This window comes from Colias eurytheme, chromosome 3 (genome assembly GCF_061535395.1).
Source record: "Colias eurytheme isolate Ceu_HAF_F1 chromosome 3, ilColEury1 Martin Lab GWU primary, whole genome shotgun sequence".
Taxonomy (NCBI): domain Eukaryota; kingdom Metazoa; phylum Arthropoda; class Insecta; order Lepidoptera; family Pieridae; genus Colias; species Colias eurytheme.
In genome coordinates, this window is record NC_142982.1 from 1,812,823 (window position 1) to 2,330,039 (window position 517,217).

At 34.0% G+C, this 517,217-nt stretch overlaps 16 protein-coding genes, 1 long non-coding RNA gene, 2 other non-coding genes and 1 pseudogene across 32 annotated transcripts; 12 read left to right on the plus strand and 8 right to left on the minus strand.

Moving 5' to 3' along the window:
• Positions 1-9,864: 9,864 nt before the first annotated feature.
• Positions 9,865-37,670, plus strand: LOC149909361 (prion-like-(Q/N-rich) domain-bearing protein 25). Its single transcript, XM_090119353.1, has 8 exons — positions 9,865-10,048; positions 27,732-27,828; positions 32,866-33,000; positions 33,657-33,794; positions 34,360-34,489; positions 35,216-35,352; positions 36,265-36,461; positions 37,106-37,670. The coding sequence occupies exons 2-8, from the start codon at positions 27,756-27,758 to the stop codon at positions 37,265-37,267; spliced, it is 972 nt and encodes a 323-aa protein (XP_089975479.1). The 5' UTR covers positions 9,865-10,048; positions 27,732-27,755; the 3' UTR covers positions 37,268-37,670.
• TRNAR-UCU (transfer RNA arginine (anticodon UCU)) lies at positions 13,582-13,654 on the plus strand. The gene has a single exon. It is a non-coding gene; the product is annotated as a tRNA-Arg (tRNA).
• Positions 37,671-37,859: 189 nt separating the features above from the next.
• On the minus strand, positions 37,860-41,642 carry LOC149909363 (5-hydroxytryptamine receptor 1B-like). The gene is made up of 7 exons (XM_090120160.1): positions 41,420-41,642; positions 40,863-41,130; positions 40,577-40,718; positions 40,302-40,384; positions 39,476-39,565; positions 38,408-38,511; positions 37,860-38,065 (listed from the first exon to the last, which is right to left on the minus strand). Exons 1-7 carry the CDS (start codon positions 41,595-41,597, stop codon positions 37,860-37,862), a joined length of 1,071 nt encoding a protein of 356 aa, XP_089976286.1. The 5' UTR covers positions 41,598-41,642.
• A 3,117-nt stretch (positions 41,643-44,759) lies between these two features.
• N (neurogenic locus Notch protein) lies at positions 44,760-180,237 on the minus strand. 2 transcript variants are annotated; one of them, XM_090119355.1, is made up of 34 exons: positions 179,894-180,237; positions 132,973-133,051; positions 92,138-92,415; positions 85,326-85,670; positions 79,141-79,303; positions 69,839-70,032; positions 69,299-69,454; positions 68,681-68,863; positions 63,276-63,390; positions 62,738-62,859; positions 62,257-62,374; positions 62,044-62,093; positions 61,512-61,650; positions 60,402-60,554; positions 59,964-60,070; positions 59,540-59,653; positions 58,825-58,981; positions 58,086-58,318; positions 57,531-57,676; positions 57,057-57,205; positions 56,284-56,433; positions 55,521-55,660; positions 52,944-55,213; positions 52,341-52,549; positions 51,611-51,811; positions 50,984-51,152; positions 50,177-50,375; positions 49,554-49,707; positions 48,970-49,081; positions 48,185-48,295; positions 47,551-47,662; positions 47,084-47,206; positions 46,419-46,523; positions 44,760-46,065 (listed from the first exon to the last, which is right to left on the minus strand). In XM_090119355.1, the coding sequence occupies exons 1-34, from the start codon at positions 180,000-180,002 to the stop codon at positions 45,872-45,874; spliced, it is 7,359 nt and encodes a 2,452-aa protein (XP_089975481.1). In that variant the 5' UTR covers positions 180,003-180,237; the 3' UTR covers positions 44,760-45,871. The 2 variants fall into 2 exon arrangements, with proteins under 2 accessions (XP_089975481.1, XP_089975480.1); XM_090119354.1 differs by lacking the exon at positions 62,044-62,093 and having other exon boundaries at positions 62,207-62,374.
• Positions 157,907-159,497, plus strand: LOC149909365 (uncharacterized). 2 transcript variants are annotated; one of them, XR_016458291.1, is made up of 2 exons: positions 157,907-158,181; positions 158,261-159,497. It is a non-coding gene; the product is annotated as an uncharacterized LOC149909365 (long non-coding RNA). The 2 variants fall into 2 exon arrangements; XR_016458292.1 differs by having other exon boundaries at positions 158,274-159,497.
• Positions 180,238-180,647: 410 nt separating the features above from the next.
• Positions 180,648-189,856, plus strand: CCDC151 (Coiled-coil domain containing protein 151). Its single transcript, XM_090119364.1, has 12 exons — positions 180,648-180,922; positions 181,406-181,605; positions 182,018-182,197; positions 183,356-183,444; positions 183,744-183,840; positions 184,746-184,926; positions 185,455-185,568; positions 185,762-185,939; positions 187,221-187,369; positions 188,427-188,575; positions 189,042-189,162; positions 189,683-189,856. The coding sequence occupies exons 1-12, from the start codon at positions 180,817-180,819 to the stop codon at positions 189,796-189,798; spliced, it is 1,680 nt and encodes a 559-aa protein (XP_089975490.1). The 5' UTR covers positions 180,648-180,816; the 3' UTR covers positions 189,799-189,856.
• An 840-nt stretch (positions 189,857-190,696) lies between these two features.
• On the plus strand, positions 190,697-193,154 carry LOC149909367 (uncharacterized). Its single transcript, XM_090117332.1, has 3 exons — positions 190,697-190,883; positions 191,421-191,596; positions 191,829-193,154. Exons 1-3 carry the CDS (start codon positions 190,769-190,771, stop codon positions 192,861-192,863), a joined length of 1,326 nt encoding a protein of 441 aa, XP_089973458.1. The 5' UTR covers positions 190,697-190,768; the 3' UTR covers positions 192,864-193,154.
• Positions 193,155-196,972: 3,818 nt separating this feature from the next.
• On the minus strand, positions 196,973-228,409 carry sws (patatin like phospholipase domain containing sws). The gene is made up of 30 exons (XM_090119366.1): positions 228,214-228,409; positions 224,916-224,997; positions 224,040-224,248; positions 223,424-223,610; positions 222,869-223,014; positions 222,522-222,650; positions 222,164-222,244; positions 221,194-221,316; positions 220,621-220,716; positions 219,756-219,848; positions 218,505-218,636; positions 217,023-217,119; positions 216,308-216,516; positions 215,750-215,905; positions 215,222-215,378; positions 214,502-214,657; positions 213,314-213,432; positions 212,412-212,525; positions 211,696-211,762; positions 211,156-211,271; positions 210,173-210,328; positions 208,494-208,613; positions 206,992-207,178; positions 204,424-204,540; positions 203,709-203,825; positions 203,068-203,188; positions 202,711-202,801; positions 201,953-202,161; positions 201,018-201,165; positions 196,973-197,296 (listed from the first exon to the last, which is right to left on the minus strand). Exons 1-30 carry the CDS (start codon positions 228,313-228,315, stop codon positions 197,186-197,188), a joined length of 3,948 nt encoding a protein of 1,315 aa, XP_089975492.1. The 5' UTR covers positions 228,316-228,409; the 3' UTR covers positions 196,973-197,185.
• Positions 228,410-228,946: 537 nt separating this feature from the next.
• Positions 228,947-231,543, plus strand: LOC149909369 (uncharacterized). 2 transcript variants are annotated; one of them, XM_090117344.1, is made up of 6 exons: positions 228,947-229,610; positions 229,784-229,876; positions 230,210-230,275; positions 230,478-230,546; positions 230,894-230,965; positions 231,099-231,543. In XM_090117344.1, exons 1-6 carry the CDS (start codon positions 229,316-229,318, stop codon positions 231,233-231,235), a joined length of 732 nt encoding a protein of 243 aa, XP_089973470.1. In that variant the 5' UTR covers positions 228,947-229,315; the 3' UTR covers positions 231,236-231,543. The 2 variants fall into 2 exon arrangements, with proteins under 2 accessions (XP_089973470.1, XP_089973480.1); XM_090117354.1 differs by lacking the exon at positions 230,478-230,546.
• Positions 231,544-231,899: 356 nt separating this feature from the next.
• On the plus strand, positions 231,900-241,580 carry LOC149909370 (RNA-binding protein 1-like). Of its 9 annotated transcripts, none has more exons than XR_016458570.1 (5): positions 231,900-232,075; positions 232,173-232,381; positions 233,002-233,064; positions 238,641-239,030; positions 239,430-239,569. XR_016458570.1 is itself a non-coding variant. In XM_090119359.1 (5 exons), exons 2-5 carry the CDS (start codon positions 232,173-232,175, stop codon positions 241,350-241,352), a joined length of 519 nt encoding a protein of 172 aa, XP_089975485.1. In that variant the 5' UTR covers positions 231,900-232,075; the 3' UTR covers positions 241,353-241,580. The 9 variants fall into 9 exon arrangements, 7 of the variants coding, with proteins under 7 accessions (XP_089975485.1, XP_089975488.1, XP_089975483.1 ...); XR_016458569.1 differs by having other exon boundaries at positions 239,421-239,561; XM_090119359.1 differs by lacking the exon at positions 238,641-239,030 and adding an exon at positions 241,346-241,580 and having other exon boundaries at positions 239,421-239,660.
• Positions 232,783-232,919, plus strand: LOC149909371 (small nucleolar RNA SNORA53). The gene has a single exon (XR_016458629.1). It is a non-coding gene; the product is annotated as a small nucleolar RNA SNORA53 (small nucleolar RNA).
• LOC149909372 (uncharacterized) lies at positions 236,570-237,830 on the minus strand. The gene has a single exon (XM_090120138.1). It carries the CDS (start codon positions 237,794-237,796, stop codon positions 236,570-236,572), a length of 1,227 nt encoding a protein of 408 aa, XP_089976264.1. The 5' UTR covers positions 237,797-237,830.
• Positions 241,581-242,463: 883 nt separating the features above from the next.
• On the minus strand, positions 242,464-244,108 carry LOC149909373 (nucleotide sugar transporter SLC35B4-like). The gene is made up of 4 exons (XM_090117362.1): positions 243,945-244,108; positions 243,746-243,867; positions 243,263-243,527; positions 242,464-242,901 (listed from the first exon to the last, which is right to left on the minus strand). Exons 1-4 carry the CDS (start codon positions 244,104-244,106, stop codon positions 242,539-242,541), a joined length of 912 nt encoding a protein of 303 aa, XP_089973488.1. The 5' UTR covers positions 244,107-244,108; the 3' UTR covers positions 242,464-242,538.
• Positions 244,109-245,653: 1,545 nt separating this feature from the next.
• Positions 245,654-309,977, plus strand: LOC149909374 (uncharacterized). The gene is made up of 7 exons (XM_090119365.1): positions 245,654-246,014; positions 261,646-261,824; positions 305,067-305,219; positions 306,876-307,053; positions 307,784-308,020; positions 308,802-308,939; positions 309,462-309,977. Exons 1-7 carry the CDS (start codon positions 245,960-245,962, stop codon positions 309,695-309,697), a joined length of 1,176 nt encoding a protein of 391 aa, XP_089975491.1. The 5' UTR covers positions 245,654-245,959; the 3' UTR covers positions 309,698-309,977.
• Positions 309,978-313,957: 3,980 nt separating this feature from the next.
• On the minus strand, positions 313,958-315,807 carry LOC149909375 (zinc finger Y-chromosomal protein-like). Of its 2 annotated transcripts, none has more exons than XM_090117365.1 (2): positions 315,718-315,807; positions 313,958-315,585 (listed from the first exon to the last, which is right to left on the minus strand). In XM_090117365.1, exon 2 carries the CDS (start codon positions 315,529-315,531, stop codon positions 314,038-314,040), a length of 1,494 nt encoding a protein of 497 aa, XP_089973491.1. In that variant the 5' UTR covers positions 315,532-315,585; positions 315,718-315,807; the 3' UTR covers positions 313,958-314,037. The 2 variants fall into 2 exon arrangements, with proteins under 2 accessions (XP_089973491.1, XP_089973500.1); XM_090117374.1 differs by having other exon boundaries at positions 315,778-315,802.
• Positions 315,808-321,905: 6,098 nt separating this feature from the next.
• On the plus strand, positions 321,906-323,764 carry LOC149909376 (zinc finger protein 711-like; annotated as a pseudogene).
• Positions 323,765-329,864: 6,100 nt separating this feature from the next.
• Positions 329,865-331,646, minus strand: LOC149909377 (uncharacterized). The gene has a single exon (XM_090119367.1). The coding sequence runs from the start codon at positions 331,419-331,421 to the stop codon at positions 329,931-329,933; it is 1,491 nt and encodes a 496-aa protein (XP_089975493.1). The 5' UTR covers positions 331,422-331,646; the 3' UTR covers positions 329,865-329,930.
• Positions 331,647-332,453: 807 nt separating this feature from the next.
• Positions 332,454-334,271, plus strand: LOC149909378 (zinc finger Y-chromosomal protein 1-like). The gene has a single exon (XM_090119368.1). It carries the CDS (start codon positions 332,706-332,708, stop codon positions 334,197-334,199), a length of 1,494 nt encoding a protein of 497 aa, XP_089975494.1. The 5' UTR covers positions 332,454-332,705; the 3' UTR covers positions 334,200-334,271.
• Positions 334,272-337,825: 3,554 nt separating this feature from the next.
• Positions 337,826-473,818, plus strand: LOC149909379 (uncharacterized). 2 transcript variants are annotated; one of them, XM_090119370.1, is made up of 4 exons: positions 337,826-338,137; positions 432,206-432,239; positions 470,587-470,697; positions 470,952-473,818. In XM_090119370.1, the coding sequence occupies exons 2-4, from the start codon at positions 432,226-432,228 to the stop codon at positions 472,024-472,026; spliced, it is 1,200 nt and encodes a 399-aa protein (XP_089975496.1). In that variant the 5' UTR covers positions 337,826-338,137; positions 432,206-432,225; the 3' UTR covers positions 472,027-473,818. The 2 variants fall into 2 exon arrangements, with proteins under 2 accessions (XP_089975496.1, XP_089975495.1); XM_090119369.1 differs by lacking the exons at positions 337,826-338,137; positions 432,206-432,239 and adding an exon at positions 460,572-460,708.
• Positions 444,867-447,792, minus strand: LOC149909380 (uncharacterized). The gene is made up of 3 exons (XM_090120139.1): positions 447,583-447,792; positions 447,270-447,488; positions 444,867-446,759 (listed from the first exon to the last, which is right to left on the minus strand). The coding sequence occupies exon 3, from the start codon at positions 446,343-446,345 to the stop codon at positions 444,867-444,869; it is 1,479 nt and encodes a 492-aa protein (XP_089976265.1). The 5' UTR covers positions 446,346-446,759; positions 447,270-447,488; positions 447,583-447,792.
• Positions 473,819-517,217: the final 43,399 nt, after the last annotated feature.

A 517,217-nucleotide genomic window follows, 5' to 3' on the forward strand; every position in this document is an offset into this window, starting at 1 on the left:
TATGTTTATTTAAAAATAGTATCTATACTCGCTATTTCGACAGACTTTTTTTACGGATTCGTGCTCTATACTGTTTCCCTAATATTGTTTTTTTTTTATATATTACATACAGACAGTTTTTTTATTGTTTTATAATATGTATAGATTATCATTAATAATTATAAACAAATAATAATAAAAAGACATATTACATAATTTGTGATGATTTCAACTTCACTGTTTTATACAATTATTTTAGACAACATACCTACTAACTACCGAAAATACGCGTTGAACGAGCGAAGAATATTGTGTATAATTTAGCGTGCGATGAACTTTACGTGCGTTGGATGAGCCGGGTGTATGAGGGTATTGTGAGGGCGCGCGGCATGGCGCGTAATGGGCGAGGCTTAATCGTAGAATTATCTGGCTTTATACGCCCTCTTAACAAATACTTGAAGCTGTGAATAATAAAGTCTCTTGCTGTAATGCCAATGAGGCCTGAGTTTTTGTAGGTAGAGACTAGAGACAACAAAAATATTATAACATTTACATAAATAGGTAGGTACTTTTTCACTTATAAAAATGGAAAATCTAGAACCCTTTTTATTATAGAATTATCGTACTTACCTTCTAATGATTTTTCGAAGTCTGTTTCTATACGTTTTAACAAATTATTAAGTAAATTTAAAGCTTTTCGTAGTTTATGTATTTTCGATATTATACATATAATGAATGAATGAATGAATGAAAAATACTTTATTGTACACCTTATAGAATACATTTTACAAACTTAAAAATATAATATAGCAATGTACAGTAGGCGGCCTTATCGCTGGCAGCGATCTCTACCAGGCAACCCAGAAAAGACGAGGAAAATAGATGAGTCAATAACATGGTGGTGCAAAATAAATAAAAGTGCCAGAATAATATTTTATTATATATATACTATACTATTCCTACATATATGCATCTTACATTATCATATAGGTACATACACAAATAATAATATTATATATACATATACACATATTAGATAATATATAAGAATACATACTTAAATATATACAAGCATACACACATACATACATATTATATACATACATACATATTTTATAAGCACATATTATAAATAAATCGTCAGAGTTAATACCTAGCCTGTGACAGAGTTAAATAATAGTTTTTAACTTTCTTTTTGAAAATAAAAATCGATTGAGCTCGTTTTATTTCTTCAGGTAAAGAATTCCATAGGTTAATAACGGTGACAGTGTAGGAGGAATGGAAGAAGTTGGAACGGTGAGAAGGAATACTTAAGGTTAAAAGGTTGGAGGAACGGAGAGTGAGGGAATGCTCGTTGAGGAATTTGAAATTGTCTTTAAGATAGGAAGGGGTCTTAGGATCAAACAAAATACCGTATAACGAATGCAACATATGAGCATACCGGCGAAAACGTATAGGAAGCCATTCAAGTTTTTTGCGGAATTTGGAAACGTGGTCGTATTTCCGGAGACCAAATACGAACCGAATGCAAAGATTTTGAAGGCGGTCTAGAGAATCGAGTTGTAACTCGGTTAAATCGGGGTAACAGGAGTCGGCGTAGTCAAGGATGGGAAAGAGTAAGGTCTCTGCAAGCGAAATCCTAGTAGGTATGGGCAGGAAATTGCGCAGCCTGCGTATCGATCCTGCAGCGCCAAACAACTTCTTACGCACAACTTCAAGTTGCACCTTCCAGGTCATATTTGTGTCAAAATGAATGCCAAGATTTTTGACAGAGTTACTGAAAGGTATCACAGTTCCATCCAGAGTTATCTTCGGAACGATGCTCCAGTCTATCTTATTTGTCAGTTTAGAGCTGCCAATAATTATAGTTTGCGTTTTTGCTGGGTTTACTAACAGGCCAAAGTTATTAGACCACTGAGTGATTTTTGCCAAATCGTTATTAACCTGCTCAATAGCTTCTGGAAGTTGAGGAAGTGAAGCATGAGTATAGATCTGCAAGTCATCTGCATACATATGGTAGGGAGAAGATAAATTGTCTGAAATAGAATTGATAAAAATAGAAAAAAGGATTGGAGACAACACGCTACCTTGAGGAACGCCGATAGAGATATTACACCATGATGACAAGTGATCGTCAATTTTGATCCTCTGTCGACGCCCCTGGAGATAACTCCGAAACCATTCAATTACTGCTGGAGATATGTTAAGAGAACCAAGCAAACTCAGTAATATGTCATGATCGACGGTATTAAATGCGTTACTGAAATCTAACAGTGTGAGTACAGTGAGTTGCTTGTGATCCATTGCATAAAGAATATCATCAGTAATTTTAATTAGAGCAGAAGTCGTGCTATGACCGGGACGGAATCCGGATTGGAAAGGATTAAACAAGTTATGTTTATTTAAAAATGAACATAATTATAATATTTTACATATTAAGATATTTTTTTCCCAAAGCCCAATACCACGTGACTAAAGTTACTTTTATTAGCTTGGTTTTAAAATTTAATCAGTCCCAAATAAATAATTATATATATAGCATACTTGGAACAATTACTTAGTAGCCAAAATGTGGTCTTATAATTTTTTCTTATAATAAACAGACTCTGTTACTGGTAACTGGTTTATTGAAAACAAAAGAGCTAAGAGCGTTATTGACTGATGGTTCCGTGGTTCTCATATTAATTATTATGTATATATGTATTTGTTAATCAATCACACTCAAAACTCTTATTCGATTTGGATAAACATAAATAATATTACATAGAAATATTACATAGATTATTATTAATTACCTGTAGATCATGCAAAAATACCTTTAATTAAAATATGCTCTATAACTAGAGCAAATTTAAAATTCAATAACCTGGGTAGCTGCTCAACGAATTTTTAATGGAGAAACTTTGGAGAAATGATAAATCGAGAATGGTTTCTTGAATTTGTTAAAGTACGTATAAAATCTTTTAAAATTGCAACAAGGAACCTTAAATCTTATAAGAAAAACTTCATCCAACCTTCCTTATGAAGAGATCCGGTCCAAAAATCTCGTATATTGTTAAAACAATCCAGACTGTCACGAAATTATTAACGACAAGGACAGCAACATGACAACAATAGAAGTGGGAGGAGCACAGGGGATCTTATTGGCTTCCCACGGTTTATGAATTTTTATAATTATATTCTATATGCATATGTATACGAGGAAAACCGAGAGACAATAATAGCATTAGTATTAATAAATAAGACATAAACCGACTGTCATGAAATAATGTGTACACCAGTGTACACAAGATATTTCTTTGTCCAGGTGAAAGTTTTACAGGAAGCATGGCGCAAAATTTAAAGTTATAAACCTGAAGTTCTGCTTTCATGCTAACCAGTTAATCAGTGTTCTTTTATATACTTACACAATTACGGCTGTATAAATGAAACAAACACATTCCGATAGGTATATTATATTGCAATGGGCAATGGCATTTTATTACCTATCACTGAAACTTAATACACTACGTATAATTCGACAGAAAGCTCCACCCAATCCAATATAGGTACTATCTGTATTATTCAAATATTATAAATGCGAAAGTTTGTGAGTATGGATAGTTGTCTGTATGTTTGTTACCACTTACCCTTCACCTTACTTCACGAAAAACTACTAGACGGATTTCTATGAAACTTTATTTATTTATTCTTCATTGTACAAACATGAATGGACAAAGCAGAAAAAAAGAACAAAATTACAAAGGCATCATTTGTACAAAAGGCGGCCTTATTACTGAACAGCAATCTCTACCAGGCAACCTGGTAGGAAAGGAAATGTAAGAACTTTACTTTAAATATGTAGGTCATCATTATGTACATCAGTAGGTATAACACATTAGCTGGATCATGGATGTTGCTAGTTTTGATGGTTTTGACCGCGGGTAAAACCGCGGGTCACAGTTTACGAGTTAGTAAAGATGAATGTGAATGTGATATTATGTTGTAAATTACAAAGGCATTGTATCAAAAATGCAAACTTATTGACCAAATTGATATATTTCATTTATTCGTCCAGATTATTCCGTCTTTCTCTTCCGATTTTATTGCTTAGGTATTACAAATGTTTTTCATTTTGTAATTTTTCAATGACGTTAAGAGGGCGTATAAAGCCAGATAATTCTACGATTAAGCCTCGCCCATTACGCGCCATGCCGCGCGCCCTCACAATACCCTCATACACCCGGCTCATCCAACGCACGTAAAGTTCATCGCACGCTAAATTATACACAATATTCTTCGCTCGTTCAACGCGTATTTTCGGTAGTTAGTAGGTATGTTGTCTAAAATAATTGTATAAAACAGTGAAGTTGAAATCATCACAAATTATGTAATATGTCTTTTTATTATTATTTGTTTATAATTATTAATGATAATCTATACATATTATAAAACAATAAAAAAACTGTCTGTATGTAATATATAAAAAAAAAACAATATTAGGGAAACAGTATAGAGCACGAATCCGTAAAAAAAGTCTGTCGAAATAGCGAGTATAGATACTATTTTTAAATAAACATACGCAGTCGATGACACACATTCCTCCAGAACTTTATTTTGATTAATTTGGTTATAGTCCATTGAATGAGTCCCTCCAAGGGGGGTCTAGAGTGCGTGAGTTAGTAACGTAAGATGTTTCTTCGGAAACATGTCATGTAATAAACATACTAAAACCCCGGGCCACTAGGAGGAGCCCCGGAGTGGGGGGAGGGGGGAAATGGGTCCATTTTTTCATTTTTCGCTTAAATCTCAAAAACGGTACATGTTAGAGAAAAACTTTCAAGGAAAAGTTGAAAGGCTATAAAATTATCTACAAGTTGTACCTGAATCATTTTTTCCTATATCCTACCGTTTCTGAGTTATACGCAGTAAAACATGATTTTGGCTCAAACAATTTCCACATCAATCGATCAAAAAATATTTCTTTCTTCCAAAAAACTCAAAAGTGCAACTTGTGACCGGTACTGATAGATTGCTCTTAATTAGGTCTATAATTGGTAAAATAAACACATTCCTCCATGGAAGCCTTTAGGAGGAATCGATTGTCAAAATATTATATTATGGTAGTTTGAGTTACTGAACTTGATCTTTTTATTTTTTTCTTCCAAAAAACTCATAAGTGCAACTTGTGACCGGTACAGATAGATTGCTCATAATTAGGTCTATCATTGATAAAAATACCAGATTCCGCCATGGAGGCGTTTACGGGGAATTGAATTTTATTAGGGTAGTTAGTTAAAAAGTTCATGTATCGTAACTACCCTAATAAAATTCAATACCTCCTAAAGGCCTCCATGGTGGAATCTGGTATTTTTATCAATGATAGACCCAATTATGAGCAATCTATCTGTACCGGTCACAAGTTGCACTTATGAGTTTTTTGGAAGAAAAAAATAAAAAGATCAAGTTCAGTAACTCAAACTACCATAATATAATATTTTGACAATCGATTCCTCCTAAAGGCTTCCATGGAGGAATGTGTTTATTTTACCAATTATAGACCTAATTAAGAGCAATCTATCAGTACCGGTCACAAGTTGCACTTTTGAGTTTTTTGGAAGAAAGAAATATTTTTTGATCGATTGATGTGGAAATTGTTTGAGCCAAAATCATGTTTTACTGCGTATAACTCAGAAACGGTAGGATATAGGAAAAAATGATTCAGGTACAACTTGTAGATAATTTTATGGCCTTTCAACTTTTCCTTGAAAGTTTTTCTCTAACATGTACCGTTTTTGAGATTTAAGCGAAAAATGAAAAAATGGACCCATTTTCCCCCTCCCCCCACTCCGGGGCTCCTCCTAGAGGCCCGGGGTTTTAGTATGTTTATTACCTAGGGACTCTGGACATGTTTCCGAAGAAACATCTTACGTTACTAACTCACGCACTCTAGAACTTTTTATTCAATGGACTATTAGATTGTACGACATTTTTCGACTCAGCAATTATTCTAAAAATAAAAATAAAAATTATCCTTTATAAAATATTACAAAGTTCTTCGAAATTTACGTATTATTTTATCGAGAGCTGGTAACTTTAGCAGGTACCTTTCTGGAGTATTTTTTTCTGCGTGGCAATAGTCAGTAGACACAGGTTGAGAGTGAGGGTCCACATTTTCCAAATTTAAAATTGTTCTGTGAAATTAGACTGAATCATCAGACTGAAAAATTTTTGTAAAACGTCATTCTTATAAATGTGTAGCTGGGCTCTTATGGGTCTATATCAGATGTTCCAGATCTTTGATTTTTTTTAATCAACAGAAAATTTCCATCAGACGCAACAATTTTTGTTGACGTCACTCCTATAAATGTTAGAGTGTGATCTCAGGGTCCTTCATCATACATTCTAGATCTTCGAATTTGTATATAATTATATTGCCCAGATAATACCTACACAACAAAATAACTTTCATTCAAAGCCGTCCAATAGTTCCGGAGATTGGCGTGTACAAACAAACAGACACATAGAGTTTTTTTAGGATTTACGGGAACAAACCTATCCAATGTCCTTTCTCAGGTCTCAAGCTAAAAGTCTCTATCAAAGTTAGAGCTTAGAGAGCCAGACATACATACAGACAAACAGACAAAAATTCTATAAACTATGTACCTATATTTTTGGCTCCTATATCGATTGAAAATCACGCCCCAAGTATCCGTAAAAATATTCAATGTACAGTTTTGACTTTCGTACAATTTTTTTTTATACCTATGTGATTGTAATATTATTATCTAATACAGATAATATATATAATGTGTAGTTACTATTCACAACTTGTATTGGTTATTTACTGGAGCAAACATAGGAATCTACCTATAGTAATACTATAATATATATATATATATATATATATATATATATATATATATATATATATATATATATATATTATAGTATTACTACTATATATATATAATATTATATATATATATATATAATATTATAATATTATAAAACATTCCCGATTTGATTGATTGCATTTGCAAGGCGACCGTAGGAATTAGGTACCTACATAACTAAGTATAAAAAGTGTCTTTGTAAATTGTAGGTACCCACTATGAATGTAGGTATCTATAAATATCGTCGCATGAATACTCAATTCGCGGAAACGAATTTACAGAATTTACACAAATAATAATATCCAAACTCGCCTGGATAGACTTTCTCAAATGAATCTATAGTTTAGGTGGTCTGTTGCGGTTCTGCATCAGGTGTTTCAGTTTTCAAAATAAATTATTATTTTATATTTCCCGGATAATATAATAGTACCTACACAACAAAATAACTTTCATTCAAATCCGTCCAGTAGTTCCGGACTCCGGAGATTAGCGTGTACAAACAAACAGACAAACACAGACAGTTTTTTTTATTTACGGGATAAAACTCATCCTATGACCTTTCTCAGGTCTCAAGCTATATCTGCACCAAAATTAGAGCCCAGACATACATACAGACAGACATACAAAAATTCTAAAAACTATATTTATGTATAGATATGTACTACATATTACTATGTAATACAGATTATGAATATTATATTATATATATATACATATACATATGTATATTATAAAAAAATACCTATTCAATGTAAGTACAGTTTTGACTTTCGTACGAATTTGTTATACCTATGTATAGATGTTATGTATGATTATCTAATACAGATTGTAAATATAATATAATATATGTACTATTCACAACCGGTTTACATATTATTTATATTATTATTTACTGGAGCGAACATAGGATCTGCCTATAGTAATAATAATATTATAAATCTTTCTTGACTTGATTGATTGCACCGCGACTGTAAGAATAAGGTACCACTATGAATTTTATTTACCTATCTATAGTTGCTGCTGCTATCGCGTCAATACTCAGCCCGCGGAAATTATTTTACAGAAACTAAACTTTCTCAAATAGGTAAATCAAGACTTATCTTTTTATATTATAATTATTATTTATTAATATTATAACAATACTATTATAACCTTCGACATTTAGTTATCTTTTCAATTTGAATCTTCTTTAGTTCTCGTTTCTTAAGTCTTTTCATTTTGTTGTTTACCATTTTCAACAAATCAATATTCGGCGTAATTATAAAACACGGCGCAGCAATTTTAGCGTGGTCTACTCGTCTCAACGGAGCGATAGCGTCTGATGTATGAAATAGAATTATGTTTTTAGCTCCCGGAACGTGCGATGGAAGATGATTTCTTGCGTAATTAAAAATATAGTAAGCGCCAAAAGTGTTTTATCGTGTTTAAACCAAAACTAAAAGTAATTACACAAAATGCTCTGACAAATATATTGCAAATGTTTTAATATAATTGTTTATGAAAAAAAAATCATAATAAGTATTACCATGTCCAGTAAAAAACGTAAAAGTGTGAAATTTAGAGGTAACTTCGTGAATTTTTTCTATCGAGTCAATTTCAATATTTTATGTTTTTGATCTGACAATATCATCGAAAATATCATCAAGTTTTACATATATTTTATTTTTTATATTTGGTCTTGAATATTACACGTATCAACTAAAAGTTGATTGGTGATTTGACTTTATACGCGCCCTTAAAGGCACGAGTGTAATAATTGCATTAGCGGTGAAAATGGACCATTTCACGCCCTTCGATAGTAATCGTCAATATTATACCAGCTGCCCTAAATGAGTAAAAGTGGGTCAAAGTAATACTAAATATGTAGTAAGAAATTCTGTATTTTCTATCATGTTTTGAAATTGATTATGCTATTAATTATTCTTGTATGAGATCCTGTACAGAAAATTACTTAGGTCTTAGAGCATTGAAGAAAATTAGGTGTTCCCTGCTGTTTCTGCTGCGTACTAGGTAACCCATAGGACAACCAACCTGCTGGAAAAAACAACTCGGTAAGTACCTTTAATTTAAATAATATTTCTATAGATGATATTATGGTCTTATTTTGATCATCATTAGGCTACATATAACTTGAATATTTCATCGAATTATTATGTAATATCGTAAAACTAAAATCATTCTAAAAATACGAGAAAACGTTTGAAAATTTACAAACCCATACATCCGCCAGTGTATTTATTTTTAACTAGCTTTCCGCCCGCGGCTTCACCCGCGTTTTCAAAGAAAAACACGTTCCCGTAGGATTTCCGGGATAAAACCTATCCTATGTCCTTTCTCGGGTATCAAAATATCTCTATACCAAATTTCATGCAAATTGGTTCAGTAGTTAAGGCGTGATTGAGTAGCAGACAGACAGACAGAGTTACTTTCGCATTTATAATATTAGTATGGATTCAGACCTCAATGACGCAAAAGCTCTTACTGAATCCTTTTTACGCTTGCTACTACGTTTTTAAAACACAAGGACACCTAAATCGGTAACAATAAATACCTTTCCGGCGCAAGACCACCACGGAAGAAGCCTAACGACTTCGACCAGTGGACGGTTTTCAATCGTAGTGTGACAATAGCATAAGTTTTATTTATTTAATTTTGTATGATTTTCGCAATTTGTACGTACTTAGGTTTTTACTAATTGTAAGATGTTTTTTTTTTTCATGTTTGATCCATAATTTATAATGTGTATATTATAAAGGTTTTGCACTTACCTTACATGTTTTTCAGATAAATAAAAATATATTATTCTCAAAAATATTTTTAAAATGTCTAGTACATAATAGTTATTAGTTACCTAGATCTATTTTATTCCAATATGTTAATTACAATTTTCACGTAATCACAAAATATAATAATTTTTTTTACCATATTTATATTTAGGATACCTGTTACTGTTCTCCTATTGTTTACATCGTTTATTTACGATCGAAGAAATTGTAGACCAGTCGCATTGTATTGGTATTGGGTTGGCGGGAAAACCGGCAGTCCGACCGCGTCCGAGTCGCAGTGCGCATGCGTCCGCCATTTTGCGTTGTTATGGTAACCGAGTGACAAATAAAAGAATAATTAGTTTTATTTTGATAAAAACAAGTGACTGTGCGCCGTTTGGTGTTAATTTATTGTTTTTTTAAATTATGGTAAGTTTTTTGTTATAGCGTAATAGGATATTTGTTAATTTTGATGAGTTTCACATTTCTGAATTGTTTTAGTAAATAACTTAGTTTGCGCGGTGTAAAGTTTTTTCCTCGGTTTAAATTTGATTGGTCATTATTTTAAAAATTATTGTGGTTTGAGAGTGATGTAGGTTGTCGTACTTTTACTTGCGTTCTACTTGTATTTTATTATTATCTATGTAGGTTGCGACTTCAGCAATTGCATTTTTTATCTGTAAGTTAAAAGATATGAAAAATACTTACACTTCTATTTTGACCAAAAATACTGACACGTAATAATTTCGCACTAAATCTTATATCTTCTTATATATAAAAATGAATCGCAAAATGTGTTGGTAAGCGCATAACTCGAGAACGGCTGAACCGATTTCGATAATTCTTTTTTTATTATATTCCTTGAAGTACGAGGATGGTTTTTATGTAGAGAAAACGTAAATATGTACCACGGGCGAAGCCGGGGCGGACCGCTGGTATTGAATGAAAATATTATACTTACTTATCTACTTTACAAAAATAAGAATATAGGTACCTACCTAGGTGCCTACCGAATAACTTAACTAACTATCTGGTTACTAATATAATATGCATCACCCGAGTGTAAAATGTAAAGATTAATTAATATATCTAGTAGATATTTTCGTTTTAAAATAATCTATAATTACCATTATATGTAGTTATATACCTTCTTCATAATCTTTTGAAAATTTTCGTTTCCCGCCCTCCTCTATGTGAGATTTCGTGAGATTAGATGAAAATTGAAACCCCCTCCACCCTTTCAACAATATTTCGTGAGATTTTTTTAAAATGTGAGTTTTTAGTTCAAATACACTAAGTACATTGGATTCGTTTTAAAAATAAAAAAATTTGGTTCTTTTATTTTCGACTAACTACATTCCTAGATTTATATTGACGATTATTTACAAGTTTTTAGAACTTTTACCATATTTTAGTAATGAATAATATTAACTCTCTTTCATAAAGACTACCTATCTCTACAATCTTACATAAGGACCAAATCAAGTTGTATATAAATAGAAATAAATAAGTATGTACAAACACAAGGCCATTGCGATCTTACTGGGCTTCGCAGTTCGCACTTGACCTTCATATATTTATATAGCAATAGTGTATGTACATACAACTAGTTACATAAAAACCATGGAAAGGGACCATCCTTCATCTTTCTCTGTCATAGGTACCTACATTATATAATCAAGAAGGTATGAAAAGTTAATGTATGAAAGTTACAAGCTGACGTGGACGATGTTCTTTCAGGACACCCTAAAAATAGTTTGCGAATTAAGTAGGTACTTATTCTCAGAAATCAGAACTAGTTATAATGGAACCAGGTAGAGTATAGGAAATAGGAATGCAAAGTCATAAAATCGGTCAAGCGGTTTCGGAGGAGTCCTGTTACATTGAGACAAGGTGTTGTGTTTAAAGATATAATCTAAATTAATAAGTAATTCATAATAAATATGTAACTATTCAAAATCTAAATATAGGTATAGCGTCGTTGTTCAAAATGTCCTTTTCGGATAAAAGAAACAATCCTATTGATAAAAAAAAACCCTTAAAAAATTATATAATGGGTCCTACCTGCGTCCCACTAAAACCCCAGGAGAACAGTGCATTATATCCGACACCTTCCTATACAATATAGATGGGTTGAAAGAAACAATAATATTTCAATTCAACTTCTTTGCGTACTCTGCGAGTAAAGCTAAAGGCTAAACTAGTACATATTTCGTAACAGCCTAATATAAGTATACGAACCTATGTCTATACTTATACCTTATACATTGTATAAAACATGTCAGTAGTTAATATATTTTTCTGCAAAAAAAAAACATTAAAACGCCACTAAAAACAAGATCGGCCTCCGTTCAGGAACCATAACTAATATAAATAAACAGTATTTACTATTGAATTTTGTTTGTTATCACCTCATCAAGGCTGTATAACCGGTTCTGCTACGCTGTTATTGATAAAACTACAAACACCAGTTTCATGGTCACTTGTAGGAAGCACTTTATAACAAACTAGCTTTCCGCCTGCGGCTTCGCCCGCGTTTTCAAAAAAAAACCCGCATAGTTCCCGTTCCCGTGGGATTTCCGGGATAAAACCTAGCCTATGTCACTCAGAAATGATGTAGCTTTCCAACAGTGAAAGAATTTTTCAAATCTGCCAAGTAGTTTCGGAGCCTATTCAATTCATACAAACAAACAAACAAAAAATCAAACCTTTCCTCTTTATAATATTTGTATAGATGTATAGAAACAGGGTGTGTGCCGAAAACACGTGTGAGAATGAGTGAGAAGTGAAACTTCTTTGGCAAGATTCAAAGATACCAAAATCGTCGTCTTACTGAATGATGTGACGGTACATGACGCGAACTTGAAATTTTACTCTCAACACGCCTAAAGAAGTTTCACTTCAAAAAGGAGTGATGTACCTCGCTAGATTTTTGTAATCCGATTCCGAAATATTTTTGTCCGTATGTGTATGTGTTTAAGTATGTTTTTGGATATTGGTAGGGATGAAATGGAATGTCCACCCCTATAATAATTTCTATTATCATAGGTACAAAAATACTAACATATAACATACTAGCTTTCCACCCGCAGCTTCGCCCGCGCAGTCAAAGAAAAACCCGCATAGTTCCCGTTCCCGTGGGATTTCCGGGATAAAACCTATCATATTTCCCGGGATAAAATGTAGCCTATGTCCTTTCTCGGGTATCAAAATATCTCTATACCAAATTTCATGCAAATCGGTTCAGTAGTTAAGGCGTGATTGAGTAACAGACAGACAGACAGAGTTACTTTCGCATTTATAATATTAGTATGGATGACTAAAATAAAGTTAGAGAGAATAGTGTTAATTGCTATTGACATTGAGAAAAAATGTTAATATTATAATATAACATGCCTTACATGCATAATGAATATTAATTACCATGTTAATGAATGAAGCGCCTCCATTCATTTATTTTTCCACCTGACACTTCGTAATTAGAATAATTGAGGTGTCGATGTCGTTAGATGTCAACCGCAAAACTTATTTTAACCACTGATAATGAAGAAACTCGATAAATGACTTTTTTATACAACTTGTAAAATATTTATACAATATGGATAAACATTTAAATTTTAATCACATGCTAGTAGTGAAGATTAGAATATATTAATGTTGTTGTTTTGAAATGTGGTGGAAAATACAAAAAAATCTGTCCCAAAAAATGTCATAAAAATACCCTAAATTATATATATTTAACATTTTAATTTTTAATTAATTTTACAACAATATAAAAATTTTAATACATATTACATGTATCTGTATAGAAATATGCATAAATTATAATTTAGCAAGTTTTCCTCTTAGTTCAGGACAACATGTCATTAATTTAATTAACATCAAAATCGTGTAAAATATTTTAAAATTAAGTACGAAAGCTAGTAAATGTACTTATCAATATTTTCGAAGCGTTATGTATAGTCCCTGTGGCGCAGAGGATAGCGCGTTGGACTTCTAATCCAAAGGTCGTGGGTTCGATCCCCACCAGGGATGTCTTCCTCTTTTTATTTTTATATTTTATTTAATAAGGCAAATTGTTATTGTTTATATACAAATTAACATGAATTATATTTTAAATAACTGTTTTTCTATTTGTTTTTTAAATTACATAATATACATAATATTATTTCATCATACGGTTATTTTGTTAAACAAATATTATTTTATAATATCATTATTATATTCTTGTTATACTATAATACAAAGTTAGGTAAATTTATTTCATTCATCGATTAGTCATGGCCCATGGGGCCACCTTCGCTATAAAAATGTCGGACACTTCTGTTATGTTTCAAAGAGACCTAATTCTTAAAATTAGACTAGTTTGAAATAAATGCTTTTATAGTTTTAGTACTACTCTATGAAAGGCGTCTTTTTACCTTCTTAGATATAATCTTAATCTTAATATATATAAATCTCGTGTCACAATGTTTGTCCTCAAAGGACTCCTAGACCACTTAACTGATTATAATAAAATTCGCACACCATGTGGAGTTCGATCCAACTTGAGAGATAGGATAGGTTTTATCCCGGAAATCCCACGGGAAAGGGAACTATGCGGGGTTTTCTCTGAAAACGCGGGCGAAGCCGCGGGCGGAAAGCTAGTAATACATAGATTAAAATGAATCCTCATTTCCCTTGGCCATCACGGGTGAACGGCTCGACCGATTTCGTTATTCTTATTTTGATGTGTTCGTTAATGTTAGGAGAAGGGTGTGAAAGAAAACCTCAAGAAATTTGCGCCTGAAAATTAAGAAAATGGGAAATTTACGGCTACGGAGTACGGATACGAACTTGCAAGAAATAGAATTGTCGGGTTAGCTAGTTATTTTAAATTTTTTAAGAATAATTTTTCCATATAGTAAGTTAATAAATTGGGTTCCAATTTAAATATAGCTGTAAAAGAGAAAATTAAAATAAATACAATCCCTACAAACAGTTGATATTGAAAATACAATTTCTTACGCAGTATATTTGTTTTTAGTTGTATGCAATATGTATTCAAAATAGGTGTTAAAAGGATACGTGGTCGTGCTTCTTTAAGGTCAGAATATTGATTTGACCTCCGGTTTTATTGCGACAAGGGGAAAAGTGAGAATGGAAGCACTTACAGATTTAGTGCCCCGTATAAACAGTAACCTAATAGACACTAATCGTCTTTTAGCACAGGAAACGAGTTGAGAAAGTTGGCCTATAGTTTATTGGGCCATGGCCTAATTGTGGAGAAATTACTTACAGGAAGACAAGAAAGAAAAGTATAGTTTTTTTAAATTTCTGTAGAAAATGAACATCGCTAAACGGTTTCATACAAAATAATTTCCCCTTTCTACCCCCCAAATTATTTTTAAATAGAAATCGCTTAATCCGTTTAGGAGCTGTGATGCCAAAGATTAATACAAAAAAGACTCACCCGCATACAGATACGTCAAACTAATTAGAGGTAGAGTGGTGCAAAATTTCAATTTCCATCCTAGTACATTTATTTTAGGTTTGATGTCAGCTGGTTTTGCTTTTATGGATAAGATATCTTCAAAATAGATTGTAGACTACAGGCCCATGTTGAAAAAATCTCTACCTGTACTTTAGAATTCTCATCTGCACTCAGGTGGACAGCTTACAAGTGACGGCATAGTGCTGAATCTTATTATTTTATGCTCTTATATCGTTCTAGTTGGGTCACCTGGTGGTTCAAATGACCCATAACTTTTTCAACATGGGCCTGTAGTCTAAGCAACATTTTAAAGAATAAAATAAATATTGTAAATCGTAATTCAATCGACAACCTGTCACATCGTAAATTCTAGAGCACGCGGCAAGGCCGACACAGCCGCTGGTTCCGTTATGCGCAGGCGCATCTAGCCCTAACTTCTTAAGACTTTGACATTGAGTTTTAGAATTGAAAGTGTCTTAGATTCTATACTATGTATGCTAATAATTAAAAGAGATTGTTTGTTTAAACACGCGAATCTCAGGAACCGATTACAAACTTTCACCGATTGAGTGGCAATGTGTACGGGCGAAGCCTGGGCGGATCACTAGTTATGTTAGGTATATGAAAAATGGATGGATGTTAATTATTCTTGCAGGTAAAAACTGCTTAATTGATTTGGATAAATTTTGTAAGGAATATAACCTGGAAAAAAGTATTGGTTACTTTTTATCCGGGTACAATTCGACCAAAACCGTGGACTGTGTTACTTCATTCAAGCTCGTGCATGAATGAAGTAAGTAATATACGTTGGACACGTATTTTCACCTCCGTCCATGCCAAATTTCATTAAAATCGATTAATTGGTTTAACAGTGAGAGCGTAACAGATAGAAAGAAATATACCTACTTTCACAATCTACTGATTTTTACCCATGGTTTTACATACTTCCGTTAATGATCTCCTGTGATAAAAGATTGAAACAGGCGTTACCCAGCCCATAAGCTGTTTCTTCTCAAAATGTCTGTCCCGTCAAATGTTTGGTGGGTTCATATTTTATACATGTATAGCACACTTTGCCTTCGTGATAAACCTATTTATTAAACCAGACCATATGGTCTGGTTATAATATTATAATCTATATCAATTTGCTAAATTACATTTAGATTCTCTAAGGGCCGATTTTTCAATGCTTGGATAAAACTAATCCGTCGAATAAATACACGATAATATTAAAATGTCACGTAAACTGACAAATACGGGCAATTAGAAAACGTTTTTAAAATGGAAGTTTTATACATTATTCGACGAATAAGTTTTATCCAAGCATTGAAAAATCGGCCCTAAATCGTTAATGTAAAACTCCCGTTCACTATGACAAAAATTTCATATTTAAATGGCGAAAGCGAAGGAAATATGAGTACCTAAAACGAATCTATTTATACTTAAAATCAGTAACGGGACATAACCAATACAACTAATTATATATCTATTAATTAATTGTCCACAAAATGACGTGTTCTGACCCGACATTCCACAGATATCTTTGAATTGATTTCGCATTATGATAACATTTAGCTGATTAGCTATCGAATAGGTTGTTGTGTTTCGTAGCCGGTGGAGTAAGGAGTTATAATTGATATTAAATTTGTGTTTGGTTTACTAGTGTTATATTTTTAAGGAGACTTTTTAAAGTTTTAAAGTATTATAGTAGTGTATGTTGATGTGACAACATTTTTGTTTCATGAGTGCAAAGTGAAATGAAACAGTTGAATTCAATTGTCTTTGTAAAAGTGCAAAGTGGAATCTATCTATCTAGTTGAAAAAAAGACTCTTTGTGAAAGTAATTGATAAAAAATTGTGGTAGAAAGTGAAGGAATTTCAATACTTGCGTAATTTAAGAATGTAAGTAAGTAATACAAAATCGTAATTATTTCCTTACCTAGGTTATTAAGATGCAAACAAATGTTTCAATAACATTGATAAGAATTATCATTTTACAGGCCACAAGTAATTTAGTATGGAAAATTTATTAAATTGTTTAGTATTTACACCTTAACATAATACAATATTATATGATTAGTTATATTACCTTGAAGTCTGAAGAGTAAGTAAAATATGTAGTGCTATAGAAAATACCCATAGAGATCATAGAGAGTTTCTGTGATCTGTGAAAATACCCGTCCGACTAGGGCACAGATCACAGAAACTAAAGGGAGATATGGTTAGGGGGCGGGGCCGGTGTCGCAGCAATATGCCCAAAAAAAGAACACATGCTGTTTGTTGCATTCAGTTGACGTTCGACCGTCGGCCGGGTATTATTTGACAATGCCGTGTTGTTCCGTTAAAGTTTGTAAAAACCGAAGTGAAACCAGCAACTTTAAGTCAAATGGAATCACATACCATCGGTAAGTACTGAAAATTATACGATTTTCTTACTAAAATTTCAAAAACAATATTACGTAGAGTGATTTCTTGCTTTCATTATGTGACAGAACGACAGTCACAATAATTTATGTAAATAGTTTACAATGCTTCTTCTGTACGTGACTCTATTCAAACGCGAAGTTCGAATACCGCAATGTATAATGAACATACTAAAGCTAACAAAAACGTTCGATCGTGTAGTACGGGGTCTGTACGGCCGCTGCTCGCGGTCGTTAGTTGAGGATGCGCGTCGAGTGTGTCCATGTCGATAAGATTCGGATTTTTTATCGTATTATGTATTATTTTACTACCTTATTTTTATATCATAATGTATTACTATTAGCTTAATATCTGATTGTATTATTATTATTTGATAGGTACTCGAGCAATAATTTTATAGTAATTATTATACATGGATTAAAAAAAGAAGTCACTTATTTCATACTTATATTACTTTACAATAAGTCAATAGGCAATGCTTTATGTACTTCATCACCATGAATGCTACCATCAAGGTGTCCATTTCTATTTTCTACCTAGTTACTGTATTGCCTATAGGTAAATTGTTTTAATTTTAACGTTTCTCATTTTATCGACAAGCAATCCCTATCGTAAACGCATATCTTGCGGCTGTGTGGTGCTGTATACGTACGTTACTTACAATCTAGTGTGCGAACGAATAGTCGCTCACAAATTTTTGTGTGATGACACGCACACAACGCGAAGTATTGTTTTTATTTGTTTACTGTTGTGTGCGTAAATTTGTTATGAGACACCAGGTTTCGTACTCAGCGCAAGCGATTGGCATCTCTCTAGATCTCTATGGACTAGGGCCCTTCAAGCGACAGCCCAAGCCGAGGTTCGAGATCCCCGTCAAGGGGGGACGCCACAGACATGTTCATGTACATACTTAATATAAATGTCTGTGGGGGACGCCCTTGCGCATATCGCTACCAGGGTGAACCTTCAGTTCACCCACGCGTCCGCTTTAAAATGTAGAAGCCCTTCTGGCTAACATTGAGAAACACAACACTACACTATAGAAAATAGAGCCCGCTTATTATTACAAGTAGGTACATATTACACATTAAATAGAAGCTAGGATTAATTTCTAGGAAACGATTTCGTTTTTACAAGGAAAGATATACGATAGATAGATAGATATAATATTTTAAGATCAATACATAGTATAAATACTATAAAACAAAGTCGCTATCTCTGTCTGTTCGCCCTATAGCTATGTATGCATAATGCAACTTTAAAACTACGCAACGGTTTTGATGCGGTTTTTTAATAGATAAAGTAGTTTTTGAGGAAGGTTTTAGTAACTTGTTAAATCTGACAAAGCGGGCGCTATAAATTGAAATGATCCAACCATAGCTATTCACCCGATAAAAACTTTATTTGAAAGAACAAAAACTACAATAAAATATAAGTTTCAATAATCGAAAGCAAAACATTTCCGACGAAGTGGGCTTGAAACATGATTCTTATTAAGGGAAACTTTAAAAACCAGTTTTAAAGCATTCGTGTCATTCAGTACATCCTTAAGGGTTCGCCCACATACAACCAGACTTTATGCTAGTTTTGTTATTTATAGAAATTTATAATATCTGTTAAATTTGAGTATTGTATAGTTAAATCATCACGCTAAGACCACAGCAAGTGGGATAGGAAATAAAGGTACTTATATTATGATGTATACCTATGTACCTATGTAGTACGTATAACTTAAAGATGATATTCAACTCTATCAAAAAAGTATATAATGTAAGAAATGAATAAAACATTTACTTTCGCATTTATACAACAGCTTACTCAAATAAAACAATAGTAACAAACAAAACCCTGGGGACAGTTACGTCCAAGTAATGATTCACGAGGCCTTGTAACTGGCCGACAATCCGACGCTATTTACATAATATGTAACCTATTATACATGTGTTATGTAATATTGTCAAAGCCATATATTGTAATCGAATGTCCTTATGTTACATACAGTTAAAGTGTAACAATTTTTTTGTGTAAAGAAGTAAGCGGCGTCATTTACTGCGGAAAAAATATGGTCTGATGTGCTAATCCAGGCTATAATCGATCTCTATGTGAAACCGATGGATCGTTTTTGCGTGGAAGAGACACAAGTGACAAACATCTATATATCCATTTGATTTCAACCTTTCGTTACATTGTGAACTTTCAGTTCATCCGGGCGTCCGCGATAAGATGTAGAGTAGATGTAGGTAGAGCCATTCTGGCTAAGATCGAGAGACACCATATAAAAAAATTAAAAAAAAAATGTTTTTAAAAGTCTTTTGGAAAATAAAATTTCAAAATAGAACCCGTACTCCCAATTTCTTTTTTTTTTTTTTTTATTTATTTATTCGGAGATCTTACAGAAACAATTAAAGGCGTATACATAAATTAATGACATAATCAATAATAACATAAACAATTGTTTCCTCTACGTCTCACAGTGAACTACAGTGAACTTCTTGACCAATAAAACTATTTTCTGGTAAGTGTACATCTTCCTATTTCCTTTCAAGGGGAAAAATAAGCTAGGTCCTAGTTTTTCTGCACCTTACCTTTTACCAAAATCAATTGCTATTGATGATTTTAAAAATTCACGTAACTTGAAACTGATGACTGTATTGAATTAAAAAGCGTGAAAAAAGAAAGCGGACCCTGAACTGATGGTAACGATACCACATAACAGTTATAGTTAGTTTATTTAACTGTTGTGTCGATTAGGGTTCAGTTATCGATATAGAATAAGTACTTGAATTTATCGAATTTTTTAATACTGCTTTTTTGTCTCTACAATTTTCACGTATTTTTGCCCTATCCCGCTATTTGTCTGTAGTTTTCTTTGTTTATTTAAGTAGGTACCTATTATAAAAAAATATCTTATTTTAACGCTATTTCTTCAAATATAATTCATACATTTCTTAAACCAGTTATAATTAAATTGTATCTAATAGTTGTGGTAAAAATAAGGCTGCCCTTTTCTCCAAAGTTTCTCTTTTAATTACACTGATTAGATTAAATACTTGTTTTTTACAGTAAACCATAATAATCTTTTAATTTTTACTGCCATCTTAATGCTATAACATTAAGATGACAGCATCTTTGTTTACTTATTCAAGTAGTTTTTTTTTGCGAAATTTAATATCATAAAAAGAAACTATCACTGACTAAATGCACTTCACACATCGTAATTCTTCTGAGAATATTTTTTTACAGTTTATATAACTAACAGAAAGTTTTTCTAAAATACGGAAGATATTCAGCAGTTATCCGCCGATGGGTGGAACGAAAGATGCGATTTTTGATTCGACTCGCGTTCCGAACTGTACTCGGATTACACTAGCTGCTCATTTTGTTTCGCTTGTTCTTGTAAATAGCACAATACTAATCTATCGATTTCGGCACATAGCAATTCTTCTGCATATTTCAATTATTTATGACAAGGAAAAATGTTTGTACCTATACACACACAATTTTAAATAACTTAAATAAGTAACACACACACACACACACACGCAGACCCATTTACACACTCATTTACACACCCACTCTTTCTCTCACATAGTCACCTTAACAGGCTCAATTTCATTTCTGTTTTTCTCAACTTTAATGCTATATTGTTGATATTGCTTGTTAACGAGAAGTCACATTTAATTTAATTCATTTATGTTTGTGTTTCATCAAGAATAATTGTATTTTTTGTTAAAGTTAAAGAAAACAATTATTGCCTTTGTAGTTTGCCGTTTTTTGTCACACAATTTTACTATTATCGGTGTGCCTTGTAATTGGCGTTTTTATATGTAATTAGTATAATTTATCTTATCAACAGTTGTAAGGTACCTTTTATGAATAAAATAAAAAATAAAATAAAATACAGCCGTACAAATAAACGAGTTATAACATTTTATGCAAAGAATAAACTAAGAATAAGGAAAAATCATATAAATAAACACGAAATAAATGTAACCTAGTATAACTTCGTAATAAGTATTCATACTAATGATATTCCGTCCTTATTACGGCTACCACCCTAGTATAAGTCTGACATAACCGAGTTATAACATAATATCTTTTAGTACATTGTATAGGGTTTATACTAAGATTTTGCCTTGTGCCGAAATCGATACATTTAGAGATTGGAATGAATAAAAAAGGGGCATGTTTGTTCTGTTTTGAAGGAAAAATGAAGGAAAACATAAGGAGATGAATTGGAAAAGTGTGCTAGGAATTACTATTGGATTGTACATCGGAAGAAGGCAATGCAAGGGCACATACAGGGTCTTACACATATTCTCCAACTTGCTGTGCCCCGCGGTTTTACCCGCATTGCTCCGCTCCTGTTGGTCTTAGCGTGATGTTATATGTAGCCTATAGCCTTCCTCGATAAATGGGCTATCTAACACCGAAAGAATTTTTTCAATCGGACCAGCATAGTTCCTGAGATTAGCGCGTTCAAACAAACAAACTCTTTAGCTTTATAATATTAAAAGATTTTCCTTTCCCTACATATTACAATTGTTATCAATGTAAAATAGACTAATCTGATCATTGTACATGCCATAGTATAATTATGTCAAATAAATAACATTAGTATGAAAAACAATGTGAATTTAATTAAATCTGACCCATACGTCACCGTCACGGTGTGTAGATGGGAACAAAGCTATTGTTTATTCTCTGGTTGGACCCTAGGGTCATCAGAACTTTATGGTCCAGCGGTCTAGGGTTTGAACCTGGTCTGGATTTTTTTAAAAGGATATACTATTTTTAATGCTATATGGTAATATAATTATTTTGTGATATATCGTTTTAAATACGTACATATTCACTCGCGTGGTGTTCGTAAGAAAGTAGCCTATGTGTTTATCTAAATTCTACCTATTCTAGTACTATTATCTATCACAGCACCCTATTTCATACATATCTGATGAGCTGTTTTTGCGCGAAAGACTAGCAAACATCGATACATTCTTACATACTTGCGCATATTAATAGTAGGACAATATCTGTAGTATTTGTATATTTTCCTATTTGAGAATTTCCATTTATCTCTATTTTGTTTCAATTATCTAATTGAGGAGCATTCTAGTACCTCAAAATTATCTCATGTAAATAAATAAAATTAAAACTCTGTAGCGCCAACCCTATTCGAAATGAACTAGCAAGTGCAGATGACATGTGCATCCAAATTGAATGTCCATTGTTTATTGTGAATCTCTGTTTACGTCATTCAATAGATTGTGTTACATTTCTTTTCGCTTCCCACTTTACAGAGCTTTTTATTTTTTTGTAAAAAAACTTTAAGTATTCAAATTCAAATTAGGGCCGATTTTTCAATGCCCAGATAAACAGCTAGATAGACTTTATTCTTCAGTTAACAAAATATTCAATTTTTCAACAGACGAATAGGACGTATCTATCTAATAACTACGTTATTTGAGGAATAAATCTATTTGCCGCTCCAACGGCCAGATAGCGCGCTATTCGACGGTTAGGCGTTTGAGTTGACAACTGACGCGTCAAATTTGGGATATTTTCGTATGTCATAACATAGAGCGTAGAATTATTAACAATTAAACCTCTTTCTATATAATTATTATCAATTAAAAACATATTGAAATTGATGTTTTTGATAGTACTGATGACCATGCCATTGAAAATTTGCCGAACGCTGCCTTTAAGTATGTCGTTTCCATCGTAATATATATAAATTGAAACACAAATTTAACCAAACTCTTTACTCGAATCAAAACAACAATCAACAATCATAGAAGACAAGAGCAATACAAGACGTGAGTCATATAATGACGGTTGTTGACAAATTGCAAGAGTTGACTCTATCCCGCTCTAACCTGACTAATTTAATATGTTTGTTTCGCCACTCCGAGAGCAGAGCTGCCAATATGGAAATATTTGGTCAGATAGTTGTTCATCAAATAAATCACGATCGAAAAATAGGCGAGCCGTTATGAGTTAGATAAATAATTGAATAAATCTATTCGAGGGGTAGTTATTAGACTGTTTATCTCGGGATTGAAAAATCGGCCCTTATACGAATTTCCAAGATGTAGTTACAAATTATAGATGTTATGATTATATTATTATGTGGCTAATACATTCTGCTCAATGATTGGGTGTGCTAATTTTAATAATAATTATAAACTATATTGTATTCTCGATAATGTTACGTTCGTTTAGCAATTTACATTACACCAACATTATTAAGGTACACCAACATTATTAAGGTACACCAACATTATTAAGGTACACCAACATTATTAAGGTACACCAACATTATTAACGATATTTATTCGTCAATTTAATTAATTTATAAGTACCTACTTTATAAATTTGTAGTTACTTTGTGTTTATGATGGTGGGTCTCTTGATCGGTCTGCATATAACATTTTAAATATTTTTTTTAAAGAAAACAAATACCTAGGTAATACTGTTTGAGCTAAAAAAATATAACAATTAACTAAAATTACCACCGATATTAACTATTATGATCGATTTTAAAGTGGATATTGCATTTCACCAATTTTAAAGTGGATTGATATTGCAATTTATGTACTTACTTTCAAGTTATTTTTGCAATGATTACATTGAGGACTCATTATTACGCTTCAATGACCATTAACCTGATTATTATTTTACGAATGCAACCAAGTGTATGACAATTATTGTGAAATTTAGTGATACCTACTCGAAAATTCGAATGAAGTGGCCAAATTAATTGTGCTATTATTTACAGCACATATTCAAATGTATGTACTATGTACCTACCTCAAGTGTATTGTTTTCTTTTTGATATTCGTTTTTATATCGTTCAAATCACAGATAATATAATACACACTATACTAGTTCAAATCCTCTGTAATAAGATTGTTTTAAAGAACAGAATAAAGATCGATCACCCACATGCATCCACTGTGTATCGTTCCCTTAAATAATGCAATATAAAATTAAATTAGGTAATATATGATTCAGTTATATAGTGGAAAAGTAAATAGAGTAATGCCATTAGTAATCTTTGGATTAATCATGTAACATAATGCGTACTAATTAATCCGATTGTATAATATATTACTAGGTAGCGTAATACCAAGTGTTTACCTATATAGATAAGTAGCGGTCCGCCCCGGCTTCGCCCGTGGTACATATTTCGCAATAAAAGGTAGCCTATGTCCTTTCTCGGGTATCAAAATATCTCCATACCAAATTTCATGCAAATTGGTTCAGTAGTTAAGGCGTGATTGAGTAACAGACAGACAGACAGAGTTACTTTCGCATTTATAATATTAGTATGGACATGGGTATGGATTAGATAACAAAATAACAATTCTTAACAATAGTTAGATAGTTTTGTTAGGTTGGACTTATGGGATAATCTCTGGTAAATGGTCTCTCTATTAAATAGAGTTTGATTGTTTTTAGAAAATATTAGGTATTGCCATATTGAATTTCGGTTTAAATTAAAGATGCTTTGTAAAATCTAAGGTTTAAAAACAATGTTTAAAAAAAGGTTTTAATTCGACAGTCTCCTTGAAATAGTGATCAGAAAGAGAGCGGAGAGCCAGTGCAAGTTCGATACAAAAAAAACCTCTAAAGAAAAAGTTAAAAACGTGCGTTTTTAATTGATCGATTCGGTTGAGAAACTGCTAACTATATATGCAGTTAAGATAGATAATCTATCATTAAAAGATATATTTAATTCGTAACATTTGCATTGCGACGTTGTAAATTCGAGATAATATGTTACAGTCAAAACCCTAAACCAGTCAATAACCTTATTGACCGGTAATTAGTCAATAAGGTTATTGACTAAGGTCGTCGGTCAAAATCCTTATTGACTGATTTTATCAGATAAAATCAGTCAATAAGGATTGTTGTGATAAAACGGAGAATGTTTTTTTGTTATTCAACCGACTACTAAAAAGGTGGAGGTTCTAAATATGACTGTATTTTTGGAGTTTGTTACTTCAGAACTTTCGAGTGAACAGATTTTGAGAATTCTCTTTTTAGGCGGTTTAGTTTTTTGTTAAAAAATAATTAGGTACCTAGTATGTTTATCGTAAAACTGTATTTATTATATTATATTCAAATTCTTGCTGATCTTTTTTGAATTTCTAGTCTCTAAATCATAATATACGATGGTCTATTTGTATCAAACGTTTTGTAATACTCGCCAATGGTCGAGTCACGATACTTCGTGATACAAATTCTTTCTTATTGTAATAATTTGTTTCTTGCATTGTGTAACCTAGGGCTGTCCAAATTATGAAATATTATATTCGGAAATCTTTGAAGGTCGTTCACATTAAAAAAAATAATTGCTAATTTCAACGAAAATTATCAATCATGTGATTAAAGAGGTGAGGTCTACTGGTGATAATCTAGTCTCTACATGCGTAGTTACCGTTTTTCTCTTTGACTCATTCATAAAAAAGTTAATGTTAGTAGAGTAAGTCTGTGGTAGAGCTATTACAAAAAAATCTATTAAGTATACATTTACGTACATAAACCTAAAGAAAAATAAATATCGCATTTCCAGGATTAGATTCAGATACTTTTTAAAACTTTTTAGTGACAGCCCTGGCCGTCCCGGGATGAATTAATGAACTATTGTGTTAAGATGCAATGGGAGAAAGCTGTTTGATGTCTTTATGTAGAGATCATTCTATCAATCTTATATATAAAAATGAATCGCAAAATGTGTTGGTAAGCGCATAACTCGAGAACGGCTGAACCGATTTCGATAATTCTTTTTTTATTATATTCCTTGAAGTACGAGGATGGTTCTTATGTAGAGAAAACGTAAACATGTACCACGGGCGAAGCCGGGGCGGACCGCTAGTATATAATAACTTTGCGTTGTATTTCTGTCTAAACTTCAACAGTTAACAGTTTAATGTTTGTCAATTAAAATTTAGGGAAATGAGATTGAGTTTCATTCTTTACTGAATTTCTTTACGTGGTTACGTAAATAAATGGCCCTTTTCATAACAGGATTACATAGTTAATTTTATAATAATGGTTCAAACTCGTTACTCGAATTTTCGTCTAAGTAATGGTTAAATAATACTTGGTAACGCTTAGTTTAACCCAAATATCGACAGTTAAGGACAACTTGTGAACTTTTCTCAAACTCTACTTAGAGGCTGCTTCACACCGACACTTTCTGTAACTTGTATATTTTTTTTTAGAATCAGTCTTATAATTTTGTTAGTTTGTGATGAAGCTTTTTATCGTGTCATGACATTGTAGCTATAAGGTCCTCAGTTTTTAAATTAGCTAAATAATTAATATTCACAAAAGTATCATAGGTACATATTAAATATTAATTTTTGCCGTTAAAATATTTTTATTTTTACTATAAGTACACCTTAAAAGGTTAAGGAGATCTTATTTTCTTTATTTTCCTTCCAAATAATTATAAAATCTAGTTATTTACAATGTTGTAACTTGTTCTGTGTGGAAGGGCTCTAATATCTGTAACGCAACAGTAAATTTCGTGTGAAATCACTCTGTGTGGTCGTTGGAGCGAAACATTAGTATGAATTTTGGGTTATTACAGCTTCTTTTCTTTGTTTTTGACGGATCTTTCTATAGTATTAGAAAACTGTCGTTGACTCCGCTTTACATTACTTTAGACTTTGAAGGCAATGACTGAATGGCAAATTAATCTGAATCAAATCAAAGTTCATTTTTTTACTGTATGTTTCTGCTTACGTCGCATAGGTATTAGAATTAAAAAAAAAACACTACTTATCTAGTGTAATATAAATTACAAAAAATAAAATAGTGTTATTCGGCATTCGCCAACTTGAATAGTAAAGGGGCTTCGGCATCCGTAAAAAAAATTCTTAAATGTTTAGGAAATGTCTGGAGGCATTCACAAGCTCTCAGAAGAGTATACCTATACCTAGTCTATCTATCTTTTAGGATCTAGTATATCATAATATTGTCCTCTCAAATCACAATAACGGTACCAATCAAAATTATACAACAACATTGATATTAATTTATTACACCAATCTTTCGTATAAAAATCTGAACAAATGGACCAACTGATGCTGCGATCCCCACCAGCCCTTTGTCTCGTGACCCGTGTTTTTCCTATCGCAATTAATCAAAAGATAACACTATCTTATCTGTATGCGATGTTTTAATTATATTATTCTCTAGACGTGAATCGCGCGCGCTGGTGACATGAAAGGTTACATACTGGCCCTCTTGGGCTTCGCGGTTTTGGACCTTGGACTCGCGCAGGGGCCGGAGAAACGTAAGTTTTTTTTTAATTTTTTGTTTTTTTTTTTTTGGTTGTGTTGAGTGCCAGGTTTGAATGGTGTGGTGTGATTTGGTATTTAACTACGTTATGTAAGTGGATTTTTTGTGATTTTTTAAGATTTGATGGGTAATAATTTTCAATAGTTATTAGTACGTGACTGTTTGAGATGTGGGTGTGTAAAAATCGTGTATTTTGAGTATGAGTTCAATTTATTTTTAATTGTTGTATTTAGAACTTGGACATTTTTCGGTATGAATTAATTGTATGATTATTTTATTTGTAGTGTGTATACTATGATGCACTTCATATAGACCAATATATATAAATGATTTCAAGACATTAGGTTGCATAATAAGAATAGAAAAGTTGTTGCCTATTAGAACCTATAGACTTTAACTTATGTAATAAATATATATTATCCATACAAATATCTAATATTGTTGTCTAGGATGTTATATTAGGATTCAAATACTGCATTTCAACACTGTCACTGTTTGAGATAGAATTAATATATTTTTAATTTTATCAAACAGAGTAAACACAAAAGTGTGCCAAAGGATTATATTCACATGAAAATCACGTCACTCTAAACATAATAGCATGTAGCCCTGATACAAATAGTTTTGAAATGTTTACTGTATTTCATAAAATATTTTGATAAAGTCAATCTTCGTTATACAATCTTGGCCTTAAGATTAAGGCGGTAGTTGTTCTATGTTACATCGAAAAAAAATCGAGAGAATCTATTGTAGTAGTAAAGTGGATACTACAAGCTTTGTAATTATGTCTCGTATAAAAGCAAGTTGTTAAGCTATTCTAAGTGAGAAAGGCAGGAAGATCGAATATCCATGAAGATAAATCTGAAATCGTCCAAACATAAACAAGTACCTACTTATAGATTAACAAAAAAACACGGGAATAGTCAGAGAAAATTAGTTCCAAACACAAATAGGTACAACACAATTTTTCAAATCGGACCAGTTGTTCTTGAGATTAGCGCGTTCAAACAAACTCTTCAGCTTTATAATGTTAGTAGGTAGTTATAGATACGGAACTACTAACATTACCTATACTATACGGATAGGGAAGCTCTCGATAGAATCGCCTGGCGGAGCACTGTGGATGCCTTCTGCCCCAGCTAGGGGACACAGGAACATAAGTCACTTGACTTATGTTCCTATGTCCCCTAGACTGTGTCCCCTAGTCAAGTTATAGATACTAAAGAATGAGCCATTTTTATTTGTATAATATCAATACATATACAGAATCTCTACTCTCAGTCTACAGACTAGAATGCAAATAAAAATCAATCATAATATTGAATCATAGAAACATATTACTGTTTTTATTGTTATTCTCAAGTAAATTGCTTTATTACGGTTATTTCTTTTTACAACTGTATCGTTACTATATTTTATTTCACACTTATTTGACACGAAGCAGATTTTATTAAATCTATGAAATATTGTTAACTGAAACTACTGAGTTTATTATCATAAAATAATATGCTTTTTATTTTTAATGCGTTTTGAAAAGACTCTAGAAAAGTCTAGAATTCGTCAAAATGTCTTTTTTTTGTAAATAAACTCAAATATAAATTAAAGGGAACATTTTTTTTAATTAATACTCATTTTTATATAAAAGATATCCAAATATCTTTTAAACCTTTTTTTAAATTAAAGATTTTTTATGGGCTCTATTTATCAATGGACAAACATACAAAAACACAAAAAATTGCACGAATAACTTCGCGTATGTAATATAATAATTTGGTTATAATATTAAATATACCGTTTTGAATACATTTGCTTACATCACCTTTCACGGATGATTAACTCAATTAAAAACGATACAGCCATTCCGCGTATACTTACATGAGATATTACATAAGGACGTCACGCTTTCATTGTTATAAATGTAACTATATATTAGTATAAATAGTAACTATATATTATTTATTTATCCCGGAAATACCTCTGGAACGGGAAGTATGCGGGTTTTCCTTTGGCGGGCGAAGCCGCAGGCGGAAATCTAGTATGTACTTACATAAATGAGAAAGAAAAAATCATAGACAAATCAGAATTAATTCGTGCTTCTAAGTAGAGACATCATAAAAATGTAATTTACACATCATTTATGGTGTTTGTTCATATTGACTAACAAGAATCTCATCAAAGTGGGTCACGCCGTTCGTGATAACCGTATCAGGACAGTGTTACCTCAAATTTATTTTAATTTTGTCTGGTATTAACTTAAATGGCTATTAATTGGTAATTAGTATGTTAAAACTGTTTCCTTTGAAAAACATGTTTATGTCATGAATCATGTTAGATATAGGTATTAATGTAGATTAGATAATAAATTATTTCGAATATATTTACTTATACTATAATTCAAATAAAAATAATGAAACAGGCTTTTTTACTAGATACATCTCTTCAGAAGCATTGATTTATTTGCAGACACCACGTAAAAACACAATTTTTCTTATTCGAAACAATTTTTGGTTTTGGGCTTGCCCTGTGCTGTGGTACCAATTAAATTTGGTTTAGTTCTGAAAAATTTTACGGCGGTTTAAAGTTTTTTCTTAAAAAAATAATTATTTAAAATCATTGCCACTAAATTACAAACATACATAAACTCGTTCTTTTTACAATTAGGAAGTTACCACTCAATTTTATGTCCATTAAATTCTTCTCAACACTTAATTAAGTGTTAAAAAGTGTCACAAATGTAAATAACTGTGAATTAATAGCGTCCACAATTCCATGAAGCTTTCTACAAACACATAAATCTCAATGCACCGCTATTCTCTGCAATTTGCCAATTTATTGCTTCGATACGTAAATTACTAAATTAGTTCAATGATTTGAATTTTATTTCGTTCTGATAATGCATGCATAAATAACTTAAAATTAAATCAAAAACACTATGTTTGAATAAATATAGCTAAAACACATTTGTTGGAGTTATATTTGTTCAAACTAAATTTGTTTGGAATTCCAAAGATTATCACTAAGTAGGTAATTATGAAGAGTAATTTTCGAAATAAGTAGGTATTATTTAAAATGAACACGACACATAACATACATTAAAAAAGCACTTCAAACCAAACCTATATAGTTAATGCTCTTAACAGAGATCTGATGTATACATAATTTACTAATTTATATAATACAATTATTATAGGCAATAAAAGGCAAAAACCTTCAGAAGGTTTGCCTACAAAATAAAGGCAGTACACACCGTGAAATAAAAACGTCAAAGTTTGCACATGTCTCTGCAATACAGATTGTGTGTAAACAGTCTTATCTATAGTACTACGGTTGATAACAATACAGTTACTACCGGGTTTATTTTTGATTTGATAGCGAATTTTTCCATGAGCATTATTTTCTTTGTTAAATTTTCAAGCATGTCATTTCATGACTTAATTATTATGAGCAAGAAAAGTGATATTAGTAAGAGAATAATAAATATATGTGTGATGTGTACTTAGAGTGGGTAATTAATATTTTATACGTGTTATTCTTATAAGTAGTGTGCAAAAAGACTGGAGATATAAACTCAAACTCAAACTCAAACTCAAACATTCATTTATTCAATTAGACTACTATTTAGTAGCACTTTCGAATCGTCATTACATAGTTTTTTAACATTTACCACCGATTCGGAAAGCAGTATCTATGGAGAAGAATCGGCAAGAAACTCCATAGTTGCTCTTTTAAATAATGTCAATAAATTTACATAATATGTAACTTATATCTACCTAACTACATAATATGCCAAAGAACTGTCCTGTGGTTTTTACGCGACAACCCTCCATGGGTCTTTATCGTCCATATATTCCTATAGATCTACAATACTCCATATAATATATGTAATGCGAGTATGTGTGTGTGTGATATATGCGAAAAATGTCCCAATTTGTTTATTTACTTACCCCACTAGGTTATCTAAATGAATTCATTTCTTATCAACAAATATGATAATGGAATAACGTCTAAAAACTTTACGGTACATTAATATGATTGAAAATAAAAAAAAACCTGCAAAGTGCGAGTCAGACTCGCGCACGAAGGGTTCCGTAATAAGGGGAATCCCCTTTTTTTAATTTTTAATATTCGTTGTTATAGCGGTAACGGAAATACGAAACGAAGCGATAGACAGACAGCGGATACTTAGTAATAGGGTCCCGTTTTACCCTTTGAGTACGGAACCCTAAAAATATTGCATTTAGAGTGATTGAATGATCTAGATTTCAGTATGAATGTATTCTTAATAGAAAGTTGATAAAAACTAGCAATAAAATTACATAACTTGTTGCATTGTGTGAAAATCACTCTCATAGAGGTCGCAAAGACAATCATACGAAGTAATGAAAGTAACAATGTCTTATGAAATGAAAGAATAATCTGAAATGGTGAATCAACCAGAAAATATTAAGTTTTATTGCTAAATGGTTGATATTCTTTATAATACGACAATAAATATAAGAAAGAATAATATGAGAAGATGAAGTTATAACAACAAAATAAAACTTAAAACTTTTGCCAGACCGTAACTCCCGTAATGTTGAAAAAATCCGTAAGGATTCTATTAATTTTTGTTTCTACATCTAATGCTATAAACTTGGATGTGAGAGTTTCAGTAAAACGAGAATAACTCAGAAACTGGTCCAATTTATTTGTACATGATAGTCCATTTAGGGCCGATTTTTTAATGCCTGGTTGGACTTATCCGTCCAATAAAATATTACACGATAAAATTAAGATGTCACGTAAACTGTCAAATACGGGCAATTAGAATACGTTTTTAAAATGGTAGTTTTATACATTATTCGACGAATAAGTTTTAACCAAGGATTGAAAAATCAGCCCTTATTGAAAGAACATACGCGCTATGTCCAATAGGAGCATCATCATCAACAATTGTCTTTTTTAAAAAAAATGAACATCTTGAGCCTTGAGAGGTCTCGATTTTGCGTATTACAAGTTAGTTTATGTATACTAATGGAAGTATTTTTCCCAGGGAGGACTGGAAATGTCTGCAACACGGACATCCAGTGTCCAGACAATGCTTTCTGCAAGCAGAGCAGCTACTGCGTCTGCAAGGATGGCTTCGTGTACGCGGCGGTTAATAGCACGCATAAGGGGTGCTTGAAAGGTAAGGATTTGGCTTTTTGACGTGACAACGTCTTATAATTCGATAAAGCCGGCTGCACGCACGAAAAAACATGACTCATGCGGCGTTACCTCGCTCTGAGGCGTTCCATGTAAGGCTTTTGAAGTGCAAGCGAGAGCGCGGAACGAGCGACAAAGAAGCACAATCGGACGTTGTCACGTTCAACTATCGCCAGTAAACCGACTTTACAGACAACCAATTTTTTAATGAGGAGTAGGAAGGAATTGTTGAGGTAGGATAGGATATCATGTCTTTTATTGGTGAGGCTGGATAAGAAACTTTCAAAATCTTTTTTTTACAGTGTAACGATGCTTTGAGCAAATATGCCATTTTAACCACAATAATAAAATTGATTCTCACTCTATTTCAAATTGCCTTAAGGACACTGCACCAACAGAGCTATCAAGAGTTTGATAAAACTTGTAATATTATGTTGACAATCATCAAGCATCCAATTTTTCTCAGCTTTGCCTATATTATTAGTTAGTTCCTTTTTTAATACCTGTTTAATATTTTCGGCTGAATTTTATGTTTTCATCTCTATACTTCAGCTACGCCCAAACAGAATTTTATCACACATATTCGTCATTAAATGCTCAAGGGTATAGTTAATTAATAGTAAATTATCTAATTTCCAGAGGCACGCAACGGCGAAGCATGTGTACAGCACATCCAATGCCACTCCACGATGGGTGTGCACTCTGAGTGTGTAGACGGCACGTGCGCGTGCGCAACCGGCGCTCATCTTGAAACCGACCGATGCTATGAAAGCGCTGGTATGTGCACACACAAACACACACACACACACACTCACACATACATAAGTGTTCGGAGTTGGGATAAATTCTAAGAGATATTATGAGATAATTGTTTATTAACTGTAAATGGACAGATGGGATGAAATAAGAGGAGATTAGGATTGGGATTGACTACCGTCCGGTGCGGATTCGTAATGCGAACTGATTAAATATGTTAAAATAATTCAATATAATAAAAGGTGCTAAATCAGCGGATCGTATTCCGGGAAGTCGCATTGTCTGTACGATTACTTATTCGTACAGTAAGAATAGAGATTGCCCTGGAAAAAAAGGAATAGTATAAATAAAGCAGTCCATTAAATTGCTGGACCTTGTAGTAATGTCTTATAATAAATTGCCTTATGTGTAGTGCAATAGGCGTTCTATTGTTTAAATTAATATACATAATATGCTATATCTAGCACGTGAGATCCATCATTATTTGCAAAACAATCACAATAATTTGCAAAACTTTCAACGTTACAGAAATAACTTTAATATTGACGTCATATAGTTCCTTGATCCACAAATTTTCCAATTTCAGTGGTCGGTGAGCGCTGTGTGGTAGATCAAAACTGTTATCTCGGGGAACCTGGTCCGGAGCGACAGGCGTTCTGTGTGCGAGGGTATTGTACTTGCCAGCTGCAGTTCAGTCCAAGGGATAATGGGACTAGGTGAGTTGTTAATAGGGTTGAGGTTTGAATGATAGGCTCCCGAGTGTCTTATTAAGGGAGGTGAGATTGGACAGTTGGACCGTGAGCATTAGAAGCAAAGTTAATGGTATACCTAATTGAAATTGGCATTGAGCTGTTGTTCTGATTTTGTGGTTGATGTCGAAAGCAAACCACCGAACAACACTGTTTATTACATGTTATAAACACAAAATTGAGATATTTTGTTAGAGAAAACTCTAAGAATAGGGAAAACTCTAAGCCAAAAGGCTAAGCTTAGACATGGACAGAAAGGTTTTTCACATTGTTCTCCTACACCGATTGGAGCTGATATTTCAATAGACATCTGTGCCAAAAAATATTCTGATGGATATGCAGTGAACTTCCGAACTTTTTTGTGACAATAAATTGTGTCGTTATTAGTTATGCCACTAGGTTCTAAATTGTATCCTGAAATTCACTAACGGAAGTACATGTTTCACTTCGGCCCTCGGAAATTTGGCTCTGAAGATTTTTTTTAAACATCGTAATCCTCTTTTTGACGTGAAAACGTCTTATAATTCGATAGAGCCGGCTGACTCATGCGGCGTTATCTCGCTCTGAGGCGTTCCGTGTAAGGCTTGAAGTGCAAGCGAGAGCGCGGAACGAGCGACAAAGAAGCACAATCGTTGTCACGTTCAACCTTCGTCAGTAAACCGACTTTACAGACAACCATTTTTTTTTCTACAGATGTGTCCGTGATGCCCTTCTAGGCGAGCAGTGTGAAGACAACCTTCAATGCGCAGGGCCAGGCCTTGAGTGTCGCGGCACTTGCCGGTGTAGAGACAACTGGGTTGCCCAGGAGGACATCAACGCGTGTGTGGAGTGTGAGTTTTTAAGCTATTGCCACAGAATACATAATAGTAGCTAAACGCTACAGAACGAACACTCTCCGCCTCCCTCCAAAATTAAACACTTACCTCACCCCGCATGATCAGTCTAAAAATGGTCCATATTTTTCTACAAGGAAAGTAATTTTATAATTTTGAATTTGTGATTATCGTTTTTCGTAGAAAATGTTAGATATTGTGCTGTTTCCGGATGAAAATCAGAAAAACGCGAATTTTTTTTTACGCTAGTCACAAATGTGCCAACCATAAAGCGTTAACACACACATTTGCAGTCTCTACAGTGTGACTGTCAAAACGATAATTTTGTATGGAGTGTCCGGGGTGTGCTATTGCATAGCTTCTATCGCGGGCCTTGAGCGCGGGGACCGAATCGAGAAATTCCGTAACGAAAAAACCTAACGCTCCCCACTCCGACGGGCGCGGAGGTTTGGCTTGAAGGCATGGCATGCAATAGCTTTACCGCGGCAGTCCCCGAGTGCCACACGTCTTTTTTAATGTTTAGTGTGAGTTGTCGTGGACAACTCTGTGAGACAACCTGCAGTGCCAGACATTTACCCATTTGCGGAGTGTGAGTTGTTTAGTGTTTATTATTTAGTTTGTTTTTTCTGTCTTATAATTCGCTTATAACCCTATAAAGCAGTCTTATGTGACATTCAATGTACGAATTTGTGCTCATGCAGCGAAAAAGTGAACACTTGTGAATTTGCATATTATTCGTGTGACCGTTATAACCGACCGAATTAACAATAAAACTTGACCAAATGTAGAGTAGGTATACGTTTTGTTTGCAAATATCTTGCTAACTAGATAATATTTCCCTACAAATCATCATCAACTTTTGTCTTAAAAAATATGATAATTTTTACACGTATATTTGTCTGTCTACAGCCGCGAAACAGCTAAACGACGCGTGCCAATACGACGTGCAATGCGACGCTCTATCCGGTGTACCGGAAGCTCGATCAACCGGCGCAGCATTATGTCTGGGAGGTGCCTGCGCTTGCGCATATAATGCAAGGCCTGTGGGAAATCCTGCGCATTGTTGGCATACTAGACGACCCGGACAGGAGTGCGTTAGGGATGAGGTGAGAAAGAAAAAAAGGGGAATTTTTTTAATTTTATTTTTTATAAATTGGCGGGTAGCTAGGTTTCTTTTAGTATAAGAAGAGTATGTAAGAATATGGTCGGTTCATTTAATTGTTCGTTCTAGGTACTAGTAACGGCATTATGTCTTTGTGATGCGTGTTAAAAATGGAATTACATATTTAATTCAAAAAAATAGATTATAAATTATAATATTGGAAGAAGTGTAACAAATAAAAAATCTGATTTCAATTTCTAAAAATTTATTTCTACATTTCAAAATAATATAAATAACTTAAAATTAATTCATTTTAAATAAATACTACACTTACATTACATATTATGAAAACTAAGAACATTTTACTTACTTAGATATTAATTTATACAACATTCTATTTACAATTAACATGACTACAAATCACAAATTCCCATTACTTACATTACAAATAAAAATTATTACACTATAAATTCTATACACAGAATACAACTTTTTAAAGCTTTCAACATTTAAATAACTAATTGTATATCATATCAAAACTCTTAAAATACCATGTCTCTATCAAATCTAATATTTATTTCCCTGATATACCTACTAAACAATATAATTATTAAATCTTATTTTTAAATAAATATAATCTATTTCCAGGAATGTGTATCTGAAGAAGATGAGCCAGGTTATTGCCTAGCTGGTAGATGTACTTGCAAAACTTGTTCACCAGACGCTAATGACTTCGGTGGAGCGAGCACTTTATCCCGCCCGCCAATATACATCGCCGCCATCTTGTGCGCCGCCATCTTGAGACACTAGCCGCCATCTTGCGGAACTGTCAAAGTGACATTGCAAATGTCATTCGTGTTCGGATACGTGTAATGAAATAATACCAGTGTTGGTATATAATAATTCTGAATTGTTATTTTTTATTGTGCAAACATGATTTTCATTCGGCCTTTGCGCAGTTAGAAGCTAGTTGTTGATTATGGATGTTGTTAGTTTCAAAGTTTATTATAAGTTGTAAATAATATAAAATGTTGACTAATGGTTGTTGTTATGTATTGTAAGTCGAGATTATAACAGTTCTTCCGATAATGCAGTATTTTTCGAGTGCAATTTTACGATGTTGAAAACAATATAATAATCCTGGGTAGATGAAACCAAAGAGAATGTACACAATCGAACGAGTGTAAATAAAGTATTTATTTTACTGAATAAATAGTTTTATTTTACACCTGATACTTATCTTATGTAATGAATAGACTTCAAAAAGGGAGGGGGGAGGGAGACTTCAAAATTGGAGATGTGTGTATTTAAAGTATTTAATTCTTAAGAAATGGAAAAAAATGTTGACATCAATTAATTCCAACAACTGCATGTACCTAAACATAATTTAAAAACACATACATTAGTAATATAAAACACAATTACCATCACTGCGTTTCTCTCTATACGTCATGGCCATATCATTCGAACTGGTACAAGAGGCTTGAAAGGCCCTCCTCACACTGGGAGACGCTGCGGAGTACACCAGAGGGTTGAGTGCGGAGTTCAGGTAGCCCAGCCATGTGCACCACTGCCAGGTTGTATCCCAGACACAGTCGAAGAGTGAATCTGGTGAAAGAAAGATTCATAACTCATTTGTTAATTTAGGTTAAAACTTTGAAAAAAAGGATAGATATTGAGATTTAGGAAATTTGGAAGAACATAAAATTTGGAAATTAGGAGCATTGTTTGGGCAGATAGATTTGTGGTGTGTGTATATTTTAAGTTAAAATGGTAAAATGGAAAAGTTCAATGAGCAAAAAAATAGCTCACTGAAATGTGTGTTATGAAAATTATGAACATAACGCGTTGTGACAATCACAGTCTACATGGCGAAATTTCTGTTGTTGTTTCACTGCCAACAGAGATTTCTTACGACGGCTTTAATATACCTGTATAAAAATGACGTACCTACAGGCAACATGACAAAGAATGGTGTCCAGCACACTAAGAACAGCCCCATCAGCTTGATAATGGTGCGAGTGGCGCGGCGCTGACGGGACATGAACCCACGACTGTAAATATTATTAACGTTACGACATACACACGAATTGATTTCCAAAGTAACTTAGGTATCACTACATAGTATAAAACAAAGTCGCTTTCCCTGTCCCTATGTCCCTATGTCCCTTTGTACGCTTAAATCTTTGAAACTACGCAACGGATTTTGATGCGGTTTTTTTTAATAGATAGAGTGATTCAAGAGGAAGGTTTATATGTATAATAACACCCATTAAATAATGGAGAAGTACTGTTATTTTTGAGGTTTCTAATGTGATGTCGTAAAAAATTACATTTTTTCCGCTTACATTGCAAACGCAGGCTGAACCCTATGAGTTTTATCAAAATAATGTACTAAGTATTATACACATTGAAAACGTCTACAGAAAAGTCCGCGATGGTATATGTCTATCTCTTATGGATAACCCACAATAACTTTTTTTGTCATTTACTTTTTACGACAAATAATGGCTAATTTTCGAAGCGGTTTTAACCAATACAGCATTAATCCTTAACCAATTAAATACCTTGAATACATTGTTCATTTAATATAGATCTATATGGCCCCTTACACCGTATGATTTAAGTGAATATTTTCGAAGATATTACAGATTTAAAAATTGTGGGACGTAGCGTTTGCCGCGGTACCGGCCGGCCGCCCGGCTATATATTTTATACCCGTGCTAAGCCGGAGCGTGCCGCTATGTTTTTATATACAACGTTCACAGTTTTTCTGTAGTGTATTTAGTATCAGCATTTCACCCGTGCGAAGCCGGGGCGGGTCGCTAGTATGGTATACATAACAAATTTCCTAATACCATAAAAATTTAGATACGCTAAATATGTGTTTAAATTTGTAATATTTTTTGTGTAGATAAATTGTTTGAGACGCTGAAATTAAACTCTTACAAAATAAAGGTAAGTATAGAAGTAGGTAATACAGTTACATATTATACATAGAAAAATAAATTAACTCACAAGGCACGAGGTGATTTCAATGGTGACGGAATAGGAATTCTCTTCGATGTTCCTGGAATATTTAATTTGCGCCCTTTTGGTGTTGAATATCTAAAAATATCAAAGTTGAAATAAGTAATGAAAAAATGCGATGATCTGTGATCAACTAAACAGTAAACGAAATGAACTTTGTGATTTCTTTATGAAAATTATTGATCCATCTATGGAAAGAAGTATTATTTATATACGAGAACAAAAAAACTAAGATCTTTTTAAACCATTGCCTAAACCTGAAGATACCTATGTAATCAATACAGTCAAAAACTTCAATTAAATTGATTTCTCTGTATTTGCTGTTTTTTATTTCGTCACCTAACTAGGAACGAATAAGAATTTAGTTATTTTAAAACGATTGATGCTTTATAGATCGCGATTTCTCATCATCTCATCATACAAATAAAATCACATTAAATTTCAATGTATTTTTTTGATTCTTATTCTTCTGTCCTCATTCTTCTATGAAATAAAAGCCTCCAATTCATTTTGTTGTTGCTTTCCTTTTAAGTACTTCTTATTTTGATGATGACCTATCGGGCAGTCGGACACGGCTGCTACACAAGCTCCAGTACACCTGACAGGTACAGGTATACCTGCACAGGTACAACGTAACGTGTGTGGGAGTAGACCTGTGTAGTTTTTAAATGAATAGCGACCGGCGACCGGAGCAGCACGTCCACACCCATTTCAGCCTTCAGATCTGCGTAAGCATACCTTCACGAATTACGGTAGACCGTAGCGTATATGGCTTACATTAGTCATATATCTTGTTTCATTTATTTAAACATACCTTGGCACTTCATTAGAATTGAGATCCTGAGTAGATTCAGGGACCGGAGTAGGATTGGTGCCAGGTTTGTTCGGTGTTTGTGTCTGTAAAATACAGTTACACATGCTTATAACATGTAACAATATAATTCTGTTCTGTTTGTCTTTTTTTCTATATATTTAGGTAATATTTAAAAATATATTATTCTGTGTTATTCCTGAGAATAAGGTATTGTTTTTTAGTTTTTATCCCGGTAAAGTATGATGAGTATTTTAATAGAACTATATAAGTAATACCTGTATATTAGTGTTTGGTGATCGACCTCTATGCACACGTATGGGAGGCGGGGCAGCCAGTGCACGAAGTATATATCCATACATTACTATCATCATGCCCGCTGGCAGGTAGAACGAGAACGATATACTGAAAAATACGTAGCTGGAAAAGGACAAAATATTTCGGTTTTAACCATTATCATACACTATAGATGATGAAAATGACTGACTGAGACTGACTGAGATAAGACTGAATTTTTTATACTTATAGGTACATAAATCTTAAGGATTATACACATACACATACCCAATATTAGTGTTAACAGTACATGCTTTAGCCATTTCTCCCGGATGAAAGTGTCGTGGTGAAGGAATGAACGCAGTTGGCAGCGCCACCGCACTAGCAATCGGCCAGACGGCATAGGCAAGCAGTCTGGCCCTCTCCCCGCGTCTGGCACGAGCGAGCGGCGCTGTTATACCCGACCAACGTTCCCAACCGAGCACACAGAGGGACAGGATGGATGCAGTGCAGCATAACACGTCCATTGTGCTCCAGAACGCGCAAACCATGCGGGCTGAAACATATTTTATTCAGTGTAAAACGTTACGTGTAGTTGATAAAGACAGCATTAATTCAATATTTCATACGAATGAACTTTAATAAAATGAAACAACAACTTTAATAAAATGAAACTATTCTTATGCCATGAGAAACTATGCCATGATTTCTTATGCGATGAGCCAGACGGATTAGGCAAAAATTCTGGTTACCTCGCCGCCATCATCAACGTTTTATATCTGTATTCCTCACTAACGATAGCTTTCATTCTAAACACAAATATTAACTGCAATAAAAGCACTCACGCAAATGAAACACAAACAGCTCCCTAGCCGCCGCAATGGGCAGCACCACCAGGCCCACCAAAAGGTCTGCTACCACCAGACTGGTCAGCGGGAAGTGTGTGGGAGACCGCTTCACCTTGCACAGCGCTATCACCACTGAGAGATTCCCGATCACGGTTGCCACGGTGATGATGGCCATGACCGTGGCAAACGCCCACCATCCTGTTGTTACTTCGCCTCGTGGTAGCACTGTTCTGTCAGAGTCGGTTAAGTTGTGTAGCGGAGAAAATTGGGAGCATTTACGTATTACTTAATAAGGTTAGTTTTAATTACAAGTTAAAAAAATATTATTCAACGAGTACATGATTTCGTTTATGTGTTCATCAATTATTGATTTTATATTTTATAATAGATATGATGTAAATAAATTTAATCTGTTTTCAATAACAAATTACAAACCTAGTAAACAATACTTAATTTTTGTATTATTTTAATACTTTAAAAACATAGTGGCTCTTATTAGTCTTATTTTCTTCTGAATAATAAGTATATTAGGAGGAAAAAGAAAAAGTTAAGCTTTTTTATAGTTTCATTTGATGCGATGGAAGTAAGACCATAGTAGTAAGTTGGGAGTAAGTTGTAAGATTACATCTATGTATTTACAATTACTGTATTAAAGTGTATATAAATAAGCCAGATTTAATATTCTTTCATACATATTATGTATAAGCATCAATTGAATTATTCAGTACTAGCTTTCCGCCCGCGGCTTCGCCCGCGTTTTCAAAGAAAAACCCGTTCCCGTAGGATTTCCGGGATAAAACCTATCCTATGTCCTTTCTCGGGTATCAAAATATCTCTATACCAAATTTCATGCAAATTGGTTCAGTAGTTAAGGCGTGATTGAGTAACAGACAGACAGAGTTACTTTCGCATTTATAATATTAGTATGGATTTTGTAGTTGTGTTTGTGAGATAATATAACAGAATCAAGCGGATATAAGAACTAAATTGAAAGTATTCTCTGCATAGTATATTATTATTGTTAGAACCCTTTGAAGCCTACACATAATCAAATAGGATATTCATTTTTTTATAATGATGATACGCTTAATAAATGTCTGCATTCATACAAACAACTTCATGGTATTAAAAATCAACACACTTTCCGTCGTACCTATTCCATTAAAAACAATAAAATTAAAAATAATCGTAATATATATTTACTTACTTTATAAAAGTACAAATTTATATAAAGCATTTATTACAAACTATTAATTCATTTCACATAATAAACCGTTTATTAATCAGTCATTTGATTACATTGAAACAACTATTTTATTTGTAGAGGGTATCTTCAAGTTTTAGTGACAATTGCATAGAATTCAAATGCAAATGTAAAAACGTATACGTCATACGCCATACCTACGTGTTATTCAGTAATTTAATTGATTGACTTAATATTCAGGGTGTTTTTCTTTATCGGATACACAAAGTAATAAAATTCATATTTTTGTTGGTCACACAATAATAATAATTTTAAAATAATAAATAATATTAAGTACTATAGATGGCGCTCATTTCAATACATTGTCTATGACTGAGTATAAAAAATAGTTTATACTTAAAAAATGCATTGCAACCTCTATTGATGTAATACTTTCACATCTTATTTCAAAATCGTTCCAAATTATTTGCGAATCTCAGCTTATGAACACAAAAATAAACTCTTGGAATATCACATGTATTTCTCATTTGTGATTTCATTTTTTGTAAAAACTTTGATAGGGGGTTATAAAGTAAAACAACGTTATAAAATTTATTCCTTTATTGTCAGTTACGGGGAAAATATTTAAAAATCTATTCTCCTCACATGTTAAACTCTTACAAAGAAATGCATTCCATAAAAATAATGATAAAATTTATTTACAGGCGACTTAAAACTATCACTATATCTGTAATTTGATACAATACTTGAAGGCACAGATTTGAAGATCATGCAAGATACATTATATATTATTGTGCCCGATTTACAATTAAGAACCTTCCGTAAAAACGGTCGGTTTTACAATTTCATTCAAATATTTCATTTTACATATTTAAACAAACACATTATATTGTTTATTTGTGTAAAACTGTACTTTTAACAAGCATTTTTGTTATTTTTCGCAATTTCTGTAAATTACCTTTATATTTTATACAAACCAAGTGCACAACAAATAAAAAACGAACGTGTGTTTGTTTAAATACCATACAAACATACAAATTAAGAAGTAATATTTCTACCAAGTATAAATTCATTAAAATAAAAACGCTGTAAAATTTACTAATACATGAGTGTATTTTATGAGAAAAATATTGTTTGTACTTACGCGGTTATCTTTAGGATTACAATTTATGAATGCATTAGGAAGCCCGCGTTTCTTATACCCTAGATGTGACGTCGTTTCCATGGTAACGGGTAATTTAACTGTTAGGCTAGTAAAATTCATTTAAAATTATATCTAAGACACTAATTGATATAGCCTAATTTTAAAGTTTGATTACTGCGAAGATCATGAGTAATTAATTACTACACAGAAAACAAAAACAGTTTTCGTAGACGATTTTATAAAAAAAATATTGTTACAAACATCAAACACGATAACGGAATGTGTTAAGAAAGAATGTTTTATGGAATGTAAAATGCATTTAACGATTAATTAAATTTCATTTTGAAAATCTAATCTTACAAAGCCACACACAATAATAACAATAAAATACTAAATTTGTACTAAAATCAACAACAAAACCATGGAATCGACGTCATCTATGACCCATTTCTTCACATTGTTAAATAATTAGTTTTCCCTACCGCTGAATTTTAACAATTCCCATGACAAAAATCATCAAATCCAACTTTGAAAAAGAAAAATTAAATTATTTTATATAAATGGATCAATATTGAGGGTACCATACAACCTGATTGGCACATACGATGACACAAACAAACTTACATTACGCTAATTATTATTAAATATAGTTTATTTACATAGGCGCATTATAATAATATGATACAAATGGAGTAATTGAGCATGGTCCCGAAGTAAAGCGATGGAATGATGAGATCTCGTACTTATTGTACTGGAGTTTTTGAGGTGACGTTTTTTCTTTTTTAATTATGTTATAGTTAATTATAGTAATAATTTATCTAAATTTTTGTGTAAAAAAGTATGAGAAATTGTTAATTGTTTAAACTTAAATTTTGTTTTAGTTTCTAAAAGTATGAGAAAAAGTTTTTTTGATTATACTTTCGTGATATGTATGACTATGAATGAAATTAATCTTGTGCAGAACATAAAATAAAAGTAAGTAATTCTTATTTAAATAATAATCTTGATTGTAGATAGAAGTTTTAATTGTAATTTGATGCAATTAATTTTAATTTCATGAACATTCTATTTTCTGTATTTTACTATAACTTAACAAATAAATGTAGTCTTTTAAAATCTTAACAATAGTTTTTCGTCACCTCAGGTCGTAACAATTGGAAGCGATATTGGAATGATTCAGAATGAGCGGAAAACAACATAATAAACAACAACTAACATTGACGCCTGTCGTATAAAAGTTTAAATATTCAATTTATAAAAGAGGCTTCAATCTCAGCTTTATAATTTAACGACTTACCTAAGAATATCTTAATAAAAATCTACATACAAAGTACATTACGTGCTAAATCACACATAAATTATTTTTTACGAAATCTCGCAAAACAATCTCATAAGCAGATTATGTTTAAAAACACGATCTTTTAACAAACACAACAACGTCACGTTTCAAATGTTTTGGTGTATTTTCGATTTAAAACATTACACAATTTACAATTTTCTGTTTTTATTACTCGTAGTACAATTAAGAGCCGATTTTTCAATCCTTGGTTAAAATTTATCCGTCCAATAAAGTATTAGGTACACGAACATATTAAAATGTCACCTGTAAACTGTCATATACGGACAATTACAATACATTTTTGAAATGGTAGTTTAACACGTTATTCGATGAATAAATTTTAACAAAGGATTGAAAAATCAGCCCTTAGTCGTGATATAAAACATTGTAATAAATTACTAAGCCGCTATGCGTCTTCGTTAATTTCATGAAAATACACCAAATTTCACAATCGTCCTTAACTACGTCATGGCTGTACAAATCAGTCTATACTACGGCACTAGCACCTTCACAGTTACATCTATGGTGCTAATAATTTAAAAAATAAACGCAGTTCTTAATTTAAAAAGGCAGTATCATCTTTACGGCTAAAGATTAAAAAGAATCCACGTTCCTAATTTAAATACGGCATCTGAATGAGAAATGGCAAACTAAAAATAGTCGAATTCATTTTATAGAACCGACACGTTCTTAATTCGAATCGCCAATTTAAAAGAAAAAAACGTTAGATTTACCGCGAATGGAATATTGAACGTTCTATTTTTAAATGTAGATGGCTTCTGTTGCTCCTTTGTTCGCTTGTTGCATGTCGTTAGGGGAAAGCGCGGCCCGATCTGACCAATCAGAGTGCGGGGATTGCGTGAGGGGGGTTTGGGGGGAGGGGGTGGACCAGTGGTCGGGGGACTCGGGGGAGGGGGTGGGGAACGTGTCGCCCATGCCCCAGCTGCCGTACAGACCTGCAAATAAGATACAAATATGAATATTTATTTAATTTTTAACAACAAACGATGCTATTACATTTTTTTTAATCTCTCTTTCAGCAGGTATTGTCTGATAACTAACATGTGCAATAATATATCAATTATTGAGTTTGATTATTTCTCATACGTTTTAGAACAAAAATTAATTGCAAAAGAAAAGAGCAATCTAAAACATTAAGGATATCTTGACAAGTGACTTTGCGTAGTATAAACTAGTCAAAATTAAAAGGGTTTCCTGGTAGAGATTGCTACCTAGCAATAAGGGCTTTTGCTTATTTAAATGTATTGCATGCTTTAAAAGGAATAATTCATAAAATTATAAAACTTACCGGACATAATATTGGTGATAGCCGGGTGATGAGCTTGTGCGTGTGAGAGCGCTGCTGCGTGTGACATCACCGCTTGGAGTTGCGCGTTGTGTTGCCCGTTCGCACCTATAGGATAAAATAATTAATTTAGGAAATATAGCAATTATTTATCTGTCATAATAAGGTTATATAGCAGTTTTTACAAAAATTCTCATATTATTCATATTATCACATTAAATTGCATTACATAATATTGTTGTTGATTATACAAAAAGCAAAAGGCGCCTCAGCTATTGCTGTCCAAAACAGCGCTGTTTTTCTGATGCACCTTTAAGGTATTTAAGATTTGTATTTATAAATCTTGGGAGGAATAAGTTGTCAGAAATGAATATTACATCATATAAAGTTTGCACAGCTAACATTAAAATTCTAAGATTCTAAAAAAAGGATACAATATACAATATAGATGTATAAAATAAAAATGTTATTATATGGGTATACATATAAGGTGTGCTTTTTGACGTCAGCAGCGACGGCCATGACTTGAGGATGGAGATGGGGATACTTGAGGATGGGGATGGGGATACTTGAGGATGGGGATGGGGATACTTGGGGATGGGGATACTTGAGGATGGGGATGGGGATGGGGATACTTGAGGATGGGAATGGAGGGATGCGATACGTACTAAGATGCGCGAGCGCGGAGTAAGCAGCGGCGTCCAGCTGGTGCTGGTGGTGGTGGCGCAGCGCCGCCATGTGCGCCGGGGACGTGGGGAGAGACGGCCGGGACTTGCCCGGGGATGGGGAGCCTGGGGATAAAAAAATTATTAAGTATATTTTCGTTTTCTATACATAAACGACGGAAAAATGGGCGGATAAATAGAGTTTAATATATTTATGTTTAGATATGAAATAAACGGACCGGGTTGTGTTATGTGTCCTGGCAGACTGATGGACATTTATTTTACGTCTACTGGTATTCAAACGTAATCTCAAAACTACTCGTACTATCATATTACAGAATGAAAGGTTACGGTAATTAGGTAAAAATAAATAACATTATCAACAATAGCATCGTTAATTTATTTATCTTTCTCTCGAATCAACACCCATGACGTCACAAAATAGCACTCTATCAAATAAAATAACTTACCGATATAAGCATGCGGTGAGGTGGTGTGGTTGCTGTGCGCGGGCGAGTGGTTGGAGTATGGCGGGGACAGAGAGGCGCCCGCGCCGCCGCCGAACTGCAGGGCGCCGCCCGACTGTGGAGAATATATACTTATTATTCTGAGTGTTTTTGGGAGGTCTCAATATAAGTGTGAGAAAAAGATATTGGTAGAATTTATTAATGTTATATTGAATAGCAAATAAGGTCAATAAAGTAGATTCTGGATGTACTATCTAAGGATTAGTATAGTTTAGGCTATATTTAAGTGTCTGTATTTCTTTTTTATTCTCTTTAAGTGTAATAAAGAATTGATAAATAAATAAATTAGTATCGTAGATTATTGAGGTATCAATAATCTCAGCTATGAAAATGCTTATCTAAAATTGTGATTTTGATTAAAACTAAGTCAAAATCGATTAAAATTAGATTTGACGAAATGAAATATAATTTTTATAAACTTTGAATCGACAGCACGCCTAGTAAGATTTTGCGAACCTAAATAATTTGTTAAAATAAGAGTGTCTTTTATCTCTTCTTATACAAATTGCAGATAAACAATACACATTTTATTGTGACACATGTACAAAAAAAATAATTAAAAATAAATAAAAGGAACCTTAACGCAGTCTTCGTAGCTGGGCGGCTGCTTGTGCACCAACTCCATACCCGGGAACTGCGCCATCGCGTTCGAGTACAGAGACGTCGCGTCGTACGGCGACGGCAAATCCTATATATTCAATTATTTAGTAAATCTTAATATATATAAATCTCGTGTCACAATGTTTGTCCTCAATGGACTCCTAAACCACTTAGGGCCGATTTTTCAATGCTTGGATAAAACTTATCCATCCAATAAAGTATTACACGATAATATTAAAATGTTACGTAAACTGTCAAGTACCGGCAATTAGAATACTTTTTAAAATGGTAGTTTTATACATTATTCGACGAATAAGTTTTATCCAAGCATTGAAAAATCGGCCCTTAACCGATTATAATAAAATTCGCACACCATGTGCAGTTCGATCCAACTTGAGAGATAGGATAGTTTAAACATGTAGGTACCACGGGCAAAGCCGGGGCGGACCGCTAGTACTAATATAGAAAATAGTGTAAAATTGGCAATTTATCCAGAGTCGGTAAAAAAATAACACTCGAACCTGTTACAGTTTTTTAAACAGAATTTATACCCCTAAAGGTGGATGATTTATGGAGATATGTTCATTTTTGTGATATTGTATATTTTAATACCCAATTCAGCATTGTAATAAAAAAAAGCTTTGCCGTCAACACACTTTTAAACATAAAAACTAAGGAAACAATTCGACTTCCTAAAAGCAGTGATAATTAAATAATTTAATATATTATAGTAGCGAAAAATAACAAGAAACAAATGCTTACCTGTAAATTTTGTAGCGGAGATTCGACAGGGCTCAAACTGAAGCCGAGACTTTCCACGCTTTGTGGCACTTCTTGTGCCACTTTCTTATTACTCTTTTTTACACTTGGTTTCCTGTAAAATAAAACATAATATATTTTTCGGTTTATATAATACTAGCTGTTGCCCGCAGCTTCGCCTGCGTGGAAAAGATAAATTTTCATGGTACAAACTTTTTTGATACATTGATCAAGGAAATGTGACATGAGAAATCAGAAAGAAAATACATTTATTTATAAAAACAAGAAAAAAAAAAGCAAAGAATAATATAAATTACTACTTAAATCCTATCCTACTATCCAACTTTCTACTAATAAATGCGAAAGTTTGTGAGGATGGATGTGTATGTGTGTGTTTGTTACTCTTTCACACAAATACTACTGAACCATTACAATGAAATTTAGCACACATGTAGAGGGTAACTTGGATTAAGACATAGGGTAGGTTTTATCCCGGAATTCTCACGGCAACGGGAACTATGCGGGATTTTCTTTGAAAACGCGGGCGAAGCCGCGGGCGGAAAACTAGTGTATATATTCCAACATACCGTCGTATCTGTGAAGCCTGCAAGTTATTATCGTACTGTTCCTGTGGGCTGTCGGGGCCCACTTTAGCGCGGGGCTTCTTCGGCTTGCCTTTAGTGGCTGTAGCACTTATCACTGTAGGCTGGCTTATCAGTTGAGGATGGGGGTTTGGTGATGCTGTAAGGAATATTAGTTTAATTAGATATATTTTGAAAAAAAAAAAAGCTGTAACATTTGAGAGGTAACACTTGAAAAAGTAAGATTTTGAATAAGCTCCTGTTAGGTATAAGGTAACATGTGTACTTGAGTATTTTTAAGGCAAAGTTTCTGTAGTTTGATTATTATTGAAAGTTAGGTGGACTGCACATAGTATATTATAAGTTGTTAATATACTACATGACATGATTGGCTGCACTACTGTAATAGATTGTTTTAAATTGTAAAACAAAGTGGTAACTATACCATTATTTTACTGTATTCGAATATATGATTAAAAACTGAAATTCAAAAATTCTGAAACCGTTTTAGGTAAGGCCGATAAATGTTGGCAATAATTATTCTAACTGTCAAGTGCTTTGTCTCATCCATTATAAAAAAGTAAATTACCCCATCAAAATATTTCTACTCCCTTTACAAAACCACTTACTCATAAGATGATGATGCTGCGGTCGCACACAATGTTCATCTAACAATCGAACAATATCATCGTGCATTCGCTCCTGGGCCACATCTCTTGGGAGTCTGTCCATGTGATCTGTGATCTCTCTGTTAGCAAGTGCGTCCAGGAGAGCTTTACACGCCCCGTAGGAGCCTTCACGGGCGCCGAGGAAGAGGGGGGTTTCGTCCTGGAAGGTAAAAAAGAGTTAGAAAAATAAAGGGTAGAGAAGGTTTCATCCTGGAAGGTAAAAAAGAGTTAGAAAAATAAAAAGTAGAGAAAAATTACTGGCAATAGTATATGCTTGGAACATTTTGTGCTATACAAAATGTACAAAAATTCTTTATTGTACACCACAGAAAAGTACAGATGAGAATAAACAAAAGTCACAGAGCACTTTAGTTGAAAATAAGAGAATATCAGGGAAGAAACAAGTAGCTGTCATAAATCAATGAGTACTGAAGTGAAAACATCTGTTTTAATTAATGATGAATGCTTCTACGATTACACCTACTATTTCCATACTACTACTTCTAACTAAATAGACTACGTACTAATTACTAACTAGTCGTAAAAATAAAGCTATATATGATTTTTAACAAATTTATATTAAATAGTACGGTCTATATATAATGTCATAATGTCATCGCTCATTCGCCCCTGAGCCACATCTCGTGGGAGTCACAAACGTGGTAACATACAATGGACATTGAGGACGGATGAAAAGATTGTTATATCATTTAATTGCGTATTACATCTTCCACAATACCCTCAATATAAAACTACCCTCTTTCTTACCTTATCATCCTGCGCATCTCTATTGGCCCCATGGACCAGTAGAACATTGACAGCATCCACATTATTCACAGCGGCTGCCCAGTGCAGTGCTGTCTTCCCGCTGTTATCTGCTGCGTTTATATCAGCGTCTGCGTTTATTAGGTCTTCCACCATGCCTTCTATGGCCAGTCTGTGGGGAAATATGATTATTTAGAGCGGTTTTTTTTATGATAATAATGATGCAGTTTATAGTAAAATATGTGGGCGAATATGCAGTGCTATAGGTATTTGTTATTCAGTGTTATAGCATAAGATCTCGTAGTTTAAGAAAATAATGTTAGGTTCGCAAATTTTTCGTTTTCAAATTATTTAAAACGTCACTTTCTTGATAAATTATGAGAATACCCAACTATATTCCCAAATGATTATAACTAATTTTAAGTAAAAACTTATTTTTAAATTTGATAATTAGGTACTTTAAAGACCACCACTTCTTACGTTTGATAACAAACTATATCCAAATACCATTATATTTAATCTTCTTCACATTAACAAATTAACATAACATATTAATGTATTCACATGTATATGTGTAATTAACATGTATATAAATAAATAAATTAACAACAAAAGACCACAAAATCTCACCTAGCAGCCAATATAAGCGGTGTAGTCCCATCATGCATCCTAGCGTTCAAGTTAGTGGCTCTATTTCTCAACAAAATCTGGAACACTCCCATCGCATCAGCGGCTACTGCGGAGTGTAATGGCGTCCGGCCCGTGTTGTCCTGCGAGTTTGCGTCTGCGCCCGCGTCTAGTAGGCGCTTTGCTGCGTCTGCGCGTGCGTATCTGTAATATTATATAATGTTCATTAAATATCATGTGCCTCAAAAAGTGTTTTTGACCGCCTCCTTGGTACAGTGGTTGACGCGTGAGCGTAGAACCGAGGGGTCCTGGGTTAGCAGAAACGAAGAAAAAAAAATATCTCGGTCTGGTAGGACACACAAGGCTGATCACTTACTTGTCCCTAAAGAAAATCGATCAGTGAAACAGATCTCATGTATGTATAATGCATCTGCTCCTTACACCACTTGGGGACACGGGACTTCACGTTATAAAGTGCTTTTACAATTTATAAGCCAAAACTGACTTAATAGAGTCTATTAAAAGTCAGAAAGTGTCTAAAATAAATAAGATGGTTACTTTTTGTTTAGTAACATTATTTGATACACTTATGAAATGCTGCTGGAGTTTGAGTTTGCTCACACAGAATACATAAATTAACGACTAAGATATCTTCTGTTCACTTTCACATCAATAATTGTTCCATTTTCTCTTAACATACGTTAAATCAATGTTTTAACTGCACAAAACTTACCTAGCAGCGAGATGCAAGCTAGTTTCCCCAGTTTTATCCATAGCAGCATTCAACTGCGCCCCCTGAGCCACGAGCTCGGATATAATGTGCGCAGTCTGTTCGTCCTCCACATCAGAGCCAGTGTCTAGGCCTCCGCCCCGGATGGCGGCCACCATGAGAGGCGTCATCCCGAGAGGACCACGTGCGTTTACGTCTACGTGGCCGTCGTGCTGTTAAAATAAAATGATAAATTTTTATTTTAAATAGGGCAGATATAGTAAATTTTAAGTTTTTTATTAATATAATACGTTTAGAAGTGTTTGAATAATACACTTAGTGGTAAGTGATGCTGCAATTTCTTTAAAAAAATTTACGTCGCAATTACTGCAGTTACGTATGATTTTTTATATTGTATCTCTGTTTTGGTGCAAAATGAAAGTATGCCTATATTTTATATATTTTTTTGTAGTTTCTCATTTTACGCTACCATCACTTACAGTAAAACTGTTTTATTCATTGCACTCAAAAGCATAATATTATTTTCAAAAGTAATGTGAAATTATTGCAATGATTTAAAGACTTTAAAATGTACAATAAATTTTAAACAGAAAGAAAAATACTCACGATAGCGGGTGGTGTCATCATACTCGGTGGTACTCTGCTATCAGCCGCATCCAGATGCTGTTGGGTCCAGACCCTCGGCTCATGACTGGCTTCTTCATAATCCGTGATCGCTGTATGATCTGAAGCATATCCTCCAGGAGCTCCATTAGAATCTCCCGGGCCTCTAGCCCTTTTAGCCCTGGGAGGAGCTGACCCATCATCATCTTCATCAGACCAGTGTGGCGGCACCATGTGACCTCCATTGATATCCACATCGATGCATCCCATCGAACCCTTGTTCAAATTCCTCATCTCCTGCCCATCTGGACCACGTCGTCTCGACCGACGTCGTGAAGACGAACCGTTGCTTATAAAACCTTCTGGGAACCATGTTATGCCAGCTGCGCGTTTCCTTTGCGCAGTTACTAAAACGCCAATCAACAAACCAGCCAGTAGAACTAAAATAACGCCGATGAAAACGTATTTGGAGTTTGTGGGAATGTCTATAATTGGAGTTTTTACTCCTTTCACTTGGAATATTGGGAAGTCAGGTGATAAGGAATGCTTTGAAGCGGTAGCCGCTAAGAACTCAGCGGCTTCGCGCGCTGAGAAGAAACATTCCGAATTGGACATTGTTGTGCACTTTCTGTTATCGATCTCGAGGAACACTTGAACCCCGGACTGGCCTCGCTCCGTAAACACAATGTGATGTTTTTTGCCGAATTCCGTGTCCTGTAACCCAACGTCCGTTGACCCCTTCCAAGGCTGCACCATGTCGTTTCCGAGGTGATCTTTCTTTATTAGAACTGTTGTTCGCAACTGATGGCCCAGATCTCGCAAGAAGGCAACAGAGTTCTCTTTGAACGTTCTCATGTCCATCAGCAAAATAACTGAGATGACGCCTTCGGCTAGATCAGGCGGCTCATTTTCGCAGTCCAAACCATCCCAGTTACATTCAGCATTGTTGCATCCATAGTCGCAATGTCCGTTTGCGTAATGTTTCTGACAGTACGCGTCGTAAATCGGGTTACATTTCTGTAGAGATTTCTCGCAGTCTCGCCCGTCAAATAGACAGTCTTGTGTGTTGCAGACCTCGTTACATTCTCCGTTCATGAACACCTCCCAACATTTTATAGGAGCAGTGCAATTGGCCCATGGATTGATTCCCAAAGAACAGTCGTTGCCGTCGAATTCACACGCGTATGTATTACATTCTTCATCGCAATGGCTGTCCCCTTTCTTCTCTTTGCAGCCTAGTTTCACGCACTGTTCTCTTTGGAAAGCCAGATCTAATTCTTGCAGCGTCAATCCAGGGTTTTTACCGTATACTCCGCTCACGGGGCTTCCATAACCACCTCTTGAGTGTGGGTCGTGTATATCGCAGTTCTTTCCTGTCCATTGTCGTGGACAGTAGCATAAGTAGTCGCCTGGTTTGTCGATACAACGCGCGTCTGGGTGTTTGCACGGATTGCTGAGGCATTCGTTCATAGAATCTATTTCGCAATTGATTCCAGACAAGCCAGACGGACAGTCGCACACGTAATCGCCGATTTCTGATGTTCTGCAGTAGCCTCCATTTTGGCAAGGGTTCGAATCACATGCATATCCTGAGTATTCACAGTTCTTTCCATAGAATCCATCGCTGCAAAGACATTCATGTCCACCTTGAATAGCGGTACATATACCACCGTTCTGGCACGGAGAGTTTGCGCAGAAGTTAACTTTAGCATCACAATGTCTGCCCATATAGCCCGGCTTGCAGTTACAATGGTAATCGTTGACTAATTGCACGCAGTCCTGAGTTCCAGGGTTCGAGCACGGGTTGGACAAGCACTCATTAATATCTCCTTCACACCTCGGCCCGACAAAACCAGGCGGACATTTACATTCGAAGCCTCCAACTTTATCAATACAGGTACCATTATTATGACACGCGTCTTGCTTGCAATCATTAACATTGATTTCACATATTTTGCCCAGTGTTCCAAACGGACAGGAACAGGAGAAATTGTTGATCAAATCGTGGCATGTTCCGCCATTTTGGCACGGGTTTGGAAGGCAGTCGTTCACGTTTAGTTCGCAGTTCTGTCCTTGGAATCCTTTAGCGCATTGGCACTGGTATGTTCCCACTAGATCTTTGCATAGAGCCCCGTTCTGGCAAGGGGCGGAGTCACATTCGTTAATTTCCTTGTGGCAGTAAGAACCAGTGTAACCGTCAAGGCAGTGGCAACGGTGCGAGTTGCCGATGTCTTCGCATGTACCGTTGTTACAGAGTTGCTTCAGTTTCACACCTGTGGAAGAATTTAATTTCAGTAAAGATAAATACATAATGGTAAGCGTTAGAAATGATTCACTCATTAAAACCTACCTATAGACAATAATATACATACTGTAAATTGTCTATCTATCTCCTATCCTCAGAAGGAAGAAAGAGGACGAAATAATGTCATTTTATATAGGTAGAAGCTAGAAATAAATATTATATTTATCCTAAAATATTGACCCAAAACTTTCCTTTTTAGAGGCAATATCATGACATTCTATGCACCTAATTGTGTGTATTATTCTAATTTATCTTGTTATTTTTATAAATCTCACCTTTACGTATACTAGCATCTTTGCAGGACACCATTTCAACATCACATAACTTCCCCGACCAGCCGGGTGCGCAAGAGCATGTATATTGTGGCCCTTTTTGTGAACATGTCGCACCGTTCTCGCATGGATTGTTTTCACACCTGGGGAAAAAATAATACGTTACATTTGAAATTTAAGATTAGGTTTAAGTAGATTTTATTGTAGTGTTTTTAACATTTATCAATACTAAGTAAATGATTTTTAGTAAAATTAAAAAAAAATATTGTGATATTGATTTCCTTTATGTTATGCCTGTCTTTATGACAGCATATATTGTACATACTTATACATTATTTATATCTAATAATATAGTTCTTAAGTTCTGAAACCTGTCTATTTTTTCCAACTAATCTACATCTATTCAGATCCTGATTTATATACCATATTTATCCATACTTTTACCTAATTATGTACCCTTATATTTATTAGAATCCTTCGAATTCTTCGAACTTCAGTAAGACAAACGAACAAATTAAATTTTACTTAAACAGTTACACTTACAAATAAAGTGCAAAAGCTCAGACCAGCTTTTAATCTACTATATAAAAATAAGTCGGTTTTCCTTCCTGACACTATAACTCCGGAACGCACGAACCGATCTCCACGGTTTTGCATTCGTTGGAAAGGCCTCGGGCTCCGTGAGGTATATAGCAAAGAAAAGGTGTCTCTGGTGCCGAAACGGAGTTCGCCCGGTTTGCTAGTTTGATATAATTATTTGACTCACCAATCCACAAAAGTATCGCAATGTTTCCCGGTATACCCGTAGGCGCAGTGGCACGTGTAGTGCGTCACGTGGTCGTGGCACGTGGCCGAGTTGGCGCAGGGGGAACTGTCGCACATGTTGATACGGAACTGGCAGTTGGAGCCTGTGTAGCTGGGGATAAAGGGAAAATATGGTTACAAAGTTGTTAAAAATGTTATTAAATATGGTTGAATCATAATTATTATTATTAGAAAACCTTCTCAATAATTGCTAAATCATAGATATGCCTGATGTTTTCTTAAGCAATAGGGCAAGGATAACGGATGCGAGATAGCAGATAGAGATATAATACATACTTCACGTAAAATCGTTATCATACAGTATTACTTTACATAATTATATAAATAATTATTTTAATAAGTATAGCAAAGAGTAATAAGGGCATATAATATACATATTTAAATATTGTCTTTTTTAAGATATCAATCATTTGGTTTAGCCATTAATGCTATATCCATCTCTAAACACATATTCAAAACTGATTTCAGAATATTAACACTAAGGGCCGATTTTTCAATGCTTGGATAAAACTTATCCGTCCAATAAAGTATTACACGATAATATTAAAATGTCACGTTAACTGTCAAATACGGGCAATTAGAATGCGTTTTTTAAAATGGTAGTTTTATACATTATTCGACGAATAAGTTTTATCCAAGCATTGAAAAATCAGCCCTTAAAGACATTAAAATCCTAAGTCTAGAATAGTTATCATAACTTTATATAATACTTACCCAGGTGGACATGAACAGTTATACGAATTGATGCCATCAATACAAGAGCCTCCGTTCATACAGCTAGAGTCGGTACAGTCTTCGTCATTCGTCTGGCAGTTGATGCCAGAGAAACCCAGGGGACAAGTACATGTGTATGATGCGACGTACTGAAAAAGTGGAACAAATTAGTTTCTCAACAACACGACAGAAAGAAGACACGAGTCAAAGTACAAATTTCTATTCCCTATTTTGTGTTATTTTTAACTTCATATTTATTTTTACCAGCCTTGCTGGATAGTTTTTGAAGCCAGACGCAAATTTGACCCTATAATAAAAATTAAAATGCATGTTATTTAAAACTTTGGGAGTATAATCATTAATCATACTAAAATAACTTTTATTTAGGTTTTATTACATTTTGCATGATAAATTTTTTAAATTTATATGTTTATAAGTATTTATCTCATGCTAAACATCGATCTATCTAAATACCTGATTACAAGTAGCTCCATTCATACAGGGCCTCGACTGACACTCGTCTATATCAACTTCACAATGTTTCCCCGCGAACCCGCTCGCGCACACGCAGTTGTAGTCGCCGATACTGTCCAGGCATGTTGCGCCGTTTTGGCAGGGGACTGTGGAAATAATTAATATGATAAGAATATGGTATATTAATACAATAATACTTAAACTAAATTACGGTTTTCGAAATTAAAATATAACGAGATCTAAACTCACACTCGCATCTATTTCAATATTGTTTTTGGAATAATAACACAAACCTATGAAAAATAGTTCACAGTCATTATACAATAACATAACATAACATAACAACAAGTAAATTATTCCTTTTATTCGGCGAAATACCCCCTAATACTTCGTTAAAGGTTCCCAAAACTAAGTTCTATATGTTACGAGAATTCTCACGAAGTGCAATGATCCGTGTTGCCCTCGTAGCCTCTAGTATGAACTCTTAGTCTAAAAGGCTTTATCATGACACTACGCAAAAAAACCTTAAAACTTAAAAGTTCTTTGAGAACTTACACGAAGCGCAATCATCCGTGTTGATAGCGCAGTCCTTTCCCTCATAGCCTCTAGCACACAGACAGGCATACGACCCTTCAGTGTTAATACAAGTGGCTTCATTATGACAAGGGGCGGTAACTGCACATTCGTCAACATCCCTTTCGCAAAGGGCTCCGGTCCAACCAACGGGGCATTGGCAAGTGAACTCCGCGTAGGATGCTTCGGCTATACAGCGGCCGCCGTGACGACATCTGGTGGGGAAATTGTTTTAGTTATGGTCGAGAAAGTTAGATTAGTAGTAATGTAAGAAAAGTTAAGTTTTATGTTTAACAATAGTTTGAGACAAAGATAGTGATTAACTTTAATAATGCTAGAAATATGAAACTAGGTAGATTCTGATAAAGGAAGCTTCTAATAATTCCTTTCTATATGCTATAATATATAATATATATGCTATAATAATTCCTTTCAAAGGTATACAACTATAGTATTTATGTAGAACGGTGTCTCAAATGAGATAAGCACAATATGGCTATTTTAACGTTCTTATTATAGAATGCTATGAAATAACATGGAATCATTTAAAAAATATGGAATTATGCAATTTTTTATTAAATACGATAAGCATTATTTACACTATCAGTAGATACTGGTAGCCATAGCTGGTAGCTACTGACGACATACAAAAAAAAAATCAAATATGAAATTGACTGGTTGCTAAAAAAAAAGAAAACAAAAATTCAAAATTAGAACTCACTGGTTCGGCAAGCACGGGTCGAGCGTGTTCTCGCAGTTGCGTCCCGAGTGCGGCGGCGCGCACACGCAGCGGTAGCCGTTCACGAGGTCTATGCAAGAGCCGCCGTGTAAGCATGGGTTACCGGCACAGTCGTCGATGTTTGTTTCGCAGTTTACTCCTGAAAAATAGATTAGGATATTGATGGGTGCTGGTATTGACACATGAACAACTATTTTTAAGTGAAACGTCTTTAGGCGCGTTGAGAGTAAAATTTCTAGGTCGCGTCATGGCAAAACCATCATGTCATGGAGTAAGGCGCCAATTTTTATGTATCTTTGAATCTTGCCAAAGAAGTTTCGCTTCTACCACGTGTGCTCGGCACATACGCTCTTTTTTATTGCCCTTTGATTTATAAGTATACTGTGCTTCGAAATATACTGTTTCCCTTGTTAAATGATATTACAGCTGAAATCATAGAAGTCACCTAATCCATCAGTTGTGAACGTACCGTTTTTTACTTTACTTTTACTTTACTTTACCAATGTAAACCAAATGTAAACTTATATACAATCAACGACGCAAAAATGTTCGAATAATATGAGCGCAACATTATAAATTATGCATTCATTTCAAACAGTCTTGTGTCGCTTGCGCCTCGTTTAAAATGTTATCCAATACAATGCGAAATTTAAGAACGAAATCTCAATATAAACATAATACATAATTGTAAACTTACCTGTAAATCCTAAAACGCAGTCACATTTGTAAGCATTGAGTCTGTCATGGCACGTGCCGCCATGTTGGCACGGGTTTGAGCTGCATTCGTCGATGTCACGCTCGCAACGTTGGCCTAAAAATATTATTATCATATTTTAGTAGCGTATAAAATATAAACAATATTTTAAGTTTGAGTGATATATCAACTAGTCTTTATCAGCGATTACACCCAAGTGCAAATAACGATTTGCTTATGAATTTAAAATTAATAAGAATTTTGAAAAAAGTGTATCACAATACAATAGTGAAAATAGCACAAAAATTGGTAAAGTCGTTTCCCAGCGTAAACAAAGTCGCAGACGATCATTTTAAATATCTAAATAATGGTACATACTCCTTATAAGGATTTTTTCAAAGAACTATCAAAAATTATGAATTCTTACCTCCATATCCCGGTAAGCAATGACAAATGAACTGATTGACACCATCCTCACAGGTACCACCGTTGATGCAAGGGTTGGAAGCACATTCGTTCACGTCTGATAGGCATCTGTAGAAAAATTTTGTTAATAAATAAATGATTAAGTAAGTAAAATAATGCAAAAGGCAAACATTTTGTTTTGTTTCACAAATCGATAATAACTTTTCAAGAGGAAATTGTGAAATGCTGTACAGCCTTTATATTTTCTTTTTAACACACTATCCGAGACCTTACTTGGTATAAATTATTTTCATACTTGGTATAATTAGGTATTTTTAACGAATCTTAAAAACAGTTTTGAGCACTAACTTTTCCAGAATGACACCTCAAAAAAAATGATAATTTATGTTATGGCCATTGAAAAGTCTTATTGAACAAATAAATGTTTGACTTTCCGTACCTTGCATCATAATATCCTCTAGGGCACTCGCAGCGGAATCCATTTATCCGATCGATACATTTGCCGCCATTCGCGCAAGGGTTCGACAAACATTCGTTGATGTTCGTCTCGCAGTGTTGCCCAGTGAAACCCGGGATACATTCGCATGTATACCTGTGGAGGTTTTGATATACATAGTATTTTGTTTGCGGAATTTAGAATTTTCGGGGTGAAGCCGGGTAAAGGTTCTTTAATAATAATTTGGTTGTTTTCGTTCTAATGGTGTATAAATGTAGCCATAAAGAATGTTGGAATAATTTTGTTTAGACTTTTTAGAACGGATACCAATACAAGTAAATATGTAATGATTTATACATAATGTTTCCGAATACATGGTAAGATTTTATACCGCATAAAATATGACTTTTGACAATAACTCAGAACCATCCAGAATTTTTCACTTTTGAAAGAATGTAAAAGAGATTGAAATAAGCCACTTATAAAGAATTATCAGCCAAACCTTAGACAATATTGATTAATATGTTCATAAAAATGCAGAATTATTATTTTTGAATGATGCAATAAAGAATGTTATTTTGTAAGTAAAAGCGGTGATACATGAGCATTAAATCAGGCCATGCGGTGTAATAAGAAATGAACTTACTCAAAATAATTGTTGCTGCATGTGAAAGAAAAAGTAAGCATTAGAAATGAATTTATTATTGTATTTATTAAATAAATATGCACTAATGAAAGCCCCTGTTAATAAAAGCTAGTGAAAATGATATTTAAAATGGTCGAATGGAGGTAGATGAACAAAAATAACAACTTATGTTATAGTTTCTTTTGAAAACCGACTTAAAGTAAGTCATCTAGTAACATTTAAAATTAATATTAGTACGATACCACTGAGCCTCTAATTGCAAACATGCAATTGTGCATTTTATACAGATATTATAATGCATCATAATATCAGGCATGAAATTTGGTATCAATGTTATAGCCCTTAAGGTATATTTTAGAATGACAACTCATCAGCTCAATTTACTCTCCCATAATAATTATTAATCAAATAGTGATCCCAAAGCAACCGTTACAGCAAAATAAGCTCTATTCCCACAGCATACGAACCTATTTATCCCGTCAATGCAAGTGGCGCCGTTCCTACAAGGGTTGGAGTAACATTCGTTGACGTTGATCTCGCAGTTCCGACCTGATGTACCAGGCTTGCAGCGGCATTGGTAGCCGTCTATTAGGTCTTCACAGTGACCTAGACAAAAAAAACTTGAATATTATCACTGTTTATTGTGTATTTTTTATGTTTACAAATAGTTTTGATGGCTATTATCTCTTTCGTTTCTGGAAGTGCCAATTACCAAATGGGGCAAAGTAAAATGGCCTTAGTGGTGAGGAATACCGTCCGTGATTGCAGTTGCACGTTCTTTTCTTGCCCCCGTAAGTATTGGGAGCATTTAAAAGTTTACAGACCATCGGCCATCCAACGCATTGATAGGTGGCAGAAAGTAAAATGTGATTTTTATGGATGACTCTCATGTTCCTAACTCCTAACAGGCAAGGTGATTTCTGCTCGTAGCATAAGACGACGCAACAGAAGACGGAGCAAGTCAAAATGAACTATATCTAGATGTTTATAAGGTCTTACCTCCAAACTGACAAGGGTTTGACTCGCACTCGTTAATCTGCGTTTGACACACACGGCCAGTGTATTCCGGATGACAGTTGCACTCGAACCATCTAGAATGTTCTCGAACCTTCTACCTAATCAAACCAAAATTAACCTTATTTATATCGAAATAGGGTCTTACCTCCAAACTGACAAGGATTGGACTCGCACTCATTAATCTGCGTTTGACAAACACGGCCAGTATATCCCGGGTGACAGTTGCAAGTAAAACTGTTGTCACCATCAATGCATTCACCCCGGTGGCAAGGGGCAGAGAGACAGTCGTTGATGTTGGTTTCGCAGGACATGCCTAGAGAGATAAATAAAGGAGATATTGTTATAATGACGTTATAACGCTAGTAGGAAGAACTATTTGCAACTGATTTCCCTTAAGTATTAGCTTAGATATTTCGGCGATTAATCAGACATAAGACAGATATTTTATGTTATTCTGAAGTATGGTATATAGACATACTATTATTGCAAGTCAACTTGAAAACTATTGGTAATATAGAGAGAATTAAAATGCAATATTTAGCACAAAAGGAAAGCTTTTTCTCTAGCTCGATAGGTTTATGAAACCATGTTTTGGTAGAGCACTAGGTAGACATTTTAGACAGATTTCAAAAACGAACTATACTACACTTTTTTAAATTACTAATCTAACTCTTACCTGTATACCCAGGCGGGCATTCACAAGTGTACCCAGCGATGGAGTCATGGCACGTGCCCCCATTCCGGCACGGACTAGAGGCACAATCGTCTATGTTCACTTGACATCTAGCGCCCGTGAAGCTGGAAAGGATTTCATTAGGATTTTATTGCTAGGGTGATAAGGTTGATTTCAAGTAGTGTAGATGAAAATAGGAAAGTTTCTGTATTTAAGACTTAAAATTTGCATTTATAGTCAAGACTCAAGACCATGTCATGACTATAAGTACTTTACTAGTAAGTACTTATAGTATCTGTAAATCCAAGACTATGTTTAAAACATCAAAATATTTAAATGAGAGTAATCTCCGAGTAACCTCTCTAGTAAATAAATAGTAAATAGATAATTTACCTTTTGTTTTTTTAAATAATGTTTTACTTATTTTCCATCTTCTATCCTAAATCTTTCAATACAAAAATTCTAACAAATGATTATCTATTACTTTTTATCTTTACCTATTCTTACAAGTCTGTTCAAATAATTATACTATTTAACTTACCCTATAACACAGGTACATCTAAACGCGTTGATCATGTCATGGCAGACACCACCATTCAGGCACGGGTTGTTCGCACATTCGTCTATTTCAACCTCACACTGAGTTCCCGTAAAACCTGAAAATTAATACATTTATAAGATAAAAAATACAAATTGATGGCCTTAAATATAGAAGTTTCAGCGACAGCCTTGATGTAACAATTTTGTTTAAAACCACGCTTGAATAGCCGGGATACAAGATATGTATATCAATAAAAATGATGCTTTCTCATTACTTAAATAATAATCTTCTGGGCTCAGTCTGATAATAAAAGGATCATCAAATTATGTGATCGAAGTATTAAATATAATATCATTTAATCTTTACTGGCCTGTAAAGCAATACAATCGAAAATTTCGCGTTAAAAGAAAATAAACCATAAATCAACAAGTAAAATGTTATATGAAACAAAATGGTAATAAAGGTTTAATTTCACATTCAAATTTATAAGCCCTTTATAACAAGTGATGTTAAAGTGAAATGGGGCACATAAAATAAGATATAAAATGAACGCAATACTACTGTTAAATAAGTAATTAGAGTGTCCCGCATTTGAATTAATGATCATTGTAACGGTTCTGTCGACAACGCCTTTAAATATATATAGAATTGGGCGTTTATTAAATTTATTACGTACTAATAGTGTAATAGATAGGTAACAATTAGTTCGGAAATACAATGATACAACAATAATGTGCAAAGAAACATAGGTACTCGTTCAAAGTTAAAAAGTAAGTAAAAGTGGAAGTAGAAAAAATATTAAATAAATATTCGAGACATATCTTATATTTATCAACTTTTCAAAATCACTTCTGTAACCACATAATAGAGACGCATTTTTGACAATTTATAATCTGTTTGCAATGTAGCATATGGAATCAAAAAAACACATTCAAAGCCCATAAAAATAACCTTTATCTTCACAATATTGTAGTAACCGTATAAATATTTAAAACCTCTTGTAAAACATCTTAAGCAACATACATCACGCTGAAAAAGGGAATTGTCAACCTAAACCCAATAAATTCAGAGTTCACATTACATTGATCGACTCCTGTCATAGAACACCTGGCTCGTACCCGTATTCAATTACACCCTTATTTAGTTCCCATATCTTTGACAATGCAAAATTATCTTTACCACATCGATTTAACGTTCAAAATGGGATGCAATCTGGGCTATTGGTATTTTCTACTGAAATCACTACCTTACCAAAAAAGGAACGTTGTCATACAAGATCACGCAGCTTCCGACAATCGATCTTATATACTGTCAATAAGTATAAAAATAGATCGTTGGATTTTGTGCAATAATATTTTATAGCAAGTATTCGCATACCTTGAGCTATTGCTCATCGATTGTCACAGAAAAAATACATAAAATTTAAAACTATTACGTACTTGTGGTTGTATTCTTTAGATTGATATGTTGCGAAATGATATTTCCAATTTGAATTTTATTTTGTATTGAATAACTTTGCAAATTTATAGTTTAGAGTGGTGGCTAGTTACCTTTTTTGTAGAGCGTATTAAGAGCGTAAGAGAGTGGTATATAACAACAGGATACAAATGTCACAGACATTTTGTATTGATTTCTAAAATATGAAATTAATTATCAGATTAATATGCTCTATAATATGATTGACTGCTCATTGAATATCGTCAGAGTTTCTCATTTCATAATAGAAGAAGAAACTCTATTTAGTAACATATTTTTATACACATCTTGATCTATTTAATTCTAGCTATGTTCAATTCTCTTACACGCCTTTTATTTTAACCAATCGATATCACCATTGTCGGCACTACGCTGACCTATAGCTTACAAGTTACAGTTCAAATGGCAATAGTATAAATTATTTTCTCAGTAGAACATTACGCAAACAATCCTAACCGTGTTTATCTATGGAACTGTAGGCCACGCCCTGGTCCATGGTACAGTTATATAAAACACATATTGTTTGGTATTTATGATATAGTATTTGGTAATTAAAAGGTTTGATTTATGCAACGGTTGTTACTTGGGACTGGTTTTTTTAACTGTGTCAATAGTGAAGTATACTGTGGTGTTTTTGATTCATCCGAATTGAAGACATTAATATGCAAATACGCCAAATACGATTAAACTTACTTAAATCTTAGTAGGAATTAAAGTTTGATAAATTTATGGAATTTTCTTTGCAGAGGCATGTTTTACTCATTCTGTACGGTTTTATAAAAATTATTTGTCCTCTCAGATATAGTCATGCAGTCAGCTTTCTTTGAAACTTGTTCCTTTATGAATTGTTGAAGTGACTTCTTGAGGCGCGTCGAGAGTAAAATTTTAAAGTCACGTCATGGCAATACCGTCACGTCATGGAGTAAAGCGACGATTTTGGTAACTTTCAATCTTGCCAAAGAAGTTTCACTTCTGACACTTGTGCTCAGAGCGTATGTGCCGAGCACACGTGTCAGAAGCGTTTTTTAATAGACAAATATTTATAGTGCATATAGGTAGCATATTCGGCAGAATTATTACTTATTACATTATTAGACTAAATGACTATTGTCGCTTATACCTTGTACCGGCAGTATTTGTCACGATTTCGGCTCGCAGGCCCAATAGGAATGTCCGGTGCATTCTGTATCAGGATCTATGATATTATTTGTACAATGTTTGAACATTTAACATTTGTTTATAAATGTTTATTTGGGTTATAGATAAAATTATGTAATAAGGGTTCTATGTCTATTAGAAATTTTGAGCGGGAACAAATGAAATAAGTTTTTAGAAATAATCATGTAACTTTCAGTAATAGGATTTGTATTCTGTGGTAATATTTTGTTGAACATTTTTCTTTAAAAAATTTTATTTTATCTGTGCATGCAAATGCTAATTGATTCAGTTGAAAACACATTTAAACCGACCATTAGTTTACTTCTTTCTATAAAATAACAAACATATTATGTACCATATTTTCAAAATGACTAACGGTCGCGCCTTGCAAAAAGCGAGTGCAAAGTCCCGGGACGTGTTATTCCATAAGAAATTATAATGTCGTCATACCGAACTAACTTTGCCCTTATTAGCGCACTTGCCAGACGGGTCTGAAAGCACTCGTGCGTGAGATGTGACATACGACCGTATTGAATGCACACAAGTCTGTTCCTGCTGCGACAGCTCAAGGGGCTTCTTAATTTATCAGTATAATGCCGTACTTGAACTCGGATGTAACCCTGCCGAGTTGAGAGGTACTGTGGTATCATGCGATGCGTGTGCTTTGTTGTCGTTTAGAATTGATTGGGTTATAGCATAATTTAGTTCCAATGAGTGGTTCCGTCCGCATCATTGCGTCGTTGACATGTCTTTGTGCTTGACAACGCAGGTTATTGAATATGTGGGACCGAACGCGTTCGAATGGGATTTTTGTCATGCATTCCTTTGCATTAGGAACGAATTTGTATGATAATCGTTTAGTTTCTAATTTGATAGCGATGATGCGTTGAATTTTGACTATATTCGAGATAAGTAAGGAACTGTAGGTATTTATATGACTGTAATGGGACTTAAAATTCAATTCGGATGGTTATCTTTTTGATCGATATTTATTTTTATTTTTACTGGACATTTAGGTGAAAAAATAAGCTATATTTACGCAGTTATTCCACGGGGTCTTCTTGTAGAACCCGTTTAATAAAAATAAAAACAAACAATTTTTAATAAACTTTTTGATACAATACTTTGAGTTTTGCAAACCCACGCAGCTGCTATTTTTAAACGCAAAATCTAGGTCATGTGTAATCAACATTAATTATTATTATCTGTACCCAGATAAATATCAACCTCGTTATTTATTTACATTAAACGAGCTTTCTCTTAAAACCAATAAACACGGGAAGGAAATGCAAATTTTGCGGTCGAATTGAAAACCAAGTCAGGTTAATATACATGTTAATTATCAAATTACGTACATGACGTGTGTTAGATGAAAATGGACTCTATTTCAAGGGTATAAGAGTGATGTGTGTGATAAAAAACGTTAGTTTCCGCGTCGAGACAATGCGCAAAACTCTCTCATCGCCATGGGAACTAACTCTAATAGGGCTGCTTCTAGAATGTTCTATAAATATTTGTATGATGTATTACTTCCCAGTGTTACATAAAAACAAAAAAAAAATATTTCTGATTTTATAGAATCAAGGAAAATACTAAAAACTTTTTGTTTTCCCAGATTACATATCTGCATACAAAGATAAAGATCTAAGTCTGAAAATAGATTTTATTGTGAGACAGGTTTTTTTATCGTTCATAATACAATAAAATAAGAATTTGACTTAAAACTATATAATACAATTTTTTGTAATTTTGTTCCAAATAATTAAGTTAAAATTTAAATTCCAGAGCTTTTTACGAAAATATCGATTCAGTGATAAAAAGGGACAACGTAGCCCAAGGTCAATAAATAAAGAACTAATAAAATTTCGTTGTGGCAGCCATACATCCGCCTAGCTAATGATAATCTTCAAAGATAGCTGTCAACTGTGAAGCAAATTGTAACTTCGCGAAGGGGGGTCCATACCGTTACACCATCGACTTGGAATATGCTTTTTGCATAACACGACTATGGTGTTTGTATTTCGACTATGTTGTTTGTTTTTCGACTACGAAGTTTGTATTTTGACTAGGATATTTATTAACTGGGTGCTCAAACCATACCTAGATTTTTTTTTTGTCTTTCAAGTTTGTATGAGCTCTAATGAAACTTAAAGAGAGATTAAAAAACAAAACTATAGACTAGATTTAAAATAGTTTTTAGATGAAAATTTTTAGTTTTTCATTTTGTTGTTTTTATAATGACACTTTAACTTTAACTTTATGTACCTATGTTTTATAATGACAAAGGTACATAAAGTTATATTATGTTATTATTATTTTGTTCTATACTCTTGTGAGATGACTATTATTGGGTATACTGGGTCAAAATGGCATACACATTCACTTAATCACGATTCCCAAATTTGGCTTGACACTTAAAATTGTAATTGATATGCTTATCAATTTCAATATAAAAATACATGTACAGTGCCTATTAAATTAATTTATATTACATGAACATAAAAATTTCCGAAGCGCTTTTGCGTTTTTTTAAATACAAGTACAATTTTAATATATATATATATTCAGTAGACATCCTAAACACAATCCTGGTTTCTGTCTGTTATAACGATTTTTAAGATCATATCCGGACACCTTTTAATGTCACAACACACACTTCAGCCACACTTACTTACCAGGCGTACATATACATGAGAAGATGCCATGTCCAAAACAGTATTAAAAGGCACAAAAATAAATATGAAGATTACTAATTAAGAATTATCACTTACCAGGCATACACACGCATCTAAACGTCCCCGGATCATCCAAACAAGATCCTTCATTCCTACACGGATGGCTTTCACACTCGTTGACGTTGGTCTCACAACGGGGTCCGGTGAAACCCACGGAACAGTTGCAAGCGAAGGAGCCGGGCGTGTTCACGCACATGCCGTCGTGCTCGCAAGGAGATCCTGGGGGTAGAACAAGTCATAGTTAGAGTTAGGAAAGCCCAGAAACCAGTCCTAAAATGCACAATGTAAGAAAAATAAAAAGGAAAAACTGATAAATTGCATGTGTGCTCGTATTTTCGACATTTTACGTAATATAATACATTGGGCTAAGAGAAAGGACAAAGAAAACTGTTTAAATATTAACCGATTGTTCAATAGGAATAGAACTTTAAAAATGAAAAAATGCTATCGTTACATTTTTAACGTAATAAAACACGAAAATAAAGAAAACGATAGCATTAAACAGCAAAAAGATTAATATTTAAACGAATAAATAATATTACACTAGTTATTAATATTTATAAAACAAACAAAGATTTTACATTATTAAATAGAAGCCTTCAATTAAAAATATACTTAAAAGATGAGCTTCTCTAACGCTCCAAAGCATATTACCTTGTTCACACTCATCGATATCCTCCGAGCAGTCGAGGCCCTTATACCCAGATGCGCAGGAGCAAGTGTAGGAGCCGTTAATGGGGCTGGTGTCGCAGATCGCGTCCGCGTGGCACGGGTTCGACGTGCACGCGTCGTCCAGGTGGCACAGGAGGCCTAGGAAAGGGTTAAGGGTTAAGTCACAGGAACAATAAGGTATAGGGACATAGGGTCCATATTACCGCTTGCTGATTATGTCCCTTATAGGAAATTTTATAGTGTGCAAAAGTGGAGCATATCACGAGTCTGTGAATATTTCAAAGTTATTCTATACAAGATTCTCATAAATTTCGAACCGTAAAATGGTCTGGTCTGATGAATACCTATTTATAAAGTATTATTTGCGTTTACTTTTCCAGTTACTATTTACCAGATATCCAAAATTAAATTCTCGCAATAATTTTTTGAAATCTTGCACTTACAATCTACTTCCAATATCTATATGTCCTTCTTATCAAATCAATCATATTTAAACTGCGTTAATGTAAAAGGCAATCTTACCCGTCTTCCCCGGAGTACACTTGCAGTAGAACGCACCAACTCGATCAATACACGTCGCACCATTGAAGCAAGCGGCGCCTGCGCAGTCGTCGATGTTCACAGAACACTCAGGTCCGGTCCACCCGTTCACACAGATGCAGGAGAAGCCGCCAACGGTGTTGGTGCAGGTGGCACCGTTCTGGCATACTAGAGGTCTGGGGAAAATGGGGCTAGTTAGAATAAAGGCAATGAAATACTATTGTACGTGTTAACGATATTTTGGCATAATAGGCCAGGAATAAGAGCTGGAGAAATAAGGCTGTATTCATTAGGTTGGAGGAATTTATCCGCACTGCATAACTATTGATATACAAATACTTATGTAGTAGGTCTGCTCTGTGTTTTTCATGTATACTGGTACATTGATTTTGAAGAATTTAGTATGGGCACAGATAACATAATATACTTTACTAGTAGTACAGATTTTTCTTAAAGTCAAACCATAAAGCTTAAACAGTTTCACGTGATAAAAGAAGTTTCGGTCAACTTTGCGAATGATTATCATATTTTTATATTAAAATAGTAATATTTTCTTAAAAAATAATGAATATGGATGTATTTAACGCGGAACGAATGTTATATCGTTTAAGAAACCATGTTACTTCCAATTTAAGTTTAATTATGAAGATGTATTTTAATCGTACAAAGCGCTTTATGGTTATTAAAATAAATTATAATTGCGGTAAAAAAGTGGTACGGTGAGGTAAAGAGACGCCGACAAGGACGCTCTTCGCATTTCTTGTTTCTTTGCTTATTTGCAAATTACGATCCAAGTGGAAAAGGTTAGTCAAAAATTTCACATTTCCCCAAATTTTTTGGTGTTTGTTGAGTTTTTAAATAAAATAAATAAATAAATAAGTCTAATATTACGTTATTTAACGATTGTTACACTATATTATAAACAATGTATTAGCTTATACTATAAGCTATACTGCTTTCCGAATCGGTGGTAAATGTAAAAAATATGTTATAAGTTAACGATTCAAGTGCTTCTAGAAGAAGTCTAATTGAATAAATAAATGTTTGAGTTTGAGCATCCATTAATTACATCAGTCTTAGTCCAATCCCCGATGACAGAAACAAGCATTAGTCTAAAGGAAACCAAAACATAAATGATTTACGCCTGACCACACCGCTCTCAGGAACTACAATAAATATGTAACAACGCGAACGGGGCTGTAAATCAAATGTGACTTTTCCCTTTAATAAAAGCTTAAGAAGTTATGGGATCGGATGAAGCGATTTTCTTAGTTTTTACGACGATATTTGCAAAGTGAAGATTCAGTTTATTCCTTATCTGGTAGTCAAATATTATGTACCTACTTATAGGATATTTAAAAATTTATGATATTTTTTGAAAAATAAAAAATATATATTACTATAGATAGATATGCTTTGGTAATGGATGTTTCAGTTTAGGAAAAAATACATTTTAGATACTAGACAGCATTGCGTACAGTTTCTGGTTTAACATGATTGTTTTCAGAATATTTCTAAATATTATGTGCAATTCTTTTAATAACTAAGCTCTTTTATATTTTGAACAACTTTATACATTAGTTACACGACTCGACAAAAAAATTTTCGTTCTTTGTCCTAAAGTTTATATGTACTATTATTTTCCAGTTAGTTATGCACAAAAACGAAAAGAAAATACCTTTTTTCGTTATAAAGTTTGCTTTTGTGATAGTTATAATAATAATACTAATTTTTTTCATAAACTATAGGTAATTGATTTTAATATTTTTAAAAAGACCGCGCGGTGAGAGTGGGATATTAACGTTTACACTGTGCCGCTAGATGGCACCCGAGTGATAAACAACCATCAGGTATTATTTACAAGCCCAGAATAACTTAAAATGTCGTCACGAAAGTGCAAATACGATGCTGATGCATTTTGTTTTATATGTGGTCAATTTATTAAAGTTCGAGACGTGAAATATGAACTAAAGACATCTCACGTTCTCTGTGAAGCCTATGAAGCATATTTTGACTGTCCTGTACGGAATCAAGATAAGCCATGGGCTCCACATGTTGCTTGTAGATATTGTAAAAGGTGTTTGGAAGGTAAGGCAAATTCCAATTACAAATTTTAAGGCCATGGGCTGCAGGATGTCATTAAAAGTACATATGCTGCATGCTCATTTGGATAAATTTAAAAACAATATGGGAGCCTATTCCGAAGAGCAAGGAGAACGTTTCCATCAGGACATCATGAATTTTGAACCAATACAATGAAAACATGATGGGCGACTATATTTGGGGTTTATTGAGAGAAAGTAGCTATGAAAATAAAAGAAAAAGTAAAAGTGAGCACTTTTAAGTTATTTTCCACTTATCTGTAAGCTAATTTGATAGTAAAACTTAATAAAAATAATAAACATTTTTATTTCAATAGTTTTATTTTCAATCAAAAATTAAAATCCGAGATTTTTAAAAATTTCCTTCAATCAGTCTTCTAAGCACAAAAGCAAAGTTTTTCATGCCATATATTTTTATTCCGTCTAATTACGACCTAAACTACGAAATTTAATGCTTTGCAATCAAAGTCAAATTTCATGGTGACCCGTTGTTATTGGTAAAAAAGCTAGAAGCAGTCGAAAACATTCTATTCCTGTTATTTATTAAAATATTAAAGTCGCTGAAACTCATAACATAAGCCAATCTTTGCAATTTAATATTCAAAATAGGTCTAACGCTCGTAAATATTACATTACAGTATATAAATTGTAGATATTTTATGTATTGATATTTCGTCGCTTGCTGTGTTACTAATTAGATTAATCAATGCAATTTAATGTTTTATCATAAAGGTTTTGCGGCTTTTCTCACAGGAATTATTCGCTGTTAAATTACTACACTAATTTTGTAGGTACTTATTAGTTCTATAAAAACTCCATGCTATCTTTTGTATATATTTTTAATTGCAGTTTTCTTTCTCATTCTAGGGTTACCTATTCACATATAAACATTAAAGGAAAAATGCTTTTTTTGCATATTGTATTGAATTTATTGATATCAACTTTAAACAAATTAGATGTGCGTAGTTATTAATGAAACCGAAATGTATTCGACGAATCAAAGACAATAAATAACAAAAAACGTTAACGATATCATAGATCAATAACATAGTTTCGCATGTGGTATTACTCATTTCCGACTACAGACATTCCATATTCATGTTACGAAAAAGTAGCAAAATGCTATTTTTTGAGCGCAAATGTCTGCTTATGATTATTTAATTTAAGCTTATAAGGGTATTAATTAATAATATTATAAATACGAATGTTTATTGAGGATGGATAGACGCATGTGTGGTACTCTTTCACCAAAACTCTCCTCGACATATTTGCATGAAACTTAACAGTAATATAGATATGTACATTAGAAATTAGAATAACGCATGAACTATAGAAATACTCGATTTTGCTCTGAAACTGCGCGACACATCTAGTTGCAAACACTTCATTTAAACAACCAATGATATAGCAATAGCTTTTCCTCAACAATAGTTAGAAAAAGATTATAAAGGGCACGTCATAATGAACACGGAAACGTCGTCAGTAAGCTATTATCATCAATCATACATTACTCCGTTGAAGGGATCTGTACGGTACCTTAGCCTTAGATATGAGCAAATGTTGATGTTCCTTGTGTTATACATTTTAAAACGCAAAATAAAGTTGTTAGTCCTTCTTTTACAACTGAAGAACGGTAAGATTCATTATCTGTGAATCTATACTAATATTATAAAACTGAAGAGTTTGTTTGTTTGAACGCGCTAATATCTGGAGCTACGGGTGCGATTTGAATAATTATTTCACTGTTAGTTAGTTCATTTATCGAGGAAGGCTATATGCTATTTGTCATCACGCTAGGACCAATAGAAGCGAGGCAATGCGGATAAAACCGTGGGGCACAGCTAATTATATATGTAATTACTTTTATTTACCTATCGCGAATAGTACAACTTTTTAACGATAATTTTCATGAAAACAATATTGAAGGTGCGAAGGTAAGCTGGTATATTTTTAAGTGTAATAAGTAGGTACATAAGGTTATAGTTTTTAGGTGATTGTAACTGACACACTTTTTATACGTAGGATGCTAATTAAACAGGCTTTACTTTTAATGACCTGGTATTAAATAAACATTTTTTCTTTTATCGTATAGCTTTTAAATGCTAACATAATTTTATCTATAAAATGCAATAAACGTAAAATTGTGTGTTCTTTCTTACTTACTTAACTGTTAAAAGAAGTTACCTAAATAATTTTTGTGGCACGAGAAGCAATTACATTTAATTGTAATTAAAACTCACACAATAAACAACACAGTATGTTGAATTAATTAAAATATCTGGAAAGTTCTCGGTGGGATCATTAAGCAAACAGAGTCGGTAGTCGGCTGGATATAAATTACTTGGCCGTAATAACCTTACTTACTTATTGGGTTTAAAACGTTCAATTATAATGCCATCCTTCCTTGATTTCTCTGCTGCTTATTTGGTCTAATTGTTTATGTTTGTTTATCTATTGCTTAATGGGATAAAATATCTATCTTACTTTAATAATTTTATAATCTATGGCATGATTTACAGACATGTCAACATTTTTACAATATTTCCCATTTGTTTTGTTACATGAACTCAAAAACTAATCGACCAATAAATATTAAAAACTAGCTTCCGCCCACGACTTTGTACGTGCATCCCCGTTTTTCCCCGTTCCCGCAAGAATTTCGGGAAATCCTTTCTTAGCGGATGCCTACGTCCAAACATCTACCTGTATGCCAAATTTCAGCCAGTTCGATACGTCCAGTGGTTTGGGCTGTGCGTTGATAGATCACTATAACAGTCACCTTTGAGTTTTATATATATAGATTTATTTCGTCTCTATGCAATACGATCAAAGCCGGGACAAGCGGCTAGTAAAAACAAGGAGTTACAATTGATTAATGCGTAATAGATAATAGTAAATTGAATACTGATGCGCTACCGGTGGCAGTTACAAATGATCTGCCGTAATGGAGCTATCCATACTGGTTATATACCGCGGCTTCGTTTGCACTTATCGGATATAAATTAGTAACATTCCTATGGTTTTAATTTTATTTTGAAAACGTCCTCGAAGGTTCAAGGTTTGAATACATCAGGATAAGTTTAGTGGTTTCGGGTTAAATATGTTACAATTAACATACATATTAGCAGATTAGCTAAGATAGAGAAAAGGATAAACAGACAGACGAGGTTCACATTTATAAAATTTATATGGCTTTGAATACTTAAAAAAGAAATAAGTTTTTTCAACAGTCAAATTAATGAGAAAAAATGTGTGCGTGTACTAGTGTAGGTACACACGTAAGAAGTGAAACTTCTTTATGACCTTATTTTTCAAAAAATAATTTACTATATGCAACTTTACAGAAATACGTCGAATCACGCGTGGTAGGGATAAGAAAAAGATGGCGCGTAACGGAAAAATGTCACGCGAACGGAAAAATGTCACGCGTAACGAAAAAATGTTACACTAAATTTTTTTCCAACCCCGATAAAGAAGTTTCACTTCAAAAAGCAAACATATTTTCACAATCATTACTATAAATAAATAGTTTCTTATTATCTTCAATACACGACACAGTACAGATCCCATAAAACCTTATCAAGAATCGTCTCTAGCTTCCGAATTTCAATGAGACAAAGTTTTAAGTTTAAGCCGATCATCGAAAACCTCAAGTATATAAAACTAATGACCCTCAAAGTGCTACCGGACCCTTATCATACCATTAGTACGATAATTATCTGGCGTTTGTAATTAATAAAATAGTATCGATTCATGAATAAACAGAGAAGGTATTCCAATAATGTCAGTGTGTTTATAGTTCAATGTACTCTATTGAAGATCGGTTGATAGGATCTGTGAGGTTTATAATAGTTTTGGTACATTTATAGTACAGAGACGAATTCTTAAGAAGAAAGCGTGTTGTTTTAATTAAAACTTAGAATGCTTATTTGCGTAGATTTACTAGGTAGGTACTTATTTAAATAGTTTTTTTATTGCACGCCTCATAAGCGAAGCGTTGAGGTGGGTACTACTGTCACTTCGCGCAAAACATCTGATTTTTCAAACTTAAAATGTCTTTATGTATCATACATTGCACTTGTAAGATAATACATACACACACATATTAAGAAAAAACACTATTTTTAACGTTCATGATATTTTTGATGTCATTTTTGTTATTTAAACTAGTTAAAAAACAGTTTAAAAAAGTTCTGTCTTGGACGTCCGTGTGTCTGTATGTGCGGATCCTTTTTCTTGTTAACACGATAGCGACCGAAATACTTTACTAATCGAGTCTTTTTTTTTCTCTTACGCTTGAGTATGCTCAGGAATAGAACCCTTTCATTTTTCAGGGTCTGATTCGATGTGGTTTAATTGTTATAAATTATGAGGCGTGCACTTTTGGATTTTCCAAATTATCTTATAATATTTTTCTCTTACGCTTGAGTATGCTCAGGAATAGAACCCTTTCATTTTTCAGGGTCTGATTCGATGTGGTTTAATTGTTATTAAATAAACAAAAATAATAATTAATAAATATTTATTAAAAAAAAATTATGAGGCGTGCACTTTTGGATTTTCCAAATTATTTTACATTTTACGATAGGTATGTTGTATTCGTAAAATGACATTTCACAGAGTGCTGCAATCGTCTTAGTAGATTACTACTATCTTTCTTTAACTATACTAACTAAATTATGTAGTTTCATTTCCTTATATAAATAACTTCAAATTGATATCCAAATCAAAATCCCACCTAAATATTACCAAAATGTTCCCTGTCACACTTCAATGGACACCACAAGAATATAAAAAATATAAAAACTATAGAAACCTGACACTGAGCATGCATTATCTCTTGCTTTGGTATAGGATGACATCCTATCCTAACCTTGTCAACGTAAAAAGCACCCTATATGACGGGCATAAAGTTTAAAATCAATTAACAGGTGAGATGATTTTCAAGGAATTGTTTGGATAACAAAATAAGGATATTTAAACTCTATGGTTATAGATATAAGAATGAAATTCGATTGCTAGACATGTATTGGAAGATGGTGGTGTAAAAAAAGAAGATGCAAGGCGGCTAAAAGAATAGACAATGCTGTAGTACTGAAATTGAACCTTAATATTTGAATATAGGGCGCATTTTTGAATGTCGCAAAAGTCAATACGGAGGTCCTGTGGTCTGTGAGGGAAATTTTTGAAAATATTAATAAGCAATAAGGTTATTACCATAGAGGTCGTAGGTGGCATACAATGATGGTATTATATTGGAAAGATTATTGCATTAATTAATGATTATAATATTAATGAATGTTATGACGACGTTTTACAAGTTTTGAGGTTGTTATAGATGATATTTATGGACTAATGTTGTTGTAATGAATTCGATGTTTACTAATAATTATGGGAAAAGTCTTATTTCATGGGTCTTTTAAAGTGAAACTTTTATTACATCTTCTCAAACTTTTTGGTCTGTGTAGCGCATGTCGCGTGTATCGCGGCTGTGTGACCGACACGCGACATGCGCTACACAAAGCAGTGTTCGGAACCGTTCGAACAGTTTCACTTTTACCGTGGTTTCATAAAACCACACAACATTTTTTTTTGTTTACAGTTTATAAGCATAAGAATAATAGAGATGAAACACAGTTAGATATTTAGATTACAAAGTATAAGTACTGCTGTTATTAAAATTTTGTGTTTGCCAATAGAAAATGGTGATACTATTTTGAGTATTTAATTTTTCTAACATCATTTTTTTACAATATATACTTATGTTTATGCTTGAAAAATAAATCTTGGATTTCCTATAGTGAAAATCAACATCACACAGGCAAAGAAAAATCGTACATTTAAATCACTTTCTCAATAAAGATACCAGACGTATGAATGGCCGTGCGAACATGTAGGTAATATGTTTTTTACTCCATAAGCAATAAATAAATCTTAGCTATGAGTAATGAATTACAAACATGAGGTTTCTTGTTAATCTCTCCCATAGTCAAAAGCAATTTGCTGTTGTAAAGCACAGCCTCCTTTCTATGTCATTTTTTGTTTATGTATGTTGAAGATTAACTAGGTATTTTCTTTTTCAGAACTGGGGCCGTATTATGACCTCTTATTACCAGACTTCATATAATACCATTATTAACCATGGCTGGTTATTGCGATCATAATATGAATTTGCAAGTCAGTTCAATTCAGGGCGTAAACTGCCTGGAAATAAGAGATAATGCGGCCCCAGGCCTGTTTTCCTGATATACTATTTAAGACTTTTGATGTTAATTTTCGTACATTGTCATTTTAAAAGAGATAAGCTGAACATAACAGGACATATCAGAATGCTGTGAAACCGACCCTTTCTAGTGACGAACTATAATTAAGCTCTTCAATCGTCATAATACATATAAATTATTCACCACTAGTTCGGAATAGTAATTTCTACAGAATGCAGCCACGAATATTACAAGCGAGAGATGTTGTTGATGATGTTGTTTTCAAATCGGACCAGCAGTTCCCGAGATTAACGCGTTTAAACAAACTAACTCTTCAGCTTTATAATATTAGTATAGATTTGACCGATCTTTTAACTAGATACAACTAAACGAAACATCTCCATTTCACGTTTCTCACACTCACAATAATAAAACAGTGATTACATTCATCTGCTATTGAAATATCGGGTGTTAATTACAAAATAAGTCCTCAAGAGAGCATTGACCCGGCACATGGTCTAATGTACGTTTTTGTGGCGTGTACAAAAAGTTTCGGTAACAATGGACTTATAACGGGTTTAAACCAGTGGTTTAAAGTTTAAACCGAGTTTTGTATGACGTTTTGAAACATTTACGTTGCGTATGTTAAACTTGTTGTTGTTTCTTACGTAAACTTGTGTTCGTGTTCGTACAGGCAAAATGTATTTGTTGAGATTTATTTAATTTATTTTGACCCCATTAGAAATTATTTAAGCTTATAAGTTACTTGACGTGCTCCGCGGTTTCATTTCGTTTCATTTCCTATAGGTAGCTTAATATAGAATTCATTGATAAAAGGGCTGTCTAAAATAATAATAAATCTTCAATTTGAACCAGTAGTTCTTAATATAAGTTCTTTCTAAAATTTCTCCAGCTTTTTATAATGCATAGATATATAAGTTATATATAACAATTAACAGATAATAAAAAATCTCCTTACCTCAAAGCGCATTCATCGACATCCGTTTCACACAGCGTCCCAGTGAAAGTCGGGGGACACTCGCATGTATACGAGTTGAGTCCATCAATACAGGTCGCGCCGTTTTGGCACAAGTGGCCCGGACAGTCGTCGATGTCTATCTCGCAGTTTTGGCCTCGGTATCCTGGTAAAAAAATATTTTTAATTGATTATTTTTTTAAAGACAAAATTATTAGTACCTATCATAAGGATCACTATATGTCACGGCATTATGTAATAAAAGTTGATTAAAATTTTGAAAAAAATTGCATTCAAATCTGTTCAGTAGTTTTGTGTCATACCTTAGTTAGAAAATTAATCCCGATCCACATAGTTTCACACAAATTAATCAAACTTTTCAACATAAGAACAGGCTATGAACAAAACTATGTGTAACAATATCCCTATTTCACGTTACTTTCAAAAGTTAGCGTACGTTAGTTCTAATTAAGTGTTGAAAACATTCAAACAACAGAGCAGTTTTTCCCACGCGCATGTGTATCCAGAGCAAAATATGCTTTAAATCTGTCAGCGAGTGACGTCATTCCTCTGAGAATAAGCAAAATTGAGCAGATGTCAAACTTAATGGAAAAAGTGTGTTTGAACACGTGAATGGTAAGCTTTAGCGACTGTTTAAAAAAAAATGATTTTAAAAGAAGCGCGAAAATACGTCGATAGTTTATAGGTGACATTTTAATATGTTCGTGTAATACTTTATTGGACGGATAAATTTTAAATTTTAACCAAGGATTGAAAAATCGGCCCTCAATCTATTACAAAGTTAACTAAGATAATTCATTAATATAAAATAATCCATTAATAATCTTACTGGAAAATTTGTTCGTATGTTAAATCTTACAATTCGAATTAAAAATAAATATCTGGTTAGATAGAACATTATCATATTGATTGAACAAGTTTAAAAATTGTCACGTGAAAAGATTATGTTATTGTTGTTTCATAAAAAAAAATCCATATAAAAAAACCTATAATTTATTGTCTATAATAATAGTGTGATGTGAACCTGTTTCTTTCTTTTAATGTATTCTTTTTTTTTTATGTCAAATCCAGCAAAAGAGCAGGCGACTCACCTTCTGCGAGGTTGTCGCCGCCCATGAGCGTTCGCAGTGTCAGGGACTCTACTACAAGCTTTTTGCTGGTTTTTAATTTACATGTTTTTTTTTTAATAGATTAATGATGATTTATGTTCATTGGAAAGTACGCATTATTATTTTTTTTGTTCTGACTTGAGAGTATGGAAATGGAAATTGGTAAAGTTGCTTAAATTAAAAGAAAATCAATACATTTGTTTGGTGATATGTGCGATTAACATACTGTGGTGAGAGTGTCGACACACTCCTTTCCCACGTCGGATAAATAATTAATATACGGAAGCTGTCACAGATATTTTGGGATTCAAGCTAATAGGGCTGTCAATAGGTGGTAAATGTTATAAGATAGTCTGAAACCGATTTTTATACACAGAATATTACGGTCTAAATTATCTCATAAAATCCTTTCTAGAGTAAGGGGTGATATTACTACATTTTTTGACAGGTAAATAAATACTTAAATAATAAGAAACAATTTGGATGTATTATAAGTAAAATAATCGTTTTATATTATAGGGTAGCAGAATTATTACATGTTAGTTATTTTATTATTTTTAGCATACCTTGGGCATACTAAAAGTTCTGTATCTATTTGCTGGTCAGTATTCATATTCGATAGACAATAACATACAAAGATACGTCACTATGTCTTTGGGCGTGTGGCAACCCTGAGTCCCCTTTAAATAATTCATTAAACATGTGTTTAGAGAAATGGCTCATTAAAACTATCTTAGCAGGTTTGTTTTTATGTTCGTCATATGGTTAGCATTAATTTGGTAAATAGGACTGTCATAAAACTATAAGTGATTCATGTAACTGGCCATTTGGTATTGCTTATTTGGAAAATTGAAGAATTATAATTGTAGATAGGTACAATATTATGTAGTGTTATACTAAATCTATCTACACTAATATTATAAAGAGGAAAACTTTGTTTGTTTGTTTGATTGTAATGAATAGGCTCATAAACTACTGGACCGATTTTAAAAATTCTTTCACCATTCGAAAGCTACATTATCCACGAGTAACATAGGCTAGGTTTTATCCCGGAAATCCCACGGGAACGGGAACTATGCGGGTTTTTCTTTGAAAACGCGGGCGAAGCCGCAGGCGGAAAGCTAGTTATTTTATAAGATACTTACGAAACATTGTTCGAATATCACATCAATACAATATTTGTTACCATATTTAGTCATTTCTTTTCGCATATAGATGTAGAGCTATTAATAAAATAGACTAGTCTTGACGAATGTTCATTTTAAGGATGGTACATGATACATCCCTATTTTTCATATACTCAAAATAAAAATGACTGTTGAAATTGCTAAACCGTTTAAATAATAAAAGGATTGCCACACTGACAGCATTTATTTGTTTCATACTACATATAATAATTGAAGACAAGATCACGAAATTTAATATGTATAGAAATCGAGCAAATTTAGATCGTAATTCATGTTAATAGAGTCGATTTTTGTATGAAATTGTTTTGTGTGATGTGTCGTAGTGTGTGTATCTATTATGTATGTTTGTGTGAATGTAATAATAATTTCGGCAAGTCAAAGGTCGCGCTTTCCCAAAATTATCAGTATTTTCGTAATGTTGGTAATTTCATTTATTAGTCACGTTATTACGTTATTGGTAGTAGTAATGTATATTTTCAACATAATAATTATGTCGAATAGTTTTGATTACAATTTACAAAGATGTCCGAATTTCAATTGAAATCAATTATTAAATAATTTGGAAAATCCAAAAGTGCACGCCTCATATTTTTTTTTAAATAATTATTTATTAATTATTATTTTTTATTATTTAATAACAATTAAACCACATCGAATCAGACCCTGAAAAATGAAAGGGTTCTATTCCTGAGCATACTCAAGCGTAAGAGAAAAAAAAAGACTCGATTAGTAAAGTATTTCGGTCGCTATCGTGTTAACAAGAAAATCCTCCGCACATACAGACACACGGACGTCCAAGACAGAACTTTTTTAAACTGTTTTTTAACTAGTTTAAATAACAAAAATGACATCAAAAATATCATGAATGTTAAAAATAGTGTTTTTTCTTAATATGTGTGTGTATGTATTATCTTACAAGTGCAATGTATGATACAAAAGACATTTTAAGTTTGAAAAATCAGATGTTTTGCGCGAAGTGACAGTAGTACCCACCTCAACGCTTCGCTTATGAGGCGTGCAATTATCCGCATAAATATACATAATATAAAGGTGACAATGCGACTAAAACTAAATGTTTTATTGATGCAATTTAAAAAAATTATAAAAAATTTAACATACCGTATCTAACTATAAAATTATTATCAACAGAAATCGGTTTTAAAAAAAATTAATTTAATATCGTCAATCAAATATTCAATTCTAGATCAGCATATAGGTAACCATACATACAAAAATACACGATGTTATTAGAATATATTCCACACGCGTTATAACTTAACTATCAATTATCGAACAATAAGGTCAGAAACTATATTCCCATATTAATCAACGCCTAAGTGTTAAGTGTAAGTGTTAACTTGAAACAAATTAAGTTATCAAGTACTTCAATTGTGGGAACTTAATGGTTAGTTTTTGTGAGTCACAATAATTTAAATGTGTGATTTACGTTTTCATAAATTTTATATCCTCTAATTTTGTAAGGTTATTTTGTCGAGTTAAGTTATATTCGCTTACTTGTGAAGATTTTTAATTATGTTAGTTTTAAGATAACTGTAAGTAACTTAACAACCTTCATTTAATATATCTAGATATAACGAAATAAACACAGTAAGAGTATGTTAAAACTTAAAATGTTATTATCCGAGCAAAGCCGGGACAAGTTCTGATAACAATGCTATATTAGCTTAATTCTTATAATATATAAAAATTATATTTGCAAATTTTTTTCGTCAATTCTGTCCCTGATTTCTTGGAACATATTATATGCTTCTTAATCCAAGAACTACGTTATCTCACTTTACTTAACCGTTGTTTACTTTTTCCCATCACGTTTTGCGTAAAAGTAAGTACATAGATAGTATTTCAAGATTACATGCAAAATTTCATCAAAATTGGCACAGCCGTCTATTGGTATTGAAAAGGAACATACCTTCGTATTTATAATATCTATTATTAGCTATGTATTTTAAATCTAATAAACAAAGTCAACTAAATAAATCACATCCCAAACGAGTTATGAAAGCGGTATAAAATGAATATTTACCAATGTACACATCTATAACGTAGCCAATCTATATATCCTATATCTAGCTCAGTCGTGGTCGCTCCAGGGCATCGGGTCAAAGAATAATAAAACAGACACGCAATATTCCGTTTTGACGTTTTGTATCGGATAGCGTGTGAATGTTAGGATGGACAAAAAACTAATTGTCGTCCTAGATTTTTATTTTATTTAATTAATTGCTTTTGTATATGGGAATTTACTTAGTTGTTTTTGAGTTATATAATGTTTCTTTGTTTGTTTCAATACAAACCAACTATGAACTTAATTACACGAAAGATGTCGTTGGTTTTAAATGAGCCGTTTTTATATAATTGTTTATACATTTCAATTTAGTAATTAACCAAACTAAATATTCCTAAATTCGAAATAAGCATACCACAGATAAGTTATTTCTGAAATAACGCTTATTCACTATCATAATCTTCTTATATATAAAATTCTCGTGTCACAATGTTAGTCTGCATACTCCTCCGAAACGGGTGGACCGATTCTCATGAAATTTTCTGTGCATATCGGGTAAGTCTGAGAATCGGCCAACATCTATTTTTCATATGTACCACGAGCGAAGCCGGGGCGGACCGCTAGTATTAATATAATTTACATATTTTGTGTTCCATAATATTATGAGTAACCTGGTATTTCCTGACAAAAAAATCTTGCACTACAACACAAAAAGGAAGTACTACTGTATCTATAATCTTTGGACATGTTGGCTGTTGCAAAATAGTTTAGACGCATTAAAATATGTGAGAGAGTCGATATCTCCGCCTCGCTCTTGCCCGCGGCTACACTTTAAGTAACTAGGTGTGTTTATGGTTGATTATTAATGGTGAAAAGTATTCTTTATTGTCTATAATTCTTTGCGAATTGTTTATGGTCAAATGAGTGCTTAGTGTGATATGTTTTAGCTTTGACGGTAGTACTATTTAAATATAGTAAACTAGAGGTCCGCCCCGGCTTCGCCCGTGGTACATATTTCGCAATAAAAGGCTTTTTTAGTTCCTTTCTCGGGTATCAAAATATCTCCATACCAAATTGCATGCTAATTGGTTCAGTAGTTTAGGCGTGATTGAGTAACAGACAGACAGACAGAGTTACTTTCGCATTTATAATAAGTATTAGTATGAATTTATTAAATTACAGTTAGTTATTAAACATATAAAATTTTCAATATACATTTCAAAATACCTTTTTTAAATTATTATTTAAACGTAGGTACTTTTATTTAGCTTAGTATCTGATTTTATTTAAAACATAACACACCTTACAAATAAATCTTAACTAGGACCTAGGGCTTAGCTCAGATTTGAGAAACCTTAGATCGAACTAAGATAAGACTATATTAGAAGGGAGAGTTCGGATTACAATTTACAAGCACTAAGTTTATGTCTTATATTTCATTTGTAGTACCTACTGAGAACTAAGTATCGTCTACTATATGTTGTACTAGCTTACCGCCCGCGGCTTCGCCCGCTTTGTCTAAAACCTAATAAATTATATACTAAAACCTTCCTCTTGAATCACTCTATCAATTAAAAAAAACCGCATCAAAATCCGTTGCGTAGTTTTAAACATTTAAGCATACAAAGGGAAATAGGGACGGAGAAAGCGACTTTGTTTTATACTATGTAGTGATTTTAACTGTAGATTACTCAAACGTAATTAATTTGTGTTTTTGAAAAAATCATGAAATTATCAGTCTCTTAAGTTCACATTGAATTCGTACTTGTTTATATGAAATTAGTAGATTGAAATCTGTATATTCATCGCAAATTGCAACTTAAATCTAGGAAAAAAAGCACTTACCAGTAGGACAGTCGCATTCATACCGCAGCTGGTCCAAAGGGGTGCACCTTCCTCCATGCAAGCATGGCGACGGTTCACACGGCACGTACTCCGCGTCACAATCCCGCCCGGTGTACCCCGGCTCACACACACAGGTATACGAGCCGTGGGTGTTGAAGCAGCGCCCGTGGTGACAAGGGCCAGAACCACTCGAACATTCCACCACGTCTTCCGTACATCGCGCGCCGGTGAAGCCGGGCGGGCACACGCAAGAGTAGCCAGCGGTCGTTGTATTGTCGGCGACGCAACGCCCTCCGTTCCGGCAAGGTTGGGAGGCGCAGTGGTCCTCGTGGGAGCATTCTTCGCCTGTAACAAAGGAATAGTGAATTCAGGATTCTAGCTACATGAAAATAAAGGTTCGGCTTTTGGGCATTTTAACCGACTAGACAAGAAAAAGGAGCACTATATGTCCATAATTTTAGACGATTCTTCTGCAAACTAACACACATAATCGAAAAGTTTCGACCGTCCGTTTTTAAAGCCGAAAGTGTTCACAAACTATACCATAAAACAGGATATCAAAGTATGGTTCACATAATTTATATTCAAATCCTTGATTGGCCAACGTGTGATATTTCTCGAACCATCTTCCATTCATCAATTTGATATGCTTCATTTGTATTCATATGGCCATAAATTTTAATATCTCATTAGAACGACAATATTATGTAGACTAAATTTATGTTTAGGGAAAATGGTAATTATTTATGGATTCAGAAGGAATCCTCTATTTTAGTTTGTACTTTGTCAATTTGAACAGTAGCAATCCATAATAACTTGTTGGTATTTAATTAAAATCGCAAAACAACCTACGTTATCATCAACGTCCATTCGAATAGCCTTCGCCTTCCTAGATTGGGTTGCCTGGTAGAAATCGCTACCTAGCGATAAGGCCGCCCTTTGCTGTTTCTGTAGTATTGTCTTTGTTATATGTATTTATGTATTTTCAATGCAATAAAGTATAATAAATAAATAAATAAATAAATAAGCTATCTAGTACTGACATAATTTTTCAAATCGGACCACTAGTTCCTAAGATAAGCGCGTTCAACCAAACCAACTTTTCGTAACTAGCTTTCCGCCTTACGTCGCCTGCTTTGTCTAAAACTTAATAAATTCTATACTAATATCTTCACTGTATTTATTGCGTAGTTTTAAAGATTTAAGCATATTGTATGCTCAATAGGCTTAGATTACAAAAAATAAAAGGTTAATAGGGATAGACATTTGAGCAACTACGGAGTTTGTTGCCGATTCTTCTCCATAGAAAATGTTATGACGTTTCAAAAGTGGTACTAGAAGAAATCTAATAGAATAAATTGTTTGAATTTGACAGCGACAGCGTACTTGTTTTATACTTTGTAGTGAAATAGAAGATTCACCGATTGCCCAATGAAATTCATCATCAATTGGTATGCTGGTCACTAACGAAGCAAACACGCTCAATTAGCCTGTTTGCTCTGTGCTAGTGTCCGATCAAATTAATTGATAAGCAAATACATTGAGTGAGGAATGCATGTAGTTTCACGCGCGTTTTAATTTCTCGTACTTTGGGCGTCAATATTTGGTTTAACGTGTATTAATATCTTTACAAATAAAAGAAAGTGGATCGGCTGAACGGATTTTAATGATTTATTGGTTGAAAGATAACTTCTAGAGAAAAGGCCACCAATCAGCAATCCTACTAATATTATAAATGCGAATTGCCATTACAATGAAATTTAGCACACATATAGAGGGTAACTTGGATGAAAACATAGGATAGGTTTTATCCCGGAAATGCCACGGGAACGGGAACCATGAGGGTTTTCTTTCGAAAACGCGGGCGAAACCGCGGGCGGAAATCTAGGCTATTATAATAGTATCTATCGGAAAACCGAAACAAACTCAAATTTTGCAATATTTGAATGACTGTCAATGGCAAAGATTTACAACTTCTTAAAACTAGTGATTTTATAATATTCCAGTATTGGCCATAGTCCTAAATTGATGTCATCAAGTTCCTAATGTAAGTCTATGAGAAACATACACATACACATACATATATTGTGCACACAAAAGCTTGATAATTTAATTACAAGTTTACATCGTCACTAATCAACAATAATTAAAGCTTTCATATCAATATAAAGAAACATTTATTTAATTACACGAAGCGAACAAGAAATTCTCTTGATAGTATAATTGCTGTAACATTGAGGACAGAGATGATTAACTAAGGTACTACGCAACCATAAAACTAAATATAAACGAACTAGCTGCGCCCCGCGGTTTCACCCGCGTGGCTACGCTCCTATTGGTCTTAGCGTGATGATATACCTATAGCCTATATAGCCTTCCTCGATAAATGGGCTATCTAACACCGAAAGAATTTTTCAAATCGGACCGGTAGTTCCTGAGAATAACGAGATAAAAAACAAACAAACAAACTCTTCAGCTTTATAATATTAGTATAGATAAATCTTACTATAGTTGTCACAAGACTGTGAATATACCGCTGGAGTAATGTAAATCATATTCTTCGTTAGATTTATCTTATAGCGGCAGTACACATGGGGCCAAGGCGTTGGGCCAACGTGTTGGGAAAAAATGAAGTTTCCTGTTCACACATTGGCGTACAGATCATTCTGCATTGGCGCTTCAAGGATGGACGTAGTCCGTAGAAGTTCTTGCAGCCGCGGCAATTTATTTATACAGTGCGTTTAATTATTACGTACATGTGCATCAATAACAATGAATGTACTCTGCCGTCTGCGATGATACTCTATTGTCCTTTTTTATTTCTGTATAAATATAACATTATTATGTTTAGATTTTTTCAAATGTTTAAAATGTGTACATTTTACACTTAATTTAATTTTAATTACCTATAAAACGAAACTTTAAAGATTATAATATAATATTATTATATTAAATGATAATATTATTTATGTAATAAAGCACAATTTGATCAAAATCATGCTCATTGTATATTGTTATTTAATTTTTAAGAACAAGTAACTTATTAATACTATTTTACTCATTTTATAAATATATTCATTTTTTTATCTCATTGTATGAAAGTGAGATAAGAAAAACATCTAACATCTAATTTATTGAGTCATATGGTTTTTATTTTTGTGTAAGTAGTTCATGCCGTGGATTCCAAATTATTCCTTCATGTGGATACAATTCTACGAATTGTAAAACCTCAATGATTGTCCACATCGGCGCCGCCATCGCTATCGGAACATGGTTAAACGTAAATTTCATTGCCGCGCAACGATACTGTCTCCGCTGACGAGTATCAACAAACTGAACAAGACACCAACGTGTGAACGCTGTTTGCGGAGCGCGCCAAGATCCTTTGATGTGTGCACAAAAAACCGACAACATTCGGTTGGCCTGCCAATATTGGCGCCAACTAGGCTAATGAAGCCAACATACCGCCAAGTAGCTCTCTACACGTTGGCCCAACCCGTTGGCCCAACACGTTGGCCCAATGTGTACTGCCACCATTAGAGTACCATGTTTTATTACTTTATTTGGTTACACGCAGGGAGCGTATGGTCTTACGGAAGTTTTATAGTAGATAAACAACGTCTAAAACACAATATTTCTCGGGTAACTCCGAGAACATGTAATAGCCACCTCTGGTTCGACAGTTGTTTACAAAAATAGTCTATAGACTTGATAAATGTTGACGACGATTTGGATGGTGATCAGTTAAATGTATTCTCTTTTTCGCAAGAGGTTCTAACACAAAAATCACTGAAAGGATCCGAATGAAATTTGGCACAGATTCTTGTTAGTTTAAGTAAACTTGAATATTCTTTGTCTTAGTTTTGTATATTAATTAAGTATTTTTAAGGTTTTATTCAAAATTCTGCATTAAAATACAAAACAATGAGCTATTTAACTAGTTCACATAAGCTATTTTTAAAATTTTAAGGAAAACCTTGATTCTTTGGCATATAAGCAACAAGGCATAACTATTTCTTTGTGAAGCAAAACAGTGAGCTTCGTAAATTCCTTAGACCTTACACAATCCACCTGCGTAATAAGGATCTAATAAAGATTCGAACAACTATCTCATAAAGCTGAGTTATATTGAACTTGTTACTGAGATAAAACGTAAAGTATTCATGGAAACGGATCATAAACGTGCGGCTATAGCTTCTGCTCCACATTATAAAGTAATAACAGAACTATATATAAAAGGAGAACTTACTTTCAGACTTCAATATAGTAATGAATTGGACCAAAATTTCTGGGTAGCCAGGAAATAATTTTTAAGTCGCGTTCTTAAGACCAACATAATTTTACAAAAAAAAAGTGAAGACCCGTGTCCCCAAGTGAGGTAAGGGGCAGATGCATTATGCATATATCTGTTTCACTGATCGATTTTCTGTAGGCACAAGTAGTTGATCAGCCTTCTATGTCCTGCCAGACCGAGATAGGCAGGCGAGAGTTTTTTTCTTACTTTAACTTCTACAAAGCATACTTTAAACAGTTTTTGAGAATATGGTGCCTTAGGAAATCTTAATATATATAAATCTCGTGTCACAATGTTTGTCCTCAATGGACTCCTAAACCACTTAACCGATTATAATAAAATTCGTACACCATTTGCAGTTCGATCCAACTTGAGAGATAGGATAGTTTAAATATGTAGGTACCACGGGCGAAGCCGGGGCGGACCACTAGTGTTATATATATATTTTCTAGTAGTAATAAGAACTTCAGTTCTAGTGTAATCAAAGCCTAAGCTAGTGGAATATGATACAATCATATTTCAAACGAGATTGCTATTTTGCTGTCACTTACAAAGATTAATTGAGCGGAGGTAGCGAATGCATCGAAGGGCAAAGTGCATGAATGATAGCATCGTATTGGGTTATTAAGTAATTGGACACACGAAATTAATGCTAAATGATATGATAGTTCTGACGATGGTGGTAATGGCTAATTGCTTTAGAGAAGACAAAGAGAAAGGAACGTTGAGTGAAGTTATAAATACGAAAGCGATTCTGTCCGTCCGTCTCATCTTCACGCCTAAACCGTGGAACTGATTTGAATGAAATTTGGTAATTTAAGTATAGTTTGAGACCTAACACGGGACATACTCGCGGACACACACACTCGCGGGAACGGGAACTATGCCAATTTTCCTTTAAATAGGCGGGCGGCTACGCAGGCAGAAAGCTATCTATTTAAAACATTAGATTAATTAACAATTATATTTCTTACTGTACCTGTATCCTGATTCGTACTTTTGATATTTTATAAAAAACAAACTCGAATAATTATCATAAGATCTGCAGTAATTTAAGCTTACAGCTGTATAATTGTCAGTTATTGTATATCTCGTTATTCATTATTGCCTCTTAAATAGCAATATATCGTAGAATTACATCAACAAGTGTAACAATAAATTAATATACATTCATAAAGGTCTTGAATGAAACAATGACGACGATATATGAATCAGGAAATATATGAATGAATCATATCCAGTTGTACGCCTTTATCGTATTGACATGTTTATTTGTAAATATTATAGACATGTTATAATACTAGTATAATGCTATATATTGTACTAGCAATGCCCTGCGGTTTCACCCGCATAGATAGCGATATCTTTACAGTGAAAAGTCTACTATAGGTCGGACATGAAAATCACCTTTACCCCGTCCCGCACTACGGCCTTTTTTTTTTTTGTTTTAGTGGGGAAATCTTTCATAGATACCCACGGCCTCCAGGGGAGGGGCCGTGGGTTATGTCGGATTCCTACCGACCAAAACCCCACTGTGTTCCGTCAAGACGCATATTGGTAGAATTCCTCCGTGACCCCCGCACTACGGCCTGCTCGAACAGTATACCTACTATTTTCTGTAGATTGACACTTTTAAATTCGTTATATCTTTTGAATGGAATATCCAATTCTTTTCATTTAAAAAGTATTTTGCTGGTATTGAAACAGTCTATAATAAAACATCATTTAATGGGATAAGGATTAATATATGTGTATGGATAACATGGTTTGATTACTGTCGGCACTTCTATTTACTTTGAAAACGTAAAAAAGTTGTTGTAGTAACATAACTACTGAAGATGGACATATGGTATCGCGGACTTTCTTGTAGATATTGATCCATTCTATAATACTGTAGAACATTTTTTTGTTCTATCTTCAATAGATTCCGCAGCGCACGCGATGACAGAAGTTTTATTGAGGATTTTTTTACACCTTGGGTTACATTATTGCATTTTTGGTAAGGATCTCTAATTTTTTTGAAAATGCAATATAGCCTATGTTGCTCAGTAAAGATGCAGCTTTCTAATGGTGAAAGAATTTTTGAAATCGGTCCAGTAGTTTTTGCGTGAAAACCATACATACATACATACATACTTACATACATACTTACAAACTTTTCCTCTTTATAATATTAGTATAGATATACCTATTGCGGTAAATTATAGTTGCATGAGTTGAGAACAATGATTATGCACCTTGGTTTAAATAACTTTTTGAATATACAATGTAGATTTTTGTTATGTGAATGGTATTATTATCTAAATCTCTTGTATGCTTGCATACTATATCTATTCGATTTTTGTGATCCTATATTAGTGTAAGTGACCAATTTATACCATTCTTAAAAGCAAATCACACAGTTAAACCAATCGATTCGCTGAAATCGAGATTACAAATTTTCAAATCTAGGATAGATGATATAGGATAGGACATTCGCAATACTTAAATTATCTACATAAATTGTAAAAGTACATACCAGTATACCCCGGTGGACAGTCACACTCATAACTATGCAACGACGTCAGCCTGCACGTCGCCCCATTCAAGCATGGCGCAGAATCACAAGCCGCTGGTACTCTGATCTCGCACAGTGACGCGCTGAATCCGAGAGGACAGTCACACGCGAAGGAGGGAGGCCCTCCGCTGACTCCTGGGCGCACTCTACAGGAGCCGCCGTTCTGGCAGCGCGGGCTTGACTCGCTGTGGCATGGGTTGAGATGCTGGCAGAATTCGCCTGCGTATCGTGATGTGCAGCTGTAACAAATTGACAGATTAGTTAGGTGAAAGATACAGAGATGAAAAGATATGTATAGTTGTAATGGTGTATTTAGTATTAGATAGAAAACACATCGATTCACAATGGATTAGAAGATTATAAATACGCATGGTTAAGTTTTGACGGCAAAACTATAACGTACAGATAACCAAGATAACCAAGCGTTAACTTTAACATCCGCATAAAATATAAGTAAAGTGTCTCGTGAACACTTTTTAATTAAATATTTTCAAAGTATACTAATTAGGCTATATAAGTTTAAAATTGAACCTACAATAAAAACAATCGATTGCCAATATAACCATTAAAATCAGTACAAAACAGCGGTTTAAACATATATATACAGCGCCTATACAGCGGTTTAAAACACAGCAGAACAGTACTAACCCAACCTACCTAGTATACCGTACGAGCAATTTAATCTAAGCCCCTATTAAACTCCAGCTACCACACAATACACGCTGGCCCTATCGCCGGACGTCGCCAATAAATAAAGCAGATACGTGGTACACGACTGTGTGACATGCGCCCGCGCACCTTTGTGTTGCGACTTGCGGGGATTTTTGCGGCCAGCCGGCTGGATAATTAAATTTTGTTTGCGGTATATGAGAGGTTTAAAATTGTGTTTGTAATAGGAGTTAGAAGAAACTATGTTATGGAAATCATTGCTCGTATTATATTAAAATACAGAATAATAAAGTGTGATAATAGGTATAGTTTGTAAGAAAACTTATATTTAAGAGAAGATCTAATAATTTATGACAATTTAAGTGAAAAATAATAAGTACAATAGTTCTGTGTCAAAATTTCTATCCTATATTTTTAATAGACGTGTATTTTAAACCTATAAGCAGTGTTTCTACCTAAATACCACATGAATTGTCATTACTTATATGCAATAGTTCTCTTGGGTATCATGAACCCAACAATACTTAAGAATAAGGACGTCAAAACCTTCATACTATGAAATGTATCCTTTAAATAATATATCACTGATTCATACGTCAGTCAAGATTTGCATATATCCATCTCTTTTTGACATCACTCCGACGAATGCGACAGAAGACGTTGAACGAACATGCATGTTAAATTTTTGTTCTATATTGTCTGTTACCAGGTGAAATTTCAATACATGCTCGATGTTCATACATTTGAAAAGGTATGGAATACATTACGGAGTTTGTTCGGAACATAATTTTGTTTTGTATCCTACTAATCTACTAATATTATAAATGCGAAAGTTTGTGAGGATGGATGTGTATGTGTATGTTTGTTACTCTTTCACGCAAATACTGAACCGATTACAATGAAATTTAGCACACATATAATAGAGGATAACTTGGATTAACACATAGGTTTTATCCCGGAAATGCCACGGGAACGGGAACTATGCGGGTTTTTCTGTGAAACGCGGGCAAAGCACCGGGCGGAAAGCTAGTTATACACATTTTATCTCCAATATCTAATATGAACTGCCTATAAAATAAATTCTGAACGCGTTATTTGCATAATTAATAGGAGTTATGATTACATCAACAACCTTCAAAAAATTAATATTACATATATGCATAAATACCCCAGAAGTATCAAATTACTAGACCATTAGACATTAACAAGTCTAGTGTTAATTACCTTGTAAATGTGTAATTATAAAATCTGATACTGCACTTTATGCGCCGCTATCAAAATAACGTCCTACACCATATTTTGTAACTGATTTTAATGTAGTTCCCCTTCGTTTTACAGTTCATTGGACTATCATGATTCATACTGGATTAGTAAAAGGTTTAGTTTAGATTTAATTTTAATATTATAAATATTTAGTATTGAGAATGTATTTAAATTACGAAATAGGTACTAGAAAAACTGTCAGGACAAATACTGATTTTCAGCATCTAAAATTCTCTTTTTTTGTAGCCAAGAAGCATCAAAACACCGCAAAATTCAATGGTGTTCAAGTTCTTAGAAATGCAGACAAAACCTTTCCAAGATTCAGTTTAGAACCAGTATTTTGAGGCGTGGGCGGCTCACGATGTCTCACACCCACACTCTGACCTCCGCGAGAGGGTATTTGTCCTGAACGATATGATGCAGTTATATACCCCTATGATAGATAGCGTATAATTTGCAGGATGTCTCAATATTGCTATATCGTCTGTCTGTTTATCTCGATGAACTGAAGAATATATAGATAACTAGCTTTCCGCCCGCGGCTTCGCCCGCGTTTTCAGAGAAAAACCCGTTCCCGTAGGATTTCCGGGATAAAACCTATCCTATGTCCTTTCTCGGGTATCAAAATATCTCCATACCAAATTTCATGCAAATTGGTGGAGTAGTTTAGGCGTGATTGAGTAACAGACAGACAGACAGAGTTACTTTCATTTATAATATTAGTATGGATTTATATCGATGAACTGAAGAATTTATAGATAGTTTAATTGGATATTTCATTACTCTTGATGTTCTCTTTCATTTACCATGTAGTTAAAATGCGTTTATTACAGGATCATTAATGTAATTGCTGCGCTAAAATCATCCGTAGGTATACCTTTATAGCTTTTCCAAGAATGCAACTTATAAATAATCTTTAAAAATAGTATGAGCTTATCTAAAAACCTGCAATCCAAGCGATCATTGATAGCTATGGATTTATAGGGTGCACTATAATGAAGATTTAGTCCATCGTTATCCCAGGACAAAAGGTTCATTATTAAAGATAATCGTCTTCAGGTAGTCGGTGTCATCTTTTTGTGCAGACGCTTTGTGGCTAGAATTAAATACCCGTTTATGCGATATGATTGCTGTAATAGTGCCAATTATCATTTTGTATTTTGTCCCAGTGATGACGTCATTTATTCTGAGTAATTGATGTGTAAGTGATGGTTGAACGAAATCTTGGTAGATATTTCTGACATTGGACGCTTCGATTTTGAGCTTTTAAATCGCGTTGCTATTATAGATAGCAAGTAATTGCCGTGTAAAGAGATTGAACGATATCTTGGTAGATATTTCTGACATTGGACGCTTCGATTTTAAGCTTTTAAATCGCGTTGCTATTATAGATAGCAAAATTATTCGCGAAATTACAATTAATGTTTAGCGGTACAGGGAATATTGCAATGGGAATGCATAAGAAGTGTATACTCATCTTTCCCTGTTTTTACCATTATGTATTTGGAAATTAACACAAGCATTTATATCTGGTAAATGTTATGAACAAATCTAGTAATTTATATATTTACGTGTACCCGAGAATACACATTACACCGTCTACAAATCAAAAGCCAAAATAACACGACTTCCACTCATGCATCCAGAACCCGGAATACATTGTACGCAGTAACTTAATATTAACACTGTTTATCATCAATTAAACGAACATTGTACAATCTAGCCCCACCTTTAGTTCCGTTCCAGAGCAATAATTTATGTTGTCCGACAGGGGATCCCATGTCGTGGTGAACGAAGTAATAAATATATACTGCGTGTAACTGTTGGGTTATTCGATATGGCCACGATGAACTTCTAGGCTAACATAGGTTCTAACCTTTGTCCAATATGCCTTATCCAGTAAATGGTTTAGTGACTCAATGTTTTCGAATTTGGCATTCTCTGGAGGACCAATCAAACCAATCAAATCAAACCAATGAGTATGAAAAAGTGGTTTCTAAACTCTCTTTTAGAGCGATGCGTAAATGAATTTTCGGATATTATTGAGTTTCTGTTATATTCAGAATGTAGCTTTATTTTGGTTAGCAGACTATTTCTAACATACTCATATTTGGATCAGACATCTTCTGCATATTATTGACCTACATAGCTCACATTGCATGCGTATTGTTCATGAAATACCAAGAATAACGGCTAATGCCACTTATAGAACAATGTCTTAACCAACTAAAAAAGGATAAGGAAAAATTCCAACAATAGAAGACTCAAATCCTGCAACGGAATATGAAAATGGCTGGACATAAGGCTGGACATCACGTGGCTCGTTCCTGGAAGCGCGCATGTTTCGAGCTATCTGATGCGCATGCATTACTACGCATGCGCGCTATCGCGATCATTTATTGGTGTATAATTAAGATGTAGCCTAATTAGGGTTAATGCGTGATCGTGGTGAGGTTATAAATCAGTTTTGTAGGTGACTTCTGTTGTATTTTCGAATATTTGTTTGATTACATGGACAAACTTGAAAGTATGTGATATATATACAGATATACCTTATTTATATTATTATACGATTTTTGAAGTGAAACTTCTTTAGGCGCGTTGAGAGTAAAATTTTAAGGTCGCGTCATGGCAATACCGTCACGTCATGGAGTAACGCGACGACTTTGCTATCTTTGAATCTTGCCAAAGAACTTCTGACACGTGAGCTCAGCACACACGTTTTGTTTATTTTATAGCACTGAATATGTATCAAAAATGGACATCTAAACTCAATTTTTTGCATGTCATTTCCGATATTAACCAAATTGTGCTTCTTATCCAAAGATATTGCTATGGAACCGTTACGGAAGCTGCATAAAAATGTGATTCCATCTTTTTCTCATCAGATGGCTCGACCAGTCCAGTTCCTGTGGTCATTAGGCGCATATGGCCTTACAGTTAGTTAGTAGAAAAAGTACTATAAGGACAAGACCATACCTAATTGCGCTTGCGCAGTTGGATATTAGAGGGCTTCATCTTTCCCGTTTCGATGGTTACTTATATTCAGATATTTGCAACTACTTTTTCATTAAGAATTTATAAAAAAATTAAGTAGTAACACATAGCATGCTTAGTAAGAAAAACAATCTTATTCTTCCAATTAAACGGACATATTAAACACTTGACCGTAATTTGAAGCTTACTTCATTGAGAAGGTACCTAGCTTTTTTCCGCCTATTTTTCCCTCTCTTTCCGTTGTATATATGCTATCTCTCTCGCACACCTCTCCACCAGGTGGCGGGGCGCACGATAATGTCGGGCGCTGGATGTTTTTCATTGGCGTCTAGCTTCCGCCGCGAGAAGGTTGTCTACAAGACTACAACCTTGGTGCTATTAAGTATTAAGTATTGCTTAAAGCAAGTGCTAAAAGTGTTAAAAAGTGTATCCCGTCGGATCGGTACAGTGAGTTATTTTTACATCTATTCTAATAATATTTTACTTAAAAATGAGTAAAAATCTTTAAAGTCAACGGTATAATCGTTGGACTTTATTTAAAATGCTGAGGTTTTTAATGAATCCTTCAGCAATAGTTTATTTTTCAATATGCTTAAATACTTAATAGCATGAATAAAGATATTTAAAATTAACGATACAACCGTTACATTTTACTTGAAATAGTAACTTTTCTTTTGAAATATTTCATTATGCAATATGTACTAATTAATATTTGAATTTTTAATACTGTGAGTAAAGCTATTTTAACGGTGTTACCGTTCGGCTTTACTCGAATCGTTAATATTACTTTTGTGATTATTTGATATTACTAGATATATCAAATACCCTCTCTTGTATATAGATATTTTTAATATTTTATTTCATTTTTAATAATGTGTTTTTATTACAAGGGTACAAGTGAATTTTTCGTGGAAAAATTACAATTAATACTTAGTATGGATATGAGCCAACTCAAAGCTTTACAGGCATACAATCCATTGCTACGACTTTATTACATTGTCGTTATCGCTAGGAACGGTTCGGAATTCCTATCATAGTTTATTACTAAAAATTATCGAACGAGATGAGTCAGCTCCAAGAAGTCACGACATGTCAGAACATGTTGTGATTTTATTTTATAAATCGTACGGGAGTTACCGCTCAACTGAATAATGATGGAATTCGCTCATGTATAGTAGATACGTACCATGAATGTTCCACACATTCAAAACTATCCGTAGTCTATACGTGTCCTTTTATGAGTATTATTCTGATCCGTTTTTATGTGAAAATATACATATTACACACGGCTAATTTGATTGAAAATTACGTTTCCTATGTTCAAATGATGCAACTTTTTTGTTAAAACGAGTAAGTACCAAAATTTTACAATTAAATTCTTTGGTTTACTGAACTTGTGCTGAAGGGTTATCGTATAATAATTATCGAGATATCTTAATATAAATTAGATTTAGATACACTTATTTCAAAGGATTTACAATTCACTTCTAACGTTTTAGAATAATATTATAAACTTGTACACCTTGACAAAAAGTAAAAAATTGCGGGTGAGTGGAGATTATTTTGTGCAATTAAATATAACGTCCTACGACGGTATGGTTGCGTTCGTAAGGAATGTTAACGGATATAAAGCAACTAAATGTTACATCGATTGCATGAACAAAAATAAATATGAATCGAAGTTCATTTTAAAATTTAGTGAATTGATTTGAATTATGAATTTATTAAATGTCGCTAACATTGGAAAATAAGTTAAAGGACCTTGTTAATTGCTATATTATTTAAATGATTATTTACTGCTATTTTTATATTAGCACTAAGGTGTATTCTTGCTCGAAGCAGAATACATAAATGTGGCCACTACTCCTCGCAGGGGTTAGCCAGGTCAAATTCACCCTCGCAGGGTGTCTCTTAAGCATTTTTTGGCAGGCCCTACTTATTTCTAGTTACAAACATCCCTCGCGCAGCTGTCGCTCGCAGGGAAATGGTGCAAATATATATCGGCCCTCGCGGGGCTTTGATTACAATCGTCCCTCACGGAAAAGATGGTGCGAATATATATCAGCCCTCGCGGGGCTTTGATTACAACCGTCCCTCATGGAGAAATGGTGCAAATATATATCAGCCCTCGCGGGGCTTTGATTACAACAGTACCTCACGGAGACATGGTGCAAATTTATATCAGCCTTCGCGGGGCTTTGATAACAACCGTCCCCACGGGGAAATGGTGCAAATATATATCAGCCCTCGCGGGGCTTTAATGGCGATTGGTGCAAATATACAAAGGATTGATCATTAAAATGATCATAGATATTTGCTTTTGTCAACGAGGACCCACGAAAGAAGTTTTGGATATGACCGTATCGGATCTTCACTCTTCTAAGGTAGGTAGAAAAAGGTTTTGAAATCTACTTCACAGTGGGCAGTATAGTAAATGACCTAATAAATACAATAAAGGTTAGATACGTCAAATAATGGGCGCATGAAATTGATACTTCGTATCCTAAAAGTTTACGCTTCAGGAATCAGGAAACCACCATTGGTTTACCAATTATGGAAATTGGAATTGAACAAATTGTATTTACCAATGCAAAGCCTAATCACAACAAAGGAAGGCGAGTCGGATCAAATATCATCTCGCAGATGATTTGTGGCGGTGGTTTCGAGGATTGTCACCAAGCCTTGTGTCAACGGTATGTTTGGTATCGTAATTAAATGGCACTAGCCGACCAATTTACATATACAAACATCGGAAGAGATTTTTTAATCGCAAAGCGATTGAATGTAACAAATGACGATTGATTACGTATAGTTGACCTCTCATAGGCCTATTTTAGTTGCCCGGTCTTGTAGGCAATTTATTTGACTCGTTTTTCAACCCATTTGACCTCATTATTGCACCCATGAGATTTTTCTTCGGGGCTCAAACAATAAATCGCTGAGGGATTAGGATAATCGTTTGTTAGACAAGTTTTTTGTCATCCCACCAGGATTATTATATTGTATAATAAAGTTATATACAACTATTAACGTAAAACGTTTAAGTACTCAACGAATGCTGAGAATACTGACTGTTGAGTTACATAGGATAGAGGATAAATAACGGAAAGTCAATCTTTCCAAACAAAAGCCTCTTATTATTAGATATTACTTGGAACCCCTACCCTTAACGAGAAAGCTCTGCCAAATGACTTCTCATTTCTTTGCTTTGAGGGGGGGGGGGGGGCAATAAATGAAATGTACAGGCTATACGGCTTTTAAAATATAAGTCTGGTAAGCGAACTAAACTTTGCTGGTTTAGTTCTTGCTATATCGCTATCCGTGCCTGCTTCTCGTGTTTACGGGTGAATTAAGTTTATCAATAGTCATAAATGCAATGCTATTCAGAGGATATACTGCATTTAAAACATGACAAAGTCTGGTAAGCGAACTAAACTTTGCTAGTTTAGTTCTTGCTATATCGCTGTCCGTGGCTGCCTCGCGTGTTTACGGATGAATAAAGTAATGTCCTGTCTTCGCATCCACAGCTAACTGTCCTATACTGTCATAATCTTAACACAGATTCATTCGACATAGCTCCCCACGAGCTCAGTTCTTCATTTTTGCATTCGCACAACTGTGGACAACACAAGAGCAATGCCTCCATTGGTAGCAGTTACAATCAAGGGATAACTAACCTTAGGCTAGCCATATAACGGATGTTGGAACAACCGACTATATTCAGGGCAATTTTCTTTGTTCAGTGTAACGTTTAGACTGTCGTAGCATTCCTACGGAACAAAGATGGGATCAGATCTGCATCCTTAATGCAGTTAATCGAAAGGAGATACTTTCAGACGACGATAGTATTCAAAACCCACCATATTCCTTAACATAATATTGCATAGTTAAGCTTATAATCTCTCTTGCCATTATCCTGCAGCAGAATTCCTTGGCGATAATTTATCCTCGTTAGAACGAGCGAGGGTTGTTACGATAATATGAGAAATCCTAGTCAGTTAGAGACCTGAACGACGCGATAGAGTACCGCTATTTCAGTAGTAGTAACACCTAGAAGGGTGAAGGTATTCTGGAAAGCGGAACTGAAGGCCCGGTCAGCAGCATCAGCCACCTAATAGACAGTGTTCAGTGCTGCACCACTATAATCTGCAAAATGACTCTGACGGTATGAAAATGTGGAGTACATTTTCAAAATATCAAATGATATAGTTGGAATAAAAATCCTATTTGCCTCCGTCTATCCAAAAGACATACGGAGTAGCTAGTAGTAGTTGGTTGAATTAGAATAAAGTAACTATAGTTAAAATCCTTTGTTACTGACTGGATAAATTTGGCTCTTTTCCTATCTGACGTTCATATAGCTGTTGACTGCCTAGTGTTGTGCACAAACACTATTATTATAAACTAGCGGTCCGCCCCGGCTTCGCTCGTGGTACTTACGTTTTCTCTACATAAAAACCATCCTCGTACTTCAAGGAATATAATAAAAGAATTATCGAAATCGGTTCAGCCGTTCTCGAGTTATGCGCTTACCAACACATTTTGCGATTCATTTTTATATATAAGAAGATAAGTCACGTTATGTAGTCCCGAGGCTTTCGGTATATAAGTTCTTATGTAAATCATAATTATATCTTAAAACCGAATTGATTAAAAGTAACGTACTTGGCTGTAGTAATTGCAGTTTTGGGACACAGATAAGCTCCTTATCATTTTAGTCTCTTAAGAGGTTCAGTATATTTGTTTCCAGTACAGAGTTTATGACCTATCAGTTTTAAATAAATAATTCATGCATTGTACTGAAAGTACTAGCCATGTTTAGATTATGATTGGTGGCGTTGGCTCTAAACATTAATAGATACCGCACGGTTTGGTTTGATGTTAAAAATCTGTATTATAATTAAAACCGTTTACCTGTTTTGATATTTTATTGCCTTATTCAAGGGGTGACCTTTTAAATTTATTTCTGACCCCAAAAGTAAGGACCAAGTTCTCTTCTTGTCCGCTTGTAGCAGGTTGGGTTAAAACTGTGTGAGTTGAGACAGGTGGTAATTCTATGTAAAGATGATTCAATTGTGCTTCTACAGAGTTCTAATTGAATAAATAAAGGTTTGAGTTTGAGGTATTTTTGCCTCGTCGGGATCAGCTGTTGCTTCATTTTGTAAGTAACATCTAAATGCGTAATTGAAAGTCGTTACTGGCGCTTTCGCAGATTTACGCTAAAGATAGTGAAAATTGTAGTAACTTTAACTTTTCAAGCCCAAAAGGTTAACTAAGGTACGCTTGAACCAATCTCATAAGTTCTAATACTTTTAATCATTATGATTAACTTTTTGGTTCTTATTTGATTAACTTTTCATCTGGGATTGTTAATATATTATATAATATAAAAATTTGTGTGATTTATTGGTAGGTATACTATCTGCACACCTTACTCTTTCAAATAAAGAAATAAGTAATTACTTATGTATTCAAATTCACATTGGCGTCCATATATTGTACACCAGGTGGGTAACAAACAGGTCTCAATGAAGTAAGCTTCAAATTACGGTCAAGTGTTTAATAGCTGTGTTTTACCTGAAAATAAAACACATATTAAATACTTACCTATATTTGAAGCTTACACTTAACGTCCACCTGTTGTGGATTTCGACTCAATGAAAAACATCCAGCGCCCGACATTATTTGCGCCCCGCCACCTGGTGGAGAGGTGTGCGAGAGAGATAGCATATATACAACGGAAAGAGAGGGAAAAATAGGCGGAAAAAAGCTAGGTACCTTCTCAATGAAGTAAGCTTCAAATATAGGTAAGTATTTAATATGTGTTTTATTTTCAGGTAAAACACAGCTATTTTAATATTTTTAACAAAAGAATAACCAATTTTACAATAAGGTTTTACACAGAAGTTCTATTAAATAGAGTCGCACCAATTTACGTAATAACTGGAAATATATCTCGTAAAACTTGGATACCAGTACCAGTGGTCATAAACGATAAGATATTAAAGGCAGTTCCTGCTGAGCCAAATGCGATCTGTTCTAGATTCTATCACCATTTAAATCCTAAGTACCTTGAATGGAACTTAGCGGTAGCCTGTATATGGTAATATGAACTGTCGATACTTATGAGCCGTGATTTTTATATGTAAAATAGAGTGTGGGATGGTGCATAAAATGCTTGATAAAGGAAGATTGACGGTGGAATTGGTTGATAAATACTTCTGTTTCATGGCCATAATATGTTTGGACAGTTTTTACAAATAGTATTAACTAAGTCTACAATAAAAAAACAGCGCATTTTCAAAACTTTGCCTTACATAATATGGGACTCCATAGGGTGCTTAAACGTGCCGAGAAAAATAAACCATTCCATATACTTTACCGCCACTTTACAACAATCCTGACCCTGGAATTTGTAAGGCTAAATGTAAAGGTCTAAAGGATAAGCGTTGAAACTTATGGGCCTATAAACCGCGCGGTAGCCGGCGGATTTTACGAGCGCATTGACGTACATTGCTCCTTTGTAAGCATTAAATATGTCCAATTAAGCGGAACCGGCAGCAATGTAAACAGAAGTTGGTGAATTTGTTTTGCAAACATGTACTAAGTACTTATTTCATATTGAGTCGTGCTGCAATGGATGTATATACGTAGAATGGTTCTATAAGCGTTGTATGTAAATTTTATAGTGGGCGTTCTTTTGTAGTTTATTTTGGATATGAATGAATCGTAAATAACGTATTTATATGTAATTTATTTCAAAATATTTTATATATAAATGACAAAAGACGACTCCAAAAATACCAGCTTCCAACTTATTTCATGTGAATATTAAGACAGATATTGTGACATTCGCATGGAGCATCAGGCGTTATCATTTTTCATAGACTATTCTTAGAACTTTCTAGAACTAGATGTAGCCTATGCGATAGGGCTTGGCGATGCTAAACACGATAAGCTGTATTGATCCTACAACGCTCGGGGCCATTATAATAAACATGATGGCTTGTATCATATTTATTGAGCTGGATAAATAGTAAACATTATGAGGTGACTGGAGTTACTTGTGGGATAAATCACGGTTTTTGTTTGTTTATATAGATGGTTGAAACAGTTTTGATATTGCTATTTTATTAATAGCTAGAAGTAATTCCATAGTTTTGTTTTGCTTTAGTTATACCTAGGGTTACATTGCTGTATTAGTCGCTACTTCGGGTGAAGGCAAATCGAACATCACAAATGACCTTATAAGATTTCAGCATAAAGACAATCTTTGACGAGTACATAATAAAACAAATGCATTAACCAGTGTACACCACATAATGTCAAAGTTCGCGTACATTCGAATCGGTATGACATAGGAATTGCAATCTAGACTAGATAGTTTAGGTGTGTCGCGATTGGTCGACGGGCTGGGCGTGGCGGTAGGGGCTGACCTCAGGTTATCTGTGTCCTTAGTGTCGCAATGCCTAATTATTGCGGTTTGCAAATGGCGGGAAGAGATCTGTCAGATTTGAATTTGGAATTTTTTATGGTCACAGATTATGTAGGTGTTCTTTTTTTAAATTTCATGGCCATGGATACATTAGTATTTCAGTCGTAATTTGTAAGTGTAGGTGTTTGTGTTCTTTGAATGTTGCAATGCCTAATTATTACGGTTTGCAAATGGCGGGAAGAGATCTGTCAGATTTAAATTTGAAGGGAATTATCGTGGAACAATCTATGGTCACAGATAATAAAGTTATTGGTACCTATACCTACAACATTTTAAGTAGATGCAATGTTATAATTTTGATAATAGTTAGTAGTCTTAGGTATAGAAGTTGTTTTTTTGAAGTGAAATTTCTTAATCGGGGTTGTAAAAAAATTTAGTGTAACATTTTTTCGTTACGCGTGACATTTTTCCGTTACGCGCCATCTTTTTCTTATCCCTACCAAGCGTGATTCGACGTAATTCTGTAAAGTTGCATATTATAGTAAATTTTTTTTTGAAAAATAAGGTCATAAAGAAGTTTCACTTCTTACGTGTGTACACTAGTACACGCACACATTTTTTATTTTTTTATCTGCATAATATCTGACAAATTATATCCCCGTGTCTTAATTAAAACGTGCGAAAACAAAATAAATATAAAATAAAATCGGGTAATATGATATGCTGTATTATAAAATAAAGGTCAAAGTTTGATTATTCATGGAATAAAAAATTAATAAAAAATATTCCATTAATGCAAATAAATAATAATAAATATTTTTATCACAAATCTTTTCCTAAAAAATAATATCTTAATGTTCATCTTAAATCCTAAATATAAAAATAAAAACATTAATAAATGAAATATTAATGAAATAGTCACAACTGTTTAATAGTTTAAACACAGACATAGAAAACAAAACAAGTCACGATAAAACGTACAACGCCCGAGGACAATAGCTCGGAACAAAAGTATTGTTCACATTGAGATAATATTAATATGGAGTCGATACCGCCTACACCACTTATGTTCCACTCAACATACGTCATGTGGCGTAACTGCACTCAGTCGCTTGCTCGCTCATTGGCGCGAACGTCACGCTCATTTTTTATTTGTTTTAAAGTGAAACGCATCAAATATGCCTACGTGTGTGTTACGATATTGCACAAATAATACAAATAATACGGAAAAGTGCAAAGGAATAACTTTTCAATCAGTAAGTAATTAGATAATAATTTTTAAAACTTAGTTAGAACAAAATTTTTGGCGGCCGACATTTTGCGTCATTTGTCATAGATTAAAAATTTAAGATATGACATTGGGCATGAAATAAGTATTGTTAGTAATATTTGCTGGCGTATATTTTTATAGTATAAAATAATAATTTTACATATTTAGAAAAGCATAGACTGGTTGTTAATTGAAAAAAGGTGAAATCATGAAATATGAAAATCAATTACTTAATCACCAATTTTTTTTTGTTAATTGATTTTAATCAATTTTAATTGATATTGTATAAGCAACTGACTTGAACGTATAATTGAATTATTATTTATTTATCTGCACTAATATTATAAAGAGGAAAAATTTTGTTTGTTTGTTTGATTGTAATAAATAGGCTCATAAACTATTGGACCGATTTTGATGAAATTTGGCACAGACAATATTTAGACCCAGAGAAAAAACATAGGCTACTTTTTATTGCGAAATATGTACCACAGGCGAAGCCGGGGCGGACCGCTAGTTCAGAGATTAATATTTTTTCTATTCAAGGTTTCCATGTCTGGGTCGTGAAGAAAGGGAAAAATGGGTAAAATTTGTCCAAAACAACCGCAGTGAAGAAACCTGGTTACCATCCGATAGAACTAGCATCTGTTCATTGCATTTTCGCGATGAGGATAAATATACCACAAAAGCGGGAAGGCGTATTCTAAAGAAGTCTGCTGTTCCTTGTATTGATGTTAGTAATAATAATAAAATTTTACGGATTTGTATAACAAATAAAATATTATTTTAGCCATCACTAACATTATTATTATTATATTTATTTTAGCCGAAGGTGTGCTACAATAGTACTGGAACAATACAAGCAATTTCTGAGCCGGGAACATGTTCTGAGGATGATGAACTAAATATAAATAAACACAATTTTTACACGGCTTTTATTTTTTTTCTAAAAAAGGCTCAATTTGTAAGGAATGAAACTTCCCATAGCCCATATTGAACCTCCTCATCCTATATTATATGCCAGATATTGTTAGCCCCGCGTAGTAAAGTCAGTTTATAAATGAAATAAATATTAAGTAAGTACAAAGAAAATTTGAAGTCAACGTGCATGTAAGGAGTGGCACCCAATAAAATAGACAGAAAGAAACAAAGTGTCGCCTCTATAGCGGTGAGTCAGTGACATCGCATAATCTATGACTGTCTAGCCGTCATTCGCGCGCCCCGCGCCGCCATCTTGGCGCACAGATTTTGTTCGTGGTGTCTGCTCCATTATTAATATTATCTCAATGATTGTTCATTTGTGACCACTAATTATTTAATAAATAGTAAATAGATGATATAAGATTGTAGTTAAAAACAATGCACTACCAGTTGTAATTCAAAATATAAATCAATTGATAAATAATAAATATTAAATAATTAAAATATGTTTAAGCGTTTCTAAGCATGAAACGAGAAATTAAATATTTTTAAATAAAGGAACTTGAAATTAAACAAGCTATTTTTGAACCAATTACGTATTTATAAAACATTGTCTTTTGTTTTTTTTTTTCAATTCACAGATACTAAAAAAACTATTGAAATTATGCAATACGTCAGATCTAAATCTAGATATAAGTAACATTATCTGCTATAAAAATACTTATATAAAGAGCTATAAATAAAGAATATATTAACTCAATTTATTCAACAACTATAACCTTACAGCGAAATCATTTCAAATCGATGCAAGTAGGAGATAAAATCAACTTATGAATTTAAATATGGGAAATGAGATCGTAAATTATGTTTTTATGCGATGTATAAAGACCTGATTCTCCTATAAGGGCTTAGGACGTAAGCTAAGACGGTAAATATTAGAAAAAACGTGGACATATTAAGAAAATAGACAGTGATTGATCCTGAGATGTTCACGTAATTGGCTGGTAATAAAAAGCTGAATGTATTACCAAAAACTTAAGGTTTTATTCGCACATAAAGAAGGCAAAAAGCAGATGCAGAACTTGGAGCAGTTACTTTAAATGAAAATGAAGAATACGAAATTATGTTTGTAAAAATAAATGTGCAAATGAGTGACTAACTCTTCCTAAACGATAATTTAGACACAGATTAAAAAAAAAAGTAAACGAAATATAAAACAATAGATCTTTCAACACAAATTAAAGATTAAAATTGAGCAAGATTACTCTCAAAGGTAAACTCGGGTAATATATTAATGTTTGAGATAAGCGGTGCAATGATCAAGGTCTAATCGTGCGGGCTCTATCGTTTAGGAGAAAGGGACAAGCTGGGATGTGAACAGCTGTTCACACGACCGTTTTTGGTGATTGAATAACCTTTCATATACCTTTTATGAAGGGTCCTTTTAATTAGGGAAAGGTGTTGACTTTTTTTTCTGTAACAAAACTTTCTATGTACGTTTCTATGGTACAAAACTGGATATAGAATTTATTTTTATGGCAATATAATTTTCTGTAGTCTGAATTAGTGTACGAATCTAAAGCTATTCTATCTAGCATATTTTTACATTTAAAGGATTTATTTCCTAATCTAATCAAATTAAAAATAATAACTCTAATTTCCATACATTAGGATAAATATTTAAAACCATAGAAACACCTAAAACGTTTTACCAGTTTAAATAATGCAAACGCGTGGATATCGGCGCACGCGTTCCCACGCACGCACACAGCCACGCGCCGCGCGTGTGTGCGTCCGTGTGCCGGACGGCGAGGTATTTCTCTTTTTGCTCCAACTCTTTTGAGCTAAGCAAATATGCGGCAAATCGTCATATTATGTCTAGTTTGATTTGAAATTATTACTTTTGGATCAGTCTGTTTCTCCTTGGTTTCTTCTAAAATTGGAGTTTGTGCAGCTTTGTATACATTTTCAAAATTTTCAACTAATCTCAAAGAAAAGAGGATGTTCTCAATTCGACTGTATTAATATGGATTTGTTACCTTAGAACTTTAACGTTACGTTAGTGCCTTCCTTTTGGCCCCATTTCAATATGTCCAATCCTTGACCATATGCAGTCAATTTGATGTTTTTTTATAGAATTAGTTCAAATTCTATTCACAAGCATATGATTTAACACTAAATTATACAGCATCAACATCCGTATTTGAAAGTCGCATGTCATTCAGAGACTGCTTTTCAAGGCTATGACATTGGGCTTTATGTCATACATCGATTGTATGATAGACAATGGACAGTCGTGTTAATACAATAACGAATGAATTTCGAAATTGAATTTGCATATTTTAGAAGCACAGTCAAAATGTATAACGTACTTTTTGCACTGTTTAAAAATAATTTGTTTGTAGAAGGTAATTACAGAAAGTTATGGTTTCTAATAGCAACCTATTGACGGAAGTATTTTTATTTTATGTATGCATTACCGAGAAATAAAGCTCGTTATGACTACGCTATAAAATTATCCCACAGAAACTGTATTTAAAGTAGAAGTTTTTAGCAAAAACTCCCCTGAGATTACCGTTGCGTGGAAGAAGGGATATCTTAGAAAGGCATAATTGTGTTTATAGTAATTTATAAAAAACAATTGACTCGATATGGTCAAGTATATTAATATTATTTATCTATATATTATAATAAATTTTTATTCGCAGTAAAAAGAACGAGTATAAATTATATCTCTAGAACTCCGTAAAATATTAGACCTACCTATAAATTACCGAAGAAGACGTAATTACCATAATTTTTATTGCTTATATCCGGACTAAAATCTATTGTTATTCCCTTATAGGTACTCTTTCGTTGAGATATTAAAATTAAGACAATATTTTGCACGTATTCTTACACCAATTAATGGCCAAAATTTATTGTGTGAATATAACTTTATGGTTTCAAATATAACAACAAGACATTTCTACGCATGAACTTAACATATAGAAGGTTCATTGTTCTGTTCGTCTCGTGGGATCACATTTTACATCAAGTTTTAACGGGAACTGTTTTTATATTATGTTATTGTGCTCGATTACATCTTAATTCTGGGTAAGTTTTTGTTTTGGGGAAATGCAATATCAGATGCCGTGTAATTTGAGTCGTGTTGACATACGAGTTGTGAAGCTGTGTTCGAAGTTTTGGAAGATTTACTAGTAAGAACGAACTAGTAGAGAACAACTTCAGTTTTGTGTAAACAGAAAACAACTAAGGACTTGCTCTAGCTCCAATTTCAAGATGAACAAAAATTATCTAACCAGTTTAAAACTTTACAGACGAAAGAAATATCAACTTTCAATTAATAGTATAGATAGAAAGTGCGTTTAGTAGGTATACCAATTCAAACGAATAGATTTCCAATTGTAATATTTAACCTTTAGATGATTTTCTGCACTACGCATTACATTTACTAAAGTCACATACACGCTACAAATTCAATAAACGCCAACATAAATAACACACGCCATTTTAATACAGATTCAATTTGCACAGAGTAAAGAGTATTTTAATGGAGGTCCTCTTGACCGCTTGAGGGGATACAATATGAAATTAGAGGGATCGAGTTACATGCACGTGCATACCCATCCTACAGCTGACATGTTTACATAGCTATTATTACTTGGTACGCTTTAATTCGTGGTATGGAATATGGAGAGTAATACTGGGTGTGGCTTGAGCTTAATTATTCTGGCAAAGAAGTATTGTGGCAAAAGAACCGAATTCTTTAGTAATTTATAAAAGATGAAGCGCATAATAGCGTATATTTCCAGACTATATAATTATGTCATTATCTAAAAATTATCTCATTTAAAAGTTTATCGGTATTTCCAAAAGCAAAGACAAAAAGCGTGACAAATAGCAGAACAGCGAACCGCGTGTTTCCCGCCCAATCTGTATTCCGATCAGAGACGAGCGCTCCTCGTTTACAATTTGGTGACACGAATCAAGGATAACATGTTATAGACATCAAAACTAAAGAATCAATTCTAATCGACGAGAATAATCTTGTAAAACTGAGATATATTTTTAAGATTAAAATAACTTAAAGATATGTAATTAACGGGAATGTTGTTTAACAAGCAGTATTAAATCAACGTCATCGAAAATGTGTGTAACAAAACGCAGCAACGCAACCAAAAAATTAACAGATGCGACATATTTTAAATCTGAACAAAGCGCTGTAAATGTCATTACAAATATTTTAAGAGTGGAAAATTAAAGAGAGGCTGAGTAAAGAATGCTGTGGAAAAAAAATCAAGTTTCAAAGCCGCTCGTTTTGTTCGGTAAGCGCCTGCGGGCAATCATGTCTCGCTATAATAAAGGGCTGCGCACGTCGTCTCGGCCTGGCTTTAGATTTATAGTCTCGACTTTCAAGCATCGACATCGCCCGAGTTTGTCACAACACTATCACAAATCGAACACTCGCATGCGGTAATTGCATCTGCTCTCTCCCCTATATGGCACAAAGCCGCCGAAATAATTAAACAATTGTTACGTATTCATCGCCCGATCTCAACACGGTTCCGCCATCTTTATATAAATGGCGATGGATATGATCGATAACATCCCAACCCGTTCAGTTTCCCAAACATGATTTAATCTGTTAAGGAAGAATTCGCGACAGCTAATTTGCACTTAACTCTAACTAAAACACGTTATAAATACGTGATTTATTTGAAAATTGAAGAAGCTATTAAAACAGAAGATACCAGATAAGAGGATGTTACATTGATCTGCGATGGTGATACGGAGTTACAAGCCGATACTTGTTCACAGTCAAAAGCACGTGTAGTTCATTAAAGTTAGTGAATCGTATAAACGATGGGAGTGATTTTTTGCAATTGCGTTATCTAAATCGGATTCACCAGCTCATTTCAAGCTTCGACGCGATTCTCGCAGGGCACTAAGTGGTCTTATTAATCTCACTCGTTGCTTCGTTTATGTTAAACAGTTCACTTAGCGTGAATGCATCGTTTTTCAGTGGATACTTACAATGCGGTCTTGTTCAACGAGTACCGCTGCATGTGGGATTCACTTTTTTACTTTGCTACTTGGTGTTTGTTTCAGAAATGTTAAAACTGGCTACTGTCCACGTATCCCGGGGGTTTTATTTGTATAAAATATAAATTGAATCTAACAATGTTGGAACTTCTTTCAAAGTTTCAAAAACAAAAATCTACCTACCTTTATCAACTAAAATAAATAAAAGCTTCATCACGATCTTTCATAAACGATAAGTGTGAGTATTTGTTAATAATTAAACAAAGTCAAATCAATAAAGATGCCCATCTGTAAGATAAGAAAGCTACATCCGATTAAAGATATCAATCTAAACAAATCAAATCGCGAACAATTTCTCCTACGTTCACAAGACGAATTCTGACAATCTTGACATCCGGGAGGCTTGAAATGGAAACGTTCAGCAGACAGCGTTAATCTCACACGGGATCAATGAGCGAGGTCGGGTCAGAACGCTAAGCGCAACGCTACCTCATAACCAGTCCACGCCGGACGGAATGACTTCACGTTGTCAATTGTCTTATGACTCATGAAGTGGTTAATTGTTTTCAAAATTGTATGTGATCGCTTCAATTTAAAATGCTACGGGCTGGATGATTTTGCGGTGGGGAATGTTGGTACCGGATGTAGTTGAATACCAACTTTCAGCGCAAGATGACTTATAGTTCTTTATAAAGAACTGCAATTTTTGCAAAATTTTCTTTAAAAAAACTGCCTTGTCACGTATTTTAACAGAGCACAAAGCTTCAATAATCAATACTCACAAAACAAGCGAACATTCACGAATTGAAATATCGAATGACGAATGAAGATTTACGAGAAGTATTTTGAAATTCTAAAACAATGGTAATAAATACAGTCAGAATTGAAACATAGTGTTAATGCAAGAACCAGTCACACGACGTTCATCGCTGCTCCAGATCTTAGGTCGTGGTCACACTGCTCATGCATTATATGCTAATAAAACGGAATTTGAGTCAAAAGAGGAAGCGATTGAAACTTTCCATAGAGAAGAAGCAACAGATCAAATACCATACAAGGAACAAAGTGAACTATAAATTCACGATACGGTTATGATGGAGACAAAGGGTAATGGTATCAAAGCTTTCATTGATATCAAGCGATACGCCGCTCACTTGTACCAAGAGTAAAATTTAACTAGCGAATAAATTATGATTTAAGAGTCGTCTTGTTGAGCTTATAAAACGTCGTCGTACGGGTTATGAAATTCAACAGCTATTGTTCTTTTATGCATACAGAATATAATAATGTTATTTATGGCTTTGTATTAATATGGCATTTTGATATATTTGATAAAGACGCAATAATGGCGATGATTTTTATGAACTTTTAACGGATGAAACATAAATTATTGTTGCGAATAAGGAATTTACTCCGTTTTTCCTACTATCAACACATTTTTACCAAAACGAGAAAAGAATTGAATCTATTTCTATACTACATTTATTTCGGCTTGTAATTTTAAAAGCATGCCTTCAATTTTCATGGAATTTCAAGAGACCTAAACAATTTAAATGAAGCAGCTATACCTAATTCTAATTTCTGTGATTTCGCCACTCCCTGAACATTTGAGGTTAACGTTTGTAAGATAGAATTGTTTGTGGGAAAGATCCGTAAGCCCGTCGGCCATTTTGTTCGCAATTGGTCCCGACTGCCCCGGGCTGTTCGGAATAAACAGCGGTTCTGAATCTAACTCGAAATGAATTTGGTTCAACAAACCCGATTTAAATGTTTGCGTGAGTCATGCGTTGCAGGGCACCTGCCGAAAAATGCAAGGAAATGATGGCTTATTACCAGCTACCGCCTAATCAGAGTTATTTGCTGATTTTTACATGATTAAATTGTTTTTCTCTGTGATTCAAAGTGTAATATTTTTGAGAAATGAACGTATTTATCTATAATCATTCGCGAACTAGGTGGTAAAATTATTTATTTTTGTTAATGAAAATATAGGATAGGTACAAATGATTGTTATTGCAAATATAGGATAGGTACAAATGATTGTTATTGCAAATATAGGATAGGTACAAATGATTGTTGTCTTTGTGTAACAAGTGCAAACGTTTTCGCGTGTACAAAATTACTTAGGTCGAGTTCAAGTAAATTTCTCATACCATAACAATTTCCTACGTTTTCTTTTCAACAAACGAGGGACATAGACAAGCGAGGGACCTGAACAAAAGAAAATTATGTCTAAATTGCGCAATCCATATCAATGGTAAGTTTTTGCGTTCACAATACAGTATTATTTATACGATCGTTAAATTAATTGAAAATAATAAGGAGTTTGTTTTCCAGCATTAAATTGTAATTTTCTGATAACGTCAATGTAAATATTCCTGCATATGTCAATTAAAAGTACCATTTATTACATGCAAATTGGTTCATAATTGATCCTTTGGTTCAATTCTCACGGTTACAGTGTAACATTACTATAAATTCATTTTATATTCCACAAGCTATTTAAATAGAAATAGAAACTGTACTAGATAATAAAACACATATTTGTATGCATACCGAGCGAATCAGATTTTTTATTGACAGTAAAACCCATAGACATAACTTCATACATTAGCGTTGTGTGTGATAGAACCATTGTCTAAATAACAGAATAACCGACCAAAATTATAGAATAGTCATGCGTGACCACACACTTTAGAATAGAAAAAATGACAAACCAGGACACACCAAAGTTTTAAGTACCTATATCATACTGTTTAAAGTTAATATCATAATATAATCAATAGTTTACCATTTTAAACAGTATCAAAACAGCGATTGAACATTGAGGTCAGTAACTCAATTTTACGGCAAATCACGATAGATATTTTAGCTGTCAAACGTGACGGCCAGCAGCGCGTGCGCGTATACGATCTGTACGCACGTATCATACAATCATAGATAACATTATGTGACCTGGGATCACAGATCAAAACCCACTTATCGATCCCGATTTATGTTCTGATTAGATGGATTATTAAGATATAGCAAACGTTAATATTTTTCAAATATTTAATGATTCTGATGAGGAAAATATTCCACAGAATGCTATAAAATTTATCTCTTCATATTTACATTTGATAGAATGTGTGGCAATGATCAAAATTAGAAAACTTTTAATGATGATACTATAGAAGAGATTGATATTTAATACAATGATAAAATCATTGGTTAAAATAATAACACTTAAACACTAATCAACACGAATGTGCACCGAAGTATTAGAGATCGGAAACCAGATAATCTGTCAAAGAAACCAGTCGCAATCGCAGTCAATAAGCTAATAGAGAAAGTGTAACAACCTGTGTTTTTCAAGAGAACATTTAAACAGAATACGAAGTGAATAGCAATGTGAATCAGCGATACGTTAGCTGGTTAAATAAGACGACATCGTCCAATTGAGCACAATTCTCAGAGTATCATGTACTAACAAGGTCCACGGACACACGAACAAATCATATCGTCAAACTAGTTATGGTCACTCGTGATGTAACGACTAGGTATGCAAATTGTGCGCGGGCGCAGGTTCGTCGACCGCCATGTTTGCGCGCTTCGCCTGCCCATTGGTGCGCCGGAATCGATTTGTAACGTGCTCTCAGCGAGATAAGGTCAATGGCGATGCGTCTTTCATCTGCTACCGATCTTCATTTTAGCCCGTGATGGTCGTTAAAGAGCTAATTTAAATGCACTTTAATTTATTTGCTGGGAGTAAAGCACAACATTTAATTTTCTTAAGAAATGTGTTATGTGTGTAGGTAGGTGATGACTAGATACATTAAACTTTCTAAACTCAAACAACAAAATGTCTAAATATTCAACACATAAAATTTTTTATAATAATAGGATATTTTATACTAGCTTTCCACCCGCGGCTTCGCCCGCGTTTTCAAAGAAAAACCCGTTCCCGTAGGATTTCCGGGATAAAATCTGTGTCCTTTCTCGGGTATCAACATATCTCTATACCAAATTTCATGCAAATTGGTTCAGTAGTTAAGGCGTGATTGAGTAACAGACAGACAGACAGAGTTACTTTCGCATTTATAATATTAGTATGGATTTCAACATTAATTAAGAATTAATTGGCATGACATGTACCTATATTTAATTAATATTGCACGCATTATTGACACCTTTATTTACGATAGCAACCATTGACTCCGATTGATTAAAGATCCAAACAAAATTATAACGTTAATTAAGCTAATACTAGACGGTAATCAAAAGTTATGAAATGATGCGGCCATAAAGTGGTACCTTGAGGCACACCAATAAAACACATCACTTCGTTTATCCGAACGGCGACCAATTTGTGCAGCAAACAAGTTTTTTAAGCAATAAAATCCGTTAATGGATCGACATTAATAAAAGCGCTGAACAAAAAGCTCCAGACATATTCAAATCGCTTTATGACCAGCTGCGGTATTTCATATCTTAACAATAGCAGCGTCTATATTGCGTTCGAGAAATTAAGATGATATTTGAGCTTCATTTCAGCCGTGTTTTGTTTCTGATGGATGAATAATGGATTTTATCTCATGAAATACCGTCACGTGGAAGATCATTCCAATATTAATTTGATTAATTTATCTTGAACATTAAAAATTGAAATTTTAGAATGAAACTAGCTGTGGCTCCACTCCTGTTGATAGCATGATGATATATATCCTACAGCCTTCCCCGATAAATGAGCAATCTAACACCGAAAGTATTTTTTCAATCGGACTAGTAGTTCCCGAGATTAGCGCGTTCAAACAAACAAACAAACTCTATAGATACTTGAATATACCTATGAAGTTTATTCGCAAACAGTTATCGTGTTGATAATCTTGGAATAGAGCGGCAAAACCTACTAGTCCAATCAAGTCGTCATCATTATTAAACAGCATACGTTAAATTCAAAGCATGAGAAGTTTCTAGTTCTTGATAATGAATAGCAAAAACCTAATACGTCTGTTTGTTACTGCAAACCTGTTAAACTTGACGCGTGGGAATGCTTGGTTTTATTTTAATGTTTCCATCACAGTTACACCGACCACTTTCTAACACACGTATCATGTCAACCTGACCATCATCTAGTTACTCTATTTTTATAAAATCAATATCCGTCACTCTTTATACATCACTTACTACATTAGCCAATTTATTATCGATTATATTCCAAGCAACGTTCTCAAAGCTATCATATAAATCTATATTCCCATGATGTTATTATTTTTACAGCGCATTAAGTGGTTTTATAATCTCATATAAAATTCATTTTACAATTTATGCTTGCATCAGCACCTCGTGTGAGATAAACATCGTCTGTGTTGACAAACAAGTTGCCTTGATTATTAACGGTATTTCGCACCTGCTTCAAGATTTCCAATACTATGATATCTATTTTAAAACTTGTTATTCAACAATGTATAGATTTATGCATCTTTTTAAGGTGTCTGTGTTTTATATCTGACATTTGGTTGTGTATAAAATTTCTGTGATAAGTAATTATTTATCGAAAGATTATTAAGAGACAGTAAACTCATTATAATATATTATTTAAAATTATCGATATATACTTATTTTATATCCGAGATTAAATGATCAACAGTGATACATCGATAAACAAATCGTAAAATGTAAAACGATCTACATTTGACTGCTTAGGTCAATGAACGCCATAAGAAGAGGTTATAACAATACGAAACGTATTCTTTGAAGAGATCATGAAATAATAGTCCTTACATCGATTACATTAGCAAAAAATACGGTATCTATCAGAAAACCACTGATACGTGTGCTAATTGCAATTAACATGACTTCAAGAGTGTTTGTAGAACAAATAATAATATTATTGAACTATAAAATCATATCTCTTTAATTCTTGACATAACACTCAATGTCAGAGAGGCGTCGAGACGAACAGATCAATGGACTTAGATGAACTTGGCCAAAAAAAGCATGAAGTTTCTTTTAAACAAACATTTATCGTCATCGATTCTAAGACATCATCTCTCAGTGTTTACTTAGTAACAGTTTGCTTTGAATAAATCGATTTTGAATGGGGCTCCTCCAAATGAAATTGCACTTAATGTTTAACTGTTTATCATCCAACTCTGATTGCAGCGAGTCAAATAAAACCGTCACGTGGAAAACTGAACCTTATTGAAGCGGATATTCGATTTATTTTTATTTAACAAAGATGTAATCACGAGCATCCGTTTCATGGTGTCAACTGTGAACTGAATTACTCTCAAAATCGTAACTGATCTGGCGAGAAAAATGCACGGGAAGTGTCAGATATGCATCCTTTATCTTTCGATGGCTATTCTTGGGACGCCCATTAAATTCCTTATTTAATATGTAAATGTCGGCACTTGAAAGCTTTGGCGTTCGAGTGCGAGAATACATTGTTGGATCCATTGAAGACCAGAACCATTATTACTAATCACATCTCGAGAGATGCTACAATGTGTTGCGCTGTAGTTGTATGATTAAGAATTTCGAGCTGTAACTTTCCTTTTGTATTGTTTAACATGCATATGATTCATGACAGTACGATTTGTACTAGAACATTCTAATTGGGAACATTAGACCGCGCCGCATTCTGATACATCTATTTAACTTGGCCGTTAAGTACCACTAAATGTCACGCCATATATTCGTTAGACCCTTCCCCGTCCTATTTCACTTGACAGAGCTCTTTATTCATGAAGAGCGTTAATTGTTTTTATTTTTCACCGCGTTGTTAATTAACAAACTGGAACTGTTACTCAAGTTGTTGAAATAGGAGAAACTGATGTGAATGGGTCGTCTATTTAAGTATTAGGCATACATTCGGATGCCGTCTTGGTACACAATTTGGAGGCAATTTAAAGTTTTCATTAAGAGTTCTTTAAAGTTAGTTATGACGTGTTCAACAAGTAATCAAAGAGATCGTTAAAACATCTTATTCTTAAAGGTTCATATACTTTAATATTTTTCTATATCTTGTTACCTCTGCATCTATCTAATTAGGACAAGGAGATAAAGTTTCAAATAATAAAACTCTGATCTCAATCAAAGCAAAATATCGCATAAATGGTACTCAAATACAAAACGCATGAAGCCTCTGCTCCCATTCCGTATTGTCCATTGATGTTCAGCCTTGGCTCCGTTAATTGAAAGTTATTGCGTTCGCCATTGTAAATTATTTTAAACGATGCTTTCGTTAAATCACACTTGATAGGCGAATATTTCAACAGATATAATTCAGCTCTCTAATGTCTTAAATTGAATATTCCTATAATAGCGTAATGATTGTAGTTGTTGTAATATAAAATTCATAGAGCTCTTGTTTATTGCTTCACTTTTAAATTTTATCGTCTTTTATAGTTTATGATGATTGCTTTTTACATAGATTAGTAGAAACTATTAAAGTTTGCGAAGTCTTGCAATTATCATTAAGTTTTATCTTCTTCATCTTAGAGTCCAAAAGGCGTAAAACAATAATTTTAAACCGATCATCTTTTAGATGGGCTTTAAATCAAAATATTGTAGGTACAACTATAAGGTACCACACTCCAACCCAAATCTTCTGCGTCAGCAACAATGTTCATGCTATAATACTTATTTATTCCTCTTCAAATCCTGCTCTGTATCCCTTTATCCAAGAATTCCAGCGATCGTGCGTAAATAAAGAACTTTACTTGATCAAACAGTATGGGTTTCGTTCCGCTCGAAGCGTTAATCCAAATTTTAAATAAGTTTGTTTTTTGTCACGGGCCGTCACCGAGGCTCGGATCGGTCACGGGTTCGCTTTTTGTAAATCCAATGTCTTTTAATATTATTTGAACGTTAGATTAGGAGCAATGTTTCGTATTAAAAACTATTTTTTATGGTTAATCCGAGTCTAAATATACTTGAACAAAATCAACGTGAACCGGACTTCACAAGAAGGATAGGTTATTTTCTTTATTGTTAGTTTTTGTCCCTATTATATTGAAGAAAATTCAATTGGCAAGGAATGAACATTGCCTGAGCTTCGTATTAACATAGAAATATGCGCTAGGATGACGAACATAGTAAGAAAAGTTTTACAAGAGCCTGTCTGAATAAATCAGAAGAATAAAATAGCACTTTAATTTACACATTGTCAATACTGTTAGCAAGAACTCGTAGACCCATCTTTACTTGTCTTTATCGATTCTTCTTACTTCATAAGTACAAAATCTACGTAATACATGTTTCATAGAAAGCGCGAAGGCACCATTACATCGAACAATACTCCAAGTGTTGTTGGTACATCACTTTTTGTTTTAATTAATGACTGCTTGATTGAAGTAACGTCAATGTAATTACTCTTCAACAATGAACGTGTTGAAACCGCAAGAGAATGGACACGTTCGGAAACGAAGCAGATTGTGATGACAGTTATGAATATTCATTGCAGTGATGGACTTGACGCTTTTTCTAGTGTCAGACAGTTTTTGAACGTTTTAGTTCTATGGATGATAAACGATAGACGGTGACGTTGGAAACTATTCTAATTTCGTTTTTAGTATGCAGGATGATAATGATCTAATGAGTTATTTAACTGTATCAATGTTCGCCTTTTGAATATTAGTTACTCCACTATAAATTAAAGTGACGAGTCGAAAGTGATCAAGACCACAAACAATAGCTGTAAGATGGATAACGTATAACATTAACAAGAGAACTCATATAGGAGCCCTCGATCGTGAGGTTACTCCGCCATTATTTCATTAGACGAATAATTGATAGTCAACATTTTGTGTTGTAACTTTAGATTGATAGCTCATGTTACGTGTTAAATTCTGCCTTCTTGTGGGTGGCTGACACGGCGTTGTTATGATTTAGAATATTCTCAATGGATAATACAAATGTACCCGATTTATCATTCCGTAATGAGGCTCCGATTCATAAACTTGCTTTCTATCATTTGAATAATGATTGTCAATTGGAGTTCTGGAAACGAAGCTAATTTACAACCAGTAATGATATTATATTGGGTCTCGTAGAACCTTATTTGATGTATTTATTGAACAATATTCTAATTTCGATTTATCCCTTTCTCATTTTATATTGAACGGCCTCACAAAGGGTTCGCTGTATCACAATGAGAATCGAGCAATAATTCTCAGTGATTGCAATATGTGGACTAAAGAATAGCACAGACCATTAAAAGCTAGCTATTACAGATAAAGTATGACGGTCGAGAAGCAGACGTGCTTCACGGCATCGAGATAGTCTCAGGTGTTCACACATGAAAAGCAACATAATCGACATTTCTTCAGGACTCTATACCTTCGTTAATAAGGTCGGATTTTAGGTGGCACCTGCGGTCGTGTCGGTTTTAGTTTATTGCTCACATTGTCATCAAGATTTGGATTATGATAACGTGACCCGTGTAAACACAAAAGTAATGGCGCTCGGTTCACGGTCAAGTTTTAACTGTACCTGGAACTTGGGTATATTGAGTCATGTTTTTCGGAGATAAGATGTTACTGCGTTGTGTAAGGAAGATTAGACTTTATGATCAGCGAGGGTGAGGGAGACGGAACAAGCTTTTTCGTTTACAAGTTTATTATCTTGGTCTTAAACTTAAACAAGTTAATGAACATTTATTAAACTTACAGATTTAGCATCGAAATCAGTTCGGAGACAGTCTGACAAGCTAACGAACAACTAATGTCGGGTTCCAATAAATCAGACTACTATTTAAGGAGTTTTAATCTAATCGGATTTTGCCTATTGAAATAAGGAGCAGCATCAACAATTTAGTGTTTTAAGATCTCCCAATGATTGCAAATCAATGCAGTAATGCTACAAAGAGATCAGATACAGGAATCGCGAGACGATTGCTCCGTAACAAACGAATGCCATATATAGCGCAGATCTCATTAAAGGCAGTTCGAGTCAACTTTGATATGGCCATGATCGGGATCCGATAAATATTTATTGGAGTGCAAATAAAATTGAGGATCATAAAATGATGTAATACCTTTGTTTATAATATCATAATTGAATCTTTCTTAACTAAAACGAAGTTACTTTTTGCTTCTTTCAAGAGATTAAATTCATATCATTCGACGGATTATGTAAGTTTGACATCGATCTGTTGATCTGGGAAACTTACATAAAATGAATAAATATCGAATCAATATATGAAAACCAATTGAACTACATACTGAAAAGCGCTCTCAAAGTTCAAACATGTCCCGCGAAGATAAATGGCCCGGTCCGACTAACTGATGGTGCAATTCTAAATGTCCACTTTACAATTCAGTAACATCGTAGCTAAGGACGCGTTTAGGACAGATAAGCGGAAGCGGGAGCGATTACAAAAAGCAAGTCTTTTAAGTAATAGTCAATCCGCTTAACGCTTATCAACGTTAGAATATTCCAGAAATCGATTGATTTTACTGGAAATAGGACAATTGGCATGATTATTCATAGTTCCTCTTAAAGTTATCAAATTGTTCTTCGAATGAACTAAACTGGTAAAGATGTAAATAGTAAAGGTACGTGAACGACTCGCTACAATCGTGATAGCTACCTTACATTAAATACTTGTAAACAGTTACGCACTTTGTAAGGAGAGACGGATGTGGTCGGTAATTGTATGTCTTGTAGCACTGAATTTTAGAGAACTGGATTGTGGAATGGAAATATGTTTACGTTTGCTGATAGGTGTGAGATATTTAGATCTTCTATGTATCTTCATTCGTTGTAAAAATTTAGACGAAAAATGTATCTATAGTTTTATACAGGTAACAAAGATTGAGGAAGTATGGTCGGAATGGATAGGGAATATTATTAATTTTAAACACTAAGGCTTATTCGTCTTCTTATTCATAAATTATACTTGTTTTCAAATGTGTATAAGATATTTTTATAAAATTCAAAGAACCATAAATAATAAGTTTGATTTCAATATCTTAGTCCATTAGCGCAACTAATATAACCGATAATTAACGCGCTTATCTAGTTCCCTTCACAAACACGAGATTTTAAGCAACCCGAAACCGTGAATGTGTGAGGCCTTGCGAAACCGTTTTAGTCTACTAGAATTATCCATTACCGCACACAAAACTCAAATTTACTAAGCTGACCCTTATGTTTATGCTAAGCAGCTATTCAAGACACGAGGCTCGTTATATTTGCATGGGCTACGAAAAAGCAAAACTATGACAACCATTACGAAGTATGGCCGAAGATCGACTGGGCAAAGGCCAAAGGCAATTACGTTCTCAACTCCAAATTGTGTTTATGGACTGGCTTGTACATTGTACAGGAAATCGCAATGCTTACCATATAAGAATAATATCTTGTGCATTACTTATGTTTTTACTGAGGTAGATATTTACTTCATTTACGATATTATATATAGGTTTACTATTTCTACAGTAACTTAACAAATTCCTATTGTTTAAATTTGAAGTCATAAATTAGATCGATCGCATCTTTCGTTACCAATTTTAGAAGTTGAGCAATTTTCTAAGAAGCCTATCGTTATGATTCAGTTTCCTTTTATAATAGTGGAACTATGCAGGTAAAGGAACCCGGGGCAGGCGCAAGCTATTGTTTTAAATTCGACCAAACCGGTCAGCCAGATAATAGCACCAAAATACTCGCATGCCTTCCCGCCGGGCTTAACGAGAAATTCCTGCCGAAAGTCGGCAAATTTTGCTTTTATTTTAAAGAATCTTCACCGATTTATAAAAATTCACTTGCAAAAAAATCCGATTCATACTTTGCGTTAATATTCTGACAAATTGTCCCTTACAGTGGTCACTTTTATGAACTGGATGACGTTATAAATAAGGCGACATTTGGCAGGACGAGACATGATATACAGCCTGTATTAGCAATTTAAAATGAACCCTTTTAACGTCTTATGTATGTATAAAAGTAAAAGGACGTTAATCTTTTTCGTGTGGCTACCAACACGTTTTTGGAGTCGGGTTTTTTGTTGCGAAAGAAATTGTGGTCTACCAAGTGGCACTAAAGCACAGAATTGATTGATGTATCCGATAACTCGTTTTTTGATCGTCCATTTATCGTATGCAAAGTCGAAGACCGGGTTCATAAAATCTTAAGAGGTTATCGTGAAGGCTCGCTCGTATATCCGAACGTTTTGGATGAATTATCTTCGACAATAGTTTTCTGGGATCACGTACGAATTGATAATTCGTTGTGAAGATATCCACGGCTCTTTCCGCTTGTCGTGGACCGCTAACGAAGTAAGACGCCCGTGTGAGATTGTAAAATCCGTAATCACTGGCTGAGATCGGGTCCGTCAAAGAGCATTCCGAGACATCGCATAATAATGGTTGCATTCAATGGTTCTATTATCTTTTATTGGTTTTCGGTTTTTCCTTTTGCGGCGAGATTCGTAGATGATATTTTGAAGATAGTTTTGTAATGGACATTATGGCATATTAGATTTATGCTTTACGACTTTTGTACGTGCTCAAGTGTTGATGTTTCGATAACGTTTTCTGGTGAGTTTATGAGGCGATCTACTGCAAATATTATTAAAATTAATTCCTATTGTTGTAAAGGACACACACTTTAAATTATGTCTGTTCGTAACGAATGTCATCTTTCGAAATATCAAAATTTAGCCCCAACTCATATAATCTCAACTTATAATCATTTAATTGATACTTTCGCATAATAAGAGCATCGATAAAGATATTTTTAACCTACCAGACTTTCAAGTCTGTAGCAAAGGACAAACATTTCCAATAAAAATGTACTTATAAAGAAATTTCTGGCCGAATTCTTAAACATTGAAATGATAACGATCTAAGTGGGGACAGGTCCAAAAAACATTATTTCTTCTCACGCCGACTGCCGAGTCATCTCTAGTTGGAGGAAGTGACTGCGATTAACTTTTTGAAACCAAGTCAAATATTGAACCCTTTGGAGATCCGTGGTGAAATTGTTGTTTTAAAATGATCGTAGAAAAGATAAGATTCCATTGATACATACCTTTCTATATTCTGTTATTTTTCTTGTGTAATTTTTTATGTATTTGATTTTTACAGCGAATAAATGAATTCTATTCTATTCTATATTCCTACTAGATCTAATTCTGAGTACGTATTTGCTTCTTCTTTTGTAATTTTGCCTTCATCTCGACTGACAAAAGTGATATTTTTTTATATAATTTAAATTATCAGATAATTATTATATTTTATGCTATTATTTTCATACTAGAGTTTATAGTAATGAGATCAATTTTACCTCGGTAATGACTATCTTTTTCCGGCGAAAGTTGCAAAATCGGAACAGCAATTTTGGTAATATTATTAAATTACAAACCAACAACACTTTCATTTTATACAACTGTGTTATTCGTTAATTTCATATTTAAAATCTCTATACTTTTAGCAATAAATATCCAATCTAGATTTATTTAGAATCTGATCACATCCTTATTAATTCGTATAATTTTTATTTCAACCAGACATTATCTCAGTTCTAATTGCGGTAGCTGCGAGTCAATACGCGGTACGAAGCTAGTATAAATAAGAATATGTACAGAACTTTTATCGAAGGGCTATGGCTTTTTATATGAAATCCGGCGTAACGAGGTAGTCAAGGGTGCGATTAAACTAATGTCCTTCTGCTTTATTATAAACCGATTTACTTAACTTCACTGGGTATTACTTAAGAATCCTACTTTAGCTTCACTTAGTATTACTTAACGCCGTCTACTCACGTTCCTGTAGCGGGGGCAATATTGGAATTGCACTCTTAATTGGCTCCTCAATTGTGATGTGTATAGTCAGGGGCAATTTACAGAACAGCTGAAATTACAGCATGTACTCCAACCGCCGCGCCGTGCAACCGAGATAGTTCCGATGTTGCCCCTGCGGCAGATACGTGAGTAGCCGGCTTTAAGAATCCAACTTTAGCGTCACTTGGTATTACCTAAGAATCCGACTTTAGCAAGAAACTTGTTAATTACGTGGAAGTCATCAACATTTAACAGTTATCTATACTAATATTATAAAGAGGAAAGGTTTGTATGTATGTGTGTATGTATGTATGGTTTTCACGCATAAACTACTGGACCGATTTTGATGAAATTTGGCACAGATAATCTTTAGACCCTTAGAAAGAACATAGGCTACCTTTTATTGCGAAATATGTACCACGAGCAAAGCCGGGGCGGACCGCTAGTTAGTGTATAATAGAGCGTATTTATATGTGTGATTTTTTATCCATTTCCTTGATATTTTCTATTTTGGATTCAACATAGAAATCGTTTTATATAACGAGTTATTTTATAGATAGTAGCGCCAAAAAATAGTTTCAAAAATATATTTAAATTAATATCTACTTAATAGGTAGGTACTATAGGTATTTAATCCCAGATATTTCTTCCTTTTTATGAGTTTGAAAAGAAATATATTTTATATCCATACTAATATTATAAATGCGAAAGTAACTCTGTCTGTCTGTCTGTTACTCAATCACGCCTAAACTACTGAACCAATTTGCATGTTTGGTATGGAGATATTTTGATACCCGAGAAAGGACATAGGCTACTTTTTATCCCGGGAAAATGACGCAATCCCGGATATCCAACGGGAACGGGAACTATGCGGGTTTTTCTTTGACTGAGCGGGCGAAGCCGCGGGCGGAAAGCTAGTAATATATATATATATATGTATCAATATTTATGTTGCTTCTTTTTATGCATTTTTTACCTGCTGTTATTTCACTACCTAAGTAGGTATATACCTACGCCAAAAGTAGTAGTTTTAATAGGTACATATATTATATAAAATGTAATAAACAATCTTTAAAATATTCCTATCTACAATAAAAATGCTATCAAAAAATAATTACATAAATATAATCCACTTCAAGATTAATGATCCCCGCAGAAACTAAAGCAAACACAAATGATTAATAACCATTTCATGAACTGAGACAATGCGAATGACCATCTTAAGTGACACTCAACTTGCACTCAAGAGTTACTCAACAGTCCTTGCTACGTTTGGACATCGGCTTTCACTTGTAGCAGCCGTGTGAATTTTTTCTATGGCAGATGTTGACAACCTTTTTTAAGTATAAATAAAAAGCTACATAAATAAATATGAAGCTAGATTCTATGCGGATTTGCGACGTGAAATCTGGTCAATTGTGAATATCAATTCAGTACTTTTACGGCAAAGCTATTTTGAAATTGTTCAATCATGTCTGCTAAAGTTTTGAAGTTCTTTCTTAACGAACAAAAATTTCAAATAATAATAATAATAAATAAGGGCGTAGGGATGTGACGACCCCATCGCCCACGGTTGGAATATCTGTTGTCTACGTGACAACAGATATTCCACCCGTGCAATCAGTCACCCCGCAGGGCACCTTGTGGCGAGGTGTCGGGGAGTAGCGACCCCGCGGGAACCGAGCGCTCCCGGGGGAGGTCCCTGTCCTCACCTCCGGACTGTCCCAGTGGCAGTTCGGAGTGAACTATGACGAGGTTCAGGATCCCCCACCTCTGGCTTGCCTTTGTTGGCCGTCCAGAGTGGAGCCGCCAGAGCTATATGCTCGGGGGTGGAAGTGTCTAATGGCGTAATAGCGGGGAAACCCGCTCCGGGCCCGCGGGCCCGCGATGGTGAAACCGGTGCCGCACCTCTCTACACCCCTAGCCGCTCAGCTGATGTTGCCCCCTTGTTGCCATTTTCGGTAACCTTTTTGGGAGCCCATCGACCGAGCTGGCGAGTCACCGTCTGCCATCACTTTCAATTTTTAATATTGAAAAGGCAGACGTCCATAGTCCCCATAGACCCAACCTACCGATCCACTGAACACCTCCTTCCATAACCCAGATTTTTAATTCCCATATTTTACAATAGTCCTGCATCGGCCGCGGACTGCCCAGGGCTGTATCTCTATAGTGCAGTTATGGGCAGGCTGCGGCTGGTGTCCCACAACACATTAAAATTCTCTAAAGGGCCTCTGCGTGTTGGACCTGTGTCCCCACGTAAGCCTCCCAAAGGACCGGGTATCTTCCTTCTGGTGGTACCCGTGTATTATGGAGAGAAACATAATAAATAATAAAATCATATAAATAGCCATACACCCACATAGCTTTTGTAAAACGCAAAAACAATCTACCTCGCAAACCAAACCGCTACACTAGTTTTAACACGTGGATTTGCTTGCTGTATTTCTCACATGTAAAGTAAGCCCTTCACAAAAAATACGCATTAAAAACCTTATATGTATCGTTATTTGGGAAGTCGGTTAAATCACATCGACTTCACACCGGGTTGTGTAACACTAACGCTAAACAAATTACCCAAAATTACATTAGTTCTATTGCTCTTATTCGCGAGACGCTTTGTGTCGTAATATAATAAATACGTACAATGAATACGTATAAGCTATAAGGATATGAACCAGCAATGAATTTTAAATTATTTTTGAGAAGATTTCGAAGTTTTGCAAGTCATTTAGTAAGCTTTTAAACTAGAAATTTCAAATAACTGCGAAAATTGAATTAATTATCTTGTTAATAATTGAAGTGTTAAGTATACAGCTTTCAAAAAAGTGATCCATATTATTGTATACATATTTTATCATATTTATAAGAAAATAAAAACATTATAGCATAAATGTGACAATTCACACCCTTCTCAAAATCTAATTCTTTCATAAGAAATGCACAAACCACAATATACATACATCACGTTTTAAGGCCGTTATAAAACAGCATTTAAAAAGGATTCGCTTAAAATTTAAGGCACACGTACCATTTCAACACTTACATATAAAATGTTTATTATAGGTCACTAAAGAGCTAACAAGAAATTTTCTCACAATAAAAAAAAAACTAATTTTCCTCTGACTCAAAAGAACCGCTGTAATATTTCGTAACCCGCCATTATATGGAGTAAACTATTATGTATGGCAGTTCAATTTTCACGCTCATCTGAATTGTTCTAGAACTTTCTTTGGGTCAATGACGTCATAGCTTCAATTTGAATTGATTTAAACACAATATTAGCAGACTTACGATAGTTTTACTACAATAATAAAGAAAGAATATGTTTGTAAATAAAATAACCAATCATATCGCTTCATTTAGTTCGAAGTTTGAAGCGTTTAGCATTTTAAGCGATACTATTGGTTATTTACTAACACATTCTTCGATACACATACTCGCACATTATTGGTGGAAAACACAGGTGGAAAAGCTCTACTCATCTTACAAACTTCTAAGCTTCCACAAAAGAAATTCCATATATATATATTTTTTTATTCAACCATAGATAACGTAATACCACAGATACACACATCTCTAAAAACACTCTAGCGTTTAACACTTTTTTTACAGATGTAAAACATCCAAAAGCCACATTACCCGTTTATTTCCTATTAAACAATTGAATACATAAAACTATTTTATTGTCTGTCAGTTAAGTGTTAGTTTAATAGTAAATGTTGACCGACAAAACGACCTCGTAAAAATTTTAACAGCGCCACTCTATTGCTTTATTATTTACAAATAAATAGGGATAAAATCAATTAATAGGGGTTTAAAACGTATTTTATGTTCTCTTTTTTACAAACAGAAAAGAAACAAAATTGTTTGATTCGTTATTCAGGGTAACTCATATGTTGTATAGAATTACTTATTTAAAAAAATATTATTATTAACTAGCGGTCCGCCCCGGCTTCGCCAGTGGTACATGTTTACGTTATCTCTTCATAAGAACCATCCTCGTACTTCAAGGAATATTAATATAAAAAAAGAATTAACGAAATCGATTCAGCCGCTCGAGTTATGCGCTTACCAACACATTTTATGCTATGCTTTCTTTCTTCCATTAACTATAAACTTAAGTTACTAGTTAAGTTACTTTGTACAAAACGTTATAAAAATATATCATACTTATACTGCATAAGCAATCAACAAATTCTAAAAATACTTCATGACATATATGCATCAATAAACGCTAAAATATAACGGGAAATGCACTATGACCATAGTATAAAGCTATGACGTCACGTAACTGGGCCGCCCGCCCACAAGCGTCTATAGGTCACCGACACCGATGTATATCTTTTATCTTTATCTTTTATCTTTCACATCTATCTTGAGCGCCAAAAATTACTTGGGAGGCGATTGTCATAATAGATTATAAATTTTACTATAATAGATAGCTTTTGTACCTTTTTGACAGCTTACAAGCTTTTAAGATATCTTTGTATAGCTTTGCAACATTTTATAGTTTCGTCACTGTATAGATATAACGTCGTGTCTGACCGTTTAACTATACTCTACAGTCTACAGGAACTTATTGTCATAAAAGTCTTGAAAAATTAAAACTTATAAATTTTTAAAGAATAGAAAAAAATCAGTCACGAGTCGGGATTCGAACCCGCGTCTTTCGCTATTCGGGGCGATATTTATTTATAAAGCATTTGAATGCCATAAAACCAAAATATCAAATTCAAACTTTTCAAAATCAAATCCTATATTAATTGATATTCACGTTTTCAAAACATAACATCCCATGTATGTACTGTACATAAACGCAAGCGAAAATCCCTCTTATCCAAATATGTTTAAAAAATGCAAAAACAAAAAGCGAAGCCATATAAACATACCATTATAATACATAATCAGAGCATTCCGCTCGTAACGATGGTCCTCTCACCTCCGTATCTGGAGCCTCCATAGAGGGCAAAGATTTTAATGAGCATCGCAATGATGGAAACAAAGCCGCGAATGCCTTACTAAGGTTCCGTTTGCGAGTTGCGATCGAGAATAAGTCGAATTTTGGCTACCTATGTTACTAAAAGGTATGGAAGAAATTCTAAGCGGTCGTACGTGCGAATAACTTGTTATTGAATATATTTAGCAATATCAAAGATTGTAAACTTAATTGTTAATACCGGCTGGATATAGATATGTGTTACTGTGTTGCGTTTATTAATTACATTTGCTGTTTTTGTGTGAAAGAGCGACTAACATGAATGCATCTTCAGATAATTTCGCGGTTATAAAAGTAATAAGATTATAATAAAATTTAAGATTTTAAAGCACATGCTTACACTACAATTAACTAGGTATCAGTAATAACGTAATTAAAAAGGCCTTAACGAAATGTTTTGTAAATTTTTTTTTGGTTTCGATGCGCGAAATACTCGAAGGAATTTAATTTTTCTTTTTATGTAAAGTAATAAATACTAAAGGTATTATAGTTAGGTACTATTATAAAACATATCGCAAATCGCAATGTGCGTCACCTATAATTTCGGATGCAAAAACGTTATTTTTTACCTACTCTTAAAATTTCTACAATTTATATTCGACGACAAATAGTAGAGGCTCTATCCATTTCGCCCGCCATCCAGTATGACGTATAAGGCTATACGATAAGTTCAGACTAAGGCAGTCACAATAGGTCGATATGTAAATGGCTAGCGAACCTAGAGGTCCGCTTTCAAAGGCATTATGAAAGGGCTATAGTTCTATAATTATAATATACTAGCTTTCCACCCGCAGCTTCGCCCGCGCAGTCAAAGAAAAACCCGCATAGTATTGCACGCCTCATAAGCGAAGCGTTGAGGTGGGTACTACTGTCACTTCGCGCAAAACATCTGATTTTTCAAACTTAAAATGTCTTTATGTATCATACATTGCACTTGTAAGATAATACATACACACACATATTAAGAAAAAACACTATTTTTAACGTTCATGATATTTTTGATGTCATTTTTGTTATTTAAACTAGTTAAAAAACAGTTTAAAAAAGTTCTGTCTTGGACGTCCGTGTGTCTGTATGTGCGGATCCTTTTTCTTGTTAACACGATAGCGGCCGAAATACTTTACTAATCGAGTCTTTTTTTTTCTCTTACGCTGGAGTATGCTCAGGAATAGAACCCTTTCATTTTTCAGGGTCTGATTTGATGTGGTTTAATTGTTATTAAATAAACAAAAATAATAATTAATAAATATTTATTAAAAAAAAATTATGAGGCGTGCACTTTTGGATTTTCCAAATTATTTAATTTTATTTCCCGTTCCCGTGGGATTTCCGGGATAAAACCTATCCTATTTCCCGGGGTAAAAAGTAGCCTATGTCCTTTCTCGGGTATCAAAATATCTCTATACCAAATTTCATGCAAATTGGTTCAGTAGTTAATGCGTGATTGAGTAACAGACAGACAGACAGAGTTACTTTCGCATTTATAATATTAGTATGGATTTTCTAGCTTCATGACGATTAGGTTAGTTTTATAAAATTGAATCAAATACCCAATAAGTACTTTATTTTTCGTGGTTAATCTGTTGATTAGAGGAATGTTAATATATGCTATCTAGATGTGTGTTTAATTTCATCTAAATATCTTCAGCTTTTTTTGTGTAACTGAGTTACGAATAAAACAAGATACATAACTAGTAATTAATTATATTATTTGCACTTTTTAAGTAAAAAAACATTTCCATTATGTATATGGCACTATTATTAATTAGAAATTATTCCAATGGATCGTATCACAAGTGAAAACCATAAAATTATAGTGCGTAGTTTTTTCAATGCAATTAACAACACTTGAACTCTGGCGCATCTGTCTTATTTCGATCAATAAATTTTCATCCCTAAGTAATTATCTTAAGATTCAAAATTCAATAACGCTATTGTGTCATAAAAAATATATCGTTACAAGGAAATATGGTCCTTGAAGCCGAATTTATAAGGATGATTTTTGAACGATGTTACGATTACATTAAAGTTTTTAGGGTGATCTGCGTACACATAAATGCAGGGTGTATTGCACCCCAATAACGGTTATATTTTGATATTATTTTAATTTGTGTTCAGAATAATAACAGGTGGTTTAAATTAATAGCAATTGATATTCAAAAATACATATTTATGTGGATCCGGATTCGATTATCATTAAACTACCTACAACAAATTATGTTTCAGATTCAGATTCAGATAAGCAAGATGAAATCTTATTAACTATACCTAGATACTGCCATATAGGTAATAGAAGAAAAATCTTTAATTATGTTATATGTAGTTTTTATTATATATTGAATATTATTTTGTCTCTGTATAATTTACAAATAATACAGAAGACAGAAAAGGTCAAATAAATAGAAAAATCTATATAAAAGGTTTGACTTACTTGCAAAAATATTCTCCTCGCGGCGTAGAAAGGCATGTGCCACCGTTCTTGCAAGGGGACGGAGAGCACGAGACGAAACCTGGAAATAAAGGATAGTATTAGTATTGTGAAGATATTTATTTATTGTAGAAAACTTAATTTAACGGGATATATGGAAAAAAGGTCTTAATTTGAACTCCCTTGGAACGTTAATTTGCGAAAAAATGTAATTGCAAATACAATTAATACAATAGGGAAGTATGTACTATATTTTATAAATTCGAAAAACACCCCGAGGCTTGTTAAGGCCTGCGTGGAAGACCCGAGTAGTAGATAGTATTTATTTAGCACAGACTAAATATAATTTCGTCTCTTTTTTTTGCCTTTTGTCTCAAAACTGAGTCTCTCTTTCTCTACTAATTTTTCTGTCTTCGTTGATGTTGATCAATGCTACGATATTAACCGGGCAAAACGCAATACTACGCAATTCTCATTTTCCAAAGTCGGTTAAAGTAAACCAGGATATTTGGATAAGTAATAAATATTTACACTTGTCAAATTCCCACTCACGCGCCGGTCGAGGTGTCAGAATATTTGCTTACGATAAGTTTAACGGCTATTTGAGATTAAGATAATTTTTTTAGGAATAAATCCTGGATTTATCAATTCAAGTATATTTAATCGTAATTCTTTGAAATACTTTAATTTGTATGATTTATTTCTGAATATTGATAAAATATGAATTACTAGCTTTCCACCCGCAGCTTCGCCCGCGCAGGCAAAGAAAAACCCGCATAGTTCCCGTTCCCGTGGGATTTCCGGGATAAAACCTATCCTATTTCCCGGGATAAAAAGTAGCCTATGTCCTTTCTCGGGTATCAAAATATCTATATACCAAATTTCATGCAAATTGGTTCAGTAGTTAAGGCGTGATTGAGTAACAGACAGACAGACAGAGTTACTTTCGTATTTATAATATTAGTATGGATTAATTCTGTTTTGAATATCTTATTCGATTTATTTAATATTTATTTAAGTTGGCTACCATTTTGTTTTCAGCAACAATAATGATTTAACGAGAAGAGAAGTGAATGTGAAGCGAACAGAAGTTGAAGTGATGCTCAAACTCGACTATGACTAGTTCTAACTATAACATCATATCCAGTTCTTTTGTAATAAGAATCATCAATTAGAACTATTTATAATCATAAACACAATTAAATATATTGAAACTTCTTATCAACCATAACTCTGTTTTAGCACTGACCCCATTTCATATTCACTACATTGAGCTTCGTAATTGTCCTTTTACGTTTTTAATTATTTTTCGACCCCATTACATAGTCACACCGAACTTCCCATTTGTTTTTACTTATTTTTAAAGCAAATTAATTAGAAACAAAACTCATTTATTGGTAGTCATCACCTTTTCATTGTTTTTTTTTGAAGTGAAACTTCTCTAGGCGCGTTGAGAGTAAAATTTCAGGGTCACGTCATGGCAATACCGTCCGGTCATGGGGTAAGGCGATTTTGGTTTCTTTGAATCTTGCCAAATAAGTTTCACTTCTGACACGTGTGTTCAGCACACCTGCTCTTTTTTGTAGTCTCATTACTTATAAAATCTTCTCTTGTTATTAGCATTGTAATTAATTCAATCGGAACATTACCAAAGCACACCTAATGGATGCCGAAAAATGCAAATGCGTTTTTTCATACTTCAGTCGAATCGATTAATTCGCTACACTGGGTGGTCTCGATGCACCGATCTTATCGATTGTTAATTCTAGTGCTGATTAAACTTCCGAATCGTTTAAATCTTTAGACGGATCTCGAGACGGATCTTAAGATATCTCGGATTAGATCTGATTTTGAAGAATGCGTAATGATTTGTCTTTGGAGTTTAGGAACTTGATATGAATGTTACGAATACCAAAGGTTCTTTCAATTTGTTAGTTGCCTTTACATGCTGTCTTGATATGGAATGGTAGATAGATGGAATATTAGTGTGATATCATAATTTTGTTTGTAAATGTAGGAACTTCTTAAAAACATCTTAATATCTTTATACTATTATAAAGGCGAAAGTTTGTAAGGATGTATGGATGTATGGATGTTTGTTACTCTTTCACGTAAAAACTACTGAACCGATTACAATGAAATTTAGCACACATATAGAGGGTAACTTGGATTAACACATAGGATAGGTTTTATCCCGGAAATCCCACGGGAACGGGAACTATGCGGGTTTTCCTTTGAAAACGCGGGCGAAGCCGCGGGCGGAAATCTAGTAAGTTATACAATTCATATTGTTTGTTCATAGTTGAGATTAGCAATTACTATCTCAAAAATTTGAAACGGATGTCCATCGAATAGTTGTAACTTGTAAGATACCTAGTGAATATTTTTACGGAGGGTTGCCATATTCAAACCTGGATATCATACAAGCAATTGCAAAACACTCCATGAGCTTCAATACAAAACAAAAACCGGTTAGCGGACATCCGTACAAGGATAACTTTTTACCGATCATGTTTACCGGTTTTAACGAAATCGTGAAATTAATGCATCGACCCTTTCATGAATAATTTATCTGTCCTAATATAGTCAAAGAGAATTCGTGAGTCAACGCTATTTGGCGGCAGATGGCGCTGTATCGAGTTTTTTTGTTTCTGTACTTATAAGTGATATTGATAGGTGTTTTGGTTATTTAAGTGTGCTTGTGTGGTGATTGTTAATGTGTGGGTAAATGAATGATGTTTTAGGAATCAACAATGACTCTATTATACTAGTAGACGCGGCATACGCCAACATCATTGCACTAAAAAACAGCGCAATGAATACATATACCTACTTACTAACGCATTATCACCAATACAGTTGTTCTCTCTTTCACTCTCACGCACGAGACATAATACATGTCTCACTCATGTACTTCGTAATAACAACTGCCGATTAAAATATAAAAAGAACGTCCAGCAACGACGCTGAATGGTGCGTGACTAAGTGAAACTCGGGCACTTAGCTGAGTTTTTTCTTGCCAAAATAGAGAGCGGGTAACGTATCTAGCTTTTTTATATATCATAGGGAATCAAGGTTTGTTTTTAAATGTATAACCACTGTAAGGAAGTAAGAAAGCAGAAGAATTAAAATGCCTCCTCACGTTTAACTTTTATAATCCTTTCAAATTTTAGTACATTTAAGTACAAAAAAAGTAAAAACCATATCGATTACTAAAAATATAATTTACTAAAATACACGGTCTATTTAAAAAAATTCAACTTGATTTATACGTGTTATCCCTAAATTCATACAATCCTGACTGGACAAAACAGGACAAGTCGCAACTTGAAGCGTACGATTTTTAATATTTTAATATTTTTAACACTGATAACGTAGCGTGGGAAAGAGTTACTGATAACCGAATATACATACATAAAAATATCTTCGCCCACTAACGCTTCCGCGAAGTATCCGTGAGAAATGAACTGTGATATATTATTTATATATTACGTTGTAATAATACGCAATTTGCATTTGATAACAGATTAAAAATGTTGCTTCTGTAAACAATGGTGGTTCGGAGAAACGAAGATGTTATTAGAGAAGGTAGATAATTGTGGTAAATTAATACTTAATTAATATGCATTTGCTTGATTAATCATTATTCGACTGGCTTTTGTTTACAACAATGAAAGATAAGTTCGACATCTGTATCAAAATTCAAAAGTGACAATTTTAAAGCAAGAACTTTTCTATCATTTTGTTTTTTTGCATTACTTTCTGTACCTGGATAATTGGGTAGTTTCAATTGATAATTCTCCTTTCATTTCTAAATCTAAATGTACACATAAAAGGTAGTGTGTTCAAATAAAACAACAACAAACATAGTTTCATAATGTATTGCGTAAAGCCCGAAAAACAATATATTTATTTATTTATTTACTCTTTATTGTACAACATATTACAATGAAAGTACATAAAACAAAACCATTTAAAATGTACAAACGGCGGCCTTATGGCTCAAAGCCATCTCTGCCAGGCAACCTTCGGCAAATATACCACTATACATAGTATAAAACAAAGTCGCCCTTTCTGTCCCTATGTCCCTTTGTATGCTTAAATCTTTAAAACTACGCAACGGATTTTGATGCGGTTTTTTGTAATAGATAGAGTGATTCAAGAGGAAGGTTTTAGTATATAATTTATTAGGTTTTAGACAAAGCGGGCGAAGCCGCGGGCGGAAAGCTAGTTATTCATAATACTGAAAGGACTTCAATATAAAATACTGGAAGCTTAAATAATAATCTGAAGCAGTACTCAGTTGTACGTGGGATTTTATTGGCTACTGACTGATTCGCAAGTGCGGGCGCATGTATATTTGTAAACATTTTGCAGCTTTTCTAGAAAGCTCTATCATTCGAGTATCATATCACCTTTAATTTATTGCTAATGCTTACAGTTTTTATACAGTTAGTAGTTTAATTCTTACTGATGACCATAATTATATTTGTCCTTTTGATATAAAACGTTACTAAAATTTAACATATGTATGTCGTAGGTATTAAAAATTATGGAGTACTAGTGGTCCGCCCCGGCTTCGCCCGTGGTACCTCCATGTTTAAACTATCCCATCTCTCAAGTTGGATCGAACTGCACATGGTGTGCGAATTTTATTATAATCGGTTTAGTGGTTTAGGAGTCCATTGAGGACAAACATTGTGACACGAGATTTATATATATTAAGATAAGATACTAGGTTACCGCCCGCGGCTTCGCCCGCGTTTTCAAAGAAAAACCCGTTCCCGTAGGATTTCCGGGATAAAACCTATCCTATGTCCTTTCTCGGGTATCAAAATATCTCTATACCAAATTTCATGCAAATTGGTTCAGTAGTTAAGGCGTGATTGAGTAACAGACAGACAGACAGAGTTACTTTCGCATTTATAATATTAGTATAGATTGACAGTTAGAAATTATGTATGGCTAAAATTGACTAGTCCTCAGTATTTAATACGTAGCCCGGTTGCCTGAAAGAGATTACTGCTAAGTGATAAGGCAGCCTAATAAACTGTACTATGTTTTGGTATAAAATTGAGACATAATTTCTTATTTGTATGGTTATATTAAAGAGTTAATAAATAACACACCAAAAATGCGACACTTCAAGTCTAAATATTACCAAATAAAAATGCGTCATATCGCGTGATCACCATAAACTTTAGAAGATTTTGATTGTCGTAGGTACATTACCAATTTCACGGTAAAACATTGTCAGATTGGGGAATTTTAATCGCATATACCTACGAGAGAAATCTTTGGCATTGTAATTGGCCCCTTTGTCATAGTTTAAACTTGCCCAAACATATGTATGTAATTGATAATTCGCTTGTGAAAGTAGGACTTAGCTACCTGCAAGCATTGATGCATAGGTCATAAGTTTAGATTAATTATGCATAGTGAAAGAGATATTAATATAGTGTTCGTAAATCAGTAGTAAATATACAAGAAGATACTAAATTACGTTTGTGGAAGAAGGTACAGGAAGGTCAGATAGCTGAAGCTTTTTTGTGACAGTGCTGCTATTCCCACTGATTAGTTAAAGCTTTATATTAACTTGTCTAATCAACTCATGTTTTGTTTTCCTAAATATTAAGATTATTTAAATATATGTATTGTAATTTTAAACGTTTTTCTAACGACAAATATAACGACTTTAAGGTCTTGGTAATTCACATTTATCTTTAATTACCATAGCAATTGATGGCAGATTGTTTTTCCTAATTAAAGCAAGATATCAAAACACGCGGGTTCAATTATCAGTCTTTAGAACAAATAAATTTGCATAAACGATTTCTAAGATATTATTTTAATCAATTTTCTGTATTTCATTTCTATTGTGTTTATGATTGTTGTAACCAATAACGAATGTGAAGTTAATTTGGCATAAAAACGGACAATTATTATTTACACCACGCGTTGATTCACTTAAAAGAAAACGAATCAAAATTATTTTAAACCCTATAAAACTATATTCCACACTGTGATTCCACATGTAATAAAAAACCGCCAATGACATCACAATATCATTGACAATGAAACAATAATTTTATAGCATCTGTGTATGAATGTATGTGTGAAGGGTGCCCACCCTTCCGTCACGCGTGTGCGCATAGAGACTATGCTATGGTGGAATATTCTAGATGTAATGTACTGGTTTATTTGAGGACGATTCACATTTACTTTATAGCTACGAATTAAAAATTTCCTTTAAATTTTAAGCTTGACCTCCTAACTACTGATGTATTATATATACGTGAATAGTTTTTTTAGTGTGTATGTTTGTTGATTTTTTATGATAAAACGGAAGTTGTTAATTTTGTTAAAGTATATAGAAAACTAGATTTCCGCCCGCGGCTTCGCCCGCGTTTTCAAAGGAAAACCCGCATAGTTCCTGTTCCCGTGGGATTTCCGGGATAAAACCTATCCTATGTGTTAATCCAAGTTACCCTCTATATGTGTGCTAAATTTCATTGTAATCGGTTCAGTAGTTTTTACGTAAAAGAGTAACAAACATCCATACATCCATACAAACTTTCGCCTTTATAATAGTATTAAGATAGTCTAGACCAGCTTTCACTATACCAAATCACCATTCCCAATAGTCTATACTCTACTCTAAAAATGAATCGCCAAATGTTGCTTAGCGCAAAGTCCAAAAAATAGAATAAATAGCCGAATTGAAGGTCAATCCGTTATTGTCCAATTCGGCTATTTATTCTATTTTTTTAAGGCACAAGGAAGGTGCCTATGAAGAGAAAACACGAAAACGGGACAATAGAGCAGAAAGCCCGTTGGGGCAGCTCGTTAAAAATACAAGGTAGGTACTAGGTACTACATATCACATATGTATCAGCTATCAAGTACTTTAAACTTAAATAACATATAAATGGTCCCAAAACAACAAATACACTCCCCAGTCACCCACTGGCACACAATGATCTGATTGCGGATGTAGTGTATTGACTATTGTGGCATCCGGCGCGCCTTGTTTGGTACTAGACGTTTGGTGATGTTTCGTTTGAAGACTACAAATTGGAACATTTAGTCCATTTTCAAGTTCTATATTTGTTACTTGAACTGTTTTTTGGTAGATTTTGGGTTTACAATTATTTGAATAGATTCAAAACTAAATTGATCTCTCGATATTTATCTTTTTTGTACCTCCAATGTTTCGGAAGTTGCATTATCACTTGCTATTAGTTAGTTTTATTAATCTCATTACATAATGTTGCCAAATTGTATTAAGAAACATCCGTCTGAAGATGTGTTTAATATTTATATATTATGTTACATAACAGGAAATAGAAATAAAACCGCTTCTCGTGTGAAGATTATAATGTAAAGGTGAGTATCGACTTCGCGCTCCAAGAGGTCGAACATTGGCGCGCGCTCCAGCCGCGTGAAATGGATACCTGTTTGGAACGCGCGCCAAAATGTTCGTTGGAGCGGTCGAACGCGGAGCGGTCCGTTCCGTCGGGTTTCGGTTTTTTACCGCGCATCAAACGTGGCGCGCGCGCCAATGGAGACGGGTTTGTCGTATTTTTTGTGTTTGTTGCGCTCCGAATAATAATTCTGGGACTATCCTTGATAATATAGACTGCTTTGAAACTCTGAACAGGTATTGCAAGCTTGTCTCTAGCCTTTCAGTCACTGTAATAGCTTCGCGAAACTGGGTGTCCATTTTTTTCACCTTTGGCTCTATCAAGTTATGCAAGTAATAAAAATCTTCTGTAGACATTCTTTTGAAGTTTTTTATTGTTTCTTCTATCACTTCGAACTGCATATCTCTTATAAGCGTCACTCCATACTGCATTTTTTTTCAGTACAGCTCTTTTATCCACCAACGCACTTGACGTTTCTGTTTTTCCTTTTTTATTATGCTGTGTACATAATAATTACAATAGCTGCTGCTGCTCGTACACGACGCTTCCATGATGAACGGTCAAACACTGGAACAGTTGCCACGCGCGCCAGGCGCGCTTAGTTGATATACTTCAATTATTTGGAACGCGCTCCGCGGAACGCACTCTCGGCGCGGTCATTCATGGCGCGCGCGCCAGGAGCGCAAAGTCGATACCCAGCTTAACACTTTTTTTTAATTCAGATTTACACTCAGTATGTAGGGCACGAAATTTGGTAGACTATGGAAAGTGTTATTTTAATATACATATGTAATCAAGAAACGACATCGTGTACGCATATTCTCGGTGTAAATTAGCATAATTTGTATCTTCATTCCATAACTATTTTTATCAAGTAAAACAATATACATGTTTTCCTTGTATATTCACACATCGGTTGAATTAAAGAAAAGACGTAAACAAATTAAGTGCTTTATCGTGTTCCAAATTTTATGACAAATTGAATGCGAATAAAACTGTATGAATCAGGAAATGATATTTAATTCACGATTTTTAGTTTATTAATTTACAATTAAAAATTGTGAAATCGATACTCAAGATTTGGCCAAAATATACAATTATTTTGAAAAATATCTTCAATAATGATAATATGAATTACCTATAAATAAAATAGCTATTTTCTCTCAGCCACACAAAAGGCCGTGTCCGTTATGCATATTCTTAGTAGGTACCGCTAGGCGCTGGTCAGGTCCTATATATATGCAATTTCATAAGGATTTATTGTTTCCAACAAATTGAGACGATTTCCAGAACATTACTGCGATTGAGAACGTGAGTATATTACTATACAGCTTTGAAAATATATCTCTACTATCTATTACTAATAATTTAATACAAAGCTGAAGTTTCTTGCCTGTTTGAACGCGCTAATATCAGGAAGTAATACACCGATTTCAATAATTCTTACATCGCCTAAACCGAACTAATAGTACATACACCAATGCCACAACCACAGTAACCGATTTGGATGAAATTTGGTATTTTATCCCGGAAATCCTACGGGAACTGGAACTATGCGGGTTTTTCTCTACGCGCGTAAAGCCGTGGCGGACCACATTGAAAAAATCGATCCTCACTTATATGAAAATCCACATACTGATGCTAAACTAAGGATTGCTGCGTTACTTATTTGCAAAGCGTTTAATTAATTAATGAAAGAGCTTTTTTATAATTTATGGGAAAGAAACAGATTCGCAAGAGCTTGTGCATTCAGTCTAATAGGTTTCTAATTTGGGATATTTACAATACAATACTTTCTTCATCTTCTGATGATTCATACAACATCCTACCTAATTATATAGCACACTAGCGGTCCGCCCCGGCTTCGCCCGTGGTACATATTTACGTTTTCTCTACATAAAAACCATCCTCGTACTTCAAGGAATATAATAAAAAAAGAATTATCGAAATCGGTTCAGCCGTTCTCGAGTTATGCGCTTACCAACACATTTTGCGATTCATTTTTATATATAAAGAAAGAAGAGAAGAAGATAGATAATAAAGGCTTACAATTGATTGATTGACCGATTCATTAACAATGGAGGACGGAATGTCGCAGAGGTTTTGGTACATAAGATCTAATGTAACTGTGAAATGTGAATGTAACAATGTAAATCTCTTGTCAGCTGATTGTTTCAGCTCTTTGATAAAAGATGTTACAAGATTTATTTATATGACAGCTTTTAGAAGCACTTGAATTTAGTAAACTATTAAGCACCGGTTTGGAAGGCAGTTGTTAAAGAAAAACGAGGAAAATGGAGAGAAAAGGTTTTCTAGTTCTAATGTAATAATTCTGGAATAATTTTATTAATTATTTTTTCTTTTGAGGAAATAACCAGACTCGTTCTATGCTTGATGATGTATTTCTTAATAGAATCCATACTGGATTGAAGTCTGGCCCTACAGTTTTACATTTGAATTAACCACCATACCAAGGAAAACACCTTAAGGTTCTCACATACAAAGTTCTACATTAGGAATCCTATCTTAAATGCTCCTTCGATCATAATGTAGAATCTATTCAACCAATTCCTCATTGTGTTTTGAACAAAGCCTTATAAATTTAGTTTAAGCCTATTTATATGCCCTCAATACAAGAACTACGCTTAAGGAAGTACCAGCTATACTTTATAAGGTACTAGCGACCCGCCCCGGCTTCGCACGGGTGCAATGCTGATACTAAATACACTACAGAAAAACTGTGAACGTTGGTTGTATATAAAAACATAGCGGCCCGCTCCGACTTCGTATAGATAGCCTGGCGGCCGGCCGGTACCGCCGCAAACGCTACGTCCCGCAATTTTTAAATCTGTAATATCTTCGAAAATATTCACTTAAATCATACGGTGTAAAGGGCCATATAGATCTATATTAAACGAACAATGTATTCAAGGTATTAAATTGGTTAAAGATTAATGCTGTATTGGTTAAAATCGCATCGAAAATTAGCCATTATTTTTCGTAAAAAGTAAATGACAAAAAAATGTTATTGTGGGTTATCCATAAGAGATAGACATATACCATCGCGGACTTTTCTATAGACCTTTTCAATGTGTATAATACTTAGTACATTATTTTGATAAAACTCGTAGGGTTCAGCCTGCGTTTGCAATGTAAGCGGAAAAAATGTAATTTTTTACGACATCACTTTAGAAACCTCAAAAATAACAGTACTTCTCCACTATTTAATGGATGTTATTATACATATAAACCTTCCTCTTGAATCACTCTATCTATTAAAAAAAACCGCATCAAAATCCGTTGCGTAGTTTCAAAGATTTAAGCGTACAAAGGGACATAGGGACATAAGGACATAGGGACAGGGAAATCGACTTTGTTTTATACTATGTAGTGATGAGCTATTGATACTATTGTTTCTGATATATGGAGAGACAGACACAAAAAAGGGTTTTATTATGGATTCTAGACTGGACTATGAGAGGGGTACATTGATATGAAATTATAGCTTTTTATTCTTTTATTGTGAACAATTCAAATTGAAATGTCTTGTGTTCATCATAATGTACAGACAGCAACGTAACTATATACATTTTAACAATACAAAACTACTATAATTTGGAAAATCCAAAAGTGCACGCCTCATAATTTTTTTTTAATAATTATTATTTTTGTTTATTTAATAACAATTAAACCACATCGAATCAGACCCTGAAAAATGAAAGGGTTCTATTCCTGAGCATACTCAAGCGTAAGAGAAAAAAAAAAGACTCGATTAGTAAAGTATTTCGGTCGCTATCGTGTTAACAAGAAAATCCTCCGCACATACAGACACACGGACGTCCAAGACAGAACTTTTTTAAACTGTTTTTTAACTAGTTTAAATAACAAAAATGACATCAAAAATATCATGAATGTTAAAAATAGTGTTTTTTCTTAATATGTGTGTGTATGTATTATCTTACAAGTGCAATGTATGATACATAAAGACATTTTAAGTTTGAAAAATCAGATGTTTTGCGCGAAGTGACAGTAGTACCCACCTCAACGCTGTGCTTATGAGGCGTGCAATATTCTATAACTCTTAGAAACTTAACTTGAAGAAATTTTAAATAAATATAGCTTAAAAATAGCACGCTCTAATAATATGAAATTAATGTACATACATATACCTATCCTTGATAAGTGTACAAAATGAGAGCCAAGTCTGTTCCTTCAAAACTAAAGGAGTCGGTTACGTACAAACATACCTACCGCTGAAGCGAATATATTACGATAAAACTATTAATTAATGAAGATCTCATTGCTGACGGTACATCATTTTCACAATAAATCTATTCTCACAACTAGAAGTTACACATAAGGAGCACATAATTCAGTTTTAATAGCTCAAGTTAACCCTTATAAGGTCGGTGTGAGTTTCACTCAACAAAAACTCCAGTCTGTTCGCTTTATATAACTAAACTTACGTGGTTGTATATTTCCGTCTTCGTATTGGAAAATAATAATAATAGTTTAAAAAACTAAAAAACACGCTTTTTATAGAAAACCGAACTAAAAAATAGAAAATTTTATCAAATTAGTTAGTCATCGGTCCTCAATAAATCTACAAAGTTTGAACGAAATCTGGCCGTTTAAAGTGGGTCAAAATCGCGCCCAAAGAAGTCGGTTACAAACAAACAAACATACAGGTGAAGCTAATATAAAGCGTGTAATAACTATTATTCACTCTTGCTTTTCTATCTTTTATTATTTACCGAGCCGTGCCCCGCGGTTTTACATTTCTCCGCTCCTATTGGTATTAGCGTGATCAATAATTTTTCAAATTGGACCAGTGGTTCCTAAGATTAGCGTGTTCAAGCAAACAAACTCTTAAGCTTTATAATATACGGATAAGTAGATAAAACTACGTAATGATTAAGAAACCAATATAGATTTTAATGGTAACAACCGAACGAAGTAGATGTGATTAAAATCATGAAACAATAAAATGCAGAATTATGTTCCAAAAAGTTTAAATGTTTACAAAATTTTGATGCTAAAATCTAAACATCCAACTCTAGAAAATAAAAACTTAACAGTCTTTGAAGAAAGGAATCCTTTAACAATATGGAACATAAAACACGGTTCTTCACTATCTAATAACAATTACATTATCAACTAGCGACCCGCCCCGGCTTCGCACGGGTGCAATGCTGATACTAAATACACTACAGAAAAACTGTGAACGTTGTATATAAAAACATAGCGTCCCGCTCCGGCTTCGCACGGGTATAAAATAGATAGCCGGGCGGCCGGCCTGTAGCGCTGCAAACGCTACGTCCCGCAATTTTTAAATCTGTAATATCTTCGAAAATATTCACTTAAATCATACGGTGTAAAGGGCCATATAGATCTATATTAAATGAACAATGTATTCAAGGTATTTAATTGGTTAAGGATTAATGCTGTATTGGTTAAAATCGCATCGAAAATTAGCCATTATTTGTCGTAAAAAGTAAATGACAAAAAAAAGTTATTGTGGGTTATCCATAAGAGATAGACATATACCATCGCGGACTTTTCTGTAGACCTTTTCAATGTGTATAATACTTAGTACATTATTTTGATAAAACTCGTAGGGTTCAGCCTGCGTTTGCAATTTAGGCGGAAAAAATTTAATTTTTTACGACATCACATTAGAAACCTCAAAAATAACAGTACTTCTCCACTATTTAATGGATGTTATTATACATATAAACCTTCCTCTTGAATCACTCTATCTATTAAAAAAAACCACATCAAAATCCGTTGCGTAGTTTCAAAGGTTTAAGCGTACAAAGGGACATAGGGACATAGGGACATAGGGACATAGGGACAGGGAAAGCGACTTTGTTTTATACTATGTAGTGAAGAAACTTAGGTTGGCCTTCAGGCAAAAGGGATCCTATCAAATGGTAAACTTGACCTTGTATCTTAAAAGTAAGCATGAAAGGACCTTCTGATAATTGTTGAGCACCAAAGGATCATTTGAAACGCACTACTATAAGAGCGAATATTGTCTAAGAACTGTTTAGATTGCACGTCATGTTCCTCTAAAAGTAGTGATTTCAAAGGTTCCGGTGTATCTTCAAACGAAAGCCGACTCCTTACTCCACTTTAAAGCATTACAAAAATAACGTACTACGTTAATATCGCCTATACAGAAGATGATCTGTAATCAATTGTGAGGTTATAAGAAAACCCACTTTTATATTTGTCGGACCCCACCACCGAATTCGTAGATTGATCTTCTATGTTTACCTCTAAGTCATTAAGACTATGCGAAATCTGTCTGCAGTAAGAGGGCCTCTCGCTATTCGTCCGTTTCCAGAGACCGAATAGTTTCAATTCTTAATCTTTCATTAAACAAACTTAATAATCGCTTTTGTCTCAATTAATTGTAATATTCGCGTCCCTACTCTAGTCATTGCTTATGCTCATGTTCATCTTCAAGAGATCGAATAATATTATGGTGCACCCTATCATTTGTCAAACGGTCTTCATATTGAGTAAAAGTTTCAGATTCTCGAGATAAAATGTGACGGCCGTGATCAGCTGTGAGACGTTATACCCTCTCAGTGAAGGTTTCGGTCTCATGGGATAGTACATGCCGTTCGCGGTCAGCTGTGAGCCGCAATTCTCGTTGTGAAGCGGTTTCAGGTTCTCGGCATAACACGTGTTGTTTTCGGCCTAGAGTATACCTCTAACGATTCTTGAGAACTCTTATTTCTCATTTTCTTAGCTTTGCTCGAATTTCGAGATAAAGATTTTTTAGGTGGCACTGATGCATGAAAATAAAAATTGAGTTAAAACGGACTGAGAGTGTTATAGACAAATATAATCAGAAAGCTTCGAACTCCTAAGCTATCGGAAGTTACACGTGTTATTGTGAGTCAACCATAAAAGATAGACATTTATGATGTCGGGAGATATTTTTTATATAATAAGGAGAACATTTCTTTCATACATGATTTCTGTGTAGCTTTAACCATTAAGGTTGCACACGCGACGAAAGCTTAAAAATGGAGTTACTGCTCTGCTCAGGAATATGAAAAATAATTGTACCAAGTTTCGTTTAAATCCGTCGAGTAGTTTTTGTTTCTATACCGGTTATACGGACAAAAATTTTACTGTTTGCTTCTTTGGCATCAGTGTCGATCCCTTATCACCCCGTGATAGTTATTTAGGAAATATATTTCATGTACAGATTTAATATACCTAAGTATACATAATATATTTAGATTCCAATTTCCATGTAACGTTAAATTCGACTATACAATAACTAACAGACAACGCAGGTTACTCTCGTTTCCGTAAGTTGAGGCGGCTACATATTCGGTCCTCATAACATCACTTTTAGTGAACGAAACGACAGCGCGGTTTAATTCGATGCCAACACCATCAGAAAAAAGGAAATATTTTTAATTGTGAAAAAATATTATGATTTACACTATTTTAATATAAAATATATGGCTGTGAGTGTGTAAAAATAAATCCAGCTAGTTTCACATCACACTTATGTTTATAATTAGCTATACGACATGAAAATATACATATTAATTACCAAGCAATAATCATACAGGTAAATACTGAACAAAAGTATTAACAGTCAAAGTTTATTTTTACTAACATTTAACAACACCCATGTAAATGATGAAGAAATGATAATTATCAACGAACTAACCTTTTCTATAATACTTAACACAGCACATTTTTTAAATTATCTTGCTCAACTCTGCTCAAAAATTTGAGGGTTTTGTTGGAACTGTAATGTGTCAAAACTATGATATATCATCTAAACTACGATACAACTTGCATGCGGAAATGCTCATTACAATCAGTGAATTTAAAGAATAACTAACAACAACTATTCAATTTTATTGAGCTGATGAATATCTTTTGCCTGGAAGAGATCACCGCCGCCTAATAAATATACTGTGTTTTCTTATAAAATCGTAACATAATTTCTTTTATCTACTAAATTTTAATAAATAAGTTCTTTTTGTTATTTTTATCTAAAAATGATCTTGAGCTTATATTAGGCAAAAGTATACATTAACTTTTTATAATTTCAGGACCGCACCTTAAATGGGGTGCTCGGAAAATATGCCTACGGATTATTAATAGAGAAATGATACCTACACAACAAAGTTATGTTGGTTCCATTTTATTTATAAAATATAATGAAAATGGGCAAATATAAAACATATTATGTAAAATGATTAAAAATAAATAAATGAAGCAACTACGATTCAAAGAAAACATCTTTTTCAGTGTGAAAATGCTCTAAGCAATCCTGGATGATGAGTAGGTATAATATCATGTACTCTCATCCCAGTACGGTCGGTACCTCGATAGCCATAACGATAAATATTATAATCAGATAACAGCAAAGTCAGAATAAAAATCAAAACGTAGTAGTTTGATATGTGGTTGGCTGCCCCTCCTCTCCTTCCTGAAAAATATCCTCCAAAATTACCCGAGATACTTCCAATGATTGAACCATACGTTGGACATTAACTTCAGTCAAAAATTGACGAAGCGGATTACTAATTTCCACTTAATCCTTGCTGCCACTATCTTCATCATCAAATCATCAATTTTCAAGTGGTGTTGTAAAATTGTCAGCAGAAATAGTCTTCCAAAGGCGATATAATTTTATGAACATTGAATCTGTTAATAAAAAATCAAACGTTAATAATTGTAAATCAATAAAAAAAGCTACTTACAAATAAAATTTTATCAACAAACTACTGTTCCCAACGCACCTCAAAATCTTGTAAAAGTCAAAAAGAATTCATCATTTTATTATTTCATTCTAAAAGTGTAATATAAAACCATTATAAAACCAATAAAAAACATGAATTGCTATCATTATAAAAATAAATACCTATAAAAGTAACAACTTACCTTTTGTGGGAACGCATGGTGAAAATTCACAAAACACGAAGATTGAATTTGATATTTTTGGTTTTATGACATTTATTTTAATTTTACTTATTTATTTATTTATTCAAATGCTTTATAAATATAAATTTATAAATAATAAATTTATAAAGAATAGAAACATTCGATCACGAAATTATGTGGGTTCGAGTCCCGCCTCGTGATCGAATTTTTTCTATTCTTTATAAATTTATAAAACACGAAGATTAAAAATGTAACCAATGAACACAATCAATATTAGATTAATTGTAATGGTGTCTAGTTTGACTTAAAATAATAAACATCTACCCTCACTTTTAAAAATGTAGTATATTCACACGAAATATAAGCGCACCTTATAGGGAAGGGAAGATATGGGTTAAAGAGTTAAATAAATAACATGATTATATTTAAATTATTAATTTTCAACAGTTGTTCAGTAGTGATAACATGTAAATTGATTTGATTTTTACGAAATCTCATAGATGGCGCTGTTTCAAATTTGTCTTTATACTAATAAATTCATTAAACTGTTTCTCTGCCCAAATTACGTAAATGACATAGTTTTTATTTTGTAAAGCTAGATAATAGCATGGCTTACTCGAAACCAACATTTAAACATGAGTCTTTAGATTGTACGCTGTCGTAGTACACGGAATATGTAAGAAAAATAAAGGTTCACAGCTCCTCCCGCGAAGGTGATATCATGATAATATGTTTAAACTATCCTCACCCGACCTCTTAGGAATATTCATGCAAAATTTGAAGTAAATCTATGCAGTACTTTCTGAGATTAGCCCGGAAATACATACAGACAAACAGACAAACAGACAAACCGACAAACAGACAAAAATTCTAAAAACTATATTTTTGGCTTCTATATCGATTATAGATCATGGATCAAGTATTCTTTTAAAAAAATATTCAATGTACAGTTTTGACTTTCCTACGATTTTATTATATGTATAGATAATTATTAAGATACATCATTAGTTGATAATTAAGATAACTCTTAATTTACATTTTTAAGTAGTTTTTGTTAGTACTGAAATAAAATTTAACTATCCTAATTATGAACTTACCATTTAGATATACTTAAGTCCCGACCACCCAGAAAGATGTCCTTTTAGAAAAAGCTTGCATTTTCCCATCGCTATATTGTCATTCTGAAGATAGTTTATTCTATTAAAATTTAACAACTTATAAATATCCTAAACATACCGTATTGTATGTCTATATACACCTATATAAAGTACTAGGTTTCCGCCCGCGGCTTCGCCCGTGCAGTCAAAGAAAAACCCGTTCCCGTGGGATTTCCGGGATTGCGTCATTTTCCCGGGATAAAAAGTAGCCTATGTCCTTTCTCGGGTATCAAAATATCTCTATACCAAATTTCATGCAAATTGGTTCAGTAGTTAAGGCGTGATTGAGTAACAGACAGACAGACAGAGTTACTTTCGCATTTATAATATTAGTATGGATAAACATCTAAACGCTAAGAAAGTTTTCTTAAAAAGAAGAAAAAAGACAATTGTTGACATTCATAGGTAGTTACTCTGTACCAAAATAATCCGAACTACTAAACTTCATTAGTTCGCAGTTCTGCAGTAGTTCTTACTACGAACTGGGCTATCCAGGTACGTATATTTATGCACAGGTATAGCTTAGGCATTGTATTTAATTACTAGATAACATTGTACTCGCCAGATCTCTTGTTTCGATGAACTAAGACCTTTGCGATCCCATTGTTAATCGTGTGAGATATTTACTTAAATCGAGTGAAACTGCACTAATTACATATTAAACAAGTAATGCCCAGCGGATTTACGTGAAATCAAACCACTGCTAAAAACTACTACATATTTCTAGAGTAAGTACATAACATAACAATACAACAACAATACATAACAATTCTATAAGATTCATTGAAATGAAACTGCCAAAAATAATTATTTTTGTGTAAATTTCGTAATTTTAAGATCAGGTAGTAGGTAGGTACCACAGACATGTATCAAGATAGACTAAGCGAGTGTACGTACTTCCCGTGTCCAAACTAAGTTTATGAAACTTACTTGACGCTGGCCTACACTCAGTCCGCGCTTACAGTTCGCCAAGGAAAGACGTGAAGCTGAATAAAGTAAAATGCCGAATTGCGCCGTTATAAACTGTAGAAACTCCACAGCTGTGAGTGGCTGAGTTAGCAGAGATGTTTCCTTCCACCGGTAAGTAATTTTCTAATCAGAATATGCACTATTTATTTTAAAATTAAATAAAGAATATCTGTGGAAAACGATCGTGACAAACACGGATACCAAATCATACGAAATGATTCGGAATACATTGCGGCTTTTACTTGGCACGGTAAAGATCGCGTCGTATGATAACAAGCAATGAATAGCGTCTTCTCATTTTTCTGTTCTCATTTTTCTGTCCAATTTTGTGGTTAGTGATGTTCATTTGATGCAACAGTTCTCGATTCTAATCGATTTTATAATCGGACAGAAAAATGATAATTTGAAGGAGCAATTTTTCAGAAAAAAAGGCATAGATTTTTTTTGTCATTTAATACGACTTGACCTAGAACTTTTAAGTATTTTAATACAAAGGTACTAAAAATAAATATTATGACATGGACGCCATTAGTTAAAGTGTCATCTTGGGAGTTTTTTAAGAAAACTCCTTATTGCTTAGACTATGTTTGTTTTTTCAGTTTTCCAAGTAACCCGAACATAAAAGAATAATGGATCGATGCAACGGGACATAAAGATTGGTTTCCAACAAAATATAGCACAATTTGCTCTAAACATTTTAATGAAGCCAGCTTTGTTGAAGGAAAAAAGCTTCGACTATTGACAAAAACAGCCTATCCGACAATTGATATACTGAAAACGATAGTTGATGAAGAGGTTAGTGTGCTCTTTGTTAAAAACATAATCTTAGGCATTTGAAATGCGTACCTATTTACAAAAATTGAAAAGTCTATCATCGTACTGACGGGCTCGGGCGCGGGGCGGGCTGGGAGGCGGCGCGGGGTAAAGCGAACAAGATAGTACGATGGGATACGGACGATACTAGAATCGCCGCGCGAGTGGCGTCCTAATCGATTTAACGTAAAATGAAATTACCATCACTAAAAAGCGCTCGTGACGTCATAACGCGTCAAGGTCAGTACAAAAAATATGACACGCTTGGTTTTCATACAGATCGCGGTACTTGCGTTGTCTACTAAAATATACATGTCTGTGGTAGGTACCTAAACTATCGACACAAAGGCTATCTCTTATTTCGACCCGTCGTCGTGGCAAGAGACCAGCTTCTTATAAAAAGCGTATTTACCCCTTTTTTCTGAATAAATGTTTACAAGAATTTACATAGATAATAAAAATACTAGACAAGTCTCCCACTCCGATTTGTCAGCTTCAGATACTAGATATGGTAATGTGGATTTCCATAGCAACCCCATATATTATCGTTATTTACAAGCTCCTACGCAAATATCATTTTTGCTTTAAATATATTAATATTTAAAGAGGTGAGTGAACGTTTTATCGCGACAATGGTTTGGATTTATTGTTTTATTTTTATTTGAGAAAGCTTTCTTCTAAAATGTTGTAATTTTGAAGTGTCGAGCCTTTTAAGGGTGTTTTAACGCGTTACTAGATATTATTTGGTTTACATTGTATTGTGTTGTTTTTATATTGACAATAATATAATGATTTGAACTTATACTAATTTATTTCTAAGCGTGATAGACTACCATTAATTATTTAAACGATATCGAATATCATTATAGCTTTAAACGCAAAAACAACGCGAACCCATGGACTTAAATATTATAAGGGATTGTGTGTTTGTTTGTCTTGTCTTTCTTTTACGTCGTAAGGAGACGATTTTATGGTATATCATTGTTGTTTTTTGATGTAATACGTACCTAGTAAGGAGACCAGGGGCCTTAGACAAAGTAACAATTAAAAAACGATAACGAAGTTAGAAAAGGCAAAAATGTATGGGATTGACATACGCCGCGTTAGATCACGTGGTCTATCTAATGTCAATCCCATACATTTTTCCTTTTCTAACTTCGTTATCGTTTTTTAATTGTTACTTTGTCTAAGGCCCCTGAGGAGTTATTTTAAGCTCGGTAAAATCATTCCCATGGGTATTTCCTATATCTACGCGGGTGAAGCTGCATGTAACAGCTAGTATAGTTATATAACTATATAAATAGTTAATTTGTCAATGATTGAACACAGATTATAGTACGGGCAAGTCGTTTCCGACCATGAAGGTCGAACTGGTTTTATTTAAACTACCAGATCGCTTTGGTCGTGTGAAAATATGGAAATAATATCAATTATTATAGTAACAGACCTTGGCGTAATGGTTTAATAGATTTATAGCGAGTAATTACTTCGGGACATATTCTGTGTAGCTTATCTGTTGTTTACAATAAGATACACTAAGATATTGTTTGGAAGTATAACCTTAAGTGTTAGGTAGGACTTTATCAGCAATTCATTAGACTTATGTTTTATTAGAGATGGTTTGCGTTTGATTTTCATTATTTAAAGTCTTTTGTTTTTATATGTTAATGACTGTATTTTAATTCCGTTTTTTGTGGTCACTATAGTTTGTGAGAATTTAAGTGTTTGTCACTCCAAAATATGTCAAAACAACGGAAATGGAGTTGATACCTACTTCTTAAATATTTTATCGGAAAGCAGTATCTATCTATGGAGACGAACCGGCAAGAAACTCCAATTCAAAACTTTATCCCCAATCCTCTTTAAATCCTAACCACGGGACATCGATTCTCAACATAAACTTTATAATTTAATATAATTGAATTCAATTCATTTGAATATCAAGAAAAGTTTCAAGTTTTTGACGTTTAAATGTACGTAAGGTTATAATGTCAAACTGATTGAAGTCAATAAGCTTTTAGGATAATACTTAGGGATAATACCAACGTTATATTGGTTTTTAAATATATTAACATGTGTAAATGAGTGTGGAATTTTTATTTAGTAAAGTTGATACACAATTCAAATCTTCATGCGTGTAAATTCGATAAATTATTTGTAGGTAGGTATTCTAGGTGTAATATGATAGTTAGTAGCATAGAAATCTAAATAACAAGACACATAGAAGTGCTATAATGTCATAATTCATATGAAAACCGCTGTCGCCAAAATCAACACATTTAAACCGATAGCTAAACAGTACACACAAGTAAACTATGCCTTTTATTGGACAGCTTGATTTTAGTGAAAACTAACTTAAATATTAAATTAAGCTTTTTAATATGTATCCTAACGCACGAATTTACGGTTTATTTTAGAATAACATCCCTAAGTTTATGAGACGTTTTGTTTCTTTTTGTTCCAATACGAAAAAATTCGGCTTTTCTACAACAGAAGTTGTCAATTTTCAATGATATAACTTTGAACATAAACTCATAGAAATAAGGTTGAAATTTGTGTTAAACGTGATAATAAGAATGGTAGACTGTGTCATTCATTGTTATTTCGATTACTATGGTGACACTCGTAATACTTGTAAATATTCTATAATTTTAAGGAAAAACGGCATTATTTCTAAAAAAGAAATATTTACCGATGAAATATTATTCCTTTACTTATTAGTATAATTACAACTTGTGGAAGAATTTCCGCAATGGGATATGCTGAAACACACCATGTTTATACACATACGTCTCCAGAGCAACTGAACAGTGACGAACACGCTGGTGTTGTGAAAGTCACCTGAGTGGCGACAAGGTCACGCGCGCTTACGACTTCTAGTGTCTTGTTATTTAGATTTCTATGGTTAGTAGTAATTGTTTCAAGTGTTTTTTGTAGAGTGCGTTTCACGTAAGAGTTCCCCTGCCGTTATGTTGGCATACCTGACTGTCAAAAACGAAAATATTTTTTTTAATCAAAAATGACAGAGAAAATATTCTCCTTTCTTCCTAGCCTTATCCCGTATCTTACGGGGTCGGCTGCCTAGAAAGGAGAATATTTTCTCTGTCATTTTTGATTAAAAAAAAATATTTTCGTTTTTGACAGTCAGGTAAGCCAACATAACGGCAGAGGAACTCTTTCGTGAAACGCACTCTACTCTTTGTTTGGCATGTCAATTTTTATGGTTCGTACTTTTTAGTAATAGTAGTAGATTATTAATTAATTTCTAATGTAATTCGTAACAAATTGGTATTCACATTACCTATGAGTTATGACTATTTCATAAACCGTTGTAATTTCCATAGGTATAAGATCCATATGGCAATTAGGTATAACTACTTAACTATCATTTATTTAAACAATTTCTCGAATTTATACGAAACCATCCTGGATATCGATCTATACATAAAAAGATTGAACTGTCGGTATATCACAATCCACGGTTCCCAGCCCCTCAAGTGGTACACATCTGGCAATGCCCATGTGTTACATTTTATATGTACGTATACGTAACATGCGTGTATAATATAGGGTCAGTAAACGGTTTTTGTTATACTATGGTTAACAAAATTTGATGTTTTATACGAATAATTCAGTGTCGTATGTATATTTTTCATTTTTTTTTTTCATTTTATTCATAAAAGGCTACTACTTAGCTGTTATTAAGATAAATTATACAAATTACATTTATAATTTTAAAAAAATGTTTAAAAATATTTTTTTTAGTGGTTTGGTTTTAATAAAAAGTGAAGATATGTTTTTAAAGATAAACTGGAAAACTGATTGAAACGTATTCTCCATTCTATGCAAATTGTATGTAACTGATTGAAACGTATTCTCCATTCTATACAAATTGTATAGAATGGAGAATACGTTTCAATCAGTTTTCCAGTTTATCTTTAAAAACATATCTTCACTTTTTATTAATGAATACCAAGTTCAAAATAAGACAAAAACAAAAAAAAAATTAAAAAATTATTACTAAGTAGTTAAGTACATACCTATTTTAATTCATCGCAATGAAACAAGAATCCGTCTTCTCTTAAATACACTATCCTCTAAAATAAATAACAATTAAGCGTAAAGACAACTAATTAATTTCGTATTTATTTGAATATTAAATTAACCCATAAGCCATGACAGTGGCGGCGCGGGCGCGGCGCCTGCGCAGCGTGATGTCTCATCATTACCTAAATGAAGTTATGCATTGATAATAATTATCGAATTTATAAATCCATATCTTGTTTGAAGATCTAAATGTGTTTTATTTGTTTTTACTGCATATTTGTAGCTCTTAGTAACTAATGTCAATTACATAATTGATTTTCAACAAAAAAATATACCGCTTTCAAATTGTCAGAACTAGACAAAAGTTTAATCGGACTAGCTGACAGGCACTAGCTTTCAATTAAAAAAAAGAATTATCAAAATCGGTTTACTAACTCAAAAGTTTTGAGGACACAAACAAAAAAAAATTTCGATATGCAACGATATACCTCATTATTTTCTTATTAGAAAATATAGCTTTATTCTGATTTAACTATCGTAAGTTTTACTTTAAACATTAATTTTTAACTAAAAACATCACATACAAAAACATTGAAGATTACACTATTACCATGTGGTATGAAGCGATCCCATCTAATCCCACCTACATCCCGATCCCATTTGAAATTCATCATACATCCGCTATTTTGTGGTACCTCGCGTAATGTCGCGATCACCACATGGTTTTCATTTATTATAAAGTTTAAACATACACTATGCTATAATATTATGTAATCATACAGGAATGTTTAATTCGGCTTGATTTTAATTGAAATTATATTGTTTTAAATAGGATTTTCGCGATGTAGTCTTAAGAATTTATATTTTACAGCTGTGTAATTTGTTAAACATATATGTGAACAAACTATATGTATATTATACAGATAATATTATAAGGACATTAGATAAAAAAGAAGATCCCTATTGATCCTAATTATAAACCAATTGGAAGGGTCGCATTTCCGTTATATTCGAAATGAGAACTCACACGTGTTGTAAAAACGCGGGAAACATTTCAAGTTTTGTTTTCATACTTTTAATTTAATTTTGATTAATTATAAGTCTTATTATGTCCCTGAGAAAAATATTGGGTTATTTAATATTTTTTTGACCCTTACAGCTTTTAAATGTTGTTCATTTATGTTAGAGTTTTCTACTTAAAGTTGTCGACTACATCATACACACGTAACATATGTCTTTTTTTTCATAAAATCTGTTAGAACTACACACAAAAGATTAATTACATGAAATCAGACTCTAATACATACAGCAAAGGGTTCAATGTTCAAACGTGATATTTCTATAGGCTGTGTGATCCACGTGTGCATCCGATTTTTTCATTTGTTTTTTTGTTAGCCTTTTAACAAATACATTTGCCGAGGGGAGGTTTGGATTAGTGTACGGTGCAACGCAAGCTACAGGCATTATCTTGTTATAAAATTCTATCCATACATCGTCCAGTCTGAAGTTCGTCAGTCTGTCCTTTTCTAGCGCGTCGAGAATCGTATTTGCGTCTCCAATTGTAGCTTACTTCCGAGCGGTCAAGGTATTAGACGATAACGTAACGGCACCGGTTTCCGACTAGCCTCCTCTATCCGACCATTTTGATTTTTATTTGATAAAACGTTTAAAATACGCGCGACATTCGTGAAACTGAAGGCTTTCGATCCAATCACTTATCGTACGTCATCTGTCCAAAATTGGGTTTCAAATTTTAACCGACATTTCGTCAATCCAAGAAAAGCTAGGCGAGGGTGTAGTTTGTATTGGATTGAATGCGAAAAAAACATAAAACGGTGAAAATAAACATTTGGATTTTTACGCTAAATACTCTGGTAAGTTTGTGGTTAATTTACTTTAAACGTTTTATTGGTGTTTTAAATTATTAATTTTAAAATATACATGCCAAGATAGCGTGTTTTTATAGGTTTTTTTGGGCAAATAATTATGGACGGAATGAGGAGCTTGTCAAAATAACAACATTCCGAAATCCGACCGAATCGGTCGGTAAAAGGAATTTCGCACTTTTTAAAAGAAGGTAATTTTCTATTATGCATGTTGTTTTGTGGAGGTTTCGTATTAAGTTATTTATTCTAAACGCTATGCTTACATACAACACCTGTATGCGACCAATGCTAACTTTAATGGATTATTTGTAATATTCGTTTTAACTGACACTCTTTTTTGATTTTTTTGTTATTCATTTACAAAGACCGGTCTGGTTTAAAAACCCTATATTTTACGTTTATGACACATAATTGCATAACTACGAAATTGTGAGATCTTTATAAGTGTACATATGAAATAGAAATGAACTAAAAATGCATATCAATTTCGGTTTAGAGGCTTTATTACGCAAATGTAGGTTTGGTCGGAATCTAGGTGCGATATATTTCCCTGTTTCCGTCCAACTGGGTTGCTTTTGCTTGCGCTGTGCTTGAGTGAAATTGCATGCGTTTATTTCAGGTCATCATCATGAGTGATAAAAAAGAGGCTGAAGTATAATTATTCTCATTAGCTGAAATAATACTTTTGGTGAAATGGATTTTAGAATTGGGCAAAGTAGTCAATGGGACATTCTAAATTAGTGTGGATGACCAGTGAACTACTACAGTCTAACATAGAGTTAGTTTTTGTTATTATAATAAATGCTCAAATATTAATTAAAACTAGCGGTCCGCCCCGGCTTCGCCCGTGGTACATATTTAAAATATCTCTCCATAAGAACCATCCTCGTACTTCAAGTAATATAATAAAAAAAGAATTATCGAAATCGGTCCACGCGTGATGCAGTGAAAAGACGAAACGGGTTTTTACGAATTTCCATTGTATTTCTATTGTCATAAAGTTGATTTTAGTAGAAAATATTTGGCTGGTCGGAATCTAGCTACTCAGTGGTCGGAAACACGTGTATTTGTACTCAGTCGGTCGGAAAATGGTGCTTTCAGTTAATTTCCAGTCGTGACAGTTAAAATCCAAATTTAAGTAATAAAAAGCCATTATGAAATACAATTATGTGCATATTTTAAAATATAAGTTCGTAATCTTTCATAATATCATTTTTTCTTATGACCTCTAGAGTATTTAATTTATCTTTTAAAGGATTCATTTAGCCGTATCAATCAGTGGTCGGAATTCGGTGCCATTACGTTATCAAGCCACGTGTTCAAACTGTTCTTTTTTTATTGATTGTATTGTCATGTTGATTTGCGCTTAAATATTGTCCAGAATTTTTGCTTACAGTATTGTTTTTTCCCCATTAGAAGATGATTGTGTGTAAACAGTTGAATGGTTAGCATCAAGTATGATCGAATTTTTTTCGCACAGATGCAATATCTTACATAAGATATGAAAGTAATTTTTTTGGCGTCTACCGAAGTCTATATTCAATGATAATTATTTCTACATCTGCGAGGTGCGATTTTTATATTATACATAATATAAAAATCGCACCGATATCGAGAAAAATACATGTATTTTTCTCGATATCGATACCAATAGATACGATATTACAACACTATTCTAAAGAAATTCAACGTACATATTTGTAAATTCTATCTAGAAATTTCTCCCATTCTCATTTTTATATACTATTAAAAAAGCTTCCGTTCCAAGATTGAGTGTTCACAGTCTAATGTCGCCTAATTATGTACATAATATTAAAATGTAACGAGTTGGGCCAGTTTTGTAACGGTCTCTCGAATCCACGTTAATCAGCTTAATTAATGAGGCTTAACGCTAGACAGATAATATAATTCTGTATTATCTGTAGAATATAGAATTACTAGCTTTCCGCCCGCGGCTTCGCCCGCTTTGTCTAAAACATAATAAATTATATACTAAAACCTTCCTCTTGAATCACTCTATCTATTAAAAAAACCGCATCAAAATCCGTTGCGTAGTTTTAAAGATTTAAGCATACATAGGGACATAGGGACAGAGAAAGCGACTTTGTTTTATACTGTGTAGTGATAGTGATATTATCTGTACTTAGCTAGTAAAATTAAGCACTATAAGTTGGTTGGTTAGAGTTAGGTTGTGTCAGGAATCAGGATATAAGTTTGTTCGCTCCTCAAAATATCATATTCATCGTCATATTTAATAACAAATATTACAAATATTATGACAAATATAACCTCTAAAATCGTTTCAGAGAATGTTGTTTCTCTTTTTTATTGATTTATTGGTTTTGCTAGACGTGCTAGAGATACATAAATAAATATATATAAGTTTATTACACTATAATGCTATTAGTAATCAAGTGATTAGATTTGACATTAAAATAAAACGGTGCATATAAATAATTTATGTAAAAATCTCTTAAGCATATCTATTTAGGAGATGGTCTATTTAAAATACATATAAATACCTACTTTGATTACTAATTGTGAAGTTTCAATCATTTAAAAACAAATATGTAAATAACTGACAATAATATATTTCCAAGATAAAAACGGTTATAAAACAAGTTCAGTAAACGGTTTTTAAAACTGCATTTATTTGGAGTTTGGACTAAATGCAGTTTTAAAAACCGTTTACTTATAACTTAAAAAGAGCATACAGAAGTAGAAAATATTAAAAATATTGTTTATTCCATAGAAAAGTGCATAAAAGAAATGCAATCTCTAAAGTATATATCTATTTAGGAGATGGTCCATTTAAAATACACATAAATACCTACTTTGGTTACTAATTGTGAAGTTTCAATCATTTAAAAACAAATATGTAAATAACTGACAATAATATATTTCCAAGATAAAAACGGTTATAAAACAAGTTTAGTAAACGGTTTTTAAAACTGCATTTATTTGGACTAAATGCAGTTTTAAAAACCGTTTACTTATAACTTAAAAAGAGCATACAGAAGTAGAAAATATTAAAAATATTGTTTATTCCATAGAAAAGTGCATAAAAGAAATGCGTGCGCGCAATCGATTCACGTGGTACAGAGAGAGAGGGAAGACCGCTGGGGCGAGCGAGAGGTCCGATGTTCGTTGGTGCAGCTGCCGGTGACGTCACAAGGGTCTGGTATGGCCGCTCAAGCGTGGCCGTAAGAATAACATATTTTCGTCTCTAATCATGGCTAGCTTTTCAAAACTATTCTTTTGATGATCGAAATGGCGTTTGTATGGATGTAAGTATGAAGTGACATTTTTCCATGGTTGGTTTCATGCAAAAATTAATTTGTTTTGGCTAAGATCGGACATGTAAATACTAAATAGATTATTAAATACAAAATATAGCATATACATATATTTTTAAACGTTGAAAAGGCATCTACATAATCAAATGATACGCTATAAGATTTTCGGTAAGATACAAAGAAAGCAAACATGCTACCCTATGCTGGTAATTTTGATTATTATACCAATAATATCTACTTTCAAAGACAAACCAGAGAAAACTATAAGCTCAAATTTAATATTTTAAAGAGTAGATAATCTTGAAAAAATAACAAAGCTCTTAAACCCTTCATCGAAATAGCATTTATTTACAAACGAAAATACTAACAATACTGATAAGATTAAAACCGGTAAAGCACTGCAGAACCATGTTAATTGTTCTAGATAATCACCAAATAAGGAAGACCATTGTTACAAAGGGACAATTAGATTGGCCTGGGCTCGCGGAGAAACTATAAATATACCTAATTACCTTTGTTTTCGTACATAATATCTTGTTACACGGAATAGTTGTAGTATCTTTTATTCAGGTAAATTCTCCGTAATTTAAACTATACAAGTGTATATCTATAAGTTCTACCTATACCTAGGCAGCAAAAGTTCTGTATTACAACCTGAAATTGGCATTCGGTCAGAGAAAAAGGAGACAAGAAAGAAGTAAAATAAATGTTATCAATTATAGAACCATTTTATAGTCTACTAGCGGTCCGCCCCGGCTTCGCCCGTGGTACATATGAAAAATAGATGTTGGCCTATGGTTGGATATGCACAGAAAATTTCATGAGAATCGGTCCACCCGTTTCGGAGGAGTATGCAGATTGCAGACTAACATTGTGACACGAGAATTTTATATATAAGATAAGTGTCTATTATTCTGATATTTTATTAAAGTTACTTAAACTATTGAAAATCGTATGTTCTTCCTATAAATAGACATCTCCATTTAAGATACTTTAAAATTGATATTGTAAAAAAGTATTTTATATTTCACCCATAATAAAACAATCAAATAACCATATTATTCACCAGTCTTCGCAGAAAACATCGTGATTACTTTTACCCGTCCACAGCCGTCATCTGACATCCCATTTGCCCTTTACAACAATAATAGATGACGAGAAAATTATACCATGATTGAACTATCTATTGAAACTTTGCCCTTTTGCGTCGCTATTTATATCAAATAACTTTTCTAGTAATAAAATAATGGGTTGTGTGATTACGCCAATAAAATTAATCTTTATTACAATATTTCCAAGATCACATCTTAAACTGTCGGAACTTAGCGTAAAATCTTCAAAATAGGTGTTTTTAGTACAATAACACACCGAATAAGTTATTGGTTTAACTTGACATTGGTAGAATCCATCCTCACTGGGATCGAGAATTGCCAAGAAAGAGAAGAAGTTATTGGTTTAAAAAGCATATAATTATTATTTGTATCTTCAATTCACATTTCTAAATGTATTTATCTCAAAACCCATCCGTATGTACCTATCTACTAAACATGACCGGAACACAGCAAAGGAACAAACACACAGTACCACGAAACTTATCGTGTTCAAACACGAAACACGTAAATAGAGATAAACCTAGACAATAAAGTGACAGTGTTATGGACCATAAACGAATCTCCGACACGGCTGTACCGTTAAAGAGGCGGTTAGCTAGGTCAAAGTTCGAACGAAGTGAGATGTAACAAAAAGCGATCGAGTTAATTACGGATCGAGAAATCAATTTGCGGCGAACTATTAATCATTTTAATTGAATTTTTATGTACACATCGAGTTGAAAGAGTATGAAAATATTATATTAATACCAAACTTTCCTTAAAACATTGCAAATGTTATCTATGTTCGTAAATTCTATTTTATTATTTAGACTAGCGGTCCGCCCCGGCTTCGATCGTGGTACATATTTCGCAATAAAAGGTAGCCTATGTTCTTTCTCAGGGTCTAAAGATTATCTGTGCCAAATTTCATCAAAATCGGTCCAGTAGTTTATGCGTGAAAACCATACATACATACATACATACAAACCTTTCCTCTTTATAATATTAGTATAGATTACAAAAAGCTTTCATTCTGAAGGTATTTTAACGAATACAAGAAGAGCTTTAGCTCTAATCAACATTATCACACGGTCCAAATCTTAAACAACAACTTGGAAAGCTCATCGTCCAAAAACGAAATGGCCTTGTTCTTAAGCTATTGCTTCCCAGTAATATTTCACGGAACTTAAATTACATGTCACGTATAAAGAAAAACGATTGAATACTCTTGTAATCAATTCCCATACTCCATTAAGCTAGTAATATCATTTCCAACAATAAATATCGTTAGAGGCGGAATCTTCTAATTAATCATGCACGAATCGTCCAAGTTTCTACCCAATTTTGACCTCTAATTTTCAAAGTATAAGACACATTTTCGTATAATTAAAAACTAAACCATATTGTATACAATTTCACCAGTTTGTTGAACTCCTTCGTGAATTATTGACTAATAAAATTTCGAAATAAAACCCGTTTGGCGAATGGTCTGTGTTAATGTGTTATCTCTATAAAATACGAAGTTTTATATTAAGTCGTTTCATCTTAATATAAAACTATTGGTTTATAACGTCTACATCACACAATTTTTTACCTATTAGGTTAAAAATATTGCCATATATAATCCTGAAGTCAATCAAATTATTAGTTTATGTGTATTTTTTCATAAGTATCCAATTTTCCGCTACGAAAAATGTCTAACCAACACTTGGCGGGCTATTTTCGAAACAGCTTAAGGACACCGTTAGTTGTTTTAAAACGAACGTTGCCATAGCAACCAATCATTACTGCCCACCTAAAGCCTATTCTCACCTCGGGGAAAGGGCCATAACTCACTAGCATTACCATACCGTAGCCGTTATAATTACGAATAAGCTTGGCTTTCATAAACTGGCCGCTGTCATGCAGACTGTCCAATTTGCATGACACAAGTACACACTCAAGTCCCTTGTCAATTTATGCCTATATTTTCCATACTTCGACTTCCTAACAGGCAAGTGAAGATTAGCCTTCAATACCTTGTATTAAAGTTTATATTTCACTGTCAGCACGGGTCAACAGATAGCTTCATAGCCATTCATATATTGCCATCATTAAAAAGTAATACATAATATGACATTCTATACAGAACGTATAGATACAGTATATCATTCATCATTCAAGCTTCATGCAAACTACACCGTGTACTACCATACCGTTAAAATCCGGTTTTAATATCTTAATTTGGGACGCTATTCGTAGCTAATGATACCAAAACATTTTATGCAGGTCATTACTATAATTGGAGTAATCTTCGCTCCTAATAACGACTAATCGGCCTTAAAACTGATTAACCTTTTGGTGCTGTATTGCCGTCGTTCCTTACTAATAGTATGTTAATCCAAGTAACAGCTCTATATAATTCCTTTGCTATACTAAAAAAAAGTTAGGAATATATTTTATCTGTACTGTTGTATTTTGAAAATGGAATGCTTTTCTGAAATAGAATAAGCGGTCTTTTCCCATAACATATTTCAAGGTTATGTCAATATTAAAACAAAAGAAACACCATTCTAAGAGCTCAATACTCATGCATAAGGTATTTAATTAAATCGAATAGTGCCTATATTTGTATGGAAATGACCTTATATCTCCATATAGGTCTTACAATAACCGCTTCACGTTTTCTATATCCTCGTAATGGGCTAGAAATGTTACAGTTATGTATGTATTGTTAGAAATAGACTTGAATAGGTCTGTGTGTATTGTGTTTTAACCTTTCACCTGGATGCAATTCAAAACTATTGATCAACGTAAGTTGTTTTATGGGTAACTAGCGGTCCGCCCCGGCTTCGCCCGTGGTACATATTTACGTTTTCTCTACATAAAAACCATCCTCGTACTTCAAGGAATATAATAAAAAAAGAATTATCGAAATCGGTTCAGCCGTTCTCGAGTTATGCGCTTACCAACACATTTTGCGATTCATTTTTATATGATAGACTAGCGGTCCGCCCCGGCTTCGCCCGTGGTACATATTTACATTTTCTCTACATAAAAACCATCCTCGTACTTCAAGGAATATAATAAAAAAATAATTATCGAAATCGGTTAAGCCGTTCTCGAGTTATGCGCTTACCAACACATTTTGCGATTCATTTTTATATATAAGAAGAAGATTAGCTGAGTTTTAATTAGATACCTAATTGTTAGATTATAATACAATTAAAGAAATGGTTTTCGCGGGAAAATAAACGAAGGATTTTTTTATACTTATGAAAATTTAACAAACTAATTTTTTTAAACATAGAAGTATAAGAATATGAAATTATGGAACTTCAATTTGATATTAGGCTTCGTATACATTATTCATTAATCTAACAATTATTCACGACTCTGAATTTTGTTCATACATTTCCAAGAACGCGTCTAGAAAGTTCCCAAATTATAAATATTATAAGGACATTTATTATCAATTTCCTATGGAAGTGCGTGTTGAGAAGATAAGTAGGATTTAAGAGCTTTCTCCGAGATCGGTCACGCGATGGGCTTAAGTTCAAATTATCCCTAAATATGGTTATAGTATCAAGATTGTTTTGAAAGTTTGTATTATAGATTCTTGACCCTATGCATAATATATTTTTTTCTATACATTTATAAAATGTAACTGGGATTTTTGAATGAAAGATATAAGTACATGAAGAAAAACGCGATATACTTTAAAATGATCGGTACATTTTTTTTATCTTCCTTTTTTAAAGAAACGGATAAGCAATATATAAATAAAATGAATTTACTTTTTAGAGCATGTCACTATTTAAAATAGATAATAGACTATAATTTATCATGTCTAAAATGTCCATAATAGCAGTCGCAGCAAATTTGCAATTTCGGTAAATAATTGAGCTTATTTTGTCACATTTTCAAGGTGACCTACAGATTTAGATTAGGAAAATTACAATATAATAATAGATAATTGACTTACATGTGAAATTGAATTATTTCAACACAAGATTGTCCAATCATAGACTTGGCGGAAACGAATAAGCCGTTACTGGTAAATATATGGTGGTACGCGGGAAAAAATTAGTAACTAGTTACTTTTTGTTCTTAATAGAAACAGATAGGAAATAAAACAATACTTATTAATCCTAGTAATATGTTATTTTGAACTATGTTTAGTTTTTTTTTGTTACACTATCAGATTAATTTACTGGACTGTTAGTTCTGATAAAAAAAAACGTGTATTTGTAGTCTATGGTAGTAGCCAAATTACGATGTGTAATAAGGATAGAACATACGTTTAGCATAGCGCTATCTCTTTTTCGCAACAAATGCATTCAATCAATGATTTGACCAAAAATTTAAACCGTTTTAATCAATTAGAGAGATATTTGATATAGGTAGATAGACATACATAAAAATCGTAAACCAAGAGTTAATATAATCACAAAATTGTAATTGTTTTATAAATAAGATAACTTAATACACAAAAATAAATCACTAAAACCAAAAAATAAAAATATACTGTACAATAACCAAAAAATATAACATAATATAGGCTCACGCCGGCCACCTGCGCGCGCCGGGTGCGGGCCTAGTCAGGTAGAAAGGGCGCAGGGGCGCATCTTTCGACGCGTTCCTGAACGCATTTTACATTTTGGTGAAATATGTTTATTTTATCTTGATGCTGTGGAGTAATATGATAGTTTGTGATAGGAATATATGTATACTATGATATAGAAATAAGTATTGGTACGAAATATAATTTTAAGTACAATTTTTTAAGCTTTTTTTTTGTGAAAATTTAAGTTATCTAGATTCCAAAAATAAGCGCTATATTTATCTAATACCATAAATACATTTTTGTTTGGAATATGTCTGTTACTTTTTCCCCCGGAAACGATTAGACATTACAAGCCAAACTGTTCCAAAACTCATCAAATCACGCCTATACCACCTAAAAAAAATAACCTATAAAAGTATCTCTAATTTTTTATCTTCTACCAAAAGTCAAAGAAATACAGTCTGAGATGTTTTACTTTTAAATAACATAGAATACTTATCAAGTAGGTACATCTTCGTGACTGCTCAGTAGCAATCAGAGCAGCTGGTGCGCAGAGCAATTACAATCAGAGCTGAATGTATTATTATCTGACTACAGTGCTAATGTATCTATTTTTCCTGTCTTTGAGCTTAGCGCTTACACAAGACGCTTTATTTTTAGTGTGAATCTTCGTTGTGGAGATTGTTTTCACACACTTGATGATAATCATTTTCAGTCCAACTTTTGAGGTTAGTTCGTTAGAGATTATGTCACAAGTTTGTTCGTAAAATTGATCATTCCATTAATTGTGGCTCATATTTTTCATGCTTTTCCTCTGTAGCCTTTTATGTGTAAATACATAAGATAGTGAAAACAAAAATGTCTTCAATAGGTTAGATTACGCGTCATGACAGAGGGCTAAATAAAATACATAATAGTTAGGCTAAGTTAATTTTTTTTCTCAATTCTTTGTCTAACTAACTATTGAGTATTCTGAAGTAAACGTTTTATTCACAATAACAACTCGCTAAAATTCATTCGCAGAAAGCCAGCATTGAATTTTGCTCCCATTTCAACTATTTGTCATTAGTAAAATAACGGTACACTTATCACGCAATCTCGAAAGCATCCTAAGTTGAAAATTAACAGGGCAGTAAAACAAAACATTTTCAAGTGGAGCAGGTAGTACGAATCAATAGCAGGAAATGCCTTCCGGTGCTGTTTGTAAATATTGGGAGTCTGTTCTTTGTAAGATCAGTGTGTTATCGAAAAATATAGACAGGGATGGACCGAGGCGTCTGTTTATCTTGTCATGATTCTAGGTAATTCTTGCCTATTTGATTCTTGAGAAGTACGTATTCTGACATTATCAGTTACAAAAGGTAAGGATAATGGAGGGAGTACATATTTTTATTATTTTTCTAGAACATAACTGGATACTTAGATTATATGCTTAGTGGAGTGGTATCTGTTATCATATGAAATGTTTAAAATAATTTAAAGTAAAGATAATATGCTGTTTTTTCAATAAACCCTTCACACGTAATTTATATGCTGGAGAATATTTTAAATATGTCCATGTGTAGGGTCATATCTTGGTAAACAACATTAGTTCAAGTGGTTAGGTCCCAAATACAATAATTAGAAAGGGCAGAAAAGCATGAAAAAGCTATGGTTAACATCAAGTGCCCATTTACTGAGCACGTGTAGTTTTGTGCACCTGCGTTGCTTGCTTTTAAACAATAGAATTTACTGACTTTTTGTTATGTTGAGAATATTTTTGTATTGTTTTATTGTTTTGTTAGATAGTAATGATTTTTAGGGGACCTTTGAGTGCATTTACGTCGTTTGGAGTAGAAGAGGTTGGTTAAAAGTTTATTCGGTTTTGACCAATGCGAATATTAGATACGATTGGCCGTTACACATAGGCTAGAAATGCAAGAATAGATTGATGTTCTACATTCTGTAATTGGCTCGATTGTCTGGATTGTACCTATGTTCGTTCTTGGAAATAAGATATGTAATTGTTAGTTAACTTAAGAATCATTTTTGACATCTTTTCCTGCTACTTCACCGACATTATTTATCCATTTTGGATACTTTATAAAAATGTGCTATTTACCCCGTACAAATCCACTCAAAAAGTATGTTCAATGCCAAATGAATCCACCAAAGTGTCTTATACACAAGATACATTCACACGGTCCGCTTCCGAGATGGTATCCGGCGATTCGAACCGGCTATCTCTTCCGCCGGACACCGCAACCACTGATACCCTGCGCTTTGTTATATGTTGAGACGTATGTTCGTTTGTGAAGGATTTTTTGCGCGTGTATAAGGCCCAACACTTTGTGAACAATGTTTAAACTTGGCAAGGATGATTTATTTTTTTATAATTTGTGGACGATTTGTGACAAAAATTCATTTAACTCGTAGACTAGGCAACTGGCAACTTGTTTATGTTAAGTACTAGGGCCATATTATAGAAGGCCCGTGTCCTAGCAGTGGGAATATATATGGGCTGATGATGATGGACTACTTTGACGATGTATGGTAAGGATTATTGTCAAAGAGGGATTGTAATAGATTTCATTAGAGATTACAATTGTGATGATAAATTTACTATTTGTCAACAACTTTGTATTGGCCTTTCATCCTCTCCAAACTACGACTGCATTGACTTTTTTCCATGCTGGGGCGTTCAACTTGCAAATTGAAAATCTTTACAAAACGTCATCAAAAGGCCTTCAGTGAATAGGTACTATAGATAGACAGGCAGACAGTTTCGCATTTATAATATTACAAGTACATAACCAGATTAACAGTCAGCCCAGTAATTTTCATGTCACTAATGCAATAAGGTCACTCGTCTAAATTTAATTGGATTATGAAATAATTGCTCAGTAGGGCACTGGCTAGACGTTGTCAGGTTGTCATAGTGTAGAAAACTTCAATATGCTGGATTAAATGTAGCTTTATAACTGTTAAAAAACTGTATTTTGTGTCTCTCTTACTCTTGTAAAATAACTTGAGTGTGAAAGAAACCGAGCACCCATTAAAGCTATATTTTTTCGATGGGTCAACTGGAATCTTTACCTACTAGTTAGTCACTTTGTCGATTGTTTTCCTAAAATTCGATAAAATGATCTTTATGATGATAGAAGTAAATAATAAAAAACTCAATTTTCAATTACTTTTATACCCTCACATTCACTTAACCTGACTAGGTTTACAGACTTGAAAGCTTAATTTTTAAAAATGAGTTCTGCAATGTTACATATTACTTAGAACTGCTTCTAAGTTCTTTAGTTATTAGTTATTACTGATGAAGAGTCCTCAGGCATACACCGTAGTCACTATGATTGATGTTTGCTAATGCTTTCCTGATGGTAGCACCGTTATTCCATTATTGTTATACTTGTACTCAAACATATACTTAAACTACCTGTTTAAATTAGATTTTGGGTTTATGAATGACTTATATAATTTATTGAGTTAAAAAATAAGCGGGCGAAGCTGCGGACGAAAAGCTAGTAATATTATAAAGAACGAAAGAAATCGTAATAGAATTTGATGGAATTTTCCCAAAACAAAATAAATATACATTTACCTAAATGGGCAATGACCTATAAATATCTAGATAGATTATAATAATATGAACAAACCAGTATTAAAATGTAGGTTTATTATTTTATACTTGAACGAGTTGTACGAGCTTATTAGTCGTGAAAGGTATTAATAATAACCTAGATCTAAGGCTTGTCTAGATTTATATTTCAAGAGAATTCTGTATCTATTTTAGCATCTATTTTTTGAGTGTTCTGACATATCCTTTAGGCGCGGGTCAAACACAAGCGGCGCGGGCGCGGGCGTGCCATAAGCGCACCTCTTGAATCTGTTTTGCACCACGTCCTTCTTATTCATTTTGTATGAAAGAATTTTGGACAGGAGTCGAGACGGCACGCCGCGGTTGTGCCAAGGTTGCGCCTTTCCAAAATTATTTCATACAAAATGCCAATAGCGCACCCGATGCACGCCGGCAGCGCGCCCGCGGCGCGCCGCGCCCGCGCCGCTTGTAGGTATATGTCCCGCGCCTTAGAAGCAAATGAAGCATCAAATTTTGGATTGATTTCAAAATACTTTCACTTATAAAGAGACTTCATTTGTGTTTTTAATTTAATTATTATATTTTGCCAAGCGCTTTTAAAATGAAAATTTTTAAAAGAATTAAAAATCGATTTCGAGGCAAGGTTCTGAACCGGCGTCTTTTTGCCAATCCGGACCAATGTTTTATATTTTCTTAAAAATGTATGATTATATTTTATTGCGAATAAGTAGCATAATATGATTTTTTACCTGTTTTAGTTTATACTAAACTAGCTTTCCGCCCGCGGCTTCGCCCGCTTTGCCTAAAACCTAATAAATTATATACAAAAACCTTCCTTGATAAACACTCTATCTATAAAAAAACTGCATCTAAATCCCTTGCGTAGTTTTAAAGATTTAAGCATACAAAGGGACATAGGGACAGAGAAAGCGACTTTGTTTTATACTATGTAGTGATTACATATCGCTAGTATGATTTTGATGACATTTCGCACAGATAATAAAGCCTACATTCAATGAACTTTTCCTTAATCAACGAATAGCTTGGCTACCTTATAAATCGAACAAGTCCGAGTAATTGCACTATCTCATGTGTTGCATTGTTACATGCAAGTAGGGTAGAGTGGGCAGGCAATAAATCTCGATAAAGATTGCTTTTAGATCTTCCGCCATTACTGTTAGCAGGCGTTGGTAAACCTGAGCTTTAGTGGGGCAAGACGAATATATTAGTATGCTTTTAGATCGAGAATTTTTATTTGCTATTTTTAATAGGATTTTCGATGTTACTACTACAATCATAATTATTATTAAAATCATTTTTAGAAGAGCATAGGTTTTGTGGAAAATAATAGGTAGAAATATTTAGAAATGCTACTAGCGGTCCGCCCCGTCTTCGCCCGTGGTACATAATATTTACGTTTTCTCTACATAAGAACCATCCTCGTACTTCAAGGAATATAATAAAAAAAGAATTATCGAAATCGGTTCAGCCGTTCTCGAGTTATGCGCTTACCAACACATTTTGCGATTCATTTTTATATATAAGAAGAAGAAGAAGAAGAAGATAGAAGAAGATAATACAATAAAGTATCCTTATTTTATTTAAGTGGTAATGCAATCTTAAAGTGTACCTATACAATCAAAACAAACCCTTCAAAGTCCAATCTATTGACCTAACCTAACCTCAAAACGTATAAAAGCCCATATTTTAAAACAAAAAGCCTCATAATCGCTTATTTGATAAACCCATTAATACTATTTGGAAAACTCGACACGTGGGAACAGAACCCGTGACCCCGAGTTAGATAAAAGCACAAATAATGTTAATACAAAGCTATTTGCCTATCGAATTACTATGAAACTGGTTTTAAAAGATACCTTCATTGGTATTCACGAAATATTAACAATATATATTCAAGACTTCAATAAATTATGTTGATTATCATAAATTTCAATGATTTCTTTAAATCTGTATTTAAACACCAATTTTGTCGCTTATGAGACTTAGTTGAGATTATTGAGATGGAAAGGAAAATTATTTGTAAGTAAAGAATATTTTTTTGTAGATTATGGGCATGGCAAATTCGTTTGAAAAAGGGCTATGTTGTTACTTGTTAAGTTGTTACAAACTGTTTGTCAATTTCAAAGTTATTAATTATTGTCATTAAGAATTGTACCTACATTTACGGAAAATTATTCGACTAAACTTCAAAATATAGCGATTTTATTTATATTGTTTTTTTATTATTAATGTTATTAAGCTGTATTATGTTATTAACAAGAAAACATCCTGATCCAATTTCAAACATCGATCTAAGGTCTAAAACTATTTCTTTTTCAATTATTTTCAAATATATTTCCAAGTCGTGTTTACTCAAACCTCGTTGTTTGTGGTTCGTGACACCAGCGCAAGCGCATTGTTATAGGCGATGTGTACACATTCGATTCCCGGAATCGTCTGGCTTTCTGGATAATATGTGTCTATAGAGTTAGCGTGGTGATTGCAACGCGTAAGCGGGCAGGTGTGAAGATGATTTTAAGAGAATTTAGTAACAGTTAGTACTTAATACTTACGCAAGCATAGGTAGTAGGTACATGTTTATGTGTGTATGTTTGTCTGGTCTGTCAAAATGACGTATAAAATATAAATGTCGCAGGCGAATAATTGTATTGATACATTACATTAATATCTATGGCAAGTAGGTACTATAGTAGATATTAGTAGATAGGCAGGACAGGTACATACAGATAGGACATACACACAAAAATTTAAATCCTACAGACTCGGATACAGCAAATAATCATACAGAAAGAACATTATTTTATATTATAATATACATTATTTGTTTTAACGTTGTTCCGTGCCACATAAATGTGAATTGGAGTTAAACGTGATATTATAACCCCTAAAATACAATCCCCGAAAGCTTGAAAGTTCTGAGTTGGAACTCAAGTATACCTGCAGTGTTGACTCCAATGGTTGACTCGGGTTGCGCAAACATAGCCACGGATGCTGAACGGGTTTTGTGTCGACGCATTTTTGTTACGTCAATTTGTGTCTATTTAGAAGGAATATTATTTAAGTTATAAGTTTTAATATAGGATATATAAGAATTTGTATTTGTATCAATTTTAAGGTTAACAAGTTTGATTGTAATATGAGATATAATTTAGTGTCTATAAAACTTGAGTTTCTTGACAGGTCTATAAAATTAACGTGCTTTGCATATTCGTGCCAATTTTATTTCAAATAAAAATAATTTTTCTATTAATATTTATTTTTATGTATTATAAATTATTTTATAAAGTCCGTACACTACGAAATTTTAAATTTAAAAAGCATATTATTTTCCGCGTATAGGTACCTACTACATAAAACCAATATTCAACCAATACATCGCTAAATATTTAACGAATGCGGTACTCAACAAAAAATCAATTACAACCAGGAACCTCCCCGCGTGCTCAATTAATGATCGAAAAAAGATAATTTACGAGTTACAAAAATGGTTAACAAACATTCATATCTTAATACAATAGCGCACTTTCGCATGAGAAACGTTGTTTTCCCAGACAAAGCCACGTAATAAAAAAAAAAACTAGTCGCTCGTATGTTGTAAGAAACCTCAATTTTATAGCACGCCCCTATATGTATGCTTTATGTGAAAAAACAGTCAATGTATGAAAAACATCAGCAAAGCAAAGACGATAATAAATATACATATTTTAATGCACATTTAAAAATTATGAGAACTACAAATTCTGAATATTTATTAATTGACAATAATTGACGAAAATTGGGCTTAAATCCATACATAGATAAATATCTGCAATTACAAGCATAATTTGAATTTATTAAAACTAAACTTTTTGCAGACACTCAATATAGACATGCACTTCATATCGATTAATGTGTTAATCGATTTCATAAGAAAACCGATGTTTCGAATCGGTATTATGGCCATATACGACATGTGGACTTTTAGTTACTCCATACCTATAAAATTTTAAACTACAATCGCCTTTTTGGGAAAACTGAATGCTATTTTATCATTTCCTTGCATTAGAAACATATTTGTATTAAGAATTTAATAAAATTTAATTTTCTTACATCCGCTTAGTTCTACAATCAATTAATCGTACAATACCTTAAAACGTCATGAACTAAATAATATATCAGATGTGTATTGTATATGTGCCACATCTCACAAGGGTTTACCTATAAAACTTTGTAAGACAAACCAAGACAATTCTTCGAGATATTTTACGACAAAATAAAGCGATAACGCCGCATGCAAATTGCAGATGTAAACTATTATATCCTTCATTATCTCATAAAGATAAACCCAACATCTCTGGTGCCTTTCATTAATCTTTACCTTACGCTACCTATATTTTATTTCTTTTCATCAACTGGTTTTGCTACTAAATATAGCGGGTTAAGCAATTTTATATTATCTGTGTGTAAAATATGTAGCAATTACTTTGAATATGGGTAAGTAAGGCTTTAAATGAAAGTTTTATAAAAATGTAGTAGTTTAAACAATTACCTATAGGCCAAGCACGGCGAAAGGGACTAATAAAATTAGAAAAACTTTCAAGAAAAATTTTTAACGGGCGAAAAGCTAACTAATTAATAGATTTATCATTATTTTAGATATATACAATCAGCCCAAATATCCTCTTTATTTATTTCTATAACATTTTTATTCAGAAATATCATAGCAGGCAACATTTTTTAAAACATTTCGTCATCGGAAGGTACCCATTATACATTTAACGATCAATGTATTCCCGACATCGCGACAAGGATGCTGCTCTTGAACACAATGCACGCGTAATGGCGGCCCTTTATTTTTTTTTATTGATAGGGGCATAAGGACACACATGGCAAATTTTGCACATATTGCCATGTATAAATAACTTTTTACGCAGCATTTGTTAGATGGTCTGATTGTGATAGCGGAGGGCGGGATGCATAATTATTATTTTGAAATAGTATTAAGTGGGTTCTAATAAAAATAAAGTGTATCAGGTATTGTTACATTTTAACATTTATAATAATCATTAGTTTATTAAAAATATTTCATTATATTTACAAATAAAATTTAAATCGAAATTTCAAATTACATTATGCTATTTTGTATTACATTATTTACAATTTACTATCCAATGCAATTTACTAATGCAATTAACAAAAAAAGTTTTTGTATTTACATAACTAAATACAAAATATTAAAAATGTTTAATCAACAATCTAAAAATATTTTAAAAATGTTTGCGGAACTGGCACATACAAAAAAAAGTTAGGCATATTATGAAATAGAAAAAAAAATTTTGGCGCCGTTTTTGAAAATAGAACACTCAAATTGACAATGGAATATAGACAATTGAACGCTAATTGAGATTGTTTTTAAATTGGCCCGACATGCTTGTTCAACAAGCGCACCGTTTCGTTGTAACTAAACACGTCGCGATTTTTAAACAGTTTGCAATTTATTTGCAATTATCAGAATGTTAATTGTGTAACTGGGAACAAATGCCGTAACTAGCGGGAACTTGCACGAGTCGCCTATTAATGTCGAAGGTACCTATTTAAAAAACATAATATATTTTACCGCGAATACGTGTAAGTAAATTCTAAGAACAATATCACTTGTTATTGTTTCGGGATTTACAGCCGAATTAGTTAATTGTTATGGCTTCGATTTACTGTTCTCTTAGATATAGGTACCTAAGCTTTTAAAGCGTCGCGCCGTAAGAATTATTGGTCTTTCTTAGAAGTAAGATTAAAATAACAAATAATGACATAATAATGAACATTAAAAAGGTACCAAGGACCAGTATTAGTGACTTTTATATAAGGATTTTCTAGTAAGTTAGTCATCCTAAGCTATAATTACGATTAAATACCTACATATTTTAAATTATCACTACATACCGGTAAAACCTGCTAGCTTTGCCAACGGTTGCAGACTTTGCCATAGCCAACTTCTGAGGGAAAAACTGTAGTCACATCTTAATATCAGTTTTTTGTCATGTATGCATGCCTGTATAGTAAAATTTATGAGTTAAATGGCAACACCGAATAGATGTGGCAACCCAGCTTGTTTTTGAGATGTCATTTTCGGCGGTTACTTTTTTCGAATGTTGGCGGTATGAAACTTAGTGCTCCGGAACTTTTACAAAAACAAACGGGAAAAGCATTGCCTACGTAAGTATTTTTTTGATATTATGTTAACATAATGTTCTGTAGCTAAATAAAAGCTGATTTACTGTGCTACAAGCTACCTTTACTTCGCAATTGGTATTGGTAAATTCAACAACCCCAATCACAACGTCTGTGATGGTGACTTTGCCATGTTTTGTTGGAGGTTAGGGCTGCCACAAAATTTCTGATGAATATTTTAATTAAATTGTCATTGTAAGTACCTACTGACTGGTGAAAAAAAAATATAAATAGGTAGCCAGGTATGAAATACCCAGTGCATGTGCTTAAATGAAGGTTGTTTTACAAAAGGTATTTATTTATTTAATTATTTATTGCACACTTAAAAGAAATAGAGACACATAAAGTACAGCTAATAGGAAATAATGTGTACAAACGGATTTTAAAACTTGATTGGATTGGTTCCTATCAAGTTTAAAATAACAATTTTTATATTCAATCAAGATCATATAAATAAGAATTTGTCATTGTTTAAATCTTTTAGGAATGTCGTGTAATGTGTGATATTAAAAAAAAAGTTAGTTAGTTTAATGAATACAATTTTTGTTTTATTATGTAAAACAATTCAAAGTTAAGAAGTAATTGATTATGTTTTTTTTTTACTTTTACTAAATTGTTCCTACTACGAAAACATTTTTATTTGACAACCCTAACCCTAACTTCTTCTTATAAAGGAAATATTTTGGAAAGGTTGGTGAATTTGCCACCTACTTAGAGAGTTAAATTACCAGTGCTAAATAATATAAAGTTTTTACTTTATTTTACGGGATATAGGAAGAGTGCAAATATATTACTTTTTAACCTCATAAACTCCAAAAATTTCATTTTTTCTTTCATATGGCAAATTTACCAGAAGTGACAGCTAACTTTGCCATAATTGTTTTTATGCTTAAAATATTATAATTTACAAAAATGAAATAGATATTTAGTAATAATGTAAATTTTCATGAAATTTACTACGTCTACGTGCAGGTTACTCATTACGTTTTCATACAATTATATTTTTTTAAAGCGAATCAAACTTTTTGACACATGAAAAAGTGGCAAAGTAAGCAGGTTTCACGTAGTATAAAACAAAGTCGCTTTCCCTGTCCCTATGTCCCTATGTCCCTTTGTACGCTTAAATCTTTGAAACTACGCAACGGATTTTGATGCGGTTTTTTTTAATAGATAGAGTGATTCAAGAGGAAGGTTTATATGTATAATAAGATCCATTAAGTAGTGGAGAAGTACTGTTATTTTTGAGGTTTCTAATGTGATGTCGTAAAAAATTACATTTATTCCGCTTACATTGCAAACGCAGGCTGAACCCTACGAGTTTTATCAAAATAATGTACTAAGTATTATACACATTGAAAAGGTCTACAGAAAAGTCCGCGATGGTATATGTCTATCTCTTATGGATAACCCACAATAACTTTTTTTTGTCATTTACTTTTTACGACAAATAATGGCTAATTTTCGAAGCGATTTTAACCAATACAGCATTAATCCTTAACCAATTAAATACCATGGATACATTGTTCATTTAATATAGATCTATATGGCCCTTTACACCGTATGATTTAAGTGAATATTTTCGAAGATATTACAGATTTAAAAATTGCAGGACGTAGCGTTTGCGGCCGCTCGGCTATGTATTTTATACCCGTGCGATGCCGGAGGCCGGAGCGGGCCGCTATATTTTTATACCTATACAACGTTCACAATTTTTCTGTAGTGTACCTATTTAGTATCAGCATTGCACCCGTGCGAAGCCGGGGCGGGTCGCTAGTAATGAATAAAGAAACTTGACAATTGCTATAAACACTGATAGGTTGTATATAAATCAGTGTAGTTTTTCTATAATAGTTAATAGGTAGGTAGGTATTTTAATCATGTCATGCAGAATCGTCAGTTTAATAGTATAGAAAACAGAGCTTTTCTTAAATAGGTAGGTATTTAAAATAAGCAGCAGATAGCATTTAGCAGATAAAAGTTTGATGGTATTCTCTACTTAGAAAATGATAGGTAGGTACTATAATACCTATTAGACAGCGATTTGTGAATTACAAACTATATTTTATACCAGTATAAAATAATCTATCCATTATTTTACCCCACAAAATATTAGGGAAAGTCAAATTATACATTTCGGGAACATGACGCGCACACGTTTTGAATTCAGATAATACTTTCTCGGACATTTCTCGTCTAAAGTGGTGCTTTCTACAAAATAAAATAATACTTGATCAATATTCAAAAACACCAGCCCAAGAGCGGAGTACAGAAATCGTGTGTGAGTGTTTAGAATACGAAACAGAAGTAACAATTTGTATTCCGCGTGTTAGTTTGTCGCTCGTCGTGCGTGCTATGTGGGGAATTGAACTGGTGATCTTATCTTCGAAATCTAGTGCTTTCAATGTCCTTGGTAGTAGTCTTGAAGATTGGCCCTTTAGCTTAGAATATTGATTGCAAGCTTTATTATGCAATTCGTAAAACAATATGATTGGTTTTTCTTTATACTGATTAGGTATACCTACCTTGTTAGTAGAATGGTTAATATACAGCGTCTCTTATGATTATCATATAAAGCTTTTATTTAGTTAGAATTGTTATTTAGAATAATTATTCTCAATCGCGTATGTAATTACATACGCGATTGATTCAAAGAATGCAAAACGAAAGCTACGTTTTATAGCTTAGCCAAGTAATTAATATCGCAGCAACATCAACAGAGGCGGTGTAATTAAAATGTAAAAAACACGATGAGACTTCACTCCCGTTTTTAAAACGACTAGTTACACAAGTACTAGGTAGTGTGAGAACCAAGGTATAAACCGGCCAGGTGAAAATGTTTACGACGCGCGCGAAGCTCCATACAACGGCGCGCCAACACAACAAAGCCGGTTTATCCCTCGGCGCTTTCATAAGCTCCACCACTTCTAAATTACATGATGTCTGTTGCACTTACCTTCGACGCCATCAATCCTAGCAGCTATCGCAGACAGCACAAGGAGGATGGACAATTTAATCCCATAATCCGGTATAAAGTTTCTCGACCACATCTTGCAGCACAACATTCACACATGGATCACACACATTTGTTTTATTCCTTCTCTGTCGTTTCAACACTTAATTTTACACACTTCACGGAACTAATAGTAAGAACTGACACTTCATTTTGTTTTTGAACTGTTGTTATGTTGAAAACACTTGTGTTTTGGTCATTTTAGCGGTAAACACGTTCAAATATAACGTAATACCCGGTAGGAACATGCGCAGCCGCGTCCCGCTCGCATCTGACGGCTTTGTTCGTAAATACACAGCGTACGGTAAATCAAAATGGCGGACTCGAAGCTTGTGTGCGTGCGCGCAGCTTGTATTTTATTAATTCAGGCAGTAGGGACTCTGAAATAGTACTTAACTAATAGATTTAACCTAATTGAGAATACTGGAATATTATTTATGTTATGAATTAGTCCTGCAAGTGAAATAGAACCGTGAGAACGCTGTAACGCACACATACAAAGATACGCGAAGGAATGTTGACTCAATGGAGAAATCAAGCAATTCAACACCGAACTTCGTAGCCAATGCGAGAGCTTTCAAACTTGGTAGTTTACCGTCTACCACAGAGATGGCGCTGTACCCCTATTTTGCTATACGAAGGGGTGAATTTCAAAATGGAATTATTATTATCTAAACCGTCGTTACTATCTATTTGTAATTGTTACTACAAATATTATTTTGTCAGTTTAAAGTTTATCTATTGTCCGAATTGTCATAATGATAATAGCTGTTTGCACTGTTGCTAGTTGCTACCCTAAGGACAATTTGATCGATAATTCGTTGTTGAACTATTCGAAAATACCAAGAAAGCATTATTAAAATAAAATGGCCCTGTGTTATCATAAACATCCGTTTGAAATAGAGACGGAAGATCGTCTAACAACAATTAATACTAAAATATTTGAGATCAAAAAGAAAATACAGCTATCAGGTTTGGTCGATTCTACACGTTATTTTAGTTTCTATGTTGTAGGTAATCAGCCTTAGACTTAGTTCATTTTATTTAACAGGTAAAGAAGGAATTACTTAGTAGATAGGTAGTAGAATCAAAATTGGTAATCTTAGATTTAACTGTAACTAGGTAGGGACAAATCTCGTAAAAGTCCTGAACAGAGGACTTAGGTAATTAAAGCTTTGCTCTTTCAATGTTTTTGCCTTAATAAAGCTATGATAATTGATAAGTAACGTCCATTGCTTTTATTTTTTCGTAAATAACTACTTAACTACTTAATGAATAAATAAAATAAATTTTTGAATAAGTACCCACACTATATTATTATGTATCAGAATTAACAACTCGCCCCCAAAGATAAAACTGTGGATAAAACTTATGAAAATTTTAAATATTAAACTTTTTGTCAAGTTCATATTACATAATAATTTATTTATATATTGTTATTCTACATACAAATAGACGGTCAAAGAAAATCACATTACGAGGAAAACGAAGCCGAGAGGCAACAGAACAACGATCTCATAGACACTCTAAAGAGTGAGATCAAACTAAGATTGACAGAACTCTCACAAGCAAGGCAGGTTATCAGTGATGAGGAAGCACAGATAAAGAAGTACCTCAATGAGGTATGTCCTGTGGGGAATAAAACTGCTGATCAGGTAAGTCTTACCAATTTTGAAAGTTGAATTAGTAGACTGTGTTCTATTAAAGTTTTTTTTTGCCTATAGGTACCTATTCCGATTTTTACTTAGATCATTAAGGATTTTTATGTTTGAGACTTACTTTTCGATTTAAAATGTTTCAAATCTCGTTATTCGTTTGAATTATGATTATCGAAAAAAATCTTTATCTAAGTACCTAATCGAAAAGATAGTTACTTAGATAAAGATTTTAAATAAAAGACTTTTTTTACCTCTTTTGAAAGCATTTTCAATTTGTATTATTACCGGTTGTTATGTACCTTTATTAATTTTTTCATCAAGAAGCGCGTTAAGTTAAAAAAATTTCACGTACCTATACCTACATATTTACCTACTTTTAATTTTTAAATGATTTTTTATATTGTAACAGGTCATTCTAAATCTAGATTTAAAAGTTATAGAACAACGAAAGATGTTGGACCTCTTGAAATACGAGAAAGGCAGTAAGAAGAAGAAATTGAAAGAATTCGAGAAAGAATATGAGAAATTACTGATTGAAAGCACAAAAAGTGACCTCGTTAAGTCGAAGATGTCAACCAGATCTAAAAAGGTAATTTACTGACAATTTTAATGGACTTCCAAAAAAAGAAGGAGTTTATTTGTATGTTTTTATGTATGTTCAACGATTTATCCGCCACATGAAGATTGGTTTTTCGGTCACCCCACGCCATCTATTGCAATGTGAATTAAATATCCTAACTTATATGAGACAAATGCTTAAAATTACAATGCATTCAATATAATATATATAAATATTTGAAAGAATTGAAAATCCTTATTGAGAATTAAATCGCCTAAAGTTAAAAAATCAAGTCAAAGCCCCAATAAAAGTGCCATATATGCGCAAAAATCTTCTGATACTATTTTTTTTTTTTGATGATGTTTTATGATTTCTTTTTAAATACTTTTTTTTGTTTACTAATTTAGATTTGAACAATAATTTAGATAATATAAAAATACTTTATAAATAGCAACATTTTATTTAAGAATAGAAAAAAAACGATGCGAAGAATCGAATCCCGCCCGATTCGAATTTCGAACCCACATCTGTCGTATCGTGACAACGCGTTACCTTACGGCCATGGACGTATAAAAAAAGACGGACGCCGTATTACGAACAAACAACGTGAAGCCACCATAGTAAGCTAGCGATCGTGTAAAGACAATAAAGACGCACACACTCTCACCATAGTAAGCTAGTCGGCCGCCATTACGTCGTGAACTACCGACTGATTAACTGCGTCACTGTTTCACAAAAAATATTTAAAATGCCGTCTTGCGTGGTTAAATGGTGTCGCAACAGTACAATTTTAAATAACAAAACACGAGGGATTACATTCCACAGGGAAGCAAGTTATTTCTTTTATGTTTTAATGCCAAAATTATTACGGCAAAATTTATAGAAAAAAATACAGCCGCCATTGTCAACAGGACAGCTGTTGCCATGGCAACATGGCACACACACATGGATGTTTCGCCGCCATTACTAGGCTTCACTCAATGTTTAGGCGATATACCGTCCGTCTTTTTTTATACGTCCATGCTTACGGCATTACGGCAACATATTATTATAAAAATACATTAGGTACTTAGTTAGCCAAATATGATTCATTCTTAATCTAATAAATACGTTACTGCAAAGAATAGATATTTTCTTTGCAGAAACCTACCATAGAATAAGTTTGTTCAAAAATACTTTTATTTCCAGCACATTTCCCATTTGGAAAACGAGATCCACACAGTTTTGATACAATGGACTGAAGCAGAGTTGGTCAAGAAGAAATACGCGTCTATCAAGTAAAATATTTTTTTAAACTTATTTTTCTTATACTGTCTAATTGTCTATCTATTAACGTACGAGTACATTTTTGAGAACATATTTTAAATTTCTTCCAATATTTATCAGGATCTAGGTTACTTGTATACTAGGATCTATAATTTAAAGGTTAGAAAAAAAAACGACATAAGTGTAATTAAAGCTTTATTTCTTCTTCCTCATTTAGTTTTATTATATTTTTTTATACATGTAACTATTAAACTAAATGATAAAAAATACGCTAGTAATAATGGTGACTTGATCATATTATTGTGTATAGGCAGGCGCTCGTAGAAGACTCCGTGAAGTTTGAAAGTTCTCTCGCTAAAATAGAAGACCTACTGAAAAAGCAACAGGAGGAAATAAAGAAACTCGAGGTTAGTCGATATTGTGATATAGCTCAAAGACATTAAAAACATATTTGAATACTTTTTATTGTTACATTATATTTTTATCTTCTTTTTTATATATAAAAATGAATCGCAAAATGTGTTGGTAAGCGCATAACTCGAGAACGGCTGAACCGATTTCGATAATTCTTTTTTTATTATATTCCTTGAAGTACGAGGATGGTTTTTACGTAGAAAAAACGTAAATATGTACCACGGGCGAAGCCGGGGCGGACCGCTAGTAAATAATAATTACAAGTTAGTGGGTGCATTCTAGCGATTAAATTAGCACTATAATTCATTATTTAAATAAATAAAACAAAAATCTGTTTCTGAGGAATCCATCCAAATGTCTTTGCATATAATAGATAGCCTAGATAGATAGATAATCTAAATATTATGTGCTGTGTATTTTTTTATTATATCTGATATAGTTTTTACATTTCTTAAAACAAAAAATGACCCTATTTGTATACAGCAAGTCCGTGACGAAGCATTATCCATGCGTATACGTACGACGCGGAGCATACTAGACCGGCCGCGGCGGAAAGGGCGTACTTCTCTATCGAGCATATTGTATTAATATAAAATATGATAGATAGTGCCTATGCCTAATTGTGCATTAGTGTATAATAATGTCTTGTAAATTTTGAAGTGAAAGTTCTTTAGGCGCGTTGAGAGTAAAATTTCAAGATCTCGTCATGGAGTAAGGCGACGATTTTGGTATCTTTGAATCTTGCCAGAGAAGTTTCACTTCTGACGTGTGCTCACACACACACTCCTTGAAATTTTACTCTCAATGCGTCTAAGAAGTTTCACTAATTACACGTAATTATTATACACTAATGCACAATTATTAGGCAAAAAAAAAACAAAGAGAACACTAAATTCAGCACGTCCGTGACGAAGCGTTATCCATGCGTATACGCGCGACCGCAGCAGCAACAGCAGAAGCTGCGCGTGCGCATGATGCGGAACATTCTAGAGCTGCTGAAAGAGCGTACTTTGCGCAGAGGTTTGAGGAACGGCGCCGGGAGATGGAGAAGTTGGAGAAACGGATCTTTCCACCTGCTTGTGAGGATATTGTAAAAAAAAAAGTTTTTTTTAGTTATTAATTTCGAGAATGCAATGAAAAGATTAATTAGAAAGAATAAAATTGGTTGTTTGTAAAGTAGGTTTACTATCGAGATGTTTACGTGATAACATAATGCAGTGGCAGCGCTCGAGATGAGACGGGAAATCGGTCCGTCTCTCTCTCGTTATACCTGCGATCGCGCTCGTGAGGTTTTGGTGTGACACAAGTTTCTGAACATGTCACCCGACTAAAACGATTTTAAAGACGTTATCACGTCAAAAAAGTGAAAAATAAAATCTGCCTTTTTTTTACTCGTTTTTCTGTTTATGAAAATTACTCGATGCAACTTATTTGTTTGATTTCTGTTCACAAGAAGTTTTACCATCAATAAAATCTATAGTGTTGTACAAAGTGAAAACCACGATTGTAGTTGCTTCATCATTGAAAGCTTTTTTTACGTTTATTCCAAGCATAATATTTAGTGTTTCATCTGACTAGTCTCTCTGATTAAAATAAATAAATTACAGTGCGTCCAGTACGCCAAGATTCAACCGGCTCCATGGACGGTGAACCTGCAGTGGAAGAAATATCACCAGATCAGGAGATGGAGGAAATATTCCAACGACTTATGAAGCTTACCGGTATGTATAGGGCCAAAGTATCAATTTCTAAGATAATACTAATATGTATAAAATGAAAATGTATGCAAGATATAACTATACTAATTAAAACTGGCAGAAATTTGTTGAAAATTGTTCAAAACATTAAACATGCCATTAAAAACCTTATTTTCCTTAAAGAACATTTACTACTAAATATAGATATTATTTGCAGGAGTAACAGAACCAGAACAAGTATTCGACCGGTTCCGAGCCCAACGGGAGACCAGTTCCCGTCTCAACTACTTGCAGCAGAGCATCGAAGACGAGAAGCTGCAGCTGGAGCGAGCGCAGACCACGCTCATGGCGGAGCTGGAGGGCTACAAGTTCGCGTCCGTCAAGGACAAGGACGAGTGAGTGGACTACAGGGGTAGGCCACACTTACACTTGCAGCAGAGCATCGAAGACGAGAAGCTGCAGCTGGAGCGAGCGCAGACCACGCTCATGGCGGAGCTGGAGGGCTACAAGTTCGCGTCCGTCAAGGACAAGGACGAGTGAGTGGACTACAGGGGTAGGCCACACTTACACTTGCAGCAGAGCATCGAAGACGAGAAGCTGCAGCTGGAGCGAGCGCAGACCACGCTCATGGCGGAGCTGGAGGGCTACAAGTTCGCGTCCGTCAAGGACAAGGACGAGTGAGTGGACTACAGGGGTAGGCCACACTTACACTTGCAGCAGAGCATCGAAGACGAGAAGCTGCAGCTGGAGTGAGCGCAGACCACGCTCATGGTGGAGCTGGAGGGCTACAAGTTCGCGTCCGTCAAGGACAAGGACGAGTGAGTGGACTACAGGGGTAGGCCACACTTACACTTGCAGCAGAGCATCGAAGACGAGAAGCTGCAGCTGGAGCGAGCGCAGACCACGCTCATGGCGGAGCTGGAGGGCTACAAGTTCGCGTCCGTCAAGGACAAGGACGAGTGAGTGGACTACAGGGGTAGGCCACACTTACACTTGCAGCAGAGCATCGAAGACGAGAAGCTGCAGCTGGAGCGAGCGCAGACCACGCTCATGGCGGAGCTGGAGGGCTACAAGTTCGCGTCCGTCAAGGACAAGGACGAGTGAGTGGACTACAGGGGTAGGCCACACTTACACTTGCAGCAGAGCATCGAAGACGAGAAGCTGCAGCTGGAGCGAGCGCAGACCACGCTCATGGTGGAGCTGGAGGGCTACAAGTTCGCGTCCGTCAAGGACAAGGACGAGTGAGTGGACTACAGGGGTAGGCCACACTTACACTTGCAGCAGAGCATCGAAGACGAGAAGCTGCAGCTGGAGCGAGCGCAGACCACGCTCATGGCGGAGCTGGAGGGCTACAAGTTCGCGTCCGTCAAGGACAAGGACGAGTGAGTGGACTACAGGGGTAGGCCACACTTACACTTGCAGCAGAGCATCCAGGACCAAAAGATTTATTGGCTAAATTGTTGGTTTTGTTAATTTAGGTCATTGGTAATTGTGGAAAAGTCGTATAAAATGTAGGTAAGAGGAGCTTTTAATTTCCAACCATATCTATAAAACGGAGTGTATTCAAATTAATCTGAAGAAAATATAATCAGAGACATTTTGAAAAAAGATTGAAGGCAGTTTTCGTCACCTGAATAATGAGTGCAAAATTTATATTAATTCCATCATATTTTCAGGGGTCAAGACGAAATAATGAATCTAAAAACAGCAATAAAAGAAGAAGAGGAATCCTACGACACTCTGAAGAAGGAACTGGAGGAACTCGAATCTTTCCTTTTGGATATCAAGAAATTGTTATACGATCTGTGCAAGTTGCTCGAGGTGAGTTTATGTTAAATGTTCATGTGTCTTCAATTATAATATGAAGGAATGATTTTGTAGGTTTAATAGGAAAAAGATAGTTAAAAAACCCATTTAATATAACTAAAAATCAAGTATTGGTGATGAAAAATTAATGATTTTTGCATGACAGTGCGCATGATTGCCGCGTGGTTTGAATGAGTTGGGAGAAACACAACACTCTTATTCAATTTTCTAATCTGGGGCCTTAGACAAAGTAACAATTGTGGTAACAATTAAAAAACGATAACGAAGTTAGAAAAGGAAAAATGTATGGGATTGAATGATTACATTAGACAGACCACGTGATCTAACGCGGCGTATGTCAATCCCATACATTTTTGCCTTTTCTAACTTCGTTATCGTTTTTTAATTGTTACTTTGTCTAAGGCCCCTGTTTTCTTCTAACTTTAACTCAAAGTTTGACTTTGACTTTGGCTTACACATTGATTTAGACTTTTACCTTGACCTTAACTTTGGCTCTGACTATAAGTTTGACTTTGACTTCATTGACGGATTTTCTGTCTTTATCTTGTCTTAGCATATGAACTTGTGTTAGTAAAAACTGATATTCTATATGTATGAACTCATAAGGGAAGGCACTGTTTTCTGAGACACAGGTAATAACCTAGTTCAGAAGGCAGAGCAAAATTGTGAACTGAATATGTAAAATTTTGCTAATAAATATTATTTTATTTTTATTTTAACGTGATATAAAAATAAAATAATAAGATATATATATATATAAATTTTTAATCTTCTTGTTTTATCATACAGCTCTACAATTCAGGCTCGGTCCGTAATCTAATATCCTATTTTAACGTGATAACGTTTTTAAAATCGTTTTAGTCGGGTGACATGTTCAGAAACTTGTGTCACACCAAAACCTCACGAGCGCGATCGCAGGTATAACGAGAGAGAGACGGACCGATCTCCCGTCTCATCTCGAGCGCTGCCACCAATAAGACGTTATCACGTAAACATCTCGATCGTAAACCTACTTTACAAACAACCATTTTTTTATTTTATCCACTAGCCAGTAGTTCCTGAGCCGCCAACACCTGAATGGACGGCAGAAGCACGTGATGTACAAGAAACTATACGTGTAGTAGCCGTTCGGCTTGAAAGGGCAAGGGATAAACATAACACGCTTGTTGAACGGCCGAGAGATGGCGTTGCTATGCCTTCTAATGTGAGTTTTTAATAATTATCATGCTTATTTTAAGGATGGAGGATTAGAAGTTATTCATTCATTCATCAGTTCAAACAAACAAACAAACTCTTCAGCTTTATAATATTAGTATAGATTTAGTCTAAAAATATTTTTTTAATAATCAAAAATATCCTGTCGGCTGTCCATGATTTTTCCAGTAAACCCATTTTTAATACATTTTTTTAGACTAAATTTATCATAAAATTGGTCTCATTCTATTATCACCACGGTGAAGGTCGATTTAGGTTCGAATATTCTACTAATAATACATATTCTAATTAATTAAACTAGCACTAAACTTCTTTACTATATTTGAGAAGAAATGATGAGATGGATCTGTAGCCAAAGTCGCCTATTGTGCAATTTATGTGTATTTCATTTTATGTAATGTCTGTAATTTAGTGTGTACAATATTCATTCATTCATTCATAATCTGTGACGTCAGCCCACAAGTGTAGCCCCATCAGTAGCGGCGTCAGCGCCGAGCCACAGCACACAGCGCGACTCGGAGCGGATCGCGCTCGCATACCGAGACCTCGCACAGAGAGAGCCCGGCAAACCGCCCGGTGAGATATACATGAACATACATTTAAAAACATAATATGCGTTACAGTAATAAACATAATATGACCATAAATATATGACAACTATGCATATGCGACGTGACAGTAATAAGCATGACTTGACATAAACCCATATGACATGAGAATATGACGTGACATAAACCCATTTAACGTGACAATACTACGCATGACGTGACATAAACCCATTTAACATGACAATACTCTGCAAGACGCGACATAAACCCATATAACGTGACAATACTACGCATGACGTGACCTAAACCCATATAACGTAACAATACTACGCGTAAAACGTGGCTATATGACATGTGTATGACATGACAAAAATACACACATAGACTCACATACATACATTATATATACATTTTTTTTAAGTTAAAAAAATTAAAAATGTAAAGACCCGTCAAGGTTTGGGAGGAAAGGGAAGTCTCTTTTCTAAATATATATTTTTATTTATTTATTTTTGATTAAATATAAAACAACAATTCCTCATAAATTTCAGTATCTGATGAAGAAGAAGACATTCCTTCAAGGTGTTACCTGAAGAGGCAAGCCCAGCTCATCATTGATACTAAATGTCGCAGGAAAGGCTTCCGACCACCATACCCTCGGAGATAAACGGCATCTTAGACTTAACTGTTATTATATGAATGTAATATGATAAATAAAGACGGAATTCAAACATATTTGCAGTTTTTTATTCATACCCCAATTGTTAAATAAAGATTTTATTAATGCAATCTTAGAATGCAATAATAGGTATGTTGTTTTTATACCAAACTAGCTTTCCGCCCGCGGCTTTACCCGCGTTTTCAAAGAAAATCCCGTTCCCGTAGGATTTCCGGGATAAAACCTATCCTATGTCCTTTCTCGGGTATCAAAATATCTCTATACCAAATTTCATGCAAATTGGTTCAGTAGTTAAGGCGTGATTGAGTAACAGACAGACAGACAGACAGAGTTACTTTCGCATTAATTATAATATTAGTATGGATTATTCTGAAGCTTTGCTTGCATTATGAGACATATCAATAAAGAATAGGTATAGATTTTACGCCGTCCTGAATAAAGTAATGTAATAAAGAACCTAAACATACACTACAAATTGTATACTATCTTCCATGGAGAGCGCTGAGATTTGCCTCGTAAGTGCCTCGAATGCAATTGAGCGATTTCAGCCTTACAGCGCTATCTATCGGAATTTATAATCTTTTTATGTGATTATGTGCGTTTGTAGCTCTAAAACTGACTGGACCGATTTGAAAAAATTTGATATTGCAATATTAGAGAAAGGGTTGATAAACGTACTTAATATAAGAAACGGAAAATATTTTTCTAAAAATACAATTTTATGTACCTATGGAATACGACACGAATACGAGCTCACCGGCTCGCACACAGGGGGTCACACATTATGTAATAAAATTAAAAAATCTCTTTGGTAAAAGTATTGAACAAGTATTGAAGGAAAATTCACATGTCAGCAGGGTCAAAAACAACAAATGTCAAACAAAAATACACTCAGAAAACTGTTTACAAACATTTACAATAATTTTTATCATTTTACAAAAATAATCTTAAATAAATCATGTTTTGTCCGTATAAAAATTCGTATTTACAATTGGTATGTGCGATGAACCCAAGGGTATTGAACAAAGCAGTGGATCAAGCTATGGGGAAAAAAGAATTTGACCCCCATACAGGTTAATTATTAATTGAATATCATTTTAAATCTTTAAATCGTTAAATGCAATTTCTTCGCATACAAACTGTAAGAAAGCAAAAACAAATATAGTGCGGCGGGATTCGAACCCACGTCAATTTGTTACGCACTTAAAATTGTCGTCAAACTGATCACCTACTAATCTAAATTAAAATCTTATTAGAAGCTCAATTAAAGGTGTGAAATGCACCCCTGCAATAAATTCCTGTATTTATGACCGTCAGAATGTGGAAGCTCCATTTAATTAAAAATTTTAGTGCATTTTTATTGTCAAAAAAGCAAGACGAATTGTAGTGAGATACTGTTTAAAGTGCTATTCATAACGCACCTATTGGATTAAATTGTAGTAAATTCCTGACTAGTGTGTGACAATCCTGAGTTTGATTCCCAGACATAAAAATTAGTACTTGCGGCAAAGGGGAATAAAAGACACAGTCTTGTTCATAATTTATTTAAAACTTAATTTGTACATAAACTCTTACACAATATACAAAACTATAATTTCCTAATACTGTAGAACGGCCGCCAGCTCAAAGGCTAGTTTCCATGCAGCCCTCGCTATTCGCGCCGCATGTCGACGTGACTCGCGCTCGTCTCGGCTTCGGCCGCAACGGGCTAAGAATTGTCAACAGAGAACTGCACTCTCCAGACCATTTGGTGCAATTGCAAGCGCTGCATAGTGTGCTCGATCAAGTATGAAATGTTTAGTAGTACTTTAAGCTCTGTTCTTAGTTTTTATAAAAAAGAGTAGAGCTAGGTATTTAACTGAGGTTACATTAAAAACCTATCGACGATGAATGATTCAATTATCACTATTTTTTTAAATAAAATCAGTAACTCTGTAATAACTTAGAATAACAATTACTAATTATTTAAGCTTCTCTCTTTCATTGCAAGAAAACTAATACTAAAATCATAATTTTAGGTGCAAATATCAGAAAATGCAATCTATTTAATAAATATTCACTTAGTGTATCGGTTGATAGACCTGATGCGTAATGAAGATCCAGTTATTCGAGAAAAGGTGTGTTTGATTCTAACCACGTTGGCGACTTACCGCCAAGGGAGAGATAGGATCATGACTCGACCGAGAATTACTAAAAATCTCATGTGGCTTATTCTTAGAGATCGAAAAGAAATAAGATTTGTCGCGGCGAATGCCTTAAAATCATTGACTGAACACAGATGCTCTCTAGCCAAGATTCTAGAAAATAAAACTATTATTGAAGATTTACTGCGAATGGTTGTCAATGACCACAGGGGAATTGTAGCGATACATCTCAAGACAATTACTAATCTCGCGGATTGGGATCCCGAGCGGCCATTGAAAGCTAATGCTTTTCAAATTATGATGAAATTATTCGAAGATGACGACCCAAAAATAATATCAGGAGCTATGGACTGTATGACGCAGCTCTGCAAACATGAAGTTGGTAAATCGTTGGCCGATACGTACGACCTGACTTTTGTTTTACGTCCTTATCTGACACATAATTCAGCAGAAGTGAGAATCAGTGCAGTAGCTTTGATGTGTTACACGACAATCACAACGCGGTCGAAATGGCGCGCAAAAGAAGTTTGCGAGGAATTAACTAGAGTGCTCGTGAATTTATGCTACAGGTCGAATAAGCCCTTGCTTCAAATTAGCGCTATGCAAGTTTTGATCAATTTGTGCGACTGTCCTGATGTTAGGAACCATATGAAATGGCATTGGGAGAAGCGAGTGAAACAAATACGCATACGAACCCACGAAGAGTGGGACGGCACTACGGAAACTTCTAGCTACGGTTTGGAAACTGGGCACAATTATCGAACTATGTGCATAGAAAAAGTGGAAACTATTAAAAACGATTTCGGAGACAACGCTGAGGTGGTAAACGTACATAGCTATTTACGACGGATACATGAAGTCAAGGAACGCTTAATATATGCAATTAATTGGAAATCTTATAGGGATTGAAATGAAACGACAATAAAATTTTTGGAAGCATTTATTTCAATAAACTACGTAAATCACACTGAGTTATTTGGTAATTTAATGCGACATTTGTGCCTACGGTGGCCAACTTAAAGCTACTAATCAGTCGTAATTATACTAATACAGGAGTCGGGTTTACACATTGAATAGATCTAGATAATATAGGTTAAGGCCTGTTTACATTTTTTACAATTTTATTTAATGTAAACAAACCTTACACCAGAAGTTACATATTTACTATTTGTTAAATAAAAATGTATTATTATGTAGGCTAGCATACGCCCGCGACATTTCCAAATTATTTTAAAATACTAACAGGCAGATATTTCACTAAGGTACATATCAATCTGTGGATAAATGTAGTACATTAAAATACTTCATATTGTTGATTTATGTTCTATTAATACATTGAGAGATTATTACAATCTGATAATTTAATATCATATTATCCAAGAATAATAAACATACAATTAAAATAAAAAATGTGTGCGTGTACTAGTGTACACACTACACACGTAAGAAGTGAAACTTCTTTATGACATTATTTTTCAAAAAATAATTTACTATATATGCAACTTTACAGAAATACGTCGAATCACGCGTAGTAGGGATAAGAAAAAGATGGCGCGTAACGGAAAAATGTCACGCGTAACGAAAAAATGTTATACTAAATCTTTTTCCAACCCCGATAAAGAAGTTTCACTTAAATAAATGAATATACTTCAATAAATTAACATAATAATATAGGTACTTTTATCGTATATACGGAAAAAAAATCATCAATGCAATTATTATACAATATGGTAAGTAGACAATTCAAAAACTATTTTCTGTTTTATATTTATACAAGATTATTTGTTTGTGCGTACAATAAAATATATCGTCCAGATCTATAGAATCAAATCGGTAATTAATAATACTATACTACTGTATACCGTCTTTCCAGTCAGACGAAGAGTCGAAAGACTAGTAGTATGTACTAGGAAAGACTGTAATCTGTCGAAGAGACAGAGAGATTACAGTCTTGTAAGAGGAATTTTGTAATTTTTAACAGGTTTAAATCGTGATTTTTTCATCTGTCACATTATGATCAAGTCTTCTTGCAACTGTTTCATTTCTAATGAAAAAAATATATTATGTATTAATTAAGTACTCTACACATAGATTAGTTCTAAATTAAAACATTCAATTCTCAATTATTTAAATCAATTCACATAATATATTTTTATTATTTACTTGTTTGTTATACAACATCCAAGTAAATGTTTATAATGAGATAGTTATTGATGAAATAATCAAATTTACATATTGATGTATTATTACAGTACATATCAAAATATAGTTTACATTATAATTGTTTTATATTTACTTGCTTCATTCAAATACAATAAATTTAACCTAATTCAAAAGAAACAATTTGATAAAACAACATTGTCTAAATTATTATTTATTTTTCTACATACGAGCTAATTTTTTATGGCACTTTTTTCAATTATCCCAAATATTTAGAAAATGGTTTCCTTTGAAATAGTATAAAACAAAAACTTTTTAATCACTACAAGTAATAATATAAGAGCCCGCGACGGCCAGACTTTCCTTTCTTTCGGAAAGTTGAAAGTTTCTCTGTATATGTCTCCTATACAGATAAGAACGACCAGCGACTATCAAGTTTGGGTTGTGGTTACTTTGGCAGGAAACAGGTAGTGAAGGTGTATAAAATAGTACCTAACTTTCATTATAGTTTAAAAGCTAAATTTTATATATGTTACTTGGGGACCTATAAAAAGACATTACCTTAAGAGCCAGACAGTTTTCATGGTTCTTACATCTAGCCAGACACATTTAAAAAATAACTAACATATCATCAAATTCACATAACTACCTAAAAGCGTAACAAATATGAAATAACCCACTAAAACATTAGTTAACTATAATTATTAAAAAAATAAAAGTATAATATTATAAGTAATAAAGTTATTACTTATCTTTTACGGGGGTTTATGTTGATGAAATTTCACGTATCTCGATGACACAATAAAAAAGTCATCGGGATACGTGAAATTCCATCAACATAAGTCTAAGTAAAAGATAAGTAATAACTTTATTACTTATATATTATACTTTTATTTTTTTAATAATTATAGTTAACTAATGTTATTAGTGGGTTATTTCATATTTGTTACGCTTTTAGGTAGTTATGTGAATTTGATGATATGTTAGTTATTTTTTAAATGTGTCTGGCTAGATGTAAGAACCATGAAAACTGTCTGGCTCTTAAGGTAATGTCTTTTTATAGGTCCCCAAGTAACATATATAAAATTTAGCTTTTAAACTATAATGAAAGTTAGGTACTATTTTATACACCTTCACTACCTGTTTCCTGCCAAAGTAACCACAACCCAAACTTGATAGTCGCTGGTCGTTCTTATCTGTATAGGAGACATATACAGAGAAACTTTCAACTTTCCGAAAGAAAGGAAAGTCTGGCCGTCGTGGGCTCTTGATCTATAACATCACAACTACAGAAGGAATATTTATTTAACAAATTAGTTAGATCTTAGGATACATTGAGCAAGTTTAAGGCAGACAAGCTGAAAATTTTAATCTACAACATTATCTTCTACTATAAGAAAAACATTTTTTTGTATGTCTGTACAAATGAAACTCCAAAACTTCTTAACCAATTTTGTATTTACCAACAGGAAGCTACATTATTCCTGTATATTTTCATTTTTTTATGTTCTATAAAGCAAATATACAGCGTAATACTTCGAATTACAAACATCACAGTATACTTTGGAAAATGAAAATTAAAAATTGATATTTAAAATATAATTTTTTGCACCATATATTTACATTATGAATAATAGCCCCAAAATCATTTAGGTAGCCTTATTATTTATTCATATATTTTTTATTCATATATTTAATATTATTCTAAAAAAGCCAATAATCATTTCGTGACATCAATATTTTTCAATAAGACTATTAGAAAATATTTAATAATAATAACATTTGGCATAGGTACATAACACATAAGTTTTTGTTTGGAAAGATTAATCTAATAGACCGGGAGATACTGACACAAAATTTCGAGTCATTTGTAACAGGATGGCGGTTCTACAGGGGTCTTAGTACGCAATGACAAAAAGAAAAACGATGGCGTGAACGCTGGTACCGGCGGCTTAGTCGCGTGGGCGTTAGTCGAACTCGTCGGAAAATAGCGAAAGTCAAACGATTTGTAACAGTATGGCACTTATTTTTCCTGTAAGTTTGAGGATCAACAAATATAAATACAAAATTTCAAAGATCTAAGTGTTGGAAATCTTCACTTATATAAATTAATAATAAATTAAGTTTTCAAGTATAACAGCACTTTTTCCCCCTACTAGAAGTATGGCAAATATAATAATGGTCACATTTTATCAAATACTCTCCAAAAATCCAAATGCAATACTGGTACAAAAAGTTTGGCGAAATAAAAATTTTTTGCAGATTTTCGGCGGTATGGCGACCATTTGGAATCGTCCGAAAAGTATGGCATGGCGATTTTCGTAAATGGCTGCACGACGATAGTTACCTGTGCAAAAGTTAGCCTGGTACAAATGGTTGAATGATTGTTTTATTTAAATCAACACATTCGCGTCGGTATGGCGGGCTGTAAGTCACACCGGAAAAGTATGGCATGACACTACCGCCTACTACTTTTTTATGGGCTATCGGTAAATTCTAAAATTTTTGTGTTACAAATCGTTTGACTTTCGCTATTTTTCCGACGAGTTCGACAAACGCCCACGCGACTAAGCCACCGGTACCAGCGTTCACACCATCATTTTTCTTTTTGTCATTGCGTACTAAGACCCCTGTAGAAGCGCCATCCTTGTTACAAATGACTCGAAATTTTGTGTCAGTATCTCCCGGTCTATAATGTCATATTCAAGAAATGTATGATTTTACCCAAATACTTTCTCTCAGTTTTCCATACTAGCACAATCGTTTCTTTTCAAACATATGAATAATTTACATTTTACCAACATTTGGTCACATTACATTTACCATTAGTTTTCTTCACATTTTACTAATGTACACTTACACTTCAACATATTGTCACTACAATTTCCCAGCAAGTTCTCAATTTACCTACACACCTTCAATTTACACTTCACGACTTTAAGTCTCACTTTACACTTTACCCCACTTTACACTTTACCCCACACTTTCACTTTACACGTTCACTCGCTGCTCTCGCGCTCACTCTGCACGTATGTATACAGGGCCTTGCACAGATCGTGCAAGGTCGGGTCTCATCTGGCCCCACCACGCTTGTTCAATGGATCATACAATTCTGCTTCGGAGTCTATTTCGTCCTCTGATAAGGACAGGGAGCCACCTACGCGCCTGGTGCGAAGGCCCTCCTGGAAAAGTTAAGGGTTTAAGTTAGAAACAGAGAAATATAGTAAGTTTCACAGAAAAAAATGGTAGAATAATAAATTGCTATAATGACATGTCAAATGGCATATTATAGCATTGTAAAGCGCGTCACACACAGCGCGTCACACCCACAAAATTTCGGGTCATTTTTTACAGGATGGCGGTTCTACAGGGGTCTTAGTACGCAATGACAAAAAGAAAAATGATGGTCAGAACGCTGATACCGGATACCTTAATATACTATAACGTTTTATATTAGAGTATCTTAACATAAAATATTATAGTATCTTCACCGTGTGTGACGCGCTTAATTGTGATTGCTGTTTGTAAAATAAAAGCATGTAAAAATAGTTGTTTCTGACATTTTTAAGCTTACAGCTTTCTAAGCTTTGAATCTATGGCTAAAATATTACTCAGTGACTATTCTGTTTTATTAATTTCTATATTTTTTGACCAAAGAAACGAAGCACTAACTAGTAACAATATAAATGGAAAAAGAGCAGGTTAAAGTATAATTTGACTTACAAAAATTGGGGTGTAATGTTAAATTGCAACAATACTGGCTGAAATGCTTTATATTCGTGTAAGGGCGTTAAAAGCAACGATAAATAGGAACTACACTATGTTAAATGCAGTGTCAATATAAATTTATATCACATATAAAATGGTTTCATTGATTGTCGTGATTTTTATAACGAATTATAAAGTGTTTAAATATATAAAATACCATGAGAAGCAAGTAGACAATAGAAAGTTATTATTGCACCATTTTTACAATGCTTAATATAACCTTAAATTAAAACACATAATATAATAGTGCAATATTATGATAAAATATAAAGCCCCTTTAGAATATTAGCTTGCGAAAATAACAAAGTTTTTATTAAAAACCTTACAAATTCTCCTGCAAAAAAAATCATTATTTTTTCCATTTTCTTGGAATTATCCACTCAAAAAACTGTTATTTCCGCAAACCACCAGTGGCGTGCATTCCATAAAGACATAAAGACACTGCCTACCCTACCATTTACCAAACTCTGATCAATATTTAATATGCATAAATGAAATTCACAGCGTCATTAAATTTTATTCTTATTTTATTAATTGCACAATGTAGTTATGAAATAAAAATATATTTCAAATATATTTTAGATCCATCTATCGGTATTTTGGTAGCATTATTATCTAATTTCTATAACACCGGCTCGGCTCAAGTCACTATTCATGCGCTGCACTAGCGCCGCCACAGGACCCAGTACGTCACGGGACGGCAAAGACACAAACTATCCGTGTCTAAGTTTTTATATGTGTGCTCTGCGTGTCTACGCATATTTTATATGTGTGCGTGCCTATAAACACGGCACACTGATGTAATAAAACCACGCACACAAACACACAAGGTAGGCAGTGTCTTTTTACGAAGATATACGAATTAGGTACGAACCGAATTCGGAACTACATCGAAAGTCGAAACTGAAGTTGAATATGCGACCAATTTAAGAAGTGTGATAATGTATACAATTTTGTAGCGGTAAAGACCATCTGCAAATAGTATCATTATTCGTTTGTTTTGTTTTGGAAATAACAAACGTTTACTTTGAGGTTAAATTTGTTTTTTGAGAAAATTAATAATGTTTACTACGACAATTTGCAAGTGAAGTGTTTTGAGAGTAACTAAATAGATTATGTATATCATCAGTGTATTTTGTAAGATAATTAATAATAATTTAATAATTTATTTATTAATTCAAGCATCAGCCCCCCTAGACAAGTGGCTTTCTATTAGCGTAAAGTTCAATAGAATAGATTATGAATGTATGAGATTGACGTTTGATTACGACGACGACGACGATTGATTACGTCAATCTCATACATTCATAATCTATTCTATTGAACTTTACGCTAATAGAAAGCCACTTGTCTAGGGGGGCTGGACTCATTTTGTTAGTAACAATTGATAACTTAAAAATTATGTTAGTAAGAATAATAAAATTTAATAAAAATCATTATGACCACTAGGAATGCACTCCACTGCTACAGTACTATCAATGAAGCAGACAGTTTGCAGCAATGGTTTACAAACCAGCAGTCGAGCCGACTCGCTATACAGCGCATGATTACATAATAAGGCATACCTAATTTAACGAAAAATTCTTATTTTTGTTTTATGAATAAACTTTTATCAAACAGAGAGTGATAGGAAAAAGGCCGATCTATAAATGGATCTATACCGGAATTTGTAATACACAAAGGTAAAGTTAATCATTAATTACATAACATAGAATACTAGTTAGTCATACCTACTTTGACAATTATTTTATAGATAATACCTATGACCTATGTTCATGATATGTTTTCCATTATTTTGCGGAAATACTATGTATCTCCAATCAAATATCAGTACTGCAATATGAAATATTAGTTTTTATGACTTACTAGCTTTCCGCCCGCGGCTTCGCCCGCGTTTTCAAAGAAAAACCCGTTCCCGTAGGATTTCCGGGATAAAACCTATCCTATGTCCTTTCTCGGGTATCAAAATATCTCTATACCAAATTTCATGCAAATTGGTTCAGTAGTTAAGGCGTGATTGAGTAACAGACAGACAGACAGAGTTACTTTCGCATTTATAATATTAGTATGTAGTAGTAGTAATATTTTTTTTTTTTTTATGGATTATCATTGCAATATTTCTGCCTACCCTGTCCAAAAACTCTGTGCACGCCCCTGCAAACCACACCCACCCCGACCAGACCATACCCATATTAACGTAACAACGAAAAAAATTACAAAAAATGACAAAAAATTAAAAAAAAATCTACACTACACTACTAGGCGTGCTTCATCTATATTTGCGCACCAGTTCCGTGTCGCTGATCCACGCCGCCTCCTCTAAACTCGATGCCATCTACGTAATATATTTACCATTGTTAGATATAAGATTAATATGAGAAAAAATTATAGTTGTTTATTTTTTGTTGGTAGTAATGTTAATGGTGAAATTTTTGACCTTTTTACATTTAAAATGGTCATCATAACTTCTCTTTAGCGAGATGAGTTAGGAGAAAGTGTTTATTGTCTTTAACCAAGAACTATTTATTTTAAAAATAAATATTCAAGTGGAAAAATAATTTTTACTAAACATGAAGTTCTAAATGTTTTTATCAAAACCCAATCCATTGCTAACATGGTCCTAACCAAACTCATTCAGCTATAATACACAATTTTTAATTTCTTTTTAATAAAAACTATTCTACAATCACAAAACACACCTACACAGCTACATACTACTCCTACAGTCTACACTAAAAAAGTCTAAATTTAAAATTCTATTACTATTTGCCAATTATGATTAATATTTGCACCAATTAACTCAAAAATTCTTGCAAAAGTGTTCGTAAAATAAACGTATTTTCTTTCTGTTCTGTTCCAAAAAGTAAATCCTTAACCCCTCATGGTTTATTTGCACACCATAAAAATGCATCACAGTTCAAAAAAATCTTTAAAGTGCAAACCAATCCCCCCCCCCCATTCAAGGTGCATCCCATCCTCAACCCAAAAAATCTATACCCAAAGTGCAACACCACCTCTTAGGGGCCATCCACACATTATGTCACGTAACTTTTAACCGACTTAAAAAAAGGAGGTCATCAATTCGGCCGGTATATTTTTTCTGAACCTGTACATCAAAAACTAAACTGTACTAACCTCCATTATCCCCCCGCTGGGTTCAGACGCGTAACCTTCAAAGTGCCGCTGATCATCATCATAGTCCGATGATGATGATGACTCGTTGTCTATGTCTCGCGCTGTACGAACTGAGCACACCATTTGTGCGAGATCCGTGAATGTGTAACTGGAATAAAAAAAAAGACTGGTTGCACTCCGGGAGTGCCGGCAGAAGTGAAAACTTGATTATTAACGTTGAGCATGTTTGATATCCATCCGTCTTACGCTTTTTCAATCAGGTCACGTGTCCTGACGCGAGTTTAAGATTTTATACCCATTACAGAAAAAGTGCTCAACGCCGCTAAAGAAGTTTTCACTTCAAAAAGGTCAATTTCAAAGTCAAAGTCAAGAATGTCAATTTTAAAAAAAGGTCTGTAATAAAAAAAGGTTGTATGGGCTAAAAAATATTGTAAAGTTCTTACTTACATTGTAAAAAAAATGCGAGGTCAAATATTGATGGCTACGATATTGTGTAATATTAATGTCATTGCCCGAAGCATTGCTGTTTTGTTATAGGTGTAATGTTACTGTATTCGTCATAGTGCCATATTCGTGGGTTGTCAAGTCAGCTTAAATGTTGAACACGAGTGTGTATATGAGTATGTATGTATGTAAGTATTTTTTAAATATATTTCAGGACAATTTTCACACACGGCACGATCTGATCCCATACTAAGCTTTCGCTTGTGTTATGGAAACCGGATGGCTGATAAACATACATAATATATAATTTTAAATAAATACTTATACAGATAATTAACACCCAGACACAGAGCAAACATCTATGTTCATCACACAAATATTTGCCCCGGGTGGGAATCGAACCCACGACCTCTGGCTTGAAAGGCAGGACCACTACCAACCAAGCCAACCGGCCAGTCAGACAGTATGTATGTATGTATGTATGCACTCACTCAGTGAGCGAGGGCTGTGCATCGTGCCGCTTGCCGGCCGCAGCGGCCCCGCTGACCCCTCCTCCCCCCCCGCGGCGCTGCCCCTCGAAGTACGCGGTCCCGTGCCGGTAGCCCAAGTCGCGGATCTCGTCGAACGAACCGAACTGGAGGGTCTTGTACGCGTCTATGGGCGGCCGGATGTACTCGCAATAGTCGGACTTTTTCACTTCCTGTAAATTGAAAATAGGAAATTAGATTACGGACCGAGCCTGAATTGTAGAGATGTATGATAAAACTTAATCCGTCAGTCCTCGGATCACAGACACAATAGAAAATCTATTGTGTCTCGGCCCGATCGGGCCGCTCGGTGGTCAATGGGTTAAACATGAGGATTACAAATTTAACATTTGAATTATGAAGAGCATTCGATCTTGTTCACTTTTAATATTTCATTCATAAACTTAGTTTTCCTGGCATTTCAATGCCTCTGGTGCGATTGGGTTAATTGACAACTGTTCGAAGCTTTAAATCGATAAAAATGCATAAGGTAACGTCATTGTGTCATCAGGAGTACCACAGGGTTCATACTTAGGCCCAATATTATTCTTTCATATTTTTATTTTTTACAAACGATTTGTGACTTCTGTTTTCTTCCACTTTCCGGTGTATGTCAATGATTTCTAAATATTTTATATTAAATGATCAAACAAGAAAATATCTGTAACAAGAATTTTAAATTCAATAAGTGAGAAATCTGTAATAAGTAAAAAAATGCCTACCTCTAACTGGCGGTTACACGACACATACGCCAATCTACTCTGAATATCAGGAAGATTTGGCACTTTCACTGGACTTGTGAATGGATTCCATCTGAAAAACATACAACTTGAGGCTGTGATATTGTTAAAACTTCACATCTGAATATGATTTAGGCAGAATATGAGACATATAATTATTTAGTCTTTTGAAATGGTACGATGTATGAAATCTGTTACGAGATAATCAGATCAATCGATAGTTTTAAGTTTTGAATGCAAATAAATTAATTTTTTATTTTATTTATTTATTATAATCATTTAAAGTGAGACTGATTGCACTTTACAATTGATTCCATTTTATTTACAAGTTACTCATACCTTTTCCAAAGCAGCCACCAGCCAGATAAGTCATCGCCATAATTCGTCAAGTCAGTGTCGTCTTGTGAACCCACGTCGATCGCAAGAATATGTTTCGCTCCAAGTGACCTCATCACGTCAGCTGGAACATTTGATCATTTTATGTTGTAAACTATAGTTGATGAACCTTCTAGGGCTTTCTAGAATGTTTTAAAGGTAATGAATTAATGTATTTTTGGCTACTATACCAAATGAAGGAAATTATGGAAAATTTCATTTTATGAAGAACTAGCTTTCCGCCCGCGGCTTCGCCCGCGTTTTCAGAGAAAAACCCGTTCCCGTAGGATTTCCGGGATAAAACCTATCCTATGTCCTATCTCGGGTATTAAAATATATCTATACCAAATTTCATGCAAATTGGTTCAGTAGTTCAGGCGTGATTGAGTAACAGATAGACAGACAGAGTTACTTTTGCATTTATAATATTAAGTATGGATTTAAAATTTTGGAATAAAATGAAGGAAGTTACAATCCTATGACAGAAAACGGAAAAATCTGGGAAATAATATTCATTTGAGAACTTTATCTACTAATGAGTACACGAATATTGAAATCATGAATATATTTATAGCAAAAGGGGAGATTTCTTTTAAAACAGTTACCTGGCACGTTGTTAACATAGCACCCGTCGAGCAACAGATGACCATCTGTGGGATCGCAAATCGGCGGGAAAATGCCCGCTATGCTCATGGACGCTCTGCAGTACCTCCATAGCACACCTGACATTCACACTGAACGATACTTTTGTCTGGACAATTTGGTTTGCAGTGGCGGATTTTGTGTGTTATTTTGAATTATTTACAAGGAGATGACAAGGGGATTGAAATTTGTATGTTGTATATGATTATGTCGAGTGTCAATATTTTTTACATGTAAGTGTTGTCAAGTGTAAGCGAATATTTAAGAAGTTAACATAAGTTGGTGATGTAGCTGACAGTATACATCATAAGGAGACTAAAAGATTCTATTATAAACGTCAGTATTTTTGGTCTGTAGTGTGAACTTCTCTTTGACCAGAGTTTTTATTCAGTTTGATAGATGCGTAGTGAAACCCGCCACTACCGACAGCTGGTGTTCAAGACTAAAAAATTCTCCAGACAATCGCCAGCGTTGCCACTTACCTGCCCGACCGAGTGTAAATATTGACTAGAATGGCACAGCGCTGTTAAGATATCGAGAGGAAGTGCAGTGTGTTAAGATACATACCATAAACCAGTTAGATGAACTACATCTACTCTAATCGCGCAAGAAATATTTACACTCAGCCTAATCCCGACACGTTAAGGGGGGGTGTTTGCGGCGCTGTGATTGGTTTACCTGGGAGGTTGTTCACATAGCCGCCGTCCAATAGGAGGTGGCCGTCAACCGGGTCGCAGAGCGGGGGCATGTAGCCGCTCAGCGACATCGACGCGCGAATGTAACGCCACAGCGAACCTGCGACGCGCATTGCGTTAGGCTCGATTTACATCACACGATGCTCATTCTACCCCCATTTTATTAAAATTCGTTATTGTAAACTGTACTGTAACTGTAGAGCACTCTTTCACTGTTTTTAGTGCGTTGGAATTCTATGCAATGTCCTAATTCTGAACAACACTGAATACTAGTTTTCGTTTACACTAAATACGTTATTTATTTCATAACAAGTAATTAACAGGTTTTACCCCAAAGATTTTAACCCAAAAAACAAAATATTAAAAATACAATACTAAAAGATCACGAAAGAACGCTCTCGCTCTAGTTTTGATTCTATGTTCGTTTGACGTAAATCCACCGTTGACACCGCTCGTCTCTCTGCCTTACACTAACTCGATCACAGAACAACCCCGTGCAACAGACACAGTGCACAGATATAACGTGTAACACTATCCATGGAAAGGAAACAGTGACGCGAGGTTACAGTTCACCAAAACCAGAAGGATTATGTTAGTTTGCGGTCCGTTGACCCGATAGAATTGTTTATACATAGTTTGTTATTATAAATAGTAAATAAAAATAGATATTCTGCGATAAGCGAAATTATAATGCCTAAAATAAAAAGTATTTTAATAATATGATCAATAACAATGTAACGTGAATTTTGTACTTCAATCAACTAATATTACGTCGCTATAAACTGAATGAAAAATAGATAATTTCGAATAAAAAGCTCAATTTTCAACGTGTAAATATTTTCTTAACAACACATAAATCTGAATGAGCACAAATGTTGCATGCAAATAAAAACACAATGACGATAATTATTCTAACTACGACTACAGTGATGACGATGGAATAAACAAAATACTTGAAAAATGGGATAAAAAAGAACCACACTCATGCATGTACATGAAGAATAGATGAATGAATGGCGAAGAGTTCACAGAAATGTGGCACAGTATCACACCCAACCCGACATTGTAAACGCAACGAATTTAGTCAATGATCTCCCACATTGTTAAAAAAAACTCCCAAATTCAAAGCGTTATTCGGTAAACCAATCACAAGCGTTCGGTTGAGTAGTGGCAACACCCAAAGCAAATGTCGGATTTGTAATTAAACTGAACAATTTAACGAAAAATAAAATCTTGTAACACCAACTGTTCGTAAACATTTACATCTAGATACACATCGACGGACACAAATGCAAGTGAGTGTGGTTGTAGGGGGGAAATAATAATCACTGTAGCGGCGAAACCAATAGTGAAAATAAAATATCGTCTTAAACAAAATGGGGTAAGGTTCAAAATGCCTTGTCACCATAGATATTGATGATCTATGGTGGCATAGACAATCCGCATATTATCATTGATACCATGAAGCATAGCTGACACATGATAAGCTTAACGTGTACCGGTCGGCAGTTGTCAACCTATTGGTAATTAAAATAAAAAAATAAAAAAACAACCATGCATTTTAGTTATTTTCACAGGTTAGTAAGGGTGCAAAATAAATTGTTAAAAAAAAAATAAAAACAATTTCCTGTCCATGAATGTGTTGTGTTAATTTTTCTAACATTTTAGCGTCTACCGAATGAAAAATGACGAAAATACAACTGAATAGCTTTTGTCCATGAATGTGTTGTGTTAATTTTTCTAACATTTTAGCGTCTACCGAATGAAAAATGACGAAAATACAAGTGAATAGGTTTTGTACTTTCACACAAATGTTTTTTTTTCTATTTGTGTATTTTCGTCATGTTCAATAAAACTTAAATAAATTGGAACCCACTTGTTCATTTGGAAATAACACTGTGATTTTGATACATTTAAATATATGATGTCAAATTTTATAACTATTCTAGTACACACAAAAATAAACAGTCATATTTCAAAGAAATTATTATTTTTTGTCAATTGTAAAAATAGGCATTTATGCGTATAACGCGCAAATGGCAAAAATTTAAAAAATAATCTCTTGAAAAAATTTTGGTCCTTCAAGCCGGATATACGATAAATATCGGCATTTGAAATATATTGATGCAATAAGTTTTCGTAACATCAAGTTCAATTAGTGATGATTTAATTTTTATTTATTAGTTATGCAATGTTTGTATACATTTAAAAATATCAAAGTTAAAGTACTCTTATATGGTCAAAGATCGAATTTCTTCTGTTTTCTAGTTATTTTTATGTAATTTCTTCTTAAATCTCTTTAACTATTAATCAATCTTTTTTGACGTGACAACGTCTTATAATTCGATAGAGCCGGGTGCACGCACGAAATAACATGACTCATGCGGCGTTACCTCGCTCTGAGGCGTTCCATGTCAGGCTTGAAGTGCAAGCGAGAGCGCAGAATGAGCGACAAAGAAGCACAATCGGACGTTGTCACGTTCAACTATCGTCAGTAAACCGACTTTACAAACAACCAATTTTTTTTAATTTTTTCCCTTCCCAAACTCACCATGTCTATGCACCCGCATACAGCTCGAGCTGATATCCGTGGTCACAGTAAAGTATGGCAGCCACAGATCCTCAATATGCACTTCCCCGAAGGTGGCCTTTATTGTGGTGTTGAACTGTTTGCCGGAGAACATGGAGGTCGCTGGGTACGTGAGGTCCAGGAGTTGTTTCCCCCATTGGGTCATACGCTGGAAAAAAAGATATTGTTCTGAAGATGTATGGAATTTTAAATGATTATTAATTATTATATTTATTAATTTGTATTTAACTTATTATTTTTATTTAATTTGTATGTATAATATAAATATCACTTGATTAATATATACTGAATTATCTATGTCTATTCTTTAATTAGTAATGAATTATTTGTATTATCTATTCTTTTTTTTTAATCTTTTTGATGCGTCCTCGCTTTTACCAATGTCTTACATGTCCTTTATTTTTATGGTTGCCTGGAAAAGATTGCTTTTAAGCAATAAGGCCGCCTATTATACACTTTCCAATTTTATCTATTCACTTATTTTAAATTCCTGTTATAATATGTACAATAAAGTGTCATAAATAAATAAATTAAATAAATATGTAAATGATTTACACGGTTTAGAGTCGTTTGATGTCCTTTTAATATAATATTGTATAGGAAAAACCGATAAATTAGTACAGTTTTGAAATTGTACTACGAACTATAATACCCTGCACTGAAAATGATTATAGTAGAGCCATTTTAATAGGCAACATTTGACAGTTCAACAAAATTCAACAAAGTAACCTAGTAACGACGACACAGAATAATATGATATTTCGTTTTGTTAGAACTGCACATTTGCTTAACTTTTTTCAATTACGATTACATATTTATAATAATAATGACCGATACAAGTAATTTTAGAATTTGACTTGACTGATAAACCATTCTAAACATAGTAAAAAATTTTTGATTTAAAAAACTGACGTCTCTACAATTTTGTGTCAATAAACCATTTTTCTTTTTAAATACCGGAGACGTTACTTTAAAAATCGAAATCTGACAATTAGAATCGAATGCATTGATTGCTTGGGAATAAAAATCATCATAAATTATTGACATGTGTTTCAAGTTCGATTGACAAATGTTTCAAGCCCGTATCGATTAATTCACTTTAATCGATGTTTATAAGCAGGTTACCACCCTATGAAGATAAAATTGATAGACGTCAAATGTTGCCTATTAAATTGGCTCGATTATAATTAAAGATGAATCTAGTTAGTTTATATTATGTTTTATAAAGAAAGCCATCGACATTGTAAAGTCAAAATTTTTGTTTGCCTTTTTGATATTTATGGGTATCAAAGCATGTGAGCGAGATATAAGGTTTTTGAAATTAAAAATACATTATGTACTAGGTTACAAATATATGTGCTAGGTTTAAAAATATAGGTACTAATTTAGCCGGTAGGATTAACAACAAAATATCACAAAACTTATGATTTTTTTCTGAAATTTTAACTTAAAACGCATCGAACCTGCGACCACTCCCTCGCCTTCTGCGTGATGTTCGTGATGTTCCTGTCCATACACCATAGAGCACCCATGAAGGCACCGATACTGACCCCACCCACCATGTCTATAGGAATGCCGGCCTCCTGTAATATTTATTTGAGTAAATGAGTACTTTGTATTGAATATATTAAGTTCTAGAGTCTAGAATAATACGAAGGCGTCAGGTAATTCGTAAAATTGTTTTGTTTTTTCAGAGTTAAGAAAACATCACGTTACATGGATGGATGGAATAATAGATGCACTATAGTTCAATGTTCGATCCAACTACCCTCACTTAATAATTAGTTTACTTTGAGTGGCGTGACGTGTACGTCCCCACACGTCACTTTTACGTCCCCACACGTCACCTGTACGTCCCCACACGTCACCCGCACGTCCCCACACGTCACCTGTACGTCCCCACACGTCACCTGTACGTCCCCACACGCCATCCGTACGTCACCTGCACGTGCCCACACGTCACATGTATGTCCCCACACGTCAACTGCACGTCCCCACACGTCACCTGTACGTCCCCACACGTCACCTGCACGTCCCCACACGTCACCCGTACGTCCCCACACGGCACCCGTACGTCCCCACACGTCACCTGCACGTCCCCACACGTCACCTGCATGTCCACACACGTCACCCGTACGTCCCCACACGTCACCTGCACGTGCCCACACGTCACATGTATGTCCCCACACGTCACCTGCATGTCCCCTCACGTCACCCGTACGTCCCCACACGTCACATGTATGACCCACACGTCGCCTGTATGTCCCCACACGTCACCTGTACGTCCCCACACGTCCCCTGTACGTCCCTACACGTCACCCGTACGTCCCCACACGTCGCCTGTATGTCCCCACACGTCCCCTGTTCGTCCCTACACGTCACCCGTACGTCCCCTGCACGTGCCCACACGTCACATGTATGTCCCCACACGTCACCTGCACGACCCCACACGTCACCTGTACGTCCCCACACGTCACCTGCACGTCCCCACGTCACCCGTACGTCCCCACACGTCACCCGTACGTCCCCACACGTCACCTGCACGTCCCCACACGTCACATGTATGACCCACACTTGCCCACACGTCACATGTATGTCCCCACACGTCACCTGTACGTCCCCACACGTCACCTGTACGTCCCCACACGTCACCTGTACGTCCCCACACGTCGCCTGTACGTCCCTACACGTCACCCGTACGTCCCCACACGTCACCTGCACGTGCCCACACGTCACATGTATGTCCCCACACGTCACCTGCACGTCCCCACACGTCACCTGCACGTCCCCACACGTCACATGTATGACCCACACGTGCCCACACGTCACGTGTATGTCCCCACACGTCACCTGCACGTCCCCATACGTCACATGTACGTCCCCACATGTCACCTGCACGTCCCCACACGTCACCCGTACGTCCCCACACGTCACCTGCACGTCCCCACACGTCACATGTATGACCCACACTTGCCCACACGTCACATGTATGTCCCCACACGTCCCCACACGTCACCTGTACGTCCCCACACGTCACCTGTACGTCCCCACACGTCGCCTTTACGTCCCCACACGTCCCCACACGTCACCTGTACGCCCCCTGTACGTCCCCACACGTCACCCGTACGTCCCCACACGTCACCTGTATAGCGCGCACCATCCCCACGTGCGCGGCGCCCCGGGCCCCACCCCCTCCCAGCACCAGCCCCACCGACGTGCCAGTTAACCAACGGGCTAGCCGGCTGAAGTCTGAGTGCACGCTCGCTTCGGACATCAGGACTTTGCTGTACAGCTCGCTCTGGAATTTGACATTTAAAATTATGACGATAAAGTTCATTTTAGCACGCATAACATGCAAAATGTTTGTTTGTTATCAACACTTTTAGACACCATTTTGACCCCACTTTGTATTAGACAAAGGTTTCTTCCGCTCGAAGGAAGAGGAAATAAAGCGCAACACCAAAAGAAAAGATAAAAAAAAGGAAAGATCGGTCATAATTTTATGTCAATTCTTCAGCAAACTTTTAAACTTTCCCAACGTCATTTAGACCAAACACTCCTGATAAAATAATATACACAACATTTGCCAATTCCCTTAAGGCGAGGTATTTCAACGCGCCGTTTGCGCGAGTCGTTCCTCGCGTCGGCTTGTCAAGAAAACGCTGGGCAACGTTAAATTCGAGATATACCTAATATGTATGTATTTAATAATTACAGGGCTTCAGTTGAAAACCAAAATTAAGCACGTTTTCTGCAGTATATCAAAATACATATCCTTATATAAAAATTATTTGCAAAGTCAGAAATTTCATTATTAAATAATTCGTTTTCGATTTTTTTTTTAGCCTATTTTAATGATTTTATATGATCGAGCAAAATACACGTGGTTGGGTAACAAATTAGCACACTTTTTAGGCAATAACTTGAAGTGTATTGATTATATAGATATATTAGAAAACTAAAAGCATCATATAATTGCAAATATGTACATGAAAAATTTGATCTTGCAAACCAATTTTACTCCGCTTCGCTGACGGGACTCCCCTTGAGCTCAACATATAACCTTCAAACGAATCATTATCCACTAGATCATCATTCATCACCAATTAACACAGATATACTCACGATCCGATACTGGCTCTTGCGCGTGAACATCCTGTGCGGACAGCGCACGTGGTGGTGCTGGCTGACCCACGTGCGCATGTTCAGCCAGTGCACCGTGCCCGTGGGGTTCGCACCACCTGGGGGGTTGGGATTATTGTTATTATAATATTATAATCCATACTAATATTATAAATGCGAAAGTAACTCTGTCTGTCTGTCTGTTACTCAAACACGCCTTAACTACTGAACCAATTTGCATGAAATTTGGTATGGAGATATTTTGATACCCGAGAAAGGACATAGGCTACCTTTTATTGCGAAATATGTACCACGGGCGAAGCCGGGGCGGACCTCTAGTATAAATATAAAACAAAGTCGCTTTCTTTGTCCCTATGTATGCTTAAATTTTTAAAACTACGCAACGGATTTTGATGCGGTTTTTTGTAATAGATAGAGTGATTCAAGAGGAAAGTTTAAGTAAATAATTTATTAGGTTTTAGACAAAGCGGGCGAAGCCGCGGGCGGTAAGCTAGTTAAATATAAAACTATGAAATACGGTACCTTCACGGTGTAGTAGCACCAGCTCTTTTTGTGTTCGAATCGCAAGACGTTCAATCTCTTTCTCGATCTGAAATGAGAATCCATACTATAATATTATAAATGCGAAAGTAACTCTGTCTGTCTGTCTGTTACTCAATCACGCCTGAACTACTGAACCAATTTGCATGAAATTTGGTATAGATATATTTTGATACCCGAGAAAGGACATAGGATAGGTTTTATCCCGGAAATCCTACGGGAACGGGTTTTTCTCTGAAAACGCGGGCGAAGCCGCGGTCGGAAAGCTAGTATATAATATATATTTGTTTTTTATTCCAAAAAAAAAACGTTATATCACTCATAAAATCCGTAAACTATACGGAATACTTTCTTATTTAAATTCACTTAACCCATTGAGCCCCAAGCAGCCCGATCGGTCCACGACACAATAGATTTTCTATCGTGTCGTTCTTTCCGGGGCCTGAGTTATAAAAAAAAATGTGTGCGTGTACTAGTGTACACACGTAAGAAGTGAAACTTATTTATGACCTTATTTTTTCAAAAAATATGCAACTTTACAGAAAAACGTCGAATCACGCGTGGTAGGGATAAAAAAAAGATGGCGCGTAACGGAAAAATGTCACGCGTAACGAAAAAATGTTACACTAAATTTTTTTTCCAACCCCGATAAAGTTCAGTAAAGGAGTTTCACTTCAAAAATTCTACATAATACATACTTTTCCAATAACAGGTTGTTTATCACCCAACGCTACGATGAGAATACAATCGGCTTGTCGGATACAACGTTGCGTCCACTGCGTGAGGCTTGGATCGCATTGGTATAGGGTCACCTGCAAAATAAAGTATTATGTATGACTAACTGCGCTCCGCGGTTTCACCCGTGTGGCTTCGCTCCTGTTGGTCTTAGCGGGTGATATATAGCCTATAGCGTTCCTCGATGAATGGGCTATCTAACACCGACAGAATTTTTCAAATCTGACCAGTACTTCCTGAGAATAGCACGTTCAAACAAACAAACTCTTCAGCTTTATAATATTAAGTATAGATGTGGTGTTACTCAAATAAATAGATATAGATAAATAAAAGAAAAATATTTACGAAATTTGTAATGATTAGATATCATCTACTTTGTTGATTTGGAAAAAATGCCCAAGACTTTTTGCCCATCTTTTTGGCAAATATTTTGGCGTTGCAAAATAGAAACGATGATGAAAGACGGAAATATTTTTATCTTATAAAAACAGGTAGACCTAATTTTTAACAAAAATAAGTAAGGCACAGTACTAGTCGTAACTAGTAAAAATGAAGGTGAAATCACTTGAGGATCACTCTACAAATTGAGAATTGACTTTCTTTGCCACGTTGACAAAAATAATTCTTTATCGTCTATTAAATAGACCTTGATTAATTTTGACGTGACAACGTATTATAATTCGATAGAGCCGGCTACACGCACGAAAAAACATGATTCATGCGGCGTTACCTCGCTCTGAGGCGTTCCATGTAAGGCTTGAAGTGCGAGCGAGAGCGCGGAACGAGCGACAAAGAAGCACAATCGGACGTTGTCACGTTCAACTATCGTCAGTAAACCGACTTTACAGACAACCAATTTTTTTACCTTATGTTTGTCTTCTTGTTGCGCTAGCCACGAACTGAGTCGGTACTCGTTGTTAGGATCCATTATGGTTAGTCCCAGGAGCTTCCTAATTACATCCGATGTTAATCGCACTGTGGGACCTGCAGAAGAATATTATTTCAGATAAATTTCTTGGTTAAAAAAATATCATTTAACGTGTGATTAAAAAAAAATTAATAAAGGTTAAATTGCAATTTATTTAATTACTATTTTATTCAGTTTCTAGAATCCAAAACTACCTTTACACCCGACTACCTTTGCGTGAATCACCTATTTATTAGCTAGCCACTTTATTAATTATTATATGTATTTGTTCTAGATTATTTTTACTTATAGATCTAGTTAAAAACCTACGCTAGGCTCGTGCTTGGCATAAGCTGGACTTTTTGTGGCAACAACATTCTTTTCTTAAATATTTTTTAAGCTATTGCATAGCCTCTATCGCGGGCCTTGAGCGCGGGGACCGAATCGAGAAATTCCGTAACGAAAAAACCTCACGCTCCCCACTCCGACGGGCACGGAGGTGTGGCTTGAAGGCATAGCATGCAATAGCTTTACCGCGGCAGTCCCCGAGTGCCACACGTCTTTTTTTTCATTGACCACTGCCACGGTGGAGAAGTTGTGCTGCAGGGGACGGGATTCGATTCCCGTCGCGTTACTAGCAAGCTATATATTACATAGATCAGTTACCGATAGCACACAGCGAGTGGTACAGCTCATATGTGAAGGCGGTGAGCGGCACGTCGTCGCTGACCGGCACCACTGCCACGGTGGAGAAGTTGTGCTGCAGGGGACGGGATTCGATTCCCGTCGCGTTACTAGCAAGCTATATATTACATAGATCAGTTACCGATAGCACACAGCGAGTGGTACAGCTCATATGTGAAGGCGGTGAGCGGCACGTCGTCGCTGACCGGCACCACTGCCACGGTGGAGAAGTTGTGCTGCAGGGGACGGGATTCGATTCCCGTCGCGTTACTAGCAAGCTATATATTACATAGATCAGTTACCGATAGCACACAGCGAGTGGTACAGCTCATATGTGAAGGCGGTGAGCGGCACGTCGTCGCTGACCGGCACCACTGCCACGGTGGAGAAGTTGTGCTGCAGGGGACGGGATTCGATTCCCGTCGCGTTACTAGCAAGCTATATATTACATAGATCAGTTACCGATAGCACACAGCGAGTGGTACAGCTCATATGTGAAGGCGGTGAGCGGCACGTCGTCGCTGACCGGCACCACTGCCACGGTGGAGAAGTTGTGCTGCAGGGGACGGGATTCGATTCCCGTCGCGCCCAGACCGGCGGTCGGTTTTTGCCAGGACCCTGGAAAAAAAAAAACAAAAAATATACGTAAAAATCTGTTAATATTTTCCATGGATTAGCAGAATTAATATAGTTGAAGGCGTGTAAGTCGAGCATACTTGTCAGAAGTGAAACTTCTTTGGCAAGATTCAAAGATACCAAAATCGTCACCCTAATCCGTGACGTGACCGTAATGCCATGATGCGACCTTCAAATTTTACTCTCAACGCACCTTAATAAGTTCCACTTCAAAATATGTATACGAAAAATCTGTTTAATAAAGTTAAAAATGTGATTAATGTTGTTGGTGTTGTTAAACTAATGTTGTTTTGCCAGAAACCTTGAGAAGGCAACCTAAAATATTTTTCTTCAAATCGTAATTAACATTATTTATAATGTCATTCTTGTGTGTTTCTGTATGTTGAAATAAATGCTATCATTCTTTCTATTCCTAATTCCTGTTAAAAATGGGAAAGAAAATGGTTCAAAACGCAAAAAAATTTCATTAAATCCATTCGTAAGAAAAAGACGGTACTATTTACTCCTTACCACAATCCAAAACATTACCAAACTTCAGTAACTCACCCAAAATCCTATGTCCCAACAGATTGATAAGCCTCGTGACAACAACCGGGAATCGAAGTTTGATCGCGTTGAACAAACCCTCCGGTAACTTCGCCAGTTCGGAATCTCTGACCGCCATCACTGTTGTGCTTCGACGCGTTTGGGTTACCATTTCCACCTGGGGAAGGTCAAATTCAGATATTTCATTGAGTACTAAAAATAAAGTTATTAACAACATAGAAAAAAATGTGTGCGTGTACTAGTGTACACACGTAAGAAGTGAAACTTCTTTATGACCTTATTTTTCAAAAAAAAATTACTATATGCAACTTTACAGAAATACGTCGAATCACGTGTGTTAGGGATAAGAAAAAGATGGCGCGTAACGGAAAAATGTCACGCGTAACGAAAAAATGTTACACTTAATTTTTTTCCAACCCCGATAAAGAAGTTTCGCTTCAATTATAACTATTTCTAAGGCCACTACTTACAATTATTAATCTGTCACGCAGCATATCAAAAGCTAAATCTAAATCGTCGAATACTCACAATCCCCACCAAATCCCCTTTTCCATATTCCCCCACGAGTTCCTTCTTGCCATTCGGATGTGTTATAACGGATCGCAATCGACCACTTAGCACTATGAATGTGGAACCGGATTCTTCATCTTGCCTGTATACCGCACGACCTGATTCAAGGAACACCTGGAAATTATGGGTTTTATGAGAAAAAGTTTTGCTGCAAAATGCAGTCAGGAGATTGTTAGCTTTCTTCTTTCTGAAGGGTTCAGTATATTAGTTTATTGTTTGATAAAGGTAAAATGTACATTATATAAGTTGCTTTCAAAGGAAATACGTTCAATAGCTCTCCTTTTAGGGTTCCTGGTCCTATCTGGTACGTTCACATAGCGACTATAAAATAGTGATGTATTTTGGCTCATCGATCATGCTATCGTTAAATAGATTGCTACGATTTAAGGATTGTCCCATTTGAGAGTGATTTTGCAAATAATGCTCTCGTCAATTTGAGAGGATTTGGTCACTTTCAGCAGAGCTTTTTTTTCTTCTGTTTTTTTGGCACTTTTTTTTCTTATTTCCCATACTAACCCAGTCAAGCGCGAAGTCCACTTGTCTCACAAAGGGCGACAGACGCCTGACCACGGAGCTAGCGATGTGCAGCACTACGGAAGGTCTGTCACGCATTATACCGTACACTGCGCTTTTTGGCACAAGACCGATTCGAGAGAAATGTTTAGCTCGGATCGAGAAGAAACTCGGTTCGCCTGTAAGTACTGCTAGACCGCCTTCCACTTCACCTGTGTGGAAACGAGACAGTAACATAGTGATTACTTAATGAGAAAGAGAGAAAGAAATAGCTGAGAAAATAATGCATAACTCCATCATTATCTTATTGAATAACTGATAGTTCTTTGATATTGATAGTAGTCTTAAGGTGATAAAATATGGGAAATCAAAATACGACGATAATTAGTAATACTAATGAGAGACATAAAAATAACACAGCGAGAAAATATTACATAATAGTAAATCGTCTTCCACCTCGACTAAAGATTAGTGAAATATCATATCCTATGTGGATTTCCTACAACATACTATTCAAAAATATAAAAAACCGACCTTTATCTTATCTATATTGTAAATTTTAATTAAATAGATGAGAGAGGATCTTTGGTCAATACTCAAAATATATTTAACCATATTTCAAAGAATTAAAGTCGGATTTCAAAGCACCAAATTTCACAAGCCAGTAATTATAATAATTTATACTTAATTTATATAACTTATAACAATTGAGACATACCAGGATAAGCAGTAAACATGTGAACCTCCCCCTCGCCTTCAGCCACTTTTTGCGACACCAAAAGTGCTCCAGAAAGCAAATACACCAATGCTACGTCCTGTAATATAAAGGATATTTCATTCCGTTTGCTTTCAATGTATTTTTATTATTTTGTTTGAAAGAGAGACAAAGAGTCAAAATCATACTATTTCTTTCATTTAATTCTGATGACACCAATCATGAAGATTGGTAATTTTTTATGAAATTGTGAAGCATATCTTGTAGATAAAACAAACTTTTTTCATCTAAGGGCCGATTTTTCAATGTTTGGATAAAACTTATTCGTCGAATAATGTATAAAACGACCATTTTAAAAACGTTTTCTAATTGCCCGTATTTGACAGTTTACGTGAAATTTAAATATTATCGTGTAATACTTTATTGGACGGATAAGTTTTATCCAAGCATTGAAAAATCGGCCCTAAACGTAACAAAAGATGTCACTTAATCGAACTGTATGTAAAACCATATTTTACAAAAAATACATCAAAATCTATACTAATTCGCAAACGCAGAAGGACATTCAAACAATTTAACAACAAAGATGTTTTATGCATTATTTTTTTTTTGGTAGCAATGTCGAGAAATTACTTCATGATCGTTAAAAATAGCGATGTCGTCGATACGAATCCCAAAAATATCTAACTAATAGTTTTTTAGTTACGAAAGGAATTTATGTTTTCTGCATATGAATGGACAAATTTTGTATGTAAATGTTGTCTGTAGGTTTATCTATGATTTAAGTTCTTAAGGGCTGATTTTTCAATCCTTGGTCAATAAACTTATTCGTCGAATAACGTATTAAACTACCATTTCAAAAATGTATTCTTTGCCCGTCTTTGACAGTAATTTACGGGTAACATTTTAATATTATCGTGTAATACTTTATTGGGCGGATAAGTTTTAACCATGGATTGAGAAATCGGCCCTGTATGTTCCTTTATGTTTTTTTAATGATACTTATGGAACAAAATGTAGCTAACATTCACATAGCAGGCCCATTCGATCAATATAAATAAATACCTGCACAATTTGTGGCTCACCGGGGATATTATAAAAGAGCTTGGGAAAATTAAAAGGGATATTAATAACAAAATATTTAATAATAAAAATAAATTAACATTTTATCCAGAAATTTTACCAAAACTGAAACGAAACTTCAGATTCTAAAAATAGTTTCAACAAATAAAAACCGCCAAAAAATTCTAAGCTGGTCTTTTCGACTCTACTTATCTCTCATCATACATATTATTTTCATACATATATACATATCATACATACATATCATACATATACCAGATAGAAACATAGTTTTCTTATCATTCTCCACACCGTATCTAGTAATATCTAGTATTTATTCAATCTGTACATTCGATAAATCATTTTTATTTATATAGATAATAAATTTTCCCCCAAGAAACTCTTTCTCTTCCAAACTCTTACCTTATGACTCTCCTCTTTCATGATATAAGTCCCCGCTGGCAGATCTCTTACTTGCACGTTCCCTTTTAACAAGGTATCGTCTTCTAGCCCTAATTCCTTTACGAATGCTTCTGTTGCTATTGCTATTAGCGCCTGAAATAAGAAAGAAAGAATATCAAATATTAAATATAATGTGATTTTTGAAGTGAGAGTAAAATTTCAAGGTCGCGTCATGGCAATACCGTCACGTCATAGAGTAAGGCGACGATTTTGGTATCTTTGAATATTGCCAAAGAAGTTTCACTTCTAGAAATAGAAATAACTTTATTGACATAAATAAATAGGTACAGCTTAAGCTAATAAATAGGTACTTCTGACACGTGTGTTTGGCACACACGCTTTTTTTAAATGATGAGAGTAATGTTAATGTGTATTTTAGTTTTGACTTTGTATCCATATCACTACATAGTATAAAACAAAGTCGCTTTCTCCGTCCCTATGTATGCTTCAATCTTTAAAACTACGCAACGGATTTTGATGCGGTTTTTTTAATAGATAGAGTGATTCAAGAGGGAGGTTTTAGTATATAATTTATTATGTTTTAGACAAAGCGGGCGAAGCCGCGGGCGGAAAGCTAGTCATTCAGAAATGGGATGATAAATATCTGTTATCTGTAGTTTGAGTTTAAATTAACGTAGTCCGTACACAAAATACTCATGTTGTTGATGTCATTTTTGAAGTGAAACTTCTTTATCGGGTTTGGAAAAAAATTTAGTGTAACATTTTTTCGTTACGCCTGACATTTTTCCGTTACGCGCCATCTTTTTCTTATCCCTACCACGCGTTATTCGACGTATTTCTGTAAAGTTGCATATAGCAAATTATTTTTTGAAAAATAAGGTCATAAAGAAGTTTCACTTCTTACGTGTGTACACTAGTACACGCACACATTTTTGTCAAAGAAAGAATTCTTATTAGTTAGAAGTTGATTTTATTTCATTTTCTTTGAACGGAACTTAAATTAATAGGGATTATTTAAACACAAACAAATATGAATAAATATCTATATGTATAACTAGCGGTCCGCCCCGGCTTCGCCCGTGGTACGTATTTCGCAATAAAAGGTAGCCTATGTTCTTTCTGAGGGTCTAAAGATTATCTGTGCCAAATTTCATTAAAATCGGTCCAGTAGTTTATGAGCCTATTCATTACAATCAAACAAACAAACAAACAAAGTTTTCCTCTTTATAATATTAGTGTTGATTAACATACCTGCTCATCAAGATTATCAGTGTAATGTTTCTTGAAGGAGGATCCCTCTTTCGGCCTTTGGAATGATGAAGTTGGCTGCACGTCTGGTTGTTGCTGCAAATATGTTTTTTTAATCATTTTAAACTTAACTAGTTTTTTCTAGGACTTTAAAACAAAATATTGTTTAAAAAATTCAATTCACTTATTTGTTTTTGTAGACTCAGACTCAGCTTTGGACTAAAGCATTTTTCAATTCCGTTGCAAAAAAAATTCTTTCCATTAGCCACAATTACAGAACTATTTATATATATATATATAGGAAAAATATAGATATAGAATACAGTATAAAATGCAGAATACTAATTGGTTATCTACTACTTTTTTTAAACTTTATCACATTTTTTTTGTTTTGTACTAACCACATCCTTCCCTACCCCACTACATCACTATTAAAAAAAAACAAAAATAAAAAAAAATGTGTGCGTGTACTAGTGTACACACGTAAGAAGTGAAACTTCTTTATGACCTTATTTTTCAAAAAATAATTTACTATATGCAACTTTACAGAAATACGTCGAATCACGCGTGGTAGGGATAAGAAAATGGCGCGTAACGGAAAAATGTCACGCGTAACGAAAAAATGTTATACTAAATTTTTTTCCAACCCCGATAAAGAAGTTTCACTTCAAAAAAAAGACGGGTTGCACTCCGGGAGTGCCGGCAGAAGTGAACACTTGATTATTAACGTTGAGCATGTTTGATATCCATCCGTCTTACGCTTTTTAGATCAGGTCACGTGTCCTGACGCGAGTTTAAGATTTTATACCCATTACAGAAAAAGTGCTCAACGCCGCTAAAGAAGTTTTCACTTCAAAAAAATCCATACCTGAGGCGTATTAGACGTAATATCCGGCATCATGTCCGGCCTGGGTTTCCTGCCCTGTATGTGTATGGGAGATGACGGCGCCAAGCCCGCGTCTTGCTGTTAATTTTATGTTATTTACATGTAGTGTTATTGTTACAATAAAAAAACAAACAAATCAAACAGGTTTAATGTAATGAAAATAAAAACGCAAGGTATCAAATGATATGGAAATCAATTGGTATTAAAATCGAATGATATTTATTCGAAAGCTATTAAAATTGATTTTAGGTTCACACAAAAGGTAAGGTATTATTATTGATAGAAATAAAAAGTTATGATGAACATTATAATATGTTGAAATATAGTATATTTGCATACTGTTGTGTTGAAACAGATTTTGTGAAAAATCACAAACAAATCATTCAAAAATATTTCAAATATTTTTTTTTAAAGCTTTTGTCTCCAAAAAAGCGTAAACTCTCACAAATGACAAAGTCCCCACAAAATGCAGGTAGTTGTAGTGTGACATTTAAACATTTCTCCACAAAATGCGAAACGAAATTTCACATCAAAATGCGGGTAGTTAACACTCACGTGTTCGAGAAGGTTCCGCTCGCTGTGGTGCGGCGAGTGCATGGTCGTGCCCGCGTCGACCACGGTCTTCGCGGTCTTGCCGGGCGACGATATTACGGTCGTGGGTCGGCGTTTTTCACGACCCTGGGGGTAAATAATCATTGGGAAAACAAACAAAAAAAAGACGGGTTGCACTCCGGGAGTGCCGGCAGAAGTGAAAACTTGATTATTAACGTTGAGCATGTTTGATATTTTGGAATGGTATCCGTCTTACGCTTTTTCGATCAGGTCACGTGTCCTGACGCGAGTTTAAGATTTTATACCCAACGCCGCTAAAGAAGTTTTCACTTCAAAAAGACGTGTGGCACTTGGGGACTGCCGCGGTAAAGCTATTGCATGCTATGCCTTCATGCCACACCTCCGCGCCCGTCGGAGTGGGGAGCGTGAGGTTTTTCGTTACGCAATTTCTGGATTCGGTCCCCGCGCTCAAGGCCCGCAATAGAAGCTATGCAATAGATTAAAAATAAACGGAAGCAAAACATATTGCATAGAAATTAAAAAACAGTAAATAACTATGTTACTAGGACTTAGTAACAATAAACAGACATTCAATTAACAATAAAAATATTGGTTCAGTATTTAGAAGTTAACAATGCCAAATTTAATGCAAAAATTAGTTTAGTTTTTCTCCATCTAGCTCATGCATTTCAATCTGCTGTCAAGAACTTGATAAGTCAAGAAGATCTTCTTCTTAACTGATCAAAACTGAACAAAACTCTTGTTTATATCTTTACAATATGTACTTGTAAATGAAAATAAGAGAAAAATTAAAGATTTTGTTTGTTTGTTTGAACGCGCTAATCTCGGGAACTACTGGTCCGATTTCCATTTATCGAGGAAGGCTATATATCATCACGCTAAGACCAACAGAAGCGGAGCCGCGCGGGTTAAACCGCGCGGCACAGCTAGTAATGTATACAGAAATACTTACAGGATTGACAAGTTCAGCGCTCAACCCTAAGTACTGATGCAGGGCTGTAAATGTCACTCTTTGTAAACGTACCATGATAATCTGTAATTAATACATTATTTATAAGTATTTATGTAATCTTGTGTTTATAGAAAATATAAATATGAAGAAAACATCAACCATTGTAGTTTATTTGGCTGATATCATTTTTTATTATAACTTTAATTCACTTACATAATTTTTTTAACTGACAGAGCCTTTTAATTTTAACGTAAGTTTTGTGCCCATCATGGCACATGTACTTTTTACATAACAATAAATTTACTCATCATTATGGCAATATGTTTCTTAAGTCAAGTAATAAAAGGTCCACAATTACCTGAATAACTCTAACAAATATATCGGGATACTCCTTAAACACCTCCTGGAAGGCTTTCATCGGAAGTTTGATCACTTGCGAGTCCTCTAACGCTTTTGCGTTCACCGTCTTATACGGTTGCGAGTGGCCCTGGAAACAGATTTAAGATTAGACATTATAAATCATGTGCATTAAACATTAAGACTAATAATGAAATAATTAAAAAATCGTCAAAGTTCCATTGACGTTGCAAAAATATTAATTGAAATTAACACCTTATTTCTAAGTCTATAATTGCGCGAAAAGTACATCGAATACACGCATTGCAGAGTTTTCAGTCAATCAGTCAGTCAGTCAGTGTGCCGTACCGTGAGCACGTCGGTGAAGCTGAGCAGCGAAGTGACACTTTCACCAGCTCGCACCACCTTCAGCGACAGGCTGCTGCCGTCCGCGTTCGTTATGTACACGTTCACGCGACCGGTTTGTACGACGTACACGTTTTCGTCCGTTTCACCTGAAAATGGACAAGGAATTAATATAGTGGATACAGAATGTGGTAACTGTAGGCACAATTCAAGAATCATAAAGTTGTGGAACAACTTTACTGTTGGCTAAAAATTTGTGTGGAAACTAGCGCATACCATGATGATCCTAAAGTTTAGGGATTCCTGTTAGGGAAAAAAGTATTTTTGACATTTTTTATCTAGATAAAGGTGATCTTATTTTTTTTTATATACGTCCGTATATTATCCGTTTTTGTGTCTACAAGTACCTTTTTTTACGTTCCCTAATTCATTCTCCTAATTTATTCTTATTTGAACACACAAAACTGACAATTTTTGCAACTTTACAGCCAGAATACACAAATTTTGTTCCTCTACTAAATCCTACCACAATATCTTTCCTGTTTCACTTTCACTTACCAACTTTGAACAAAAACGATCCAGCCGGCAGATTCAATATCTCCGTATGTTTGCACAACATCAGGAACACCGGTTTCTCGAAGTGGCCAAACACTCGGATGCTGTGTAACATGTATAACGCATCTGGGGGCACTCGGTCATCACTGGTGAGATCTTCTTCTAGGTATTCCGCTGGCGGTTCTAGTACCTGGAATTTTTCATAGATTATGGATTTGTAGGTTTGAATTTTTTTACAGTAAAATGCCGATTATCCGATTCGGTCATAAGCTTAATATTAAACATTAAAACAAAGTATTTTTTGTTTTTATTTGTTGTAACAATGTGGTATTTATATTTGAATGGTTTATCAGGTCCACAACTATACATAAATGTATGACAATATATAGTAGTATGTGATTTACAATATTTTGTGTTTATCTTCACTTTACTCATAAACCATTAAACAGATCCTAACCTATAACCAATCTAACTTTACTGGACTACATTTCTTTGAAATATAAAACAGGACATATTGTGTTATCAACCTTGTTACTTTTTATAACAGGTTGAATTTATCATACACATCAACTATTGAGATCAATTATATAATTTTTTTGAGGGTAGGCCAAAAATCTACCTTCAACTGTTCCGGAGCGCTTTCCTTCTTCAACTGCAGCAGTTTCCTCGCGAACCTCATGACGGCTCGACGCTTCCTGCCCTGCCCGGAGTTGGAGATAGACTTCACTTTACGCAACATCCGACGTCCGTAGAATAGCATTTTGTCTCGTTTACGGAAACGCTTGGCTGGTTCGCCGGTAGCTGTGGTCCCTACGCCTCCGGATATTTCTGGAGAATTATTATATTTATTTATTTATGAACTCTTTACCATAGAGAGTTTAGTCAGTGTAATGTTTTAAAAAATGATCTATACCAATAAGGGCCGATTTTTCAATCCCTGGTTAAAACTTATCCGTCTAATAAAGTATTACACGATAATATTAAAATGTCACCTGTAAACTGTCAATTGCGGACAATAAGAATACATTTTGAAATGGTAGTTTACGTTATTCGACGAATAAGTTTAAACCAAGGATTGAAAAATTAGCCCTAAAAGTAGTCAAATTTCTTTACACAAAAAATTGCATTGCATTTTTTCTCATTAATTTAATTTTCGAAAATAAAAACATGCAACGCTATGCCCTATACATCTCGTTATAGGTACCTCTCTTGTTGATTTTAACCAAATTTTTATTTTTTTTACTGTTAAGGTTTCGTATACAGTTTTAATTGTTTAAAGATAATATCAAAGTCTTGTGTAATTATAATTAATTGCACTTAGATTATTTTGGACGAAAAATACATGGTAAAATATTATCCAAAATAACAAAATAAAAACTTTATCCGACTTATAATCGGTTAAGCAACCTTATGTCTTAACTTGAGGTCGTTATAAAAAGTAAATATTATACAATTGAAAAATAAATTAATTTCAACAAAATAATAATAAACTTACCCTTCGTCCTCCATCGCTTGTAATAATAAAAGAATACGACTAGTAAAGACACCAGGAGGCACCCGCAGAATGACCACAGCAACTGCAAAAGTGTCATTTTCATTAAACGTTCAAGTAGAATAAAGACAATATATAAAGAGCTTGTTTCAAGACTTAAAGATACCAAATCGTCGCTTTACTCCAGGACGTGACGATATTGCTATCACGCGACCTTGAAAATTGACTATCAACGCGCCTAAAGAAGTTTCACCTCAAAAATAATGTCACAGACCAAAATACTATTATAAATACAATTTGTTTAATTTCATATTTGTCTTCGTTTATATGTATTTCGCACTCGGTTTCGGCTCTAGGTTAGGTAACTCAACTTAGATGAGAAAAACCGAGACACTTTTATGAAATGAATAATCTATGGTGCTTTTTTTTATTATTATTTTAGATTTTACTCATTTTGATTTTCGGATATCTTAGACTGCAGTTCTTTCTTTTCAAATTTAATGGAATGTTTTCTTTGAATAAACCTGTCTGTTTACAGTATAAAGACTACTTTCCCTTCTTTGCAATTCATGAAAATACGCCTATTTTTTACCTTTAATACAAATCTCATTAAGTATGCACGAAAAAATACTAAGGTTGTCTTGGTATGGTTCTATAGTATGTCATTGCTATGTTTTTTTTTGTGATTTTATATGAGCTCTTAAACAGGTTTCTAAGTACCGCAGGCCACAATTAATCCAGGTTTAACTTCGTTACTCGTCTAGGCTATAAATAGAATAATTATTTTTCCTTTACCTTTTGCTAATGTAAGAAAAATATTTATCTTTTACGTAGCTGCGCGTTTGCGCATGACTTCTATTTTTCACGTGTATTTTTTGTAATATTAAGGTTTCTTTTTATGAATTAAAATAAACTTCGATTTAATTATGCTTCACCTTAAAATAACCTACGTTTAATTAAGTTTGTGGTGACTATTGCCTGTGCTATTTGCAAAAGCGTGTTATTTTTCTTTTTTATCTTTTACAGCCAGTCAAAATAGACAATCAAAGTTTGCTTATTATCCATAATGCTAAAAATTGATAAAACAATGTTTGGAACACCACTAGGATCTCTCATTTGCTATTTTCTATTAAATTGCATATTGTGTATTATATAAAAAAAAAAAACGTTTGTCTATGACGTTGTTATTTTTCCGAGTTTTTATTTAATTTCTTTATTTATGTATATTTACAAATTATAATTCTGGCTATTTAAACTTTTAATTGACCTGCAAAAACACAATAGTGAAAGTTTATAAATAAATAATTTTATAATATGTAAATTAGTTCGTTAAAAATAGATAAGAGTATCGACAATTTAATTGAACATTTATTCTAACCGTTTCTAGATAATAGTGTTTACGTAAGTATGAGTAATGACAACGTAATAAATTGAATTAACGAAGTCTTTGTACCTCCGTAAATCAACAAAACATATTATAGTCAGAATCTCATAAGAACTGTCTCAAAAGATCATAAATACGAAAAAAAAACGTTTTATTATTTTCCACGGGCAATGGTGCCCGACACATTCTAATACACAGGTGTTTATAACTACAAAAAAACTCAAGTAATTAAACTAGTACAAGGTTTTGCGAAAACGACGTAGCCACTTTACCAACAGTCGGGTGCTTCCGCAATCCACGTCTATTGATCTTCAGCACAAGGTCAGCGGGAAAGTGGTCAATGCCGCTGTATCTAGGCAAAACCCAGATTAGCGTTGACATGAGATAGTGTAATGTTTACATTTTTTATAACACTTCATACGGAGTATAATCCTTTGTTTTTTTAAACAAATTTACCTATTCAACAGTCCATGCGTAATACGTAATGTATGCAAATTGTGATCTAGATTTTATTCCGTTGTAATTATAATTAATATATTCACGTAATTAACGTAATATATCGAATATACACAAAGCATCAATGAAAAAAGTTCCCGCGCAAAACGCGTACGAAAAAAAAAGTTTTGAATTTCGAATTCCTTTAAATATTGCCATATTCAAATTATCTATCGTATTGTCCTTGCACATCTTCGGTATCGCAATAACACGTGTATCGGTGTAGGATGTTGTGCAAAACCGATTGGCCGGTGCGCGAATGTGTCGCAAACATTCGTCGTGACCTTTACGTTTATGTCTATCGATCTAGCTGGCACTTCCGATCGTGATAAAAACAAGTGAAAACGCAAACAAATTATACGTCACAATTTAGATAACACTTTGTCAATAATAATTTCAACTTGTGGTTGTAGTAAATGCGTATGATTTTTCCTAGTTTTTAAGAAATTTATCTAATTTTAATACAGGCCTGAGGCCATTCTACTATTATATCTATGTAAGATAAAAAAAGAGTTTGAAAACTATTTACATATAGTAATAGATTTGACTATGGAATGTATTTAAATTAGAAAAACCTTATTTATTTAAGACTTTATTAAATTTAATATCAGTAATTATTCTGTTTCATTAAATATTCTGTTTCTTCTATGTGCATCGTTATCATTGTTATTATCAGTTTCTAAGTTATATATTTTAATTGTTTACATTGTAAATTAAGAAATAACATACCTACAAAGCCAAATAAAAATTTGTGAGTTTAACATGTAAATTCAACAAGTATGAAAATAAAGTACTTAAACAATAATTTATAGGTATTTATTGTAATAAATGAATATAAGGTACCTACAAAAAAACAATCTCATAATATTGTAAGGATTCACTATGTCCTTATCAATTATTATTATCAATTAGGTATCAATTGTTTTTAATTTATTAAAAAAAAAGTAATATCATTGCAGCAGAGACTAATTCCATATTATAAACTTACAATTTGATATTAAGACTTTATTGGTGATAAATTAATTAAATTAAAAGCCATACTTTTGATCATCAAGGACTTTTAAATAGGTAATTAAATGAAATTTTATAACAGTTTTCTAACAATCAACCCTAAAACTATGAACGGAAACATGAATTGTTCAACAAATCCTATAGAAATTGCAATACAATGGTATTTTCATTCAATTATTGTGTAGTTTTAATTGCCTAACAAAGCGTGTCGGATAGTTTATGTTGTCGTATTAAATCTTTACTGTTGACGATTGATTTCAAGGATATTACAGGCTATTATTAAATTAGGTGCTCTTATCTAACAATGAGAGCACTTCCGGGTAGCACGTTTTCAACAAAGCCGCTTGTTAAGAAACAGTATAAAAAGTACGAAAATGAAATAAAAACTAAGAAAATCAATATATTACTCACTTGATTCTCTTGAAAACTATTCGACCATTCCGATGTCCACGTTTTTACCGCGAACATATCAGATTTATCATTGATGTTATTTAAAAGGCCTACAACATCCATTTTTATTGAAATTAACACTTCTCAGATAAATTTAATTGAGAACGCGCAGCCATCGCAGAGCACCATCAGCTGTTTGACAAAATGACAATGGAACTGAAATAAGAAATTAATGTAATGTCAATAAAGGAATAGACAACATTTGACATTAAACCAAAAACAATATTATCAATTGAATGAAATGAATGATGAATGAATGAATACAAAAAATGAATTAGAGCTAGCGCGCAAGAGCAACTTTTGTCTCCGCAACTATTTTGTCTCTTCCATCAACTCTTTGGGGAGTTGCTCTTAATGTGAATCTATCTTGATTTTAATTATTATTGAAAAATTATAATATACACAAACTTGGGAGGGATTAGATGCAAACATTTATCGAACAAATTCACTAAGAAAATCACGTATCACTTTAGGGCCATTAAATATCTTTTCTATTATATCCACAGAATATATCTTATCAACATATTATTTTAATGTAGTAAACACTGATAATTATTTCGTGTATGCTTGAAACTAGCAACCCTGCTGTTATTCATATTTCATAATTCATTCATTTCTAGACAGGGCCCTGACAGCCTAGTTTCAAAATGGCTAGTTGTGGCGCTGCATTACTTCCTGTATTTTTTTTTTTTTTCTACTTGTTTCCGGCTACGGCGCCATTTTGAGAAGCCATGTTATGACAATTGACAATTGACATTTATTTGAATGAAACGACCATTGTGTCTATAATTTAATTATTTTTTCTCGATTTTCACAATATAATAGACTTAAACGCGCAGCTGCTTATGTATTACGTTTTATTAATAACGCGCGAAATAAAACTAATAAGTGGACAGGTTTATTATCAGTCGAATAACTGAGTTGAGTGTACTGGTGTTTTGTGTATTTCCTCTCTTTTTGCTTGAGTTGAGATCCAAAATATCCAATTACTCCTTAGTTTTTTGATACGATACCTTCTACTAGTCTTTATAGTGTTCTACTGTAAAGAAGTGCTAAATTTGCCATGGGACTATTAAAGTGCTGTGTCGGTGGTTGCACCGCAACCAATGCGACGAATCGGCTTTTTTGTTTTCCGCAGAATGATTATTTGAGGAACCTGTGGATGTCCTTTCTGGTGCCCACTAATTCCTCCCTCATCGGATTGTCGAAAGATCAACTTCGACACAAACGCGTTTGTGAGAAACACTTCGATAGATATCAGTTCGATGAAGAAGGCAAGAGGCTTAGGCATTCATACCCATGCCTATTTACGCATGACGAAATAGCGCACGGCGTGCCCCTGTCTTCCAGTGAAACTGGTGAGTTCTACCTGGAGCTATAAATAACATGATTAAAAATTATGTAAATAGCTGATATTTGGTAAGACAGGTTTTATGGCTCCAAACAAATACTTTGACATACTTTACATACCTTCTATTTGTGTTTGAATTATATTTTTAAATGTTACATAATATGTATTTACTTGTTACAGTACAAAATGCTCTGAGTGATCACAATTATCACAAAGTGGAATCAGATGAGAATGAAAATATTACAGATAATATGTTGGTCATTGGAAGGGCAGGTATGTATTATGCACTCAAATTTTTATTTAAGCTATCCTATAATATGGTATTATATTTAACATAAATTATAATATAGTAATCAGGATAGGATTTTATAAGTTACGAGCTGTGCTCCACGTTTTCACCCGCGTGGCTCCGCTCCTTTTGGTCTTAGCGTGGTGATATATAGCCTATATCTTCCTCGATGAATGGGCTATCTAACACCGAAAGAATTTTTCAAATTGGACCAGTAGTTCCTGAGATTAGCGTGTTCAAACAAACAAACAAATTCTTTAGCTTTATAATATTAGTATAATATATAGTATAGATTTATATAAGTTCTTTGGTTTTAGGTGATGATTATCATGAACATCCATCATGCATTCCAGCTATTCCAGTTGTTATGAAAAGACCTACAGGTATGTGATTTATGATAGTTTATAGGTTGATAAATCCATGTTTGTAAATTTTAGTAAGTTTTTTATTCATGTTCTCAGATTTTTCCTTAAAACTGTTTTTAAGAGAATTCCATTAGCTGTTATTAGATTCAAAGTTTCATATGTATGTAATGTTTGTAGGTACTTTATATTTAAAAGTAATTGTTTTGTTACCGATTTACAGATATGGCAGACCAAACTTCATGTTCCTTAAGCAAAGAAATAGAATTTCATACTCTTTGTGAAGATGCAGGTTAGTATTTGGTTTTATTTACTGGTTAACTTTGATTTTATTAGTGCAGATTGCAAGAGACATGGGATTTAGAAAAAGGTTTTTTTTTAAGGTTGACAGATGCTAAAAAATGTGGTGTTCATAAATTATATACTAACACATGTAGGATCACACAATATGTATAGTGTGCACTTGCACTATCTTTAAGTTTGTGGTTACTTAGATATGTTTATTGTATGTGACTTATCAATCTCACAGTTAAACTGCCATTGTTTAAATCTGGGGCTTACAACATTTGAATAGGAACTGTGGAATTGTCTTTGTATGGATGGGCTCACTACAAATACTAAAATAACTTTTATTTTCAGGAAATATAACTGAACCCACAGTAGAAGAAAAAACTACTCATGAAAATAAGAGTATCATACAAAAGCGTAAAGGTAATTTATTATTAGTAATATAATGTACATTACAAGTGCTTTTCACATCTCTTTCAGTGATAAAATTATTATTATTAACCACACCACCACAATGAATCATCAAAATAAATTGAAACATAAATTTTGTTTTCAGATTTTATGAAAAAAAATTGCCCAAAGAAAAGAAAATTTATGAAGCAAATAACCAAAATAACTGCTGATAGTTTGGGTAAAACAACCACACAAAATCTTAAACAGGCTGCTGCCTATGGAAATAATGAAGTATTGTAACTAAATTACTATTTTAAAAAATAGTAATTTAGTTTATCCAAGTTCCAAACTTCTAGTGTTGTACAGGGAAGCAAGTTGTATAATACATAATTATTTAAACGATAACTGTATCCAAAACAAAATTGGGGCAAATATAAGAGAAAAAATTCAAGATTTGGAGTTTTCCTGATTAGGGTGTCAGAAAACACACAAATGTGTTTAAAAAAAATGTTTTTAACATATATTGTTAGGCTTCATGTCCATAACTGGAGCAATATTATAAATAAAATTTTAAAGGGAGCTATAGAGGAGAGATATGTGCAAAAAATGGCAGGGATCCATAAAATTGCTTTAATGAAATATAAAACAAATAAATTAAGAAAAAGAGCATTAAATAAATAAACATTGAAAACAAATCTGTTTTATTTTTAATACCTGTTCGCAATAATAACGCTTGGAGCTTACTTAATATCTAGTACCTAGTCTGTGCTAGTACGTAGTATTTTTATCGATACAATGGGCACCTCACTAAAGTATCGATAGTCAGATATAGATATCGAACTGGTAGGCAACACTACTTTTTACTGTCAAAATTGATAAGGCTACAGCAGCGCCACAACTGGCCAACTGAAACTATGGAAAACATCACTGTCGCATCTGTTACGTAGTAACTAATACTTAATCTGTGTTTCTAGACGCTCGTAGAAAGTCGCCACGCTTATTGCGAAGTTGTAGAAAAGAAAAGAATATTATTTGACTACAATACAAGTACAATTGCAACTGTTTAAATAGTGTTATATCTCATAATCTTTTTTATATCTAACTTTCTACTTATATTTGTGGTTAATATTAATCAGCAAGGTATGTTATTATTCTCCACAATCAATGATTTTAAGGTGTGCTCTTTTATCATCGAGTTCAATATGGCGGCTTCATTGAACTTTTAATTTAATTCTAGATGTCTCGCTATCGCGAATGGGACCTCTCGTGCAAAGTATACGTTGGAAATTTAGGAACCAATGCGTCAAAGTATGAAATTGAAAAAGTATTTTCCAAGTATGGCAGTATCAGAAACGTATGGGTTGCAAGAAATCCACCTGGTTTCGCGTTTGTTGAGTTCGAAGATCCCCGCGACGCAGAAGATTCAGTCAGAGGCTTGGATGGCACGTAAGTAGTATTTTAATGTGTAGTCAAATTACCCAATTTCCATCCTTGGAGATATCTTCTCAGCCGGCAGCCATTTTGTATTCCTAACCAACTTTCTTGAATAGATAGTTGTATGTTCTAGATACATTGCGGATTCTGACGATTCGTTTTTATAATGTGCAGCGAGAGGAGAGAAAAAAATGATCTCTAGAACATAAGGAACACACAAGAACTTGACATTTTTAATTTGAACTATAGGCATGGTTGGCTTGTGCACCATGTGTTAATTTAGAAACATATGTTATGAATTAAAGACATTGCTAACAATAAGCAAAGAACAAGTTTTTCCATAATCTAAGAATTGTAATAACTCGTTTAGATTTTTTTTAATGTAAAACAAAATTAGGTTTTATAAATAGATATGCACGCTCCTTAGATCCGTTTCATTATTAATGTGAAACGCTTGAGTCATAAGTGTGCAAGAGCATGGTACCTCCAATTTAAGACTGACATGTGCACTTTTCTCATAGAAGTGCAATTGTCTTGAAATGGGGAACAAACATTCATACATACATGTACATAAAACCTTTAAAAAATATTTGGAAGAACTGAAAATTTATTAGTTAAATTTTTTTTTACAGACGATGCTGTGGCACAAGAATCAGGGTAGAAATGTCAAATGGCCGAACAAGAAGGGATCGCAGGTGTGTCAAGTTGCTTTTATTAGCATTCGTCAAAAAATATAGAAATTTTACCTTAAAATAAAATTTGTATTATGTTTCCTAAGACGTCCGAAGTCCATTTATGAGAGTACATCGCCTTTTTCCCCGTGAAGTCGCTAGATGGTGCTAGTTTTAAGCCCGTCACGTGGTACCGCCGCCAGCGCCGCGAGTGGTGGGGGACAAAACTCACCACAGTCCCAGCAAGCCACCAGAATGTTCTCATTGTTCGTCTCATAAATAATACGGTAGCAGTGGTGCAAAAATAACACCAGGAAGACCTTATATGGACTTCGGACGTCTTAGGAAACATAATACAAATTTTATTTTAAGGTAAAATTTCTATATTATGTGTTCCGTTTGACGTCCGAAGTCCATTTATGAGAGAGTTGTTTGGTATCTCCTGGTGGCTTGATAAATAAACACGCAACAATGTGATGGCATAATAAGTATATATTTATTCTAAAAAAACAAAATATAATCATTAGAAACTGAAAACTATTATATTCGTTGACAGATATTTACAAAATATAATCATTACAAACAGAAAATTATTATATTTGTTGACAAATAAATATAAAACATTAACACCATATAAAAAAAAAAATGTAATTATGTATATCTTATAATTATTGGAAACAATGGCATTTACTCAATCATTAGTAGGTTGAAAAAACCTCGATAAGGATGTCTCATTATTATCACTCTGATTAGTATTGATTACATTACGACAATAAAATTTTCTAAATGTTATTTCATGTCTCCAATTAGCTTTCGCAAGAATATCATTAATTGGATATTTTTCCAAATAGTTTAATGACGCTACTGCCGATCTCACACTACCCGGACTAGCACTAATACCTGACTCTGATAGAGCTCGCTTAACCCAACCACCTATGATAGTGGCTGTAGCTGGTTTTACCGGGTGCCGTGTGGTAATAAACAAATTAGATAGCGGGCCTCTTATATTTTTTGAAACTGAAATTAGAGTTCTAAGCCAAAAAACAGGGTTCGTATTTCTATCTGGTGATGATAAAAGAGTCCAGCTTGACTGTTGATATGTAGAAGAATCGGTTTTAGAACCGAATACGGGATGCAAGGTAATGGAGTCCCCATTATCAACAAAATGTTTTGGATCACAATGCAAAAGCGTTAAATCATGTACTCTACGTCCAGAAGCTAGTAAAAGAATAGTAGCCGCGCGTTTCGATACCTCAAACAAGTTATCTATATTAGGATAAGAGCTCTTTAAATACAAAATAACATTCCTGGCATCCCATATTGGTAACTTGGGTGGATTAGGTCTAGCTAATGAAATAGCCTTTAGGATATGTTTGATTAAGTGATTTGCCGAAATGTTAATGTCACTTATTGTTTCACACACTGAAGCTATCACTGTTTTATGTACGAGAATAGTACGATATGCTAAACCGTCAGAAATATAAAGTTTTGCTAAATATCTCGCTACCTTGGATAGTTCTGGTCGCCGGCAGTCTACATTGTTTTCATGACACCAACTCATCCACCTCTTCCAAATTGGCGCGTAAGTTTTCCTCGTTGAGGCTCTCCAACAAGACAATAAAAGGTTTCTTTCTTCAGGCAACCACGACTCAGTTAATACGTCCCACCCAAAATGAGCCAAGCTTCCAGCTGGAGGTTCTCTATCTGAGCTGGAGGGCGACCTGTGTATGTGTCTATTAGTGTAAGGTCGAGATGCTGAATCCTGGTAGGACGTGTTACAGCACGACTCTTGAGGTCTGGGCGCCAAAAGGGCTTCTTCCACTTGGGTGCTATTATGATGAACTTCCCTTGACACATGTTGAGATGGTGTAAAACTCGGGGCAATAGAGCCGGAGGAGGGAAAATCCACGCAAGACCGTATCTCCAAATTTTGCTGAAAGCGTCGTGAAAGCAGGCGTTCGAGTCTGATAAGTCTTGCGATACATAATTTGAGACTACGTGAGCTGTCTGAGATGCGAACAAATCTATTTGAGGGATTCCCCACTGATTGAATATTGTTTGTGTCGCTTCTTCGAGCAGGTGCCATTCGGAGCCGGCGCGATTGCGCGAGAGATGATCGGCTTCCGTGTTGTACAGTCCCGGCAAGTAGTGAGGGCGCAGTACAACGTTCAGACTGTCCGTCAGTGCCAATAACTCCTTTGTTAGTTGTAGTAATTTTTGTGATTTCGTTCCGCCTTCGTTTTTTATATATGATACTACCGTCTTGTTGTCGCTTTGCAAGAGAACAGTAGAATTTCTTACGGCCTTGGCTGTCAAGGTTACCGCAGCTATGACTGCATACATTTCTTTTAGATTGCAATGCCATTTTAGCTGACGCTGGGACCATAGGCCCTGTAGCGGCTTGCCGTTTACAACTGCTCCCCACTGCACATCTGATGCGTCCGTGACTACGTAATTCACTGGCGTTACTTCGTTGTGGATCGGCGACGGCCGATGAATGTTGTTCAGCCACCACTGTAGATCTGCCATGACTTCGTCTGTAAATAGATGTTCTCGAACTATACCTTTCACTAAAGCATTGCTGTGGCGTTGCAGCGTGCGGCAGTGCAACCTTCCCCGGTGGGTGACGAAGGTTGCAAAGTTGAGAAACCCTAAGAGGCGTTGCGCCTGCTTGAGGGACCAACCGCCGGCTGTCAAACGTGTTTGTAGGCACTGACGAATCCTGCTCACCTTTTCTATTGGCAATTGCTTGAAATTGGCCTCTGAGTTCCAAATTATTCCTAGAAATTCCATCGAACGCGTCGGTGTCAGCATAGACTTTTCTAGATTCATGATCCAACCCAAGTTGGAGAGGAAGTTTATTGCTATTTGAACATGAGCTTCCAAAGTCTTTCTGCACTGATGAACTATCATGTAATCGTCCAAGTAGACCACCAGACGAATGCCGTACTCCCTTAGCTTTTCGGCAGTCCAGTTGGTGACCGTCGCAAACGTTCTTGGCGCTGATGCTAGCCCGAAAGGCAGGCACGTCATCTGAAGTAACTGGCCTTCGTAACTGATGCGCAAATAGCATCGGTGTTCTCTCGCAATTGGCAGATGATAATACGCCTGGCTTATATCGATTTTGGTCATCCAGTCGCCCTTTTGTAAGAAATTGGGCATTTGGTAGTGATGAAACAAATGGAAATGTTTTGGTAACAAATACCGATTTAATGCCTTTAGATTGAAAATTACTCTGTTTTTGCCGTTGCTTTTTGTTATTATAAAAAGTGGGGAGATAAATGACGGAGTCATTGGTGCTCGTTCTAGTACATGATTTTGTATCATGGCTTGAATTTCCATAGACATTAAGGCTGATGTCGGAGTTTGGAATTTTTTTATAATTTCTAGAGTAGGTAGAACTAAGGGCGGTTTGCGATTGAATGGGATGCGAGATGACGTAATTAATTTGATTATTGTTTTTGGCGCATCGGCTTTGACCCAAGACTCTCGATAATTCTTTAGACAACCGCCCGAAAATAGTTTCAAGTCATTTATGTTTATTTCTGCTAGTTTGGTTATATTTTCGCCCCCCCTTTCTCTTTTGCTCACGATCTTCAAAGGTTCGCTTTTTTGAATATCCCTGCTTCGAGTTCTTTGGTTGAAATTGAAAGGTTTTATTTCGCGATGTTGATGCTATTGGTGACTTTGAACGGACATTAAATTTTGAAGCATAATTTGAATGAAATGATTTTTTGTTCTCATGTAGCTTATCAAGCCCGCCTATTTTTTGTATATATGCCGCTAGTAAAGAAGGATTAAATACATACTCCGCAGTGGGAGGAATTTTATCAATATCTTCGCTAATATATCTACCTTTAAATTTTTTTAACAAAGACTTACGACGCGTTTCTATAACTTCCGCTCGTTTGCCGCAGATCATTTGTAAAATATCGTGTGAAACGTTTTTATAATCCGAATCTTTACCGAATAAATCCTTTAGTTTATCGAATAGTGAAGCCGAATTTAAATCAGTATTTGGCTGTGCTGACCAGTTTATTATACTTCGTAAAGCATTATTAACTAATTCGTTTTGCGCTAAAAAGGCATTGGATATTGCGGCAAAACTACGCTCCGTTTGAACACTCCTAACTGAATCGGTTGTATTTTCAAAGCGCCTTAATTCTTCATTTACTCTCAATTCGGAAAAGGCGGGAAAAGCTACGTACTTCTTTTGAATCTCCACGTAACGAACACAATTCCAATCGGAAGAATCGAATCTTTGCAAAGAAACTAATTTCGATACACGGTGTGGGTCTGCTTTTGGTACTACAGGCTCCTTAACGGACACCTCCAACTCCGTTATATCCTTTAGTGAAACCGAGGGTTGTAAAAAGGGATCATTTAACGCGTTATGCCCAATAACAGCCGTTGACGCTGAACAATTTGAATTTAGAGGGCCGTTATTCGCAGCGAGTGTATTATTAACTTGACTCACCAATTGCTGAGACAATATCTCAAACCTGCGCTCCATTTCTCGAAGAGAGTCACGCGACCGGCTGCGTGAGTGCTGGCGGCGACGTTTGCGCGGCGGCGGCAGCTCGTCGTCGCTGGATCCCGAACAAGACGAACTCGCCTCGGAATGCGAAGAACCAGCGTTGTCAGAACGCTCACGAAGTGCTTGGACCTTATCGGCCCGCTTTGTAGACGCGGGGTCGCTATGGCCCGCACGTGGTTGCCGATTTTCTTCGAATAATTCAGCATCTTCGTTATTCATTTTAAAATAACGATAAAAACGCAGCTAAACTTAAATATTCACTGCCCTAATATTCACTTTAAAACGTAACGGACTTAGAAGATTATCTAACACACTAAACTTTCTACTTCAATCTCGAAAGTAAAAGAAAAAAATAAAAAATAAAATGAAATACTGTGATTATTATAAATCTAACGACTTGCGTACGGTTTGAAAAACGACGCAACAATGAGAACATTCTGGTGGCTTGCTGGGACTGTGGTGAGTTTTGTCCCCCACCACTCGCGGCGCTGGCGGCGGTACCACGTGACGGGCTTAAAACTAGCACCATCTAGCGACTTCACGGGGAAAAAGGCGATGTACTCTCATAAATGGACTTCGGACGTCAAACGGAACACATAATATATTTCTCTTGATCTGGGATTTATGGGACATTTCAATATTTATTTATTTACGGTTTCTTAGTTATCCTTTAGAATTTAGCCCTGTTCTATATTTAATATACCTATTTTAAACATGTTTCCTAGCAATATTGTTGTTGATCAGAATAATTGTTCAAAATTTTTTGCTTATGACGATCTTGCCAGGTTATGTGCATTATTGAAATAGATTAATTTTAGAAAGAGCATTTAGTACTCCACACTAACAAATTAATTATACATTTTTAATTGAAGAGGCTCCTAAATCTCAGCTTTTAAGCTTAAATATTAAGTTGAATGTTATTTAAGTTCTTATAATATAAACTATCTCTTTGCTTTTCAAAATGTTTATTATAAAAGTAATTGCTGATTGGCTATTAAAAAGCATATTTAAGTTAGCACAGTAAAGGCGACACTAAATGTGGTGGGTGTTGGAACGTTTGCAGGTCCATTTTATCAACCAACCACCAACACACCAACGACCTCACCACATCTCTTCACAACTACGGCTTTATTACCGCGAACGTCGCCCCGAACTGCGAACACAAACAACGCGCAGCCGAAGCCTACGCGAACTACGCCCCAATTATCCTCATGACAGCTATCACCTAATCCCGAGCCTCCCTTACGGACTCACACATTAGGAACCGACCAATCCTCATTGCGATCCCGACGCTTCACTGACTGCACACTAAACAACGGGGCACCAATATAGAAATACGACAGCTCAGCTCTTCCCATTTTTGACAACTTCCGGTTAAGTCATCATTTGAAGATATCGCCTTTCCCCCTTCGGCCACAGCAGCCTCGACGAACTCCAGGCTCACCAAGTCTCGGTACTTTTTGAATCCTATACTTAGCACTGCCTTACCTTGTATACCTGTATTTAGCACTAGTGGCGATTACAGACCGATTATGACAGTAAATATGTGTTATTAAGTACAAGTGATATTTGTGTATAGTTAAATTGTAATGCATTCCTTACTGGGTTGGGCGGGGGATACACATAGCAACGTGAATATGTTCTTACTAAACTATAACATATTTAGAATTAAAACACAACTTGCCTAACACACAGAGTTTATAATTTAGTCCATTGAGCCCCAAGCGGCCTGATCGGTCACAATAGATTTTCTATTGTGTCTGTGGTTCCTGAGTTATTAGTAGGGACATATCCGCGTTCCGCGCCCGCCCAGTCACAATCTGATATGTGCCTGGTCCTCCAGGTCGCGCAGCCGGAGCCCGAGACGCCGCTCGTACTCGCGCGGGCGCTCCGGGTCTCCACGCCGCTCCCCGTCAGTCCGACGCCGGTCGCCCTCAGTTCGCCGCTCACGGTCTCGCGACCGCCGCAGCCGCTCAGATAGCAAGAGCAGGTATAATAGGACCGAGAAAAGCCCCTACCGACGCTCCGCTTCGCCCAGACGATCCCGATCCTTTGAACGCAGCAGATCGAACAGTCGCAACAGGTATGTATGTGTCCGCCGCGTGTGACTGCGATCCTACATGCAACTAGTAAGAGTAAGTCCACACGGGTTTGACGCACTTGGTGCACTTCTCAACTTGTACACCATGCTCAAATGGTGAACTTAGCAACTTGTACACTTCTCAAATGGTACACTTCGCGACTGGTACACGTCTCAAATGGTGCACTTCGCAAATGGTGCACTTTTTAAGATTAGTTGAGATTTGGAAAAATTGTGTAAAAATGAAAGAATTTTAGTTTTGGATGTTTAATTTTTATAATTATGTCAACACAATAATAATAATTAAACTATACAGAATCACCTTAAACACTATAACATTTTGGGTCATTTTTATTTTTTCAAAAATAAAAATGTGACTCGGATATAATAAAAAATAAAAATAATATAATTATGTCAAAAAAAAGTAGATTTACAGTAAAAAAATATCATAATAAAGATATGATATAATATCATATTATATCAATAACCTTTGTAATATTATTATTTAACTTTTAACTATTACTAATTAAATAAAAGCTTTAAATTAAATCATAACCTGTTTCTTAAAAACAAATTAGTAAAAGTAATAATAAGTAAAACTTTGTAATTGTTACTATTTAATAATAATTAAGTAAATAGCTATTAATTAAATTACTTGAATAATTGGAGAAACGTGATCTTCTTCATGAAATGTTCCACCGCAATACTTCTGTTTTCTAATTTACGTAATAGTTTTTTATATTTTCGATCAAACATCACATATTCTATAATTATTATTTATGATGAATTACAAAGTTTTACTTATTATTACTTTTACTAATTTGTTTTTAAGAAACAGCTAATTTAAAGCTTTTATTTAATTAGTAATAGTTAAAAGTTAAATAATAATATTACAAAGGTTATTGATATAATATGATATTATATCATATCTTTATTATGATATTTTTTTACTGTAAATCTACTTTTTTTTGACATAATTATATTATTTTTATTTTTTATTATATCCGAGTCACATTTTTATTTTTGAAAAAATAAAAATGACCCAAAATGTTATAGTGTTTAAGGTGATTCTGTATAGTTTAATTATTATTATTGTGTTGACATAATTATAAAAATTAAACATCCAAAACTAAAATTCTTTCATTTTTACACAATTTTTCCAAATCTCAACTAATCTTAAAAAGTGCACCATTTGCGAAGTGCACCATTTGAGACGTGTACCAGTCGCGAAGTGTACCATTTGAGAAGTGTACAAGTTGCTAAGTTCACCATTTGAGCATGGTGTACAAGTTGAGAAGTGCACCAAGTGCGTCAAACCCGTCCACACGGCGCGTCGCGGTAGCGTTGCGTCGTCGCACCGCAAATATTTGACGCATAGCCGGCCACACGGGCGCTGCGCCATCGCAGCGTTACTACTACTACTACACCTGAGCGCTGCCGCTCCGACGTCGCAATGAGTACACCCCCTCGCTTCGTCTCGGGGGCTGCTGTCCGTCACGTGTGAACACCTTGGTTATTTGTATGTAAAACGACGCAACGACAGCGCTACGACGACGCAATGCTGACGCGACGCACCGTGTGGACTTACTCTAAGCGTCAATGTAGTTAGTCGATGTTGTCGGTAGTACAGTTGCTGTGGATCTATCGTTGTGCCTTTCAATGTCTAATTGCTTCATTTTATTTTGCAGATATTAATGACGGCATGTCTGTTGAACAAATTGGACAAAGAACTTTGTGAATGTGTGTGCGGTAATTTTAAGATAAATCATACTTTATTAAAAGATGTAGCAGCTTATTTCTTTTGTACATGAACTGTATGTAATTTTTTTCTCTAGACTTAATTTGCTATTGATTGTATTTTCTAAGTAGAAAAATATTTTTAAGGTAACTAAAGTATAAATAATACAACTTTAAAATAATAAATTGTTTTATTTACCTGTAAGCACATTATAAATTCACAACCTAACATGGTCATAAAAGATGCAAAAAAATTATGTATTGCAAATTTGCAACAGCAGTATTGTCTAGGACACATTATATTTTATTTTAGCACTAAAAACCTATAGGAATTCAATCTTATAACTACTATAAGGCGATCCTCACACTGCCCCGCATCATGCTGCATGTTGCGTGACTGCGTGTTTAACGTTACTTGTAAGTATCTCCGTTTGTATAGAAAACACGCACAGTCCAACACACTGAAAATGCAACCACGCGCGTTCATGCGGGTCACGCGCATACACGCGGAGAAACATGCATCCCCGCGCGTAGATGCGGGGCGAGACGCTAGGTATGGCACACCGAATCCCGCAGTGCCGCGCGTGATTTTGAATGGGCGTGACGTATGTGTTAGAATAATTTTTAACAAATGACCCATTTAAAGATCTTGTTTGTAAATAAGGATGTACCCAGTATATTCTATATGCACGATTTCTTTTAATTTGACCGTACAAAAACCAAACAGTTAGTATAATGGCAGCGTCCCGAATGAGTTCCGCACTATTAACCATTTTTATCAAAACTATCGTGATGCTCACACCACAGAGAACGGCGAATAAATGATTAATGAGAGCCGCCGCGCCGTGCGTGAATCTACAAATGCACCTACGCGCGTGAGTGCGCAAAAAACCCGCACGATGATGCAGATCTGCACTCCCGCAGGAACGCGCGTAGGTGCTTCGACATGCAACATGCAGCGTGATGCGGGGCAGTGTGAGGATCGCCTAAATATGATATGGTCAGATATAACTTTACATAAATAATTAATACTTAAATTTCTGCAACCGTGTATATACATTCATAATAAAATTCGAGAAACATGCAACAATTACCTCCAAAATAAATTATATCTATAATATTTCATATCAAGTCTTGGAATGCATCAATTTTCCTTCTTAAAGCTAACAGGTTCCTGTTTTTTCCTTACAAAAAAGTCAAAATAGAAATAAGTTCCAATGAACACAAATAGAGTCCCAACCACATGATATACAGTCAAACTATTCTTAAAGACTATAGACGAAATTAACAGAGAAACAAATTTCCTCACTGTTAAGATAAATGTTACAGTAACAGACGTTTCCTTAGTTGCTAATTCATGGACGGAATGAGAACAATAAAATTGAGAAACTAGATTTAAAACTAGGATAAACCAGACGTTTATCGGAAGACTGCGTATAGTGGAATTTAGTTGTGGAAGAATTCCAAGGAACAGAGGCAGTGGTATTGCGTGCGTGTAGAAAAGCATCTGAAAAAAAACAAGGTAATGTATTACTTTTATATGCAAGCAAGAAGCTAGTTACCACAAATCTAATTTTATAAACTGAGAGCTGTAGTTCTAATTATTTTTCTAAAATAATAGTACCTAGCCCAAATGATTCCTAACTGCAGCTGAATACAAAAGGGCACAAAAGAATAAGAATTGGTTGAAAAATTTATCTCATAGTAACATATAATACTTATTAAAAAAATTAGGACATAAGTTGCTCAAATATGCAAAAATTACAGCAAGGATTTTCTTAATTTTTTAAAATCATTTTAGCCTACAGGCAAATTCCAGCCTTTCATATGCATCACACTTCATTTTATGCATCAAATACTATACCCACCTCTTCCGGATATTTTCCATATTTCGCATATAGCATTTCCTGCTGCAAGCCAGTCAGGGCACCAGTAAACAGTGTTGCCAGTAATATAAAAACGCCAATACACCAGGGTAAAATCTCCCCTTTTTCCTCCACTATAGAAGCACCTCCATACATAGCTGTGGCCACACCAATTGAGATTATTATTGATCCCAGAATGGAATTAAGTTTTGGCACTCTCTTTTTGATAAACCAAGAGACAAACATACTTGCTGGTGATGATGCAGATCTGAAAAATATATTTTTTGTATTGTGGAAAACCTAACAGAATAAAAAAAAACAGATACATATTACATTTTTTATTTTTCCCTTCATTTTAACAAATTTTGTATACTTAGTTACTACTGGTTCTAATTTCTATAGCCATACATTTAGGATTTATTAGATTGCCAGTTTTTATATCGAAACAAACATGCAAGCATTGTATTGAAATGAAAAAAAGTTTACCTGATAATCATATGGAGTGTAGAAGGCACATGCAAAGCATACACATAGTTGTTTGCAACACTTGTAATAAAAAATAAACTAATGAGCAAAAAATATTGTTTCAACGGTATATTCGGAGTTAACTGAAAAAGCAAAAGGCAAACATACAAACAAAAAAGAAACTCAAAAGGATACATTAATAAATGTGTGTCAAACTTACCACATTGTGTTTAATAGTAAACAGTCCTTGAATAGTTATACAAAGAAATTGTAGGAATGTTACAAGATTTGCACAATTTGGGCTCTTTGCCATCATAATTTCCATTAAAAAAGAACTAGCGCAACACCCAAAGAAAACTTTGGGTATTGTTTTGACTATCATTTTGACTATAAATAAATAAATATAGGAGTAATTTTTAGTAATAATTTCTACGATACTACGATATATAATGTAAAGTAAGAAAATCCATTTTCGTAACTTTGCCACGAACACAGATTAATTTATTGTTTACAAACTTTCTTCAAATAAATGTCACAATTATTTGTTTTGAGAATTGACGTATGTGTCAGCTTGACAGTCAAGCATGAAGCAGTGCTGCCAACTGCTCAAATGTTTTCCCCTGAACCTATTTTAAAACCCCCTATATTCAAACCAAAATACTCTCAATTTTTTTAGTAAATGAAAAGTTTATTTAAATATTCAAAGTTGCTATAACATTTAATAGATTTTATAGCAACTTTGAAATAGCTTTAATTGGAAAGAATAGGTAAAAGGGTTATTTAAAAATATTACTTACATAAGATTTTTAAAACATGTTATTTTTTAATGCCTTATTACGAGTACGTCAATACATAAAATCAACAAATACAAAAATAAAACAAAGAAACTCCCTCTTTCATATTATATCCCCTAAATTTAGGGGGAAAAGCCCCAAGTTTGCAACACTGCAGTCAAGAGATTGACAGTGTCAGAGTAATTATTGTGATGCCATCGCGTCCATTTATTGCCAAATTTAGGATAAACATTTAAATTTCCTACCTCTCATCGTCTCTGTAATAGATAACAAAATTAAGCGTTAAACCGACAAAACAAAAATGCATGTGAAGTAAAGAAAGATTAAAGAAATATTCAAACATGTAATTGGCATAGAAATCGAACTTTCCTCCTCAGTTTCCTAGCGTAAACTTATTATTAGGTAAGTAATCAACTGGCATCATCATTTTCATCTTATTTATTTTATGGGATATTTCGACTCTGTCTCTTTTTATGCTGTAAGCTGTTTCAATACATACCAGAAGGATTTTTCCAGCAACGGATCGCTCTCCAAAAAATAAGAACTATCCCCACTATCTATACATTAATGATGCTGATAATTATCAGCATGAAATAATCAAACGTGGAGCTAATGGTTCCTAACCTGTGTTCCTAACCAATATAAAGTGTTGTTCACAAACACCCTAGATTGCAATCAGCTAAGCTAGGCTGATGCTGATGATCAGAATGCTCCAGTTGCTCCACTGTTTGTGCTTTTTTTTATATAACCTCCATATTTATCAAGCATTGTGTCAATGTCGTTTGTATCTTCAGTGACGCCAGTTTATACAATGAACGAATCAATTGCTTCAGATTTTTTTTTATAATACGACGAAACAAACAAAGTAAACATTGATCGAATAGTTATGAATTGATTTCCTATGGTAATTTGTCGCAGTCTCAGAGGAATAAAGTCGCAGTTATTTAAATCTCCAAATATTTCAAGAATATGATGGTTAGGTGTGGTAATTATAAACATATCCTTGCAACACACACCTACAAGTGTCAAAGAAAAATGTTGCTATTTTTATTAAATTCAAAGCAATATTGAAAGGGAAAAGTTTTACGACAGTCGACATCCCACGTTAGCGATTAGTTTGAGTTTACACTTTACAGTACTACGCGGCGCGTTGTTCGCCAAACAGCTTTGTAGATCAGAGACGTGCTACCATTTGGCGCCAAAATGATTTCACTTGGTCGCTTACATCGCAGTGTTATCAAAACATTTTTCGAAATATAATTCATTGAAATTTATATTTTATTTGTGCATCGAAGTTCAACGTTTTATTTTGTGTGTGAAATAACTTAGTGTTGTGCTTTTATTACTCACTTTTACTCGCCTTTTTACACGACTACACGATGCAAACGGTTCTGAATTTTAATTCTATGTTGAGAGTGTATGATTTGGTACATTTACAAAAATGTTGACAGGATTTCTAGTGGTTTCACTTCTAGTAATTCAATCATTTCCATACGGTAAGTTGATTTTTCCTTTAAATATGAATCTACCTACCTATTTGCTGTATTATACGTGAACGTCAAACTACCCGCACATTATCACTAGTTAAAAATTTTAACGGATATCCGGCGATTTCGTAAGATAGACATTATTTCTTAATTATAATAGTTATGCCTATAATTACAATTTGTGGAATAATAAAATTATGTTAGATAGTTTGAAGGCATTTCGGTCGATAGATAGGTATAATAATATTTTATTGCCAAAATTTATAACCTCTTTTAGAAACCATGTCGAAACTATGTTACCTTATTTAAATAAGGAAATCATTTAAACACGCATAAATTTTTGCATTTTCTGTTGCGAGGAACAAAACTTGTTACTTTCAAAGCGTAAAATCACTTTCGTAACCAAACCGTCGGCCAAGTTATAAAACAACATGTTTTTGATCGTTTAAAACACACACACATAAAGGATTAAATAGCCTTTGAGGTCAAATAAATTAGTATATAAAAAACCGGCTTGGTAAGAAAAACAACGGATGGGTACGCCATTTTAAAAATGGAGTTACCGGCTTTTAAAAAAATATTATTTTGAAGGTAGCTAGATAAGAGGTACCTACCCCATATTATTAGAATTCTGATGTGTTCATGTTCATCATTAGATTAAATATTTTATATAAGTAGATACCTACCTATAATACTTAAGCGAACTTTTTATTAACTTATTGTTATAGTCACCTAACGAAAAAATAATATCAGGTTTAACTAATATAAGCGCTGAAATTATAAAAAAAAATCAGTATGTACTACGAACGTATCGGTAGGTACTATATACTTAGTGTTAACTATTAACTTATATTATAGGCAGGTTTTATACCACACTAGCGGTCCGCCCCGGCTGCACCCGTGGTACATATTTAAGTTTTCTCTACATAAAAACCATCCTCGTACTTCAAGGAATATAATAAAAAAAGAATTATCGAAATCGGTTCAGCCGTTCTCGAGTTATGCGCTTACCAACACATTTTGCGATTGATTTTTATACATATAGGTATAAGAAAGATTATGGTCACAGAATAGATAACCATACATTTTTAATTTTTATGTAATCTTGGAATAAAATTTAAGATGTTGTAACTATAAAAAAGAAATTGTTCGATAATAAAATGCGACGATAATAAAGTCAGTCCCTAGTTATTGTTATTTATGTTGATAATAATAATTGACACTCTCACAGACACAGTGTAATGTAATTGGCACTAATTGTAATTGCTAGATATAAAGAACAAAAACACAAACACCAATCAATTTAATGCATGGAAGAACATTGCACACGCGGTATAGGTACCTACCTAGTACCTACTAGGTGAAAAACAATTACATACATGAAAATTTTAAAACAACAGGTTTTTCAAGAGAAGAGATATTTTTCAGTTTAAATCAATAAAATTGTATTTATCTATTTTTAATTAAATCACATCCATTATCAAAAAAAAATTGCTATCTTCTATCTACCAACAAACTTTAAAGATTTACATAAATAAAAGCTTTCATCAAAAAAAGAAATAAATATGAATCACAAAAAAAAAACAAAATGTCATTTGATTGACATTTAGTCCTTGCACTGCGCGCATTAAAAAAAAACATCGATGGATCTGCACTGTCACGGTCATGGACGAATATCAAAATAGCAACTGTAAACAAACTAATATTATCCCGTTGACATGCCTTGCTGCGATAGACTGCATGTCTGCTCTCCACGTGAAATAACTTTGCTTTGATGAACGTGGGGTTAAAATGTTTTGTCAATTTATTTTAATTTTTAAAGAAATATAAAAAAAAAATACATGAAAAATTAGGACAACACACATCCAAAAAAAAGGATTGGAAAATAATTATCAGCAATTAAGATTTTTTTCAATTTTTAACCTCCCATATATAACTCTAGCAGTAAGTACTTACCTAAACATTATTTAAAATTTTATGTACTTACATTCTATAAAATAAATTACGTACGTAAAATTTTGTAAAAGTAACATTATGAAGAGACCCTAGGTGCTAAATTAAGAACACGAAGTTTAAATACGACACACAGATCCGTAGTAAAATAAAACTGAAAATGTTTGTAGGTATGATTTTATTTTACAAACACAGAACTAAATACATACTAATGCAAATTACGATTAAAATATAATTGTGCTAAAATCGTTCCTCCAAAGCCTCGGTATAATTAAATTTTTTGTAAACAACTCTACAAGGTTTTTCGTGTTTCCATTCTCTTCTAAAAAAAGTAGTCCTTGGCAAGGAGAATTTTGTTTACAAAAACACCTCGCATTATTTAGTGTTTATTTCAGATGGAATCTTAGGATGGAATGCAGTGTTTTTACCGTTTTAGCACGTTCGCTTACCATGTAGAAGCATTGTCTTTGATTTCAAGGCTGTTTACTTAATACATAACAGCTATATAGACGCAGATTGTTTGTAATTACCTACAGCTAATCTAATAACTACTGGAAGCTGTATTAATGACAGATGTCCTATAATTGTTTGGCACTACTAGTGTAATCCTAAAGGTGCGTATAAATTAAGCGCGGCAGCCGCGCGAGCCAATGTTCGACCAGAGTTGACGTTCATTTGCTGCGCGAGCCAATATGTAGATATATTTTAAGTTGAACGTAGTTGCCGCGCGCGGCAGGCGATCCATCACGAACATCTCTTCTGTAGGACGCCAAAAGTGTAGTCATTTTCTTTTTCAAGTCAGGAATAGGTATATCCATTTTCTTACTGATTTCTACCCACGCATCATACCTCAGCGATTTATTGTGGTATTGGGAGGATTTGCTGTTCCACAAAAATTCATTAGCGCCATACAATTGTATTAGTAAACGGCACTTTTCGTTGTTCATTTTTACGTATACGCCGCGCGAGCCGAATCACCAAAACTACAAACCGTCCACACGGCGCGCGAGCGAACGCCTGAAGCTCCTTTGATGCGGTCTCAAAAACCGACAGTGAGCGGATCGCCCCGCGGCACGTTCGAGCGCGGCAATGTTCGCGTCGCCGCGCGCGGCGATCCCGTCTACATAGTGCGCGGCCGCCGCGCGCGCCTATGTTCGATGGTTTGCCGCGCTTAGTTTATACGCGGCTTAAGGTTTCATTCAATCAAAAATACAAAGATAACTTTCTATTAGTCTGCAAGTTATAGGTACACATCACAACTATTTTTGAAGTGAAACTTCTTTATCGGGGTTGGAAAAAAATTTTGTGTAGGTAACATTTTTTTCGTTACGCGTGTCATTCGCCATCTTTTTCTTTTCTCTACCACGCGTGATTCGACGTTAGACGTATTTCTGTAAAGTTGCATATAGGTAGTAAATTATTTTTTGAAAAATAAGGTCATAAAGAAGTTTCACTTCTTACGTGTGTACACGACGCCGACATTTTTATGGGTAGTGGGTACCTAGTTGATAACATGATAAAATCGCAAATCGCTGAGAACAAAAACTTTGACGACACAAATATATCTTATCTCAAAAAAATTATCGAACATAATATCAGGCATACCATAGACCGTACCTACCCCCTAATAGGAGACCTTTTTCTATATAGTGGTAAACAAAGAAATAATTTTCTCTTACAAAATGGGGCCAAAAAACTAATTCCACACATTCTGATTCACGCTTTTACAGTGAGATATGAAATAACAGTTATTCCGACTCTTACTCTAGTTTTAAAGACAATAGTCACGGCTTATTTGTAGATCTAAAATTGTTCTGCCAAATATTTTCTAGCACATAAAAACAATTTTATTCAGACACAAATAACAAGAAACTTTTAAGCAAAAGTAAACCTTGTGTTAATAGATTTAAAATTTTAAACAACATTCAACGTAAGGTAAGATTAAAAAACTCATAACATCAATGTACGAAAATAATAAACAGTTCAATTTAGGAACAGTATCGTAGACAGTTACAGATTTTATAACCATCCATTTTTGACCCCTGGTTAACTGGACTTAATTTGTTGCAAATGACCTCTAGTATAACCCCTTTGAAGGATCACGTCGAATTTCCAGTCACCCTGTATACTTGTATAGAGATAGACTATAATATGAAGGCAAGACACAGGTTTAAAATGTAGTTGATATTTCACAAAACATTTTATACTAAAATCTTGATATTGTTATGCATGTGAAACCGGTATTTTTACAAAAACAGGTCCATATTATGCTTTAATGATACCAAATTATGCTAAATTTATTTTAAAAGAATTGAAACTGCAGTCGCTATGCTGACTTCATTTTAAATACATGATGCTTCGTTACGTAAACGCATTTATTTTATTTTTAGGTTTAAATTATTATAATCTTCTCAAGGTTTTGTAATTTGGTGAATGAAAGAGATGAATATAGTTTGCAGTGATTCTCTTCAAATGCTGTGTGATGGACATTGGACACGCCCTTCGAATGTCGATATTTTGCATAATAATCTACTCAGGTATTTCAAACAAAATCCTACTAAAATCTATTTTTATTTTATTATTAAAACAGACTCACACTTGTGAATTATCACAAACACAGCCGAAATATATTGTTATGTAACATTTTATCGTAATATTGTAAAAACGAAGGATTCGTTTGCTTATTTACATCGAATAGGCTCGAAAACTCAGGGACGAATAAAAAATAATTATCTTTAGAAAGATAATTAAGAAGTTACGAAGATAGTTACGAAGGCTATATTATAAACCAATGATTATCAGGCCGAAGCCGGGGCGAACAGCTAGTTTAAATTACATACTGTAATAAACACCACAGTTTATCACCTCATTTTAGAAACAATCTTAACCCACAGAACTAAATATTAAAACAAAAGCTATTTCCTAACCCAGTAGATCGCAACATGCGTTGCAAGTGTGCCAACAAACGGTCTGACTAACTGTCCCCTGAGAACCTTCACACGAGAAGATGGTAGCCTACTTCGTAAGCATTAAAATCGTGAAATACTTGCTGCAATGTATTAATAAATATGTGTAATAATTTCCACGATTAATCAGATTGTGAATTTTAAAATCTCGGCATTTTAAATTAGTTACTTACCGGGGCATTTTAGAAAAGTTCACCATTTTACGTTACCAAATTTCATATTTTCAGTGTTTTTTGAAGTGAAAACTTCTTTAGCGGCGTTGAGCACTTTTTCTGTAATGGGTATCAAATCTTAAACTCGCGTCAGGACGCGTGACCTGATCGAAAAAGCGTTACCATTCCAAAATATCAAACATGCTGAACGTTAATAATCAAGTTTTCACTTCTGCCGGCACTCCCGGAGTGCAACCCGTCTTTTTTATATTTTGTAAGTAAATACGTATGTATAAACGTATACCTACGACAATTTTTATTATTATCGAGTTTTGTTAATTTCTAGATTTTTGAAGTGAAAACTTTTTTAGCGGCGTTGACTGTTGAGCACTTTTTCTGTAATGGGTATCAAATCTTAAACTCTCGTCAGGACACGTGATTCTCCCGGAGTGCAACCCGTCTTTTTTTAATATGTATTATGTAAAGCTAATTCCCATAAAAATCAGAACTTGACTTCAGTTAAAGTGCAATAAAATCTCTCCTATAGGAGAGATTTTATTGCACTTTAACAGGAGCAATAAAAATAGGAGCAATAAGTCTTATTACTAAAATCAATATTACTCCAAGGTTCCAACAGTTTCAATTCCTGCTAAAACCAATCAATCGAATCAATACCGTTTCCTCAAAGATTTCCTATTTCGTAATTGATAAGCGTGTGTTTTCACTTGACCCTTGATATGGCTGCAGAGTCACTGTCAATGCTAGTGGAATGTTTTAGTCCTCAGAGGGTACTGGACTGTGACGTGTGTAATTAAATAAGTATGATATACCTACGTAATTATGTAGATATCTATACTAATATTATAAAGAGAAGGGTTTGTATGTATGTTTTTCACGCATAAACTACTGGACCCATTTTGATGAAATTTGGCACAGACAATCTTTAGACCCTGAGAAAGAACATAGGCTACCTTTTGTTGCGAAATATTATGTACCACGGGCGAAGCCGGGGCGGACCGCTAGTACATAATAAAGGTAATTTGTTTGAAATGTGACACTAGAACAAATAAAATTACGTTGTGAATTGAGAAACGAACGTTTCTGCTATGTGCGTCGCTGCTGAAACAAAAATGAAATAAACAAAAATCGGCAAGAAGTTTTTATGGACTTCCTCTTCCGGAGGACAAATTTCCTGAACTCGAATTTTGTAAAATTACTTGTAGATGATAAAAGCAGCAACAACTTTGTGAATGTGAAGTCCCATGTCCCCAAGTGGGGTAAGAGGCAGATGCATCATACACCTGTTTCACTGATCGATTTTATTTAGGGACAAGTGATCAGGCTTCTGTGTCGTACCAGTCCAAGACATTTTTTTTCGTCTCCACCGGGAATCGAACCCAAGACCCTCGGTGCTACGCTCATGCGTCAACCACTGTACCAAGGAGCAATAACTTTGGTCAAGTTTAAAAGGTTTTATAGATTTTGCGCGCGCACTCCCTCTACGTGTTATTAATTCTTTCCGTGCCCTATTTCTTATAGCTGGATATTTATTAATTTATTTATTTATTTATTTTATTTATTTATGTAGGGGTACCTTACAGCTAAACTTACACTAGGTATTACATTAACAATTCAATACGCCAATTAAAAGGTACACCAATAACAATCATAATACTGTGAGTGAGCAAAGTATAAAAGATACGATATTAACAATTACAAACCCTATATTATAAATTATATATAATTATAGTTAAATAAAAAGGTAACAATAAATATAATATATATTAATGATTCTCCTTACTAAATTATCTTCTATCCCTTTAAATTCCTCGTAAAGATGGTATTTAAATCGTAAATATTGAAACAAAATAACAAATATAACCTAAATATTTTAATAATGAACTATAAGTTATTTTTACCATTTGAGTAACCCAGTAAACCATAATATTAAACTAGACCCGTATCTTATCTTAAAAGTAATTCTCGTTATCATTGGATTCAATTAAATTTATTTCAACATTGCTCTGTGCACTAGATATAGTTGTATGGAACAGTTACTAATTAAAAATAACAAAAATATTTCGTTGTTTGACATTTTTCTTCAAGCTACAGTATAGATTTCAAAAATACCACCTAGAAAAGCCTTCTCCCATATTCTATCTTTTTGTATCGAGACATGTGACATGCCTATGCAAATTGTATGAAATCAGAAATATGAATGAATTTAATTCTCAATACATTCTTCTTCATTACTTAGAATCTCGATTATTGTTTCATTTATATCATTGTGTGTGTCTATCCTTTCATCATTGTGTGTGTGTGTTAAATGATTCTTGCAAACTTCGGTTTTTATTCCACAGGACTACAATAAAAGTTGTGATAAAAGTTTACACGAGATGTTTAAGACTTAAAACATGTTTGTAAAAATTTGGCAAGGCACTGTAACAACCATGCCAAGGTATGTTTTGTTGCTAAATGTCAATATTTCACCACTTGCATTGAAAAATTACTGTTTTATTCATAGAAAAGCATATCTTTCAAAAGTAATTAACTGTTCGTTAATATTTGGTAAAAAAATGTGAGCGTGTACTAGACACTAGTGTACACACGTAAGAAGTGAAACTTCTTTATGACTTTATTTTTCAAAAAATAATTTACTATATGCAACTTTACAGAAATACGTCGAATCACGCGTGGTAGGGATAAGAAAAAGATGGCGCGTAACGGAAAAATGTCACGCGTAACGAAAAAATGTTACATTAAATTTTTTTCCAACCCCGATAAAGAAGTTTCACTTCAATTAAGTAGAAGAAATTCAAGAAAGCATTATGCACTATTTATTTCGTTGAGTTAAATGATTATATGATTTTAATATGCTTTAATTTATTGAATATAATGCTTTAATTGTCTATTATGTAATGTTCTGATGAATAAAATTTTATTTAACGTTTATATATTTTTGTGATGTAAGACTATTATTCGCGGAATAATATTACGATTAATGAATTAATTATATTATTTAACCAGTAATTTATTTTAACATAACAGGCATAGTAGGATTTAAGTTTCCAAAGTCGCATAATACTGGCATTAAAAGATGCTCGTCGATGAAAAAATAATTCGTTTCTATTTTTATGAAAGTCAGTTAATAGAAATGATGTCAATAAAAATCATAGACAATTTTAACACTATAGATTAAAATAATTATTTATCTATGTTTTATGGTATGGCTGATATAATCTATGTTATTTTTAGCACGGTATCTTACGTTGGTCGCATTGTTCTCATAGCTGTTCACTGCTTGAATAATTAATTATTTATTGTTTGATTTTAAGGTTGCCACTGTTCAATATTTCATGATTTGCGTGAATAGTTTCTTTAAGTAGATGTTAGGGTTGTGTTAGTTTTATTTTTAAACGCAGAGAACAGGGCTGCAAGGTTCTGACTACCAGAAAATAAATCAAAACCGAACAAAATTTAAATTGGACCGCATGGAAGACACCAGGCTGCAAATAAAAAAAAACCCAGTAGAAAAATAAATAACTTCGAATTGAGGACCTCTTCCTTTATTGAAGTCTGTTGAATGGTCGGCCATTTTGAGTCAATGTCTTGTGAGTAACTTTTGCATGTGCAGGTGGGGCACGTTGACATTTGTATGCACATCATCCAGCTACTACATTGTGTTATTTATATTCTAATGTAATACTGAAGAGCATAGTAAGAATGCTCATTATGATAATTATTGGGTTAAGTCTATACTTTATAAGGAACGTAAACTTTAACGGTGTGTTTCGGTAGTCTATTAGAGTTTTGGACAAGTTTCTGATGCGCAATATAAATTCACTAAATAGATGATTTCTGCAGAACTAGCTTCCCGACCTTCCTTTAGAACAACTATATCGATTAAAAAAACTGAATCAAAATTCGTTGCGTTTTTCAAAGATCTCAAGAAAGGATAGGGATAGAAAGACAGCGGGAGGCGACTTTGTTTTATACCATGTGATTATTCCTGAAATCATAAGCTATCTTTTAGTCCCGTTCAAATCAGTGAAGATGTTTCGGAGACAAGGCGGATCAAAATGACATCATAAAATCTACAAATTCAAGTATAGGTTAAACTTTAAAATAAACGTCCATTAAGTAATACATTGTTATATTTCATCATGGAGTGACACATAATTAATTTGTAGATATTGTTCGGAACGCATAAAAACAAAAGAGCACAGCGTTAATTAAATGAAAATTATTTTAATTACTATCTAACGACTATTAGAACCTCTTTCATGGTAGGACTCATTATCAACATCGTATGTTTATCCACGTGATTATATTACGCATTTAATTAAAAATATACTCAAAGGTGTGTTTGTTTATTTGTGATTCATAGATATAAAGAAAATGTAAATAATCAAACACAAAATGTTTAGGACCGAAGCTTGGGTTTTCAACACATAATTATTCACAGAGAAAAACACGTTTTTGTGTGTCGAAATTCACATAGATGATGTTGTTACTTGTCTTCATTTTGTACAAAAAGCAAAAGGTAGGTTTTGTATCAATTCGTAACGAATGAATTTAAGACCTCTATCCTCATTTATTCCATAATGTTAGTAGATATAGTAATCAGTACGAATATTTTATTAAATTTAAGTGATTTGTTATCAACAACCACGTGTATGAATATTGTAATTAGTAACAAATACGAAGAAACAATACAGAGTAGGTAAATCGTGATTTCGGTTAATTAAAAAGTATTTAACGACTGTCGTGTATTGAAATACATACAATATAGTTGTACCTACAGTTGTTCTATAACAGTATAGTAAGTAAAACATTATTGCCTACGCAGTTGCTATAGTATTATATTATCTGTGGTATTCAGCCCGCGGCTTCACTCGGTAATCTTCATAGACAATAATCGAACTGGATAATAAAATTTATTTCTTCAGTCTAACTATGATTTACCGATACAATGGCTGTAGGCCAATCAGACAGATTAGGTTACTTTTTCATCTATATAACTCAAAGGTGACTGACTGACATACTGATCTATCTACGCACAGCCCAAACAACTGGACGGATCGGGTTAAAATTTGGCATGCAGATAGATTTTAGGACGTAGGCATCCGCTAAGAAAGGATTTTGATCAATTCTACCCCTAAGGGGATAAAATAGGGGATGAAAGTTTGTACCATGAAAATTTTTCTTTTCCACGCAGGCGAAGTTGCGGCCAACAGCTAGTTTATACTATAAGTGTTAAGATAAAGAATTAATTACTGAGGTATATATATGTGGGTGTTACGTTCGCTTTCCGCACTTGCGGAATCCGATCTATAAATAGTACCCGCATATACTTGCAATGTTTTACAAGTCATTAAGTGTAGTTCTTGTATTGCAAGTAAAAACTGGTCGCGGTTGTGTAGAGAAATTTTTAGCTTGTATCAATTAGCAAACTGCTTGTAATGTACCTAGATATAGTAAGTTATGATGATGGTTTGTAGTTTTGGATGAAAATTACGATTTGTATTGATATCTTAAATACTAATTGTAAAAGATTACATAAAAACTTAAATAAAAAAGTTCAAAGATTGTTAAAATAATGCTTTATCCCAATTTTGGTCGGGTGAAATCCCAGGTAAAGGTAGGTTCTGCAAAATATATACAATCAATAGTACGGTATGGAATCAATAAAATGATTAATAGGTCTGATAGAATTAAGGCGTGAGAACATTTCATAGACTATTAATATTATTACAGAAATACGAGAAAAATAGACCGTTATTATCGGAAAAATACAATTGCTTGATCACGATATGCCTACATATATACGATCGTTATATTTTTTTATAGTTATCACTCGTTTTAATATTTAAAGTGACATTACACGCATAAGGACGCCATGCTTTATGTCTTTGTCATTGATTTAAATTATTAATGACTTTAGTTAGTTACTAACCACAAATTTATGAACACTGAAGCAGAAAATCATATTTTCTTATAATAAAAATATTGAGAGTGTTAATATTGCATAAAAATTCCACATATTATAAATGTTTTTAATTAACATTTCAAGGTATATATTTTCTTAATTTTATTTTTCGTTCTTTAACCAATAAATATTCTAATATTATCCTTAAAAATAAATTATTTCTTCTGAATCATCTGCAACATCTGTGAAGAAATGCATCCATTAACAGTTGTATCTATCTACTTCTTAAATTTTATTTTAATACTAGCGACCCGCCCCGGCTTCGCACGGGTGCAATGCTGATACTAAATACACTACAGAAAAATTGTGAACGTTGTATAGGTATAAAAATATAGCGGCCCGCTCCGGCCTCCGGCATCGCACGGGTATAAAATACATAGCCGGGCGGCCGCAAACGCTACGTCCTGCAATTTTTAAATCTGTAATATCTTCGAAAATATTCACTTAAATCATACGGTGTAAAGGGCCATATAGATCTATATTAAATGAACAATGTATCCATGGTATTTAATTGGTTAAGGATTAATGCTGTATTGGTTAAAATCGCTTCGAAAATTAGCTATTATTTGACGTAAAAAGTAAATGACAAAAAAAGTTATTGTGGGTTATCCATAAGAGATAGACATATACCATCGCGGACTTTTCTATAGACCTTTTCAATGTGTATAATACTTAGTACATTATTTTGATAAAACTCGTAGGGTTCAGCCTGCGTTTGCAATGTAAGCGGAATAAATGTAATTTTTTACGACATCACATTAGAAACCTCAAAAATAACAGTACTTCTCCACTACTTAATGGATCTTATTATACATATAAACCTTCCTCTTGAATCACTCTATCTATTAAAAAAAACCGCATCAAAATCCGTTGCGTAGTTTCAAAGATTTAAGCGTACAAAGGGACATAGGGACATAGGGACATAGGGACATATGGACATAGGGATAGGGAAAGCGACTTTGTTTTATACTATGTAGTGATGATGATGCTAAAAGACAAGTAAATTCCTTAATCCAACCTTCACGGTAGCGCATAATGACACGAATGGCATCCTGGCACACAATAAAACTATTGTGATTAAAAACAAAGATTTCGAGAATATTCGAGCGTAGAACGTCTTGATATTTAAATATTCGTTCATTATATTCCCGCCATATCGAATTCACATTTCCTTATTTACTATCAGTTAACGACGCATACATGCAAAGATAATGGCATAACTCGTTTAAAGAATGCGTTAAATAACGATTAAAAACAGGTCCGGTTATTTTTGTATATTACGGATGGTTAACTGACAAAAAAATTTGAAACTTTTAAACTTTAATTATAAATTTTATTGAGGCACGAGCGAAGCCCTCTTTGTGACAGATGTTCATACTTCATAGTTTTGAGTTACAGATTTGTTTATAATCAGAATTGAAACGCGTATGGTTGTTTCGAAATATATTTTTTAATATTTCATAACAAACTAAAATAAATTTCATATTAATATAGGTATAAAAATATCCATAGCGTGCTCGACTTCCATATAAAAATAATATTAAGTTTTGGTTTGTTTGGTGATGCTGCGATTATTCAATCTATAAATTATTATTCGGAGATAGATAATATATCATATTATGAATTGTCGTCAAAACTTATATAGTTTGTTAAAGTTATTGTTTCTTAAAAATTTATAAAGTAGAACTTTAAAAGTTTTATATCAGCAAGAGAAAACAATTCGGAGTTATAAAAGCGTTATTTTTACAATGTATTCCATTTATTTATAAATAATGTACGGTTAATGAGGTTGATGGTCTAGATTTTTCGAAATAACAAATCCATAGAATCGTTTAAATCCGTTATCAAATGTGTAGGTAGATGTTTATGTTATTTTGATGCGTGAAATTTTTGTATTTGTGCTTTTTTATAATTAAATCATTTCAAATTTATAACAAGTTAAATTTTGTATTTTATTCGTCTTGCGTTTTTTAAGTCAATTGTTTGTGTTTCGATTTGATAAATCACTATCACTACATAGTATAAAACAAAGTCGCTTTCCCTGTCCCTATGTCCCTATGTCCCTTTGTACGCTTAAATCTTTGAAACTACGCAACGGATTTTGATGCGGTTTTTTTTAATAGATAGAGTGATTCAAGAGGAAGGTTTATATGTATAATAAGATCCATTAAGTAGTGGAGAAGTACTGTTATTTTTGAGGTTTCTAATGTGATGTCGTAAAAAATTACATTTATTCCGCTTACATTGCAAACGCAGGCTGAACCCTACGAGTTTTATCAAAATAATGTACTAAGTATTATACACATTGAAAAGGTCTACAGAAAAGTCCGCGATGGTATATGTCTATCTCTTATGGATAACCCACAATAACTTTTTTTTGTCATTTACTTTTTACGACAAATAATGGCTAATTTTCGAAGCGATTTTAACCAATACAGCATTAATCCTTAACCAATTAAATACCATGGATACATTGTTCATTTAATATAGATCTATATGGCCCTTTACACCGTATGATTTAAGTGAATATTTTCGAAGATATTACAGATTTAAAAATTGCAGGACGTAGCGTTTGCGGCCGCCCGGCTATGTATTTTATACCCGTGCGATGCCGGAGGCCGGAGCGGGCCGCTATATTTTTATACCTATACAACGTTCACAATTTTTCTGTAGTGTATTTAGTATCAGCATTGCACCCGTGCGAAGCCGGGGCGGGTCGCTAGTATACTATATTCGCTTGAAATTTTTGGATAGAAAACCTTAGCTACGTATTGTACTGTTTTGAGATAACTATAGATACTAACTAATTATACTAATATGTAATTATATAGTCTTTCTACGTAATATATTTAAAATGCTTTGAATTGTTTATGTTTGCGTCAACAAGGAAGATATTTTTCGCGATATGTTAACTGCTTTTACACAGCAATAAATAATGCAATAAAATAAAACGTGCTGAAGAATTTGTAACGTTTCTAGAAATTGAATATCTCTATAAAAGAAAATTAATGTTAAATGCCACACGTGACTTTAGTCTTTGGTAATTATGTATTTACAAATGAAAATAAAATCAAAGTGCATATTATTATTTATTTGTTTAAATGTTTGTCTGTCAGTTTGGTGGTTCTAGGTAGTTAGTTTCTGAACAGATGTACCAATTTATATGGGACTTTTTTGGCAAAGCAAATATCCAAAGAAGTAACCAGTCCCACGTCTATACTGACTGAAAAAAGGGTGAGGCTACCATTGAGATACATGTACTACGTAGTACATATTAACTCAATGCAGGCTCCAAATATTATATTATAAGGGTTGCCGGCTAAAAATATTACCTGCCTATTAATAAATAGGTATTTATTTTTTAAATATTTATTTATAAATTATCTATCATTTAATATTTATTGAGAGCTATCAGTAGGTATAGCATTATTATAGAAAAAGGACAAAATATAATAAAATGCTAGGTGAATTCCCGCTTTATTTTATTATAGTATTTATCTATTTATTATAACATCGAGACAATTTCATTAGTTCCTTGGTCCGATGATGTAATGTTTTGAAGACATTTTGCGGACTTTTCATACGAATGTTAATTGAAAATAACGCGGTTGAATTTAATATTTATGAGATGTCATATTTATTGCGAATTATAAATTATAGCCATAGCATATTATGTTGTGAGTTCGGTTTATTTTATAAGATAGCCTACTATTCAATTGTATTTTTAAACCGTAGGTATTATGAATAATTGTGCACCTGTTTTTTTTAGAAAATATATTTGGGAAATTGGACTTAATATACGTTTTATCCAGACATATTCTTATATACGAGAGGTGAATTCATATTTTGAACTAGTCGTTTTTGAGTTTCATAGAAACAAACATACAATTCGTTCCGATTCCACATGTGTTTGTAGTTAGTTAAATGTATAAATCGGGTTTTTATTGTTTTAAACATCTGTTTATTTTGGATATAAATGACCTAGATATAATATTGTCTTTCCCTGGGAGACAAGTGTAGGTATGTACATTAATGTGTAGGTATGTATATGTCGCCGCGGTTGAATCTGCCCCCCTAGACAAGTGGCTTTCTATTAGCGTTGTATGAGATTGACGTAATCAATCGTCGTCGTCGTCGTAATCAAACGTCAATCTCATACATTCATAATCTATTCTATTGAACTTTACGCTAATAGAAAGCCACTTGTCTAGGGGGGCAGCTATTTGATTGAATGACTAGCGCGAACTCGAATCTTGTTGAATCACATGTAAAAAATAAAAATGTACTAAAACTTCTTGGACAATCTTCCCCCACTACACCAAAAACTTGTCAAGTTACTCTATTATACACTAGCTGTGCTCCGCGGTTTCACCTGCATTGCTCTGCTCCTGTTGGTCTAAGCGTGATGATATATAGCCTATATCCTCGATAAATGGACTATATAACACCGAAAGAATTTTTCAAATCGGACCAGCCCCCCTAGTTCCTGAGATTAGCGCGTTCAAACAAACACACAAACAAACTCTTCAGCTATATAATATCATTATAGATGTCGTGTCTAATACCAAGTTTCTTTTCAGCCACACCATCAAGCCTGCTCTGCGGGCGCACCAAGGAGGTGGAGGTGGGGGGCGCGGGGGGTGCGGGGGCGGCCCTCGCGCTGACCCTCGCGCGCCCGCCCGGGGTCTCCGCGCCCTGCCAGTTGAGGCTGATCGCGCCTGATGCGGCTGCGTTCACTGTGCGGCTTATTGATGTTAAGGTATGGGTTGATTTTGGGAGTTAAAGCTATAGGATGGTGTTAATGTACGAATGCATGTTAAAGTACGGATTCGATGTCAATTTGATTGATGTTACGGTACGATTCGATGTCAATCTGATTGATGTTAAGGTACAATTTAATATTATAGGTAGGTACGGATTGATATAAATACGTCGAAAATTCCATTTAACATTATTCATGATATTTTCAAAGTTTTAAAATCATTGATAGGTATACATTGAAGTGAAACAGGCAGTCTTTCACAATGGATGCATGGTATTGTGCCGCATCTAGGTGAAGGTGGCCATTGGCGCGAAACGCCGCCAGTCACGTAGACATGTCCTTTCGTCCTTTATTCGATTTATAGCTTTAGCGCAATCATTATTTGATTATCAGAATGTTTGGGTCAATGCATCTGAATCCTGATGTCCTGGTAACATCAGCAAGAAATAGTAGTACTTATTCCTTAGTTTATATGGCAAAATAATATATTGCATTTTGTGAAAAGGGATGTGTCAAAAGTGCAGCGAAACCACATCGAAACAATATAATTTAGACGCAAATGAAACTTAATTTCGATTTTAGATTCATACGTATATAAACTAGGTATCTAACAAAAACAATGGCAACGGTCACAATTTTTTTAAATATAAAAAAATGTTACTAGTTACCAATTTATATTTTTAGTGTCACGTCGTACGTGTTACGTATGCATACACGCAAGGTTAAATTAGTGAGATAATAGATAAACAAACACCGTAAGAGCGTTTTCACATTATCCGATCCGATATCGGATATCGGAAGCCGATAGCCGATATCCGATATCGGAGGGAAGTAAAATGTATGAAATATGTACCTATATCTTTCACATTGTCCGGTCCGATATCGGATATCGGAGCCGACACCGATATTCCCAGTGGCTATCGGACGATAATGTTCAGTGTTGCCAACTCAATTTTCGAAAAGGCAGTATACCAACAGCAAAAAAGCACTAGTTTGTGTATTTTCAGTCTTATAGGGCGCTCAATCTTTAAAAAATTCTTTGCTTTTAACCTAAAACCCTTTCTATTATAAGAAACCTTTTTTTATTAAGAAAACACACATTTAAGTATTTATAGGCATTTAAAATACGATTTATACGGCAGGTATTTTTATTTGCCGTATTAAAATATACGGCAATTAGCTGAACTGAAGTAAACAAAAATGTATTGCGTTCTTAAATTCAAATATCTATCTTCGAAAACATTAGTGCCTAGAATTCTATCATCTTTATTTTATCTTATTCTGCCTCGCTCCTCCTCCTACTCGGATGTTGGTTGTGCTGTTTATTGTATTGTTGTCATTGAGTGCTTTATTTTTAACCGACTTCAAAAAAAGGAGGAGATTTCACACCGATTTTATTTTTATTTTGAATTTACAACAAAGAATACAATGTTTGAAAACTCTTAATTCTAAAATAATTGCTTATGACAATAAAAAAATTTATATTGTATCTTTACTTACAGGAAATTACAACAATCATAGTTATTACAAATATATTTAAACGAGTGACAATATTATGTTAGGATATTACAGTGTAATGAGAAAAAGAAAAGAAAATGTGAACAAAGATTGTATCACTTAATAAATTTATCATAGGTACTACATGAACTTTTATAAATGTATGTAGTGAAAAAATGACTAAATGACTAGGTACGTCTTGCTAAAAATACATTTAATAGATTTTGAAAGGTACATATTTACTAATATGTATTACTAAAACTATTAACTAATACTAGGTTGTAGTAGGTATTGATATAAATTTATTTAATTTATATGTAATGTGTTAACATAAGTATATTATGTTATACAAATGACCGATATCAAAACTATTTAGTAAATAGCACATCTAAATAATATGCAGTAATTTGTGATATCAAATCTTTTTTTTACATTTTACTTTTCTTTTTTGAAGTTGTTTTTCTTTATCGTAGTTATTTTTAATGTACGTATGTACAACACGTAGTATATTATTATTAGTCTGTGGTACAACTATGATTTATAACATTTGATTTTTTTTAATTATACCTTTTTTTATCAACTGGCAATTTAGTTTAGTTTTCTCTAAAAAATTCTGGCAACACTCATGATGATATCGGAACGATTTTATCGGACAATGTGAAAGGGCAAATTGTATCCGATATCGGATATCGGCTATCGGCGTCCGATATCCGATATCGGATCGGATAATGTGAAAACGCTCTAACAATGCATCTTGACAGATTGTGTACGCATACGTCATACGTAAATATTAGTGCGCTATTTTTAATCCGTGACAATCGTTAAGCTAACAAAGGTTCGTGAATTATATCCGTTTATGATGGTAATAAACAACACACACATTGCCTTTACAGCCAGAGCTAAATAAACAGATTAAATTAATTATCGGTTTTTTTGTAATCTGGCAATTACTGAACGTCAATAACTGTCAAAGTCAAATGTGGAACGACATTCATTTTCTCTTCTTAATTTTTTCTTTTCACTGGTTCCTATATATTTATCATTATAATATTGTAAATAATATCTATGTTTCTATTGGGTTCATCAATTATACATTTCATAAAAATCGTGTTTCTAATAGTGAGAAAAAATATTGTATAACACCCTTATATGACCATATACGAGCAAATAAATATATGAATTTGATTTGATTAGGTTATTTTTTAGAATGTAGGTACATATATATATATGTATATCTTCTCTTATATATAAAAATGAATCGCAAAATGTGTTGGTAAGCGCATAACTCGAGAACGGCTGAACCGATTTCGATAATTCTTTTTTTATTATATTCCTTGAAGTACGAGGATGGTTTTTATGTAGAGAAAACGTAAATATGTACCACGGGCGAAGCCGGGGCGGACCGCTAGTATACAATAAATCGATTACTATTTTATTATATAATTATATAAATAACCTGTTTTAACGCATATGTTGCTAATTCACATAATACTATGTGATCATAAAACCGAAGGACATTATTAGATATTATATTCGTTTCTATTGTATAATTTATACAAAAATGTAGTTTTTAACATTTTTCTTGGCAGTAAATTACATTGAAACTCATTAGATTACGTGATTTATTATTATTTTCCAATAATCGATTCGATGCATAATGATTCATAGAACCGGATAGAATCGATTTTTCTTAATAAAATTAATAATGCTATCGTGTAACCAGCTAGAATATTTAATTTTTTTTGCTGATTGATTTCTCTTCATGTCTTCTATTTTGATTTTTTTTGCGTTGTTGTGTTGTTATAAAAATAGCGTTATACATATTATAATTAACCACATATTTTGATATTTAATTTTGTTGATTTTTAATTGTGGTTTATTTTATCCAGTTTTTTTTATTAATTTAAATATTTAGTCTATTACGTAATATAGGATTTACAATATCGATAGAATAATAATTCATTCAAGTTGTTTTGGACATTCCTCTGAAATCTCTCAAAGACACACCTTGAAAAGTGTAAATTTTAGTGAAATGCATACTACATTTTTGTAATCGGTTATATATACAAACATTTAAAAGCAAACACTGACATAAAGGCCACACGTTCTTGATGAAGACAAACAATTTTGCGAACGTAAAATTTTAACGATTTACAACTTAGTCGGAGTTTGCGGAAAACCTGACTAAGTACCTACTCGATAATTGCTTTACAAATAATTTTATGTAAAGTTTACACGACTTATTTTATATTCAATTATTTACGAGTTAGGTTTTGACGTCATATGGCAACATTATATAGGCTGATTAAATCAACACTTATTAAGAAGAGCATTATCCTTATAACTTATGTAGTTACGATTATCCGAACAAAAATTTGATTGTTGCTTTTTGTTGCTTACATAAAAAAAAACCTTTTGGGTAGCCTTATATGTAGGTACGTAAACCATATTGTATTTTCCTTTTTTTTACACGCTTTATATTAGCTTCACCTGTATGTTTGTTTGTTTGTAACCGACTTCTTTGGGCGCGATTTTGACCCACTTTAAACGGCCAGATTTCGTTCAAACTTTGTAGATTTATTGAGGACCGATGACAATACACTAATTTGATAAAATTTTCTATTTTTTAGATAGGTTTTCTATAAAAAGCGTGTTTTTTAGTTTTTTTTAACTATTATTTTATATAAGCTAACACCCGATGACATTGAAGACGGATAGTGAATAATATTTATTTAGCTATTTTTAAAACTATTATCTCCTTTAGTTAGGGCAATTTTGTCGAGTCGTAAATTATTTTTTATTGACAAATTAATGTTTTTTTTCCTACTTTCCAATTGTTTTATGGCCTTAGGTTATACAAACTTAAGTAAAGAAGATGTTTTACTGTAATACAATATACATGAGTCTTGCTTTCGACACAAGAACGTTACATAATTTCTTGTATGGTTTCTGAGCTGAATGTTAACGTATGGGGTATTGTAGAATACTATGTTGAAGACATATTATGGGTTGTGACGTCATAAATGTGCTCTATAAAAAAAGTACTACTAATCTACGTATTTTCTAATAAACTATTGTAATATCTAAACTTATATATTTTTTTATGTACCTACTTATAAGATTTCGTGTTACAACTAAGAGAATTGTCACAATGTTAGTTACCATACTCCGAAACGGACGCACCGATATTCATGAAATGTGAGCCTATTGGGTAGATTTTGAAATTAGCTAACATCTATTTTTCACACCCCTAAAGTGATAAGATAAACAACGTTTAGCTATAATTATTGTACATATAGATATTATTATATATATGATAGATATTTATTACTCGTGATCTTGCGGTTAATCCAACCTTCGTCAGATAATTGGAATTGTTTTTTTTATCTTTTAACAGAATTAAAAGTAATTTACAGCGAATGAGACGTCAGTGCTTATGTGAAGGAAGCCATAGAGTCGTTCTAAGTAAAGTTTTAGATTAGTGTGAAATTGCAATACGGTGTTTTTACTGTGCTTTGTATGGCTTTGTGAGGATTTACTAGCTATTGCTAGCGACTTTGCTTATATAATTCCAAGAGATTTATTGATTTCTATTTTCTATACACTTCCAATTTTTATGCGCAACTTCAGTTTAATGCCCCGTAGTTTCAGATGTTGTAATATTTTTGAGAAAGTCCTATTTGCCTTTGATAGAATACGAACAGCTAACTGTCAGCTTGGTACAACAATAATTAAGGTCTTAAATCTTAATATTATACTATAGTAGAGCCATTTTAATAGGCAACATTTGACAGTTCAACAAAATTCAACAACGTAACCTAGTAACGACAACATAGAATAACATGATATTTCTTTCTGTTAGATCTGCACATTTGCTTAACTTTTTTCAATAACGATTACATATTTATAATAATAATGACCGATACAAGTAATTTTAAGATTTCATTTTACTGATGAACCATTCTAAACATAATAAACAATTTCTGAATTGAAGAACTGACGTCGCTACAATTTTGTGTCAATAAACCTTTTTTCTTTTTAAATACCAGAGATGTTACTCTAAAAATCGAGATCTGACATCTAGAATCGAATGCATTGATTATTTGTGAACAAAAATCATCATAAATTAATAAATTCGATTTACAAATGTTTCAAATCCGTATCGATTAATTCACTTTAATCGATGTTTTTAAGCAGGTTACCTCTCTTCGAAGATAAAATTGATAGACGTCAAATGTTGCCTATTAAATTGGCTCGACTATAGGATATAATATTATATTCGTATACCTATGGAGACGACCTAGTCCGAGTGGCAGGGAGCCGCTGGATGCAGGCCGCCGGTGACCGGTCGTGGTGGAAAACCCTGAGGGAGGCCTTTGTCCAGCAGTGGACGTCCCACGGCTGAAACGACGACGACGATACCTATGGAGTAGGGTCACTTTTTTTTTCCGTACCGAAAGGGTAAAACGGGACCCTATTACTGAGACTTCGTTGTCTGTCTGTGTGCAGGCTGTATCTTATAAACCGTGATAGCTAGAAAGCTGAAATTTTAACAAATGATGTATTTCCGTTGCCGCTATAACATCAAAAAATAAAAATTAAAAAAATATACCCTTCGTGCGCGAGTCCAACTCGCACTTGGCCGGTTTTTATATGCATTTTATTCTTCTTTTAACTAAATTTATCGGTTTTCTTGCAAATATTACGTAATCTATGTACCTACTCTATCTTATCTAATTATTTTCTCCCATGTGCATTTATTTGTACACGTGAAATTATAGAGTTACATTTATTACACAATGTATCACGTTACTTGTTAATTGTTTGTGACATAATTTGTTATGATTTAAAGGGTATAAATTATTGTCTATTGTTATGAAATGTGCCGTTAATTATAAGAATATAACTATAGAATAGTCATAATTATTAGTAGAACACTAGAAGTAGCATACTAGTGGTAGAAATATTCAAGATTTGTAAAGTAATGGTACTTAACAACATTCTGATTTCTGAGGCTTGGGTTTGATTTCCTGTATCGATTATTTGCTAAGGTTTGCAACAAAAAAACAATAACATGTATGAATTAGTTGATATTCTACATAAGCTTTACTTTATCATTCATTTATTGCAAATGCCTACAAATAAGCATGTTCCCTTAATAGAATTAGTGTAGGTAACATATTCATTATTCCGTATAAAAAAATGTACTTACATTTGTTAGAGGCACGGCAACCTCCAAACTGCTACAAACTTGTTTTACCTAATCGAGTCTGGGTCTAAACATGAGTCAGACTTCAGAGTGTATCGAACTGCAAAGAAAATATGTAGATTCTAGACAGTTCCAATTAGTAGGTATTTAGGTAGCAGGTCTCAATAATAAAAAGTGAAGTCCCATGTCCCCTAGTGGGGTAAGGGGCAGATGCATTATACATCTGTTTCACTGATCGGTTTTCTTTAGGTACAAGTAGGTGATCAGCCTTCTGTGTCCTGCCAGACCGAGACATTTCTTTTTCTTCGTCTCCACCGGAAATCGAACCCAGGACCCCTCGGTGCTACGCGTCACGCGTCAGCCACTGTACCAAGGAGGCGGTCAAGAAAGAAGGTCTCAATAATAATGGTCCTACTAAGTCCTGGAGGGCTAGTAGGACTAGGATAGGTATACCATGATATTTAAAAGCAGTATTTTTGACAGTGAGGGAAAGTGATGGCGCTAGACGTGCGATATAGCTCTGTCACTTATCCACGCTGGAAATAATAATGCTTTATGACAACATGGTAACGCCCCTGCTCTTCTACTCCATACAAAGTTCCCATTTCCCTTCAAGATTTGTTTTTTGATAAAAAGTAATATGGGTTACTTACATTCCACCTTGAAAGTTATAAGCCGATATACAAATTTTATTAAAATGCAACGAAATTTTTAGTGCTTAAAAAACGTATAGCAATACTTAGGTAGTACATATTTATGTCTTGTAAAGTTCTATGATCTATCTATCTATATATATAAAACTCAAAGGTGACTGATATAGTGATCTATCAACGCACAGCCCAAACCACTGGACGTATCGGGCTGAAATTTGGCATGCAGGTAGATGTTAGGACGTAGGCATCCGCTAAGAAAGGATTTCCCGAAATTCTTGCGGGAACGGGGAAAAACGGGGATGCACGTACAAAGTCGTGGGCGGAAGCTAGTATGTATATAAAATCCAACAAAATCCATTGAATGCTTTACGTTAACATAATAAATTCATTTACAGGGCTCATTTTATTTGTTTGGTGAGTAATAAAGCTGTTAACAGAAATACATAATTAACAAGAGGCCGAGCTTCCGCTCTCCATTGCAAAGAACCTTGTCCTATATTTTCGACCTACCCGTAAACCCTTATAAGGTAGCGACTAGCGAGGAATTCCTGAAAATACAACTCGTATTTTAAATTAGTATAATTTGGTCGTTTAATGTTGGTTCCATTCGGTTTATTAGTATAAAATGCATTAACGATGTATATAGTGATGTCATCAATCCAAAAAGTTCATGTTATTTATAGTTCTCTAAAAATAACTATAGGTAATTACTTAAAAAAACTAAGATGGTGAAGGATCTACACTTACAGCTTTGTGAATTGCAATGGTGACATGTTTTTAAATGAATGTCTTGAAACAGCATAATAATTTTGAATAACAAACACCGATATAGATACATAGAATTGCAATACAATAATATAGGTAGGTAGTTTGTGTCAAGAAGTTTCAGAAGTCTGTGCAAAAATATTAGTTCGCTTAGAATTAAATTTCCATAAAGCAGTATGAGTGTACTCAAACTGAAGTGTACAAACAAAGATTACACTCAAGCGTCACTCAATACTAATTTATTCGTTGTCTTGAGTCATGTGAATAATCGAAACTTCGAGATTGGTTTCCATTAATTTGTGACACTTGGAACTTGGAAGGCTTATCTATTCCATAGAAATTACTAATTGATTTTACACTTCTACAAAAGATATTAACATTTTGTTAATGCCTTTTCACATACGGTTTTACTCATTGACAAATAACTCTTATTTTTCCTCAAGTAATATTTTCGTAACCAAAAAATATCTATGGCTGTCTCAGTTTCTTGTAGTTTATGTATTTAAATAATGATATCACGTTTTTAAGGCCAGAAAAACATAAGTGACCGAAAATAATCATGTTCAAATAGTTACTAGTGTTCTAAAATACTTCTTTGTTCCACTTTTGTAAAAATAATATTTATTAAAGACCATTTCTAAAGTTATATGAATGAAGCAGCATAACAATGGCGTCAAGTCTGTTTACAAAAAGTAAACTAAGCGTAAGTTTATTCAAGTGTTATTTATTTAAAACGTAAGCATCACAAATTAAATAGAAATTTGATCAAATAAGTTTTAATTCGAACTCAAATATTTATTGCAAGCACAGATACTGGTACAATTTTCTTGGCGATATGTTCTATTTAAGTTATCTGTCAGTTAAAATGAATAATAATTTTCTAAAATATACGACTAAACGTTTTTATAAGCAATTTGGAAGTAAAATTATCAGCAAATGGTGAACCGTGAAAGGTCCTTAATCACATATTTCTTTTAGAAACATTTATCTTATGCCAATTAGGACAGCATAATCATTCTATCATTCATTCATCTATTATTATAAAGCTGAAGAGTTCTTTCTTTGAACGCGCTAATCTCAAGAACTACTGATCCAATTTGAAAAATTATTTCTGTGTAAGATAGCCCATTTATCGAGGAAGGCTAATCATGCTAAGACCAACAGGAGCGGAGCACTGCGGGTAAACGTAAAACCACAGATAGTTAAACATAATAATTGGTGTATGTTAATATTAAACAGTTAAATTAACAAGTACAAATATCTCTCATTATATAAGATACAGATGTACAATTAAACCATTCATAATTTCATATCGTGAAATCAAACCGAAGGTCGCTAGTACAAAGGTTTGAGAAAAGGTTGTTCACCTTAGGTATTGGGGATTCACTTTGCGCCTGCGTGATAATCTTATTATATTTGTCTAGCTTTATTTGAAAGAAGGAAAAAAGAAACCATTAATTCCAACACACAAACACACATCAATAGCATTGTATTATGTTTAATTAGAAATAATAGGTAATATTTGCTAGATTTTGCCTGTGACATCGTCTTTATAAAGCGAGGATGTATATCTAACAAAATTTAAATTTTTAAACTATTCATTGTGTATGATCTACGTTTTTAAGAAACAAAAAAAAATATGTAAGTACCTATTGTTTTTTATATGACAGGAGTGGAAAATTATTCAAACTTTAATTCGCTATTTAAACAAAACAGCTGTGGCACATATACTTAATATTATCAAAGTATCAAAAAGTGTTTTTTCGAAATTATTGATTTTTTTTAATAGAAGGAAGTTTTGATATTAGGTCGTAAACTATTTTTGGATGTCCCTTACCATTTGATGGGTCAGCTAGTTACATATAAATGTCAATAAAATGTCACCCAGTGTTACCTTGTGTTTTGAAAGTATAAAAATGGGTGCCTATTGCTTAATATAAAAGCGAATATTGTGAGCAAGTGTGAGAAATTTCCTTGCGACATAGGGTGGTGGCACCAATTATCGGCCATGTCAACTTTTTTTGAACTTTGACTGGATGTAATTTTTACATTAATTGCTTTTTCTTTCTTACAATGCCTTTTTCGGGTAGATAGATATTGAAACTCCATTACTACATTTGCAAAATTACGAATCCATTGTTACTTTATTAAATATAGAATTTTTATTTCGAATATGCCGATTTCCCTCAATATCGGCCACTAACAGCAAGATAACACCCTAATATCTGCCGTCTTTAGCCCTAATATCGGCATACCTTTTCTTAGGTGAAGTTAGATGAATAAAACTTAAAACAGGTAAAAATTTTTATAATCGATTGAGATACAAATCAGTTTTTTAACTCGCCTATCATGAATGGTCTTTTCGTTACATTGTCTTAAAAATTTAAAGTAATATACCAAGTTCAGTACCTATTCTTATAAAACAAATAAAGATACGGGGTTAAATGAGACTTGTGTCAATCAACTAGAAAAAGAATTAGCTTGGAAATGTTATAAGAAATCACCCAATCATTAAACCAACATATTCATAGAATACTACTTCACTTCTCATCCACCCACTATTTGATAAACCAAGAAACCAGGAGGATGGTGTGGTATTAAAGATTACTTTTGGTGGTCTACGGATGTAGGGAAAACAACCATAAAGATTCTCCTGATGCAGATATGACTAGCAAAACATTTATTGTTACTTTTTCACGCCCTTAGCAACTTCATAAATGTTCTTCCATCTCTTAGGCCCTATTACTTTCCCTGTCTTCGGAAATATACTAAAGCTCGTCTCATCCCCATTAATATTATCCGTGGGTCTTGTAATATGTCTTCTGTTTCCGATTGATTTTATATTATGTTCTTGTAAGTCATTAAACCACTTTCTTCTGTAACTACAGCCCTGGCCAGCTTCTTTCATTTTAAAAACAAGGAATACCACTTTTTCCCTGGTTTTCCATTTTTAAACGGATTGGGTCTTTTATCTTCTTTTATAATATTGCACGCCTCATAAGCGAAGCGTTGAGGTGGGTACTACTGTCACTTCGCGCAAAACATCTGATTTTTCAAACTTAAAATGTCTTTATGTATCATACATTGCACTTGTAAGATAATACATACACACACATATTAAGAAAAAACACTATTTTTAACGTTCATGATATTTTTGATGTCATTTTTGTTATTTAAACTAGTTAAAAAACAGTTTAAAAAAGTTCTGTCTTGGACGTCCGTGTGTCTGTATGTGCGGATCCTTTTTCTTGTTAACACGATAGCGACCGAAATACTTTACTAATCGAGTCTTTTTTTTTCTCTTACGCTTGAGTATGCTCAGGAATAGAACCCTTTCATTTTTCAGGGTCTGATTCGATGTGGTTTAATTGTTATTAAATAAACAAAAATAATAATTAATAAATATTTATTAAAAAAAAATTATGAGGCGTGCACTTTTGGATTTTCCAAATTATTTTTAACGCTATTTATCACGTTGCCACGTGATCCAGGAAAACCGTAGATAGGTAAACCGTAGATCCGTATCAACCATTGAACAATTTCTTCTTCTTCATTTCGGTATAAGACGGTATCTCTACCAACTGTGCATTCTGTGTCTATTCTTCCATGAAGTCTACCTTGTAAAGTGGTCCTCACTCCTCAGGATGTCGTATTGTCGAGATGCTTCTCTGATGCTCATATTTTGATTTTTGACGGCATTCACTGTCTCTATAATTTTACTATGGTCAACAAAAAGGACAAACAAAAAGGTCAACAAAAAGGAAAACGTTTGCAATAGCCAACGTTTTACTTTTAGTTGATCTTTTGCTAGTTAAGATTGTGCTGGCATGATTTTGGCATAGCAATTAGGTAGTTAACAAAAATTAAAATACATCACCTCCCTGTTTATTGTAAAGTCCGACGGTAGTAGAAAAGGTTTTAACTAAGGTGGCCGTTATTACGCAACAATTCGCTTTATATCGGCCGTATCTAATAAAAATCGTTTTTAGGCGGCCGACTTTAGGATCCAGGGGTCAAACGGAGCTGTTGTTTCATTTCTAACCTTATTAATATCACTGCTAACATATAAAATAGCTAAACATGTTATTTGAAGTTTTCGTGCATTACCCCAATATCGACCACCCGGCCGATATTGAGATTTATCAGCAAATACAGATCCCCAATCTCGGCCCCGCAATTATTTCATTAAAAAGACAAATAAATGTAAAAACACACTATTTTATCGATAATTTGACTGTTTTTCTTTGAGAACACATAAAATTCAATACTATATGTTTGTTTAATTCCATTAAAATACTTATCCACGTAAAGCGTCGACTCAGCGATTTGACTACGCAATGCCGCCAAACTACGCACGTTTTTACCTTCACGTGCTCTATGGCTTACTGAATTTTCAAGAGTTGAGGTACCCACACCGAAATTTGGGAGGTTTTGCTTATGTATATAGACTCACTTTTTGCATAAAAACTTTTATGATTTAAGATCGATATTTATAGTTATATTCCGTTTTCTCGAAAAGGCCGATATTAGGAGCAGGCCGATAATAGGAGACTCCACCCTACATATAGTCCTATGTAAATATAATATGTCCGATGTTTACTTGTTTTTTAATTTTAATTATTTATTATAACTTAATTTTTTTCATCGTTTACACATAATATGTATTTAATTTGCAACATCCACGTGGCAGCCTGTAAAATTACATAGGTATTAATTGTTATACAATTAACGCCAATGAATGGTTGTCATCTGCTAATCACGGCTCTAATGATATCTGAACACGCAATAACCTTTAACACTCTTACTTTCAAAATAACATGACTTCCACATATAAATAATACTAAACTAGATTTATCTATGCGAGAATTGACTAAAACTATTGCCTTTAAATTACGTATTTGTTGTTATTACCGATGATGGAAAAGAGGTTGTCATTTTACGTATAGGTTGTTGATTGATTAACTTAAAACATTACGGTCAGCTTCATAAAACGTATTGTATATTATATTATAATCTAATATAATGTTATATAACAAATATAAATAAAATTATGCTTGGTAAATAATTTTCCCCGTAATTACAAAATAATTCTGTCTGATTCCACTAAGAATGTGCGATCCAATTACGATGGTTATTTTTAATTCTTTGTCCTGATTAAAACACATTGTAAATATGAATAAAACAGTTAATAATTTCCTCGTATTCTTAGATTTATCCTCATATGTCTTATCTGGAAGTTTTATGAATATCATTTTAATTCATTACTGTAGTGCTTATTTCGTGGCCATATCGTAGATTTGATCACTTGAAATGGTCGCAACTCTGATGTGGCCAATTTAATTTGATCAAATAATTAAATTGTCAATTTCATCCTCATCCACATTTAGCCAGATCATATAAATAGGGAATCTATCAAATATTTTAAAGTGTTTTTTTATGAAGTGATCAAATCTACGATATGGCCACGAGTCACGACACTTATATAAATAGACTAGCTTACCGCCCGCGGCTTCGCCCGCTTGGTCTAAAACCTAATAAATTATTTACTAAAACCTTCCTCTTAAATTACTCTATCTATTAAAAAAACCGCATCAAAATCCGTTGCGTAGTTTTAAAGATTTAAGCATACAAAGGGACAGAGAAAGCGACTTTGTTTTATACTATGTAGTGAAGAATTATTGTTTTTAGAATGACCATATTTTTTATGCGTAGGCCTCTGTCTGAGATGGGATAACTGTTCCACTTTCGTTTCGTTTTGAAGTTCTGAATCAGTTCTGCATCATCATCAGTGCAGAAATTATGGCAGCATATTTAATTTAGTTTTTCTTGTATTTATTTTCCCAACGGGCTACTTCATACAAAGTAATCCTTCGTAATAAGTACATTTTTGGCTCTATGATGATGAAACAGTAAATTGTTATGTTTTCATATAGATGGACATGTTGTCATATAAACAGCTTCACAACAAAATAGAAATGTAACTAACAATGTCCAGTAAGTGGCTAGCAGTTAATTTTTTTCGGCTTTACTAAAGTACTGGGTAAAGTTTTGTCTTTCCTTCTGAGTTATTGCCGCCGTGCTCACAAAAAAACCCTATCTTAGTGAAACCGGGGACGAACTAAAAACGTCTATGTTCTAAAATTGGTCTCTCCACCGCACCCTGCAGAACTTGTCCAGAACTGGCCATACGAGTTCCGAGGTCCAAAAATAGCCTGCAATGTCGACCTAACGGTGTACAAACATTTCTCTTTTACTCTCACGCAATTTTCCACCTTCATAGAAAGTACTAGAACACATATTTCCTCAACAGGACACGGTTAAGACCATATTAATGCAACGATTGAGGTAATTGCCTGTTCGCTAATAATAGTTTGAAAGTAAAACGATTTACAGGTAAATATAGATTTGTTAGACGATTCTGTTTGATTGTATCGGTTGTTCGATCGATTTTTGTGATGAAAAAATAGCTAGTTGTATTCATCAATATTAATTAATCATTCGAGGAACTATAAGCAGAGACATAGATTGTGAGGGAAAAAAAATTGCATACAGATCAAATATGAAATGAAATAAATTTATTTGTCCATATATGTTTTACAATTATTAATGTATGACAGACGACAGTGGGTAGTATAGGATACGGGTGGTGGTTTTGCATATATTTTTTGAAACATATATTAAATTCTAAATTGTCTATATTTGCTCGAATCTTTCAAGTAATGTTGGTAACTTCTTATTTATTCCATTCGCCTTTTCGACACTAAGAAATTTCTTACAATATACAACTAGTAGCTTGTTATTATGTATTTTAACTTAGGTAGCGAAAGATCTTTTTAATCTTTTAATAAATAACAGACTGTTAAAAGTCACTCCATACTTTCTCTTGTTACCATATAAAATGTCAGATAACCGATAAACAAGTTAAATCACGAAGATGACGCAGCGCTGCGCGTGCGCAGTTGCTGAAGCAATACAATTTGCGCGTTTTCGAGAATGAAGCGATCTGGGAAACGGACGGCCTCAGAAACTGTGTGAAGGATTGCTTGTGCAAGTTTGTCCTTAATTTAGATGATATTTTTAATGAGAAATTCTTGGATTTGGATGGCTACGTGATCGAGACTGTATCGATGTTGTTTTTTACTTATTTGCTGCATCCTAGTCTTCCATTTCTTCTAAAAGTTTCCTTAACTATATTAAAAAATAACTGATTTAAAAGTTTTGGCTATCAGGACTTGCTAGTACCTACTTAGCTTGTTAGTAGCTTATAATGTTTTTGTACAGAATTATTAATGTGTACCTATATTATTTTTGTACTAAACATTTTTCGTTCGCCGCGGCCGGTGTCTTTTGAGACAGCAAATATTAAAAAAAAAAACTGTCGCTCACATACGTTCAATTATAATTGCATTAATAAAATTACGATGCAATCAATTTACTTTTCGAAATTTGATAGTCTTTCATATTAAAACCATAGAGCGGGTTGTAATAAGACTCTAAAGACAATACACACACAACATTGTTAAAAGAAGCTACTGTTATGTAATGTGCACATGCCCTGAATACACACACATACGTTTCGTAATTATTATATCGTTTAGATTCTTTGTAATGTTGCGTAAAACAGTTTAACAGTAATGTAAATTTAAATAAATCTACCGAAGCGAAACTGCGGTTTTTAATTACATATTTTATCAACATGAGTTATATACACTATGTTGTTTACATTCTGTTTGGTGTTTACTATGCACTCCACGCTAGAAACAATACATAATGGTAACCCTTCGTTACTTGCAGCTGAAATTCTTATGTTCAGATGTTTGCTATTCAAGTAAATAGAATTGTAAGAGTACTATTATAATAGATATACTAGCTTTCCACCCGCGGCATCGCCCGCGCTTTCAAAGAAAAACCCGCATAGTTCCCGTGGGATTTCCGGGATAAAACCTATCCTATGTCCTTTCTCGGGTATCAAAATATCTCCATACTAAATTTAATGTAAATTGGTTCAGTAGTTTAGGCGTGATTGAGTAACAGACAGACAGACAGAGTTACTTTCGCATTTATAATAAGTATTAGTATGGATTCTGTGCTTTAAGTTCCAATAGGAGATTAATAGTTTATAATCTGTATGACTGTTACGATACAGGGTACATACCTTGATACTGGATTGAAACAAGAACGATTTCTTTGCGACAATACAAACTACGAAAGTAAACTGTAAATAGAATACAAATGTATGTATTTGTCTCAAGACTCACTTAACGACAAGAAATAGAAACCACAAAACCACAAACGGACATCCCATTAGAATCATAGATAGTAAATTAACATGCGTTTCATTGAGATGCTTGTAAATGAGTCAGACTTAGGGGACACAGGTCCAACACGCAGAGGCCCTTTAGAGAATTTAATGTGTTGTGGGACACCAGCCGCAGCCTGCCCATGACTGCACTATAGAGATACAGCCCTGGGCAGTCCGCGGCCAATGTAGGACTATTGCAAAATATGGGAATTAAAAATCTGGTCTATGGAAAGGAGGTGTACGGTGGATTGGTAGGTTGGGTCTATGGGGACTATGGACGTCTGCCTTTTCAATATTAAAAATTGAAAATTATGGCAGATTAACGTGATTGAGCAATTAATTACCGTCTGCGGTAGGATTTTGTCACGATGAGGTAAAAATAAAGTTTAAATGGGTGAATCTACAAATTTACCTTATATCTATTAGAATTTGTTACGAAATGAAAAATGCCGTTGTTTTTGGTAATGTGTAATTACTGCTCTATTAGAATATTTAGAAGAACATACAAATTACAATACATGAGCGAATGACTTGAGGTAACACTTACGCAGTATGTAATAACTACATGTAACTACATATTTAGTAATTTGTGGTAGTTTCGAGGTATTCACTTCACTACATAGTATAAAACAAAGTCGCTTTCTCTGTCCCTATGTCTCTTTGTATGCTTAAATCTTTAAAACTACGCAACGGATTTTGATGCGGTTTTTTTTTATAAGTAGATAGAGTAATTCAAGAGGAAGGTTTTAGTATATAATTTATTAGGTTTTAGACAAAGCGGGCGAAGCCGCAGGCGGTAAGCTAGTTAAATAACAAATGGCCAAAATAGAGTAAAACGTCCAAAATAAAACATTTCAAAGCTTACGTGATTATAATGAAAATGTTCATAAATTCAATATTTTCCATCTAATAACGGTGCATTTACATCAAACGAGCGAATTCTCAATCTAACTCCACTTTGTCAATTTCTTTTAGTGTAAACAGGCGTAGAGCATTCTTTCGTTGTTCTTAGTGCGTTCGAAAAGATCTATTCAACGTTCTAATACTGAACAACACTGAATACGAGTTTTCGTTTACACTAAAAGATCACGACACCGATCGCCCATCAGATTAAACGCCGTAAGTGGGGCTGGATTGGCCACACGCTACGTAGAGACCCGGAACACATACCAAAGCAAGCTTTGGATTGGAACCCCCAGGGAAAACGGAAACGTGGCCGTCCAAAGCTCACTTGGCGTCCTACTGTTATCGCAGAGGCCAAGTCAATCAGAAGGTGCTGGAGCGAGATAAAACGAGCTGCCCAAAATCGACACGCATGGCGGAGTACTGTTGACGCCCTTTATTTTATTTTTTTATTTTATTTTATTTTATTAGTTTCCAAACAGCTTATACAACAATATAACAAACAAATTATTCAAGTACAATTAATAACGTTCTATGTATAAGCCTATTCTATGGATACACAAATGTTTAGAGTGTGAAAGATGTAAAAACAATTAAAAATACTGTTACCACAACAATAAAAAAAAAATACAATAAAAGATATACTTAGGCTAACAAGATTCAACATAAATCCGTATGCTTCAGGTGCTACGCAGAGCAGTAAGTACTAGGCGACGAAAACTGGCTAGACTATTTGAAAAAATGTCAATAGTGTTATCTTTATTAACTATTTCGTTATATAGTCGGCATAACCTATATACTGGGTTATTATAAGAAATATATAAGCGAGTGGCGGGTATATAGAAGGGTTTAGCGTTCCGAGTGACACGAGCGTTACAATATAAAGAGAATTTACAAAGCATATCAGTGTGAATTAGGTTATTGATAATTTTATACATATAAGTTAAATCAATGAATTTACGTCGCATTTCAAGTGAATCCAAATTGAAATATTTAAGTTGAATGTCATAGGTGGGCAAGGATCTTCTAAGGTGTTCACGATTGCATAGAGAACGTAAAAATCGTTTTTGTACCGATTCGAGCTTGTCGATATGCGTTTTGTAGAATGGAGACCACACTGAGGAGCCATATTCAAGGGTGCTACGGACCAGAGATTTATAAAGAATTAGAGCACTATTTTTATTTTTAAAAGATCTGGACATTCGTAATATAAAGCCTAAATTTTGATTGGCTTTTTTGACAGTAGATTCGACATGATCGATAAATGATAAATTTTTATCGAATGTCACCCCTAGATCACGTATGAATTCTTTACGACCTAAGATAATATTTGAAATTTGATACGAAAAGTTAATACTGTTTACTTTATTAGTAAATGTGACAACATGACACTTAGAGGTATTTAATTTCATTAAATTTCTCTTACACCAGGCATGAAGAGCAATTAAGTCTTCTTGAAGCAACTGACAGTCAGCAATATTATCGACTTTTCTATATAGTTTCAGATCATCCGCATAAAGTAGACATTTACTACCTATATTAAATCGTAAGGGTGCATCATTTATAAAAACCGCGAACAAAAGAGGGCCAAGATGGGAACCTTGGGGAACACCGGAAGGAACAGAATAGGGTTCAGATAGGTAGCCGTTGAGAGCAACTATTTGAGTGCGGTTTTTAATGTACGAGATGATCCAACGCAATAAGTTCCCATGTATGCCACAAATCATCAGCTTTTTAATCAGGAGCTCATGGTTGACTTTATCGAACGCCTTCTGAAAGTCGGTGTAAATGACATCCACTTGTCCTTTGTTGTCCAAAGTTTCTAGGAGATAGTCAGCATATTCAGTTAAATTAGATGTTGTTGATTTACGCGCGACAAATCCATGTTGTTCAGAAATAAGTAAAGGTTTAACAAAATTGTAAATTTGATTGTAAATAACACGTTCAAATATTTTAGCAAAGCAATTTAGTATGCAGATAGGTCTGTAATTACAACAGTCCGATCTATCGCCGGATTTGAATATTGGAATTACGTGAGCGATCTTCCAAAAGTCAGGAAAGATGCCTGTAGATAGAGATCTATTAAAAATTATATAAAGTGGTAAGGTGAGCTCGTTATAGCAAGATTTAACAAAATGAGATGGAATACCGTCCGGTCCAGGACCCTTGTTCGGATCCAATTGTTTAAGAAGTTTTTTAACATCATGCGCTTCAATTACTACTTTGTTAAGACAATTAGACCAATTGTTGTGGACGGGATCCTCAACAATGGCATTATTTTCATATACAGAATGGAAATATTTAGCAAAAGTTTGACAGATATCACTACCCTTAGTAGCAACAATGTTATTATATTTAACTAGTTGGGGAAAACTTGAACATTTATTTTTACTCTTTACGTAATTCCAGAATAATTTAATGTTACCTTTATGTAGACACGATTCAACATCTTTTAAATAATTGTTATAACACTCCTTCATCATCTTTTTAGACCTTTTACGCAAAAGAGAGAAAGTGTCATAATCACGTGGGTTTTTATACATTTTAAATTTATGATGAAATTTCTCTTTTTCCCGTAGGCATTTGATTAGAGAGTTACTAAACCAAATAGGTATTGATGAATTTCTTTGTTGCTTATAAGGTGTATTATTTTTAATGATGAGATTTAGAGCGTCATAAAACTGTGTCAGATTTTCATTTATATCCGCGGAGGAAAGGAGAACCTTCCAATCAATATTCCTAAGTTCATCTTTACATTTATTTATATCACATTTTCTAAAATTTAAGATTTTATTATTCTTACATGGTTCGAGGGACGGGACGTGAATGTCATTCACACACACTTCAAAAGGTGGATGATGAACGTCCATTTTACTAAGTGCGATTGAGGGTTCAAGTGATACCGGAATCAAACGGGCAAAAAATAAATCCAGAGTGCGATTATTGTCATTTTTGATAAAATTGTACTGGTTAAGGTTGCCATAAGTCATCAAGTCTAAAATTAAGTTGACTTTAACGTCATTAAACAAAGGTCTAGGAGTAGCAGTTTTCGTCGCGTTACAATTAATCCAATCTAAGTTAGGAGTATTGAAATCCCCCAGTAAAATAAAAGAATCATCGGATCCTGACAAAATCTCAGTAGTATTATTATAGAAAGCTTTCAGTTTATCAATGGAAAGATCCGGTGGTAAGTACACTAGACATATTTTTATAATTTTGCTAATGTGTTTATTTTTAAAGTTAATTAAGCTTAGCCAAATACATTCCACATTAGTTTCCCATTCGAAAACTCTATTAACTATGTAATCTTTTTTTACTGCAATTAAAACACCTCCACCAGAAATTTTATGACTAGTGCACTTATCCCTATCTCTCCTGAAAATTCTATAGCGATTATCCAATATTTCACTATCTTTAATTGAAGGATCGAGATTAGTTTCTGTTAAACAGATAATATCGTAATTGCAGTTTAATACATTTAAAAAGAAATCCTGAAGCTTACTTCTAATTCTGTTTACATTCTGGTAAAAAATTAGCATAATGCAGCGGATAAAAAAAAAAATAATAATAATAAAAATTAAATGTAGATGCAGATAATTATGTAAAGACTAAGGCAGATTTTTAATCTTATCTAGACTATTAATGATTACAGCTGGAGAATGTTCGTTTTTTCTCATATAGACCTTCCCAAACTTAACCCACACGAACTTTGCCCCAGCTAGGGGCCTTAGGATATTAAGTAAGTAAGTAAGTAAAAGATCACGACAGAATGCTCTTGCTCTTGCTCTAGCTCTATGTTCCTTTGATGTAAATGCACCTTGACATAATGAATCCACTATATGTCGTGGGTCATCATTAAAGTAATGATATGGTAAAGGTCAAGTTGAGTCCTTGTGGTGATTAAATGAAATGCAATTCACTTTGTTTGCATGTCTGTGTGTATCTACAGACTACAATAATCAACCGTAATGACTGTTTATTATGTTGTTAAAGTTATTTGGTTCTTAGATGGATATAGTAAGAATATTTTTGAAATATTAGCCCTTATGATATGTAATAATTGCGAATTGAGAATATCGTATGTTTAATTATTGTAGTTATAAAATAATAATGATTTACTATAGTTTTAAATTGGAAACTGAACTCCTATTGAGTTCTATAATAGTTCTTGTATCACATGATTACATCGATTAACAACAGTTTAGAAGGAACAATTAGAAAATTCAATTTTACATCCTCATAAGTTTAATGTTTTGTGACGTCACAACTAACCGCGTTCACTGTATACGTCACGTAATGGTTATTATGTTCAAGCAATTTTCAATAAGAAATCCTTGTAATTTCTCAAAATAAAGGCGAAATTAGCATGCAGCATTAAGAAAAGATAAACCGTGTCCCAGATTTGTCACACCTGTAGAAACATAACAATGGTATGTTCGCCACAAACTTAAAATTTAAGTGTTACATAAATTGTTCGGAAAGGCACGTAAAATTGGAAGGTTAGTAAATAATAGGCTAACAGTATTAGCCTTAGTTTTTTTTATATATTTTAGAAGCATGGTACCTATCTGACCTCCGCGCTCCGTGGTGACGGACGGAAGGTTCATTTCTAGTAAATACCTACCTATTAAGGGGGCGCATAAAGCAAAATAACCAATCTTCTATTAGATGATACGTGTAATATGCAAGACCAAATCTAAAAAATAAAATATATATCAAACTAGATGATATGTTCAACGATTCTGTTTAATCAAAAACATAAAATATTAAAATTTACTCGATAAAAAAAAATCACCAAGTTAGCTCTAATTTTCACACTTTTACGTTTTCTACTTGACATGGTAATACTTATTATGATTTTTTTTTCATAAACAATTATATTAAAACATTTGCAAGATATTTGTCAGAGCATTTTGTGTAATTACTTTTAGTTTTGGTTTTATCTGCGATAAACCACTTTTATCGTGACAAAATCAAACGTTTATCTCGAGAAAAAAAGAGCGCCAAAAGTGGTTTATCGCAGATAAAACCAAAACTAAAAGTAATTACACAAAATGCTCTGTTTATGAAAAAAAAATCATAGTAAGTATTACCATGTCAAGTAGAAAACGTAAAAGTGTGAAAATTAGAGCTAACTTGGTGATTTTTTTTTATCGAGTAAATTTTAATATTTTATGTTTTTGATTAAACAGAATCGTTGAACATATCATCTAGTTTGATATATATTTTATTTTTTAGATTTGGTCTTGCATATTACACGTATCATCTAATAGAAGATTGGTTATTTTGCTTTATGCGCCCCCTTAAATCGAACTATCTATACCTATTTATTTTAATATTTCAGTTATTAAATATGTTTTTTTTTTGTTTTAAACCTATGTTACTGTAGTTACCACAGACATCTGTGGTAGTTACTAATTAAACTTGCTCGCCAAGCTCCATAGTTTTATCTCTCTCGCTGCGCTCCGCGGTTTCACCCGCGTGGCTCCGCTCCTGTTGGTCTTAGCGTGATGATATATTATAGCCTATAGCCTTCCTCGATGAATGGGCTATCTAACGCCGGAAGAATTTTTCAAATCGGACCAGTAGTTCCTGAGATTAGCGCGTTCAAACAAACTCTTCAGCTTTATAATATTAGTATAGTTGTGGAAAATAGTTACCAAGAAATGTATTTAAAATATGTATACCAATAAGTAGTACTTAATAAGTTTTCTTGTTCAATATAATTAGTAAGTATTTAGTTATTTACTTTAAAGCCATAGCCCATAGGTATAACATAAAATACCTCATTATGTAACTTGAGGAAGTTAAATAAAACTAATTTAAAATAAATCTAATTAAAACTTAACAGTAATTATAGCATAAATTACCTAAACATAGCGCATCAAGAATTAGTCTATGTATAATAAGCTAAGAAGAAATAAATATAATTTTCATAGTTAGGTGACTAGGTTGTTACGGAATCCTATGTCTTTTTATGGTTTCATCGTATTAACACACATGTATAATGTTATCCAATAAAAAATAAAGAAATAAACAACATAAGTTTCTGTGTAAAATATTTTTTTATGTTACATTCATCTTGAGAACAAATAACATGAAGAATACTATAATTATTTAATACATATTTAGTTTTTCTATAGATCATGTTTATGGTACATATACCTAAGCTACATGCATGCGAAGTATTATCAAAATCCGTTTAGTGATTCCATGAAAGAGTAGCAAATATACATACTATTAACTACTCAGTACATTTTGATTTTTAGTGCAGTTTTTTTTTATAGATAGATAGATAATTTATTAGGTTTTAGACAAAGCAGGTGAAAGCTAGTCTCTACATAGTATAAAACAAAGTCGCTTTCTCTGTCCCTATGTCCCTTTGTATGCTTAAATCTTTAAAACTACGCAACGGATTTTGATGCGGTTTTTTTAATAGACAAAGTGATTCAAGAGGAAGGTTTTAGTATATAATTTACATATTAGGTTTTATGCTAGCTCTTCACTCTCGTCGAGGTTAGGCGAGGCGAGGTTTAGCGAGGTTAAGCAAGGCGAGACAACACGAGGTTGTATCCATCTTCACTCTCGCCTTCGTTCATTTCTCTCTGTGTCGCGAGCATAATGGACGTGCTCGAAGTGACACGTGCCGCAACTCTCTATGCGTCTTTGCGTATATGAATTTTGTTAAAGTATATCACACTTAAAAAGTTAAAAAGCGTTGGAGAAGAAGGCGATGGTGGATAAAATCTATGCATGATATAACATCTATATACTGATTGACTGAACGCGAGAATGTGGACGCCGCACCTCGCCTCGTCTGCTCTCGCGCCTCGCGTCCTTTGACTCGCGCCCAAAAACCGACTCCAGACGGAGACCAGACGAGGCGAGACGAGGCACGGCGATGTGACGCGAGGGCTCCGACTACACTCTTGTGCTCGCGCTCCCTCGCCTAACCTCGACGAGAGTGAAGAGCTAGCGTTAGAAAAAGCGGGCGAAGCCGCGGGCGGTAAGCTAGTTTATAATAGTACAATTAGTATTATAAAAGAATAGGACGAAACTTTTTGCCCCTCATTCAAACTGTATTCAATAAGAATTTGACGCATCATTTATTACTGAGAATTAATTTAAATAATAAAATCATAAACGGTCACTGTTTGGCTTCGCAAAAACTTTCACTCACAAGAATGAATGTACAGTTATTAATGAACTCGTTCCGATTGATAAGGAAAATAAGTCTTGTATGGATAGGAATTTGTTGTCAATAATATTATTAAAACTTTTGTCTTAAAAGTGGACGTACATTCTTATGATACGATGTTACTTAGAACTAGCCGCTCCGCGCGGTTTCACCCCCGTGGCTCCTCTCCTGTTGGTCGTAGCGTGATGGTATATAGCCTATAGCCTTCCTCGATAAATGAGCTATCTGAAAGAATTTTTCAAATCGGACCAGTAGTTCCCGAGATTAGCGCGTTCAAACAAACAAACAAACAAACTCTTCAGCTTTATAATATTAGTAGGTATAGATTAATTTATCTATTCCAGTCTATATGACCGCTATAAATGTCTAGGTACCTATCTAGGTTCTTTTTTTAACTAGGTTTTTTTTTCTAGCTAGGTACTTATGTCTAGTTTACTAAACTAGGTAATTTCTATGTTCCGTGGAAAATGCAAAAGTTGAATTTACAAATATTTCACTATGTCGTTCTATAGGTACATACAAATTGCAAGTAAACCAGAAATTTTGACGGTAATCTTTTAAATTAAGCTGTTTATTCTTACCGGGTCTATTATATAGGAAAACGTCTTATCAAACGTATTAAAAACTTGTTACAACACATAAAAAGCTCCACCTACCTACTCGCCTCACCGCCTAATAGCGACCAGTTTTTGTCGAATTTTTATAGTTTTCGCGAAAAATCTTTATTTTGTATAGTAGGTACATAATGCATAAAGGAACCAATATGTAGTGATGGGTATAAAATAAATAAATAATAAATAAATATTTCAGGACAATTTTCACACACCGCACGATCTGATCCCATACTAAGCTTTCGCTTGTGTTATGGAAACCAGATGGCTGATAAACATACATATATATAATTTTAAATAAATACTTATATAGATAATTAACACCCAGACACAGAGCAAACATCTATGTTCATCACTCAAATATTTGCCCCGGGTGGGAATCGAACCCACTACCAACCAAGCCAACCGGTCAGTCAAAAAATTAATTGAATTGTTTTTCTTAAAAGATGATGAAATAATCAGACTGTGACTTTGATTGTGTTTCAAATGAAAATACATATAACTACCTAGCTCATATTATATTGTTATATTTTAATTTCTAACTTATGAATATTAAAAAAAAATCATTTGTATTCATTGAAAAGATTTTTGAAACTATTTACTACTACAGAGAGGCAATAATAATTATGCAACTGTATAGGTTAGGTTTACATAAACATACCTACAATGTTCTGCCTATTTTAGGGATCAAGTTTTTTCGCACAATCCTGGAACCATTATAAATGAATTCATTATAAAAAAAAAATACATCATAATGTTAAATCTTGTAGTTTCATTGAACCGAGAGATATTTAAACATAATATTGAATACCTACGTGACAAAAATAACGTGTTTAGACGTGACGTAAAATGTGATAATTAACAGGTTCTATCAAACTGTTGGTTTAAAATATTATGACTTGCAAAAAAGTTCAGAAGAAATAAAATATGATCTTCTCCCTGTTTTTCCTCAATACCTACTTATGAGTTATTATGTAAGACAGTTAAGTTTTTCCCCGAACTCTAATAGACTAATCAATTAATATCATTAGCTATTTTTGTTTTCCTTTTGTAACACCTTTATTGTTAAGGAAAATAATGTCATAATAATAACAAATAAGTACGTATTGTATAATTTATTTAAATCGTAAATATATTCATAATTCGCAATAAAAATTATCTAATATTTTTATGAATTTTATCATAAACTAGCTGTGCCCAGCGGTTTTACCCGCAGTGATATAAAATTATTATTGAATCTCCATTTATTCAATGAACACAAATATATATGATGAAACGAATGAATTAAACAAAAGACAACATAATAATAATACTGCAATGAACAAATTTCTTTCACTTTCTCTTGTGGTTGCAAAACCTCATTGACACCAATATTATTCTTAGCAATAGAAATTACATGTCATAATCCCACTCAAAAAGGAGTAGGCGATTTGCTTGTTTACTCATGCTAATAAATAAGAAAGTTATTTTGTTTGAAGTGCCTATATTAAATAACGTTAAAATTATCAGATTGAGATTTGAAGCTTATTTGGTATCAGCACAAAGGTAGAAAAAATGTCGAATTTATGTACAAAATGAGGAAAGACATCTTTTAGAATCTTTGAGAAACCTAACCGTCAAATTATAGCTTCGTATAGATGTAAATACCTGAATCAAAATACAATAAGACACCTACCGGCTACCTATTCACACACCTATTCCCCTAATAAAACTATTTCTGCATACCGATGATATAGGCGTCCATAAATCCTCAAAGGTTCATATAATATCAAAGTCCAATACATAAGGCATTATGTAAATCTGTATAAGGTGGCATGATCACATTCCGAGTTATACGTCGATTTTAAAAAGCCCTTCCTGCATAGTCGGTTGCGTTATATCAAGTGTATTCACAAATCGGTCGGTTAATCGTATATTGACCGTAGCCTACGTATTTACATGCCAAACCAGTTCTAGCTGAGACAATAATGCTGTTTTTATGATATATTTTTCCGCTGTGTTTTTGCTGTGCTGTGTTCACTTGATAGACAGTCTAACGGATAACTTATATATTATATAGTATCTTAGAGTTTATTTCAGAAAAGAATAATGTGAAAATAAATTTTTTTTTGTTGTAAACTAACCAAGTAGCAAACTCCACAAAATAAGCGAAACCACGTTATGTCTCTTCAATTGTTTTTTTTCTTCCTATCCTCTCAAATAGTTGAAAGTGAAAGTCATAAAAACATTGGTGACCAATTGCAATAGTAGATAATATTATGTAGTTTATAAATGACATTAATAAATATATGACTTAATTGAACTCATGTATGTGGAATGTAGGATCCCGTATCCCTATAGGAGCCTCAGTAATTTTAAATAATACCGGCTTTACATAAGTATATACTTAATGTATAAATAGTCACCTTCAAGATGTGGGTGTGTCGCCGGATCACGCGCAATTAGTTCCTACAAACTACCTCTAACGCAATAAGCTGTCTAATATCATATAAATAATTCATTAATTATAAATCAAAATAGGTTTAAATAATTCATTTGTATTTTGTCTCCGTGTTGCGAATGTTTATCTACAGACGATGATTGTAATTACTAGTGTAGTAATTATTTATTAGTGCTATTTATGTAGGATAAGTCGTAGATATCAATAAATGTTTTATTTATTTATTTATTTTATTTATTTAGATATGGTATTATTTTGTTGTTGCTCTGACAAAGCCAATACCCAAATTGTTTGGTCGTTTGATAAGTAATGCTTTAGTCTCTCCTGTTTCGTCAATTTCTTATAAACTAATAAATCAGATCAAAGTCTATTCCATGGCAATAGCAAGTCCATGATAATGTTTAGCAATGAATAAAACGAAGGCACCTTGTACATTGATCAAACAATTTGTCGCCACGCGTTGCGGCTGTGATTGCAATTTTCTACCCTTCCTAGTTGTATAGTTGTATAACGTGACAATTGTTGGATAATCTGTTCTGAGAGCTATATCCGTGATGGGTATCTGTGGGAAATGTTAAATTGTTTTAGGTAAGGCTTAGAGGCTAGAGCAGGGCAAAGAGGAAAACTAGCTCTTTTTATGAAGATTTATGACAAAAAAAGAGATTGTAAAATTTAAGGAAATCTAGAATATTAGTATCTCTTTAGATAGTAAATGTAATTTAGTAGTTTCCGTTCATACTTGCGAATTTCAGTAATATTCTAAACGACTAAATATATACTATACCTATATCTTTACCATAGAGATCTATAATATTATAAAGCTGAAGAGTTTGTTTGAACGCGCTAATCTCGGGAACTACTGGTCCGATTTGAAAAATTCTTTCGGTGTTAGATAGCCCATTCATCGAGGAAGGCTACATATCATCTCGCTAAGACCAACAGGAACGGAGCACTGCGGGTAAAACCGCGGAGCACAGCTAATGTATAATTAACTTCGTATCCGTTGCAGTTTATATAGTACTAGCCGCTCCGCGCGGTTTCACCCCCGTGGCTCCTCTCCTGTTCGTCGTAGAGCGATGATATTGAGCCTATAGCCTTCCTCGATAAATGAGCTATCTAACACCGAAAGAATTTTTCAAATCGGACCAGTAGTTCTCGAGATTAGCGCGTTCAAACAAACAAACAAACAAACTCTTCAGCTTTATAATATTAGTATAGATATATGTACCTACCAAGTACATATAATAAGCCATCTAAAACCATGTGTTACCTACGCATATATTGCCTACATCTATATAAAGCCCTAATCACGTGAATTAAAAGAAGTTGCTCAGAGCCTGCTATTGATACGTTTTTGCAACTATCACGTGGTGACAGGTGAGTTGTCAGTTGACTGCTATATGTATTTAACACGTCTCGAATCTCGATACACCGGTTGTGATCAATTTTATTACCTCAAATGATAAAATACTGTAATATTTCATCGTGGTAGTTATACAGAATTGAAATTTTGCGAAAAGGGTGCGAATGACAATTGTTGTCGTTAAAATATTGTTTTATTGTAAAAAATGAATGAATAAAACTCGATTGTCACTTCAATTTGCAGTCAATTGCAATTTTAATTTAGTACTTAGGTAGGTAAGTAATTTATGAAAAAAAAACTGCGTATAATTATCGTAGTTATAACTTATTATAAGTATTAAAATACTAAGCAACGATTTACTAAAAAACTAAAAATTATTGTAGTTAATAACTAGTAAGTAGGTAATATACATTTCTATTTGGAAGTCGCATAAATAGGTATTACAAAATCATATTACAGAAGATAAAATGAATTATATTGCAAAATGCACTATTATCTAAGCAATTATAATATTGCATTGTATCTTATCGAATGTGCAAGTTTTCATTCGATAAGTTATTGAGAAATAGAAACATAATTTATGATTTTGCAATAATGCAATGCCATTAATTATTGTATTACATATTATTAAATAACGCCATCTAGCGGCAATGATAGATACTAAAATTGATTTCAACACTTTTATCTGAAGAAGGGTTACGTTTTTTGCAACATAATGTGCAATGTGTATGTATTTAAAGGCATAGGTATATATATATCTAATATCTTATGTCACTTTCCGAAGGCAAAATGACAATTAATAAGTAATTAATATAAATATTACCTGTAATAAGTACATAGGTAACATATATAATATATTTCCCACCTTACAATATTATTTTAATAGATGCTGTAACAAGATAAAAAGTAAAACAACTAAAACCCAACTACGACAAAAAACGACGCTGAAAAAGTATAAAACAAAAGTTAAATTGATGAACTAATAAAGAAGCTATGAACGAAAAGATGTGAATTATATGCAATCAGCCCATGAATACAGGTAAAGTCACAAGCAAATGCTAGTAATATATATATATTCAAAATGTGCAAGTAAAAAGCTTTCAAATGATACCAAACACGGCATATTTATCTTAACTTTATTTTTTTACTCTGTATGTTTTGTCCGCTAGAGGGCGCCACATTAGATTTTGTGAAACCCCATATAGCCTATAACCAGCGGACAATTAAGACGCTTCTAATGATATGTCATTTGTCGAATTCTGATAAGTAGTTTAGAAGTTACGAGGGAACAGATGAACATACATACATACATACATACATACATACATACATACATACATACATACATACATACATACATAGCCTGTCAAAATCATAACCCTCCTTTTGCTTTGCCGTAGTCGGGTAAAAATGAATAGATTTTAATAAAATTAAAGTTACCATTCACGCATTGTCCTCAAATATTTGTTTATCTGTGCAAACAATATGTTTTGTGGTTGTTCAGTTTAATAATAATTGAACAATGAAATTAATATTCATTCAAACCTTTTAAATCTAAAATTACTTTAAATAAAATTACAAAGAAAATTGTTTACGAAAAATAAAAGAAAATAGTTTTTAGAACGACAAAGCGATAGAAGATAACACGATAAGACTCCATAATTCTTTCAGTTCATCTATGCTAATGTTTCGATCTAGAATAAAGATAAGAAATTCAATTTATTACCTTTTATATATTTAAAAAGATGCATAAAAAATTCTACGATTGAATTGTAATTTTATCATAAATTATTTTTAAATATTGTTATAATATAAATTATAAACTAAAGGAATGCATGTAGATTTTTAGGTGTATAAAAGTAAGTTAACTATATTTTTCCTTGAAAACATTTATTGATTCTTTGTACATTGAAAATTGAATATGGGCATTACTACACATAGTAACTATTTAGTAATCTGTGCTACTAATTACTGCTATACCTACATACTACCTTTTATGTATCAAAATAACACTACACTGGTGTTAGCTACTACTTATTCTTTGACTAAACACTATAATCTATACTAGTATTATAAAGCTGAAGAGTTTGTTTGTTTGAACGCGCTAATCTCTGGTCCGATTTGAAAAATTCTTTCGGTGTTAGCCCATTTATCGAGGAATGCTATAGGCTATATGCATAGAGATTTCTGTGATCTGTGGCTATATGTCATCACGCTAAGACCAACAGGAGCGGAGCCACGCGGGTGAAACCGCGGGGCGCAGCTAGTAGTAGAATAAATCTAATCTAACATCAATCCACATGAAAGGAAAGGCTATGTCGTGCGTATGTTATTATTTTTATACAAATTATTGTACTCAATTCCACTACTTCCTAATGCCCACATTTCCTCTAAGGCTCATTATCTGGAACTATTGTCTTGCCTTCCGTATGGCCTCGGTCTTAATTATTTCATGTTATTCATATACATTATACATATATATTATTTATAATTTAATATACGTAATGAATAAATTGTGATTTTTATCATAGGTTTTACGGTTGTTTCTTGTTATCTTTATGCGTACTAATAATAATAATTTTAATAACAAAATCATAATTAATAATTATAATCATAATTTCTACAAAATAAATTAATTTTATGAGATAAATAATCATTTTTATCTTCTAAGGGCTGATTTTTCAATCCTTGGTTAAAACTTATTCGTCGAATAATGTATAAAACTACAATTTTAAAAACGTATTCTAATTGCCCGTATTTGACAGTTTACGTGACATTTTAAGGTGATGAATTAATTTTTCTAACATTTACGGCCCTTTTCAAACCTTCGTAATTTTTATATTATTAAAGTTGTCGTGATGAAAATTCTTGACAAGAAAGTACAATAGTAACACAATACGTCTACCGTTTTAGAAACATGATTCCATGATATTTTCTCGATAGAAAAAAAATACAAAGTTATCATTGTTATTTTTTTTTAATCTCTGGCATCTTCAAAATAACAAACGTAAAGTTACGACTTTTTGGATATTAACTATAAAATATACAACCTATACGTCTACCGTGTTAGAATTTTGAAATATGCGATGGTTTTGAAATAAACAAGAAATACTTGAAATTAGCGCGCGACCAGCCAATATAGCGAGAGCCGCCCTGTACCTTCCTACCCCGATCGCTGCACGAGTCATTCCCGCTACGGCCGTCACACGGGGAACTTGTGTCGCTCGCGCAATCGTAAAAAAAGGTGACAACACGATAAGACAAAATGGGGACAATAAAGAAAATAAGAAGAAGAAACATAAAGGTTGGAGGAAAAAGAATGCTTACAATTGGAACAAATTAATGAAGTAAGTTGGTTTTATTTTAAATTTGATGATAATTGTATTATAGACGATGTTTGATATGTACCCCTGTTTTAAGTACATAACGAATGTGTAAGATTTTTTCATTTATAGCATAAATAATCTGTTCAGAAATCCGGAATCCAGAAGGAAAATAAACCCACTGATTGTTCACAATGTGAATCCACTCCTTCGTAAGTACCTTTATTCAGTCAAAAATGTATGTTATCAAAGCTCTACTGGTTTTATCGCATGATTCCATTTTTAGCAAAAAGCAACAAAGTGCAAAGAAATAAAAAATCATGGTGAACTTAGTGGAAGTATGGTGGATGTAATATGGAACAGGAGCTCATTGGAGTAGTATTATATTTAAAAAAAATACGAAATAATTTCAAGCATTACATTTCTTAGAAGGTGGTAGATAAGTATGTTGTATAAAGAATTTGATGTTGATATTTATTTCATTTATACTTACTACACCTGTGCGGGAAATTGCTTAGTATTAAAACAGGTTTATATTCATATTTACATAGTAATGTGAGTTTTCATTTCGAAAAATTTTGTGTAAGTATATTAAATTGAGTTCCTGGGTGATCTGGAAACACAATTGGGCCCGGAAGATGGCGCTGCAGTCACTCCTCCTAATGACATGAACCGATTTGGATGAATATTTGTGTGCACATTTCATTTTTGTGGGATGATTGGTTGATTCGCTTTCACATTAGCTAATATTATGTATTTTTGTTGTTAGAAAGTAAACTTAATTTAATGTTTATAATACATTATTATTAGTATAAATAAGCCAGTGTTCGTCTCACATTGCTGTACCTGCCTACCTACCCTACCAGGGCCTAACTTTGTTCTGGCTATTTTATTTTGATTATTTGTAATGAATAATTACAATTATAATAGAGAGCAAAAAATAAATACATGCGTCAATATATTTTGTGTTTTTTTTAAACAATTTTTTTATTTAAAAAAATATCATTCCGACCGCGGCTTTGCCCGCGTGGAATTAGATTATATCGTGAATCCTGTCTTATCCCACAGAAGTGTTCAGTTCGGATAAAAAGTATCCTATGTGTAAATCCAGGCAATTAGCTATATTTTATCAAAATTGGTAATGTAGTCTTGACGTGATTAAGTAACAACTAACAAAAAAATATACAAATTAACATCGAAAGTTTCGCATCAGTTTTACTGTATTAGTGATATCTTCCACTCTTGACTTTGACTGAGAAGAATTAGGGTTTATAACTTCTTTCAGAAATATTACCTTTCATTTCTGGGCATGACGTAATATCTACGTCAGCATCAAATTCTATCTAAATCCATTCAGTAGTCCGCGTTATTGAGTACCATTTCATTTTTTCAGAGTAACAATATTTTTTGTTATTTTAAAGATTATTTATAACCTGTATTATTTTGTAATAAAGTAAACATTACGAAATAATAATAATTATTAATAATGTCTAAGTAGTTGTTAAAAAGAAGATTATTTGTTTATAAGCAAGAAAATAAAACCAATAAATCAACAATTAAATATATGTAGGGTCAACCGGGGCAAATGCAACTAAAAAATAACAAGTCTCAAGTTTGATCGGTTGCAGTTATCTCCTTTTATATTTGGTCATTTATTTGACCCATTTATTGTTTTTTGTATTTATTCAAGATTATTTTAAACCAATCAAGCAATACAGTAGTCTTATAAATAACTGGTAGTGAGAATATTTCCTAAAATTGGTAGAAAAAGTTACATTAACCCCTAGTCGGGGGTAAATGCAACTAACTGCCATAGCTCTTCTTCTATTTCATATAAAACAACGAATATGGAATATATTTATGAGATTTCATGTTATTCATAGGATTTTGAACTGGATTACCGTGTAGCAAGGACGAGTTTTCAGGAAAAATCTTATGTTTCTAAATGTGGGGCAAATGCAACTATTTGTTAGAGAATTAGTGTGGGGAATGCAAAAAACTTATTCATCGATATATTTTTATTATTCTACAGGGTGTCCCACTGTTGGTATACTAAGCTCAAAGGAGGTTATAGTTTTGCATACGCTGAGTACGTAAAAAATAATTAAAAAATTCCAGATTCATTTTTTTTTTCAAATAGATGAATTCTTAAAACTCTATGTGTACACCCATAACAAGCGAGCCGCCCAACTTTGCCACCAGCACGTGAGCTATCGTTTAAGATTATGTTTTCATAGATAAAATGCTCATATAAGAGAAGCGGTATATGCCGGCTGCGCGAAGCTAGAGAAGAAAACATGGATTTTCAGGAAAAATTTAGCAAAAAATTTTGGACGTAATTTTTTTTTTAAGTATTTTTTACGTGATCAGTGTATGCAAAACTACAAGTTCCTTCGCGCTTAGTATACCAACAGTGGGACACCCTGTATATATATATATAATAACGTTATCTATACAATAACGTTGCGATCGTAGATGGCGCCGCATTATTTAGAGGAAAATCTCATGTACCTACTTTGATTTACCACTTTAAATCGCAACAAAAAAAAAATTACAGTGTACTACCTACTAAGTCAATTTTAGTTTTTGGTCAGAACAAATAATATTCTTTGTGTTAAATATTGTTAAAAACGTAAACCAAACAAAATACGTTTATTAGTTAATCAACCGTTAACTAAAAATTACTTGAACAATAACAGAACTATCCTACCTATCGTTTTTAGTTACTTATAGTCTATAACCACGCTTTATCTAATTTTAATTTTACTTATGAACCCGTCTCTGGGTATAATATCGAAGCAATAATCGATGGTTCTTCTTTAATTAATCATAAAGGAAGTATATTTTGACTACCAAGAAGGATACATTATAAAAATATCGACACTGTCACATCACTAGTGTTTTTAGTTTCATACAAAAATATAAGGGGCTATTGTAACTAACCTCACAGTTGCAATAACCCCACAGTGAAATTTTCATGAGGCAATTGTAACTGCATCAATAACACAAAATAGAGTCAACTAACGCATTAAAAATATAAATGAAATATGCTTAACGGCTTGTGATAATCGTGTCCAATCAAAAACACCTGCAAAAAATCACTCCTAAACAATTTTTTTGTCTGTAAAACTCGACACCTGTTTTTACGCACACCAACTTCAAAATAGCGGTTTGACAAAATGGCCTATCAATCGAATAGTTTTCATCGTAGTGGCACCATCTATTACTTGTGAGATTTATTAGACGTTGAGTTATTGAATCATAGGTGGCGATATATTACAACAACTCTAATAAATTAGTTATGATAACTAGTTGCCATAGCCCCATAGTTGCATTTGCCCCGGTTGACCCTATAAGAATATTATAACTGTATGACGACTCCATACATGTTTGTCCCGAGTCGGCCAGCGGCAGCGCGGCGAGTTTGCAAGAATGACTTCGCGCACACCCGCGTTCGCGATAGCGAGCTATTAGACTCCGCCCGCCAAGCAGTAGATTTTTTTTTTGTGTATCGTCTTAATATTATCATGTAATACTTTATTGGACGGATAAGTTTTATCCAAGCATTGAAAAATCGGCCCTAAATGTGAAGAAGATTCGAATATTCTAAGTTGAATTAGAATTATAAATTCTCAATCCAAACCAAACTGTATCTTAATTATTCTACTAGAATAAAAAATGTTATTTGAATCATACCTATCACCTTGAAAATCTGAAATGCATCCGTTAGGTCTTGTATAATTCCTAAGGAGTAAGGTCATTGATCATATGACTGCAATTACTTCTGAATGGAAAGGGCCTTGTCAAAGGTTTTCTTAAAACATAAATAAATCTGGTTATATTATGAAATAAACCATAAGAAAAGGTAATTTTTTATAGCATTTTATAGAATTTCTACAGAATGGATAACTATTAAAACATTTTTAATGAATAGACAAAATTAGATAGCGAGGCGGAATTACGAACCCTTCTTCCGCAAATCCCTTCCCCTATTAATAGTAAATATGTATTCATAAATTATAATCTCTAAATAATTAATTAATGTATACCTAAATATTTAGATTAATTAAAGAATGTGGATAGTCAGATTTCTATATAACATATAGCTGTATTTAAAAAATCTGTATACATAATTTATATTTATTTATTTTTATTGTGTCCTATTATTCACTAGATTTCCGCCCGCGGCTTCGCCCGCGTTTGCAAAGGAAACCCCGCATAGTTCCCGTTCCCGTGGGATTTCCGGGATAAAAACTATCCTATGTGTTAATCCAAGTTACCCTCTATATGTGTGCAAAATTTCATTGTAATCGGTTCAGTAGTTTTTACGTGAAAGAGTAACAAACATCCATACATCCATACATCCTTACAAACTTTCGCCTTTATAATATATATTAGATATTAGATATTAGAATATTAGATATTAGATATTAGATTATAACTTGTCAGATAAATTACAGACATGAAATCAAGAAAGCAACGTGCTCATATTCATTTAGGGTAGGGGAAGGAAAATGATCAAATACATAACTTACAATTAGAGTAATAAATTACATAACAATGTCTGTAAATGAATTCTCTGTCGATAGCATCATTTCTCTATTGTTAAAAGGTATTGTTCATTTTTAGTTCTATTGTTGAAATTCTGATTAATTGCGATTACTTAACCGATAAAACCTTGACAGAAATGAAACAAAGATGTTATACAATCCATGGAGCACGTGTTATAATTTCATTGTTTTATCTATGTTTGAATGCAAATCAACGTAACTAAACCACTTTAAACTGTGTACCTATTAGACCGGGAGATACTGACACAAAATTTCGAGTCATTTGTAACAGGATGGCGGTTCTACAGGGGTCTTAGTACGCAATGACAAAAAGAAAAACGGTGGCGTGAACGCTGGTACCGGCGGCTTAGTCGCGTGGGCGTTAGTCGAACTCGTCGGAAAATAGCGAAAGTTAAACGATTTGTAACAGTATGGCACTTATTTTTCCTGTAAGTTTGAGGATCAACAAATATAAATACAAAATTTCAAAGATCTATGTGTTGGAAATCTTCACTTATATAAATTAATAATAAATTAAGTTTTCAAGTATGACAGCACTTTTTCCCCCTACTAGAAGTATGGCAAATATAATAATGGTCACATTTTATCAAATACTCTCCAAAAATCCAAATGCAATACTGGTACAAAAAGTTTGGCGAAATAAAATTTTTTTGCAGATTTTCGGCGGTATGGCGACCATTTGGAATCGTCCGAAAAGTATGGCATGGCGATTTTCGTAAATGGCTGCACGACGATAGTTACCTGTGCAAAAGTTAGCCTGGTACAAATGGTTGAATGATTGTTTTATTTAAATCAACACATTCGCATCGGTATGGCGGGCTGTAAGTCACACCGCAAAAGTATGGCATGACACTACCGCCTACTACATTTTTATGGGCTATCGGTAAATTCTAAAATTTTTGTGTTACAAATCGTTTGACTTTCGCTATTTTTCCGACGAGTTCGACAAACGCCCACGCGACTAAGCCACCGGTACCAGCGTTCACACCATCATTTTTCTTTTTGTCATTGCGTACTAAGACCCCTGTAGAACCGCCATCCTTGTTACAAATGACTCGAAATTTTGTGTCAGTATCTCCCGGTCTATATGTTATTTGAAAACCATCTTCCGGGTTGTCTGGGAGCGATCGCTTTTGGCGATAAAATGGCCCTTTGAAAATTTTCAAGATTCTACATAAATATCATTTCTGCTGTCTTGATTTTCAAGATAGCTATTAGGTAGGTATGTCTATTAGGTATTATTCGGTTGTCTTTTTTAATCATATCTATTATCTATTTATTGCGTGCAATAAAGTGTTATTTATTTCATCTTCTAAAAATTTCTTGAATTTTTTCCTATAAAATTATTTATGTTACAAAATTACATTACACGTGTACATAATATCTAAAAAACAAAACAAATAAACAGCAAAGCCTACGCGCATTTATTACAATGGCGACCTTCAAACGCTCTAATCTTTATTCTTATTATCAGTTAAATAAAATTGGTCAAGCTATATTATTAGGCCTCCACGTTTGCATTCAATCCATGATTTGAAAAATATGTCCTCAGGAACTCCTGTAGAATATGTATTTTATTGTTTTTAAACGACAAGGCATATGACAAAGACGATATTTTAAGAATTGTATTGTTTTAACGACGCGCAAAAATATTTCCTGACGTATGTAACGATCTAATTATACTTTATAATCTGTATTCATTGAAGCCCTAAGAGCGTTTTCACATTATCCGATCCGATATCGGATATCGGAAGCCGATAGCCGATATCCGATATCGGAGGGAAGTAAAATGTATGAAATATGTGCCTGTCGTTCACATTGTCCGGTCCGATATCGGATATCGGAGCCGACACCGATATTCCCAGTGGCTATCGGACGATAATGTTCAGTGTTGCCAACTCAATTTTCGAAAAGACAATATACCAACAGCAAAAAAGCACTATAGTTTGTGTATTTTCAGTCTTATAGGGCGCTCAATCTTTAAAAAAATTCTTTGCTTTTAACCTAAAACCCTTTCTATTGAAAGAAACCTTTTTTTATTAAGAAAACACACATTTAAGTATTTATAGGCATTTAAAATACGATTTATACGGCAGGTATTTTTATTTGCCGTATTAAAATATACGGCAATTGGCTGAACTGAAGTAAACAAAAATATATTGCGTTCTTAAATTCAAATATCTATCTTCGAAAACATTAGTGTCTATCATCTTTATTTTATCTCATTCTGCCTCGCTCCTCCTCCTACTTGGATGTTGGTTGTGCTGTTTATTGTATTGTTGTCATTGAGTGCTTTGTTTTTAACCGACTTCAAAAAAAGGAGGAGATTTCACACCGATTTTATTTTTTTTTTTGAATTTACAACAAAGAATACAAAGTTTGAAAACTCTTAAGTCTAAAATTATTTATGTATCTTTACTTACAGGAAATTACAACAATAATATTACAAATATATTTGAACGAGTGACAATATTATTTTAGGATATTACAGTGTAATAAGAAAGAGAAAAGAAAATGTGAACAAAGATTGTATCACTTAATAAATTTATCATAGGTACTACATGAACTTTTATAAGTGTATGTAGTGAAAAAATGACTAAATGACTAGGTACGTCTTGCTAAAAAAACCATTTAATAGATTTTGAAAGGTATTTACTAATATGTATTACCAAAACTATTAACAGCTAATACTAGGTTGTAGTAGGTATTGATATAAATTTATTTAATTTATAATGTGTATATATAAGTATACATATTATTATGTTAAACAAATGACCGATATCAAAACTATTTAGTAAATAGCACATCTAAATAATATGCAGTAATTTGTGATATCAAATCTTTTTTTATATTTTACTTTTCTTTTTTGAAGTTGTTTTTCTTTATCGTAGTTATTTTTAATGTACATACAGTACAACTATGATTTATAACATTTGATTTTTTTTAATTATACCTTTTTTTATCAACTGGCAATTTAGTTTAGTTATCTCTAAAAATTTCTGGCAACACTCATTATGATATCGGAACGATTTTATCGGACAATGTGAAAGGGCAAATTGTATCCGATATCGGATATCGGCTATCGGCGTCCGATATCCGATATCGGATCGGATAATGTGAAAACGCTCTTACGATTCCAATTATGAATTGACTTCCCGCTAAAACTTCTGTCAATGACTGTCAATTTTTTTTCATCAGTGTTGCCATGGCTGCGACAAAGAATTATTTTATTTTAAGGCTTTAGAAACTACGTTCAAATATTCAAAATATTTATTTACTTTAAATACTGAACTTATTACACATAACTATAGATGATTTTTATTCTAGAATCATAAAATGATAAGAGAGTGAAGGAAACAGGTAGTTTTGGATAGTGGCCTCAGAGCAATAAACCTATAGAGTACTTGTATCGAGCGTATACAATTTACATATATTTGTTTCTCTCTATCTAAAGAAAACGTCGTATGAAAGAATGAGATAGCTATAGACTACAAGCTATGTTTCAACATAGTCATGGCACCATTTTTACTATAGGTACGTATTTAGATAGATAGAAGGTGATAGTGATGGGATGTGCTTCAATCGATAAAATCGTGAATGCATTTTGCATTTACGGTTTCGTGAAATAATAAATAATAAAAATAAACAAAATTAATCATTAATTTCAGTTGAATACATTATTTGTTTAATCCTACGAATATAATAAATGCGAAATTATGCGAGAATGGATAACTTTCTCTTTCACTGCTGAACCGATTACAATGAAATTTTGTACATACACACATAGGATAGGTTTTATACCGGAAATCCCACGTGAACGGGAACTGTCCGGGATTTTCTTTAAAAACGCGGGCGGAAAGCTAGTATATTTTAAAATAAATTTTAAAACTTGAAATGTAACTAATTTAAAATAAAGATGGAAATGATGATAAAGTTAAAGGAGTGAGGAGAAAGGCACAGTCAGCATGAATTTTAACAAGTTCATAAAAGGACAGTCTAAGAAAACATTTTCCTTACATCCTAATAATAAAGCGAAAGTTTGTGAGGATGGATGTTTGTTACTCTTTCACGCGAATACTACTAAACCGATTACAATGAAATTTGGAAAAATTACTTTTGATCCCGTAAATCCCACAGGAATGGTAACTATGCGGGTTTTTCTTTGAAAACGCATGTATATTAAGTATGTATTTCAATAGTAGTTTCTCATCTATGAGAACTGTCATTTAATCAACCGTTTAATTTTCACATAGTTACACATTTAAAGTAAATGTGTAAAAAAATTTCCAAATAAAAATTCACTCACACACAAATGTATTTATTATCTAAAGGAACAAAAAAAAACGTAAGCGTAAGATTGCACAATTCTTCTAGAGTATCCATCTTGATAAGCAGGCTCGAAATGCAGCAAACACAATCTAGCAAATTTCGACGGCGTCCAAGATTGGACGCGTGCAAGCGTGTAGATACACGTCTCATGTTTTATACCCATTTTTTATTTAGCTCTGGAAATCTAAAACAAAATGAATTTATTAATAATTTAAAAGAGAAACAACAAACTAAACAGATAAGTCAAATAAAACAACCACGTGGTATTTTTTATTTTCCTGCTGTAGAAAATTTACATCTATTATTTGCAACAACAACTACATATAAATCTGATATAAGAAACAAAATAAATAAATCAACGTTAATATGAAATAGATTTTTTGTCATAAATCGATAATATACGCTAGATGTGTTACAACACTACGGTGGTAAACAAAATGCCAAACGTGATAATATTGTGACATTTTTTAAAAATTATTTAATTCTTTTGTATTCCACAACCCCATAAAGTGGGTAAATAATACAGTTACAACATAAACTTATAAAAAAGCGCTTGATAAAACCTTCAAATAGGGTTAGAACATAAATATCTATCAATTTGCTGAAAATCACTTACCGATGGAAAGATATTTTTTCATTGTTTTCATCCAAAACTCCCATTCGACTAGTAATAGCCGGTAGCTAAACATACAATAGTCATTTTAGCACACTGACAAATAAAAAGAAACACTATACACTTTATATTTTCTAAATATTTCGTTAAAAACACTTGACGCACTGAGCCCACCAGCTGGTTGGAAAACAAACTGACTGCCGGCGCGCTACGTTTGAAGACAGTGCAGATACTCTATCGCTATCTCAATCTGACTTATGCTGTTATTGACTAAGAGTAAGTAGATTAGAAAATATGTATTTTGTTCTGTCTCAATATAAGAACTCTATAGGTTTATTCCTCTGAGATAGTGGCCAATACAAACTACTTCCTTCCTGCTCATTGGTTTATACACTAGCTTACCGCCTGCGGCTTCGCCCGTTTTGTCTAAAACCCAATAAATTATATACAAAAACCTTCCTCTTGAATCACTCTATCTATTAAAAAAAACCGCATCAAAATCCGTTGCGTAGTTTTAAAGATTTAAGCATACAAAGGGACATAGGGAAATAGGGACAGAGAAAGCGACTTTTGCACGCCTCATAAGCGAAGCGTTGAGGTGGGTACTACTGTCACTTCGCGCAAAACATCTGATTTTTCAAACTTAAAATGTCTTTATGTATCATACATTGCACTTGTAAGATAATACATACACACAAATATTAAGAATAAACACTATTTTTAACGTTCATGATATTTTTGATGTCATTTTTGTTATTTAAACTAGTTAAAAAACAGTTTAAAAAAGTTCTGTCTTGGACGTCCGTGTGTCTGTATGTGCGGATCCTTTTTCTTGTTAACACGATAGCGACCGAAATACTTTACTAATCGAGTCTTTTTTTTTCTCTTACGCTTGAGTATGCTCAGGAATAGAACCCTTTCATTTTTCAGGGTCTGATTCGATGTGGTTTAATTGTTATTAAATAAACAAAAATAATAATTCATAAATATTTATTAAAAAAAAATTATGAGGCGTGCACTTTTGGATTTTCCAAATTATTTTTTATACTATGTAGTGATATTTAACTGTGAATAATGAACGTAAAAATGATATCTTGAATCTGAAATCCATTCGCGAAGCATAATTACAATAGTAACGGAAGGTTAAATTGATTCGTTGCACTTTATCTTCATAAAAATGTGATCAATAATAATGAAACTGATTGTCCGTTTGTCAACTCAACAATACCTAACTCTGCTTCAAAATTTATTTGTTTTAAAAATTTTCAATAGCAAATATTTAGTCAAATGATAATCCATTCAATGCTATAGAAACGGCGGGACGTATATGTAGCTTTGTGTTTTAAGACCTAAATTTTTTAATTAACCTAAATTTTTTCATTAACCAAAAATTTATCCATTTCTTTCCAAAAATATAAGTACAAAAAACAACTATTATAACTTTTTTTCTTTTCATTTCCAGGAGTCGCTAGCGGAATGGGACCGCGGGTTCGACGGGCCCCCGGACTCCACGCAGGGCCGCAAGTGGAGCATGCGCAGCGCACACGCGCAGCACACGGGCGAGCAGGGGGCGCTGGTCAACAACAACGCCACGGACGCGTGCAAGCTTATTGTTGTGAGTATCTGTTGCTTGGTAACGAAGGTGTTGAGAGACTTCTAAAAAGGGTCTGGTATTTTTTGGGTAGGATCGATAAGTTTGGCAATTGTAAACCGATTTATAATAAAGAATTTGGAGAGAAAATTGGTTCAAGTTTCTGTAGAATTCTGTTAAATTAATGAGATCTTCACATTTTGGGTAGAAATTGATCTGAGTCATCTGTAGCGTCATAAAATAACCGAAAAAATATTTTCAGTAGGTTCTGTAATTCAAATGGAAGATAATGTAAATTTTTTATGAAATGCCTGGTCCACGTTATTTGACACCGACATACACTCAGAAAGAAGACCTGTGACAATGCTATTTAACGTAATAGTCAACAGAAATTTGATATACACCTGCGGTTTACCTTTTTCCGTTAGCCACGGGACCATAAAGTCTTCCCAATTCCCACGATACAAAACACCTTTCTGGATATGATCCTAACTGCTGGATGAACGAATGAGTTTTCAAAATAGGCAAATTACTGTTAGAAGCAATAAATTCTTCCCGATTCCCACGATAAAGCCCCTTTCTGTTCCGTTCTGAATACGATCCTTACTGCTGGAATGAGCGAGTTCTCAAGGTATGCAAATTGCACATCCATTGTCCGACATCTAGACCAGTAAGCTACGTCTCACCTTTGTTTCAGTGATTACACAATTTGTCGAGCCACATTCGCTCGACAGAACAATATGTACTATGTACATTAGATTGCAGACAGAGTTTATATACTTACTGGATTTGCATAAGATTTCGCCTCAATGGCATTATAAATTTGAGACAATGGTGCCAGCTGAATTTTATGTCTTTTACTTTAGCTCTATGCCTGTTTTATTCTTCAAAAAAGTAGACGACGATTTATTCAAGTCTACTTGAGAATAATATTCACAAAGAGGCAAAAATGAATTCATTAAGATGAAATTCACAATATAAATAAACTAATGCAATGCATTTCGGGAGGAATGGTACCTGCTAAAGAATGTGTAGGTAAGTAGTTTAGCTATAGCTAGAAGGAGCATTATTTTGCCATTGCAACTTTAGATTGAGTCAAAATAATCATCAACTCAAAACACGCATTGTTAAATACACAATGACATGCTGTCGAAGCCGAAATACCTATCACGGAAACAATAACAAGGAACAGCAATAAATTGACATTTTAATGAGTCGCAAGTGTCCCGAGTAATTGAGTTTCATGAACGCTCGGGTTAATTGAGGGTAAACGGTGAATTGAGCAACCTTCCAGATCATTCGATGGCACGGACATGTAAACAACGTAATTTATTAAATATTTTATTATTAAAGCGATTGAATCGTTAGATTTAGCCTTGAGAGCAGGTTTTATGCCGTTTTTATTTGGACTTAAAAGTTTTAGTATTAGTATGTGCTATATGATTGTAAACTTTTTGTAACATTAATGCCACGTAAGAAATTACGAGTCTCGCTAATAAGATGAACAAACAAATTCAAATTAAAAAGGCACAAATAAATGTAGGTTTTTCCAAAAGGATAATAAATTTTCGCCTAGTAATACACCGATTATAGCAAAAGTTTTTTCCATCCGTTAAAATTTCTGAAATCCTTTCTATTACCATCTTAACATGTCCTATAATCAAACCATGATCTTTACAGTATATAGAATCGAAGCCCATATGGAAGCTATCGCTGTGCGGCGGCAACGCGGCGTCCGTGGCCGCACGAGCGGGCACCAAGCTGCTGCCCCCAAAGATCAGGGTGGTGTGGAACCCGCCGGCCACGACCTACCATCACACGGAGAAACTGCGGCTAGTCGTCACTGCTGTTAATAGTGGTAAGTCTTTGAAGTTCTGGGAAGGTCTCTAGTATGTTAGTGGTTTGTGATTGGACAGTTGTGAGTTCTGGATGTTGGTATGTTGATTTATCTGTCTAATGTTATTGCATAATATGCATATTTATCACACAGTTGTGACTGGTGGCTACTGTTTATTATGTTAAGTTTTCTGTGTGATTGTTGTTTTGGCCTTAACAGCCTTAACAGTCTGGGAGCTTTAACAGTCGAATGTATATGAGGGTGTTTTATTCAGTTCTGTTAATAACGTAAAATAGCGTAGTTGCCTTTTCATAGAATTCTCTCCTGATTTGATTCAAATTTTTTATTTATTTTTATCTTCCAACCACTTATGCCTGCTCTGCCATCTCACCCTTTTTTTACCCATTAGACACGCGAATTTGTAAATTTAATATAGCTTAACGTTTGTCATTTGCAAAGAATGTTCACCTGCAGTACTCAACCATTTTTTTAAGCTATTGCATAGCTTCTATCGCGGGCCTTGAGCGCGGGGACCGAATCCAGAAATTCCGTAACGAAAAAACCTCACGCTCCTCACTCCGACGGGCACGGAGGTGTGGCTTGAAGGCATAGCATGCAATAGCTTTACCGCGGCAGTCTCTGAGTGCCACACGTCTTTTTTTTACCTAAAGACACTAGTAGCGCGAAATACTCATCCAGCTTCACCAGTTCACTCCATTGCACGCAGTACTCAACTCTTATTTCTTTGCAGGTGCAATATGCTCCGAAGACAGCCAGTTCACATGCGGCGCGACGAGCCTATGCATATCCTCGTACCTCGTGTGCGACGGCGTGCGGCACTGCCCCGCGGGGGAGGACGAGGAGCCGGCCGCGTGCGCGCGCCGCCGGGACTCGCCGCTGCTGGAGGTGCTGCGGAGGTTCGCCGCGCGCAACCAGGAGCTGCTGGGGCTGGACCAGCCGGAGGCGGTTACCAAGCCCTCTGTTATTAGTGAGTGTTGCATAAAAAACCCGTCCGATTAGGGCCCTTTTGGCCTCCTCCACTCAAGCGACAGCCCAAGCCGAGGTTCGAGATCCCCGTCAAGGGGGTCGCCCTTGTGCATGTCGCTACCAGGGTGAACCTTCAGTTCACCCCCGCGTCCGCGTTAAAATGTAGAAGCCCTTCTGGCTAACATTGAGAAACACCACACAAAAAAAAAGAAAAAAAAAACATAAAAAAGACGGGTTGCACTCCGGGAGTACCGGCAGAAGTGAAAACTTGATTATTAACGTTGAGCATGTTTGATATTTTGGAATAGTATTACGCTTTTTCGATCAGGTCACGTGTCCTGACGCGAGTTTAAGATTTTATACCCATTACAGAAAAAGTGCTCAACGCCGCTAAAGAAGTTTTCACTTCAAGTCTGAAATTTCTTGGAAAGTAGCTACCCAGTTTACAGCATGAAAATGTTATGAAACTAACCTAGACGTGATTTTTAAATTTAAATTATCGACTTTAGTAGTATTATCTCAAAAAATATATATACGGTCCGAATTGATAATCGCCTCTTTTTTTGAAGTCGGTTAAAAAACTGGTTGCATGTTGCCAGACGAAAGCTGTTGATAAGCCTTCTGAACCCAGTGTACTAGCTTGAATTTTTTTTATGATGAACCGTTAAAATCTACTTAACCTAACTATCTACCATCCTCAATACTTCATCAGCCATAAATTGGAAGACATACAATATATTATTCATTCCTCCAAATAAATAACCGTCAAATTTCTCTTACAGTGAAGATAAGCGAAAGTGAGCAGAAGTCAAACGCTCTACTGGAGTTCGCGGAAGCCCTGAAGCCCTATGGACCCTGGAGTTACCTCGTGGTTGGCATGCTCGTCTGCGCCACCATACTTATGTTCTGTTTGGCTTGGGGTAAAAATTTATATTATTATTACAATTTCTAATGGAACAGTAATGATGTATCATGTAGGACAAGTAGGAAATTCATTTTCTCATAGAGTTGTTTTCTTTTATTGTCACATTGCAACGATTTAGGATTTTATTTTTTAATTAACTTTAATTCAGTTTTAGGTACTAGTATTTTAATATTAATAACACAGTTTTAATTTAACCTTCTATTAAATAATCTTATATATAAAAATGAATCGCAAAATGTGTTGGTAAGCGCATAACTCGAGAACGGCTGAACCGATTTCGATAATTCTTTTTTTATTATATTTCTTGAAGTACGAGGATGGTTTTTATTTAAAGAAATATGTACCACGGGCGAAGCCGGGGCGGACCGCTAGTACTTAATAAAAACAAATTTAAAAGCCATTTATTTCCAAAAAAAATATTATTCACAGTAAATTTCACCGTTACTACACTTCAATCACTTGGTACACCATAAATTTTACTATTTTAATATTTATTTCCAATTTTTTTCTATTCCAGAGTGTTGCTGCAAGAGCTCCAAGCCGTCCGACACTCCGCTCAACATTCCACCATCTTGCATCGACCTGTCACCAACTGTCACCGTGACAGCGTCGTCGCAGCAAATGTTCCCACCACCCCTCCCCCCATCCCCCCCGGAATACGAACCTCCCCCATCCTACTCCTCCCTCTTCCCCCGAGCTTACAAATCCTCCCCCTCTCCTGTGCCACACTGCTCCCACCAGGAACCCGATTGATCATAGATTACACCAAATTGTAGATAGGACGCGATTTTTGAAATTTTTCGTGGTTAGCCTCGTTTATATTGAGATTTGTAACGTTTAAATTAACAAAAATAATACAAATAAATTATTACATGAACTAAATTCAAAATAGTATTGATTTCAGAAAACAATTTTTTTTATAAATAAACCCAATTCTTTGAACTAAATTCAAATCTAGACACAAAAAATTAATACGAACATTATTTCAAACATCAAAAGCCAAATAAAAATAAAAAATACAAAAAAAACTATGACTATGAAAAATAGATGTTAGATTTTCATAAAATATGCGGGATAGACTAATTAATTTGGAAAAATCTTAACGAATGTTGACAGTCTGAAAAAACAATAACTTTTTACTGAGAATGGTCTCATACTTTGTAATAAAAGTGAGATGATATTTTTTTTTTCTAGAGAGTGAAAACGCCTGAAATAAAATGAATTAACTACCTACGAAAAAAATGTTTTTTTTTTGCATTATTTGTTAAGAATTAAATGATTGAGAAATAAAGATAACTTTGAAGAAGGCGTTACCAACTCTGTAAAAGCATTTTAAGTAGTTCTTACAAAAATTATAAGTACCTATACCTATATTATAACAAATGTTTGTAACTCAATAATAAATGTCAAAATTTTATATTTTCCTACTTCTCTCGTACTCTTTCACTGCCTTATCTATCTACTTGACAAAATATTTAAAACAGACTTAAATATTTCTATAGATAAATTCATATTCGTCCAAAAATAACTTCGACCTATATTCCAAGCGATATGAAAAAGACAAAAAAATGCTAAATTAGACTGAATTTGACAAATGAAATCTAACCACGAAACGCAATTTAACCTCGTTGATTAACGGCCTTACTAATAAAAAGTTAAACCACAGAGTTAAACAATGGATAAATTTCAACCATTTTCTACCATAGCTGTGTCCTGCTCTTGCTCACATGAAACATCAATCATAAAAACAAGACAGGTTATTGCAAAAAGTAATCCATTGCATAGCGAATGGGTAACATTTTATTAGTAAGACCGTAAATATGTTTTGTAAATATATTATCAAAACGTTTATTGTAGTTTTTACCAATTTAGTAATATTTTAATAGTCTGTGCTGATATAATATCTACATTTCCTCATACATCCCGTTGCTATAATTTTGCTACATTGTAAAATATTTGACATTGTAGTAGCGGGTAAATCTGTGGGGTAAATAGATATTTTAAACATTTACAAATAATAATATATTTACCGACTTGTTCCTTACTGGTAAATGGTAACACTATTATTAAAGCCATAAATTTAAGTACAATAATATGGATAAAATGGGACCAATAATAATTTTTAAAGACGTTGCCTTGTAATTTGTAAATTGAAGATAGCTCTGCCTTGTTATTTGTAAGTACAGAAATGAAGATAGCTCTAAATAAGAGATACCTGTGCGAGAAACTAAGAGTTGATGCTTATCTATTTGACGATGTATAAAAGTGGATGTTCTTATTTTTATATATGCGTATTCTGTATACAAATAAAAATGTTTACTTGCTACATTATAAGCAAAAAAATATATGTACAATATGCTTTTTGTTTTGTTTGGAAATTTTTGAAGGGTAATTAAATAAAATAAATAACATAATTCATACTTCCATTTGCTAGAACACAGTACCTTATCTTAGAAAAATAGAAATTCTATAGTACAGTTTAGTTCTATAGATTTCGTTCAGAAAATATATTTCATAGGTGTCCCTTATTTACATTAGATCGCAGGCTCGATTCACTTTCTGTTTTTCATAACCATGTTACTTGTTATTAAAAAAATATTGATATCATTTTTTAAATGTGTCATTTCATATATTATAGCTTTTGAAGTACTATCATCGGACCATATACCAAGTCTGTTAATTGTAAAAGAATATATGTAATATAAAATATAAATCTTCAAGTGATGTATAATCACTGTAATATAAACTAGTCTTTAGAGGATCTTTGTTAAGTTAGCGTCGTTTCAACTGTATCCTAGATAAGTTAAATACTAAGTTGAATCTAAATTCCATGGAGTTTGAGTGATATGTAATATAAAGAAAGAAAAGAATAAAGAACTTTAGATGTGTATTTGTGTTTTATTTTGCATTATATTTTATTACATTAATGTTCTCCGCGGTTACACCTGCATTGCTCCGCTCCTGTTGGTCTTAGCGTGATGATATAGCATATTATTATTAGTCTGTGCCTATAGCCTTCCTCGATAAACGGGCTAAGGCCGAAAGAATTTTTCAAATCGGACCTGAGATTAGCGCGTACAAACAAACTAAACTCTTAGCTTAATAATATTAGTATAGCAGATAGCTATATATTTTTAAGAAAGTAATGCAAGAGAAAGAAAGTTTTATTCGAATTAATCTAAGAGAGAGAAAGTATTTCGAATAGATAGATGATATTTTTGTCTCGTACCAGCATAGTTTATGAAATTTAAAGAATCTGAAGCACAATAATTTTATGTCTGTTAAGAATTCAGAATAATAGAAATTTCATTATTACTTAGGTCTAGTTATTCCTGACAAAGGATAAGTTGTTTTAATTTTTAAATTTGCCGAGACTCCGCGTATCCAACGTTACCCCCTCCTCCCCATAAACATTTCACGTAATTTGTGGACGCCCCCTTAGAAAAACATTGCATACTTACTACTGCAGCAGTGCTGCAGCGTAGCTTCCAAACGAACCAACTGTACTACGGCCACACTACCGTGATAACTGATATGCCAATAATTATTGCCACAACTTTAACAACACCTAGGTGTAAGTGGTGTAACCATGACTTATGGCCATAATTCTACAATGCCAATCAATATGACAAATGGCGGTAGGCAATAGCTCCGGCGCGGCGGCGGTATTCTTTCGCACATCAAAGAAGATTACCGCGGTAATTATTGCGTTTGCGGCCACACAGCACTGAGCACACAGCACACTACCGTTTGTCCAGTGTGCAATATGAGCTCACCGGCGACGCACGTATCGACCGACATGGAGAGGTCAAATGAAAAAGCGCTCGATGGCGCTAATTTTTGGAATTCTTGGAATTCTTCTCTTTGGGATACCCGACAGAAGAACTATAAAAATCGCAGTGTACACAATGATGCGTGGCGTCGGATCAAACAAAATTTATCATTTGTACTTGTACTTGTACAATAGATGATTTGAAAAAGAAAAAATCCTTTTGAAAAAGAAAAAATCCTTGATGAATTATACAGAAACCATATTATATATTAATTATTAACTAATATTTTTTTTGCTGCGGTAGTTAAATGCCAATAATTACCGACATATCTAGGTAAACTCTAGTGTAACCACATCAGTTCATGCAATAATTTAGACGGTAATATAATGCCATAATTATGAAATTTCGGACAAATATAATTTGCGACCTGAGAAGGGATATAACATGGGATATTACTTAATATACCTACCGGAAATCCTTTGACTACGCGGGCGAAGTCTCAGATGGAAAGCTTGTCGCAAATAATTTTAGTAGAGTATAATATTTTTAAATATATTTTTGGGGGCCTGAGCCATGAGTAGTTAAGTAGACTTCTTATTTTGTTTAAATTTTTGCGGCATTTTTCATCGATGCACCGCTCCTTGAATGCGCGCCACGAGAAGTTCCACTAGACGCGGTATAATAATTATTACCCCCGCTCATCCCAACCACTCACTACTAAATTTTTTGTAAATTATTGAATTAGTAAAATTATTGTTTTTACAATTTTTTTTTTGTTAAAAATCTGAAGGGCGCAACACAAAATTAAAATATTATAGTCCAAGACCTGGGTGCATTTTTATATTAAACTAGATTTCCGCCCGCGGCTTCGCCCGCGTTTTCAAAGGAAAACCAGCATAGTTCCCGTTCCCGTGGGATTTCCGGGATAAAACTTATCCTATGTGTTAATCCAAGTTACCCTCTATATGTGTGCTAAATTTCATTGTAATCGGTTCAGTAAACTTACGTGAAAGAGTTACAAACATCCATACATCCATACTTAAGATATTGTAGGTATATTGTGTTGAACATGAGGATTGCCTGATGGCTTTTGCCAAACCAATCCTTCCGCGAAGAGATTGTGTATCGGGATTTGACTATAACATATATGTAGAGAACTCGCATGTTTTTAATGTTACAAAAATAAAATACCCAAAAGAATAAGTAGACAGAAGAGAGAATTGAAAATAAAACAGTGAAATAGTTTTTTACAATAATTTAATATTCCAATAAGAAAATATCATATCAATAATATAGGTATTACAAATAATTACCTACTTATTACTCATTTGGAATTTTTTTGTCTATCTGAACTTCAATACTACTCTTATTTTCACTTGCTGTACCTATATCTCCCTTACTGGATAACAAAGTTTCAGAATGCTTCATCTTCACATGATTCCTTTTAGCTTTATTTGTGAAATATTTCAAGTGACAGTATGGACACTGAAATACTTTCCCATCCATATGAAGCTCTTGATGTTTCAACAATCTACCTCTATCTTTTACAAATACAAAACAGATGTTACAGCATAACTGCCCACTTTTATGCCTGTTCGCGTGGTTATTTATTAATGTTGATTTGCTAGTTTTGTATGGACACAAGTCGCAAGTATATCTCTTATCTTCAGAATGTTTTCTTAGCCTGTGAGTTATTAGTTCACTGTGGGTATAAAATGACTGGGCGCAAACTTCGCACGTAAAGTCTTTGTGGTCGGCGTGCCTCGCCATGTGGGTTTTAAGACATCGCTTCCGGAGAGACATCTTGCATATAGTACACTGTGTTTTTGGCTCATTGTGAACACGGGCTATGTGTTGCTTGAGCCGCTTCACGCCTTGACATATTTTACCGCATATTTTGCACTTTTCCTGTGGTAGTGTAGACTTTTTATGCTTGTAGTCCTGGTGGAATACTAATGCCGCTATTTGCTTGAAACGTTTGGGACAAATTGAGCATGTGTAGGGTCGCTCGTTAGTGTGAATGCGGACGTGTACTATTATATTGCCCGATTTCTTTGTTGTATATGAACATGCCTTACATGTAAATACTCTAGTTTTACCAACACCTTCTATGTGCATCCATTTCTCATCAATTCTATGGCATATTTTCTTTGACTTATGTATGTTAAATGATCTAAATGTTTTAAAATTCTGTTTACAGTTTGGGCAAATCAGTTTACTTAGCAAGTGCATTTTTTTCCAATGTACTGCCATTTTCAATTTGCTTTTGAATACTTCTCCACAGTCATCACATTCAAGTCTAGTTACTTCACATTTATTCTTAGCCTGATGCCTGTGCAAGGTGGTTGCTGTTTTAAAAACAACATTACACTTGTTGCAAGTTAAATCCTCATCCTCATTAGATGATTGAAGTTCAGTTATACATTCATAAGTATCATATTCTAAGGCATTAGAATTAAGCAAGGGTTTTACATCTATCATTGGTTCATCATTACTATTATAATTTTCCGACAATTCATTGTCATTACTTTCTGCTTTGAAAATGCATACTGTATTATCATTTTTTGGTAGGCCGTAATCTTCTCTTAATTTATTATCAGATTGTATACATTTCTCTCTAAAATTAACTGCAGTCTCAAATTCGTCATAACATTTAAAACACATAGAGAAAGGGAATCCATCGTTCTCTTTTATTTCAATATTTGTTATGGAATTTATGTATTTAAATACTCTTAGACCTTTAAAAGTATCTGTAAGTGATACTTTATACTTTCCTTCTAAAGAATCTAAGCAGATACGGCAGATATTATCCATAGTACAATATTTTTTAGTAAATTATTTTAATACGGCTCAAATTAGTTTTTTATTCTGAGAAGTAGAAGAAGGATTAGTTAAATTTCTATCATACCAGTAAAAGACATTTTATGGATTAACACCATAATAATTGCTAGCAAAGTATAACTTAAATGTATTTAAATAAGGTAAACCAATTATAATTACAGAAATTACAGCAACCTATCATTAAAAATATATGATCGTAAACGTAGAAGGAGTAGGTACCTAGTTCATTCTCCCTCTACGATCGTAAACAAATGAATGTCAAACTGACATGTTAGATACCTGTGTCTATACCGTAGACAGAGAAACTAATAGACAAAGGTACTCTGTAACCGCAACTGAGACAAAAATACATAGTTTGTCAATGTATAAGTTGAATGTTGCCAACTTGCCACCTTAGAGTATATATTACAGTAGTATAAGCGAGTGTATTGCACAAATTGCTTTGTGCACCTCGTAGGCAGATGAGCTAATAGCTATAGATACAAGGGCGTCGCCAGCCGATGGCGCAGGGGGGGGCAAGTTGGCTTTACCTACTACAATTCATACACTTTTCTCATTCTGTATGAATGAGAAAAGTAGGTATGAATTGTAGGTAAAATCGACAGCCCATGAAGCTTTCCACTTGTACTACGAGCCTTACATCTACAGCGATTGTAATAACTATATAATAATATACATACAGGGTGTCCCAAGAAGTATGGATATACTGAAGCCAGGAGGTAGAGGACCTAGAGGGCTATCCGAATCACCCCCATGCATAGACGTATAAAAAAAGACGGACGCCGTATAACGAACAAACAACGTGAAGCCACCATAGTAAGCTAGCGATCGTGTAAAGACAATAAACACGCACACACTCTCACCATAGTAAGCTAGTCGGCCGCCATTACGTCGTGAACTACCGACTGATTAACTGCGTCACTGTTTCACAAAAAATATTTAAAATGCCGTCTTGCGTGGTTAAATGGTGTCGCAACAGTACAATTTTAAATAACAAATCACAAGGGATTACATTCCACAGGGAAGCAAGTTATTTCTTTTATGTTTTAATGACAAAATTATTACGGCAAAATTTATAGAAAAAAATACAGCCGCCATTGTCATCAACACAGCTGTTGCCATGGCAACATGGCACACACACATGGATGTTTCGCCGCCATTACTAGGCTTCACTCAATGTTTAGGCGATATACCGTCCGTCTTTTTTTATACGTCCATGCCCCCATGTATGTTATGCGATTTTTCGTAGTTTCGGAGTTATGACTTTTTCAATTTTCACCTATCGCCGAGTACGATGAGATTTTTACTCATGGTGACGTCAATTATTGCGGTAGATGCTTGATTTTTTGTGAGCCGAGCCCGTAAAAAAATAAAATCACATAAAATAAGTTTTCCGTTTGGTTTTTAAAAACTTGCTCTATCCTGTATATATTCTGTGACAGTACAGAGTCCAATGTGTAAAGCTACACGAGCACGAGCTCTTGACTATGCAATAAAAAACTTGTAATTATAAGTTATAATAACATTTATTAGAAAAATAGAATAAAAAAAGGAGTTTGAATTTGAATAAATGTACAGCGAGCAGCGTATTTTTTTTTTAAATTACCTGATTTTAATATTATAGGGGTCGTTGTTTGTATTATGTTAATTAAAACATAATTTTCGGGGATTCATTGTAAACTTCTCGACCACTTTATTATTAAAATCTTGTAAGTTTCCATGTATAAGTTTTCGATGCACATTCATCATGGCCAAACCATTGAGGCGATTTTCACTAATAGTGCTTCTTAGCCAGGTTTTTAGTCTCCCGAGGCTGCTAAACGATCGCTCTACCGTACACGTCGTGCATGGAATATTACTTGCTCTGTGGGAAGAGCGATCAAAATTTTTAACTTTTTTAGAATCTCTAGGGGGGGGCAGCTGCCCCTCCCTGCCCCCCCTTGGCGACGCCTCCCTGCCCCCCCTTGGCGACGCCCTTGTATAGATAATATATAGATGTGTGTGTGACAAATAGGGATGGGTAGGTATCAATTGCGTGCCGAGCTATCGATAAGTTATGTAAATAAATATGTATCTTTTGTAAATTTTATGTTCAATATGTTATTTAAGGAGAAATGTATGAATAAAGTATAAATAATAATATGTCATTTTAAATTTGTTTGCCAAGAGAATAAAGTGTTTATCCCATTTGAATATTTCTTGTATTAATTTTAAGTACTTAAAAAAAATATGTTTATGAATATCAGAAAAACGAGTTCGATATTAAAGTTAATAAAATAAAAATTCGGGTTTGGTGCTATTTCTTTAATAATAAATGAAACAATAATAATAATGTTTTAAAAATGTTAAATAAAAATAAGAAATAATTAGTAATTTACAATGATAATATAATAAATCATATAAACAATTTTTTTATTTAATTTTATCCATTCTACTATAAAATGTTCAAAATCAATTTAGCGGTGCATTACATACTTTACATTTACACTATAATACATTTGCAATTTGCATTCATAATATTAGAAAGTCTATCATATAAAACACACCACAAGTTTATTTATAATACATTTTTAGAAGAGTTTCAATTTTAAAGAAATAAATAAATAATTTGTTAAAATATAGTTCTTCTAGTAAACTTTATATAGAGTACAGCGTTGGTCAGGTTACATCACTAAGATCACGTGGCGGCAGTGAGGCGCGCGAGCGAGCCTGCGCGTGTCCGCCTCCCACCTCCCCTTCACCCCCGCGATGCTAGATTTATTTTCATAAAAATAAGTATAACAATCGACTTACTGATGAAATGTGATACTGGATTTCAATTTTGTGTATTTTCTAGTATCGTTTTTGCAAGATATATAACTGCACATTTCACAATGTTTATTCCTAGATATGAATAAAAATCCAGAGCAACGCACCAAAGAGAATACAAATACTACGTAAGACAACGCACTTCGTCAGCACTCAACCACGACTACGAGCGCGCGCGGCGGGAACGTCGTGTTGTTCCCACCTGTGCCTACTGTTCCCACTTGGTTGTTCGCGCTCTATAGATATCTATACTCTAAGGTTGCCACAGTATCAGAGCTCCCGGATGTTTTGGATGTTACAGGGAAAGGGTAAATATTTTTAGGATCAATTAAATAAAACCAGTGTATTAGATTTTTCTTTTGTCTTTATTATCAATGTAGTAGATACAAAAAAGTACAATTAATAGATTGATTATTGATTGCGAACAATGTTAATTTCGTGTACACAATTTTTACTTTTTCATTGGCTTGTTCATATTATTAATTTTACAATATTTTGTGGGAATCCAATCTTTTCTCCCAGTTGCTTCGATCCATTTATTACGTAGGTCTGGATCATCTGGAAACCAATCGATAAACATAGGTTAATAATTAATACTCGCAGGTAGTTCAGTTCTATAAAATTATAAATTGTAATTTTATGTCAATTATAATTACTTTGAGAAATAATAAATTAAAATATGTTTTCGATGCAAAAGTCTTCCCGAAACACTGGATTATTATGGGATTTCGTATTCATTTACTTTCGAGTTTCGCCATATTGTCATCAATTTTTTTTTTAATGATGATCGGGGTATTATTTCTCCCGACACTGGCAACACTTACTTGTTGATGTTTATAGGTTACTAGCTTTCCACCCGCGGCATCGCCCGCGCATTCAAAGAAAAACCCGCATAGTTCCCGTTCCCGTGGGATTTCCGGGATAAAACCTATCCTATGTCCTTTCTCGGGTATCAAAATATCACTATACCAAATTTCATGCAAATTGGTTCAGTAGTTAAGTCGTGATTGAGTAACAGACAGACAGACAGAGTTACTTTCGCATTTATAATATTAGTATGGATTGAATGATAAAACTCGATAAATTACGCTAATATTTTCCTTGTTTTAACGCGAACGCGACTTGTTACTTTAGTTTCTCTGTCTACGATCTATACATATAATAAATCTGTAGAAGGGTCAATTCTGTACATTGAAAATATTGAAAAAATAAATAGCAGGGGGTGTTAATGGATCGATACCAAACCCAAATATGTGATTAAAAAAATTTTTGTCTGTCTGTCTGTCTGTATGTGAAGACATCATGTGAAAACTAACGGTTCGATTTCGATGAAACTTGGTATAATTATACCTTATTATCCTGGGCGTAAAATAGGATACTTTTTATCCTGGAAAAATACGTAGAAAAAATTAATCTTAATTTTTCAGTTTTATCCATAGACGTTGTTCTGTAGAACCGCGAACACGCGTTGCGTATTATTATAGGCCTAGCCGTATTGGGTCCAATAGATATTTATAAGATGTCATTGTCAGAGTTACTCAAAATGGAGAAATAAACAATCCACGCGAAGACCGACATCCGCGCGGACGGAGTCGCGGGCGGAAGCTAGTAGCAAAACAACTTTTTTAAAACATTTGCTTAATATGTTTTTGTTTTAAACTGTTTTGGAAAAGGACGAAACATAAAATTATAAAAATACAGTCCAAGAGCTGGGTGCATCACTACATATTATAAAACAAAGTCGCTTTCTCTGTCCCTTTGTATGCTTAAATCTTTAAAACTACGCAACGGATTTTGATGCGGTTTTTTTTAATAGATAGAATGATTCAAGAGGAAGGTTTTAGTATATAATTTATTAGGTTTTAGATAAAGCGGGCGAAGCCGCGGGCGGTAAGCTAGTTTTTTTTATAAAATATTGTGTCGAACATTAGAAAATTGTAATTTCTTGAGTTTTTCATAATTTTGCTTTGAAAAATAACTTATTTTAGATGACATTAATTCGTTTTAAATTGACATTACTGTATTTCTAAATTCTAATATTCAAAGTTAATTGATCCGAGAGCCAAAGAGAATACAAATACTAGGTACGTAAGCGTAGCTGTAGGTAAGCTACTACGGTAAAACGAAGTCAACTGACGTTTACTGTGTTGTCAGTTTTTGATGAAATAAAAATAACGCTGTGACCACGGACCTATAGGCTGTTTGCAATCTAATCCTCTGTCTACTTATTTTTTTGGATATTTTATTTTTATAACTTAAAAAATGCGAATTCTCTACATATAATAGATTATAGTCAAATCCGTCAAATCCAAGTCAAATCTCTTCGCGGAAGGGCTGGTTTATCTTAGGCTTCGTAAAAGCAATCAGGCAATCCTCATGTTCAAATTTTCCAATGTTCAACACATGACGTGAACATGCACACAGCTCTTAAACTACATTTTTTTTTAATTTTGTGTTGCGTCCTTTTTCACTTAGATCATTAAGTAATGGATAACACTGAAACACTCACAGGCGCTTCCCCTTTTGGCGAGGTATAAGATTATTCGAATCGAAAAATCTTATGCTTTCATAAAAACTACTTGCGTAATCGATTACAAACACTCTGCGTATTCGTAAAACATCGAAAGGACGTCTGCGAGTTCTCCGCTAAAAATGCCGTTTTGTACTGTCCAGTCTTGCAGAAACAAGTCAAACACATCAAATATTTAAAAAGATGGATTAACCTTTCATTTTGATGTGAAACATCTATAGGCTCACTTGTAAACCGAATTGTTGACGTGGCGACGCTTGCCATGGCGACGGGTCGCCACGCTATACACATCTATAGGCTCACTTGTAAACCGAACGATGTTTCACATCTGCCAGGCGTCCCATGACGGCTCACATTTTTTTTTAAGTATTTTTTTTATTTTTTTTACGCAAATATCTATTTAAATGCAATTTCTAATAATCGTCGATGTATCGTTTAGCGATATGATCAAGACAAATAATCGAGTCATGTTTACTCGATCATTGATGCGACCCCACCAGACTATCATGGAAAGAAAATATACAAATTTAATCTTTATGAGCTAAGAGATAAAGTTGAATTTAAAACGCGATATTGAACCGTACTCCCCACGAGACTATCTTGGAATGAAATACAAATTTAATCTTTATGAAGTTGGTAATAGAGTTGAATTTAAAAACTCGTCGCATAAAAGGTCGTAAATTTTTACGACTTTCGTGACACAAATTATTTTTGTGAATGTGTGATTGTGTTTCATAGTGTGAGTTACCCTCCCCGCACCAAAATCAGCAGAAAGTTTAGTAAGAACATTTGCCAGCGTACTCCATCCAATACTTAATGATATAAGCTTTTTCAAAACAGTTTTATAGCAAAAAATTATAATTGTTTTAAAATAAGTTTATTTTTGCTATATTAATAAAAAATAGTAACACTGATATTTATATGCCAGTTTGACATTCATTTGTTTATGATTTGACATTGACAGTATTGACACTATTGTATTTCTTTATTTTATCATTGATAGGTATTTACCTAATACAATTTACAAATTTGTAAATTGTAGACAAAGAGTAAATTATTAAAGGGGGAGATTGTAGATAATAGTTTGTGCTAAGTTTACCTACAGCATATAACGATTAAATACATTTGTGATACTTTGCTATTTATTATCATTGTGTTAATTTATAAAATGTCTCTTATTCGCAAGATTGCAACTGGATACATCTGGAACATTTTTTAATGAACGAAATTAAACTATAACTCTTCACATTATGCATTACATACATATGAATTGAACTCATTCATCATAAGTCTCAGAATACAAACTAATTTGAGAAGTATACTACAATAATTTACTATAAAATATTGTACCTACTATGGATAATATCTGCCGTATCTGCTTAGAATCTTTAGAAGAAAAGTATAAAGTATCACTTACAGATACTTTTAAAGGTCTAAGAGTATTTAAATACATAAATTCCATAACAAATATTGAAATAAAAGAGAACGATGGATTCCCTTTCTCTATGTGTTTGAAATGTTATGACGAATTTGAGACTGCAGTTAATTTTAGAGAGAAATGTATACAATCTGATAATAAATTTAGAGGAGATTACGGCCTACCAAAAAATGATATTACAGTATGCATTTTCAAAGCAGAAAGTAGTGACAATCAATTGTCGGAACATTATAATAGTAATGATGAACCAATGATAGATGTAAAACCCTTGCTTAATTCTAATGTCTTAGAATATGATACTTATGAATGTATAACTGAATTTCCATCATCTAATGAGGATGAGGATTTAACTTGCAACAAGGGTAATGTTTCTAAAGCAGCAGAAACCTTGCACTTGCATCAGGCTAAGAAGAAATGTGAAGTGACTAGATTTGAATGTGACGACTGTGGAGAAGTATTTAAAAGCAAATGTAAAATGGCAGTACATTGGAAAAAAGTGCACTTGCCAAGTAAACTGATTTGTCCAAACTGTAAAAAGAATTTTAAAACATTTAAATCATTGAACAGGCATAAGTTAAAGAAAATTTGCCATAGAATTGATGAGAAATGGATGCACATAGAAGGTGTTGGCAAAGCTAGAGTATTTACATGTAAGGCATGTTCACATACAACAAAGAAATCGTGCAGTATGGTAGCACATGTCCGCAACCATACTAATGAGCAACACTACACATGCTCATATTGTCCCCGTAGTTTTAAGAAAATGTCGTCATTATTGTTCCACCAGGATAACAAGCATAATATTTCGACACAAGGACAGGAAAAGTGCAACAAATGTGAGAAAATATTTCGAGACAAGTATCAGTTCAAGCTGCACATAGCCCGTGTTCACGAAGACCCAATAATACAATGTCCTGTATGCAAGATTTCTCTCCGGAAGCGTGGTCTTAATCGCCACATGAGTAGGCATGGTGGCCGCAAAGATTTTACGTGCGAAGTTTGCGCCCTGTCATGTTATACTAACGGTGAACTAAGAAATCACAGGCTAAGACAACATTCTGAAGATGGGAGATATACTTGCAAATTGTGTCCATACAAAACTTACAAATCAAAATCAATGAATAGCCATGAGAACAGGCATAAAAGTGGGCAGTTATGCTGTAACATCTGTTTTGTATTTGTAAAAGATAGAGGTAGATTGTTGAAACATCAAGAGCTTCATATGGATGGGAAAATATTTCAGTGTCCATACTGTCACGTGAAATTTTTCACAAATGAAGCTAAAAGGAGACATGTGAAGATAAAGCATTCTGTAACTTAGGTACAGCAAGTGAAAATAAGAGTAGTATTAATAATAAGAGTAGTATTATTAGTAAATTCAGCTAGACAAGAAAATTCTCAATGATTTTGAGTAATAAGGAATTATATTTTATAGTATCTTAATGATATGATATTTAGTTATTGGAATATTAAATTATTGTAAAACACTATTACACTGTTTTATTTGCAACCCTCTCTGTCTACTTATTCTTTTGGGTATTTTATTTTTATAACTTAAAAATGCGAATTCTCTACATATAATATACTAGCAATGCCCTGCGGTTTCACCCGCATAGATAGCGATATCTTTACAGTGAAAAGTCTACTATAGGTCGGACATGAAAATCACCTTTACCCCGTCCCGCACTACGGCCTTTTTTTTTGTTTTAGTGGGGAAATCTTTCATAGATACCCACGGCCTCCAGGGGAGGGGCCGTGGGTTATGTCGGATTCCTACCGACCAAAACCCCACTGTGTTCCGTCAAGACGCATATTGGTAGAATTCCTCCGTGACCCCCGCACTACGGCCTGCTCGAACAGTATACCTACTATTTTCTGTAGATTGACACTTTTAAATTCGTTATATCTTTTGAATGGAATATCCAATTCTTTTCATTTAAAAAGTATTTTGCTGGTATTGAAACAGTCTATAATAAAACATCATTTAATGGGATAAGGATTAATATATGTGTATGGATAACATGGTTTGATTACTGTCGGCACTTCTATTTACTTTGAAAACGTAAAAAAGTTGTTGTAGTAACATAACTACTGAAGATGGACATATGGTATCGCGGACTTTCTTGTAGATATTGATCCATTCTATAATACTGTAGAACATTTTTTTGTTCTATCTTCAATAGATTCCGCAGCGCACGCGATGACAGAAGTTTTATTGAGGATTTTTTTACACCTTGGGTTACATTATTGCATTTTTGGTAAGGATCTCTAATTTTTTTGAAAATGCAATATAGCCTATGTTGCTCAGTAAAGATGCAGCTTTCTAATGGTGAAAGAATTTTTGAAATCGGTCCAGTAGTTTTTGCGTGAAAACCATACATACATACATACATACTTACATACATACTTACATACATACTTACAAACTTTTCCTCTTTATAATATTAGTATAGATTATAGTCAAATCCTGATACACAATCTCTTCGCGGAAGGACTGGTTTATCTTAGGCTTGGTAAAAGCAATCGGACAATCCTCATGTCTAAATTTTCTAATGTTCAACACATGACGTGAACATGCACACAGCTCTTAGACTATAAACTTTTTTTAATTTTGTGTTGCGTCCTTTTCCAAAACAGTTATAGAGCAAAAAATGTGTAAAAAAATTATAATTATTTTAAAATAAGTTTATTTTTTTTTTGAAAAAGCGCGGGAATCTTCGAACGAGCCGGGTGTATTTTTTGTTTGATTTGAAAATTTTTTAATTAATATTCAATTGAGTTTGGCTTTGTATATATCTTTTGTTTCTTATATATAAACTTGTAAATTAGTGTAGTTAGTAACTAGTTTTTTATTGGTAAGCCTATTTTATTCTGATTTATAATATGTAAAAAAATTTTGCACTAAAATTTTGGCGGGCTGATCGATGAACGATCCTCCCGACCCTATAGTTGTAATAAGTTGAGAACTTGGTCCTGAAGTAGCTAGTTTCATAATTTTCACAACACATGTTAGAGAAAAACTTTCAAGGAAAAATGTTGAGAGGCCATAAAATTATCTACAAGTTGTACCTAAATCATTTTGCACGCCTCATAAGCGAAGCGTTGAGGTGGGTACTACTGTCACTTCGCGCAAAACATCTGATTTTTCAAACTTAAAATGTCTTTATGTATCATACATTGCACTTGTAAGATAATACATACACACACATATTAAGAAAAAACACTATTTTTAACGTTCATGATATTTTTGATGTCGTTTTTGTTATTTAAACTAGATAAAAAACAGTTTAAAAAAGTTCTGTCTTGGACGTCCGTGTGTCTGTATGTGCGGATCCTTTTTCTTGTTAACACGATAGCGACCGAAATACTTTACTAATCGAGTCTTTTTTTTTCTCTTACGCTTGAGTATGCTCAGGAATAGAACCCTTTCATTTTTCAGGGTCTGATTCGATGTGGTTTAATTGTTATTAAATAAACAAAAATAATAATTAATAAATATTTATTAAAAAAAAATTATGAGGCGTGCACTTTTGGTTTTTCCAAATTATTTTCCTATATTAATTTATTTCACGTAACAGGTTTTCAAAATAATTTGTAATTTGTAGTCTTCTGTATCCATATATGTGTTCTGGGATGTGATGTTGGTAATGTTTCCTATTTGCCCATTTGTAATGAGTTCCTCTATATTATTAGTAGGGTTGCCAACCGTACTATAATATATAGTATTGTACTATATTTCGGGTCTGCGTCCTATATACTGTTGAAAACATATATAGTACGCAAAAATACTATATTTTCAACACCGACAAATGTTACAAACAAATCCTTCATTAAAAAAAAATAAGAACGCGCCTTTTAATTATTGTTAAGATGGCTAAGTCATATAACCTATTGCGCATATACCAGTGGCGAGAAGAAAGAAACAGAAGTAGTGTACCTATCTATTTATACTAATCTATACTATCTATATCTATACTAGTATAATATATAATAATATTATAAAGAGGAAAGGTTTGTAATTATGTAAGTATGTATGTATGTATGGTTTTCACGCATAAACTACTGGACCGATTTCAAAAATTCTTTCACCATTAGAAAGCTGCATCTTCACTGAGCAACATAGGCTATATTGCATTTAAAAAAAAATTAGAGATCCTTACCAAAAATGCAATAATGTAACCCAAGGTGTAAAAAATTCCTTAATAAAAATTCTGTCATCGCATGCGCTGCGGAATCTATTGAAGATAGAACAAAACAATGTTCTACGGTATTATAGAATGGATCAATATCTACAAGAAAGTCCGCGATACCATATGCCCATCTTCAGTAGTTATGTTACTACAACTTTTTTACGTTTTCAAAGTAAATAGAAGTGCCGACAGTAATCAAACCATGTTATCCATACACATATATTAATCCTTATCCCATTAAATGATGTTTTATTAGGTATTAATAGACTGTTTCAATACCAGCAAAATACTTTTTAAATTAAAAAAAATTGGATATTCCATTCAAAAGATATAACGAATTTTTAAAAGTGTCAATCTACAGAAATTAGTAGGTATACTGTTTAATACAATGAGCAGGCGTAGTGCCGAGTGCGGGACGGGGTGAAGGTGATTTTCATGTGATTATTGACTTTCACTGTCACGATATAGCTATCTATGCGGGTGAAACCGCAGGGCATTGCTAGTCATTAATAAAAAAATGAGCTTTTGATTTATATTAATTAAAAAATTGAATGTGACCAAGCTTGACACTTTTATTTTAAACAAAAAGCTGTTACACAGTGCAAGAAGTGCAAAAAAATATAGTTTTTATAAAAAAAAAATATAATTGTCAATTTTTTTTGTTTTTCCCATAAAATGCTATATTTTTTTTAAATGTACTATATTTTTTACACCTTATTTTGGAAAATACTATATTTTGATGATGAAGTGTTGGCAACCCTAATTATTAGGAACATTATTTTCATTCACCGGCTCACGTTCTTTTCTTAAAATACATATATTGTGTAAAACACAACACGCAATAATAACATTTATTGCATTTTTCAATTCCAGTCTTATACCAACAGCTAACACAGGAAAACGTCGTTTTAAGACTCCATATTGTCTTTCTACCACATTCCTGGTTTTTATGTGAGCCTCGTTGTATTTCTGCTGACCTCTTGTCGTTGGATTTAAATAAGGAGTCAACAAATGGTTCTGAAAAGAAAAAAATATCTGCTGTTTTATAAGTTCACTAGCGGTCCGCCCCGGCTTCGCCCGTGGTACATATTTACGTTTTCTCTACATAAAAACCATCCTCGTACTTAAAGGAATATAATAAAAAAAAGAATTATCGAAATCGGTTCAGCCGTTCTCGAGTTATGCGCTTACCAACACATTTTGCGATTCATTTTTATATATAAGATAATATTATAATTTACTTTACAGGTGGAAACTTCAATCTGAAGAATTTATTTGGTGTGCCAAAGAATGACTAAATAGAGAAATTGTATTTTTTTTAATAAATTGATTATCATATGACACATGGATTGTATTTATTTCTATACATATTTTCCTTTTATAAATACTTGTACTTGCTTAACTATTTTACCTTCAACGGGTATCCACTGTCGTCTGTCACCCAGTAAATAGCTGTCAGTAAAGTCTCCTCTTTCAAATTTTCTATATGTATGACTATTTTGATAAATAGCCGAGTCATGTGTTGAACCTGGCCAACGTGCCACAACATCCCTTATTAATAAATTAGCTGATGCTATTGTCTGAACATTTATGGACATGTATCCCTTCCTGTTCCTGAATAACTCTGCATCATCGCCACCTTAAAAAAACATACAAAACGACATTATTTTGTGTAAAAAACTGACTTGTTAACGTAATAAAGTTTAGTCTTGAAGTTTCACCTGGTGATTGAATTTTCACATGTGTACAATCGATGCAGCCAAGAACATTAGGGAATCTTGAAATATTATAAAATTCCATCTTAACGTTTTCTTGCTCCTCACTTGTATTAGGGAAGTTGACAAACTCTGGTCGTAGAGTTACAATCGCTACAGATACTCGCTTTATTATCCGACTGCAAGTAGCCACACTGATACCACCCATGTCTGCCACAGCTAACAAGTGACTCCCCGTAGCATAAAACCTCAATGTTATTAATAATTGATTAATTGGAGATATAGAATTATTTCTGAAATAAAAGCAAATGAAATAGGTAGGTAAGGACAGCATTTGTAACTACACAAGTTTAAAAGAAAAACTATCATAGCGGTAGGTACTTAATTAGGTATGCCATTGTATGTGCATAAATACAAACCTATTAATTTTTAAAAAAGCTTGTAATTAGAAGATTGTACCTACTCACCTATTATCATTAAATTCTAAGGCGTGTTCAATCTTTTCCAATAAATACAACACTGATGATTTACTTAACATAAATCTCCGAAAAAAATCAGTTTCATCAAAACTTTCGAAGTAATTTGGTCGTTTTCGGTATATTTTTGGTCTGCGATGGTTATTTACGTCGAATATAGTCGAAACCGTGTCTAAATTTATTTTCTAAAAACTCATATAAATCACTATCCATCTTTGTTTCTTAGAGGATCACTCACTTATGTGCCGGTTTATGGGCCAAAATGTCGGTCTCCTAAAGTTAGGGGACCTTTTAACGTTTAGTTGACCCCTAATGGCTGGTGAAACAAAAACCATCTTTTAACGGTCCCCTAAGCATGTTTAGGGGATCCCCTAAACTTAGGGGATGTTGGTGAAAACGGGCATCAGTCGTTCCGCAGCTAGATTAGGTACCTACGTGCGAACGTTTAACATAATGAATAGAAAGAAAAGAATCGTTGCATTGAGTATTGCATTAATAATTTTACTATCTAAAAAAAAGCAATAAAGAAAGAAACGATGGATTAAGGACTGGATGAGAAAAAAATTAATAATTAAAATAATAATTTAATAAATTAAATTATAATTTAATTAATTAAATTATAATTTAATTAGTTAAATTATAATTTAATTAATTAAATTAAATTAATTTAATTCAAAATTCAATTGAATTTAATCTTTAAGCTTTCCGAAAATTTGTTCGTAGGGAATTAATTTTATTGTTTACGTCTTCTCTCGTGCTAAGTATTTGGTTTGATTTTTTTATAAATATCGAGCAACTTATCAAGCGCATTATTTTTCTTAACTGTATCGCGATATGATTTGCAGGATGTATTCCATAATTGAAAGTCCCGTCAAAATCGGCACAGCCGTTCCAGGCATTGGCCGGAACAGAGGGACAGACAAAAATAAAAAAGATACTATTTTGGCTTATGTACCGTGTATACATCCATACGAATTTAGTAGAAAACGGTTATTACTTTTTTTAATATTACAAACAGACACTCGAATTTTATTATTTATTAATTAATTAATTAATTATGTAGATAATTCCCATTCAAAATTATTCAAACAGAATACCCAAAACAATAAGTAGACATAGAGGATTGCAAATAAAATAATGAAATAGTCTTTTACAATAATTTAATATTCCAATAACTAAATATGATAACATTAAGATACTATAAACAATTCCTTATTACTCAAAATCATTGAGAATTTTCTTGTCAAGCTGAATTTCAATACTACTCTTATTTTCACTCGCTGTACCTATATCTCCCTTACTGGATAACAAAGTTACAGAATGCTTTATCTTCACATGTCTCCTTTTAGCTTCATTTGTGAAAAATTTCATGTGACAGTATGGACACTGAAATATTTTCCCATCCATATGAAGCCGTTGATGTTTCAACAATCTGTCTTTATCTTTTACAAATACAAAACAGATGTTACAGCATAACTGCCCACTTTTATGCCTGTTCTCATGGCTATTCATTGATTTTGATTTGTATGTTTTGTATGGACACAATTTGCAAGTATATCTCCCATTTTCAGAATGTTGTCTTAGCCTGTGATTTCTTAGTTCACAGTTAGTATAACATGACAGGGCGCAAACTTCGCACGTAAAATCTTTGCGGCCACCATGCCTACTCATGTGGCGATTAAGACAACGCTTCCGGAGAGAAATCTTGCATACAGGACATTGTATTATTGGGTCTTCGTGAACACGGGCTATGTGCACCTTGAACTGATACTTGTCACGAAATATTTTCTCACATTTGTTGCACTTTTCCTGTCCTTGTGTCGTAATATTATGCTTGTTATCCTGGTGGAACAATAATGACGACATTTTCTTAAAACTACGGGGACAATATGAGCATGTGTAGTGTTGCTCATTAGTATGGTTGCGGACATGTGCTACCATATCGCACGATTTCTTTGTTGTATGTGAACATGCCTTACATGTAAATACTCTAGCTTTGCCAACACCTTCTATGTGCATCCATTTCTCATCAATTCTATGGCAAATTTTCTTTAACTTATGCCTGTTCAATGATTTAAATGTTTTAAAATTCTTTTTACAGTTTGGACAAATCAGTTTACTTGGCAAGTGCACTTTTTTCCAATGTTCTGCCATTTTACATTTGCTTTTAAATACTTCTCCACAGTCGTCACATTCAAATCTAGTCACTTCACATTTCTTCTTAGCCTGATGCAAGTGCAAGGTTTCTGCTGCTTTAGAAACATTACCCTTGTTGCAAGTTAAATCCTCATCCTCATTAGATGATGGAAATTTACATTCATAAGTATCATATTCTAAGGCATTAGAATTAAGCAAGGGTTTTACATCTATCATTGGTTCATCATTACTATTATAATGTTCCGACAATTCATTGTCATTACTTTCTTCTTTGAAAATGCATACTGTAATATCATTTTTTGGTAGGCCGTAATCTTCTCTTAATTTATTATCAGATTGTATACATTTCTCTCTAAAATTAACTGCAGTCCCAAATTCGTCATAACATTTCAAACACATAGAGAAAGGGAATCCATCGTTCTCTTTTATTTCAATATTTGTTAAGGAATTTATGTATTTAAATATTCTTAGACCTTTAAAAGTAACTGTAAGTGATACTTTATACTTTTCTTCTAAAGATTCTAAGCAGATACGGCAGATATTATCCATAGTAGGTACAATATTGTATAGTAAATTACTGTAGTATACTTCTCAAATTAGTTTGTATTCTGAGACTTATGATGAATGAGTTCAATTCATATGTATGTAATGCATAATGTGAAGAGTTATAGTTAAATTTCGTTCATTAAAAAATGTTCCAGATGTATCCAGTTGCAATCTTGCGAATACGAGACATTTTATAAATTAACACAATGATAATAAATAGCAAAGTATCAAAAAATCGTTATAATATGCTGTAGGTAAACTTAGCACAAACTATTATCTACAATCTCCCCCTTTAATAATTAATTTACTCTTTGTCTACAATTTACAAATTTGTATTATCAATGCTATTTATTAGAATAAAATTAAAATTAAAGAAATTAGAAATCACTACATTAAAGACAGTACAATAGTGTCAACTGTCAATACTGTCAATGTCAAATCGTAAACAAATGAATGTCAAACTGGCATATAAATATCAGTGTTACTATTTTTTATTAATATAGCAAAAATCAAAAATAAACTTTTTTTTTCTGTTATGGCAAGAAGATTTATTAGTATATAACTTGGTATAATAGATATGTAGATATTAAGATCTATTTGCCAGTGTCAAGTAAAAGGTAGGGAATCCATACACGGGAAAATAGGATAGGACCAATAGGACGTTCTATGGATTTGGATCAAAAATAGCAACACCATGTTACGGTTTATTTTAGTATAACATCCCTATGTATATTAGCTGCTTTGTTTCTCATTGCACAGAAATTCCAAATTCGAAAACATTCAGCTACTCCACAACAGAGGGCGTTAGTTTTCGATAGATATAACTTTGAAGCTCAACACATAGAGATAAGGTTAAAATTTGTGTCACTCAACATTAATGACATTAACTTGATATTTATCTGCAGAAGACACCCTTAAAATAAGTTTATTTTTGCTGTGATTTTTGCTATATTAATAAAAAATAGTAACACTGATATTTATATGGCAGTTTGACAATTGACATTCATTTGTTTACGATTTGACATTGACACTATTGTATTTCTAATACAATAAATACATTTGATATACTTTGCTATTTATTATCATTGTGTTAATTTATAAATGTCTCGAATTCGCAAGATTGCAACTGGATACATCTGGAACATTTTTAATGAACGAAATTTAACTAGATAATCCTTCACATTATGCATTACATACATATGAATTGAACTCATTCATCATAAGTCAGAATACAAACTAATTTGAGAAGTATACTACAGTAATTTACTATACAATATTGTACCTACTATGGATAATATCTGCCGTATCTGCTTAGAATCTTTAGAAGAAAAGTATAAAGTATCACTTACAGATACTTTTAAAGGTCTAAGAGTATTTAAATACATAAATTCCATAACAAATATTGAAATAAAAGAGAACGATGGATTCTCTTTCTCTATGTGTTTGAAATGTTATGACGAATTTGAGACTGCAGTTAATTTTAGACAGAAATGTATACAATCTGATAATAAATTAAGAGAAGATTACGGCCTAACAAAAAATGATAATACAGTATGCATTTTCAAAGAAGAAAGTAATGACAATGAATTGTCGGAAAATTATAATAGTAATGATGAACCAATGATAGATGTAAAACCCTTGCTTAATTCTAATGTCTTAGAATGTGATACTTATGAATGTATTACTGAATTTCAATCATCTAATGAGGATGAGGATTTAACTTGCAACAAGGGTAATGTTTCTAAAGCAGCAGAAACCTTGCACTTGCATCAGGCTAAGAAGAAATATGAAGTGACTAGAATTGAATGTGATGACTGTGGAGAAGTATTTAAAAGCAAATTTAAAATGGCAGAACATTGGAAAAAAGTGCACTTGCTAAGTAAACTGATTTGTCCAAACTGTAAACAGAATTTTAAAACATTTAGATCATTTAACATACATAAGTCAAAGAAAACTTGCCATAGAATTGATGAGAAATGGATGCACATAGAAGGCGTTGGCAAAGCTAGAGTATTTACATGTAAGGTATGTTCATATACAACAAAGATACCATACAGTATGGTAAGACATGTCCGCAACCACACTTATGAGCAACACTACACATGCTCATATTGTCCCCATAGTTTTAAGAAAATGTCGTCATTATTGTTCCACCAGGATAACAAGCATAATATTTCAACACAAGGACATGAAAAGTGCAACAAATGTGAGAAAATATTTCGAGACAAGTATCAGTTCAAGAAGCACATAGCCAGTGTTCACGAAGACCCAATAATACAATGTCCTGTATGCAATATTTCTCTCCGGAAGCGTGGACTTAATCGCCACATGAGTAGGCATGGTGGCCGCAAAGATTTTAAGTGCGAAGTTTGTGGTTGGTCAGGTTATGATAACGGTGAACTAAGAAATCACAGGCTAAGAAAACATGAAGATAGGAGATATACTTGCAAATTGTGTCCATACAAAACTTACATATCTGAATCAATGAATAGCCATGAGAACAGGCATAAAAGTGGGCAGATATGCTGTAACATCTGTTTTGTATTTGTAAAAGATAAAGTCAGATTGTTGAAACATCAAGAGCTTCATATGGATGGGAAAATATTTCAGTGTCCATACTGTCACTTGAAATATTTCACAAATAAAGCTAAAAGGGAACATGTGAGGATGAAGCATTCTGAAACTTTGTTATCCAGTAAGGGAGATATAGGTACAGCGAGTGAAAATAAGAGTAGTATTGAAGTTCAGCTAGACAAGAAAATTCTCAATGATTTTGAGTAATAAGGAATTGTTTATGGTATCTTAATGTTATCATATTTAGTTATTGGAATATTAAATTATTATAAAAGACTATTTCATTATTTTATTTGCAATCCTCTATGTCTACTTATTGTTTTGGGTATTCTGTTTGAATAATTTTGAATGGGAATTATCTACATAATTAATTAATAATTAATAATAAAATTCGAGTGTCTGTTTGTAATATTAAAATAAGTAATAACCGTTTTCTACTAAATGCGTATGGATGTATACACGGTACATAAGCCAAAATAGTATCTTTTTTATTTTTGTCTGTCCCTCTGTTCCGGCTAATCCCTGGAACGGCTGTGCCGATTTTGACGGGACTTTCAATGACAGATAGCCGATGTATGGAATAACTTTAGACGGGTTGATAATTTTTGAAAGCAAAAAAATACAGTAGTTTAACTATGTAATTAGAAAATATGATAAAAATGAAAGGAGAATTAATAAATGATGGAAGTGGGAGGAGGCGGGGGGGGGGTTTAGGAATAAAAAAATGGGTCATCTCGATTTTCGACTATACCAACTATACTAAAAGTCCTATGGAAATAGTAAAATGCCAAAGTTGTAGGTAATAAAACGATTATAACTTTTATATTTACAAGTATTTCACATAACCTAAAAAATTAGGTGAAAAATTCAAATAACGCAAGTTTTTGGTTTTTTATTTTTAAAAAATATCTTTTTTTCTACGAAATTTGGTGGAAAACTTACCTTATTATGTCACAAATATAGGTATGTACTGTAATTTATTTGATTTAAAATACATACTTATTTATTTTTACAACTGAATATAAAAAAACCGGCCAAGTGCGAGTCGGACTCGCGCACGAAGGGTTCCGTACTATGGGGACCCACTTTAATCTTAGACTTTAATATACATATTTTTTTTAATTTTTAGTATTTGTTGCTATAGCGGCTACGGAAATACATCATTTTGAAAAAATCAGTTTCTAGCTGTAGCCGATGGCGTAAAATATTACTTACCATAGTTAATGTTCTCAGAAAATGCATACAAACAGTGTTATAGTGAGCTTTTACTTAATCAGGCACATTTCTACTTTATGCTTTACTAGCGACCCGCCCCGGCTTCGCACGGGTGCAATGGCGGCCGGCCGGCCGGCCGGCCGCAAACGCTACGTCCCGCAATTTTTAAATCTGTAATATCTTCGAAAATATTCACTTAAATCATACGGTGTAAAGGCCATATAGATCTATATTAAATGAACAATGTATTCAAGGTATTTAATTGGTTAAGGATTAATGCTGTATTGGTTAAAATCGCTTCGAAAATTAGCCATTATTTGTCGTAAAAAGTAACAAAAAAAAGTTATTGTGGGTTATCCATAAGAGATAGACATATACCATCACGGACTTTTCTGTAGACCTTTTCAATGTGTACAATACCTACTTCCCGTCCGATTAAGGCCCTTCTGGCCTCCTCCACTCAAGCGACAGCTCAAGCCGAGGTTCGTGGTCCCCGTCAAGGGGGGACGCCCTTGTGCATGTCGCTACCAGGGTGAACCTTCAGTTCACCCCCGCGTCCGCGTTAAAATGTAGAAGCCCTTCTGGCTAACATTGAGAGACACCACAAAAAAAAAAAAAAAAAAAGTACAATACTTAGTACGTACATTATTTTGATAAAACTCGTAGGGCGTTTGCAATCTCTTTAAAGTTAAACGGACAGATTTATCATTTAATTTAAACTTTGTGCCTACAGCTACTACCTACTAGTATACAGTTAATAGTATGCTACGGTTACAAGCTTGTTACAAGGATCTCGATTGGTGTAAATACTTTAATTTCAAGACTCGCTATTTTTGGATCACCAATGAGTTGACTAAGGTGTGTTTTTCGTTCTCCCAACCACATAACTATATTTTAGTAAATTTCTAAAGGCATGAAAGTAATAGTAATTCTTTAATTGAAGTTTTACTGTGTGCTAAATTAATATCAGCAAAAGGAATTAAGTTATTTGGAAAGCAGTAGTATCGTAAGTAATTAATTCATAAAATCACTTAAATTCATGTTTATTCATATTTCAAATGGCTAAATTTATGCGAAATAATCAATTTTTCACTAGGTTTACTCGAACCGGTTCGACCACAGGCTGGTAGCACAACCATAGCTGTTACTGTTGCTCCCGGCAAAGATTATAAATGCAGAATTGTTATAAGTAATATTCTTTATGACCTTTGACATTTTATAGTTTGTGATTAAATCAAGCAAAGGGAATGAACGAGTACGAATAATAAACATACAACATGCAACTTTTCGTAGGTATTTAAAATTTTAGAAGGAAAAATTATACGGTAGTGCTGGTCAATTCACGCCTTGTAACTGTATTTGCTGGCTATGGCGTACGGAGTTGAGGTCACTACCCTGATCTCAAATGGCATTTAAAAAAATGCAATTGCTATAAATCGATCATTCATCATTCAATATCATAAAAAATACCTTTTGCGTACAAAAATATGTTCTGGCTTAAACCAGGCATTTTTTATGATACATTTTACACCACCTATCTGGTTCTATCAAGGTCCTATCATGATTTTGTTTCGAACATTCATTCATTTTCAAAGCAAAATCAAGCAAAGTTACTGTTAAATAAAATAAATGATTTAGTCATGGCATTAAAATTTTCCCATGTTATCCAGATCTGAAAAAAAGAAACATACTGACAATTACTACCTTATACATTGGAAACTTAGTTTAGGTAATGCATAAATGTGTATATTGGTAAGGTTTGTATAGGACACAGTATTACTACCTATATTTCCTATATTACAATACTGTGATCTATAGGTATTAATTAAGTAAGTAGGAAATTAATATGTTTGAAATAGAAAATTCTTAATGATTAAATCTGCATATCACGACCACGAATTACATACATAAGATTATAAGTAGGTACCTACCTATTGCATACTTTATCATATTAATACGTAATGTAAAAAAATATAGACGCAAATGTTATCAATTATCATGTATAACCAGTACCTATAACTTAGTATAAAACGTTAAAAAGTATAAACGTTAAAGGCTAACTCACTTTTATTATTTAAGTTCCTTGCGTTTTTCTGTTATTTATTTTTTATCAAACACAAACTTCATTTTTATTAGAAAATTTTCAATCTTAAAAAAATATGCCTATAGCAGGTAGAATCTTAGATCATTTACTTAATGATCTAAGGGTAGAATAAAGAATGATAAACTGCCTATGTAGCCTAGCTACCCACATAAAATTCTTATTTTTTATAAGTACCTATAAACATTAACAATTAAAAAAGCAATATGTTCATTACTAATCATTTGTAATGTAATTTGCAAATGGTTAAATAGGTATCTAAGTGAATATTTAAAATACATATTAAAATTGTACGCAGCCTACTTAATCTTTTATCATTTTAAATTTCTCCTTTTCTTACAAGCAACAATGAAGTCTACTAAATATTCATATTACAACTCGCAATTTTAATATAATTTACATTTCGTTTTTCATACAATACTTTGGATAATAATCTTACCTGTATAATCTTTGTCTGCGCGGCTCCGGTCGTGAGCTAACAGCTATAGTATACGTAAACTCATTTTTACTCAGTCTTGTTACAACTACAGAGAGTGAAACATGTGTCGAAATGGCAGCCGTCGCCAACACGATCGTGCGTCAAAACATTAATATTTAATCGTTTTTAAGTGTCCCCTTCAACAGTGTTGTTTGTTATTATATTGTGAAGTTTATTTGTTAATCCGTTTACAAGTTTAGTAGACTTACTTAGTGGAAAAGTGTACGAAACTTGACATTGTTTGTTGCTTTTGTTTTGTTAAGTTTGAAAATCAATTGGATTCTTATTGGAGGTCTATTGGCATTTGGCATATACTGACCATGTGGGAAGAGGCGGCAACTAGTTAAAAAGGTAATTTGAATATGGAATGTTTTTAAAATAACGGTTTATTTATGTGCTAGCTATGTGACTATAAAACATGAATGTCCACGAACATGTTTTGACTTTAGTGACTAAAACTGTGCATCTTTTATTTAAATTAGGTATATATATTATGTTAATAGTGACATCAATTTAGTCTATTATTTGTGATTTATAGGTGTACTCTCAATCACTCGTGATAATGACTTTAATATTAATATTAGTTTTGTTATAGTTAATAATATGTAACTATAGGTAAAATAAAATAATATTTAACACTGACACAGATAATAAATATGCTAAAAATTACATTCTTCCCTTAAAATGATGATATTTTAAGCATAATGTTAACTTTAAATCGATACATAAACGTACCTAGGTACCTGCACAACGAAAAACCTTTAATCACACATCTTTATGTTTTTGTAATGATAAACCTTGAGATTTGGGTCCAATCCGATGGTTTTCCTCTTAAATACAATATTATTTATTTTAATTAATCATATATCACAATCTAAATCTGAGCAGCCATCTAATTAACGCAAAATGGTTTAGGGTTGCCTGATTTATGTGAACATGAATCTAGGAAACCTAAATAATATGAACGTAGGTACTAAAAATTTAATATCTACTTTAGGATTTATTTTGAATGAAATGAACGAACAATTGTTATGTTTTATCTATCAATTAATCTAATAATTAAACGAAATTCAGTAGATTTTAATTAATAATTCTGATATCGACAAAATTTCGGTCGTTAACGAGAGGCTTTCCAGTTTAGTAATTTAAAATGTTATGTATAATAAATATATTTTATCAACGCGGTAAAAGACTGTAAAATATTTATTTTGTTTCTTTATAAAATAATTTATTTTTACTTTCATATACGGATTTCTGGACGAAGTACCTAAGTAGGTAGGTACCTCCTGTTTTTTGTGTAAACTTAAAAAAAAAAACACAGACGTTTATGGGTATTTTATTTATTTATTTATTATACTTTATTGCATTGAAAATACATAAATACATATAACAAAGACAACAGAACAGACTACAGAAACAGCAAAGGGCGGCCTTATCGCTAGGTAGCGATATCTACCAGGCAACCCAACAATCAGAGGAAATTTAACAATATGATGTGGGTGAGCAAAAATAAGGCAATAGTAACACATTGAAAAATGTACAAAATAAACATATACAAAGCTAACTACTTACTAATAGTACCTACCTAATATAAAATACATAAAAATAATGAAATAAATAAATTCATAAATACGATAATAATTATAATAAATAGTTATACATACACTTACATACAATACATAAATAATTTGGAAAATCCAAAAGTGCACGCCTCATAATTTTTTTTAAATAAATATTTATTAATTATTATTTTTGTTTATTTAATAACAATTAAACCACATCGAATCAGACCCTGAAAAATGAAAGGGTTCTATTCCTGAGCATACTCAAGTGTAAGAGAAAAAAAAAGACTCGATTAGTAAAGTATTTCGGTCGCTATCGTGTTAACAAGAAAAAGTATCCGCACATACAGACACACGGACGTCCAAGACAGAACTTTTTTAAACTGTTTTTTAACTAGTTTAAATAACAAAAATGACATCAAAAATATCATGAACGTTAAAAATAGTGTTTTTTCTTAATATGTGTGTGTATGTATTATCTTACAAGTGCAATGTATGATACATAAAGACATTTTAAGTTTGAAAAATCAGATGTTTTGCGCGAAGTGACAGTAGTACCCACCTCAACGCTTCGCTTATGAGGCGTGCAATAGGGTATTGTCGTATTCGACAAGGAGGGCATTAATTTTTAACTGGTTCATGGATAAACCCACTTATACGGGCTTAGACATCGACGAGGTAGGGTATTACTTATTTTAGGATATAATCCGAACCTTCGGCAACTGATGGTTTTGTTAACCGACTTCAAAAAAAGGAGGAGGTTCTCAATTCGGCCGGTATATTTTTTTTTCATGTTACATTATCGTTTTTTCTTCCATTTTAATTTTTAATCCATCTTAATGATTGTATAACAGAGTTTTATAGTGGTGTGAATGGCTAGGGCTTTATTAGAAATTAAATTATCATTTTTCGTCTTTGGGTGCAATTAAAAACGAAGTTTAGCTACAAATAAATGAAAAAAAACGGATTCCCATGTAAGTAAAGCTTTATGTTTATAATTTGAATTTTGAATGATAAATAAATATATTTCTCAAAAAAGGCAAGTTAGGAAAAAGGGTAGATTACTTAAGTACCGTACCTATCTTAATATAACAAAAAATTGAAAACAAAAGTACCTAAGCGATAAAAACAAAAAACGATAAGTATGCATATTCGACTCACACTTGGCCATTCGTATATTCTCTGTAGTAATCACAATCGATTCATGCCGTATTCATGCGTTCAAAATATTTACAATCAGTTTACATGTGTGCAATCGGCTTATATGTGTGTGTTGACAAATATCTATTGTGTTTATGTAAATGTGATTTCCGTGAGCTCGATTTGAATAAATATTCATTTATATTTTCACCTGACACAAACTTGCAGGTGTATGATTGTGTTTGTCGCAATAAAACGGTTTCGCCGGTTTTGATAATTATTTAGTTTGTGTCAATGAATAATAAGTAGTATAATTAGTTACCTATAACTAAAGCTTTTGTCATAACTTCTCTACCAAAATAATGAAAATTCCTTAGCATTAAAAAATGTAAAATATTGTTTTTTTCCTTACAAGGAGACAATCTATGACAACATCTTAAAATTGCTCAGATAGAAACGCGCCGTCTGGTTGTTTGTCCACGGTTTCTACGACAGTGTGTTATTAGATTATTCTGTTATTGTAGCGTGAAGAGAAATATTTAAAAGCTGTAATTTTATCGCCACGCTACAGGGGTGCTAAACCTTGTGAGAATCGAGATTAATATGACTGCGAACTAAACTATGTCCACTTGAACGATTAAGCATTTAATTTTGATAAAGTGGAATCAGGATGGAAATGGTTTGTTATGGGGTAGAAAATTGTATTAGAAACTTGTCTTTGAAGAGAAGTATTGTTAATTTTATTTGTCTACGATATAATGTATACGTGATTAATATTTAGTATTTACCTATTAATTACAATATGTATGGAATCACATCTCACCACTCAAAGTCAATGTAGGTAATCAGAGTCGATGAATAGCAGTGCCATATTGATCATGACAAACCAATCATGTTTCACAAAATGTATGGATTTATGTTAATCAAAGTATCATATATTTTATTCTTTCATGTGTAATGCCTTTAAAACTTGTAAACTTGTCGATATAATATTCGATTTAAATAATGTAATGTACATGATATTTGTTTGTTTATCCCGTATGTTTCAATAGATTGCGATATTAAAACAACGGCAGTTAAAATTAAAAGTGGATAATTTTTAATGCTATTACATCGACGTTGCTGAAAGCTTTCAAAGTTAGAATTTGTTAATATTTAATGTTTTATTTGACGATTGGACCGTAGGTTGACCATTTCTGATACTGTGTCTAGAAAATATTTAGCTTGAGGGTTCTTTTCTAAACCTGTTTGTCGATATTGTCATACTGTTTATTATTAGATCAACTATATTCTGTCACGCGGTTTCACTTGCGAACAAAAACTTTCATCCCAGCGAAATGCAGACTTTCGCATTTAAATTTTAAATACTTATTTTTTTCTAGCTGCTCCGCGTGGTTTCACCCTCGTTGCCCCACTCCTGTTGGTCGTAGTGTGATGATATATAGCCTTCCTGGATAAATGGGCTATATAACACCGAAAGAATTTTTCAAATCGGATCAGTAGTTCCCGATATTAGCGCGTTCAAACAAACAAACTCTTCAGCTTTATAATATATAAGTATAGATTAGTATGAATAAAGTAAAAATGTGTGAGCCTTATTCAATTAGCATATTAGAAGTTAACAAGCTACTCTAGTTTATTAGTTAAAAATGGTCCAAAATATACTACCTAGGTACTTAGATAAAATGTTAGTAAATAACACTAACGTCACTAACATTAGATATTAATTTTAAACAAACCCTCAAATAGAACCCATCTTATTACAGATTAGGATTAATTTAGGTACCTACCTGGATTCCCAGAAACAGTTTATAATAGAACACCTGAAAATAATAGTTTCCAGTATAAAACACTCAGACCAAAAAACTTCTATAAGGAGTAATAATATTGAAGAAACTTCGTTGTGCAGATCACGCTTCGCAAATCGGAACGAATTCGATTTTCTATGGGATTTAATTACGTCCTAGATACGCGACTTTGCCTTTATTTACTTCAGTATAAAATGTGAATCTTAAATATAAAAATGAATCGCAAAATGTGTTGGTAAGCGCATAACTCGAGAACGGCTGAACCGATTTCGACAATTCTTTTTTTATTATATTCCTTGAAGTACGAGGATGGTTTTTATGTAGAGAAAACGTAAATATGTACCACGGGCGAAGCCGGGGCGGACCGCTAGTATTTTAATATTGGTAACTTATTTTAGTTATAGCTATTACTGAATAAAATCGTTTTACAAGCTTTTATTTAACTTGCAATGTATGTATATTGTACGGGCAAGCTATTATGATATTGAAGTGAAAACTTCTTTAGCGGCGTTGAGCACTTTTTCTTTTTCTGTAATGGGTATAAAATCTTAAACTCGCGTCAGGACACGTGACCTGATCGAAAAAGCGTTAAGACGGATGGATATCAAACATGCTCAACGTTAATAATCAAGTTTTCACTTCTGCCGTCACTCCCGGAGTGCAACCCGTCTTTTTTAGGGTTCCGTAGCCAAAATGGCAAAAACGGAACCCTTATAGTTTCGTCATGTCCGTCTGTCCGTCTGTCCGTCTGTCCGTCTGTCACAGCCGATTTACTCGGAAACTATAAGTACTACAGTGATGAAATTTGATGGGAATATGTGTTGTATGAACCGCTACAAAAATATGACACTAAATAGTAAAAAAAAGAATTGGGGGTGGGGCCCCCCATACATGTAACTGAGGGATGAAATTTTTTTTTTCGATGTACATACCCGTGTGGGGTATCAATGGAAAGGTCTTTTAAAATGATATAAAGTTTTCTAAAAAACATTTTTCTTAAAGTGAACGGTTTTTGAGATATCAGCTCTCAAAGTCGTAAAAAGTATGTCCCCCCCCCTCTATTTTTATAACTACGGGGTATAAAATTCTAAAAAAAATAGAGGTGATGCATGCTAATTAACTCTTTCAACGATTTTTGGTTTGATCAAAGTATCTCTTATAGTTTTTGAGATAGGTTGATTTAACTGTAATTTATTATATTTGCTGCTACGGAACCCTTTGTGCGCGAGCCCGACTCGCACTTGGCCGGTTTTATTTATTCTGGGGTACGGGTGAAACCTTGTAATTCAATTTTGAAGCATATATATCTTTAACCGATTGAGCTGAAATTTAATATGAATAAAACAATATTCTTTAATATGTATGTTTGTTTTTAACTTAATATTTAAAGGTCATTAAATCATTTAACAAAAGTCCATCGCTTAAATTTATAGATGATTCTTCTAATTTCATATTAAATAAAACATTTTTCTTGTTTATTAAATAAACTAGCTTACCGCCCGCGGCTTCGTCCGCTTTGTCTAAAACCTAATAAATTATATACTAAAACCTTCCTCGGGAATCACTCGTTCTATTAAAAAAAATCGCATCAAAATCCGTTGCGTAGGGACACATAGGACATAGGGACAGAGAAAGCAACTTTGTTTTATACTATGTAGTGATGTGCGCGATGTATGTAAGTATGGTCGGGTGAATTAATTTTGAAGCACATATGGCAGATATCCTATAGGTACCGATTGAGCTGAAATTTTATAAATGAACAAATATGAATAAATCAATATTCCTCCCTAGTATACATAGAATCAATTTTCTAGTTGTTTAGAAACATATAAAACTGAATTAAATAAAGTTCATCGCATAATTTTTCTTATACTAAATACATACAACATTTTTCTTGTTTATCTACACTAATATTATAAAGAGGAAAGGTTTGTAATTATGTATGTATGTATGGTTTTCACGCAAAAACTACTGAAGCGATTACAATGAAATTAAGCACACATATAGAGGGTAACTGGAATTAACACATAGGATAGGTTTTATCCCGGAAATCCCACGGGAACGGGAACTATGCGGGTTTTTTTTAGAAAACGCGGGCGAAGCCGCGGGCGGAAAGCTAGTTAAATAGATAGTTGAAGCCATAAATGTTTAATATAATAACCATATATTTAATGTAATTATGGATTTATTTGCTATTAATAGTAAAGTCGGGTTAGTACCGGTTTACATAAGTCATAAAGCTGCATTAAGCCGCGGCTAACACGTGCTTAAGCACTTAACTCTAACTTAACTGATATAACAGACTTTAAAATGTTGATAGAGTTGTAAACAACTTTAATGGATGATATTCGAACACTATCCATACTAATATTATAAATGCGAAAGTAACTCTGTCTGTCTGTCTGTCTGTTACTCAATCACGCCTTAACTACTGAACCAATTTGCATGAAATTTGGTATAGAGATATTTTGATACCCGAGAAAGGACATAGGATAGGTTTTATCCCGGAAATCCTACGGGAACGGGTTTTTCTTTGAAAACGCGGGTGAAGCCGCGGGCGGAAAGCTAGTTTAATATAAAATATTATTAAAATAATTAAAGGTTGGCAAAAGGTCTTCCAGACTAGTTAACGAAACTTAATAAAATATGTTTTTCAATTCATCTGCTCATTTTTAACAGCGTCTCTGCTCTAATCAGTGAAGGAAAACATCGTGACGAAACCGGCGTGTAAGAGTTCGACGACATGTGACATTTACCAACCCGCTCTTGGCCATATTTATAGGAAATCTCTCTTCTCAAACCTGATGATAATGAAAATACAATTTAAAAAGAGGTAAAGGACTAATAATTAAGCAATGGTCAGAATTTAGAAACTGCACTGTACCTACCTATGGACGGAGTAACGTAAACAGTAACTATTTAGTTTCTTACCGATTTGTCTCGGTAGAAGTGACATTCTGTATATTTGTAGTAGAAAAAAAAAGTATTCATAAAAACATATTGAAAAAGTTTGCACGAATAAAAATATTTAAATAAAAACTAACGTAGTTATACATATTGTATGAAACATCTTTAAAATTAATTAAAATCACGTCTGTTCTATATATAATTTTGTATATCAAATTGAAGATTGCTCTGAACCGTTGCAGTTACAAAAATACCATTATATCAACTCTATTGTGATGTGCAATTCGGCCGTGACTAAAATCAGACGTTTTGAGCTAAATGTAGCGACCTAGATTATTTTACACGTGTTTCTAGTATATTCTTTATATTAAAGTTATAAATTGTCCTTGTTCAAGTTCGGACTTATCCATTCTTAAGATTTTGAGAAATACCGTGTTTCCAGAAATATATTGAACAATTGTTATATTTTCACTTTGTAAGTGTGCATACAAACTTGTTATCTAATCTATAATGCGCATAAGAAAGTAGAAAATCGATCATATCCTAATAAATAATTCTATTAAAGAATTGGCTACAACGTTGCTGTTTATATTGTGTCATGTAGGAGAGATCACACTGACAAAGATGGCTCTTCTACTTGCCCATTAAAAATTATTTGTGAAACAGATTTGAAATTCTTCTACCCCATACCCCACAAAGCGACATATTCTAAAATCAATACGTGATCGACAATAAAAAAATATTAAAAAAAAAACAGTGATTACACACACTTAATAATGATGATGATGTTCCACTCATTATTTGGTTAAAACTTGTTTTAAAAACAACTTTATATAGTTGTAAAAAGGTTCGCTTTGTAGTGCAGTTTGGCATAGTGATTTTAACGACAAAACCTCTGGATCTATACGTCACTGGTTCTAGAAATTAAAAATGGCGCTCGCTTGCCCTCGTCCAATTAAAATGCTCTGAAAATAACCGCAGAATTTAGATACAGCTAGATAAATCTCGATCTAGTGCCTAATATCGTGAAACTGACCTTCGCGACTCTCTGGGACAGAATTTATATTCGAAAACAAGCTATCGATAGATATGGTTTTCACCTTCTTTTTACACAAAATGTTTCTAGGTGAATGCATTTAATTAACAACTTTAGTTTTTGGACTTTAAATCTAACACAGATTGCCAAGATAATTAAAGCCTTAGTTTGTTTAATAAACTATTATAATTAACAATTTGGAGGTCTTCAAGAGGAGAGTGAACAGGTACATTTTAGGGAAGCGCGCTCCATCTTAGGCCACATCTCAGCTTACCATCAGGCGAGATTGTGGCCAAGCGCTCCCCTATTGTACAATAAAAAAAAAAAAAAAACCTCTCCATACCTATTTAAAATTATTTCATCTTCAGGTCAATTATAAATGGGTAAAATAGGAAAACAATGTGTAAAACCTGTCGTGGTTATATTTATAGGTGATCAAAATTAGAAGAATTTATTAGTTTTTGAGTAGGTAGTAATTAATGTGTACTAGGTACTTTAAATTAACTTCATCTGTATCTCAACTTGAGATTTTTATTTTAATTTATTATGTATTTAAAATTAGATTATTTATAATCAACCTAGTAGTAATGTAAATTTTATAAGAACCAAGCTCACTCAGCGTGACACGTTAAACACCGCATAAATTTTCTTGAATTTTTTCATTTTTTAATCAAGATAAAAGCTTATTCTGTTAACAATTTGGATAAAATTGTACACATTATAAAAACATTGTTATTTTTTGGAGATTAGTGGTGATAAATTTGGTCGCAAGAGATTAAATTACAAAAATGTATAGGACAGTATACTTAGCGTTCCTAGTTAGTGTTATAAATACCTATTTAGTAATGTATGGTCTACCCAAGAATAACTGAACGAATAATATTGTATTTGTGTTTGCTTGAATTACGAATTACGATAGTAACTGGTACTTATAAAAATATAAACTAACAAAAATTCCACTAGTCAGTTAGCTACTATCTTCTTATATATAAAAATGAATCGCAAAATGTGTTGGTAAGCGCATAACTCGAGAACGGCTGAACCGATTTCGATAATTCTTTTTTTATTATATTCCTTGAAGTACGAGGATGGTTTTTATGTAGAGAAAACGTAAATATGTACCACGGGCGAAGCCGGGGCGGACCGCTAGTTATAGATATATTTAAATCTTATTTACTAACCTTATGTTCGAATTAAAGTCACAGACATTCAATACATGCATTCAGGTCGTTATTAGCATAGTGAAGTCCCCTGGCCCAATGGGGTATGGGACAGATGTATCTACAATCTACATAATTATTTCACAAATAGATTTTTCTTGTATGTATTTAGATGTGTGGAAATAAATAAAAATAATAATTCGAAAGTTTGTTTGTTTTAACGCGCTAATCTCAGGAACCACTGGTCCGATTTGAAAAATTCCTTCAGTGTTAGATGGCCCTATTATCGAGGAAGGCTATAAGCATGAGCAGAGCAATGCAGGTAAAACCGCGGGAACAGCTAGTAAATCGTATAATTTACAATTTCAATAAGCTTTGGAAATTATTAACAGTAATCCATACTAATATTATAAATGCGAAAGTAACTCTGTCTGTCTGTCTGTTACTCAATCACGCCTTAACTACTGAACCAATTTGCATGAAATTTGGTATAGACATATTTTGATACCCGAGAAAGGACATAGGATAGGTTTTATCCCGGAAATCCTACGGGAACAGGTTTTTCTTTGAAAACGTGGGCGAAGCCGCGGGCGGAAAGCTAGTACATTATATTAATTTAATTATAGAATGTAGAGAGATGTTACATACAAAGGCCTTTGTGAGCTTTAATTAATCTGGTGCAGTTAATGAAATGTCGATTCGGTTCTGTTGACATTTTGTGTCATATACATGCATATACTGTATATTACACTAGCTGTTTATCCAGGCGTCGCTCGGCTTGATCAGGGACAAATAAATAGCGGGAGAAAAAAAGACGTGTGGCACTCGGGGACTGCCGCGGTAAAGCTATTGCATGCTATGCCTTTAAGCCACACCTCCGTGCCCGTCGGAGTGGGGAGCGTGAGGTTTTTCGTTACGCAATTTCTGGATTCGGTCCCCGCGCTCAAGTCCCGCGATAGAAGCTATGCAATATAGCGTCATCTATCTTAATGGGTAAAGATGTAGTTTTCTATTGGAAAAAAAATTAAAATCTCTCGTGAAGTTTTAAGCTATTGCATAGCTTCTATCGCGGGCCTTGAGCGCGGGGACCGAATCCAGAAATTCCGTAACGAAAAAACCTCACGCTCCCCACTCCGACAGACACGGCGGAGCTGTGTGGTTTGAAGGCATGCTATGCAATAGCTTTACCGCGGCAGTCCCCGAATGCCACACGTCTTTTTAGGGTTCCGTAGCCAAAATGGCAAAAACGGAACCCTTATAGTTTCGTCATGTCCGTCTGTCCGTCTGTCCGTCTGTCCGTCTGTCACAGCCGATTTACTCGGAAACTATAAGTACTACAGTGATGAAATTTGATGGGAATATGTGTTGTATGAACCGCTACAAAAATATGACACTAAATAGTAAAAAAAAGAATTGGGGGTGGGGCCCCCCATACATGTAACTGAGGGATGAAATTTTTTTTTTCGATGTACATACCCGTGTGGGGTATCAATGGAAAGGTCTTTTAAAATGATATAAAGTTTTCTAAAAAACATTTTTCTTAAAGTGAACGGTTTTTGAGATATCAGCTCTCAAAGTCGTAAAAAGTATGTCCCCCCCCCTCTATTTTTATAACTACGGGGTATAAAATTCTAAAAAAAATAGAGGTGATGCATGCTAATTAACTCTTTCAACGATTTTTGGTTTGATCAAAGTATCTCTTATAGTTTTTGAGATAGGTTGATTTAACTGTAATTTATTATATTTGCTGCTACGGAACCCTTTGTGCGCGAGCCCGACTCGCACTTGGCCGGTTTTTTTTAGTTAAATTGTAATAAACGAACGTAAAATTATTAATTACCATACCTAAATTTATTAATTTGACAATTATCTTACGAATTTCATTTTCACTTTAAAAAGATGTGTGGCAAAAAAGTGCGTAAAAAACAAACTTATAAGAACGTATTGTATCACTAAAATACATAAATAAAATGTAACTATCGTTCAAAAGAGCGGCGGTGGCCCAAAATATTTGGCTCCTCGTCAGAGGCGGCTCGTGACAAAATTTTATGGGTGTTCACTTGAAATAAAACACTGAAAATACATGGTGTAAAGCAGTACATTTATCAAAAAAATTACTTATAAAGGAATTAGGAAATACCTACATACGTCTTTCTTTTTGGTGTGCAAAAATATCTATAACTTAAAGCGACAAGACATTCGTAAATATCTGTTGTTGCTTTCATCACAACCACACAACCACGGTTTTTTTTACATATTGTTCAGATTTAAACACACGCGTATATGTTTTCGTTTTTGTCGTACATTTTTGCGTAAGATCAAGTTCAGGCCGTGGCGGTCCCTTAGCTTTACATTCAAGCCGAATTTGTAACGTTTTATCACACTTTTTAATGAACGCCACATTATAATTATTGTTCATTTTAACACTCACAAGTAATACTGATAAGTACAGGCTATTTCAACACGTATTTTATAATTTTAATTAGAAAATTGCATGAATCGCGCGCGTGCATTGAAGTTGACTCGAGAGTCGAGTGTTTGTTTATATTATAGACGTAGCAACTGGCAACGTCGCAATCGCTGTCCTGCCGGGCGGTAAAAACGAACCGGCAACGTTTGCGGGTGCGGCGCACCGAATTTTGCTACTTTTCCATAGAAAATCTTTTGTTTCACGCGCAGGGCTCTGGCAAAACCCTCTCTTTCACTCCTATTGGATTTCGTATTAGGAAATGTACTAAATCTTTTTTCATTGGAGCGCAATCGTGAGCGCACCGCTTCGCGCGTTACATAATACAGTAGGTATTATACAGGTGTATGGGATGATGGAATGATGGATATATTCATTGGTATTAACAGTAGTTTTAAAGATTACGATTGATTTTAAATAGTAATAATTAATGTTAATAATTAAATTAAGGAGTATGATTTTATTATAATTATTTATGGGAGTTCACTGCACCAGCGCTCCTTAGGGCGAGCCGCCTCTGCTCCTCGTCCTCGTTACGTCAATATTGACGGGCGGAATGGCCGTGGTCGAGTAAATATGGGTGTCGTTGTTATCATTCCCGGTTCTACTATGTTGGAAATATAGAGGACTATTTTTTGGCGGCAAAAAGCATTCAAAATTGGAACGTATGATCATTGGTCATTGTTCGAATGTATTATGATGTGTTTTTTTTATGTCAGAGCAAGTAAAGGGGCAGGTGGGCCACCTGATGGTAAGTGGTCACCACCGCCCATAAACACTTGCAACACTAGAAGTGTTGCAGGTGCTTTGCCGGCCTTTTATGGACAAATAAGCTCTTTTCTTGAAGGCCCCAATGTCGTAGTTGTTCGGGAACACCGCAGGTGGCAAATCGTTCCACAGTTTCACCGTACGCGGAAGGAAGTTGCGGGTGAAGCGGACAGTGGTGGAGCGCCAACCATCCAGATGGTGGGGATGGAACTGGTTTTTACGGCGTGTGGTCCGGTGGTGGAACTGTGCGGCTGGTAGTAGGTGGAACAATTCCTCAGAGCACTCCGTGTTCGACGAAAAACGTATTTGTATCACTGAATATAGCAAGAAAATGGTAACTAGTAGAAACTAGAAGCACAATGCAAAGAAGTAAATGAAAATAAACCATTTTTTCTTAGTTTAAAGTAGGTAATAGGTATGTTAAGACTATAGGTACTCACACCATTAAAATTCTATTTATTCTATTCAAAATTTAATAAAAAATAATTAAGCGGAGATGGGCAGGCCACATGTGCCGAAGGAGCGACGGACGATGGGCGTTGAAAGTGGCGGAATGGAGACCATGGAGTGGTAGACGTAAGCCAGGCAAACCGAAAGCACGGTGGTCAGACGATATTTCTAAAACAGCGGGTAAATCTTGGATGCGTCTGGCCAAAGACCGAAAAGAATGGAAAAAACATGAGGAGGCCTATACCCGACTATGGGTGAATTAAGGCTTGAAAGAAAGAAAGTGCGGTACACACGCTGCAGACATTTACCAGATTCAATAAATTTACTCTCAACCAGTTCTCAACTGATCTATATATTTTCTTATCCAATACAATAGTGCGACTTTTACAACCCTCAAACCAGTCTAGTAGGTACTAAATTAGCCAATAAACCAGGATCGAACCTACGACCTCATTACCACACAATCGCTGGACTCTAAACAAATAGTTTTCTACAGTCAAGTAGAAATCTTGGTCTGCCTTCCAAGGAATGAAATCTGTAAGTTTATACGCAATGGAATTGTAATTTCTAGCTAATTCTAGTATAGGGTTGGCGATTTGTTGAAATAATCGAGTAAATATAGGGGAAAGTTTGGATTGATGGATGTTAGTTACTGATGTTTGTAAAAAGGATCGAATTTAAATGATTTCGAACAGACGATAAAGATGGACAGAATATACAATAACTTTTTATATTATTTGAATAAAAGTTTCTAGATTAAAAGTAACGGTACTCTTCCGTATTTAATAGTTAATTGTTTTTACAGACCGTAGCCTTCTTTTTACTCGGCTTCAGTTTGATGGAACCTTTTCTTTTTAGAGAGTTTTATAAATATAAAACTCTCTGCCAAATGGCAAGCTTTGTCCACAATTTGCCTCTGTTTGATGGATTTGAGCTTTAAAGAGGTGTCGTTTCGAACCTATTGTGAGAGGTTGATAACTAATCTTCTTCTTATATATAAAAATGAATCGCAAAATGTGTTGGTAAGCGCATAACTCGAGAACGGCTGAACCGATTTCGATAATTCTTTTTTTATTATATTCCTTGAAGTACGAGGATGGTTTTTATGTAGAGAAAACGTAAATATGTACCACGGGCGAAGCCGGGGCGGACTGCTAGTTTATTATAAAATTTAGGATTACAAAGAAGATTACACCTTTTCAAATTATGTATTCTTTATTATCTTCATGTTAACAGTTTTGAATAATTAGGTATAATGTTAGGTAATTATAATATGAAACTATAGTGACAGCCCTCACTTGACGTATGGTTGTACAGACTAAAAATACATGCACAGCATAAACCTGCTTTGTCTCTATTTTTAGACGTAGTTAGTTCCACTGGTTTCCTTAATAAGTAATAATCTAACCGTTACAAGTATTATTGGACCATTTATTACTTGTATATCTAGGCCAGTTATTATACTGAGTTTTATGTAATAACTGGACTGCTAGAAAAGGAGTGTAATTGAGTTCAATGTGGTTTGAAGCGTTTTATAATTGTATTTCGATGTTTAACACGATGTTTATTTATGTGCGTGTAATTATAATTAAAGTGACTCTTAGCTTTGGCTCCGTTTGACGGGTTTATAATTTGAATATATCTCTGGTTTTACGGCATTCAAATGCTTTATAAATAAGAAATTTTCAATTATCTCAATAGAGGGCGTAGGGCTTTTCTTGGGCACATAAAACCGAAAGAGTAGAATAAGTTCGATTGCTGAGGTGGGGTAAGTCATGGGTCATTTTTAGGGTTCCGTACCTCAAAAGGAAAAAACGGAACCCTTATAGGATCACTTTGTTGTCCGTCTGTCCGTCCGTCCGTCTGTCAAGACCCTTTTTCTCAGGAACGCGTGGAGGTATGAAGCTGAAATTTATATCAATTACTCAGGTCTACTGTCCCTTGAAGCTGTGAAAAAATCAAACTTCTAAGCCAACGCAATCAAAAGATACAGCCGTTTATGCCGCAAATTTTCGACACTTGCAAGGGAATCAAAACCTACAGGGTGCTTCCCGTGAACTCAGAATCTTGAAATTTGGTACGAAGCAACGTCTTATAGCATAGATAAAGGAAAAATTACGAAAACCATAAATTTTTAGTTACATCACATAATATATATTTTTTTAATAATTTTAAACTTACTACCCATTTCCTCATAAACGCGTAGAGGTATTAAATTGAAATTCATACCAAATACTCAGGTCTATAATACCTTTAAGCTGTAACAAAATCAACTTTGTAAACCTTGCAGGTTTGTACGGAACCCTCGGTGCGCGAGTCCAACTCGCACTTGGCCGGTTTTTTTTACACATATTGTAATAGTTACAGTAACTGTTCTTATCCAAGTGGATATGATTCAAAAAAAATAAAAGTCATTGAAATCTATTCATAATCTTGGGTTATAAGTGGCGACGTATCACGGTGATTGAATTTTTTTTCTGATTGACGCGTTCCTTATATGATGATTGTTTGTGCTTCCATCACCCAATGGTGATGGAACAATGTCCAGTTAAGCGCTTATAGATTTTAACACAATTTATCATACTGTTTACGAATGAGACGTTGTAAGCCGGACATTTTAAACCGACTAAAAAAATAGCAAATTTCACAATGCAATTGTTATTTCTCCGGTTTGTTATCTTAGAATTTCCGACTGGAGGAACCCATTTTGATGATTCTTTTCTTTTTTGAAAGGTGGTTGGAGCCATTTCAATCTTATCCAGTTCTGAGTATTTCAAGGCAGTTAAACTTTTTGTTAAAAGAAAATGATTACAAAAAGATTTATATTATAAAGAAAGCGCTTGTCAAGCTTCAAATCAGTACAGTACAAGACTAGATGTTATCCAACTAATGAATGCCACGATGTTCTGACCTTAGCCTAGCAAAAGCCTGCCAATTAGGTACGTGATACACTGGAGATAGGTTACGTTAATTAATAGTAATGATTGATGTTATCATTATTGGGAATAGACTGGTTTTCGTATCCAGGGGGTTTGTTTGTGGCCACTGCAAGTTAAGCCACAAGTTCATAAGAGAAAATCATTATTGTCTCCTACTACTTCAACAAATTCGAATCCTTAGGTTTTTTATTTGTGAGAAATAGATGATGATGATGAACGAGATGATGTAAAATGATGATGCGAATACTTTAATTAACAAAGTTTGTAAGTAGATGAACTGTAGTTGCGATTGGAACAACAACAGTCTTTTAGTTGAGAAAATATTACAGGCTTGTAGTTTTTGTGTGTTGACGTTTTCATATCACTTATTTGTGTTATATGTATCAAAAGTTTATGGACATATGGCAAGCCTATTTATTTAAATGTGTTCGTATTTTCTAGTTAAACATATAAATTACCTACGCAAATTTATCATAATTTATAAATTGCGTCAATTAGAAGCTTCTCTGGTGGAAGGGTGATATGAAATTAAATATGGCAGCCGCAAGGTTATATTTTCATACCTTTTCAGACTAATTAGTATTCTTTGTGATAAATAAACGCAAAAAATACTCCGCTAATTTTAAATTTTCTTACGTACATTTTAAAATTTTTAAAAGTGTGACCAACAATGATCTCTTTTACTCGGAAAAAGTACAATGATAGGTTTAGGTACTTACACGATATTTTACAAACATTTTTTTAATAGAAGTACTCGTAAGTACCAAAATTCGTCAGTTTCATTCATGTAAACAGATTCTTTTGTATTCAACTGACCATATGGGCAATCGTGACCAATGACCATACTATAAATGGTGTGTTTTTGTGTTACCATACTTGGTGTGGTGGCACAAATTGTTTTTTGTCAGTCTACCTCTACACAGTATGTTTTCCTTAACGTGGACGATGAATGGGGTGAAATTTAAAGCTCTACAATGTATTAGTATGCACGTAAAAGTTTGTGTGGTTGATTTAATTTTTGAATTTATTTTCACAGAGTTGGTGGAACATTTGGTAGATAGATATGAGTATTGGCATTAGTCAGACATATATTTTTTTTATTTGATACTAGCTTTCCGCCTGCGGCTTCGCCCGCGTTTTCTAAGAAAAACCCGCATAGTTCCCGTTCCCGTGGGATTTCCGGGATAAAACTTAGCCTATGTTACTCGTGGATAATGTAGCTTTCGAATGGTGAAAGAATTTTTAAAATCGGTCCAGTAGTTTATGAGCCTATTCATTACAATCAAACAAACAAACAAACAAACAAACAAACAAAGTTTTCCTCTTTATAATATTAGTGTAGATATTAGTGTAGATAAAAAAATAGGCAGATAAGAATACCACTATGATTCAATTAGCTTCTTTTAGGTACCTACGTAACAAGAATATACTGGATTGCTTATCAGGATAGACCAAGTGGACGACTAAGCTTAAGGACATTCAATAAAAAAAAAACTGCTTGTATTAAACTGTATATGTATAATCTAACTGTATATATTTGTGCAGTCTCATATATATTAGCTTTAAAACACGAAATTAAATCGTTAATAACTCTTCAATAATACCAAAACAATGCGTGATAATTAATATTAACTGACATGCAATTCAATGGACAATCCATACTAATATTATAAATGCGAAAGTAACTCTGTCTGTCTGTCTGTTACTCAATCACGCCTTAACTACTGATCCAATTTGCATGAAATTTGGTATAGAGATATTTTGATAACCGAGAAAGGACATAGGATAGGTTTTATCCCGGAAATCCTACGGGAACGGGTTTTTCTTTGAAAACGCAGGCGAAGCCGCGGGCGGGAAGCTAGTTTCTCATTAAAGCCGTAACGTAAATATGCGAATAAGCAATTAATATAAATCATTAATTAATATTACAAGTGTCGTAAATATTAAACGGGACATAACCTCAAAATTTGGAAATCGCAAAGGTCACTGGCTGCTTAATGACCCTTTGTTTCTGTTTCATTTGCATTAAATCTTACTAAATATTTCTTTATTTTTCCTTATAATGCAATTTTTAAAGAGGTGTCTTCAATTTCTACACTCTGCTTTGTAATTTTTGCGTTTGTGTCCAATTTTTTTAAGCTTTTAGCAACATTTGGAATGATGAACAATAGAAAATAATGAAGCTTTTGAGTTTTGCATGAGATTAATGATCTAACTTAAAATAAATAAATCTTAATAAATTAAATAGAAATCTATTTAATTTATTAAGATTTATTTATTCAAGAGGGGGTTCTCCAATTCATTAATTATTTTTGGATTTGTTACCACAGAACTATTGACTGCAGGGTGAACCGATTTTGATGATTCTTTTTTTATTCCAAAGCTGGTGGTCCCAATTAAATTTGGTTTAGTTATGAAAATTTGAAGGTGGTTTTGTTATTTGTTATAAAATAATGATTTTAACAAAGCTTGACCGTTTTATATCTACGCAAAACATAATATATTATTATGGACGTTATAAGTCTAGTTACTAATGTATATTTAAGTTAAGATCCAGAAACTCGTGAGAACCTAAACCTCGACTTCCGTGGGAATTCGCCTACGAGTGTAAATTAGCTTTAGTTGGCAAACCTATGTGTGGGCTAGTGCTTGCGTCTATATGTCGCAGTCATGTGGTTGAATCTGTTTTTGATTGAATGACTAGCGAATTTACTTTTAGTCATTCAATTAAATGTCGTTCAACAAAATGCCGAGCGTTATATCCGCTCTATTCAAGAAGCTATGTTACTATCCGCTAACTAGTTCGACGTGACGCTTGTAAATCAACGTTCGGGCTAGCCTTTCAATTGAATGTCGTCATACAATGAACGCGCAAGTCATTAAATTAAATAACAGATTAAACCAAATGACGGCGACATATACCGATACATAGACGTGTGTTGGCCCGCGGCTTTCCTCGAAGATAGAAACTACTTTTGGTCCGCGGTTTTCCTGTTCCAGGTTGTTAAGATAATCATGAGATAACTGACACGACAACAATTTTACTATGCAGCTATATCATTACTATTTTCTACCTACTCTGTGGTATGTTTAAAATCCTAGATAATTTCCACTATTCAAATAAATAAATAAATATTATAGGACATTATTGCACAAATCGACCTAGTCCCACAGTAAGCTCAATTAAGGCTTGTGTTGTGGGTACTAGGCGACGATAAACATAATATTTAATAAATACATATATAGATAATAACTCCCAGACCCAAGAACAAATAATTGAGTTCATCACACAAATATTTGCCCTGACCGGGGATCGAACCCGGGACCGTCGGCTCAGTAGGCAGGCGCCAACCGCGTCGTCGAAATATTCGTGTAATAGTCGTCGAAATGTTTGAAGTCTATCCTATTGCTCCATTTTCGTGTTTTCTCTCCATATGAACCATCCTCGTACTTCAAGGAATATTATAAAAAAATTAACGAAATCAGTTCAGCCGTTTTCGATTTTTGCGCTTACCAACACATGCAGCGATTCATTTTTATTATAAATCCCTACTATTAATATTATAAATGCGAAAGTAACTCATGTCTGTCTGTCTGTTACGCTTTCCCGCTAACCTCTCAACCGATTTTGATGAAATTAGGCACAGACAATCTTTAGACCCTGAGAAAGAACATATGCTACCTTTTATTGCGAAAAAGGGGCTGAAGATATTTACCACGGGCGAAGCCGGGGCGGACCGCTAGTCTAATATAAATATAGAAAAGATAAATACATTGATTCATACTACACTAGACATGGATGGCTACAAAATCTGTTATCCCTAACTATACATATAACATATTAATTAACTACACAATCCAGCTAATTTGATAAGTTTTCCCTGCTTCAATGTTAATTACTACTAGTAGGGATTTTCTGACATATACCTATATCTATATTCTATAGTTTATTAATTATTTCTCGTATGGAAGTGTTTCCTCTGTGTAATACGATATTACATTTTGAATGTTACAATAGAGATTTGTTGAATGTAGTGTGTGAATGTAGACGAATCTAGTACATACTATATACTAGGGCCTAGGCACTATTATTGCACGCCTCATAAGCGAAGCGTTGAGGTGGGTACTACTGTCACTTCGCGCAAAACATCTGATTTTTCAAACTTAAAATGTCTTTATGTATCATACATTGCACTTGTAAGATAATACATACACACACATATTAAGAAAAAACACTATTTTTAACGTTCATGATATTTTTGATGTCATTTTTGTTATTTAAACTAGTTAAAAAACAGTTTAAAAAAGTTCTGTCTTGGACGTCCGTGTGTCTGTATGTGCGGATCCTTTTTCTTGTTAACACGATAGCGACCGAAATACTTTACTAATCGAGTCTTTTTTTTTCTCTTACGCTTGAGTATGCTCAGGAATAGAACCCTTTCATTTTTCAGGGTCTGATTCGATGTGGTTTAATTGTTATTAAATAAACAAAAATAATAATTAATAAATATTTATTAAAAAAAAATTATGAGGCGTGCACTTTTGGATTTTCCAAATTATTTGTACCTATTTAGAGTTCAGTTGAAGCTTAATCTCTTTTGAGCATGTAAAAACTCTTGAATACGTAGTTAATTTTTACATAACTACTAGTTGATTAATTTTATCATAAGTATGAGTTTTTATGTAAAATTTTGTTGCTCACTCATGCAAAATTTCATTGAAATTAGAAAACTAGGAATATTATCGTAGGTACATTAATGCAAACTTAAACAAAGCCAGGAAAAATGACCAGTTAGCTTAAATAAAATCCGTTATCTATACATATTACATATAATAAATCTGTAGAAGGGTCAATTCTGTACATTGAAAATATTGAAAAAATAAATAGCAGGGGGTGTTACTTAATCGATACCAAACCCAAATATGTGATTAAAAAAATTTTGTCTGTCTGTCTGTCTGTCTGTATGTGAAGGCATCACGTAAAAACTAACGGTTCGATTTCGATGAAACTTGGTATAATTATACCTTATTATCCTGGGCATAAAATAGGATACTTTTTATCCCGGAAAAATACGTAGAAATAAATAAATCTTAATTTTTCCGCGCGGACGGAGTCGCGGGCGGAAGCTAGTTTATTTCATAAATTTATCTAAAGCCTACGTAGAATTTGTAATCGATTCCCACGGTTTAAGCCAATTAAAGTCAACTATCATTAGAGCGTGGACGAAGTTTTTTGTTGGAACAAGTTTTAATGTTTTTGCAGTAGTATAACGGCCATTTTTAATTTGAAATGGCAAAAATATCGAAGTGTAAAATTAACAATTGTAAAAACTGTATTGTCTAGTTATTGGATGTTTCACTTCAGATTTAGCAATTTTTGGCATTGGGTTGTGGCAAAAGTGATCTTGGTATTTTAAATAATAATTATCTTATATATAAAATTCTCGTGTCACAATGTTAGTCTGCATACTCCTCCGAAACGGGTGGACCGATTCTCATGAAATTTTCTGTGCATATCGGGTAAGTCTGAGAATCGGCCAACATCTATTTTTCATATGTACCACGGGCGAAGCCGGGGCGGACCGCTAGTTTTAATATAAAACTCAACGGTGACTGATATAGTGATCTATCAACGCACAGCCCAAACCACTGGACGTATCGGGCTGAAATTTGGCATGCAGGTAGATGTTAGGACGTAGGCATCCGCTAAGAAAGGATTTCCCGAAATTCTTGCGGGAACGGGGAAAAACGGGGATACACGTACAAAGTCGTGGGCGGAAGCTAGTTAATAATAAGATTAAATTAAAACAGCCCTATGTTAAAAGTGCATAAAGTGCATCTCTTAGTGTGTCGGTCTACATCGTGTCCATATGAGACTGATAAATAATAATAGTTTAAAAAAACTAAAAAACACGCTTTTTATAGAAAACCGAACTAAAAAATAGAAAATTTTATCAAATTAGTGTATTGTCATCGGTCCTCAATAAATCTACAAAGTTTGAACGAAATCTGGCCGTTTAAAGTGGGTCAAAATCGCGCCCAAAGAAGTCGGTTACAAACATACAAACATACAGGTGAAGCTAATATAAAGCGTGTAAAAAGGAGCGCACCTATATTTACGAAAAAATGAGGAGAAGAACAATCTGTTTAATAGTTTTGAAGAGTATTGGATAAACATACATATAAACACATATTCACATAACAAACAATGTATGGTAATGTAATAACATACAGATATATATACCTATGTACATTGTAAGGACATAACTTAACACTTTTTAGAAAACTATAATATTCTATCATCTTTATATGTACTAACAAAAAATACAAAAGAGTGGAATAAAATGTAAATCACTATACATAGTATAAAACAAAGTCGCTTTCTCTGTCCCTATGTCCCTTTGTATGCTTAAATCTTTGAAACTACGCGACGGATTTTGATGCGGTTTTTTTAATAGGGTGATTCAAGAGGAAGGTTTTAGTGTATAATTTATTAGGTATTAAGACAAAGCGGGCGAAGCTGCGGGCGGTTAGCTAGTAATAGATAAAATCAAACGCTATAGAATTTCCAGTCAATATGGTCTAGTTCTAGTACAATCGAGCACTCGTAGTTGCTGGCATTATGCAACCGTGGTAAGCCACAGAGCAGTAAAATGGTTCTATTTTATTGTACGTAGAGCATTTTCAAAGTGAATGATATTATTGAAGTGAAACTTCTTTATCGGGGTTGGAAAAAAATTTAGTGTAACATTTTTACGTTACGCGTGACATTTTTCCGTTACGCGCCATCTTTTTCTTACCACGCGTGATTCGACGTATTTCTGTAAAGTTGCATATATAGTAAATCATTTTTTGAAAAATAAGGTCATAAAGAAGTTTCACTTCTTACGTGTGTACACTAGTAGTACTAGTACATTTTTATTCACTGTGAAATCCACCTGTAAGTGTTATTTTTGGTATATTCTATATCTTTTGAGACTTACATAGCTCAGCTATTTACTTGTTTCATAAGTTGTTTAAAATAATTTTTATAATTAAAAATTGTAAAAAGTTACTTATTGCTAACTAATGTCTAATCATGTATTGAATATGCAACATTTCAAGTTTCACTCTTTCTTTATAAGTATTACCAAAATTGAAATGGCGACGCATAATAATATTTATTTAGATATTTCAATTCCAACTAGATATTGTACAACATCATTTAAAAAATTAAAACTAAATTGACTAGTCAGCCTGTTAATTATACATCTGTTTCACTGATCGATTTTCTTTATGGACAAGTAAGTGATCAGCCTTCTGTGTCCTGCCTGACCGAGACATTTTTTTCTCTTCGTCTCCACCGGGAATCGAACCCAGGACCCCTCGGTGTTACGCTCACGCGTCAACCGCTGTACCAAGGAGGCGGTCAACCACTGTACCAATTACTTATAAGGACTTCTAATTTATATGATTTATTTTTATGCGGTTGTAATAGATAAATATCCATAATTTACTCCTTGACTTTATACATTTTTTTTTGTTATTAAATAATAATTAATTACACGGTATTTGTCTTATAAGTTAAGTAATTAATTATTAAAGACAAATAAATAGGTAAAAGAAACAGCACTGATTCAACTTTTCCAAAATGTTTAATAAAAGACGAGCTTTCTTATTAGCACATTAAAAGGAAGCATTTATTGATATTAAATTTGAGATTTTTATGAAGGTCTAAATTATTTAATGAGTCTCCTTGTTCAGAAATACCTTGAAAGATTTTAGCAATAGGACTTAATTCAACCAATTAAATAGTAAGGTCTTAATTGCAACCATTATGCAACGGCGGTAAGCCGTAAAGTTGTACGAGCTTATAGCTAGGGGTGCTACAATGTCACTGTTAAATATCACTGTTACTTATTGAATAGTCACTGTGATCTTTAACAACAATGAATAGTCTTGAAGTCATTTAGTGCAAAAGAAGGAAGCCCCTTTCATAATTAATCGTTGGAAAAAAGGACGTCTTTTTCAAAATAGCCTTGTTAATTTACTTTTTCTGTGTTTTTAACCGGGATTATATCTTCTGGGTAAATTTCCTTTTAACAATTAGGTGCAAATTAATGTTCATTTTCCTTATGACTTTTTACGCAAATGCGACGGCGAAAAAGGATCTTATGCGAAATGGAATAAATAATAACTACGATAAGCTAAAATTCTTTCATTTGAATGTATATGGTATAAATTAGATTTTTTTAGACTTAGAATTTCCCACTGAAGTCATCGAATTTTGTCTTCGCATTTACACTTTTCAATATATTTTGGCATATAAAATTAAATAATCGTGTTTTCTCGTATTGGTAATTGTCAGAAACACGACATTAAAAAAAATATTTGTACACAGTATGTAACGTAACGTCAGTAACGTTGTAATCTTAATCTTAATACTATTATAAAGGCGAAAGTTTGTAAGGGTGTATGGATGTATGGATGTATGGATGTATGGATGTTTGTTACTCTTTCACGTAAAAATTACTGAACCGATTACAATAAAATTTAGCACACATATATCTAGAGGGTAACTTGGATTAACACATAGTATAGGTTTTATCCCGGAAATCCCACGGGAACGGGAACTATGCGGGTTTTCCTTTGAAAATGCGGGCGAAGCCGCGGGCGGAAATCTAGTAATATGAATAACGATGTCACGTGATTGCGAAAAATAACAGTGATTTGCTAAATCACAGATGTCACAGTGATTTTGTGTTTGCTTGATATTGTACCTGTTGAAACTGTTTTAATTAGTCCGCCTGTTTGAATATAAATTTGGATATAAGAGCAAGTTAGAGTTTAAGCCTTTGAAACGTCTCTCATAACCTGAAGACCTGAAATGGCTACTATTGTTTGTTACATTTAGTTAAATATATTACACGCTTTATATTAGCTTCACCTGTATGTTTATAAGTTTGTAACCGACTTCTTTGGGCGCGATTTTGACCCACTTTAAACGGCCAGATTTCGTTCAAACTTTGTAGATTTATTGAGGACCGATGACAATACACTAATTTGGTAAAGTTTTCTATTTTTTAGTTCAGTTTTCTATAAAAAGCGTGTTTTTTAGTTTTTTTAAACTATTATTTTGTCTGTAGCTATAGTATTTTTTATGGTAGTGGTAAGAAAATTCACCACCCGTAGGCAACTTTAGAAATTTGCGAAGATGTGATGCCGAATTTTATATTTTTTGTAAACTAAAGTTGGTTAGAATTATGACTACTTTTGTGATTGGAAAAAATGTTTGATTGCTATTTTATGGGTATTTTTATTGTATGGGTCTTAAAATAACTTGGTAACAATTGCATACTTATTTCATAATGTATCGAAAGGTAAATAAATAATAAATATTTCAGGACAATTTTCACACACGGCACAATCTGATCCCATACTAAGCTTTCGCTTGTGTTATGGAAACCAGATGGCTGATAAACATACATAATATATATTTTTTTAAATAAATACTTCTATAGATAATTAACACCATCTATGTTCATCACACAAATATTTGCCCCGGGTGGGAATCGAACTCACGACCTCTGGCTTGGAAGGCAGGGCCACTACCAAACAAGCCAACCGGTCAGTCAAAGGTCTACATGAAGTGGTTTCTTTTTGCATAACTGCTCCCCTAGTCAAGTGGCTTTCTGTTAGCGTAGCGTTCAATAGAATAGACTATGAATGTATGAGATTGACGTAGGCTGTAGATAAACGTATCTACAGCTTACGTCAATCTCATACATTCGTAGTCTATTCTATTGAACGCTACGTTAACAGAAAGCCATTTGACTAGGGGGGCAGATCATAATTACCGAACTGTTTCAATAAGAAACTTTAATTCTAGATTCATATTAATTAAAACGCTCTCATAACGTCAACGTACGACCTTCGATACCTCGGAGCAATTAACAAGCCTGGAGAAGTAACAATTAATTGAACGTTTCTTATATAGTGGCTCTCTTTTATTCAATACCCTAATTAATGCGATAGAAAGAGACAACACACTGTTATCTGCTTGGCATTCAAATCCACATGTAGCCACTTTTTGTTCTAAAAAGGTAGTGCTTGCCTTTACTTTATCGAATACTAAAATATCGATAAATAAAAAAATTAAGTTATAAAATTGCTTGAAGATAATTTAAGATTCGTTTAATTTTGAATTATGGATAGGTAATTTCAAATTTTAAGATTCGTTTAATTTGGAATTATTCATTTACGATGCGTATTGACTGCCTTGCATTGTATGGTAGTGGTATTTATAAAAAAATATTATTAGGTATTTCGGTTTAGGTTGTTTTTATGGTTTCGTAAAAAGGTACGTATTTTTTCCTGTTTTCATAGATTCATTCATAGAATTATACGGAACCCTTCGTGCGCGAATCTGACTTCCACCTAGTTGATCTTTTTACAAATCAATAGTCGTATCCTACTAATATTATAAAAGCAAAAATATATAAGAATGGACATATTTTGATACTCTTTCACGTAAAAACTACTGAATGAGTTTTTATGGAACTTTACAATTATATAGTTTAAACATCAGAATAACATATAAGCTACAATTTACCACAGGAAAATAACTCATTCCCACAGGAAAAAATTGGTACAAGTTTAAAATAAATTGCTTCAAATAAAACAAATAAACATTTATTTTTTTAACAACATTTTATTTCGATACTTAATTACCAAATTACAATATTTATTATTTAAAATAGATGCCACCTTAAACTTGTGGCACAGCATCTCTGCAAAGCACTTTACTTATCTTCCCGTCTGATTCGAAATGATTTGAACAAGGCCGAGAATGTTTTGAAGGCTTCCAATTTTTCCTGTGCTATAGCTTTAACTCAAACATCTTTTAATTGTTCTCAAGCCAGAAACCTGCAAATAACAATAAAATCCATACTTAAATACCTTTTTTTTCTCCTAACCTAAAGCAGTCATTATCAATGAAGTACTTCGTTCCTACTCAAGTATCGATAATTGCACAACACTATGGAAGTTATATTTTGCATTTTTTCTAAAAACTAAGCTGATTATGATTTCATTTCAATGATTACGGTTAGATAAAACATAGATGATTAAGAAAATAAGGTAAATTAACTTATTTATCATACAATTAACAAAAAAATTGATCAAAACACTAACCTGTGAAATGACAAATTTCTATCTTCGTCCGATTTCACATTACTACGGCTTTTACAGCCGTAAGCAACACAAGCCATGTTATCTTTAGTCAATTGTCTTTTCATAAAATAACAAATTAAACTAAAACACTCGTTTTTCACTTCAAAAATAATAATTAAAATCACCATGCGTCCGTGACCAGACTGGTCACTGAAACAAATTGACATGGGCACATGTCATTTCAAACTGTCGAACTGACATATATCTGTCCTCTTTTTTCGCATGACATTTTGTCATAAGCCAAAAAGGCCAAGCTAGTGCTATATTGTTCAATTAATTGTTACTTCTCCAGGCTTGATAATTGCTCCGAGTTCGATACCTACTGGTTTAATAAATAATAAAGATAAAGCTTTTAAAAGCATATGAATAAATTATTTGTTTTTAAAAGCTTTATCGGAAAGGATTTATACCTACCTATAAGTATAAAAAAACGTAAAATCCAATTTAATATAGGTATATGACAGTTTTTTATCCTTTTATTAAAATTTGTGTTTATTTATTTTGAGAATCATTTTTGACCTCTAGCTACTTATATTGCACGCCTCATAAGCGAAGCGTTGAGGTGGGTACTACTGTCACTTCGCGCAAAACATCTGATTTTTCAAACTTAAAATGTCTTTATGTATCATACATTGCACTTGTAAGATATAATACACACACATATTAAGAAAAAACACTATTTTTAACATTCATGATATTTTTGATGTCATTTTTGTTATTTAAACTAGTTAAAAAACAGTTTAAAAAAGTTCTGTCTTGGACGTCCGTGTGTCTGTATGTGCGGAGAATTTTCTTGTTAACACGATAGCGACCGAAATACTTTACTAATCGAGTCTTTTTTTTTCTCTTACGCTTGAGTATGCTCAGGAATAGAACCCTTTCATTTTTCAGGGTCTGATTCGATGTGGTTTAATTGTTATTAAATAAACAAAAATAATAATTAATAAAAAATAATTATTAAAAAAAATTATGAGGCGTGCACTTTTGGATTTTCCAAACTATTTTTTAGGATATTTTTTGTGAAACATTGTTTACGATTGCGATTTGAAAAACAGCTCTTAAGAAAAAAAGCAAAATTCGAATAAAACTCAGTCTATGAAAATTGTTTGAAAATAAGCCCATAAAAAACCTACACAGTCATCGAGTTCCATCAACTTCGAAATAGTTTATTAAAGTTGTTTTCCAACAAAAGTTTTGGCGGCAAACTTTGGATGAATGAATCGTACGACAATGTCCCTCGTCCCTACTTTATTAGGAGGTACTTATTTAACCTAACCGGTTGGTTTTATTACGCACTTCATACATATACACCAATGTAATTATACTATGGTTTACGAGTATACCTACTAGTGCGAAAGTTTAGAATTTGAATGTTTTTACTGGACCACACCAAAAGTATTGAACAGATTTTGATGAAACTTGGAAAAGCGCGGTTTTGTGTGAAAGCGGGCTAAAACAGGCGGAGGTTAGTTAATAAATACATATATTAAGGATAACTGGGCTTTTTGATACTTATCATATTATTTGGTTCGTATGTTACCGTTACAATAAATAAAATAAACAGCATTTTTTTTACCTATTAATTTAACTTAGGTACTCTGAAGGTATTAATTATAAAACGAATAGCCGTAGAAATCAGCTGTCGGATCTTGAACTACAAAAAGTATTAAGTAATTAAAATATCAAAAGAAACCGTTTAACTAAACCTATCTCTAAAAACGGTCAGTTAATTTAACAACCGGTTAAAGTGAATCGATCAATACATGGTTTATCTCTGTTAAAATTGAATTGTATTCAGTGTATTTTAATCGGCGTTTAAACATGTGGTAATTCATGTTTTACGGTTGTTTGTAATTAAATGTACGGTTAACATTAACGTTCAGAGGAAATCTTCATATTATATAATTTGTATGTAGAATGTGTTAAATACAGCTATATCGTGTTTATGTATATAATTTTTTCTATACAATAGGTATAGATATTGCCTGGAAGAGTCCACTCGAAATAGCAATAAGAAATGTCTTAGTTACGTAATATTCATTTCTGTATTGCAATTTTACTGTTTCAGTTTATAATAAAATCAGGGTATTTTCTTTCGATTTGCAATATACTAGTTTATTTACGTTAAAGTTTAAAATTACGAGTGACAAATTTTGAGAAAACACTACCCAATTTATAGTTCAAAAGGGCTATAGATAGTATCAAGACGTCTTGCTGAACCTCTATTACACTTTTTGACATACCTTGACTAATATTGTAACGCAAAAGTGTCACAGTGTTCATACCCGAATTTTTACCTCAATTTCCGTCCGTGACACAAAATTGTATCTGAAGTAACATCCTCTGTCCATCAAAGTCATCCTACATCACGTAACTGTCGAATAGTCTTTGAAATTCTGGAAAAAATGGCTCAAAAGCTTCAAGTTCAAGATAAAAGTAAATCGAAACTAGTATATTTTTCTGGGAAATGGGTAGGTACTAGATTTCGTTGCCTAATCGGACCTGTTGCTAAGCGTCCTATTACTGTAGATAAAGAAACTTGTTTCACAGCTACTGGATTTGTTCTGTTCAACTTATCTGTCAGATAAAATGGCAGATGATGCATGAACATACTAGCTTTTAGGCCGCTGCTTCACCCGTGCTAAATACAGTTAAAGGAAGTTCTCATGGGAACGAAATTTTTCGCCGTTACTATCTCCAGAAATCATACCAAAAAATCGCTCCGTTGCGACATGAAAGAAAGAAAAACAAAGAAAAAAATCCACTTTCGCATTTATTATTATTTATGTATATATTGAGGCCTCGACCGCGTCAGTCTGTGTGTCCGCAGTAAACTCAAAACTGTACCGATTTTCATTCTGTTTTAATCAATAGATGGTAACATGGTTCTCGAGGAATCTTTAGCGCGAGGAAGCTTTAGTTTCACTACGCGAGAGAACTCACTCAGATTAAGGACTATTATAACGAAATATCTATAATAATATCTGAAACAATTACACAATCGTTGGCTGCACAGAGATAGCGAGAATGATTGCATCCCATAGTTTCTGGAATAACTGTACTTGGCAGGTTTATGAATGATGGTAAAGTATCATTGTGTTCAAATAGATTGGCTCAGACTGGATAATGGTTTATTTCATGCTGAGGAAACAGATCTGGTTCTAGTAAGATTTAATACAAATTGAAATGTTCATATAAAATGACTTATTTTTTTTTAATTTTAATACATTTTCATACTTAATATAATAAAAATCTATACTTAATATTATAAGCTGAAGAGTTTGTTTGTTTGAACGCGCTAATCTCAGGAACTACTTGTTTGATTTGAAAAATTTCGGTGTTAGATAGCCCATGCTATAAATCATCACGCTAAGACCAACAGGAGCGTAGCCACGTGGGTGAAACTGCGGGACGCAGCTAGTAAAAAATATTTCAAAAGGTGCTATTTGACCGAGGTTTTAATTATTATTAAGTATAGTTAGTTTTGTAGCCCTTTTTTAAATAAAATGAGGTTTGATATCAAATATTAATAGAAAATATTTTTGTTTCAGGTATATTTGTTATAGATGATAATGAAGTAAGTCGAACGCGTCGCCTCAATTTACATTTGAGATTTTTATTTTTTGTTACTGAGATTATTAAATCGTGACCAAGATACGAATGTATTTCGGCAAAGTCAGAGTTGGATAAATAACTTTAGTTCTTCTTTTGATAAGCTTAACTTGACCTTGATAAATAGAAAAATATTAATTATATTATATAGTATAGATTTTTATTGCTAAACAACGCAAAAACGTCTGAATTATAATTAATGCATTTTGTACTGGCACATAATGTAGAGGCATTTAAAGTTCCTTACTTCATCCTTGCTTATACAATATTTTTTTCCTAGGAAAAGCCAGAACGCGCTCACCGTAAAATATGACATCTCAAACGTGAATTTATCCACGTGTCATATTGCATCCAAATCAATTTAGTAAAGCGAAACATTTTCATCAGGATACATTTTCAACAGAGATTGCAGGTTTGAGCAGAGGCTCGATGACCAAATCCAGACTTGCATAAAATAGATTGCCTTGATAATCTAGAATCTGATGACATTTCACAAGAGATTCTGTTTCGATAGCAGAACCAATTGCTTTTAATGTTGTTTGAGGTAATGAAGCGTGGAATACACGAGGCAGAGTTGTGTAAATTTTTGATTTGGTTTAAGACCTTTGTCGATTTTAATAAGTACTGTTCATACTGATTCGACTGTATGGTTTGATTCATTTGTTCATCATCGTCTTCTTCATCAGTCTATTACGTTCCCACTGCTGGGACACGGGCCTCCTATGAGGGTACAGGCCATAATCCACCACGCAAGCCAAGTACGGGTTGGCAAATGTCACATGTCATCGAACTTTTGATTCTTCGACATGTCGGTTTTTTCAATAATTATTCGATTAGCTTTGATCGAACATATTGAATGGTCAAAGTTCATAGGATTGAAAATTGAAATCGCCCGAATAATTTATGGGAAACATTACCGTAAAAAATATAATATTTTCAAGATAATCTGAGAATTGCTTGAATCTTCTTCCTACCTTCCGTTATTTATGGTTTCCTTGATCCCGCGAGTTGGGAACTCAAGTTCACTTTATGATTTATGCTTTTTTATACTTTTGAAGACAAATTCAAAATAAATATTCATTTTGCCATATATTTTCCCAGTGTCCAAAACTTGAAAACCAATTAAAATTTTATTTATAGCCATTCGCAAAATCCTTGGTTCATTTTGAAAGATTTGCCAAACGTTCTTCAACCTCATTCGAAAATAAATTCGGAATAATTTTATTGCAACCAAACCAAATATGGCGCCATTTAATATGTCACTTTATTTAAAACTTGTTTATTATGCAGTATTAAAGCGGACCTTGGGTGCGTAACCTTTAAACTATTTAATGTCAAATTCGCAGGTACTTATTGTGAATAATACAGTGACCTTTGTCTCAGCTAGCTAGTGAGACGTGAAGGTGATGTAGATTCAATTTGATATTTTAGATGGTCTATGTTTCTTCTTATTGTAACGGTTTTGGGAGGTTGGCGATATTTAGAGCGAAAAACGTACCAATTCAATATTATTTTGCTACTTTTATGACAGAGAATTTTGAATTATCAACCTTCCACTGCTTTAAGTTCAATGATGGTATAATTTCTCCCCCTTCTAGTGCATTCCTTGCTAGTTGCTAGACGATTCCGCCTTTCTATCGTTTTGGGGATTTTATCAAAAATAGTCCCTAAATTTAGTTGTCTGTTGCCTTTAAGGTCTCGCAAAATAAATCAGACCTTTTCAGCTTGTTTCCAGTTATTTCAACTAAAACGGACTTTACCTACATCGAAAATGTAGCCCTAATTGTAAGCCTAAAGTGCGTACCATTAGCGTTGACGTAAATAATTCACGTGTTAACACACCACAAATAAGTATTGGGCCTGAACTCAAATTGAGTACGCAAGTTAAATGTTATCTACTTTTATAAATCACTAGGTTTCCGCCCGCGGCTTCGCCCGCGCAGTCAAAGAAAAACTCGCATAGTTCCCGTTCCCGTGGGATTTCCGAGATTGCGTCATTTTCCCCGGACAAAAAGTAGCCTATGTCCTTTCTCGGGTATCAAAATATCTCCATACCAAATTCCATGAAAATTGGTTCAGTAGTTTAGACATGATTGAGTAACAGACAGACAGACAGAGTTACTTTCGCATTTATAATATAATAAATATGGATTTTATGTATTTGTTATATCGCACTCTGTTTTAGTTTCAACTTTAATACATAATATTATACTTAACATTTTTGTAAAAAGGCATCTTTAGTCTAGCCTAGTCTACCTGAGAATAAAGTAAGTTATTTACCGAAGGATAGATCAAAATAAACATGGCAAGTTAATTATTTTACAATAACGCATAATTCGACGTGAAATGCAGCACTTACAGCATCGTTACGTCTTCACCTTTAAACTGTGAAACGAGCGAAAACACAGTAATTACGATATTCGGAGCAGAGAAAGTGCCAGCAATTTGGGGATAGATCACGCGCTATGATGTAACTTGAGTTGCTTTGATGGTCTTTCGAGTTTTGTGCATCTCTTTAGATGTAACCTTTACAGTGGTGTTAATCAGTAATCACTACATAGTATAAAACAAAGTCGCTTTCTCTGTCCCTATGCTTTGTATGCTTAAAATTTTAAAACTTCGCAACGGAATTTGATGCGGTTTTTTCAATAGATAGACTGATTCAAGAGGAAGGTTTTAGTATATAATTTATTAGGTGGGTCAATCAATTTTTAAAGGTCCCGATCATAATTTTCTCGTATTTTTTTTTTAACTTAATTTTCAGCATTTTACTATTTCATTTAGAAGATAATTCTTCGTAGATTAAGATTATATAGGCAGCAGTGAAGTTGAATTAATACATTTGTGGATTTAACTTCACGAACCGATCTATTCACGGGAAATAATGTCCTTTGGACAACTTACACAATAGTACTTTTTTAAATGTTAAATTCCCTTCAGAATTAAAATAAATTCTTCTAATATTAAATAATAAATAATATTTTGATATTTGTTCTATTTACACCCAAAATACGAAATATTTTTATTAAAATTGAAACGAATGATGTCTTTTGAACAACCAAACAATGTTTCATATATAAAAAAGTTTCAGTAAAGCGGAAATAGTGATATTTTTTACAAAAAAACTATTAAGGCGAGGTTGTTACGTATCGTATTATTGATTTTACTTAATTAAAATGAACTGATTCTCGATATAACTGAATGAATGAAGTATAATGTGATTTTCATATGGGGACATCTTAGTCGTCTTGATTTTTGAAATGTTAAAATTACAATTAAACTAGACATAAAATCGCGTAATAAAAATGTGTTCCCGAAACAGCCGAGTAATAAACAAAACATGAACTATTTAACTGTTAAAGTATAAGTTTTATATAATTATTGTCCTAGGGACAACCAAATTGTCCATGGTACAACCACTTTAGTTGGCCAAGTGACTGGTTGTCCGCGGGACATTTTTAAAATTTTGACCCGCCAAGCAAATACTATTGTTATTTTATATATTAATCTCAGCTCACACTAAATTATAGACGAAAGCGCATCTCGTGTAGTATAATTGATAACAATGCATCAAGTACTTATGTTTTAATCACAGTTGTCTGACGGACTGACAATAAAGCCACCCCACACTCACCAACGTTGCTCGGACGACTGTTGCCGTGATTTTATACAAATCAAAATGGCGTTTGAGCCCGACAGTTAATTATTGTGTTTAGCTTGTTGTTTAGGAATCTACCGCGCACTCTGTGTTTTGTTTCTATAACTAAATTACGGTTGTCTGTGAGACCTGTGCCATGTAGATGATTTATGGGGACATAAGTAAAATGCCTGAAAATCGTATTATATCCAATAAAAAAAAAATTATTTGTATGTTTTTATGTCAATAATCATTAACTGAAACAAGAAGTGTATTTGGTATTTATGGTCGTGATAGTATGTGTTCGTGATGCGAAGTTTTTTAATGCATTGTAGCTTGGGGACAAATGTGACAGTACTGGAAAATTGCATTTAGTCCCTGGACAACCATGAAACTACGCACAAATTAATAAAACAAGTAAAATATTGTTTACAATAATGTTAGAAAATATTAAAAAGAATATAATTTAAACCAATTTAACTCTTTATGATTTCATGTTTATTAATTATCGTTCAGGGACATGATGCGTGTACCGTCGGACCATTAAAAGTTGATCGACCCAGGTTTTAAAAAAGCGGGCGGTATGCTAGTATATACAAAATAATTTGGAAAATCCAAAAGTGCACGCCTCATAATTTTTTTTAATAAATATTTATTAATTATTATTTTTGTTTATTTAATAACAATTAAACCACATCGAATCAGACCCTGAAAAATGAAAGGGTTCTATTCCTGAGCATACTCAAGCGTAAGAGAAAAAAAAAGACTCGATTAGTAAAGTATTTCGGTCGCTATCGTGTTAACAAGAAAAAGGATCCGCACATACAGACACACGGACGTCCAAGACAGAACTTTTTTAAACTGTTTTTTAACTAGTTTAAATAACAAAAATGACATCAAAAATATCATGAACATTAAAAATAGTGTTTTTTCTTAATATGTGTGTGTATGTATTATCTTACAAGTGCAATGTATGATACATAAAGACATTTTAAGTTTGAAAAATCAGATGTTTTGCGCGAAGTGACAGTAGTACCCACCTCAACGCTTCGCTTATGAGGCGTGCAATAGCCAGAGAGAAAATAACATGAACAGAATGATCTGGTTGAACTTGTGGCCTTAACAACTACATATTATAATTCGGTACGAATGTGCAATACGTATAAGCAACTTATAATTTCGAATATATTTGCAACTAGCTAGATTTAAAACTATTTGATATGTTATGTTTACTTGTCTGTCGGTTACAATAAATTAACTAATGTCTTGAATTGCTCTTCATATTTTGCACTTTTCTAATTTCAAAGGAAATATTGGTTGCATCAAATAATAGATTCTAACAGTACTCCATGTGTTAGTGCCATAAAATATGACGTGCCAAGTAATAGACGTTAACTTCCTGGACTGCCCCTACTGAATCGAAGGCACGTGCCTAGAATATAGTACTTATTATTATTATTTATTACTCATTGTGAATATAGTTATTTTAAATAGATTTCTCATTGTTGTTTTGTGTGTGTGAATAGATGATTGACGTGTGCGTTTATTTTGTTAGTACCTATTATATACATATATGTATATATTGATATTTATTTGTAAGATGGAGACGTATTTTTTATAGATTTCAACAATTTTGCTTTTATTACCTTAGTTTCATATTTTTTGTATAAACTTGGTATGTTTATGCTGGAAACAAAATACTTCTATCTATAGAAGGCCAGCTTGATTTTGTAGACAATTGGCCAGCTTGATTTTGTAGTTATAAACCCTCCTCTTTAACTAGTTTAAACCCACTGATGCAAGAAAGGCTATTGGTGCGCTCTGTAGCGTAATATAGCTTTTTATAATGTGTAATTGAAACTGTCAATGAAGGTTCATAGATAATTAAAAAAAAAAACGTGTGTTTTTCGGATAGTATAGTTTTATTTTTTAAAGTGAAATTACTAGTTTATTTTACACGTTTTCTACGCCCTGCGTTTTTTTTATCCGCATTAGCCTATAGCCTTCCTCGATAAATGGACTATCTAAAAGTGAAATTATTTTTCAATGCGGACCCGTGGTTCCTGAGATTAGCGCGTTCAAGCAAGCAAACAAACTCTTCAGCTTTATAATCTTAATATATATAAATCTCGGGTCACAATGTTTGTCCTCAATGGACTCCTAAACAACTTAACCGATGATAATAAAATTCGCACACCATGTGCAGTTCGATCCAACTTGAGAGATAGGATAGTTTAAACATGTAGGTACCACGGGCGAAGCCGGGGCGGACCGCTAGTATTACTATAGATTTCGGGCATTGACAATGAGACAAATACAATACATGTCCAAGAAGGTTACCATAATGTATTCAAATTGATACCCATTACATCAATATGTACTTACATACAATATCGACGCGTGGGTGTGGCCATTTAATTGGACCTTGATGTTTGTATGGTTCTGTATGGTTACTTCCGCTGTTTGTGATGCATTTATGTTTCAATTTGATGCAATGTTTCTTTGTAATTGAGTTGGGTTTGTTTTGTATGGTGCGTTATTGTTATGGCGATGAATATCTGTAATAATTGTTGTTGTAGCGGCAAACGTTCTGCCAGGATATCATTGATATAGTACCCGCGGCCCCGGCTAACTGCGCGGCTCGACGGAACACAGTGGGGTTTTAGTCGGTAAGAATCCGACATAACCCTCGGCTCCTTCCCCGGGGGCCGTGGGTATCTTTGGAAGATTTCCCCACTATAAAAAAAAGGATATCATTGATATAAAATAGTTATAAAAAGTTATGGACCTATTTTGAACTTATAGATTATACACAACTAATTTATTAGAAATCGGTTCAATCTGGAAATAGTGTGTTTATTTTTTATGTATTTAAAAATGGAATAATTTTGATTTTTGAATACCGTTTAAATGAAGACATAATAGCGTCTTTAATTCGTCTACTAACAACCTATTTCTAATTTTGTTTAAATTGAGTTTTATACTCGTAAAAAGTAGGTTAATTATAATTCTGAAACATCTATTTGTCTATAGTGTAACAGTATTATAATGTTAGCAAAGTTGTAGCAAAATATATTTTAATAATGTTTCCCTCAAAAGTTATTTCTCTAAAATGAGCTAAAAATAGCAACACTATTCCGGGGAAGTTTCTAAAGGATGGCAATTTTGTGAGGAGCCTTATTAGCGGTTCTCTATGGACCTCCGAACTGAGGAGCTTGTTGCAAAAATTATGAGCGTAGTGATGTATAGTGTGGGAGCTGATTGTGTTTTTGTGGAAGGATGTTTAATTTATTAGTACCTACATAATAAGGGGAAAATAGACAAAATTATTGTTTGATGTTATTGTATGTATCAATTTGTATATCGGAATTCGAGATATTGCGGCTTTAGTTAAATTCAATAATGAAATGAATTATGAAACATAACATTTAAGTTATATCATGAATGCGTTAGTTTCCTACATTCCAAATTTTATAGCAAGTATAAATACCTAATTATTTTATGATTCTTTAATATACCTCACTCTCAACATTTTTGACATAAATTAATTTTAAAATAATTTATACAGTTAATTACAGCATCTCATCATCATCTCTTACACTATATCCGTCTTGTATCACCGCATTGCGACGGAATTTTAGTGGAAACTAGATTGTAAGGAGCACTCGAAGTTAGTACACAGCACTGGTCTCTCTATAGGTTTCATTAGGTAATGAATATAGTCAAAGAGATGATGTACTTTGTGCTTTACTGAAAAATATATTTTACGTTTTATTAATTACTAGCTTTCCGCCCGCGGCTTCGCCCGCGTTTTGTGAGAAAAACCCGTTCCCGTAGGATTTCCGGGATAAAACCTATCCTATGTCCTTTCTCGGGTATCAAAATATATCTATACCAAATTTCATGCAAATTGGTTCAGTAGTTCAGGCGTGATTGAGTAACAGACAGACAGACAGACAGAGTTACTTTCGCATTTATAATATTAGTATGGATTGTGCTGTTGAAATTGCATTTATAGGTAACAAAATTTTATGATTAAATTAAAATAATTTGATAGTGCGTATAAAATACAACAGTTTTCAACAGTATTTCCCATTTCCTTAACTCATAAATTTTATTTCTACACAAAATTGTCAAATGAACATTTAAGCAGTTTTCTTTCTAGAGTTCTAATCGCATAAATCTAAATAACCTCAAAAGGTCTAACCTAGAACCAACCTTTACGCACCAATATGTTGTAAAATTAACAGCACGAACCTAAAGATAACACGAAAAAATAAACGGTTTAATAAATTAACCCCCATTATGAGCAAACCCGTGTTATGAGCGTAATAAAATGTAATGTTAGGGTTTTGTTACTATGGTTGTCTTTTTTGTTAACAGATATACGGATTCGTCCTTTGTAAACATGTAAAGTATTGTTTGAATTCGTTTTTGAAGTGAAACTTCTTTAGGCGCGTTGAGAGTAAAATTTCAAGGTCGCGTCATGGCAATACCGTCACGTCATGGAGTAAGGCGACGATGTATATCTATCTTGCCAAGGAAGTTTCACTTCTGACACGTGTGTTCAGCACACTCGCTCTTTTTTATGTACGAAGCCACAAAAAATTAAAGGATGGCCTGACAGTAGGTATTATTTAACTATATTAAAATATATATAACTAACTATTTTACGTCCACTTTCTACGGATTGCAGATTGCAAATGAGCAGATTATAGAAATGTTAGTTTTAAGTTTAGATTCACACCACATTCTCTATTCATGATATTTTATTTTTTCAAACACTAATATTGATCTAAAGATGTACGCAAAAATAAATACAGCGGTTTTAAATTGGAAAGTTCCAACAATAAGCCCCTTAGAGATTCCATTAAAAGTTAGCAAAGCATTTCAAATGGACGAGCTTATTGTACAAAATACTTCCAACTTAAATAGAGGTGTTTCGTTTTACGTTTCAACTAAAGGAAATTGCGCATTTGTCTTGAATTATTCGTTTTGACTTTAATTTTGTTAGCTACTGGAGAATAAATAATTTTTAATGAGACAATAGCTAATAAATATATAAAAAAAATTGAGAAATTTTATATTTTGAAGTTAAATTCGTTTTGGATGATAAATAAAAGTCTAAACTTAATCTAAATAAATTACAATTGATAAGGTAAATTAGGGCTCGTAACTGACGCTTCAGATACAGCGATACCTACAACAGATTAGGAAGCAAGGATGGTGATTGGCATTTGGCAGCCGCTCGTTTTCTTCTCGCGCAAGTTAAGCCCGTCACAGGTAAAATAGTCACCATACGATCGAGAGCTCCTTGCCATCTACAGAGCACATATAGGTACAACTTTCCGACATCATTCATCGGGGCCTTAACGGCCGGCCAGTCGAGTAGACTGGTCGAGGATCCTCCCTTTTTCGATGGAGGAATTCCACCTTCCTTCCACCACACTTACATATTATTGACACACTAAGTACATATTACATTTGTACACATTGTACAGATTATGTTTTTGATGGACGAAACTTTTGGGACGAGTTTGACATGACATAACATTACGGTTAGGTTATTAAATTAGCTAGACATGTTATTATTATTAATTACTAGCGGTCCGCCCCGGCTTCGCCCGTGGTACATATTTCGCAATAAAAGGTAGCCTATGTTCTTTCTCAGGGTCTAAAGATCATCTGTGCCAAATTTCATCAAAATCGGTCCAGTAGTTTATGCGTGAAAACCATACATACATAATTACATCCTTTTTTTGTGTTTTGTGTCTTGATAAACTTTGACTAAATTCTTATACCTACATGTGATACTAAAACTAGAAATATAATATTAGCAAAAACTACAGAAGTATAGAAAGTTGAAAAAAAAAACTGGAACTTCTAAAACTAACTTAAGCCCAAAGGGGTGTACAATTTATTTCGATATTTTGCTTGAGAATTACCTGCTTATACTACTTTTAAATACAAGGAAACGCTTATAATGTTATAATAAGTTTATTAAATATTAATATACATTTTATAATAAGTAATACTATGTAGGTTTTCTAGGTCTCGCCGTCCGCAAATAGAAAACTAGGGCATATACAAGTTACTGTTATGCGCTCTTGATCCTTATTAGTTTGTTTAAACTCGTATTGCACGCCTCATAAGCGAAGCGTTGAGGTGGGTACTACTGTCACTTCGCGCAAAACATCTGATTTTTCAAACTTAAAATGTCTTTATGTATCATACATTGCACTTGTAAGATAATACATACACACACATATTAAGAAAAAACACTATTTTTAACGTTCATGATATTTTTGATGTCATTTTTGTTATTTAAACTAGTTAAAAAACAGTTTAAAAAAGTTCTGTCTTGGACGTCCGTGTGTCTGTATGTGCGGATCCTTTTTCTTGTTAACACGATAGCGACCGAAATACTTTACTAATCGAGTCTTTTTTTTTCTCTTACGCTTGAGTATGCTCAGGAATAGAACCCTTTCATTTTTCAGGGTCTGATTCGATGTGGTTTAATTGTTATTAAATAAACAAAAATAATAATTAATAAATATTTATTAAAAAAAAATTATGAGGCGTGCACTTTTGGATTTTCCAAATTATTTTAATATGCGATTATATGTTTTAAATAACAATTTTTCTTAATAAATATTATTTAAATGTTATAAGGTAGTTAAGGTAAAAATTCCAGCTTATAACTATTAACTGCGACTCCAACGGTCTGCTTTCTGTTTCACACATTGCGAAGAAATACCCAATATATTCGGCAAATCTTTATGTATTACGGAAATACCTATAGTATGACATGTACAAAACCTTAAATAGTTCGTTTTACCTCTTGAGACATGTAGCTTAAATAGTTCGTTTCCTTTTGCCCTCGTTTATGCATACTAATCTTTTACTTTTAGTATTGACACGCATAGGCTCCCACGAAGATCCATAGACCATAGAGTTCTGATTTGTACCATCTCCATCAACTTTCGAATACCAATCCAATTGAATTTTATTGAAATCTCAAACAAACTCCGAATGGGTTTGTTTCACAATTGAGTGCTAAAGCTACAAGGGGCAGATCGTGAGGCACGCAGCAATCACTAACATTGACTAGATAAAGGGCAGTCTATTTTGAGATAGCTGTTATTTAAATGGTAAGCTTTAGCATGTGTGAAAATTATAAGGTATGGCTTTGGTTTGATTTAAGCTGTAGTTTATGATTAGTTCGCATTGATTTCGATGAAATTTTCTATGATGGATTAAACTTCGATGCCCTACGTAACCTGTGTTCCGTGACTCAAGCATTTACGCGATATTCGTACTCAAAATCATGTAATTGTTTAAAATGACGATTAATTTATTTCTTTCTTCATTTTCAATTCTATTTTTCTAATTCTATTGATTCGTTGCATTGTAAAATAATTTGGAAAATCCAAAAGTGCACGCCTCATAATTTTTTTTTAATAAATATTTATTAATTATTATTTTTGTTTATTTAATAACAATTAAACCACATCGAATCAGACCCTGAAAAATGAAAGGGTTCTATTCCTGAGCATACTCAAGCGTAAGAAAAAAAAAGACTCGATTAGTAAAGTATTTCGGTCGCTATCGTGTTAACAAGAAAAAGGATCCGCACTTACAGACACACGGACGTCCAAGACAGAACTTTTTTAAACTGTTTTTTAACTAGTTTAAATAACAAAAATGACATCAAAAATATCATGAACGTTAAAAATAGTGTTTTTTCTTAATATGTGTGTGTATGTATTATCTTACAAGTGCAATGTTTGATACATAAAGACATTTTAAGTTTGAAAAATCAGATGTTTTGCGCGAAGTGACAGTAGTACCCACCTCAACGCTTCGCGTATGAGGCGTGCAATATAGACGCGTGTCTGCTCTGTAAAGAATCGAAAATTTTACTAATGTGAAAGTCTTTCTGTCTCTCACACGTCTAAACCACACCACCGATATGAATGAAATTTCTAATAACAATAGTTGAAGACCCACGGTCGAACAGACTATTTTCTTTGAACCATCAACCTCTTAAGGTTTCATATCTGAGAAACCGCATGGTACAGATAGTAGGTGAATATTTTAAACCAGGTGAAGCCGGTACCAAAGCTAGTCTATCATTTGTACGTAAAATCCACGTCAATCGATACGCAGAAAGTCAGTTAACAATCACAGACCTTTATTTCAGCGAAAGTGCAGTGGTTCTCTATTGTTTTGTCATTGTACAAGCATTGTACTTTCTATTTCAGTCTAGTTTATAATCCTTAGAAAGTGGTATAGGGGTATTAAATGTCAGTCGTATTTTTTGGCAGGGTGAGCGTGTTTTGATGAATACCGAAAAGGTGCCTGCAATATTAAATCGGTTTATGGATACTGGATGATGATAATAATGGAGGCAATTTAAACATTTTGCGGTCATATAAGTAGCTTTATAATATGTTTTTATGGATATGGACATAGCTATCTATACTATCTATACTAATACTATTATAAAGAGGAAAGGTTTGTATGTATGTATGGTTTTCACGTATAAACTACTGGACCGATTTTGATGAAATTTGGCACAGATAATCTTTAGACCCTGAGAAAGAACATAGGCTACCTTTTATTGCGAAATATTTACCACGGGCGAAGCCGGGGCGGACCGCTAGTATACCATATTTTGACATTTTAAATTACCTATTTAATAGGACAAGGCGTCAAACACTAAGTGGAAGTAGGGTCAAAATAAAGTAAGTATTAAATTAAAGCAAATAAAAGGTACCTATTTATAATATGTTGGCCAATTTTTTCTAGATATTGCAGACAAAATGGATTTAAATACGATTAGGTAACTCATAAGGTATAATATATTTATCGCGACATATTCAACGCTATTCGAGAATATTAAAAAGACCGTGAAGAAAAAACACATAAAAAAACAGGGTATATATGTGCCAAGCACATTTTGGCAAGATTCAAAGCGACCTTGAAATTTTACTCTTCACGCGCCTAACGAAGTTTCACTTCAAAAAACAAATAAAAAGAAAACACGCGTGAAATGAAAACAACGAAAATATTAGCCCAATTCCTATTAACTTTCGAGTGTTTCGTAACAAAGAAATGTTTTCATAATGCGCGGGCGCAAACACTATGAGTGATTACGAGGTTCGTGTGAAATTGGTGTAGTGCCGTCACTGTGTCGATATCGATGCTTTGTATAACTAGTGATGTGTTATAAATAAAATCGAACAAAGTTTATTTAATTTTTTATTTGACATTATTAATATTTATTTTTCGCATGTAATTTTTTTATAAAGATTATATATTTTTCAGATGTTTTTATCAAATTTATCAGCATATTTTAAATACATAATGTGCTGATAAGATTGCAAAACACCTATGATGCATATACAATTTGTATGTTGTATTTTTTTTTTTGTGTGGTGTCTCTCAATGTTAGCCAGAAGGGCTTCTACATTTTAACGCGGACGCGGGGGTGAACTGAAGGTTCACCCTGGTAGCGACATGCACAAGGGCGTCCCCCCTTGACGGGGACCACGAACCTCGGCTTGAGCTGTCGCTTGAGTGGAGGAGGCCAGAAGGGCCCTAATCGGACGGGTTGTATGTTGTAAAAATTAATCTCATATTTATTACATTTCATAAATTAATAATTTAGCCATCTTTTCACAGCTGCTTCGCTAGCACGTCAAAAGCGTCATATTTCTCCAACATTATCTATCTATCTACAAACAAAATTTCACCTAATTAGGATCAGTACTTTCTACAATACTATCGATATACATATAAATATTATCATGCAAAGTGTGTAAACATAAATTACAATTGTAGTAAGATCTCGTGCAGCATCCATTAACATCTTTGTTCTCACCGCCAAACGCATTGTTTGAAGTTCCCGTTGCAAGTGCTTTTGAATACTCTAAGGTTAATTGAAGTAATAGTGGTAATTGGTAGGATTCTGTTCTAAAAGTACAAGCGTTATAGGACAGTGTGGCATATGTTTTGGTGTGTAACTTTCAAATTCTAAGCGTAGTTCATAATAACAACTGTGCATTATGTCATCTGTATGTAATATGTATGTTGTTGTTGAGTATATTCTTATCTGTGAATTCTTGAGATAAATATATGCCACTTTATGTATTATCTGTTATGCACGTAGTAATGGTAGACCAGAGCATTAGATTGTTAAACAAGTGATAACTGCGTTAAAAACAACCGACTTCAAACTTGCACTTGCAACATTTACAAATATAGACAAAAATGCTCATAAAATAAAAACTACTGGGCCTATCCGAATAAAATTTTTATGGGACCAATTCGACACCATCCCGCATCGAACAAAAAATTCACGTAAATCACGTAAATCGGTTCAGAAACCTCGGAGTAATCGGTGTACATACATAAAAAAAAAAAACATACTGGCCGAATTGATAACCTCCTCCTTTTTTTTGAAGTCGGCTAAAGACGCTTTGTATGGATTTTTGGATATAAATCGTATAGCAAAACCATATCAAAAACTTAATTATAGGTGCTTTATGTTATTTTAATGTGTTTTACTAGGTCACATAAACATTACTAGCTGCGCTCTGCGGTTTCACCCGCGTGGCTCCACTCCTGTTAGTCTTAGCGTAATGCTATATAGCCATAGCCTTCCTCGATGAATAAGCTATCTAACACCGAAATAATTTTTCTAATCGGACCAGTAGTTCCCGAGATTAGCGCGTTCAAACAAACAAACAAACTCTTTAGCTTTATAATATTAGTATAGATTCAATGTATTTCTATACTTCTATACTAATATTATAAAGAGGAAAGGTTTGTATGTATGTATGGCTTTCACGCATAAATTACTGGACCGATTTTGATGAAATTTGGCACAGATAATCTTTAGACCCTGAGAAAGAACATAGGCTACCTTTTATTGCGAAATATGTACCACGGGCGAAGCCGGGGCGGACCGCTAGTAGGGCATAAAGATATTCTACACAATATAATATAGCTATAGCTTCACCAATACACATAAATATTTAGAAACTAGCTGTTGCCCGCGACTTCGTCCGCGATTCGGTCGTTTTTCGTCATTCGTCGTTTAAAAAAAATACGTGACACTTTATTTTTGAATGTTCTTAATTGTCTCTTATAAAATTTAACTACATTAAAATTGAATACTCTGATAAGAAAATCTTAAAATCATCGAAAATCATAGACATCGAATATCTGAGGAAAACATGAATGAATGTGATTTAAATTCTACATTTCTTAGTAATTAAAATAATAATCTAAATTAAATGTAGATTAACAGTTTGAGCGCACCATTATAGAATATGTACCTAAGTAATAAATTACGTTAGTTTACATAGTAACTTTACTAAAAACACGATGACTTTCTTTCGCGCTCGGTACCACAAACTAAACATGTTTGTGGTACGTGGCCCGCGTCACTTTACCCCCCACGAGTTCCCCTCCGTTGCTATGCGAAAATACATTCGTCGCCCTACTGTAGGAAAAATTGTAATACTGCGGCCTGGGCGTTATAACACGCTCAGGGAATTCCTGAGTGCTGATAGACTTCCGTCTATCGGCATTTATACCAATTTTATATTAATATCACCATCTTGAGGAAAAGCTTCTAATGTCGATTTAAAACGCATATATACGGATTAACCTGATGAATTAACATGTTCTAAAATTGTGAAATGAGTTCAGTTTTAAATTCGAGAAATATTGATTTCTTGTATTCGATTATTCGTCGTAGTCGAATACAAAATATATTTAAAGAAACTTAGGTTGGCCTTCAGGCAAAAGGGATCCTATCAAATGATAAACTTGACCTTGTATCTTAAAAGTAAGAATGAAAGGAGCATCTGATAATTGTTGAGCACCAAAGGATCATTTAAAACGCAATACTATAAGAGCTAATATTGTCTAAGAACTGTTTAGATTGCACATGTTCCTCTAAAACTTAAAAGTAGTGATTTCAAAGGTTCCGGCGTATCTTCAAACGAAAGCCGACTCCTTACTCCACTTTAAAGCATTACAAAAAGAACATACTACGTTAATATCGCCTATACAGAAGATGATCTGTAATCAATTGTGAGGTTATAAGCAAACCCACTTTTATATTATTTTGTCGGACCACACCACCGAATTTGTAGATTGATCTTCTATGTTTACCTCTAAGTCATTAAGACTATGTCGAAATCTGTCTGCAATAAGACGGGCCTCTCGCTATTCGTCCGTTTAAAGAGACCAATAGTTTCAATTCTTAATCTTTCATTAAACAAACTTATTAATCGTTCTTGTCTCAAATAATGGTAATATTCGCGTCCCTACTCTAGTCATTGCTTATGCTCATGTTCATCTTCGAGAGATCGAATAATATTATGGTGCACCCTATTATTTGTCAAACGGTCTTCATATTGAGTAAAAGTTTCAGAATTCTCGAGATAAAATATGACGATCGTGATCAGCTGTGAGACGTAATTCCCTCTCAGTGAGGGTTTCCGTCTCACGGGATAGTACAATATGCCATTTGCGATCAGCTGTGAGACGTTATATATACCCTCAGTGAAGGTTTCGGTCTCACAGGATAGTACATGCCGTTCGCGGTCAGCTGTGAGCCGCAATTCTCGTTGTGAAGCGGTTTCAGGTTCGGCATAACACATGTTGTTTTCGGTCAATAGTAAGCCTCTTATCTCTAACGATCCTTGAGAACTCTTATTTCTCATTTTCTTAACTTTGCTCGAATTTCGATATATAAAGATTTTTTAGGTGGCACTGATGCGGGTGAATAAAAATTAAAACGGACTAAGAGTGTTATAATCTCAATCATCATCATCAATACATATAATAAAATTGTGGAAAAGTGATGTCTGTACAATTAAAATATGTAGAAAAAAATTAGCAGGTGTTATTATTATCGAGAAATCGAGAGAAACCATTTTTTTCTCTTAAAAGCTCCCCCCCTCCCACTTCCCGAACTCCGATTGACCGTAATTTATTTTTCCTTACATTTTTATCATATCCTTTTCTAATGGGTTTCATCCTACTGCGATTTTTTTTTGTTTCAAAAATTATCTACCCTGGTGTATAGGTAAATTTTCCACATAAAATGTCCTTTAAATTATGTCGTATTATATTTTTAACCCCCGACGCAAAAAGACTGGTGTTATGTGTTTGACCGCTATGTATTTCTGTGTGTGTGTGTGTGTCTGTCTATGGCACCGTAGCTGGCTAACAGGTAAACCGAATTAGATGCGGTTTTTTTTGTTAGGCAGAATATTTTCCGACGCTGGTTCTTAGATAAAGTGTATCAAAATTGGTTCATCCACTTATTATACCTACATAGGGGTAAAAGTGGGAATGAAAAAAATGAAAGTTATAATTTATTTTTAAAGATCGTCGGGAAGTTTATGAAATTATTTATTCCTTTTTCTATACACTTTTCTTCGTCTAAACGGTTTAGTTACGTGCTCTCTCTCTCTTCAGCCTTTAGTTACGTGCGTGAGACAGGAAAGATCTAATTTGGATTTGTTTCTGGATTTGATAAAAACTGAGTATCGATTAAGCTGATCAGTGGCTACTGGCTACACCATAGATTATTAAAAACATCCGTTTAAGAAAGGAAGGAAATAGAATTTGCTCCTCTCCCCCCCCCCTGGTTCCTAAAAAATAATATGACATAATTTAAAAGAAATTTTACGTAGAATTAGTTAGGCATTTCTTTTTTGATTTTCGATATTATATACTAATCATAATTTTTAATTACAATATGTAGTAACTATTTGGTATAGGGTGGGTATAGGTTAGGCATTTCATTTCTTGATTTTCTTTAATAATTTGGTACGTAAGTTTTTTAGCTCAGTTTAGTAAGAAATTTTAATAACAATTCTTTTAATTATTTATGGTAGTACAACAGTACAGTATGGTTGTACGTATTTACTCAATAATTGTATGTTAAGTAGTAATTCAGCATGGGCGTAGCCACGGTGGGGCTGGGTGGGGCGCTTACCCTGGCTTTGATCTGGTAGGTACTAATTGTGAAGGGGAGTGGGCGTGGGCGTGGGATTGGGACTGAACGTGGCATATGGCGTGGGAGTGCGAGTGGGCGCGGGAGTGGGAGCATGAAAATAAAAATGATTTTTTATTGTTGCCCCACCCTGAGCCCATGGTCATAGGTCCCATAGTCACTATTCCACGCGAACGAAGTCGCGGGGACAGCTAGTAGACAAATATAATCAGAAAGCTTTGAACTCCTAAGCTCAACCATAAAAGATAGACATTTATGATGTCGGGAGATATTTTTTATATAATATGGAGAACATTTCTTTCATACTTGATTTCTGTGTAGCTTTAACCATTAAGATACACGCATTAAGAACGCACACGCGACGAAAGCTTAAAAATGGAGTTGCTGCTCTGCTCACGAATATGAAAAATAATTGTACCAAGTTTCGTTTAAATCCGTCGAGTAGTTTTTGTTTCTATAACGGTTATACAGACAGACAGACGGACAAACATTTTTGACGTCGATGTCGATCTCTAATCACCTCGTGATAGTTATTTAGGAAATATATTTCATGTGCAGAATTGACCTCTACAGATTTAATATAAGTAGGTATACATATATTTAGATTCCAAATTCCATGTAACGTTAAATTCGACTATAATAACTAACAGACAACGTTCCGTAAGTTCTAGTCTACTCTCGTTTCCGTAAGTTGAGGCGGCTACATATTCGGTCCTAATAACATGACTTTTTGTGAACGAAACGAGAGCGCGGTTTAATTCGATGGCAACACCATCAGAAAAAAGGAAATATTTTTAACTTTGAAAAAATATTATGATTTACACTATTAATACTATTTTAACATTAACACAAAATATAAGACTGTGAGTGTGTAAAAATAAATCCAGCTAGTTTCACATCACACTTATGTTTAGAATTAGGTATACGACATGAAAATATATTAATTACCAAGCAATAATCATACAGATAAATACTGAACAAAAGTATTAACAGTCAAAGTATATTTTTACTAACAACATGTAAATGATGAAGGAATAATAATTATCAACGAACTAACCTTTTTGTATTAGAGTCCCGCTTCGTGATCGAATTATTAAAACACGAAGATTTTTAAAAATGTAACCAATGAACACAATCAATATTAGATTAACTGTAATGGTGTCTAGTTTGACTTAAAATAATATACATCTACCCTCACTTTTAAAAATGTAGTATATTCACACGAATTATATAAGCGCACCTTATAGGGAAGGGAAGATTTATTATGGGTTAAAGAGTTAAATAAATAAATAACATAATTATATTTAAATTATTAATTTTTAACATTGTGTTCAGTAGTGTTAACATGTAAATTGATTTGATTTTTACGAAATCTCATAGATGGCGCTGAATCAAATTTGTCTTTATAGTACTAAGATTCACTCTGCCCAAATTACGTAAATGACGTAGTTTTTATAGTGTAAAGCTAGATAATAGCATGGCTTACTCAAAAACAACATTTAAACATGAGTCTTTAGATTGTACGCTGTCGTAGTTCACGGAATACGTAAGAAAAGTAAAGGTTCACAGCTCCTCCCCCGGAGGTGATAGCATGATAATATGTTTAAAAAAACCTCACACGACCTGTTAGTAATATTCATGCAAAATTTGAAGTCAATCTATGCAGTACTTTTCGAGATTAGCTCGGACAAACATACAGACAAACAGACAAACAGACAAACAGACAAACAGACAAAAATTCTAAAAACTATATTTTTGGCTTCTATATCGATTATAGATCATGGATTATGTATTCTTTTAAAAAAATATTCAATGTACAGTTTTGACTTTCCTACGATTTTATTATATGTATAGATTAAAGACTTTTTAACGGATTTTAAACGCGATTTATTCATTCTATTATTTTCCCGACGTTTCGAACACTTTACAGCGAGCGTGGTCAACGGGGAGTCTCCCCGTGACCACGCAACGCATGAATAAATCGCGTTTAAAATCCGTTAAAAAGTCTTTAATTTCTATATGTATAATACTCGCGTAAAATCAAACATCAGAAAATACCACATAAATATCTTCAACTCTCACCAAGAAGTCACGATGAATCGTGATGCCGTCTCAGATCTGCCATTCCATGTTGTAGAGAATCAATGGATATTTGACAGACGAAATTAATGGGAACTTTATACTTATTTAAATGCTAAAGTAAATAACATTTGAATTGCATTGAGGTATTATTACTAGAGAGGGCACCACGAACAAAATCTGTGCGACAAGCGCGGCGGTGCGGGCCGGCTAGTGAGTCACTTTGTAGTTATTCTGCCTCTTATTACTTATAAATTAAAACCAATCAACGTAACAAATAAATATTGTTTATCTTATTAAAAAAATATGAATAAACTTATCAATTAAAACCAATCAACGTAACAAAAAAAATTGAGTTTGAGACGATTGACTCTAACTCGTGTTAAAAAAAGTGTAGTAGCGATGTCCTCTCTAGTACGTAGTACATGTAACTCAATGTTGAATTGTAATTTTATAGTTTTGTTGTTTGCTGAAATAAGGGAAATGGTTTATTTGAGTAACAATGATAAGATTTTCGTTTATTGGACTGTAGAAACAATTGAAAACCTGTGTTGAAAACTAACAAAATTTAAGTATACCAGGGTGGAGCCGGGGCGATTAACTAGTGCTTTATAATAGCCACATATTATATTTATGTTCATGATATAATATTTTACTAGCAGCGGGCATCGAACCCCGTCCATTGGCACAATAAGTAAGGTCAGTCACCACGCGAACCGGTCATCATACATATCCGTTTCCTGTTAACCTATCACGCGTCTGGCGCACAGCCGGCACCGATCCCGATAGTGTCAAGGGAGTTCACGAAATCTAGCTTTTTTATGACTACCGAGTTTGAAAATTTTATTTACCCTATTGTTCTATAATTATATGCCATGTATTATATATTTTTGGAAAGAGGAAGAAACTAGTTATAGCATAAAAATGTAATCATGACGATATATTTTTTCTATAAAATTATAAAAAAATGATTTTCTTTTGTTTTAATTTTAATTGCTTACATACTAACACTTACATGATAATGCTGAGTCATCAAATGATCATATTCACGTTTTCATATCACTACACGATTGCCAAATACATTCACTTATATTTTCACACATTTAACACAACGTATTTCACTATGAATAATAACAAATCTCCATTATTCACAAACAAGAAAAAAAGCGCCATTTTGCGTCTTCCGCACTGAAAAGTTGAGACACTTTTTCACTGAGTATTCTTCAAATATCCCTAAAACCAATATCATAAACGTATTCTACGTAAAATTTCCAGTAATATACGTCTCAATTATCACTCATCTAATTATTCCTCTCGGCATAATTCACAATCCAAATATTCGTTGAACAAGACAAATGTCACAAACTATGGCCGATGACGCAACTCAATCAATGATTCACTTTTTTTTTTTATTTTGTGGTTTTGGTCTCTATTGCCTGTCTCGGAGTCGTGTCGATTCGAATTATAAATGTTTAAGGCATAGAGAAATATTTTTTATACTGGAAACATTCACTTGTAATTCACTACAGATGGCCTTCAATGTCACGGGCCGCGTTAGGCACAGAGTTTGTGCGCAGTACACTACAGTACAATTTGCGTTACGACACAAATATTGTGCGTAGAACGTGTCACGGGTTAAAAATAAATTAATAAACAAATCTGATAGGTTATAAATTATGGGAAATTTATAGAAGGTAGATATAACTAGGCGCTTGACCTGGTTTTGCTCTTAATAAAAAATAAAATTAAAATATTATGTCACAAATAAAATAGCATAGGTATTTTGGTGAAAGAATGTTAAATTCCTTCAATACTTTCTTAGTGTATTGAAATTTGGAGCTTACAAAGCAAAAAAAAACCGTTATTAAAAATGCATATTTATATAACGATTAATTGCACTATATACTTTAAATTAATAAACAAATCAGATAGGTTAAACGCAGTTTACAGTGTGTAATAATAATTAATAATAAGGTTCCGTGTAAAAAAATGTAGATTCGAATCTACGACCCGCGGCTTTGTTGTGCATGAGGCACGCGACACAAGCTAGTAATTTACTTTCATTAATGCTCGTGATCCAGTTGCTAGATATGATTTAGAAGATATGTTTTAAAGTTTAAAATTACTTGATTTTTTTATTGTTCTTTCTAAACTCATAATTTTAACAAATTACTTGTAATGAATAGTAATGACAAAGGAATTAAACTAATTTAGAATGAAAATGAAAATATATTTTCTACAATATGTCAGTAGATACTATTTTTGCAAATTGATGAAAAAATTGGTGAATATTATTTCTAACAAGTTTAAATTATTGAAAATAACATTTGGGTAAGAAAATTGATTCATAGATGGAAAAAATATTTGTGTTATAATTTTCAGAATTGATGCATTTGGGTAACAAACACGACTTTAGAGTCGTGTTTATAAAAAAATGTCGGACATGTTATAACAATTCCAGCAAGGTGTCATTAAGGTTGCGTGCGTCAGAATAATAAATTGGTTTAACTACATTATCTATATTTTCGCGGTTACCAAATCTTTCTTATATATAAAAATGAATCGCAAAATGTGTTGGTAAGCGCATAACTCGAGAACGGCTGAACCGATTTCGATAATTCTTTTTTTATTATATTCCTTGAAGTACGAGGATGGTTCTTATGTAGAGAAAACGTAAATATGTACCACGGGCGAAGCCGGGGCGGACCGCTAGTAATTTATATAAATATTATTATACTATAAATAAAGTTTTTTGAAATTTGTTTTTCTTCGTTTCGCTAGTATTTAAAATTACATTTCCCTGATATAAAACAAACTGTAATCCTTAAGGGACTTTAAATTATGACAACACTTCAAAGACAAACACAAAGAACCAACTTTCTTCAAGCAAAACTTTTTACAACTTAATAACAATATTGAAGCGCAAGCTATTCATAATAATAAAGTATTCTTCTATGAATAAATAAATAAACAGATACTATTGTAGTTGATAAACATTAGATTGCTTTGAGAGTATTTCCCTAGTGACTCAGCCAATTTATAGCAGTATAGTTCAATTAAAGTCGATATCAATTAAAATGTATTGGTTTTAATACCCATCAATTACAAACATGCATGCATTGTTTATGATCTTTTCATGTTCAATAAAGTACAAATACGAACTGAACATAAATTATAATAAATATCGTTATAATAAATATTGGAGTCAATGAATTAAACATACTTTGTTTAATTTAAATATCTTTTATATAAAATTCTCGTGTCACAATGTTAGTCTGCATACTCCTCCGAAACGGGTGGACCGATTCTCATGAAATTTTCTGTGCATATCGGGTAAGTCTGAGAATCGGCCAACATCTATTTTTCATATGTACCACGGGCGAAGCAGGGGCGGACCGCTAGTATTGTTATATTAATTGTATTTGATAAATGAACAATGCTTATTGCGATAGTTAAAGTAATATTGTGATATTAACAATACAGGCACTCTACTACAAGGAATTCATAAAAAAAATACTAAACGCTTGCAACTGTCAAAATGACATTTTTCGCACGGTCGGCCATCTTATTCTCATAGGAGTTACCATTCTATCATTTAGACTCTAAAGAGTCTAGGTGAAGAAGAAAACGGTATGGAATTAAAAAAGTGATCAGGGGGCGATGTTTAGAGAACTTAATAACTGAGTATTGACTTTTTCATTTAGTAGCCAAAGCTTATACATATAAAACATGTTTATTTATTAATCAACCGCTTACAAAATATTAACGATAGCCGCTCTAATTAGAAATTTTGCACCTAAACCTAACTTCGCTCGTTAGAGAATAATAGCGTATTGTTGTTTTACCCTTCAAATCGCTAAAATTCCGCAACTTCATAAATTATTGAACGAAGTTTGATGACTTGCGTATCAAAGGATAATCGCTATTTAGTTTGGAGTTTGGACAGACTCGTTATTATATTGCCTGCCATTTATTGTATTCAACCAATCTTAATATACTATACTAGCTGTGCTCCGCGGTTTCACCCGCATTACTCCGCTCCTGTTGGTCTTAGCGTGATGATATATAGCCTATAGCCTTCCTCGATAAATGGGCTATCAAACACTGAAAGAATTTTTCAAATCGTTCCTAAGATTAGCGCGTTCAAACAAACATACAAACTCTTCAGCTTGATAATATTTGTATACGAGTAGATTGAAGTCGCCTAGCCAATCGCGGAATGTTAGATGTTATTATGTTAAATAAATCATTTTTGTTACAGAGCAACCTTGTTAAAATAACAATGGATAATAGCAATTATATTAAGTTTCCAATTTTCCCCTACTACCTACATCCTAGTAAACTAAAATCATGATCTTAATTTGAAAAACAAAACCATACATAAGGCACTTGTAACACGCAGACACACCCCGGACACTCCATACAAAATGATCGTTTTGACAGTCACACTGTAGAGACTGCAAATGTGTGTGTTAACGCTTTATGGTTGGCACATTTGTGACTAGCGTAAAAAAAACTTCGCGTTTTTCTGATGAAATACATCCGTAAACAGCACAATATCTAACCATTTTCTACGAAAAACGATAATCACAAATCCAAAATAATAAAATTACTTGATTAATGTTGTCAATCTTCGTTGCGTATCGTCCTTGCAGAAAAATATGGCCCATTTTATGTCTGATCGCGCGGGGGTGAGGTAAGTTTAATTTTGGCGGGAGGCAGAGAGTGTCCGTTCTGTAGCGTTTAGCTACTATTATGTATTCTGTGACGCAGATAAAAAGATGTCTTGACGCAACAGATAAAAATATATTTATCACACAGATAACCAAAAACTAAAGAATTCCAATCCAAGTGAACACTAAAGTACCTTAAATATTATATTATTAGCTACTCTTGATATATACCGCTGACCTAACCTAAACATATTTGACCGAGAACGCGACCGTGGCAATGAGTGTCGCGTTACATAAAATAAATCTCAACCATTCTGGTAATTAACCGACTGTGTAAGGACGGTATGTTTTTGCATGTATGAATATTTAGAAAGTACGCAGAAGGAAAGATTTTAGTGTGATATCGTTAGATTAGCAAATTGTAAGTGACATTATAAAATTATGTCTTCGAAAGTTTTTTAGTCTGGGATTGGATGATTTTCTTTTTCAACAGTATGTATTTTCTTTTTGGGTTGTAGTACCTTGGTATTAAGATAATCATCAAGTCAGTTTCGAAGACTGATCCCGCACTTGAACTGCTCAATCTCTTCCGTGATTTTTCCTCAGCACAGAGTATCAAGTTGCTAGTCATCGAAATATCAATCTGATCTGATCAATTTTGATCTGTGCATACATGACACTGGACACGGGCAGAATCCGTCTCTATTGGAATCGGGAAGGCAAACAAAAAGAAGAAGAAGTCAGTTTCGTATTTGAGTAATAGCACACCCCGGACACTCCATACAAAATGATCGTTTTGACAGTCACACTGTAGAGACTGCAAATGTGTGTGTGTGTTAACGCTTTATGGTTGGCACATTTGTGACTAGCGTAAAAAAAAATCGCGTTTTTCTGATGAAATACATCCGTAAACAGCACAATATCTAACCATTTTCTACGAAAAACGATAATCACAAATCCAAAATAATAAAATTACTTTAAGTCAATTTGATTAATGTTGTCAATCTTCGTTGCGTATCGTCCTTGCAGAAAAATATGGCCCATTTTATGTCTGATCGCGCGGGGGTGAGGTAAGTTTAATTTTGGCGGGAGGCGGAGAGTGTCCGTTCTGTAGCGTTTAGCTACTATTATGTATTCTGTGGTAATAGGTACCCAGGTGCTAGATATAAATCTTTTGGCTTTATAGTTTGAATTCAATTAAGTTTTTATACAAGCCTTTCGATACGTTTCGCTCACGTTACACCATCGTTACACTAACTATGCTTCCTTTCTCTTGTCATTGTTTCACAGAGTATATAAAATGACAGTGATACGTCAGTGACAATGAGAAAGCATGACAAAATTATCGTGTAGTGAATATGGATAATATATTTATTATTTTCCCATTATAGTCGAATTGTACTAAGATAGGACTAGTCGTGCTTCCCGGCTTCGATTGGCTGGGTATGGGATAGTAACAAAAACAATTTATAATGCACTAGCTGTCCTGGTAAACATTTTCTGCCTACCTGCCTTACTCTTATTATTTACGGGTATGAAAAATAGATGTCCAATTCACATATCTAGCCAATAGGCACACAAAGTTTCATGAGAATCGATCAAGCCTAGAATGTGACCGAGTAGGTAATAATTCATTATTCCACTTCGTCATATTGTATGCTTGAGTTTTAATTACGCATATTCGTAGCTTCTTTGGTACGAACAAGCAAAAAATCTTTATGTTTATTTAATAGCGGTAGGTATACCCTTATAAACACCCTCATAATACATTTAGAGACATTTTTAGGTAACCCATATTCGACTCAAATTCTCACATCTCAGAGGACTCAAAGCAACTAATTATTACATCTTAGTAATTACACACAAACATATGTTACCCTTTTTCTTAGTATTCCGTAAAAATACTACACAATGTAACGTAATAAAAGCCTCTGGGATCCTTCTAATTTACGCAATAATTGTGTTACAAAGAGAACTTTACTTCAGTATTTAACGAATAGAGTGGAATCGAGTTAGGGTACCATCTGTTAATGTTCTGAGATAAATATGGAACAAACTACATGTAATACGAATTTTATTAGGAACTTGCTGTGCCGCGCGGTTTCACCCGCATTGCTCCGATCACAGACATAGATAGACTACGCAAGTACCGCGATCTGTATGAAAACCAAGCGTGTCATATTTTTTGTACTGACCTTGACGCGTTATGACGTCACGAGCGCTTTTTAGTGATGGTAATTTCATTTTACGCTAAATCGATTAGGACGCCACTCGCGCGGCGATTCTAGTATCGTCCTATCCCATCGAAGTAAATCGAAAGAAATCAGATCAAACTAGATCTATGTCTAAGAGGTAATTAAATAAATGAATCGTAATCGATTACTAAATCGATTCAAGACAGAAAAATGATAATTACCATAGACAGAGGAATGATAAAATAAATTTATAAACCTTTTAATATTCTAACAAGTAAACTAATGTGTTTTAGCTTTTTCTTACATATGCCCATTGAGTTACCGTGTACTACGTACTAGAGAGGCCATCGAAAGAAAGTAATGAAACTGTCAATCAATCAATCTTTATGTCCCGTTGCATCAATCCATTTTTCTTTTATGTTCGGGTTACTTGGAAAACTGAAAAAACAAACATAGTCTAAGCAATAAGGAGTTTTCTTAAAAAACTCCCAAGATGACACTTTAACTAATGGCGTCCATGTCATAATATTTATTTTGAGTACCTTTGTATTAAAATACTTAAAAGTTCTAGGTCAAGTCGTATTAAATGACAAAAAAAATCTATGCCTTTTTTTCTGAAAAATTGCTCCTTCAAATTATCATTTTTCTGTTCGATTATAAAATTGATTAGAATCGAGAACTGTTGCATCAAATGAACATCACTAACCACAAAATTGGACAGAAAAATGAGAACAGAAAAATGAGAAGACGCTATTCATTGCTTGTTATCATACGACTCGATCTTTACCGTGCCAAGTAAAAGCCGCAATGTATTCCGAATCATTTCGTATGATTTGGTATCCGTGTTTGTCACGATCGTTTTCCACAGATATTCTTTATTTGATTTTAAAATAAATAGTGCATATTCTGATTAGAAAATTACTTACCGGTGGAAGGAAACATCTCTGCTAACTCGGCCACTCACAGCTGTGGAGTTTCTACAGTTTATAACGGCGCAATTCGGCATTTTACTTTATTCAGCTTCACGTCTTTCCTTAGCGAACTGCAAGCGCGGACTGAGTGTAGGCCAGCGTCAAGTAAGTTTCATAAACTTAGTTTGGACACGGGAAGTACATACACTCGCTTAGTCTATCTTGATACATGTCTGTGGCTCCGATCGTGTTATGTTGGTCTTAGGTTGATTGGGTTGATAGCTCGATGAATGGGCTATCGATACTGATGTTGATAGACAATTATCTGAAGAAAATGGTGTTCATTGAAATTCACTCCAGACTCCACTACTACGATAATATTCTTTCGTTAAATGTCAGTAGGCGCTCGATAATCCGGCGCTCGCCAATCCGGCACGCTCAGTAGTCCGGCACTTCGGGACTCAGAGAGCCCGCTCTATAATCCGGCATTTTACATAGCTGAACGCCGGACTACTGAACGAAAACGTAACAAATGATGAACCTAATATGTAATTTTAATACATAATTAATTAATATTTTAATTAATTTATGTATTTTTTTTTATAATAAATTCAACTTACCATTTTAAATATGAAGTCTTATTTCCCATACTAATTCGATAATCCGGCATTTCCGACAATCCGGCATAGAGGAAAAATTGCCGGTGCCGGATTAGCAAGCGCCTACGGTATAGTAGTACGATAAAAACAATATGTGCATATTAGTAGGTACATATCGTATAAGAAGACGTATACAAGTATGTATACTGTGTATATCTACGAATGACTGCGTAATAATATTGAGTAGATTGCATAAATATGTCATTAAACACATTATAACTAATGTAATAAATGTGGTGTGATGTGCAATACGGACTCGAAAGCTGTTGAAATTTTTACTTAACTTAGGCACAATGAATAAGTACGTAGTCCATTGAATGAGTCCCTCCAAGGGGGGTCTAGAGTGCGTGAGTTAGTAACGTAAGATGTTTCTTCGGAAACATGTCAAGAGTCCCTAGGTAATAAACATACTAAAACCCCGGGCCACTAGGAGGAGCCCCGGAGTGGGGGGAGGGGGGAAATGGGTCCATTTTTTTCATTTTTCGCTTAAATCTCAAAAACGGTACATGTTAGAGAAAAACTTTCAAGGAAAAATTGAAAGGCCATAAAATTATCTACAAGTTGTACCTGAATCATTTTTTCCTATATCCTACCGTTTCTGAGTTATACGCAGTAAAACATGATTTTGGCTCAAACAATTTCAACATCAATCGATCAAAAAATATTTCTTTCTTCCAAAAAACTCAAATGTGCAACTTGTGACCAGTACTGATAGATTGCTCTTAATTAGTTCTATAATTGGTAAAATAAACACATTCCTCCATGGAAGCCTTTAGGAGGAATCGATTGTCAAAATATTATATTAGGGCAGTTTGAGTTACTGAACTTGATCTTTTTATTTTTTTCTTCCAAAAAACTCAAAAGTGCAACTTGTGACCGGTACAGATAGATTGCTCATAATTAGGTCTATCATTGCTAAAAATACCAGATTCCACCACGGAGGCGTTTACGGGGAATTGAATTTTATCAGGGTAGTTACGATACTTACATGAACTTTTTATTTTTTTCTTCCAAAAAGCTCAAAAGTGCAACTTGTGACCGGTACAGATAGATTGCTCATAATTAGGTCCATCATTGATAAAAATACCAGATTCCACCATGGAGGCGTTTACGGGGAATTGAATTTTATTAGGGTAGTTAGTTAAAAAGTTCATGTATCGTAACTACCCTAATAAAATTCAATACCTCCTAAAGGCCTCCATGGTGGAATCTGGTTTTTTTTATCAATGATAGACCTAATTATGAGCAATCTATCGGTACCGGTCACAAGTTGCACTTTTGAGTTTTTTTGGAAGAAAAAAAATAAAAAGTTCAAGTATCGTATCTACCCTAATAAAATTCAATTCCCCGTAAACGCCTCCATGGTGGAATCTAGTATTGTTATCAATGATAGACCTAATTATGAGCAATCTATCTGTACCGGTCACAAGTTGTACTTTTGAGTTTTTTGGAAGAAAAAAATAAAAAGATCAAGTTCAGTAACTCAAACTACCCTAATATAGTATTTTGACAATCGATTCCTCCTAAAGGCTTCCATGGAGGAATGTGTTTATTTTACCAATTATAGACCTAATTAAGAGCAATCTAACAGTACCAGTCACAAGTTGCACTTTTGAGTTTTTTGGAAGAAAAAAATAAAAAGATCAAGTTCAGTAACTCAACTACCCTAATATAGTATTTTGAAAATCGATTCCTCCTAAAGGCTTCCATGGAGGAATGTGTTTATTTTACTAATTATAGACCTAATTTAGAGCAATCTATCAGTATCGGTCACAAGTTGCACTTTTGAGTTTTTTTGGAGAAAAAAAATAAAAAGTTCAAGTATCGTAACTACCCTAATAAAATTCAATTCCCCGTAAACGCCTCCGTGTTGGAATCTGGTATTTTTATCAATGATAGACCCAATTATGAGAAATCTATCTGTACCGGTCACAACTCACAAGTTGCACTTATGAGTTTTTTGGAAGAAAAAAATAAAAAGATCAAGTTCAGTAACTCAAACTACCATAGGGTAAGTCCGGGGTAGTTGGCCATAGTTTTTTCTAAGCTCTATCGGAAATGAAATACTCTTGTTTTTGTGATTGTTTTTATTTATTTTTAAACTTTAAAGATTCAACTATGATATTCTAAGCATAAAAGTAATAATTTCTAAACTGATCACCTTATTAATTTAAGTTTTTTAAAAATCACAATTGGCCGTCTCTCCCGAGGTGTCCGGGCGTGATGGCCATGGCACTAGAGGTAAGATGGCCATAACTCAATTATAGGCTTTCGATTACTTTTTAGACCCATTTTGTAGTTTTAAGTGATCGTTTTAACAAGCACGTGTCCCAGACGACTGTTTAGAAATTTAATCCAGATTCATCCATGTTAAAGAGGCAGTTAGGAGATAATATCTCACTGTCTTGGATAAGGACGCATTCAAGCAGTTGAAATTATGCATTTACTTCTTATTTAACTGTTTGGCTAGTTCGTAAGCTCTTATCTCACGTCATCCATCGTTAAAGCAAGGCCTTTAGCTTGCATTGTTTTGATATTAGTAACAAATTTCTTTTCGTTTTCTTCTCCAAATGAAGTAGGTCCCATTGGTCCTTTCTTGACATTATTTTTAAAGTGAAACTTCTTAAAGCACGTTGAGAGTAAAATTTCAAGGTCGCATCATGATAATACCGTCATGTAATAGAGTAAGGCGTTGATTTTGGTATCTTTGAATCTTGCCAAAGAAGTTTCACTTGTGACACGTGTGCTCGGCTCACACACTCTCTTTATTTTTATTCTTCATTCTAATGTTTTTCTAGGTATACTAGAGCCCTACCGCGCGTACGGATAAGCTATCATTAGAGCATTTATAGCTTTAAACGATTCTTCCGACCTATCACAGCCACCGCCTATCTCTTGTATTTACTTAGGCATCTAAAACAAATATAAAAATAAATCAATTATTTGTAAAAAACATAATTTATATATTATCTCACTATGGCCATCATATACCGACTAAATTTGGCCATCTGTCCTTATATTCCGGGAGAGATGGCCACATCAAAAACTAAAACAAGTAATGACATGAAAAAAATAATTTTGAGGTTAAAACGTAACACTGTTCGTATTCTTTACAACAAATACAAATATCACCATTATTTTAAGAAACTAACACCACAGTTGTGAAAAACAGTTGACATCTAAAAAATATTCATGCTATTCGAATAAAAAATCAAAGGATTTACTTACTTTTTATTTGTTTTTCGCTTTATTTTTTGCCGTACCTTTGCCCTCACACACTACGCGCAGCGAACTATGCCTTAAATAGTGGCATCTAGTGAACGAATCCCTGAAATATTTTGATAGGCCATCTCTCCTGTATGGCCATCTACCCCGGAATTACCCTAATATAATATTTTGACAATCGATTCCTCCTAAAGGCTTCCATGGAGGAATGTGTTTATTTTACCAATTATAGACCTAATTAAGAGCAATCTATCAGTACCGGTCACAAGTTGCACTTTTGAGTTTTTTGGAAGAAAGAAATATTTTTTGATCGATTGATGTGGAAATTGTTTGAGCCAAAATCATGTTTTACTGCGTATAACTCAGAAACGGTAGGATATAGGAAAAAATGATTCATGTACAACTTGTAGATAATTTTATGGCCTTTCAACTTTTCCTTGAAAGTTTTTCTCTAACATGTACCGTTTTTGAGATTTAAGCGAAAAATGAAAAAATGGACCCATTTTCCCCCTCCCCCCACTCCGGGGCTCCTCCTAGTGGCCCGGGGTTTTAGTATGTTTATTACCTAGGGACTCTTGACATGTTTCCGAAGAAACATCTTACGTTACTAACTCACGCACTCTAGAACTTTTTATTCAATGGACTAACGGTTAAGACTGAAATAAGATTTACAATTTACTATATCTTATATAAGTACATAGTGTTTTTTTAGTTTTTATAAATTATTGTCACCGATTCTTGATAAGTGTAAGAAGTTTGAATTCAATCTGTCCATTTAAATTGGGTCGAAATCGAGTCTAAAGGTGTCAGTTGCATACAAACATACCTGCAGATCAAGATCATATAAAAAACCAGCGGATTGCACAAAATATCAATCTATATGTATGCAATTCCGTGTTTACAATATAAATGCAATATAAGACGGCGTCTTTACTTTTCCCTTCACCGCGAACGCAGTCGGGTTGCAAATTAGTGTATGTGGCACAGTGTCGCAAGCTTCCGTGTTGACCGCTACTGTCCTTTATACGTTTCTATTTATAGACTTATTTATATTACCTTTATATAATAATAATAATAAATAATTATTATTATATGGCATTATTACACAAATCGACCTAGTCCCACAGTAAGCTCAATTAAGGCTTGTGTTGTGGGTACTAGGCGACGATAAATATAATATTTAATAAATACATATATAGATAATAACACCCAGACCCAAGAACAAATAATTGAGTTCATCACACAAATATTTGCCCTGACCGGGGATCGAACCCGGGACCGTCGGCTCAGTAGGCAGTTACTTTACCACTGCGCCAACCGCGTCGTCATATATGCCTTTATATGCCATATGTCTTTATATGCTATTTTCTTTAATAAAACATAATTTGCTTTTCAACACGCTTTTTTTAGCTTCACCTGTATATTTGTATGTAACTGACTCCTTTAAACTTGATTTTGTTGTATAAGCTGCTGTTATAAATTTAGTAGTCGTGTTCGCTATATAACTGATCGTCAGAAATGGAGACGTATTGTGGGACAAGGAACGAATAGAAAAATAGATGACAACATATAGCAGGAATAGAGCACCATCATCCTAACCACCATTCTATCAAGAGTTAACGACTAAGAAGAATTTCTATATCAAATTTCTATAGAGGTGAATTAAATTAAGTCCCGTGTCCCCTAGTGGGGTAAGGGGTATTGCATTATGCAAATCTGCAAACATCTGTTTCACGGATCGATATTCTTTAGGGACTAGTAGGTGATCAGCCCTCTGTGTCCTGCCAGACCGAGACATTTTGTTTTTATCTTCGTCTCCACCGGGAATCGAACCCAAGACCCCTTGGTTCTAGGCTCACGGGTCAACCACTGAGCATGTTATGTATTACCTACCTATAATATAACAGGCGCGTAAACACAAACAATCCCTTTAATATCATTTGCATATTACAATAGGTTGGAAGGTTCTAAAGTCAATATCCTGTCCCACTAATATTATAAATGCGAAAGTTTGTGAGCATGGATGTATGTGTATATATTATACTAGTGGTCCACCCCGGCTTCGCCCGTGGTACATATTTCGCAATAAAAGGTAGCCTATGTCCTTTCTCAGGTATCAAAATATCTACATACCAAATTTCATGCAAATTGGTTCAGTAGTTTAGGCGTGATCGAGTAACAGACAGACAGACAGAGTTACTTTCGCATTTATAATATTAGTATGGATTAGTTTGTTATTCTTTCACGCAAATACTACTGAACCGATTACAATGAAATTTAGCACACATATAGAGGGTAACTTGGATTAACAAATAGGATAGGTTTTATCCCGGAAATACCACGGGAAAGGGTCTTTTTTTGAAAACGCGGGCGAAGCCTCGGGCGGAAAGCTATAAATATAGGTATTATATTTTAGAGCTTCAAGTTTCACTTCAAGATAAAAGTTTCTGTCACTACTAACTTAACGTAAGAATAGGTACTTGAAACCTTAAAAGCACTAGGAATAAATTTTACTTCTGAGTATGGTTAGGGAGCCAGGTGCAAATTTGGTTAACTATTTCCTCTCAAGAGATAATTCGTCAGACGCATGAGAGTATAGTATTATAAAGCCTCGTGAACGTCAGCTGGCGCTCGGTTGGGGGGTGAGCCTCCCACGCACATAGGAAAAAAAATACATTCATTCATTCATTTCCTCTCAGCTAAAAATTTGTCAAATTGTAGCTAACCCAATATCTCAACGAAAAAAAATAGTCAGCTGGTTACAACATGGTGTATTATACGTCAGCTGGTGTCTCGAACATGAAAGTTAAATTTAAAGAAAAATTTATTTTCCGTTATTTCCTCTCAAACAAAAATTTACCTGATGATAGCTTATATGTAACTGTGGATAAATATATATGTCAGCTGGCTGTATCTTGGTGGAAAAACCGTCAGCTGATACGGGAGGCTACAACCGCTCTTCCCCCCAACCGAGCTCCAGCTGACGTTCACGAGGCTTCATAATACTATACTTTGATGCATTTTACTAATTACCGCTTGAGAGGAACTTGGTCATAAAATCTGCTGCTGGCTCCCGGACCAGTAGTTTGCATACAACGTAGGAATTGTTTTTATTTATTTGTAAATTTTTCTGGGACTCTATATAGCAATGTCTGGTAGAATATATAGTAAGAAGTATCTTTTATGGGAATTAGTAGTTTAGCATGGCTTTGAATTAATTTACGAATAGAAGGAATTTTAAGAAATAACACAATTTAATAACCACATTGTCTATTAATGTAAACCACATGAAAATACGTTGAGTAATTTTTGAGTTTATTGCAAATAGGATGCAAATATGTATAGGGAAGGTCGCGGTGTGAAACTTTAAATAACATATATAATACTAGCAATGCCCTGCGGTTTCACCCGCATAGATAGCGATATCGTTACAGTGAAAAGTCTCCTATAGGTCGGACTATAGGTTTAATTTTTAATCACATGAAAATCACCTTTACCCCGTCCCGCACTACGGCCTTTTTTTTTTGTTTTAGTGGGGAAATCTTTCATAGATACCCACGGCCTCCGGGGGAGGGGCCGTGGGTTATGTCGGATTCCTACCGACCAAAACCCCACTGTGTTCCGTCAAGACGCAAATTGGTAGAATTCCTCCGTGACCCCCGCACTACGGCCTGCTCGAACAGTATACCTACTATTTTCTGTAGATTGACACTTTTAAAAATTCGTTATATCTTTTGAATGGAATATCCAATTCTTTTCATTTAAAAAGTATTTTGCTGGTATTGAAACAGTCTATAATAAAACATCATTTAATGGGATAAGGATTAATATATGTGTATGGATAACATGGTTTGATTACTGTCGGCACTTCTATTTACTTTGAAAACGTAAAAAAGTTGTTGTAGTAACATAACTACTGAAGATGGACATATGGTATCGCGGACTTTCTTGTAGATATTGAACCATTCTATAATACCGTAGAACATTTTTTTGTTCTATCTTCAATAGATTCCGCAGCGCACGCGATGACATAAGTTTTATTGGGGATTTTTTTACACCTTGGGTTACATTATTGCATTTTTGGTAAGGATCTCTATTTTTTTTGAAAATGTAATATAGCCTATGTTGTTCAGTGAAGATGCAGCTTTCTAATGGTGAAAGAATTTTTGAAATCGGTTCAGTAGTTTTTGCGTGAAAACCATACATACATACATACATACATACATACTTACAAACTTTTCCTCTTTATAATATTAGTATAGACTAGTGGTCCGCCCCGGCTTCGCCCGTGGTACCTACATGTTAAACTATCCTATCTCTCAAGTTGGATCGAACTGCACATGGTGTGCGAATTTTATTATAATCGGTTAAGTGGTTTAGGAGTCCATTGAGGACAAACATTGTGACACGAGATTTATATATATTAAGATGTATTTGTATATGAAGTGATAATGATTATAATGATTTATAACTTTCATCATCATATTCTTCTTGAATACTTCTAATTTAAAAAATTACTTCTCAAACAATTAATATTGCTCCCGGCCCTGGGAGCAAAAAAAAATATGACTTCGAACCTCACAGAAAAGATACGCTATAAAATATAAATTAAAAATTTTAAATGGAAAAAGTAGGTTCAAGCTAGTCAAATAATATTTTATAAAGAAAATTACAAAGCGAATAAGCCTTTGCAAAGAGCTTTTATAAAAATAATTTCACCTCAGTCGTGGAAACAATTTATCAGAAGTTTTTATCCTTTGCAATGCTTTAAAGGGCTTTAAATTGTATCAAATGGGATGTTTTGTTCAGGAACTGTACTGTTTTTGTACTGTAGTTGTACTCTACTGTAGAGATAAACTACGATAACATGGCGCGCCCCTCCAAATTACTGTTTCAATGTGTGTAGTGAAATACAAATATTTAAATATTATATTATTATTATTTATAATAATATAATAATTAAATTATTAATTTTTATTATTATATTATATTATTATATTATTTATTATGAATTTCACAAATACTTTCAAACGTTTTGAATTTTGGAGGGGCGCGCCATGTTATCGTAGTTTATCTCTACTTTACTGCACTGCAATATATCTACTAAGGAAGAAGTTTTGGGCTTAGGTTTTGGGCATTTAAATTGAAGAATCTGCAGAAAAAATTGAAGCCATCTACTAGTGACTTGTCCCGGCTTCTTCCTGATTGACCCGGGATAAAAAAGATACCCAACATTTTTCGGTGAAGATACCTATAGCTTTCTAAGGGCAAAATAATTTTCTAAATCGATCTATTGGTTTTCGAGTAAAACAAACGATTTTCTTCGGTGAGATATTACTGATCATAGATCAAACATATATAGATTACTAGCTTTCCACCCGCGGCATCGCCCGCGCAGTCAAAGAAAAACCCACATAGTTCCCGTTCCCGTGGGATTTCCGGGATAAAACCTATCCTATGTCCTTTCTCGGGTATCAAAATATCTCTATACCAAATTTCATGCAAATTGGTTCAGTAGTTAAGGCGTGATTGAGTAACAGACAGACAGACAGAGTTACTTTCGCATTTATAATATTATAGTATGAATAGTTATCATAACTACACAATGCATTAACATAGTAACAATTGATATTTACTAGCCAGCAATTAGCCACTAAAAGGGATTAGTACCAAAATTATGCTAAAGCATATCGCTAAAGGGTGAATTAATACTTTCAGATATTATTATCAAAAGCAACAGATAATCCGAAGGGATTCGTCAAAATGGCAGACATAATTTGATCACAGGTGACCCATGTCACTCATATGTTAATGGTGATAAATTAGTATCTAATGTGTTGAATTATTTATCATTTTTTGGAAGATTAATTATAATCATCAGGGACAGTAATTAAGAGATATTTAGCATACCCGTTTTAAAATATATACAAAAAAAATATTTTGTCTTTCTTTCTTTCTATATTATGTGACATTAAAATTATAAACACCATTAGACTACAACTAGCTTTCCGCCCACGGCTTCGCCCGCGTTTTCAAACAAAAACCCGCGTAGTTTCCGTTCCCGTGGGATTTCCGTGATAAAATCTATCCTATATGTTAATCCAAGTTACCCTCATATGTGTGCTAAATTTAATTGTAATCGGTTCAGTAGTATTTGCGTGAAAGAGTAACAAACACACACACATCCTCACAAACTTTCGCATTTATAATATTAGTAGTATCATTTTTTTTGTATTCATTTGTTTGAGTGATCGATTTGTTATCTTTTTTCGTTAACAAATTTCACACAACACGTTAATTACCTATGTACTGAATAAATATTCTGAAACCCGTATGAAAGTCTTTAATTTTCCTAGTAACATTTGAAATAATAGATACACGTGTAAAATAAACACGAGAAATAGGTATCTTCTGTTTCTTCGTTGTTTAAAAGACAATTGTTTCATTGTTCTACTTTACCCTAAGCTCGTTAAAATTTAATTAAAATACAGTAAGTTAAGTTGTTATTGAATTTATGAGATATTTACGATATTATTCCTGGTAAAACTGAATTAATTTTGCTTATTTGTTTAATTATGGACTTGATTATTTTACTTTGGCATATTATGCTTGCTTTAAAAAAAAATATATGGTCGTTTTAATACAATCTTTGTTCATACTGCCCATCCAATGTCTTTTTCCTTATTCTATACAGTTGCCTGGAAGAGACCGCGCCATAACGATAAGCTTGTTTTACATAATAAATTATATTTGTATATTCGTTTTTTGGCTTTTGGACAAAAGCTTTTCACTTACAGAATCATGTAAAATATGATCTCCTAAACAACATTAACCACGTTATTTAATTACGAGCGTAGTTTTAACACGTGTAGTAAGGCGTATAGTAAATGCATTTACCAGTTTACCTTAAGGTGAATATTACGAAAGTTTATCGCGAAGCAAAATTTATTACTAACTGCAGTGCGGTTGACTTTCCAACTAAGTTAAAACTGTGACTTACCACGGTGTGCAAACGCACACGCCAAACTGTGTTAAGGTATACTAGGTTCTGCCCACGACTTTGTTCACATGGTAGGTAAACGTCCTATTAAATGAAATTAGGTCGTGATAACATTCTAAATTTGACTAACATCTTAAAAAGATCTGATTCAAATAATAAAAAAAAAACAAAAATTCTTTAATTGAAACAAAATTTAATTAGGTAGGTATTGGTTTTTGAAATTTTTATTGTATTTTTTTTCGCTAATTATTCTGTAAAAGATATGATAAATGTAGCAAAAGGTATATAAAATTTAGTATAAAGGGTGGCCTTAAAAAACTACCAATAGGTACAAGAAAATATATTTACTCACTTCATAGTCTATTTTTAGACCTATATTCAATACAATATTGTTTAAAATCTCGAAGTTATAATACTGTTATTTGATACCTTTTCACCTTGATACTTGACGAGGGTCCGTTAACCGCAGTGAGATTGAGTTACAATTTTGATACTTTACCTCCCAAGAATAATTTTCTTTGAGACCTCACCTATAATTGTGCTTTATAGACTGTATAGTTAGTAAGCGGGTTTCTTAATATATTTATAACTAGTGGTACGCTCCGGCTTCGCCCGTGGTACATATTTTGCAATAAAAGGTAGCCTATGTCCTTTCTCGGGTATCAAAATATCTCCATACCAAATTTCATGCAAATTGGTTCAGTAGTTTAGGCGTGATTGAGTAACAGACAGACAGACAGAGTTACTTTCGCATTTATAATATTATAGTATGGATTTATAACATTTTAGTATAGATTCTAAATTATGCACGTATGGCTTAAAGACGAAGTTAAAAAGAGCGTTTGTGCTGAGAACATGTGTCAGAACTGAAACTTCTTTGGCAAAATTCTAAGATATCAAAATCGTCGCCTTACTCTATGACGTGACGGTATTGCCACAACGCGACAATACCGCTGTGCTCTCTAATATTATTATTTACTAGATAATATGAAATCCATTCGTTTCAATGTTTTTTATGACTCCACAAAACCTCATAAGAGGTAAGTGTTACTTGTAAAAATCCATAAATGGCTGACCAAAGATTTCTCCAAGAATTCGCAGTTTCAATAAATGTTAGCAACAGGATGATCCATCACCGCACCTCTAATCTTCTTCTCTTGAAGGATTTTGATAAATGAGACACCCTGTATCTTTCGATTACAGGGATTGCGTTGAAAAGTTTTTGTTTGAAAACAATGTTTTGAATACGTTCAAGTGGTGATTGTGTTCTATTTTCACTAAATAATCGTCGAAATAATATATTTGTAACAAAATTTTAAATCTATCTATTGAATAATCATAGGGTGAGGATGAATGTATTTGTAAAAATTACCCAAGATTATAAAAAGACTAGCTGTGCCGCGCGGTTACACCCGCGTGGCTCCGCTCCTGTTGGTCTTAGCGTGATGATATATAGCCTATAGCCTTCCTCGATACATGGGCTATCCAACACCGAAAGAATTTTTCAAATCGGACCACTAGTTCCCGAGATTAGCGTGTTCAAACAAACAAACTCTTCAGCTTTATAATATTAGTATAGATATAGAGAAGATAAGAATAGAAATGTGTATTTGTAATATTTTATGCTGCATTCCTTTCTTATGCATAGGTACTTAATACTTGTACCTAGTTGCTGTGTATGTACCTACTTGCTTTGTTTAAAGTAGGTATATAAAATTATCACGCATGATGCAGGAGGGAAGCAGAGTAGAAATAGGGTTGTAAAGCCGTTCCTAAAGCTAGAACACGCATTAACTATAAATAAATAAAATTTAATTGATAATTACATAGCAAGCAACTATAAAACCAATGTTTAAAATTATTTTTTTGTCCGGTTTAGTCGAAGAAGCCTACTGGGTTAATACACTACAAAAATTGTAGCTAAATGATAATAAAAATATGTTTATTTTATTTTATATTTAGCTACGTAATATCATCATTTGTCCTTATAAAATAAACACCATCTATCCTAGAGGTTTTGTTTGCGAAGTGACAACGGTGCGACAAATCCCTCATGGCCTATGTTTGTGAGCTAAGTACCTATACCTATATTATCTAGAATAGTAGGACTTGAAACAAGCGTTTAATATTGACTTAGTATCACTAGAAATATCAAAAATATTGTTTGATGCGCCGAGAAGTATATTTTTACACGCTGTTATTAATTTTACCTGTATGTTTGAATGTAACCAACTCCTTTAGGGTGCATTTCCATCAGAGATGTGCGAGGATGCGTAGCAACGGATGTGTTCGTAAAGGACCAATATCGCTTCAAACGCTAAATGAAACGATATGATTGTTTCATAACAAAGTCTAAAAATAAACTTTTTAAATGCCTCGATTTATTTTCAAACCTGCAAAGGAAGTTCATCACGCATTTTTATTTCATGTTTAACTTGCTTTATATACCCACGTATATTATAATAAGGTATATAAATGTAACAAATAAAAAACTTAACAGAAAACGATCTCAAATAAAGTGTCTAGCCCCCCTAGACAAGTGGCTTTCTATTAGCGTAAAGTTCAATAGAATAGATTATGAATGTATGAGATTGACGTAATCAATCGTCGTCGTCGTCGTAATCAAACGTCAATCTCATACATTCATAATCTATTCTATTGAACTTTACGCTAATATGGACGTTCGTGTGTCTGTATGTGCGGATCCTTTTTCTTGTTAACACGATAGCGACCGAAATACTTTACTAATCGAGTCTTTTTTTTTCTCTTACGCTTGAGTATGCTCAGGAATAGAACCCTTTCATTTTTCAGGGTCTGATTCGATGTGGTTTAATTGTTATTAAATAAACAAAAATAATAATTAATAAATATTAATAAAAAAAAAATTATGAGGCGTGCACTTTTGGATTTTCCAAATTATCTTTATCCTGCCGTCACCATAGGGTATGCTTAAATCTTTAAAACTACGAAACGGATTTGAATGCGGTTTTATTAATATGTAGTTAGAGTGATTCAAGAGCAAGGTTTTAGTACATATATAATTTAGTAGGTTTTTGACAAAGCGGGCGAAGCCGCGGGCGGAAAGCTAGATAATAATTGTAAGTTTAAAAATTGTTACCAAGCTTTTTTTTTACAAAGATATTCGTTAATAAACTTCTTATCAAACACACATAATTATTTAAATAACTACAAGAACAAGAAAGACGATAACACACATGCATCCACTGTTTGTAGAAGTGATAAGTTCGGGTATCTGTCCCGGGCTTTGTAAATCCCTTGTGAAGCGTGTGCCTGTGGTGTGTTATACCGGGATTATATAGCTTTTATACTATGTTTTATTTATTTAGTTCTTTAACGTACTTAAATACATATTATGTTTAAAGAAGACTTACCATTATCATTATAAATGTGAAAATCCATACTTAATATTATAAATGCGAAAGTAACTCTGTCTGTCTGTCTGTTACTCAATCACGCCTTAACTACTGAACCAATTTGCATGAAATTTGGTATAGAGATATTTTGATACCCGAGAAAGGACATAGGCTACTTTTTATCCCGGGAAATAGGATAGGTTTTATCCCGGAAATCCCACGGGAACGGGAACTATGCGGATTTTTCTTTGACTGCGCGGGCGAAGCTGCGGGTGGAAAGCTAGTATGTCCATATGTCTGTTATGTTTTCACGTACCTATAAAATACAACACTGATTTGGATGAAATTTCTATTGAAAAAATGAATATTTGTCTCTTATCTGTTTTCTGCGTTAATGATTTCCCTAAGGACTGATTTTGGTAAGCGTTTTTGTTAGCAGATAAATCCGCGTAAAAATGAAAGTACCTATAGCATTTTAGGTGACTTTTCCGGTAATAGTGATATCTTCTAGACAACCTTATAATAGAACTGACTCTATTTGAAAGAAGATTTTCGTAACGAGTAACTTGAGAGGAAAATTGTTTTAAAGGTCACATAGTAGTTTCCTATTTCTTGAATCACGATTGTAACAAGATTGTTAACTATAACATTATGGGATTTCAAGAAGCACTGTTTTTCTTACTTTTTTGCATGGGATATTCTCGTGTTTGCTTGAAAACAAACGAAACGGCTTGATCAATTTTGATGATTTCTTAATTTGGCAGAATAAGTTTTTCGCTGTTTTAGTTAACTGACCCGGCAAGTATTTTTATTACAGTAAAAAAAATGGAACCTTTGTTAATGTATTTATTTACATACTCTGCAGTAATATTAATTTAATGTACCACTTTGCTGTATAAAAAATGCATATAAATTAATTATAAATTATCTATCGATACTTGTGCATAACTTGAATACCATCCTACTTAGTAAGTTTGGTTATTGTAAAATTTATTTTTTCGTTCATTAGAGCGTGAAATTAATACATTTTTCTGTCAAAAAGTTTGATGATTGATATGATTTTGCTATTATTATTTCTTGGATATTTATTTTTTCTGTATGTTTAATTAAATCCAATTATGTACCTAGATATATTATCTTCTATAGGTACCTATCCTTTCTATATCCGCTCATTACCTATGCTTTTTCGTTGTTATTATGATGTGTATCTATACTAATATTATAATCTATACTTAATATTATAAAGCTGAAGAGTTTGTTTGTTTGAACACGCTAATCTCAGGAACTACTTGTCCGATTTGAAAAATTCTTTCGGTGTTTAATAGCCCATTTATCGAGGAAGGCTATAGGCTATAAATCATCACGCTAAGACCAACAGGAGTGGAGGACTGCGTGTAAAACCGCAGGGCACAGCTAGTGTTATATATGTATACTTACCTTAAAATATTTTATCATCCCATATTTCGGCTTCCTAACATATTCCTTCTTTCTATCCATTTAATAAAAAATATTCATATCATTTTATGAAATAGAGATAAATTCTCGATGGCATAATCTCCAACTCACGTAATATTGTTGAAAAGATGGAATCGAATGGAAACTCTTTTGTATTCAAGCGTTTTATCTGGAATCTTTTATACCTATTGAAGGTTGGGCTTTAAGTTTCAGCTTAGGTAATATATATGGTCTACTAGCGGTCCGCCCCGGCTTCGCCCGTGGTACATATTTCCCAATAAAAAGTAGCCTATGTCCTTTCTCGGGTATCAAAATATCTCCATACCAAATTTCATGCAAATTGGTTCAGTAGTTTAGGCGTGATTGAGTAACAGACAGACAGACAGAGTTACTTTCGCATTTATAATATTAGTATGGATAGTAATATATGTTCTATTGACGTGTAATTAGTTGTGAAAGAAAATGGGGTGGTTTGTAAATCTTTAAAGTTTACATTATGTTTGTATACCGTACTAATATCGACGGAAATTTAAATACCTAGTATAAGAACTGTTTATTTACGAAAAAAATATAATCTAATTTTATGTAAATTTATGGAAAATATATCATAGCATTTATGTTATGAAACTTAACAACAGGATGTCTCTCACTACAAATAGGTACACATATGGGTTTCATTTTAATTTTGAATATTAACCCACCACCAACCTACCAATACTATAAATACTTCTGCGGAAAATTGCAGCGGTATGCATATTAAATGCCCTTAAAATAATTACCTTCTGAATAAAAGGCAATCTAGAATTTCTAGATTACACCCAGAAATCTGTCACATTATTTAGACACGAAAGGACTTTTTTTTAAATACAATCTACATTCGCACTAGTTTTTTGTTCTGCACCTGCTGTCGACTCGAAACCTGATCGAAATGAGCTCAGACTGGTTTTTGAAAGGCCAATTTTTCCTTGATCTCGATTATTTTAATGCAGTAATCTGTGCAAATATTTTTGGGTTACTTGTCGATTGATAAGATAAGGTTGACATTGATAAAGGTCGGTTTAAATTATAATCCAACTAGATTTCCGCCCGCGGCTTCGCCCGCATTTTCAAAGGAAAACCCGCATAGTTCCCGTTCCCGTGGGATTTCCGGGATAAAACCTATCCTATGTGTTAATCCAAGTTACCCTCTATATGTGTGCTAAATTTCATTGTAATCGGTTCAGTAGTTTTTACGTGAAAGAGTAACAAACATCCATACATCCATACATCCATACATCCATACAAACTTTCGCCTTTATATATTAAGAATTAATTAAAAAAGAATAATTTAAATAAATAGTATTAAGAATTAATTCTGTGGATAGTGTGAGTTTGACTTTAATAGAGTGGCGGTTGGTTGTTTGTGTTCTTGAGTTCTTAAGTAGGGTCTAATCTATATCTGTGTATAATCTAACTGATCATTATTGGTTCATCCGCTTTTATTTGTCTATAATTTAGTGTTTGATATAATATGTACTACTCGTTTATAAACAGTGTCCAAAATCATAGATACATGGTATTTAACCTACATGTACATATTTGTTGATGTATGATATATATATTGCAATACCTAGAGATATTAAAACAAATTTCCACGTATTGTAGGTATAAACAGATATTTACACCATAATCCTGTTTAGGTTAATATTTCACAAAGCGTGATCACAATGTACCTAATATCTAATTAGCAGTATATTACTACCGCGAATTTGATTTATTTTGATTTATCGATTAATGTTGTTGCTATTGGTATGAATTTATGTGTAGTTCTTTTTAGTTTATATCACCGTCGATAGTTCATTTATCGAAGAATATATTATCCAGACCAAAAGGCTGGAGAAGTAATGTGGGTAAAACCTCGGGGCAAAGTAGGAAGTCATTTATATACCTTCGTGCAAGGGCTTCAAAAGTAGGTATAGTACGAATCCCTACAAATCTTATAAAATTGTTAGCAATGTAGGTAATATTTAAAGTCGTTAATATTTGAATCGTCTTGTTGATAAAATATTTTTATTTTTTAATAAAACAAATATTTTTAAAAACACACTTCAAAATCCGTATATGTGTCCGTATTCTAATAATTACATTTTAATAAAAATTAACGTCAAACTATCTAAAATATCTTATAATTAATAGATCTCTTCTTTTGTTACAGGTACGTGATTTCGATCCATCAGTTGGCCGACTGGTTTGACAACGTGTTTCTATGTTCTCTCCAGAGAAGAAATAACTGAAAATCGATGTTATTCGGTTTTAATAATAAATGTAGGTAAGGGATTAAATACATATCGCCTTTGAATGAAGGTATATTATTGTTTGGTAGGTATTTAGATACCTAATCAGTTAGAGGTATATAGAGATCATGTAAATATTATTTAAATGTATTAATCGCTTATTATTATTATTTATTTATATCGTTATGTTAATTGTTAACGTAAAACCTAAGTCCTTAAAAAATGACAAGACATCAGAAAATTGTACATAAATTCGAAATGTACATAGCTTTTATTATGCATATATTCTACAAAACATATTATATAAAATATCTAGTTAAAGACCTGAATAAATGAACCATAAGGATGAATATTTCACAGTAAACATTACAAAACTATTTTAGCTTCAAAAAACGTCCATCTCCAAATGTCTCCTTCCTTGCCAATTTTTTCCTTGAAGATCTATCGAACTGTCAAATTCTAAGGATATAATATGTCAAGCAATTTTATTGTGAAGGGTAGTAACAGTTATTTTCATATCTATATGAATTTCTCTCGCTATACAAGTCTTGTTACCAATAAGGTAGTGTTGTACTTCCTGTACCTTATGACATAACTGTGGCTAACAATAATGCACTACCTAGGTCCTAGATAGACTTGGCCGCTGGATCTAAATAAAACTGTGGCTAAAAGAGTTTTAAGCACGTCTAAAATTTACATAAAGTATATCTTCATCGTAAAGTTCACCGAAGGCATTTTTAATAATTTATTTATTTATGGTTTATTAGGTACTCTAAAACGTAACAATAATTCGCCGCGATAATAGCTGCATTGCTTCGCTTTTATTGGTCAGTGTGATCATATATAGATTATAGTCTTCCTGGGTAAATGGGTTATCTAACTTTGAAACAAATTTTCAAATGGGTAAACCAACCAAACAAACCCTTCAGCTTTATAATATTAGTATAGATAGGTAAACAATTGTTTTAAAGCGTAAATTTTCATTCGCTATTATGGGGGATATTTTGTCCTGTGCTAATGTTTCTATGTACTTAGGCATACCCAAATAGCCAATATGAAACACAAATTATAATTTAAAAGCTTTTTGCACTCTTATTCTGCTATTAAATTAGTATTAGTTAACAAAATTATTTATACCTAATTATCTATCCTCCCATGGACAATTTCTTTAACAAAGGAAAAAAGACAAACCAGGCATTGTCATCAAGTAGATTTATCTCCTAGGTCGATGTTGAATAGAGACCTAGATATTATCTAGGCTTCTTCACCCTGACCTTTCGTTGTTAAGGCTATCTGGAAGCTGTGCTAGGTAAGACAATTTGACTGTATCACTACATAGTATAAAACAAAGTCGCTTTCTCTGTCCCTATGTATGCTTAAATCTTTAAAACTACGCAACGGATTTTGATGCGGTTTTTTTTAATAGATACAGTGATTCAAGAAGAAAGTTTTAGTATATAATTTATAAGACAAAGCGGACGAAGCCGCGGGCGGAAAACTAGTTATGTATATGATTTAGTTGAGTACGTTATAGTCACATGGGCTTTGTGGCGCAAATATGTTTCATCGATTTTATGGACAAATAGAAGAGATTTTTACCTTCTGCATGACTAAGATTGAATTCTGTACCCTACCAGAAGAAGACTTTTGTGTGTGTATCTCGGGAATCAAATCCAGGAATTCGGTGCTATGCTCACGCGTTAGCTATACTGCACTTCAGGGATAGAATATAAAACATAAGACTTAAACTGGGTTTAAACCTAGCACAGCAAAATTAAGACTGTTAAAATTATGTAACCTATACTGTGGCTTTCTATCGTGAAAATGGTTTAAAGTGCGTGAACTAGTTCAAGTTCAAAGAAATTGGTTATTCTCTTCTATCGCTAGAAAAGCCGAGCGCTAAGCTACACACTATAGTAGATGTTTATTATAAACTTGAGAATTTGTGAGGGTAGATAGAAGAGTAACTATTATGTATGTTCATAACTTCTTTTCCATAAAACAGCTTATCTACACGAAATTGGGTAACAGCTCTACACTTATAGAGCGTTTTAAACACAATATATACAACATAATATATACAATACAAATAAAGTAAAGTCACAATCTCCAGCTAGTTTCACGTATAAATCTGTAATGTTGCGAACCGCAGCCAACTTCGCATCTGTCACTCGGAACGAATAGATATGAATACAAGTGATTTATGGCGGGAATCGAGACTGTTTGTACTTTTAACGTAAAGGCTTTTTGGTGTTGTTCATGTTTGGAGCTTTTTTAGCTTTTGATGCTAAGGGAATGAAGTTATCAATATGTCAAGGGTATGTATTTTTAAATCGGCTTTAAAATAGTCCGTCAATTTCTAGTATTTTGTGTATGTATTAGACTTAGATTACAAGTATTAGGTATTCCGTTGGGTTAGAAGAACCTTACTATTTAGTACCTACTTAAAATAAAATCAATTCTTGAAAAAATTTAAAAAACATTTACTCAATAATGAAAAGTAGGTAACGCTTTCTTTTTTAATTTTCCACAGGTAACGTAATAACTGAATGCACTTTATAGTTAAAAACGGAAATAGCTAGAACGCTCTCGAATCACTCATTTCCGCCTGAAAAGTCCGCCATTTTAATAATTAATAAAATAGGCTTTTAGCCTCGTGTTCGGAGTTCAAACATTTACTTTGATGTTCCCGTTATGGGCGCTTTGAAATTTTTTATTTTATTTGAAATAAGTGCACTTTTGTGATTGCTCGCGAATTGAGTGAAATTTATACTTTTTAACTGAGGTTGAAAATTGTAAATTTATGGCATATAGCAAAATATTATCATACTTTTGATGGCATGGTTATAGTCCTAGGCGTATGAGAAATGTAGTTTGTCAGTTTGTTCTGCGATTGATGAACCCAAGATAAACATTTTAGATGTTGTATTTTCTTCTTGAAATAAAAAGTTGGAGGCATATTGCATACGAAAGGTACTTTTCCGAATAATTTCCTTATAACACCTCATGAATATGAATTATTATTACAAAGATAAATGTAACAAATCTCAATTTACCGGAACTACATTGGGAAAGTAACACAGTTGGCAACTTGCCAAGTGTTAGAAAAGCCTGATGGATTGCTTATTCTGAGTATTGTATGTATAGTTAGTTATGCAAGTTCTATGTTTTTTTGCTTTTTTCAAGGACTATGACTACTCATTATATAAAAATAAGTTTGTTAGATGAGAAATGCAAAACAGCAGGGACATGATTGCAAGTAAAGTTATTTGAATTCCATGCGATGATACATACATCAAAATTTGTTCAGGCTTTCATGGTATATCAACATGCATACATTCACACACACAAAGAAACATACGAATATAAAATATTTTGCTAAATAAAGTGCAAATAAATAGTAGTGTCATGTTTTTAAAATTTTAACCGATTTTATACGAGAAATTCTCAAAACATAATACTCCATTTTTCAGTCGTATTATAACGTTATTCGACTCTGAAAACGTTCAGTCCCAAGAGGTGCTAACGCAATTTGGCCCTTTCCTTTCACCTTTTATTTCCATCTTTTCTCTATGACGCCAAATTAACTATATTGTCCTTTGAAGAAATGAAATTGTCAGACACTACTTGTAATGGATATTATGAAAGGGAAAAATGTAAGCGTTTTTTGCTGATATGTTTCACGAGTAATATTTTTTTATTTGCTCGACGAATTTATGCCGCGACAATGTAATAGATATAAATTTATGTAGGTACAGTTAGAAGTATATGAAGACTTTTGATTTAGAATGTATTCAAAATTTTAATGTTTTTTTTAAGAAAAAAAAAATGTAGTGAAAAAACAGAGAAAGAGACAAAACGGTTACACGCATTTTTCTTACTTGGACTGATTTTAAATCAAACTTTGTCAAATTGAGTTAAGTACTAAAAAGTAAAATAAAAGTAAGATTATTAAAATTATGTTTCTTTAAATTAGCGAGCCTGAGGGTAACGGAATATCGGATTTCAATATCGAATAATGCTCTAATTTATTCTCTTGTCGTGTCAATTTTAGAGTACAGCTTTAAATTGAATTATTTCTTTGCAATCTAAAACCTCTATATTTTAATATAAGTGTGGGAGATATGCTTTACTAGCTGTGCCCCGCGGTATTACGCGCATTGCTCCGTTCCTATTTGTCTGCGTGATGATATATGATAATTGATATAATATATAGCCTTCCTCTACAAATGGACTATTGAAGAGTGAAATAAATGCACTGGATCGTATCTCAAAATAGCAAGAAAGAAGGTCAAATATCGACCCCGAAGCATATTTTCATACCCAAATATGAACTTGTTTCAAATCTTATAAATTCTCGCAAATATCCCACAGAAAGCCGACAAACGGTGGCAATATATTCTGACCATTAACATAAAATTGAATTTACTAGATTCTTTACTCGCGTTGGTGCCATTATAAAAAGGAGTTTTATGCTCCCCGAAGGTACTGTTTGGTAATATTAAAGTGTGGGCTTCATAAATTACGTTGGTTCTTTATTTTTTTATTTAAATGCTTGAGTAAATTGAGATTGTAATAAGGTATTGAAGTCTATTAGAGGTGAAGAGAAAATTTGAGCTGTGATTGGCTGACTTGCAGCAGGGAACCATAAAATGTTAGTATTTATTCTTTTGTCGTTTTAGCATCATAAATATGCATTTCGTTTGTTGGAAATCCACGCTGTTTCGTAAGTAGGTTTGATGAAGATAGAAGCCAGTCGTCATAAGGCTATTTTAGGATGAGTGTCAGCATACAATTTTGTAGCTAAGAATTTTGTAATTTCACTCTTATCATAATTCTTTTTAACAACTTTTTATTAGCTTCACCTGTATGTTTGTATGTAACCGTCTCCTTATACGCGATTTTGACCCACTTTAAACGGTCAGATTCAATTCAAACTTTGTACACTTGTCAAGGATCAATGACCATACAATAATTTCATGAGTTTAAGCGTGTTTTTATTAGTTTTTTAAACTATGTCAATAATTATTTATTAATGTACTCGTGGTTCATTTTGCAAAGAGAATTACAAGCTGTCGCATAAAGTTGATACTAAATATCAATGTTGAAGAGGGAAAAAATCCATCAAATTACATTGAAAGCCAAGAGCACAACAATAAAGACGTTTATTGCCCGTGTTTATATTTCTTTACAGTGGGAAGTGATCCCGCAGAGGATATAAATAATGAATTTATCGGGCTCAGACATTTGGGCTCTGGCTTGAATATTTAATATTTATACACTACATTGCGTCGGGTGTCCCTTGAGGTTCTGTACCTTTGTTTTGGAGAAATTAATACCAATAAAGGTTACGATTTGTTTGACTTCCTAAAGCTGGATGATTTTATATAACTAGCTTTTAGCGTTTTCAAAGGAAAACCCGCATAGTTTCCTATGTGTTAATCCAAGTTACCCTCTATATGTGTGCTAAATTTCATTGTAATCGGTTCAGTAGTTTTTACGTGAAAGAGTAACAAACATCCATACATCCATACATCCTTACAAACTTTCGCCTTTATAATATTTATTAGATCTTACCTTTTCAACCTGTTCCTTTCAGAAATCTCCAACATCTCTGTTATTTATTTTCTTTTTGGTTCGTTCGTAGAACTGTAAATAGGTTCTTTATTGTGGTTTAAAATAAAGATTGAATCATACATACACACTTCGTTATATAAGTAGGAAGTTCTATGAAATTAATATCCAACTTACGGCGTTAAATATTCAACACGATCATATCATTCGTTTAGAATAGAGCAGTTTTATTATATTACTAGCTTACCGCCCGCGGCTTCGCCCGCTTTGTCTAAAACCTAATAAATTATATACTAAAACCTTCCTCTTGAATCACTCTATCTATTAAAAAAAACCGCATCAAAATCCGTTGCGTAGTTGTAAAGATTTAAGCATACAAAGGGACATAGGGACACGGAAAGCGACTTTGTTTTATACTATGTAGTGATCCGCATGAAAGTTGATAAATAGATTTTTGTAATAATGAATTAGCTTCTATACTTAGTTGGTGCGATGATTTTGGTCTAAAACTAAATCCTTCTAAAAGCAATGTCATCATAATCGGTAGTCCTTACCTAATTTCTGAAATCGACTGGGATATTTTGCCTAGCATCAAAATCGGTGACGTAGTCTTGCCTTACCAAAAGGTAGTCAAAAACTTAGGTGTCCTGTTTGATCAAACGTTGTCCTGGTCTAATCATATCCAGGAATTGAGCCGTAGGATTTATGCCGCTTCCGCAACGCTCCGAAGGCTTCGTAACTTTTTGCCCATTCCCACTAAAATTATGCTAGCACAATCACTTCTACTTCCTATTCTTGATTACGCTGATGCATGTTTTCCTGATTTATCAGTAGAGCTAACTGATAAACTTGAGCGACTCCAAAATTTTTGTATTAGGTTTATTTTCGGCCTTCGAAAATACGATCACGTTTCCATCTACAGAAAAAAGCTCAAGTGGCTCCCCATCCGTTTTCGCCGGAATCTCCATTTGTTGCAATTACTGTTCCGTATCCTTTTTGATCCTTCTGCTCCTATTTATCTCAAAAACAATTTTTCCTTCCTGCACAATGAAATCTATTCTCTTCGCTCGGCTGATAGACTCACCTTGAGTGTTCCTGTTCGACGTACTCACTTCCTTGCTAAATCGTATGTTGCCACTGCTGTCAATCTTTGGAATTCTTTGCCACTACCTATTAGACAAGCTAAAAATATATCTTCATTTAAAACCCTTTTGCGACGACATTTTCTCACTACTGCTTTCAACTCGGCACATTAACTATGTATTTACATATTATTATCTATACACAGATATGTATATGTATGTATTTATACAATTTTATATTTGTTTTATGTAGTATGCATGTATTTAATAATATGTACCATGTATATAATTTATAGTTATATAAGTAAATTGTATATAATATTATTAATAAAAATGTAATTGTGTATATTCGAGTGTAGTATATTCATCTATATTTATCTTTATTTATATATCTACCTGTATATCTATTTTAATTATTATCATTTATTTATTTATCTTGTTTTTTTGTTCCTTGCCTTTTTTCTTCTACCTACCATCGTAATTTCAGTAAGCTTGTTACCTTTTGCCCAGGTTGCCTGGAAGAGATCACTTCTAAGTGATAAGGCCGCCTAATAAACTATACTGTTTTTTGTTTTGTATATTAGCAATAAGTTTTCTATGTATAGTTTTATTGAAGGGTAAATAAATAAAATAAATATAAATAAAAGTTGCTGATAAATATCCCTAGAGTGTTTATTTGAAAGGTTATTTAGGCGATTATGGAAATAAATATAAAGGGAATTATTGGATAGTTGAAAAATTCTTTGATTTTATAATGTAACTAGCTGCTCCGCGCGGTTTCACCCCCGTGGCTCCACTCCTGTTGCCCGTAGCGTGATGAAATATAGCCTACAACCTTCCTCGATAAATGGGCTATCTAACACCGAAAGAATTTTTCAAATCGGACCAGTAGTTCCCGAGATCAGTGCGTTCAAACAAACAAACAAACTCTTCAGCTTTATAATATTAGTATAGATAAAATTTACAGTGGGAACAAGGCGATGTATTAATTTCCACAAATAAATAAAATATGGAATGTGAACACAAACTATCCAGTGTTGCCCTAAATTATCTAATTTTTACGATAGCCCAATAATCCTGATATAAATGACATCAATGGGTCAAAAAATAGCTAAGGCATTGAAAAATTTTTTTCCCCATTAAACAACCTCTACTAGGTAAAATATGCTAGAAAAATAGAACCTCGTCTCTGACCTACAGCCTGCAGCGAATTTTGAGGACAAACATTTGCCAATGTTGACCATAGATTATATATAAATAACCTGACCTTCAATGGAAGCTTTTGCGGGAAAGATTATAAAATATTTATTATTAGTTCATATATATACCTTTTACAAACGTTTCCAATTTAATTTATCCTTTACCTTACCTTTAGTATCTCCAAAATTTCTTTTGGTACACAGGACAGTTGTAGACAGATAACAAAATGTTTTAATATATCTTTTTTATTAAAACGTTTTGTCATCTGAGTTACTAAAATGTTTACAAAACAAACAAAAAAATCATTTTAACATCAATAAAAAATATCCTTTCTAAAAAATTATATACAAATCCAAGTGAGGAGATAATATTTAGCTGTTTGTCATGCCGATAGATTATGACCGGAAAAATCTTATAGGCTTATCTAGCTAAAACTAGTTAAAACATGTTTATGTCTATATAATTACTAGTGTTTCTACAGTTAACAAGTCGTAAATAAACAGTTAAAGTTGAGGTCAATTTGGTACAAAGTTACTAATTATAATACACTAGCTGTGCTCCGCGGTTTCACCCGCATTGCTCCGCTCTTGTTGGTCTTAGCATGATGATATATAGCCTATAGCCTTCCTCGATAAATGGGCTATCTAACACCGAAAGAATTTTTCAAATCGAATTTATTAGTGATGGTGTTAATGACCCTGAATATGTCAGATGAATAGAGTTTTGCTAGAAAAATATTATTTCAAGAAAATTGTATTTTTTAGTGTAATTGTCTGTTTATAAAATAGTTATATTGTGAATTAATTAAATATTTTATAGTAAGTACAAGGACCTCTGTTTGTTCTTTAGTTTGTCACGAGAATTGGTTTTGGAAATTATTTCAATAATGGAGTATTATTTGATCTTAGATAAAATACGTGTTGTCGAAATTTATTCAGTGTTTGTGCACTAAAACGGAAAATACATACATAAGGACTTTCACATGTAAATTATTACTAGAAATGTACTAACTCCATGGTGACATGTAAAATATTACTACATACAAAACGGATCTAGAAAGAAAATCAACAATATACCTACATCTTATATATAAAATTCTCGTGTCACAATGTTAGTCTGCATACTCCTCCGAAACGGGTGGACCGATTCTCATTTTTCATATGTACCACGGGCGAAGCCGGGGCGGACCGCTAGTCTTATATATAAAATTCTCGTGTCACAATGTTAGTCTGCATACTCCTCCGAAACGGGTGGACCGATTCTCATGAAATTTTCTGTGCATATCGGGTAAGTCTGAGAATCGGCCAACATCTATTTTTCATATGTACCACGGGCGAAGCCGGGGCGGGCCGCTAGTACATATATAAAAATGTCTCGCTGGATGTTAATCACAATAATATACAAGAGAGATCTTCAGTAATTCAAGTGCGTACTTGCTTTGAAGGTCAATCTGTAATAATTTGAATTAAGTTATATCTAAGTGATGTTTAAGTAGCTGTTTATTGAGAGCTTTTAAGCTTTTGTTTTATGATCGGTTTCCATCTTGGATATTATTTCTTGTATGTCAACGTATTTGTAAAATGGTGAAGAATTCTATGGAAAATGTTGTCGAGTAAATTTTTTTATTGTGTCGTAAGTCGTAACGAACCTCGTACCGCTTCATGAATTTTATTCATAATATTTTTGTATCCCTAATTCAGTTATTCTGTATTAGTATTTCTTATTACTTCCCTTAATTAGGGTAATAAAGAATCATAAAATCGGCCCTTGAATTATATAAAATTATTGTGTGTTAGCCTGTATCTACGCAATAATTTAACTACTTTGAAAGATAATCACCAACTTAAAATTTCACAACAATAACTTAAACATTGCAACACTTAACAATAACTTGCCAATCATAGAATATTTCATAAACCAAACACTTTTAATTAAAGATTAAGGTATCATGGTGACCCCTTACAACATGCGCCTACGCACGGCTCATAGGTTATACAGGGTGTTGCAATCGCAAACTAATTTGAGCGTCCAATTAAATTGGTAAAAACAATGTTGTAGGTCAGCGATGCAAAATAGCATGGGTTGTGAAGTATATATATATATATATATATATATATATATATATATATATGGGTGATTATACAAAAATGGGGTAACTCGATGTCATCAGCCAATTTAAACAAAGTCTTATTATATTTTATTCAAATAACAATCTATTTTAAAACAATGAAGCGTCCTTTATTTGGTCACTCAATTTCACTTCTTTATTTAAAATACAAATGAATAAAAATAATAAATTAATACCTCAAACGTCAGTACTTTGGCATGTCACAACTCCGAAAACCAACAATCAAGTGACTATCGTTTAAATATTATCATCGATTTAAGAAAACTTACTAATTCACTACAATCTTTGATGTACATAGTATTATATACTACAACTTTTATAACGCAATGTTTTCCATTTTATTTAAAAAATAAAATTAAACTTTGTCATCGTTTTCACTAGTCAGTCCGTTGTGTGTTTTTTAAATTCGAAATTCTCGCTAAATATCACCAAGTCGAGGTCAAATCCCTGTCTAAGTATTAATGTTGGTAATGAAGTTACTTGTGCACCGCATATTTTGACGGCCGTCATAACTGTACCAGCGCTAGGGTTGTGTTTGTCCTCTAAAATCTTGCTGCGCCAGTCAACATTTCAGTCCTATGGTGAGTCGTTATTTTATTGTTAATCCGATTTTTATTTTCATTTATAAATGGTTAACTATGATTTGTAAAAATATAGTTTGTTGATATTAGAAATTAGGCAAAAAAACCTAATTTGTGATTATAACCTCATATTAAGTCCCTTTTCATCAATCCGCTGGCATCAGTCCTTTGTCAGATATCGCGCCAGAGGACTGACGGGGCCCCATAGTACTGATGACTCTATCATTTTTGAGAACTTTTATCTTGATTGCTATTGGTATAAGCATTTCTATATTATATTTCAGTTAAAAACATCATGCGCCACGCTAAAAGAAACTGAATTTGACTAGGGAAGAAACATTTAAAAAAGAGTAGCAAAGAAAAGAGCTATTGAAACAAACTACTAATAATTTTATTAAAAAGATCTTATTTTCTTTTAATTATTGATTTTGATGCTTTCAGGTCATAGCTTTTTATATTTATCAGATAAATACGTATACGTATAATACTGTGAAGTAAAATTACCTCAAAATAACATAAAAGTTAATTAATATACTTAATAACATTATAAAAATGTCAAGGGGCTCTTATGAAAACTCAGATGAGACTTTCATTCGAGCCTTTGGTTTTTAATTTTATAATAATTAGTACTTTTAACATAAATATTGGTAGATTTTTAGGGCTCCGAACCTCAAAAGGAAAAAACAGAACCCTTATAGGATCACTTTGTTGTCCGTTTGTCTGTTAAGACGTTTTTTTGGAACGCGTGGAGGTATCAATCTGAAATTTATATTGGATACTCAAGATTAAGAACCCTTGGGGCTGTAAAAAAATCAAACTTATAACGCAACGCAATCAAAAGATACCTACATCCGTTAATACTGCAAATTTCCACAAAATTCAATATTCGCAAGGGAATAAAAAAAACACACAGGATGCTTGCCGTGTATACAGTCTACTATAGTTTACTTCTACTCGGTAAATAGCAACGTCTTATAACACAGATAAAGGAAAAATTGCTAAAAGTGTAAATTTTAAGTTACAAACATAATAAACAATAGGTTTGTTAGGAGTCCAACTCGCACTTGGCCGTTTTTTTGTTTCTATTGTTTGTGAATTACTTAAAATATCAAGTAAAACTAATTCAAAGTAGTAAAAGTTAAGTAAGAGAGTAAGAATATTCACGTTGCGTTAAATGTCAGAAGGCTGTTTTGAAAATTGAGACATTGTTTTTCCCAGTATCACATATTATTAATTATCATTTTTAAACATGTTAAGTACGTAAAAGACATGTGCCATTATTAAAACTGAGAGATTTGTAGTAATTTTCATTGAATTTCTTTAAGAATATTACAAGTTATAGTTTTTTATCAGTACCATGTTAGCCTCGTCAGTCCCCTGGAGGCCAAATCCAGAAAATTTAAAATATCTCACAATCTATTTAAAAAAGTGGCTGGCCCGATTTGGAACAATATATTCATTAGATTAGTTATCATATACACCCTAATTTGTAACAATCTGATATAAAAAATATAGTAAACAAAATATCCTCAAAAGTTACCCCATTTTTGTATAATGACCCATATATATATAGACATATGTTACGGCTAAAGGTAGGTGAGAACATAAACTTAAGATTAGCCGGCTAAACTTAGGTTTATTTTCGACGAGGTGTTAATGTTAGTTTGTTCTATCTTTAGCCGGCTAAACTTAAGTGTAACCGCAGGCCCGTGGCTAAAAATGTCGGGGTGGGTAGATTTGGTTAGCGCCGGGCCGGTGGAGGGCCGTGACATATATACTTGTAGTTTAAAAATCATATATACAACTAAAATGTTAATACGATTGTTTATATGACATGGTGATCATACTAGCTATCACGAAGGGAGAGAGGGATAAAATTAAAAAAAAAATCTGTGAGCAATGGATGGCTTATAAATCATATGAAAGAAAGTTAATAAACTTGAATAAATGACTTAATTGAATAAATGACAAAACATTAAGCGTATGAACGTTATCAGAATTAATCAGATACGTCAAAGATTAAATCTATTCTTTATTCACTTCCCTGATGGACAAAGCAAGGCTTGAATACTAGTTAAATAAGTGCCGTTCAATTTCCATAATACCCATTGAAATGAACGTGCTTCGAATAAATTGGAGTTCAGATGCTGTGCATCCAATAATATAAATCAATTAAATATAAATGGAAAACTGGAATCATATTTTACTAGCTTGAAAACCGCGGCTTTTCTCGCGAGCACATAATATAATTGCGCCGAAAGGGTATTGTTTAACATGGCTACCAACTCTACCTCTATGCATTTTGTTTTATTGACAAAATTTATTTCTATTTTTATACTAGCGGTCGGCCTCGGCTTCCCCCATGGTACATGTTTACGCTTTATCTCCATAAGAACCATCCTCGTTCTTCAAGGAATATTATAAAATAAGAATTAACGAAATCGGTTCAGCCGTTCTCGAGTTTTGTGCTTACCAACATTTAGCGATTCATTTTTTATTATATGGATTTAAAAAATCATGAAAATCTGTTCAATGATTTAGATAGTCCAGACAGTCGTTACTTTTATTAATTTGAACTTAATATAAGAAACTATAAATTGATTTATAACATAATAAAATGGTGTTAAAAGGTTGATTACATCTGATCTACATACACACTCCCACACTACGATATTAACTAACATATTCATACCAAAGAGAATAGATTACAAGGAACATGAATATATGGTTTTAAATCAATCATAAAAATATCTAGAATGTTATGAAAACTTAATAATTTTAAAGTTTAGAAATCAATAATTTATGAACAGTTTATAGAATTTGTTATGTTGTTGATGTGTTGATGTGATAAACATATACCACAAAACATACGTCCGGGAGATAAATCATCAATAAATCGGTTTTCCGTTTTATAATCGCAGGCCGCGTGTCCATCTGCAAGAAAACTTCCGCGAGAACTGTCCGACAGCAGCTTGCAAGTTTAAACCATTTAGCAAGTGCTGGTAATTTATTTTTAGATAAGTTTATGGAGGACTACAGGTACACGTCGGTTTTACGTGCTAAAACAACAGTATTCAATGTCGATGAAAACTGATATTCATCCCTTTCCTTTTCTATTTGTAGATATAAAAACTACTAACCACAATTGCTATTATCCACACTAACCGCATTACCATTGATTGTCCTACAAGGTAACATCCTGTATAAAAGCCGCAAGGATTATAACACTCTCTATACTGTCGTTGAAACCACCAACTTTGTAACACCCTGTACATGGTCAATGAAACCACAAGGACATCCTGTATATTGTTGATAAACCGCAATAATAGTAACCCCCTGTATAGCGATCAAGTGCTATCCCGTTTCCCGTGGGGTATAACTGCTTTGTTCTAGTCACGATTCTGAACTGTACCTATAAGGGGAATCCATAATATGTACTTACTTAACTATACTAATATTATAAACCTGAAGAGTTTATTTGTTTGAACGCGCTAATCTCAGCAACTACTGGTCCGATTTGGAAAATTCTTTCGGTGTCAAAAGCCAATTTATCGAGGAACGCTATAGGCTTATATATTATCATCACGCTAAGACCAACAGGAACGGAGCAATGCGGGTGAATCCGCGGGACACATCTAGTTTACTTAATATCCTAAGGCCCTAGCTGAGATAAAGGGCGTTAACAGTACTCATGTACTTAGGCAGCATGTATTATGTACACTAATATAATAAGTATTCTTTTTTATCTATACGAATACTAATATTATAAGAATTTGTACTTTGAATGCGTGTAACGATGAAATTCAATAACTGATGGTCTCATTTCAAAAACGCTTTCAACGATGGAAAGCTGCATTATACCTTACTGGCTAGCTTTTTGTTTTTATCCCAGCTTAACCAAAAACAAGTGAAATTACACGACATTTAAAAAAGGTACCATATGAAAAGTTGTTTATATCGACACACCACGCAGCACGCTACAGATTTTGAAAAAAATAAGGACTTAGCGGCAAATCTAGCAATTTCTTCAACAATGTTGATAGATCCAGTGTCGCTCATAATAAAGGCCGTTAAAAGATACATTAAGTCTTACACCATAGTAAAGTGGTAATTATTTCTCTTCAAATATTATCTAGATCCGATATAGCATTCTTAGTAATTAACACTCCCAAGAAACTCGATTACAGAAATCGCCGATCAATCAATATGAATTCTCGAAGCATTCCCAACTTTTTATACGTTGGCGCCATGTTTTATACACTGGTTCTATTCCCATGGTTTTCCCATTTTTTATGTACATAGGATATTGCATCGTATATCAAGTGAGGTAAGGCTTAAAATAGTCTGTGTTCTTTTAATATATTGATTGCAACAATGTTCCAGTTTACACTATTGTGCGGTATTGTCTGATCTATCGTTTTATTCGCGTTTGATCATAAATTGTTGTTTCGAAAGTTCTAGAAGTTATAAGGAATTTTCTGTTCAAATTACCTTTTTATTAGTAGGTTAAAAGGGCTACCGATTTGGTTAAAGTTAAGCTTACATTTACATGACATGTAGGTATAAAACATGACGCTTTTGTTTTTCCTATAACCTAGACTAAAGTTGTTTCCAAAATCCTGCCTAAAATCTATACCTACTTCTATACTAATATTATAAAGAGGAAAGGTTTGTTATGTATGTATGTATGTATGGTTTTCACGCATAAACTACTGGACCAATTTTTATGAAATTTGGCACAGACAATCTTTAGATTCTGAGAATGAACATAGGCTACCTTTTATTGCGAAATATGTACCACGGGCGAAGCCGGGGCGGACCGCTAGTACTTAATATAACAAATTTTTAGGTATCAATAGAGAAGTCTTTAAGTGTTTTGTATTTCATTAATTTAATAAAAATAAAATATAGAATTACTTCTGATTAGTTGCTGAAAGAGGAAAATATTTAACTTTTAAAATAGGACAAAATTTGTTGAACGCTCTACAAAAACTTTGTTAATATTTTTATAATTGGTCACCATCTAATATTTTGCTCGGTTTGCATTTAAAATTATTTACTTTATAAAATGTTTACAGTAAAAGTGCACATTTTAGCTACAGTTCTTGCAGGGAATTAAATGCGATTTTCAGAGCTAAAGTGCAAAAGTAAATTACATAGGAAACGTTAGAAAAATGCAGTTCCTACGATTAGTGGGATTGGAGCGATCCTTAATGATTCTTTGTTCTATCGTATCAGAATTCCCATTTGGGATTAAAGTTTGGTGCATTTTATAAGCTGAAAACAAAAAAAAATCTTTTCGCTACTCTAATGTTTGTCTAAAAGTATTTTTTTCCTTTTACTGGAATAAAAGTTAGAAACACAGGCTAGAAACAATAACCTCAATGCAGCTATGAAATTCGGACTTGAATGAGATGTTTTATGCATTGTCAAATTATACAATCATTGCGGCTGTTTTTAACCGACTTCAAAAAAAGGAGGAGGTTATCAATTCGGCCGGTATGTTTTTTTTATTTTTTTTTTATGTATGTACACCGATTACTCCGTGGTTTCTGAACCGATTTACGTGATTCTTTTTATGTTCGATGCGGGATGGTGTCGAATTGGTCCCATAAAAATTTTATTCGGATAGGCCCAGTAGTTTTTATTTTATGAGCATTTTTGTCTGTATTTGTAAATGTTGCAAGTGCAAGTTTGAAGTCGGTTGTTTTTAACGCAGTTATTGACTTGTTTCAAATAAATTTTCGATACGTTTTCTCTTTTTTAATGTATAGGTATATAATCAAAGAAAAAAAGGCACTTAATTGAAGATTATATTGACGCTCTATCTAGGTCTCGAATCTATTTGAATATGAATTTCAGCCACCTAAAAATGTATAACTGTTTCAATACAGTTTATATTAGTAGTTTTTATTTGGCAATTATTTTAGTTTATGATTTAATAACATCAGTAATTTAACTTTTAGCATTACCCGCTAAACCAACGCAACGTCACAACTTCAATTGCAATTTGTCGAATAAACGCTGCATTCTACAGAATAGTGGTGATTTAGAAAATGGCGTTTATTTTCTGCATTTGCCACCCACCAGGGGATAGACGCTGGGAACATTTTCATGCAGCTTCCTGGATAACTGTATTGGAACTTAACGAGCATTTTATACATTTTTATGAAGGATACGTATTTATAGCGCGGGAAAGTTGTAGAATCGTTTTTTGTTGTAGATCGAAACAGAAATATGATGTGGCATTACAGATTAAAACAAGTAGTTAATTGAAATAATGTTTTTTATTTACAACAGAACAAGCAAAGGGGCAATGCGGATCTGATATTTAGTGGTCTCCATCACCCCTACACACAATATATAACTGGTTGGTTTCACGTGCATTTTGGTCATTTTCACACACATTGGATTTGAATAATTTTTCCTACTCATCAATCATTTGGTTCATCCTTTCATGAGCGACACAAAGAATCTTTTCTGCTAGTAATACTCTATTAGTTTGTAGGTACTACTCCCTATTTCGTAAATTTATTCAACTATAAAAAATTAATAAGAAAAGCGCTACTCTCAATTTATATATTTAAACGAAAAATTATCTAGCTCTAAAAAGCTAATTCAAGCTTTTAGTCTCTTTCTGTGGAAATGTTCGTTAAGTGCAGTTTCGATTGATTGAAGGACAAACTCTTGAAAGTTTAGGGATTGGATAAATGCCAAGGCGACTTCTATGCAAGGCCATTTGTATCGTGGATATAGTGACATTTAGATACACACAATGAGCCTATTGTTTTTTTTTAATAAGAACTCACGTGCGCATACACACTTCTATAAGTAATTAGATATTGATTTATTAATTATGAACTAAATAAATATTACCTTGTGTCTGTATATTAGATACAGGTATATGTAGTTTTACATATACATAATATTATATACCTACACTAGTTTAGAAGAGCATTGTTGAAAGATTCTTGAAAGTTGAAGTTGGTAGGAATTTAACATTTTTTATGCTTATGACATTCAAGAGCGTGTGCGGGTTCGATTCCCGGCGATCAATTTTACCATAAAGAATATCGTCCAGCGTCCTGAATTAATTTAATAATACCATCTAAGTATTTAATTTGAATTCATTTTAAGATAAAAATCGCTTCTTACTGAAATATCATCTTCAGATCTAACAAATTGATAACTTCTTTAAGTTTACGAAAGTAACAAAATAAGCTACAAAAGAAAATTTGAATAAATTTCTAATAAAATTTCTCTTTTCAGATATCATCCTGGATCTCACAATGGACTCTGAAAGGTAAGTAACGCGAAAATATAATAGGTGTTAAATTTTAGAGCGTTTCCCACGGGACTTAATTCAGTGACCGAATACTTTCAGACCGTTTGGTTTGAGCCAATTTATCAAGTGATATTCAAAATTTTATTGTATCGTACTTATATTTTTAATTCTTCTTTAATTAATATATATAAATCTCGTGTCACAATGTTTGTCCTCAATGGACTCCTAAACCACTTAACTGATTATAATAAAATTCGCACACCATGTGCAGTTCGATCCAACTTGAGAGATAGGATAGTTTAAACATGTAGGTACCACGGGCGAAGCCGGGGCGGACCGCTAGTTTGTATATAGGTAAAACAAATTTTACAGTTATGTAATATTATTTATTAATTTTATGTCTCTATAAAAAAGACGACGGTTTTTTCGACGCACGCTTTTATAATTTGTAATTAAGAAAACAATAGGTTCCTCCAAATTGCTAAAAACCTTTTGAATATGTATTTTTCAGCCATTAAAAGGAAGGATAATTCAAGGAAAAAGCCAATTAGAAATAAATCAAGACATTTAAAACTCAGTATCGGATTTAAAAGTATTAAAAAAGATTTATTAAACCCTAAAATAATATTGTTTAGATTTCCGACCGCAGCTTCGCCCGTATAGTCAAAGAAAAAATAGCGTGTGGGCAGTGGGCACACGTGTCAGAAGTGAAACTTCTTTGCCAAGATTCAAAGATACCAAAATCGTTGCCTTACTTCGTTACGTGACGGTATTGCCATGACGTGACCTTGAACTTGACCATTTTGCTCTCAACGCGCCTAAAGAAGTTTTACTCTAGAAACCGTATAATTCCTGTTCATGTGGGACCCACTATCATTGTACAATATTTCATTTAAATCTGTTTAGTGGTTTAGGCGTAAATATGAGACAGACAGATAAACAGGCAGGTGTAGACATAAAATTGTACCTAGTCTGACTGAGAAACTAATAATAGGCTTCTTTAAAACCAGTGTCTGGAGTCTAGACTTATAATGATGTCATAATAAGAATCTATAGTTATTATTTAAAAGACGAGAAAGTTTTTTTGTATAATATTTTTGAAGATTTCAGTGTGGTATCTTAAAATTTTACGTATATACCTACCTAATTTGAAGGTAGGTGCTACTTGACGTGACAAGAAATTAAAAATTTTACCTATTTAGTTAATTTTTGTGTTCGCGTGAAAAAAATATGAATGCCTCATGATATCGGAAGGCTTCATAAACATATAAATACATTCTTATTTCATTTTTTTATTGAACACATTAATTAGTAGGGTCCCGCAATAAGTTACCAACCTTTATTTTTTCATTTGTATAAAAATGTTTCGTAAAGAACAAGCTGGGTCAACTAATCTTAATATATATAAATCTCGTGTCACAATGTTTGTCCTCAATGGACTCCTAAACCACTTAACCGATTTATAATAAAATTCGCACACCATGTGCAGTTCGATCCAACTTGAGAGATAGGATAGTTTAAAACATGTAGGTACCACGGGCGAAGCCGGGGCGGACCACTAGTAAGAAATAAATAAAACTTACTTCACAAAAATATGCCACAGACCGTTCCAGAATCCGTTATTTTCGCGCTACATTGACAAGTCAAATACAGGATAAAGTAAATAGAAAATATGTCAAGTGTAAGTCGGACTCGGGACATTAACGGTTCTGTACAAATAAGAAAAAAGCAAATGCAATTTTTTTTTCACACATCCAATTTATGACCGCGCCAACCGTTGCTTAACTTCGAGTCTTTATTATTTGTTGCTACACAACAGACATACATCGTCTCTGATAATTATTTCAACTGCAACTACCACGGTACATGATACAGCCTGTTGACAGGCGCACAGACGAACATCGAAGTCTCAGGGTATTTTTTATAGGGTATTTTCGGTACGGAACCCTAAAAATCAGTATTTGTTTCTTGTAATGGAAATGTACAGCCTTGACCTACAACCAGTCTGTGCAGACAGTGTGACGAGATCTCGTAAATCCCTTGTTTGTCTATTATTAATGGATGCTGGATTTGTATTTTTCATGTAACAATTTTTTTTTCGCGGTTGGCTTGCTGAGACAGAATAGTTACAAAGTTATTTATATGGTTAAAAATAAATGAAAAGCATAGGTACTGCAAAATTATACCTTTTTCAGCAATTTAACATTGAATTTTGCAGAAAAATATTTTATAAACAATAGAGTGCAAATTTTGTCCGTTCCACTTACTAATTATTAATTATTCGCATGGTAGTTTTCTTTGACCATGCGGACAAAGCCGCGAGCGGAAAGCTTGTAAAGCATAAACACAGCATTAGCCCCACTTTCCCCGCAGGTGTAGGAAGACTCACACTTGTTCTACTCCCACATTTCAAATGTAATAATAAATATAATAATAACTCTGAATTACTCAAAAAAAGATCATTACTACCAGATTTGAGTATTTTACTTACAGGATAGTCTTGGTAATTTTGAAATCATATATTATTAGTCTAATTCATATTTCCAGACTATTATTAAAAACAAGTGGTCCGCCCCGGCTTCACCCGTTGTACACGTTTACGTTTTCTCTCCATAAGAAACATCCTCGTACTTAAAACAATAAATAAAGTAATACTTAGTTTAAAAAAACTAAAAAACACGCTTTTTATAGAAACCGAACTAAAAAATGGAATAATTTTATCAAATTAGTGTATTGTCATCGGTCCACAATAAATCTACAAAGTTTGAACGAAATCTGGCCGTTTAAAGTGGGTCAAAATCGTGCCCAAAGAAGCCGGTTACAAACAAACAAACATACAGGTGAGTCTAATATAAAGCGTGTAAAAAAGAATTCGGTTCAGCTGTTTTCGAGTTATGCACTCACGATACATTTTGCAATTGATTTTTATATTATAGATATATTGAATGACCTACATATCAGACCTTATCATCAAGGAAAGAAACTTCAAACTTGATATTAAATGAAATACACAATATTAATTTCATTTTAATTATAAGTCTTTGCGAATATTACCTTCACTGCAAGAACAAACTCAAACTTTGCCTCTGTTGAGTTAAATTGTTCGTTCTAAAGCGCTGCTTGCAGTTTATTAAAGCATCATTTCAAATTAAATGTATTCTTTGTTACCGTGAGACGCCTTCGCTTCGCTTCGCAGAACTAAAGAAGTTAGTTATAATAGATCTTATGTTTTGTGCATTCGTAATAGTTCAAGTGGTCACCCCATATCTTTTTATAATTCAGAACTACTATCAAATATGCTCAAAAACTGTGCATACTCAAATAGTCAGGTTTTCCAAATTATCGAGAAGTTACTTTACTTTATATTGCACGCCTCATAAGCGAAGCGTTGAGGTGGGTACTACTGTCACTTCGCGCAAAACATCTGATTTTTCAAACTTATAGTAGAGCCAATTTAATAGGCAACATTTGACGTCTATCAATTTTATCTTCATAGGGTGGTAACCTGCTTAAAAACATCGATTAAAGTGAATTAATCGATACGAACTTGAAACATTTGTCAATCGAACTTGAAACACATGTCAATAATTTATGATAATTTTTATTCCCAAGTAATCAATGCATTCGATTCTAGATGTCAGATTTCGATTTTTAGAGTAACGTCTCTGGTATTTAAAAAGAAAAAAGGTTTATTGACACAAAATTGTAGCGACGTCAGTTCTTTAAATCAGAATTTGTTCATTATGTTTAGAATGGTTTATCAGTAAAATCAAGTCCTAAAATTACTTCTATCGGTCATTATTATTATAAATATGTAATCGTAATTGAAAATAATTTGGAAAATCCAAAAGTGCACGCCTCATAATTTTTTTTTAATAAATATTTATTAATTATTATTTTTGTTTATTTAATAACAATTAAACCACATCGAATCAGACCCTGAAAAATGAAAGGGTTCTATTCCTGAGCATACTCAAGCGTAAGAGAAAAAAAAAGACTCGATTAGTAAAGTATTTCGGTCGCTATCGTGTTAACAAGAAAAAGGATCCGCACATACAGACACACGGACGTCCAAGACAGAACTTTTTTAAACTGTTTTTTAACTAGTTTAAATAACAAAAATGACATCAAAAATATCATGAACGTTAAAAATAGTGTTTTTTCTTAATATGTGTGTGTATGTATTATCTTACAAGTGCAATGTATGATACATAAAGACATTTTAAGTTTGAAAAATCAGATGTTTTGCGCGAAGTGACAGTAGTACCCACCTCAACGCTTCGCTTATGAGGCGTGCAAAAGTTAAACAAATGTGCAGTTCTAACAAAACGAAATATCATGTTATTCTATGTCGTGGTTACTAGGTTACGTTGTTGAATTTTGTTGAACTGTCAAATGTTGCCTATTAAAATGGCTCTACAATAAAATGTCTTTATGTATCATACATTGCACTTGTAATATAATACATACACACACATATTAAGAAAAAACACTATTTTTAACGTTGATATTTTTGATGTCATTTTTGTTATTTAAACTAGTTAAAAAACAGTTTAAAAAAGTTCTGTCTTGGACGTCCGTGTGTCTGTATGTGCGGATCCTTTTTCTTGTTAACACGATAGCGACCGAAATATGTACTTTACTAATCGAGTCTTTTTTTTTCTCTTACGCTTGAGTATGCTCAGGAATAGAACCCTTTCATTTTTCAGGGTCTGATTCGATGTGGTTTAATTGTTATTAAATAAACAAAAATAATAATTAATAAATATTTATTAAAAAAAAATTATGAGGCGTGCACTTTTGGATTTTCCAAATTATTTTTCATATATGCTCAAAAACTGAGAAATACATACGATTTCAGTCTGCCTCTTTACAGCATACTTATAAAACGATAACGGCTGCATATTTTTGAAATTGCTTTAGTTACCTGTGCCATGTAAATTGATCTCATCTCAGTTTATCGCAAAATAGGTGATCAGCCTTCCGTGTCGTAATTAAGCCGGGAATAACGGGAACTAAAATTGATCGGACATTCCTGACTACTACATCATATAATTTGCTATTCCACAATTTTTATAATCAATATTAAATTATTATAATTACTGCATCATGAATTCAGATTTTACGTCATGTGTAGAAAAGTATTGCAGCTTATAGTTACGTAGTGGTATATGATCGTTACCGTAAGATCGTTTACTAATATAATATGTATTAGCATTTCAAACTTGGTTTTTACTGCCAAAATAAGCACACGAACTAATTTGCTAAAACTAGTTTAATTTAAACTCTGTTTTGATTGTTTCAACTTTTAACAGCCGTGAAGCTGAACGCTGCACTTTATTGAATGTGTATTAAAGAGTACATCAAGCGTAAATTTACTTACGTTTGTTTGTGTATGACTAGTTTTTTGCCCATGGTTTTACTGATATACTATGATACTTCATGTTTTAACGCAAATCTATTTCCTATACAATTCTTCATCCCCTATTTTTCAAATTTTTGCAGTGTAACATCTTTAGGGGCGTTGAGAGTATTGCAAGGTCGCGTCATAGCAATACCGTCACATCATGGAGTAAGTCGAACGTTTTGGTATCTTTGATTCTTGCCAAAGAAGTTTCACTTCTGACACACTATTTTTTGGTATTAAATTAGGTCTATTCTCTCCCCAAACCTCTGGCTATATATAAATTAAAATCCATACAAATCCGTGTAGCCATTGTGAAATCGTAACAAAAACTATAATATACTAGCGGTCCGCCCCGGCTTCGCCCGTGGTACATATTTACGTTTTCTCTACATAAAAACCATCCTCGTACTTCAAGGAATATAATAAAAAAAGAATTATCGAAATCGGTTCAGCCGTTCTCGAGTTATGCGCTTACCAACACATTTTGCGATTCATTTTTATATATAAGAAAGACTAGTTGGTATGTGTACTATTAATAGTAGCGATATTAATTAAAAAGATTTAATGTAACATGATATTACCGACTATACACATTTTTGGAGCATAAATTTGAAGTATAATATCAATTTTACCAGCATCTAGTCTATTATGTACCTCCCTATTGTCTTCGGATAATCACTATAATAATTTGATCATCCTGCTATACGATAGCTCATCATGGAATCATCAAATGATTTTGAACGTTAATACCCAGTATCAAGCTAGATTTTCGATAAGATCAACAATATTAAACCATAGACTAAACCACAACAAACAACAGACTCCCCAGATAACAAAAGCTAACGTCAAACATTCGAGCGCTGTAGACTTTAAATTCTAATGAAGCCATTACAAAATGCAGCGCTTTCGAAACCGAATTAATTTCGCGTACAAAATCTGAAGCGCAGATTTCGCTTGAATTACATGAAATTTCGCATTGTACGTAAATACAACGTTCATTGGTTTTGAGAGTTGTACGGTCAGCAGAAAAACGATTTGCTTTTTAATTAGTGTTCGCTTTCATTTGTTTGTTTATTCGTGGAGATTGTTAATTTTGCTGGCATATTTGAGGGAATGTTGGTTTTATTTTTGTTTTCGAAGCAGTAAAGGTAAAATGAGGTGATATGTGAGGGAATATTATTTTTAATTGTTCTGTCTGTCTGCGCTTTGTACGAATGGTCAGTTTATATTTTTCGCCACCTTGGGACAAATTGCAGTTGCATTGACATTAAATTTGTATATTATTAAAAACGAAATAATGTGTATTGCAGATTTAAACAGCTTCTTCATTTTTCTTCTTATTAATTTAAAAAGCTTGTAGGAATTATTCATATTTCATTTAGAATGTTATCTGCTGACTGTACAATAATGCAAATTAGAAATATTTGAAGTAAATCAAGAGGACACTCTCGGAATAGTAATGTAACTGAAAGTAGCCATGACAGTTTTATTCGTTCGTTAATGTATTACTTCGGAATTGATTGTTTCTTTCAACTTAAAATAAATTCAAGTAAAAAATTGTACCTGTTTAAATATAATTTTATTTAGAAACCTGATTAATTTATTTTTTTTGTAGAAATAGGTTTCTACAAAAATCTTTGTAATTTTTCCTGACTGTTGTAATTAATACTTTGTATATTTTTTATTTGGTAAAGTTTGTTATTTTGTAGGATCGATAGAATAAATATAAAATAAAAATAAGTAAAACAATATCCTTTACTTAGGTACTAGTATAAAGTGAAGTCCCATGTCCCCTAGTGGGGTAAAAGGCAGATGTATTATACATCTGTTTCACTGATCGACTTTCTTTAGGGACAAGTAGGTGATCAGCCTTCTGTGTCCTGCCAGACCGAGACATTTTTTTTTCTTCGTCTCCACCGGGAATCGAACCCAGGGGCCAGGACCCCTCGGTGCTACGCTCACGCCGCACGCGTCAATCACTGTACCAAGGAGGCGGTCAAGTATGATATATCTATATTGCCATTTTCCAATCAACCTCCATCGAATACCACACTAAAACACTAAACAAACAAAGTATCGATTTCACACACTAGAAAGTTCTAGAACAATTAAAACTTTCGGTATCAAAATTTTGCATACACCTACGGAAAACAACGTAACAATAATTAATGGCAGAGTTTAAACGCTTAAAACTAACTCAGTGTAATCTCTCGCTTAGCAATTGGAGTTTGTGAATATTAACTTTCATTCAAGTATTTTAAATGTAAGTGTTGTTAATTTGTATTGTGGGAATAAAATTTAAAATAGGTAGGTAATATAATATATAATGCAAATAAAAAAATAATGCAAATAAATATAATTTGAATTTGAATTTGAATTTATTTGTGTTGACTTTCTTGCCGGTTCGTCTACCAAGACAAACCGTTCTAACAAGAAACGATAGAATCGGTTGTAGTTTAAAAAATCTGTAAATCGGACAGACAGACAGATGGACAGCGAAGTCTCGTCATAGGGTCCAGTTAAACGTTTACGTACCTATAAGTATGTATAATATTTTAATTTTTTGAGTACACTATATGTATACACCTATTTTTATGAACCATGAGAATATTCATTAAAAAAAGCTAAAATTTGTTTTGCGTATGTTTGATCTTTAAAAACAATGTTATCCATTTAGCTAGTAATCAGTACTATCAGATTGTACAAGGAAAGTATTATTATGTAATTAATTAACTACAAGTAAATGTAACATACAAGTTATCCGCAATAATTGTTTTATTTCTACAAAATCAATTTATGTAACGTTCGGTAATAGACGTCGTATCGCTTTCTCTGTGTATTGACATGCGCGTGCGCAGGCTACCGGCTCGAGGGTGACCATGATTCACATCAGAGTCAGAGTGATGTCATTTGTTTTACTTTTTAATTACTATAATATGTTCCAGAATATTTGAACATATACGTATTGAAATCTATACTAATATTATAAAGAGGAAAAGTTTGTATTTGTGTATGTTTGTATGGTTTTCACGCATAAACTACGGGACCGATTTTGATGAAATTGGGAACAGATAATCTTTAGACCCTGAGAAAGAACATATGCTACCTTTTATTGCAAAATATGTACCACGGGCGAAGCCGGGGCAGACCGCTAGTGCTAAATAAATCATATATTGGAGACAAAAATATTATTGCTTCATTACATAATCAACAATATTGTTGTCTTAAATGCATTCACTTACACTGTACATGTCGATAAAATTAATTGTTACCAAATATAATAAGCAAATATTGTGTGATAGTTCTTATGATGGTGATTAATTGAGATTGTGCGATAATGTAGGGCAAGTTTCTCACTAAATTTGGATGTAATTACGATCTAAATCATACATACAATTAACTGTATGCTTGAAGATAATATGATTATGCATGACGTTGAACTAAATAACAATTAATATACATTAAATTCTTAACCTTTATTAGGGAAGCAGACAAATTCGATTCATATTGTGACTAATAGTTGGCTAGTACTTTAATCTAGCTAGATTTCCTCTCTGTGGATGCTGTAATCATCTGGAGCCCTGCCGCATACACTTTTACTTAAACTCATACATATTTCATAGCCCGCCTCTCCCTAACGTCGTACGGTGAAAGTCGGTTGTTAATTTAAATTAATATTTAATTATTGCAATTATGTCGCGCGAGAAATGTTAACTGTACTTATCAAGGTTTCATTTTAATTTGATAATTTTCATATATTATTAGGCATATGGATTCTAGCGTAATAACGTGGAATATTAATTTGAGAATATAGGTATGAAATATAATATAATTAAAGCTTAATTTATGATTACTTTTAAGTTATATACAACTCATTAGAGTAACTATTGTTTTAACTTAATTCTAGTCTATAATTTTTGTTTCAATCCATACTAATATTATAAATGCGAAAGTAACTCTGTCTGTCTGTCTGTTACTCAATCACGCCTAAAGTACTGAACCAATTTTCATGAAATTTGGTATGGAGATATTTTGATACCCGAGAACGGACATAGGCTACTTTTTATCCCGGGTCAATGACGCAATCCCGGAAATCACACGGGAACGGGAACTATGCGGGTTTTCTTTGACTGCGCGGGCGAAGCCGCGGGCGGAAAGCTAGTACATTATAAAACATTGTTATTTAAATCAAGCTCTAAATCACAATCTTACTTACTTTTATTAATTAAATTCTTAAATGAGAATTCGTATGTAAGACATGAATGACTATAAATTAAATCTCTGTCTGAAAAAATAAAAATATAAAACTATCCCAGATAAACATACAATCATGGACACAACATATGTAAGCGCGTGCGCAGGCGCATGCGGTAACAGGCGCCGTAGTTTTATTGTATTTTGTTTTGCATAACCAAACGCTATTAATTATAGCGATGTTTTTGGGCATCATTATTGCCCCATTCATTACGAATCTGTTTATAGGTCGACTTACAAAATGATATCCTATTTTTTAAAGATGATGTAATGAAGTTTGTTTGTTGTTGCACTATGTTATAATAGTGATGAGGTTGGTGACTAATCGTAGGGAAGGTATGATAATATTTACTATATACATAATAATAGTCTGTAACGAAAACATCTTTCCATTATCCTTCATCGGGCCTGAACGGCCGGCTAGTCGTAGACTGCGACTGGTCGAGGTCGTTCCACCTCCCTTCCTCCACAAGTCTATAAATTAGTTACCTGTTAGGGTACAGATTATTTACATTATTTAGTGTTCATAATTTTAAAGTAAATATTACGTTGAAAAACGTAAGTAGGAAAACTAAAATCTTAGCATACAGGCGATGTTTTCCAGACTATTTAGAGGAGAACTTATTGTAATAAGCATTTTATTCTAACTCAGTCCCATATACCTATAGAAATGATAGTTCATTTTTCCAAACATATTTTGCTCTAACATTTCTTCTTATTTTATTATCTATTTACGAATTATTTTACCCCATTCGGGATCGGTCCACGTCCAAATTTAATCAGCAGATTCTCACAGGAAAAATAATTCTACCAATCCTGTATTGACTTCCGTCGCTAGCGTGTAACGAAATAAAATTCATCTTTTAATATTTGAGCGAGCGTCTCAGCATGAATTATGTATGTAAGTGGTGTGACCATTCTCTGTGTCAAAATGGGACGAATTTTTCTTCATAGACGATTAATAATTTAATGCAGATAATAATTGTAGAAATAGGTACTATTTTTGTTCTTTGTCAATAAAATCTTTCATTCATCATACAAAAATTTACTATTCATAGTTGTGTGTGTATTGTCTGGTGACATGGCTTCAAGCTATACGACCACAAATTTTACGATTTTATATTACTATTTTTATTTATTTTTTAAATTTCTAATAACTATTTGATAATAAAGTATAAAATATAAGGTTAACCAGTGTAACCAGGAAATTCTTTCTCTCACTTGGGACCTTGGGACAATCCCGGATAAATCGGGAGGTATGGTCACATTATGTATATCTGAAAAGCGGATAAAACACCTTGCCAAGGACGCGAGTACAATTGTGAGTTCTCTTTGACAAGAAAATATTGTTCTAACTTTCAAGGCGGTTGCATTTGGACTTGTGGAGTCTGATAGTAAAGTTTATTTGTAACACTTTTGCCTCAGAATTCATCCAGAAACATACCATTGATATTCTGGATAAAAAATAATACTTTCTATACCTATAGCATATAGTTTAATTTTTTCATTAGAAGGGGTTAAAATTCGACGAAAGATTAATTTGAATTTAAATATGCATGGAAAAGAAATGGCGTTTTTCAACAGTTTAGCATACCTATTGTATTACATACTAGATTTCCGTTCCTGTGGGATTACCGGGATAAAAGTACATGTCTTAATCTGGGTAAAAGCTACTTTCATACCAAATTTCATTGTAATCGGTTCAGTAGTTTTTACGTGAAAGAATAACAAACATCTCATTAGTAGGATATTATTGTGGTTTAGTTTGAAAACACGTTACAAGAAATCATACAAACATAATATTATGTTATCTTTATACATAACTGAAGCATTTAATAATTGAAGTAATTGGAACAAGTTAATTAGATTTTCCGATTATTTCGTAATGAAATTAATTATAAAGTGGATCAATTATAAAGTTTGAACGGCGCCAAACTTTGGGAATTTATGATTTTATGTGAAACTAGCAGTCGCTCGGCGCCAGCCGTGTGAGCTGTACGTGTTGTTTACGCGCAGGCGCTTAACGTCGTATAAAAATGTCTGACAATGCGTGTGCGATCGAACCATGCGGTAGTGTGTTTAACGAAGAATCGGGTGGCGAACTATTTGGTTTACACCCTATGTCTGCGGTTATGTCTTCGGACGAATCAATACATCGTAAACGGGTGAGAGATTATAGTGATTTAGACAATGATGATTTCATTGAGGTAAATAGAAAATCGAAGCGGTTAATTAAGAAGCAGTCGAAAAGAAATGCAGTAAACGACATTCAGGTAACGAACAATAGTTCGATTCACTCTCAATGTTCGGATATAATATATGAGGTAACTTTGACGTCAAAAGATCAACTTCCTAAACAAATCGCTTTCGCAAAACTGTTAAGGGACTTGAACATTAAGAATATAGTAAGAATTAAAGGAGATTGCTCTGCGCCCATACATTGTTCGCCCTGGAACCAAGAACATCCGAAAATTATATTTTGTGTTGTCGATCATTAGTAAACTCCTAAATGATCTTATTTTTATAGCGGACTAGCTGCAGAATAGATATATTCCAAAAAAAGAATCAGATTTTGAGGTTATAATGGAACCATAACAACGAATATTAGATATTAGTTTTTCATAGCTTAGTGATTTTTAAGAAACTGAAAAGCAATATATCATAATATATTTAGCTATTTTAAGCACCTCCCTAGATAATTGGGTAGGTACCTATGCAGTTTTTTTTCTAAAGCCTAAGTGTATAATGTAAGTTAAACGTTTAAATGCATAGAATCTATTAACAGGTACCTGTATTCTAAGAATTCGTTTAGGAATGAGAAAAAATAGTAAATAGAAGCGGCGCATGCTTGAACAGCGCAAACGTGTGACTTGTTAACCAGCCTTACCAATTTTGTACCTAGTAAGTTGTTGTTAAACCTAGTCCTTCATTATCTTATTATGTTGGATTATGAAATAAAACACATACTTATTTTAATTTCATGTTTATTGTTCATCATCTAAATTGGCAATTAAAATATTGTCTAAAAACTGTGCAGGGGGTTCGATATTATTTTGATGTCTCGCATAGCTCAGATACCAAATAATTGTCATAACATGGGCGCAGCAGCCGATGGTTCTGCGCCCAACGATGCAATTACAGCAATATTGCACGATTGCTTGTCGACCTATTTGTGATGCATCTACTACAATATAAACAAAATATATTTTATTACTGATATGACGGCTGTGAATTTTGCCTCGTAATAACCATATGGTTTCAGAATTAACCACTTCTAATTCATTAATCAAATCCTGATCGACCTCCCTGCACACCACAATATTATAGGAACCATCGCGCCGCACATGCTCAACGTAGTATGAACGGGCTTGTTTAATTTGATACACACCTAATGGGATTAAAATCATGTCATTTAAATCCATTTGGGGAAAATCTAGAAGAGTTTCATTATTGACAGTAATACTTTCAAACCGGGCCCGTCTTCTATTTAAATTGTTTCGTTCTACAAAATCAGCCAATGAATTATTGGTAAACATTCTTTCCTGTATTATGGAGATTATTACCCTAGCATCCTCTCTGTCTTCTAGAACCGGGTGAAACTTGTTTATTAATGCTGCTGCCACCTTAAAATCTTGCATCAAATGATTAGATGCTCTATTAAAATATTCCTGGCGCAGCAGCTTAAAATCGCGCTTAAAACGTCCATTGACCACTTCTACTACCCATCGACATAGGGTCACTTTACGGGATTCGTTTGCATTTGTTGTACTCAATTGATATTCACCCGGTTCTATTGAGAGAGGATAATGAACTGAGTAGTTTAAACTTCGTAAGAGGGAAATGCTGTCACGAAAGCCTCGGTCTAAAATCATTACATCACCATCTCTGAAATATTGTCGCATAGGTTTTGAAGAATCATAAAATTCATCTTTTAAAATGTCTGCATCTGATTTTGTGGCTGCATAAGGGCCCAGTACTTCAATTATATAGCCATCACAACATACTATAATGAACGGTTTGACAAGGTTCCTATATTTATGGAGGGAATATGATTTCTTTTGGTAAGCATAATTGCTACTCTTCTGAACATAAATATATGTTCCATCCATTATAGTAATTGCCTTTCTATCCTCCATATTAGTCCCAGGGTTTCCAAACAAAGACTCAGGAATATATAGGTTTCTTGCTGCCACTTCTTCTCTACTTATATGTTGTAACCCTAAATGTGCTGGCACAAAGCATTCCATCATAATCTCTCGTGCTTTAGCAACAAGTCTTGAGAGAGTACTTCTTCCAATTTTTAATAATGAAGAGATTCTTTCGTCCGAGTCTCCTGTTCTGAGCTTCATTAAATAAGCGCCAAGTGATGTAGCTCGTTTTTGAAAATCAGGGAGTTCTGCTTCGAGTTCTCTGAATTGCTCTTTCGTGCGTCCCAGCCAATACCACACTAGATGGTCTTCCATTTGCTCAATATTTTCAAAATCTAAAGTGTGATTTTCATTTTTCAATAACTCACAAAAGTCTTCTATGTAAGCTGCTGTGAAACTTCGGTTAACATTTTCAACTTCGAAGAGTTCTGACCATGACTGCCTTGACAAATGCAATTCACATATACGACAACCCGGCGGTATATAATACTTGTGATCTATAAAGAGCCTCACCCTTAATACAAAAGGAACTACTCGCTGTGAAGTACTATTACATAGCAGAAATATACATCTGTTATGTGTATCTGATGCTCTAGAGTAATTTGGCAAGGTTATTCTTTCAATTTGTTGTGGAACTGGATTGACTCCTGACACAGGTAATAAATCATTGACAGCTGTGATGTTTGCTCTTTGAAAGCATCTATTACAAAGCAAATCCGAGGGCCGAATCTAAAAAAAAAAATAAAAAAAATTACACATTGCATGGTATAGTACAATAAATAAAACAATTTACACTACAAATGTTGCATGACTAGACTGACCAGAAAAAATCTATTAAGTAACACCAAATAGTACAATCGACAAAGTTGAATCATGACCCATTTTGACAATAAATCGTTTGAATCCGTCAAATTGACAAAGATCAAAGTCGTTACCATGGTTAAGTAGGTTTACGCGAATGTGGACCTAACTGTATTTGAATATCTGTAGGAAAATGAGCTTATGGTGGGTCATAATTCAACTTTGTCGATTGTACAGACGCCAGCAGGTCAAACTACCCGAATCTGTCAGATTTTACCAGTCAAACATTAACCTACTACTCTTGTGATAAGGTTGAAATTCTATTGAAGAAATCTGACAGATTGTGGTAGCTTGATGTGCTGGCGTCTGTACATCAGGCATTGCTTTCAAGTGTAAGCTAGCTTATTTATTGCAAAAGTTAAGTCATAAGTCTCTCACCTCTCGCGGTTGAACCCAATTTCGCACAACATCTAAAATGTGACTGTTACTTTCTGCTTGTACAGAGTGACTTTGGATTCGTGCCAGTGAACAACCACATACAACACAAATATGTTGATGACCAACCAGTGGTACATCCTGCAAATCTTGTGATGTTGTGGTATCTCTATTGAGAAATAATGTATGACAAGCATCACATATGTAATCATTTGCAGTCACCTGTAATATAAAAAACATGTAGTTATTTTATACCTTTTCTTCTATACAGAGTTATTATAAATGCAAATAGTTTTGAATGGAAATAAAAGCTTACTATTTGTGGTGCAACTCGTTGCTGTATTTGCACAAGAATGGCATCATTATGAAGAATGTGTCGTCTCTGTCTATTGAAATGAATACCACAATTGGCACATCTTGATTGATTGCTTGTTGTAGGAGTATTCCTTGATGTAGATGGGGCTGAATAATGCCTGGCAGCACGATCAGATCTTTGCCAACAAGGATGACAAATATAATGTGATGCACGTATCTAAAAGAAAAAAATATCAATGACACCACTGTAAATCCAATGTTAAATATGACCCAAAAATAATTTCCTTAAAATATTATACCTCCAATGGCATAAGTCTTTCCACGATGATATTTCTGATATTCATATTATGTTGAGTGTCAGTTCTCAGAGAAATCAGTTGGTGTGAACGTGCCCGAGGTTCCAACATTCTATTGCAGAGTGCACAGTTTCTACCAATATTACTTGTTACTGAAGTGGCATCTTGAGCACTTGTCCAACATGTTGTGCATATTAGATCATGAGCTTGAACCTAAAAAAAACATAGGTAAATAGTTTGTATCTTACTTGAAATATGAAAATACCCCAAATCCTTTTTTCATTCTTTTTTTTAGAGAAGACGATAATTGCAAGCATAATGTGAAAGGTCAAGTATAGAAACTTATTTATGCAGTTAATAGAAGTCTAAAAGAACGCAAACAGAATAATATACACGCACCCAAAATATGCAGACAAAGTAGAAATATAATTACCAAAAGAGGTGCAGTCCATTGTTGTACACAGTGACGAATCTGGTCATCTTCCAACAACATGGAACCACCAGCAGAGCCACAATTTACACAAAATCCACTTTCCATTGCGTATGCGTAAGTCCGTTTGAGAGTGCCAGGTTATCGTTTGAGCGGTACACAGTTCCGGTAATCACAGCCAAGTAAGTCGTTTTTTAAAGCAATCAGAGTCCGTTAAAATAGCCAAGTCGTAGGTAATATGCAATATAGTCCCAAAAGTCACCAAAACACACCGATACAAATAATTACAAACAGCAAGCGTAGGCTTGTTGAAAAAATATCGATATATCGATATATTCGATGTTTTTAATTCGATATATCGATATTTTTTGCCGATATATTGTTAACCGATAAATCGATATATCGATATAAAATATCCAATATCGAAAATTGTATCAAAAACGATATTTTTATTTTATTTAGGGATCTTGGATATAGTCGCTAGAATCCAAAGCTGTAAAACAAATTGAAAAAATAACTATATAGTCTATGAATTTTTTGTTTTGTCTAATTTAAAATTAATTAAAAAAGATTAACTATAAAAATACCTTTGTTTCTATTGATATATTTGTACATTAAAATAATTTACATTTTGTATAAAAATTACAATTGATATTATTGCGCTAGGCTAGCTAAATACACTGTTATTTTAAAACCACAATATTTTTTTTAAATTTTGCCGATATATCGATATATCGATAATTTTTCCGCGATATATCAATGCCGATATTGATATTTTTTTAAATATCGATGTATCGATATATCGATATTTTTTTTCACTTTCGACATCCCTAAGCAAGCGACGCTATTGTAATCATCAGTAGACTGACAGCACTGACAGTGACAAGTGACTAGGGATGACGATCAAAGATCGATTAATCGAAGAATCGATTTTTCAGGTCCAATAGATCGTTTTAAAAAAAAAACTGATTTTACTGTTAAGAGATCATTTATTAATTATCTTTCTTGTTTTTCATAAAATGGATAATATTTACATTATAAATGTAAACTTGAAAAATAAAATAGATTTTTATAAATCGATCTTTTAGACCACGATTTTTTGTAAGTCGATACATTGGCTTACGATTTGAATCGATTTAAAATCGATTTAAATTATACTTTATGGAAATTAAAAATTCAGTCGGACGATTACAATCAATCGTCCATCCCTATTCTTTATCGACACGACATGACGTTTGGTGAAGATGGCGGCCATTAATGTTATTAATCGCGTAAAATACTTTTTATTGTTCATTTTGGCATACAGCTAGTCCGTGTTACAAATGTATTTGCAACTAATATAATAAAATAGACAGTTAATTATCGTGTATTCCAATCCATTTTGTTGCATAGGGCCATTCCGGACATTGTCCTTTAAAAGTAATTATAAAGTATCGATTGCTTTTGGAGATAAAGAGAATGCTGACCTTTTAATACAATGCGAAGAATTAATTAAGAGAGATTGGAGATGTTATAGAACTGATGAGCTGAAATTTTGTTATGGTATAGTGAGGCAAGTAGATTTAGACACAAGTATAGAAGAGTTAAAAGAAATTTTTGTATGTGAGAGTGAGATAGTGTCTTTGCGGCGTTTACGTCGTCAAAATAGTGAAGGAATATGGGTTTACAGTGAAACTATTCGAATTTGTTTTAAGAGTACCGCTATACCGCCTTATGTTTCTGCATACGGTTGTCGTTTTATAGTGGAACCGTATACATTTCCAGTCTCGCAGTGCGCGAATTGCTGGCGCTTTAGTCATATTAAAAAATTCTGTCCACATAAAAAAAGAGTGTGCCCTAAGTGTGGTCTTAACCACGAGAATTGTGACACAAAATTTTTCAAATGTGTAAATTGTGGCGGTCCACATATGGCGATTGAAAGAAGTATATGTCCAGAATTTAAAAAAGAAAAAGAGATAAGATGTATAATGAGCGTGGAGAACTGTTCATATAAAAAAGCATTGATGATGTATACAGAGAAGATGAAAACAGGTTCTTTAGGAAGTCAGGATACAATAGTGGAGAATACAAGTATAAATATACCGAATGATATGAGCGTCGATAGGAATGTTGAAACTTACAGTGGAGCGGTATTAAACCAGAATAAAAAACATATAGATAAGGAATACACTAACGATCATCAATTTTTAAATAAGGAGTCAGAGAACATTTCAGTGAAAGAGGGACAAGAAGTTAAAAAAAAAATGAAAAATAAACCCAGGAAAAAACGTGATGATAGAGAGAAAACTGCAGATCAGGAAATAAGTGAGTGTAATGGAGAAGATTATGAAACCAGAGAGAAGCATACCTTTAGTTTTATTAGGTTACTTAATAGATTAAGAGAAATTATTTTATCAAGAAAAATGCTGAGCGAGAAATTCACGGACGTGTTAAGCGTAATGTTTGAGTGGAGTGCTACCCATTGGTAGCGGATTTATTTAGAAGAGGAGAATTCTTCTCTAATCTTCTATCTATTTTCGGTCATGGATAGCGTTCCTGTTAAGCAGCGCTTCATTAACATAGTCCAGTGGAATTCGCAAAGCATCAAACCAAAATTGTTAGAGTTAGAATGTTTGTTGATACAGAATAAGATACATATAGCCATCTTAAGCGAGACTTGGTTGAATGAGGAAATAAATATAAATATGACTAATTATAATATGCATAGAAAGGATAGAATTGATTCATATGGGGGGGTTGCAATTTTAGTTCACAAATCAATCATAACTGAAGTAAATCATGTTAACATTAATAATCCTGGAATAGAAGCAGTAGCCTTAAAATTATTAAATTGTAAATTTATTCAAAATATAGTTTCCATTTATTGTCCGTCATCAGTTAGAACAACTCAATCAGATTGGGATGAACTTTTTTCTTTGTATAGACATAAAACGATAATAGCCGGAGACTTTAACGCGCATCATACAAATTGGTCTTCGAAAAGTGATGTCAGGGGTACTCAGGTGTTAGATGCTTCACTAGATAATGATTTTATTGCTATGAATACAGGAACCGCAACTAGAGTTAAATTAGTTAATAACCTTGTACAAGAGACTTCTCCGGATATTACATTTGTTACGTCTGACGTTATTGCAAATTTTACATGGGGTGTAATGAATGAAAATCTGGGTAGTGACCACATGATAATTAAAGTTTCTGTAAATTTTGAGGATGTTGGCCACTTTGTTAAAAAGAGAAATTTTAAAAAAGCTAATTGGACAGATTTTTCTAGGGCTCTCGAACTCGCGTTACTAGAATATAGTATAGAATCTGAGAGTATTCAAGCTGCTTACGATGGATTTGTTGAAATTATAAATGAAGCTGCTGACAAACATATTCCATTTGTAAAAGTAAGCATTGACCCTGAGAATAAATTCAAGCCTAAGTCATACTGGAACCCATCTCTTTCTCATTTAGTTGCCCAACGTAGATTAGCTTTAGGCATATTTCGACGAAATCCAACTCCACATAATCTTACAATATTGGAAAGTAAAAATGAATTATTTAAATCTGAATTAAGAAAAGCTCGGTCTATTGACTGGCAGAAATTTTGCGATTCTATTAATGAAAATACTACGTTATCAGATATGTGGCACAAAGTTAAATGGATCAAAGGTAATCGGAATTCCCGATTTAGGGCTCCGACTCGGGATTTACAAGAGTTACTATGTAAATTAGCTCCTGATTTTGTCAAAGCACGTAAGCCAGAATTATCATCGGTAAATAATTTACTTGAATCATCTTTCAGTTTAGAAGAGTTAGAGGTGTGTCTCAAAAAGAAAGACACGTGCCCAGGAAATGATAGTATTACTTATTCTATGATATTTAATCTCCCGGAAATAGGTAAACGCCATCTGCTTAAAATTTTTAACGATATATTCGATACTGGCTATATTCCTAAACAATGGAGGGATATTAAAATTGTACCTATACCTAAGTTAAATTCAAATTTAAATAGCGAAGTCAAATTGAGGCCTATTTCCTTAATATCGTGCATATGTAAGATATTTCATAATATGATTGGTAAAAGATTAGAATGGTATGTGGAAAGAAATAGTATTTTGTCTGTTCATACAACAGGGTTTAGAAAATCGCGTTCTTGTCTAGATTCAGTAGCTTGCCTTGTCTCGTCAATTCAGATTGGTCTTACTAAAAATATACCGACGTTAGCTTGTTTCATCGATGTAGAAGGGGCATATAACAATGTTCTTACAGAAGCCGTAATTAAAAAATTAGACCTTTTAAATGTGGGTTATAAAATGTGCAATTATTTTTGGGAGTTTTTAAGTGAGAGACATCTACTAATTAATAATTCTGATTACTGTAATGATAATAGTAATAGTAGCTGTAGTAGTAGTAATCTTTTGGTTAGGTGGGCGTGTAACGGTTTGTGCCAAGGCGATCCAATATCTCCTCTTCTTTTTAATTTGGTTACTGCTGAGATTAGTAAAACCATTAGTGTAGGAATAGGTCAGTACGCTGATGATTTTGTGATATATTCGAGTAATCCCGTTATTAATAATAGCGTTCAGGACATTCAAAATGCATTAAATATTTTAGTATCCTTACTTCATGATATAGGTTTACAGGTATCGGTAGATAAAACAAATTTTTGCCTATTTAGCAGGGGACGAAGACAACATAATATTACTCTTAAAATCAATAATTTAGATTTAAAATATAATGAAAATATTAGATATTTGGGTGTTTGGCTGGATCGCTCTTTACGTTGGGGTAGGCACATAAATGAAATCTGCGGCAAAACTCAAAAATTCATCAATATATTGAAAGTCTTAGCTGGTAGCGGTTGGGGAGCTCATCCTAAGCACTTAAGAAGGCTATATATAAGTATCATTAGGAGTAGAATTGATTTCGGTAGCTTTTTATACGACAACAGTGCACAATGTCATGTTTCTAAACTTGATAAAATACAAAATCAAGCGTTAAGAATTATTGGTGGCTTTATTAAATCCACGCCAGTGCACGTAATGGAGAGTGAAATATGTATACCTCCGCTAGCTATACGTCGGAAATATTTGGCTTACAAATATTGTCATAAAGCCAAATCTTTTTGTAATAATCCCGCTACTAGTCTTTTGGACAAGCTCGGTGCTCTTTGTACAAATAATTATTGGTCTAGAAAAAAGCAGCCACTGTTGGCGTTAACTTACATAGAAATTAAAGATGAGAGGCTTTTTACCTCTAACACTTTAGAATTGTTTCGGTTTAAAAATTGGGTCCCTGGAGCAAATATTAAAGAATATATATGTGATTACTTGGATTGTATACGGGATTCAAAAAAAAATTATAATTCATTGGTTTTAAAAAATGAAGTTGTTCGTGAAATTAATATTAAGTATAGTCATTGTTTTAAAATATTTACGGATGGATCAAAGGGCACCGGGCTGCCCTCCGGTTGTGCTTATATCGATGTTACTTCTAAAGTAGAAGATTGTTATAAAAATTCGTCGCCTGTTTGTATCATGACTTTGGAGTTGTTTGCTATATCAGCAGCTTTATCCCATATTCTAGATAATTATAAGGCACAGGATAGTGTAGTTATACTTAGTGATAGTAAAAGCTCTATACAACATTTATTGCACTGTTTAAATGGGACTTTTAGAGGCTATCCTATGGCATACGATATTATAAGTAAATTAATTAAGGCAATTGAAAATAATATAAATGTAAAACTGCAGTGGATACCTTCCCATATTGGCTTAGCAGGGAATGAGGAGGCTGATCGTTTGGCAAAGGCAGCAATCAGTGACGGTTCGGAAATTTATATTCTTCCGAATCACTATGAACTTTTACCTAAATTTAAATTTTTATGTTTGGAGCAGTGGCGCGAGTATTTTGATGTCCGTTCAAAAACAAAGGGTATTTGGTACAAAATTATGCAAAGTCAGCCTCATCGTTCTCCTTGGTTTGTTGGAAATATACCGCGCAATATTGTTGTGTTGGCACATAGATTGCGTTCCGGGCACATGCCATTAAGAGCTTTTGCACATATGATGGGTAAAATAGAGTCTCCTTTGTGTATAATTTGTGGAAAGACCGAGGACGTGCATCATGTGCTTGTGGAGTGTGTCCGGAATGAGACGAAACGTGTGGAATTATTTCAAAAGCTAGATGCTTCGCGGGCCAATATGGGAATTTTTTATAGCTCGTTATCCAACCCTTGCTCGGAGGAGGCAGGGTTGGTGTATGGCATGGTGGGAGATTTTCTTTCAACGTATAGCGCTGGCTCCTAGGCGTTCTCATTGTTATTTAGATATATATTATGTTTATTAATTTGTGTTTAGTTTGTAAGTTGATTGTTACAATGGGGCTGCCATGAACATTCGTTCAAAAGCCTTGAATAAATGATTAAAAAAAAAAAAAAATGTGAAACTAGCTTCCGCCCGCGGCTTCGCCCGCGTGGTGTTTTTTCGCAATAAAAGGTAGCAGGCTATGTTCTTTCTCAGGGTCTAAAGATTGTCTGTGCCAAATTTCATCAAGATCGGTTGAGAGGTTTAAGCGGGAAAGCGTAACAGACAGACAGAGTTACTTTCGCATTTATTTGGTAAACGGAACGTTGTCTGGGATAATTAATGTTATAAAAACATGTGCAGTTAGACTAAATATCGACAAAAATGGGCGGAGTCTTATAATTTTTTTTAAATAAAGAGCTTTAGTTTATTTTATAAATAGTATTTTTCTAGTGACAATTCCCCAAAATAGATTATAGGTATAGGTAAGTACATAATATACAGGATGGTATAATATATATATATATATATATATATAGGTATGATTATTATATTGCAATTGTTTTCTTAAGGACCCTTAGTAGGTGAAAACGGCAAAATGGACTGTTATCTATGAGCTATTAATTGAAAATGTTGAAATTTTTTCGCTCTGAAATTTCTAATATGTATAATTACAGAACGTATGTGTGATGGGATGACAGTTTCCAAAACACGATTGGAAAAATTATGCTCGATAAAAAAATCCTGAAGTTACCTCTAAAATATCATATAGATGCACATTACAACCGTATTTTACGATAATAATTCGTATACAATCACAAATACATAGGTATTTACCTTCTCGATTTCGTCACTGTTTTAGATTTAGAAAATACTTAACACGTTCGCGGACAGTACTGGTTTACAGGTTGTAGTTACTGAGACACTACTTTTTTTCATACATTGCCCAGGGGCGTAGTGTTACAACACATGGTTAAAAAACCATATGATATGACAGAACGGATATAGGCGTAAACGTCGCAAGTACTCAGCGTCAGATTCATAGTCACCATCATCAGCAAATGGGTATGGACTCGATTCAGGGGTAGACACTGCATCAAACAGGTCTTGAAGACGTTTTTGTTCTTTTTCGAACGAGTCTCGAGACGCCATTTGCAAAAATATTCGTTACAAATTTAGTTCAACAAAATCGTGTTCACAACAAACAATAGCAACATAAATATGTTGTTTACATAAGCAACTAGACTTGAATTAGTACATCCAGTATGAGTAAAACAATTAAATTACGTTGGAAACAAAATACTCAATTTCTAAACAACAATTCACACGTGGCACGCGGGATCACCGCAGCGGCGCAGTACTCGACTAACCGTATGCAAACATGACGCCCACGGGCGTAGTGTGCGCGGGGAGAGGGGTAAAAAAATATGAATGTATGCGTGGAAGTACCTTCCTTTGACGAATTTTTGTAAATAATGCAGTGACAGTACAAAAGTCGTAATTATACCTGTGATGACAGTACAACATGCCGTTCTTTATGATAGTATGAAAAATCGCTCGTCGTTTGGCGTACTGATTTTATGCAAGTAAAAACTGATACGTCGACAGACGTACTGTCGTATCACTTTTAGCTGTCTAGACGCCTGTGGTCGTTACTGTCCGCGAACGTGTTAATGATAAAAATGTGAATGGCGCTTACGATTTTTAGTTTCGAGCACGTTGATTCCATACTAAACGCGGAACCGCTCACCCCTCACCTAAAGCGTGAATAGCTGAATTTTCGCTGACCGACTAACCCCTTTTAACAAACTTCTATGTATTTTATTTAGGTATCTATTTAGAGAAAACCCGTAGCTAACCCTTTTTCTCCACAAAAAATAAACGAGACCCGTATAACATTAAAATAATATTTCTCAATTATATTTCAAATAATTGGCCTTACAAACAAATTCGCAGCCAACGAGTTAGTCAATTAATTAACATAACATCAAAATCTGTCGTCAACAATGTAATTAGTACGCAAGGAATTCCACTTAATTGTATTTACGTTTGAAGTTGTTGTTTTTGATGTTGAAAAACATGTTGTTTGGCTTTTACCTTTACCAATTTTATTGTTTTTTTGAAGTGAAACTTCTTTAGGCGTGTTGAGAGTAAATTTTCAAAGTCGCGTCATGACAACACCGTCACGCCTTGGCGTAAGGTATTCCAGAAAATATAACAAACCTTACTCTTCGATTTTTTTTAAAGTATTAAAAATAATCTATAAATTTCCCTCTCCTCTCATACCTACTATAATATGATAGAAACCCCACATAAGTTATCCAAAAATAAACAACCAATTGAACCATCGCTTTGTGAATTATTAAAAAAATCGTTACAATACCATGTGGTATCGGAACTCGTCGGCCACCTGACTGCTGCCGCCAACCGGAACTGTACACTCAGCTACAAAACAGGCTAAATTAAACTATTTTTTATTCATGAATAATTTAAAATAATAAATTATTGAAAACTAACAATAATTAAACCTTGTTTTTTAAGCGATTCAGGTGAAATATAATCTAAAACTTGATTGTTTGATTTTAAAAGAAGGTAATAGTATGTGGTGATTTTAATATTGATTTACTTTCACACACACAGACGGTAACACGAATAGTTAATTTGTTTCACTCATTTAATCTGTATAAAGTTTTTGATGAACCCACACGAATTACACCTACTTCTGCAACTTGTATTGATAATATATACTGTGATTGCAACTGTCTAGAAAAAAATATCCTCAATATACTGACTTCAGATCACTGTGACCAGAAAGTAGTTTTGGAATGGGATTGCATACCTAAGTTTAAAAGAATTAATGTTAGGCCTATAACTAAAAAAGGCATTGATAAATTTAGAGATAATATTAATAATAAACTGCCTAACCTGAATGATCAATCCTTTTATAATAATCCTTGTGAAATGTTTACAAATCTTTTTAATTTAGTTCATAATGAGTTTAAAAAAATATTTAAAGTTAAATCTTTAAGTATCACCAAGGATTTACCATTTAGTCAATGGGCAACACCTAGTATACACAGATGCAGGAACATTCTATATGAGTTATATGGCATGAAGCAATATAACAAAGACTTGTCATTCCATAATTATGTTAGAAATTATTCAAAAACTTTTAAAAAAGTTTGTTTCACTGCCAAGTGTCTATATGTCAGAGATAAAATACGCAACTCTGATAACAAAGTTAAAACTGTTTGGACAATTATTAATGGTGAAATGGGCAAAAGCCGGACAAATAGTACCATAAAACTTGTAAATGCTGGCAGGGTAATTGACAAAAGTGCTGATGTTGCGCTTGCTTTTGAAGATTTCTTTAGTAGTGTCCCTGTTAGTATTACTAAAAAATTAAATTCATCATCAGTGCTTGCGGAGTCCTATTTGAGGGACCATGTTGCGGAGTGTAATGTATTATTTGAATTGCGACATGTGACTGCAGATGAAATTGTTAAAACTTTTAAAACATTAAACTTAAAAAAAACATGTGATCTCTGGGGAATGTCTGTGAATTTAGTAAATAATATTATAGAAAACATTGCCAACCATTTAGCGTTTATATTTAATCAATGTTGTGACTGTGGTATATTCCCTGATTTATTAAAGTTTAGTAAAGTTATTCCTTTATTCAAAAGCGGTGACCAAGAAGACTGTAATAACTATAGGCCTATTTCTATTTTACCAACTTTGAGCAAAGTCTTCGAGAAATTGATTTTAAACCAATTATGTAGTCATTTTGTTTCAAATGGTTTACTGCACGCCAAACAGTTTGGTTTTACAAGGGGGCGCTCTACCACTGATGCTGGAATAGCTCTTTTGTCACATATATATAAAGCATGGGAAAATTCAAAGAATGCTTTGGGGATATTCTGCGACCTTTCTAAGGCTTTCGACTGTGTAGAACATTCCACTCTATTACGGAAACTAAATTTTTATGGTATCAAAGGTTTATCTCAGGACCTCATAGCTTCATATCTTCAGAACAGGGTACAGACCGTTGTTGTTAATGGAAAGAAATCTTGCGGTGCGCCGATTAACATTGGTGTTCCGCAGGGATCTATCTTAGGACCGTTTTTGTTCTTAGTGTATATTAATGACCTACCTTATTATTTGCAGGATATGTGTGAAATAGTACTGTTTGCAGATGATACCTCATTAATATTTAATGTGGATAGATATGACACAAATGTTGACGAAGTAAACTCTGCTCTTTTACGCATATCTAATTGGTTTAATGCTAATAATTTATTATTGAATGCAAAAAAAACAAATTGTGTAGAGTTTATCCTTCCAAATGTAAAAAAGGTCAAAAGGGATATCATTTTAAACGGGGAGGTATTATACCCTGTCGAGTCTACTGTTTTTCTTGGTTTGACACTAGATGAGAAGCTACAATGGGGGACCCATGTTGCCACCACCGCTGCTAAGCTCAGCTCAGCTGCATATGCAGTTCGAAGAATAAGGCATCTCACCGATGAAGATACGGCTAGATTGGTTTATTTTAGTTACTTTCATAGCATTATGTCCTATGGAATTCTACTATGGGGCAGGGCTGCAGATATAGAAACTATATTTATATTACAGAAAAGAGCCATACGCTCTATATATAATTTACGTGCTCGGGACTCACTAAGAGATCTCTTTAAGAATATTGGTATCCTCACTGTACCATCACAGTATATATTTAATAATGTTTTACATGTACACAAAAACGCGGACTTACACACAAAAGTAGGAGATAGACACTGTTATGGCACAAGGAATAGAAATAAAATTGAAATGCCATTTTATAGGTTAGCTAAAGTTAAAAATTCATTTATGGGCCAAGGTATACGTTTTTACAATAGAATTCCTCATAGTATTAAAGAATTTAGTAGTGTTAAATTTAAAACTTATTTAAAAAATGTATTAGTTCAGAGAGCCTACTACAGCATTAAGGAATATATGGAAGATGAAAATCCATGGAGGGTTGTCGCGTAAGAATAACAGGACAGTTCTTTGGCATATTATGATAATATATAATATTATGTAGTTAGATGTAAGTAACATGTAATGTAAAATTATATTGTTTAAGGACATGACTTTAAAAGAGCAACTATGGAGTTTCTTGCCGGTTCTTCTCCATAGATACTGCTTTCCGAATCGGTGGTAAATTTAAAGAATGTAATGACGATTCAAAAGTGCTTCTGGAAGAAGTCTAATTGAATAAATAAATGTTTGAGTTTGAGTTTGAGTTTGAGTTTATTTGTTATTTATAGAAAATTCTTAAATAAGATTCTTAGTTAAACACAGATCTTCCAGACTTTACCTTCTATTTAGTTCCTTAAACACTTTATTTTAGATAAATACAGATTAATGATTTCGCCACTCTTTTTAATCATTAACAATCGTGATTTTCTTATTGTACTATATAATATTATTTTACAAAATGTCACCGTGGACGTAGGTTTATTTGAAAAGAAACGATTGAAATATGTTATGCATGTTCGACACAGCGCAAGCATCGTAGATTCTGCGAAGATATTTTAAAAATCTCCTCGAGTTCACATAACTTCTATATCATATTATTATGTTGTCCGCGTTTTACTGAAATATAAAATCTATTACGTCGTACTTGTAAATTCATATTATGATGAAAATTTATCGAGAAATAGCGATTATCATGGGTCTATTGAAAATGATAATTGATGATTGATAATAATTTTATGTTTATAATCAGTTACTAAATATATAAATATAACAGGTCCCAAATCACTAATGGTTATAATTATAAAATGCATTATTATTCATTGTCAAGTATCAATAAAAAAATAATTAAAAATACCTACATATTCACCTCTGACTGTACCTCACCTTTCTTTCAACTGTCTCTCTCTAATTTCATACGTCAGAGAGGGACGACCATATTTCCTGTGTTTTAAAATTAAGAGGGTCCCTCACAATATCAATGAAAGTAGTTGAACTTGGTTTGTTTTAAATATTGTGTCTAAAGTATAGAAAATGTGATAAAAATACAATGGGTTCTTTAATTACATTTATCGGTGAAAATCGAAGAAAACGGTATGTGATTTAAATAACTTGAAGTTGTATTAATAAGTTTCTTAGTAGTGTTTAAGTTGGTAAGTTATATTTGGACGTACTACTTAGGTATAGCAGTGTGACGGTTTAGTAGTAAAAATGTTCACTTTTTATTCAGTTGGTACTTAGCATAAAACTTATTTTTATTGTTGTTGTTTATGACGTCATAAACATCACGTAACATCAAAAAACAACAAAATATTTTATTGTAATAGCACGCCAAAAAATCGCTACTTATAAATTTGCCAAAATATGAAAATAGTAGATAACATAGTTTTTTTTTTAGAATATACCTGCTTGATTCAGTGGTTAACTTGAGTATTGAGCCGGACAATAAATATTACAAGCATTCGATTCCTACTACAGAACAAATGTATTGTGATTGTTTCCTTGCATGTCCTTATTTACTGATATATTATTAAAGGTGTCCATTTTCTAGTAAGTAATAATTTTAATTTCTTTATGGAGTAAAGGTAGAAAAAATAACAAGTACCAAGAGTTAGATTCAGGGCCTCTTATCTCCTACAATTTCTCGGTCAAATCAGTTTTAATACAAGATATTCTAAGTATACAATACAATACATACGATATATTCTAAGGGCCAATTTTTCAATCCATGGTTAAAACTTATTCGCCCAATAAAGTACCTATTACACGATAACATTAAAATGTCACCCGTAAACTGTCAAATACAGGCAAATAATACATTTTTAATACGTTATACGACGAATTATTGTATTAACCAAGGCAGGCCTCCGTCACTCGCTCAAGGTCGCGCTATAAGTGCCTACCGCACAGTAGGTCGGTACCGACCCAAGCGGCAGTTGGTTGGCACACGCGAGACTGCGCACCCGCGTCACGTTTCCCGCGCTCGCTACCAAGATGCCCGGTTTTTGCGATGTGGACGGGTGTCGGAGTGAGTGAATAACAAGGAATTGTCTTTTTTTCAATTGCCTAAACAGGAACAAACCTACCAGGCTACTTTTTATCCAGGAGACACATATAGCGGGTCCACGCGGGTGAAACCGAAGGAAACAACTACTATCAATAAGATTTCATTTTTTTTATTGTATAATGTAACAAATATAATTAACAATAAAAAATTAAGTGTTTCAGCAACTCTGTGTTTAATTTACGCGCTCGGTACAACCCTAAAGTTTTCGTTTGATGACGCAATCACGCGGCGTGCGCGGGAAACTCGCTTCTCGATGCGTGTTCGTAGAGTACATTTCTTACTGCAGCCGAGTTGCGGCGCATTTTGTAGGTAAATATAGCGTAGGTATTTTAGCTTTTGTATGGGAGTGATGTATCTGTTACGAAGTAACTATTCTCTAATCTGTGACCAAGGATTGAAAAATCAGACCTAATTCTAATCTTATTTGTTGATACAATACTAATTTTCTTAATAAATAATAAATAATTAAAAAATTACCATACTAAAAATTACTACTTTAGCCAATAAATAAAAAAAATGTTGTGTGGTTTTATGAAACCACGGTAAAAGTGAAACTGTTCGAACGGTTCCGAACACTTTGTGTAGCGCATGTCGCGTGACGGTATACCTACTCGGCAGCCGCGATACACGCGACATGCGCTACACAGACCAAAAAGTTTGAGACGATGTTATAAAAGTTTCACTTTAATAGTAACCAAAACGAACCCCTTGTTCCCAAATATTTGTATACCTACTTCAATAAAAGTCGAATGGCGCGTATAACTATATTCCGTTGGAAATAGCAACGGATCGATACGGTAAATAGCCGAAAGTTTGTCATATTTCAGTTTATGAATAATTAGTTCGATATTGGAAGAAGTTTAATTGCGCAATTATTTATTGTTATAGAAAGAAAGATAAACCAATTAACAAACACGCAAACACGCATAACTAATATTATAATCTGAAGAGTTTGTTTGATTGTACACAATAAGCTCAGAAACTGCGTGTTAGATTTGAGAAATTCTCTCAGTGGTAGATAGCCCATTTATCGAGATAGGAAAGGATATAGTCCTAGATCCTGTAGGAACATAGTGATGCGGTTAAAACCTGGCGACACAGCTTGTTTATTATATTTAGTAAGAATACGCAAGGAAAGTAAGGAAGGGTGATTACAGCACTGTATAAATTCATCACGTTTTGTAGATATTTAAACCTGCAAATCATGTATATTTCATTCCAAATATTAGCCATTTTCCTACATAACCTCGATTTTCCCACCTCGTGATATTTGGTGATTTATTCCCTTTCAAAGTTCACGTGATTAATGTGTCCCTGTGCCACGTATTTCCCTATAAGCTACGGTATTTATCGTATAATATATTTCAGCATAGGTTTAAGGACATTATGATGTAATTAATGAATGAATAGAACCTTTATAGTTTATACCTATGACGTATATTACATGAGAATCTCTTTGAATTAATCGCTTGCCCTACTGTTTAATTTAAGTATATGTATATCTCTCAAATACTATATTTTATCTATTTTTACTGTATATAAACATAAAACTGTGAGTTTGCAGAAACATATAAATATAATACCTATAGATAATATGATAAGACTGGAAAGAAACTGGCCTTCGAAACACAGTTTACCACTAGTTCGAAGGTCAGGGTCTGAACATAATGCTATACCTACCTGTTTCTTGAAAAATTTTTTTTTTATCTAGCATCAAGCAGTCCTTTCAATAGAAAAAAGAGCGTGCAGCATACTTGTCAGAAGTGAAACTTCTTTGGCAAGATTCAAAGATACCAAAATCGTTACTCCATGGTATTGCCATGACGCGACCTTGAAATTTTACTCTCAACGCGCCTAAAGAAGTTTCACTTCAAAATATACATACTTTTCACTGCAGCTTCACATGCATGCACTTCATTTAATTGCAAATCAGCTTCCCATCTTCTATTTAACCCTTACAACTTAGAGAACCTAACTACCGTACTCCTCCATAACTATCCCTAAGACCCTCATTATCTTAACTTCTATAGTCATAAAGTAGTTCTATAGTTTTAGTCAGTTTAACTGACAATTAGAGAGTTTCAGGACTTAGTCATGTCACTGACGGCTATCTGTTACTTTATCAGTAAGTACAATACTTAACACTTATTTCCATACTTTATTTGTTTTAGCAATGTCCTGTGTTTTACCCGCATTGCTCTACTCCTATTTGTCTTAGCGTGATGATATATAGCTTATAGCCTTCCTCGATAAATGGGCTATCTAACACTGAAATAATATTTCAAATCGGACCCGTAGTTCCTGAGATTTACGCGTTTAATCAACCAAACAACAAGTAAAAGTATAGATTTAAACTGGCAGATAAGTTATACAACCAAAATGTATTCAACAATTGAACGCAACAGACAGTAAATCTTGCTATATATACGGATAATAAATCGAGTGAAGCAAGGAAATATCAGCTTGTTACAAAGCGCTGTTCGTTCGTCAAATACGTCTGTCTGTGATATCTCACCGGAGATGTTGCTGGTACACTATTACTCTGATATAGGGTTGTCAACTTTAAGTTTTTGAAGTGAAACTTCTTTAGGCGCGTTGAGAGTAAAATTTCAAAGTCGCGTCATGGTAATACCGTCAAGTCATGGATTAAGGCGACGATTTTGGTATCTATGAATCTTGCCAAAAAGTTTCACTTCTGACACGTGTGCTGACGCTCTTTTTGTTATTATCTGTGTTTTTTTGTCACAAATAAGATGATTACCTACTATCAAAGAAATTTTGGTAATTTTTAACTGTTAATTCATATTACATTTCAATTTAGTACCTAGGCGTAATTATTATTATTTTTTATTTAGTTTTTTTTAATAAAGACTAATATTTATTTCTTGTCGTAACTAAGTTAATATAAAATTTTATTAAAAAGTTTTAGCTAAGTATTCAATTAATTAAGTTCAAAGTGCTTTATTTCGCTCAGTGACAAAATAAATTGGTTTGCTTTCTATTTAATTTTCAAGGGCTTCAAAAATTTTCTTTTTTATATAAAATATCTATGTATTGCACGCCTCATAAGCGAAGCGTTGAGGTGGGTACTACTGTCACTTCGCGCAAAACATCTGATTTTTCAAACTTAAAATGTCTTTATGTATCATACATTGCACTTGTAAGATAATACATACACACACATATTAAGAAAAAACACTATTTTTAACATTCATGATATTTTTGATGTCATTTTTGTTATTTAAACTAGTTAAAAAACAGTTTAAAAAAGTTCTGTCTTGGACGTCCGTGTGTCTGTATGTGCGGAGGATTTTCTTGTTAACACGATAGCGACTGAAATACTTTACTAATCGAGTCTTTTTTTCTCTCTTACGCTTGAGTATGCTCAGGAATAGAACCCTTTCATTTTTCAGGGTCTGATTCGATGTGGTTTAATTGTTATTAAATAAACAAAAATAATAATTAAAAAATAATTATTAAAAAAAAAATTATGAGGCGTGCACTTTTGGATTTTCCAAACTATTTTAAAATACATTTGGCAACCCTAATGGGAATAACGGGTGGCTTGCATTCGTTATATACGATTTAAGGGATAAGCTCTTGGAAAAGCGATGATTTTATTATTTACCTGTTCAAATGTATTCTGAAATTTTACATACATATGTATTATGTAAATAAGTACTACATTTTCGGAGAAAACTGATTGGCTGTTGATTCAATTCTCAATGCTCAAACTGATCAGTTTTATAAAGAAAATATAATAAAGTATTAAGATATTATAACCACGTGTACAAAAAAGGAGTATAAAATAAATTATAATATACCATGTGAGTAACTCTATATTTTCATAAGTTTCAGAACAGATTTTTTTTTTCTATCATAACTGTATTCAATAATTGAAATTAACATTCAGTGTTTAAAATTATAAAATGTAAAAATTGTGTTTTACTTAAGTATCATATTTGTTCTTCATATCTTTATGAATTCTCTTAAATGACCTTAAAATAAACTACAAGCTTGTACCTACCTTAAAGCTAAGATGAAGTAGAGTTTCCGTGAGCACGGCACGACGGGTTCACTGCTGTCTTTATGAATATTATATGCAAGTAACACGTACTCAAACACTGCATTTGATAGCAGTTCCTCGCTTTTGGCAACATGTTACTGGTTTACATAAAATGGAAGCTCACCTTATGATACTTTTTAACCGACGTCCCCCAAAAGCTGTTTTTATTTTTATCCGATTGCGCTATAATGGTTTTTTAAGTGTGTACGTAGGTATGTTTGCTTAATAATTTTAGTTCATGAGCTAGAGTTATATTCGATTTAGTGCGTGATGCAATTTGCAAACATCTATAACGTTTATAATAAACATTGTCCTGTCACATTATATTTCACAACTTTCATATTCTTTTTGAAACACTTTAAAAACGCACTAAAAATAAAAACACAAAAACCTATCCATTCATGCGTGATTCCCTGATTTTTATTAAAACCATCAATTTATTCAAATATTCATAAGATTCAAATATATCTATTAGGTGTATCTAAGACTTTGAGTTGACCTATTGTCCTTGTAAAATCATTCATCACAGGTCATGTGAGGGGTCAACTTCTCAAGTATTATTTATCCGTTCAAGTGTCCTCAAAACTAATAACTTGTAAAGTTCTAAGTCAAGATTATATCAATGGCTAAAGTTTAGATTTGATCAAGTTAGACCAATTTGCCTTAGGTTATTTATAAGTTAAAATAGTTACATATTTATGTAGTACCTATAGCCAAATTGTCATGTATTCAAATTTATTATAATAGTTTTTTTTTAAGAACAGAAAAGATAATAGAATAATAAAAGTTTGACTATAAAATCAAGAAGAATGTATACAGAAGTCAGAAAGAGTTCCTTAACAGAAATCAAGCAATCAATAAGCAAGCAAAGATCTTATCATTTAAGAGCGATTTCTTCCAGACTACTTCTGCTATTAACTAATAAGAAAATCGAGAAATAATATGTTCAGTACATTGATGTATATTATGCTATATCTGATACATGCCACACCTGATTCCACAGATCAGATTTTCTTCACCAAAATACAAATACACATTGCATTTTCAATTCCAAGCAGTAGTATTTTGATTATCAAACCAAACTAGTATCTACAATAAGGTAAACAACATAAAAAAACTAATTAACATGTCTGTACGGTAAAGTTTAGTTGTATAAACATTTAGAATTGAACATTCCACACGAAGAAAGCATAATTTCTACCTTTGTCTATTGTTTTAGCATTAAAATGAGGTCTGTCGGAAATTGTGCCTTCCACTCATTGTTAGAGGATCTTTTTTCTTAATTAAATTCTTTGACTTATGGCTTTGGAATGTCACTATTGGTATAAGAAATTATTAGTTGTAATGGAGGTATATATGAAGAGGGAATATAACAGGTTTGGAATTGTTAAGCTTTTTGTATCATAGATAAGAAAAAGATTTTAGCATGTTAAATTCTAAACTGTGGCAACACTTCTAACTGATAAATAAATAAAAAAAAAAAAAAGTGTGTGCGTGTAACCTTTACGCGCGATTGAAGTAAAACTTCTGTGGCGTTGACGACATATATCACTGAAATGATTAAATATTAACTTAAATAAATAAATATTATATTATAATTTAATTATATTTATTATTCATGTGCTTTACAAAGATTATTTAAATGTTATATTAATATTATTCATTCGAAACAGGTAATTGAATGTCATCATAATTTCTTACGTACGAAATTATAGGTTTGTGGTAACTATAATTTGAAACATAAATTTTACTCTCTAAATTTGCTACTTTTCTTGAAAATACAGCATCTATCGTTGTACCGAAACGCGTTGTTGAATGAAGTCGAGAAGTATTCATAGATAAATCAAATTTTTCTTCTAAAAAATCAATTAACGGCTGAGATTCCTGAGAGCGAAAAACAACATTAAAATCTCCAGTTAGAATCATCGGTAATTCATGATAATTACTATTTAAAAGTCGAGAACCTTCAATTGTGAAGTGAAGTAATTGCTGATGAATAAATTTTATGATATTTGTCAGGCTAGTATTTGTAGAAATATAAATAACAACGATAATCACAGGTTGGTCATTCGTATTAACACATCGAACCAAGGCGATGTCACCAATTTGTGAAACCTCATCGGAAATTTGTGATAATATAGTTGGTGAAATATTTTGAATTGGTGTTACATTGTTCAGTGTATCTGTAGATGAATGATATATAGCTACTCCACCAGCAGTTGAGTTGGGTCGTTTGTATTGGGTAACGCAATAAAAATTTTCAATAAGAATTTGTTCGTCATTTTTCATCCAAGTTTCGGAAAATAACAGCAATGTGGACCTTTTTAATACTTTATCATTCAGATCAGAAACATGAGCACGTAAACTTTGGCAGTTGAAGGAAAATAGTGTAATGTTACTCTCATTTACAAGGTTATATAATTCTTCCTGTTGTGTTATTAGGCGAGAATTTGAAAGTCTTTCAAATTCACACTGTAAATCAACTATTCCCCCTGGACGCTTTCTTCCATGATAAAATTTGTTGTCATCGGTGTTTGAGACAATGAACAATCCATTTATATCAGTTACTCGTGATAATGCTACATATAACAGCTGCTGACTGTGACTTTTATTGTATTCATAAACGATTTGATCAAAAGTACCACCTTGAGACTTATGTATTGTAAGCGCACAAGCAGATACTAATGGAAAGTGATTTCTCTTTGCAAATATTGTCTTATTTCTATTCATTGGTACAGATGACGATCTTCGTAAAATTGGGACTGCTGTTCTACTAATGTTTAGAGTTTGAATATGATGGGCAGCTTTTTTCCTAATTTTCTCTCCTATCTTACCAGGAAACTCAAGCCATAAGCGTATGATGTTATCACTGTCATCACGTTCAATATACACTAACTTTCCAACACAACCGTTGGCTAAGCCATCAGATACATCAATATTGGTTGTAATAATGTAAAATTTGTTAAGAACTAATATGATTTCATAAGGCGATCCTCCTGTATCAATAACTGACATTTTATGAAATTGTTGGCGTACATATGCTTCTTGTTCAACTGAATGACAACCTATATACATATCTGTTGCTATGGATACTACTTTGTCTTCAGCAATATTTAAAATAGATTGATTATAATCCGCAACATGTTTATTTTTATTTTTAATTTACTTATTTTAAAAGGAATAAATAAACAAGTATATTTAGAGATTTTCAAAAAATTTTGCAATTTAAAATAATGTTTTTGAAACTGTTGAATTTTTCATTCACTTTGCTATTCACAATTGATCCGGTTGAAAATTTGAAAATAAATAATCCTAATTGATTATGATATTTGCCACTAGCTGGCGTATAAGTCAAGAAGCGTGTAGTATATGACATATACTTACAACCAATCAGAATTATTATTTTTAAATGGCGGAAACTACACAGCGTTACTTCCGTCAGAAAAAAAATCTGAGTTACTCCCTAGTCGCGCCTAAAGAAGTTTTACTTCAAAAAAAAAAAACTATCGACTTTTACTAAATTCGATCTCTATGGAGTTTCTTGCCGGTTCTTCTCCATAGATACTGCTTTCCGAATCGGTGGTACATGTAAAAAAATATTATGACGATTCAAAAGTGCTTTTATAAGAAGTCTAATTGAATAAATAAATGTTTGAGTTTGAGTTCTTTACCTAATGAGTAATAATGATCTTGGTAGGTAATGATTATGATGATATGGATAACTTTTTTTATGCCTATAAAAAAAGATTCATTAGAACAGGATTATTTTTCCCACTCAATAATAACTAATACATGCTAATAGTTAAAATTAAAATATTCTTTCTTCAACACTACTATTTAAAATTTAACTCTGGTTGTACTTTGAGACTCTGTTATTCAAAATCTTATAATTTCGCAAACTAGTTTAGTCTCAAACGACCAGAGTTAATTTTTAAATAACCCACAAAGGTGAGGTGTAACCAAAGGATATATTAGAGGTGATAGTTTACAGTTAGGAAAGCTTAAAATAACGGTGTATGAAAAGGTAAATAGGTCCTTTGAATCACCCGCACCACTCGTGGTTAATTAACATTTTAAAGTTTCACGTAATTAATGTTTACAGATAATATTTCGTATCTATGTCTTTTTCTGTTCTATTTATATGTGACTCTTTTAGCTACTGTTTATTTATTTAATATTGGACCACACCATTTAACATTACAATGTACAAAATATAAAGTTGTATAGATGCGAAGTACAAAAGGTAACCTTATCGCTTAAAAGCGATTTCTGCCAGGCCACCTAAAGTAAAGGATATATATGTAATACATATTATGAATGTAACGCGTGTGGCTGAAAATGTAAAAGAAAAAGTAATTAAAAGATTAAAATAAAATAGGAAGCTAATATATTATATTACATATTATTATTATGTTTAACATTGTAATGTCTTTGTTTTGTGTTTAATATAAGATGGCTTGTGTAATTTCGTAGAAATGTATATGATTTTATATCTTTAATTAACTTTGTTCCTTAGTAATCTTAATGAGATGAACAAAGAGAAGAATATATTAATATAATTCAAGCTCTTGAGCTTTTGTTTGTATTGATGTTTAAGAGAATTTATTTATTCTTATCACTGAATTGAATATAATTAATTATTTGCCTGTATATTATTGTACTGATATAACTAAGTAAGCATTTTATAAATCTCTTCAAAATGAGATAAGCATAATCACAAACTTACACCAAAAATATTAGAAACGAAACTAACTACTCATAGAAACTACTACATATTATGTAACTAATAGTGTTGAAAAATACGTAAGAAAATTAAAAATAATTATTATTTGTCCCCAGTCGGAGCGAGTCGGCTCTAAACAGCCCCACGGAGCCCGACGTGTCACTGGCTGCGTCCATCACGGACCCATTGGAGGCCTACACCTTAGAAGAAGCTAGAAGGACTATCAGGTATTGTAACATTCATATAAAACAAGTTAATAAAATTAAATAATAGTACTAAGTCTTATACATATTGTTGTGCAAAACATGATAAATTATTAATTCTTGAAGGATATTATTGAAAGATGATTGTAAATATGAAATAGAAACTGAAGAAAAAGAGATATTTCCCACATCTTATGCCAATCTAACCTTTCAATGATCTTATTTCATACTTCCACGCTTTCTTGCAAAAGAGCCATAATGTTTATTTTTTTTTACAGAGATCTACGTATGAAATATCGAGCGCAGGCGCATCAACTGCTAACATGGCGTCGAGCGCACCGCACCCAAGAAGAACTAGTCAATCGTTTGCAAATAGAAAAGGCAGAACAGCTGAAAATGCTCTCGAGCCAACTGCTTCTCTTCGAATCGCGTCTGGTTCGCAAGCAGAAGGAGATAACCAACATGCTCGCCCTCCGGGAAACCATTATTATGAAACAACAAAAAGTTATCGAAAATCTACAAGCTAAACTTCTAGATAACGGCATCGATATGATCTCATCTATCCCCGACTTCAGAGATATGTTGCAAGACACAAATATTACTGGAGACTTCGATTCACTCAACGATTCTGACTCCGCTGTGATAATGGAAGACATGGACTCCGATTGCTGTAATCTGTCCAACCTTCCGAGGTTCAGATCCATGAACCCTGACAGCGTTACAGTCGCCCGATCGATCTCAGATGCCATTGATCCTAACATCAAATATAATGTCGCTAGACGATCCAACGGGTTCCTGCGCAGGCCAGAAATTCTCGAAACTGTTTATAGCGTCGAGGAAGAAGCAGACGCCGAATCCACTAAAGGTCTCAGCGCGCAGAGCAGTACCGAAAAGGAAATCAAAGATGCCAACAAAACAGATGAACAGAAGACAAAAGAAAGCAGTCTTTTGGCTCAGAGGCGAGACAACTTCCGCATGAGAAGTATCGTTCTCACTGCCGAAGTTAAAAGCATAGATAGTGATAAGGAAAAGCCAAAATCGAGCAACGATATGTGGTCCTACAGTTATGTGCCAAAAAGGATGACTCCCGCCAATGACTCTGATGAAGAAGCGACTTCAAATCCGGAGAGTGATGCAGAGGATCCCGAACCTAAGTCAACACAAGTCGTTACATACAATCGAGTTATGTCCAACCATAGAAACGTGACCAAACCTAAGGATGTGAAGTACAAGAGGATAAATAAAGCGAAATCGAAGAGTCTAGAAGAATTGAGAGGACGATTAAAGAATTGGGTCGACAAGGGGAATAAACTGTCGAATATACCGTTGGAGCATGCGCAGAGCTATGCCTAAATGAAGTTCCTTTAAATATTATAGCAGAGATGTGAGTCAGGCCTGAAAACCAAATTGTCATGAAGACAATTCTAATGGCGAAAAAGGCATTTAATTTCCGATTGATGATGAATCTTCATAATAATACTAATGTCTATAGAATAAGTTTAAGTGAGATTACACCACCTAATAATTTCGTAATCATATAACTAAATAAATGCTTGTAGATCGATCACGCAATAAAAACGGATATTCTTCTAGATAATTTATAATATTTAAACAATGTTATGAGCTTGTCCACTTTAATCTATCAACACGGTTCGTCTTTGTTACAATTAAATATACCAGAAATATTAGTCAGATATTCTTGATACTTGATATTCTATTGTAAAATATTTCATATACGTATTGTTAGTTTTAAACTATATTTCAAGAATCCACGGTTGTCTATTTAACAGTATTTGTGTATGAATTAAGGCTATCAAATCTGAGCTTTTGATCAACCTAATTATTCGCACGACTGAATTTTTAAAGATATCACGTTATTTGAATGTTATCTCAGAGAATTTTAGAAGTACAATTGTCTAAGAAACAGCAAAAAATGTTTGGTTCCATATCTTATAATAGTTAATCTGTTGGTACTTTTCTTGTTTATAAAGATACTAAAAATAGTCGTATTTATAAGCTTAAATAACTTTGTATATAAACTGTCGGAATTGAGTGTGTTTCTGTGATTAAATTTTATTATTTTCTTTAGAGAGTAAGTCTTGGAAACTTTGAAAAATTGTAGAAAATATATTTATTGTATCATATCGGTGCCAATTATAAATACTTGATATAAGGTAGTGAATTCTGTTTCAATTTAAACTATAAAATGTTTTACATGCAAGTTGTATTATGAATTTAAAGGAAATTAATGTACAAAGAAATCCAACAAAAAATGTATATTTGATAATTGAAAGGAAATTATTAATAATTTTAATAATGTTTAATGTATGTTTATTTTGTTATTTATATTTAATTAATCTGAATTTCATTAAATTTTTTAAATATTTGAACTTATTTCTTCAATACGACTTGCGTGTAAAGCGTAAATGTGTCAACAAATTAATAATTAATAAATATTGAATGTTTTACAATACATATGTAAAGTAAAAGAAAATTAATTGCACATTGATGTAAACATTTCTTGAGCGGAGACTAAAATATTGAAAAAGTGCCAAAATCTGTCGAAAATTATATCCACGAAAACAATTACTTATTAACAAAAATCTTAAGTTACTAAGTTACTTATATTAGATAATTCAAATTGACTCAAACCTTAACCAAAAAAAAAAATACTTGGAAATAGTCCGGCCTAGTGTTTTAAAGTATTTTTCTTTATACTTACCTAGGTAATAGGTCTATAAAGAAGCCATATTAAAACTGTTCCTTATGTTAGCTAAGCATAGATAATACACATTATATAATTATACAGTTTTTTTATTATCTATTCGAAAATAAATTAAAAACTTTTACGACATAAGAAATGTTAATGTTAGAAACGAAATAGAAAAAAATCATTAAGTATCTTAGAATTACAAATATTCGATATAACACTAAAAATATATCCTTCTCACTTATTAATTCTTAAATATTAGTTTTATTCTCCGCTCAAGAAAACTATCAAAAATAATTTCTCTATAGTTGTTCACCAATTGCTTATACAATGTTGTCAATTTTGATGTTAATATCATATCATATTGCAATACTGCGCAAAGTTATATGTTCAAAAGTAGTCCAGAGTGCTGAATAAAATTATATTGAAAATAATTATAGTTGTTTTATTTTTCCTTACCTTTACTTAGAAAAATGGAAAAATCCATACTAATATTATAAATGCGAAAGTAAAGCGCGTCACACACGCGACCCACAAAATTTCGCGTCATTTGTAACAGGATGGCGGTTCTACAGGAGTCTTAGTACGCAATGACAAAAAGAAAAATGATGGTCCGAACGCTGATACCGGATGCGTTAAGATACTGTAATATAAAATATAACAGTATCTTAAGATAAAATATTATAGTATCTTCACCGTGTGTGACGCGCTTAACTCTGTTTGTCTGTCTGTTACTCAATCACTCCTAAACTACTGAACCAATTTGCATGAAATTTGGTATGGAGATATTTTGATACCCGAGAAACAACATAGGCCGCCTTTTATTGCGAAATATGTACCACGGGCGAAGCCGGGGCGGCTCTGTATGCTTAAATCTTTAAAACTACGCAACGGATTTTGATGCGGTTTTTTTTAATAGATAGAGTGATTCAAGAGGAAGGTTTTAGTATAACAGATGAACACAAATACAAACGATACATACAGTAGGTATACGCACTACAAACTTCAGCATATAACGTTTTTCATCGAAAGTTATGAAGTATCAGAACTAAATCCTTTCTACATGACTAACAAAGGAGGTCTTAATTCGTCTGTATTTTTATATCTATCTAGGTATATCATATTTTTGTAAACAACCAATCTTGATGCCTCTGCAGTTTATTCTATGTTGCGTCATTTAATCCAGACTTTCCAGTTTTTGTGTTATCAATTCGTAGTGCAGTGCCGGTGTAAGGGCCACCGAAAACCCGGGCGAAAATATTGTGGCGCCCACTAGAGGTGTTCTGAAGGTTGCACCAGGAGAGGCAAGAGACTCCAACTTCAGACCTGGCGCCCCCCAGAATTTGTCGCCCTGGGCCATCGCCCCCCCCCCTCCCCCAACGCCGGCACTGTCGTAGTGTATTTACTTTTTTTAACATATTTTCCATAAATATCCTCTTCCATATTACATATTTTGTATGTACACATTTTACAACACCAAAATCTGTTGCGCCGTCAACACAATTTATTACAAGCATTTTACGAACCTGTACCTTAATACAAAAACTCATAACGTAACTTTATAGCTATTACCTTGATGAAAGGCAACGTTAAGAGGGAAATAAATACGTGAAGTTTGTTGTTACCGGGATTAGAAGCGCCTATATTCATCTCTTTATGAACCATGTTTTTAGTACCCCTTCAAAAAGTAAAAGTTTTCGCTGTTAAAATGTGTTAACGGTCGATTATTTTAGAAATTCTATGATAAAAAACCGCAAATATAGGATTATATATTTATTATTGTTAGAGGTAATGTTAAATAGGATTCAAAGCATTTTTTAAATATTTGCAAAGTTGATTTAAACGCGGGTTCGAATCCCGTTATGTAGGAAAGTATTGTTTGAAAATTTTTCAAATTACAATGCTGCTGATTCTGCAATTACATTTTTAAAGTTACAGTTTAATCCAAGGTTTAATCTAACAAGTATTTTTTTGCATAGACAATAGACATAAGTATAAAAAAACAATACAAATTACAATTTAAATATGCAAAACATTTTAAAATCTACAATCTAACAAAACTAGGTGCAGAAACGCTACATTTATACAAGCTCCTTTCAAATCCATGCGAATTTGTGAAATTTCTAACATAGGTAATGAGTGTCCCAGCCGGTGAATTCATATAATCCTATTACAGAATATCTTTGTCAAATTGTCGAATTTACTCCAAGAGTTATAGCCCAATTATTTTATACTAGCTTTCCGCCTGCGGCTTCGCCCGCGTTTTCAAAGAAAAACCCGCATAGTTCCCGTTCCCGTGGGATTTCCGGGATAAAACCTAGCCTATGTTACTCGTCGATAATGTAGCTTTCGAATGGTGAAAGAATTTTTAAAATCGGTCCAGTAGTTTATGAGCCTATTCATTACAATCAAACAAACAAACAAACAAAGTTTTCCTCTTTATAATATTATTAGTGTAGATTGAATTTTTCACATAGTTAAGAAAACCGTACAAAGTATTTATGTGACTAAAGCACTACGATATTTATTTTTAAACTATCGAAATAAGATAAATATCGATGCGACTAAAATATTTAAGTACTTGCTTAAAAATACTTGACAATGTGTTTGTAAAAAAGCAATAATCCTATCTAAAGAAAAGAAATATAATATTAGCAATCTGTCGAAGTGGTGTTGAATAATGAAATGTTTTACGCAACTTTCAACATTTTAGATAGAAAATATTTTTGCAAACACTTTAGCCAGAATTAGGGCAACCGAGGATATGTCATATAATAGTGTTTTTTTGTAGGCTGTAGAAGAAAAATAATAAAATGTAAAACGTAGATACCTAACCTACTATATTTTACAGAATTTTATATCTCATGAAGCATAAATACCTAATGGTTATCGTGTCGCATACAGATGCTATATTAAAAAGGATTAGTTTTACAATACAGAGGTATATTGGTCAATTACTTAATGTCCTGTTCTTCTTTTTATTATAATACTTCGACCTTAATCACATTTAATCAAAATAACTACTATGGAAGAGCTAAAAGATAATTTTCAACACAATCATACAAACAATGCTAGGATAGAAAACAACAACAACCAACATAATATTCCCTTAATAGAGGAACTAGGTATAGGGGAGATGGGCCCAAAGGGGGCACCTTACGGGAAAGTTAAAAAAAATGAAGTTTGAAAAGAAGTTAATCCATTTATTTTTTTGCCAAAAGTTCCATTAATAAATACTTTTGAATGCTAAGTGGTTAAATTTGTCAAAAGTTAAAGTATATAATAATTATTAACAGATTACTAAAAGCCTACGATTGCCCGCTTTGCCCGAAGGGGAGGCCTAAAGCGGGCTTTCGTTTAGGGCAAAACGGGCAGTAGTTGGGTAAAGTGGGCAGGCCTGGATTTAAACAGTAGATTTCAAAATATACAGCCACAAATAATATATACAATAATAAATAGAGTAAAAGACACAAAAATATTTTATAAGTTATGTATTTCAAACAGTCATACAATTATTTTTAAATGAATATATGAAACAAAGAAACTTCTTAGGAGCTTTAAACTTTTAGGTACAATATTTCCAGATATATCTGAAATAATATTTAAAAAAATAACGCCCTGTTTACAGTCTATCATTATTTAGTCTCTAATAAGCGATACAATTATTTCATATATATATTTTTTTATAAATCCTAAAATAATGTAATAGGTAGGTATACAAGAACCAAAAAATCTTGTTTAGACAGCCCACAATACGTATTCCATGTGGAATACGTATTCCAAAAGCTCCATTTCTTGTTCCGTAGAAAAGACAGTAAGTAGTAAACCTACCAAGCTTTACATTACACGAACCCAATTTAAGATGTCTGCAATGTCGTTCTTGGTATCCCATATTTAGTTGTTACTTTTTTGACAGGTTTTCCTAACTCTTGCACTTCTCGTTTTGCTTGCTGCATAGTTGAGCGTTGCCATGAGGCTTGTGAAGTTTTACGCTTATATTTACGCCGTTTATAAGCGGTCATCTGAAAGGAAAAAGCAAATTAACAAAAGAATGTAGGTAACATTTTAGCGGACGGGGCAAAGCGGGCGCGTGCCCGCTTTACCCTGCCCGCTTTGCCTTTTTCGACATTTGAAAGGTTCAGACGAAATTCTACCTCAAAATTTTTAGACACGTGAATTTTTATGGAACCAAAATATGGCCAGATAGCCACTTAATAACTAACAAATTTTGGTTAAAGGATTGTAAACACCAAAATAAAAAGAACACATATTACATACCTTGCAATATTTTTCAAAAATCGTCGAAAAACATTTATTTGTTGCAGCTTGTAAATGCGTGCTCGCAAGCGAATCCAACGACTGCCGCGAGGTGGGAGGGGTGTGGGGATCGTGCTCACAAGTCGCGCGCGCGCCATTATTTAAAATTCCGATACTATACTGAGTGCCCTCTTTAGGCTCTGTGCCCACTTTAGGCCCCTTTCCCCTACAACTTTTATCTTAGGAATCCAATACATATTTTTATATTTACACACACATAGGTAAGTAAAATAACAAGGTAAGACATTTTTAGTTCAAGTGATAAAAGCCATAATTTTGCCGCCATTTTCCTGGTCCTGATGTTATCTTATAGTTGAGATCTCTTTTGATTCTGCATCTTTCAGATGTTGATAATAGTACCCTTAAAAAGGGCTACCGGGAAATTATTTTATTATTACCCGCTTTTTATTAGCTTCACCTGTATGTTTGTATTTTTGTTTGTAACCGACTTCTTTGGGGGCGATTTTGACCCACTTTAAACGGCCAGATTTCGTTCAAACTTTGTAGATTTATTGAGGACCGATGACAATACACTAATTTGATAAAATTATTCCATTTTTCAATTTGCAAAATATGATTTTTGTTAATTATTCATATAATTTTCATCTATAGTCGATAAGGTAAGAAAATAATTAAAATTTTCTATAATTTTTTTCTACAGTCGATAAGGTAGGACTCGATGTTAATTTTAATTTCCAATAACACGAACACGAACACGAACACGAACACGAACACGAACACGAATACAAACTCGAATTTTAATTCGAACACAAACACAAACACGAACAACGAACATCGAACAACGAACAACGAACAACGAACAACGAACAACGAACAACGAACAACGAACAACGAACAACGAACAACGAACAACGAACAACGAACAACGAACAGCGAACAGCGAACAGCGAACAGCGAACAACGAACAACGAACAATGTGAATGTGAATGTGAATGTGAACAGAGGCGGCTCGTGACAAAATTTTATGGGTGTTCACTTGAAATAAAACACTGAAAATACATGGTGTAAATCAGTACAATTTATAAAAAAAAATATATATATAGATTCCGGGATTCAGGGATTCCGAAGACTCATCATGCCCCCATAAAGCAATTTGAAATGCACCACAAAATACGACACAATCTATTAACCTTCGTAAAATATGTCTGTTTTCATCGACACGGTCATTGAACTCGCGTATTGACTTTCGGTACCTACGCGGAATCTAGTGCTTTACGAATGTCTTGTCGTCCGATAGACGCCAATTGCAGTTCATTCAACAAATGGTACCGAGATTGTGAATGTTTTTTCATCTTGATTGAAAGATGAGCTAAGTCGTCAACGCCCGTTTCAGTCCAAGCACTCTCACCTCCGCCGGCCGCGCCCGCTTTAAATAAAAGACACGGAAAACAAAATAGTTTGTTGCTTTCATCACAACCACACAACCACGGTGTTTTCACATATTGTTCAGATTTAAACACACGCGTATATGTTTTCGTTTTTGTCGTACATTTTTGCGTAAGATCAAGTTCAGGCCGTGGCGGTCCCTTATTAGCTTTACATTCAAGCCGAATTTGTAACGTTTTAACACACTTTTTAATGAACGCCACATTATAATTATTGTTCATTTTAACACTCACAAGTAATACTGATAACTACAGGCTATTTCAACACGTATTTTATAATTTTAATTAGAAAATTGCATGAATCGCACGCGTGCATTGAAGTTGACTCGAGTGTTTGTTTATATTATAGAAGTGGAAACTGGCAACGTCGCGCCGCGCGCGCAATAGCTGTCCTGCCGGGCGGTAAAAACGAACCGGCAACGTTTGCGGGTGCGGCGCTCCGAATTTTGCTACTTTTCCATAGAAAATCTTTTGTTTCACGCGCAGGGCTCTGGCAAAACCCTCTCTTTCACTCCTATTGGATTTCGTATTAGGAAATGTACTAAATCTTTTTTCATTGGAGCGCAATCGTGAGCGCTCCGCTTCGCGCGTTACATAATACAGTAGGTATTATACAGGTGTATGGGATGATGGAATGATGGATATATTCATTGGTATTAACAGTAGTTTTAAAGATTACGATTGATTTTAAATAGTAATAATTAATGTTAATAATTAAATTAAGGAGTATGATTTTATTATATGTAATTATTTATGGGAGTTCACTGCACCAGCGCTCCTTAGGGCGAGCCGCCTCTGAATGTGAATGTGAATGTGAATGTGAATTAGAATGTGAACATACACAAACACAAACACAAACACGAAGATGAAAACGAACAACGAACAACGCACAACGAACAACGAACAACGAACAACGAACAACGAACAACGAACAACGAACAACGAACAACGAACAACGAACAACGAACAGCGAACAGCGAATGGCGAACAGCGAACAGCGAACAGCGAACAGCGAACAGCGAACAGCGAACAGCGAACAGCGAACAGCGAACAGCGAACAGCGAACAGCGAACAGCGAACAGCGAACAGCGAACAGCGAACAGCGAACAGCGAACAGCGAACAGCGAACAGCGAACAGCGAACAGCGAACAGCGAACAGCGAACAGCGAACAGCGATCAGCGAACAGCGTACAGCGAACAGCGAACAGCGAACAGCGAACAGCGAACAGTGAACAGCGAACAGCGAACAGCGAACAGCGAACAGCGAACAGCGAAAAGCGAACAGCGAACAGCGAATAACGAACAACGAACAACGAACAACGAACAACGAACAACGAACAACGTACAACGAACAACGAACAACGAACAATGTGAATGTGAATGTGGATGTGAACATACACAAACACAAACCTAACCTAACCTAACCTAACCTAACCTAACCTAACCTAACCTTACCTAACCTAACCTTACCTAACCTAACCTAACCTAACCTAACGAACAACGAACAACGAACAACGAACAGCGAACAGCGAACAGCGAACAGCGAACAGCGAACAGCGAACAGCGAACAGCGAACAGCGAACAGCGAACAGCGAACAGCGAACAATGTGAATGTGGATGTGAACATACACAAACACAAACCTAACCTAACCTAACCTAACCTAACCTCACCTAACCTAACCTAACCTAACCTAACCTAACCTAACGAACAACGAACAACGAACAACGAACAACGAACAGCGAACAGCGAACAGCGAACAGCGAACAGCGAACAGCGAACAGCGAACAGCGAACAGCGAACAGCGAACAGCGAACAGCGAACAGCGAACAGCGAACAGCGAACGACGAAAAACGAACAACGAACAATGTGAATGTGAATGTGAACATACACAAACACAAACCTAACCTAACCTAACCTAACCTAACCTAACCTAACCTTACCTAACCTAACCTAACCTAACGAACAACGAACAACGAACAACGAACAGCGAACAGCGAACAGCGAACAGCGAACAGCGAACAGCGAACAGCGAACAGCGAACAGCGAACAGCGAACAGCGAACAGCGAACAGCGAACAGCGAACAACGAACAACGAACAACGAAAAACGAACAACGAACAACGAACAATGTGAATGTGAATGTGAATGTGAATGTGAACATACACAAACACAAACCTAACCTAACCTAACCTAACCTCACCTAACCTAACCTAACCTAACCTAACCTTTTTTTTTTTTTTATAGTGGAGAATGCATTTAGGCATACCCAGAGCGCTCGGGGAAAGGGCCCTGGGTTATGTCGGACTCACACCGCAGAATGCGGCGACTACCGACTAAACTCCACTGTGTTCCGTCTCTCCGCTATATTGGCAGGGTCGCGGGTATTTGGTGTAACCGCTTCCGTAACCCCGTCAGCGGCAGCCTATTTTTTATATAGGCCCATCGCGATTAAGACCTGGCTAGTGTTCGCCAGTTCCTCCTTCCTGGGGGGCGGCGTGAACGGAACACGTCTCACGCCGCCTCACCGCACCGGACGATGGATTATGTCCCCGTTCCACCGTCCGGCACCCAACATTAGGGAAGCAAGTCGCGACCGTGTACAGCGGTCGCGACTCGGCGACTGCGCCCAATAAGACGTCGCCGCCGAATAGGATCCGCGTTAGGATCTCCCTCGCGGACCCGCTCTGCTTCCTCCTTCTGCGACATCACATCTTCACAGAATGTGATAGCCGCGCGCCACGATCTGTCGCTGCCAACCATTGCGCGAGCTATGGAAGGCAGGGAGAGATCAGGGCCGACGACTGCGACTAGGTGAGCACGGGGCTCGGACCACGCGGGGCACACGGCGAGAGTGTGGTCTGCCGTGTCCTCCGGACTGTCACACCAATGGCAAGCCATTTGCGGCTCCCGCCTGGCGACTTTGCACAAGTACCACCCGAAACAGCCGTGTCCGGACAGCACCTGTGTCAGGCGGAAGGTAATTGCCCCATGCCGCCTGTCGCACCACTCGCGTAGGACCGGTCGGATAGCTTCGACCGTCCTCGCTCCTGCGCTGGGCCTCTCGAGCCGGCGTTCCCACTCCCTGAACCGCCGCTCGAGAGCATCAGCCCTCCATTGCTGGACTTGCTCCAGATATGGATTAATTCCATGCGATCTGGACGCGGTGACGCGGCGATAAACGTCCGCCAGCATCTCGGCATCCAGGTCCCACGGGGGCGTCCCAGCCATGACACACGCGGCCTCGAAGGACACTGTGCGATATGCCCTCACGACTCTGAGCGCCATGACCCGCTGCGGTCTACGCAAGTATGGTCTGGTACGGACGCTCAAAGAGTCGGCCCAAATGGGCGCACCATAGAGGGCCATGGAGCGAATGACGCCGGTGTATAGACGACGACACGCACCCCCAGCCCCTCTTAGATTCGGGAGCAGACTTCCAAGTGCCCCGGCCACCCCAACAAGACGGGGGGCGAGGCGACGAAAGTGCTCCACAAATGTCCACCGGCTGTCCAGCACGATGCCCAGGTAGCGCAAAGTGGAACCGAGGCCGATGGACGTGCCACCCACCTGGATAGCTGAACCAGCAGCCTGCGCCCTTCGACGGCCGCGAAACAAAATTGCCTCTGACTTGTTCAGAGCGACCTCTAAGCCAAGTCGTCTGATTCGGCGCACAACATCCGCCACACCAGCGGTCGCAATGAGGGCTGCCTCCCTGTACGAGGCCCCGCGTGCAGTTACCAGGGTGTCATCCGCGTAGCAAAGCACGCTGACACCCGGTAGATAAGTGGCACGCAGGACCCAGTCGTAGCCGATGTTCCACAGAAGGGGCCCAAGAACCGAGCCCTGTGGAACACCGCACGTCACTTCCTTTTCTTGCCACCCACGACGCGCGGGGTACGCCACAGCCCTCTCCGATAAGTAGGACTGCAACAAGCGCACCATATACCCGGGCACGTTGTGGTAGCGGAGCGCTTCGATCACGCAACTCCACGGCAGAGTGTTGAATGCGTTGGCGATGTCAAGGGACACCGCCAAAAGAACTCCGCCTTCATTATCTGCATGATCAGCGAGGTTCCGCAATTCAGCAATCGCATCGATAGTGGACCTTCCCCGGCGAAATCCAAATTGGTTCTCGCTTAGGTCCGGCCCCACTCCCTCCAGATGGTCGATGAGGCGAGCTGCGAAGACGCGCTCAAAGAGCTTGCTCACCTCATCGAGCAGCACGATCGGCCTATAAGCCGAGGGCGAGTCGCGCGGGCGTCCCTCCTTCTGCAACAGGACCAAGTTCCCGGTCTTCCACCTACGGGGAAATTGGCCCTGTTGGAGGCATTTTGTGAACAGCTGTTCCACCCTGGGTCCAAGAGATTCTAGCGCCAGCACCCAGGCCCGCCCGGGAACACCGTCAGGGCCGGGGGCGGCATTCTTCGCCTTAAGGCGCTCTACTGCCACAGCGAGCTCGTTGCGAGTGACTGGAGGGACATTTTCGTTGTTGAGCTCCTCCTGCGCAGTCACCGTGGGTGCCATCGGTGGGGGAGAATGTCTTCCCCGACTTGGAAACAAGGACGTCACCACTTGCTCCAGAAATCGTGGCTCGAGACTTTGAGACAAGGGCGGGGCCCAAGGGCGAAGCTTTTGCCTCACCCTCTTATACGGCCGACCCCAAGGTTCGCGGTTCAAACTCTCGAGCATCTCCTCCCATGCACGGGTCTTAGCGCTGCTGATGGCGTCCTGCAGAGACACAATGCAGTCCCTATAGACGGCGTATAACCGCGCTTCCTCCTCTTCGTCACGCCGCCTACGGCGCCTGTGCCTGGTGTACGCCCGCCTCGCAGCCACGCATGAAGCACGCAGCTGGGCAACATCGGCGGACCACCAATACATTTGGCGCCTACGTGGAACCGACCGCACCCTCCGCATGCGCGCGTCGCACACCTGAGACATTGCTTCGGCAAGCCAAGTGGCCTCCTCTTCTACGTTTTCGCTGCCATTCTGCTGCGACGGGAGCCAAGCCTGCACTAAGGCAGCCTCAATGAGGAGCTCCCTATCGAGGCTACCAAGTGCCCAGCGCGGACGACAATCGCCAGGGGGGAATTGACTGGGAGCCGTCGAGGGCGTGGAGACGCTAAACCGGATATAACGGTGATCCGAGAGCGTCTCCACGTCCAAAAGAACCCTCCAGTCTTGTATACGACGAGCGAGAGGGGGGCTCGCAAACGTGACATCTACAATGGATCCACCCCTCTGCCGAACACACGTTAATTCTGCTCCACGGTTAACAACCGTCAGTCCCGACGCAACTGCCCAGTCAGCGAGTGTCGAGCCACGTATATCACTTGCCACGCAGCCCCAAGACACCGACTTGGCAACCTAACCTAACCTAACCTAACCTAACCTAACCTAACCTAACCTAACCTAACCTAACCAAACGAACAACGAACAACGAACAACGAACAACGAACAACGAACAACGAACAGCGAACAGCGAACAGCGAACAGCGAACAGCGAACAGCGAACAGCGAACAGCGAACAGCGAACAGCGAACAGCGAACAGCGAACAGCGAACAAAGAACAACGAACAACGAACAACGAACAACGAACAACGAACAACGAACAACGAACAACGAACAACGAACAACGAACAACGAACAACGAACAACAAACAACGAACAACGAACAATGTGAATGTGAATGTGAACATACACAAACACAAACCTAACCTAACCTAACCTAACCTAACCTAACCTAACCTAACCTAACCTCACCTAACGAACAACGAACAACGAACAACGAACAACGAACTACGAACAGCGAACAGCGAACAGCTAACAGCGAACAGCGAACAGCGAACAGCGAACAGCGAACAGCGAACAGCGAACAGCGAACAGCGAACAGCGAACAGCGAACAGCGAACAGCGAACAGCGAACAACGAACAACGAACAACGAACAACGAACAACGAACAACGAACAATGTGAATGTGAATGTGAATGTGAACATACACAAACACAAACCTAACCTAACCTAACCTAACCTAACCTAACCTCACCTAACCTAACCTAACCTAACCTAACCTAACCTAACCTAACCTAACCTAACCTAACCTAACGAACAACGAACAACGAACAACGAACAACGAACAACGAACAACGAACAGCGAACAGCGAACAGCGAACAGCGAACAGCGAACAGCGAACAGCGAACAACGAACAGCGAACAGCGAACAGCGAACAGCGAACAGCGAACAGCGAACAGCGAACAGCGAACAGCGAACAGCGAACAAAGAACAACGAACAACGAACAACGAACAACGAACAACGAACAACGAACAACGAACAACGAACAACGAACAACGAACAACGAACAACGAACAACGAACTACGAACAGCGAACAGCGAACAGCGAACAGCTAACAGCGAACAGCGAACAGCGAACAGCGAACAGCGAACAGCGAACAGCGAACAGCGAACAGCGAACAGCGAACAGCGAACAGCGAACAGCGAACAGCGAACAACGAACAACGAACAACGAACAACGAACAACGAACAACGAACAATGTGAATGTGAATGTGAATGTGAACATACACAAACACAAACCTAACCTAACCTAACCTAACCTAACCTCACCTAACCTAACCTAACCTAACCTAACCTAACCTAACCTAACCTAACCTAACCTAACGAACAACGAACAACGAACAACGAACAACGAACAACGAACAACGAACAACGAACAGCGAACAGCGAACAGCGAACAGCGAACAGCGAACAACGAACAACGAACAACGAACAACGAACAACGAACAATGTGAATGTGAATGTGAACATACACAAACACAAACCTAACCTAACCTAACCTAACCTAACCTAACCTAACGAACAACGAACAACGAACAACGAACAGCGAACAGCGAACAGCGAACAGCGAACAGAGAACAGCGAACAGCGAACAGCGAACAGCGAACAGCGAACAGCGAACAGCGAACAGCGAACAGCGAACAGCGAACAGCGAACAGCGAACAGCGAACAGCGAACAGCGAACAGCGAACAGCGAACAGCGAACAGCGAACAGCGAACAGCGAACAGCGAACAGCGAACAGCGAACAGCGAACAGCGAACAAAGAACAACGAACAACGAACAACGAACAACGAACAACGAACAACGAACAACGAACAACGAACAACGAACAACGATCAGCGAACAGCGAACAGCGAACAGCGAACAGCGAACAGCGAACAGCGAACAGCGAACAGCGAACAGCGAACAGCGAACAGCGAACAGCGAACAGCGAACAGCGAACAGCGAACAGCGAACAGCGAACAGCGAACAGCGAACAGCGAACAGCGAACAGCGAACATCGAACAGCGAACAAAGAACAACGAATAACAAACAACGAACAACGAACAATGATCAACGAACAACGAACAACAAACAACGAACAATGTGAATGTGAATGTGAACATACACAAACATGTGAATGTGAACATACACAAACATTGATGACTCCTAGGCATCGCGATATGATATTATCAGCAGTGCATCGCTACAACAAATCTAACTCCAGGAATGTATTGAACTCGCTTGACCTCGGTGTTGTAGGTGAAGTTAAACAAGTTTATGTAGCTGAAAATCTCACGCCAGAAATGACATATTTTCATGGAGGCTAGACAAGCTTCTAAGACACTTGATTACAAGTTCGTGTGGGTTAAGTTTGGGAAGGTCTATATGAGAAAAAACGAACATTCTCCAGCTGTAATCATTAATAGTCTAGATAAGATTAAAAATCTGCCTTAGTCTTTACATAATTATCTGCATCTACATTTAATTTTTATTATTATTATTTTTTTTAACCGCTGCATTATGCTAATTTTTTACCAGAATGTAAACAGAATTAGAAGTAAGCTTCAGGATTTCTTTTTAAATGTATTAAACTGCAATTACGATATTATCTGTTTAACAGAAACTAATCTCGATCCTTCAATTAAAGATAGTGAAATATTGGATAATCGCTATAGAATTTTCAGGAGAGATCGGGATAAGTGCACTAGTCATAAAATTTCTGGTGGAGGTGTTTTAATTGCAGTAAAAAAAGATTACATAGTTAATAGAGTTTTCGAATGGGAAACTAATGTGGAATGTATTTGGCTAAGCTTAATTAACTTTAAAAATAAACACATTAGCAAAATTATAAAAATATGTCTAGTGTACTTACCACCGGATCTTTCCATTGATAAACTGAAAGTTTCTATAATAATACTACTGAGATTTTGTCAGGATCCGATGATTCTTTTATTTTACTGGGGGATTTCAATACTCCTAACTTAGATTGGATTAATTGTAACGCGACGAAAACTGCTACTCCTAGGAGTAGCAGTTTTCGTCGCGACTTTAACGTCATTAAACAAAGGTCTAGACCTTTGTTAACTTAATTTTAGAATAGACTTGATGACTTATGGCAACCTTAACCAGTACAATTTTATCAAAAATGACAATAATCGCACTCTGGATTTATTTTTTGCCCGTTTGATTCCGGTATCACTTGAACCCTCAATCGCACTTAGTAAAATGGACGTTCATCATCCACCTTTTGAAGTGTGTGTGAATGACATTCACCTCCCGTCCCTCGAACCATGTAAGAATAATAAAATCTTAAATTTTAGAAAATGTGATATAAATAAATGTAAAGATGAACTTAGGAATATTGATTGGAAGGTTCTCCTTTCCTCCGCGGATATAAATGAAAATCTAACACAGTTTTATGACACTCTAAATCTCATCATTAAAAATAATACACCTTATAAGCAACAAAGAAATTCATCAGTACCTATTTGGTTTAGTAACTCTCTAATCAAATGCCTACGGGAAAAAGAGAAATTTCATCATAAATTTAAAATGTATAAAAACCCACGTGATTATGACACTTTCTCTCTTTTGCGTAAAAGGTCTAAAAAGATGATGAAGGAGTGTTATAACAATTATTTAAAAGATGTTGAATCGTATCTACATAAAGGTAACATTAAATTATTCTGGAATTACGTAAAGAGTAAAAATAAATGTTCAAGTTTTCCCCAACTAGTTAAATATAATAACATTGTTGCTACTAAGGGTAGTGATATCTGTCAAACATTTGCTAAATATTTCCATTCTGTATATGAAAATAATGCCATTGTTGAGAATACCAGAATGTAAACAGAATTAGAAGTAAGCTTCAGGATTTCTTTTTAAATGTATTAAACTGCAATTACGATATTATCTGTTTAACAGAAACTAATCTCGATCCTTCAATTAAAGATAGTGAAATATTGGATAATCGCTATAGAATTTTCAGGAGAGATCGGGATAAGTGCACTAGTCATAAAATTTCTGGTGGAGGTGTTTTAATTGCAGTAAAAAAAGATTACATAGTTAATAGAGTTTTCGAATGGGAAACTAATGTGGAATGTATTTGGCTAAGCTTAATTAACTTTAAAAATAAACACATTAGCAAAATTATAAAAATATGTCTAGTGTACTTACCACCGGATCTTTCCATTGATAAACTGAAAGTTTCTATAATAATACTACTGAGATTTTGTCAGGATCCGATGATTCTTTTATTTTACTGGGGGATTTCAATACTCCTAACTTAGATTGGATTAATTGTAACGCGACGAAAACTGCTACTCCTAGGAGTAGCAGTTTTCGTCGCGACTTTAACGTCATTAAACAAAGGTCTAGACCTTTGTTAACTTAATTTTAGAATAGACTTGATGACTTATGGCAACCTTAACCAGTACAATTTTATCAAAAATGACAATAATCGCACTCTGGATTTATTTTTTGCCCGTTTGATTCCGGTATCACTTGAACCCTCAATCGCACTTAGTAAAATGGACGTTCATCATCCACCTTTTGAAGTGTGTGTGAATGACATTCACCTCCCGTCCCTCGAACCATGTAAGAATAATAAAATCTTAAATTTTAGAAAATGTGATATAAATAAATGTAAAGATGAACTTAGGAATATTGATTGGAAGGTTCTCCTTTCCTCCGCGGATATAAATGAAAATCTAACACAGTTTTATGACACTCTAAATCTCATCATTAAAAATAATACACCTTATAAGCAACAAAGAAATTCATCAGTACCTATTTGGTTTAGTAACTCTCTAATCAAATGCCTACGGGAAAAAGAGAAATTTCATCATAAATTTAAAATGTATAAAAACCCACGTGATTATGACACTTTCTCTCTTTTGCGTAAAAGGTCTAAAAAGATGATGAAGGAGTGTTATAACAATTATTTAAAAGATGTTGAATCGTATCTACATAAAGGTAACATTAAATTATTCTGGAATTACGTAAAGAGTAAAAATAAATGTTCAAGTTTTCCCCAACTAGTTAAATATAATAACATTGTTGCTACTAAGGGTAGTGATATCTGTCAAACATTTGCTAAATATTTCCATTCTGTATATGAAAATAATGCCATTGTTGAGGATCCCGTCCACAACAATTGGTCTAATTGTCTTAACAAAGTAGTAATTGAAGCGCATGATGTTAAAAAACTTCTTAAACAATTGGATCCGAACAAGGGTCCTGGACCGGACGGTATTCCATCTCATTTTGTTAAATCTTGCTATAACGAACTCACCTTACCACTTTATATAATTTTTAATAGATCTCTATCTACAGGCATCTTTTCTGATTTTTGGAAGATCGCTCACGTAATTCCAATATTCAAATCCGGCGATAGATCGGACTGTTGTAATTACAGACCTATCTGCATACTAAATTGCTTTGCTAAAATATTTGAACGTGTTATTTACAATCAAATTTACAATTTTGTTAAACCTTTACTTATTTCTGAACAACATGGATTTGTCGCGCGTAAATCAACAACATCTAATTTAACTGAATATGCTGACTATCTCCTAGAAACTTTGGACAACAAAGGACAAGTGGATGTCATTTACACCGACTTTCAGAAGGCGTTCGATAAAGTCAACCATGAGCTCCTGATTAAAAAGCTGATGATTTGTGGCATACATGGGAACTTATTGCGTTGGATCATCTCGTACATTAAAAACCGCACTCAAATAGTTGCTCTCAACGGCTACCTATCTGAACCCTATTCTGTTCCTTCCGGTGTTCCCCAAGGTTCCCATCTTGGCCCTCTTTTGTTCGCGGTTTTTATAAATGATGCATCCTTACGATTTAATATAGGTAGTAAATGTCTACTTTATGCGGATGATCTGAAACTATATAGAAAAGTCGATAATATTGCTGACTGTCAGTTGCTTCAAGAAGACTTAATTGCTCTTCATGCCTGGTGTAAGAGAAATTTAATGAAATTAAATACCTCTAAGTGTCATGTTGTCACATTTACTAATAAAGTAAACAGTATTAACTTTTCGTATCAAATTTCAAATATTATCTTAGGTCGTAAAGAATTCATACGAGATCTAGGGGTGACATTCGATAAAAGTTTATCATTTATCGATCATGTCGAATCTACTGTCAAAAAAGCCAATCAAAATTTAGGCTTTATATTACGAATGTCCAGATCTTTTAAAAATAAAAATAGTGCCCTAATTCTTTATAAATCTCTGGTCCGTAGCACCCTTGAATATGGCTCCTCAGTGTGGTCTCCATTCTATAAAACACATATCGACAAGCTCGAATCGGTACAAAAACGATTTTTACGTTCTCTATGCAATCGTGAACACCTTAGAAGATCCTTGCCCACCTATGACATTCGACTTAAATATTTCAATTTGGATTCACTTGAAATGCGACGTAAATTCATTGATTTAACTTATATGTATAAAATTATCAATAACCTAATTCACACCGATATGCTTTGTAAATTCTCTTTATATTGTAACGCTCGTGTCACTCGGAACGCTAAACCCTTCTATATACCCGCCACTCGCTTATATATTTCTTATTATAACCCAGTATATAGGTTATGCCGACTATATAACGAAATAGTTAATAAAGATAACACTATTGACATATTTTCAAATAGTCTAGCCAGTTTTCGTCGCCTAGTACTTATTGCTCTGCGTAGCACCTGAAGCATACGGATTTATGTCGAATCTTGTTAGCCTAAGTATATCTTTTATTGTATTTTTTTTATTTTTTATTGTTGTGGTAACAGTATTTTTAATTGTTTTTACATCTTTCACACTCTTGTTCGTTGTTCGTGTTCGTGTTTGTGTTTGTGTATATTCACATTCACATTCACATTCACATTCACATTCACATTCACATTCACATTCACATTCACATTGTTCGTTGTTCGTGGTTCGTTGTTCGATGATCGTGGTTCGTGGTTCGTTGTTCGTTGTTCGTTGTTCGTTGTTCGTTGTTCGTTGTTCGTTGTTCGTTGTTCGTTGTTCGTAGTTCGTTGTTCGTTGTTCGTTGTTCGTTGTTCGTTGTTCGTTGTTCGCTGTTCGCTGTTCGCTGTTCGCTGTTCGCTGTTCGCTGTTCGCTGTTCGCTGTTCGCTGTTCGCTGTTCGCTGTTCGCTGTTCGCTGTTCGCTGTTCGCTGTTCGCTGTTCGCTGTTCGCTGTTCGCTGTTCGCTGTTCGCTGTTCGCTGTTCGCTGTTCGCTGTTCGCTGTTCGCTGTTCGCTGTTCGCTGTTCGCTGTTCGCTGTTCGCTGTTCGTTGTTCGTTGTTCGTTAGGTTAGGTTAGGTTAGGTTAGGTTAGGTTAGGTTAGGTTAGGTTAGGTTAGGTTAGGTTAGGTTAGGTGAGGTTAGGTTAGGTTAGGTTAGGTAAGGTAAGGTTAGGTTAGGTTAGGTTAGGTTTGTGTTTGTGTATGTTCACATTCACATTCACATTCACATTGTTCGTTGTTCGTTGTTCGTTGTTCGCTGTTCGCTGTTCGCTGTTCGCTGTTCGCTGTTCGCTGTTCGCTGTTCGCTGTCCGCTGTTCGCTGTTCGCTGTTCGCTGTTCGCTTTTCGCTGTTCGCTGTTCGCTGTTCGCTGTTCGCTGTTCGCTGTTCGCTGTTCGCTGTTCGCTGTTCGCTGTTCGCTGTTCACTGTTCGCTGTTCGCTGTTCGCTGTTCGCTGTTCGCTGTTCGCTGTTCGCTGTTCGCTGTTCGCTGTTCGCTGTTCGCTGTTCGCTGTTCGCTGTTCGCTGTTCGCTGTTCGCTGTTCGCTGTTCGCTGTTCGCTGTTCGCTGTTCGCTGTTCGCTGTTCGCTGTTCGCTGTTCGCTGTTCGCTGTTCGCTGTTCGCTGTTCGCTGTTCGCTGTTCGCTGTTCGTTGTTCGTTGTTCGTTAGGTTAGGTTAGGTTTTTTTTTTTTTTTTTTTGTAAAAGCACCCGCCATCGCAGGGTGTTGTCTGCTTTTTCTCTAGAGTATAGTCTAGAGACATTTATTTTCTTTAATCAATAATAAACACAATTTTCTTTATTTACAATATGGGCACATAATATTAAAATACAATAAAATTTTAAAATACGAATTTACAATATACAATAAAATTTTCAAAATAATAATAAAATACAATAATTAAAAGTCACTTTAAAATTAACAATTTAAACATTACAATAAAAATAAAACCAATACAAATAAATATACAAATTAACACGGCACAACAATAAAACTTAACCCTAACATCACAGCTTATCACAGTTTCTTTTGTTTACCACCCCAACAATGTACTTACAATATTCCAGGAATTCATTCCTCATTTTGTCCCCCAGGGCCGCGGGCAGATTCTCACCCGTCATCGCGATGCCCAATTTTTGCTCAATAACATATCTATCTCTTGCAAAAATCGGACACTCGAGCAACAGGTGAGAAACCGTCTCGTCGACTCCGGGCTGACACAGGCACGATGGATTCTCCTTCAGCTTGAATCTGTTCAAGTAGAAGGCGAATCCACCGTGTCCAGTCAGTGCTTGTGTGGTGTGGTGTGTGATGTCTATTTTCCGTACTATTTTGTATGCAGCAGCAGCGCTTGGGAAAAAGAGCTTCGTGCCTCCAGCCGTCTCCCCCACATCATATCTCCTGTCCCATTCCCCGATCGTATCCTGTCTCAGGATACGCTTGACGAATGAAACAGGACACAGATCGTAGTCGGGTTTCTTCTTCGACCCCAGAGCGGCCTCCTTGGCTAACTGGTCCACTCTTTCGTTCCCCCTTAGCCCTGCGTGCGCCTTGATCCAAAACAGAGCGACCTCCCGCCTCTGCGAAGCAGCTTTTCGGAGGGCCGCCCTTGTTTGCACAGCAAGGGGGTGGGGGGAACCGAGTGTGACTGCCTGGAGGGCCGATCTGGAGTCGCTGAAGATGCCGACCTTCGACACTCCACTCTTGCAGGCTCTAATTACTGCTCTTTGGAGCGCTAGGAGTTCGGCCTGGTAGACGGTGCAATACGGCGGCAAAGCAAGCTTGACGGCCTTCGTCTCGGCCTCCCCCTCCCATACGGAAAGGGCGGCTCCGACTCGACCCTCAATCTTGCTGCCGTCCGTGTAGATCCTATGTACGTGGCTATTAGCCACGTCGGAATACGAGTCCTCGTCCACCAGCCCGAACCCCAGCCCTTCCTGCTCTGCCGGATGTGGGTCCTCAATCGCCGGAGCCATTCTTTCCACCTCCCTGTCTCCCAACGCTGGGTGCGACACCCCCTTTTTGATCCCATATAATCTCGAGACTTCGAGTATTCTGAGGTCAAGGGGGAGTATCCCAGCCAACAGCATAGCTGAGTTCAGGGAGACGGTCCGATATGCTCTGCAGATTTTTTGGGCAAAACCCCGTTGCACGGTGTTCAGCCTTTTTTGGACCCCCATCTTTTCCACGGTGGGTGCCCACGCTGCCGATGCATACATAATAGTCGGTTCGATAACTGCTACATAAATAGTTCTTATAATATCTGGGCTAAGTCCCCAACCAACTCTGGCTGCCCTAGCCAAGAGTTTATACCGGGCGATTGCCTTTTGGCATACCGTCCCGACGTGGGCGTTGAAAGTAAGGCCGCTGTCAATTGTAAGGCCCAGTATTTTAATATGTGAAAAATATTTAATTTCCACACTCCCCATAGCGAGCCGTGGCACGTCATATTTTAACCTCCTCGTCGAAAGGAGGGCACAAGTTTTGTGTGGTGCAAAATTTAATTTGTTATCTTTACCCCATTCGTGTATTACGTTTAGGACACGGTTCGCTTTTCCTTCTATTTCAAGGGCCGTATCACCCTCAAAGACCAACACAATGTCGTCGGCGAACGCCTGACAGAATACTTTCATCTCCTCTAGCATCCATAGCAGAGGGTCCAGCAAGAGGTTCCACAGGATTGGTCCACCTATGGATCCCTGCACGCACCCCTTGCTGGTCCCCCTACTCACTTCCACGCCCGCATATCTAACTTTCACTCCCCTTTCACTCAGGTAGCTGCTGATCACCCGCCTCACGTTCCCCGGGCACCCAACTTCAGCCAACCGCACCTTTATGGCTGGCCACCAGGCGCTGTCGAAGGCTCCCTCTATGTCCAGCGATACCACAACAGAAATCTTCTTCTCCTCCCTCATATTTCTGATGTGGTTCACTAGTCTATAGAGGGCGTCCTCGGTGCTCCTCTGTGGCATAAAGCCATACTGGTGGGGGCTTATTTTGGGCAACAGGTAAAACCTGAGTCGGCCGACCAGCATCTTTTCGAAGATTTTGCCGAGAACAGGTAAGAGGCCGATCGGTCGATAGGCTTTCGGTACCCGATATGATTCCCTGCCCGGCTTTCGCAGTATAACCACGGTCGCCCACTTCCACTGTGCGGGGAAGTAGGCGGCAGAGAGGCATCTGTTGAGCAAGGCAAGGAACCATCCCGGGTTACAATCCACAGCGTGCTGACAGATGTCGGCCGTGAGGCCATCCGCCCCGGGGGCCTTCTTGGGGTTGAAGGACCTTACGGCTCTCTTCAGCTCCTCCATGATGAAAGGAGGGTCATCCGGGCCCGCCGGTGGTTCGGTGTCCAAGGACTCCGCACACCTGCGCACCCGACGATGTCCCTCACTTTCACCACTTTCCTGGTCCTCGGGGTAGAAGGTCTCCGCCAACAGTTCTGCCGAGCTCCGGGCATCGAGGGTCTCACCGCCCCTTGAAAGGGGCAGATCCTCCTCTCTCCCTGTGGCTCTATTAAGCACCCTGTAGATGCCCTCCCAGACCCCCTCCCTATCCTGTTTCCGGCAAAACTCCTTCCAACTCTTCTCTTGCGCTTCTTTCACTGCCTTTTCATACATCTCTCTTTCTTCCAGGTACAATCCAACCACGCGGTCTCTGCGATCAGGTGCTGCGTTTCGGATCCTGCGTCTCCTCGTGGCCACCTGCTTCTTCATCTGCGCGAGCTCATCATTCCACCACGACAGGGTGAATTTCTGTGTGTGTTTTTTGGTCGGCATTGTGTCTCTGCATGTCTGTGTGATTGCTTCAGTGTATCTGTCTATTGCGTCATCTATTTGTTGTGTGCTGTGTATTGTGTCTATGTCTTGTATAGTTAATTGTCTGTCCGACATCAGCTGGGTCAGTTTCTCATGAAACTGAGTCCAGTTTGCCTTGTGTGTGTTAAATATGCGTGTAGTTCGTATTATGTTCGTGCCTGTGGATTTATGTTGTCTGATGCCGAAGGATATGCCGTTGTGGTCCGAGCTCGTGAGACTCTCCTCAACCCTCCAGTTGTCCACTCGGTTCAGCAGATCGTCGGAGCACGCTGTCACATCCACGTAGCTAGAGTACCTTTTCCCACCTCTGATGGTATCGAACGTAGGGATGTCCCCGGTGTTGAGTATGTGCATTCCCATTTCTTCCAGTACAGCAGACACATCTCTTCCTCGCGAGTCTTCCACTTCGCCACCCCACCACGGGCTTTTTGCGTTCGCATCGCCTCCCAGGACCATCCTATGGATACCCAGCTCTCTCCCTATCCGCCTAAGATGGTCCAGGTAGAGCCCCACTGGTTTATCGGGCTCGAAGTAGAAGGACACTACAATCATCTCCCAGGCTTTGGTTCTGAGAGTGGCCACAACGATGTTGTTACTGCTAAGGCGTGTATGTAGTTCGACATCCAGTGTGTCGTCGAGTACTACAATACACGCCTTTACTGCTCCACCCCCTTCCCCTTCGCTCTGGAAGATCCTCACTCCATTGTATGTCCTCATACTTTTCGCCCCACCAACGTAGGGCTCTTGCAGCAATGCTACGCATGCCTTACGCTTGGTGGCTTCGAGCAGTAGCTCCCGTGTGGCGATTTGGCTACGCTGGAGATTGGCCTGCAGCATTCGGTACTGGAAGGACTCACCTTGGGCAACCTTAGCAATACGCTACCGCCGATCTGGCCAGAGCATCCCACCTCTTTCTTTCCGTACACTCTCTGTCAAAGGCGCTGTGCTCTGCGCTGCCTTTCTTAGCCTTTATGCAGTTGATGCATTGAGGCACTTCTCCCCGCAGCCACTTGTCGCACTCGGTCTTCATGTGAGGACCGGCGCAGTGGCTGCATCGTTCCTTCTCCTCCCTACACATTCGTCTCGTATGCCCGTACCCAAGACAGCGCGAGCACTGCACTAACGGACTTTGATCCATCACTTTCACTCTACTTAGCCCTATATGGGCGTATCCTTCACTCGTGCATCTCTTCCATACCTGTGGACTCACCCTGGCCACTACGTGGTTCTGGAGGTGGTTCCTTGCTTTCATCACGTACGCTACTTCTACCTTTCTCTCTTCCCCCTTCAGGCCCTCAAGGATGCTTGCATTTTGATTACTGAATGCTGTGACGAAATCGTCAACTTCGCATTTCATTACATCCCTGAAGACTAGTAGAGGGCTCTTATTTTTTACATCTTCCACTACTAATCCCTCATTCTTTCTCAGCCTTTCCTTCACCTTGATTCTTTCTTCCTCATTCGCACAGCCGACGACCACCTTCCTGTTCTTCACCTTTCTTACCCTCTCTACTTTCACCCATCCGTCCTTTGCATCCACAGTCTTTCTGATCATTTCTAACACCTCATCACCCGTCTCTTGTTCGTCTTTGGATGACACCATGACCGAATGCAGGGCTCTTGCTTCGGGGAGTTTCTCTATGACTCCCTTCGAGACAACGCCCGCATAACTCGCCGTTTTGGCGACAGTCATGTTGCCCTCCAAAAGCGAGCTTAATTTGTCCATTTTATTTTCATTCTCCCGCATGCTTACTCTCATATCTTCCATTCTTGTCATCATCTCTTTCATACTTTCTTTCATTCCTTCACTTAGGTCCAGATTTCTCACCAATGCGTCGTCAACTACGCTGGGGCCAGCATCGGATGGCGGGGGGGGATGTATAGGGTCCCCACTACGCCCTCCACTACCAGCCCTGGCATCGGTGAGTTCAAATTCAATCTCTTTTATTATTTCATACATCCTTTCTAGCGCCGTAATTACCCCGTCTTTTATATCAGTCTTTAGATTTCGGGACTCCCGCAGGTGGGCTTTCCCTTTCAGCAGAAGGGCTTTCCCTTCTGCAGTCCGACTTTTAGGTGTTGCAGGCTTCTTCACTGGTTCGGAGATAGTGAACGTGTCACTGGCACGCCTCTGGGGAGTGTGGATCATGATGACTTAGGGGAAAAAAAAAAAAAAAAAAAAAAAAACCCCTGTCAATAATAATTATTCTTAACACTATTAGGTCTCCCAATAGGGGAGATACCTGTCAATAATTACAATTAAAAATTAATATCACAGATATAAATATAAGATATAAAATATTAATATAAAAATATAAAGTATTAATAGGTCACTGATAGATAAAAATGGTCAACTTAACACTATTAGGTCTCCCAATAGGGGAGATACCTGTCCAAAATTACAATTAAAATAAATATCACAGATATAAATATAAGATATAAAATAATAATATAAAAATATAATATAAAATAAAAATATAAAATATTAATAGGTCACTGATAATAAAATATTAATACGTCCGTAATAATTACAATTGGTCAACAATAAAAAAAGTCAATACTTATACTTAATCAGTCTCCCAATAGGGGAGGCACCTGTCAGTGATTACAATAAAAAAAAAAAATAAAAATGGAAATGAGCAGCAAATACTAATAATATGATATTAGTAATACCTCATAAGTATTATAGTCTATAGTTCAGTTTAAAAGTCGGTTAGGTTAGGTTAGGTTAGGTTAGGTTAGGTTAGGTTAGGTTAGGTTAGGTTAGGTTAGGTTAGGTTAGGTTAGGTTAGGTGAGGTTAGGTTAGGTTAGGTTAGGTTAGGTAAGGTAAGGTTAGGTTAGGTTAGGTTAGGTTTGTGTTTGTGTATGTTCACATTCACATTCACATTCACATTGTTCGTTGTTCGTTGTTCGTTGTTCGCTGTTCGCTGTTCGCTGTTCGCTGTTCGCTGTTCGCTGTTCGCTGTCCGCTGTTCGCTGTTCGCTGTTCGCTGTTCGCTTTTCGCTGTTCGCTGTTCGCTGTTCGCTGTTCGCTGTTCGCTGTTCGCTGTTCGCTGTTCGCTGTTCGCTGTTCGCTGTTCGCTGTTCGCTGTTCGCTGTTCGCTGTTCGCTGTTCGCTGTTCGCTGTTCGCTGTTCGCTGTTCGCTGTTCGCTGTTCGCTGTTCGCTGTTCGCTGTTCGCTGTTCGCTGTTCGCTGTTCGCTGTTCGCTGTTCGCTGTTCGCTGTTCGCTGTTCGCTGTTCGCTGTTCGCTGTTCGCTGTTCGCTGTTCGTTGTTCGTTGTTCGTTGTTCGTTGTTCGTTGTTCGTTGTTCGTTGTTCGTGTTCGTGTTCGTGTTCGTGTTTGTGTATGTTCACATTCACATTCACATTCACATTCACATTCACATTCACATTCACATTCACATTCACATTCACATTCACATTCACATTCACATTCACATTCACATTGTTCGTTGTTCGTTGTTCGTTGTTCGTTGTTCGTTGTTCGTTGTTCGTTGTTCGTTGTTCGTTGTTCGTTGTTCGTTGTTCGTTGTTCGTTATTCGTTGTTCGTTGTTCGTTGTTCGTTGTTCGTTGTTCGTTGTTCGTTGTTCGTTGTTCGTGTTCGTGTTTGTGTTTGTGTATATTCACATTCACATTCACATTCACATTCACATTCACATTCACATTCACATTCACATTCACATTCACATTCACATTCACATTCACATTCACATTCACATTCACATTCACATTCACATTCACATTCACATTCACATTGTTCGTTGTTCGTGGTTCGTTGTTCGATGTTCGTGGTTCGTGGTTCGTTGTTCGTTGTTCGTTGTTCGTTGTTCGTTGTTCGTTGTTCGTTGTTCGTTGTTCGTTGTTCGTTGTTCGTTGTTCGTAGTTCGTTGTTCGTTGTTCGTTGTTCGTTGTTCGTTGTTCGTTGTTCGTTGTTCGTTGTTCGTTGTTCGTTGTTCGTTGTTCGTTGTTCGTTGTTCGTTGTTCGTTGTTCGTTGTTCGTTGTTCGTTGTTCGTTGTTCGTTGTTCGTTGTTCGTTGTTCGTTGTTCGTTGTTCGTTGTTCGTTGTTCGTTGTTCGTTGTTCGTTGTTCGTTGTTCGTTGTTCGTTGTTCGTTGTTCGTTGTTCGTTGTTCGTTGTTCGTTGTTCGTTGTTCGTTGTTCGTTGTTCGTTGTTCGTTGTTCGTTGTTCGTTGTTCGTTGTTCGTTGTTCGTTGTTCGTTGTTCGTTGTTCGTTGTTCGTTGTTCGTTGTTCGTTGTTCGTTGTTCGTTGTTCGTTGTTCGTTGTTCGTTGTTCGTTGTTCGTTGTTCGTTGTTCGTTGTTCGTTGTTCGTTGTTCGTGTTCGTGTTTGTGTTTGTGTATGTTCACATTCACATTCACATTCACATTCACATTCACATTCACATTCACATTCACATTCACATTCACATTCACATTCACATTCACATTCACATTCACATTCACATTCACATTGTTCGTTGTTCGTGGTTCGTTGTTCGATGTTCGTGGTTCGTGGTTCGTTGTTCGTTGTTCGTTGTTCGTTGTTCTTGTTCGTTGTTCGTTGTTCGTTGTTCGTTGTTCGTTGTTCGTTGTTCGTTGTTCGTTGTTCGTTGTTCGTTGTTCGTTGTTCGTTGTTCGTTGTTCGTTGTTCGTTGTTCGTTGTTCGTTGTTCGTTGTTCGTTGTTCGTTGTTCGTTGTTCGTTGTTCGTTGTTCGTTGTTCGTTGTTCGTTGTTCGTTGTTCGTTGTTCGTTGTTCGTTGTTCGTTGTTCGTTGTTCGTTGTTCGTTGTTCGATGATCGTTGTTCGTTGTTCGATGATCGTTGTTCGTGTTTGTGTTCGTGTTCGTTTTCGTGTTCGTGTTCGTGTTCGTGTTTGTGTTTGTGTATGTTCACATTCACATTCACATTCATATTCACATTGTTCGTTGTTCGTTGTTCGTTGTTCGTTGTTCGTTGTTCGTTGTTCGTGGTTCGATGTTCGTTGTTCGTTTTTCGTTGTTCGTTGTTCGTTCAATGTGAATGTGAATGGGAATGTGAATGTGAACATACACAAACACGAACACGAACACGAACACGAACACGAACACGAACACGAACACGAACACGAACACGAACACGAACACGAACACGAACACGAACACGAACACGAACACGAACACGAACACGAACACGAACACGAACACGAACACGAACAACGAACAACGAACAACGAACAACGAACAACGAACAACGAACAACGAACAACGAACAACGAACAACGAACAACGAACAACGAACAACGAACAACGAACAACGAACAACGATCAACGAACAACGAACAACGAACAACGAACAACGAACTACGAACAACGAACAATGCGAATGTGAATGTGAATGTGAACATACACAAACACAAACACGAACACGAACACGAACACGAACACGAACACGAACACGAACACGAACACGAACACGAACACGAACACGAACACGAACACGAACACGAACACGAACACGAACACGAACACGAACACGAACACGAACACGAACACGAACACGAACACGAACACGAACACGAACACGAACTCAAACTCAAACTCAAACACGAACACGAACACGAACACGCAACACAAATTATCTTTAGCCGTTTGGCGTTTTCTATGTTTGTTTGTAACCGACTTCTTTGGATGCGATTTTGACCCACTTTAAACGGCCAGATTTCGTTCAAACTTTGGAGATTTATTGAGGACCGATGACAATACACTAATTTGATAAAATTATTCCATTTTTCAATTTGCAAAATATGTTTTTTGTTAATTTATATAATTTTCATCTATAGTCGATAAAGTAAGAAAGTAATTAAACTTTTCTATAATTTTTCTCTACAGTCGATAAGCCAGGACTCGATGTTAATTTTTATTTCCAATAAATTATCTTTAGCCGTTTTCTCTAATATTGACAAATTTTTGTATACTAAAGAGAATTTTAATTCTACAAATCAAATAATAGTTTAAAAAAAAATTAAAAATCATATGTTATCTCGACAATAGTATGCAAAATATCAGCATGCATGCATGCAAAATATGCATTAAATGAATATAAATTAATAATAGTATGAGTAAAAAAAAAAATATTCTATTTAAAAAAAGCGTGGGGTGCATGGTGACAATGGCTATTATTAATTTATATTCATTGAAATTTTTAACACTATTTTCTTAATTTAAATTCATTTAAAATTTACTATTTTTTAGTTTGGTTTTCTATAAAAAACGTGTTTTTTAGTTTTTTTAAACTATTATTTTTATTTCTCTTGAAGGAAACATATTATTATCTAAGTAAATAACATAATATACAAATATATAATAATATATAGTTAGATGTGAAATATTGTATCTGTGTCTGTATGTCTAATGACAGCAAATTCATTCATACGCGCTGATCTCAGAGTCGGCGTAACCGTTTTGGATGCGATTTATACAAACGTGGTTATCGCTCTAATTCTATAGGGTTTAATTTATTTCAATTAATTAATGCATGAATAAAAATATGACCCCGTGAACAAAACAGCAGGCAATATTTAGTTCGTTAACATTACTTACCACCATCCTTACGGCATTCCTTCACTCAACGAGTGGTTACTTCAAAATAAATAATATATTATTTATCGTCCAATCGAATAACTTGCAATAAATTAAAATAATCATGAGTTTTCTAATTTCAAGAAAATTTTAGCAACACGATAAGTGATAACGCAACTATCAACACTACGTGACGTTTTTTAATTTCCATATCGCAAATAATGAAACAAATTTCACAACAAAAGATAACTTTGTATCTAATGTTAAATGCAATGACTATATAAAGACTGGAATCTGGGTCACATTCATGTTTGTTTTTTGTTAAAATTTTAATAACCGACAAAATGAAGTACGCGTGCATTCTCGTTTTATATTTTTGCAAAGTAAGTACCTTTTAGTTTGTAGGTTTATGTTTTAATCATCTTTTGGAGTAGAAAAATACAGGATTTACATTCGGGAAATGTTGTGTTGTTATATTTATGTTGATACCTGTTGATCCGGGATAAGTAGAGGAGTAATTTACTAATATTAGAAAAAGGAACACAAAATCCTCTCGATCGATTTTAAGTTCAATCTTAACAAACAATCAAATCTTTCCTCTTTAAAATAGATATGTACTTACGAAAATTGAACTGCAGAGTTCTTATATTCAAATTCGAACGTAAACTATGAATCATGAAACTGCATAGAATCTTACCATTATTGAAATGGATAAATTGCAATTTAAATGTTCACTATCTAAATCCTTTTCTTTCGTCTGGGGAAAAGAAAACTTTAAACGTAAAAAAATAATATTTCTAGATTTAAAAAACTAGACATTTTAAACCACATATTGAAGTAAAACCATGACAAACATTTATTACTAAAACAATAACTCAATTCATACCATTGACCATTTATTTTTATACAATCCAGGAAATATCAGCATACTGCATTGTCCGCTGCGATGAACCACGGATGCGACCACAGCAATATATGCCTGAAGTCCTATGCAGCATTACACCATATTGTAGTTCACCAATGAATTGCCAAACATCTGCCATCACGCCTTGCAATCCATGCGGGCAAGCACCAACCACTTGTAGTTCATGCGGTGCGACACCAACCACGTCTTGTAATACATACGGGGAGACACCAAACACTTGTAGTTCATGCGGGGCGACACCAAGCACTTGTGACTCATGCGGGCTGGCACAAACCACTTGTAATTCATGCGGAGAGATGAACTGTCAAACTTGTGGTAAAATAGACACTTGTTCGAAGTGTGGTGTTAATAACATTTACTTTCCCGAAGTTGAGTATCCCATGACGGTATTCGACAGTAAACCGTTCTTCTATAGATCTGGTTGGACATGTGAATGTTAGAAAAGACACTGAAGCGAATAAAATTTGATATAACTTAAGTCTTTTACTTAATAATAGGTATACCTAATACAATTAGGGACAAGCGTATTTACGATACAAACTTCAAATGTAATAAGACACATTCCTTATGCCTAAATAGGAATTTTCTGCATAGATACTCCCGGCAAAAAATGGAAGAAATGTCACATTTTTCCTTACATCGGTATGCAACGAACCTATCTCACGTCTCACATATTGTATACTTACCTTATAATATATATTATTTCTTTACAATTGGACCTGTTTCAATTAAAATATTAATTAGCATGATGAATAAGTTTTCCAAAGTAGAGAGTAGAGAGACATTTCTATAGAAAATCATTCTGAAAACAATAGATGTCGCTTCAAAGGGAAAGCAAATTGAATTATTCGTGTAACTGCATTTCAGATCTGTTGTACACTAATTGAATAATATGCCAGGGAGTATTTCAATAACTAGAGCTATGGAATTTGATATAAACTATTGAATTATTTCCTCACTTCTAAGATTTCTGGACTTTGGAATCTGGAATCTGTAATTGGTTGTGGTGGTGGTTGAAAGAGATTAGTGTAAAATATGAGAGAACAAAACAAAAATAATCTAAGCTTTTTAGACTTCTAAACGAACATACATAAAAATTAGGTAGGTACTATATTTCTTTATTCCGTTTAATATCTAAAATTTCGGTACTTCACCTGGAGATTGTGGCATAAGAAAACACTCAGTAGGTAAACTAGAAAAGTTTATATGAGTGTCGAATTAAGATTGCTAGCGAAAAATAAAAAACTTAGTAGTTAAGTAGTTATTTGAAGAAAAATCTGCAATTTTTGACTACGTGTGTTCTCATGTCCAATGCAGAAGAAGAGCCAAGTCTCAAATATTAAAAGCTTAAAGCGGAGATAGAAATACACAAGAGAAAATACACATCACATGTCACACAAAAATAATTAAAACACACAAAACACTTGCCACGTTTCATTTCGTTTTGTCCGCACATTCTCTCTAATGACTGCAGCGGGTAAAGAATACATTTATTCTAGATTTTTCCATCTGGCTTCGTAATTACGAGGCGTCCCGTGGCGAAAATTAAATACAACACGTCGTGGATGTCATGTTTTGATTATAAAGTTACATTTCAAGAGAGATATGATTTATTTTTCGCGTAGTTTTAAAGGAACGCGATTGGAAAATTTTCAGAGCTATGAAGAGTCTTGTTTGTTAATTATCCAGAGTTAGTCGCAAAATATGCCTGTATTTATTAACTTGTTTATTTCGCGGCTTCTTTCTCGCAATACTGAGATAGCAGATTTCAAAACACATACAATAGAATACATAAACATATCACAATTTCAGCAGAAGCAGTTCAGATTTGTTTTCGTGAAAGAGCAATAAACATGTTACCTTTTTAATTTATATGGAGTAGGTATTGTTCGTTTACATTTTCAGTTAGTATAATATATATACCTCCTAATTGTAGAGTAAAGAGATACTAGCCGCGGTTTTACCCTTTCTCGATAAATGAGCTATCTAACACCGAAATAATTTTTCAAATCGGACCAGTAGTTCCTGGGATTAGAGCATTCAAACAAAAAATCTCTTCATCTTTATAATATTAAGTATTAATCTCTACTGTTCAAGAGATCTACTGACGAAATACTCGAATGGCAAATGTTTGTCTGTTCACACGGAGAAAGCCTTTTTAAGGGGGTTAAAGCTATGTGATCTAAGAAACTATATAACTATTGTTAAAAGGAAGAACTACCAATAGAACCCGAGTACGAAAAGCTGTTTTAAATATAAAAGAAATATAATTTATTCCAAACGACGCGCCAACCCGATCATTAACGGGTTTTAATGGAGCTCGCCTGTAATTGAAAATTCTAAATATTCACTTCCCATTTAAGAGATCGTTACGTAAAATTGAATTTTAATTAAACGGTTGCCATTCTTTACGCTCGGTATTCTTTGCTCGGAATTTCATTTTTGGACGTAAAAGAAAGAGTGAAATTTGAAGAGCACGGCTCAAAAAATTGAGCAGAATTGTAAAATGTTTATAAAGCTCCAATCCAAATTATATTTATGTATTTGTAAAATTATTGTAGTTATAAATATTGCTGTTTTTATTACAATATACATGGGTACATAATATATACTTATTTGTAAAAATATAACAAACAGTGCAGCTTTGTAAACATGTGCTAGCGATGTTTATTTTGTTTACAAATTGAAATTATCATGAGCCTTATTTGTGTTGTGTTCAAATAATTAGGTAGGCCAAGTGTGTGATATTTTTAAAGTTGACAATTAACGGTTATACCGTTAATTGTCAACTTTAAAAATATGCAAAGAAGTCAATAGAGTAAATATTAAACAATTAAATAATTTACTATTAGACTATTTGTTACAGTACAGAAACAGAGTAAAAGTAAAAAGAAAAAGAAACATTAAACTTTTCCATTTAAATTACGTCATCAACGTATAGGTCGTTTAAAAACGTCACAACTCCTAAAAATCAATATCAATCTAATTTCTTAATTTACGTAGGTGCCATTGACAAATCTAACAGTCAATCAAAATATTTACAATTTATTAAAAACTCAATCCAACCCAGTAAAAGCTGAAGGAAAAATAATTGGCAAAATAGAGAACGTCGGAATTTCTCGTTTCACTGGAACTTTTGCTTGGCGTTTTCGTAAATAATTATTATTTTGTTAAAAACTGGAAATCATAAAATTCTAGAATATTTTTTAATTACCTATTTCAAAAAAAAATCCAAGAGGAAAAGGGAATTTCCTTCTCAAGGAATATTTTATATTCTAGAATTCAAGTAGACGATGTTCTAAATATAAGCCAGGAGTTGTATACTTTCATGCACACAAAGAGAATAGCTGATTATGACTGTGATATATTATGACCTATGTAAGAGAAGCACACACACAAACTTATAAATAAAGTCGATAGTCAGTTGATGTAGTCACGAACAGAATTGATGACAGACAAATGTTGCTGAAAACTTTGTTTAAATTATTGTGTTCCTTGAACAAGCCGTTATCAACAGTTACATCACGTAACATGTTGACAATAACTTTTCAACATTTTATATAAGTTTGATGCTAAACAAAGTCGTACAGTTTATGCTATCTAATATTTTATCGCTACCAAATTTTGTACTGTGTTTTGTTTGTAACATTTTCAGACTAAAATGAAATATTTTTTTAGTATAATTCACATTTATTCCTCTGGAAAACTGAAAATACGAAAAGGAATACTATTCTCGGTATTTCTAAAGCTAAAATGTCGTTTGTAAAAGGAAACAAAGAAAAAGACAAGCTTAAGAATACTATATTTTTTGCGGGAAAAATATTGGGATTTTTCTTGAAATAAAACAACTGGGAAATAATGTTTAGTACTTTACCAACCGATTTCAAAAAAAGAAGGAGCTTCTCAATTTGACTCTATATTTTTTTTGTTAAATTATACTTACCGCAGAACTTTCGAACGATCAACCGATTTTGATATTTAATTAATTTTTTTTGGTCGTCGGTCATATTTCAATTTGGTCAAGTTCTGACAAATATGAATTGAAAAGACACGGAAAAATTAAATCACGAAGCGATTTTATCTATCTTTAAAATGTATATTTAAAAATTAAATTTATATTGAAAAAGCATTTCAAAGAAAAAAATGCGTTTAAAACTTAAAGTCGCGTGTCCACTAAGCGGTAATTAAATTGCAAACAATTCCCCATGTCCCTCAATGAACATTCATCTTATCTACTAGAATATCTTTGTAGAAGCATCAAGGAAGCCTTTGTCTTTATTGCATTGTTCTGAAGGCTTTATAAATTTCAATCTAGTTCATTTTAAATTCCTTTTTGTAAATTATTAAGGATATATTAAAAATCATTTTTATTTAATAAAATATTCATTTTGTGTGTTTGTGTTCACTTATTTGTTCACAAATTGTGTTCACAAATATATAATTTCCTGCAATCAATCGTATCTAATCTTCTTATATATAAGAATTTTTATATATATATAAAAATGAATCGCAAAATGTGTTGGTAAGCGCATAACTCGAGAACGGCTGAACCGATTTCGATAATTCTTTTTTTATTATATTCCTGGAAGTACGAGGATGGTTCTTATGTAGAGAAAACGTAAACATGTACCACGGGCGAAGCCGGGGCGGACCGCTAGTAATAAATAAATAAAGATTACGATCATAATACCTCCTATAGAAGCCAGAATATTCGTAAATAAGCTACCTCCAGGCTCCAGGCTCCATCGTTTTAAAGAACATCAATAAAAATGAGTATCCATGTCAAAGAGAGCAGAATCAATCAGTAAATCTACGGAATCCCTTTGAAACTGGGCCTGTGTGCCGTTATTGGTGAATTCAAAACGTAGCTTGCATTTGATAACATCGCACGACTCCCACACACGGCAGTGTCAATAAAGATAGACCGAGAGCCGACTGGGAATTTTGTTTTGCAAGTGGTAAATGAAAATATTATTATTTGATGTTATCATAAACCATTGAAGTGTTTAAACTACCAATATTGAAGATTCACAATGTTACCTATGTTTAGAACATACATATTTATTATTTTGTGTCAAATCAACATAGATTAGTTTTTTTCTTTTTCTTTAAAGTTTCAAGTAACAGTTATCCAATTATCCAGTTTAAAATAAACTGATTTAACTTTCGTTAACTTCTTTCTTTAAATCCTAACTAGTCTAACTTTTTTCAAAAAAGTTTCATATTTGCACGTGTCTCTATTTATTCCTCTGATTCCTTCTTATTTCCGAAATTACTGGAATTAGTTTTTAAATAGCCATTTAAATAGACAAATAGATATCCTACAGAATATTTTAACTAACTGCCATAGTGAGCCAAATAAATCGGTAAGAAAATCACATCCCTCTCTCGGACTACAAAATGAAATTGGCTCCACGCGATACGACTTCAAAACGAGATATTGATCCCAACTACTAGTCGTATTTGCGCTTTACTCTTTGCTTTCACACTGCCTCAATAGTCTTCAGAGGCTTTTTATTTGTATTAAAAGCTATTTACAAATAGGAATTTGAAAAAAAAGAGACAATAAAATTAGCCTTAGAACGCACCAAAGGTCACCAAAGAGTGTTTTTTTTTTTTATCAATAATTGAGACGTTGTTTACGCAACATTCAACGTTTAATGTCCATCTTAAGCGCGTCACACACGGTGAAGATACTATCATATTTTATCTTAAGATGCTGTTATCTATACTTATAATAAATCAGCTGTAGAGAGGCCAATTCTGTACATGAAATATATTTAAAAAAAAACTATGAAGGGGTGATAAGGGATCGCTACTGATGCCAAAAATGCAATCAGTAAAATTTTTGTCTGTCTGTCTGTCTGTCTGTATATTCGTTATAGAAACAAAAACTACACGACGGATTTTAACGAAATTTGCCACAATTATTCTTCATACTCCTGGGCAGGTTATAGTAAAAGAATCATGTAAATCGGTGTAGAAACACCAAAGTTATACATGAAATACGCTATAAGTCATCGCGCGTGAATTACATGCCATAAGGATTATTTTTGTGTATCAGTTTCCGCGTTCGACGCGCTTCGCGGCGGGAGCTATAAAAAGGCGGCGGGTCCGCACCCGTTTCGCGTTGTCACGGCATCACGTGTGAACGGCTGAACCGATTTCGATAATTCTTTTCTATTATATTCCTTGAAAAACGAGGATGGTTCTTATGTAGAGAAAACGTAACTATGTACCACGGGCGAAGCCGGGGCGGACCGCTAGTATTTTATATTACAGTAAGTATCTTAACGCATCCGGTAGCAGCGTTCGGACCATCATTTTTCTTTTTGTCATTGCGTACTTTAGACTCCTGTAGAACGGTTCTACAGGGGTCCTTAGTACTGTAATATAAAATATAACAGTATCTTAAGATAAAATATGATAGTATCTTCACCGTGTGTCACGCGCTTTAGTCTCTAAATCGGTTCAAAATTGCCGAATATTTATGAACATAAACAAGTAATACACACAGATGAACAAAGAAATTCCTTCTTTTCTTTTTGGAAGTTTAAAAGATAAGCTCTTGATTCAGTCTATTCCAAGTTATTATAATCCCGCAAATAGCAAAAGCAGATTCATCCCTTAGTCTTTGATACATCAGCACTGCAGATGGCCATCAAGCAAATTCGCTCTTGCTCTTATCCAAATAATCGTTTGCCGACTTATACATAAAAAAAAAAAAAAAAATTACTATCACAAATTCAATGCTCTCCTGAAGAGTGGACAAATAGGTCAGTAAAGCTTTGAGCATTTATCCTGGACTTGCATGTCAGGTTCTAAATTTAGACCGCAAATCTGGGAATTAAAAGGAGCCTGAATCTCTTTAATCTACTAATATCGTCAGTACACATCTTTTGCAGGAAAGGGTAACAAACATCCATACCTACATGCTTAAATGTAACTGCATATATATTTTTTAATTTTATAGATATTTGTTTATTTATAAAATGGCAATAAAAATCGTTATCTGAGGACTTATTCAAATAAATATTTCTTTGTTTTTAATCTATGGTATAAATAATCGGCTAAAGTGACGAAATCTACGTAATGAAATCTTTTATTATCGAAACAAAATTAAAATACCTACTATAGATCAAATAGGCCAACGACATGCTTATAAACAGCTGTCCCTCAATGTTGCCCTAATGTACCTCATCATAAAAAAATGTGTGCGTGTACTAGTGTACACACGTAAGAAGTGAAACTTCTTTATGACCTTATTTTTCAAAAAATAATTTACTATTTGCAACTTTACAGAAATATGTACGTCGAATCACGCGTGGTAGGGATAAGAAAAAGATGGCGCGTAACGGAAAAATGTCACGCGTAACGAAAAAATGTTACACTAAATTTTTTTCCAACCCCGATAAAGAAGTTTCACTTCAATAATTCTAGCACAAGACTATAGCGCATGTTACTAAATTTACTAAATTAGGGTACAACGTGTTTTAGTGGAATATAAATAAATATTATCTTGGTCATGGCATCATGCGTAAATAGCTGGACCGTAGGAGCTCAAACTCAGGCTAAAAGCTAACCCCGTTATTTGTAAAATGTAAAATGTATTAGCACATAAAACAGAAATACTTACCTAAAATTAATTTAAGAGTAATTAATAAACGTAATAATAGACAAGGTTTATTAATTTTGGTGTCATAATGAAATAAAGTTACGCTCAGTAAAAGCTTTTTAGAGAGATTTAATTTTTGGCGGTTATTACTATTTCAAGTGCTTGTAAAAATTGGGACAAATTAAGTAAACGGAACCGCGTCTATTATAATTATAAGAGCTTTCTGAAATATAATGTTAATTAAATTATTTTTTGAAGTGAAACTTCTATAAGCGCATTGAGAGTTAAATTTCATGGACGCGTCATGGAAACACCGTCACGTCATGGAGTAGGCGACGATTTTGGTATCTTTGAATCTTGCTAAAGAAGTATCACTTCTGACACGTGTGCTCGGCACACAAGAAATTATTATTGACAGAAATTTTAAAAGAATAGCCAAGTACGTGTCGACACCAAGGTCGACACAGATAACCTATATTTTTAAGACACTTGAGTCTTGACACTGACTGACCTTGTACCTAATTTGACCTAATTTTTTTTTTGATATCGTAAAAATGTCGCTTCAGAAGAGAGTCGCGGGCTCCCCTGAGTATAGTATATGTTCTGTGGTCGCGGGCATCAGCGAAAAATTTCCCAAAATTATGTAGTTACAACATTACTGTTTTTTTTATTTTATATACATTGTGAATTAAATTACTGTATAGGTACTTCCTTGCTAAGCAAACATCATAAAAATTATACTTTATACTGAAGTAAATAATATACATATTCATGTACAGGAAAAACTATTCCATTTCATTAATTTTCTTGCTTCGTTTAACCGAATATGTTTTCACTTAACCGTATAAATATCGACATAGTTTATTTAGTTTTAACAAGTTTCATCCCTTGGTTTTGCCCCTTAAATATTGCTAGATATAATTACTTGCATTTCACTTGCAAAAGAAGTCACTGATAGCATTTTAAACACTTTTTGACAATATTTTCATACATATACCTAGTCATGTCATTTTTAATAGGTAACGCATGAGCCATATATAACGTATCCAGAAATTATGATACATGACCTTTTTTTCCACATTGTAATGCCTTTTATCTAGACCATTTAAAACTCTGAAACGACGATGAAATTTTTACTTATATGTATTCCGTAGGCCGTCAATTATTTTTTAGTACTATGGCCCAGCAAAATCACCTTTGAAGGGTCAGCTAAAAAAAATTTCTTGTCACCTAAAATTTTATATTTGGTCCTATACTTTATGTAGAGTAAAATTTTTATTAAGTGAAGTTAAGTTTCAATTAAGTTATTAAATACCAATCCTCTGTGTTCACGGTCTGTTACCGATATTATTATCAACTAAGTTTTAATTAAATCATAAATACTTGCTCCAATCTTCTCTTAACGTTTCCAAAATCAATTTTAACATCGTTCTTAATATCCGAATTGTTCTAACTGAGACGTTTCTGTATGATGATATATTCAAAACTTGTTTAGATTTAAAGTTTACAAAATCTATTAGAATAGATGGCAAAGGGATGGATATTGGCTTTCACGAATATGATAAACTGAATTGAAGTTTTTAAAATTTCTGTTGAAAAAAAACTATAAAGGCAACCGATTTCCTTCATATTTCGATTCTTTATAAAGAACCAACATTATAATGTATCTTATCTTAGATATTACCTATGAAATTAAATAACTGGCAACACTTCTTTAATAAATATTACACGAATAATCTACTATTTATGTTTGTACGTTCATATCCATATATCACGCAGTACAACCAGCCTGGTAATAATTTCACATCGTCCGTGAGAGGAGGAAATTGCACACAACTTCAGAAATATAGCGCAATTTTTCTCTATGTAACAAAGGCGGCCATTTTAAAAAAATTCCCGCCACTAAGCCGTAAGCGTGCGTGGAATTATCAGACCATGGAGGTTTGAAATTACAGTTCTGCATTCACTAGCTTTTCTTTCATGGTTTTATTGGCGTTTTTCGTATTACTTATATTATCTTCTATGGGTTTTGTTTCTTTTCATAATATCTCTCGAGAAAAATGTATGACATTATCAACATAGATATAGATTTTTTATAAATCATTGAAATTGAGAAAATTGATTTTTATTTTATTAAGATATAAATATTAAATAAATATTAAAATGTTATTAGTTAAACCCCATGAACCTGAATATGAAAAATAGTTGCAGAGTAAATTTTAGTTATATCTTTGGCTTTAAACAAAAGCTTTTCATTAATCTTATACTTACCTACGTTTTCTTGCTAACTTCTCTAACTTACTGCTTTCATTGTTTATTTTAAAGTGAACCAAGTTACCTATATTCTCTCTAGATTCTCAACTGCGATGACATATTACACAATGAAGGTGCGAAGATTTATCAGCCCAACATATTTAAATAAAAAAAATCCTTTTTATTTAGCATTCAAAATGCACCATCTGTGAAGTACTTTTCACGCGTTCCTTAATGAGGGGTCCTAAATGAGCTTAATTGGCGCTTGCCATAATTAGCGCGGGAAAATTGTACAGAGTTAAAACGAACGGGTCTTTTGTTCCACAGATAACGTAACTAGATTTTTGTCAAAGAGATTTAATTATCTGTTGGGAATTTTTAAATTTTGGAATGGAAATTATTTTGGCTTGGCTTTGAGTGACGGTACGTAAGGTACTTAACAATATATGAGTCTTTTATGACACTTTTTAATAAGTGTCTTGAAATTTGTGTCAGTCCGTCTAGTGGAATCTGTAGTTATGCAAAAGCATCCTTCATTATTTTTTAACAAAAAAACTGCTAAGCCCTAAATTTCCAAAAATAATGACTTCATGTTTTATCTTCTTTCGATATAGGTACTACAGTATATTATACTTTACTATGTCATAATATACGATCATTATATTCTGAAATGATATTTGTTTAATTAATTAGGTAACTTTTCATTTTAGATTTTTAGCATCACAAAAAATAAAATATCTAATAAAAAAAATACTTCACAATAAGGACTTTTTTTAAGAGAACAATAGTTGTATTTGATTGCATTCATGATAGAAATAACATGGCGGGTTGCAAAATGAAAATGAAATTTTATTGCACGCCTCATAAGCGAAGCGTTGAGGTGGGTACTACTGTCACTTCGCGCAAAACATCTGATTTTTCAAACTTAAAATGTCTTTATGTATCATACATTGCACTTGTAAGATAATACATACACACACATATTAAGAAAAAACACTATTTTTAACGTTCATGATATTTTTGATGTCATTTTTGTTATTTAAACTAGTTAAAAAACAGTTTAAAAAAGTTCTGTCTTGGACGTCCGTGTGTCTGTATGTGCGGATCCTTTTTCTTGTTAACACGATAGCGACCGAAATACTTTACTAATCGAGTCTTTTTTTTTCTCTTACGCTTGAGTATGCTCAGGAATAGAACCCTTTCATTTTTCAGGGTCTGATTCGATGTGGTTTAATTTTTATTAAATAAACAAAAATAATAATTAATAAATATTTATTAAAAAAAAATTATGAGGCGTGCACTTTTGGATTTTCCAAATTATTTTTCGTGTATAACGCTCGAGGGAGAAATCATATTTCTGAATGCAAGCGGCTCAAATAACTACTGAAAATCTGGAAAATACAAACCTGTAAAGCAAATAATAACAATGTTTTGTAGGGTCACATTTATTTTAAAATTACTTAAATTTGAATTTATTACGTTATTGAAACTTAAATATGCTTGTAGATATTAACTATGTTTCTACTTAATACTTGAAGAATAATATTATTATGATTCTAAATACATACTTACTTAAGTAGATAACTGTCTGTCTAGTTTTTTTGCTGAACTAGTTTTGACTAAAGTAAATTTAAATTACTAATTTTTGAATAGCAAAGTTTGTCAAAAATTATTTATCTTTAAGAAAGCTATTTCTTAAAGATAATATAGGTAGGTATATAGCTGACATATATATATCTACGTATAAGAGTAACGATTTTCATGAAATAAAAAAAAACAAAATAAATAAAAAGTCTTCAACCATTAACATCTATTTGGATGACATGGATTTTTAACGCAATAAATCATTAAACAAAAATATGAAACGATCATTTACAAAACCTTTGATACTCATACCTCAATACCTGTATATCAATGAATACGTCATTTGATATCCATTACAACTCAATTCGAAATTAATCGAAGCTTACACGGGTGTCAATCAAAGCCTGTCAAAATCCGCTCCTAATCTACCTTTTATCTTTTACTAGCGACCCGCCCGGGCTTCGCACGGGTGCAATGCTGATACTAAATACACTACAGAAAAACTGTGAGCGTTGTATATAAAAATATAGCGGGCCGCTCCGGCTTCGCACGGGTATAAAATAGATAGCCGGGCGGCCGGCCGGTACCGCCGCAAACGCTACGTCCCGCAATTTTTAAATCTGTAATATCTTCGAAAATATTCACTTAAATCATACGGTGTAAAGGGCCATATAGATCTATATTAAATGAACAATGTATTCAAGGTATTTAATTGGTTAAGGATTAATGCTGTATTGTTTAAAATCGCTTCGAAAATTAGCCATTATTTGTCGTAAAAAGTAAATGACAAAAAAAAGTTATTGTGGGTTATCCATAAGAGATAGACATATACCATCGCGGACTTTTCTGTAGACCTTTTCAATGTGTATAATACTTAGTACATTATTTTGATAAAACTCGTAGGGTTCAGCCTGCGTTTGCAATGTAAGCGGAAAAAATGTAATTTTTTACGACATCACATTAAAAACCTCAAAAATAACAGTACTTCTCCATATTAAATGGATGTTATTATACATATAAACCTTCCTCTTGAATCACTCTATCTATTAAAAAAAACCGCATCAAAATCCGTTGCGTAGTTTCAAAGATTTAAGCGTACAAAGGGACATAGGGACAGGGAAAGCGACTTTGTTTTATACTATGTAGTGATGTTGTGTTTGTAACCTCACAAGACCTATTTGGAGACTTTACAAGATTGAATTTACAATGTGCCACGTCAACAGGCATAGTTACTATTTAACACTCTTTTAAAAAAACGACCTAAATACTCTGTAAAATAAACTATATTGTAAAAAAAGTACCTACCCACTGCTACAAATTTGTAATTTTTTTATACTTAGACTACTCATTAATTAATAATAATTAAATGGGCAAATTGCCCCAAAATTATGAGAAAATGTAATAATCATCATCAAGGTATGTTTAAGGATACTAAAACAAACAATACAGTAAAACTCGTTTCGAAAGAAAAATAACACAATTACGTAAATAATAACAGTATATGGCAACCCTACAAGTAATCAGCAGTAACCTGGCAGTAACGAACGTACACGTAAAGTAATAAACTACGTTATGAGCAAACAGTATGCCCTAATTGATATATACCCTTTGACTGGGGAACGGATATTGATTTAATAGTCTGTGCAATATGGCATGTGTGCGTGTCAAACCACAGAGAACATCATAGAGTCGCGCTAATTTGTCATATCGATATTGGGTTTTCCCGCCAATGGCGATTCAATTGTTGTATCTGTAACTATTTTTATTTTTCTCCGCTTTCGGCTTTATCGAATACGCTGATGCGTAAAGTTACCTAATTAATATATTATATTTTCATGGGAATGACTAATGAGTTTGTTTATTGCTGCAAAATGTAACCTGTAGCACCTTCAGCCTCCAAATTACTACTTATGTACCTACTCTTAGCCTCTTAGGCGCTGACTCCACGAGCGAGAGAATCGCGACGAGTCCGCCCTTATATCGTCGGATAATCTCCACGAACGAGCGATAATTCCGCCGCGTATCGTCACGAGTCGTAACGGAATCGCAGCGTTTCCGCGGCAAATAAATTGACAGTTATTAAATATCCGAATTAATTTGCCTTTATTAGGTATACTTCATCTTAGGAAGAAAGAAAGTAAACAGTAGGTAATTTTACTAATTGGATTAGACATTAACTAAATATTGTATTCGTAATTTATAATTAAAAAAATGTTATCTTTTACTTTCTTTATTACTTATTAGGTAGGTACTTACGTCTGAATAAAAAAAAATATTGATAATATTTTAAGACCGATATTTTTAAACAGTCAATAAAATGTCGTTATTATGATAAATTATTATTTATCAGCCTAAATAATATTACAATTAATTCACCTCTTGTAAACTGATTACGCTATTTTTATGAAAATTAAATTTCAAAAGTATAGCATTAGTAGTATAAAATAAATTTCAAACAATTCCCAATTAAAACTTTATAAAAATTTCTTCTTAATTTTTATTCGCTTAGAACTTATCCAACAAGGTTGTCTTACGTAAGTCGCAATCACTTGCTAACTTTTCCAAGTTAAAGCGGCTTACGACACTCTTATAAGCTCAGTTCAATTTCAAAGGATTGTGCACTAAGCTTTAAGATTAAGTAATTAGTTTTAACAAGCCGTTTTTCCCGATTCCGCTTGTGTTTATAAGGATATATACTACACAGGAATACGTTTTTAATTTTGAAATAACTTTAAGAATCGGTTAAAGAGTTTAAGTTTATATAAAT

Coding starts and splice junctions, on each gene's coding strand:
- LOC149909361 (XM_090119353.1), top strand. CDS start 27,756: ATGAAAGGTTACATACTGGCCCTCTTGGGCTTCGCGGTTTTGGACCTT. Junction 33,001..33,656: donor GCATAAGGGGTGCTTGAAAG/GTAAGGATTTGG, acceptor TCTAATTTCCAG/AGGCACGCAACGGCGAAGCA. Junction 33,795..34,359: donor CCGATGCTATGAAAGCGCTG/GTATGTGCACAC, acceptor TTCCAATTTCAG/TGGTCGGTGAGCGCTGTGTG.
- LOC149909363 (XM_090120160.1), bottom strand. CDS start 41,597: ATGGCCATCATCACCGTGGCAACCGTGATCGGGAATCTCTCAGTGGTG. Junction 40,719..40,862: donor ACTGTTAACACTAATATTGG/GTATGTGTATGT, acceptor GTCCTTTTCCAG/CTACGTATTTTTCAGTATAT. Junction 40,385..40,576: donor CACCAAACACTAATATACAG/GTATTACTTATA, acceptor TGTATTTTACAG/ACACAAACACCGAACAAACC.
- N (XM_090119355.1), bottom strand. CDS start 180,002: ATGTTGTGCTGCAAGATGTGGTCGAGAAACTTTATACCGGATTATGGG. Junction 92,416..132,972: donor CGAGGAGAATATTTTTGCAA/GTAAGTCAAACC, acceptor AATTTGTTACAG/CTGCACATCACGATACGCAG. Junction 61,651..62,043: donor AAACCCTTGTCAGTTTGGAG/GTAAGACCTTAT, acceptor TTTTTTGTCTAG/GTCACTGTGAAGACCTAATA.
- CCDC151 (XM_090119364.1), top strand. CDS start 180,817: ATGGCCCTGTGTTATCATAAACATCCGTTTGAAATAGAGACGGAAGAT. Junction 187,370..188,426: donor GTGCAAGTTGCTCGAGGTGA/GTTTATGTTAAA, acceptor ACTAGCCAGTAG/TTCCTGAGCCGCCAACACCT. Junction 189,163..189,682: donor AGAGCCCGGCAAACCGCCCG/GTGAGATATACA, acceptor CATAAATTTCAG/TATCTGATGAAGAAGAAGAC.
- LOC149909367 (XM_090117332.1), top strand. CDS start 190,769: ATGTTTTGTCCGTATAAAAATTCGTATTTACAATTGGTATGTGCGATG. Junction 190,884..191,420: donor AGAATTTGACCCCCATACAG/GTTAATTATTAA, acceptor CTAATACTGTAG/AACGGCCGCCAGCTCAAAGG. Junction 191,597..191,828: donor TGCATAGTGTGCTCGATCAA/GTATGAAATGTT, acceptor TCATAATTTTAG/GTGCAAATATCAGAAAATGC.
- sws (XM_090119366.1), bottom strand. CDS start 228,315: ATGGATGTTGTAGGCCTTTTAAATAACATCAATGATAAATCTGATATG. Junction 220,717..221,193: donor AGCGGAACCTTCTCGAACAC/GTGAGTGTTAAC, acceptor TAAAATTAACAG/CAAGACGCGGGCTTGGCGCC. Junction 215,379..215,749: donor AAGGGGATTTGGTGGGGATT/GTGAGTATTCGA, acceptor GACCTTCCCCAG/GTGGAAATGGTAACCCAAAC.
- LOC149909369 (XM_090117344.1), top strand. CDS start 229,316: ATGGGACTATTAAAGTGCTGTGTCGGTGGTTGCACCGCAACCAATGCG. Junction 230,547..230,893: donor TACTCTTTGTGAAGATGCAG/GTTAGTATTTGG, acceptor TTTTATTTTCAG/GAAATATAACTGAACCCACA. Junction 230,966..231,098: donor TATCATACAAAAGCGTAAAG/GTAATTTATTAT, acceptor TTTTGTTTTCAG/ATTTTATGAAAAAAAATTGC.
- LOC149909370 (XM_090119357.1), top strand. CDS start 232,173: ATGTCTCGCTATCGCGAATGGGACCTCTCGTGCAAAGTATACGTTGGA. Junction 232,382..233,001: donor GTCAGAGGCTTGGATGGCAC/GTAAGTAGTATT, acceptor TTTTTTTTACAG/ACGATGCTGTGGCACAAGAA. Junction 233,065..239,420: donor CGAACAAGAAGGGATCGCAG/GTGTGTCAAGTT, acceptor CTGGTCCTCCAG/GTCGCGCAGCCGGAGCCCGA.
- LOC149909372 (XM_090120138.1), bottom strand. CDS start 237,796: ATGAATAACGAAGATGCTGAATTATTCGAAGAAAATCGGCAACCACGT.
- LOC149909373 (XM_090117362.1), bottom strand. CDS start 244,106: ATGATAGTCAAAACAATACCCAAAGTTTTCTTTGGGTGTTGCGCTAGT. Junction 243,868..243,944: donor TTACTATTAAACACAATGTG/GTAAGTTTGACA, acceptor TTGCTTTTTCAG/TTAACTCCGAATATACCGTT. Junction 243,528..243,745: donor ACACTCCATATGATTATCAG/GTAAACTTTTTT, acceptor TATATTTTTCAG/ATCTGCATCATCACCAGCAA.
- LOC149909374 (XM_090119365.1), top strand. CDS start 245,960: ATGTTGACAGGATTTCTAGTGGTTTCACTTCTAGTAATTCAATCATTT. Junction 307,054..307,783: donor CGTCACTGCTGTTAATAGTG/GTAAGTCTTTGA, acceptor ATTTCTTTGCAG/GTGCAATATGCTCCGAAGAC. Junction 308,940..309,461: donor TATGTTCTGTTTGGCTTGGG/GTAAAAATTTAT, acceptor TTTCTATTCCAG/AGTGTTGCTGCAAGAGCTCC.
- LOC149909375 (XM_090117365.1), bottom strand. CDS start 315,531: ATGGATAATATCTGCCGTATCTGCTTAGATTCTTTAGAAGGAAAGTAT.
- LOC149909377 (XM_090119367.1), bottom strand. CDS start 331,421: ATGGATAATATCTGCCGTATCTGCTTAGAATCTTTAGAAGAAAAGTAT.
- LOC149909378 (XM_090119368.1), top strand. CDS start 332,706: ATGGATAATATCTGCCGTATCTGCTTAGAATCTTTAGAAGAAAAGTAT.
- LOC149909380 (XM_090120139.1), bottom strand. CDS start 446,345: ATGGAAGACCATCTAGTGTGGTATTGGCTGGGACGCACGAAAGAGCAA.
- LOC149909379 (XM_090119369.1), top strand. CDS start 460,665: ATGGGTTCTTTAATTACATTTATCGGTGAAAATCGAAGAAAACG. Junction 460,709..470,586: donor GGTGAAAATCGAAGAAAACG/GTATGTGATTTA, acceptor ATTTGTCCCCAG/TCGGAGCGAGTCGGCTCTAA. Junction 470,698..470,951: donor GAAGCTAGAAGGACTATCAG/GTATTGTAACAT, acceptor TTTTTTTTACAG/AGATCTACGTATGAAATATC.